Genomic DNA, 576716 nt, shown 5'->3' with positions numbered 1-576716 from the left:
GACAGATCCGGACACCAGCAACACTCTTCTACTGGAGCTGTAGGACATGCCATGATGTCACCTGCAGGAGGCGGGACTCAGCAGAGAAGAGGGGGATGAAGGACCTGCGATGACCTCACCATCATGTGGCCAAAACAGGAGGCGGAGACATGCGGTAAAGTAGTAGAAGAAGAAGATCAGTGATGCATGGGAAGAAGTGAAGGATTCAATGTAACTGCCAGGGAAGTGCTGGGAGTTGTAGTCCTCTCCTCTTATACCTCCTGTTATGTAATATCAGAATACATTACAAGATGATGTATGAGGAGAGGAATAAAACTCCCAGCATGTTCAGCTTGTTATGTAATATCAGAGTACATTACAAGAGGAGGTATAACAAGAGAGGACTACAGCTCTCAGCTTGTCCAGGCCATTATTATGTAATATCAGGATACATTAACAGACCAAATTTTGTCCCTATAGGGCCCTCAGAATGCTGAACAAACATTTTACATATGGTCAATTGACCAAAAATTCCTTTTAGGGATCCTATTTTTTATATTAAAACTACTAACTTTATTAATAATTAAAATACTTCTCATAGAAAACAATACTATTGAGTGGTTTAAAACTATCAGGAGACAGTTAAGGGTTTGGATATGTTCACTGTCTATCTGAAGTGGCCTCTGTCACTAGGCTATACACTCTGTTTGAAGGGTAGGTCGCCTACCAAATACTTTATAGCTATTGCTAGCAGTGTATTGATTAACAGGTGCTAGATACTGTGGATCTATTAGAAAGATAAAGGCCCTACTCCTTAAATAGGTTGTGTAATAGCACCACAGCTTACTATGTGTCAGACTCTATGGTATGGCCCCTGATGGTGAATCAGTGATGTCCTGCTGGACACCTATAAATAGAAAAATCCTATTATTGATGGGTTGGATATGCTCCTAATTCCCTATATTTCAAGCATCCATCATTCATTCACACCATCTAACACACAGATGCAGCAGTGCTGCTATTCCACTAGACACACTATCTAGATCAGTGTTTCCCAACCAGTGTGCCTCCAGCTGTTGCAAAACTTCAACTCCCAAGCATGCCTGGACAGCCTTTGACTGTGAGTTGTAGTTTTGGAACAGCTGTAGGCACACTGGTTGGGAAACACTGATCTAGATAGCCGAACAGTGTTTGTGACCTTACAAGGTATAATTTGTAGCCCTATTGCTGTATCCTGCCTAAAACACAATAACTATCACTATCCCACCCGACATGTTTTGCTACGATGCGGCTTCGTCAGGGAAGTTGGGGTAATAGCGCGGCGCGCTGTTAATCGCCTTGCTAAATAAACCTTCTTTCCCATCCTCATCCGTCCTCTCCACCATTGACAAGTAACCACTGTGGATTGACAGGTGGAACGTTCTAACAGGAAGGGTAACGTCACTGGGGTACCAATGTAAAAACACAAAATGCAATCGCACACTGCAAACAGCACTCTGCCCTACCTTTATGCTGGATGTTGAATAAGGCATTGGTGTACATTTTGGCCAAAGCGTAATAAGCCACTCACCACGTCAAGGTCGCCTTCATGAGTGGTCCCTAACACTAGTTCCTACCTTTTATGGGCCATGACAGCCACATAAAGTCCAGGGAGCGCAGGTACAGCATGCACGCCAAGCACACTCTGCTTTTAACCCTGTCCGGTCACTGGGGTACCGCTTACATTTCACCTATCATGCGGTCTGCATCAAAGTTGACGGGTGGCCACACCTCCAAACACCGCTCGTACTGCTAGTGTTTCATAGCAGGGGCGGGGAATTGCAGTAGTGTCATGCTTCAGTAAATAACCCTTTCCTTACTGTTGGTATGATAATCAGTAAGTAACCCTTTCATTACTGTTGCTATAGTAGTCAGAAATTGTACACAATTGCAGAATCTCTGCAATACAGTAGGTTATGTAAAGGAGCGGAGGGGATGTTAATTTATATTAACCTAGCAGGCTGATGCACCCAATAAGTGATAGGTTCTCCAAAATGGTAATGTCAGATATTAAATTACTTTATAAAAATCACTGCTGGCAGTGTGTGGATACAAACTACTGGAATAGACCCAAGTCTCCTAAATGAAAGCTGTATACGAGAAGCCCTCATTGAGACCCCTCGGCTCAAAGATTGCAATCTAAAGATCTATCTTGCTTCCTCCTGCAACAAATTCAAATCCAAGTTTCCACTTCTCGCTGAATTTTAACACTTCAGGGTTTCATTGTGTGAATAGGCAATGTGCCTGTATAGGGGAGTGTCCTTTTTAGTATTGATTAATATGTAAATTTTTTGATCAAGGTAAATTACAATACCCTCGATATACTGGGAGTTGTAGTCCTCTTCTCTTATACCTCCTCTTATAATGTACTCTGATATTACATAATAACGGCTTGGATATGCTGGGAATTGTAGTCCCATCCTCAGACATTCCCATGTAATGTGCTTTGATATAAAATAATATTGACTTAGACATGCTGGGAGTTATAGTTCTCTCCTGTTATACCTTCTGCGGTAATGTGCTATGCAAAAGGCCTCTTGCACATGACCGTATCTATTTTTTGGTCCACAAAAAATGATGCGCATTTGGTATTTTGCAGAACGGAACAGCTGGTCCCTAATAGAACCGTACTATCGACATGTTCTATTTTTTTTTGCGGAATGGAAATTCGGAAACGGAATGCACACGGAGTACCTTCTGTTTTTTTGCAGACCCATTGAAATGAATGGTTCCGTATATGGTCTGCAAAAAAGAGGGAATGGAAACGTAAGGAAAATACATTATTGTGCAAGAGGCCTTAGGGCTGGGACAATGGATAGGTTTGGGAATCCATTTTGTTCCTCTGAACCAGAGTTCTATAAGAGTTTAGTGAAATGTTAGCTGAAGTGCAGGTGCGGGGAGCATTTGACCCCCCTCCTTCACTCTTATCAGAATTTCTAACTTCTGCCGTTCTAGTTCTACATCCTTTTCTGATAAGAAACTGTCTAGCTTCTCTGTCTTTGTGGTTTTCGCTCAAGTTATGTGACGCCCACGGCTGTTGGATGTCTGCCAGTAAAATTCTGATATAAGATTGTATTCTTCAAACAATAAACAGATTACTTGATCCATCCATTGTGTCTGTATCAGTTTTCTCTGTGTGCACATTAAACTCTGAAGTTTAATTTGGACCTCTGCAATCATAGAGAAGGGCCAATTGCCCTAACAATTCTTGGTGCCCAACGAGGGGCTCGACTAGTGGACTCTTCCCAGAGGCATCAAAACCACATGGAGGCTTGGACAAGGATGCACAGATAACAAACAGTGCTGTAAAAGGTAAGAAGCTTATTCTTAAAATCATCTGTGTCTCCTGATGTCTGAAAATTAGCCTTCGAGGCTGAGGTGAAGTTATAAAAGTCTACTCACAGTCGAGCCTGTAAATAAGAACCTCATAATTCCTATGATTGCTGGGTAAAGAGACATGGACATTGGAATTGACAGGGAAAGCTTTGGTCTTCTGCTGTGTATCTGCATTAATGTAGCTGCTGTTATTTGAAAAAAATTACTGAGAATGCAATGAAAAAGAACCAGGAAACTTGGAACCCTCTTAGACATTGTTGAGTAAGGGTAAAAACTTGTCCTGGGAGAATCTTGTTTTGTTCAGTATACACTAACAGGGTGTAGTGAGGAAATATAGTATAAACAAGGGAAATACAGACGTCTGAATTTATATAGTTTTTCTGATGAAGTAATTCTAGGCTAACAGCTATTGAAATGGGGAACTTAGGGAGTAGTACAAGTCAAATCACTGTCGTTTGGAACGCTACATTTCTGTTAAAACTGTTACTTTATTAATCAGAAAAACAAAAGTGGAAGGTACCTCCTACCAGAATAGCCAATACCCCATCTTCCAACCCTCTAATAAGGGACCTAGAGGAAGGGGAGGCAGAGGTAGGAACCCCAGATCACGGGGAGGTTTTTTAGGGAACCAAACTACGAGGTCCTACAGTCTCAGAAACAGCAAGAACCAATAGTACACCATCACAGAATGGGTGCAGCTGATTATGAGACTGGAAACCCTCTAGGAAAAAACAGGTCCAGGGACAAGTTACAAATCATTAACTTGTCTGATAGGTCACTTACGGAGGTAGAACTGGAACTACTTAGCAAGGGCCTATCATTTGTTCCCACCTGTTCCTTTAGCTCCTTCGAATGGGTCAAGGATTTGACCTTATTCGTGAGGAAACTCAAATGGAAAAAATTCTTTGCTACACATAATCAACAACAGTGCAATGAATTGGGTGTGGACATAAATGACCTGCCGGATATCCAACTACTGGCATCCCTTATGGAGGAAGGGAGTAGGGAGATTGGTGAGGGTCCATTTACGGACCTCAAATTGTCCTCTACTAAAAACCCGCCCCTTAGTGATGGCACACCACCTGACATTTTTCTTAAGGTCGTCACAGACCAACTGAGAAAGCTAGACACATTGAAGGGGACTGAGTCCAATCTCCGGAAAAGGGAGATTGAGGCCCTAATTTCACTGGAACGCGACAACTCCCTTGTCATTAAACCATCAAACAAGGGAGGGAATATTGTCGTTATGAACTGTGAGCAATATAAGATCATGTGTCTGAACATTCTCAGTGATAAATCATGTTATCGTGTGCTGGAATCAAATCCTACTGAGATGTTCAGGAGGCAATTGAAGGACCTCTTGGACACAGCACACGATCATGCCCTTATCAGTAGATCTGAATTTGAGTTTTTGTTTCCCAAACATCCCCAGATCCCTTGTTTCTATGGGTTACCCAAGGTGCACAAGGGACTTACCCCTTTAAAGGGACGTCCCATTGTGTCAGGGACTGGGAGTTTGACACATCCAATCAGTACATACGTGGATAGGATTTTACGACCATTTGCGGTGTCCCTATCCTCGTATGTACGTGATTCTATGGATGTAATCAAAAAATTGGAAGGAATACATCTCGGTGAGAACGTTATGCTGGCCAGCCTGGATGTTGAGGCCTTGTACAGCTCCATACCCCATGATAGGGGGTGTGGAGTTGTGGCCTCTTTCCTTAGTCAACGTGGCACCCATTGTTGGCAGCATAACGAATTTATCCTTGAACTAATGAAATTTATCCTTGAGCACAACTGTTTTACCTTTGATCATCGCATGTACCACCAGCTCAGGGGAGTGGCGATGGGGAGCCCCTGTGCCCCGACCTTCGCCAATCTCTACCTGGGCTGGTGGGAACGTGAAGTTGTGTTCGCGGATAATCAGAGATGGGCTGACCACATTAATTTGTGGTTACGCTTCATCGATGATGTATTGATTTTATGGTCTGGGAGTGTTGAGGACTTCAATCGGTTTGTTTCAGACCTGAACATAAACACTATGGGATTATTCTTCACATCAGAGATCCAGGAATCTCAAATCAACTTTCTGGATTTAACCATCTTCAGGGACAGGATGGGCAATATTGGCACACGGCTGTTCCGCAAGGAGACTGCAACAAACAGCCTCCTTAGTTGGGACAGCTGCCACCCCCTGCCCCTGAAGAGGGGAATTCCAAAAGGGCAGTACCTTCGGGTAAGGCGTAACTGCTCCAGTATGTCGGATTTCAGAACGGCATCCAGTGATCTCCGAACCAGATTTAGGAGTAGGGGGTACCCACAACATGTACTAACTAAGGCGTACCAGCATTCACTGGCACAAAACCGGGATGCCCTCCTTACCCCTAGGTCGGGATCGGCTGGAATGGACCAGTTGCGCATCATAGCCACATATGATGAAGCACACAACACAGTGCGTGACCTGCTGACGACCTATTGGGGTATTCTCAAATCAGACCCAGATATTGGGGATATGATAGGCGATGTACCTCTGATCACGTACAGACGTGGACGTAGTTTGAGAGATCGCCTGGTCCACAGCTTTTTTCAGGGCCCGACTACATCCACATGGCTGAGTACCAGCCTCAAAGGGACCTTTCGCTGTGGCAGCTGCGTGGCTTGCCCTGCAATCCAGACTGGCGCTACATTTATTTGTAGCGTCACCGAACAGAGATTTACTATCAGATCATTTGTTAATTGCAAAACAAGAGGCCTGGTATATTTGGCCACTTGTGTTTGCGGAAAGCAATATGTGGGTAAAACCACAAGAGAATTCTGTAGAAGAGTAGCAGAACATCTAAATCACATCCGCAAAGGGGCGGATACCCCGATTGCTAGACACATATCGACCATGCATAATGGTGATGTGGATGTCATCAAATTTCAGGCTGTGGAGGTGGTCAGAAGATCGCCAAGAGGAGGCGACTTTGATAGGCGGTTAATGCAAAAAGAGACACAGTGGATTTACCGCCTATGTGCGCTCCAGCCCCAGGGACTAAATGAGTATAATTCCTTTGTGTGTTTTCTCTAGATCCCTGGAGCTGAGGTGCAACGGGGGAACATTAGGGGTGATGACATACTGCCCACGATCCATGTGTCCCAGCGGCATTGATCACTAATGATCTTATGTCATTAGATCACCTAGGCAATTGAGGGGGCTAGGAGATAACAGGGGTATGAAAGTGTAATCATTGGTTGTGGATTATTTATACCACATCATACCATACACTGCCCCTTTAAATCAGCCTGATCACAGTATTGCCATCTAGTAAAAATGCTGCTGGGTCTTTCTTGACCCTCCTGTATTGTCTCCACCACCACCGATTGATGTCCTCAATTAATTAAACAACATAAATAAAATTAAATAAAATACAAGGTAGTTCATACCACTTCATGATCCCTGTCCCGATCGGAGCTATACAAACGTTGCCAGGGTAGTAAGTCGCCATATATATTTACTCTAATTTTAATGCAGAATGTTATTACATTCATCTGGGCCGGTCTCATCGAGGGGGCGGCACAATGGGGGCGGGATGGATGATGCGGCGATGCCGCGCCTCCTGCATCCTCATTGGCCGTTCTGCAGGCGGGGCTCAGTTGAGGGGAGGAGGACTCTCCTCATATTCTGTGCACCTGAGCGGCCGCGTTTGGCCACCTCGTACTTACAGCTGCAGCCTCTGTAATGGAGGCTTAGCAGCTTTGAATATTTATCCTGTTAACCACAGATACACGCTCCTGACGAGCCTTATGGCGAAACGCGTCGAGTGTGGTGTGGGGATGAATTAATGTTCATATGTATCTGCTTTGCGCTCACACTGCAGTTGAGGTCTGCGGCTCTCAGCCCTCTGTAGGTAGATGAGCAACAGCAATCCAGATCTGTCTGTTTCACCCAGCTTAGCTTAGATCCAGTGATTCGTGTCTGCAGGGCCGATTCTTAGACATCCGTTTCACATGAACGGATGGATTCAATTGAGATCGGCTTCTGCAGGCAGATGTTTATCACTGGATTAGTCTATCCATAACTTTAGTCGAGGGATCCATGAGCTGGCAGTGATTCAGAGCACTCTGACCGCGCCATAGTGCTTACTTCTGTGGAATCAATTAGCACGAGTGTGGTGTGGGGATGAATTAATGTTCATATGTATCTGCTTTGCGCTCACACTGCAGTTGAGGTCTGCGGCTCTCAGCCCTCTGCAGGTAGATGAGCAACAGCAATCCAGATCTGTCTGTTTCACCCAGCTTAGCTTAGATCCAGTGATTCGTGTCTGCAGGGCCGATTCTTAGACATCCGTTTCACATGAACGGATGGATTCAATTGAGATCGGCTTCTGCAGGCAGATGTTTATCACTGGATTAGTCTATCCATAACTTTAGTCGAGGGATCCATGAGCTGGCAGTGATTCAGAGCACTCTGACCGCGCCATAGTGCTTACTTCTGTGGAATCAATTAGCACGGCCCCATGGCCCTCTGCTTTCACTTGCAGTATAGCACTAGCCTGCGGCATTTCTAGTGACCCCACCCGCAGTTGCATTTACCGTGTATGCGGCTCATAGGTCCTCATATCGACCCTATACTGAATGGATGGTGTCCTAGAATTTTTAATATAGGTTAGTCCCCCTTCCCTTTTGTTTTTCTGATTAATAAAGTAACAGTTTTAACAGAAATGTAGCGTTCCAAACGACAGTGATTTGATTTTGACAGGTGGAACGTATACCATATATTAGTTATACCAGTGAAGTAGTACAAGTCAGCCAAACAATTGGTGGAGAATATAGGAGGTAAAGAAGGTTTGAAGAATGTTGATAAAGTATTGGAAAAAGCAGGCATGAAGTATGGGAATCTTAACACTAGGAGTACTAGTACGGTAGCACCCTGAGTTAGGGAGGAAGCTCCGGGGTAGCTAGTCTGGGAAATATTCAAAAGGACCCATGATGGATGGATAAAGGATCAAGAACGTGAAGAAGCAATTAATATATGGTGTAGAGTTGTTGAACAGGTGTGTAAAGAAGCATGGGAATCTGTAGTGTATAAAGGGCGACTGTACTATGACACAAAGACAAGACTTAGGCAGACTAAGTCTGGTGAACAAGGTAACTGTCCTTCAGACCCCCATCGTGGCAAACCCTCACACTTTGTTGTCACAAGTACAGCACAATTCTACATGTTTCACTGTTTTCGGTCTAGCTAATGCCTTTTCCAGTGTTTTCTTACACCCAGATTGCCAGTACTTGTTTGCATTTACAGGCAATCAATATACCTGGACAGTGCTACCACAGGGTGCACAGAATTCACCCACTCTGTGCACCCAAGCCCTGCAGTCTGTATTAGTTAACTGAGAACTTCCTCAGACTGTGGTGCTGTTACAATATGTTAAAGATTTGCTTCTTTGCGCAGAGTCTCGCCCAGTGTGTGAGCAGGCTACTTTGTCCCTGCTGACATTTCTGGCAGACAACAGGTGCAAATCTTCTCATGACAAACTACAGTATTGTATGTACTGATAATTTATTTGTCTTATCAAAAAAAAAAAAAAGGACACCCCGTGTTGAGGCTACTATAGACCTGGTGGGTCCCCAAGGTGGTCTGTGCGTAAGTCCTGACTAGGTGTACCAGAAGTATTATAATCTGAGGGAGGAGGACCTAGGGGAAGCCCAGCCGGCAGGTGTAAAGCCTGTAGTTTTGTAAAAAAAAAGGTTGTATTTATATTACGCTACCTCTCCCATGGAGCTTGCCGCCTAACCCCAGAAAGAAAGGAGGCTGTTGAAATGATGCAAGTCCCCAAAGCAGCACAAAGCCTACGGGTATATTTGGGGCTGGTGTGATACTGTCGACCCTGGATTAGACATGCCTCCATGTTAATGCAGCCTCTGTAATTTTCATACAGTGAATCTGTGCATAACCTCCGCCCAGCCCTGTGTATTCCAAAATATGACAAGGAATTTCAGTTGTTCTGTTCAAAAATGCAGTGTCTCAGTACCGGTGACCCAGTGGCGTACTTATCAGCCAGGTTAGACCCTGTTGCTCGTGGCGCCTCCTCCTGCGTTAGGGCAGTCACGGCAGTACAGGCGATGATTGAAAAAGCCTTAGAAAATAGTGTTGGGCTACCCGGTAGTTGTGCAAACACCTCATGACATACAGGGCATTCTCAAACAGAAGCAACCAAAACATATTGCTATGGCTAGACAACTCAGACTCCAATGTGCTATCCTCATGCCAGACAATATTCATTTCAAAAGATGTACTACTCTGAATCCTGCTACTTTGTTACCAATCACAGATTCATAAATGGGGGAGGATAGGACAGGTAGCCTTTTCTCTGATTTAGCTGAAAATTATCCTAATGATTGTATACTGTTGTTGCAAAAAGAAACGTCTGGATTTTCTCATGTGCATGAAAAACCGCTTGATAACCCTGATATTGAGTATTTTGTAGATGGAAACAGGTTTATGGGAGAGGTTCCCCCAGATTTTGTATATTTTGGCGGCCTGCCCAGTTTGGATAGAGGATCGTTTCTTCAGGCATCTTGAACGGCTGCTGAATGACCTAATCTGGGGAAGAAAAAGGGTGAGATTAAAACAAAAATATCTCTTTTTAGAGGAAGAGGATGGAGGGATATCAGTCCCTTTCTTTCAGGGATATTATTTAGTCTCTCAAATCCAGTGGTTAAAATCTGGGGAAAATAATATAAAATAATATTTAGAAAGGGGCTTTAATGGGCCAAAATATAATATATTTAGTATATTGGAGACGGGTTTTATTAAAAGTAAAGGGAAAATATGCCCAATATGCCGAATGATGGATTTGGCCTGGGGAAACATAAAAGGTAAACTGGGAATCGTCAATACTTCACACTATTCCCCTTTGTGGTGTAACAGTAATATTAGAGAGTTTCAATTAATCACAGGATATAAATATTGGGAAAAGCATGGTATTACTTATGTATCTCAGTTAGTTAAGAATGGGGAAATAAGAGCACTAGAAGAATTATGCTGTGGAATAAATTGGGATTTAATGAGTCGGTTTAGAACATGCATTCGAAGCTACACAAAATCGGGAATATTTTATCACAACAAAATAAGAATTTTATAGAGTTTTGTCACCATTAGACGACAACTAGGGTCTCTATCTCTCAAGTTTATAGGATAATAAGGAAGGGGTTAAGTAAGATTGTTACGTTTAATAGTGAGCAAAAATGGGCAAAGGATATTGGATCAAACACATTAGAATAGCGAAAGATATATAAAAACATAAAAAAGATAACGATTTCTAGTAATTTAAGGATAATCCACTTTAATATTATCCACAGAACATACATGACTCCATTACTGCTAAGTAAGATCTATAAAGAACGAGAATCAAACTGTTGGAAATGTAGAGAAGAGACTGCTGACTATATGATATGGGAATGTCCAAATGTCCAATCATATTGGAGAGAGATCTACCGTGTTTTAAGCGCAGAGTCCCTTGTGTCCCTTCAATATAAACCGGAACTGGCTGTTTTGGGCAGCATCCCATTATCAATCAGGGACAAAAAGAAAAAAAGGGTTTGGACAAGAGGATTTATGGCGGCAAGAGTCATCATTGCAAGAGAATGGGGCTCTAACAGAGCACCCAACATTACTGAGTGGAAAAATGTATTAGTAAAGATTGAGAGGTTTGAGAAGAACGCAATAAGTACCACAATCAGGCTTTGATTAGCAGTGTTGTTGTCATTTAATTGGGGGAGGGGGGGCAGGGGGAGGAGTGAGAGAGACAAAAATAACATAAAGCCCTTAGGGGGCTTGTTAACGGTGCTCACCAAGACAAACATCATGGGGTGGATGGGGGTTATTAATGGGAGGAAGTAAATGAATGGATGAACAGTGAGAGTTCTGAGTAAAATGCAATGTTTTGTTTTGCTTGTTCTTACATTGTTGTATAATTTATTATAACTAATGTTTTGGAAAGTGTGTATTTATGAACTCAGACTTTGTACTGTGTAATCTTATTTTATTTTGTACTATGAAAAGAATAAAAAATGAATTTGGAAAAAAATAAATAAAAATACACTGACTCGAGCACACACAGTGTTCAGCCGAGCATGCTCGCTCAAGGCTGCTGATGAACGCTTTACTGTTGCCAGAAGTTGCTATTGTACCACGATAGAGGAAAAAGGCAATCCCAGAGCTGACAAGGCAGCTAAGCAAGCTGCGCTCCAGTTACTGAGTGCTGATGCCACCCCAGTAAGAGCCTTAAAAACTGTGGAACTATCTAAACACGTTTTAATTAATTTGTTTGAACAGGCCCCACTTGAAGAGAAAGAACTGTGGACTAAGCAAGGGGGTAGGCCAGATGACCAAGGAGTATGGAAAAACAAATACAGAACTTGTCTACCACTCCCTCTGCACCCAGCTATGGCTCAGGAGGCCCACGGGCCCACTCACCTATGAAAAAGTGCCATGGTAAGTGGGTTAATGCAGGGTGGATTGCTCCAGGATTCTTTACGGTAGCAGCCTGATTCACACAAGGATGTATGGTCTGTGCATTAATTAACCCCGGTCAAGTGGTGAAGACTCCAAGTAAGCAGACCCCCAGGCCACTTTACCCATTCCAGAGACTGTGTGTGTTGATCTCTTTTCAGGTTGGCCAGAAACCTTCCCAATAGCCAAAGCCAGTGCCAAGAACACTGCAAAGAAACTGGTCAGTGAACTGTTATGCAGGTATGGTGTTCCTGAGGTCATTGAGTCAGATAGAGGTTCTCATTTTACAGGAGAAGTTATGAGGGAGGTCATGCAGGCATTAGGGATGACCCAAGCCTTTTACACGGCCTTCCATCCCCAGCAGTGGCCGAGTTGAGCGCCTGAATGGCACATTGATACTAAAAATACAAAAGACCATGCAGGAGATCCAGAGGCCCTAGAAAGAGTGCTTACTTCTGGTCTTGTATTCAGTAACGACCACCCCAAACAAGAAGACAGGATTATCCCCATTTGGAATCCTGTTTGGAAGTGCCCCTAGGTTAGGGTTGTAATGAAAGTCTGACAAGTTACATGCGGGCCCTCACAAAAAGGTTGGAACACACGCATAAACAAGTGTTTGCTTCACTTCCAGATCCTGACTCAGTAGAAGGAACTCACAGTCTGCAACCAGGTAAGATAAAGAGGCATGTGAGAAAAGGCCTGAATCCCAGATTTATTGGTCCTTTCCAAGTTCTGCTGACTACACACACACAGAGGTGAAAGTAGAGGGAAAACCCAACTGGAGCCACGCCTCACACTGCAAGAGGTACTGCCATGTAAACTGGTGGACGTGGAGGCCTTTAGAAAATTTTAGTCCATTGCACACCGCAACGGAATGTCCCCGGAAGGAAATATTTCTCCCAGAGGGGCATCCAAGAGCTTTGTGGCCATGTTCAGCGGCAAGTGAATGTACCTCTGGCACATATTGTCGATGCCAAGATACATCTGACCACAGAAGTGTGGTCTATCAAAAACAGGCAGGGAAGGTACATAACTTTTACTCTCCACTGGGGGAACCTTCTGACGGCTGTCAAGCATGCAACCCGTGGCACCTGTTTGAATTTGGTGTTACCGCCACGGATTGCATGCAGGCCTGCCTCTTCTTCTCCTCTTCCTACTCCATCCTCCGTCTCCTCCTTGGCTGACTCCTCCTTTTCCACTGCTACCACCTCTTCTGTTGCACCCCCCCCCCGGCTCCCCAGCACCTATTCGACGTGCCAGGTAAGACGTTGCAATGCTGTGCTGTGGCTGTTGTGCATGGAAGCAAAGAGCCACACCAGTCCTGCATTCCTTTCAGCTCTGTGGTCACAGGCCTATCAGTGGCTAACCCTAATCAATTTGACAGTTGGTAAAGTGGTGTGCAACAATGGTGCCAATCTGCTAAGTATGCTGAAACAGGGCAAAATGACACACGAGCCTTGCATGGGCACACGTCCTGAACTTATTCGCGCAGCAATTTGTTGCCAAATACCCCAGGGTTCAGGACGTATTGTGGCAGGCCAGGAATATCTCCGGCCATTTTAGAAGATCTTACACGACCATGGCTCGCCTTGCTGACGTTCAGTGGCGACACCACCTGCCCATCAGATGTCTATTTGTGACTGCCCGATGCGCTGGAACACCACCTTGTATATGCTTGATAGGCTGCTCCAGAAGAAACGCGCTGTTAACGACTACCTGTACGAACCTTGCGGCAGGACAGGTTCTGGGGAGTTTTTATTTTCCAACGCCAGTGGCTGCTCATGCGCGATGCATGCAGAATTCTGAGGCCATTTGATGAGATCACCAAACTGGTCAGTTGCAGCCAGGGCGCCATCAGTGACATCGTACCTTACACCTTCTATCTGGAGCGTGCATTGCGTTGTGTCATTGATCAAGCTGTTGAGGAGCAGTCGCAATGCTGAATGAATTCCCAGGGGGGGCTGCTCCATCTGTGACAAGTAAGCAGGAGTCTGAAGAGGAGTCAGAGAAGGATGGTGCCGGGGTGGAGGAGGAGGCTGAGCAAGGAAGAAACTTTTCTGGGATCCCTGGTGTTGTCCATGGATGGGGGAAGGAAACCGAGGATGACATTCTCCTGCCATCCATCAGTGGGGCAGAACACACACTTCAAAACAAGACCCACCACATCAGAAAAATCATAGACCCCCATAAACAATGAGACCAACATCAAAGGTTCTACCCCAATTTCCTATTCAGATACACCAAATTCAGAGTTTTTCACTCCATCACATAGCCCAAGAAAATCAGACTTATTCTTTTCCTTCAAAAACAAAACACCCATCCTCTCTCCATCCATTGTTTTTCCTGAAAATGTCAGAGCGGCATGTGGACCACTCAATCTACCACCCACCAATTTTTACACCCACTCCCACCCCTCAATGCCGACATCCCCCAGGCTTTCCACTCCCTCCAATTCCTCAGATGTGGAAGCTGATTCACTCCTTACTGTTCATATCTGTACACCTCCCACTAATACTTCCTATCCAGACTGTGTAATATCCACTCCAGACCCACCCAACTGTTCTTCCAATACCCACCCATGCCTCCCCCAACTAGCCCCATCAACCCCAATTTGACCACAGACCATTCTGTAGCAGGTCCCTCCACCTCTCTTTCGTTTATAGCTCTCCCTCCCCTTATTCACCCCACGGTAGCTTATCCCATTCTTAAGAGCCCCAAAACAACTACCATTACTAATTTTTTTCACCCACTAGGCCGAAAACCCACCAAACGAAAAAAAACTAGAAGAAAAACTCTTATGCAAATACAGCGGCATAAAAGGACTTTTCTCTATGGTAAATGCCTAATGTTTGGGGCCAAGTAGGAATTTAACACCTGTGATGACCACTTGTTATCGAATTTCAAATATTATCATTTGGGGTTTTTTCAAGAGGGGAGATTTTGTTAGCCGTATTTTTAATCCAATTTTATATTTTTAGTTCTTTTAAACATATGTATTTGACATGTATTTGCACTGGCCTGCAGTAAAATTTAATTGTTATACGGTGACCGCCTAATGTACCTCCAGCTACATAATCACTTGATGTTTTCTGTCCGGTGAATGAATAATTTTGGGGTCCTGTAGTCCACTGGCCTGCAGTAAAATTCAATAATCACTTGATGTTTTCATTAGGCATTAGGTAAATGCCTAATGTTTGGCGCCTGTATGTTTGGCCACGGACACTTAGGACCAGGTCTTTCTGGAGAGAGATGTGGAAAGAACGGATTCATTTTTGCCCCCGGACGATAGGTGATAAAATTAAACCTGGTAAAAAACAAAGACCACCTAGCTTGTCTGGGGGTAAGACATTTAGCAGACTCAAGGTATAACAGGTTTTTATGATCTGTAATCACCATGACTGGATGAGCTGCCCCCTCCAAAAAGTGATGCCATTGCTCAAATGCTAATTTAATAGCTAAAAGTACCCTGTTGCCTATATCATAATTTTTCTCATCTGCCTACAATTTCTTAGAAAAAAAGTACAAGGACGCCATTTACTTGGAGACGGATACTGAGACAGTACAGCCCCCACACCCACCTCTGATGCATCAACCTCCACAATTAAAGGTTGAGAAACATCCGGCTGGACCAATATGGATGCCAAGGTGAACCTCTCCTTCAGAGAAGAAAAGCCAGTTTAGCAGAGTCAGACCATTTAGAAAAATCAGTCCCCTTTTTAGTCATGTCAGTAAGGGGTTTGACAATCACTGAATAGTTCTGAATAATGTTTCTATAGAAATTGTCAAAACCCAAAAAACGCTGCAGCACTTTCATGTTCTCTGGAAGATCCCATTCTAGAATCGCACGGACCTTTTCTGGATCCATACGGAACCTGAAGCCGATAGCAGATACCCCAGAAATTGTACCTCCTGTACGGTGAATACACATTTCTCCAATTTAGCATATAACTCATTCATCTGTAAAATCTGCAACACCTGCCTGACATGTAGTTTGTGTGTCTCCAGGTCGGGTGAATAAATCAAAATATCGTCAAGATATATCACCACAAATCTGCCGATAAGATGACAAAAAATATTGTTGACAAAGTGTTGAAAGACAGCAGGAGCATTATTAATGCAAATCAGATTGTGGGCTCCCGTTAAATCCATCTTGGAAAACCATTTTGCACCAGCAATCTGATTAAACAGGTCGGGAATGAGTGGGAGATCATAGGGGTCTTGGATAGTTATCCGATTAAGGGCACGAAAATCTAGGCAAGGACACAGGCCCCCATCCTTCTTCTTCACAAAGAAGAACCCTGCATCCACGGGTGAAGAATAGGGTCTGATATGTCCTTTAGCCAGACTCTCGGAAATATAATCCTTCATGGCTTGTCTTTCGGGGCCAGAAAGATTATATAACCTGGTCTTAGGTAATTTTGCTCCAGGGAGCAGGTTAACTGGGCAATCATACGGACGATCGGGTGGTAACTCTTGACAACCCTTCTCAGCGAAAACATCTTGAAAATCGTTCACAAATGTTGGTAAGGTTGTAATAGAAGTGGCTGAGCAACTGCTACTTAAGTAACTGTCCCTACAATGCTCACTCCACTCCAATATCTCCCTGGGCTGCCAATCAACAACAAGATTGTGCGCCACCAACCAGGGAAGACCTAATACTATAGGAGTAGGAAGCCCTTCCAGGACATAGCAAGAAGTAACCTCATTATGGAGGGCCCCCACCTGAAGATATATGTCATGTACAATATGTGTCAGGTTCCCCTGAGAAAGAGGAGCAGAGTTGATAACAAATATGGGGATAGATCTAGTTAATGGACTAAAAGAAAAACCCAAAGTCCGAGCAAATTGGGTATCAACCAAATCTTAGTTTTATTTTATAAAACTACAGTAGCTGGCAAAACAAACTGAGATGTTTGTATGGAGGCAATGTATACACCCAGGTTGTCATCCTCCGAACAACCCGGGGTCAGTAGTTTTCCAACAGTTGTTTCCCTTTCTTAGGTACAAATGGACAAACACCAGTAAAATGACCCCCCCTGACGAGTTGCTCCCCTAGTTGCATAGGTTTGTCTGAGTCAGAATAAGCTGACTCCTGCTTGAGAACAGTCAGTGGGGGACAAGAACTCCTCAACCTATCCCTAAGGCGTCTGTCAATTCTTATAGATGGATCTTAGGGAAAATTATATATATATATATATATATATATATATATATTTATTTATTCAAAATAAGGGCCAGATATAATATTATATCTGGTAAGGCCGGTTACCAGATGTGTGGCACAGAGGGAAGGGAGAACGGGTGCCCTAACATAAGGGAGAGGGAGGAGTGGTGACCCCAAACTCACCTAGCACTGGCACCTGACGTCCATAGACGGGTTGTTCACCCGTACGTTGATCACGTGCCTCATCCCTGGCTTACCCTGAAAGAAGCCCTAGGTAGTGAGAAGAGCATTGAGAGCACTAGTCCTCACCACTGACACCTAGGGTAACAACAGGGGGTTGGACAAACAACACAATCACCACATATAATCCCCAAAGGGATATGACAAACAGTAGGAAACAGACTTGAGAGAATTGGAGAGCCAACCGCACTAGTTCCAACAACTCCAGCAGGCTCCACAGCACCACCACCTCAGGTCAGAATAGACAACCTGGTAGGAAGCTCTATATCTGGCAACAAGGGAAGTAGGAATAAAGAATATAGAGTGGCTGGGAGTGGCAGACAAAAAACTGCTGAAAGGAAAACTACCGATACCTAGATAGGACAAAAAGGATCGCAAACCAAAACAGGAAAACCTGGACCGGAATCAATTCCCACAACTAGGTCATGAAGTGATCCCTAGAAATCGGGCATGTAGCCACCCACTGCGACCTTCTTACCCTAGGATCAGCGATAGGTCGTGACACCCTCATGACATGCGAGCAGCCACCAAATACAGACAAGCATAGTTGTGATGACATGGTGTGATGGTGGAGACAATACAGAATGGTATGTGGCCCCCAGGCTGCAGGTTGTACAATTCTGGTTTATATTGAATTTAACTCACAACCTATAACATCCAAAATCATTAGGAATTTAGATCAACCATATATAATTATTCTAAATGATTTTTAAAAAGCATGGGGAGATTGGGGTGTCAGTTATTTACTGTAGTGTCCATAGACAGATGTATATATGTTAAAGTAATTAAAAGGAATATTTCACCATTTTAAGTTTCTGTAATGTACATAAAGAAATATTTTCTACTAATAGTTTATAACGATGCCCAAGTTACATAAAGAAGTTTGGTATACTGTAATGAATCATACAGTGAAGTGTCAATGTAAAGAGTTATTTTAATCCAGCCAATTACAGCATCTCCATACGTCTGGTAATTGCTCTGCCACTGTACCGATGCCAAACCCGCATTAGTCTTTTTTGCCTCACTGAAATATTTAAAGAGAAAGAGAGGGCAACATAAAGTGTTTCAGCAGTCTGTCAGTCATCAGCTAATGTAAGGCTACTTTCACACTGGCATTAATATTTTCCGGTATTGAGATCCGTCATTGGGTCAAATTTTTTTTTCATTTTGTTCCCATTCATTGTCAAAGGGGACAAAAAGTAAGTGAACAGAACGGAATGCTCCAAAATGCATTCCATTTCGTTCTCATACTGGAGAGAAAACTGCAGCATGCAGTTTGCTTTCCGTCCTGGGATGTGGAGCAAGACGGATTGCCAAGACGGATCTGTCATGAACTCCATTGAAAGTCAATGGGGACAGATCAGTTTTTTTTCCCACTAACAAAGTTAACAGCCAAACAATACTCAATATTTATTGCCCTGATTCTGTGGTCGTAAACTGCTGCACGGGCACGCGGCATTGCGCAGAAAGAAAGGAACGCCATATGGTTTTTGGAAAAAAGATTGCACTGGGATAATTTTAAGCTACCATGTCAAATTTGAAGACCCCCTGATGCATACCTAGAGTAGAAACTCCCAAAAAAAGACTCCATTTTGGAAACTACGGAATAAGGTGGCAGTTTTGTTAGTACTATTTTAGTATATATCTGATTTTTGGTTGCTCTATATTACATTTTTTGTGAGGTAAGGTAGCACAAAATAGCTGTATTGGCACCGTTTTAATTGTTTGTTATGTACAATGTTCATCTGACAGGTTAGATAATGCAGTATTTTTATAGAGCAGGTTTTTACGGATTGGACAATGCTAAGTGGGATGAGCGAGCATGCTCAGCCGAGTACCGGTTCGGCTCGCACATCGCTATGCTCGGCAGACCCGAGCGCTCGGGCCGAGTACCACATGTGCTCGAGCACCATGCTCGAGCCTCCTCCCGGCACGTTTGGCGCCTTCTAAGCAGCCACTAAACATGCTGGTAAGTATTGCCATCACTGTAATGCCATTAGCCATGTTTTCTACTGGAATTACAGTGATTGGCTGTCCGGAACACGTCATTGGGTGTTATATAGCACCCGGTCACGCAGGTTCGGCTCATTGCGAGTCAGGGAGAGCTGCTGTTAGGAAAGGACAGACAGAGTAGGGAGAATATGATCACAAATTACTAATTTTTAAGACGTTTCAAAGATCCAAAAGTCCTTTTAAGGACTACTGTGTGTGCTGGCAGCAATTTAAAATGCAGATTTACACTTTTTTTTTGTTTTAATTTACCAAAAAATTGCTTCATTGGCTATCTTAATAGGAGGTGTCTGCAGTGACTTCAGACATCTGTGCAATACCTTCTGTGTATCAGGGGCATAGATAGAATCAGTGAAAACAGCACCCAGTTTTTTTTTGTCTGCGGCAGAAACCGTTTATCGCAGAGCATTGCATTTCTATACCGTCTGAGAGCTTCAATCCCATATATTGGGAAAAAGTGAAAATCAACATATATACAAATTTCACTGATTATGCACACAGTTTTCTTGTCTGCGCTAGAAACCGTTTATCACAGCGCATTGCATTTCTATACCGTCTGAGTGCTTCAATCCCATATATTGGGACAAAGTGAAAATCAATATATATACACATTTCACTAAATCAGCACCCAGTTTTCTTGTCTGCGGTTTAAAACGTTAATCGCAGTGCATTGCATTTCTGTACCGTCTGTGCGCTTCAAGCCCATATATTGGGAATAATACAGGTCCTTCTAAAAAAATTAGCATATTGTGATAAAGTTCATTATTTTCTGTAATGTACTGATAAACATTAGACTTTCATATATTTTAGATTCATTACACACAACTGAAGTAGTTCAAGCCTTTTATTGTTTTAATATTGATTATTTTGGCATACAGCTCATGAAAACCCAAAATTCCTATAATTTTTTTTTAGCATATCATGAAAAGGTTCTCTAAACGAGCTATTAACCTAATCATCTATATCAACTAATTAACTCTAAACACCTGCAAAAGATTCCTGAGGCTTTTAAAAACTCCCAGCCTGGTTCATTACTCAAAACCGCAATCATGGGTAAGACTGCCGACCTGACTGCTGTCCAGAAGGCCATCATTGACACCCTCAAGCAAGAGGGTAAGACACAGAAAGAAATTTCTGAACGAATAGGCTGTTCCCAGACTGCTGTATCAAGGCACCTCAGTGGGAAGTCTGTGGGAAGGAAAAAGTGTGGCAGAAACCGCTGCACAACGAGAAGAGGTGACCGGAGCCTGAGGAAGATTGTGGAGAAGGACCGATTCCAGACCTTGGGGGACCTGCGGAAGCAGTGGACTGAGTCTGGAGTAGAAACATCCAGAGCCACCGTGTTACAGGCGTGTGCAGGAAATGGGCTACAGGTGCCGCATTCCCCAGGTCAAGCCACTTTTGAACCAGAAACAGCGGCAGAAGCGCCTGACCTGGGCTACAGAGAGGCAGCACTGGACTGTTGCTCAGTGGTCCAAAGTACTTTTTTCGGATGAAAGCAAATTTTGCATGTCATTCGGAAATCAAGGTGCCAGAGTCTGGAGGAAGACTGGGGAGAGGGAAATGCCAAAATGCCTGAAGTCCAGTGTCCCCACAGTCAATGATGGTCTGGGGTGCCATGTCAGCTGCTGGTGTTGGTCCACTGTGTTTTATCAAGGGCAGGGTCAATGCAGCTAGCTATCAGGAGATTTTGGAGCACTTCATGCTTCCATCTGCTGAAAAGCTTTATGGAGATGAAGATTTCATTTTTCAGCACGACCTGGCACCTGCTCACAGTGCCAAAACCACTGGTAAATGGTTTACTGACCATGGTATTACTGTGCTCAATTGGCCTGCCAACTCTCCTGACCTGAAGCCCATAGAGAATCTGTGGGATATTGGGAAGAGAAAGTTGAGAGACGCAAGACCCAACACTCTGGATGAGCTTAAGGCCGCTATCGAAGCATCCTGGGCCTCCATAACACCTCAGCAGTGCCACAGTCTGATTGCCTCCATGCCACGCCGCATTGAAGCAGTCATTTCTGCAAAAGGATTCCCGACCAAGTATTGAGTGCATAACTGAACATAATTATTTGAAGGTTGACTTTTTTTGTATTTCTTTTATTGGTCGGATGAAATATGCTAATTTTTTTAGATAGGAAATTTGGGTTTTCATGAGCTGTATGCCAAAATCATCAATATTAAAACAATAAAAGGCTTGAACTACTTCAGTTGGTGTGTAATGAATCTAAAATATATGAAAGTCTAATGTTTATCAGTACATTACAGAAAAGAATGAACTTTATCACAATATGCTAATTTTTTTTGAAGGACCTGTATAGTCATAAATATAGACAACATCTTAAAACAGTGTGTGTACTGCAGATTACAATAATCTGTGGCTAAAATACTGTCCAAAATCTGTGCTGTTCTGTGTCATATACTGCCCTGTATCTGAAAACTGTCTTTTGTGGACAGTAAAATAAACTGCGTCACAACCAGTAAAAAATCCATAAATATGAAGAAGGCCAGCACTAAAGGACAGGGTAGTGGGCGTTATGCTGATGGTTCAGGCAGAGGTCGTGGCACTGGGCTCAATGAAACTGTGCCTGCTGCCAGTGCACCCAAAAAAAAGCACCCAAAAAAAAAAGTTATAAAACCGTACCCAGCTTCATGTCCAACTTAGCTAGGCAGCGCACGACAACACTGTCCAAGTCAGACCAGTGTGAACAGTTGGTCGGTTGGCTTGCTGACGATAATGCTTCCAGTCGGCTAAGCACCACCCTCTCTTTCACCAAGTCCAGTGTCTGTAGCCAAGAGTCTGGTCAGCCAACTCCTCACTCAGATCATCCTTCCTCCCACCATGGAGAGGCCAGCCAAACGAGTGATCCCACACTCGGATATTCCCAGGAGCTATTTTCAGTTCCACTATTAGATTTGGCCTTCGCGGCCAGCATGCTTGAAGAGGGACCTGAGATATTGTGCCCTGATTCCCAACCTCTTGAGCCTTCACAGTCTCAAGAAGATGATGGTGGTGAACGTCAATCAGTAGTTCACGAGGTGGATGACGATGAGACACAGTTGTCAATCACTGAGGTTGTGGTTAGGTCAAGACAGGAGGATGATCAGGGTGAGGAAGTGGAAGAGGAGGTGTTGGACGATGAGGTCATTGACCGAACATGGGAAGGTGAAAAGCCAAGCGAGGACAGCAGTACAGAGGGGGAGGGATCCGCAGCACCGCAACAGACTGGAAGAGGCAGTAGGGTTGCAAAAGGGAGAAGTCGGCCAACACCAAACAGGCCCGCAACCGTTACACCAATCACCCCCATGTGTAAATCAACCTTAGCAAGGGGTAGGTGTTCAACAGTATGGGGATTTTTTAAGGATAGTGGAGAGGACAAAAGAGTGGTAGTTTGCAACCTGTGCGGTACAAAAATGAGCCGAGGCATGAACACTAGCAACCTCACCACCACCAGCATGATCCGCCACATGGCATCCAAGCACCCTAATAAGTGAGCCGAACGCCTGGGTCCACAATCTATGTCTGCGGGTCACACTGCTGCCTCCTCTTCCCCTGTGTTACGTGCTGTCCAATCCCCTGTCCAAGACGCAGGCCCAGATGCCTCTCATCCTGCACCTGGACCTTCGAATGAACCAGCAGCAACAACATCCACTTCCCTGTCCCAGTGCAGCGTCCAAATGTCCATACCACAATAATTTGAGCGTAAGTGCAAATACCCACCCACAGGCCATAGCACTTAATTGCCAACTTTCAAAATTACTGGCCCTTGAAATTTAGCCATATAGGCTTGTGGACACTGAGGCCTTCCGCAGCCTGATCTCAGCCGCGGTCCCTCGGTACGCAGTCCCCAGCCGCCACTATTTTTCACTGTGTGCCGTGCCCGCCTTACACCAGCATGTGTCCCCAGAACATCACCCGTGCCCTGACCAATGTAGTTACTGGGAAGGTACACTTAACCACGGACACATAGTCAAGTGCTGGTGGCCAGGGACGCTACATTTCCCTGAATGCACACTGGGTGAATGTGGTGGAGGCCGGGATTGAGTCGTACCCTGGGATGGCACAGGTGCTACCCACGCCCAGGATTGCGAGTTATATGTCCATCAGGGTCTCCGCCAGCACCCACGTTAGTGGCTCCAGCCCCCACTTCTCCTTCTCTTCTGCCTCATCCTCCTCCACTTCCACCTCCAACAGTAGTTAGCCATCAGTCGCTAGCTGGAAGCAGTGCAGCACTGCTGTGGGTAAGCGTCAACAGGCCATGCTGAAGCTGATCTGCTTAGGGGACAAATAGCACACTTCCGCAGAGCTTTGGCAGGGTATAACGGACTAGACCGAGCTGTGGCTTTCTCCACTCAACCTATAACTAGGCATTGTTGTGTCTGACAATAGCCGTAACTTGGTGGCAGCTTTGGAGCTCGCAACCTGACACACATGCCATGCTTAGCCCACGTCTTAAACTTAGTAGTTCAGCGGTTTATCAAAACATACCCCAATTTGCCAGAGCTACTAGTGAAGGCGTGCCGCGTGTGTGCCCATTTCCGCAAGTCGTCCACAGCTTCAGCCGGCCTGTCAATGCTGCAGCAGCGCTTGTGGCTTCCAGCACACCAACGGTTAGTGGCGATAACGCTATTATCAGCGTAACCATCCCACTTCTGTATCTACTCAAATGATCGCTGCTCACAATAAAGGACGACACTCTGAATGTGGCAGACAGGGAACTGGGGGAGGACATCTCACAGGGAGAAACCCAGACCACCCACAGTTCATGTTCTCAGCACGAATTGGACAGAGAAGAGGAGGAGATGGAGACTGTTGCCTCTGCTACTGAGGCTAGTACCCATGGAACTTTAATTCCATCTGTTCAGCGTGGATGGGCCGAAGAGGAGGAGGAGGAAGAGGAGATGGAGAGTCATCCTGATGTCGACATCTTGCCTGTTGGCACACATGGCTGAATTCATGTTAGGCTGCCTTACCCGCGACCCACGCTTTATACGCATTTTAGATAACACGGATTACTGGGTGTTCACCCTTCTCGACCCCCGGTACAAAGAAAACTTCTCATCTCTCATTTCTGAGGTGGAAAGGATGAGTAAAATGGTGCAATACCAGAAGGTACTTGTTGAGAGATTGCTCCGGAATTTTCCATCTGACAACGCTGGCAGCAGAGTCCGTACTTCCTTAGGCAACCGGGGAAGGGAGACAATAGGAACATACAGCAGTTCCAACAAAGGCAGGGCAACACTCTCCAAGGCATGGGACACTTTAATGACACCCCGCCAGCAACCTCACCCTGAACCGCGGCCTAGTGGTACAAGGAGGGAAAGGTGGGAAAAGTTTAGTAAAATGGTGAAGGAATACATAGCAGACCGTGTCAGTGTCCTAAATGATCCCTCAGTGCCTTAAAACTACTGGGTGTCCAAGCTGGACACATGGCACGAACTGACGCTCTACACCTTGGAGGTGTGTGCCTTCCCTGCCACCAGCGTTTTGTCTGAGCGTGTATTTAGTGCTGCTGGTGGCATCATACAGATAAGCGTATCTGCTTGTCCACTGGCAATGCTGACAGGTTAACTCAGATAAAAATCAACAAGGCCTGGATTGCCCCCAGGGGTGTCGCTAGGTAAAAAATTTGGGGCCTGGGCCGAGGATGTTTTATCCCATGCCCCGAATGTCCTGCCTGCCTGCTAGATACAACTGTATTGCTGTACACATCGAATCTAATACACTGGGAAGAGATGAAAGACCTGTGGTGACATCACAGGTCATGTGATCAGCACAAAACAGGCTGTTATAGGATGACCTGGATGATGTCTCCATCATGTGACCAGTGCAGGATTAGACCGGAGTGAAGAGGAGAAGGAGTCTAATGGTGATGTTTGTACATGAGGAGAGGTAAGTGAAGGGAGAGGCAGAGCAATGCTGGGAGTTGTAGTTATTTAACTGGGATGTATGTTAGGGCTGAAGGGAGGGATGTTATTGACATGGAACTGTGTGCTTGAGGTGGCTTGGGGAGGGAGTGATGTTATTTACATGGGACTGTATGTTGAAAGTGGATGGTGGGGGGAATGATGTTTCAAGGCTCTCACAAGCAGTTTAACCCCAATTCATTCTGAATGGATGCGGATCCATTCAGAATGCATTCGTTCGGCTCTGTACGGCCCCCCGTTCCGTTTTGGAGGCGGACCCCAAAATGCGGCAAACAGCGTTTTTGTGTCCACATGGCCTTGCGGAGCCAAACGGATCCGTTCTGACTAACAATGTAAGTCAATGGGGACGGATCCCTTTGCATTGACACAAAATGGTGCAATTGTAAACTAATCCATCCCCCATTGACTTTCAATGTAAGTCAGGACGGATCCGTTCCCCATTGACTTTCAATGTAAGTCAGGACGGATCCGTATTGGGACTTAGAAATTCAAATCTAATACAAACGAATCGGTCCTGAACGGATGCATTCGTTTGTATTATCTGTGCGGATCCGTCCTGTACAAGTACAGGACAGATCCGCACGAACGCAAGTGTGAAAGTAGCCTTAGGGGGTGATGTTTACATGGGATTCTGCGTTGGAGGTGGCTGGGGTGATGTTATTTACATGGGACTGTATGGTGGAGGGAGGATTATAACTGCAGGGGGCACTGCAGATGCAGGGGACATTATTGGCGGTCTTATTACTACTGGGGGCTCTATAGGAGGGTCTTATAGATCCGCCTTATTTCTACTAAGCGCACTATGGGGGCCTTATTACTACTGAGGGGTCTGTCTGGAGCTTTATTACCACCGGGGGAACAATAGGGGGCCTTATTTCTACTGGGGACTCTGTGAGGGTATTATTAATATGGGAGGGCTCTTCTAATAATGGGGGCATTGTTGAGGAGCGTTATCACGGTTGGGGCAGTGTTACTAATGAGGGCATTCTAGAAGGGAATTACTATTGGTGGGACTATGAGGATCACTATTACTATGGGGGGCAGTAATGTTTCTTCAGGATAGTATTTGGGGGTATTGGGGGGTGTAGGGGGGGCATAGCAAGCAGCAGGATAACAATGTGGGGACTCCAGTTGGGGGATAATGATAGAATGTGAGGAAGCTAAGATGTCTGTGTGTCACACTCTGCAGAGACGAGGCTGCTGAGATAAGTTGTCCAGACCGAGTGGAGAAGATGATGAGAGAGAAGATCTACAGAGAAGATGATGACAGAGAGGAGACGTCACCTGGAGGCCCTGGATGTGACAGGTAAGTGCTGCTGTATAGCAAGTACAGCAAAGTGCGAGGGTGGGCAACATATTTAGTGGGGCTTGTGCCCCGGATCTTTTGAGACCCTAGCAACGCCCCTGATTGCCCCTGACTTCTCCACTCCACCAGAGGAAGGCTGAGCTAATGAGGAACAAACACGCAATTGAAATGTATGCTTTATAATTAGAGTTGAGCGAACACCTGGATGTTCGGGTTCGAGAAGTTCGGCCGAACATCCCGGAAATGTTCGGGTTCGGGATCCGAACCCGATCCGAACTTCGTCCCGAACCCGAACCCCATTGAAGTCAATGGGGACCCGAACTTTTCGGCACTAAAAAGGCTGTAAAACAGCCCAGGAAAGAGCTAGAGGGCTGCAAAAGGCAGCAACATGTAGGTAAATCCCCTGCAAACAAATGTGGATAGGGAAATGAATTAAAATAAAAATTAAATAAATAAAAATTAACCAAAATCAATTGGAGAGAGGTTCCATAGCAGAGAATCTGGCTTCCCGTCACCCACCACTGGAACAGTCCATTCTCAGATATTTAGGCCCCGGCACCCAGGCAGAGGAGAGAGGTCCCGTAACAGAGAATCTGTCTTCATGTCAGCAGAGAATTAGTCTGCATGTCATAGCAGAGAATGAGGCTTCACGTCAGCCACCACTGCAACAGTCCATTGGCATATATTTAGGCCCAGCACCCAGGCAGAGGAGGGAGGTCCCGTAACAGAGAATCTGTCTTCATGTCAGCAGAGAATTAGTCTGCATGTCATAGCAGAGAATGAGGCTTCACGTCAGCCACCACTGCAACAGTCCATTGGCATATATTTAGGCCCAGCACACACACAGGCAGAGGAGAGAGGTCCCGTAACAGAGAATCTGGCTTCATGTCAGCAGAGAATCAGTCTGCATGTCATAGCAGAGAATGAGGCTTCACGTCAGCCACCACTGCAACAGTCCATTGGCATATATTTAGGCCCAGCACACACACAGGCAGAGGAGAGAGGTCCCGTAACAGAGAATCTGGCTTCATGTCAGCAGAGAATCAGTCTGCATGTCATAGCAGAGAATGAGGCTTCACGTCAGCCACCACTGCAACAGTCCATTGGCATATATTTAGGCCCAGCACCCAGGCAGAGGAGGGAGGTCCCGTAACAGAGAATCTGTCTTCATGTCAGCAGAGAATTAGTCTGCATGTCATAGCAGAGAATGAGGCTTCACGTCAGCCACCACTGCAACAGTCCATTGGCATATATTTAGGCCCAGCACACACACAGGCAGAGGAGAGAGGTCCCGTAACAGAGAATCTGGCTTCATGTCAGCAGAGAATCAGTCTGCATGTCATAGCAGAGAATGAGGCTTCACGTCACCCACCACTGCAACAGTCCATTGGCATATATTTAGGCCTAGCACACAGGCAGAGCAGAGAGGTCCCGTAACAGACAATCTGGCTTCATGTCAGCAGAGAATCAGTCTGCATGTCATAGCAGAGAATGAGGCTTCACGTCACCCACCACTGCAACAGTCCATTGGCATATATTTAGGCCTAGCACACAGGCAGAGCAGAGAGGTCCCGTAACAGACAATCTGGCTTCATGACAGCAGAGAATTAGTCTGCATGTCATAGCAGAGAATGAGGCTTCACGTCAGCCACCACTGCAACAGTCCATTGGCATATATTTAGGCCCAGCACCCAGGCAGAGGAGAGAGGTCCCGTAACAGACAATCTGGCTTCATGTCAGCAGAGAATTAGTCTGCATGTCATAGCAGAGAATGAGGCTTCACGTCAGCCACCACTGCAACAGTCCATTGGCATATATTTAGGCCTAGCACACAGGCAGAGCAGAGAGGTCCCGTAACAGACAATCTGGCTTCATGACAGCAGAGAATCAGTCTGCATGTCATAGCAGAGAATCAGGCTTCACGTCAGCCACCACTGCAACAGTCCATTGTCATAAATTTAGGCCCAGCACCCAGGCAGAGGAGAGAGGTCCCGTAACAGACAATCTGGCTTCATGTCAGCAGAGAATCAGTCTTCATATCATAGCAGAGAATCAGGCTTCACGTCACCCACCACTGTAAGAGTCAATTTTCATAAATTTAGGCCCAGAACCCAGGCAGAGGAGAAAGGTCCCGTAACAGACAATCTGGCTTCATGTCAGCAGAGAATCAGTCTTCATATCATAGCCTAGAATCAGGCTTCACGTCACCCACCACTGTAAGAGTCAATTTTCATAAATTTAGGCCCAGAACCCAGGCAGAGGAGAAAGGTCCCGTAACAGACAATCTGGCTTCATGTCAGCAGAGAATCAGTCTTCATATCATAGCAGAGAATCAGGCTTCACGTCACCCACCACTGCAACAGTCAATTGTCATAAATTTAGGCCCAGCACCCAGGCAGAGGAGAGAGCTCCCGTAACAGAGGATCTGGCTTCATGTCAGCAGAGAATCAGTCTGCATGTCATAGCAGAGAATGAGGCTTCACGTCACCCACCACTGCAACAGTCCATTGGCATATATTTAGGCCTAGCACACAGGCAGAGCAGAGAGGTCCCGTAACAGACAATCTGGCTTCATGTCAGCAGAGAATCAGTCTGCATGTCATAGCAGAGAATGAGGCTTCACGTCACCCACCACTGCAACAGTCCATTGGCATATATTTAGGCCTAGCACACAGGCAGAGCAGAGAGGTCCCGTAACAGACGATCTGGCTTCATGTCAGCAGAGAATCAGTCTGCATGTCATAGCAGAGAATCAGGCTTCACGTCAGCCACCACTGCAACAGTCCATGGTCATAAATTTAGGCCCAGCACCCAGGCAGAGGAGAGAGGTCCCGTAACAGACAATCTGGCTTCATGTCAGCAGAGAATTAGTCTGCATGTCATAGCAGAGAATCAGGCTTCATGTCAGCCACCACTGCAACAGTCCATTGGCATATATTTAGGCCTAGCACACAGGCAGAGGAGAGGTTCATTCAACTTTGGGTAGCATCGCAATATAATGGTAAAATGAAAATAAAAATAGGATTGAATGAGGAAGTGCCCTGGAGTCCAATAATATATGGTTATGGGGAGGTAGTTAATGTCTAATCTGGACAAGGGACGGACAGGTCCTGTGGGATCCATGCCTGGTTCATTTTTATGAACGTCAGCTTGTCAACATTGGCTGTAGACAGGCGGCTGCGTTTGTCTGTAATGACGCCCCCTGCCGTGCTGAATACACGTTCAGACAAAACGCTGGCTGCCGGGCAGGCCAGCACCTCCAAGGCATAAAAGGCTAGCTCTGGCCACGTGGACAATTTAGAGACCCAGAAGTTGAATGGGGCCGAACCATCAGTCAGTACGTGGAGGGGTGTGCACACGTACTGTTCCACCATGTTAGTGAAATGTTGCCTCCTGCTAACACGTTGCGTATCAGGTGGTGGTGCAGTTAGCTGTGGCGTGTTGACAAAAGTTTTCCACATCTCTGCCATGCTAACCCTGCCCTCAGAGGAGCTGGCCGTGACACAGCTGCCTTGGCGACCTCTTGCTCCTCCTCTGCCTTGGCCTTGGGCTTCCACTTGTTCCCCTGTGACATTTGGGAATGCTCTCAGTAGCGCGTCTACCAACGTGCGCTTGTACTCGCGCATCTTCCTATCACGCTCCAGTGCAGGAAGTAAGGTGGGCACATTGTCTTTGTAGCGTGGATCCAGCAGGGTGGCAACCCAGTAGTCCGCACAGGTTAAAATGTGGGCAACTCTGCTGTCGTTGCGCAGGCACTGCAGCATGTAGTCGCTCATGTGTGCCAGGCTGCCCAGGGGATAAGGACAAGCTGTCCTCTGTGGGAGGCGTATCGTCATCGTCCTGCCTTTCCCCCCAGCCACGCACCAGTGATGGACCCGAGCTGCGTTGGGTGCCACCCCGCTGTGACCATGCTTCATCCTCATCCTCCTCCACCTCCTCCTCATCCTCGTCCTCCTCGTCCTCCAGTAGTGGGCCCTGGCTGGCCACATTTGTACCTGGCCTCTGCTGTTGCAAAAAACCTCCCTCTGAGTCACTTCGAAGAGACTGGCCTGAAAGTGCTAAAAATGACCCCTCTTCCTCATCCTCCTCCTCCTCCTCCTGGGCCACCTCCTGTTCCATCATCGCCCTAAGTGTTTTCTCAAGGAGACATAGAAGTGGTATTGTAACGCTGATAACGGTGTCATCGCCACTGGCCATGTTGGTGGAGTACTCGAAACAGCGCAACAGGGCACACAGGTCTCGCATGGAGGCCCAGTCATTGGTGGTGAAGTGGTGCTGTTCTGTAGTGCGACTGACCCGTGCGTGCTGCAGCTGAAACTCCACTATGGCCTGCTGCTGCTCGCACAGTCTGTCCAGCATGTGCAAGGTGGAGTTCCACCTGGTGGGCACGTCGCATATGAGGCGGTGAGCGGGAAGGCCGAAGTTACGCTGTAGCGCAGACAGGCGAGCAGCGGCAGGATGTGAACGCCGGAAGCGCGAACAGACGGCCCGCACTTTATGCAGCAGCTCTGACATGTCGGGGTAGTTGTGAATGAACTTCTGCACCACCAAATTCAGCACATGCGCCAAGCAAGGGATGTGCGTCAAATTGGCTAGTCCCAGAGCTGCAACGAGATTTCGCCCATTATCACACACCACCAGGCCGGGCTTGAGGCTCACCGGCAGCAACCACTCGTCGGTCTGTTGTTCAATACCCCGCCACAACTCCTGTGCGGTGTGGGGCCTGTCCCCCAAACATATGAGTTTCAGAATGGCCTGCTGACGTTTACCCCGGGCTGTGCTGAAGTTGGTGGTGAAGGTGTGTGGCTGACTGGATGAGCAGGTGGAAGAAGAGGAGGAGGAAGCCGAGAAGGAGGAGGTGGCAACAGGAGGCAAAGAATGTTGCCCTGCGATCCTTGGCGGCGGCAGGACGTGCGCCAAACAGCTCTCCGCCTGGGGCCCAGCTGCCACTACATTTACCCAGTGTGCAGTTAGGGAGATATAGCGTCCCTGGCCGTGCTTACTGGTCCACGTATCTGTGGTTAGGTGGACCTTGCTACAGATGGCGTTGCGCAGTGCACACTTGATTTTATCGGATACTTGGTTGTGCAGGGAAGGCACGGCTCTCTTGGAGAAGTAGTGCCGGCTGGGAACAACATACTGTGGGACAGCAAGCGACATGAGCTGTTTGAAGCTGTCTGTGTCCACCAGCCTAAATGACAGCATTTCATAGGCCAGTAGTTTAGAAATGCTGGCATTCAGGGCCAGGGATCGAGGGTGGCTAGGTGGGAATTTACGCTTTCTATCAAATGTTTGTGAGATGGAGAGCTGAACGCTGGCGTGTGACATGGTTGAGACGCTTGGTGACGGAGGTGGTGGTGGTGGTGTTGGTGGTACATCCCCTGTTTGCTGGGCGGCAGGTGCCAACGTTCCTCCAGAGGCGGAGGAAGAGGCCGAGGCGGCAGCAGCAGAATAGGCCGAGGCGGCAGCAGCAGAAGAGGTAGCAGGGGGAGCCTGAGTGACTTCCTTGGTTTTAAGGTGTTTACTCCACTGCAGTTCATGCTTTGCATGCAGGTGCCTGGTCATGCAGGTTGTGCTCAGGTTCAGAACGTTAATGCCTCGCTTCAGGCTCTGATGGCACAGCGTGCAAACCACTCGGGTCTTGTCGTCAGCACATTGTTTGAAGAAGTGCCATGCCAGGGAACTCCTTGAAGCTGCCTTTGGGGTGCTCGGTCCCAGATGGCGGCGGTCAGTAGCAGGCGGAGTCTCTTGGCGGCGGGTGTTCTGCTTTTGCCCACTGCTCCCTCTTTTGCTACGCTGTTGGCTCGGTCTCACCACTGCCTCTTCCTCCGAACTGTGAAAGTCAGTGGCACGACCTTCATTCCATGTGGGGTCTAGGACCTCATCGTCCCCTGCATCGTCTTCCACCCAGTCTTGATCCCTGACCTCCTGTTCAGTCTGCACACTGCAGAAAGACGCAGCAGTTGGCACCTGTGTTTCGTCATCATCAGAGACATGCTGAGGTGGTATTCCCATGTCCTCATCATCAGGAAACATAAGTGGTTGTGCGTCAGTGCATTCTATGTCTTTCACCGCTGGGGAAGGGCTAGGTGGATGCCCTTGGGAAACCCTGCCAGCGGAGTCTTCAAACAGCATAAGAGACTGCTGCATAACTTGAGGCTGAGACAGTTTCCCTGGTATGCATGGGGGTGATGTGACAGACTGATGGGGTTGGTTTTCAGGCGCCATCTGTGCGCTTTCTGCAGAAGACTGGGTGGGAGATAATGTGAACGTGCTGGATCCACTGTCGGCCACCCAATTGACTAATGCCTGTACCTGCTCAGGCCTTACCATCCTTAGAACGGCATTGGGCCCCACCATATATCGCTGTAAATTCTGGCGGCTACTGGGACCTGAGGTAGTTGGTACACTAGGACGTGTGGATGTGGCAGAACGGCCACGTCCTCTCCCAGCACCAGAGGGTCCACTAACACCACCACGACCATGTCCACGTCCGCGTCCCTTACTAGATGTTTTTCTCATTGTTATGGTTCACCACAACAACAAATATATTATTTGGCCCAATGTATTGTATTCAAATTCAGCGGGATATAAATTTGAGGCCTAGTATTTAGGCGCTGGGTGACCGGTATGGATTTAGTGACAGAATTAGACTTGGAAATGCACAGAAGCGTGTGTGTGAAGTTATTCTGAATGACCCTATGTGCACCTTCAATATTATATACCCTTTTAGGGATAGATTTCAAATAGCTCTGATATAGCAGAAACCACTAAATTATGAAATTGCTAAATTGGGAATTGTACTTCAACCCAGAACAAAAAATGTGCTTTGACGGACACTAAATATCTTGCCCAGCAACAACAGTACAGCGGTGGGTAACGAGAGATTTAGAGGGATTTAAATTTGAGGCCTAGTATTTAGGCGCTGGGTGACAGGTATGGGTTTAGTGACAGAATTAGACTTGAAAATACACAGTAGCGGGTGTGTGTGAAGTTATTCTGAATGACCCAATGTGCACCTTCAATATTATATACCCTTTTTGGGATAGATTTCAAATAGCTCTGATATAGCAGGAACCACTAAATTATGAAATTGCTAAATTGGGAATTGTACTTCAACCCAGAACAAAAAATGTGCTTTGACGGACACTAAATATCTTGCCCAGCAACAACAGTACAGCGGTGGGTAACGAGAGATTTAGAGGGATTTAAATTTGAGGCCTAGTATTTAGGCGCTGGGTCACCGGTATGGATTTAGTGACAGAATTAGACTTGGAAATGCACAGAAGCGTGTGTGTGAAGTTATTCTGAATGACCCTATGTGCACCTTCAATATTATATACCCTTTTAGGGATAGATTTCAAATAGCTCTGATATAGCAGAAACCACTAAATTATGAAATTGCTAAATTGGGAATTGTACTTCAACCCAGAACAAAAAATGTGCTTTGACGGACACTAAATATCTTGCCCAGCAACAACAGTACAGCGGTGGGTAACGAGAGATTTAGAGGGATTTAAATTTGAGGCCTAGTATTTAGGCGCTGGGTCACCGGTATGGATTTAGTGACAGAATTAGACTTGGAAATGCACAGAAGCGTGTGTGTGAAGTTATTCTGAATGACCCTATGTGCACCTTCAATATTATATACCCTTTTAGGGATAGATTTCAAATAGCTCTGATATAGCAGAAACCACTAAATTATGAAATTGCTAAATTGGGAATTGTACTTCAACCCAGAACAAAAAATGTGCTTTGACGGACACTAAATATCTTGCCCAGCAACAACAGTACAGTGGTGGGTAACGAGAGATTTAGAGGGATTTAAATTTGAGGCCTAGTATTTAGGCGCTGGGTCACCGGTATGGATTTAGTGACAGAATTAGACTTGGAAATGCACAGAAGCGTGTGTGTGAAGTTATTCTGAATGACCCTATGTGCACCTTCAATATTATATACCCTTTTAGGGATAGATTTCAAATAGCTCTGATATAGCAGAAACCACTAAATTATGAAATTGCTAAATTGGGAATTGTACTTCAACCCAGAACAAAAAATGTGCTTTGACGGACACTAAATATCTTGCCCAGCAACAACAGTACAGCGGTGGGTAACGAGAGATTTAGAGGGAATTAAATTTGAGGCCTAGTATTTAGGCGCTGGGTCACCGGTATGGATTTAGTGACAGAATTAGACTTGGAAATGCACAGAAGCGTGTGTGTGAAGTTATTCTGAATGACCCTATGTGCACCTTCAATATTATATACCCTTTTAGGGATAGATTTCAAATAGCTCTGATATAGCAGAAACCACTAAATTATGAAATTGCTAAATTGGGAATTGTACTTCAACCCAGAACAAAAAATGTGCTTTGACGGACACTAAATATCTTGCCCAGCAACAACAGTACAGCGGTGGGTAACGAGAGATTTAGAGGGATTTAAATTTGAGGCCTAGTATTTAGGCGCTGGGTCACCGGTATGGATTTAGTGACAGAATTAGACTTGGAAATGCACAGAAGCGTGTGTGTGAAGTTATTCTGAATGACCCTATGTGCACCTTCAATATTATATACCCTTTTAGGGATAGATTTCAAATAGCTCTGATATAGCAGAAACCACTAAATTATGAAATTGCTAAATTGGGAATTGTACTTCAACCCAGAACAAAAAATGTGCTTTGACGGACACTAAATATCTTGCCCAGCAACAACAGTACAGTGGTGGGTAACGAGAGATTTAGAGGGATTTAAATTTGAGGCCTAGTATTTAGGCGCTGGGTGACAGGTATGGGTTTAGTGACAGAATTAGACTTGGAAATACACAGTAGCGGGTGTGTGTGAAGTTATTCTGAATGACCCTATGTGCACCTTCAATATTATATACCCTTTTAGGGATAGATTTCAAATAGCTCTGATATAGCAGAAACCACTAAATTATGAAATTGCTAAATTGGGAATTGTACTTCAACCCAGAACAAAAAATGTGCTTTGACGGACACTAAATATCTTGCCCAGCAACAACAGTACAGTGGTGGGTAACGAGAGATTTAGAGGGATTTAAATTTGAGGCCTAGTATTTAGGCGCTGGGTGACAGGTATGGGTTTAGTGACAGAATTAGACTTGGAAATACACAGTAGCGGGTGTGTGTGAAGTTATTCTGAATGACCCTATGTGCACCTTCAATATTATATACCCTTTTAGGGATAGATTTCAAATAGCTCTGATATAGCAGAAACCACTAAATTATGAAATTGCTAAATTGGGAATTGTACTTCAACCCAGAACAAAAAATGTGCTTTGACGGACACTAAATAACTTTCCCAGCTACAACAGGACAACGGTAACGAGAGATTTAGAGGGATTTAAATTTGAGGCCTAGTATTTAGGCGCTGGGTGACAGGTATGGGTTTAGTGACAGAATTAGACTTGGAAATACACAGTAGCGGGTGTGTGTGAAGTTATTCTGAATGACCCTATGTGCACCTTCAATATTATATACCCTTTTTGGGATAGATTTCAAATAGCTCTGATATAGCAGAAACCACTAAATTATGAAATTGCTAAATTGGGAATTGTACTTCAACCCAGAACAAAAAATGTGCTTTGACGGACACTAAATATCTTGCCCAGCAACAACAGTACAGCGGTGGGTAACGAGAGATTTAGAGGGAATTAAATTTGAGGCCTAGTATTTAGGCGCTGGGTCACCGGTATGGATTTAGTGACAGAATTAGACTTGGAAATACACAGTAGCGGGTGTGTGTGAAGTTACTCTGAATGACCCTATGTGCACCTTCAATATTATATACCCTTTTTGGGATAGATTTCAAAGAGCTCTGATATAGCAGGAACCACTAAATTATGAAATTGCTAAATTGAGAATTGTATTTCAACCCAGAACAAGAAATGTGCTTGAACGGACACTAAATAACTCGCCCAGCTACAGCACTAGGGACAGATTTAGCTGGATATAAATTTGAGGCCTAGTATTTAGGCGCTGGGTGACCGGTATGGATTTAGTGACAGAATTAGACTGGGATATGGCCAAAAAATGAACAGACTATTGCTGGTTAAATGCACTTGGTGTGACAGCTTCACCCTGATGTAGGCTTTAGCCAAAAAACAACCACACCATTGAGGGTTAAATGCACTTGGTGACAGGCGCAGCTTGCCCCTGATTTTGTATATGGCCAAAAAATGAACAGACTATTGCTGGTTAAATGCACTTGGTGTGACAGCTTCACCCTGATGTAGGCTTTAGCCAAAAAACAACCACACCATTGAGGGTTAAATGCACTTGGTGACAGGCGCAGCTTGCCCCTGATTTTGTATATGGCCAAAAAATGAACAGACTATTGCTGGTTAAATGCACTTGGTGTGACAGCTTCACCCTGATGTAGGCTTTAGCCAAAAAACAACCACACCATTGAGGGTTAAATGCACTTGGTGACAGGCGCAGCTTGCCCCTGATTTTGTATATGGCCAAAAAATGAACAGACTATTGCTGGTTAAATGCACTTGGTGTGACAGCTTCACCCTGATGTAGGCTTTAGCCAAAAAACAACCACACCATTGAGGGTTAAATGCACTTGGTCGCAGCTTGTGCTGGCGCACCACAAGACACAAAATGGCCGCCGATCACCCCAGAAAAATGAGACTGACAAACGGTCTGTGCAGCCTAAAAACAGTGAGCAATTGAGGATCAGCAGCTCAATGATCCACAGCTGCAGATCGATCAGTTAATCAAGTCCTTTGGAGGAGTTAATCTGCCTAATCTCGCCCTACTGTCGCAGCCGCAACCTCTCCCTACGCTAATCAGAGCAGAGTGACGGGCGGCGCTATGTGACTCCAGCTTAAATAGAGGCTGGGTCACATGGTGCTCTGGCCAATCACAGCCATGCCAATAGTAGGCATGGCTGTGATGGCCTCTTGGGGCAAGTAGTATGACGCTTGTTGATTGGCTGCTTTGCAGCCTTTCAAAAAGCGCCAAGAAAGCGTCACAAAAGCGCGAAGAAAGCGACGAACACCGAACCCGAACCCGGACTTTTACGAAAATGTCCGGGTTCGGGTCCGTGTCACGGACACCCCAAAATTCGGTACGAACCCGAACTATACAGTTCGAGTTCGCTCATCCCTATTTATAATGTATTCAATCCACAAGATTCAGAATCACCCTTTTCACCTCCAAAAAAGGGTATATGTTTGAATCTTGTTTACTCATTCTCCTCCTCCACCTGTATTATACAGTATATATGCCCTCAGTACAATGTTTCATACGGTCTGCTCAGCTGTAGGCCCTCACTTCATTGTTTCATACGGTCTGCTCACCTGTAGGCCCTCACCTCTAATGTTTCATACGTCTGCTCAGCTATAGGCCCTCACTACAATGTTTTATGGGGTTCGCTCACCTGTAGGCCCTCACCTCCAATGTTTCATACGGTCTGCTCAGCTGTAGGCCCTCACTCCAATGTTTCATATGGTCTACTCATCTGTAAACCCTTACCTCCAATGTTTCATATGTCTGCTCAGCTGTAGGCCCTCAATACAATGTTTTATGGGGTTTTCTCACCTGTAGGCCCTCACCTCCAATGTTTCATACGTCTGCTCAGCTTTAGGCCCTCAATACAATGTTTTATGTGGTTTGCTCACCTTCAGGCCCTAACCTCCAATGTTTTATAAGGTCTGCTCAGCTCTAGGCCCGCACTACAATGTTTTATGGGGTTTTCTCACCTGTAGGCTCTAACCTCCAATGTTTCATACGTCTGCTCAGCTGTAGGCCCTCACTAGAATGTTTTATGGGGTTCGCTCACCTGTAGGACCTCACTCCAATGTTTCATATGGTCTGCTCACCTGTAAGCCCTCACCTCCAATGTTTCATATGGTCTGCTCAGCTGTAGGCCCTCACTGCAATGTTTATGGGGTTCGCTCACCTTCAGGCCCTCACCTCCTATGTTTCATATGTCTTCACAGCTGTAGGCCCTCAATACAATGTTTTATGGGGTTTGCTCACCTTCAGGCCCTCACCTCCAATGTTTCATATGGTCTGCTCAGCAGTAGGCCCTCAATACAATGTTTTAAGGGGTTCGCTCACTTGTATGCACTCACTCCAATGTTTCATACGGTCTGCTCACCTGTAGGCCCTCACCTCCAATGTTTCATACGTCTGCTCAGCTGTAGGCTCTCAAAACAATGTTTTATGGGGTTTGCTAAATTGTAGGCCCTCACCAGCAGGCCATCAATGATAATTTTGCCCTCCTTTATGTGTAATAAAGGGTGCATTGTGGTGCCAGTTCCTTGTAATTTTTGGCAGCCCTTTCACTTAGTGCATAGGCTTTATGAGTGTAGGAGTCCCACTACCTGAACAATTACAGCACCATGTGAATAAGGCCCTCCTTTATGTAATATACAGGCTGTATCTCTTCTTCCTTGTAATTTTTGGCAGCACTTACACTGTATATACAATTAAATCTACAGGAAAAAATGTTTCCTAACAATTTTTCCTCTAAAAAGATTTTTTTTTTGTAGGGACGGGGTTGTTGTCAAAAGATATCAACAGTATCTCCCCATAATGTGACCTCTACAGCACTCTGCCTCCTTAACAGTGACCTCTATAGCACCATGCCCCCTTAACAGTCACCTCCACAGCACCCCATCCCTTAACACTGACCCCACCTACAGTGTCCCACCTCCTTAAAATGAGACCTCCACAGCAGCCCACCCCCTTAACTTTGATCTTCACAGCAGCCTGTCCCTTTAACAGTGAGTTCCACAGCACCCCAACCCCTTGACAGTGACCTCCATAGGGGACAGTCCCCTTAACTGTGACCTCCACCATTCTCTGCCCCCTTAACAAAGACACACAGGAAGTGGCTGTGCAAAATCTTGTAATTGTAAATGCAACTGTGAGGATTCCTTTAGCGGGCATGCACACATAAATACACTCAGTTTTATATATACTAGACATGAAGCACGTTACAATAACAGGTGCTAGAACTGTAGTGCATAAACATTAGTAGGAATAGTCTATGTTAAATGGCACTGCCACTGACTGGTAGCTGAGACTGTTGGCTGTGGCTGGTGGCCAAGACTATTGGCTGTGGCTGAGACTGGTGGCACTGACTGATGACTGATGCGGCTGGCACTGACTGGTGGCTGAGACTGCTGGCACTGTGACTGGTGGCCCTGACTGATGGCAGAGACATCTGGCACTGACTGCTGGCACTATGACTGGTGGCACTGACTGATGGCTGAGATGGCTGGCACTGAATGGTGTTGCTGAGACTGCTGGCAGCAACTGGTGGCTTAGACTGCTGGCATCGGCTGCTATCTGTGGCTGAGAGTGCTGGGACTATGCGGCTGTGTGATGCACGAACAGTAATGGCGGTGCTCGGACGTGGAGAGCACACCATAACCTGAGAGCGGCGGGGGTGATTGGCCAAGGCGCAGGTATGGGCGGTGCACTGGTGATTGGGAGGCGTGCTGGTGGGGGCAGTGCAGGCGGCATGTGGAGCGCCGTGAGTTCATTGGACAGCACGCCTTGCATGTGCAGTTCAATTATCAGCACACACGCACGGACACGCAGTCCTGAGCACTCACACAGGGCTTTTGTGTTACCTCCCTCATTCCCTATAGTATCTCCTATATAATAAAAGCCCTCTGTTCCTGCAATGTGTCTGTGCGTGTGTGCAGGTGTTAAATGCGAATGTGCAGCGACCTATCAGCACACACGCCGCCCGCAGCACTAGCGAGCTGTCACCCGAGAGGGGGAGGAGCACGCTGTCCGCGGGGACACGTCATTAGCCGGCAGGCTCTGTACGGGTGGCCAGGGCTGACCTGAGACCGGCTTCCAGCGTGCGGGGCACGGAGTCCAGGATGCTGAGGCTCCTCAGCGACTCATCTCCACCGTCCACCTGGTTACATGATGAAAGAGCCTGAGGCTAGGAGGAAGGAGGATTCATAGCCTGAAACCTCCTCTAGGGTGTGGCCACAGTTCCTGGGACACTCCCACAGCAGCGTCCAGCGAGCATCGGACAGGGTTTTGAGATCGGACACTGGGAGTCTCCCACTGTGGCTGACCAATCTCCACCCCTGCAGCGAGCAGAAGAGATCATTAGCTCCAGAGCCTGGTACTGGGGGAGCCCTAACAGTGCAGCACACACAGCCTGCTCCCCTCAAGTTATGCGGCCCTTTTTTTTTCAGACTGCTCTACACGCCGGACGCTCTCCCCCTGTACACACCGGGCACTCTCCTCCCTGTACATGCCGGGCAGGCAGTTCTGGGCAATACAGGCTGTGTCTATGCATGTGTGCCGATTAGCTGCCATAACCTCGGCACACACGCACAGACACAGTGCAGGCTCAGGGGGCTTTTGTTATATAGTAGAAGATAGATTATTATGAGGTGTAGATTATAATATGTGATCAGTGCAGGTTCCTCTATGTGATGTCAGCGGTCACAGTGCATATAGATTATTGTATAGAGCGGAGCCACAGCTGGTGGCACGGGGCTGAGGGCAGTGGAGTCATGTAGGGATACTGGGGGAGTGGGCTCCATGAGGAGGGAGGACAAAGAGGAGGGGTCTACGGGCTCCACACCCCTTTCCTCAGTGGCGATTTACATGCACACCTCTGCTGTCATGGCATGGTGTGGGAGGGGAACTCTACACCAAACACAAAAGGAAGGGATAAGGTACCAGGCCTGCAAACAAAGGAAAGGGGGAAATCCCAACCCGAGCCCTGTCTGCTAACAGAATGAACAGACCCCGATGGTAGGACTGTTCATCCACAGGAACCTAAGCCTGTCTCACCCTAGAAGAACCTGAAGATAGTGATTGGGCCACAGACGACCTGTTTCTTCCCAGCTGAAGGAACAAGAGTCTGCCTCAGGTCTGGTTTCAAGAGACAGGGAAATCAACACAATACAAAAAGGAAAGACACTTAACTCTGAGTAAATGGAAAGCAGGAACTCAGCCGAGATCCAGACACCAAACGATCCACAACCAGAATGAGCTATCAACCACAAGGAGTGATGGGTAAAGCCAGACTAAGAAGGGAGTAGTAATTATCACATGATCTACACCTGAAAAGGAGCTGTGGACATCCCAGCAACACATAAACAAAGTGAAACCAAAAGAATCTGTTGGATCACTGAAGTCAGCCAGTCTTTCAGATCTTCTACCACCTGTCGGGTGTGACATCTGCACCTTTCATTCCGCAGTCAGTCGTACGGTGATTACATGAGCTCAGCTCCCGCAGTGTCCTCCTCCTCCTTGGTCCTGCTCACCAAGTCCTCCATTCCTCTGTCTGTGGGCGGTGCGGCTGCATGCGTTGCGCTACGCTTTTATTGACCGGCACGCCGCGCATGCGCGTATATCATCGGCACACACGCATGGGACATGGAGGGATTTTATTATAGAGGAGATTATATATATATATATATACACAAAAAAGAAATTAAAGCGGCACAGCAGAAAAAAAAGGTAGATGGCGCCCCAACGGCTATGGAAACAATCCTATACCCAAAGATTAGGTATTAATAGAAATTCCATGGCACTCCCACAGATTGAAGTTTAAAAAAACATTTCAGTCCTCTCACTGGGACTTTTCTCAAGCAGTGATACATACAAATGGTGCTGGGTACATACAGTATATGTAGGTGAAATAAATAATTAATAATGATATGTGATTATCAAAAAAATCATCAAAAACATAATTTAAATATTAATATACACATATGTGATACTTCTCATCAATACAATATTGGGATACATGAACTCCATTAATATTCATATAACATCATTATATTCACCAACCACATAAAACCATAAAGTGTCCTAATTAGTTATATTAAAAATTCATGTGCACACCTTATTAAAAAAAAAGTTAAGGACATTGCAAATTATTGACCAGCATGGACTTTCCTACGATGTAATCGGCATCAGGAAAACCCGACTGCGCATGCTCCAAGATAAATTAAATGGCCGTGGAGCGCAGGAAGCCATGACGGGGTGGATGCACACAAATCTATCACCTGACGTGTGCGCATAACACCACATGACAGCCCCATCCGCACATCACGGCCCATAGCATTGTTCTCCAGTTCAAATGAATATACAATGGTGCGCACACTACAAAACCCAATGATAATTACATAGGGAAATGCCTCAATGAAGTATGCCATATTTAACTGATCAGGGGGAGAAAAAGAAGACATATGGATATATAGATGGATTCAGTAAAATCGGAGAACCCCATGTGCCATCACATTGTTATATGCAGACGGACAAGGGAAATAAGTACAAAGGCGGTTCAGTATCCAATTGCTGGACACTAAATCCCGCCACTGCAACTTCTCACTCTCCAATGTATAAAAATACAGGGAATATAGAGAGGGCACAATGGACACAGGTACTGTTCATGTATCTGTGTCCCCAATTGAGTACTCGGGGAGTAAAATTCACTTCCTAGATATTCTGATTACCTTGAAGAACAATGTGATTCATACTGATGTCTATGTGAAACCCACAGATAAAAATACTATTCTACACTATGATAGTGCACATACATTGGTGAAATCACTTCCTATTAGCCAATTCACACGGGCCAAACGTATAGTGAGTGACGATGACTGTTTGGACAAGTCATTGGGTACAATGGTGCAGACATTTTGGGATTGGGGTTTCCCAGATGCAATTTTGACTTCACATTTAAACAAGATAAAAACAATTGATAGATCTTCTTTTTCAAGAAAAGGGATAGGCCACAATTGAGGGCTAAGATCCCCTTAGTGATGATGAATTCCCAACACAGTCTAATATTAGTAAAATTATTCAAAAATGTTGGTCCAATGTTAAAAATGGCCTCCATCAGGTCAAGGAATTTGGTAATCAGCCATTAATGTTTTATCGGAGACCACCTAATTTGCGTGACAAACTTGTTCGCGCGGACATTGGTCCCCAAAAAACTATACGCCAGACATTTCTACCAGTACAGAAAAAGGGTTGTTTTCCTTGTTTTAACTGTGTTAATTGCAAATATATACAGGGAGGGAATGTCATCACCAATCCGGTATCTTTGAAACAACACAGGATAAATCATTTTTTGTACATGTGATTCCACACATGTCATTTATGTATTGTTGTGTCCTTGCCCACTGTTATACCATATGTGGGAAAAACAACTTTTGACTTTAAAACAAGATTGAATCAGCACAGGTACACCATCTGAAAAGGACGGATGGATCTACCTGTACCAAAACATTTTTCGGACTGTGGACACAGGGAGAGTGACTTAAAGTGTATGTTGGTTGATCACATTCCTGTTTCCCGCAAAGGAGGGAATAGGATAACCAGCCTGAAACGGCAAGAGATTCAATGGATTACTAAATGAAATACTTTGCGCCCGCATGGTCTGAATGTTGATTATAGACCATGGATGTTTGCTTAATTATCTCCCCATGCGTTGTAATCTGCCCTGACCGCTTTATGTGATGTGTATTTGTGTATCAATGGTACTAAACAGACATTTATAATGTTCTTTTTGCTAAATATACATTTGTAAAAAAAAATTTTGCTTTAAATATATTAATATACTAATACTATTTATTTTCTCTTTTACAGAATTTATGGACAGCAGAGGTATTACTTGTAAATCTAGCATTGACTTCATGGAAATTATCTACGTAACAAGATGTATTTATTTTGATATACAGCGTTGTTTTTAATCTCCTTGATATACTATGGGTGCCTACAAGAAGATGATGTTGTAATTGATAAACTAATAATTGTATATTGTATATTGGACAGTGGGAGAATTATTGGGAGTTGGATGTTATTACATTTGTACTTTACTGATGGGGAAGGACTGGGACACAAGTGGGGACACAGATACATGAACGGTACCTGTGTCCATTGTGCCCTCTCTATATTCCCTGTATTTTTATACATTGGAGAGTGAGAAGTTGCAGGGGTGGGATTTGGTATCCAGCAATTGGATACTGAACCTCCCTTGTACTTATTCCCCGTGTCCGTCTGCATATAACAATGTGATAATACGGTGTAAGAATTACAACAGTTTGCATATGTGCCTCCCACTTGGTAAGGGGCCAAAAGTAATGGGACAATTGGCTTCTCAGCTGTTCCATGGCCAGGTGTGTGTTATTCCCTCATTATCCCAATTACAATGAGCAGATAAAAGGTCCAGAGTTCATTTCAAGTGTGCTATTTGCATTTGGAATCTGTTGCTGTCAACTCTCAAGATAAGATCCAAAGAGCTGTCACTATCAGTGAAGCAAGCCATTAGGCTGAAAAAACAAAACAAACCCATCTGAGAGGTAGCAAAAACATTAGGCGTGGCTCAAACAACTGTTAGGAACATTCTTAAAAAGAAGGAACGCATCGGTGAGCTCAGCAACACCAAAAGACCCGGAAGACCACGGAAAACAACTGTGGTAGATGACCAAAGAATTCTTTCCCTGGTGAAGAAAACACCCTTCACAACAGTTGGCCAGATCAAGAACACTCTCTGGGAGGTAGGTTTATGTGTGTCAAAGTCAACAATCAAGAGACGACTTCACCAGAGACAATACAGGAAGGCCAGATTAGAGTTTGCCAAACAACATCTAAAAAAGCCTTCACAGTTCTGGAACACCATCCTATGGACAGATGAGACCAAGATCAGCTTGTACCAGAGTGATGGGAAGAGAAGAGTATGGAGAAGGAAAGGAACTGCTCATGAGCCTAAGCATACCACCTCATCAGTGAAGCATGGTGCTGGTAGTGTCATGGTGTTGGCATGTATGGCTGCCAATGGAACTGGTTCTCTTGATGATGTTACTGCTGACAAAAGCAGCAGGATGAATTCTGAAGTGTTTCGGGCAATATTATCTGCTCATATTCAGCCAAATGCTTCAGAACTCATTGGACGGCGATTCACAGTGCACATGGACAATGACCCAAAGCATACTGCAAAAGCAACCAAAGAGTTTTTTAAGGGAAAGAAGTGGAATGTTGTGCAATGGCCGAGTCAATCACCTGACCTGAATCCGATTGAGCATGCATTCTACTTGCTGAAGACAAAACTGAAGGGAAAATGCCCCAAGAACAAGCAGGAACTGAAGACAGTTGCAGTCGAGGCTGGGCAGAGCATCACCAGGGATGAAACCCAGCGTCTGGTGATGTCTATGCGTTCCAGACTTCAGGCTGTAATTGACTGCAAAGGATTTGCAACCAAGTATTAAAAAGTGAGTTTGATTTATGATTATTATTATGTCCTATTACTTTTGGTCCCTTAACAAGTGGGAGGCACATATGCAAACTGTTGTAATTCCTAACCCAGCTAGGCATGTCTTAGCTGACCTGACTAAATGGCTTGTTGTGTGCCCTAAGCCATGACCGTGAGTAGGCCTGTAAGTCGGCAAAAACCAAGCCAAGTAGGGTAGAAAAGGAACTCTAATGGCATGTGCAAACTAATCCCCAAGCCAACTGCAAGGTGTCAGGGATCTAGAGTGAAAAATTGTATGAGGCAAGGCCAGAAGGAGACCTACAACCCATCTTGTGGATGACAAGGCCAGAGACATGATGCTCAATATTGCAGATACTGCCCCAAAGCGGAATGAAGGACCGGGAATACATTGTGAAATGGATCATGAAAACTAACTGAACCTTGTAAAGTTTTGGTTTTAGTGCGAGTACTGGCAATGCCCCAGCCTCAGGAGATCGTGGGACCGAAACCTAACTGCCTAGACTATGCAGGGATGAGGGCCAAAAGAACTATGTAGATAGGAAGAGAATCCTTGAATAGTTCCCCAGACAACAGCTATCTGCTAGCTGTGGTCCGCGCGTTGTTCTACTGTGTGCCCCTGAGAATTGTTTTAACGCTTGAGACGTAAAGACCGACCTACTATCCGAATTTTCTACCGTAAGAAAATGCTGAACATTGCCCAAAACCCGATTTAACGTGGTTGTAGGAAGTCTGAGGTCAGTGCGACAAAAGCTATGAGGCCTTAATATACAAGATTCTGTCTATGCCCTCCCATGAGTGAGGGAATGCAATTGCAATTAAGCCACCGGCAAAAATTAATTCCTGGTCATGGTAAAAAGGCACAGACAACCATTGGTCGGACCCCTGAAGCCATGGGGTCGAAGCAACCACCAGGGGCCCATGGGGCTGGTCAGCCGCCGGGGTGCAAACCTTAGAATTGACGGCTGGGGAAAAGATTGGGGCTTAACCAGACGGGTTTAGTAATCAACCGGGACTCGATAACCTAGAAAGACAATGACATGGGGTAAAGCTTCTTAATGAAATGAGGCTGAAATGAACCGCAAGTACTAATCTGTAAAATATAAATGAACAAAAGAAAACTTCTGAAAGGTGTGCCATGGAAAATAGTATCAGATGGCTGTATGACCTACCAATGTCGATGACAATTGTGAAATCCTCTAATCCAAGAGCCACTCCAGTGAGCCCCTTATGGCGGGAGCCATGCGTGCGAGTCTCTTATGGCGGGAGCCATGCGTGCGAGTCCCTTATGGCGGGAGCCATGCGTGCGAGTCCCTTATGGCGGGAGCCATGCGTGCGAGTCCCTTATGGCGGGAGCCATGCGTGCGAGTCCCTTATGGCGGGAGCCATGCGTGCGAGTCCCTTATGGCGGGAGCCATGCGTGCGAGTCCCTTATGGCGGGAGCCATGCGTGCGAGTCCCTTATGGCGGGAGCCATGCGTGCGAGTCCCTTATGGCAGAAGCCATGCGTGCGAGACTCATATGGCGGAAGCCATGCGTGCGAGACTCATATGGCGGAAGCCATGCGTGCGAGACTCATATGGCGGAAGCCATGCGTGCGAGACTCATATGGCGGAAGCCATGCGTGCGAGACTCATATGGCGGAAGCCATGCGTGCGAGACTCATATGGCGGAAGCCATGCGTGCGAGACTCATATGGCGGAAGCCATGCGTGCGAGACTCATATGGCGGAAGCCATGCGTGCGAGACTCATATGGCGGAAGCCATGCGTGCGAGACTCATATGGCGGAAGCCATGCGTGCGAGACTCATATGGCGGAAGCCATGCGTGCGAGACTCATATGGCGGAAGCCATGCGTGCGAGACTCATATGGGGGAAGCCATGCGTGCGAGACTCATATGGGGGAAGCCATGCGTGCAAGACTCCTATGGCGGAAAAAAGTATCAGGTGGCAGTGCGAACTACAAGTGTCGGTGCCAATCGTGAGGTCCTATAAGCGAACAGCCACTCGGGTGAGCCTCTTATGTTTTGTTTTTTTTAAACCACTTATGCAGCACCAGAATGCCTTGGGGACTCGCATAACCATGACCCCCTCCAACAGCATACCTGGGACACTAACCAGCCTACAACCATGTCGTACCCCTAACAAACAAAACAAAACAAAACATGAAAAACAGTCAAGGGGCCCCTGGAGCCATGAGGCCGGATCAATCATAGGGCCCCCGACCAGAGGCCCCCGAAGCCAGAGGGATGACGTTGCGGTGACGATAAGTAATTAAAACGTAAGCCGGACCTGATGGGATATGCAGCGACTTGAATGATTGGATTGGCTAGAAGGTGGCCTAAAGAACATAACTGCCAACAGGTGTTAAAAATATAGACATTAGAAATCCGAAGCACGTGCATACATAAACACTAACCACCGCGAACCATAAACGTAAACATGAAATTGAAACAGAGATGGGAGAAAAACAAGAGCCTGAGGCATTGCAAGTTCGCTAAGTGAGCAGAGTATTGACGTGATGCGAAAGCAGACATGTGAACGCAGCTCTAGTAGTGAGTGGAGTATAGGACAAGATGTAAAAGCAGACATGCGGATGCAGCTTTGGATGTGAACGGAATATTAACTTGATGTGACAGCAGACATGGAAAGTGGCTTTGATGAGTGGGGTATACGACCTGGTGTACCAGTATAAGTGTGAACACAACTCTGAGTATAAGCAGAGCATTAAATTTGGTATAACAGCAGCTCTGGTTGTGAACAGAGCATAACATAGATGTAACAGCTACATGAATGCAGTTCTTGAAATGGGCCTGGAAAGAACCTGTAGTAGTATAGGACGTGTGAACGCAGCTCTGGGTGCGAGTAGAGTAAACCCGATATAACGATAGAGTGGGGTATGGCAGAGACTTATTCTAACAACAAACATGACATATAGCGTAGGGTCAGCAGCGGCTGAACCTGACGGTCCAATTGTCACCCAACATTTAGCTGGTCCTGGGCGATCCAGGTAACAAGACAAATGACATAGCATGGTATCTGCAGTAGCTGAACCTGGGCGATCCAGGTGACAAACAACATTTAACGTGGCCTGGGCGATCCAGGTGACAACATTTAACGCGGCCTGGGCGATCCAGGTAACACATAACATGTAACTCGGCCTGGACGATCCAGGTAACAAGACAAATGACATAGCCGGTATCTGCAGTGGCTGAACCTGGACGATCCAGGTAACACACAACATGTAACGCGGCCTGGGCGATCCAGGTAACACACAACATGTAACTTGGCCTGGGCGATCCAGGTAACACACAACATGTAACTTGGCCTGGGCGATCCAGGTAACACATAACATGTAACTCGGCCTGGGCGATCCAGGTAACACATAACATGTAACTCGGCCTGGGCGATCCAGGTAACACATAACATGTAACTCGGCCTGGGCGATCCAGGTAACACATAACATGTAACTCGGCCTGGGCGATCCAGGTAACACATAACATGTAACTCGGCCTGGGCGATCCAGGTAACACATAACATGTAACTCGGCCTGGGCGATCCAGGTAACACATAACATGTAACTCGGCCTGGGCGATCCAGGTAACAAGACAAATGACATAGCCGTGATCTGCAGTGGCTGAACCTGGACGATCCAGGTAACACATAACATGTAACGCGGCCTGGGCGATCCAGGTAACACACAACATGTAACTTGGCCTGGGCGATCCAGGTAACACATAACATGTAACTTGGCCTGGGCGATCCAGGTAACACATAACATGTAACTCGGCCTGGGCGATCCAGGTAACACATAACATGTAACTCGGCCTGGGCGATCCAGGTAACACATAACATGTAACTCGGCCTGGGCGATCCAGGTAACACATAACATGTAACTCGGCCTGGGCGATCCAGGTAACACATAACATGTAACTCGGCCTGGGCGATCCAGGTAACAAGACAAATGACATAGCCGTGATCTGCAGTGGCTGAACCTGGACGATCCAGGTAACACATAATATGTAACGCGGCCTGGGCGATCCAGGTAACACATAACATGTAACTTGGCCTGGGCGATCCAGGTAACACATAACATGTAACTCGGCCTGGGCGATCCAGGTAACACATAACATGTAACTCGGCCTGGGCGATCCAGGTAACACATAACATGTAACTCGGCCTGGGCGATCCAGGTAACACATAACATGTAACTCGGCCTGGGCGATCCAGGTAACAAGACAATGACTAGCCGTATCTCGGGCTGACCCTGGACGATCCAGGTAAACAAACATGAAAGCGGCCTGGGATCCATGTAACACACAACATGTAACTTGACCTGGGCGATCCAGGTAACACACAACAGTAACTTGGCCTGGGCGATCCAGGTAACACAACATGTAACTTGGCCTGGCGATCCAGGTACACATAACATTGTAACTTGGCCTGGGCGATCCAGGTAACACATACATGTAACTTGGCCTGGGCGATCCAGGTAACACATAACATGTAACTCGGCCTGGGCGATCCAGGTAACACATAACATGTAACTCGGCTGGGCGATCCAGGTAACACATAACATGTAACTCGGCCTGGGCGATCCAGGTAACACATAACATGTAACTCGGCCTGGGCGATCCAGGTAACAAGACAAATGACATAGCCGTGATCTGCAGTGGCTGAACCTGGACGATCCAGGTAACACATAACATGTAACACGGCCTGGGCGATCCAGGTAACACATAACATGTAACTTGGCCTGGGCGATCCAGGTAACACATAACATGTAACTCGGCCTGGGCGATCCAGGTAACACATAACATGTAACTCGGCCTGGGCGATCCAGGTAACACATAACATGTAACTCGGCCTGGGCGATCCAGGTAACACATAACATGTAACTCGGCCTGGGCGATCCAGGTAACACATAACATGTAACTCGGCCTGGGCGATCCAGGTAACAAGACAAATGACATAGCCGTGATCTGCAGTGGCTGAACCTGGACGATCCAGGTAACACATAACATGTAACGCGGCCTGGGCGATCCAGGTAACACATAACATGTAACTTGGCCTGGGTGATCCAGGTAACACATAACATGTAAAGCGGCCTGGGCGATCCAGGTAACACATAACATGTAACTTGGCCTGGGTGATCCAGGTAACACATAACATGTAACTCGGCCTGGGCGATCCAGGTAACACATAACATGTAACTCGGCCTGGGCGATCCAGGTAACACATAACATGTAACTCGGCCTGGGCGATCCAGGTAACACATAACATGTAACTCGGCCTGGGCGATCCAGGTAACAAGACAAATGACATAGCCGTGATCTGCAGTGGCTGAACCTGGACGATCCAGGTAACACATAACATGTAACGCGGCCTGGGCGATCCAGGTAACACATAACATGTAACTTGGCCTGGGTGATCCAGGTAACACATAACATGTAAAGCGGCCTGGGCGATCCAGGTAACACATAACATGTAACTTGGCCTGGGTGATCCAGGTAACACATAACATGTAACTCGGCCTGGGTGATCCAGGTAACAAGACAAATGACATAGCCGGTATCTGCAGTGGCTGAACCTGGACGGACAAGGTAACATGCGGCCTGTGCACCTGAGAACACACGCCTGTGAGTGAGGCTGTGGCTGGTATATGAAGAGCCTCCGCCCCTCCCACAAATGCAGGGTAACTAATCAGCCTTACTAACATATATATATATATATATATACATATACAGATAGAGAGAGAGAGAGATAAACCTATTGCAGATATAATATTGAATGAAAATTTGAGGCACTTTTACACATTTTGAGAACATACTTTGCATGAAAACTCTAAATTTGTAATTGTGCTTGCAATCTGGTACACAGGAGTTAATATTGTGTAGGCACTAGCAGGGTCACTAGATATTGGCAAATATGTTTGTGTTTGTGTCTGCACTCATTTACTGATTTGTACAGCAGTAATGCAGTATTTATAAGATATTTGATGATATAACACAAACGAACTCTCAAATACAGACTCAAGATTGCAATCATGTAGAGTGTAATTATTCCCTTGTTGTACACTACCCAATGATGAGTGATAGCTATTACCAACCAACTTCTTTTGGTTTACATATAAAAAGCATCACAAATAAACAGGTTCTGCAGGCAAATAAGTCCAATATTTTATGCATTTATCAGATTTGGATCCTATATAAAAATATTCAAAACTAAATAACAATAAAAGGGATTAAAGCTGGATATTATTATGAACAGAGCTGTGTATACAGGTGGCAGTGGATGATGTGGTTAGGTAAAGGTATTTAGAATGGATATAAGGCTGGGTTCAGACCTGAGTGTTCGGGATGGAGCGCTCTTTATGCGCAATTGTATGCGCGTTTACAATCGCGGCTCCGGAACAAGCGAACGCCCATTGTCGCGCGTTCCCGCTAAAGTCTATGTACGGGAACGTGCGACAAGACACCCCAAAGAAGCTCCTGTACTTCTTGGGGCGTCGGGCGTTTTACAGCGCGATCGTACGCGCTGTAAAACGCTCAGGTGAGAACCATTCCCATAGGGAATCATTGGTTCTTGCATGTTGAGCGTTTTACAGCGCGTAGGAACGCGCTGTAAAACGCCCAGGTCTGAACCTAGCCTAATAGTGAGCTCAGTTGGTATGTATGTCATATGGGTAACATACAAATAACATGGTGCAATGCTCACCTCTAAATATTAAAAATTGAACAGTTTAAAGGCTGTGAGGTTCTTGGGATTTTATGTTTTATCAGTTTTTTATTTTTATTTTAGCTAAGGACAGCAGAACAGTACAGTAATACACACAAAGAAGACAAGGTCATGAGGAAGGACCCATATATCTTAGAGGTCTGAAACGCGTAGATTGTTTCATGTACACCTGTACGGATTTTACCTCGCTGGAATAAAGTTATTATACTTCATCTGAAGAGAGCCGGATTTTTCTCTTTCTTATTTTGGATTTTACCGCACCCAGGGGCGGCATCCGTGCACCTCAGGTGATTCTACCATTGCAGATGAGAGCTGCCTTACAATTTTCCAAAGAAGGCATACAACCAATCTGAAAAAACAAACAAAAAAAACATGGAGCAGTGGGGTAAGTATTACAGTTTATTTATAGAGATCACCGAACCTGTGGAAGTTCGGGTTTGCCAGGATCGGGCAAACTTTATGTCAAAATTTTAGGATCAGATGCCTTTAAAAGGCAAAATCTGTGCAAAGATGTGGATTCATTCTCATTTTCTGTCTCCCTTTTTGAACGTGGTCGGGTTGTTGAACTGCATAAGCAGGGTCTCTCACAGCGCACCATCGCTGCTGAGGTGGGACGCAGTAAGACAGTCATTTGGAATTTCTTAAATGATCCTGAGGGTTATGGAACAAAAAAGTAAAGTGGAAGACCCAAATAAATGTCATCAGCACTGAGCCGGAGGATCCAATTAAGGCCCTTACTGGTGCTGACTGCAGCCCCATAACCATCAGACGGCATCTGAGACTGAAGGGCTTAAAAAACAAAAACGTCTTCAAAGATTTCGTCTCCTTGAATGCCACAGAACTGCTCGTTTGGACTTTGCAAGAGAGCACCAAACATGGGACATTCAATGGTGGAAGAAAGTTTTATTCTCTGATGAGAAAAAATGCAACCTTGATGGTCCTGATGGTTTCCAACGTTACTGGCATGACAAGCAGATCCCACCTGAGATGTTTTCTATGCGCCACAGTGGAGGGGGCGCCATAATGGTCTGGGGTGCTTTTTCCTTCAGTGGAACAATGGAGCTTCAGGAAGTGCAGGGGCGTCAAACCGCCACTGACTATGTCCAGATGTTGCAGAGAGGATTCCTCATGACTGAGGGCCCTCATCTGTGTGGTAACAACTGGGTTTTTCAGCAGGACAACGCTACAGTACACAATGCCCGGAGGACAAGGGACTTCTTCCAGGAGAATAACATCACTCTTTTGGCCCATCCTGCGTGTTCCCCTGATCTAAATCCAATTGAGAACCTTTGGGGATGGATGGCAAGGGAAGTTTACAAAAATGGACAACAGTTCCAGACAGTAGATGGCCTTTGTGTGGCCGTCTTTACCACTTGGAAAAAATGTTCCCACTCACCTCATGGAAACGCTTGCATCAAGCATGCAGAAACAAATTTTTGAAGTGATAAACAATAACGGCAGAGCTACTCATTACTGAGTTCATGTTTGGATTTCTGTTTTGGGGGGGTTTAGTTTTTTTTGGGAGGTGTGGTCCTAAACTTTTGATCAGCTGAAAAACAGCCTGTTTCAGTTTATTCGTTGTTTTCATAAAATTGAATGCTCAAAAAATGTTTTGTCTCACTCCCATTTCTTCTTGTTGCATGTTAAAGCTCTACTTGGAACCTTGTTAAGATCCAGCCATGCTAAATATGATTTTTTTGCCATTTTTCAAGTGGTCTTAAACTTTTGATCAGGACTGTATAAACTGGCTAACAAATAAGTGCTATGTGGACATATTGAAGGACGGAACAGACAGCTAAGAGGGACAACAGACAACAATACTAGAAAAGAGAAAAAGGAGAGTAGAGAAGAAAGAGGCATGAAGAGAAAGAGAGAAGAAAAAAGAGTGGAGAGAAGGAAGGTTTGTTTATAAGTAGCTCCTTGAATTCAGTTGAGGTTTGAAAAGTAATAGAAGGTTGCCATAGGTTTAAACATTTAAACAAGGATGAGCGGAGACTTCCACTGCTAGTTTCTCCAGCCTTATGATGAAATTTACCCCCTGTCTCCTCTCTACTGTAACGGATTGCAGGTTCCTCCTATTTTTAGGAACAATTGCACATGAGGCTGCAAATAAAAGCCACAGTAAACCTTTTCTAAAGGCTGATAAGGAGCCTGAAATAAAGGAAAACAGTGCAATTAGAGGAGTTACAGCAACTGCTTACCATTCCATAGGTCAGAAAGCTTGGATTCCAAACACTTTCAGATTCTTGGGGTTTTAGTCAAATACAGTAAAAAGAGTGTAATTAGCGATATAATCTAAAATATAATTGATTGTACAAATGTCAAAGTGGCTCTCCCGTTCACTGATATGGAATTGGTGCGCTAATCGTTATTATTCAAATCATCTTGCTTTAAAATTTGTCTACTTCAAAAGATAGGAACTCAACATCTCGGGTCACTCTAAACAGACATTTTATTTGTAAAACCACATCATTAATATAAATGAATAAAATATGAAATATAATAAAAACCGTAAAATAAAAAATGCGACTTAGTAGTGAAAAAAAACGCTGATTAGTGAGATGTCACGTCTATGGAGTGTGTCATTACATCACATACCACGAAAATCCTTTGTAACAGGTTTTTGCTACAGTGGATTTCTGTGGTATGTGATGTAATGACACACTCCATAGACGTGACATCTCACTAATTGACGATTTTTTCACTATTGAGTGCTATTCAAAAGTACATTTTTTGACTCTGTTAGTGACTGTTTATGTAGTTTTTTTTAAAGGACAGATTAGCGTAGTATACATGCACCATGCTTTTCTGTCCTGCAAAAAAAAAAAAACATGGAAAAATATACTTTTTTTTTACATTGCAGTGAATGAAAGACAGATGGAAACATAAGAATCCAGTGTGTATTAGGTGAGAAGAAAAGACAAACCACACTGTAAAGATATGCAAAGATTTCATTGTCTCTGTGCATGTCTAAACATGTCTAAACACAGCCTTAAAGGTTATATTTCAAGTTACTCGCAAAATTGTGAAGCTATTGGCAAGAAAATGTGGCCTGGATTTTAGCTGCACATGTACATGGCAATGTCTACCTGCACCCTCAAGATTTCTTCTAGAGTCATCTAAGGCATTATATCTGTCAGCTGTAGGAAATTAAAATGGCAGGCCTACTTTTCAAATTTGACAGCAAGCTACCATATATTTAGTGTACACTGGTAAATTGTTGCACGTCAGCCATTCTAGTAATTTCCTAATGGTTTAATTGAAAAAAAGCTGATCAGAAACTAAATTTTGAGTAGTGAGACGATGTGATTTTCCAAAACAGTGTTTAGGTCTGCCAAAGATATTTATCGTTAGCAACTTGTTATAGAAGAAAGAGAGGCAAAAAATTTGTGCTGAAATTTTCAATTTACTTGGAAGGTTGTGCTTGACTGTGGTAATGTTCTTCAGAGAATGGCAATTATTCACATCTTTCTGGCAAGTATCTATAACGAACAGAAACACAGAAAATAAAACCCAACATCACTGTTCAAAAACTCTAAATGCTGCCTTGCTGTGGGACTATAAGTTTACTCTTACTAGGGTGTCACTGAATGGTGTGGCCACATTTTCTCTATTCCCATCTAGGCACTCAGTAACTGAGGAACTTCAGTAAGCCTTCATGTAAATAAATATATTTCCTGATCATAAGTACAGTGCTCTTAATCTGGTTTCAAACTCCTTTCAATGTTCATGTTTTTAAACTTGAATGTTAGAATATGTTGCTTTTCTGCATTATTACATTTCAAGCCACCCTCTTTTTTCATTGAGCAAAGATAAGCTGTTTAAACTTGTAGAAAATCATGGTTTATGTCAGTGAGATATCTGCCTAAACTTGCACCCACTGTGCCAACAGTGTACATGGTTCAATAGATGCTTGACTCTTATGTTTCCTATGTAAAAACAAAAAGATCACAAGGTTTTCAGTTAGAGCTTAAAACTGCTCTGGGGCAGTTGTGTCAGATATTCACATTTTGGTATCGACTTATCTGGGGGAATTAAATTATTTATTTTTATTTTCATTTTTTGAGGTAAGCTGAAAATGTAATTAATCAAACCATGTTTATTCTCTATCACAGAGTTTATTGAAAATATTCATCTTTCATCAGCACTCTTGAAATTATATCAATAAAACTCCCAATTTATCATTACAACAGCCAGTTTTTATTTGTCACACAAACATAAATACAGTAGAGATGAATGATTTGTTGCAATTCATTTTGGATCCAATGATAACTAATCAGTTACAAGATAAGATTCAGGTACAAATACATTGAAAGTGCCTTAATTTGCCTGAAAATTTGTCTATGACACTCTGAGGGTCTCCTAGGCAGGGCAGCATTTGCCTTTGAGGCGGGAGGCAGTTCAGGAGAATGGCACAAGAGGTCACAATGACATAATTGCGACCTATTGCGCTGGGTCTCAGGTGGCATGATCACGTGGTCACAAATGCCTGCGTCCTCATGCAGGTATTCGTGATAACGTTATTGTGCTTCCTGAGACCTGGTTCAGGAGGTTGCTGTGATGTCATTGCAACCGCTGATGCTGGGACGTGGCTCATCTAGCCACAGACCGGAAGATACTTGTGGCCTGCTTGGTAGATTGCAGCAGGCAAAACGAGTTAGGTGAGCATTTATTTATGCATGTAACATAGATTGTGAGCTCCTTTGGAGACAGAAAATGATAAAAAAAATCCACTACAGGTGTGTGTTATTCCCTCATTATCCCAATTATAATGAGCAGATAAAAGGTCCAGAGTTCATTTCAAGTGTGCTATTTGCATTTGGATCCTGTTGCTGTCAACTCTCAAGATGAGATCCAAAGAGCTGTCACTATCAGTAAGGCAAGCCATCATTAGGCTGAAAAAACTAAACAAACCCAGCAGAGAGATAGCAAAAACATTAGGCATGGCTAAAACAACTGTTTTGAACATTCTTAAAAAGAAGGAAAGCATCGGTGAGCTCAGCAACACCAAAAGACTCGGAAGACCACAGAAAACAACTGTGGTGGATGACCGAAGAATTGTTTCCCTGGTGAAGAAAACACCCTTCACAACAGTTGACCAGATCAAGAACACTCTCCAGGAAGTAGGTGTATGTGTGTCAAAGTCAACAATCAAGAGAAGACTTCACCAGAGAGAATACAGAGGGTTCACCACAAGATGTAAACAATTGGTGAGCCTCAAAAACAGGAAGGCCAGATTAGAGTTTGCCAAACGACATCTAAAAAAGCCTTCACAGTTCTGGAACACAATCCTATGGACAGATGAGACCAAGATCAACTTGTACCAGAGTGATGGGAAGAGAAGAGTATGGAGAAGGAAAGGAACTGCTCATGATCCTAAGCAGCAGGATGAATTCTGAAATGTTTCAGGCAATATTATCTGCTCATATTCAGCCAAATGCTTCAGAACTCATTGGATGGTGCTTCACAGTGCAGATGGACAATGACCCAAAGCATACTGCAAAAGCAACCAAAGAGTTTTTTAAGAGTTTTTTAAGGGAAAGAAGTGGAATGTTATGCAATGGCCAAGTCAATCACCTGACTTGAATCCGATTGAGCATGCATTTTACTTGCTGAAGACAAAACTGAAGGGAAAATGCCCCAAGAACAAGCAGGAACTGAAGACAGTTGCAGTAGAGGCCTGGCAGAGCATCACCAGGGATGAAACCCAGCGTCTGGTGATGTCTATGCATTCCAGACTTCAGGCTGTACTTGACTGCAAAGGATTTGCCACCAAGTATTAAAAAGTGAAAGTTTGATTTATGATTATTATTCGTTCCCATTACTTTTGGTCACGTAACAAGTGGGAGGCACATATGCAAACTGTTGTAATTCCTACACCATTCACCTGATTTAGATGTAAATACCCTCAAATTAAATCTGACAGTCTGCAGTTAAATCACACTTGTTTGTTTCATTTCAAATCCATTGTGGTCGTAGAGCCAAACATTTTAGAATTGTGTTGATGTCCCAATATTTATGGACCTGACTGTAAGTGAGTAAAATAAAAATAAATACATGTCAGCTTTATTAAGAGTACTACAAGGGGGGTACTACAGTACTAAAAGGTCAATATAAAGACAAAATACAGGAGGCACAACAAGGTGCAATATAATACAGGGGGTACTACAGCACTACAGGTGCAATGTAATACAGGGGGTACTACAGCACTACAAGTGCAATGTAATACAGGGGCATTATAATACAGGCGACACTACAGGGGGTAATAGAATACAGGTAGCACTACTGCATTACAGGAGGCAATATAACAGTTTACAGTTTTATTGACAGTTCCTTTAATTTCTCAATCCGTTAGCCCCCTTTTCCCTTGTATCTTCCAGACCCATTTGCACCTATCAATGCCCAGTCTATTTACTTTTGTCTTATAACTCCAAATCACCTATTTCCAATCTACTGTCCGCTCTTCATACTTTTTTGCAAACTCAAGCCGACGCTTCTTATGACAATATTGAAGTTGAGACTTCTTCAACTTTTTTCAGGCCACCATTCCAGACTTGTGTAATGCCTGTCACATGGTGCTTGCATGGACATATGTGTTCTCACTATTATAATGCCTACATGCCACCTCCTGCGCCAGAACTGATAGATCTTGTAATGAGTCGACTTGTTAATATTTTGGACGGACTTCACATGAGTATGGTTGGAGTACCACAGGAGACATTATAATTCAACAGGTACTACAGGGACCATTATAATAAAGGGGGCAATATAGGAGTCATTACAATGCAAGCTGGAGCACTACAAGGGTCATTATAATACAAGTTACTACAGCGGTCCAAATATTATTCCTATGTTTGTATACACACATGGTGGTATTAGAAAAAGCATTGTCTTGTTACTGGGGACATTATAATACAAGCTAGAGCACTACAGGGGGTATTATTATATAGGGGCCAGTATAGAAAGGGCATTATAATACAATCTAGAGCACTACATGGGGATTATAATACAGAGCACTACAGGGGGACATTAGTATACAAGCAGAAGCACTACATGGGGCATTATAATACACAGGGCACTACGGGGGGCATTGTAATACTGGTGGCATTACAGGGGGCATTAGTATACTATGGAGGGACATTATATGTACTGTCGCTACAGGTGAGTACACTGCAGGTCATTATAACTACAAGGAGCACTGTTGGGAGGATTTATGAATACTGGAGCTACTACAGGAGGCCTTATACCTATTTGGAACTACTACGAGGGGAATTGTAAATTCTGGGGCCACTATAGGGGACATAACTAATGGGGACACTACAGAGGGCCTTTTTACTACTGTGGGATCTACAAGGGTGCGCTATAGGGGTACTTTATTACTGGGGGCACTAATTAAAGAACCTCTAAAAGCGCCAAATATGTTGTATTTTATTTATTTTTTTAGTATTGTATTGTGGTGATTAATATCTCCTTGGTGGCCCTATTTCAACTTTTCACTGTGTATTCAATTACCCCTTAATTCCACAGTTTTGTTCCCTGTACTGCCTACTTTTACCTCTGCTTAAAATCAGGTTGCTATGCAGGGTCCGTCTATGTGTTGAAGGACAGAGGATGCAGAAGCACGCAGAGTGCAGAGTCAGATTACAGACAGCCAGGGACTGTAAGTAAATGATTAAAGCCAGGTCCTCCCCAGCAGCTGATAACAGTGCCTGGGCTGTGTGCACTTCTCCCTGTCCCTGCGCTTGGCAGACGCTCCCTCACTCAGCAGACTGGGACAATGCAGAGTTGGTGCAGCGCAGACCAGGGAAGGGAGATCTGCCGTCTGCTCAGTGTATAAATGAAAGCAACATGTGGTAAGAGGACCCCTTTATGCTGCAGGTGATTAACCCTTTAGGGGGAGGGCTGTGGTTACTGACACTTTTGGGGGGCTATTGTTACTGGCTAGTGAGGGCAGGCGGGATTAGCCTCAGGGTGAGGGCAGTGGCGGCCATCTTAACTGAATAGTGAAATTGCAGTTTTATGCAGACTGGTTGCTAAGGGCTGAATCTTATTAAATATGGGGTAAGTCAGTCTAATAGTAACTGATTCTGGAATATCATGTTATTAGTAACTACATATATGAAAATTTAAATTAGGGTCTAACTGTGACAGTTATCCTTTAAACTAGGCAACTAAAGGATTTGAAATTGGCAATGAAACGATTTCAGAGTAAATAGCATCAAAAGTGAACTGCGTATATATTTCTTGTATTGGACTAAAATAGGCCACTAAATGATTTCTGAGTAAAGAACAGAAAAAGTCAACTGTGAATATTTTTCTCTTTTTCTCTAGAAATATGACAATAAATGCTTTTAGCGCAAAGAACACCAAATATCAACTGCATCTATATTTCTCTGATTGTAGTGAAATATGACAAGAAATGCTTTCAGTGCAAATAACACCAAGTGTGAACTGCGTCTATTTTTCTTGTATTGTAGTGAAATATCACAATAAACGCTTTTAGGGCAAATAACACCAAATGTGAACTGCGTCTATTTTTCTCGTATTGTAGTGAAATACGTCAAGAAACGCTTTGAGCGCAAATTATAGCAAATATGAACTTAGTCTATTTTTCTCTTTTTCTCTAGAAATATGGCAATAAACGCTTTTAGTGCAAATAACAAAAGTGACCTGCAGAAATATTTCTCGTATTGTATTGAAATAGGCCACTAAATGATATCAGCGCAGTTAACAGCAGAAGTGACCAGCATATATATTTATCTTTTTCCACAGATAAAAGCCACTAAAGGCTTTTCAACATAGCACTCGCACCCCAATAATTAATTGCTGGAATGACAGAGCTGTATTATGAGACTATCTGGATCCCCAAGTAATGTTTCCCTGCACTTGTAAATAGCTGTTTTTCACAATGAGGATTTTCCTATGACTCTCCCTAGCATCTGCACATTTCTCTACCTGCCTGTGAAATAATTCTTCTAACTATCCTTTCCCTGCACTAGCAAATCGCTTCTTTCCTTTTTATTTTTTTACAATTAGTTTTTCTTTCACTCTCCCTAGTGCCTGCGTACAGGACTGTCCCTGAACAAAGTACGATAGTGAATAGCAGACTCTAAGATGGCCACCGTATTTATATGGCTGTGACATCACCGGGCTGGCTGGCTGCTGATCGGATGCATGCATGGCATTATGGGTCATCCTGCCGTCACTGAGTTCCTTGTCTCCTGTCCTCACACATGTAGCCACCATTTTAGCCTCCATTGTAGCTGGCTAGTCGCCATGTTAGGAAAAATTGTGATTCGTTACCATGAAGTGCGAGGAAATTTGCATTCGTTCAGCATCAATTTTTTTCCTGAAATTCGGAACGAATTTAACTTCGTCAGCTTCGATTCGCTCATCTCTAGAAGCAATGTCATGTTCTGAAAAGTAGTCCAAATATTATACCTTAATGGGAGCAGATGCCTGCATGTGTTTGTGCATGCTTTATGGTATCAGAAGAAATTCTGGCTTGTTCTGAACAAGCAGTCCAAATATTATGCCTTAATGGAGGCAGATGCTTATGTTTGTAGAACTATTTATCTCGCCCTCTCTACTATCCCCTCACCTGGCCACTTCTGTTCAACTCCTCCTACACATTCAGATTTTCTCATATAAACATGGTCAGCCACCTCTTGCTCTATCTACACTCACTTGCTAACCCTTATTCTGCTTCTCCTCATTGCTGGAAACATATCTCCTAATCCAGCCCCCCCTCACTTTGTCCCCACCATTTTATCTCCCCTCCATTGCAAAGCCCCTGCCACTAACTGCACTCATTCCTCTAACCACATACCCATTACCCATTCACCTGACCCCTGCTCCCACACAACCTCTTTATCTCCAATACATTTTTTATTCCTGGGTCTCACAGAAACATTGCTGACACCTACAGATGCAGCCTCCCCTGCTGCACTATCCTATTGGAATCTTCAGTTTACTCACATCTCCCACCCAGATCGACATGGTGGTGGTGTTGGCCTTCTCTTATCAGGGAACTACTCCTTCAACCCATCTCCACCCTTTCACAATCTCCCCTCTTTGAAGTCCACTCAATCTGCATCTTCTCTCCCTGCGACCTTTAAAAAGCCGTCATCTACCGTCCACCAGGCCCTGCTTCTAACTTTCCCAATCATTTCAATACCTGGCTCCTTCACTTCCTCTCTGCTGACATCCCCTCCATCTTCAAGGGGGATTTCAACATCCCTGTTGACACACAAAACTCAAACGCCTTCAAACTCCTATCTCTTAGTGCCTCCTTTGGACTCACACAATGGTCCTCCACAGCCACCCACAGAGATGGACACACTCTAGACCTTGTCTTTACCCGCCTCTGCTCCCTATTTAATCTTTCAAACTCTCCTCTCCCCCTCTCAGATCAAAATCTTTCTACATTCTCATCTTCTCTCTCCTCAACTGCTCCTCTATTCCATAAACTAACACACCCTCTTAGAAATCTCAAACACCTCTCCATTCACATACTCTCTCAGACTCTCTCTCATCATTATCCACCATATCTTCCTTTCATGGCACTGACACAGCCGCTGATTTCTACAGCACCACAATTACTTCAGCCCTTGACTCATTCACCCCTCTCACACACACCAGAACCCAGCAAATCAGTCGAGAGCCCTGGAACACCTATAAGACAAAAAAACTGAGACAAGCTCCAGAGTCGCAGAACGGTACTGGAAGAAAACATAGGAGGACTTTATTTCATACAAAGAAGCTGTTCTCACATTCAAGTTTGCACTCACCTCTTCTAAACAGGACTACTTCACTACTCTCATATCATCTTTCTCCCGTAGCCACAAACAACTGTTTAATACATTTAACTCTCTACTCAATTCCCCTTGCGTCCCCTCCCACACCCCTCATCTCAGCTGAAGACTTTGCCTTATATTTCAGAGATAAAATTGATAAAATCTGTGAAAGCTTTAAACACCCCCCACTTCACCCCTACACAGCCACCCAAAGCTCTTCCCACATAACCCAGTTAACCACTATCACAGAAGAAAAGCTTTTGAACTTAGTTGTTAAGTCAGACCTCACCACCTGTGCCCTTGACCCAATGCCATCCCACCTCATCCTTAACCTCACCACTAAACAGGTAGTAATCCCTGCCCTAACCCACCTCTTCAACCTATCGCTAACCACTGGCATCTTCCCTTCTTTTAAACATATGACTGCCATACCCACACCCATACCCAAGAAGCCTTTATCCAGCTATCGTCCCATTTCACTACTCCCATTTGCATCCAAACTCCTAGAACAAAATGTCCATCTCAAATTGTCCTCTCACCTCTCATCCCACTCACTTTTTGATCAGATGCAATCCAGCTTCAGACCAAATCACTTCACTAAAACTGCCCTAATCAAAGTTGCCAACGATCTGCTAGTTGCCAAAGCTAAACATCACTATTCTGTGCTCCTCCTTCTTTTTTTTTCTTTTCAAAAGCTTTATTGAAAAATAAATATCTGTTACATTTGTATCAATTCAATGAGAAGGAGGAGTAAACTCCCGTTATGCAAAGAGTTGTTTTGGTAACAAATAGTAAACACAAAACGACATAACAACAATAAGGATGTATGTTAAGAAAGCTTTTGTTCTGTAGACTTCTTATCCGGGCTCTGGAAGAGGACCATAGGTATAAACATATCTGTATAGAAATGGATGACTAAGTTAGTGGTAGCCTCTAAAGGATCTCCAATTTTCCCAGAGAGTCCTAAATTTGTGGTGGGATCTGTTTTCCCAAGCCGCTATCTCTTCAAATCTATAGATAGAGTCAACCTTGTTGAACCAGTGATCTAAGGAACGGAGGTCTGTTGACAACCAATGGGTAGGTATTAGGAGTCGGGCGGTTACAATTAGGATCTTGAAGAGGGGGGGAGATTTTGTCTTGTGGTCTTGTGACAGACCCAATAGAGCCAACAATGGTAAAGGGGTGATGTTAGAATTGCAAATTTCATTGCATTTTTTATAGATATTATCCCACCAGCTAAGGATAGTAGGACAAGCCTACCAAATATGAAACATTGTTCCACGGCCTTTACCGCATCTCCAGCAGATGTCAGAACCACTACTATCATAACGGCAGGTAACATCAGGTGTTTTGTACCATCTAGTTAGTACTTTATATCACTTTTCCTGGATTCTGATACATCTTCAGGATATATGTGGTGTTTTAAAAAGGAGTTGATCCTCAGGTGAGAAATGGGTATTTAAATCTTTTTCCCATTGGCTTATAAAGGAAGGTTTGGGAGGTGAAATAGACGTACTGAGATATCTGTATAGTGAGGATATAGGTTTCCTCGGAGGAGAATGGTTATGAATAAGGCTTTCAAACCAGGTGAGAGGTCTGAGAAGAGAGCTCAGAGGAATGTTTTTGATGATGTAAGTAAACAGGAAAGAGAGCATGTGAGGCTGGCATTTGAACTCAGGGAGGGAGGAGATGAGGGAGTCACGGTCCAACCTTCCTTTCTCGCTCTTCAATAATATAGTGAGAATAGGTACTTCAGAGGAACGTAGACTATTGGGAACACTTTGTCTGAGTTCTAGAGGGGCTAAGCTTATCACATCTCTGACCTGGACCAGGGGGGAGGGAGATGGGAACCCCCAATTTGAGCTTTGGAACCATCTCCAGGCCTCAAGAGTAGCTGTTGCCAGGGAATTGTGTTTAAGGGCTAAGAAGATATTGTGGTGAGAGTCCACTAGTAGGGCTCTTAGGGTCGGGAGATATTCAGGGGTTTCCATACCAACCCAAGACTTTTGTTCAGGGCATCTAAACCAGTCTAGGGCTCTGGAGAGAAGTATGGCTTTATTATATAATAGGGGGTTAGGGAGACCTATACCCCCCTGAGTTCTAGGTCTCTGTAAGGTATTGATGTTAATTCTTACTTTTTTGCCTTTCCATATGAAGGAGCAAATGGATTTTTCCAGGGATTGAAAAAATGTGTTGGGTATAGAGATAGGAAGGACCTGGAGGAGGTAATTTAGTCTTGGTAGGACAAGTGACATGACCATGTTTTTACGTCCAAACCAGGAAAGCAAATGAGGGTTTAAAGCTTCTAGTTGACTTTTGATAGAGCTTAGTAGAGGGAGATAGTTTAATTTGTATAATGATGAGAAATCAGAGTGGATTTTAACTCCTAGGTATGTTATATAGGGTGAATCCCAATTGAAAGGTGAGGAGAAGGTTAGTTTGGTTCTGAGTCTGAGACTGTCCTATACTGAGAATGTGGGATTTTTTTCATGTTAATTTTAAAGTTGGAGAGAAAGCTAAATTTATCCAAGATAGAGTAGATAAGCTGGAGAGAGGTTTCAGGGTTGGAGGACATTATCAGAAGGTCGTCAGCAAATGCTGCAATTTTATGTTCTTGATCTCCTAGTTTAAGACCTTTAATGTTGTTCTCTGATCGTATGAGAGCGAGGAGGGGTTTGATTATCAAGACGAAGATGAAGGGGGAGAGGGGGCATCCCTGTCTAGTCCCATTCCTTATGGGAAAGGTTTGTGAGGTAGTGTCATTAATCAGCACCCACCCCGAGGCATTGGTGTACATAACTTTGATAGAGCGTATAAAGGCAAAAGGTATTCCAAACTTCTTCATGGTGCTGTACATAAAATTCCAATGTACTCGGTCGAATGCTTTTTCGGCATCGGTGCTGATCAGGACTAAGGGAAGGTGGTGTTTCGAGGCGTGGAGTAGAACGTTTAGTACTCTTGCTGTGTTATCCTTTCCCTCTCTTCCTTTGATAAAGCCTGTTTGGTCTCTATGGATAAGTTGGGGTAGGAGAGGGGCTAGTCGATTTGCTAGTAGCTTAGCTAATAGCTTTAGGTCTATATTTAATAGAGATATAGGGCGGTAATTGCCACATTCAGTAGGGTCCTTCCCTTCTTTGGGGATAATGGTAATATTAGTTTTTGTCATCTCATGGGAGAGAGGGTCACTCTGTAAGGTTTGATTGCAAACATTAAGCAAGTGAGGCAGGAGGACGGAATTAAACAAGCGGAAATAGAGAGCCGGGAACCCATCTGGGCCGGGGGCTTTTCCTTTAGGGAGTTATTTAATTGCTAGGAGAATTTCATCGCTAGTGAATGGAGAGTTTAGGGCCTTTATATGAGTTTCGTTGATTTGGGGTATTTTAATAGTTCGGAGGAGAGTTCTATCAAGTCTTAAAGTGTAGAACTCAATGTATCACTTTTCTGGGGAGGTAGGTTATATAGGGAGCGATAAAATGTCGAGAACCTCTGAGATATGTCTTGTGTATTAGTGAGCATAGTGCCTTCATTACAGCGAATTTTGATGATAGAGCCAATTTGGGCCTTAGAACATAACTGAATGTGTTCGGAGGAAACCAATAGATAGTCCAAGCGCTGGTATGAACCATGCGGATTGGAGTAAAATGTATAGTCCTTAACGTTGGGATGTAAGGTTCTCCAGACGTCAACCAAGCACCGGTCATGAAGAGTTTTCTTAATTTCCTTAGAGCTTTATTTGAGATAGCAGACTTTTGGGAGGAGGAGTCCACTGAGGGACCAGAGTAAGATTAAGGTCACCTCCCATAACAGTTACTCTTTCTCTAAAGTGGTCAAACATCTGAAGAGTTTCATAGAGCCATGTAGCCTGGTTGACATTTGGAGCGTATACATTAATAAACGTGTATATCTGGTTCCCTATATTACCTTTTAAAATGATAAATCTGCCCTCAGGGTCTTGAATATGATCCAAGTAGGTGAATGGGGTGTTTTACTGAAGCCAACACTGACCCCCCTAAAAGCAGATGAGTTAGAACCACAATGATACCAAGTGGAGAAATAGGAGTGGGAGAGGTTTGGATAGTGATTAAATCTAAAATGTGTCTCCTGAAGGAATACGACGGAGCAGCCCTTTTTTTTTAATTCGGAGAAGATTTGGGAGCGTTTGGAAGGGGCATTGAAACCTTTTACATTGTAAGAGGTAATTTGTAAATCCGCCATACAGTGTTATAGAGTGAGTGGTACTGCCCCGTCGCTTCTCACCGCAAGGGGCACTGATTTACAACCCTCTGCACAGCACGGATAGACATATAGTATTTTTTCCCTCTGTGGGGAAAGTGTTTAGAGTGTTTAGAGAGCGGGGCGCGAGTCGGGGTCGGCGCCATCTTAGGGTCTCCGGATACATGTAGTGCCGCTGCTTTCTTGATGAATTTATCCATCTCTCCGGTGGTGGAAGCTTTCCTATCTTGTGTGATTTGGTCTCCGGTTCTGGGACCTCCGATTTTCACCATTATAGGTGAAAAAGATAAAAGGCTTCGGTGGTGATATCAGTCACGGAGCTGCAGCCTCAAGCGTCCATGCTGTTCAGGCGCTAGCTCCGCCCCCTGTGCTCCTCCTTCTTGACCTTTCCTCTGCCTTTGACACTGTTGACCACTCTCTCCTCCTACGAATCCTCTTTTCCCTTGGCATCAAAGACCTAACCCTCTCCTGGATCTCATACCTCAACAATAGTACCTTCAGCATTTCCCATTCATATACTACCCCTCATCATGACCCTGGGCTCTGTCTTGGGTCCCCTACTTTTATCCATTTATACATTCGGCCTGGGACATTTCATAGAGTCCCATGGCTTCCAATACCACCTCTATGCTGACAACACTGAAATCTGCCTCTCCCTCCCAGATGTAGCTTTCCTCCTAGCCAAAAACCTATCATGTCTGTCAGCAATATCTTAATTTTTCTCCTCCCATTTCCTAAAACTCAACATGGAAAAAACTGAATTCATTGTCTTTCTCCCACTTCACTCAGCCCCCCTCCCTGACCTGTACATTACAGTTAATAGCACAGTGCTTTATCCAGTCTTGCAGGCCCACTGCCTGGGAGTAACAATGGATTCTGCCCTGTCCTTTAAGCCACACATCCAAACCCTCACCTCCACCTGCTGTTTTCAACTTAAGAACAACTCATATTCATGTCTTCCTCACCCCTGAGTCAACTAAAATACTAGTGCATCTCTTGTCATCTCCCTCCTGGACTACTGCAACATCATCCTGTGTGGCCTCCTATTCGGCACTCTCACTCCCCTCCAATCTTTTCTAAACTCCGCTGCCCAGTTAATCCACCTCTTCTCTCTTTTCTCCTCTGCCTTCTCCCTCTACCAATCCCTTCACTGGCTCCCCATTGCCCAGAGAATTCAGTTTTAAATACTTACAACTACATATAAGGCTGTCCACAACCTGTCCCCTCCTCATAGCTCTGACCTGCTTTCTTGATACATACCCACATGTAATCTCAGATCCTCACAGGACCTCCTCCTCAGTTTTCCTCTCGACTGTTCTTCACACAATCGACTACAATATTTCAGACATCAGGCTCTCCCCAATGTCCAAACCTTCAAGAGTAACCGTTAAACCCACTTATTCAGGAAAGCCTATGATCTGCAATGAGCATGCTGCCACCAAACAGTAATGGCACTTTAAAGTAAATAATAATAATATTAGAAAAAGCTTTGGCTTGTTCAGAGTAAGCAGTTTAAAATTTAGATGTGTGGCTGTGTAGAGGTAGTAGTAGCTGTGGTAGCAGCAGCACAGTATGGAAAATGACAGACAAGGCAGGAAATGTGAAGCTCTGTAGGGGTAATAGTAAAGTAGGAGAGAAGCAGCTGCAGCAACAGCAGCGATATAGTAAGAAACATGATAGACATACAGACAGTGGCAGTGGCATTACACTTTCGGCAATACATAGCAATGGCAAATCTACAGTAAAAATCAGAATCAGCCGGAGATGTGTGGAAATCTTTATGGATCAATACCTGATTCAGTTTCTCTACGTCTCTACTTCTGCAGAATTTTTTTCTGCTGACAGTACTCTGAAGAATTGACAAGATGGTACACCCATAGCAAACAGGGCCAGTTACAGTCACTATCCCAATTCGCCTCCCCAGAAGTCCATAGGGTCAGGGAACAGAGTATGAGCACAGCCTTGGTTGGACTTCACCTAGTTTCCAGGTGGTGTATATCTGTTTGCTGATGTGTGTCAGGTTGGTGTGGTACTTGAAAAAATGATTTCATACTGTTCAGCAATGAATGTGCCACTGCTGTGGCTTCTGCTACTTCTTGTAGTGGTAGTGCTGTCCAAGAAGTCAATGACTCAGTGGACCTCCGGGTTAGAGATGTGGGTGGCAGGTTTTTGCTTGGTAAAAACTTCAGCAAGTTGAGTAAACAGCATATCTTTGCAATCCAACAATGCTGCCTGCCTTTTGTTATCAGTAAAACATTCCCCCATTTTGCAAGGGTTTAAAAGCATGGCTAGAAAGTGATCACTTTGCTTTATTAGCATGTAAGTAACTAAGCATGAAACTTGCCATGCTCCCAGTGTGCCTAGGGCCCAGTTCTTTTCAAGCCAGTGTCATAGTCATCATCATTAGAGAGGAGCAAAGTTTTCAAAAATTCGATTTGGACGCTGCATCAAATAAAATAAAAAACATTTTGATTGGATCCGAATTAATTTGTGATGAAGTGTGTTAAAAATCAACTATTTCCTGGCTGCCGCTGCTATTTCCTGTACATAACTGTGCATTGCAGAAACATGCATAGCTAGTCCACTGTAGTATTGAAACTGTTACTGTGCATCAGTATGAAAGGCAGGTGACAGTTGTCACTCTTAGAATCAGTTCACACTTCACTTATTTGGTCAGTTGCAGGGCCAAAACTGAGAAAAAATCTGAAGTGTGAAATCAAGACAGGTCAATGTTAGTGCCAGGTATAAAGGACTTAACCGTGCAGTGGCCCAACATTCTACTATAGAGTGAAAGAATCCTCTCCTTTTACACCATCAGGTCATTCCACATAGATTGCTACAGTACCTGTTTACCCCAAAATCAGTAGTATCAGCCTGCTATTTCACCCCAATTTCAGAATCAAGGGTGAATGGATTTACTTATGTAAAAAGAACTTGAACACCCCAAAGTCAGTAGTATCATGACACAATTTCACCCTAAATACACAATGAAGGATTAACAGGTTTACTTATGTATAAAAGAACATGAAAACCCCAAAATTTGTAGTATAAGGCGCAATTTCACCCCAATTACAGAATCAAGGATTAGCAGATTGAATTATGTATAAAAGAACATGAACACCCCAAAATCAGTAGCATCAAGCCACAATTTCATCCCAATTACAGAATCAAGGATTAACAGATTTAATTATGTACAAAAGAACATAAACACCGCAAAATCAATAGTATCAGACCACTATTTCACCCCAATCACAGACTCAAGGATTAACAGAATTACTTATGTGTAAAAGAATGTAAAATCAGTTGCTTATGAACACTTTTTAACCCCAATAATGCAGCACGGTGTAATAGAGTGGGTGTTCTTTTGGCCCCTGCATTCTCACTGTTATGTGGATAAAGTCTCTCTATTATATCCCTACACTCTCTCGAAGCTGTCCCTGAACTGTTGAAAGCTAATATTTTTCAGATAAAGCCTTTCCTAATCACTTTCCCTAGCACTTGTCAAATCTGACCCTATGCTCAGTTCACTGGAAAATCGCTGAGACCAGGCAGGGTGAGACTTCACAGAGGCTGGCTATCTGTTGATTGGTTGACTGTATGGCATTATGGGTGATCCCTCATTCCGGAGCTTCTTACTTTCACTTTGTAACCTGTGCAGCAGCCATTGTTACACAAATCGCTAGGAAATTCAGATTTGTGACAAATCAAATTTTTCCTGAAATTCAGATTGAATTACACCTCATCAACTTTGATTCACTCAACACTAATCATCATCAGCCATAATGAGTTTCAGCTTGGTCCCCTAGCTGTGCCTTGAAAACGCCATCTCCCTTTGCACCACAAACAACCCCTACTCCTTAATTCATAGCTTCTCATTCTTGTTCTCCTCCACTTCCTCCTCCATGAGACTTTTCTCATGTGGGTCCCTAACAGCCACTGGGTCAGAGAGAAAGCTGTTCTTCTTGCGCCATCCCTTGTTGAACCAGTGTGAGAATTTGCTCAGACATGCCAATATTTTCCCTACTCATAAATCCGATGGCCTGTTTAAAGGACCTGAGTACGCAATATACATCCCTGGTGAGGTGCCACTGCATGAGCTCAAAATAACACATGCTCAATAGATGTAATATCGATGCTCTGTGCCTGCTGCCATCCTTCTATTTGGGGTGGGCACAGACATCGCTTCACTTGGATAGCGTCTGTCTGGGGCTGGCTGTCAGACTTCTGTGTCCTATGCTGGCTGCTGGGTCTCTTTCTGTCTGTGTATTAGTGTCTATTTATTGAACCTAACCCTGCAGTACTGCAAGGGTTAATTATTCTTTTTCTCTGTGTTCAACAGTTTTTAATAAAGGGCTTATCTGCTCTCCTATACATGCTGTTAGTTCTACCCCTTGCCTGAGCAATCTATTTAGTTCTTTTTGTTGTTACATGCTTTCTAGGCCCTGAAAAAGAGCTATAATCCTTTGTCTATGTACCAACTTCTGCCTTTTTCCTGGATCTTGAATCTCTTTGGCCTGATCTGACCCTTGCCTGTTCACCTTATTGACCCTGAGTCACCTGTCCTGTCCCCTGGACTGTTTCATGGATTCACATGGTCTCCTAGCCCTGACCTTTGCCTGATCCCACAGTGCTTGTCATATGTATCTCTGACCCCAGTGGGTCAGCAGCCAACCACACTGGAACTATTTGAAGAGGTTATAATCAGGCGACTCCACTATAGAAAAGGGGGAAAACCAATGAACTGCCAAGATAACGCCCTCAAGACTAGCCCAAAGTCAAACTGGTTGGTTGGCATAGTGGGTCCACACTTAATAGACAACAGACAAGTCAATTTTGTCCCTCTTGATTGTCTGTCAGGCTAAGTGCAAGGTATTTTGGGCAAGGCTGCCAGTCAGGGACCTGCCTAGGGTTATTTGATCATCTGCATCCTGCTTGCCCTGTTTCCCACACTAGAGTACTAAATTTGATATGTAAAATATCATGTAAAATATAGGAAACTTTTAGAGATTTGTTTTAACTTTGACATCAGAAAGAATTCTATGGTCAATGTAAAAACGTCTAAATACTTCTAGCATAATTACCATAATTAATCATTAATCTTGTTATACTCATTCCATCATGATACAGTGTGTTTTGATCTGCTCAACTGATAAGTTGAAAGTATTATGATCATTTTTTACCCACATTGACTTATGGTGAGACTATCAAGTTTATATATATTTTTTTTTACTAGATAGAATGGTTGTTTTGACTTATTAAAAAAAGCTATGAAACGGAATGCAAAATAAAGTTCTGTTCACAATTGCATTTAGGGGATCCATCAGGGTATAAATCAAACCTTCCTGAATTTTTGAAAGCAAGAATTCATGCCCTAAAATAATCTGGCAGACCCTATTAATATTGATTATTATAAACATGAGACTAGTGTAAAGGAAGCCTACATAGACAAAAAAAATAACCTTATAATGATGGGTATGAAAATATATATAAACACAACTTAAAGATGCAAAATGAAAGCATATCTGTTATAGTTTGATATAGCCTGATCTATCCAGAACAAATGATTAAAGTATTTGATAAGACTATTAAATTGCCCTCATGACCCATAATCAAGAAGAGATGAAGTGACTAAAGTTATACTTAATGCAAAGTAAAGGGAAAAAAAGCAGTTAGGTGATCTATGTAAGCAGCCAATACACTCGCACATACTGATATTTATCCATATCATTATAGTCAAACGATATGGATTTTTCTTTCTTCTTTCCTTTTATTAGGGGGTATTCAATTTTTTTCCATCTGATATATTACTTTGCTTAGTTGGTAACTGTAAATGCAAATTTATAGCATTACTTCCTAAAAGAGATTTATACAGAACATCTCTGGAAAATGGTAAATGTGTTGTGTTCTCTAGTCCAAGTGTTTAAAAGGATTTTTTCCACCTTCTTGCATAGGAATTGTCACTGAGAGAATAAAACTGAGTAGACTATACATTAAAATCACTTTAATCTCTGAGCTGTCATCTGGTGCTTCAAGAAATGCCAAGCCGCTATTGTTTAATGTCTGTCATTTAAAAAAAAAACTAAGTAGTTATCTATCCTGTAAAATTATTAACTGATGCTAAAATTGCCTTGTAAGTATTAGGACAATAGCAATTTCGTAACAGCTGGGACACTGCCAATGCAAGATAAGTACATTTCGCTCCATAGACTCATAAAGTGCTTTGAAATGGTTTATGAGTGATGGGAGGATGCATTTTCTAAGTGAGGAAAGCAATGTTTTATAGTACGGAAAGGCTTGAAAAGCTGACACATAGCCATGCAAATGCCATTCTTTTCAGTAAGTAATTTGCTTTTTCTTTCAAAGGCATAAATGGCATAGTTAGACACATTATTTTGTATATTGCATATAACAATACGAAATGCGCCAACCCAGTGAGCACATAACATTTCATATTGATAGATGAATCTTGGATGGCGTGTGTGATTAACATAAATGTATACACACTCCACTAATGCCTTCCACAGTGCAAAGTAAAGTGGAAGAAAGTTGGGATGACTTACAGTGTACCTAAGAAGACATGTTAGTACTATCCTACAACTAACTGCAGCTAAAATGTTGGGATGTGTGAAATAAAAATTGGGAATACCTAAAGCACTAGCAAGAGTAGTAAAAAATAAATAAATATATAAATATATTGTGGCAATGTGAACATTGAGGTGTTGTTTCCCCAGGTTCCAGTCCGGGACTTAGGGCATGCTCATGTCCAGGGATCCTATTTAATCCTGCTACTGGATCTTGGGTGTGTCTCACTCTGGAGAGTCTGTGTGCAGCAGAGGCCTGGGAAGGCTCTGTACAAGTGGGCTCAGCTGAGCTGGCTGAGGGGCCACGGGGCTAGGTGTTAGCCTGAACTTTGGTGGACTTCGCAAGGTCTTGGAATCAACGGTCGCTAGGCCAGAGTCAGGAGGACTTCTGGGCCACAATCCCCCAAAAGGTACTGGACTTTGTTACAGCCTGGAAGTGCTGGATTGTTAGGCTGGGGAAAGCTGCATGTTCTTCCCGTGTGTGAACGGGGCTTTGGGTGAAAAGGGAGTCCTCATGTTTAGTTAGAGCCCAGCCGGGCAGGTGTTTTATTTGTATTGTTTGTTTTGGTTTTGCTGAGGTGCTAAATAAAAGCAATGTTTGGCCACTAACCCTGTGGTCGATGAAGATGACCCCCGAATAAGAGACGATCCCTTACAATATATATATATATATATATATATAAATTATATAAAGCTGAGTGTAAGTGTGCGTGTGTGTATGTCCGCTAAAGGAATCCACATTGTCGCATTTACAATCACAAAATTTGGCACACAGGTACATCAGGCATCAAGGAAGGTTTTAGACCAGGTCTCAGCTCTCTAGGACATACCGTTCCCAAGATATTCCCAAAAAATGGAAAAATTAGCCAATAGAAGCTTGGTCACATGACCCTTATCAGCCAATAGAAGCTCGCAGGTCCTCCAGTCTCCACATACACAGTTTTACACCAGGTTTCCATAACAACCTAGCCATTTATCTTCACTGCTGTAGGAGAACTTTAAAGGAAATCTGTCACCAGGAAATTGCTATTGAAGTAAAGCCATGGCCTAATAGCACTTAGTACCTTATTTCAAGATGTGCCTTTGTTCCAGCATAAGATGTTTTTATCCTCTGAAAATCCAGTTTATTTGTATGCAAATGAGCCAATAAGGTGCCCAGAGAGGTGTCACTTTTGCAGGAAGAAACCCAGACACGCCCCCTTCCACAATGTGTGCACCCTCAAAAGACTTAAAACCCCGCCCCCAGGTCCCACTAAGCCACGCCTCGGATCTGGTTAGGCCACACCCTCTCTTACTCCTTCGTCGGCCGGGAGGAAAAAAATGAAGGTAAAAATCAACTTCTTTCAGCTGCAGGGGTAGGAGGGTGACTTTTTCCCTGCAGCTCACACTCAGACAGCACAGCTGTTCAAAAGGACATGCCCCTGATTCGGTTAGGCTACGCCCCCTCCCACTCCTCAGCCGACAGATTAAAAAAATTAAGTTAAAAATCAACTTCTAGGTCCCACTAAGCCATGCCCCAATCTGGTTAGGCCACGCCCCCTCCCACTCCTGAGCTGACGGGGATTGAAAAAATGAATGTAAAAATCAACTTCTGTCAGCTGCAGAGGTAGGAGGGAGGGGGACTTTCTCCCTGCAGCTCACACTCAGACAGAACCTTGCTGCTGTCTTAGAATAAGTTGCTCAAAAGGACATGCCCCCAATATGGTTAGGGCACGGCCCCTCCCACTCCTCAGCCAACAGATTGAAAAAATGAAGTTAAAAATCAACTTCTGTTCCTACTAAGCCACGCCCCGATCAAATTAGGCCACGCCCCTCCACTCCTCAGCCAACAGGGATTGAAAAAAATTAAGGTAAACATCAACTTCTGTCAGCTGCAGAGGTGGGAGGGAGGGTGACTTTCTCCCTGCAGCTCACACTTAGACAGAACAGTGCTGCTGTCTTAGAGTGAGCTGTTCAAAAGTACACCCCCCGATCCAATAAAGGCCACTGTTAAGGGACGGGTCCCTGTGGAGGTCACTGTCAAGGGGAAGGCTGCTGTAAAGGTCAAAGTTAAGGGGGTGGGCTGCTGTTAAGGTCCAATTTTAAGGGTTGGGGCACTGTGGGGGGGTCAGTGTTAAGGGGTGGGGGGCCGTGGAGGTCACTGTTTTTGGGGCAGGGTGCTGTAGATATTACTGATATAGTGGATAGTGTTGATATCTTTTAATGACACACACAAACATTAAATGAAATACAGTCATGTGAAAAAATTAGGACACCCTTTGAAAGCATGTGGTTTTTTGTAACATTTTTAATAAAAGGTTATTTCATCTCCGTTTCAACAATACAGAGAGATTAAAGTAATCCAACTAAACAAAGAAAACTGAAGAAAAGTCTTTTCAAGATCTTCTGTAAATGTCATTCTACAAAAATGCCTATTCTAACTGAGGAAAAAGATAGGACACCCTTGCCCCTAATAGCGAGTGTTACCTCCTTTGGCTGAAATAACTGCAGTGAGACGGTTCTTGTAGCCATCTACCAGTCTTCGACATCGGTCTGAGGAAATTTTACCCCACTCCTCAATGCAGAACTTTTTCAGCTGTGAGATGTTTGAGGGGTTTCTTGCACGTACAGCCCTTTTCAAGTCACCCCACAGCATCTCAATGGGATTCAAATCTGGACTTTGACTTGGCCATTCCAGGACTCTCCATTTCTTCTTTTTCAGCCAATCTTTGGTTGATTTACTAGTATGTTTTGGGTCATTGTCATGTTGCATGGTCCAGTTCCGCTTCAGCTTTAATTTTCTAACTGATGGTCTCACATGTTCTTCAAGCACCTTCTGATACACAGTAGAATTCATAGTGGATTCTATGATGGTGAGCTGACCAGGTCCTGCTGCAGCAAAGCAGCCCCAAACCATGACACTTCCACCTCCATGCTTCACAGTTGGTATGAGGTTCTTTTCTTGGAATGCTGTGTTTGGTTTACGCCAAACATGTCCTCTGCTGTTGTGTCCAAATAATTCAATTTTGGACTCATCTGTCCAAAGAACATTATTCCAGAAGTCCTGGTCTTTGTCAACTTTATCTCTGGCAAATGTCAGTCTGGCCTCGATGTTTCTCTTGGAAAGCAAAGGTTTCCTCCTTCCTCTTTCTGATTGTAGAGGCATGTACTTCTACATCAACAGTAGCCAGAGCCTGCTGTAGTTCTCGAGATGACACTTTAGGGTTTTTGGAGACCTCTTTTAGCATCTTGCGGTCTGCTCTTGGGGTGAACTTGCTGGGGCGACCAGTCCTGGGCATGTTGGCAGTTGTTTTGAAAGCCCTCCACTTGTAGACTATCTTCCGGACAGTGGAATGGCTGATTTCAAAATCTTTTGAGATCTTTTTAAATCCCTTCCCAGACTCATAGGCTGCTACAATCTTTTTTCTGAAGTCCTCTGACAGCTCTTTTGCTCTCACCATGGTGCTCACTCTCACTTCAACAGTCAGGAGCACACCAAACTAAATGTCTGAGGTTTAAATAGGGCAAGCCTCATTCAACATGCAGAGTAACGATCTACTAATTATGTGCACCTGGTGTGATATACCTGTGTGAGATCTGAGCCAATTTAAGAGGGAATACATGTGAGGGTGTCCTATCTTTTTCCTCAGTTAGAATAGGCATTTTTGTAGAATGACATTTACAGAAGATCTTGAAAAGACTTTTCTTCAGTTTTCTTTGTTTAGTTGGATTACTTTAATCTCTCTGTATTGTTGAAACGGAGATGAAATAACCTTTTATTAAAAATGTTACAAAAAAACACATGCTTTCAAAGGGTGTCCTAATTTTTTCACATGACTGTAGATTAAATATACCCGAGTGAAGCCGGGTCCTTTAGCTAGTATATAGCTTGAGAAAGGTTCTGATTCGGAGCCGAAACGTCGCGCATTTCCCACTGGGGTAAATAAAGTTTTTCTTACATTTTACTTTTTGGAGTGCTACCCATTTTTCCATTTTTGTATTTTTGGAGTGATCCACATTGGGCCTGCTGCACCCACCAGCTTGCATTGAGGACACTGCTGCCATTGCTTTTTTATTTCTTTATATATATATATATATATATATATATATATATATATATATATATTAGGGTGTTTCATTTTGTAATGGAAATTTTTTTTAAATTTTTTGCAGACTTTGCTTACGCCCCGAGTCTCAGTGATGTAAAAGATATATATGCCAAATTTATAAAAGATTGGATAATATTTAGAGGTTGCTGTGATGCTTGACAACCTTTAACAAGCATTGTTTTTGTTTTTTGTCCCTGACCGATTCATTAAACGTTTTCATCAGAGAAATACTTCTTTCTGCATACCGCAGAAAGAAGAATTGCTCTGATTAAAAAGTTTAATGAATCGGCCACCTTTAGAGCATTCACATGGCTTCTTCGATAATCACTGCAGTATTCTGTCGCGTTGTGGATCCCAAACAATACAAAGAACGTCTTTATTTTATTAGTAACAAAATGGCTCAGGTCTTTTCCTTTAAAAACTAGGTTTTTACCCTCTAATCATTTTATTTCCTTTTTCTTTGCAAGTTTGGCTCCTAAATTTTTAGTCATATTTTCCTTAACAGCCTGAGCAATACGTTTATCCCCAAAAAAAAAAAAAGGTCTCTTAGCAACTGTGAGAGCACTTTTTTTGACGTCTGCATCTGGGTAAGTGCTCAGAAGCTGTAGCATATCCAAATCATTCTTTGGAGCCCATCGACTTACAATTGCCTTGTGCAAAAAGCAAACAAGCTATTTTCAACCCTAAAATCCCTTCTTTCACTTGGAATGAAATACCTGTTGGCCACTACTTTGATGTCATTGGTAGCCATAGTGACAGATGTCACTGTGACTTTCAGACTGCAGCTTCCCTACTTTCGTAATCTGGGAGGGGGCTGCATTCTTATACTCTTCTTTTACTTATAAATAGAGATGAGCGAATCGAAGTTGGCGAAGTGGGATTCGATTCGAATTTCAGGAAAAATTTGATTTGCAATGAATCCGAATTTCTTCACGCTTCGTGGTGATTAGGGATGATCGAATCGACTTTGGATGAAACATCTGAAGTCGATTCGCATCCGTTCAGTATTAGAATGTATTGGCTCCGATGAGCCGAAGTTATTACTTTGCGAAGTCTTGCGAGACGTCAAATTATAACTTCAGAAATTGATTTATACAGCAAAAATCTATTTCCCGAACTCGGGTTTGGTTCCAAGTGGTACCATCCCTAGTGGTAACGAATCACATTTTTTCCTAAAATGGCTGTTGCAGGTGTGAGGACATGGAGCAAGGAACTCTGGGAACGCAGGATCACCAATAATTCCATGCATGCAGCCAATCAGCAGCCAGATAGCCCTGTCATGTCACAGCCCTATATATAGCTGGATTCTGCCATCTTCCAGTGTACTAGGTGCAGGAAGAGACATCAACAGGACCTAGGGACAGTGCTAGTAAAAACTTAATTGTGGCAAAAAAATGATTTACAAGTTTAGGGAAAGATTATTCGAGGTGTAGGGAAAGGATAGGAAGGAATCATTCCACAGCATTTATGCAGAAAATGGTTCAGTAGAGGAGTTTACAGCCTGGGTAATAGGAACAATCCTATTACACCTTGATGCACTGCCTGGGGATCCAAATTGCCATTATACAGCTCTGTAATTCCAGCAAACCGTTCTTGTTATTGGGGTGCAAGTGATGTTTGATACAGCCATTAACAGAGTTTATTACAAGGAAATATTTATACGTCTTATTTGCCCTTGTTTGGTGCAGTTATATGTTCTAAAAAATTTTTGGGCTTGTATTAGTGGGGGAAAAGGGGGCTTATTAGCCGTTGTGTTGTGAAGTGTGAAAATTGCAGCCCTATTTGGCATGTATAAGTGGCACAAAAAAATAATTATTTGCCATTCAGGAGTGCAGTTATACAGGTCCTTCTAAAAAAATATTGTGATAAAGTTCATTATTTTCTGTAATGTACTGATAAACATTAGACTTTCATATATTTTAGATTCATTACACACCAACTGAAGTAGTTCAAGCCTTTTATTGTTTTAATATTGATGACTTTGGCATACAGCTCATGAAAACCCAAATTTCCTATCTAAAAAAATTAGCATATTTCATCCGACTAATAAAAGAAAAGTGTTTTTAATACAAAAAAAAGTCAACCTTCAAATAATTATGTTCAGTTATGCACTCAATACTTGGTCGGGAATCCTTTTGCAGAAATCACTGCTTCAATGCGGTGTGGCAATGAGGCAATCAGCCTGTGGCACTGCTGAGGTGTTATGGAGGCCCAGGATGCTTTGATAGCGGCCTTAAGCTCATCCAGAGTGTTGGGTCTTGCGTCTCTCAACTTTCTCTTCCCAATATCCCACAGATTCTCTATGGGGTTCAGGTCAGGAGAGTTGGCAGGCCAATTGAGCACAGTAATACCATGGTCAGTAAACCATTTACCAGTGGTTTTGGCACTGTGAGCAGGTGCCAGGTCGTGCTGAAAAATGAAATCTTCATCTCCATAAAGCTTTTCAGCAGATGGAAGCATGAAGTGCTCCAAAATCTCCTGATAGCTAGCTGCATTGACCCTGCCCTTGATAAAACACAGTGGACCAACACAAGCAACTGACATGGCACCCCAGACCATCACTGACTGTGGGTACTTGACACTGGACTTCAGGCATTTTGGCATTTCTCTCTCCCCAGTCTTCCTCCAGACTCTGGCACCTTGATTTCCGAATGACATGCAACAGTCCAGTGCTGCTTCTCTGTAGCCCAGGTCAGGCGCTTCTGCCGCTGTTTCTGGCTCAAAAGTGGCTTGACCTGGGGAATGCAGCACCTGTAGCCCATTTCCTGCACACGCCTGTACACGGTGGCTCTGGATGTTTCTACTCCAGACTCAGACCACTGCTTCCGCAGGTCCCCCAAGGTCTGGAATCGGTCCTTCTCCACAATCTTCCTCAGGGTCCGGTCACCTCTTCTCGTTGTGCAGCGTTTTCTGCCACACTTTTTCCTTCCCACAGACTTCCCACTGAGGTGCCTTGATACAGCACTCTGGGAACAGCCTATTCATTCAGAAATTTATTTCTGTGTCTTACTCTCTTGCTTGAGGGTGTCAATGATGGCCTTCTGGACAGCAGTCAGGTCGGCAGTCTTACCCATGATTGCGGTTTTGAGTAATGAACCAGGCTGGGAGTTTTTAAAAGCCTCAGGAATCTTTTGCAGGTGTTTAGAGTTAATTAGTTGATTCAGATGATTAGGTTAATAGCTCGTTTAGAGAACCTTTTCATGATATGCTAATTTTTTTAGATAGGAATTTGGGGTTTTCATGAGCTGTATGCCAAAATCATCAATATTAAAACAATAAAAGGCTTGAACTACTTCAGTTGGTGTGTAATGAATCTAAAATATATGAAAGTCTAATGTTTATCAGTACATTACAGAAAATAATGAACTTTATCACAATATGCTAATTTTTTTAGAAGGACCTGTATGTTCTAAAGCCCTTTTTGTCGTGTATTAGTGGCAAAAGAAAAATATATTTGCCGTTCAGCGGTGCAGTTATATGTTCTAAAGCCTTTTGTGGAGTGTATAAGTGAAAAAAATAAAAAATATATTTGCATTCAGCTGTGCAGTTTTATATTCTCAAGCCTTTTGTGAAGTGTATAACTGGAAAAAAAGATAAATATATTTGCTGTTCAGTGGTCCAGTTATATGTTCTAAAGCATTTTGTGTCGTGTATAAGTGGAAAAAAATAAGGGCCTATATGCCGTTCAGCGGTACAGTTATATGTTCTAAAGCCTTTTGTGGAGTGCATAAGTGGAAAATTTGCCGTTAGTGATAGACAAACATCGGCTGGGACGATTTGCGAATACGATTGCGAGAACGCAATGAAATGTTCGCGAACCGCAAGTTTGCGGCAGGCCCAATTCACTTTAATGGCAGGAGAACCTGAAAAACCTTCAGATCATATTTGCAGCCACCAAATACTTAGTCGAAATGCACAAATACTAGAGGGAGATCAATGACAAAAATTCGCACAAAAAATATATATTTTAATAATGGGCCATTTTTATGTGTCTTAAAGGGGAATTCTCAAAAATGTGCCCTGCTGGAGCCTAGAAATGTTTTATTTTAGGCTATGGGAGTACGGGCCCTAAAAATTAGGCATTCACCTGACATAAAATAAATTGTGATTATGTGCCTCGAGGTGCATTATGCGGTCGCTGAATAGCAATTTTACTGTAGCCCACTGGAGTACAGGCCCCAAATATTAGGCATTCACCATACAGAAAAGATCAAGTGATTATGAGGCTGGAGGTATATGAGACAGTCATTGGATATAAATTTTACTGCAGGCCAGTGGAGTATAGGCCACAAACATTAGGCATTCACCGTACAGTAAAGATCAAGTAAATATGTGGCTGGAGGTATATTAGACGGTCATTGGATATCAATTTTACTGCAGCCCAGTGGAGTGCAGGCCCCAAACATTAGGCATTCACCGGACAGAAAACATCAAGTGATTTTGTGGCTGCAGGTATATTAGACGGTCATTGGATAACAATTTTACTGCAATCCAGTGGAGTACAGGCCTAAAATATTATGCATTCACTGTACATAAAAGAACAAGTGATTATGTGGCAAGAGGTATAATAGACGGTAAATGGATATCAATTTTAATTCAGGCCAGTGGAGTACAGACCCCAAACATTAGGCATTCACCGTACAGAAAAGAACAAGTGATTATGTGGCTGGAGGTACATTAGACAGTCACCATATAACAATTTTAATGTTGGTCAGTTAGATTACAGGCCCCAAAAATTATGCATTCACTGTACAGTAAAGATCAAGTGATTATGTGGCTGGAGGTATATTAGAAGGTCAATGGATATCAATTTTACTGCAGGCCAGTGGACTACAGGCCCCAAAAATTATTCATTCACCGGACAGAAAACATCAAGTAATTATGTGGCTGGAGGTATATTACACGGTCATTGGATATCAATTTTACTGCATGCAGTACAAATTCATATCAAATACATATGTTCAAAAGAACTAAAAATATAAAATTGGATTAAAAACATGGCTAACAAAATCCCCCCTCTTGAATAAACCCCAAATGATAATAGGTGAAATTTGATAACAAGTGGTCGTCAAAGGTGTTGAATTCCTCCGAGGATCCAACAATTAGGCATTCACCATACAGAAAAGATCAAGTGATTATGTGGCTGGAGGTACATTAGGCTGTCACCGTATAACAATTTTACTGTTGGCCAGTTACATTATAGGCCCCGAAAATATTCATTCACCGGACAGAAAACATCAAGTGAGTATGTGGCTGGAGGTATATTAGATGATCATTGGATATCAATTTTACTGCAGGCCAGTACAAATTCATGTCAAATAGATATGTTTAAAAGAACTAAAAATATAAAATTGGATTAAAAACATGGCTAACGAAATACCCCCCTTGAATAAACCCCAAATGATAATAGGTGAAATTCCGATAACATGTGGTCATCACAGGTGTCGAATTCCTCCGAGGCCCCAAAAATTAAGCATTCACTGTACAGAAAAGATTATGAGGCTGGAGGTATATTAGACGGTCATAGGATACCAATTTTACTGTAGGCCAGTGGAGTACAGGCCCCAAATATTAGGCATTCAACAGACAGAAAAGGCCTTTTATGCCACTGTATTTACATAAGACAGGGACCATTCTTTGTTCTGGATCGAGGCAGATATGTGTGGGCTGGCATGAGGAAATTCAATTAAACGTGGTCATCACAGGTGTTAAATTCCTCTGAGATCCATGCCTCATTCATTTTTAGAAATGTGAGTTAGTCTACACTGTCGTGAGATAGGCGAGTGCGCTTATGGGTCATGATCCCTCCTGCTGCACTAAATGTCCTTTCGGACAGGACACTCGACGAGTGGCAAGCCAAGAGTGCCATGGCAAATTTTACCAGCTCTAGCCACAGGTCAAGCCTGGTGTTTCCCGCTTTTCAGAGCGTCCACATCCCGGTAACCCGATGTTGTCGGACAGTTGTCGGTCTAGGCGTTCCCTGAGGCTGGATCTGAAGGGCGGCTGTTGATGGGTTGGTTGCAAGAATTATCTCATATCCGAAGTGACCAACAAATCTTCAAACCGCCCTCTTGCATGCGTGGTAGGATTGGTATCTGAAACTGTTTCTCTGTGGGTGGAAATTCCTCTGCCAGCGCCCGAAACAGCAGAATGCAGAATCTATCACAGCAAGGCATTTATCTGTGATGCTGGTAACATGTCCGCCATTTTGTGTTTGTACCGGGGGTCTAAGTACATTGCCACCCAGTACTGGTCCTTTCCCTTTATGCTTTTTATACGGGGGTCCCACTAAAAACACTGGAGCATGAAGGTTCCCATTTGCACTAAATTGGAAGCAGTGGAGTGTCCTGGTTCCTGCTCATCGTCCAGAAGAATGTCGTCCTCAGTCTCCTCCCCCCATCCATGACCAACACTAGGGATCCCAGAAAAGTTTAAAGCCTGTTCTTCTTGCTCCCCCCCCCCCCCCCAGGCACCATCCTCCTCTGACTCCTCTTCAGACACCTGCTGACTTGCCTCAGATGGAGCAGCCCCCCTGGGAATTCATTCAGCATTGCGACTTTCTCATCTTCCAGCTCCTGCTCCTCAATGGCTTAATCAACCGCGCCGTTAAAGGTGAACCCCATAACGCTCTACCTCCGGAGAACTGCGCATGCACCCCATCAGCCTATGGCGATGCATGCTTCACCCTCTTTCGAGGGATACGCCACGGGAGGAGCCATGGTGGTCATACTGTCACGGCTGCGGATGGGGAAAACCCTCAGCGTGGCGGGATCAGCAGATGGAGTCGCTGCAAAGCCAGGACAGAGGATTAGGGAGCTGGTCACCTCCTACACATCGCTAACTCTGACCCTGTCTCCTATCCGTATGAGCCAACCCTGAAGGTAGGAGGGCTCATACTCCGGAACCTGATATTCCTGCTCGCCCTCAGGGTGGCCCTGGACTAGGAGAAGGGTAAGACGACCCGTTCCTCCTAGACATGGAGGAAAAGGAGTCTCACTGGCCAAGCTACATAGAAAGGGGGAACATAAATAGACATATGGTATTGACAGGTAAGTGAGACTAGTACCACACTTACCTGCCAAAGACACACAACCTGGAACCCACGTGCAAGTGCTGTTATCCACAACCAACACCAAGGACACAGCACACAACAGACATCACACAGGAACCCAGTAAACCATATGCTGCAATAACACATAAACCATAAACTAACACCAGACATAAAGTTTATGACCACCAGGGTGGCCCTCACTGGCAGATGGTAAATAACCAGGAGGATGTCTCCAGCAAGCATGGCTGAAGCACCCTCTCTGACTACTGCCTTTCACTGAGGCTTTATAGGGCCAAGTAGCCACACCCAACAGTCAGACACACCCAGTGCACACACACACTAGGAAGGAAGTTAACCCTTCCAACACCAGGGAAGGGAAGACATCAACTTAAAGGGGAAGTGCACACAACACATATAACACCCCGTGCACACTGATAAAAGGCACACCTATAGGAGAGGTTGCCAGGTGCAACCGCATGCCTACTGCAGCAAGCTGCCTAGCACAGCTCAGGCTGCTCTACTGCCACATACCCAATGTTGCCAGCGGCAACCACAGGTGAGGCAACATACTATAGCCCTCACCTGTGATTGACAACAACACCAAGACCACAGGCAACTGCATGCGGCCACAAGAGTCACGACCATGACCAAGGGTCGTGACACATGGCGAGCCATGGCCGTGTAAGATATTCTAAAATGGCCAGAGATTTTCCTGGCCTGTTGCAGGATGTCCTGGACCCCGGGGTACTTGGCTGCACGACTAAGTTCAGGACGTGCCATCCATGGCACATGGGTTATTTTTCACTGTTTCAGGGACTTCAGCTGGCACCATTGTTGCACACCACTATACCAACTGTCAAATTGAGCAGGGTTAGCCACTGATTAGTCTCTGACAGCAGAGCTGAAGGCAGTGAAATACCAGTGTGGCTCTTGGCTTCCAGGCACAACAGCTACAGCACAGCATGGCAACCTCTCACCTGGCACGTCAAATAGGTTCTCGGGAGCTTGGGGTGTGCAGGGGAAGAGACAGTAGCAGTGGAAAAGGAGGATTCAGCTGAGGAAGATGGAGTAGCAGGAGAAGAAGAAGTGGCAGACCTAAATGCAATCTGTGGTGGTAACACCAAATTTACACAGGTGCCACGGGTTGCATGCTTGACAGCCGTCAGATGGTTCACCCAGTAGGCATTAAAAGTTATGTACCTTCACTGCCAGTGTTTGCTAGACCACGTGTCTGTGTCAGATGTATCTTGGCACTGACACTGTGTGCCAGAGATACATTCACTTGCCGCTGAACATGGCCATATAGCTATGGAATGCCCTTCTGGGAGAAATATTTTTTTCCGGGGACCTTCCTGTCACAATCAGTGTGGGGGGGGGGGGGGAACTCCACACTAAACACAGGAGGGAGGGGGAACAGCAACTGGGCCTGGAAACTAAGAAAGAAACAGGTCACCTCCTAATCAGCCCTAATCCGGGCCCTAACTATCTATCAATATGAATAGACCCTGAAGGTAGGAATATTCATATGCAGGATACCTAGGCCTTTATATCCCTATAAGGCCCTTGGAAGAAGGTTAGGACCAGAGACATCCCATTCCTCCCCAGATAGATGAATGGAAGTCTCTGTCTCAGGCCCAGATACAAACAACAGGGAATATAACAAACACAAACAAAAGCCACACTTAACTTCTGTAGAGACGGACGAGCGGGAACACCTGAGACAAACTCACACCAGCTCAGCCAAACCCAAACGAAGATATCTACCGCATAGTCAGAAGGGGTCAGACTTTAAAGGGTAGAAGTGATGACTAGGGATGAGCGAACTCGAACTGTATAGTTCGGGTTCGTACCGAATTTTGGGGTGTCCGTGACACGGACCCGAACCCGGACATTTTCGTAAAAGTCCGGGTTCGGGTTCGGTGTTCGTCGCTTTCTTCGCGCTTTTGTGACGCTTTCTTGGCGCTTTTTGAAAGGCTGCAAAGCAGCCAATCAACAAGCGTCATACTACTTGCCCCAAGAGGCCATCACAGCCATGCCTACTATTGGCATGGCTGTGATTGGCCAGAGCACCATGTGACCCAGCCTCTATTTAAGCTGGAGTCACATAGCGCCGCCCGTCACTCTGCTCTGATTAGCGTAGGGAGAGGTTGCGGCTGCGACAGTAGGGCGAGATTAGGCAGATTAACTCCTCCAAAGGACTTGATTAACTGATCGATCTGCAGCTGTGGATCATTGAGCTGCTGATCCTCAATTGCTCACTGTTTTTAGGCTGCCCAGACCGTTTGTCAGTCACATTTTTCTGGGGTGATCGGCGGCCATTTTGTGTCTTGTGGTGCGCCAGCACAAGCTGCGACCAAGTGCATTTAACCCTCAATGGTGTGGTTGTTTTTTGGCTAAAGCCTACATCAGGGTGAAGCTGTCACACCAAGTGCATTTAACCAGCAATAGTCTGTTCATTTTTTGGCCATATACAAAATCAGGGGCAAGCTGCGCCTGTCACCAAGTGCATTTAACCCTCAATGGTGTGGTTGTTTTTTGGCTAAAGCCTACATCAGGGTGAAGCTGTCACACCAAGTGCATTTAACCAGCAATAGTCTGTTCATTTTTTGGCCATATACTAAATCAGGGGCAAGCTGCGCCTGTCACCAAGTGCATTTAACCCTCAATGGTGTGGTTGTTTTTTGGCTAAAGCCTACATCAGGGTGAAGCTGTCACACCAAGTGCATTTAACCAGCAATAGTCTGTTTATTTTTTGGCCATATCCCAGTCTAATTCTGTCACTAAATCCATACCGGTCACCCAGCGCCTAAATACTAGGCCTCAAATTTATATCCCGCTAAATCTGTCCTTAGTGCTGTAGCTGGGCGAGTTATTTAGTGTCCGTTCAAGCACATTTCTTGTTCTGGGTTGAAATACAATTCCCAATTTAGCAATTTCATAATTTAGTGGTTTCTGCTATATCAGAGCTATTTGAAATCTATCCCTAAAAGGGTATATAATATTCAAGGTGCACATTGGGTCATTCAGAATAACTTCACACACACCCGCTACTGTGTATTTCCAAGTCTAATTCTGGCACTAAACCCATACCTGTCACCCAGCGCCTAAATACTAGGCCTCAAATTTATATCCAGCTAAATCTGTCCCTAGTGCTGTAGCTGGGCGAGTTATTTAGTGTCCGTTCAAGCACATTTCTTGTTCTGGGTTGAAATACAATTCCCAATTTAGCAATTTCATAATTTAGTGGTTTCTGCTATATCAGAGCTATTTGAAATCTATCCCTAAAAGGGTATATAATATTCAAGGTGCACATTGGGTCATTCAGAATAACTTCACACACACCCGCTACTGTGTATTTCCAAGTCTAATTCTGGCACTAAACCCATACCTGTCACCCAGCGCCTAAATACTAGGCCTCAAATTTATATCCCGCTAAATCTGTCCTTAGTGCTGTAGCTGGGCGAGTTATTTAGTGTCCGTTCAAGCACATTTCTTGTTCTGGGTTGAAATACAATTCCCAATTTAGCAATTTCATAATTTAGTGGTTTCTGCTATATCAGAGCTATTTGAAATCTATCCCTAAAAGGGTATATAATATTCAAGGTGCACATTGGGTCATTCAGAATAACTTCACACACACCCGCTACTGTGTATTTCCAAGTCTAATTCTGGCACTAAACCCATACCTGTCACCCAGCGCCTAAATACTAGGCCTCAAATTTATATCCCGCTAAATCTGTCCTTAGTGCTGTAGCTGGGCGAGTTATTTAGTGTCCGTTCAAGCACATTTCTTGTTCTGGGTTGAAATACAATTCCCAATTTAGCAATTTCATAATTTAGTGGTTTCTGCTATATCAGAGCTATTTGAAATCTATCCCTAAAAGGGTATATAATATTCAAGGTGCACATTGGGTCATTCAGAATAACTTCACACACACCCGCTACTGTGTATTTCCAAGTCTAATTCTGGCACTAAACCCATACCTGTCACCCAGCGCCTAAATACTAGGCCTCAAATTTATATCCCGCTAAATCTGTCCTTAGTGCTGTAGCTGGGCGAGTTATTTAGTGTCCGTTCAAGCACATTTCTTGTTCTGGGTTGAAATACAATTCCCAATTTAGCAATTTCATAATTTAGTGGTTTCTGCTATATCAGAGCTATTTGAAATCTATCCCTAAAAGGGTATATAATATTCAAGGTGCACATTGGGTCATTCAGAATAACTTCACACACACCCGCTACTGTGTATTTCCAAGTCTAATTCTGGCACTAAACCCATACCTGTCACCCAGCGCCTAAATACTAGGCCTCAAATTTATATCCAGCTAAATCTGTCCCTAGTGCTGTAGCTGGGCGAGTTATTTAGTGTCCGTTCAAGCACATTTCTTGTTCTGGGTTGAAATACAATTCCCAATTTAGCAATTTCATAATTTAGTGGTTTCTGCTATATCAGAGCTATTTGAAATCTATCCCTAAAAGGGTATATAATATTCAAGGTGCACATTGGGTCATTCAGAATAACTTCACACACACCCGCTACTGTGTATTTCCAAGTCTAATTCTGGCACTAAACCCATACCTGTCACCCAGCGCCTAAATACTAGGCCTCAAATTTATATCCCGCTAAATCTGTCCTTAGTGCTGTAGCTGGGCGAGTTATTTAGTGTCCGTTCAAGCACATTTCTTGTTCTGGGTTGAAATACAATTCCCAATTTAGCAATTTCATAATTTAGTGGTTTCTGCTATATCAGAGCTATTTGAAATCTATCCCTAAAAGGGTATATAATATTCAAGGTGCACATTGGGTCATTCAGAATAACTTCACACACACCCGCTACTGTGTATTTCCAAGTCTAATTCTGGCACTAAACCCATACCTGTCACCCAGCGCCTAAATACTAGGCCTCAAATTTATATCCAGCTAAATCTGTCCCTAGTGCTGTAGCTGGGCGAGTTATTTAGTGTCCGTTCAAGCACATTTCTTGTTCTGGGTTGAAATACAATTCCCAATTTAGCAATTTCATAATTTAGTGGTTTCTGCTATATCAGAGCTATTTGAAATCTATCCCTAAAAGGGTATATAATATTCAAGGTGCACATTGGGTCATTCAGAATAACTTCACACACACCCGCTACTGTGTATTTCCAAGTCTAATTCTGGCACTAAACCCATACCTGTCACCCAGCGCCTAAATACTAGGCCTCAAATTTATATCCCGCTAAATCTGTCCTTAGTGCTGTAGCTGGGCGAGTTATTTAGTGTCCGTTCAAGCACATTTCTTGTTCTGGGTTGAAATACAATTCCCAATTTAGCAATTTCATAATTTAGTGGTTTCTGCTATATCAGAGCTATTTGAAATCTATCCCTAAAAGGGTATATAATATTCAAGGTGCACATTGGGTCATTCAGAATAACTTCACACACACCCGCTACTGTGTATTTCCAAGTCTAATTCTGGCACTAAACCCATACCTGTCACCCAGCGCCTAAATACTAGGCCTCAAATTTATATCCAGCTAAATCTGTCCCTAGTGCTGTAGCTGGGCGAGTTATTTAGTGTCCGTTCAAGCACATTTCTTGTTCTGGGTTGAAATACAATTCCCAATTTAGCAATTTCATAATTTAGTGGTTTCTGCTATATCAGAGCTATTTGAAATCTATCCCTAAAAGGGTATATAATATTCAAGGTGCACATTGGGTCATTCAGAATAACTTCACACACACCCGCTACTGTGTATTTCCAAGTCTAATTCTGGCACTAAACCCATACCTGTCACCCAGCGCCTAAATACTAGGCCTCAAATTTATATCCCGCTAAATCTGTCCTTAGTGCTGTAGCTGGGCGAGTTATTTAGTGTCCGTTCAAGCACATTTCTTGTTCTGGGTTGAAATACAATTCCCAATTTAGCAATTTCATAATTTAGTGGTTTCTGCTATATCAGAGCTATTTGAAATCTATCCCTAAAAGGGTATATAATATTCAAGGTGCACATTGGGTCATTCAGAATAACTTCACACACACCCGCTACTGTGTATTTCCAAGTCTAATTCTGGCACTAAACCCATACCTGTCACCCAGCGCCTAAATACTAGGCCTCAAATTTATATCCCGCTAAATCTGTCCTTAGTGCTGTAGCTGGGCGAGTTATTTAGTGTCCGTTCAAGCACATTTCTTGTTCTGGGTTGAAATACAATTCCCAATTTAGCAATTTCATAATTTAGTGGTTTCTGCTATATCAGAGCTATTTGAAATCTATCCCTAAAAGGGTATATAATATTCAAGGTGCACATTGGGTCATTCAGAATAACTTCACACACACCCGCTACTGTGTATTTCCAAGTCTAATTCTGGCACTAAACCCATACCTGTCACCCAGCGCCTAAATACTAGGCCTCAAATTTATATCCCGCTAAATCTGTCCCTAGTGCTGTAGCTGGGCGAGTTATTTAGTGTCCGTTCAAGCACATTTCTTGTTCTGGGTTGAAATACAATTCCCAATTTAGCAATTTCATAATTTAGTGGTTTCTGCTATATCAGAGCTATTTGAAATCTATCCCTAAAAGGGTATATAATATTCAAGGTGCACATTGGGTCATTCAGAATAACTTCACACACCCGCTACTGTGCATTTCCAAATCTAATTCTGTCACTAAACCCATACCTGTCACCCAGCGCCTAAATACTAGGCCTCAAATTTATATCCCGCTAAATCTCTCGTTACCGCTGTCCTGTTGTGGCTGGGAAAGTTATTTAGTGTCCGTCAAAGCACATTTTTTGTTCTGGGTTGAAATACAATTCCCAATTTAGCAATTTCATAATTTAGTCGTTTCTGCTATATCAGAGCTATTTGAAATCTATCCCTAAAAGGGTAGATCATATTGAAGGTGCACATAGGGTCATTCAGAATAACTTCACACACACGCTTCTGTGCATTTCCAAGTCTAATTCTGTCACTAAATCCATACCGGTCACCCAGCGCCTAAATACTAGGCCTCAAATTTATATCCCGCTGAATTTGAATACAATACATTGGGCCAAATAATATATTTGTTGTTGTGGTGAACCATAACAATGAGAAAAACATCTAGTAAGGGACGCGGACGTGGACATGGTCGTGGTGGTGTTAGTGGACCCTCTGGTGCTGGGAGAGGACGTGGCCGTTCTGCCACATCCACACGTCCTAGTGTACCAACTACCTCAGGTCCCAGTAGCCGCCAGAATTTACAGCGATATATGGTGGGGCCCAATGCCGTTCTAAGGATGGTAAGGCCTGAGCAGGTACAGGCATTAGTCAATTGGGTGGCCGACAGTGGATCCAGCACGTTCACATTATCTCCCACCCAGTCTTCTGCAGAAAGCGCACAGATGGCGCCTGAAAACCAACCCCATCAGTCTGTCACATCACCCCCATGCATACCAGGGAAACTGTCTCAGCCTCAAGTTATGCAGCAGTCTCTTATGCTGTTTGAAGACTCCGCTGGCAGGGTTTCCCAAGGGCATCCACCTAGCCCTTCCCCAGCGGTGAAAGACATAGAATGCACTGACGCACAACCACTTATGTTTCCTGATGATGAGGACATGGGAATACCACCTCAGCATGTCTCTGATGATGACGAAACACAGGTGCCAACTGCTGCGTCTTTCTGCAGTGTGCAGACTGAACAGGAGGTCAGGGATCAAGACTGGGTGGAAGACGATGCAGGGGACGATGAGGTCCTAGACCCCACATGGAATGAAGGTCGTGCCACTGACTTTCACAGTTCGGAGGAAGAGGCAGTGGTGAGACCGAGCCAACAGCGTAGCAAAAGAGGGAGCAGTGGGCAAAAGCAGAACACCCGCCGCCAAGAGACTCCGCCTGCTACTGACCGCCGCCATCTGGGACCGAGCACCCCAAAGGCAGCTTCAAGGAGTTCCCTGGCATGGCACTTCTTCAAACAATGTGCTGACGACAAGACCCGAGTGGTTTGCACGCTGTGCCATCAGAGCCTGAAGCGAGGCATTAACGTTCTGAACCTGAGCACAACCTGCATGACCAGGCACCTGCATGCAAAGCATGAACTGCAGTGGAGTAAACACCTTAAAACCAAGGAAGTCACTCAGGCTCCCCCTGCTACCTCTTCTGCTGCTGCCGCCTCGGCCTATTCTGCTGCTGCCGCCTCGGCCTCTTCCTCCGCCTCTGGAGGAACGTTGGCACCTGCCGCCCAGCAAACAGGGGATGTACCACCAACACCACCACCACCACCTCCGTCACCAAGCGTCTCAACCATGTCACACGCCAGCGTTCAGCTCTCCATCTCACAAACATTTGATAGAAAGCGTAAATTCCCACCTAGCCACCCTCGATCCCTGGCCCTGAATGCCAGCATTTCTAAACTACTGGCCTATGAAATGCTGTCATTTAGGCTGGTGGACACAGACAGCTTCAAACAGCTCATGTCGCTTGCTGTCCCACAGTATGTTGTTCCCAGCCGGCACTACTTCTCCAAGAGAGCCGTGCCTTCCCTGCACAACCAAGTATCCGATAAAATCAAGTGTGCACTGCGCAACGCCATCTGTGGCAAGGTCCACCTAACCACAGATACGTGGACCAGTAAGCACGGCCAGGGACGCTATATCTCCCTAACTGCACACTGGGTAAATGTAGTGGCAGCTGGGCCCCAGGCGGAGAGCTGTTTGGCGCACGTCCTTCCGCCGCCAAGGATCGCAGGGCAACATTCTTTGCCTCCTGTTGCCACCTCCTCCTTCTCGGCTTCCTCCTCCTCTTCTTCCACCTGCTCATCCAGTCAGCCACACACCTTCACCAGCAACTTCAGCACAGCCCGGGGTAAACGTCAGCAGGCCATTCTGAAACTCATATGTTTGGGGGACAGGCCCCACACCGCACAGGAGTTGTGGCGGGGTATAGAACAACAGACCGACGAGTGGTTGCTGCCGGTGAGCCTCAAGCCCGGCCTGGTGGTGTGTGATAATGGGCGAAATCTCGTTGCAGCTCTGGGACTAGCCAATTTGACGCACATCCCTTGCTTGGCGCATGTGCTGAATTTGGTGGTGCAGAAGTTCATTCACAACTACCCCGACATGTCAGAGCTGCTGCATAAAGTGCGGGCCGTCTGTTCGCGCTTCCGGCGTTCACATCCTGCTGCTGCTCGCCTGTCTGCGCTACAGCGTAACTTCGGCCTTCCCGCTCACCGCCTCATATGCGACGTGCCCACCAGGTGGAACTCCACCTTGCACATGCTGGACAGACTGTGCGAGCAGCAGCAGGCCATAGTGGAGTTTCAGCTGCAGCACGCACGGGTCAGTCGCACTACAGAACAGCACCACTTCACCACCAATGACTGGGCCTCCATGCGAGACCTGTGTGCCCTGTTGCGCTGTTTCGAGTACTCCACCAACATGGCCAGTGGCGATGACACCGTTATCAGCGTTACAATACCACTTCTATGTCTCCTTGAGAAAACACTTAGGGCGATGATGGAAGAGGAGGTGGCCCAGGAGGAGGAGGAGGAGGAGGAGGAAGAGGGGTCATTTTTAGCACTTTCAGGCCAGTCTCTTCGAAGTGACTCAGAGGGAGGTTTTTGGCAACAGCAGAGGCCAGGTACAAATGTGGCCAGCCAGGGCCCACTACTGGAGGACGAGGAGGACGAGGATGAGGAGGAGGTGGAGGAGGATGAGGATGAAGCATGGTCACAGCGGGGTGGCACCCAACGCAGCTCGGGTCCATCACTGGTGCGTGGCTGGGGGGAAAGGCAGGACGATGACGATACGCCTCCCACAGAGGACAGCTTGTCCTTACCCCTGGGCAGCCTGGCACACATGAGCGACTACATGCTGCAGTGCCTGCGCAACGACAGCAGAGTTGCCCACATTTTAACCTGTGCGGACTACTGGGTTGCCACCCTGCTGGATCCACGCTACAAAGACAATGTGCCCACCTTACTTCCTGCACTGGAGCGTGATAGGAAGATGCGCGAGTACAAGCGCACGTTGGTAGACGCGCTACTGAGAGCATTCCCAAATGTCACAGGGGAACAAGTGGAAGCCCAAGGCCAAGGCAGAGGAGGAGCAAGAGGTCGCCAAGGCAGCTGTGTCACGGCCAGCTCCTCTGAGGGCAGGGTTAGCATGGCAGAGATGTGGAAAACTTTTGTCAACACGCCACAGCTAACTGCACCACCACCTGATACGCAACGTGTTAGCAGGAGGCAACATTTCACTAACATGGTGGAACAGTACGTGTGCACACCCCTCCACGTACTGACTGATGGTTCGGCCCCATTCAACTTCTGGGTCTCTAAATTGTCCACGTGGCCAGAGCTAGCCTTTTATGCCTTGGAGGTGCTGGCCTGCCCGGCAGCCAGCGTTTTGTCTGAACGTGTATTCAGCACGGCAGGGGGCGTCATTACAGACAAACGCAGCCGCCTGTCTACAGCCAATGTGGACAAGCTGACGTTCATAAAAATGAACCAGGCATGGATCCCACAGGACCTGTCCGTCCCTTGTCCAGATTAGACATTAACTACCTCCCCATAACCATATATTATTGGACTCCAGGGCACTTCCTCATTCAATCCTATTTTTATTTTCATTTTACCATTATATTGCGAGGCTACCCAAAGTTGAATGAACCTCTCCTCTGCCTGTGTGCTAGGCCTAAATATATGCCAATGGACTGTTGCAGTGGTGGCTGACGTGAAGCCTCATTCTCTGCTATGACATGCAGACTGATTCTCTGCTGACATGAAGACAGATTCTCTGTTACGGGACCTCTCTGCTCTGCCTGTGTGCTAGGCCTAAATATATGCCAATGGACTGTTGCAGTGGTGGCTGACGTGAAGCCTCATTCTCTGCTATGACATGCAGACTGATTCTCTGCTGACATGAAGCCAGATTGTCTGTTACGGGACCTCTCTGCTCTGCCTGTGTGCTAGGCCTAAATATATGCCAATGGACTGTTGCAGTGGTGGCTGACGTGAAGCCTGATTCTCTGCTATGACATGCAGACTGATTCTCTGCTGACATGAAGCCAGATTGTCTGTTACGGGACCTCTCTGCTCTGCCTGTGTGCTAGGCCTAAATATATGCCAATGGACTGTTGCAGTGGTGGGTGACGTGAAGCCTCATTCTCTGCTATGACATGCAGACTGATTCTCTGCTGACATGAAGACAGATTCTCTGTTACGGGACCTCCCTCCTCTGCCTGGGTGCTGGGCCTAAATATATGCCAATGGACTGTTGCAGTGGTGGCTGACATGAAGCCTGATTCTCTGCTATGACATGCAGACTAATTCTCTGCTGACATGAAGCCAGATTGTCTGTTACGGGACCTCTCTCCTCTGCCTGGGTGCTGGGCCTAAATTTATGACAATGGACTGTTGCAGTGGTGGCTGACGTGAAGCCTGATTCTCTGCTATGACATGCAGACTGATTCTCTGCTGACATGAAGCCAGATTGTCTGTTACGGGACCTCTCTGCTCTGCCTGTGTGCTAGGCCTAAATATATGCCAATGGACTGTTGCAGTGGTGGCTGACGTGAAGCCTCATTCTCTGCTATGACATGCAGACTGATTCTCTGCTGACATGAAGCCAGATTGTCTGTTACGGGACCTCTCTGCTCTGCCTGTGTGCTAGGCCTAAATATATGCCAATGGACTGTTGCAGTGGTGGGTGACGTGAAGCCTCATTCTCTGCTATGACATGCAGACTGATTCTCTGCTGACATGAAGCCAGATTCTCTGTTACGGGACCTCTCTCCTCTGCCTGTGTGTGTGCTGGGCCTAAATATATGCCAATGGACTGTTGCAGTGGTGGCTGACGTGAAGCCTGATTCTCTGCTATGACATGCAGACTGATTCTCTGCTGACATGAAGCCAGATTGTCTGTTACGGGACCTCTCTCCTCTGCCTGTGTGTGTGCTGGGCCTAAATATATGCCAATGGACTGTTGCAGTGGTGGCTGACGTGAAGCCTCATTCTCTGCTATGACATGCAGACTAATTCTCTGCTGACATGAAGACAGATTCTCTGTTACGGGACCTCTCTCCTCTGCCTGGGTGCCGGGGCCTAAATATCTGAGAATGGACTGTTCCAGTGGTGGGTGACGGGAAGCCAGATTCTCTGCTATGGAACCTCTCTCCAATTGATTTTGGTTAATTTTTATTTATTTAATTTTTATTTTAATTCATTTCCCTATCCACATTTGTTTGCAGGGGATTTACCTACATGTTGCTGCCTTTTGCAGCCCTCTAGCTCTTTCCTGGGCTGTTTTACAGCCTTTTTAGTGCCGAAAAGTTCGGGTCCCCATTGACTTCAATGGGGTTCGGGATCGGGACGAAGTTCGGATCGGGTTCGGATCCCGAACCCGAACATTTCCGGGATGTTCGGCCGAACTTCTCGAACCCGAACATCCAGGTGTTCGCTCAACTCTAGTGATGACCACTGAGCAACAGCTGAGAAAAGGTAGATAGTCATTAACCCTATCAACACGATAGGGCTTTGCGGTGTTCTAATGGCCATACATTTTCTAAAGGCCTCCGAGTCCACTAGTTTATATGTCAGTAGTTGGCGGGCTAGCAGTTCTGACAAGCCAGCAGTCAGCCATTGGGCAAGAGGGTTATCCGGCGTCATCAACTTTTTACGTTCGAACATTTGGGCCACGGAAACCTGCCTTTTTCCAGATGAATGCAACGACGGCACGGTGGAAGGTGGAGTGGAGGACAAATGGGAGGAGAGATGAGAAGGAGAAGAGGCAGTACGTTGAGCACCGGGAGTGTGGCTTTGTGGGTTTTGACGGTGTTCCTACCACTGGGCTCGGTGATGGGAGGCCAAGTGCCTTCTTAAGGCGGTCGTCCCTAGGTGAGTATTAAACTTACTGTGACTTATGCGTTGACAGCACAGGCTACAGATGGCAACACTATTGTCAGCAGCTGACACATTAAAAAAATCCCACACTTCAGAGCCATGGTGGATGGCTCGCTGCAGATACATTTGCAGTCTGCTTTTTGCCTCCTGTGCACTGCAAGTTCTGCCTTATTCTCCTCCTTCTACATTATATCTGCTGCTCTGTCTCTCCCTCTGAACTCTCCTCCTCTTCCTCTCTTGTGGGCACCCACATGACATCCATCAACACGTCATCATCCTCAACTTCACCACCACTGACATTAGAGATCTCGGAGTAGGCAGCAACATCGGGGACCTTCATCCTTGGGCTGATCTGGGTAACTGTCGTCAGACCGTTGCTACCTCCTCTTCTTGATCCGATGCCAAGAATGCACATCGGTAAGGTCTGGGAATGGATGGGAAAATAATTCCTCTGACTCGAATGGAGGAGCTATGGTGGTGGTGGTTTCTTTGGGGTGCACACAGTACAGCGTGAGGAGGGTGCTCATACAGAGGATGAGGAGGGTGCAGAAGCGGAAGGCTGAGTGAGCCACTCAACCAACTCTAGTGCGTCCTTTGGCGTAATTGCACGCACCTTCTTCAACTTCCCACTTAGGCTCCAGTCTGGCGCACCTGCCAGACCCCTACCAACCCTGCGAAATCCCTTCCTTTGCCTGTCATTTTCAAAATGACCCTGTGACAAAGTCCTTATAGAGGAGCAGTATTTGTGGAAGCAGGTATATTGCAGGCCTCAATCAATATTTGGTGGAAGCCGGTATATCAATCCCCTCTATCAGTATTTTGTGGAAACAGGTATATAGAACCCCTTAATGAGTAGTGATGAGCGGCAGGGGCAATATTCGAATTCGCGATATTTCGCGAATATTTGGGCGAATATTTGCCATATATTCGAGAATTCGTGAATTCATGATCTCCAGTCATTATTTTCTTGATTGCGAAAATTCGCATAAAATTAGCATTTACATTTTCGCATAAAAATTCGCATGAACTGGTATTTTCCCAAAAATCGAATATTCGCAATTACAAATATATTTTGCGATATTCGAAATATTCGCGAATTCTTGAAGTGCCGATATTCGCAATTAAAATTCGCAATTCGAATATTCGTGATCAACACTATTAATGAGTATTTGCTGGAAGGCGGTAAATAGGGTTGAGCGAACCCAAACTGTAAAGTTTGGGTTCATACCGAACTTTACGATTTTTTTACATTTCAGTAAAAGTTTGGGTTCGAGTTCAGTGTTCGGCAATTTAATGGCGCGTGTTAAAAATCTGCAGGGCAGCCAATCAACAAGTGTTTAACTCGTGTGCCCTTAGAAGCCATCACAGCCATACCTACTAATGGAATGGTTGTGATTGGCCAGTGCAGCATGTGTCCCAGCCTCTATATAATCTGGAGTCACGTAGCGGGGCGCACGTCACATCAGCTTTTACTAGAGTAAGGGGAGGATGCTGCAGCTGTGAGGGAGAGATTAGGAAACAATTCCGATCCTCTTGGTGTTAAATCTGCAAACTATAGCGATTATTTTTGTGGGTGCCATGCTACATTTCTGTACCCCTGAGAAATAAGCTTTAATTGGTCTGTTTGTTAGGTTCAGTGGTGCAGTTATATGTTCTAAAGTCCTTTTGTCGTAAATTAGTAGCAAGAGAAAAATATATTTGCCATTCAGCGGTGAAGTTATATGTTCTAAAGCCCCTTTTTTGCGTGTATTAGTGGCACAAAAAAATATTTGCCATTGTGTGTGAAGTAAGAAAATTAAAGCCCTTTTTTGGCATGTATTACCATTTTGTCCCAAGTGACATCAGACACCTCTAACCAAGAGTCGGTGGGTTTGTCAGACACAACCCATAGTTGGCATGGCCCAGGAGCAAGCCCTGTGCCCTCACCTTTCCTCAATTGCCTCTGTCCTTTTCTATTCCCTCAGCTAGAGAAGTATTATATGCTGTGGGCTCAATCCCACTATACAGCGAGGACGAGCTACTAGAGGACAGTCAGCATCTACTGGCCAGCCAACATGTGCAAGAGACATCCGCCGCTTACTCCGCGAGGTGGGCAAGTAGTGATGAGGAGAGTTTTGTGGGAGCTGGTGTTGTGAGCGGTGAGGCTCATGACCCAGACGGTTGAGGAGGATATCAGTGACGTGCAGATAGTACTCGATGAAGATGATGTATTTGATCACACTTGAGAGCAAGGTAAATTAGAGGCTTCATTATTATCGGGAGAAAAGGGTGGCAGCTTGCCCCAGAGGCAGCGGCGGGGCCAGCAAGTCGCTGGGAGTAAGCAGGGTGGCAGCAGTGGGAGGTCTGGAGCCAAATGTGCCTGGGGTAGACCACCCACTTCCAGGAGCCTACCTGCCCAGAAAGTAGTAATGCACTGGTTCAGGAAAGCAGCGGCGGTAGCAGTCAGTCAGTCTGTAGTGTTTGGGGTAAAATCACTTACTCGGCGGTGTGGCAGTTCTTTGTTAAGCCACAGGAGGAGGTGAACATGGCCATATTTAGATTCTGTGGGCAGAAGGTGAAGCATGGCCAAGGTGCCAATGTTGACACCACGACCCTGCGTCAACATTAGTGTTGAGTGCGAATATTCAAATAACAAATTGTAATTGCGAATATTGGCACTTTGAGAATTTGCGAATATTTAGAATATAGCGCTATATATTCGTAATGACGAATATTGGTCATTTTTTCTCCATCTGAACACATGATTCCTCCCTGCTTCTTGCTTCTGGGCCAATGACGTCATTGGCTCAACAGCAAGAAGCAGGGTGGAATCATGTGTTCACTTCAGAGGAAAAAAAATGACGAATATTCTAAAAAACGAATATATAGCACTATATTGAATGTAGTGCTATATTTCGTTTTTTTAAATATTCATCATTTTCTTTCCATCTGAAGTCATGATTCCTCCCTGCTTAAGTTGCTTGTGGGCCAATGACTCATTGGCCCACAAACAAGAAGGTGCTGGCATACTTGGACAGTACCCTGCCACCCCACATGGAAGATTAGCTGGACTACTGGGCAGCCAAACTGGATTTGTGGCCACAACTAGCAGAGTTTGCCCTGGAAATGCTGTCTTGCCCAGCCAGTAGTGTGACATCAGAGCGGGTGTTTAGTGTGGCGAGAGATCTCGCCAAGGAGATCTCGCCTGTCCACCCAAAATGTGGAGAGACTGACCTTTGTCAAGATCAATCAGGCATGGATCAGCCAGGATTTCCAACCACCAATTCCTGATGCATCAGACAAGATCATGCATAGTGCCACTAGTGATGAGCAGCAGGGGCTATATTCCAATTTGCGATATTTCATGAATATTTGGGCAAATTGCCAATTATTTTCTTGATTGCGAAAAATCGGCACTAATGGTGCAAATACTGAATACATGAAACTTCACATTTTTGCAGGTCTGCATGTACTGTATGTATGGACAGCAGAACCTATCACACTACCTAACACACTGCACTGCAACATCTACACAATATCAGAATATAACCTACACTGATTATCTCTCACTAACTATCTGTATTATATATATAAGCTATCTAACTATCTATCTAATGTAGTGTGGAAAGCACAGAGCACAGCAATGACACTGCTGTCTCTCTCAGAACTTTAAAAAACTCTAGAAAATGGCTGCTGGGTAGGTTATTATATAGTAAGAGGTAAGCAACTTTCCTATTGGTTGCTAGGGATGCTGCTAAGCTCAGACAAAGACATTGCAGCCTTCTCATTTTCCCACAAGCAAGAAGAAAGGTTACTGATAAAAAAAAAAAATATTGGAAATTACGACTATATATCACTGTATTCTAAATATTTGCAAATTTTTAAAGTGCCGATATATTCGAATATTCATGCCCAACATTAGGTGCCACACCAACACTTTGACAAAAGAGACCGGTTTCTTCTGGCTACCTGCCTCAGCTACTCTTCTGATGCTGCAATCCGCCTGATGCCACACATCTGATGCCAAGTGCTCCTTCTTTCACCCACCATCTTTAGCTGGTACCCGTATTGCCATCCACCTCCCCACTCTGTCACCGGGACACTCTGTGGTCTCCTTATGCTGCTGCCACCTCCTCACTATGTCACCTTGCCACACTGTGGTCTCCTGATGCTGCTGCAACCTCCCCACTCTACCACCGGGTCACTGTGTAGATTCCTAATGCTGCCTCCATACTATGTCATCTTGCCACTCTGTGGTCTCCTGATGCTGCTACCCCTTCCACACTATGTCACCTTGCCACTTTGTGGTCTCCTGATGCTGCTGCTGCCACCTCCACACTCTGTCATTGTGCCATCCTGTGGCCTCTTCCTGATGCTGCCGCCACCTCCAGACTCTGTCATTGGGTCAATCTGTGGTCTCCTCATACTGCTTCTACCTTACGACTCTGTTATAGGGCCACTCTGTGGACTTCTCATGCTGTTCTCACCCTCCCAACTACATGACTGTGCCACTATTGATGCCAAGTGCTCCTTCTTTCACCCACCATCTTTAGCTGGTACACGTATTGCCATCCACCGACCCACTCTGTCACTGGGACACTTTGTGGTCTCTTGATGCTTCTGCCACCTCCTCACTATGTCACCTTGCCAGACTGTGGTCTCCTGATGCTGCTGCTACCACCTCCTCCACAAAAGTGGCTTGACCTGGGGAATTTATGCTTCCATCTGCTGAAAAGCTTTATGGAGATGAAGATGTCATTTTTCAGCACTACCTGGCACCTGCTCACAGTGCCAAAACCACTGGTAAATGGTTTACTGACCATGGCATTACTGTGCTCAATTGGCCTGCCAACTCTCCTGACCTGAACCCCATAGAGAATCTGTGGGATATTGGGAAGAGAAAGTTGAGAGACGCAAGACCCAACACTCTGGATGAGCTTAAGGCCGCCATCGAAGCATCCTGGGCCTCCATAACACCTCAGCAGTGCCACAGGCTGATTGCCTCAGAAAATATTGAACTTTATCACAATATGCTATTTTTTTTAGAAGGACCTGTACACTGCTGCAAAAAACCTTATCTTGACTTTTTCAATGAAGTTTTTTGTTTTAAGTATCAATTTAAAGTTACTGCAACAGTGTATTTTCCATGTTAAATGTCAAGTTAATGTTTGCTTCATACACACCCTAAAGAATGGTGTTTAAAATTTCTTTCACTAAGGCCTCATGCACACGACCGTGGTGTGTTTTGCGGTCCGCAAATCGCAGATCCGCAAAACACAGACGGCGTCCGTGCGCATTCCGCTATTTGAGGAATGGCACGAACAGCCTTTAATATAAATGCCTATTCTCATCTGCAAAGCGCTGACAAGAATAGGCCATGTTATATTTTTTAAGTGGGGCCACGGAATGGAGCAACGGATGCGGACAGCACACGGAGTGCTTTCCGCATCTTTTGTGGCCCTGTTGAAGTGAATGTGTCCGCATCCGAGCCTCCAAAACGACCGTTCAGATGCGGACCAAAACAACAGCCGTGTGCATGAGGCCTAACTTAAATTATATTTAACATTTGAACAAACTTTGTTTTAATCAATAGCACAGTGTATTGTACAAGAGGAATAACACTATTTCTGGTCACTATATGACTTGTACATACATTTTTAGCAATTTTCACCTGTGCATGCTGAATGTATAGTTCCCAGATCTGGTGGGTAGAGACTAGTTATCATCCACTGCACACAGAAAGTAAAGGAGAATCTGCTTCATAACTTTCTCTTACTCAGTTTTGGTTTGTCATTTCCTGTGTGACATAAATAATGTTGTAGCTGTATTCTTGGGGTCAGTATAGTAAGACCAATACTATATTTTGTACATTTTATATTCATGTTTTGACAAGCAAACCAATTCATAACGTGGTTCTTTGCTATGATCTTTGGAAAATTATGGCCAGCAGATGAATCCGCTCGTAGCGCCATTTTACTGCATGTCAGTGGTAAAAATCACTAGGGAGGGTGAAGAAGGGTGCTCATGTGACCCTGAGAGGAAGTAGGGGGGGAGCATGTCCTGATTGGTTCATCCAGGCTGTCTGTCAGCGTGGGAGCCAATCAGTGCTGCAGCAGACAGGGAGTTGGCCTAGCAAACAAGCAGAACATCTGTAAGGGACTCTGCGGTTTTGGTTCACTTGCGGGCAGATACGGTGGGGCGTCCGTATGGGCGCCGGAGGGGAGGGCCGCGGGGATCTCTGAGGCAGAATTGCCGGGCTGATGGCAATACGTCGCGTCCGGTCCTGCCTCCAGTGTCTCCTGCGGGTTCCGTTCCGGCGTCCATGCTGGCACAATCCCGTGCCGAGTCTGTTGGGCGTCCACGTGCACGCCCAAGGGGTTATTCGCAAATGAATGCGCAGCCGAGTGTGCGTGCATCTTATGCGCTACATTGGCCACTGGCAGGTAAAGCATCTGTGCACAAATTCAAAGTTGATTAGGGATTTGCTGCACAGTAATGAGAAAAGGGTGGCATCATCGCATGACCTACAAGGTTCTGACAAGCAGCACTCTGTGATTGGCCAGCAGGTGTTTAAAAGGTGATCTCCCTGGCTGACCAGTGCTCACTGTTGTCTCTACAACCTGGGAGTATGCTGGTTCAGAGTCACTAAGTTTGTTCCATGCATGAACTCTGTGTGTCTCCATTTAGTGAATGCCTCTGGAAACCTCGTCTCTGCTCTACAGTTGCACCGTGTGTGGCCTCGGATCGGACCTTGGATACTTCACAGTCTCATCCTTAGGTATTCGGTTTCACAGACTATTCTGTATGAACTTTAGCCTGGTCTGGCTTTTCTCTGACGTTTTCCCACAGAGGTTATTATTTGGACTACGTTATTTCTGTATGATTTCTGGCTTGGACTTTACTGCTGTGTTTTACCATTCGAGGGGGGATGAAAAAAAAAGAAATTCATAAACAATCAATGAAAAGAGATATTAGTCCTAGGAGACTAGAGGGTGCTATACACCAATCTTCAGGCCAATTGTAGCCACTTTGGTTCTACCTGTATCGATTTGGGACTGATCTAAAGTTTTTGAAAATTTCGGTGAACCTGAAGTGGACCAAATCTTGACAGGTTCACTCATTTCTTCATTTTACTACTTTTGGACAAGGAAACAGTTTTTTTGAAAAAAAATAAAATAAAATAATAATAATAATATATATATATGTGTATATATATTATAGCCAAATAACGGAACAGCACCTCAAGAGACAATCGCAGGTGCAAGCTACCAGGCAACAATGTAGCAACCAAATAAAGTAGCAACACACTGCTAAATGCACTAAGAATTGGTGAATGTGTGAACAGGGCATATTATTGATCAAAAATATGTATATTTGTTTGCTACATTGTTGCCTGGTAGCTTGCACCTGCGTTTGTCTCTGGAGGTGCTGTTCCTGTTATTTGGCTATATGTATATTATAGAGGACCAGGCATCCTCTTGGGAACTTAGCACTTCCTGCCCATCCCCCACACCTGGGTGCTTTTAATCAGAGTAACAATGGAACTGGACACAACATGTTACAGTAGGTCCCATCTAAAAAGAAGCTAACTTGACGTCTGGTAGATGGGCCCGACATATTTTTGATCAATAATCTGCGCTAAGAGCTTCTTCACTGCTTAATAGTAAGTATTGGCGTCATGTATTTGACCGTGTTCACACATTCACCTGTTCACCCATTCTTAGTGCATATATATATATATATATATATATATATATATATAAATATATAGATACGCAGTATCTCACAAAACTGAGTACACCCCTCAAATTTTTTGCAAATATTTTATTATATCTTTTCATTGGGCAACCCTGAAGATATGACACTTTGATACAATATAAATTAGTCTGTGTACAGCTTGTGTAGTACAGTGTAAATTTGGTGTTTCCTCAAAGTAACTCAGCACACAACCATTAATGTCTAAACCACTGGCAACAAAAGTGAGTACACCCCTAAGTTAAAATGGCCAAATTATACCGAATGTGTCAATATTTTGTGTGGCCACCATTAGGTTGCCACTGGAATCCTCTTCCACTCCTCAATGACAACATCACTGAGCTGGAGGATGTTAGAGACCTTGCGCTCCTCTACCTCCCGTTTGAGGATGCAACACAGGTTTTAGGTCTGGAGACACGCTTGGCCAGTCCAGCACCTTTACCCTCAGTTTCTTTAGCAAGGCAGTGGTCATTTTAGAGTTGTATCTGGGGTTGTTATCATGTTGGTTATACTGCCCTGCAGCCCAGTTTCTGAAGGGAGGGGATCATGCACTGCTTCAGTATGTCGCAGTACATATTGGCATTCATGGTTCCTTCAATGAACTGTAGCTCCCCACAGCCAGCAGCACTCATGCAGCCCTAGACCATGACAATACCACCACCATACTTGCCTGTAGGCAAGACACACTTGTCTTTGTACTTCTCATCTGATTGCTGTCACACACGCTTGACACCATCAGAACCAAAGAGGTTTATCTTGGTCTTATCAGACCACAGTACATGGTTCCAGTAATATCCTTGTCCTTAGTGCATGTCTTCAGCAAACTGTTTGTGGGCTTTCTTGTGCACCATCTTTAGAAGAGTCTTCCTTCTGGGATGACAGCCATGCAGACCAATTTGATGTAGTGTGCGGCCTATGGTTTGAGCACTAACAAGCTGAACCCCCACCCCTTTAGCCTCTGCAGCAATGCTGGACAATCTCTGGATAGGACGCTGAGCACGTGCATTAAACTTCTTTGGTCGACCAGGAGTGAAACCTGTCTTGTTAAGCTGCTGTATGGTTTGGCCACTGTGCTGCAGCTCAGTTTCAGGGTGTTGGAAATCTTCTTATAGCCTATGCCATCTGTTAGTGGCGCAACAATTCTATTTTTTCAGATCCTTAGAGAGTTCTTTGCCATGAGGTACAATGTTGAACTTCTAGTGACCAGTATGAGAGAGCATGAGAGCGATAACACCAAATTTAACACACCTGCTCCCCAATCACACCTGAGACCTTGTAACACTAACGAGTCATATGACATATTGAGCACAATTTGGCCATTTTCATTTAGGGGTGTACTCACTTTTGTTGCCAGCTTTTTAGACATTAATGGTTGTGTGTTGAGTTATTTTGAGAGCACACCAAATTTAAACTGTTGTACAAGCTGTACACTGACTACTTTACATTGCATCAAAGCGTCACATCTCCAGTTTTGTCCCATGAAAAAATATTATATAATATTTACAAAAATGTGAGGGATGTACTCACTTTTTTGAAATACTGTATACAGGTGAAACCCGAAAAATTTCAAGCCTTTATTTGTTATAATTTGGATGATTATGGCTTACAGCTTATGAAACCCCAAAGTCTCAATTTCAAGGTACCCTTTGCTCAGGGGGTATGGATTCATTAGCTGAATAGAGTGTGACACTTTGAGCCTAGAATATTGAACCTTTTCACAAAATTCCAATTTTAAGCTGCATTAATACAACTTTAATTTGCATTACTGAAATAAATGGACTTTTGCACGATATTCTAATTTTTCGTGTTTCACCTATATACACAATTTGTTTTTGTGTTGCCATATTTTGAGAGCCATAACTAATGGAGGTGTTTAACAGCTGTGTGTGTGTGTGTGTGCATGTGTGTGTGCTTATGTGGAGTGAGCTGTATTTTTGTATTAGTAACACATTGACCTTTGAAAACTTTTTATAATGTATTTATTTATTTTTTGGAGGCAAGGAGACAAAAAATAATAATTCTGGCAATGTGGGGTTTTGACAGCATTAGGCCTCATGCACACAACCGTTTTTTTTAAGGTCCGCAAAAACGGGGTCCGTAGGTCCGTGATCCGTGACCGTTTTTTCATCCGTGGGTCTTCCTTGTTTTTTGGAGGATCCACGGACATGAAAAATGAAAAAAAAATCTAAGTCAAGTTTGCCATTGAAATGATAGGAAAAAACGGACACGGATCACGGACACGGATCATGGACACGGATGACAATCTTGTATGCATCCGTGATTTTTCACGGACCCATTGACTTGAATGGGTCCGTGAACCGTTGGCCGTGAAAAAATAGGACAGGTCATATTTTTTTCACGGCCAGGAAACACGGATCACGGATGCGGCTGTCAAACGGTGCATTTTCCGATTTTTCCACGGACCCATTGAAAGTCAATTTCAATGGGTCCAATTTCAGTTTTTAGATATTTTATTATATTTTTTACATTTTCTTTGGCCCACCAGGGGCTAGACTATGAAATGGTCTGATATCTTATAATATTGCATTATTGCAGTGTTTTGTGCCAGCCAGCATCACGCTGACAGGCAACCTGTTAGACTCTGCCTCTATAGTAAGCGTACAAAGATGGCAGACCTTGGGGTTCATTAGGTGACGAGGACACCAACAGCAGCGACATCCCTCTGTGAAAGCTTTTGAAAACACAGCTCTAATGTTTGCCCGCTGTGGCATACATTTACATTGCATCTTGGCAAAGGGTTAAGATCTTTAAGATGGTAATTTTGAGTTTTCAAGCATTATGAAAATAATCTGAAAAGACAAAAGCATGGTTCTATGCCTTTTTTTTTCAAACTATGAAGTCTCAAAATTAAAGCTAAGAATGAAAACTAATGAGGTTTAGACTAAATCTTATGTATCACTTATGAAATCCTGGAACTAAAGCTTCAGATAAGATCTTGGAAGGAAATAGCATACTACATGTCTGAAGGTAAAACAGGAATTTAATTAAAATGAAGAACAAATCTTGATGCTGGTTGTGATAGATATACTTCAAGATTGTCATACTCTATTAATAAAAACCTTTGGTAATGCCCAAGTAATCTAGATTATAAACAATGTTTTGCGTGCAGTCTCATTTTGCCCAGCCCTGGCTACTAAGAGGAAATACACTTTTCTATTCCATACCCCAGCTGGACATCAATAACCTTAAGGCTGGTTTCACACATAGGGGAGATTTAATAATCAAAATGAGATAGAATTCTAAAAACTGGTTTACATGCATTGAACCACATTTATTCTTTGTTTTAAAAACCTATTTTGCCTCATCTGTTTTGACTTGCATACAAAAAAACTGGTGTACCTGCTTTGGAACACATTCATTGTTTCAGACACTTTCAGGTACTTTTTATAACATGTTCAAAAAGGGAGTGTGGCTTAGCAAAACAGGAGTGAGTGGTTCAAATGTGGTACCGTGTGACAGAAAAGATGCCAACGTTTTCAATATGGCAATATTGTGAAACTAATCTGATCAATTTCTATGAGGAGGTAAGTTCTAGACTGGAGCTGGGTGAGTTAATCCATGTCATATGCAGATGTTCCATTCTGAATCAATCTCAGCGAGTCGGTGTAGTGCATTATTTCTTTATGAAAGACAACAAAAGCCATTGAAAGAGTGTATTTAACACACAATTGTTATGCAGAAAGTGCATCAAGAGATCAAATAAGAATGGATACATTAGTATCTTGACTTCTCCAAAGCATTTGATACTGTCCCACATAGAAGGTTAGTACATACAATGTGAATGCTTGGACTGGGGGAAAATGTGTGTATGTGGGTAAAGGTGGCTTTAGATGAGCCAGCCAATGGAACAGCCAATTTTCGGGAAGGAAGCATTCCTTTCCAACAGTTGGCTGCTCGCTCAGTGAAGGCGACTGCCGCATTTACATGCAGTGATCTCCTCTAAAGTATGAGGATGAGGGATCGCTATAGTGATCCCCGATCCCCATACAGATTCATTGTTTGTGGGCAGCAGGTCACTGTTTAGACAGCATGATCTGCTGTCCCGGAATGATGATTGGAGTGCCTGCACAAACGACAGGACCAGCCGATGCTTGTTCATCGGGTGATCAGATGCACATTTAGATGGTCAGATTATCAGGAACAGTTGTTCACAATAATCTGGCCTATCATTGGTACATGTAAATCCACCTTTAGTAACTGATTCTGTGATAGAAAACAGAGGGTGGTTATTAATAGTACACATTCAAATTTTTGTCAGTCACCAGTGGGGTACCACAGGGGTCAGTATTGGGCCCTATTCTCTTCAATATATTTGTGAATGATCTTGTGGTGAAGAAGAATCCTAGAGTGTAAGGCTGCACAGTAAAATATAAATTTTTGCAGAACACACTAAACTGTCTTGCCACTTTGCAAATCACTTTGGTGGATCCAGCATCGGTTTACATGTAAGCCAGCTTTCTAGCTGGCTACATTTAGATCATTTTCTATGCCTAAAACAGGCACAGAAAATGATGAATAAGACGTCCACATGATGTCCCCTTTTTATATATGGCTTGAGTGGGGAAAAGTCGCAGATTGCGGTGCAACTAACTGAAATCTGCGCCAGAAATACGCCTAATATAGGCAAATTTCTAAATAATAAATTACCCCCTTAGATCTTATATACATAAACATTGATAAAGTTTACACTTTATCTTAAAATATGTAGGATGTTTCTCTAACAGTACTCTTTAAACTCTGCAGTAATAGTGATTAATAGTGAACAATTAGAACATATATTTCTGACAGATAAAAAAGATTTTTTTTCTGCCAGAAAATACTTTTTTGATTAGATAAATTACTTTTTTGCATTAGTTTTACTAAACAAACCAGTTTAGCAAGCTAGTATTGCAAACTGGGCTCCTGCATAAGGGTGCACATTTTAGAGGGCAGCACTGAAATAGGTGCAGTATTTTTCCTGGCTTTGTAGATCTGTATTTTTAATCTTGGTCCTGGTACCACACGCTATAAGCCTGAATTTATTCTATGTGCATAGTTCTGGTGCTGTATTTATGTTATGACTTCGGTTCTATTGCTGTATTTATATACTCAGCTTGTTCTACGACTGTGTTTATATACTATTGTACTCTCTCAGGGGGTCGCAATCACATACGTCTCATCAGACAGCAGATTTAATATCCAAAATGGTAATTTATTTTGGCACCAGCATACACAAAACAGCAAAACAAACACATGCCCGTCTGGGCTCTAACTAATACAAAATACTTTTCCCTAACTCACCTCCAGTCACAGCTTATAGGCAGGTTCTCAGGCTCCAAGTCTTAGCAGGTCTGCTCATCAGACACAAGTCCAGACAGGGAAGAGATCAGGCTTCCTCAGCCATCTACGGTCCAGCAGCCTCCAGGCTGTGACCACACCAGCACCTTTGGGTGGAGATGGTCCAGAAATCCTCCCGACCGTGCGACCCTCTTTCTGTAGGCGTCGCTGGGACCCCCAAAGTTCAGGATTTACAAAGCCTCATGGCCCCTCAGCCCTCCTAGCTGAAACCACACAGAGCCTCTGTAGGCCTTTGTTTCCAAGTTTTCTCTCTTCTCTGTCTGACACACAGAGGGTTGGTTTTATGCCACCTTGATTACAGCAGGCCTCACCTGTGACGACCTCAGGTTATGGGACAGACATGCCCTGAAATAGGGGTGGACTGGGAAGGTCCCACTAGCATACCTACCTTCCCAGTCCAAACAAAATCCAGCCCTAGTACTTAACAAGCAAAATAGCTTTAGCAACTATGTTTACTGAAGTCAACGCTATCTTTCTGGGTTTTTACTTATCTCACCCAGTTGAGGAACCTGGGTGAGATATACACCCCTTCCAGGACTTTTGCTGCGTTTTAGACAAAAAAAAAAAGAGAAGGCGCTCATAGGGTGAGTATGTAAAGTGCTGTTTTCCCTTGATTAGGGGAGGTAATATGCTCACCTGTCAGAGTTGCACCAAATTGGGTGCAACTACAATGAAGAATGAATAATAGTGGGGATTGGTTGGTGCCGCCGGTCTTGTCCAAACACCCTTCGGTCAGGGCCAAACCGCCGATCGGGTAAGTGTGAGAGCTGTAGGTTTGCTGGACCAAGGAAGTCCAAGAATAACGGACAGAGTAAAGGGCGCAGAACCACAACCAATGGTCAGAAAGATTTTGATTTAATCAGACAACGCGTTTCGGGGGGCATGATCCCTTTATCAAGTCTACAGAAAAAAAAATATAAATAATATCAAAATTACAAAGTGACGTCTATAAAAATAAAAAATGGAAATAGAGAGTATATCCAGAGTTGAACCTGATTGCGTAGGAGTATATATACACACATACACATAAATAAAATAATAAATACATAAATATACACATACATATAATATATTATATTATAGGAAGACTTAATACTCATAATAGATAAAAAATGAAAAAGCAATTGATAAAATGCAATGGTAGCTAAAAATTCATTATATGTATCTTTAACATTAACATTAATTTATGCCTGTCACTAGCTTTATATTAGGATCGTTATAGTTGAGTGTAACGGAAATATAGCAATCGGTAAATAGTTTGACCATGTATTTAAGTAATTAATTGATAGAAATAAAAGTAAAAATGAGGAATTAAAAATAATAGTGAAAATTACTTGTGACAGTCCATAGAATAAATACATGATAAAATGAACACACTAAAATGTACACATAATGAATATATGTATATAAATAAATAAATCAGTAGAAGGCCCATCAGTATAAGATATAGAGAGGTGTGTCGCTTCCCACTTCTACAGACCAATTCGGTGTGCATAGGTACCAGACTAATGTGAGGACTTTTGCTGTACACTAGAGTTGAGCGAACACCTGGATGTTCGGGTTCGAGAAGTTCGGCCGAACATCCCGGAAATGTTCGGGTTCGGGATCCGAACCCGATCCGAACTTCGTCCCGAACCCGAACCCCATTGAAGTCAATGGGGACCCGAACTTTTCGGCACTAAAAAGGCTGTAAAACAGCCCAGGAAAGAGCTAGAGGGCTGCAAAAGGCAGCAACATGTAGGTAAATCCCCTGCAAACAAATGTGGATAGGGAAATGAATTAAAATAAAAATTAAATAAATAAAAATTAACCAAAATCAATTGGAGAGAGGTTCCATAGCAGAGAATCTGGCTTCCCGTCACCCACCACTGGAACAGTCCATTCTCAGATATTTAGGCCCCGGCACCCAGGCAGAGGAGAGAGGTCCCGTAACAGAGAATCTGTCTTCATGTCAGCAGAGAATTAGTCTGCATGTCATAGCAGAGAATGAGGCTTCACGTCAGCCACCACTGCAACAGTCCATTGGCATATATTTAGGCCCAGCACCCAGGCAGAGGAGGGAGGTCCCGTAACAGAGAATCTGTCTTCATGTCAGCAGAGAATTAGTCTGCATGTCATAGCAGAGAATGAGGCTTCACGTCAGCCACCACTGCAACAGTCCATTGGCATATATTTAGGCCCAGCACACACACAGGCAGAGGAGAGAGGTCCCGTAACAGAGAATCTGGCTTCATGTCAGCAGAGAATCAGTCTGCATGTCATAGCAGAGAATGAGGCTTCACGTCAGCCACCACTGCAACAGTCCATTGGCATATATTTAGGCCCAGCACACACACAGGCAGAGGAGAGAGGTCCCGTAACAGAGAATCTGGCTTCATGTCAGCAGAGAATCAGTCTGCATGTCATAGCAGAGAATGAGGCTTCACGTCAGCCACCACTGCAACAGTCCATTGGCATATATTTAGGCCCAGCACACACACAGGCAGAGGAGAGAGGTCCCGTAACAGAGGATCTGGCTTCATGTCAGCAGAGAATCAGTCTGCATGTCATAGCAGAGAATGAGGCTTCACGTCACCCACCACTGCAACAGTCCATTGGCATATATTTAGGCCTAGCACACAGGCAGAGCAGAGAGGTCCCGTAACAGACAATCTGGCTTCATGACAGCAGAGAATCAGTCTGCATGTCATAGCAGAGAATGAGGCTTCACGTCACCCACCACTGCAACAGTCCATTGGCATATATTTAGGCCTAGCACACAGGCAGAGCAGAGAGGTCCCGTAACAGACAATCTGGCTTCATGTCAGCAGAGAATCAGTCTGCATGTCATAGCAGAGAATCAGGCTTCACGTCAGCCACCACTGCAACAGTCCATTGTCATAAATTTAGGCCCAGCACCCAGGCAGAGGAGAGAGGTCCCGTAACAGACAATCTGGCTTCATGTCAGCAGAGAATTAGTCTGCATGTCATAGCAGAGAATCAGGCTTCATGTCAGCCACCACTGCAACAGTCCATTGGCATATATTTAGGCCTAGCACACAGGCAGAGGAGAGGTTCATTCAACTTTGGGTAGCCTCGCAATATAATGGTAAAATGAAAATAAAAATAGGATTGAATGAGGAAGTGCCCTGGAGTCCAATAATATATGGTTATGGGGAGGTAGTTAATGTCTAATCTGGACAAGGGACGGACAGGTCCTGTGGGATCCATGCCTGGTTCATTTTTATGAACGTCAGCTTGTCCACATTGGCTGTAGACAGGCGGCTGCGTTTGTCTGTAATGACGCCCCCTGCCGTGCTGAATACACGTTCAGACAAAACGCTGGCTGCCGGGCAGGCCAGCACCTCCAAGGCATAAAAGGCTAGCTCTGGCCACGTGGACAATTTAGAGACCCAGAAGTTGAATGGGGCCGAACCATCAGTCAGTACGTGGAGGGGTGTGCACACGTACTGTTCCACCATGTTAGTGAAATGTTGCCTCCTGCTAACACGTTGCGTATCAGGTGGTGGTGCAGTTAGCTGTGGCGTGTTGACAAAAGTTTTCCACATCTCTGCCATGCTAACCCTGCCCTCAGAGGAGCTGGCCGTGACACAGCTGCCTTGGCGACCTCTTGCTCCTCCTCTGCCTTGGCCTTGGGCTTCCACTTGTTCCCCTGTGACATTTGGGAATGCTCTCAGTAGCGCGTCTACCAACGTGCGCTTGTACTCGCGCATCTTCCTATCACGCTCCAGTGCAGGAAGTAAGGTGGGCACATTGTCTTTGTAGCGTGGATCCAGCAGGGTGGCAACCCAGTAGTCCGCACAGGTTAAAATGTGGGCAACTCTGCTGTCGTTGCGCAGGCACTGCAGCATGTAGTCGCTCATGTGTGCCAGGCTGCCCAGGGGTAAGGACAAGCTGTCCTCTGTGGGAGGCGTATCGTCATCGTCCTGCCTTTCCCCCCAGCCACGCACCAGTGATGGACCCGAGCTGCGTTGGGTGCCACCCCGCTGTGACCATGCTTCATCCTCATCCTCCTCCACCTCCTCCTCATCCTCGTCCTCCTCGTCCTCCAGTAGTGGGCCCTGGCTAGCCACATTTGTACCTGGCCTCTGCTGTTGCCAAAAACCTCCCTCTGAGTCACTTCGAAGAGACTGGCCTGAAAGTGCTAAAAATGACCCCTCTTCCTCCTCCTCCTCCTCCTCCTCCTGGGCCACCTCCTCTTCCATCATCGCCCTAAGTGTTTTCTCAAGGAGACATAGAAGTGGTATTGTAACGCTGATAACGGTGTCATCGCCACTGGCCATGTTGGTGGAGTACTCGAAACAGCGCAACAGGGCACACAGGTCTCGCATGGAGGCCCAGTCATTGGTGGTGAAGTGGTGCTGTTCTGTAGTGCGACTGACCCGTGCGTGCTGCAGCTGAAACTCCACTATGGCCTGCTGCTGCTCGCACAGTCTGTCCAGCATGTGCAAGGTGGAGTTCCACCTGGTGGGCACGTCGCATATGAGGCGGTGAGCGGGAAGGCCGAAGTTACGCTGTAGCGCAGACAGGCGAGCAGCAGCAGGATGTGAACGCCGGAAGCGCGAACAGACGGCCCGCACTTTATGCAGCAGCTCTGACATGTCGGGGTAGTTGTGAATGAACTTCTGCACCACCAAATTCAGCACATGCGCCAAGCAAGGGATGTGCGTCAAATTGGCTAGTCCCAGAGCTGCAACGAGATTTCGCCCATTATCACACACCACCAGGCCGGGCTTGAGGCTCACCGGCAGCAACCACTCGTCGGTCTGTTGTTCAATACCCCGCCACAACTCCTGTGCGGTGTGGGGCCTGTCCCCCAAACATATGAGTTTCAGAATGGCCTGCTGACGTTTACCCCGGGCTGTGCTGAAGTTGGTGGTGAAGGTGTGTGGCTGACTGGATGAGCAGGTGGAAGAAGAGGAGGAGGAAGCCGAGAAGGAGGAGGTGGCAACAGGAGGCAAAGAATGTTGCCCTGCGATCCTTGGCGGCGGAAGGACGTGCGCCAAACAGCTCTCCGCCTGGGGCCCAGCTGCCACTACATTTACCCAGTGTGCAGTTAGGGAGATATAGCGTCCCTGGCCGTGCTTACTGGTCCACGTATCTGTGGTTAGGTGGACCTTGCTACAGATGGCGTTGCGCAGTGCACACTTGATTTTATCGGATACTTGGTTGTGCAGGGAAGGCACGGCTCTCTTGGAGAAGTAGTGCCGGCTGGGAACAACATACTGTGGGACAGCAAGCGACATGAGCTGTTTGAAGCTGTCTGTGTCCACCAGCCTAAATGACAGCATTTCATAGGCCAGTAGTTTAGAAATGCTGGCATTCAGGGCCAGGGATCGAGGGTGGCTAGGTGGGAATTTACGCTTTCTATCAAATGTTTGTGAGATGGAGAGCTGAACGCTGGCGTGTGACATGGTTGAGACGCTTGGTGACGGAGGTGGTGGTGGTGGTGTTGGTGGTACATCCCCTGTTTGCTGGGCGGCAGGTGCCAACGTTCCTCCAGAGGCGGAGGAAGAGGCCGAGGCGGCAGCAGCAGAATAGGCCGAGGCGGCAGCAGCAGAAGAGGTAGCAGGGGGAGCCTGAGTGACTTCCTTGGTTTTAAGGTGTTTACTCCACTGCAGTTCATGCTTTGCATGCAGGTGCCTGGTCATGCAGGTTGTGCTCAGGTTCAGAACGTTAATGCCTCGCTTCAGGCTCTGATGGCACAGCGTGCAAACCACTCGGGTCTTGTCGTCAGCACATTGTTTGAAGAAGTGCCATGCCAGGGAACTCCTTGAAGCTGCCTTTGGGGTGCTCGGTCCCAGATGGCGGCGGTCAGTAGCAGGCGGAGTCTCTTGGCGGCGGGTGTTCTGCTTTTGCCCACTGCTCCCTCTTTTGCTACGCTGTTGGCTCGGTCTCACCACTGCCTCTTCCTCCGAACTGTGAAAGTCAGTGGCACGACCTTCATTCCATGTGGGGTCTAGGACCTCATCGTCCCCTGCATCGTCTTCCACCCAGTCTTGATCCCTGACCTCCTGTTCAGTCTGCACACTGCAGAAAGACGCAGCAGTTGGCACCTGTGTTTCGTCATCATCAGAGACATGCTGAGGTGGTATTCCCATGTCCTCATCATCAGGAAACATAAGTGGTTGTGCGTCAGTGCATTCTATGTATTTCACCGCTGGGGAAGGGCTAGGTGGATGCCCTTGGGAAACCCTGCCAGCGGAGTCTTCAAACAGCATAAGAGACTGCTGCATAACTTGAGGCTGAGACAGTTTCCCTGGTATGCATGGGGGTGATGTGACAGACTGATGGGGTTGGTTTTCAGGCGCCATCTGTGCGCTTTCTGCAGAAGACTGGGTGGGAGATAATGTGAACGTGCTGGATCCACTGTCGGCCACCCAATTGACTAATGCCTGTACCTGCTCAGGCCTTACCATCCTTAGAACGGCATTGGGCCCCACCATATATCGCTGTAAATTCTGGCGGCTACTGGGACCTGAGGTAGTTGGTACACTAGGACGTGTGGATGTGGCAGAACGGCCACGTCCTCTCCCAGCACCAGAGGGTCCACTAACACCACCACGACCATGTCCACGTCCGCGTCCCTTACTAGATGTTTTTCTCATTGTTATGGTTCACCACAACAACAAATATATTATTTGGCCCAATGTATTGTATTCAAATTCAGCGGGATATAAATTTGAGGCCTAGTATTTAGGCGCTGGGTGACCGGTATGGATTTAGTGACAGAATTAGACTTGGAAATGCACAGAAGCGTGTGTGTGTGAAGTTATTCTGAATGACCCAATGTGCACCTTGAATATTATATACCCTTTTAGGGATAGATTTCAAATAGCTCTGATATAGCAGAAACCACTAAATTATGAAATTGCTAAATTGGGAATTGTATTTCAACCCAGAACAAAAAATGTGCTTTGACGGACACTAAATAACTTTCCCAGCCACAACAGGACAGCGTTAACGAGAGATTTAGCAGGATATAAATTTGAGGCCTAGTATTTAGGCGCTGGGTGACAGGTATGGGTTTAGTGACAGAATTAGACTTAGAAATACACAGTAGCGGGTGTGTGTGAAGTTATTCTGAATGACCCAATGTGCACCTTGAATATTATATACCCTTTTAGGGATAGATTTCAAATAGCTCTGATATAGCAGAAACCACTAAATTATGAAATTGCTAAATTGGGAATTGTATTTCAACCCAGAACAAAAAATGTGCTTTGACGGACACTAAATAACTTTCCCAGCCACAACAGGACAGCGTTAACGAGAGATTTAGCAGGATATAAATTTGAGGCCTAGTATTTAGGCGCTGGGTGACAGGTATGGGTTTAGTGACAGAATTAGACTTAGAAATACACAGTAGCGGGTGTGTGTGAAGTTATTCTGAATGACCCAATGTGCACCTTGAATATTATATACCCTTTTAGGGATAGATTTCAAATAGCTCTGATATAGCAGAAACCACTAAATTATGAAATTGCTAAATTGGGAATTGTATTTCAACCCAGAACAAAAAATGTGCTTTGACGGACACTAAATAACTTTCCCAGCCACAACAGGACAGCGTTAACGAGAGATTTAGCAGGATATAAATTTGAGGCCTAGTATTTAGGCGCTGGGTGACAGGTATGGGTTTAGTGACAGAATTAGACTTAGAAATACACAGTAGCGGGTGTGTGTGAAGTTATTCTGAATGACCCAATGTGCACCTTGAATATTATATACCCTTTTAGGGATAGATTTCAAATAGCTCTGATATAGCAGAAACCACTAAATTATGAAATTGCTAAATTGGGAATTGTATTTCAACCCAGAACAAAAAATGTGCTTTGACGGACACTAAATAACTTTCCCAGCCACAACAGGACAGCGTTAACGAGAGATTTAGCAGGATATAAATTTGAGGCCTAGTATTTAGGCGCTGGGTGACAGGTATGGGTTTAGTGACAGAATTAGACTTAGAAATACACAGTAGCGGGTGTGTGTGAAGTTATTCTGAATGACCCAATGTGCACCTTGAATATTATATACCCTTTTAGGGATAGATTTCAAATAGCTCTGATATAGCAGAAACCACTAAATTATGAAATTGCTAAATTGGGAATTGTATTTCAACCCAGAACAAAAAATGTGCTTTGACGGACACTAAATAACTTTCCCAGCCACAACAGGACAGCGTTAACGAGAGATTTAGCAGGATATAAATTTGAGGCCTAGTATTTAGGCGCTGGGTGACAGGTATGGGTTTAGTGACAGAATTAGACTTAGAAATACACAGTAGCGGGTGTGTGTGAAGTTATTCTGAATGACCCAATGTGCACCTTGAATATTATATACCCTTTTAGGGATAGATTTCAAATAGCTCTGATATAGCAGAAACCACTAAATTATGAAATTGCTAAATTGGGAATTGTATTTCAACCCAGAACAAAAAATGTGCTTTGACGGACACTAAATAACTTTCCCAGCCACAACAGGACAGCGTTAACGAGAGATTTAGCAGGATATAAATTTGAGGCCTAGTATTTAGGCGCTGGGTGACAGGTATGGGTTTAGTGACAGAATTAGACTTAGAAATACACAGTAGCGGGTGTGTGTGAAGTTATTCTGAATGTCCCAATGTGCACCTTGAATATTATATACCCTTTTAGGGATAGATTTCAAATAGCTCTGATATAGCAGAAACCACTAAATTATGAAATTGCTAAATTGGGAATTGTATTTCAACCCAGAACAAGAAATGTGCTTGAACGGACACTAAATAACTCGCCCAGCTACAGCACTAAGGACAGATTTAGCTGGATATAAATTTGAGGCCTAGTATTTAGGCGCTGGGTGACAGGTATGGGTTTAGTGACAGAATTAGACTTGGAAATGCACAGTAGCGGGTGTGTGAAGTTATTCTGAATGTCCCTATGTGCACCTTCAATATGATCTACCCTTTTAGGGATAGATTTCAAATAGCTCTGATATAGCAGAAACCACTAAATTATGAAATTGCTAAATTGGGAATTGTATTTCAACCCAGAACAAGAAATGTGCTTGAACGGACACTAAATAACTCGCCCAGCTACAGCACTAAGGACAGATTTAGCTGGATATAAATTTGAGGCCTAGTATTTAGGCGCTGGGTGACAGGTATGGGTTTAGTGACAGAATTAGACTTGGAAATGCACAGTAGCGGGTGTGTGAAGTTATTCTGAATGTCCCTATGTGCACCTTCAATATGATCTACCCTTTTAGGGATAGATTTCAAATAGCTCTGATATAGCAGAAACCACTAAATTATGAAATTGCTAAATTGGGAATTGTATTTCAACCCAGAACAAGAAATGTGCTTGAACGGACACTAAATAACTCGCCCAGCTACAGCACTAACGACAGATTTAGCTGGATATGAATTTGAGGCCTAGTATTTAGGCGCTGGGTGACAGGTATGGGTTTAGTGACAGAATTAGACTTGGAAATGCACAGTAGCGGGTGTGTGAAGTTATTCTGAATGTCCCTATGTGCACCTTGAATATTATATACCCTTTTAGGGATAGATTTCAAATAGCTCTGATACAGCAGAAACCACTAAATTTTTAAATTGCTAAATTGGGAATTGTATTTCAACCCAGAACAAAAAATGTGCTTTGACGGACACTAAATAACTTTCCCAGCCACAACAGGACAGCGGTAACGAGAGATTTAGCGGGATATAAATTTGAGGCCTAGTATTTAGGCGCTGGGTGACCGGTATGGATTTAGTGACAGAATTAGACTGGGATATGGCCAAAAAATAACCACACTATTGCTGGTTAAATGCACTTGGTGATGGGCGCAGCTTGCCCCTGATGTAGTATATGGCCAAAAAATGAACAGACTATTGCTGGTTAAATGCACTTGGTGTCACAGCTTGACCAACCACACTACTGAGGGTTAAATGCACTTGGTGACGGGCGCAGCTTGCCCCTGATGTAGTATATGGCCAAAAAATGAACAGACTATTGCTGGTTAAATGCACTTGGTGACGGGCGCAGCTTGCCCCTGATTTAGTATATGGCCAAAAAATGAACAGACTATTGCTGGTTAAATGCACTTGGTGTGATAGCTTGACCAACCACACTACTGAGGGTTAAATGCACTTGGTGACGGGCGCAGCTTGCCCCTGATGTAGTATATGGCCAAAAAATAAACAGACTATTGCTGGTTAAATGCACTTGGTGTGACAGCTTCACCCTGATGTAGGCTTTAGCCAAAAAACAAACGCACCATTGAGGGTTAAATGCACTTGGTGACAGGCGCAGCTTGCCCCTGATGTAGTATATGGCCAAAAAATAAATAGACTATTGCTGGTTAAATGCACTTGGTGTGACAGCTTCACCCTGATGTAGGCTTTAGCCAAAAAACAACCACACCATTGAGGGTTAAATGCACTTGGTCGCAGCTTGTGCTGGCGCACCACAAGACACAAAATGGCCGCCGATCACCCCAGAAAAATGTGACTGACAAACGGTCTGGGCAGCCTAAAAACAGTGAGCAATTGAGGATCAGCAGCTCAATGATCCACAGCTGCAGATCGATCAGTTAATCAAGTCCTTTGGAGGAGTTAATCTGCCTAATCTCGCCCTACTGTCGCAGCCGCAACCTCTCCCTACGCTAATCAGAGCAGAGTGACGGGCGGCGCTATGTGACTCCAGCTTAAATAGAGGCTGGGTCACATGGTGCTCTGGCCAATCACAGCCATGCCAATAGTAGGCATGGCTGTGATGGCCTCTTGGGGCAAGTAGTATGACGCTTGTTGATTGGCTGCTTTGCAGCCTTTCAAAAAGCGCCAAGAAAGCGTCACAAAAGCGCGAAGAAAGCGACGAACACCGAACCCGAACCCAGACTTTTACGAAAATGTCCGGGTTCGGGTCCGTGTCACGGACACCCCAAAATTCGGTACGAACCCGAACTATACAGTTCGAGTTCGCTCATCCCTACTGTACACATCACCACAAGATATTATACTTATGTAGTGATCTTGGTTCCGGCCTTGCATTAATGTGTTGAACTTGGATCTGATACCATACAGTGTATCTATATGCTTAACAGTAAACTTGTATTTATGTGGTAAAAAAGGCCATGAGCTTTTATTTGCACATGGTACATCTCCACCCCCCCCCCCCCCTTCTCGCAGTATGTAATGTAACTGAATGCACTGTCTGTGCCTATGATCATGTACATATGGGTCTATAAGTAAAAAATAAATGAGTGTTATATAGTGGATGTTGGTGGGGAGTACCTTGGCATGCTGTATTACGCGGGCTTGTGAATAAGTGGAGTTTAAAGAACCAAAGTGTAAGACAAGGAACAAGTAACTAAGGTTTGATAGATTTTCCTTGTGTGTTGTTGGCTTGATTCTAGCTAGTCCTCCAACTACAGCAGACAGGATCTAATTCTAACTCATATTTACTGTTTTCCTTCTTTACTGTTCATCTCCATTTAAATGTGTGCTCCATGGACAATGCAACTAAGTGTGCGTCCTGTGCAATGTATGCGTGCCTTGAAGAGCCATTCGAGGGTGAATACAATTGCACTAGATGCAAGCATGTTGCATATTTAGAAGCCCAGATCTTGGATCTAAATAAGCAGCTTGAAATACTTAGGGGCATTGCAAAACTGGAGAGAGGCTTAGACCTCACTGTGCAGGCACTGACTGGGGTCAGTAAAATGGAGGTGGGAGGAAGAGGGCAAGGTCAGGACTATCAGGTCAGAAGTTGGATTAATGTAGGAAGAAGGGGTAGAGGGAAAATTACCAGGGAGGCTAGTCCTGAGCTGGAACTCCCTAGTAGATATTCCTGTTTGGCTGATGTTATGGATAAAAACCCAGAACCAGCAACACTGCAGTAGGGTGTTTCTTCTAGCAACCAGGAGAATGCCCCCTGCAGGAAGGATGGGAAAAGGAGTGTAACGAAGGCTACACAGATGCTAGTGGTATGGGACTCTATTATTAGGAGGACAGACAGGGTCATCTGTCTTCCTGGTGCTCGGGTTTGGCATATTGTGTATCGGATTGATAGATTACTGGGTGGGGCTGGGGAAGACCCGGCGGTCATGGTACACATTGGTACCAATGACAAAGTCAGGGGGAGATGGAAGGTCCTTAAAAATAATTTTAAGGAACTAGGAGAGAAGTTCAAGTCCAGGACATCCAAGGTAGTGTTTTCAGAAATACTACCAGTGCCAGAGAGACAACAGAAGCTTAGGGAGTTAAATGGCTCAGAAGCTGGTGCTGGAAGGAGGGGTTTGGGTTCATGGAGAAATGAGTTGACTTCTCTGTTGGTTACAGGCTCTGCAGTAGGGATTGGCTGCACCTTAATGGTGAGGGTGCAACTGCCCTGGGGGGAAAAAAGGTTAGATGGCTGGAGGAGCTTTTAGACTAGGATCTGGGGGGAGGGTGGGGAGTTCATACTAATAAGGGGGTAGATAGTGTAGATAGAAAGTGGGATATAGGAGGGGACAGTGGGGATTTAGTGGGGGCTGGGGTTAGTGAGGAAGAAAGGGAGAAGACTGGGCAGAACTATACACTAAATAAAAATAGAACTGCTGGTAACAATAACCTGTTACATACAAACATCAACCAAGGTAACCCAAAAATCCCAGATATTCACTTTACAGGTAATAGCAATTTAAAATGTATTTTCACAAATGCCAGAAGTTTAGCTAGAAAAATGGGGGAGTTGGAGGCTATGGTACTAGAAGAGCACATATATGTAGTTGCTGTGGCTGAGACATGGTTGGATTATTCGTATAACTGGGCTGTAAATATTGAGGGTTTTACACTATAAAGGAAAGAGAGGGTCAATGGAAAAGGTGGTGGAGTGTGCCTGTATGTCAAGAGTGATCTGAAAACAAGTGTGAAAGAGGCAATTGTGGGTGAGGATGGTGAGGATGTGGACACCTTATGAGTGAAAGTTCAAAGGGATATAAACACTATAAAAATAATACTTGGTGTAATCTATAGACCCCCCCAACATCACAGAGGAGATAAAAGCGCAACTGTATAACCAAATACAGCAGGCTACACAGGCTGGGACAGTGGTCATAATGGGAGATTTTAACTTCCCAGACATTGACTGGGGTCATGATTCTGCCTCAATCGCAAAGTGGAGAAAATTCCTCATCTTGCTGCAGGACCACTTTATGGGCCAGTTTGTAGAAGCTCCCACTAGGGGCAATCTCTGTTGGATCTGGTAGTTTCTAATGATGCAGTGCTTGTTGGGAATGTTACTGTTCGAGAAACACTAGGTAATAATGACCACAATATAATTATATTACCCTTAAACTATAAGAATCAAACTCTGTCAGGTAGAGCAAAGAGAAAAAGGCTAATTTCCCTTGGTTGAGGGCAGCATTTCAGAGCATAGACTGGGAGCAGCTACTGTCACATAATAATACTGTGGATAAATTGCACTAAAAAATGTATTCCTTTAGGTAACAAGTATAAATGGCTTAAATTCCCCCCTCCCCCCCCCCCACTGCTTACAGCTACTGTAAAAATGGCAATAAAAGACAAAAAAAGCTGTAGCATTTGAAGATTACAAAGGGCTTAATAAAATCTGTAAAAAGGAAATAAAATTTGCAAAAATACAAAATGATCAGCAGATGGCAAAAGAGAGCAAAACAAATCCCCCCAAAAAATGTTAATATAGAAATGCTAAAAAACCAAGGTCTGAGCAGGTAGGTTCCTTAAATAATGGTAAATGGGGGTAGTCACTGAAGATAAGGAAAAGGAAGAGTTACTAAATGAGTTTTTTTTAGCTCTGTATATACAAAAGAAGAGAAAGGAGCTGATATGTATGGTGCTGGGGCTGTTAGTAGATCCAGTAATATACTCAATTGGCTAACTGTAGTTATGCTCCAAGATAAGTTAAATAAGGTAAATGTGAACAAGGCTCTGGGTCCAGATGGATTACACCCAAGAGTGCTTAAAGAGCTCAGTTCAGTCATTGCTGTGCCCCTGTTTTTAATTTTTAAAGATTCTCTAGGTACTAGTACAGTGCCAAGTGATTGGTGCAAGGCAAATGTGGTGCCCATAGTCAACAAAGGATCTAGATCCTTCACAGGTAATTATAGACCAGTTAATCTTGAGAAGCGACGTCTAAGGGGGGACATGATTAACCTATACAAATATATCAAGAAAAACTGTGAAAACTGTTCCATGTAAAATGCCCTCAAAAGACAAGGGGCACTGCCTACGACTGGAGAAGAAAAGGTCTCCAGAAGCCTCAAAGCTTCTTTACTGTAAGAACTGTGAATCTGTGGAATAGACTTCCTCAGGATGTGGTCACAGCAGGGACAGTTTTAAAAAGGGTTTAGATGAATTCTTAAAAGTAAACAACATTAATGCTTATGAAAACGTGTAGAAATCTGAGTCTCACTTCCTTCTGGGATTTGTGTCCCAACCTATCCCTTGGTTGAACTTGATGGACTTATGTCTTTTTTCAACCGTATCAACTATGTAATTATGTTATGTACATAGATTGTATTATGTCTATAATATGGTGCATGCTGCACTGAAAATTCTTCTTGGTATACTCTGAGGAAGCGTATGAGGTTACTCTGTCCTTCAGTATCTGGTGGAGGAGGGCCTCACATCAGTTAGGATCCCAAATAAATGCACTGCTCCATACTCTTCACAACCTTAATATGTCCAGGGATAAATTTAAGGTTATGCAAATGAGAAGGAAAAAAAATGTCATCAGTACATATTCAATGGTAAAACAATGGATAACACTGTCTTGGAAAAGGACTTATTGAACGGTAACCTGAACTGTAGCAGCCAGTGCAAGGCAAATAAGATCACGGGATGCATCAAACGGGGCCTTAATGCACTTAGTTATACTACATAACAAATTACTAATCATTGGTACACAAAAAAGACAAAATAGAGCTTGAGTGGGTTCACAGACTAAATTAATAACTGGATTGGGTGGACTACAGTAACCAGAAAGATTATCAAAATTAAGATTATTTAGTTTAGGGGTGATTAAATAACTATGAATAAAGATATCAAAGGTCAATGATAGAGATCTCTTCCATCATCCCGTGATCTATTTACAGGTAGTACTGTAACGGTAACAAGGAGGAAAGTTTCCAAACCAACATAGAAGACGATTCTTTACTGTAAGAGCAGTGAGACTAATGTGATGTGCAGAAGAGGTTGTGAAGTGAATTTATGAAAAGAGTTCAAGAGGGACCTGGATGCTTTTCTTGCGCTTAATAATATTACAAGTTATAGTTTCTAGATTTCTGGAGAAAAGACATTCTTCAGGGACTTATTTTAATTGAAAGATTTTTTAAGGGTGGGTTCACACTAGCGTTAGGGATTCCGTTATGACTTTCCGGTATAACATAGTTGTGGTCAGGGCGACGGTCCCTGGATGAAGGAGCTAGCGCCGACCTCTGGCTGGTGAATGCCGGAAGCCTGTAACGAGGATAGGCCTAAAAGGGGGCCTATCCTAAAGGAAGAGCTAATAAAGGGGAAGGGAGGGAGAGGTACCTGGCTGCACGTCCCGTCCCTTGCACTCCTAGGAATATATAGCAAGGGGGCGGGGCCTATGCCCCTCCCACAAATACAGGCTGCACGGCAGCCTTATCTACTTATAATGGAAAATAATGGAATCCATAAGACGGAAGGACGGATCCGTTCTTCTGCCCATAGACTTGTATTATGATGGAATGAAAAACGGAAGCCTTTAAAAAGCATTCTGTTTGATCTCCGTCCTAATAGAAGTCTATGGGAATCAAAACGGATCCGTCTGGGTCCTGTTATGCAAGACAGGAAAACAAAGTCCTGTCTACAGGACTTTGTTTTCAGTATTGCATAACAGGACCGAGACGGATTTGTTATGCTTTCCCATAGACTTCTATTAGGATGGAAAGCAAACGGAATGCCTTTTAAAGGCTTCCGTTTTGCATTCTGTCTGGGCATTCCTTTACTTTCTGTTATAACCATGTTATAACGGAAAGCCATAACGGAATCCCTAACGCTAGTGTGAACCCACCCAAATTAAAAGGAACCTGTCATGTGGATATTTGATTATAATCTAATTAATTATATACAATCATTAACTACTAAAAAGTACCTTAGATGTATTCACTTACTGGTGTGACAGATGGTTACCTCATAATTTACACACAAAGATGCCACATGATGCATGCTAATGAGCTGATTTGAGTCCAGCGTGATGTCATTCAGTCTAGCGTTTTTTTTTAATTCAGAGATATTGCCACTCCCCTGCCCACCTGCTGCTGATTCATATGGAAAATAACTGTCAATCAGCAGCAGGTAGGCGGGGAGAGTCAGGAACTTATGAATATTCATGACTCATCATTATCAGCTGGAGCTTTTCAATACAAGATGTTGGCAGATTGACTGGGTCGATTAAAGAAAGTGACCCAGTATTTTGCTAAGAGAATCAGTCACTTTTTTATGTTGCCCTTAGTTAGGATACCATAAAACTGATGACAGGTTCCCTTTAAGATGTTTTGTTTTAGCCTTACAAACTATGATACTGTGTATTGCTTTACTCTGGCCCCTTAAATTCAAGCTTCAAAGGTGTCCTATATACTATATGGCCTTGAAACACAGGAAACAACAAAATGGTGATATTGTATTGTGAAAGTAAAGCATTTAATTAGAAGCAATTTATTGAAGCTAAAGCCAACAACAGTGGTGGGTATAACCCCCACAAAAATTTCAATGTCTCAATAACTTGTTATGTGACCTTGAGCATCAATCACAGCTTGACAACGACATATCATGCTGTTCACAAGTTGACTTAATGTCTGCGGAGGCATGACATCCCATTCTTCTGGAAAGGCAGCCCTCAGGTCACTGAGGTTCTGAAGTACAGAGTTATAAGCCTCTACACAGCGACTCAGCTGATCTCATAGGTTTTTAACAAAGTACATTTTTATTGATTTTCAATTTAAGGATATACATTTATTTTATAAACGTTGACAATTGTAATATTATTTTATATGTTGATAATAGTTTTGAGAGCCTGATATTTTATTTGTTGAGTCAAGTCAGTTATACTAATAAAAATTGATACCCAAACAGTAGAACTAAAGCTCCATCTCATAGTAAGAAAAAATCTTTATTAAATACATATAATCACATATAAGTATAAAAACAGCAGTGAACAGGCATATTTCACATGGGTATAGTACCATCTAGACATGATCTTGAATAGTTGTTCTCTATGATTAGTACATATTGTAGCTTTTTTTAACAGGATCATTGCTTTATTCCATTTGTTCAACTGAATATTTTTGTTTAGTTCGATTTCTTATTTTTTGTGGTAATGTAAAGATTCCTGCGTCAAATCGTTATTTATTAATTTGTAAATTGGTTTGAAGTTGGTTGTCATCTGGCGGCTATTGGATTGGTTTAGTAGAACCGATAGGTGCTGGGGGAGGCAAACCTCGACATTAGGGTACTTTCCCCAAATATCTTTCAGAGATTTGTAGGTGAACCATTTACTTAGTAGAAAGGTTAAAGCTGTTCAAAAGTCCAATAATCTATTTTCTTTGACCATTTTACTCAATGTTGTCATATCCTTTGATTTCCATTCATCTATATTTTTGAGAGTTGCGAAGTGTTTAAGTGGTTCTACTTCAAAAGCTTGTTTAACCATATTTGGTAAACTGTTAGTATTTGAGATTTGTGTACTTCATGCTTCTAAGGATGCTTTCACTGTGGGTACACATGATTTACATAAATTCGAAAATTTGAGTTCAAAATGAGCTGCGGCCAGTTTGTGAGTAGTAGGATATTGGATTCTATTTGCACCTACGTTTTTTGTACGTTTTTGGCTTTCAACCAATCTAAAGATTGTTGTATAAGGTTTGTTTTGTAATATGCCTCAATATTTGGAAATTAGATGCCCCAGTTTTGTGACATTTTAGTAAGGATTTGAGACAAAGTTTGAAAAAGTTTCCAAACCAACTCCATTCTTGAGTTAATAATATATCTATTTATTTTTGTAGATCATTTAATAGTTTGGGGAAATTTTCTTTTATTAGTGTTTGTTTGTTTGATGTCAACTCTACTCCCAAAAAGGTGATAGTTTTGAGGTTCCAAATGAAATTATACTCATTTTGTATTGTAGTCAAAATGCTCTTATCAAATTTGATGCCTAATATGAGTGATTTATTTAGATTTACTTTATGATATGATATTTGGCCAAATTGTTTTAATTCTTTTTGGACTTCCCTAATGGATTTCAATGGGTTAGTTAACGTTAGTATCATGTCATCTGCAAATAGGTTAATTTTGTGGGATTTCTCGGAAAAATGTATGTCTTTAATTTTTCCATTATTTCTAATATGTGCAGCTAGTGGTTCAATGGCATGTATGAACAATGAAGGGGACAAAGGGCATCCTTGTCTTGTTCCATTACTGATGAGAAACTCTTTAGAAAATATACCATTGCATTGTACTCTGGCAGAAGGTTTTGAGTATAATGCGAAGATGGCTTTAATCATTGACCCTGGGATATTATAGTTTAGAAGGGCTGCTTTTGCAAAGTCCCAGTGAATCCTGTCAAATGCCTTCTCTGCGTCCAGGGAAAGTAGCAGAGAAGGCATTTTTATTTTTATTTTGGCCCAGCACGCCAGGTTTATGACCTTCCTGGAACCATCATATAGTTGTCTTTTTTTGTAAATCCCACTTGGTCTAAATGTACCAACATCGGAAACACATCTTGTAGTCTATAGGCAAGTATTTTTGCGTATAGTTTGACGTCCAAATTTAATAATGAAATTGGTCGAAAATTACTTGGGCATGTTGGGTCTTTTCCTGGTTTGGGAAGTGTAATTATGTTAGCAGCTAACATTTCTGGGGGAAACTCGCCTTCATCTTTTTCTTTGTTAAAGGTTTTCATTAGATGGGGGACTAAAATGTCACTAAAGAGTTTATTTAAGAAGGGGGTCTCTAGGGATGCTTTTATTTCAGTTATTTAGGGAGCTGACTTTCAATTATATATTGGGAAAATTGTTCTTGGGCAGGTTGGATCGCCGTGTCGTCTTTTTTTTAAGTTATATCATTTCTCATAGTAACCTGCAATGGTTTTGGCAATATCTATTGGATTTGTTATTTTCTCTTTTGTTATTTTGTTTATCAAATGATTTATTCTATGCTGAGTTCTGATACTTTTGGTCTGTCTAGCCATGAGTTTGGTGGGTTTGTTTTTATGTGATTTTTTAACATTATTTCATGTAGTTTTAGTCTAGTGACTGTAAGAGACTCTAATGTTGCATAATTGCAGTTTTTGGAGGGTGTCTGTGATTTCTTTTTTATGTTTTCTATCAAACCTGGAAGTCTTTTGGACTATAATACCCCTAGAGAAAGATTTATGAGCTCTCCATAGCATAATATAATCTTCAATTGAGTTAGTATTAAACTTAAAGAACTTAAAGAAGTTTTTCCGAATTGTATTTTGTGTGTCTGAGTTAGATAGTATGAAAATGTTGTTTTTGCATGTTGAGACATTGCAAGGGTAGGCTTAAGATTTGATCTCCATCATTATAGGAGCATGATCTGACCATGTGATATTGTTTATTTTACATGAGATGATGTCACTTATAGAGCTAGCTTTCGTTAGGAACATATCAATTCTAGCGTATGAATTATGTCTTTGTGACAAATGCGTGTAGTCTCTTTCCGAGGCATTTTTGCATCTCCATATATCATAAAGGGTGTTGTCTTGGAGCCATTTGGTTATGATGGTTCTGTTTTTGTTTTTTCCACCACTTGAGTCCAATTGGGAGTCATGGATGGAGTTTAGGTCTCTGCCTATCAGGAGGGTATCTTTTTGTATTGTGTTTATTTTCCTAATTAGTTTGTTTAAGAATCTCTGTTGTCTGGTGTTGGGAGCATAAACATTTACTAACGTATAAAGAATGCTGATTATTTTGCAGGTCATTATTAGAAATCTGCCTACTGGGCTTTGTATTTTGTCTATGAGCTGGAAGGTGAAGGAGTCTTTAATGGCTATAGCCACTCCTGCTTTTTTAGCGTTTGTGTTGGCATAAAAGACTTTTGAGTAACCTATTATTTTTATCTGGGGGTTGTTATTTTCTTTAAAGTGTGTCTCTTGATAAAAAGAAGCTACATCTGGTTTGAATCTTTGAATATCATGTTTTAGAAAGGATCTTTTTGGGGGACTGTTTATTCCTCGTACATTGTAACTTAACAATGATAGAGACATTCCGCCTTCCCGTCCCCCTATTCAAGAGGCAGGAGAGCGGGATATCTCAAGTGTGTGTGTAAGGATCTTACCCAGTCAGAATTAGCCTGTTGGACACTTACAGTTCCTGGGAGTGGTTGTTTACTTCTGCCCCACCTTGCTATAGATGCACTGTTGCTCAGGATGGAGTTTAGATTTTTGAATGTCAGTTACTGTTGTGCCTGTATAAGAAAATCTATGACTGGATACACAATAAGATACAGCAGGTTGGTAATCACTGTCAAGGACTGGCCAAATACACAATGACAAGTAGAATAACTAAACAACGGAAAAAGAATAAGGAAATTTGTTACTAAGATAATTTAAACGTGTTTAAACCTCTAGCCTTTACAATACTAATCTGTAATAAAGGACAGAAAAAAAAACTAGGGTAGCAATTGCTACACAATTAGGGGTAAATAACAACAAAGAGAAAAATATATAACAGTGAAAGCTCTTTGGCTAATACTGCTATCTTGAGAAATATTGTTATCTATTTGTCTTAACATGAGAAAGTTTCTTGTCAGCGTTGATTCTCCCGGCGTGGTTGTTCCCTTTTTAAGCCTCTTTCAATCGGGTGGTCCACTTCTTCTGGCATAATGTCCCACTTACATAGTAATTCTAAGCCCTGTTCAATTGCAGTGATTACTTTAGTAGATCTTACATCTGGAATTAGCAGTTTGACTGGAAAGCCCAATCTATAGGGGATGTTATGTCTGCAGAGCCTGTTAGTTACAGTCTGAAATTTCTCTCTATTTTGTATGGTGTATTGAGAGAGGTCTGTGTGTATTCTATTTCCTTATATTCTGCAGGCAATGATTTGATCTTTCTAAACTCTTGGATGAATTGTTCTTTGACACTGAAAAAATGGATTCTTGCTATAGTATCCCGTGGTATTGTGGGATCTAATCCTCTTGGTCTTGGTAGGCGATGTGCTCTATGAATTTCTAGATCATGGGAAGGACAGTCTATGAGAACGGTCGCTATGAGTTTTTGTTGTTATGCTGTGAGCTCTGCTTGAGTGACGCTTTCTGGTATCCCTCTGAATTTTAGATTATTCCTTCTGTTCCAATCCTCCAAATCTGCTAGTTTCAATTGATGCCTTTCTATTTCATCTGAGTTGGCATTTGTAGCATCAGCGATTTTGTTATGTGATTTGCATATTTCTTCCATCTTGTTTTCTATATGAGTTACCCTGTGTTCAACTTTTTCTAATTCAGTATTAGTTGCTGTTAGGGCATGGCTAATGGTGTTGAGCAAATATTCGAATAGCGAATATTTATCACGAATATCATAACTTCGAGAATTTGCGAAGATGTAGAATATGTGACACTATATTCGTTAAAACGAATATTTGTTTCCTTTGAAGCTAAATAAAATCATAGAAAGATAATCACTTAGGCCAAATGCATTTTGAAGAACGCACATATTATAAATTTTGTCTTTCAGAAAATTTAAATGAATAAAAACCTCCCAATTTCTATTTTTCCCGTCAGTGTTTGTGCGAATAATTACAATTTAATAAGCCCATTAATCGCATCGCACCTGACAACTGTTGTTGGGATGGTAATCGAATTTGTCGAAGATAGCGCTATATTCGACAATTACGAATATGGCACTATAGTCTCCATATCTGTAAATTCTAACTATCGAAGTTCCTTCAACATCTTCTTCTTGAATATTGTACTGCATTACTCAAATGCCTTTTCCAACTAGAATCAAGCGCATAATTAAAATTTTTCGCATATTTTAAAATTGAAGCATCCTAATTTGTTTTCCATATGTAAGAATTTTAAAGTATGAGATATTAAAAATGTTATCCTTAAGTATGCACTTAAATATAATTGCATAATGGCAATCCCAATCCGTATTTTTAGAATATAGTGCTATATTCGTAATTTATGAATATAGCACTATATTCTAAATATTCGTCATTTCAGCAAAGTCAAGCATTGCTATGCTTATTGCTTAAAGCTTGTGTGCGATCCGATCTACTCGCATATTGTAAAGATGGTTTTTCGCAAAGTCTAAGTTATGCTCCATGACAAGCAACCGTGCCGAGAATTCACTTGACATGTCAAAAACCATTCAGTATCCGTACTAATTTAATTTTAACACTTTCAATATATTGTATTGTATGTGAAAATTTGCTGCTATTACATTTGCAAAAAATATTTTCGTGAAATGGTTTTCCTGCCTAAACTACTGTTAGCGAGCGGCGAGTATTTCACATATAGAATATATTAAGAGAATAATCGGCACTTAAATATTACCAGACATCCTATCGTGTACTGACTGAAATACCATTCCATGTAGCCTATTTTACAACGGTTCCTATTATGCAAAACAATCCATCATTAAACATTCGCAGAATTCTATTCGTGTAAGGGCGTTAGGCTATTGAGTCTGCTTGGGCGAATAGTGGAATAGAGATGTCGCGAACATAAAATTTTCCGTTCACGAACGGCGAACGTGAATTTTTGCAAATGTTCGCGAACCGCCATTGACCCTTCAATAGCCAGGCGAATTTTAAAACCCACAGGGACTCTTTCTAGCCACAGTAGTGATGGAAAAGTTGTTTCAAGGGGACTAACACTTGGACTGTGGCATGCCGGAGGGGGATCCATGGCAAAACTCCCATGGAAAATTACATAGTTGACGTAGAGTTGGGTTTTAATCCATAAGGGCATAAATCACCTAACAATCCTAAATTTTTTTGAACAACGTGGTTTAAAACATCCAGTGTGTGTATGCGATCAGTTATGATGTTGTATCGATCAGGTAGTGTAAGGGTTACGCCCGCTTCACAGACTTTGACAGACCAAACTCCCCTTTTAATGCACCGCAAACAACTGCAAACAGTCCATTTGCCCAACCGCAAAATCCCCATTTGCACAAGGTTGGATACCAAGCTAGCCATGTCCCGTTGATGTCATTGAAGGTTTCTTCCTCCACCCAGCCACGTACAACACCAAGGGTCCCCGAAAGGTGAATTGAATTGATTTTTCGAATGGGGAGATGGTTAAAAAAACGCTGGCTCCCTCCCCTTTGTTTGCGCCGTGCAATTTACTGTCACACCCGATATGAGTGGTATTTTCTGTAGTACTATTCTCATCAGTTTAATCCCTGTTACGTCCCAAATCTGGGGTCCATTTATTGAATTGATTTTTCGAACGGGGAGATGGTTAAAAAAATGCTGGCTCCCTCCCCTTTGTTTTAATCCACGGTCACTGTGTCTGCGCCGTGCAATTTACTCTCACACCCGATATGAGTGGTATTTTCTGTAGTACTATTCTCATCAGTTTCATCCCTGTTACGTCCCAAATCTGGGGTCCATTTATTGAATTGATTTTTTGAACGGGGAGATGGTTAAAAAAATGCTGGCTCCCTGCCCTTTGTTTTAATCCACGGTCACTGCGTCTGCGCCGTGCAATTTACTCTCACACCCGATATGAGTGGTATTTTCTGTAGTACTATTCTCATCAGTTTAATCCCTGTTACGTCCCAAATCTGGGGTCCATTTATTGAAATGATTTTTCGAACGGGGAGATGGTTAAAAAAATGCTGGCTCCCTCCCCTTTGTTTTAATCCACGGTCACTGCGTCTGCGCCGTGCAATTTACTGTCACACCCGATATGAGTGGTATTTTCCGTAGTTCTCTTCTCATCAGTTTAATCCCTGTTATGTCCCATATCAGGGATTGCCTTTTGTGAAAAAAAAAATTTGCCGGGTACCTTTGACTGCCTTTACAGTGACAGACCAAACTCTGATACACCAAACTGAATTGATTTTAGGAACCGGGAGATGGAAAAAGCAGCTTGGTCGGTCCTCTTACTCCCAAGTTGGGGCACTGCGCGTACATGCAGCAATGTGCTGTGACACCCTGACCCTATATGAGTGGTGTCTTAACTAGTACTATTCCTATCAGTTTAATCCCTGTTACATCCCCTATCCGGGGACGTGTGTCAAATTGATTAACCATTGTCGAATTAACGAACCATTATGACATCCTGAAATAATTTAGTTCTGAGCTTTGTACTTGCTTTGTATTGGAATTGATGGGGATTTTTTTAATTGTCTGCATTATTTCTAATAAACTATTAAGAGACTTTATTATGATTTATTTTATTTTATGTATTTAAAACCCATACAACTTCAAAAAACAAATTATGTTTTTTCTATGAAAAATTATCTAGCCGATCGCTTTTGGTCTGCTCATAATGAAGCAACGGCCTTATCATCTGTGGTGTGGCAACATTGCCAACACACTTATAGAGGTGATGATCGCTTCATTATGATACGCAAGCCCCTTGACCACAACAAGGTAACAGTTTTTGCAGCCACAGTGCAGCACCAGAGGCCAGAAAAATTGGGCATGTACACATGCCTGAAAAATAATGGTACTGTTGCAGCCGCTGTTGTAGCAGCGGCCGGAAAAATTGATGTTTTCCAGGCAGAAAGGTGACTAAAACATTACGCCTTGAACCCTAGTTGGTGGCGGAGAATTCACGAAAGTCATCCGGTATGCAGACATTAAATACAGCAGCGTGGGGACCATTTTGAGGCCAAGGCATGTCATAAGGCCTTTTGTTAGTCAAACGTATCCCCCACTGTCAGTCCCTTCGGGATCCATGCCTCATTCATCTTAATGAAGGTGAGGTAATCAACACTTTTTTGACCGAGGCGACTTCTTTTGTCAGTGACAATGCCTCCTGCTGCACTGAAGGTTCTTTCTGACAGGACACTTGAAGCGGGGCAGGCCAGAAGTTCTATCGCAAACTGGAATAGCTCAGGCCACAGGTCAAGCCTGCACACCCAGTAGTCAAGGGGTTCATTGCTCCTCAGAGTGTCGATATCTGCAGTTAAGGCAAGGTAGTCTGCCACCTGTCGGTCGAGTCGTTCTCTAAGGCTGGATCCCGAAGGTCTGTGGCGATGTGTAGGACTGAAAAAGCTGTGGTGATGTGTAGGACTGAATTCCAACGTGTCGGGCTGTCGCAAATCAAGCGCCTCACTGGCATGTTGTTTCAGCGCTGAATGTCTGAAAAGTGCGCCATGGCCGTGTAGGAACGCCAGAAATGACCTTCCTGGCCTGCTTGAGGATGTTCTGTAAGCCTGGGTACTTAGACACAAAGCATGGTACGATGAGATTCAACACATGTGCCATGCACGGCACATGTGACAACGTGCCCAAATTCAATGCCGCCAACAAATTGCTTCCATTGTCACACACCACTTTGCCGATCTCCAGTTGGTGCGGGGTCAGCCACTGATCCACCTGTTCAGGGTGGACAGGAGTGCTGGTCCGGTGTGGCTCTCTGCTTTCAGGCAAGTCAATCCCAATACAGCGTGACACTGTCGTATCCGGGATGTGGAATAGCCCCTGGGGAGCTGGGGCAATTCAGTTAATGTGCTGCCAGACGCCGCAGCAGAATAGGACTCAGCCGAGGAGGTTATCGAAGAGGATAGAGTAGAGGAGGTGGCAGTAGGCCTGCCTGCAAGTCGTGGCGGTGTCACAAACTCTGCTGCTGAGCCACGCATTCCATGCTTGGTAGCCGTCAGCAGGTTGACCCAATGCGCAGTGTACGTGATATACCTGCCCTGACCGTGCTTTGCAGACCAGGTATCAGTGGTCAGATGGACCCTTGCCCCAACACTGTATGCCAGAGATGCCATGACTTCCTTTTCAATCACTGAGTAAAGGTTTGGGATTACCTTTTTTGAAAAAAAAAAATTGTCCTGGTACCTTCCACTGTGGTGTCCCAATAGCGACAAATTTTTTGAAGGATTCAGACTCCACCAGCTGGTATGGTAAAAGCTGGCGGGCTAAGAGTTCCGTCAAGCGAGCTGTCAGACGCCGGGCAAGGGGGTGACTCTGTGACATTGGCTTCTTACGCTCAAACATTTCCTTTACAGACACCTGACTGTGGGCAGATGAGATGTAACTGCTGAAGGTGAGAGGCGGAGTGGCGGGTGGTTGAGATGGGGCAAGGAGGACAGCAGTGGTTGACGTAGCTGAAGATGCTGGACCAGGAAGAGGATGGTGGCTTTGAGCTTGTGTGCTGCTTCTACTCGTCATTATATGTTGTTCCCATAGGCGTTTGTGATGTGAGATCATGTGCCCTTGCAAAGCAGTTGCTACCTAGGTGGGTGTTGGATTTCCCACGACTCAGTTTCTTTTGGCACAGGTTGCAAATGGCATTGCTGTTATCAGAGGCAGACACACAAAAAAAATGCCACACTGCTGAGCTTTGCAATGACGGCATTCTGGTGGTGGCAACAGCATGCATTGATTGGCGTGCTGTCTGGCTGACCCCGGGTGCCGATACATGCTGTCTGACTGTGCCACTAGCTCCGTGCGACGACACCTCAGCAAAGGAAGCAGCAGCGGGTACAACATTATCATAATCACACTGTACGTCCATGTGTGTAATGCTGCCTGACTGAGACATATCCCTGTTATCTACATCCTCTGTCAATAATGGTTGCGCATCACAAATTTCATCCAACTGATGTGTAAATAACTCCTCTGAGGGATCAAGTGAAGCGGCTGTGGTGGCTGTGGTGGTGGCGGCGGGCGGGAGAGTGGTAACTTGAGAGCAGGTGACCAAAGCTGAGCTGGAGGAGGATGGTGCGTCAAGGTTCTTAGCGGAAGCTGTTTAAGATTGGGCGTCCTGTGTAAGCCAGTCAACTATTTTCTCTGCATTTTTTGGGTTCAGGGTACGTGGCCTCTGAACACTGGGCATTATTCCAGGGCCAGTGGAAACCACAGCACCATGACCATGACGGCCCCTGCGAGGTGGCCTGCCTCTGCCTGTCATTTTTTTTTAGATAAGTGGTACTATGCGTGCAAGGTACTGTGCCACCCTATAAAAGTGGTGGGTAGTGGGCACAGAACAGTCTGTGTGGGCCTGACACACACTGGCTTGCAACTGTGATTATATCACAGAGAATTAATATAAATTAAATTATTTTTATCTGCAAGGTATTGTCTGTGACACCCTGTATGGATGGTGTGCACACAGTACTGTCTGTGACTGAGCCTGCAGCCTCTCACACACAGGCAGGCAACTGCAATGTGTGTATATATATATATATACATATATATATATATATATATTTTTTTTTATATATATATATATATATATATTATTTTTTTTTTTTTTAAAGCAGGGCTTTTTGGGGTGATGTCAGGATGTTGTCCTTACAGCAGATGAGTCTGTGGACACAGAACACTGCCCTAGCTAACGCTTTCCCTATTGAATCAGCAGCAGCTACACTCTCCCTCCTCTGACTAAGAAAGCAGCTTCAGAATGAATCTAAAATGGATGCTGTCCAGGAGGTGGGAGGGTCTGGGAGGGAGGGTCTGCCGCGGCAAACGCGAACAAGCTTTGTTCGCCGTGAACTGTTCGCCGGCGAATAGTTCGGGACATCACTATAGTAGAATATTGTGAATTATTCGTAAAAAGAATATTCAATATTTTTTTTCTTGTATTCCATGTGAAGTGATTGCTAACCCCTCCCTAGTCTTGCTTATAGCCAATGAAAAGGCATTGTCGCAGCTTAGCAACATCCCTAACAACCAATCAGAAAGTAGTCTACCTCTCACTATATAAATCGAGGCACTCCCCGGCATCCATTTTGTGGGGTTGGTTTTTGGAGAGATAGGAGATGGTGGTTGTGTGCTGTGCGTTTTCATTGTTCAAGAAATTCGAATTTAAACTCTCATTTATCTATTTATTGTTAGGTAGTGATTAGGGAATTGCTTTTAGGGTCTGAAATTCTGAATTATTAGATAGGTTAGATTAGTTAGGTAAAAGATACAGTTAGCTGATCTGTGTAGGGCATTAGGGATAGGGAGTTAGGGACTTGAAAATACATATAGATATAGAATAAAAGTTTAGGTTAGTGTTTAGGGCTAGTAATATAAGATTTTAGGCTAGGTAGGGATTTTGAGCAATTTTGTGTCTGTCTGTCCGTCCTTGTTAAAAAGTTCTGTTTTAATATTTTTTTTGAAAAAGGGTTGTTTTTGTGTTTAGCTTAGTTACAGCTGTCTTGTCTTTGCGTCTGATTGTCTGCGTTTTTCATTGTTAGAGGTTTTTATTTAAAAAAACAAACAAAAAAAGGGTTCAGTTGTACTGTATAGGTTAGGTTTATCTGTCTTGTCTTTGCGTCTGATTGTCTGTGTGTTTCTGTGTTTGTCTTAGTTTATTGTTATAAAAAATTTTTTTACATTACAAGTTAATTATTTTTTTTGGACACACATGTCCCTACCCAAATAAAGTTTTCCCCAAATCACCTTTACATTATATTTTTATTTATTTATTAAACTATGAGTGCACCGGGCTGTGCAGGCAGTTGCGGTCGTGCCAATAGAGGAGTCAGTTCCGGTGCTGGACCGCTGCCAGCACGGGGCCGCTCCTCCAGTCATGGACAGGCAGGTGTAGGTGGCAGGGGTGTCCGCCTGATCCGTGACTTTTTTAGTTTAAGCAGTCGTCCAAGGGCCATACGTTCGAAGGATGCAGAGACAGTGATGGCTCTGGTGGCTGACTCGAGTGCCACAGAGTCCTCAGCCCCAGTTTGCAGCAGCAGCAGTAGCAGCAGATCTATGCCTCCTGTAGAAGCAACCCCCACTCCCACAGAATTGTCCCCGCTCATGTTCGAAGACGAGGACACTGAGCTGGACATACACGGGGAGGCTATTCAGGAGGCGGAATTACAGTTCAGCCTTCAAGATGGGCAGGACTTGTTGGAAGGGATGGGGGATAACAAGGAGGAGGAAGGGCTAACGACATTACATATCCCTTTGAGATCCCTTCCAACAGGTGCAGGTGGTTTGAACCACACAACTCCCTCACCTAGTCAGACCCAGGCGTCAGCGAGGGGACAGCGGAGCCCGGTCAGGGGCTCCATGTTAGTTGTTCCCCTCAATCCACCACAGTCTGACATTGCAGATAAGGAGGAGGGTGATGCCGAATGGGCGCCACTTACTTTGTCAAGTGACAGCAGCACTGGAGAAGGTAGGCACACGGTGCGGCAGGTCTCCAGGGAGCCCATTGGCAGCGGCTCTACTGTTGAGAGGAGCAGGCAGCAGCAGCATGCTCCACCCGTGTGCACCGAGCCCCAACAGGCGCAAGCCAGCACCAATCCATCGGACAGGAGGTTGGTCCGGAAGTCGCCTGTTTGGGCTTTCTTCACCCTGGCAACAAATGATTTTACTGTTGCCATTTGTAACCTCTGCCATGCCAGGGTGAGGAGAGGGAGGTCAGTTGCTCGGTTGGGTACCACAGCCCTCAACCAACACATGCGACTGAGCCACTGGCGGGAGTGGGAACAGAGTAAGAGTGGTAGTAGCAGCAGCGCCGCCGGCAGTGTCTAGGGGACAGCAGCTCCTGCCCCTGTACAGTATATTCCCCTCTATATTGCAACTACTGATTCCCACCCCCCAGCTCCCTCTAGTAGAGGTACTGGTACCAGCAGCCATCCCTCTGCAACCAGTGCACCCTTCTCTATCTCCTAATCCTCGGCCGTCCGGCACCAGCCATCAGTTGCTGATGCTTTTGAACGCACCATACCCTACGCCCCAGGGGACCAACGCATGCGTTCACTCAATGGGCTCCTGGCAAGGGTTATTGCCCAACATTTGTTTCCTTACAATCTGGTGGACAGCAACTCATTTAGGCAGATGTTGGAGCAGGCCCAACCCAGATGGCATGTCCCCAGCCGCTATTACTTTGCCAGGACTGGCGTCCCTGCCCTACACCAGCACCTTGTGCAAAATGTATGCCTGTTGCTGGATCATACTGTCAGCGACAGGGTGCATCTCACAATGGATGCTTGGACCAGCAGGCATGGGCAGGGTTGATACCTAAGTTTCACAGCCCATTGGGTTTCCCTCCGAGGCACCGAGGAGGGAACGGCGGCATCTGAGTTTGTGGTGCCGCCCCGGGGTGTCCATGGGAGAAATGCTTCTCTTGCGCAAGCCACTGTCTCCACGGCTGCTGAGTCCCTAAGCAAGCGTCCCCATAGCTATGCAAGTGTGGGGCACGTCCGCTGCCAGGCTGTGCTCCAGCATGTGAGCTTGGGGAAACAGAGACACACTAGACCTGATGTTCTCGCCGCACTACAGGCTCAGGTCCAGAAGTGGCTGACACCCCGAAGGCTCCAGGCAAGTATGGTTGTCTGTGCCAACGGCAGCAACCTACTCGCCGCCCTTCAGGCTAGCAGTCTGACACACGTGCCCTGCATGGCACATGTCCTCAACCCTTTGGTACAGAAATTCCTCCGCACTTACCCAGGGTTGAGTGACATTGTGAAAAGGGTACATTGGATTGCCAGCTACTTCCATCGATCCCCAACCTCCGCCGCATCCCTGTTCAAACTTCAGCGGGACAACAGCCTGCCCCCCCACAGGCTGATTGTGGACAGTGTGACACAGTGGAACTCCACCCTCAACATGCTGGAGAGGTTGTGGGAGCAGCGACGGGCGGTGAAGAAATACCTGCTGGAGCTAGGCACTCCAGGGCCATCACACCCACTCCCATACGTCACTAATGAGGAGTGGGGGCGGATTCAGCAAGTCTGCCACGTGTTGGCCCCATTTGAGCAGGCGACAAAGATTGTCAGCGGGGAGCATGTCGGCCTGATGCATCTAGGGGCCTAATAACACTCGATCTGCTGCTGCTGCTGCCTGTCCTGCTGAGTTGGCCCTAGCTATATGTGGGCCTCATACTAGACCATTTTCTAAAATCCTCTGGAGGATGCTGCTGCCTGTCCTGACTCCTGATCTATCTGAGTCATCTAGGGGCCTAATAACACTCGATCTGCTGCTGCTGCCTGTCCTGCTGAGTTAGCCCTAGCTATATGTGGGCCTCATACTAGACCCTTTTCAAAAATCCTCTGGTGGATGCTGTTGCCTGTCCTGACTCCTGATCTATCTGAATAATCTAGGGGCCTAATAACACTCGATCTGCTGCTGCTGCTGCCTGCCCTGCTGAGTTGGCCCTAGCTATATGTGGGCCTCGAACTAGACCATTTTAAAAAATCCTCTGGTGGATGCTGCTCCCTGTCTTGACTCCTGATCTATCTGAGTCATCTAGGGGCCTAATAACACTCGATCTGCTGCTGCCTGTCCTGCTGAGTTGGCCCTAGCTATATGTGGACCTCATACTAGACCATTTTCAAAAATCCTCTGGTGGATGCTGCTAACTGTCCCGATCTATGAGTCATGTAGGGGCCTAATAAGACTACAATTTGTGCTTTGATGAGTCAATAAATTTTGCAGTCATTTAACTGCATAGTTGACATTTCAATGCTGCTGTCTTATATGTTTACAGTTTGTTTTGGCCTTAAATTGTAGCTTTATTACAATTTCTTTAGTACACTTACAAAATTAAATATGTTATTTTTATTAGATAATATTTGGCTGCATCCGTATTCTTTTTCTTTTAATTTCATAAACAACAATGCAGAAAGATATATCTTCTGCTTGGGTAGAAATTATGTTTGTAATTTACAGAAAGGTCAATTTCAAGTATCAAGCATAGTGCGAAATATTCAAGAGATTGACCTGAGTCCTAAAATGTGTGTAATAAGGCTAGGTCTACACGACGTCATTTGTCGCGCGACATTTTGTTGCACCAATGTCGCGCGACAATTTTTATAATGGCAGTCTATGGTGTCGCACTGCAACATGCGACATGCTGCGACTGCAACGCGACAGTCGCAGAAAATCCATTCAAGATGGATTTTTCTGCGACTGTCGCGTCGCAGTCGCAACATGTCGCATGTTGCAGTGCGACACCATAGACTGCCATTATAAAAATTGTCGTGCGACATTAGTGCAACAAAATGTCGCGCGACAACTGTTGCGCCCTATCTGTCGCGCGACTTTTTGTTGCGCAACAAATGTCATCGTGTAGACCTAGCCTAAATGTTCTAAACACTGTAAAAAAATTGAAGTCTAGAACTGACAAGCAAAAAGATGGATATTTAGGATAGCTGGAAATATAAACTTTATTATCCTGCTTGGCAATAACTAAAACATTTTGTGAAATAAAATCTTGCCAAAACCACAATCGAAATCCATGAAATGTTTAATAGTGAAAGTAGGTGTTTTTTTTAAAAAACCACAGTGAAAAGGGAACTCAAGACATTGGTACTGAACATTTGTTTACCCGTATGAAAAAAATAATAATATTTATTGAATTTTGAGACAAAAAAAAATCAATATTCTAGGGAGCATAAAGATTGGACTCTGGAGCAATGTCAGAATTTAATGTAGTGTTATGATTCAAAATTTAACATGTTCCAGAGTGATAGGCTCAACAAAAAGAGAGGCAGATGAAGTGATTCACCCATCATGCCTAGTACCTACTGTACAAGCCTATGGGTCCAGTGCTATATTCTGGGGTTGCTGCAGTTGTTCAAGTCTATGTTCAGCATTCAGCAACAGTATGTTTTGCAAGAATGAGGTCACAGGACTAATTCAACAGATCGAGTGACCAGGTTATTAATACATAAAGGAATTTTTTTCTTCCATGATGCCATGAGCAGTCTTGAAGAAGACAATGCCATCATGCATCTTGTATCAAATGTGAAATAGTGGTTCAGGGAGGATTAGACCTAATTTAAATCCAGGTACAAACCACATATTCAAGACCTTTACCACAGTAAAACTTTTTATATAACAGTGTACTTACCGGTTAGTTTCTGCACTTATTCTGCATAGTTATGACTCATAATTTGTGAATCATAACGTTTGAGTCAGCATTTTACTACAGTGTTAACTGTAAAACATGAAGGTTCTTAATCATGCGTAGACAACCAGCATGGATCACTTTTTCTACTTTGCACTATAACAAGTCTAGAGTGTATAATTCTCAAAACATGGTTTGGATGTGCTGTGTTAATTATGTATTGTCAATATTTAGACAATGAAATATGTATATAAATAATAAATATAAAAATATAATCCTGTGTTGTTTGGCTTCCTTTACAAAATTAAAATATTTTACTTTATTTTATTAAGTTCTATAAAAAAAAAATTGGGTTTGGGGAGCCAGTGTTGTGGTTTACACTGTAGCAAGTTGTGGACTGCATGTGGCCTTCCCTTGTCAAAAGGTCTTGTGCACTAAAAATTGTACTGGCCTTATTAATGAACCTAATGAAAAAATGTTATTTTTTTTTAATTTTGCTACAGATTAAGGTTCGAACATGGTGTTGTCTGTTGTCCTGGGAGGGATGGCTGCCTTCCGTGTTGACCTATCTACATGGTTGGGTCTGACTGGCGTTATACTCATCCGTGTGGCAATCCGGTTTTGCTAATTAAGCCTGAATGATACATGTATATAGGGATAGTTACTTTTATATATTTTTTAAAATATTGACAATTATGTAATGATAATTTGCACATGCAAAGTATATATAGACACAGCTTTAAAAAACATTTATAAAAAAATATGTACTAAAGTCATGTAATCAAATTTTTCGGTCTGTTTGGCATAAGCAATGCCAGGACATTTACATTTTAAAAAAAGTGTGCTATCAAGGATCCGTGCTGTTTAGTTTTTACCACATGCCTTTGCCTTTTTGCTTATTACTGACATTTTTTTTTTTTTTGTGTGGGGTAACCAGAATTAATTCTAAATAAATTATTTAGAATTGAGCTCTTTTAATAATAAAAAAGTTTTCCTTCCTAATTATTTAATTCGCTGGATACAAATATTAATCATTTGCATTCTTATTCTAAAAATTATTATTTATTTATTTTAAAATGTATTAATCATTCAAATGTATGTCAATTTTAAAAATAATGTATTTAAGTTCAAAGTAGCTAATTCTTGTATTTATAGATGTAACTTGCTGTCTTCGATTGTTTTTATTTTCCTAAAAAAAATTGGATTACCTATTAATAAAGAAAACATTTCAATTTATATATGCTATTTGATTTGTATCATACATTTTGACTTATTGGTATGAATGATAGGGCTCTTGTTATTTTATTTTATTTTATAATCGTTTAATTTTTAAATAATATTGCCTCTACCAGATTGAAAAGTGTGAAAACTATAAAAAATGTATTTATCTACATCATAGCCGTTATGTGATCTACTAAATAACACTAGACTGTAATGAAGTATAATAAAAAATAAAAAAATCTGAAATGTAAACTGTGGTCAAAGTGGATTCACCTCCAGAAGTCCGGTCATCACATGATCCATCACCATGGTAAAATATCATGTGATGGACCATGTGATGACCAGAGTGACATCACCACAGGTCCTTTTCCTGCACACAGCATAGAAGAAGACAGAAGAGATGCCGTTCTGCACGAACAAGTGGATTAAGGTGAGTTAAATTATTTTTTATTTTTTGTAACCCCTCCAGCCATATTGTACTATGCATTCTGTATTCAGAATGCTATTATTTTCCCTTATAACCATGTTATAAGGGAAAATAATGCAATCTACACAACCCCCTATCTACACAATATAGCAATATAGCGAATATTCATAAATTAAACAAAGAATTCGCAAACATAGTGTCACAACCATTTTAGGGACGCTTTAGGAGGTGACCTGCTCCCTAATCCTGTCGTCCTGGCCGAGCAGCGGTTAACATCTTTGGGCATCGCACGGCTGAGGGTTTTCCCCATCCTCAGCCGTGACACATAGGAAAGTTGTACTCTATACACTTTAGAGATTACAGACATATAGAAAATCGCAACACACAAATAAAGAAACGCATGTTAATTGCGTTAAATAGAAATTAACGAATATTCGATTTCGACTAATATAATACGAATAACCAATCAAATATTCGCGAAATATCGCAAAAACGAATATGGCACCTCACGCTCATCACTAATGGCTAATTTCTTGGCAAAAGAATTGTGAAGCAGGAGCATTGTCTCCTTGATAAATTATTCTGATGCAGTCTTATCTGTGGCCGTGATGGAGTTTAAGTCTATTTCAGATTTTAAGTCCGCTGTGTTTTTGTCTGACTGTAGGGCTGATGTTTGACCTTCGCTGTTAGGAGGATCATTTGAGGTGTCTTTTCTTGATCTCTGTTTGATAGGGCTAGAAGTTTCAGAAGAATTGTCTGATTGTGATTCATCTTCTATATTATCCTCTAAGTCCTCCATATTTGAGAGTCTGTTATTTGTGGCTTTGAACCCTTTTGTTTTACTCCATTTTGTTTTGTTTCTTTGCAAATTGTGCATTTTAGTGGGGGTTGCAAGGCCTTCACAGTTGTATTCCGGGTTTTGTTTGTAGTTTTTTATTGGAGTTTGAAGGTACTCTGTGCTGCTTAAGCCTCTTGTTTGGTAGGGGTGATTATGTTTTTGCTGGTGCATTACAGCTGCACTATGGATATTGGGTTAACTTTGGTAAATAGTGCCCTTCTGGTAGAGTTTTGGGCTAATCCTCTGTAGTTAGGCAAAGTATGTCTTTACCTAAAAAGGTTTATATAGCTTATCGTGTATCTGCGGTTGCTGCTATTGCTACTTGGCTGGTTTTAATGTTATGGATGATCGTCAGCAGCGTCTGGAGGTTATTATTATTATTTTTTTAGGCAGTTCTTTTCCCTCTATAATACTATGGGGATAATGGAGGTTTTACTAGTGGGGGAAAACAATTATTCCCTTTTTTCCACTTGTATTCTGTTCTTAGCTCAGGTGAATTCTCTGTTCAAAACCACTTGGTGATATTAGTAGTATGGTTGGACGACACCCAGGGTATGTGGTGCTCACCTTAGGTTGATGCAGTAGGGCTGTACGAGGAGTGAGTTTTCTCTTTCTCCGCTTATTCCATTCCCTCCTTTACTATGGATGGCCATCTTGTTCCATACTCCCAAATACTGAGTGAGTGTGTGTGTATATACACAGTGTATATATATATATATATATATATATATATATACTAGAAACATGTTAGTATCAGCTTTAGTAGTTGTCAACATATTCACTGCAATCATTTGCATATCTAGAGTGTCATATTCATTCCCAGATGGGTTGAACCCTCCATTTTATTCACCATGTCGTTTTATAACTATTCCATAAAACAGAATAACTATAAATCATTCCAAGACACTATATGCAAGTAACGCAAGGCTTCAATAAGGTATTAGATAGCATCATTTGCTGTCTAATTATCATAATTACAGTCCAGTGCATTGATTTTTTTTTCTTGACAAGTGTTAGCTAAAGATTTTAACAATTGCGAAAAACATGCAAATTGGTTTTAACAGCTGTTAAACTTTGAGAGATTCTATTTCTTTTTTAGAAAATAATTATGACTTCAGGATGGGAAAATGGATTGTACGCTTTCCGAATAGGGAATCACTGTCAGGGTTATTAATGGAAATATCAGTAAACCTATCTTTCATCTGTCAGATGAACTCTATTTTTTCTGATCTATGGTCATGCATTCAGTATGAAGCTTTCCATTTCAAAATATTAAGAATTACAATCCATTTTCAATGTGTGGCTAGATATTGACAGATAAAAATTGCCTAAGGTCAGACATATGATTGGAAAGTGAGCATTATTAAGGGGCCCATTACACAGGCCAGTGATGAGAAATGAACAATGCTCATTCCCGGTCATTGCTCCATGCCGCCGATCACATGATGAACAAGCAAACACTTGTTTGTCTTGCAATGGCATGTTTTATGAAGCACCAAAATAATCTTTTTTTGTAAACACCCTGTTCCGTGTAAACAAGATGTGCTGCCGACAATATAAAACTGTAAGGAGATTAATGACTGATTGCCCCATACAGGGGTGCACCTAGCCTTTCTGCTGCCTGAGGCAAAAACTGAAATGGCGCCCCTCCTTCCCCAATGCCAGTTTCTCAACCTAACCCCTCCTCTTAAGCCCATGGCCTGTTGGCTGTTCCTCTCTTGCCCACACCTGGTGCTGCCTGAGGCAATCGCATCACCTGGCCTCATTGGTGGTGCACCCCTGACCTCATAATGATATTTGCTGGATGTCAATCTGCGCTTATTACCAAGCAGAATATCTGTAATGGAGCCAATCCATGCGCTCCGTCGACCCAGTATCTGGGGTGGACATGGGTACTGCATCACTTACCTAGCCTGACTGATCTTCACTGTGTTCTAGCAGCAGGAACGTCCGCCAAAGTTCTTTGCACCATGCTGGAGGTCACAGCCTGAGGCAGGCTACTAGGCCTATTCCTGTCTCGCATATGGCATGCAGACATCCAAGCTCTTAGGCCTTTTTCACACGGGCATCGCGTGTGAGGGCCGTATAGGATGTGGGTGCGTGGCGGGAAAATGCACGATTTTTCCACGCAAGTGCAAATCATTTTAATGTGTTTTGCACCCGCGTGAGAGAAATCGCCATGTTTGGTACCCAGACCCGAACCCGGGTTATAAGGAAAAGTATTAGCCTTCTTAATACAGAATGCTTAATAAAATGTCCAATGAGGAGTTAAAAATAATAAACAAATTTAACTCACCCCATCCACTTGGTCGCGTAGAGGATCTCTTCTTCTTTATTATTTCTTCAGGACCTGAGTAAAGGACCTTTGATGATGTCACTGCACTCACCACATGGTCTATCACATGATCTGTCACATGGTCCATCATAAAGGTCCTTTACCCAGGTCCTAAAGAAAGAAGAGGAGATCCACTACGCGACCAAGTAGATGGAGTGAGTGAAATTTATTTATTATTTTTAACCCCTCAATGGACATTTTACTAAGCATTCTGAATTAAGAATGCTATTATTTTCCCTTATAACCATGTTATAAGGGAAAATAATAAAGATCGGGTCTTCATCCCGATCGTCTCCTTAGCAACCATGCGTGAAAATCACACCGCATCCGCCCTTGCTTGCAGATGCTTGTGATTTTCACACAGACCATTCACTTTTATGGGGCCTGCGTTGCATGAAAAACGCACAATATAGAGCATATAGAGCATGCTGCAATTTTCACTCAACGCACAAGTGATGTGTGAAAATCACCGCTCATGTGCACAGCCCCATAGAAATGAATGGGTCTGGATTCAGCGAGGGGGAAATGCGTTCACCTCACGCATTGCACCCGCGTGGAAAACTTGCCCATGTGAAAGAGGCCTTAAAGGGCTAGTGTGATTTTTGCTTCAATCTTTTCCAGCCAATGGTTGGACACCTGTTAAAGCATCTTTTCCAATGAAGAGGTACCTGAGCTTTAGGTTTCTAGTTTACTAGTTAACCAGAGACGGTTTGCTAGTCTGACCGTCTGCCCATGTAACAAACTTCTGCCCGTTAACCAACTCTTATGCTCCGTTGCCTGACCTGACCTTTGCCTGTCTACAAAATTTACCTATTGGTGCCTGCCCCTACCCTAGACTAGTTTCTTGTATATGCACAAATTCTGTCTGTTTCCTGACTACGAGTATTTCCTGATTCCTTCATGCTTTGCACCAGAGTCTCCGACCCCAGTGGGTCACCTATCAACTATTCCAGGAGTTAGCAGCCTTGTGGTTCCCTGCAGCAAAAGCCAGATCCCTTTATAGGGGTTGAAAACCAGGGGACCATCCAGACAATGGCCTTAGGTCTAGCCTTAAGTGAAACCAATTAGTTGGCACAAAGGGTCCACCCCCACTGCCCATAACAATATCCATCTGTGTAAAAGGACTCTTTGGGACAATCATTCAAAGTATCATTCTTCAAAAAAAGGGAGAAATGAAAACATTATGGATCAATAAAAAATGATACAGACAGCCTTTTTTGCTGAAGAATAAATGTCCCATCTGTCCTGAATAATATGTAACTCATCTTACCTGTGTAGGGAACTGCTAATACTGCTGAGATGTAGTGTATCTAGCTAGACATGGCCTTGCGGTTCGCCCAGCGGTCGTTTCGTGGTGAACTTTACTCATTCGCGGTTTGCCAAACAGGTGAAAATATGTCGATGTCCACCGACGCCATATTCTTTTACATTGTGACGAACTTTGACCCATGACACATTCATCAGGTGGTACAGGACAGCCAATTGAGACGTTTCAGCACATGGACACACTCCCTACCTTAGAAAAAAACCCGATCTGGCTGACATTTTACATTCAGTCTTTTGCCAGTGTAGGGAAAGGTTGCTGTGTGGAGCAGGGACAGACTGTTAGAGACACCAAACGCTAGCTAAAAGGGCCAAAAAAGTCATTGGTATAGGTATTCTATCGATAGACGTGACTTACTGAGGGGTGGGATATACTTATACTTTCTAACATAGCAAGGATATTATAGTGCATTTGTATTGTGCAGCAATTGTGTGTGTTTTTGCTGTGGTACTACAGTCGTGGCCAAAAGTTTTGAGAATGACACAAATATTAGTTTTCACAAAGTTTACGGCTAAACTGCTTTTAGATCTTTGTTTCAGTTGTTTCTGTGATGTAGTGAAATATAATTACACACACTTCATACGTTTCAAAGGCTTTTATCGACAATAACATGACATTTATGCAAAGAGTCAGCATTTGCAGTGTTGGCCCTTCTTTTTCAGGACCTCTGCAATTCGACTGGGCATGCTCCCAATCAACTTCTGGGCCAATTCCTGACTGACAGCAACACATTCTTTTGTAATCACTTCTTGGAGTTTGTCAGAATTATTGGGTTTTTGTTTGTCCACCCGCCTCTTGAGGATTGACCACAAGTTCTCAATGGGATTAAGATCTGGAGAGTTTCCAGGACATGGACCCAAAATGTAAACGTTTTGGTCCCCGAGCCACATAGTTATCACTTTTGCCTTATGGCACGGTGCTCCATCGTGGTGGAAAATGCATTGTTCTTCACCAAACTGTTGTTTGATTGTTGGAAGAAGTTGCTGTTGGAGGGTGTTTTGGTACCATTCTTTATTCATGGCTGTGTTTTTGGGCAAAATTGTGAGTGAGCCCACTCCCTTGGATGAGAAGCAACCCCACACATGAATGGTCTCAGGATGCTTTACTGTTGGCATGACACAGGACTGATGGTAGCGCACACCCTTTCTTCCCCGAACAAGCCTTTTTCCTGATGCCCCAAACAATCGGAAAGAGGCTTAATCGGAGAATATGAGTTTGCCCCAGTCCTCTGCAGTCCATTCACCATATTATCTGCAGAAGATCAATCTGTCCCTGATGTTTTTTTGGGAGAAAAGTGGCTTCTTTGCTGCCCTTCTTGACACCAGGCCATCTTCCAAAAGTCTTCACCTCACTGTGCGTGCAGATGCGCTCACACCTGCCTGCTGCCATTCCTGAGCAAGCTCTGCACTGGTGGCACTCCGATCCCGTAGGTGAATCCTCTTTAGGAGACGATCCTGGCGCTTGCTGGACTTTCTTGGACGCCCTGAAGCCTTCTTAACAAGAATTGAACCTCTTTCGTGGAAAGTTCTTGATGATCCTATAAATTGTTGATTGAGGTGCAATCTTAGTATTTGCCTGCGAAGCCATTTTTATGCAATGCAATGATGGCTGCACGCGTTTCTTTGCAGCTCACCATGGTTAACAATGGAAGAACAATGATTTTAAGCATCACCCTCCTTTTAACAGGCCAAGTCTGCAATTTTAACCCAATCAGCCTGACATAATAATCTCCAGCCTTGTGCTCGTCAACATTCTCACCCGAGTTAACAAGACGATTACTGAAATGATTTCAGCAGGTCCTTTAATGACAGCAATGAAATGCAGTGGAAAGTTTATTTGGGATTAAGTTAATTTTCATGGCAAAGAAGGACTATGCAATTCATCTGATCACTCTTCATAACATTCTGGAGTATATGCAAATTGCTATTATAAAAACTTAAGCAGTAACTTTTCCAATTTCCAATATTTATGTAATTCTCAAAACTTTTGGCCACGACTGTATATAACTAACAGCCCTGGCACCACTGACATAAGCTCTTTTCTCTTCTTTTCTATATACAGAGATAAACAAAATAAAAAAAAATTGTAGCTCTGCCTTTTCCTTAGTGTCCATCTCCCCTTTAATATAATTTAGAGGACCTACTGGCTCTGACCTTGCTTTTTTAACAGATATATTTTTAAAAGAATTTTTGGCGATTTGTTTTGCACTCTTTGGGCACCTGTCGTGCATTTTTTCCCCCTATTTATAGTAGCTGAGAGCCATGTGGGGTTTAATTTTAGCCATTTGTAATTGTTGTCTACAGGAATGAATTTTGTACTATAATTACCCAAAATAGATTTAAAGTGCTCCCATGTATTCTGTGTATTATTATGTGAGAATATATACTCCCAGTCTATGCCCTGAAATGCTGCTCTCAACCTAGAAAAATTTGACTTTTTAAATTTAAGAGGGAGATTTATCAAACTGGTGTAAAGTTGAACTGGCTTAGTTGCTCATAGCAACCAATCCGATTCCACCTTTACGCTTTTCACAGTTCATTTGGAAAATGAAAGGTGGAATCTGATTGGTTACTTGGGGCAACTAAGCCAGTTCTACTTTACACCAGTTTGATAAATCTCCCCCTAAGTGTTTTTTCCCTCCCAACAAGAGTTAGTGCTTTACAGTTTAGTGGGAATATAATTATTTTGTGGTCACTGTTACCAAGTGTTTCACAAACAGTGAATTTGTGGATTTGTTAATTTTTTACATTCAGTTCCGAGTATGTGAATTCTTGAGGTTTTGTGGCCATCTTGTTTATTATTACTGGTTTTAAACATTGTGATGTTACCAACAGCTCTTCGTTTCTTTAGTTTAATCTTATTTCCAACCACCTCCCAACTTTCCTCACTAACCCTAGGACCTCCACCCCCGCTCTATATCCCACTCTCTATTTACACAATCTACCTGCATATTGGTATGGCCACTCTTCACCCAGGTCCAAGTTTAAAAGCTCCTCCAGCTGTCTAACCACTGTTTTTCCAGCAAAACTGCAGGATACAGAAGGAGGCTTGGCATGATAGCCAATCAGTAAGATGTGGGTTCTACTTTAATCTTGTTGTGAGGTACTGAGGCACAGCAATTTTATATATAAACTAACAGATTAACTAGGATTGTGGCAGCAGGTTAACAATATAAACACAGTGAATACACCCAACCTGCACTGTCCCTGCAGTCTCTCTATGCTCTTACTACAGCATCTAAAAGTTCTCCCTATTATCTCCTTACATTGTCCCTGTGCTGTCCCTGCACTCTCCCTATCCAATATTCTACAATTAAAAGCTTTCTACAACACTGTCCCTAGCACATACGCGCTTGTCACATCTCCCCCTAAGCTTAGCTCACTGTGAAATGGTGGATAAGGCTTTTTATAGGTGACATCACAGGGCATGGCTATCTGCTAGTTGGCTAAGTGCATACCATTATGGGTCATATTTGGTCCCTGGGCTTCTTACTTTAACTTTGTAACATGTGTAGCAGCTATTTTTGAAAAAAATCTGATTTATTACCAAGAAGCGTGAGGAAATTCGACTTTGTGGCTAATCACATTTTTCCTAAACTTCGGATTGAATTCTGCTTCAGATGCTTCGCTCAACACTAATGATTAGTAATACAGCTAGTATAACTGTTTGACCTGTATGCCTAATCTACTGGCAGCTAACTGGGGATCACAATATGGGGATTGCATACCACCTGCAGGGTTAACTAACCCTTTCTACCCCAGAGGTTTTTTCATTTTTGCATTTTCGTTTTACACTCCCTGCCTTCCCAGAGCCATAACTTTTTTATTTTTCCATTCACATAGCAGTATGAAGGCTTGTTTTTTTGCGGGACAAGCTGTACTTTCCAACACCGCCATTTAATATTGCATGTGATATAGTGGAAAGCAAGAAAATATTCAAAATGTGGTGGAATTGGGGAAAAAAGTAATTCAACAGTTTTACAGGTTTTTTATTTACGATATTCAATATGCGATAAAACTGACCAGTTACTTTCATTCTACAGGTCAGTACAAATCTGGCAATATGTATAGTTTTTATATGTATAGTTTTTCTTGCGTTTTGATCCTGATTAAATAATAAAGACCTTGGAAATAATCTGTTTTATTTTTTCATTGCCACATTCTTTTTGATGACTTTTTATTTAATTTTATGTGAAAAATGAAGTGACAAAAATCAGCTTTTCTCTGTTTCGCCATTTGCCGTATGGGAAAATATTTTTATATTTTTATAGAATGTGCGTTTTCACACAAGGTGGATTAGCATTGGAGTCTATGAAAAATGTACTAGTTTCCTACGGAGCTCTGCTATAGTCAGAGCTCCATAGGAAACACTATGCAGCATCCCCTGTCGTTTTCTATGACAGGGATAGCTGTATTCAAGATCCGACTCCTCAGGTTTGTCCATGGCATCTGAAGTGTTAATATTGCTGGTCTCTGACATTAGCCACGGGTGTCTGCTGTATGAAATGGAGCAGGCGCCATCTTTTAAGACCTGTCCAGCTACGTACTAGTAAGACGCTGGTCTGGAAGGATTTCTTAGTGGAATTGCCCTTATCAAGGTGGCTATTCCTCTGTATGTATCGCCCCTGAAGTTGTAGGGTTGCTTGCAGGGCAAATTTGCTAGTTCTAGCTCTTGCTGAACCTACAGTAGTAGCTAGCGCCATGCCGGGTAGCGGATGCACAGTTTGCTGGACAGTTTAGGGGCTGTTCACATCATCTTTTTGTTGAACGTCAAGCAGATACATTTGTAAACAGAATAAAAACATAGAAACGTATGGCATGACGTACTTATTGAATATAACTGGGAAAACATAGTTCAAAAGTGCATGCGTAACCTACCATGATTTTCTGTCCTGCAAAAAAAAGAAACATAGAAATTTATACTTTTTTTTTTTACATTGCAGTAAACGGGAGATGGAAACGTAAGACAATACATTTCCATCCGTTAAACATATCTATTTTTTCAGATAATGCCTTCAAATCTTTAAATCTCTATCTTAAAAAAAGATAAGTTTCACAAAAACGTATGTTTGTTGTAAAAAAAAAAATGGACACAATGTATGGAAATGTATGCATGTCTATCATTAAACATATACATTAAAAAAATTGTATTGATAACCACAAATTAGCATGTTTTTGTATGTTTTTTTTACTGTATGTCTAAATGTATCTGCCTGACATACAGCTAAAATGACATGTGAACAGCCCCTAACCTTTATGCCATCAGTTTATCACAAATATTGCATTATGCACCTGATCAATCCTTGTCATACTGATCTTGCTTGGCATGTTTGTGGGTAGTGTGTTGTATCAGTGTTTTGTGCCCAGTGTAAAACTGGTTTTGTTGATGGCAGACTCTCTTTAATATAAAAACCCTTGAGAGGTTTCCCAATTAGTATCTGTTGTGTAAAACCATTCAGCTTTTCATGTAATTTCAACATGTATGATGTATATTTTTTTTTTTTCATTTTATTATATATGCATCAGACATAAATGTTATAGTGGAGAAATTAGCTGAAAAAAAAAAAAGAAAACAGCTAGCCACTGTCCATTGATGCTTACTGTGTATTTTATTCCCGAGGTGCTACCAACTACAGCCATTACCAGCTGAATGAGATAATTTCCCCTTTCTTCCTTTTAAACAACTTTCAGTAGGCCAACCCTGTAAAGTAGGGGGCTTAATGATTTCCAGTGATTGTATCTGATTACATCTTCCTTTTCCTGCTCTGAAAACCAAGCTAATCATGTCAAGAAAATTTTGTCCTAATCAAGCCAAATTTGAAAAGCCCCCTCCCTTCTTTATCTTCATGAGTTCCTTGCCTAACGAAATAGCTTTCTGCCTTTCCTACAATGTTGAATGTACATTGTTACTTCCAGGTGGTTTCAAAATGTGAGTATTTTTCCCACCCACCTCAATCTTCACAGCTACTTTGTTAGGAATATATATAGGAATAACACTGCATCCAGCAAAAATTCTATATTTTACTAGAAATGAAGCTAACACAGCCAATTTCCTGTTAGAGCCACTCATGATTTACTGAGTGGTTGCACAAACCTGTAGCCATTGCAATTTGTCGTTCTCTTTGATTAATCCCACTTGGGCAGAGATCTGTGCCCAAGATGAGTGGCAAATATAATTAAACAGTTTCTGATACTTTGATGCCAATGAGACATAAATTAATTTTACTTTCTTTGAAGTTGAAATTTAAAATAATTGTTCAATAAGCAAATGCGGTAATAAAAAAAAATGACAGCAATTAGACTCCATTTAGTATTTATACCCAGAGCTACAAATGAGAGGGTTTGGGATTGAAAACAAGCTGTGCCCATTATATTCGGCATGATTATAATATCAGGTAAAAAATAAAACACTTAAATTATTATATAGAACAAGAGCAATGTGAATTGACAGTCCACTATTTCACTGATGATATTGCTGATACCCATACATGGTAACATAGTAACATATGGGGTCATTTATCAAACTGCTATAAAGTAGAACTGGCTTAGTTGCCCATAGTATCTAATCAGACTCCACCTTTCAATTTTGACAGCTCTTTTGGAAAATGAAAGGTGTGATCTGATTGGATGCTATGGGCAACTAAACCAGTTCTACTTTACACCAGTTTGATAAATGACCCCAATAGTTTGCAAGGATGAAAAAAGACATACTGTATGGCTATCCAGTTCAGCCTGTTATCTTGCAAGGTTGATCCATAGGAAGGCAAAAACCCTCATGAGGTAGAAGCCAATTTGTCTGCTCTTCTTCCTGGGTTGGATAGGCCCATTTAATAAGGAGTTTACTTGAACACTTAGCATTTCATCTGGCATTTCATTTTCCTTAGCGAATACAGTGGAGAAAAAAATCTTTCATAATTTCGCTTTCCCCTCACCACCCCCTATAATACCCCTCTTGTCAATCTTAAAGAAGTCAACACTTTCAGACAAACTTTTCAAATGTATTTAACTGAAAAAAAAAATGTAGTTAGTTTTACTCTCTTTTACAATAAGTCTGTATCTCCAGCTTGGCTTCCCTTATCTGTCTTATATATATTCTATTTTTTTCTTTACATCTTCTTAGTGATTCTTCATTACCTTCTTGTTTCAGTAATTGAATTGCTTTTTTATTTGTATTTGTTATTTATTGATGCCTTTACATTCTATTCATCCATATTGTTTTTTTTTCTATTTTGCTATCATATTTTGTATCTGTATTTTTATTTTTGAGGATATTGTCCAAGACTAATAGTCTATCTTAGTTGGTCAAATTTAGTAATTTGGAAGTTCAGCATTTTTGTGCCTCTCTGAACAAACACTCTTTTGAATAACAATTGAAAGTTTATTATATTATGGCCACTATTCCCCTGGTGTCCGCCAACTTGCACATCTGTTGTTCTGTCAGTTCTATTGTTTAATACTAAGTCCAGTATGGGCGTTAGAGATGAGAAAAGTTTTAAAAAAATCGATTCAGACGCTTCGCCGAATTTTCGCCAAAAATTAGATTCGATCTGAATTCATTTATGACAAAGAATGTTAAAAATATGCATAGCTAGTCCACTGAGGTAATGAAACCATTGCTGTGCAGGCAGTTGACAGGCGTCACTCTGAGATTCAGTGCACACTTCACTTATTTGGTCAGTTACAGGGCCAAAACTGACCAAATAACTGAAGCGTAAACTCAGCTCTACAGGTCAATGTTAGTGTCAGGTATAAAGGACTTAACCGTGCAGTGGCCCAGGATTTTACTGTAGAGTAAAAGAGTAGGGATGAGCGAACTCGAACTGTATAGTTCGGGTTCGTACCGAATTTTGGGGTGTCCGTGACACGGACCCGAACCCGGACATTTTCGTAAAAGTCCGGGTTCGGGTTCGGTGTTCGTCGCTTTCTTCGCGCTTTTGTGACGCTTTCTTGGCGCTTTTTGAAAGGCTGCTAAGCAGCCAATCAACAAGCGTCATACTACTTGCCCCAAGAGGCCATCACAGCCATGCCTACTATTGGCATGGCTGTGATTGGCCAGAGCACCATGTGACCCAGCCTCTATTTAAGCTGGAGTCACATAGCGCCGCCCGTCACTCTGCTCTGATTAGCGTAGGGAGAGGTTGCGGCTGCGACAGTAGGGCGAGATTAGGCAGATTAACTCCTCCAAAGGACTTGATTAACTGATCGATCTGCAGCTGTGGATCATTGAGCTGCTGATCCTCAATTGCTCACTGTTTTTAGGCTGCCCAGACCGTTTGTCAGTCACATTTTTCTGGGGTGATCGGCGGCCATTTTGTGTCTTGTGGTGCGCCAGCACAAGCTGCGACCAAGTGCATTTAACCCTCAATGGTGTGGTTGTTTTTTGGCTAAAGCCTACATCAGGGTGAAGCTGTCACACCAAGTGCATTTAACCCTCAGTAGTGTGGTTGGTCAAGCTATCACACCAAGTGCATTTAACCAGCAATAGTCTGTTCATTTTTTGGCCATATACTAAATCAGGGGCAAGCTGCGCCCGTCACCAAGTGCATTTAACCCTCAGTAGTGTGGTTGGTCAAGCTGTGACACCAAGTGCATTTAACCAGCAATAGTCTGTTCATTTTTTGGCCATATACTACATCAGGGGCAAGCTGCGCCCATCACCAAGTGCATTTAACCAGCAATAGTGTGGTTATTTTTTGGCCATATCCCAGTCTAATTCTGTCACTAAATCCATACCGGTCACCCAGCGCCTAAATACTAGGCCTCAAATTTATATCCCGCTAAATCTCTCGTTACCGCTGTCCTGTTGTGGCTGGGAAAGTTATTTAGTGTCCGTCAAAGCACATTTTTTGTTCTGGGTTGAAATACAATTCCCAATTTAGCAATTTAAAAATTTAGTGGTTTCTGCTGTATCAGAGCTATTTGAAATCTATCCCTAAAAGGGTATATAATATTCAAGGTGCACATAGGGTCATTCAGAATAACTTCACACACCCGCTACTGTGCATTTCCAAGTCTAATTCTGTCACTAAACCCATACCTGTCACCCAGCGCCTAAATACTAGGCCTCAAATTTATATCCAGCTAAATCTGTCCTTAGTGCTGTAGCTGGGCGAGTTATTTAGTGTCCGTTCAAGCACATTTCTTGTTCTGGGTTGAAATACAATTCCCAATTTAGCAATTTCATAATTTAGTGGTTTCTGCTATATCAGAGCTATTTGAAATCTATCCCTAAAAGGGTAGATCATATTGAAGGTGCACATAGGGACATTCAGAATAACTTCACACACCCGCTACTGTGCATTTCCAAGTCTAATTCTGTCACTAAACCCATACCTGTCACCCAGCGCCTAAATACTAGGCCTCAAATTTATATCCTGCTAAATCTCTCGTTAGTGCTGTAGCTGGGCGAGTTATTTAGTGTCCGTTCAAGCACATTTCTTGTTCTGGGTTGAAATACAATTCCCAATTTAGCAATTTCATAATTTAGTGGTTTCTGCTATATCAGAGCTATTTGAAATCTATCCCTAAAAGGGTATATAATATTCAAGGTGCACATTGGGTCATTCAGAATAACTTCACACACACCCGCTACTGTGTATTTCCAAGTCTAATTCTGTCACTAAACCCATACCTGTCACCCAGCGCCTAAATACTAGGCCTCAAATTTATATCCTGCTAAATCTCTCGTTAGTGCTGTAGCTGGGCGAGTTATTTAGTGTCCGTTCAAGCACATTTCTTGTTCTGGGTTGAAATACAATTCCCAATTTAGCAATTTCATAATTTAGTGGTTTCTGCTATATCAGAGCTATTTGAAATCTATCCCTAAAAGGGTATATAATATTCAAGGTGCACATTGGGTCATTCAGAATAACTTCACACACACCCGCTACTGTGTATTTCCAAGTCTAATTCTGTCACTAAACCCATACCTGTCACCCAGCGCCTAAATACTAGGCCTCAAATTTATATCCTGCTAAATCTCTCGTTAGTGCTGTAGCTGGGCGAGTTATTTAGTGTCCGTTCAAGCACATTTCTTGTTCTGGGTTGAAATACAATTCCCAATTTAGCAATTTCATAATTTAGTGGTTTCTGCTATATCAGAGCTATTTGAAATCTATCCCTAAAAGGGTATATAATATTCAAGGTGCAAATTGGGTCATTCAGAATAACTTCACACACACCCGCTACTGTGTATTTCCAAGTCTAATTCTGTCACTAAACCCATACCTGTCACCCAGCGCCTAAATACTAGGCCTCAAATTTATATCCTGCTAAATCTCTCGTTAGTGCTGTAGCTGGGCGAGTTATTTAGTGTCCGTTCAAGCACATTTCTTGTTCTGGGTTGAAATACAATTCCCAATTTAGCAATTTCATAATTTAGTGGTTTCTGCTATATCAGAGCTATTTGAAATCTATCCCTAAAAGGGTATATAATATTCAAGGTGCACATTGGGTCATTCAGAATAACTTCACACACACCCGCTACTGTGTATTTCCAAGTCTAATTCTGTCACTAAACCCATACCTGTCACCCAGCGCCTAAATACTAGGCCTCAAATTTATATCCTGCTAAATCTCTCGTTAGTGCTGTAGCTGGGCGAGTTATTTAGTGTCCGTTCAAGCACATTTCTTGTTCTGGGTTGAAATACAATTCCCAATTTAGCAATTTCATAATTTAGTGGTTTCTGCTATATCAGAGCTATTTGAAATCTATCCCTAAAAGGGTATATAATATTCAAGGTGCACATTGGGTCATTCAGAATAACTTCACACACACACGCTTCTGTGCATTTCCAAGTCTAATTCTGTCACTAAATCCATACCGGTCACCCAGCGCCTAAATACTAGGCCTCAAATTTATATCCCGCTGAATTTGAATACAATACATTGGGCCAAATAATATATTTGTTGTTGTGGTGAACCATAACAATGAGAAAAACATCTAGTAAGGGACGCGGACGTGGACATGGTCGTGGTGGTGTTAGTGGACCCTCTGGTGCTGGGAGAGGACGTGGCCGTTCTGCCACATCCACACGTCCTAGTGTACCAACTACCTCAGGTCCCAGTAGCCGCCAGAATTTACAGCGATATATGGTGGGGCCCAATGCCGTTCTAAGGATGGTAAGGCCTGAGCAGGTACAGGCATTAGTCAATTGGGTGGCCGACAGTGGATCCAGCACGTTCACATTATCTCCCACCCAGTCTTCTGCAGAAAGCGCACAGATGGCGCCTGAAAACCAACCCCATCAGTCTGTCACATCACCCCCATGCATACCAGGGAAACTGTCTCAGCCTCAAGTTATGCAGCAGTCTCTTATGCTGTTTGAAGACTCCGCTGGCAGGGTTTCCCAAGGGCATCCACCTAGCCCTTCCCCAGCGGTGAAAGACATAGAATGCACTGACGCACAACCACTTATGTTTCCTGATGATGAGGACATGGGAATACCACCTCAGCATGTCTCTGATGATGACGAAACACAGGTGCCAACTGCTGCGTCTTTCTGCAGTGTGCAGACTGAACAGGAGGTCAGGGATCAAGACTGGGTGGAAGACGATGCAGGGGACGATGAGGTCCTAGACCCCACATGGAATGAAGGTCGTGCCACTGACTTTCACAGTTCGGAGGAAGAGGCAGTGGTGAGACCGAGCCAACAGCGTAGCAAAAGAGGGAGCAGTGGGCAAAAGCAGAACACCCGCCGCCAAGAGACTCCGCCTGCTACTGACCGCCGCCATCTGGGACCGAGCACCCCAAAGGCAGCTTCAAGGAGTTCCCTGGCATGGCACTTCTTCAAACAATGTGCTGACGACAAGACCCGAGTGGTTTGCACGCTGTGCCATCAGAGCCTGAAGCGAGGCATTAACGTTCTGAACCTGAGCACAACCTGCATGACCAGGCACCTGCATGCAAAGCATGAACTGCAGTGGAGTAAACACCTTAAAACCAAGGAAGTCACTCAGGCTCCCCCTGCTACCTCTTCTGCTGCTGCCGCCTCGGCCTATTCTGCTGCTGCCGCCTCGGCCTCTTCCTCCGCCTCTGGAGGAACGTTGGCACCTGCCGCCCAGCAAACAGGGGATGTACCACCAACACCACCACCACCACCTCCGTCACCAAGCGTCTCAACCATGTCACACGCCAGCGTTCAGCTCTCCATCTCACAAACATTTGATAGAAAGCGTAAATTCCCACCTAGCCACCCTCGATCCCTGGCCCTGAATGCCAGCATTTCTAAACTACTGGCCTATGAAATGCTGTCATTTAGGCTGGTGGACACAGACAGCTTCAAACAGCTCATGTCGCTTGCTGTCCCACAGTATGTTGTTCCCAGCCGGCACTACTTCTCCAAGAGAGCCGTGCCTTCCCTGCACAACCAAGTATCCGATAAAATCAAGTGTGCACTGCGCAACGCCATCTGTAGCAAGGTCCACCTAACCACAGATACGTGGACCAGTAAGCACGGCCAGGGACGCTATATCTCCCTAACTGCACACTGGGTAAATGTAGTGGCAGCTGGGCCCCAGGCGGAGAGCTGTTTGGCGCACGTCCTTCCGCCGCCAAGGATCGCAGGGCAACATTCTTTGCCTCCTGTTGCCACCTCCTCCTTCTCGGCTTCCTCCTCCTCTTCTTCCACCTGCTCATCCAGTCAGCCACACACCTTCACCACCAACTTCAGCACAGCCCGGGGTAAACGTCAGCAGGCCATTCTGAAACTCATATGTTTGGGGGACAGGCCCCACACCGCACAGGAGTTGTGGCGGGGTATTGAACAACAGACCGACGAGTGGTTGCTGCCGGTGAGCCTCAAGCCCGGCCTGGTGGTGTGTGATAATGGGCGAAATCTCGTTGCAGCTCTGGGACTAGCCAATTTGACGCACATCCCTTGCTTGGCGCATGTGCTGAATTTGGTGGTGCAGAAGTTCATTCACAACTACCCCGACATGTCAGAGCTGCTGCATAAAGTGCGGGCCGTCTGTTCGCGCTTCCGGCGTTCACATCCTGCTGCTGCTCGCCTGTCTGCGCTACAGCGTAACTTCGGCCTTCCCGCTCACCGCCTCATATGCGACGTGCCCACCAGGTGGAACTCCACCTTGCACATGCTGGACAGACTGTGCGAGCAGCAGCAGGCCATAGTGGAGTTTCAGCTGCAGCACGCACGGGTCAGTCGCACTACAGAACAGCACCACTTCACCACCAATGACTGGGCCTCCATGCGAGACCTGTGTGCCCTGTTGCGCTGTTTCGAGTACTCCACCAACATGGCCAGTGGCGATGACACCGTTATCAGCGTTACAATACCACTTCTATGTCTCCTTGAGAAAACACTTAGGGCGATGATGGAAGAGGAGGTGGCCCAGGAGGAGGAGGAGGAGGAGGAGGAAGAGGGGTCATTTTTAGCACTTTCAGGCCAGTCTCTTCGAAGTGACTCAGAGGGAGGTTTTTGGCAACAGCAGAGGCCAGGTACAAATGTGGCCAGCCAGGGCCCACTACTGGAGGACGAGGAGGACGAGGATGAGGAGGAGGTGGAGGAGGATGAGGATGAAGCATGGTCACAGCGGGGTGGCACCCAACGCAGCTCGGGTCCATCACTGGTGCGTGGCTGGGGGGAAAGGCAGGACGATGACGATACGCCTCCCACAGAGGACAGCTTGTCCTTACCCCTGGGCAGCCTGGCACACATGAGCGACTACATGCTGCAGTGCCTGCGCAACGACAGCAGAGTTGCCCACATTTTAACCTGTGCGGACTACTGGGTTGCCACCCTGCTGGATCCACGCTACAAAGACAATGTGCCCACCTTACTTCCTGCACTGGAGCGTGATAGGAAGATGCGCGAGTACAAGCGCACGTTGGTAGACGCGCTACTGAGAGCATTCCCAAATGTCACAGGGGAACAAGTGGAAGCCCAAGGCCAAGGCAGAGGAGGAGCAAGAGGTCGCCAAGGCAGCTGTGTCACGGCCAGCTCCTCTGAGGGCAGGGTTAGCATGGCAGAGATGTGGAAAACTTTTGTCAACACGCCACAGCTAACTGCACCACCACCTGATACGCAACGTGTTAGCAGGAGGCAACATTTCACTAACATGGTGGAACAGTACGTGTGCACACCCCTCCACGTACTGACTGATGGTTCGGCCCCATTCAACTTCTGGGTCTCTAAATTGTCCACGTGGCCAGAGCTAGCCTTTTATGCCTTGGAGGTGCTGGCCTGCCCGGCAGCCAGCGTTTTGTCTGAACGTGTATTCAGCACGGCAGGGGGCGTCATTACAGACAAACGCAGCCGCCTGTCTACAGCCAATGTGGACAAGCTGACGTTCATAAAAATGAACCAGGCATGGATCCCACAGGACCTGTCCGTCCCTTGTCCAGATTAGACATTAACTACCTCCCCATAACCATATATTATTGGACTCCAGGGCACTTCCTCATTCAATCCTATTTTTATTTTCATTTTACCATTATATTGCGAGGCTACCCAAAGTTGAATGAACCTCTCCTCTGCCTGTGTGCTAGGCCTAAATATATGCCAATGGACTGTTGCAGTGGTGGCTGACATGAAGCCTGATTCTCTGCTATGACATGCAGACTAATTCTCTGCTGACATGAAGCCAGATTGTCTGTTACGGGACCTCTCTCCTCTGCCTGGGTGCTGGGCCTAAATTTATGACAATGGACTGTTGCAGTGGTGGCTGACGTGAAGCCTGATTCTCTGCTATGACATGCAGACTGATTCTCTGCTGACATGAAGCCAGATTGTCTGTTACGGGACCTCTCTGCTCTGCCTGTGTGCTAGGCCTAAATATATGCCAATGGACTGTTGCAGTGGTGGCTGACGTGAAGCCTCATTCTCTGCTATGACATGCAGACTGATTCTCTGCTGACATGAAGCCAGATTCTCTGTTACGGGACCTCTCTCCTCTGCCTGTGTGTGTGCTGGGCCTAAATATATGCCAATGGACTGTTGCAGTGGTGGCTGACGTGAAGCCTCATTCTCTGCTATGACATGCAGACTGATTCTCTGCTGACATGAAGCCAGATTGTCTGTTACGGGACCTCTCTCCTCTGCCTGTGTGCTAGGCCTAAATATATGCCAATGGACTGTTGCAGTGGTGGCTGACGTGAAGCCTCATTCTCTGCTATGACATGCAGACTGATTCTCTGCTGACATGAAGCCAGATTCTCTGTTACGGGACCTCCCTCCTCTGCCTGGGTGCTGGGCCTAAATATATGCCAATGGACTGTTGCAGTGGTGGCTGACGTGAAGCCTCATTCTCTGCTATGACATGCAGACTAATTCTCTGCTGACATGAAGCCAGATTGTCTGTTACGGGACCTCTCTCCTCTGCCTGGGTGCTGGGCCTAAATTTATGACAATGGACTGTTGCAGTGGTGGCTGACGTGAAGCCTGATTCTCTGCTATGACATGCAGACTAATTCTCTGCTGACATGAAGCCAGATTCTCTGTTACGGGACCTCTCTCCTCTGCCTGTGTGTGTGCTGGGCCTAAATATATGCCAATGGACTGTTGCAGTGGTGGCTGACGTGAAGCCTCATTCTCTGCTATGACATGCAGACTAATTCTCTGCTGACATGAAGACAGATTCTCTGTTACGGGACCTCCCTCCTCTGCCTGGGTGCTGGGCCTAAATATATGCCAATGGACTGTTGCAGTGGTGGCTGACGTGAAGCCTCATTCTCTGCTATGACATGCAGACTAATTCTCTGCTGACATGAAGACAGATTCTCTGTTACGGGACCTCTCTCCTCTGCCTGGGTGCCGGGGCCTAAATATCTGAGAATGGACTGTTCCAGTGGTGGTTTCAAAGGAAAGGACCGGCACTTCGCTGATGTAGATCACAATGTAGATTTATTCAGTCACATATTCAAAATGGCATAGTGACGCGTTTCAGCACAGATGTGCTTTCATCAGACTGCATAAAACATCTTACACTCCAGCTATTTATACATAAATGAAACACAAAGGAACTGACATCATCAAAGAAGCTCCGCCTCCCTCATTAAATAAAATTTGCATATCAAATAATCGCAATGAAAAATTTGCATTGAAAAATTCGCAATTGAAAATTCGCAACTGAAAATTCGCAATTGAAAATTGAAAATTCGCAATTGAAAATTCGCAACTGAAAATTCGCAACTGAAAATTCGCAATTGAAAATTCGCAAAAAACATATCCACTCTATACTGGCGAAGATTTTCAGTCACATAGTCCATTCTTGCAGTGATTAATCACGCTGAAGAAAAAAAGAAATATATTTATCAGATTGCATAAGGCCGAATGCCTTATAGGAAGCAGGACACATTGTACTCACGATTGAGGCCCCTGGGCTCCATTGTCTGAAGACGATGGATCCAGTAAGCCTCCCTTTTCAATAACAATTTATTTCTGTCACCCCCTCGACGGGGTAATGATACACCTTCAATAATCTGATACCTCAACTGCGAGATGTTGTGTTTTTTATCATAAAAATGAAGGGGTATTGGGAGTAATAAATTCTGTTTACGGATAGTAGATTTGTGTTTACTTAGTCTGTCCTTCATTCTCATTGAGGTTTCCCCCACATATAGTAATCCACATGGACATTTAAGAATGTAAACCACAAATCTACTATCACAAGTGAACGTGCCCCTTATTGGAATATTTTCACCTGAGTGAGGGTGGGAGAAACATGAACCCTTTATAACGCTGGAACAATTGACACAGTTTAAACAAGGAAAAGTGCCCCGTCTAGGTGTAGATAAAGTACTCTGTCCTCTTTCTATTTTATTACTTCCCACATCCGCCCGGACTATTTTATCCCTAATATTTTCTGCCCGTTTATAGCATATCATGGGTGGCCTCTGGAACTCTCCTATCCGTGGATAGGACTTAGATAATATGTGCCAATGTTGATTAACAATAGTCCTAAGGCGCTGGGACCAGGGATGGTATTTAATCACTAAGGGGATCCTTGTTTCTTTCTTAGTTCTATCTGGTGGTGTAATCTCAGCTTTATTACGCTGTATTTTCAATAGATCAGGGGGGTAGCCTCGCTCTCTAAATTTATTGGTCATATCGTCTAATCTTGTTTGACACATATCCCTATCACTAACGATCCGTCTAACCCTCTGGTATTGCCGCCCTGCTTCTTACTAGAATTGTTCCAGTGGTGGGTGACGGGAAGCCAGATTCTCTGCTATGGAACCTCTCTCCAATTGATTTTGGTTAATTTTTATTTATTTAATTTTTATTTTAATTCATTTCCCTATCCACATTTGTTTGCAGGGGATTTACCTACATGTTGCTGCCTTTTGCAGCCCTCTAGCTCTTTCCTGGGCTGTTTTACAGCCTTTTTAGTGCCGAAAAGTTCGGGTCCCCATTGACTTCAATGGGGTTCGGGTTCGGGACGAAGTTCGGATCGGGTTCGGATCCCGAACCCGAACATTTCCGGGATGTTCGGCCGAACTTCTCGAACCCGAACATCCAGGTGTTCGCTCAACTCTATAAAAGAGACCTCTCGTTTAACACCGTCTGCTGATTCCACATAGATTTCTACAGAAGCTGTTCTGTTACACTCTGATACAAGTAGAGAGCCCATAACAGACGTTCTCACAGATCAGTTTAAAATAAATGGTGATGTCAACAAGGCCAAACAGGGACACTAGTGGCCCCATCACATAGTGGTGAGGGTGGCAACAGCAAGAAAAGTCAACATAGTGGACCCGTCACAAAGTGGGGAGGGTGACAACAGCATTAGGAGTCAACACAGTGGCCCAGTCACAGGGTGATGAGGGTGGCAACAACATGAGGAGTCAACACAGTCGCCTAGTTACAGAGATGGCAGCAGAGGCTGCAGGTGTGTGGCATCAGACAGGTGGAAGCATCAGAATAGTGGGTGAAACACGTGGCCAGAAGTAATGGGACATTTTTCACAATGTTTTGGTGTGGCACCCAGAATGATCTAGTCTGATGCATCTGGCACTTGCATGTGGAAATTGTGGCTGATCACTGCCTGATTCATTTTTACAAAGGTTAGTCTCTCAACATTTTGTGTCGAAAGGTGAGTTCTATTTGGAGTAACTATTAGTGTTGATCGGGCACATCACGTTGTTCTGCCAAATACTGCGTGTGCTTGAGTCTCCTCCCCAAACGTTTGTTGGCTGCTACGCAGCCAATAAACGTGCAGGTAAGTACTGCCACTCACTGTAATGCCTTAGCCATGTTGGTTACTGGCATTACAGTGATTGGCTGGCCGGAATGCGTCATCGGTGCTATAAAGCACCCAATGACACGTGGTTTGGCCAGTCTTAGTCAGGGAGAGCTGTGCTGTAGAAGGGACAGTTAGTGTAGGGAATTGAATAAAAAAAAATTGTTAGGCAGGTTGGTGTTAGAGACCCAAAAGTCCTTTTAAGGACTATTGTTGTGTCTGGCAGCAATATATATATATATATATTTTTTTTAATTATAAAGTTTTTTATTATTTTTGTCAGTAGACATGAACAATGACTATATATATTTTTAGCACAATCTGCGCTAAATTGCGTGTGATAAGAGACCCAAAAATGCTTTTAACGACTATAGTTGTATCTGGCATCAATATATATTATTAGCGCAACCTGCGCTAAATTGCATGCAATTGTTAGAGACCCAAAAGTCCATTTAAGGACTATTGTATTTGGCAGCAATATATATTTTTAATTCAACCTGCGCTTAATAGCTTGCAATTGTTTGGCCGCTGCAGACAGCGACATTATCTGTGCTACATCTCGTGTGTAATGTGTGCGCAGCCCAAAAATATCTGACATCCAGTGTACTTTTTTCATAGACGTGTCCGTTGTGATTACCTGCGCTACATTTCCTGTATAACGTTTGCGCATCCTAAAAATATCTGACATCCAGTGTACTTTTTCTGTAGAAGCTGTGGACAGTAACATTACCTGGTGCTACATCTCCTGTATAATGTTTGCACATCCTAAAAATATCTGTGACATCCAGTGTACTTTTTCCTTAGACGCTGCGGACAGCGACATTATCTGCGCTACATCTCCTGTTTAAAGTGTGCGCAAAATAAAAATATCAGTGACATCAAGTGTACTTTTTCCGTAGACGCTGCGGACAGCGACATTATCTGCGATACGTCTCCTGTTCGATGTGTGCACATACTAAAAATATCTGTGACATCCAGTGTACTTTTTCCATAGACGGTGTCCGCTGCGGACAGTAACATTACCTGCACTACATCTCCTGTATAATGTTTGCGCAGTATCAGTGATATTCCCTGTACTTTTAGCCGCTGGTGACAGCAGCGACTTTACATGCTCTATATCTACTGTATAACACTTGCACATCATTAATATCAGTGATATTCCTTGTAATTTTTTAATAGCCGCTGGTGACAGCAGCAAAATTACCCGTACTACATCATCTGTATAAAGTTTATGCATCATAAATATTAGTGACATATTTGCGCATACACTTACAAAACCTGCACTAGTGTACGTGTGACATACTTACAAGCATATATACCATTTAATATGCAGAAGGCGAGCAGCAAAAGACGAGGACGTGGCCGTGCTGTGGATGGCCATGCGCAGTGTGAAACTGTGCCTGCTGCCAGAGCACAAGAAACACACTCATCCACAATATCTAGCTTCATGTCCCAGTTTGCAGGGTGGCGCAGGATACCACTCTCGAAGTCAGACCAGTTCGACCAGGTGGTCGGTTGGATTGCAGCAGATAATGCTTTCAGTCAGTAAAGCACCACCCTGTCTTCCACAAAGTCCAGTCTCAGTAGCCAGGAGTCTGGTCAACAGAATCCTCAACCTGATCCTCCTTCCTCCCACCATGGAGAGTCTTGCCAAACAAGTGATCCCACAATTGGATATTTCCGAGGAGCTCTTTTCATCGCCATTCCATGATTTGGGCCTCTCGCCAAGCCCGCTTGAAGAGGGACATGAGGAGATCTTGTGCACCGATGCCCAAACTCTTGAGCATCAACAGTCACAAGTTGATGACGGTGGTGAACAGCATTTCGTGTTTTACGAGGTGGATGATGATGATGAGACACAGTTGCCAATAAGTTAACGGCAATTAGTGTCTCAAGAGGTTCATGATGAGGATGAGACACAGTTGTCAATGACTGAGGTTGTTGTTAGGTCAACAAGTCAGGAGGATGACCAGAGTGAGGAAGTAGACGATGAGGTGGAGGACGATGAAATCACTGACCCAACCTGGGAAGGTGACAAGCCGAGCGAGAACAGCAGTACAGCAGGGGAGGGATCTGTAGCACCACAACAGGCTGGAAGAGGCAGTGGAAAGGCAAAAGGGAGAAGGCGGGCCACACCAAACAGGCCCGCAACTGTTCTCCCTTGCCAAGGGGTAGGTGTTCCGCAGTCCGGCGCTTTTTTGAGGAAAGTGCGGACGATAAAAGAATTGTAATTTGCAACCTATGCGGAACCAAAATGAGCAGGGGCGTGAACGCTAGCAACCTTAACACCACCAACATGATCCGCCACATTGCATCAAAGCACCCTATTAGGTCGGCTGAATGCCTGGGTCCACAATTATTGTCTGCGGGTGACACCACTGCCTCCTCTTCCACTGTGTTACGTGCTGGCCAATCCCCTGTCCAAGACATTCGCACAAATTCCTCCCTCCCTGCATCTGGACCTTCGTAAGCACGATCATCTAGCACATCCACTTCTGTGTCCCAGCGCAGCGTACAGATGTCCATACCCCAGGTCTTAGAAGGAAAGTGCAAATACCCAACCACCCACCCCCAGGCCATAGCACTAAATGTGCACCTTTTCAAATTGCTGGCCCTAGAAATGTTGCCATTTAGGCTTGTGGACACTGAGGCTTTCCGCAGCCTGATGGCAGTGGCGCTCCCTCGTTACTCTGTCCCCAGCCACCACTATTTTTCCTGGTGTGCCGTCCCCACCTTAACCCTGCATGTGTCCTGTAACATCACCCGTGCCCTGACCAATGCAGTTATTGGGAAGGTCCACTTAATAACTGACACATGGACAAGTTCTTGTGGCCAAGGGCGCTACATTTCCTTCACGGCACACTGGGTGAATGTTGTGGAGGCCGGGAGCGAGTCGTACCCTGGGATGGCACAGGTGCTACTGATGCCAAGGATTGTGGGCACTACTTCCATCAGGAATTCTGCCACTATCTACATTAGTGGTTAAAACCAGCCTTCTCCTCCACCTCCTCCTCAACTTCCATCTCTGAATTCTCATCTTGCAGCACCAGTCAGCCATCAGTCAGTAGCTGTATGCAGTGTAGCACTTCAATGGGGAAGTGGCAACAGGCCGTTCTGAGACTAATATGTTTACGTGACAAACAGCACACCGCCACAGAGCTGTGGTAGGGTATACAGGACCATACTGAGCTCACGCCACTTCACCTAGAACCAGGCAAGGTTGTGTCTGATAATGGCCGTAACTTGGTGGTGGCTCTGGAGCTCGGCAAGCTCACACACACACACATGAAAGTCATCTACTGCCGATCTGTAAACGCTGCAGAATATTGGGGGACACCGCAGAGCTGAGTGATGGATATTAGGGTAATATCTCGCACTCAGCTCTGCTATGTGGTGACCTCGATATTCTGAACTCAGCTCTGCAATAAGGATGAACTGCTCCTTATGATTTGTGCACGCATGCGTACTCAGCGGTAAAGAGATCTGATGGAATATTTTGCGCTGGAAAATCTACCTACCCCTGAGTGCACACACGCGGTGTACGGTTTCTTTCATGTGCATGAAGTCCTTCTCCCGCGGCGCTGCAATGATTTTTTGATAAACCAGTGGATGGGCGCTTGCTCAGTGCCGCACACACACTCCTTTTGCTGATTCCTGTGCGTCTGCGTCACTTCCGGTGCGTCCGCATCACTTCCGGTATAGCGTTCTGGCAAGGTATAGAAATCTGGAAGAACACCGGTTCCTTGTTATTTTTGGCAGCTCTTTTACTTAGTGCATAGGCTTTATGAGTGTAGGAGTCCCACTACATGAACTTTTATACCACAATGTGAATGAGGCCCTCCTTTATGTGATATACAGTTTGTATCGGACTGCCTGTTCATTGTAATTTTTTGAAGCACTTGCACTTTATATACAAGTAAATATACAGGAAAGAATGTTTCCTACCAATCTTCTTTTAAAATCGATTTTATCTTTGGTTTTGTGCGTATTATTGTCAGTCTGTAAAAGTGGTGTACTACTTGGATAACATTGTTCCCATTAGCGACCTGGGTGTCCAAGATGAATCCAAACATCCTCCCCATGCTGTTCCCGAACCATTTCAGTGGTGTTTCCATCAATTTCTGACCTTTTCATTTGAACCAGACACCCTCCGCTCTTCAGAGCAGTGGGTGCCTGTTTTAATGCTCGGGTTCTCCCATTGACTTCCATTGTGCTCGGGTGCTCAATAGAGCACCCGAGCATCCCAAGTTGCTCTACTTGATCACCCGAGCACTTTCTTGCTCAATCAACACTAGTAACTATGCCCCACTAAACACCCATTCTGATGTTACACTACTGGCTGGGCAGGAAAGTTTGTCCAGGGCAAAGTCATCCAGTCATGGCCACAAATCAAGTTTTGCTGCCCAGTAGTCCAGGGGATCTTGGATCTGGGGTAGCAGGGTGCAGTCCAAGTATGCCACCAGCTGCTGGTTCAGGTTCTGCTCCATGTCATACTGCTGCTGGTGCTAGGTGGTTTCTTCAGTAGGTGGGTTAAGAAAAGTGCTCATAAGAGACTCGAGACTTAAGTTTCTCCTCCCTTTCAGCAGGTGGAGTGGTAGCAAGGCTCTAAACATGGTGCAGAACTAAGCAGTCTTCCCACTGTCGAATGGTGATAATACGGCTGTCACAATGCAACTAACTCAGCATGCATCTGGCCATTTGCAGCTCAAGGAGGGCGTGTTTTGCACTGTAAGAGTAACTCAAGTGCATGCACCGTTTCCTGGCCATTTTCAAGATATCTTGCAGTTGAGTGGAAGACTGTAGGGCGCATGGGTAAGCCGTTCTTGACGCAGCACTGACATAATGTTCTTCCCGTTATTGGTGACTATGGTTCCGGTCTTCAGTTAGAGATGAGATAGCCAGGTTTCGATTTCCTCTTGAAGAACACGGAGCAGTTCCTCCCTAGAGTGTGACTCCATTCATCCAGGTAAATCAGGTGCAGAACAGCATGACACCACCGTGCTCTGCATAGGTGGTATGCTGGAGGAGCACTCCAAATTATGCCTACAGTGGATGCTGAGGACAAGGTTGAGGATGAGGGGACAGAGGAGGACATTGGCGCAGGACTCACAGCTTTAGAACGCAAAGGCTGTATTGCCATCACCTGGCCAAGTTGCTAGGGATGCTGGGCGATAAAGGACATATATTGTCCTTGACCATTGCCACAGCCACCAAACACCAAAACGCTCAAAGACTGGCCCACCTTATGCTCAACATATGTGCGCGTGGCTGGTACAGATATTTTGGAACAGTAATGACTGCTTCATACTCTCCACCTTGGCTCGGCACAAGCCATCAGTTTTGTGAAGTGTGCAAGGTAAACCACATGAAAAGAGAGGGACTGTAGTACCAACAACTTGGCCAGGAGCACGTTCAGCTTCTGCACCATTGGATGAGTGCATACTGTGGTCTTTTTGCAATTGTCTCCCTGATCGTTTGCCAGCAAAATGAGTGACGAGGAGTAAGAGGGAGCATCAGGACCAGTAGATGATGGGAAGGAAATACAGCTCCCTTCTGCTGAGGTGATTGAGCCTTGACTGCTGTAAAAGGGTTGTGGGCCACTAGGAGATGCCTCATGATGAATTACAACATTAGTACCACAGTTTTCCCAGGCCACTTAATGGAGAGGCTGCATGTGTTGATGCAAGGCCGTAGTGCCAACATTGGGACCACGCTTCACCTTCTGCCCACATATTCTACAAACGGCCATGTTTACATCCTCCAGTTACTTTATGAAAAACTCCCACACTAGTGAGTAAGTAATATTACCCTCACCACTTCATGCTGACTGTCTGTGGCTGCTTCAATGAACCCGTGCACTGCTAGTTATTTCCAGACAGATAGGCTCCTGCGTAGTAGACGGTCTACCCCGAGCATGTCTGGTTCCAAACCTCACACGGCTTTCACTCTGCTGAATCATAGTCATGCTTGTATCCTGTTGGCTCAGACACTGTCTGACATGCAAGCTGCCACCTTCATCCTGTGATGATGATGATGAAGCCCCCTCTTCACCCTGTCCGTACGTCACTGATATCACCCTCGCAACCCCTGCTCCCACGCGACTCTTATTGTCACTACTTGCCCAACTACAGGAGGAAGCAGTATATCTCTCCTCCAAATATTGACTGGGTAGTAGCTGCTGACTATCCTCAATAGGCTCGTCCTCACTGAAAAGTGAAACAGAGCCAATAGCATACAATACTTCCTTAGCAGAAGGAACATAAACAGGACAGGTGGGGTCACAGGGCTTGTTACTGGGCCATGCAAAATAAGCATGATGTCAGAGGTACCCTCCGACTCCTGGATGGGGGTGTCTGAAGTCAGTTGGGATGATGTTAAAGACCGAGTCAACCATTCAAGGACAGCTGGGTTGCTGGTAAAAACAACCGCTGGATGACACTGGCAGCTCTGACCTGTCACTGCGACTGCTGCTATCACCCCCCTTCTTCTGATACTTATGCCAGCTCCAGAAACATTTGGAAAGCCCTGGCATCTGTCTGTTGGACATATTGTACTGTACAGTAACTGTAAGTGTAAAATATCAGTAGTATTCAAATTCAATTTCACCCCATGTACTGTGTGACAGCATCATGCCCGCTGATGAGAACACCTGACCACTTGTGGGGTGGATTGTTCTTAATTTGTGCCGGGTGTACTGTTTATTTGTCCATCTTTTTGGGAAGCCAGTTAGGCAAATGAGCTATTGTTTAATGTGCGTCTTTTCTGTAGCTGTCTGACTTCCATACCAACTTGAATCAACTATGCAGTGCCTTTTGGTCTGACTAACAAGCCAGTAGATGTATGGAAAAGGACCTACTAATTACATCACCTTTGGATTGCATTAGCCCCCCTGCTGTGTATTAGGAGCCATCCAGCCTGTCTGTCTGGCTGTGTCATCATAATGTCTTTTTGCAGTTGGATTGAACTAACAACCAATGATGTAGCAGCCATGATTATCTTCCACCAATTCTATGGGGGCCAATGCACTGAAATGGCAGCTGAGGGAAATAAAAGCGTGGCTGCCCCTGTCATTAGTGGCTATTCTACAGGACATCAGCGTAGGGACTGTGGTTCCAGCTGGGGGACTTCAGAACTGCTCTTCTGCCCAACATCAGGCCTACGTATTTGGTTGGAGAGTCCAGGTTGGACCAATTGGATCACTTGGCCACATGCCTCACTGTGCACGGCCGACTCCCTAAGCTTGCCGCTTACCTCCTCTCGATGGGTGCCCACCCAAAGAGTGCTACTGGCTGGGGTAGTTGGTCCTGAGTCCCCAAATGTGAATGCTTATTCCCTGGTAAATCGCTGTCACGTGTGCCATTCTGTGTCCTTGCTGGGGCTGTACTATATGCTGCTGACTGTTGGTTTAAAAAAAAAAAGTCTTCCTTGAGCATTGTAGCCTCACCCTGTGTTGTCTGAATAGTGTTCCACCCGCAGGAAAGAAGCACGGGTGTTCAATGGTATGAGCCCTCGCCCTGCGTGGTCTTGATAAAGATAGCCAGGCCAGTGGACGAGAGCACCCACTGAACCTTGTATCTTCACATACAGAATCAGGGATTAATAGATTTACTTATGTATAAAAGAATGTGAGCATCTCAAAATCAGTCCGCAATTTCACCCCAATTACAGAATCAAGCATTCATATAATTAATTATGTAAATTAACAATGTAAGCACCCCAAAATCAGTAGTATCAGACCACAGTTTCACCCCAATTACAGAATCAAGGATTAATAGAATTACTCATGAAAGAAAACAATGTGAACACCCCAAAATCAGCTTTATCAAACCATAATTTCCCCCCAATAGCAGAATCAAGTATTAATAGAATTTCTTATGTATAAAAGAGTGTGTACAACCTAAAATCAGTAGTATTAGAACACTTTTAACCCTAATTAGTGCAGCAAGATATAATGGAATTACATCTCTATTAGCCAAGGGTTACACTGTTCAATTGGCCCCTGCACTCTACCTATAGTGTGGATAAAGTCTTCCTATTATATCTCACTATCTCTCAACTGTCCCTGAACTGTTCAAAAGTTCCTAATCACTGTCCCTAGTGCCTGTCTCTCCCTGCACTAAGTTCACTGGAAAATGGGGGAGACCGGGCAGGAGGAGGATTTTTATAGGGCAGTGATATCACAGGAGCTATCTGCTGATTGGCTAGCTGCATGGCATTATGGGTCATATTGTGTTCCCGGGATTCTTACTTTCACTTTGTAATATGCGCAGCAGCAATTTTAGAACAAATCGTATTCATTACCACGAAGCGTGAGGAAATTAGGATTGACAAATCAATTTTTTTCTGAAATATGGATCAAATTCCACTTCGTCAACTTCGATTGGCTCAACACTAACGGCCTTCCCTCTTGTTGTATCCTGAACCAGTTGGGAAAGGTAATTGTCTTTATTTTTGACAAAAACCTGTTTCCTTTATGAGATCTCAGGTTTCAGTTTAATAGTCTATATCTGGGAAGTTGAAGTCCCCCATAATAATGACCTTATTATGATTTACCACCTCATCTATTTAGTTTAGTAGTAGATTTTCTGTGCATTCTGGTATATTAGATGGCTTACGGTAAAAATATACCCCAAAAAATTATGTAATTTACCTGTTAGCAAGCAAATACGCTACAGTATATAAGCTGTAATACCCTGCTTTGACTTGGCATTAAGTACAATAAAAAGTCAGGCATACATGCACTTAGCAATGCACACAGATATTTTTAACAAGCCTCACAGACACTCATGTAATCTCAATTCACACACATAAGAGAAAACAAACTTGGGATCAAAGGATCAAAACACACTTACATGCTCGCAAACTCATATTTTTACTCTGCTATAGCTGCTACTCCCCATCCGCAATCTGAAACTTTTTTTTTCCTTATGAATTTAACAACTTAGCTCGCAAATAATTTGAACTGCACTATTTTATTATTTTAATTTTAGGGTTATACAGTATTTTCATGTATGGCTTTACTCAGATGTCATTTCAGGATACTAAGGGTGACTTCACAATAGTATATAAGGGAATCAAAGCATCCAAAGTGGAATTTGATCCGAAGTTTAGGAAAAATTCAATTCACTGCATACTTTGACTGTGGCTGAAGTATTAGAGTCCAGCAAGAAAGACGCTAAGCGATTGGTTGATGTAAAGACCAATCGCTGTGTTAAAAATGTTTTTATTGATGAAACATTTCTTGTATTTTGCACATGTGTATATACTTCCCAGTTTACTTACACTTACACTAAATCCATGGGCAATGACTATAGGAAAACTATCTGAGTATTTAAAGGGAACATGTCAACTTTTGAAAATGTAGTGTAATCAGCAACCAGCATGTTATAGAGCAGGGATAGCAGAGTAGATTCATATATAATTTTGTGTGAAAAGATTCAATAAAACATGTAAGTTACATGTTTAAACTGTACATTTTGGTCTTTGAAGTCAAGGAGGCGGTTCTATCAGCCTTTTTCTGCTTGGCCCCATCTAATTAGCCTTCTGAGTGGTAAGATGCTGTGTAGGATTCTTCTCTTCACAAGAAATCAAGTGTTGGAGAGCCAAAAAATAATGACTTGATTCAAAGGTCACGGAAAGTGTCTAGATAGGGAAAGCAAAACCCAACACTATAATAGAGGACCCACTTCGATACTTTCTATCACACTTCACCACTTCAATATATGTCACTGGTTACAAAAGACAAAAATTAAGACTATGTTCACCAAGCATTAAAGGACCTAATGCTCTAGTACTTTCTCTGAAGAAACACATGTATTGGTAAACTAGGCAATAATGTTTTCTTTTACCATTATTTTCTGTGGAGGATGGTAGGTACCAAGTGCATTCATTCTGCCATTTACTGAAGGTAAACCATTGAATAGTATTGAATATTAATGTAAACAAATAAGAAAGAGAGATTTACTAACTTACATAAAAAAATTTAAAACTTTTTTGTGTGAAAAGATTTAATAAAACAATCGAGTTATCAGTTTAAACTGTTCATTCTGGTCTTTGAAGTCAAGGAGGCAATTATATCAGTGAATGAAAGCTCTTTCTGTATACAAAGTCATAGAGGAGAGGCTGTCAATCATTGATAGGACCGCCTCCTGGACTTCAAAGTTGACAATGAACAAGAATATAAATTAATTAAATACAAGTTATACAGAATATTTTCCCACAAAACTATATATCAAGTTGCTCAGTTTCTCCTGCTCTATAAAATATTGCCTGCAGCTCAGACTCCCTTTATACCATGTATAACATACATGATACATGTCCTTTTTTGTGTCAGCAGTGAACTATATAGGGCAAACATATTTTGTATATATTTATCTATTTTTATATTTGACACAACTTTCTGTGACACTTACATGGGAAGTATCTGAAAATTTTGGTATATAGCTGTAACCTTCTGAATTTATTTGAGGCCTGTTGGTACAAGGAGAGGAGTCATTATAGAGTTCCATTTAAAAGTTACCATGCCGTGGTAGATAGCACAAATTGATTTGATCAAAATATATTTAATATAAGTGCCACATATAGTGAATATAGCATTAGTGAAAATTATAATCACATATTGTTTGCTGAGTTTGCAGAATATTAAAAACTAAATAATATTACACTAATTAATTGCAAATCTAATGTAATGACAGCAATGTCAGCAATTACAAAATTAGGGAATATAAAAATTACTAGTTCTTTTTTCTAGCAGTAACAGTATTTTCTAGTACAGACAGCATAACTCGACTTTGAGCTGAATGCTAAATCTGCAGCAATGTTCATTTGTAGTTCTGATCTTCTCGTTTGAGCCCAGGCTTTAGAGCCAAAGTTCCAGGGTCCAGGTAACACTTCAACCACGCTACCATTTCTAGATAGGCCCTAGCAGAGCAATGAACATGAATGGGTGATAGCAATATAAAAGTTATTACTTAGCCTAATCACTGCACAAAGGGCTAACATTCACCTAGAATTGTAGGATCAATGCTCCGGTATGCCCGAATGAGCTAGTTCAGCATCCTGGCAAATGCTATGATTTGCAACAATGCAAGAAGTTATTTCTGTAGGTTCTGTTGAGTTGTTATCAAAGTAAGGCTAATGCACATTGTATTTAAGCGCTATATTTAACATATAGGTGATTGCACACCATTTACAACAGTATAGGAAACCACAAAAAAGTATAGCATCTATCACAAGCTATTAGTGGATGTACACAGCAAAACAGTATACAGAGTCTTAAAAAATAGGTATACTGCACAAATCAAGTTGCAACACTACTTTTAATATGAGTAGTTTCATTTTAACTGCACATTACATTCTGCTACAATATGTGCAAAACACTTGGTAACCAGACCACAGCTGCCCATATGAACTGAAAAAAAAACTTTAGCTTGGAAACAAACCAAATACTAGCCCAGGAGGACACTCAAAAAGTCACTGCTCAAACCAAATGTACTTTCCTACTTTCTTAGTAGTGACTCATAAATAAATAAAAATAACAAATATACTTAACACAAGTAACATATTTCCAGTGTTTCCTGTCAGTGCATTTTCATTGGCAGATCATAGTGTCCATTATCTGTCCTTCATGTGTAGTATAGTCATCAAATCTCACTCAGTAAGTTTATGTCTGGACTGGATGCATTTTATTCTACAGCTTTAAAGTTTGATTATGCTAACTAGCAAAGTGTTATAAATGCCTATGAACGGTCTGCTCAGTTTGTGTATTTATACTCATTTTTCTTTCTCTCATAGTCACGGCTCAGTCTCTGACAGTGCCAACAAGTGTGAATAGCTGTACAGGAAGTAAGCAGGAATACAACTGCCAACAACTCAAAGTGTTCACGATCTCTATACTATGAAACCACTCGGTAAAAACTGTTTCCTAAAATAAAAATGTCAATTTTTCTATATCTGTTCAATTTTATGTGAACATTCATATTCAAAATCGTTACAAAACAGGTCTATAATAAATGTATTATGGAAACAAAATGCAAAGAAATATTAGTTATAGATATAAGCAATGCCCAATGAACCACATATATGGATGTATAGAGGCTAATTATAAGGTATGGAGATTAAACATTTTTGTATCATCTTTATTTCCTATCTATCTATTTTTTCATTTATCTATTTATCTATCTATATCACCAACTCAAGATAAGACACCACTACCCTAAACAAGAGTAAGTGTATCGTAAGTTACAGTAGGTAATACAAAAGGGCACATCATATCATAGAAGCAGATGTGGTGCCTGTTGTGAAGACCTTGGCAAAGTGAATCCTTTTTCTGGTTGGCCCCATCTAATTGGCCTACTGAGTGGTAAGATGCTGTGTAGGATTCTTCTCTTCACAAGAAATCAAGTGTTGGAGAGCCAAAAAATGATGACTTGATTCAAAGGTCACGGAAAGTGTCTAGATAGGGAAAGGAAAACCCAACACCATAATAGAGAACCCACTTCGATACTTTCTATCACACTTCACCACTTCAATATATGTCACTGGTTACAAAAGACAAAAATTAAGACCATGTTCACCAAGCATTAAAGTGCCTAATGCTGTAGTACTTTCTCTGAAGAAACACATGCATTGGTAAACTAGGCAAAAATGTTTTTTTTTTTACCATTTTCTTCTATGAAGGATGGTAAAGAATTGAATAGTATTGAATATTAATGTAAACAAAGCAGAAAGAGAGATTCACCAACTTATATAAAAATTCTTAAAACTTTTTTGTGTATATTTTTATAAATGTTTCAAGACTTCGACTGTTGGATCTATTATGTATATTGACTTGATTGGCTATATACCCAAAATAAAAGCTTGTTGACTCGACATTTTGTAAAAATAAATACAAAAAAGTCTTACTCAAGAATGTAGAGCTATTGTCTTTTGCTGAAATATACATTTTCTTGGGGGAATTCCACTTGTCATGGCGTTTACCAGTCCCACTGACTCCTATTCAGGTCATTAGCCAGCAATATATACTGATCACAAAACAACAGCTCTCATCATTAGTACTAAATGCACAATTTATTTTGATGTTCCAAGTAAAGTGAAAAGACGCCTGTGTTTTTAAGGGACTAATTGACAGAGGTGTAGAAATACGGAGAAGCTAAACTCAGCGTAGAGGCAAAATGAGGGGGAAACTGGGATCCAGTGATGCTCATTGTAAAACCGTGTTTTCGTGCTACACGTGCATGCGTTAAGTAAGCAGCCAACGGGTCCTTTCCTACATCAGAAATTCTAATTCACCACAGCTGCCTCATGAATTATTATTTTCTCAATGACATTTTGCAGGCGCCAAGCAAAAAACAAACAAACAAATGTAAATGATCAAGCTGGTTTTCGCGCTCATTTTGACACAAAGATGATGTTCAGTTGGAATCCCTGGCTGAGAGTTCTCTCAGTTTCCAGTATCAAGCAGAGGCCTAAAAGTACAATTTAACCTTTATTAAAATATGTTAAATAAGAGTTTCTAAAACTTTCATTGGTAGAGATGAATGGAATTTCAATAAAGTCCATTTAAATTCTTAACAGGAAGTGACATTTGCCAAACACTTCCTGTTTTGTCTCCTCCTACAGCCTTTGGGCTTCCTCAGGCGGCTGTGCCTCACACAACAGCCTAACATAATCTTAATAGATGTGCAAATTGTTAGATATTTCATCCGTTTATCAAATGTGGGTGAGGAGCAAATTTATTCTTGACGGCTCCCTAACCTCCATCCATTCATTAATGTTCACTCCAAGCAGCCATTACTGATATAAATGGCATCTCTTTTTTGGAGACAGCGAGATGTATTTTCAGCTGACATAAATCTATTTCTCCTCCTTCCACTGTGCTGTAGAAACCTGTGAGCTCATGTGGAAATAAGACGATTAGGCATTGTAACAATGCCTTGTAACATCACTGGTGTATGAGATGACAACGTAAGATTTCTGTGATGATAATGAACCATTCATAGATGTCTCTTCATTCATATACAATACATTAAATATAAGTAGCAACAGTCTGCACGAAACTCTAAAACAGAAGAGAGAATACCTATTTTATAGTCTAATATGAGACAAATTGAGGTTTTACATATGTACTACTTTTTTTTTACCATATTTTTTTTTTGGTATGGTCTTTATCCTAGAAATGTTGAAGGAATGGGATTACACATTCACTTGATATTTTATTGCACACCTTCTATATAATATGTATGCTTCAGATGCATAATAAAAGGCATTGTATTTAGTTGGAGGAGGTGTCCAATATTGCTACATGAAATCTTTTACATGCAGTCATTGGACTTTCCACATCATCTCTAAAATTATGCATTACAATAGATATTTTAAAAAAAATAGGTCTTCTTATAAATTTGAAATGAATTTAGGAACAGTAACAATATAGAACCAATTAGTTAAACATAATTAAGAACTATGAACTATTATCATTCTCATCATGTGAAATGACTAAACACTAAACTCGGTTACTACATTCCATATAATGATTGCGAATAGGAAGGAATGGAGAGCTGTAAAATAGATAACTTATCTTGTGTAGTTCAAGAAAAGTGATTCTCGCTTTGTTCAAGTTAAATCCGCTAAAATATAGTATAAGCTTAGCTCACTTTAAGAAATACATTTGTTACTTTTTGAGTGCAATCAATTAGATTTATAGTCAGAAAGGATTCTGAAAGTAATTGTTTTACAGAACTTGAGCAGGTAGATGAAAGTAGTATGATCATAAAGCGGCCTCTGTTACATTCGTATCATAACATGCTTGCAGTCCATAACATACATGCTACATAGCATACTAACTGCAGTGGTTACATGTATACAACATACATTTTGCAAACAAATTGCAATTTCTATTATCTTCTGCTTTCATGGCATTAATTGGTTAAATAGACACATTGATTTGTCTTTTAAAAAAACTCCAGTTTCTTCATATGCTGCACCTATCTGACAGATCATCTTTGTCGCCTTTTGTCTTGCGTCTTCACACCACCTTCTAACATCTCTTGGCCCAGTGGACAACTTTGTGTCCCTTTTGTTTTCACTAGACACCTCACTACTCCTCACAGTCCACTGCCATCTGTCTATGCATCGCTGTGCCGCTGAGTAGTGTAGGATTTCTAAGACAAACAAATCTGTGTGCGATTTAACTGTTCACCAATGAAATGATGAACTGCCATCTGCTGTTTTTAGATTGGAAATCTTCAAAACAACAATGGTAATATATACATTCGATATATTGTATCTTGAATCAGAATGTTATTTCACCCTGATACATTTGTGAGATGATGCCTCTGCGGCAAGCAGCAATTTTCTATTCTATTGTAAGCACATGTTGCCAAAGTCACCGAAACATTCAGAACGAGAGAACAGGGGCATAACAATGGAAAAGGTTTTCTTTTTTTTTTCTTGGATTTGTCATAGAAATATGTTTATGGTGCAAAGTAAACTTTATGATATAGCGGTGTGCACTCCAGGAGGAACAAACCCACTCTGATGTGTTTTAATTCTCTAACAGACAAGCAATGTACAATCTATTGTTATCTATGCAAAATAGTAGTTATGAATAATGGAGCATCGTATTATCTCCACTTGAGAGAATACAAAAATAAACTCACCTTCACGTTGGCGTATCTCTTTGTAATTCTTTGGATGGTGGGATGTTCCTTCTTTTCCAGCTGTATTCTGTTTTTTGTATCTTATTTGATATATACATGTGTCAATTTTACCACTGATTACCTAGAAATAATAGTAATATCGCACATTAATCTAAGGGCCTGGCAAATGAGGATGCTCCCAGGCCTCTCTTTAGCCTTACCTAGATGAGAGAACACAGTGCACTACTCCTAAGACCATCAAATGGGATGCTTTCTGTTACACTGACCGCATTAGTCAAACCTGCTTATCACAATGAACAATAGGCTGGGACAAGTCCATTTTTCAAGGCCTGGTTTAAAAGTCAAAATTGAGGATGAGTACCTTACATCAGGGGACATTAGAGGCAGAGCTTGCTAACAACCTATTTGCAAGACAGAGGGGGGATAACGAACATAGGTAGGACTACTAGTGGAGGGGCCTAACCTCACAAAATGGAGGCTTACCTCTTCATATTGTGTTAGGAGCACAACATCCAAATCAGCATCTAAAACACCATTACCTGCTGCGTAGGAAGATCTGTGAGCAGGCTGATTGTCAAAGACCGGGCTAAGGAGAAGAAACCCAAGGCGCAATCGTCATCACAGTGGGTGAAAGTCAGATACAGGTTGCTAGATATTAACTTCTTTATTGTATATTATGCATTTCAGGGCCAAACAGGCCCCTTCGCCAGATTTACAGTTTCACACCAATGTTTGGCCCTGAAACGCCTAATATTCAATTGAAGTTAATATGACATCCTTCCACGATGATAAGCACCACACCTTGGGTTTCTTCTCCGTATCCAGTTTTTTTGCATCCCTTTTCCCAGAATTCCAGAGGAGCATTGCCCGGTCTATAAGACTCCTCAATTAGGCAATCTCCATATGAAATTATAGTTTTCCTCCTGGCTTGCTCAAACATACTGGCTGAGAAACTATTCTTTTTATTTGCATGCATTTACAAGATATTAGAAACCATATTGTGTGTCAGGTGAGTTATGTTTGGAAAGGGGTTCTCAGAAGTTGAAGAAGTCTAAGCATGCACACACAGGTAGCTTTCTATTCCATTCACTTTCAGTGGTGGCTGTTATTAGCTAGCATCCTCAGGAAGACTCTTCTTTTGCATTTCCCAGTATGGGTTAACACCAGTTAATAGGCATAATAATACCTTTCTTTTGTATAAAAACCTATTCTTGTACCTAGCTGCCCATTTTGAAAATGTTGAAGCCAATGTAGGAATACAAAAGAGACACATCAAACACATATCTGCAAGCACAATGAAGGCTACACATTGTCTGCTGTAATAAATATTTGTGCGTGATGTATGAGGCCGCCTTGTCATATATTAATGCAAGAACTGAGTTTTTCAAGAGTCCATGGGCTGATGAGGGATTTCTTTGACAATACCAGTTTCTTTTTTTGAAGACAGTAGACTGCGGGACTGGTGGTCACAGATTAATGTGTAACTGAAATGCAGACAGACAACATAAATGTTGTTTTATTCTATAACAGGATGTCACTCATCTGCTTCCAAGTTCCCTCCTTTTAATTGCTGAACACTAGCAGTGCCTCCTACTCCGCTGCTTATGGAGAAGTGGCCAAGTAGGAGGCAATGATGCCTGAAATCTTGTGTGCCGCTCTGCTCTAGCTGTGTGTGTTTTCTGTTTTCAGCGGCATACCCTGCACACAATCCCTTCTAAGTGCCTGTTTGTGTGCAGGGGGAGAGGCTCTGATTTCTGGCTGTGACAAGCTTGGCTCGGCTACCTTATACAAGCGTTTTGCAGGCTTTCAGACCCTTCTGGTGACAGCCTGCTGGGCTGATCCACAGCACTTCACATGATGGGCTGCTTGTTGTCTGATAACCTTTGTGTTGCGTTAACAGGATGCCTGTGTGTGAATGAGATGTTCCATAGATAAATGATTATCCTGTATACAAATAAATAAAATGCAAATGTGGTTTGTAACGATGGCTGGGGGCAAGATGAGCCTTCTGTTGTGTTTCTCCATGCCCCCCTACAAGAGCGTAGGCGTTCCTATGCCACCCTGTGTGTATGGAAGTGCTCTTTTCTTTTGCCTCTGTTCCAGGAATTAGATGGCTCTGCCAACGTGGCAGTGCTGTCACCAAGCAAGGAGCTTCCTGAGGAACAGATGGTACAAGCAGGGAGAAAGAAGGTGCCAACTGCCATCCCACGGGCAGTTGGCACCTGCCTTCCAATAAATGTGATCCAATCGATTTATGCGCCAGGCTCTGTTCCATCTGAACAATAGCGCCGCCCGTCCATTGGCAGTGAAAAGGGCCACAGAACCGAAGGGAGGGAAATGGATGAGGAAACATAATCAGTTAGTCATTCTTGGACTATAGCAAAATATGGATTTTTTTCTCTCTGTACCTTAGTCATTATATAGAAGCTGCGCTCATCCACTAGATATAGAAAGATCCCTGACACTAATTACCTTATCAAATGAAGATGGCACAACATAGTTTACTCACTTGTAGCCTGCAGTTTATTTTGCATCACTTAATAAAATAAAAAATACTGAAGAATTTACATGGGAATATGAACAGAATATTTAGAAAGAATCATCACAGTTAATTGTCAGCTTGGCCTTCAGCCATTACATCTTATTTCCTTGAGCTGCCAATGTGATTTTACAGAAAAGGCACAAAGGATATCCAGACAACCAGAATGTTTTTAGCCCTGCAGCAGTCTGCAAGTAAATAAACAGATAAATGTGGGACTTGCAGTTACTAGTTGTTATATAGAAATGCTGCATTATTTCACAGGGCCTGCTATGGTATTTTACACTGACCACCACTACTATGGGAAAGCATAATGGTGTAAATGTGTGTGCGTGTGGGAGGGGGGGGGAGGGGGGTATGGTGTTGATCTGAAGCTAACATTTTAGTTTATTTGGGTTTATTTTTTTTTATTTTTTTAGGGGGATATTAAACCATTATGGACTGATTCCCCACTGTAGCAATTCTGATGATGCCACAGTCCCCACTGCTCTCCACTTCTTGTTCTAATCTCATTAGAAATTTTTTGGACAACCACTCAGACAATCAATGATGTGATCATCTGGGTCACCACTGAGGTCCATTGAGGCTGAGCAGGAAGTCCAAGCCATTTCCTGTGTGTCAAGCCCAGGAACAGGAAGTGGAGAGAGTTGGGGACTGGAGCAACACTGGAACAGCAGTGACAGGACATTTTTGCACTAAACTTATATAAATATGGATATATAAATGAGAGGACACAGTTTTTAAATGGAAACACCAATGAAAACCGGGTTCTCCTATGAAATCTTATCTGAAATCATGATGTCCAAAGTCAGCGTTGTTTGAATCTGTCATGATTTTTGCATAGCAGCAGTCTGTGTATGTATCAGACTTCCATACTCATGTGTGATCATTGTTACTGAGCCTTCTTGCAGATGATGGATCAGTATTGCCTTTAAAGAGTAATTAAACTGTTTAACAAGTTTCTCTTAAACTATTCTATATAGCCCTAAAATCATTTTTGTACTATACTTGATGCTGTTTCCTATCTTTAAAAAAAGGACCCAAAGTCCTGGGTTGTACCGCTTCTTAAAATCATCCTAAACTGGTGTACGGATTACTGGCTGCTTTGGACAATGTTGCACAGGGGGAGCACAGATCGCTTCTCCTGCCTGTGCTCCCCACAAGCTAATTCTGGCACAGCACATCGGTACCCTGTGCCCTGTGTCGATATGCTCTGCCAAGATTTTGCTGGCAGTTAGTTAGTTATAGGTAGAGGACACAACAGATGCTTTCTTCTAAGATGTAACCTGGTCTGCAAGCAAAATACCAGAATCGTCAGAATATGAAAATAAAAAGATTCCCCTTAAAGGGAATCTGTCATCAGGAACAACAGTATGAATCCAGGGACAATGCCCGGTAGAGCTGTCTGTGATCATCTAAACATCTGTTACATCTTAATCTGTAGTGGTGTTCTGGAGATACAGCACCTTTTGTTAACCCCTTCAGGACCCTGAAATTTTTCACCTTAAGGACCAGGCCATTTTTTGCAAATCTGACCAGTGTCACTTTAAGTGCTGATAACTTTAAAACGCTTTGACTTATCCAGGCTATTCTGAGATTGTGTTTTCATCACATATTGTACTTCATGACACTGGTAAAATTAAGTAAAAAAAAATATTTTTTTTGCATAAAAAAATACCAAATTTACCAAAAATTTGGAAAAATTAGAAAATTTCTAAGTTTCAGTTTCTCTACTTCTGTAATACATTGTAATACCCCAAAAAATTGTGATGACTTTACATTCCCCATATGTTTAATTCATGTTTAAAATATTTTGGGAATTATATTTTATTTTTTGGGGATGTTACAAGGCTTAGAATTTTAGAAGCAAATCTTGAAATTTTTCAGAAATTTACAAAAACCCAATTTTTAGGGACCACTACAGGTCTGAAGTAACTTTGCAAGGCTTACATAATAGAAACCATCCAAAAATGACCCCTTTCTATAAACTACACCCCTCAAGGTATTCAAAACTGATTTTACAAACTTCGTTAACCCTTTAGGTGTTGCACAAGAGTTATTGGCAAATGGGGATGAAATTTGAGAATTTCATTTTTTTGTCCTAATTTTCCATTTTAACCAATTTTTTCCACTAACAAAGCAAGGGTTAACAGCCAAACAAGACTGTATCTTTATTGCCCTGACTCTGCCGTTTACAGAAACACCCCATATGTGGCCGTAAACTACTTTACGGCCACACAGCGGGGCGTAGAGTGAAAGGTGCGCCGTTTGGTTTTTGGAAGGCAGATTTTGCTGGACTGGTTTATTTACACCATGTCCCATTTGAAGCCCCCCTGATGCACCCCTAGAGTAGAAACTCCACCTCATCTAAGAAACTACACCCCTCAAGGTATTCAAAACTGATTTTACAAACTTTGTTAACCCTTTAGGTGTTGCACAAGATTTAATGAAAAATAGAGATACAATTTCAAAATTTCACTTTTTTGGCAGATTTTCCATTTTAATATTTTTTTTCCAGTTACAAAGCAAGGGTTAACAGCCAAACAAAACTCATTATTTATGGCCCTGATTCTTTAGTTTACAGAAACACCCCATATGTGGTTGTAAACTGCTGTACGGGAACACGGCAGGGCGCAGAAGGAAAGGAATGCCATACGGTTTTCGGAAGGCAGATTTTGCTGGACTGTTTTTTTGATGCCATGTCCCATTTGAAGCCCCCCTGATGCACCCCTAGAGTAGAAACTCCAAAAAAGTGACCCCATTTTAGAAACTATGGGATAGGGTGGCAGTTTTGTTGGTACTAGTTTAGGGTACATATGAGTTTTGGTTGCTCTATATTACACTTTTTGTGCGGAAAGGTAACAAGAAATAGCTTTTTTGGCACAGTTTTTTTGTTGTTATTTACAACATTCATCTGACAGATCATGTGGTAATTTTATAGAGCAGGTTGTCACAGACACGGCAATACCTAATATGTATACAATTTTTTTATTTATGTAAGTTTTACACAATGATTTCATTTTTGAAACAAAAAAATCATGTTTTACTGTCTCCATAGTCTAAGAGCCATAGTTTTTTTCAGTTTTTGGGTGATTATCTTAAGTAGGGTCTCATTTTTTGCGGGATGAGATGACAGTTTGATTGGACCTATTTTGGGATGCATATGACTTTTTGATCGCTTGCTATTACACTTTTTGTGACGTAAGATTACAAAAAATGGCTTTTTTACACAGTTTTATTTTTATTCTTTTACGGTGGTCATCTGAGGGGTTATGTCATGTGATATTTTTATAGAGCCGGTCGATACTGACGTGGCAATACCTAATATGTATACTTTTTATTTATTTTTGTCATGTTTTAGTGTTTCCATAGTCTAAGAGCAATAGTTTTTTCAGTTTTGGGGCGATTATCTTGGGTAGGGTATGATTTTTGTGGGATGAGATGACGGTTTGATTGTTACAATTTTGGTGTACATGCCACTTTTTTATCACTTTTATTACCTTTTTTGGTAAGTAAGGTGGGCAAAATTTCAATTTCATCATAGTTTTTTATTTTTATGGCGTTCACCGTTCGGGCAAAGTAACATGATCGTTTTATAGATCAGGTTGTTACGGACGCGGCGATACCAAACATGTGTAGGGAATTACATTTTTTTCATTAATCAGTGATAAATGTTTTTTTGTTTTTTTTTACCTTTTTTTTCTTTTTTTTGGACCCAGACCCACTTGGTTCTTGAAGATCCAGTGGGTCTGATGTCTGTATAATACAGTACAGTACACTATAGTGTTTATAGTGTTTTGTACTGAATTTTACTACACTTTGTCTGAACAGATCTATGCCTTTAGCACAGATTTGTTCAGCACCAGCAGTCCTGTTGCCATGGGAACCTTCCCGGTCTGCTCAGTTGTGGCCACAACTGCGCAGACGGGGAAAGGTAAGGGTAAGGAGGAGGCCTCCCTCTGTCACCCCATCCTGTCCGGGGGCTGCAAAGGCACAGCAGCCCCCCGATGGGAGAGGGAGGGAGCTCCCGACTGTTAACCTCTTCTCTTCCATACCGCGGTCCATACGGACCGCGGTATGGAAAGGGTTAAACGGCTGACATCGCATCACAGATGTCAGCAGTTTATACTGGCCACCAACGATTATTCAAGGGGAGGCGGGCGGGGGATCGCGATCCCGCCTGCCGCACCGCCCGCCTCCCGCAACGCCCGCACCGCCCGCAACCCGCCCCCCCTGCACCCCGCCGACATAAAATCAATCAGGGGTGCAGGGGAGGGGTGAAACATATATATTTTAGGCATATTAAAGTATCTGATCCCAACGGTCAGGGTCCGCGGGGATCAGAAACTGCAGAAAGCGCAGCAAACCGCAGGTCTGAATTGACCTGCAGTTTGTTGCGATCGCCAACATGGCGGGGTCATGGGACCCCCCGCGCATTTAGCCGAGGTGTCCTGCTCGATGATTTGAGCAGGCACCTTGTTCCGATCACCGCCGGTCGGGTGGCAGTGATCGGAACAACACATGACGTACCGGTACGTCATGTGTCCTTAAGTACCAGGACAACATGACGTACTGGTACGTCATGTGTCCTGACGGGGTTAATATGCAGCTAAGGTCTTAAGTGCTGTCGGAATATTTATGCTGTCTCCGATTGACAGTCTATATGATTTATGTGAATAAATTAAAATCGGTAATAAAGGAGATTCTAACTTATTATCATAAATATCAAGCTAAAACAAGCTCGTGATCTGCGTTGAATTGAAGACAAAACCCAGTTACAGACAAAATATATATGTAATTTATTAATACAATTTATAGTGCAAAATAATATATATAACAAAAATTGGCGGTAATAAAATTCACTCAATGATATGCAAAATAGTGGTAAAGACAAAAATAATTGAGAACATATATATATATATATACACAATTATGTCTTCTTATAATAATACCCCTCACTTATTTTAAAAGTCAATTTAATACTTGATTTCTCTCAGCCGACAAATGTCCGATTAAACCCAAATCTGGTTTATCTTTTATCTATATAAATATATATATATTATCAACCATACTGGTCTAGAACTGAATTCAGTTCCTTGGAGATAATACCGTGTTTTCACTAGTATATTTTTAATCTCCCTGTATTGGATTAATTTTCAGGATGATGCTGCAGGTACATCCCAATCTTATTCCAAAACAGATACTATACACAAAGTATGGTTAATTGAATATATCTATAGATATGTATTATATTAATTAATTATCCTATAAAATATAGGTAAGGTTATACTATACCAAAATGTCAGCTAGCAGAAATCAGTTTCAATGGTTCTAAGATGGCTGCCTCCAATGACTGGCAAGATGGTCAAGATGATGTTCAGAGAGAGAGAGAGCCAGATAGCTCTAGAGCTCGATCCCTTCTGTCAGCCCATACCATCTTTTTATCCTCTCTTAGAAAGGGCTTGGCCAAGTTTTATCATTAACTAGTGACCTCACTTTATAATTAATAGAACCTCCCTCTAGGGAAAAATATACCCTAGATCTTTGTTACCCTAACACTAGATGGCACTAGTATTCCATACAAAAATCGAAGCATTCATTTATTTCTCTTATTCATATACTAGCAATAAAATGTAATCTAAGGTTTCAGACGAAACCTTGAGAAGATCTTGAAGAGACAATGAGTTTTATACTTGGTCAACTAACTTGTGTATCCTTAAGTCTTTTGACCAAACTTGATTAAATCAAGATAAATAGGGCTATCTCAATTCATTGTTCGTGGAGGAGACAGGGTTTGTTCATGATCACCTGTGTCCACATTTTTCCATTCCAGGAAAGAAATAATTAATTTGTGTGTTCCACTGAGACAGATTCTAAACATGACAGAGGAGTTTATACCTCGTTTCTAATCTTAAAACTGAATATATCTATGAGGACTATACTCTTATATATATACTATATATTCAGCACACCTATTAAAATTGATAATATAAAATCAATCTACTCCTATATTTGTTAATATAAAAACCACAAAGAAAGATTAGAGTCTTTCTATTCACTAAAATCATCAAAACTCAAATACATTGTCTTATCTAGGCCTTTCGACATCTTCTTCTCACAAAACAGACCTAGGTAAACACTTTGGTATATATTGTAAACCTTAGGTTAGCAATTTCAGAGTAAAAAAAAAATCCTGAATTCATTCTGCCTTAAAATAAGACAAAATGGTTGTCCCTTAGGCTCATGTCCATACACTTATATAGGCCTTATAATTATGGACTTTATTCATACTCAATAGTTCTGACAGTGCACCGATGGTGGGCCCAAGCCACTCTGGGGAAATCTAGCTCCTCAGCTTTACTTTTCCAGCCACTTCTCTTCGACTTGTTTGACAGGGTCACGTTCAGATCCACTGTAGGGGGAGTGGCGATCTAAGAGTTAGGGTGCCCTGAGTGCCTGCTCTTGGTGCCCTTTTCAATAGATTGGGATAAAACAGGTATCAATTTAATGAGCTAAGGCAGCCCTACAAAGCGTTGTGCCTGGTTTCATACTGTTGTTTCTAGTGGCAGATTCCCATCAGGTGAAAGAAGGAGCACACTACATATGTAGTATGCCAATTACTAAAAAAAACCACTTTAGGATTCCCCTTATATCCGTGGCCCCTATTTTGCAATTCAGGTCTTGTACAGTCTTTTTTTTTATACATCATCACGATAACCTGTTACCCATATTAATGATAAAGTACGTAAGAGAGCCAAGTATGTAAGAGAGCCAGCCAATCATGGTCCACCTTAGTGACGCATTGATTGCAGTAATATTACCAGTGTGTCCTATGATTGGTCATCCAAGTATGTAAGCAACGATACTGTTGGGGACCTGAATCGTCATGGCAAGAGAACGGTTAGAAATCTAAAAGTAAAACATTAAACATTTTACTGTAACTGCTCAAATATATTAGCAGACACACACAAGTGAGTTGAATGCGATAAACTCACAGCTTGTGTTAGTGAGACTTCTCATTCTGGCCTCTGCTCCTCTGACAGAATCGCACAGCATTATACTGATATATAATGCTGTGTAATCCTGAGAATCCTCTAAAATGTTGTATGACACTGACATAATGCGGTGCAATCGTGTCAGTGGAACCAAGGCCAGAATAGGAACTCTCACTGACACGCTTTGAATTTATGGCCTTAAAAACATACTTGGAAAACATTACACACAGTGCTACTAAACATACAGGAGAATACAGCACCACATATCTCTTATATTCAGTGACATCTCCTAGTGTAGTGATGATCGAGCACTGGTTCGGCCGAGTACCACATGTGCTCGAGCGCCATGCTCGAGTCTCCTCCCCGCACATTTCTTGGCTGCTACTTAGCCAATAACGCGTCATTGGGTGCTATATGGCACACGATGAAGCATGTTTGGCTCATTTGTAGTGAGGAAGAGCTGAGCATAGGAAAGGACAGAGAGTGTAGGGAGTGTAATTGAATATTTTTTTGGTACAAAAACATTTCAGAGACCCAAAAGTCCTGGTAAGGACTATTGTGTGTGACAGCAGCAATATATGTTTGCAGTGCAACCTGCGCTAAATTTCTCAGTGTGAGGGAGAGCTGTGCATAGGAAGGGACAGACAGTGTAAGGAGTGTAATAGGAAGATTTTTATACAAAAAACTTTTCAGAGACCTAAAAGTCCTTATAAGGACTATTATGTATGACAGCAGCAATATATATTTTTAGCGCCTCCTGTGCTAAATACTGTGTAATAGGCCGCTGCGGACAGTTAAATTATTTGACCCACATCTCCTGTGTAAAGTGTACTCATCCCTAAAATATCAGTGACATCCAGTGCACTTTTTCCGTAGACGGTGTCCGCTGAGGACAGATAAATTATCCGAGCTACATCTCCTGTTTAAAGTCTGCGCATCCCTAAAATATCAATAACATCCAGTGCACTTTTTCCGCAGATGGTGTCCGCTGTGGACAGTAAAATTATCCGCTCCACATCTCCTGTTTAAAGTGTGTGCATCCCTAAAATATCAGTGACATCCAGTGTACCCTTTTCCGTAGATGGTGTCCATTGCTGACAGTTAAATTATCTGCGCCACATCTCCTGTTTCAAGTGTGTACATCCCTAAAATATCAGTGACATCCAGTGAAGTTTTTCCGTAGACAGTGTCCGGTGCAGACAGTTAAATTATCCGCGCCACATCTCCTGTTTAAAGTATGCGCATCCCTAAAAATACCAGTGACATCCAGTGTACCTTTTTCCGTAGACGGTGTCCGCTGCAGACAGTTAAATTATCAGTGCCACATCTCCTGTTTAAAGTATGCGCATCCCTAAAATATCAGTGACATCCCGTGCACTATTTCCGTAGACAGTGTCCGCTGCGGACAGTTAAATTATCCACGGCACATCTCCTGTTTAAAGTGTGCGCATCTCTAAAATATCAGTGACCTCCAGTGCACTTTTTCCATAGACGGTGTCCGCTGCGGACAGTTAAATCATCCACGCCACATCTCCTGTTTAAAGTGTGCGCATCCTTAAAATATCAGTGACATCCAGTGTACCTTTTTCACTAGACAGTGTCGGCTGCGGACAATTAAATTATCCGCGCCACATCTCCTCTTTAAAGCGTGTGCATCCCTAAAATATCAGTGACATTCAGTGTACTTTTTTCCGTAGACACTGCGAACAGTGACATAACCTATGGTACCTATCCTGTATAGCGTTTCCTAATCACAAATACCTTTGTAAATTTTTTTGCGCATACACTTCCAAATATAGCGCTACTGTACGTGTGACATGCTTTCTAGCATATATCACATTTAAAATGAAGAAGGCGAGCAGCAAGCGACGGGGAAGTGGCAGTGATGCTGATGGTGCACGCTGAGGCTGTGGCCCTGGGCGTGGGGAAACTGTGCCTGCTGCCAGAGCACAAGAAAATCAATCAATAACGATACCTAACTTCATGTCCCAGCTTACAGGGCGACGCAGGACACCACTCTTGAAGTCAGACCAGTGCGACCAGGTGGTTGGTTGGATTGCAGTAGATAATGCTTCCAGTCGGTTAAGCACCACCCTGTCTTCCACCAAGTCCAGTCCCAGTAGCTAGGAATCTGGTCAACACAATCCTCACCCAATCCTCCTTCCTCTCACCATGTAAAGCCTGGCCAAACAAGTGATCCCACACTCGGATATTCCGAGGACCTCTTTTCATCGCCATTACTTGATTTGGCCCTCTCGCTAAGCACGCTTGAAGAGGGACATGAGATCTTGTGCCCTGATTCCCAACCTCTTGAGCATGCACAGTCACTAAAACATGACGCTAGTGAACGGCAATTAGTGTTTAATGAGGTGGATGATGATGAGACACAGTTGCCAATGAGTCATCTGCAATTACTGTTTCAAGAGGTTGATGAAGAGGATGATAAACAGTTGTCAATCACTGAGGTTGTGGTTAGGTCAACAAATCAGGAGGATGATCAGAGTGAGGAAGTGGAAGAGGAGGTGATGGACGATGAGGTCACTGACCCAACCTGGGAAGGTGGAAAGCCGAGCTGGAAAAGCAGTCCAGAGGGGAGGGATCTTCAGCACCGCAACAGGCTGGAAGAGGCAGTGGGGTGGCAAAACGGAGAAGGCGGGACACACCAAACAGGCCCGCAACTGTTCCATGGAGCTCCCCCTTGCCAAGGTGTAGATGTTTCACATTATGACGCTTTTTTGAGGAAAGTGTGGATGACAAAAGAATAGTAGTTTGCAACCTGTGCCTTACAAAAATGAGCCGGGGCGTGAACACTAGCAACCTCCCCACCACCAGCATGATCCACCACATGGCATCCAAGCACCAAAATAAGTGAGACCAATGCCGGGTCCACAATCAGTGTCTGTGGGTCACACCACTGCCTTCCTCTTCCCCTATATTATGTGCTGGCCAATCCCCTGTCAAAGGCGCAGGCTTTGACAGGGGATTGCTTCCAGCTACCGACTGATAACTGACTGGTGCTGCACTCAGATAAATCAGAGGTGGAAGTGGAGGAGGAGGCAGAGGAGGAGAAGTGGGGTTTGGAGCCACTAACATAGGTGCTGGCAGAAACCCTGATCGACGTAGGACCCACAATGCTTGGTGAGGGTAGCACCTGTGCCATCCCAGGGTACGACTCGCTCCCAGTCTCCACATCATTCACCCAGTGTGCCATCAGGGAAATGTAGCATCCTGGGCAGAATGCACTTGTCCATGTGTCCGTGGGTAAGTGGACCTTCCCATTAACTGCGTTGGTCAGGGACGGGACACATGTTGGTGTAAGGCAAGCATGGCACACCAGGAAAAATAGTGGCATCTGGGGACTGCGTAATGTGGGACGGCTGCCAACATCAGGCTGCAGAAGGCCTCAGTGTCCACAAGCCTAAATGGCAACATTTCCAGGACCAGTAATTTGGAAAGCTGCACATTTTATACTATGGCCTGTGAGTGAGTGGCTGGGTATTTTCGCTTGCGTTCAAATGCCTGGGGTAAGGACATTTGGATGCTGCTCTAGGACATGGAAGTGGATATGGTCGTTGATGGTGCTTGCGAAGGTCCAGGTGCAGGGCGTGAAGCTCCAGGTTATCTAGAGTCACCAAAGCAGCAGTAGGCCTTCACCCATAATGTTTTAGATGGTCACATCAGCAGGCCCTTGCTCCAAATGTTTTTGAGGGTCACCAGCAGGCTATCAATCATAATTTTCCAAAGCTGTGTATGATGCCCTCCTTTATGTGTAACAAAGGGTGTATTGGAGTGCCAGTTCCTTGTAATTGTTGGTAGCCCTTTCACTTTGTGCGTAGGTTTTATGGGTGTAGGAGTCCCACTACATGAACAATTGTACCACGATGTGAATGAGGTCTTTCTTTATGTGATAAACAGGTGCCTCCTCCTTGTAATTTTTTTCAGCACTTGCACTTTATATACAAGTAAATATACAGGAAAGAATGTTTCCTAACAATATTTCCACTAAAATCGAATTTATCTGCGGTTTGGTGCGTATTATTGTCAGTCTGTAAAAGTGGCGTACTACTCAGACAACATCTTTCCCAGAAGCAAGCTGGGAGTCCAAGATGCATCCAGACATCCTCCCCATGCTGTTCATGAACCATTTCAGTGGTGTTTCCTTCAATTTCTGACCTTTTCCTATGAACCAGGCACCCTCCTCTCTTCAGAGCAGTGGGTGCCTGGTTTAATGCCCATGTTCTCCCATTGACTTCCATCTACTGAGCACCCGAGCATCCCGATGCGTTCGTGCACCCTACTCAAGTGCAGGCATAAAAAATCTAATGCTACATCAAAGCCACTAATGAGGAACAATAACAAAAATAAGATAATTGCTTGGGCCAAGAAACACAAGGGATGGACGTAAGATCAGTGGAAATCTGCACTATGGTCAATATTTGAGATTGTTTTGTTAGAACTTGCCAAAGAGAATAAAACTAATTCTAAAATGTTCTTCAATTATAGAAATGGTAAAAAGTTTAAGCCTCAAAGTGTTGGCCCTTTATAGAGTGATAAGGGAGTAGAAAGCAAATCCACTAAATATTTTTTTTCTCTACTGTATTCACCGACCCAGGAAAGAACTGCAGCGACATTTTAAAACATTAAAATAAGCAAATCGCCGGAACCAGATGGTATATATCCCCCGTATCCTAAGAGAATGAAGTAATGTTATAGACAGACCATTATTTCAGATATCTAAGGACTCTATATTGATAGGGAGTATTCCACAGGATTGGCACTTAGCAAATGTGGTGCCAATATTCAAAACAGAGCCCAGAAACAATAGACTAGTAATATCTGTCATAGGTAAACAGTTTGAAGGTTTTCTAAGAGATGCTATCCTGGAGTACCTCAATGAAAATAAGCGTATAACACCGTATCAACATGGCTCCATGAGGAATCAGTAATAATCACAATTATGTCAAACTAATTTAATCAGTTTCTATGCGTAGGTAAGTTCTAGACTGAACATGGGTGAGTCAATGAATGTGATATATCTTGACTTTTCCAAAGCATTTGATACTGTGCTGCATAAAAGATTAGTACATAAAATGAGAATGCTTGGACTGGGGGAAAATGGGTGTATGTTAGTAAGTAACTGGCTCAGTGATAGAAAACAGAGGGTGGCTATTAATGTTACACACTCAGATTGGGTCACTGTCACTGATAAATGATATGTCACTGATATACACTCACCTAAAGAATTATTAGGAACACCTGTTCTATTTCTCATTAATGCGATTATCTAGTCAACCAATCACATGGCAGTTGCTTCAATGCATTTAGGGTTGTGGTCCTGGTCAAGACAATCTTCTGAACTCCAAACTGAATGTCAGAATGGGAAAGAAAGGTGATTTAAGAAATTTTGAGCATGGCATGGTTGTTGGTGCCAGACGGGCCGGTCTGAGTATTTCACAATCTGCTCAGTTACTGGGATTTTCACGCACAACCATTTCTAGGGTTTACAAAGAATGGTGTGAAAAGGGAAAAACATCCAGTATGCGGCAGTCCTGTGGACAAAAATGCCTTGTTGATGCTAGAGGTCAGAGGAGAATGGGCCGACTGATTCAAGCTGATAGAAGAGCAACATTGACTGAAATAACCACTCGTTACAACCGAGGTATGCAGCAAAGCATTTGTGAAGCCACAACACACACAACCTTGAGGCGGATGGGCTACAACAGCAGAAGACCCCACCGGGTACCACTCATCTCCACTACAAATAGGAAAAAGAGGCTACAATTTGCATGAGCTCACCAAAATTGGACTGTTGAAGACTGGAAAAATATTGCCTGGTCTGATGAGTCTCGATTTCTGTTGAGACATTCAAATGGTAGAGTCCGAATTTGTCGTAAACAGAATGAGAACATGTATCCATCATGCCTTGTTACCACTGTGCAGGCTGGTGGTGGTGGTGTAATGGTGTGGGGGATGTTTTCTGGGCACACTTTAGGCCCCTTAGTGCCAATTGGCCATCGTTTAAATGCCACGGGCTACCTGAGCATTGTTTCTGACCATGTCCATCCCTTCATGACCACCATGTACCCATCCTCTGATGGCTACTTCCAGCAGGATAATGCACCATGTCACAAAGCTCAAATCATTTCAAATTGGTTTCTTGAACATGACAATGAGTTCACTGTACTAAAATGGCCCCCACAGTCACCAGATCTAAACCCAATAGAGCATCTTTGGAATGTGGTGGAACGGGAGCTTCGTGCCCTGGATGTGCATCCCTCAAATCTCCATCAACTGCAAGATGCTATCCTATCAATATGGGCCAACATTTCTAAAGAATGCTATCAGCACCTTGTTGAATCAATGCCACGTAGAATTAAGGCAGTTCTGAAGGCAAAAGGGGGTCCAACACCATATTAGTATGGTGTTCCTAATAATTCTTTAGGTGAGTATATTTATTAATGCTCTTGTAGAAGCCTTGCACAATATAAATGTTGGCAGATTACACTAAACTGTGTTAAGTAATTAACACGGAAGGGGACAGTACTGCTTCTGCTGATGGATCTGGATAGATTGGATTCTTGGGCAGAGAAGTGGCAGATGAAGTTTAACACTGAGACTTGTAAGGTTATGGAAAGAAATAATGCAAGTCTCCAGTATATACTAAATGGAAAATACTTGGTAACACTGACATGGAAAAAGACAATTCAGACCATACATGGAGTATTGTGTACAATAGGGTTGAGTGAATCGAAGTGTCCAAAGTGAGGTTTGATCCAAATTTCATAAAAAAGTCAATTCGTCATGAAGCCGAATTTCCTCGTGCTTCACATTTTTCCTCATCCATATGAGCATGAAGAGGCCGCTGTGGCTATCTTGATTGAAGATTACGCACAAAATCTTGTGCCTCGTGGTGATGTATGACATCATCACGATGGCCAGCATGATTACATCATCACGCAACGCACACACAGGATCTCACAAGGTGTCTTTAATCAAGACGGCCATGTAGCCTTTTCGTGCTCAAATGGGTAAGCTGAGTATTATAATTTTTTTGTTTTTACCAAGTTAACCCCTGAAAGCCCTCACTATTATTTTCAGATGCCGCGATCAGCGATGAACGTGGTATCTGAGGGGTTCAATGACGGAGGGCGTGCAATAACCCTTCCCCATGATTGCACCCACTACTTACAAAGAAATGAGCTTCATGCTAAAGTAATTTGTCACGAAGCGAATTTCTTTGTGAAATTCGGCGAAGTAGCCAAATCAAATTTTTCAACAATTTTGGGCTCCTGTAATCAAGACAGACATATCCGAGCTTGAGAGAGTTAAGAAAGGGGCAAATAAAGTAAAATTTGGGCTATTCAGTTTAGAAAAAAGACGAGTGAGGGGAGATCATCAATTAGCCATGTATAAATATAGTAGTGGTCAGTACAGAGATCTCTATTTATACCCAGGACTATGACAAGGAGACATGCTAGAGGAAAGAAGGATTCTACACAAACATAGAAGAGGATTAATTACGGTAAGAGCAGTGAGACTATTTAACTGAATTTACTAAAATAATTCAAGAGGGGCCTGGATGTCTTTCTGGAGTGTAATAATATTATAGGTTACAGTTACTAGATTTCTGGAGAAGGGTCGTTGATTCAGGAAGTTATTCTGACTAATTGGAGTTGAAATTTAATTTTTCTAAACTGAGGAAACTGGCTTCTACCTCACAGGTTTCTTATTGCCTTCCTCAAGATCAATTTGCAGATTAACAGGCTGAACTGGGTGTATGGATATCTTTTTTTCAAACTTACTTTTTTGTTTTTTTTACTTGCAAACTATTGGGCACATTTATTAGGCCTTAATAAGGACTTGCACTGGCGATGGATCCGCCACGGTTATGTAGATACAGTAGTATATTACTTCGGCGGATCCAATGCCGCTTCTAAATGTAAGACAGCTTCCTAGCTGTCTTAAATTTAGACCATTATCTACGCCTAAAACAGGTATAGAAAGTGATAAATGAGATGGGCCTGCCGGCCAGTCCCATTCTCCGCCCATGCTACGCTCACTCTTTTAGACCTGACAGGAACAGGGAAAAGTCACAGATTGTGGCACAAATAACCTTTGCGCCTGCACCAGAGCTATGCCTTATTTAGGCATATTTATATTTAATAAATGACCCCTTATGTTACTATGCAACTGCCATGTCTTTGTGAGATGGAGAAAATTCGGGCAGATGGTTCCTACATCTGTGGTTCCCATGATAAAGCATGGAGTGGGAGATGCGATGACACTGTTAGTAATTTAGTTAAAATTCATGGCACACTTAACCAACATGGCTACCACAGAATTCTGCAGCGACATGCCAACCTATCGGATCTGGTTTTTAGTGTGTTTAGTGGGACCATCAATTACATTTTAACAGTACAATGAGCCCAAATACACCTCAAGAGCTATTTGACTAAGAAGGAAATTGATAGAGTGCTGTGTCACATGATATGTCCTCCACAATGTTCCGACCTTAACCCATTCCAGATGGTGTGGATGAGTTGGACAACAGAGTGAAGAAAAAAGAAGCCAACAAGTGTTGTTGCAAAACCATTCCAGATGACTATCTCATAAAGCTGGCTCAGAAATGCCAAGAGTGTGCAAAGCTGTTACCAAAGCAAAAGAGGCTACTTTGAAGAATACAAAGTATAAAACATATTGTAGTTTAACACTGGTCTGTTTACTACCTAATTACATAAATAGGTAAAACTCGGAAAATTTGAATATCGTGAAACGTTCATTTATTTCAGTAATTCAACTTAAAAGGTGAAACTATTATATGAGATAGACTCATTACATGCAAAGCGAGATTTCAAGCCTTTATTTGTTATAATTTGGATGATTATGGGTTACAGCTTATGAAACCCCAAAGTCACAATTTGAAGTACCCTTTGCTCAGGGGGTATGGATTAATTAGCTGACTAGATTGTGACACTTGAAGACGAACTTTGTCGCTTCCCGTCTAGTGTGCTGTGTATAGGGTTCCCACCCCTTTCTTTCACTAGTAAATATAGATCACAGCAGAATTCTGTTTCTTTGAGTTTGTCTTTTATTACTCAGTTTGCCTGGTACATATAGTTGAACGGCAGTGTGTGAAAGTTTTGGGCTCGCAGGCCTTCATCAGACACTGAAGTATAAATGCAGAAAAAGGGCAATAAGTAAAATAAAATAAAATGAAAAGAAAAAGTCAGAATACTGCAAAGTAAAACTGGCTATAAGATACAAAGTACAATGGCAGGTGCCTACGCTGGAAGCACATAGTACAACTTGTGGTGTCTCATTCCTATCATGGCTGTCTCTCATAGGCATACTGGAGAATCTTGACTTCGGACTCATTTCTTGTATTCTGATCCCAGTTGAGTCTTAGAGGAGACACTATATCTCCTTTGATATGGATCTGTATATTCTTATTAAGGCATGTACCTACAAAAGCATTATGGTTCTCCACAGACATCGAATTTATTCACAGTATTGTATGCTGAACTCTTCTGTAATACTTCAAAGCCTATGATGGAGGTATACTGATCTCATACATCACATACAGTCCTGATCAAAAGTTTAAGACCACTTGAAAAATGGCACAAAATCATATTTAGCATGTTTGGATCTTAACAAGGTTCTAAGTAGAGCTTCAACATGCAACAAGAAGAAATGGGAGTGAGACAAAACATTTTTTGAGCATTCAATTTAATGAAAACAACGAATAAACTGAAGAAAGTTTCCATGGTCCTGATGGTTTCCAACGTTACTGGCATGACAAGCAGATCCCACCTGAGATGTTTTCTACGCGCCACAGTGTTTTTTTGGTCCTAAACTTTTGATCAGGACTGTATATAGTTTGCTTGGTAAAGTAGGTGGTACAATATGATATGTACCCACAGAGGACAAAGGTTATTGTGCAATAACTGGGAAAAATTAATCACTATAAGCACAAATGTCATACATATAACCTCACATAAGGTGCCCAGCTCTCAGACAATTAATATCTTTATAACGGTCAAACTGGATCCACCAGGACTTACCTGTGCCGCAGTTGGGATGTGGGAGTCACAACTACCTATGTAAGGATGTAACACCTAAATGTCAAGGCACTATCCAGTGCTAGAGAGGAGAGATGTTGCGGAAAGTGTACATTTAGTCCCTTTAAATAGTGCCGTGAGGACATGTGGATGCTAGGCATGGCGGAATGAGTGACGGCCGGCATGCGTTCCAAAGACCGGATGTAAAGCGGCATCCATAGCGCACGTGACCGGAAGTGCATTCCAAAGACCGGAAGTGAGTTTCAAAGACAGGAAGCTAGTGTTTCTAAAGATCGCTGGTCTCGGTGATGAATTGGAGCGCACAGAAAAGGGAAGTGCATTCCTTATACCGGAACTGGGTATACTCTAATCCATGATTTGGAATCATGAAGGCCTGCGAGCCGAAAATGTTCACACACTGCCGTTCAACTATATGTATAAAGCAAACTGAGTAATAAAAGACAAACTCAAAGAAACAGAATTATGCTGTGATCTATATTTACTAGTGAAAGAAAGGGGTGTGAACCCTATACACAGCACACTAGACGGGAAGCAAAAAAGTTTGTCTTCAAGTATCTTTCCCTAATTTGGAAACGCACCCGTCAGTACAAGTCAGTACAATGGCGGAGAATACCTTATCCTTCGCTGAAGAAGAAATCTCCGGAGAATTTCTCCAGACCCCTGCTATGGAACTACAGGCAAGACACCTGGAATGAGAAGCACAACGCCTACAGAATAACGAATTACACAGCATTACATTAGCTGAATATGTGAAAACCAGACAGATCCCATGGGGCCTTCAAGCATAACCCGAAATACTGCACAAAGTTCGAACATATCCTCAACAAATGTTCATTTGACAAAATGACCTTAACCCTGACCTCATGTACCTACAAACAGCAATCACAGAAACTAAAGACAAGATACGTTCAATTGAAGTCCACTTACAGGAAACCATGCCTAACGATGACTACATACAACTGCAAGACGAGATTTCGACCATACTCACCGAACGGTGTAAAGGAATGGAAGACACAAACAGAAAAAAATTCCTCTGAGACACGGAGGACTAATAATCGGGTTTATATTTGGCCGGACACAATGTTCCAAAATCGACGACCGAGTACAAGACCACCATCCTCCGAGTCCCAGAGATCAGCATCAAGCGAGGATATCCCACGCCACAACATACCCATGGACCCACACAGAACTCAGGGATCCCGCAGAGGATCAAGAACCGTCGCGGGTTTGCCCCAGCACCCTTCATCTGTGACCATCCATTCACAGGTACAACCTCAATCCTCTACAGCTCAATCTCTTGTTGTTAACATTTCCTGTCTCCTTAAGCGCAGCAGAACTGAACCTCTTACAAAAGGGCCTATCCTCCTGTCCTTCCTACTTTCCTAATACTTTGCAACTAGTCCTTGATTTGCAGGGTTTTTACCGTGATGTCCACCTCAAGGCACATTTTTCCAATATTACAACACCAAACACAATATTACCAAACAAACCACTAATCAGTTGCAAAGATCTAGGCTTCCGCACTAAGAGTACTTACAAGCCACCCAGGAACCAGCCAGCAGTAGAAACATTTATAAACTTACTACAAAGGGATGTGGCCGAGTTTATGAAACAAACCAGACTAGGTAAATACAAATACCAAAACAATATTACCAACACTGAAAAACAAGCACTTAATTCCCTTCAGCAGTTAGAACAGCTGGTAATCAAACCCGTCGACAAAGGTGGGGCCTTGGTTAATATGGACAAATCTAAATACATTTCAGAGGCCCTTCACCAACTGAATGATAACAACATTTATCAAAAATTAAATCAGAATCCCTCCTCCACAATTTCCACTCACATCACCAATACCCTTCATCACTACCAAACTACCAAAGTCATTGACGATGGTACAGTTAACTTTCTAAGACAATCTAATTCTGTTACACTAGTCTTCTACATCCTACAAAAGATTCACAAAAACCTACAGAATCCACTGGGACGTCCAATAGTTGCCTCCACTGATTCCATCCTATCTCCGCTCTCCATTTTCTTAGAAAAAATCCTGACCCCGGTGGTGAAAAAAACTAAATCATTCCTCCTTAACACTACCTCATTTCTGGAGATGATCAAACAGATAGACACATTAAAAGCTGACACCATATTAGTTACATGGGACGTAACTAGCTTATACACCTCCATAGAACAAAAGGGTCAAACCATCTCCCATCCACATACTGGAAGACCAGTAGATATTCGAGGGTTCTTCACCTGTGAATCAGAATATGTAGTATATCTGATCAAATGTCCATGTGGCCTTGCATATGTGGGTGAAACCACACAGAAAGTAAGAGAAAGAATTTGCCAACATAAGTCGAGCATAAGAAGAGAGAATCTACTTCCACACTTCCACGAAGCAAAACACACCATAGTGCAGCTCAGATATCAGGTAATAGAGCAGGTTCCACCACCACGCAGGGAAGGCAGCATGTCCAGAATCCTGAAATTGAGAGAAGCCATTTGGATCCATACCCTACAAACCCTGAGCTTCAGAGGCATGAACAGGGAATATAATATAGTAAATCTCCTCTAATCGGATCGTGCCCAAAGTGCGACTAAAACATGCTCAGATCGCAATTTATACCTTACCTCGATGCCAACCTTAATCATTGATGTGATGAAATTCAAACTCTGATCTCTACGACAACCTCAGGAATTAAGGTGGAATATTTTAAACGGGATACATATGTTTGATGCACAACCCCACAGGAATACGACTACATGGTGAATTGACTTTCTAATATGAATATGACTAGTTCTAGATCACAAAGGATAACACTTTAATCACCACCGGGACCCAGTGCCACAAAATGGGTATCCTTTAAGAGTTTCACATAGATGCAACCTCCTGTTTATGTGCATATGTAGATATATGAGATGAGTGCAGAGTAGATACATGAGTGTGTGTATGTATACTTTTGGTATATATATATATATATATATATATATATATATATGTATTTAGATCCATGTTCCTTCCAGGGTCCATAGCATTCCACCTAATTGCCCCACAATATTCTAAAAAACCCTAACTTCCCTTTTGATTCCACATCATGGATTAGAGTATACCCAGTTCAGGTATGTGGAATGCACTTCCCTTTTTTGTGTGCTCCAATCCATCACCAAGACCAGCGATCTTTAGAAACACTAGCTTCCTGTCTTTGAAACGCACGACCGGTCTTTCGAATGCACTTTCGGTCACGTGCACTACGGATGCCGCTTTACATCCAGTCTTTGGAACGCACGCCGGCCGTTGCTCATTCCGCCATGCCTAGCATCCACATGTCCTCACGGCACTATTTAAAGGGACTAGCTGTACACTTCCCTCAACATCTCTCATCTCTAGCACTAGATAGTGCCCTGACATTTACAGTTTTGTTCAAAATTATTCAACCCCCACTGAAATTGAGTGTTTTGGCCAGTTTGACATTGATTTTGATCATTTCAGTCATCTTGTTTACAATTAAATCAAAGAGGCACTTGTAAGTCAGACAAATATAACATAACATTTATAATGAAATAACCACAAATGTCTTTTCTGTGCTCACATCATTATCAGTTTTATTCAACCCCCAAGTGACATTCGATCTTAGTACTTACTAGAACATCCTTTTCCAGTTATAACAGCTTTAAATGTGAAGCATCGCTTGACACAAGTGTCTTGCAGCGATCTACGGGTATCTTCGCCCATTCTTCATGGGCAAAAGCCTCCAGTTCAGTCACATTCTTAGGCTTGCGCACTGCAACAGCTTTCTTTAAGTCCCACCAGAGGTTCTCAATCGGATTTAAGTCTGGTGACTGCGATGGCCACTTCAAAATGTTCCAGCCTTTAATCTGCAACCATGCTCTAGTGGACTTGGAGGTATGCTTGGGATCATTGTCCTGTTGAAAGGTCCAACGTCTCCCAAGCCTCAGGTTTGTGACGGACTGCATCACATTTTCATCCAATATCTCCTGGTACTGAAGAGAATTCATGGTACTTTGCACACGCTGAGCCTAGAATATTGAACCTTTTCATAATATTAAAATTTTGAGATGCAATAATGCAACTCCTTTTACGTTGCATTACTGAAATAAATGAACTTTTGCATGATATTCTAATTTTTTGAGTTTCACCTGTATTTTTCTTCATCATTTTTGTCTTCAATACAAATCTACAAAGGAGAAAAAAAGAGAAAAAATATGGAATGAAAAGGTGTGTCCAGACTTTTGACTTGTACTGTGTATACAGTATCAATCTGATCAGCTCCTCTTGCCCTGTAACCTGCAGATTGCAGTTTGTACTGCATTTTCAATGTGACAGGTTCCTTTTAAATGTGGTTCGGTTTTTTGGATGCAATCGATAACAGTGCAATTTTCCTTATTTATAGTAAACCATTGCTGACATTCAAAAGTAGAGAAGGTAAAAAAAGTCTTAATATTCCTGCATTCTCGGTCTGTACATCGTGATCAGAGTGGTCTGTGTGTATAATAAACAATTGGCCTTGACAATCACATGGTTGCCTTGAAAATCTGTTAGAGCTACTGGTTCTAATTAGACATGCAGAGCCTTTCTCCCCGGCAGCCCCCCTGATATATTGCAGGGCAAAGGCCGTTCTTGGAGATCTGGTGACGTACTGGGCTCTCCATGGGTAAGCTAGGTGGAGACTTCCGCCTAGCAGTGAGCCCAGTGATGTCACTCGCACTGATAAGTGGGCTTTAGTGCTGCCCTAGCCTGTCAAATGGCTAGGGCAGCAGTAAAGCCCGCCCATCAGTGAAGGTGATGTCACTGGCAGCATTGCTAGGTGGAAACCTCTGCCAGCAGTGTGAAAATGAAAACAAACTAGCCCTTGCCGTGTGCGATCCAACATCTCATGTCAGAGGGGCCAGAGGGGTGAAAATGAGGATATGTCCAGGTTCAGCTCTGAGCCTGGAAAAATCCTTTAAAGGGGCTGTTTCACACATCAGCAAATGGCATTTATCATGTAGATGAAGTTAATACAAGGCACTTACTAATATATTGATATTGTCCATATTGCCTCCTTTGCTGGCTTGATTAATTTTTCCATTGCAATTTACACCGCTTGTTTCCAGAGGTTTTGGCCACCACTGCAGCACAGATATGAGGTGACCAGGACAGTAGCTGCTCTGCATGCGTGTCTATGCATGCTCTTATGGTCTCAGCCACCAGAGAGGCCTGCAGTCAGGGGCGGACTAGGAACTTAAAGTGGCCTTGGGAAAAATACTAAAAGTGGCCCCGTTTTGTAGTCAAGTCCAAACTGATAAAAGGTAGGGCCAGCACAAGTAGGCAGGGCCAGCAATACCATATTGCAGTACATTATACCACCCCGACAAAGCAAAATACCACAGTCCATCACAAAATACTGCTACCAGCAGCACAAAATACATCCCCAAAAACTTCCACTGCTGAGGAGGGCTCAGGTGGCCCCCTAGTCATTGGCACACTGAAATTTTCCTGTAATGTCTATGGCCAATCCGCCCACTTTTTGCCTGCACTTTTTCCTATAGTGTGCAAGCACGGCCACCGCTGCTGGATGGAAAGGGTGATTGTCACCCCTGGAACCGAGATGGGTAAAATGAATCAAGGTAGAAAATGAGGAAATGTATCACAATACATTAGTAAGTGCCTTGTATTAACTTTCTCTACATGATAAATGCCATTTGTTGAAGTGAGACAACCATATTAACCACCTCCCATCCGCCTGTTGACTATAAACGTCCGGGAGGTGGATCTCTATCTCTGAATGGATGTTTTTGAACGTCCATACAGAGATGGCAGCTGCACGCTAATCGTGCAGCTGCAGAGCAGGTTGCCCGTTGTCAGTGACAGCAGGGCAACCCAGAGAGAAGGCACAGCCAATTCCCAGGTGTCCCTGCCTTCTAAATAGCTTTATACACAGTGCTCACCAAGCGCTGTATATATAGATCAGGAAGCGCTATGCCAGGAGAGTGCAGGAGCTGTCAGGTCTTCTATAGACATCGATCAGCCCTGCACTGAGGCTGTACAGCGTTGTATAGTGCTGTACAGCCTCTCTGGGCAGTGTATTTCCCCTGTAACTGGAGCTACTTTGTCAGCGCAAAGTGTAAAATAAAAACAAAAAAACAAAGTGTTAAAATAAAAAATTAAAAATTTAAAAAAGTTTCATATAAAAATAATCCCCAAGTAAGGAATTAAATATATATTTTTTTTAATAGATTTTTTAAATAAAATATACATATTTGGCATTTGCCGTGTCCGTTACGGTCGGCTCTATAAATATATCCCATGTTCCACCCAGTCTGATAAACACCATAAAAAAAAAAATTATAAACTGTCAAAAAAAGCAATTTTTGTCACTTTACATCTCAAAAAGTGCAACACCAAGTGATCAAAAAGGCTTATGTCCCAAAAAATAGTACCAATGAAACCGTCATCTCATCCTGCAAAAAATGAGTTCCTACATAAGAAAATCGCTCAAAAAATATAAAAAAAACTATAGATCTCAGAACATGGACACCTTTAAACATCATTTTTTTTGTTATTGTGTTACATATACATATTAGGTATCGCCACATCCATAACAACCAGCTCTATAAAAATATCACATGAACTAACCCCTCGGGAGAACACCGTACAAAAATTAAAAAAAATTGTCACCTAACATCACATAAAGTGCAACACCAAGCGATCAAAAAGGCCTATGCCTCCCAAATAGTACCAATAAAACTGTCACCTCATCCCGGAAAAAATGAGATCCTATCTAAGACAATCGGTCAAAAAATATAAAAAACTATGGCTCTCAGACTATGGAGACACTAAAACATTAAAAAAAAATGCTATTATTGTGTAAAACTGTCATGGAACCATGAACCAGACGTACAACAAGAGATAAGTGGAAAATAAGAAGGTTTTATTGAAGAGCAAGCCGTAGCAAAGTCCGAACGGATGGCTAAACCGAAGCAGGGTCTTGCGGAGACAGAGGTCAGGAACCAGAAGGGTAGTCAGACGAAGCCAGGAACAGGAACCAACGGGGTAGTCAGACGAAGCCGGAATCAGGAACCAACGGGGTAGTCAGACGAAGCCGGAATCAGGAACCAACGGGGTAGTCAGACGAAGCCGGAATCAGGAACCAACGGGGTAGTCAGACGAGGCCAGGATCAGGAACCAGAAGCAGCAGCAGTCTTGGAAGCATGTGAACACAGGAGGACCAAGCAAGGAACTGAAGCCACAGACCTCCTATATATATGAGCTAGGCATCCAGCTCCTCCCTAGTGGGAAGGAGGAGCCGCAGGGTGGGAGGCTACAAGAAAACCCAGAAACCAAGATGGCCGCCAGCACATGTCAAACGAAGGGAACAGCAAGGAGGTAAGACCATGACAGTACCTCCCCCTCAAGGGCCCCTCCTCCGCGGAGTAAGGAACGGTTTCTGAGGGAAGCGTGCGTGGAAGGCTCGGAGCAAGACAGGAGCATGGACATCTGCGGAGGGAACCCAGGAACGCTCCTCTGGACCATAACCACGCCAATGGACCAAAAACTGCACCCGGCCGCGGACCAGGCGTGAGTCCAGGATATTGCTCACCTCATACTCCTCACGATTGCCCACTTGGACCGGACGAGGCCGAGGAATCGAGGAAGTGAAACGATTACACACCAGTGGCTTCAACAGGGAGACATGAAACACGTTGGAGATCCGCATGCCAGGAGGAAGCGCAAGGGCATAGGCTACCGGGTTTACCCTGCGAAGCACTCGGAAGGGACCAACAAAGCGAGGCGCCAGCTTGGGAGTGGGCACTCGAAGGTTGAGGTTGCGGGTGGACAACCATACGCGGTCTCCGACCTGGTAGGAAGGAGCGGGCGCTCGTCTGCGATCAGCCTGGAGTTTCTGGCGCTGCGCAGAGACCTCAAGGGACCTCTGGATCTGTACCCAAGAAGCACGTAGGACGGAAAGGTGATCCTCCACAGCCGGAATATCCTGGGGAGAGAATACCTCCGGTAACACGGCAGGTTGGAACCCATAATTGGCCATGAAGGGAGACGTCCCAGAGGAAGAGTTCACCGCCGTGTTCCTGGCAAACTCAGCCCAAGGCAGGAGGTCAACCCAATTGTCTTGGTGATCGGAGACATAGCAACGAAGGAATTGCTCCAAGGCCTGATTGGATCGTTCTGCGGCCCCATTGGACTGAGGGTGGTAGGCCGAGGAGAAAGAGAGATGAATCCCCAACTGGGAGCAAAAGGCGTGCCAGAACCTGGACACAAACTGACTCCCCCGATCCGACACAATCTCCTTGGGCAAACCGTGCAACCGGAAGACCTCCCTGGCAAAAATAGAGGCCAACTCTTGTGCAGAGGGTAACTTCTTGAGAGGAACACAGTGGCACATTTTGGAAAACCGATCCACAATCATGAGAATGACCGTATGGCCTCGGGATGCAGGGAGGTCCACAATGAAATCCATCCCCAGGTGTGACCATGGACGCTCCCCGGTGGCTATGGGTTGCAAAAGGCCCAACGGAAGGTGCCGAGGGGACTTACTCTGGGCACAAACGGAGCATGCCGCTACATATGCGGCGATGTCGGAACGTAGAGAAGGCCACCAGAACAGACGTGAAACCGCCCAGGACAGCTGATTCTTTCCAGGGTGCCCCGCGGCCTTGGAGTTATGGTAGGTTCGCAACAACCGAGTGCGCAACTCCTCAGGCACAAAACATCTGCCGTTGGGTCTCCCAGAGGGAGCACCAGATTGAGCCGCCAAAATCTGCTCACCCAGAGGAGAAGTCAGGCTGGTGCGAATAGCGGCCAGGATCTGATTCGGGGGTATGACCGTAGTCGGAATCGACTCCTCCCCGGACAGCTTGGAGTACTGCCGTGATAAGGCATCCGCTCTGATGTTCTTGGAGCCGGGTAGGTAGGAGACCACGTAATTAAAACGTGACAAGAACAGAGCCCATCTGGCCTGACGTGGTGTCAATCTCTTGGCCTCAGAAAGGTAGGTCAGATTCTTGTGGTCCGTCAGGATGAGAACCGGAACCACCGAGCCCTCGAGCAAGTGCCTCCATTCTTTAAGGGCCTGCACGATGGCCAATAACTCCCTGTCACCAATCTGATAGTTGCACTCCGCGGAAGACAGTTTCCGGGAGTAAAACCCACAAGGAAGCAGAGGACCCTCTGGTGTTCTACGCTGAGACAGGAGGGCGCCTACTCCCGTCTCAGACGCGTCCAGGGTTGGGATGCGACAGAATCGGAGCCGACACAAAGGCGGACTTTAGAGCCTCAAAAGCTTGGATGGCCTCGAGCGGCCAGACCTGCGGATTACTGCCCTTCCTGGTCAGATCCGTGAGAGGCTTGGCTAGCATGGAAAAGTCCCTGATGAACTTCCGATAATAATTGGCGAAGCCCAAAAAGCGCTGCAGGGCACGAAGCCCACTGGGCTGGGGCCACTGTAAGACAGCCGAAACCTTCTCAGGATCCATGGAGAACCCCTCAGCGGAAATGATGTAACCTAAGAAGGTTACCTGGGATCGGTGAAATTCGCATTTCTCAAGCTTACCGAACAGCTTGTTCTCTCGTAAGCGTTGCAACACTCGTCTGACATCCAGAATGTGGGCCTCCATGGATGCAGAATATACCAAGATGTCATCCAAATAGACCACCACACACTGCTGCAACAGGTCACGGAAAACATCGTTGATGAATTCCTGGAAGACTGCGGGCGCATTGCACAACCCAAAGGGCATAACCAAGGATTCATAATGACCGGTCCTGGTGTTAAACGCGGTCTTCCACTCATCGCCCGCCTTGATCCTTACCAGGTTATATGCCGCCCTCAGGTCGAGTTTGGTAAAGACCGTGGCCCCTTTGAGGCGATCGAACAGCTCGGAAATCAAGGGTATCGGGTAAGCGTTCTTGATCGTGATGCGATTGAGACCCCTGTAATCGATGCAAGGCCTCAACTCGCCGCCCTTCTTTTTCACAAAGAAAAATCCAGCCCCTGCCGGGGACGAGGATTTGCGAATGTGTCCGCGTGAAAGCGCCTCCCTCACGTTCTCCTCCATGGCCTCATTCTCCGCTACCGACAGTGGATAGACTTTGCCACGAGGAGGAACGGCACCGGATTGTAACTCTATGGCACAATCGTATGGGCGGTGCGGAGGTAGGGCAACCGCGCGCACCTTATCGAATACATCCCGGTACTCTTCGTATTCAGGAGGCAACAGAGAGTCCGAGGAAGTACACAGCAACTTGACAGGCCCATGGATGCAACTAGCCCCACACTGCGGTGACCACGAGAGGATCTCGACCGATCTCCAATCGAAAGTCGGATTATGCTTCTGGAGCCAGGGGTACCCCAAGACCACCGAGTAGTGTGGAGACGAAATAACCTGGAGACAGACCGACTCTCTGTGAACGGCACCAATGGCCATCCCCACTGGAAGGGTCTCATGAGTCACGTGTGGCGGCAGAAGGGGTCTGCCGTCTATCGCCTCAAGAGCCAGTGGGGAACCTCGAGGCTGCAGAGGAATGGAATTGGCGGCAACGAACACTTTATCAATGAACAAACCACCAGCACCAGAGTCCACCAACGCCTGGGTCGTCACCGAGCCCCCGACCCAGGAGAGGACAACCGTGATCAGTGGTTTGTCAACACGGGAAACCGGGGACGAGGAGACTCCACCCAAGATCTGCCCCCGACAGGACCTCAGGTGCGAGCGTTCTCCCGGACGGTTCGGACATGCCAACCGAAAATGCCCACCGAGACCACAGTACATGCATCGGCCCTCGCGTCTCCGGAGTACCCTCTCCCCCTCAGACAGGCGAGCAAACCCCCGCTGCATGGGTTCACCCCCAGACAAGTCATCCCCAGGAGGCGTGGGAGGAGAGGGAGGCACGGGTGGGACAGCAAACGTAGGCGCCAATCTGTTAGGAGACCTCCGCAGGCTCTCCTTAAAGGAAGGTCTCTCCCTGAGTCTGGTGTCAATCAAAATCAGGAAAGAAATAAGAGACTCGAGCTCCACTGGTAGGTCCTTAGCTGCAACCTCATCCTTCAAGGCATCCGAGAGACCATGAGAGAAAGCAGCGACCAGAGCCTCATTATTCCAGCCCACCTCTGCTGCCAGGGTACGAAACTCAATGGCGTATTCAGCTACGGATCGTGACCCCTGTCTGATGGACATAAGGAGCTTCGCAGAAGAGGCAGCACGAGCCGGCACATCGAATACCTTCCGAAGAGAAGCAACAAAACCGGAAAACTCGGCAACCACCGGATTGTTGTTCTCCCATAAAGGGCTGGCCCAGGCCAAGGCCTTGTCCGAGAGCAGCGAGATCAAGAAGCCCACCCTTGATCTCTCAGTAGGAAAGGCATGTGGCAGCAACTCGAAGTAAATGCCCACCTGGTTAAGGAAACCTCGGCACTGAGTTGGCTCTCCCCCAAAGCGCTGTGGAAGGGGGGCAGAACCGGTCATACCCTGAAACCCCACAGGCGCAGCAACAGGTGTCAGGGTAGACTCTGGCGCAACAACCGGAGCGGCAGTAGGAGCGGGCCCAGGAGCGACAACCGACCCATCGGCAACGGAAGCGAAATGAGCCGTGCGTTCAAGCAGGGTTTGCAACGCCACAGCGAACCGACCCAACAGGTGATCCTGCTGATCAAGTCTGGCAACCAGCGTAGGTAGCGAGGGTGGCCCTGTACCGTCAGAATTCATGGCTTGGTCCTAATGTCATGGAACCATGAACCAGACGTACAACAAGAGATAAGTGGAAAATAAGAAGGTTTTATTGAAGAGCAAGCCGTAGCAAAGTCCGAACGGATGGCTAAACCGAAGCAGGGTCTTGCGGAGACAGAGGTCAGGAACCAGAAGGGTAGTCAGACGAAGCCAGGAACAGGAACCAACGGGGTAGTCAGACGAAGCCGGAATCAGGAACCAACGGCGTAGTCAGACGAAGCCGGAATCAGGAACCAACGGGGTAGTCAGACGAAGCCGGAATCAGGAACCAACGGGGTAGTCAGACGAGGCCAGGATCAGGAACCAGAAGCAGCAGCAGTCTTGGAAGCATGTGAACACAGGAGGACCAAGCAAGGAACTGAAGCCACAGACCTCCTATATATATGAGCTAGGCATCCAGCTCCTCCCAGTGGGAAGGAGGAGCCGCAGGGTGGGAGGCTACAAGAAAACCCAGAAACCAAGATGGCCGCCAGCACATGTCAAACGAAGGGAACAGCAAGGAGGTAAGACCATGACAAAAACTTAAAGAAATTAGAAAAAGTATACATATTAGGTATCGCCACATCCGTAATGATCTGCTCTAAAAAACTGTCACACGACCTAACCCCTCAGGTGAATGCTGTAAAAATAAATAAATAAATAAAAACTGTGCTAAAACAATAAATTTTTTGGTCACCTGTGCGTGTTCTGAATTCTGGGGCTCACACCCATCTACTACATTATCTGTACTCAGAGAGTTATCACTGTGTTATCTGTTGTGTTAAGTATGACTGCAAGTGATATCTACTACATTATCTGTAAAAAGGGGCATGGCCACATGTTGGGGGGGCTCAATACTTGGCTTGCCCTGGGTGCTGGCATCCCACGCTACACCACTGGGGCCTGGATGTATTTCAGGAGTGTAATAATATTACAGGGTATGGTTACTAAAAGGATTGTTGATTCAGGGAGTTATTCTGATTTCTTGATTGAAATTGGGAAGGAATTTTTTTCCCCTCTTTCTACCTCACAGGTTTTTGTTTTTTTTTTACTTCCTCTACGTATGTCCCTTTTTAGCCTTACAAACTACAGATGTAGCCAAGCTAAAGTTGACTCTGATAACACATGTCACAGTGTTATCTCATGCCATCTTGTGACAAAAGCCATTGAAATACATTGAAAGAACCTTTTAGTGCCATGTTTTACCTGACGCATTAACTATCAAGTTTAGCTCGGAGCATTTGTATGTTACTATGCTACAATGTAATTAGTGTTGAAGCGAAGCATTTGAACCAATGTTTAGGAAAACTTTGATTCACAACAAATCCAAACTTAACACATTAACCATCAAGTTTAGCTTGGCTGCATCTGTATGTTACTATGTATATAATAGTTAGTATTGAGTAAAGTGAAGCATTCGAAGTGGAATTCGGTCCAAAGTTTAGGAAAATCTAAATTTCCTCCTGCTTCGAGGTAACAAATAAATTTTTCCTAAAATGGCACTGAACGTGTTACAAAAGTTGAAGTAAAATGCTGAGGAACATGAGATCACCCATAATGTTGTACAGACAGCCAATCCACAGAAAGCCATTGCCTGTGATGTCACAGCCCTATAATACTCTCATCCCGTGCGGTCTCCAACATTGCCCTGTGAGCAGAGCATAGGGAGAGACATGGCAAGTGCTCGTGCGCTAGCGTCAGTGTTGCTGAAAATGAGTAATAGAAGAACATTGGAGAAGGAAAGTGCATGGAGACTGTAGGGAGAGTGTCGGGAGACTGATGCTGAGTCAATTTTATATATCTGTTTCTACATTTACTTATTCCTATATCAGCCATAAACTAAGATATGTAATTTAACACCAATAAGATGGAAGCTTATATTATTCCAGTGCCAATACCATCCAGCCTGCATCCCTTGGGGGGGGGGGGGGGGGCAGGTCTTAATAATGACCATCCTTATCTTTTGCTGGCTTTATTTTCTCCAAATCATCCTTTTTGGTCTCCATGTACTAGAAAAGTCAGCAAGATACAGAGAGAGGAGGAGCTGGATGTTCTTGATTACATACTTTCATCGATATTAGATGATGTGGAAAAGGAGGAAAAGCAGAAGGCAGGAGAAGGGCTCCCACCTGTAGGCCAGCAGTGCTAGGGTTGGAGAAGTGGGTATGCCAGAGTTGAATAATATTCTGTGTTTACTGTCAAAAACCAAGCAGGAAATTGCAGGCCACAACAGCAATAATATGCATATTGTCCCCCCACCTAACCAGCTAAACCCCATACCAGCAAAAGCCTATGTTTAAAGTTTCCGCGCAGCGCAGTCTTCATTGTTAAATGGAAGGCAGCAGAGTGTGGCCATACCATAAGACAGAATGGCCTAGGTATACCTGATTTATAGCAATTTGTGGCAAATAAATTAGTAATTAATCAAATTTCTTGGCTAACTTCGGCAAAGTTGCCGAATTGAATTTTTCAAAACTTCTCTCATCTTTAATTACAATGTTGCCAATAGGTCTATACAAAAGTTTAAAAAAACTTGCCTAAATAACCTGTTAAACTGTGCCTGAAGGTCTAGCCATGAAAAAGATTCTACTAACTAGGCCATGCTATGTATCAATAAACAGTGGACAATATTGAACACACATATAAAGTACAAAATACTTTACTATTTTTTACCAGAAAAACATAACTCAAATACCATGTATGTAAAAATAATAAAAAAATCTTTTTGGTAGCACAATAAAGTTACCATAATTTTGGGCTGTAAGACGAACTTTTTCCCAACAGAAAATGAGAGGAAAATGGCATTGCGTCTTATAGTCTGAATGCTAATGACCACTTCCATTATGGAAGCGGTCATTAGCATGAGGGAGGAACAAGGAGGTGAGGGCAGTACTGTGCTGGATGTACTCACCTACCGTGGTCTTTTTGGGTCCCGCTATGGTGTCCTGACTGCATACAGTGGCAGGACGTAGTGCATGTAAGTGAGCACTATGACCGGACACTTTGCGTCATCAGGTCACAGTACACAGTGGGACCCAGAAGCTCTGGATATGCAGCGCTGTCCAAATCAAGCAAGGTAAGTTTATTTATTTATTTGAAATGTCTGATCTGTGGTCTTAAGGGGGTGGGGAGGTGCGATCTAAGGCTGAGTGGAGCTGGGGGATGCAATCTGAGGATGATTAGAGTTCTGATCTGAGTCTGATGGGGGCTGGGGGGCTGATCTGAGGCTGATGAGGCTGAGCGGTCTGATCTGAGGCTGAGTGGGGCTGGGGGATCTGATCTGAGGCTAATAGAGTCTGATTAGGGATCTGATCTAAGTTTTATGGGGTCTGGGGAATCTAATCGGAGGCTTATGGGGCTGAGGGGTCTGATCTGAGGCTCATAGAGTCTGATTGGGGTTCTGATATGAATTTGGTCAGGGCTGGGGGTTCCATCTGAAGTTCGTTAAGGGTCTAATCTGAGTCTAATGGGCCTGGGGGTCTGATGCAGCGCTGATCTGAAGCTAATGGAGCTTGAGGGTCTGATTTTGGGGGCTGATCTGAAGTCTGATTTAAAAAAATTAGATTTGGTTTGGTAGTCTAACGAGGATGGGAGAGTCTAATGAAGAATGGGAGTCTGATTTGGGAGTCTGCTCTGAGTTGATGGAAATTTTTTTTTTCTTTTTTATCTCTTCCAAATTCTAGGTTTTATAGCCCTAAAAATATGGTATATCTAAAGTGTCTGGTCTTTAGGGGAACCATCTGTAAAACTGATGTACACTGCTTAAGGCCATGCATGACTCATATTTGAGATCCCTAAATATATTCTTTTTGTCATGCACTGCCCCTTTCATCTCTGCACCAGGGACAGTGTATACGTTTTTACAGGAGGGTTTTTATGTCTAAAAATATACTTTATTAATATGGGACAATTTTAGGAAGTAGAACACATCCTGTGGTAATATAACACATCTTCCAATCTTTTTTCTGTAAGCCCCAGTAGCCCAAAGTTCTCTAAATATATTGATTTTAAAAGCAGACACTCTGCAAGACATTTTCTAATCGAGAGTAATATAAGATGGAATATGGATGTGATATAGAATGTGGAATGTGTCCACTGGTCTCTTTATGTGACACAAAGGGCACTTCAGCAGTAGTACTAAGGCCATCAATTCTTGGCAGGGACACCGTATCCCTGAGAAACAGAAGCGCATAATTGAAGGCAAACCACTTTCATCATCTGCACTTCTATTTGAAAGATCATATGAAGCCATGTTATTGCATGATAAATGTCACAGCTATGTTCCTCAATGCAAAGATAAAGTCATTTCACAGATACATTTTCTGTCATTTTTAGCTGTTTACATGCAATCATTGGTGACATTTATTTGCAATACATAAGTGCTTTTATATATATATATATATATATATATATATCTATATAAAAAAAAGACGTATATATGTGTGTGTGCATGTATGTATGTATGTGTGTATATTCCGCGATAACTCAAAAACGCAACCATCCATTTCAACAAAACTTGGTATACACATCCCTCACTACCAGGAAAGAAATATTGTGGGGGTCTCAGCTCTCTAGGACGTACCGGTCCGGAGATATTCCCCCCCCCCCAAAACGGAATTAGCCAATACAAGCCTGCAAGTCTTTCTATTCTTATGCCAACTGCCATACACACGGTCTCATGTCCTTTACTCTCCACACACACAGCTTTACTCCAGGTTTTCATAACAACCCAGCCAACCCAAGTCACACGACACATAGGGCACAACTACACTGCTACATGCATCTTGAATGGATTTTTTTGCGACTGTCGTGTCACAGTTGCAATATGTCGCATGTCGCAGTGCGACACCATAACCTGTCATTAAAAAATTGTTGAGACAGAATGTCGCACAACACATGTCATTGTTTAGCCCTAGCATTAAAGGGGCAGGGCCCTGTGGAGGTCACTTAAAGGGGCGGGCAATGTGGAGGTTACTGTTAAAGGGGTGGGCACTGTGGTGGTCACTATTAAATGGGCGGGCACTGTGGAGCTCAATGTTAAAGGGGCGGGCACTGTGGAGGTCACTGTTAAAGGGATGGGCACTGTGAAGGTCACTGTTAAGTGGGCAGGCACTGTGGAGGTCACTTAAAGGGGTGGGCACTGTGGAGGTCACTGTTAACCTTTTGGGGACACATGACATATCGGTACTTCATGATGTCCTGGTACTTAAAGACACATGACGTACCGGTACGTCATGTGTATTTCCAATCACCGCCATGCGTCAGGCGGTGATCGAAACTGAATGCCTGCTGAAATAAATCAGCAGGCACCTTGGGACAATGCCGAGGGGGGTCCTGTGACCCCCGTGTTTCAGCGATCGCTGCAAACCACAGGTCAATTCACACCTGCGGTTTGCAGCGCATTCGGAAGTTTCTGATCCCCGCAGTCCGTGGTCAAAATGACCAAAATTTATATTTTTAACCCCCCCGGCGGGGGGTGCGGGAGGTGCTGTGGGGGCGGGCGGGCACGCAATCATCCCGCCCGCCCCTTCTCATTTCCAGGATGGCCGAGCGGTTAGCAAGCTGACATCTGTGCTGTGATGGCAGCAATTTAACCCCTTCCATGCCGCGGTCCATAGGGACCGCTGTATGGAAGGGGTTAGCAGGGAGGGAGCTCCCTCTCCGATCGGGGGCTGCTGTGCCATTTCAGCCCCCGATTTTTGACAGGATCACAGAGGGAGGGGGCCCCCCTACCTCCCCATCACCCGCTACTCTGTTGTGGCAGCGGGTGATGGTTACCATGGCAACCGGATGCCTTCACAAACTTTCAGCTGTCCATGGTGTAAAGTGAAAATACAGTACAGTACACTATATAGTGTACTGTACTGTATTATACAGACATCAGACCCACTGGATCTTCAAGAACCAAGTGGGTCTGGGTAAAAAAATAAAGTGAAAAAAAAAGTTAAAATAAAAAAACACATTTATTACTGATTAAAAATAAAAAAATGCACTAGACATATTAGGTATCACCGCGTCCGTGATACCCTGCTCTATAAAAATATCATATGACCTAACCCCTCAGGTGAATACTGTAAAAAATGTGTAAAAAATTATATTTTTGGTCACCTTACATCACAAAAAGTGTAATAGCAAGCGATCAAAAAGTCATACGCACCCCAAAATAGTGCCAATCAAACAGTCATCTCATCCCGCAAAAATCATACCCTACCCAAGATAATCGCAAAAAACTGGAAAAACTATAGCTCTCGGACTATGGCGACACTAAAACATGATTTTTTTGGTTTCAAAAAAGAAATAATTGTGTAAAACTTACATAAATAAAAAAAAGTAGACATATGAGGGGCAGTGGAGTTGACTGTTAAGGGGGCAGGGTGCTGTAGAGGTCACAGTTATGGGGGAAACTGTGGATATCTTTTAACGACACACAGAAACATTAAATGAAATAGATGAAATGTACCCGTGCGAAGCCGGGTCCTTCTGCTAGTATCTAATATATAAAGCTGTGTGTATGTGTGTATGTATGTCCACTAAATAAATCTGCACCGTCGCATTTGCAATCATGAATTTTGGCACACAGGTACAGTACAGACCAAAAGTTTGGACACACCTTCTCATTCAAAGAGTTTTCTTTATTTTCATGACTATGAAAATTGTAGATTCACACTGAAAGCATCAAAACTATGAATTAACACTTGTGGAATTATATACATAACAAAAAAGTGTGAAACAACAGAAAATATGTCATATTCTAGCTTCTTCAAAGTAGCCACCTTTTGCTTTGAGTACTGCTTTGCACACTCTTGGCATTCTCTTAATGAGCTTCAAGAGGTAGTCGTCTGAAATGGTTTTCACTTCACAGGTGTGCCCTGTCAGATTTAATAAGTGGGATTTCTTGCCTTATAAATGGGGTTGGGACCATCAGTTGCGTTGTGGAGAAGTCGGGTGGATACACAGCTGATAGTCCTACTGAATAGACTGTTAGAATTTGTATTATGGCAAGAAAACAGCAGCTAAGTAAAGAAAAACGAGTGGCCATCTTTACTTTAAGAAATGAAGGTCAGTCAGTCTGAAAAATTGGGAAAGCTTTGAAAGTGTCCCCAAGTGCAGTCACAAAAACCATCAAGCGCTACAAAGAAACTGGCTCACATGCAGACCGCCCCAGGAAAGGAAGACCAAGAGTCACCTCTGCTGCGGAGGATTAGTTCATCCGAATCACCAGCCTCAGAAATCGCAGGTTAACAGCAGCTCAGATTAGAGACCAGGTCAATGCCACACAGAGTTCTAGCAGCAGACATATCTCTAGAACAACTGTTGAGAAGAGACTGTGTGAATCAGGCCTTCATGGTAGAATATCTGCTAGGAAACCACTGCTAAGGACAGGCAACAAGCAGAAGAGACTTGTTTGGGCTAAAGAACACAAGGAATGGACATTAGACCAGTGGAAATCTGTGCTTTGGTCTGATGAGTCCAAATTTGAGATCTTTGGTTCCAACCACAGTGTCTTTGTGCGACGCAGAAAAGGTGAACGGATGGATTCTACATGCCTGGTTCCCACCGTGAAGCATGGAGGAGGAGGTGTGATGGTGTGGGGGTGCTTTGCTGGTGACACTGTTGAGGATTTATTCAAAATTGAAGGCATACTGAACCAGCATGGCTACCACAGCATCTTGCAGCGGCATGCTAATCCATTCGGTTTGCGTGTAGTTGGACCATCATTTATTTTTCAACAGGACAATGACCCCAAACACACCTCCAGGCTGTATAAGGGCTATTTGACCATGAAGGAGTGTGATGGGATGCTGCGCCAGATGACCTGGCCTCCATAGTCACCGGACCTGAACCCAATCAAGATGGTTTGGGGTGAGCTGGACTGCAGAGTGAAGGCAAAAGGGTCAACAAGTGCTAAGCATCTCTGGGAACTCCTTCAAGACTGTTGGAAGACCATTTCAGGTGACTACCTCTTGAAGCTCATCAAGAGAATGCCAATAGTGTGCAAAGCAGTAATCAAAGCAAAAGGTGGCTACTTTGAAGAACCTAAAATATGACATATTTTCAGTTGTTTAACACTTTTTTTATGTATATAACTCCACATTTGTTCATTCATAGTTTTGATGCCTTCAGTATGAATCTACAATTTTCATAGTCATGAAAATAAAGAAAACTCTTTGAATGAGAAGGTGTGTCCAAACTTTTGGTCTGTACTGTACATCAGGTGTCCGGGAAGGTTTTATACCGGGTCTCAGCTCTCTAGGGTGTACCGTTCTTGAGATATTGCAAAGAAATGCAAATATGACATGACCTACAATAGCCAATAGAAGCTTGCAGTTCTTTGTCTTCATATCCCAACTGCCATACACATGGTCACATGACCCTTATTAGCCAATAGCAGCTCACGGGCCCTTAGTCTCCACATACACACAGTTTTACACCAGGTTTTCAAAACAACCCAGCCATTTTTCTTCACTTCTGTAGGTCAGCTTTAAAGGGGCAGGGTGCTTAGGATGATTCTGTTAAGGGAGTGGAGTGCTGTGGAGACCTCAGTTAAGGGGGCTGGACTAAGGGGGTAGGACTTAAGGGGGTAGGACTTAAGGGGGCAGGACTTAAGGGGCCAGACTAAAGACAGACAGGCTGGTTAGGCCATGACCTATCCCACTCCGCAGCCAACCGGGATTGAAAAAATGAAGGTAAAAATCAACTTCTGTCAGATGCAGAGGTGGGAGGAAGAGTGACTTTCTCCTTGCAGCTCACTCTCAGACAGCACAGTGCTGCTGTCTGACAGTGAGCTGTACAAAAGGACATCCCTGTGTCAGTCCAGGCCCTGCACCAGACAGGGGACAGGAAGTCTGATAGCCGGACTGTCCGGCATAAAACCAGACGTCTGGCCACCCTAGGCGCAGGTTGCTGTGGAGGTCACAGTTAATGGGACGATCCGCTATGGAGGTCAGTGTTACGGGGCAGATTGCTGTAGAGGCCACTGTTAAGTAGTGATGAGCGGTGGGTGTCATATTTGAATTTGTGATATTTTGCAAATTTTTATAGAATATTTGATGAATATTCGCGAATTTGAATATTCGTTATATTCTACATTCTTTTTTTTACTCGAAAATTGGCAAGGTAATGATCGTGTAATATGCGAATATTACGCAATCAATACAGGTGTGAGTCAAAAACGAATATATAGCACTATTGAATATAGTGCTATTTATTCCTTTTTAAAATATTCATCATTTTTTCCATGTGAACACATGATTCCTCCCTGATTCTTTTAAGTTAAGCAGGGAGGAATCATGACTTTAGATAGGAAAAAATGCAGAATATTCTAAAAAAGGAATATATAGCCCTATATTGAATATAGTGCTATATATTAGTTTTTAAAAATATTCGTCATTTTTTTCCATCTGAAGTCATGATTCCTCCCTGCTTAAGTTGCTTGTGGGCCAATGACTCTATATTCTAAATATTCGCAAATTCTCGAAGTGGCGATATTCGAGATAAAAATTTGCTCTTTGAATATTCGTGCTCACCACTACTGTTAAGGGGGTGGGGTGTTGTGGAAATCACTGGTAAGGAGATGAAGTACTGAGGAGGTCACTAATCAAAGGGCTGTGTCACCACCAGACATCTGAGAAGCTCTGACAGATGCCTTTCAGAACCTCCTCCTTGAGCTTCCTTTCTTTTGCTTTCAGTTCCTCATCTCGTTAGCCTCTCTCAGCTGTCATGTAGTTGTACTGATTGCATCCCTTTAAATTCCTCCCCATAGTGCATTAATGTGCGGTTTATACAACTTCCTGGAGTGTGTGTGCATGCTGATCCTATTTCCCAGTCTTCTACAAGATAAGTGTTGCGCATTCATTTGTGATTTTCTGTTTGCTGGATCCCAGGTGACCCCGACTCCCTCCGTGTCTAGTGTAGGGAGCCAGTGGTCGTGTCCCCTCACTATTATAGGGTGTTCAGGTGTTATACAGTCGAGGTACGAGGATATGTGATCATCTACCATTGGGATTTTCGCATAGGCTGAGCAGTCAGGGAGAGTGCCAAGTCTGATGCAGGGGTCTCCCTTTTTGTTCCTTAGTTTTGGATCCAGTGAGTCATATATTCATTTTGTTTTGTCTTGTTTCCTGTACACCTTCCGTGACAGGCTGCCGCTGTGGAAGTTACTGTTAAAGAGGCGGGCCGCTGTGAAGGTCATTGTTAAAGGGGCAGAATGCTGTGGAGATCACTGTTAACGGGTCGGGAGCTGTGGAGGTCTCCGCTAAGGGGGCAGGGAACAGTGGAGGTCACATTTTAGGGAAACTGAGCTCTTTGGAGGTCACTATTAAGGGGGCAGGTTATTGTGGAAATCACCGTTAATGAGACAGGGTACTGTAGAGGTCACTATTAAAGGGGTGACCACTGTGGAGGTCACTGTTAAAGTGGCGGGCACTGCAGAGGTCACTGTTAAGGGAGGAGGGAACTGTGGAGGCCACGATTAAAGGTGCAGCAGGGTACTGTGAGGTCACTGTTAAGGGAGCAGGGTATTGTGGCAGTCACTTTTAAAGGGTCAGTCGCTGTGGAGTTCTCTGTTAAGGGGGCCAGGAATAGTGGAGGTCAGTTAAGGGGATTGTAACCTATGGTCAGTGTTAAGGGGCAGGCTGTTGTAAAGGTCAAAGTTAAGGGGGTGGGCTGCTGTGGAGGTCCAATTTTAAGGAGATGGAGCACTGTGGGGGGGGGGGCAGTTTTAAGTGGTGGGGGCTGTGGAGGTCACTTTTAAGGGGGCGGTGTACTGTAGATGTCGCTTTTATAGTGCATACTGTCGATATCTTTTAACGACACACACAAACATTAAATAAAATAGATGAAATGTACACATGCAAAGCCGGGTCCCTTTCCTAGTATATATATATATATATATATATATATATATATATATATACACACACATGTGGAAATGCCTGGTGTATTTTTTTTATTGATTAGTTCTGAAATCATCGTGTTGATATCCTTTTGGAGGAATATCACAAGAAATATCAAGACATTTCATAGATTATAAACCATAGAATTCAGAATAAAGTATAGTACACATTCACATGCAAAAAGCTATTAGCAGATACATCACAATAATGAAAATGTCCATTGATATTTTCTAAGGGTGCAAAGTCAGCTTTCTCCCTCCATACTGTATGACTAAAGATGAAAAATGTCCACATACAAAAATACAGTTTTTGGACTGAGCCTTATAAAACAATGAGGCAGATAAAGTTAATCTCACGGTGAATGTATTTATTACTTCTAGATCTTGATGAATGGTTTACATAACAAGAGGGTATCTAAGGGTGGCTTCACATGCGGCCAGTTTTGTTGCAGAAAAATGCAGTTCCATAGGTTTGGAGCTTGCAGAAATCCATGTGTTTGCCCTTCAGACGAATGAAACAGAATGAAAGTTCTGCAACTACAGTTGCAAGAAAAAGTATGTGGACCCTTTGTAATGATATGGGTTTCTGCACAAATTGGTCATAAAATGTGATCTGATCTTCCTCTAAGTCACAACAATATAAAATCACAGTCTGCTTAAACTAATAACACACAAAGAATTTAATGTTACCATGTTTTTATTGAACAATCCATGTAAGCATTCACAGTGCAGGTGGAAAAAGTGTGCGAACCCAACCCCTAGACTAATGACATCTCCAAGAGCTAATTGGAGTGAGGTGTCAGCCAACTGGAGTCCAATCAATGAGATGAGATGGGAGGTGTTGGTTACAGCTGCCCTGCCCTATAAAAAACACACACCAGTTCTGGGTTTGCTTTTAACAAGAAGCATTGCCTGATGTGAATGATGCCTCGCACAAAAGAGCCCTCAGAAGACCTACGATTAAGAATTGTTGATTTGCATAAAGCTGCAAAAGGTTATAAAAGTATCTCCAAAAGCCTTGCTGTTCATCAGTCCACGGTAAGACAAATTGCCTATAAAAGGAGAAAGTTCAGCACTGCTGCTACTCTCCATAGGAGTGGCTGTCCTGTAAAGATGACTGCAAGAGCACAGCGCAGACTGCTCAATGAGGTTAATAAGAATCTTAGAGTGTCAGCTAAAGATTTACAAAAGTCTCTGGCATATGCTAACATCCCTGTTAGCGAATCTACGATATGTAAAACACTAAACAAGAATGGATTTAATGGGAGAATACCACAGAGGAAGCCACTGCTGGCCAAAAAATTATTGCTGCACGTTTACAGCTTGCGCAAGAGCAGCTCAATGTTTCACAGCAGTACTGGCAAAATATTCTGTGGACAGATGAAACCAAGGTTGAGTTGTTTGGAAGAAACACACAACACTATGTGTGGAGAAAAAAAGGCACAGCACACCAACATCAAAACCTCATCCCAACTGTGAAGTATGGTGGTGGGGGCATCATGGTTTGGGGCTGCTTTGCTGCATCAGGGCCTGGACTGATTGCTATCATCGAAGGAAAAATGAATTCCCAAGTTTATCAATAAATTTAGCAAGAGAACTTAAAGGGAACTTGTCACCAGTTTTATGGTGTCCTAACTAAGGGCAACATAAATAAGTGACTGGGTCACTTTCTTTAATTGACCCAGTCAATCTGCCAACATCTTGTATTGAAAAGCTCCAGCTGATAATGATGAGTCCTGAATATTTATGAGCTCCTGACTCTCCCAGCCCACCTGCTGCTGAATGACAGTTTTTTTTCCATATGAATCAGCAGCAGGTGGGCAGGGGAGTGGCTATAGCTCTGAATTAAACATACGCTGGACTCAATGACATCATGCTGGACTCAAATCATTAGCATGCAGCATGTGGCATATTTGTGTGTATATTATGAGGTAACCATCTGTCACACCAGTAAGTGAATACATCTAAGGCACTTTTTAGTAGTTAATGATTGCTGAACTAAAACCATTCTGTAAAGAGGAATGGTCAAGAATTACTCCTGACCATTGTGCACGCCTGATCTGCAACTACAGGAAACGTTTGGTTGAAGTTATTGCTGCCAAACGAGGTTCAACCAGGGTTCACATACTTTTTCCCCCTGCACTGTTAATGTTTACATGGTGTGTTCAATAAAAACATGGTAACATTAAATTTTGTGTGTGTTATTAGTTTAAGCAGACTGTGATTGTCTATTGTTGTGACTTAGATGAAGATCAGATCACATTTTATGACCAATTTGTGCAGAAATCATTCCAAAGGGTTCACATACTTTTTCTTGCAACTGTATATCCGCCATGTGTGAAGGAAACTTAAAGGTTAAACACTGATTATGAAGTTGCATATGGTGACTTTAACATCACCATACTCATTAGTGTATTGTTGGCCAGACACACCATTTTTAGCAAATCTAATGTGTATGGGGAGCTTTCTTTCTTTCTCTCCTTTGATAGATGATGACTGGGAGAGAAGGACTGGGTAGATGTTATAATAAATTAGAATGATATTATTGCCCGATCCTCTTCTTATTTCAGAAGATAAGCTGCGACCAGAGCTGTGTGACCATGGCCTCCTCCTTTCTCCTGATTTAGAAGATATGCAGTACACACTTGACTGAATCAAATGTGTATTTGTATGGGAGAGTTGGGAGAGATAGCTGTTGGCCAGCAGCTATTAAAGGCGTATGGCAACTTTTATAGTTGCAACCAAATACAGATGTAGAAGGGTTAGCACTCAAGCTCTTAACTTTGCGTTATCTTGAGACAAAAGCCATTAAAAAGCAATTGAAGGTGTTTGCTTAACGCATTTAGTTTACATAACACATCTCACAAATCATGAGTGTTAACTCTACTACATCCGTATAGTTTTCAAACTAAACAATGAGGCATGGAACATATACTGAGGTAAAGCTTTTTGTTACCTTAATAATTAGATTCTTCGTAATAGTAGTAGGAAATGTGAGAGACCTACGTTTTTTTCTGGCAGATCCAAATGGAATCTCAATGTGAATAAATCTAGCCTATGGAACTATATATGTATACTTCTAGAATTAGATTATATTCTTCCCTAAGCTTTTTTTGTATCCATGTATTTATAATGTGATCAAATTATAGAAGCGCACCTTGCGAAACGTACGTCGGGCTTTCGGCTCTCCCCAAACTGGATGGTATTCATTATTACAGGTATTTTGCCTCTTGTATTTATGCTCAGGGTGTGGTTGGTTGTCGGCTGTGTTGGGTGTCGGCCATGCCACCATATACACCCTGCTATACCCAGTTTTTCACACAGTGAATTTTGCTGTTCACATTAAGTTGCAAAGGGAAATTTTTCCTGGGATAAGGGATGATCCATTTATGTGATAGATTATTTATGTTTATTGTCACCCCACTATCAATACCTGGTATTAGAGATGGCATTGCGGTTCGCCCGGCCATCGCTTTGTGGTGAACTTTGCTAGTTCGCGATTTGCCGAACGGGCGAACATACTGAAAATGCAAACCGGTTTACTCTTATAAAAATCAACAAGGCCTGGATTTCTTCTGACTTCTCTACTCCACCAGAAGAAAGCGGCTGAACATAAAGGCACTCTAAACGTGGCTTTTATGGTGTATTGAATACACTGTAATCCCATGCACGGCTTCCACCACTAAAAAGGATATATGGATCAATCTCCATTCACTCGTCCTCCTCCTCCTCCATCATATCAACATGCATATTAGGCTGCCCTCGCTCCTAATGTTTTAGAGGGTCAGCTCAGCAGAGGGCCCTCACTCATAATGTTTTAGAGGGTCACCAGCAGACCCTCACCAATAATGTTTTTGAGGGTCACAAGCAGGCCCTCAACCATAAATATGTCGCCCACATTTTTTTTAGATGGTTAGCTCAGCAGCAGGCTCTCACCCCTAATGTTTTAGATGGTCAGCTCAGCAGCAGACCCTCACTCCTAATGTTTTAGATGGTCAGTGTTATGGATATCTTACACTCCAGCTGAGTAAATCCGTACAGCGTCTCCCGAAAACCAAGTAAATCCAAAGGTGTTGTGAATATATAGCTCCCAATCCCCCACAAACAGGATCCAGGACTTTAGGAAGGGGGTAAAAAACAATCAACTTTATTGATGGCCACAGCTCAGCCTTTTATCAAGTCCTCCAGCAGGGGTTACTCCCCCGGGGCCCTTGTGGGTAGCAGGCACGCAAAATACAGTGACCAATCAATATACAGTAAGATATAACACACTCCCACATGAACAGTAAAACCTCTCATCTCTATCCTGGAGATAATTGGATAAAGGGGTCGGACATAGCTCCATGCGGTCGATGACCAAGACCATTGTGTTTGCTAAATGTATCACAAGCAATATCCATTGTGTTTGTGGATTGCGTTACGGGCAATATCCATTGTGTTCACTAATGTCCATTGTGTTCGCTAACTGCGTCACAGGCAGATGAGGTGGTTTGTGTACATTTGTGTCACCAGCAGGCCATTAATCATAATTTTTCAAGGGTGTGTATGATGCCCTCCTTAATCTGTAATAAAGGGTGTGTTGTAGTGTCGGTTCCTAGTAATTTTTGGCAGCACTTGCACTTTATACAGTATACAAGTAAATATACAGGAAATAATGTTTTTATAACAATTTTTCCTCTAAAATCGATTTTATCTTCGGTTTGGTGCGTATTATTGTCAGTCTTTAATAGTGGAGTACTACTTGGACAACATCGTTCCCAGCAGCGACCTGGGAGTCCAAGATGCATCCAGGCATCCTCCCCATACTGTTCCCGAACCATTTCAGTGGGGTTTCCATTAATTTCTGACCTTTTGCTATGAACCAGACACCCTCCCCTCTTCAGAGCAGGGGGTGCCTGGTTTAATGCCCGGTTTCTCCTATTGACTTCCATTGTGTTTAGGTGCTTGGTAGAGCACCCGAGCATCCCGAAATGTTCTTCTCAAGCACCCAAGCACATTGGTGCTCGACCAACACTAGTTAGAACATATTTGCATACATGTCAAAGGAAAAAGTGATATCTATCATGAATGGTTTTTATACCTACATATGTGGATGATAGCTTTGCGTTTCAGAGATCCTACAATGAAATATCTTTAACAATATTTCTGCTTTATAAATATAACTCAATTAAGGCCGATTCTAAAAGCAGATAGTAGTTGTCCATCTGCAAGAAACTTTGCCTTTAATTCAATTTTCGTTCTGAGATGCAAATGCTGGAGATCTGTGCAGTCAATAAACTTGCAATCTTGCAATTTTTTGTAAATAGTAACAGGATTTTAACTTCCATCTACTGTAAAGGTTAAAAATAAGGATCCGAAAGAGAAACTGTGTTAAAATGAAGCAGCAAAGAACGCTCTTCTTCCCCTCTGCCGCCTAGTTTGAGACCACAACCTCAGGATACACTCCTGGGACACTTTAACTGAAAACCAATGCATTTCTTTGTCTCTTCCTGTGGTTTGCAGTATGACAGTCATTCTCTTATTGTGCCAGGGCTGTCGCCATGCTGAAAATAAAGAAGCAATATTAATTGACATATATTGCAACACTCGCTTGGTGTGAAGACGGAGCCCGTGAGGATTGATTTGTCAGGCCTGTCACTTCAGTCAGGAGATGTGCGATCCCAACTCAGATTTACAGGTAGAGGGAGACTGAAGTGATGACACCAGCATTTCACACCACGCCAGGCTCCAATTACTGCCGTACCTGGATTAGCAATTTACAATTCTGAGTACACAAAGGTGCAGTTCCCAGGGCTCTCCAATGCTAATTGATAAATGTGCAAAATGTGTATTATTTACGCACAGGGAACAGTCTGGACTCCGAATCAGAATTGTGTTGTTTTCCTGGTACTTTGTTAGTGGGCCTGATACAGATTCATCAGCCACTATAAACTGCTGTGGTTGTCAAAATTTCTATAAAACACATCTAATCATGTATCCTATTAAAATATGATATTAAAGGGGTATTCCCATCTTAGACATTTATGACAAATATTCATGATATGCCATCAGTGTCTCATAGATGTGGTCCCATCACTGGGATCCACACTAGGGTTGAGCAAATCTATCTTCGGTGCATAGATCTGAAGTTGATTTGTTAAAAAAAACTTTGCTTCCTACAGAAATAAAATGTATGGGCCTCCGTGTAGCAAAACTTCATTTTGAAAGATATGAATACAGTATCAATTCACTGAAGTCTCTCGCAACTTTGGCCAAAACAAAGTTTTGCTACATGGAGCCCATACATTGTAATGATGTAGGAAACAACATTGCAAACAAAATTTTTTAACAAATCGATTTTGGATCTATGATTCGAAGCTCGATTTGCTCAAGCCTAATCCACACCTTTCTCCAGAATGGGGATCTAGGTCTCAGGTGGTTACTGCATCCGGGAGGAGGATGAATCTCCACTTTAGAACTCTGACAATGTCTCTGCAGAATTAACGGGTTGTGCAAACAGCAAGATTTGTCTGGAATTGTTACAGTCTGTTGGCTCAGTCTAAAAATCTAAAAGTCTGATTCGCCATTTTCTGTTGCTTTTCCTCCCCAAAACAATTGTATAAAGAGTGATCAAAGAGTCATACACACTCCAATCAGGTATCAATGAAAAGTAAAGATTGCCCCGCAAAAGATGAGCTTTCGACACAGCTCAGTAGACATAAAAAAAAAAAAAAGTTAAGAGGGCCAAAATATGGCAATGAAAAAATAAATAAAATTTTCCCAGTTATTTTTTTAAGTACTAAAACTAGAGATAAGCAAAGATTTCAAAAATTTGACTTGGACAAATTCATCACAAAGCATGTTAAATCAGCTATATCCCATCCTGCAGGGAGATTGTATCTGGGTGTACATCACTGTACATTACAGGAACATGCATAGCTAGTCTTTTCTGGTAGTAAAGCAGTTACTGTGGCAGGTGGACACCCCAATAACAGTACAACACCCCAATTTGAGAATTAAGGCCTAATCAAATTACTTATGTAATAAATAAGGTGTAATAGAATTGTCTATCTATTTATCAAAGTGGACACTCTAATAACAGTAAAATTAGAAAGAAAATTTTTCCCGAATTTGAGAATCAAGGCCAAATAGAATTGATTATGTAATAAACAAGGTGGACACCCCAATAACTAGACAGGTTATTAACCCCAATATCAGAACCAAGGCCTAATAGAATTGTTTATCTAGTGAACAATGTGGATCCAAAGTCGGCTTTAGTAATGAGATACCAGTTGGTACCTTAGCCAACTTCAGATTGCTGTTTTAAAATGGTTTTCGAGTTGTACAATCAAAGTCCGAAGTTCTCATGAGACTTCGGACTTAACGAATTTCACCTCTTCGCAGCCCATACATTTGAATGCCGTACAGGGACGGGTTTCCGTACAGCATTCAAAGGATGTTTTGAACAAAACTACTTCCGATTTATGATCTGAAGCGTGCTTTGTTTAACCGTAATGAAAGAATACAAGGCGTGGGGCACAGAACATGGGGGAGATTTAGTCATGAGTCATATCTTGAAATTTGATTTGGATTTGATTCAGCTAAATTAGGAGGAGGATTTGATTCGTGTCCGAATAAATTCCACCAGAATCTAAGGTGCTTCAATTGCTCTGAAAAGTTGTGAATGACATTTGGGGTCTCCTAGGACTATAGAACAGCTGTATAGACACATATTTCTGCACATTGTATATTGCATGAGTTTCTCATGTGTCATCTATAACTAGGAGATGGCAGCAATATGGAGAAAATGGTCTTGCCATCTTCGGGGTACATGCACACAGGACAGAAAAAAAAATTGTTGCAGATTTCCTCTAAATTCCAAGGTGAATCCAAGGTGAATCTATGGCATGAGTTGTATGTTGGCGTGTGAATTTTGTTGTACATTTTCTCTGAGATTTACTTTAGATTTTACATTGAAGAGCTTTTCCCATCTTGCATTTTCATTGCTATGTGGTTTGCATAACTCCCATTCATTGCTATGAGAGTTTTGGAAACAGTGGAGCACTGACGGCTCGGCCATCTCCATATATTTGCATACCGCTGCCAAGACTGGAATAACTCATTAATACCAAGTGCAGGCTTGTAGACTGCAGACTTAAAATTTGCACCAATTCACATGCAGGTTTTTTCCACCACACGTGGATGACATTTGTTACAATCTCATCTTCTTTGCTACTATTGCAATACACTGTGAATTTTCCACTCCCAAATCCTGAGGGAAAATGTGCAGTATCAGTGTTACTTGAGGCCATATGAGGATATTTCTAAATGTTAACACTGAGGGATCTGTGGTTACATTTTTCTGGAGCTACTTACTGTCTATGACAGCACCAAAAAGTTAACATTGGGAAACCATTTTTTGAGCCATTAAAGGACAAAATGGGTGACACTATTATAGGCAGTGATGGGCAATATTCAAATTCATGATATTTCACAAATATTTGGGAAAATATTCCTTATATATTCGCAAATTCAAGAATTCGTGATCTCCAGTCATTATTTTCTTGATTGAGAAAATCAGCAATCGGAAAATTTGCGATAAAAATTTGCGTTACGAAAAGTCGCGATCAACATTACTTCTAAAGTCATAGACATTGCAGCCTTCTCATTGGCCTACAAGCAAGAAGCAGTAGAATATTCGCAATTACGAAGATATAGCACTATATTCTAAATATTCGTGAATTCTCTAAGTGCCAATAATAGAGATAAAAATTTGCAATTAGAATATTTGCGATCAACACTAATTATAGGTACTGTAATAAACACCTCACTTGCTGAGTTCTGTGACTTGTATGAAAGCAATGATCTGCATCTACTATCCTTGCAATACAATGTGGCACAACGGAACATTAAAACGGTGTTCTGAGATATTTTAACTGATGACTAGGGATGAGCAAAGCACGCTTCGGATCTTAGATCTAAAGATGCTTCACTTAAAACTTCTGATTAGGGTCCATTCACACATCTGTAGAATGGGTCCGGATCCGTTCAGCAACGTTGCGGAACAAATCCGGACCCATTCATTCTTAATGGGACCGGAAGAGATGCGGACAGCACACAGTGTGCTGTCCACATCCGTATTTCTGGAGCGCGGCCCCGAACTTCAAGTCCGCGGCTCCCGAAAAAAATAGAACATGTACTATTCTTGTCCACAATTATATCACCTATAAATTCTTAAAAAAGCTACCACACAAGAGATTATCATAATCAATAATTCCTTTATTAGATATCCATCAGCAGTATATCAAAAAAACATGTACATGAAAGCAGTTATCATAGAAAGACGATAGTGTTAACAAACATTTATATAAAAACTGAGAAAAGACTCCAGACCAAATAAGGGACTAGTACCCCCCACCCACAGTTATAGCAGTTTCAGTGAAGTGGGGTTATTGGCAAAGATACACAGAGGGCAATTATAAGCAAGACACAATACCCGGTAAGGCTATGTGAACCTGAGTGTCACCCCACACCACATAAACTGCAGGGGGAAAGAAAACAAGTAAACATGCATAAATCCAGCAAAATACATTCCTTACTGACCCTGCTCTGGAGTAGCCGCCCGACGATCGTTTCGCTCACGCTTCCTCTTGCGGACAAGAATAGGCAGTTCTATGGGGGTGCCGGCCGGGTGTATTGTCGATCCACAATACACTACGGACGTGTGAATGGACCCTTAATGCTGTACGGAGATCCGTCTCCGTATAGCATTAAAATATATGGCCTCTGCTGAGGCAAAGTCAGTTATTCCCGAAGTTTCAGGAGACTTTAGTGAATAACTTTAGTATTTGAGATTTAAGCTGGAAAAACATTTGAAAACGTGGATCCGAATTTGGCTTCAGTTCTGACTGGTTTAAAAATCGAAGACTTCGGGAATAACTGACTTCGCCTCATCGGAGACCAGATATTTTAATTCTGTACGGAGACAGATCACCGTACAGCATTAATCCGTAGTTTTGAGCAAAGCTTCACTCATCCCTACTAATGACCTATTCCCTGGGTTGTCACCATTATCTGATCAGGTGAGGTCTGACACTCGTGACCCCCGCTGAATAGTTGTGTGAGAAGGCACAGGCCCTCTCAGTAGTGTCATGACCTTCTCTCAGCTCATCAAGCACAGCACCATACATTTTACAGCGGCTATGCTTGGTATCGGAGCTCAGTCTCATTCACTTCAATGGGGCCGAGCGGCTCCTATGCCATGCGACCGATGAATGTGACCTCACATGGCCTAGGCAAAGCTACTGTGAGCACTGGTGCCTCCCCCCATCATATACTGGTACCACTCCCCATTAGTGATGGCCTTGCGGTTCGCCCTGCGGTCGGTTCATGGCAAACTTTGCTCATTTGCGAGTCGCCGAACATGCAAACATATGGCAATTTTCGCACCCACCATATTCTTTTACATTGTGAACTACTTTGACCCAAGACACATCCATCAGGTGGTACAGGACAGCCAATTGAGACATTTCAGCACACGGAATTGTGGACCCGCACTTCCAGGTCCGCAATTCCGTTCCCGAAGTTCCCGAAAAAAATAGAACATGTCCTATTCTTGTCCGCAATTGCGGACAAGAACAGGCATATTCTATTAGTACCGGCAATGTGCGTTGCCGCTTTCCATGTTTTGCAGATACGCGGCTCCTTGGATCCGCAAAACACATTGCAGACGTGTGAATGGAGCCTTATAGTGGATTTGTATTGCGCAGCAGTGGTGAGCGGTTCTGCAGCGATACTGCAGCTACACATAGTGGCAAATGCAATTAGAAAAAATAATAATAACTGGTGTGATATACCAGTCACCCCCCAAAAAAACTGATAGAAGTGGGGTGTTATATACCAATAATATACTTTCTTTATAGTGTATTTGGGTAGTGCAGCATTTGTTTGCGGTTTTGCTGCGTTACCTCAGCTACACAGAGTGACAAACGGTATTGGAAAAAATAATTACAACTGGTGTGCTCGTATGCGAAAATGATATTGCTGATATTTTGCATTAAAATTTTTTTTTATAGAGATCGTAAATTCGAATAATACATCTGGTATGTCACTGTCCATTGTTGTGGGACTATTTGTGCACTTCTAGTAATAGTATTTCTTCGCTGCAAATATGAGCTGAAGGTTTTTCAGGTTCGCCTGCCATTAAAATTAATGGGACCCGCCGCGAACTTGCGGATTGCGAACATTTGATCGCTTTCTCGAACCGTCCCGGCAGATGTTCGTCCATCACTACCCCCCATCATATACTAATGAACTATCCAGATGATAGGTCATTATTTAAAATATCTCAGAAAACCCCTTTAAATGAAAGGTCTTCATTTGAGATACAGTATTATCATTGACATACTACTACAGCTACTGTTACTAACATAATAATAATAAAACTTAGTCTGTGAAAGAGTTTCCAGGACCACCATTGTTCATGTCCAAAGTATGATGTATGTTATTTTTTATCTTCTCTTTCTGTAGTTATTAAATATATAGTTTAGAATTTATTCAAATGACTCTAACAAATCTGCCTAGTAGAGAAAAGAACCTAAATTTGTAAGGGTGATCTCTAAATTGTAGATGCCCATAGTCCTGCCAATAATGCAAATTTAATGTGTGCTATTTTCTTCTTTCCAAATGAAGCACATACAACATCACTGCTGTTAAATTGTGGTAAATTTACACTGAGTGGTACCTAAAAGAACTGTGATAGAAACAGGTGTGAAGTACTTTACATCGCACGTTATCTAAACATTATCTCCAGCCTTAATTACATGATGTGGACTTAGCTTGCACTTTCAAGTGAAAAAAAAAAACCCTATTGAAACAAGCAATGAGCAAGTAAAAACCAATATTTTGATTTTTTGTGATGGCTCACCTGATTATTGCGAAAATGGAATGGGTGCCCCAACCAATATAGACACACCCAGTGTACAGAAAGAGGATCAATATAATATATAGAGTGCAGACCTCATTTGGAGGAATTCATGTATTGTTTATTTAAAACAAATTGCTGGTATATAGTAACAGTTTTATTTACTGAAAATAAAAGTGGGAATCTCAGAGATATTCAACTGTGTAGACCTAGGTCAGGTGGACCATAAATGTTAGGGTCTTCTTAATGATTATCCCGGATTGTCCTCAAGTAGCTATATGGCTCTCTGGCAATTCATGCAAAGTAGAAATCATATGTCAACATTCATCAGATAGATACAGGCATTAGCCAGATTCATCAGTATAGTATTGACGCTGATATCAATAGAAATCAATATTTCATCCATCATGGGACTGAGGAGGACGATAGTAAAAAGGACAATAGTAAAGTGTATCCACAATACAAATACTTATATTAAAGTGAATGCATAAAAATAACTCCACCTATTAAAAAATATGAAAAAAATTATTATGAAAAAAATATGTCCATCTATTAAAAGATATAGTGGTTATGTTGGAAAGGAGCCTTATGCTTAGGTGTGAGATAATTCCACCTATGTAGACAATGTTTCCACCTAAAAAAGAGAGCGTACGTCCACCTAAAATAAATAGAGTTCCACCTGTACAGGGGAAAAAGAGGATTCCACCTGAAGGGAAGTTGCTCCAATAGCTATATGGTCCGCAGTGCAGCTGTAAGGGTTAAAAATATAACAAGTAATTCATCCACTGTAGGAAGACGTGTTGCCTGTTGTGACAAATGGATATATGTTTCCAATTGTTTGCCACTATATCATTTCAGTATTAAGAGTGAGGTAACATATACTGAAGATTCGTTACCAGCAGCTTTCAAAAGTTCCCCCAATACACATAAAAAGTAGGGCTTGGTGGTAATGCCCTTACTTACGATTTGATGTCCCGTTTGGGAAACAGCCTGGCGGTGGTGAACGGAGGATCAGGTCATGTGTTCCACTGTGTGCCACAGATATTATTCACAGTGCTTGGAGCGATGTGCTAATATTGATGCCTGCGGCCGCGGCGTCCCCCGTGCCTACAGCGCTAGCAATACTGTGGTCTTTCGGTATCTCCTTCTGGTCTGGAGGGATGGCGAAGTTTCAGGGTCCAAGTGCTGGTCTAATTAGAACTGATTGCGGTTGGTGTCAAATCCTGCATGAATAAAAAAAGGTTAGAGCGCTCTAACAAATCCTCAGATGGCGTGTGGTTGGGAGTCCGAACCATACGCGTTTTAGAGATCTCAGTATCCTTCCTCAGTGGCTCCCCCACTGGACAATCCGGGATAATCATTATGGAGACCCTAACATTTATGGTCCACCTGACCTATGTTTACGCAGTTGAATATCTCTGAGATTCCCACTTTTATTTTCAGTAAATAAAACTGTTACTATATACCAGCAATTTGTTTTAAATAAACGATACATGAATTCCTCCAAATGAGGTGTGCACAACCACTCTATATACAGTTGCAAGAAAAAGTATGTGAACCCTTTGGAATTATATGGATTTCTGCACAAATTGGTCATAAAATGTGATCTGATCTTCATCTAAGTCACAACAATAGACAATCAGAGTCTGCTTAAACTAATAACACACAAATAATTAAATGTTACCATGTTTTTATTGAGCACACCATGTAAACATTCACATCACAGTGCAGGTGGAAAAAGTATGTGAACCCTTGGATTTAATAACTGGTTGAACCTCCTTTGGAAGCAATAACTTCAACCAAACGTTTCCTGTAGTTGCAGATCAGACGTGCACAACGGTCAGGAGTAATTCTTGACCATTCCTCTTTACAGACCTGTTTCAGTTCAGCAATACTCTTGGGATGTCTGGTGTGAATCGCTTTCTTGAGGTCATGCCACAGCATCTCAATCGGGTTGAGGTCAGGACTCTGACTGGGCCACTCCAGAAGGCGTATTTTCTTCAGTTTAAACCATTCTGTTGTTGATTTACTTCTATGCTTTGGGTCGTTGTTCTGTTGCAACATCCATCTTCTGTTGAGCTTCAGCTGGTAGACAGATGGCCTTAAGTTCTCCTGAAAAATGTCTTGATAAACTTGGGAATTAATTTTTCCTTCGATGATAGCAATCCGTACAGGCCCTGATGCAGCAAAGGAGCCCCAAACCATGATGCCCCCACCACCATACTTCACAGTTGGGATGAGGTTTTTATGTTGGTGTGCTATGCTATTTTGCATTCATACATTTGCAGCCCAGGCACGAGAACAAATTTTGCAGAAGCCTTGAGATGGAGTCAATTAATTCGTTGGTTGTTCGTATGCAGGAATTAAATTGGGAGGTAGCTGACCTCCGCAATGCTGTTGCACTTTGTCAGAATTGTCTGCTCCATGGCTCCGCTGGTGGGAGTCAGTCCAACCTTGAACCTAAGGTTGCTCTTCCTGATCGGTTTTTAGGGGGGTGTGGATGACTTTATCCGCTTTAAAGAGTCATGCAAGTTATATTTTCTGCTGCGTCCATCTTTGTCAGGTGATGAAAGTCAGAGGGTTGGTATAATCATTTCTCTGCTTAAAGGGGACGCACAATCCTGGGCCTTTTCTCTGCCGCCCGGTTCTCTGGCCCTCCGCTCGGCAGAGGAATTTTTTAAAGCCTTGGGATTAATTTATGATGACCCAGATCCGGTCTCGATGGCGGAATCTAAATTGCATAATTTATCACAAGGTGAACATACTACAGAGACTTACTGCGTTGAATTTAGGAGATGGGCTACCGAGTCAGGGTGGAATGACCTCGCGTTACGTAGTCAGTTTTGTCAGGGGTTATCTGAGAGATTGAAAGATGCCCTTGCTTTTCATGAGTACCCAGATACTTTGGAAAATGCAATGACTTTGGCAGTACGGTTAGATAGACGTATTAGAGAGAGGTGTAAGGCTCCCTCCGTGCAAGGAATCCCTTCTGTGAGTTGTTTCATCTCACCTGCTCCCCAGGGTGATATGACATGTAACTCTGGGGTAGGGGAGGAACCCCAGCTGGGTCAGGTATCTTTCCGTTTTGGTAGGAGAGACTTTAGGAGATTGCATAAACTATGTTACTACTGTGGGAAAAGTGGTCATTTTATTTTTGCTTGTCCTTTTGTTAAACCAAAGGTTGATGATAAAGAGAAATAAAAAACCTTCCTGACTCTTGGTAGCATGAATGGAGTGGTGGAGCAAGCAGGTATGCAAGCTCCCTGTAATACTCGTTTTCTCCTTCCAGCTATGGTGACGCTAGACTCAAGAATTTTTTTTGTTGAAGTATTCATTGACTGTGGTGCTGGGGTAAACCTTATTGATTCTCTTTTTCTTCAAAGTCTGGGGCTAAATACTTGCACGTTAGAAAGAGAGATTCTGTTTTTTGCAATTGATTCTTCCCCTCTTTCTCAAAGGAGTCTCATTCATATTGCCCATGGTATTCAGTTAAGGGTGGGTGATTCACATGTTCAGATTATGTCTTGTTTTGTCATGAAGGACTTGCCCGCTCCTATAGTCTTAGGGTTACCGTGGTTGACAAAACATAACCCAATTATAGATTGGCAAGCAAGACAGATCATTGGTTGGAGTGAATTTTGTTCGGATAATTGTCTTGGCACATCTATCTCTGGTGTGTCTATTACAGCTCTACCTCAGTATCTCTCAGATTTTGCGGATGTCTTTTCGGAGGGTGGGGCTCAGGAATTGCCCCCTCATAGTGACTATGATTGTCCAGTGAATCTCATCCCAGGGGCTAAGTTGCCAAAGTTTCGGCTTTACAATCTTTCTCAACCCGAAAGAGAGGTCATGCGGAAGTATATTGCCGAGAGTTTGGCAAAAGGTCATATTAGGCCATCTAAGTCTCCGGTGGCAGTAGGTTTTTTCTTTGTAAATAAAAAGGATGGATCGCTGGGACCTTGTCTGGATTTCCAGGAATTGAAGCGTATCACGGTCCGTGATCCGTATCCGCTTCCTTTGATCTCCGACCTTTTTGATCGGATTGTTGGAGCCAAGGTATTCTCCAAGTTGGATTTGAGAGGGACCTACAATCTGATCAGAATCAAGGAAGGGGATGAGTGGAAAACGGCCTTCAACATGCACGAGGGTCATTTCGAGAATCTGGTTATGCCTTATGGATTGACGAACGCGCCAGCGGTATTTCAGCGATTCGTCAATGACATTTTCCATCATTTTGTGGGGAGGTTCATGGTAGTTTACTTGAATGACATTTTAATTTACTCTCCTGATCTGAAGATCCATCAGGATCACGTGAGACAGGTTTTGACGATCCTTCGGGAGAATAAATTATATGCCAAATTAGAGAAATATGTGGTTTCTGTGCAGGAGCTTCTGTTTCTGGGATACCTGCTTTCTGACTCTGGTTTTTGTATGGACCCCGAAAAAGTCTGGGCGGTTCTGGAATGGGACCGACCAGAGAATCAGAAAGCTTTGATGCGGTTTTTGGGGTTTACTAATTATTATCGAAAATGTATTTTGAACTATTCTACCATTGTAAGACCTCTGACCGATATGACTAAGAAGGGCGCCGACGTCTCTGTCTGGTCGGATGAGGCATTGCAGGCCTTTTTGACTATTAAGGAATGTTTTGCGTCTGCTCCCATTATGGTGCAGCCCGACGTGTCTCAGCCATTCGTGGTGGAGGTTGATGCATCAGAAGTGGGTGTTGGAGCAGTGCTGTCACAGGGTTCATCTCCTGGCAAATGGGTTCTGTGTGCTTTTTTTTCCAAGAAGCTCTCTTTCGCCGAGAGGAACTATGATATAGGAGATAGAGAATTGCTGGCCATTAAATTGGCCTTTGAGGAATGGCGTCACTGGTTGGAGGGGCCTTTCCCCCCAGTTACAGTATATACGGATCATAAGAATTTGGCTTACCTGCAATCTGCCAAGCGTCTGAACCCTAGACAGGTCAGATGGTCACTGTTTTTTACCAGGTTAAATTTTGTGGTTACTTTTCGCCTGGTGGTTAAAAACGTCAAGGCAGTTTTTCTGGGGGATGTAATTCAGAGTGAATGTGAATGGCTGAAAAGAGACGTGTCGGTGATCTGGTGTGGTTGTCCACTAAAAATATTAAACTGGGAGTGCCATATTGGAAACTGGGTCCAAGATTTATTGGACCGTATAAAATATCTGCAGTCATCAATCCAGTAGCGTTTCGGCTGGATCTTCCGCAGACTTGGAGGATCCATGATGTGTTCCACAGGTCTTTACTGAAAAAATATGTGAAACCGGTGGAACCATCGCCATTGGCTCCTCCTCCTGTTCTGTTTGATGGAAATTTAGAGTTCGAGATCTCCAGGGTTCTTGACTCTAGAGTTCTTCGGGGTTCCCTTCAGTACCTGGTACACTGGAGGGGATACGGCCCTGAGGAAAGGATGTGGGTTCCGGCGCTGGATATCAGTGCCAGCCGACTGGTGAGGGCTTTTCACAGATCCCACCCAGATAAGGTTGGTCTGGGGTATCCAGAGGTCACCTGTAGAGGGGGGAGGGTACTGTCATGCCCTGCTCGGGCTACGTGCGGAGGTCTGCCAGATTAGCAGCACGTGTCTAGTCTTTTGTTTTGTTTTGGAGTCGAGCTTGATCCGCCTCCCTTCAGGTGCACTGGGTGGGGTTGTTGGTTTAAATTACACCCACTCTCAGTGTTCCGTGCGTCTGGCACTGTGGAAGTAAGGAAGGAAGGTTTGGCTTTTCCTGCTCAGAAAAGATAAGTTGGTTATTTTTTTCCTGTTGTTTGCTGTCTAGGCTGTTAGAGAGATGCCTGTCCCCTCCAGGTTCTGAGGGAGCAGGCTGGCTCTATTCCCCGTCACCATCTTTGGGATTTTAGGGTATTTGCAGCCCAGGCACGAGGACACATTATTCCCACCTTAATGGTCTGAATGTGGGTATAGGGAGAGCTGGTAGGGAAGTGTCAGGAGGTGACCCTGATTCCCAGCTTCTTGCCTAGATACTTGTTTGTTTATTTTTCTGTGTATCTGATATCCTGTCCGCCGTGACAGGCGCATGCCATAGTTGCCCCATAAACTTCTCTCCACTTTTCTAAAGTGGAGAGTATAAAAAAGGTATGTGGAGGAGCGCCAATACCGACAGAGTCACAAGTTAGTAGAATACCACAAATGTAGGGACAAGAGGAACATTTAAGAAACCTTTCCCAAAGTAGGTTATAATAAAATAAACATATTGAAAGCAATCAAAAGTAAGAGAAAATAGATGCTTATTCACACTAAAGGTCAAGACTAAAATTAAAATAGATGCAGAGAAGGTGACTTACTTCACCAGGGAGGGGGTGCAAGATAAACTCAATACAATACCAATACCCTCCGGCCTCTCCTCTCTTTCAGGTAGCAGCTTCTATTGATTTCTATGGTCATCGTTTTAAGATAAAGTTCTCTCCACTCTCTTCAATAGCATTGGTGCTTCCATCCTACCCCCCAACCCCCCGATCTTTTCCTGTTTTGATGCTCAATTTCTTGCTTTTCTAAAGTAGTGAGAAAAGGTGGTGGAGCTTAGGAGGGTGCTGGACATCACATGGCCCACTGGACTTACTGTAACTAATGCCAGAAACTGGCATACGTTTTAGCTAAAGGATATAACATCCCCTAGCTTGTGTAGTCTTCAGTTACTGGCACATGGACTGCCAGAGGCATTAAGAGGCATTTGCTTCTTAGGCCCATATCACTCCCCATATAACTCCTTTGCACAAAGATCAATACTGGAATATGGGAACCCCAGTCTATGGAGAGAGGAGATAGCAAGAGCTGTGTAAGACAGTACTCCGCTAGAGACACCAAAGAGACTGCTGCAGCTAAATAATACGTTTCTATGTCAGCACAAGTGCTTTATCCATATCAGTACTTCTCTGTAATTGAGGAAGCAGATTCTCCCCTACTCTCTATGTGTATTGGATGGGAGCTAATCTCCACCCAACAATTCTAGGAGAACTGCAAACTAGAGATCTAGCATACACATGAGAAACCTGCTAAAAATGGCAGATAGAAGTCATATAATAATAGAAATCATGTTTTTCTCATGTACACTTACCCTAATATTGATTAATGCAGTTTTAAAAAAAAGTTAGGTACACTTAAACAGATTTGTGGAAAACAAACAAAACTGATGGGAAATGCCAGTTTTTCATTGACCGAACTTGTAATATTGGTCATGTGCATGAATTATTAAGTGGCTGGTCATAATAAATTGACCACTTTGTGTCCATAAGAAGGTATTCAGGACTATATTAATGTAAACTATAGTTCTTGAATATATGCTAGGGAGAAGTCACCATTGTCCTTAGAGAATCAGAATTTTTGAATAGAGTGCACATCAGAAGCCAGGACAGAACAGGAACAAATGGTTTTCACACTGGCACTGACATACTGATGTGGACATGTGCGCATTAGAGATGAGTGAATCGAAGTTGACAAATTCGATCAGAATTTCAGGAAAAATTTGATTGGCACCGAATTTGAATTTCCTGACGCTTCGTGGTAGCAAATACCATTTATTCCTAAAATGACTGCTGCATATGTTAGGACATGGAGCAAACAACTCTGGGAACGATGGGTCACCCACAATGCCATGCATGCAGCCAATCAGCAGCCAGCCAGCCCTGTGATGTCACATCCCTATAAATAGCCTCAGCCATCTTGGATTCAGCCATTTTCCAGTGTAGTTAGGGCATGGAGAGATGTCAGCAGGCGCTAGGGACAGTGGTAGAAAATACTTTAATACTTTCATGTTGCTGAATAGAACTTCAGGGAAATAGCATTAGAAGTGTATGGAAAGGATAGGGAGGAACAGGGTTCAATAGGGGAGTGTACAGCCTGGGTAATAGGAACAATCCTATTACACTTTGCTGTACTTACTGGGGATCCAAATTGCCATTAGACTGCTGCTTTCAGGTTTGCAATAGATGATACCTCTGTAATTCCAGCAAACCATTCTTTTTATTGGGGTGCAAGTGCTGTGTGATACATTCATTAATAGTGTTGAGCACGAATATTCGAATAGCAAATTTTTATCGCGAATATCTGAACACATGATTCCTCTCTGCTTCTTGCTTGTGGGCCAATGAGAAGGAAACAATGTCAAGTTCACAACAACACTTAGTGCACTAATCAGTAATCTGTAGTCAGACCTGTAGTCAGACCTGCTAAACTGTGAAGTTGCACTTGTGCGGTTCAGTTATATGTTCTAAAGCCATTTTTGGCATGTATAAATAGGTAAAAAAAGGGCTTATTAGCCGTTGTGTGGTGAAAAGGGAAAATTAAAGCCCTTTTTAGGGTGTATTAGTGGCAAAAAAAATATATTTGCCGTTCAGCAGTTCAGTTATATGTTCTAAAGCCTTTTTTGTTATGTATTAGTGGCAACAAAAAAGTATTATTTGAAATTCAGTGGTGTAGTTATATGTTCTAAAGCTTTTTTGAAGTGTATATGTGGCAAAAAAATGTATCATTTGCTGTTTAGCGGTGCATTTATATGTTCTAAAGCCTTTTTTGGCTGTATTAGTTGGGGAGAAAAGGGCTTATTAGCCATTGTGTGGTGAAGTGAGAAAATTACAGCCCTTTTTAATGTGTATTAGTGGCACAGGTCGCAGCAGAGTAAGGGGCGTGGCAGCAGGGGTCACTTCCAGAGGACTGAGAACCCAGTGTCAGCTAGCAGTTGTGTCTTGACCAGCAATCCAGCAGTTCTTGAATGGTTGAATCGGTCATCCACTTTGTCCCAAGTGACATCAGACACCGCCAACCAAGAGTTGGTGAGTTCGTCAGACACAACCCTTAGTTGGCATGGCCTGGGAGCAGACCCTGTGACCTCACCTGTCTTCAACCTGTCTCTGTCCTTTTCTGTTCCCACAGCCAGAGAAGTATTATACGCTATGGGCTTAGCTCCACTATACAGCAGTCGATCACCGAAGCGATTTCCAAGAGACAATAGTATGCGTGACAGACAACGGGAAGAACATGGTGTCGGCGCTGCATCAAGGAGGACTGAACCATATGCTCAAGCAGTTCCTGAAGTCTTCCACCCATCTGCAAGACTAAAAATTAGCCAGGAAACTTTGCATGCACTTCAGCTACTCGTACACCACCAAGCCCATCCTCCTTAAGCTGCAGCGGCAGAAAGGGGTCCCCCAACATAGGCTGATATGCAACGTTTCCACCTATTGGAATTCCACCCTCCATATGTTGGAATGACTATACGAACAGAAGAAAGGCCATAAACAAATTCTTGATGATCCAAGCGGACAGGAGTACTCCCCTGTGTAACTTTGATGTCAGCCACTTGCAGCTCATGCGTGACACCTGCTGTTTTCTCAGGCCCTTTGAGGATGCCACGTTATTTGTCAGTTGCCAGGACTACGGGATGAACAACATCATTCCACTGCTTCATATCCTGGAACAGATGCTAGTAAATCTGGCTGGTCAAGGGACTGGAAACATGGTGCCACACCTCAAGGCCACATGAGCCCTATGGAGGCTGAACTGGAAGAAAAGGAGGAGGGGGACATTGTAGAACATTTAATGTGTAGCGAAATTGGTGGTTTTACTACACAGGTGACAGGAGAGGAAGAGCAGGAGCAGCCTCAGGAGCAGGAGGCAGATGAGAAAGACGAGGCAGATGACCCAGGCACACCATGGCAGTATGCAGTGGAGATGGAGGCAGTGAGTCCCTCTGAGTCACTTGCGCAAATGGCCCGCTGCATGCTTAGTTGCTTGGGTAGTGACAGCCGAATTGTCTTCTGGCTCTCCACCTTGTTGGACCCTCGCTACCGGTCCAAAATGGGGCCCTTTTTTTACACCCGCTGAGATGGAGGATAAACTGAACTACTATAGAGACATCCTATGTAGTCAGTAGGCCACTGCCTATCTGCACAATCGTCCATCCACTCGCAGGTCTGACCGGGGGGCTCTCTGCGCTCTCGCTCCACTGCCATGGCTGCTGGGGAGGGGTTGGTGGGTAGGAGCAATACCAGCTCTATCAGCAGCAGCTTGAGTCTAGAGTCGATGAGGAGCAGCTTTCTTAACCCGCCTAGTGAAGAAACTACTCACCATCAGCAGCAGCTTAGACGTGGAGCAGAACCTGAACTAGCAGGTGGTGGTATACTTGGACAGCACCCTGCCACCCTACATTGAAGATCCACTGGACTACTGGGTAGCCAAACTGGATTTGTGGCCGCAACTGGCCAAGTTTGCCCTGGAAATGCTGTCCTGCCCAGCCAGTAGTGTGGCATCAGAGCAGGTGTTTAGTGCGGCGGGGGCCATAGATACCGCAAGGAAAACTCGCCTGTAAACCCAAAATGTGGAGAGACTGACCTTTGTCAAGATGAATCAGGCGTGGATCAGCCAGGATTTTCACTCACCAATGCTTGATCCATCAGATTAGATCATCCATTCTGCCTCACCCAAACCTTGACAAAAGAGACCGGTTTATTCTGGCTACCTGCCTCAGCTACTATTCTGATGCTGCCACTTGTCTGATGCCACACATCTTACTTCTTACACCCACCATTGCCAGCGGGTACTGTTATTGCCACCCACCTCCCCACTTTGTCACAGGGTCAGTCTGTGGTCTCCTGATGCTTCTGTCACCTCACCACTCTGTGGCCTCCTCATGCTGCTGCTGCTGCCACCTCCACACTATGTCACCTTGCCACTCTGTGGTCTCCTCATGCTGCTGCTAAATTAACACTGTTACATTGACACTCTGTGGTCTCCTCATGCTGCTTATAAATCCATACCATGTCACTGGGCCACTCTGTGGCCTTCTCATGCTGCTGCTAAATTAATACTATGTCACTGGATCACTCTGCGGCTCTCCTCATGCTACTGCTGCTATCACCTCCACACTATGTCACCTTTCCACTCTGTGGACTCCTCATGCTGCTGCTTACCCAACACTATGTCACTTGGCCACTCTGTGGCCTCCTCATTCTGCTGCTGAATCCACCTCCACACTATATCACCTTGCTATTCTGTGGCCTCATTTTGCTGCCAACTGACAACTCTGTCTCTGGGCCACCATCTGGTCTCATGCTGTGGCCATCTCCACACTGTGTCATTGTGTCACCATGTGGCCTCCTCATATTGCTGCTGCTGCTACCTTTACACTATGTCACCTTGCCACTCTCTGGCCTCCTCATACTGCTGCTATGTCAGCGCTTTGTCACTGGGCCACTCTGTAGCTTCCTCATGCTGCTGCTATCTCCACACTATGTCACTGGGCCACTCTGTGGCTTCCTCATGCTGCTGCCACCTCAACACTATGTAAATGTGCCACTCTGTAGTCTCCTTATGCTGCTGCTGCCACCTCCCGACTATGTCACTGGATCACCCTGTGGTCTCCTCATGCTGTTGCTTCCTCAACAGTATGTCATTGGGCCACTCTGTGGACTTCTCAAGCTGTCCTCCCACCCTCCCCCTCCATGACTGGGCCACTATTTTGCCTTTTTGCCTATTTGACCCTTCTTCTGATCTGTGAGAAGGAAGGGAAAATGAGACGCACAACGGTTCTTGTCCGTGTAGCAGCTGCAAGGCCTGTATGGTCCTACCAGGATTGGCTTATGATTTAGTAGCCAAAAGCAGGAGTGTATGCAAAACACAGAAGACATGCAAATATTCCATTCACATGCCATCTCTGTTTTGGATCCACTACAGTTTTTTTTGGCTTTAGCAATACTGATGGATTACTGACCAAATGCTAACCGAGTGAAGGCGGACGCTCAACAGATAGGATCAGTTTTTTGGGGGGTTATTGTTCTGACGGATGAGAGGAAGGACAAAATAATCAGTCACATCAACACAAACTTACTTCTGATACCCTCTACACTCTGTCAGGGGGCTCTACTTGTATAATCGTTTAATAGAACAGATTCTGTAGACATCTATGTGGAATCAGCTGATGACGGTGCAAAATGAGTGCCCTCTTTCACGCTACAGTCGTCGCACCCCTGACAGAGTACTTTATAACTGGCGCTAACATCGACCTGTAAGGCTGAGTTCACACTTGAGTTATTTGGTCAGTTTTGTCCCCGTAACTGCCCAAAAAAGTGAAGTGTGCAGTGATTCTAAGAGCAACGCCTGTCATGTGCATGTCATACTGACTCACAGTATTGTTTCACTACCAAAGCAGAATCCCTATGCGTGTTTCTGCAATGCACAGTGTTCTACACCACTATACAGGCTCTCTGCAGCCAGGAAATAGCAGTTTAACTCGATTCGATCGTTTTTTTTTAGAAATTTGCTCATCTCTAGTGCAAATCATAGGTCTGTCGTAGTAATAGTTGTACAAGATTAGAAAAACATTGAAGCTTTCTTTAGAAAACAGTGCCACAAGTGTTCCTCAGGGAAAGGTTGTGTAAAAAGGGGGCAGCCATATATTACTGATCCAGATAAACCCATTTAGTGAAGGCCCCTATATATATTCGGTCATGTGCCACTTAGGGGATACATCACAGCTGTGATAAATATTTGGCTGCAGTGGCACATGTGAACCCAATCCATACCAGAAGTTTACAAGTGGGGTTGGCTCCCGGCAAATACAGCAGTCGACCAATGGACCCAGGAGCAGATAAGTATGCTTTCCTCCACAGGTCCAGCAGGGAGAAGTGAGAGAAAATGTGTTAAGAAACTGGACAACTCCTTTAACTACTTCCCAACCACCCATTGGCTATAAACATCCTGTGCGGTCAGGTTTATCTCTGAATGGAGATTCTTGAATGTCCTTTCAGAGAGGGCAGATGCGCGCTAATCGATCAGCTTCCGAGCGGGGGGGGGGGGGCACTGCCAGAGAGAAGGCAGGGACCGTTCCTGGGTGTCTCTGCCTTCTAAATCGCTGTATACACAGAGCTCAACGATGTGCCGCTTCCTGTCCCAGCCTAGTGATCATGTGTACGCCGGGTCCGGGTGAGTGCAGGAGCTGTGGGGTCTTCCGTAGACCTTGATCAGCCTTGCACTGAGGCTGTACAGTGCTGTATTATGCTGTACAGAAGGGGTGGCCAACCCGCGTCGCGCAAACCGCATTCGGCTCCTTGCGCCTTCATTTGTGGTTCACAGGGGAGCGGTGCGGCCAGCGATTACTCTCCTCTCTGCAGAGCAGTGGAAGGCTGGAACGAGGCGGAAGAGTTGAGGATTCAGAGCGCCGGGAGCGGGCACGTGACTCAGTCATTCACTGCAGCTCCACCTCCTCCTCCAGAAGAGAAGGTGAAGCTGCAGTGCTTATCCCCACCACCAGCCGCCGATGTGCCCACCCACAGCCCCACACCCCCATCTGTGAGTGTGTTTGTGTGTGACCTAATGCCCGCTCCCAGTCTTCTCAGTGCCAGCCCAGCAGCCAGATTCATTAGACCGCAGGCTGGGTCTATGGGGGTGGCAAGAAGTGGCGCAGCAAGCAAGGAGGACCTGCTTCCAGATCCATAGTAAAATTTTATTAATATTAATGGTGGACAGCAGAGCAGGGCAGTGGGCACTCAATCAGAGCAGCAGTTGCAGAGAGACTCACTGAGGCCAGCAGCAGCCATTTCAGTCTGGTTACAGCCACTCTGCAGTTTTGGCTCTAATCTGACTGAAATGGCTGCTGCTGGCCTCAGTCTCTCTGCCACTGCTGCTCTGCCTTCTGAGCATGGGGCGGTCATCTGAGCATGGGGCGGTCATCTGATCATGGGGCGGTCATCTGATCATGGGGCGGTCATCTGTGCATGGGGCGGTCATCTGAGAAATCTTGAAACACATTGTAAAAAAACTAAGATTGTCAGAAGTCTCACTAAAGCTGTCTACACTACAGGTAGGAAAGGTGGTTTAAATGCACTTTTAAATGTTTGATAACTCAATTGCAGTAATACTGTCCTGTGCACACATATTTGTGTAAACAGATAGCTTGTGGCTCCTGGCAGTCATTCGATTTTTTTTTCTGGCTCTTTGTGTTTGTAAGGTTGGCCACACCTGCTCTACAGCCTCTCTGGGGGGGGGGGGGGGGGAAGCTTTGAAAGTGTCCCCAAGTGCAGTCACAAAAACCATCAAGCGCTACAAAGAAACTGTCTCACATACGGACCGCCCCAGGAAAGGAAGGCCAAGAGTCACCTCTGCTGCGGAGGATAAGTTCATACGAGTCACCAGCCTCAGAAATCGCAGGTTAACAGCAGCTCAGATTAGAGACCAGGTCAATGCCACACAGAGTTCTAGCAGCAGACACATCTCTAGAACAACTGTTAAGAGGAGACTGTGTGAATCAGGCCTTCATGGTAGAATATCTGCTAGGAAACCACTGCTAAGGACAGGCAACAATCAGAAGAGACTTGTTTGGGCTAAAGAACACAAGGAATGGACATTAGACCAGTGGAAATCTGTGCTTTGGTCTGATGAGTCCAAATTTGAGATCTTTGGTTCCAACCACTGTGTCTTTGTGCGATACAGAAAAGGTGAACGGATGGACTCTACATGCCTGGTTCCCACCGTGAAGCATGGAGGAGGAGGTGTGATGGTGTGGGGGTGCTTTGCTGGTGACACTGTTGGGGATTTTTTCAAAATTGAAGGCATACTGAACCAGCATAGCTACCACAGCATGCTATTCCATCCGGTTTGCGTTTAGTTGGACCATCATTTATTTTTAAACAAGACAATGACCCCAAACACACCTCCAGGCTGTCTAAGGGCTATTTGACCATGAAGGAGAGTGATGGGCTGCTGTGCCAGATGACCTGGCCTCCACAGTCACTGGACCTGAACCCAATCGAGATGGTTTGGGGTGAGCTGGACTGCAGAGTGAAGGCAAATGGGCCAACAAGTGCTAAGCATCTCTGGGAACTCCTTCAAGATTGTTGGAAGACCATTTCAGGTGACTACCTCTTGAAGCTCATCAAGAGAATGCCAAGAGTGTGCAAAGCAGTAATCAAAGCAAAAGGTGGCTACTTTGAAAAACCTAAAATATGACATATTTTCAGTTGTTTCACACTTTTTTGTTATGTATATATTTTCACATGTGTTAATTCATAGTTTTGATACCTTCAGTGTGAATCTACAATTTTCATAGCCATGAAAATAAAGAAAACTCTTAGAATGAGAAGGTGTGTCCAAACTTTTGGTCTGTACTGTATATGGCTGTATAGACATATTTGGTATCACAGCATCAGTATCAATTGGCTCTACAAAAATAGCACATGATCTACAAACAAATAAAAATTATGCCAAAACTTCACCTCACAAAGAAACATAATATCAACCAATCCAAAAAGTCGTTAGTAACACAAAAAATAACCCACAAAATAAGCCCTCACGCAGCTCATTCAACAAAAAAAAAACAAACAGCTATTTGCTCTTAAAAAACATGACAGAAAATTCCATGTCAGAAAAAATGCAGATGCCACTCCTTCCCTTCTGAGCACTGGCGTATCCCCAAATAACAGTTCGCGACCACAATTGGGGTGTTACTGTATTCAGGAGAAAGTGGGTAGCAAATTGGGGGGGATATTCTCTTGTTATCTTTTGTGTTAAAGAAAGTTTGGGCCTAAAGCACAATTTTCTTGTAAAACTAAATGTCATTTTTCATTTTCACTCAAGTATTAAAAATTCTATGAAACTGTTGTTGAGTGAAGTGCTCGCTACAGCTCCTAAAAATTCCTTGAGTGGTGTAGTTTACAAAATGTGGTCACTTTTTTGGGATATTCACTGTGGGGTTACCTCAGTGCCTCCTCAAATGCAACATAGTGCCCAAAAACCATTCCAGCAAAACCTGCTTTCCAAAAACCATATGGCGCTCTTTGCTTTCTGTGCCCTGTCGTGTGCTCACCTCTATTTTGCTTTAATTCCTTTGGAATATCTAAAGTGTTAACAACATTTCTAAAACCAGTTTTGAATAGTTTGAGGGGTGTCATTTCTAAAACGGGGTCATGTATGGGTTGGTTCTATTATTTAAGCCCCACAAAATGACTTCTAACGTCCTAAAAAAATTAATATAATTACATTACTAAAATGATGCCAACATAAAGTAGATATATGGGGAATCTTAATGAATAAATATTTTATGAAGCATCACTATCTGTCTTAAAAGCAGAGAGATTCAAATTTAGAAATCAGTGAATTTCTTTACATTTTCGTTAACATTTGGATTTTTTTTATAAATAAAGAAAAACATATTGACTCAAATTCACCATTAACATGAAGTACAATGTGTCACGAGAAAACAATCTCGGAATGGCTTGGATAAGCAAAGTATTCCAAAGTTATTACTACATAAAGTGACACATGTCAAATTTGCTAATTTAGGCCTGGTTAGGAAGTCTGTAAAAGGCCCAGTCTAGAAGTGGTTAAGAAAGAAAATATATGCCCTATGACCAGACTAGATTGATTTCAATTCGACAACCTATTGATAACATTAGCTTAGATGCAAAGTAAATTTAATATTGTATGCATTCTCACTCACATGGCAACTAATTTAACTAAGTAACTAAACGTCCAGGATGTCTTTGACTCCGTTCATTCGGGATATCTGCACTAAGTTTTGTTTTGATTTGTCCTTGGGGGACTTTTTATAGAGCAGTAAAATCCTTGCTAACTTTTTAAAGTTCAAAATAAAAATTTTAGGACCATTTCCCCTTCTACTAGATATAAAAAGGGAGCACTTTGCCGAAATATATTATTGCATTTAGTGTTTCAAATGTTAAACTGCTGAAAGAGCTGGTGAACTTGAATTCAATCTTGTTTTGCTTGCCATTGCCACTTGCATTTTGAGTATTTCTTTAGTAGTGATTCCCATTCTCATTTTCCTTTAGTTCTTTGTCTCTCTCTCACCGCTTCCCCTTACATTTTCAGAGTCTATATTGGCTCTGCGAAGCCATATTGCATCCAGAATTGTGGAAATCTTTACTTTCTGTTTCTGTTACAACAATAAATGAGATTACAAAAAAAGAACAAAAGTTTATAGAATGAACAAACCTAGTAAATAGTATCCTTGCCTATAACAATGGCACTAATACGGAGCACACTAGTCTAATGTATACATCTACACTACTTAAAGGTACCATTCTGGCTGTATTGTTTGTTTGTTTATTGTAATTAAAAAGGTGCCATCAACAGAAATCAAAGCAAACTAACAGCCGATATAGACGCTTCTCTTCCAGTTCTGTGATTTAACGCTCACTTTACTATCTTCTTTTTCTCACACTTTCCTAATGCAGGTTTACATCACTGTCCTAATGTGATCTGTGAGGTTTCATTAAAAGATTGACAAAGCTAGGAGAACCCAAATGTATCCTGTATTGTAACAGAGCTTTTGGTTAGAATCATCAGACATGAAAGAAATGTTTAATATGACCCTAATGTCCTACTGTCATCTAGCACTCACAGGTGAAAGGCTCCAGTGCAAGTTAAACAAGAATTCAATAATCATTTATATTATAAATGTCATTATGAAATTATGAAAATCCACAATTTAGAGTCTAGGACAGTGATGGCTAACCTTGGCACTCCAGCTGTGGTAAAACTACAACTCCCAAGATACCCAGCTTGCTTGGCTGCTCTCAGAACTCTATAGAAATAAATGGAGCATGCTGGGAGTCGTAGTTTCATCACAGCTGGAGTGCCAAGGTTAGCCATCACTGGTCTAGGATATATTTTCTCAGGCCAAATGTAATAGCTCCACTCTTTCTTCCAAGCAGTGTCCACAATGATTCTTTCATCTCTTTCAGTAGGTCATGAAAAGTTGACATGGCTCCAGCAAAGTAAATTTTTCAAGTTCGATTTGGACCCAAAATGACTCTACCTGAACCAAAGTTGCACCAATTGCCCTGGAAATGGTATATAACTAGGGATAAGTGAGGTATAAGTGTCGGATCACATGTGATGCTGCAATTCTGCTATAACTAGTGTAGGGACAGAATGCAGCTCGAGAGAGGAACAGTGTTAGGCCGTTAATCTGTCTGTCAATACTGTGGGTGATCTATAGCCATTTTTTGGGTGCAATACACCTGCTTTGCACCCATGACACAGAAATACAATAGTTAACCTGTCTTTTAAGTCTGTGGGTGATCTATAGCCATTTTTTGGTGTGAGATACACCTGCTTTGCATCCGTGACACAGAAATACAATAGATAATTTGTCTGTTAATTTTGTGGGTGACCTTAAAGAATGATGAAAGCATCAAATAAAGGAAGTGGCCATGGTCGTGGTGCTGCTGGTGCAGAGAGAAGACATTGTTGATCTGTGCCAGCTACGCGCCCAAATGAAACACCTTTCTCTGGTACATGCAGGTGACAGGACGTTCTGTGTCATTTTGTATGCCCAAATCCCGCTGTACGAATGGTGAGGCCAGAACAAGTAGAGGCGGTATTACATTGGACGGCTGCCAATGCCTCCCTTTCCTTCACATTTTCTTCTACCTGGTCCCCTGCTGAAAGTGCAGAGTTGGCACTGGCAGCCTATGGACATCTCTCTTCCACCCCAACCCCTTGCAAATCAGCAAAGCAATCTGAGCCCCAAATCATGCAGCAGTCACTTATGCTTTTTGATGATGGGGGTTTAGAGGGCTATACACCTAGCTCTGTCGCAGGAGTGGAAGAGATTATGTGCACTGATGCCCAAACACTTATGTTTGAGGATGAGGATGTGGGAAGACAACCGCAGCGCGTCTCTGATGATGGTGACAAAACATAGGTGTCAACTGCCGTGGATTTCTGCAGTGTGCAGACTGGCAAGGAGGTCGGGGGTGCGGAGTGGGTGAAAGATGATGTGGAGGATAATCAGGTTCTAGACCCCACATGAAATCAGGGTCATCCGAGTGATGTGTTCAGTTCGGAGGAAGAGGTGGAGGTTACGTAGCACCATCTGCACAGCAAAAGAGGAAGCAGGGTGCAAAACCACAGCAGCTGGCCCCTACCCAGTATGCCTGCTACTGCCCACTGCACCGAGGGACTGAGCACACCAAAGCCATCTCAAAGGAGTTCCCTGGCGTGGCAGTTCTTCAGGTATTGTGTTGACAACAAGATACAGGTAGTTCGCACGCTGTGCCATCAGAGCCTTAAGCAAGGAATAAATGTTCTAAACTTGAGCACCACCTGCATGACCAGGCATCTAAAGCTGCAGTGGAGTAGACACCTGAAAAGCCACATAAAGATCTGAGGCTCCTCCTGATCCCTCTTCTGCTGCAGTCTCAGCCTCTTGCTCCCCCTCTGGAGCAACAGGGCCACCTGGCTACCCGCAAAGAGGATGTGACAGCACCACCACCACCAGCAGTGTCACTGAGCATTTCCACATTGTCCCATTGAAGTGTTCAGGTGTCAATCTCCCAAACACTGGAGAGAAAGAGGAAATACCCCCTACCCACCTGCGAGCCCTGGCCCTGAATGTAGTGGTGGCTGGGTCTGAGGCGGAAAGTGTTTTAGCTCATGTCCTACCGCCACCAAGGATTGCTGGACATTTTGTGTTACCTCTCGTTGCCTCCTACTCCGCTTTCTCCTCTACGGCCTCCTTGTCCTCCTCTACCGCCTCCTCATCTGGTCAGTGTAACACATGCGCCACGAACTTCAACAAATCAAGGGGGAAACAACAACAGGCTGTTCTGAAACTCATCTGTTTGGGGGGAAAACCTCACACCACGCAGGAGCTGTGGACAGGGATGGAAGAACAGACCAACCAACCTGGCCAGCGCTGATGATGCTGTCATCACTGTTACTATCCTTCTTCTATGCCTCCTTGAAAAAACACTTCAGGTGATGACGGAGGAGGTGGTGACACAGGAGGAAGAAAAGGAGGAACAGGGATCATTCACACAGTTATCAGGCCAGTCATCCACATGTAGCTCAGAGGATGGGTTGCTGCGCCAACAATTGCCAGGTACACAACTGTTCAGCCAGGGAACAGTTTTGGAGGATGATGATGATAATGAGGAGGAGGAGGAGGAGGAACCATGTTCACAGCAGGGTTGCACCCAAACAGCTCACGGGCATCACTGGAGTGTAACTAGGGGGATACAGAGGACAATACATCTCCCACGAGGACAGCTTGTCGTTGCCTGTGGGCAGCCTGACACCCATGAGCGAGTATATGCTTCAGTGCCTGCGCAATGACCACTTAGTTGTCCTCATTCTTACCAGTGCTGATTACTGGTAGGCCACCTTGCTGGATCACAGCTACAAGGACAATGTGCTGTCCTTATTGCCATCATTAGAGTGTGATTGGAAGATGTGTGAATACAAGTGCATGCTGATAGACGCACTATTGGCGATGTCCCCACCTGTGGGGGCTCAGTGCAAGCACTATGCTGAGGAGGAGGAAGGCGCCAACGCAGCTGGGGCACTGTCACCACCTCAGAAGGGAGGGTTAGCATGGCCTAAATGGTAAAAGGTTTGTCAGTATGCCACAACATCCAGCACCACCATTTGATACAGACCGTCTTAGCAGGCGGGCAGCATTTCAGCAACATGGTGGAATAGTACATGTGCACACGTCTGCATGTACTGACTGATAGGTCTGCCCCATTTCACTTCTGGATCTCCAAATTGGACACATGGCCTGAGCTTGCCCTTTACGCCTTTGAGGTGATGGCCTGCCCTGCGGCAAGTGTATTGTCCAAATGTGTGTTTAGCACAGCAGCGGATGTGATCACAGACAGGCGCATCTGCCTGTTCACAGGCAACGTGGGCCAGCTCACGTTCATTAAAACAAAAGAGGCGTGGATCCCACAGGACTTGTCCATACCTTGGGCAGAGTAGACATGTATACTGGACGCACCCAGCTATTGTTAGTCTCCAGCACAGTTTGTGTTTTTGCCATTTTCCAATGTTTTGGGGCCTCCCCAAATACATATTTTTTTTTTTATATAAAAAAATTATAATAATAAAAAAATGTTTTAAAAAAACATGAAAACAGTGTTGGCTACCTCCTTTTCCCCCTCTGCCTCTTCCACCTACACTGCCACGTTCACCACCTCCTCAACCTCCTAATCCACTTAGACCTCTGCGTCCTGGTTCAAGATTATAATTTAACTTTCTTTTTCTATTCTGTTATTTTAAATCATTTCTCTATCCATATTTGTTTGCAGGGCAGTTGTCCTGCTCTTACCCCCATTTTGCTTCCTTTTGCAGCCCTCTATCCCTTACTATGACTATTTTACAGCCATTTTACAGCACCAAAGTTCGAGTCCCCATTGACTTCTATGGGGTTCAGGGTCAAGTTTGAGCCAAACGTTGAACTAAAGTTCGGACCAACCTGTCAAACCTGAACATCCATGGATCTGCTCATCCCTATATATAGTCACAGGTGCATATCCATCAAGCAAACATGGTTGATAAAAAAATAGCTGCACAACTTTTCACATACAAACAATAGAGCTGAGAAATGGGGATCATTCCAAATTAAAGTGGTATTATTCCTACTATAAATGGAAAAATAGAAGCTCTTTGTGCACACTTTTTGATCAAACTTGTGTCGGGCCCGTCTACCAGGCATCAAGGTGACTTTGGCAGATGGGTACCTATCACTAATATACCGCCTCTCTTGGACTTGCCTAAGCCTACAATTTTTAGGGCAGTGTAGGAACCAGCTACATACGTACTCTGCTCAGAAGTCCCAGGTAGATGGGCGTGGCTGAGTCTAAAAGAGGCGCTACCCTCAATATATACTACAAGAGAATTTAGACTAGCACATTCTGTTGTTCTCCCGTGTTTACATGGGTTTCCTCCGGGTACTCCGGTTTCCTCCCACGCTCCAAAGACATACTGATAGGGAACTTAGATTGTGAGCCCCATTGGGGACAGTTAGATGCTAATGTCTGTAAAGCGTTGTGGAATATAGTATCGCTATATTAGTGCATTAAATAAATAAATATTTATAGTCACAGGTGCATATCCATCAAACAAACATGGTTGATTAAAAAATGGCTTCACAGCATTTCACATACAAACAATAGAGCTGAGAAATGGGGATCATTCTAAATTAAAGTGATATTATACCTACTATAAATGGAAAAATAGAAGCTCTTTGTGCACATTTCTTATCAAGCGTGTGTCGGGCCCATCTACTAGGCGTCAAGGTGGCTTCCGCAGATGGGTATCCCTATATATAACCCTATAATACCCTTTAAGTGGTATTATACCTACTTTAAATGGAAAAATAGAAGCTCTTTGCGCACATTTTAGGTCAAACGTGTGTCGGGCCCATCTACCAGGCGTCAAGGTGGCCTCCGCAGATGGATATCCCTATATATAACTCCTTTTAGTCTCTTTTGTTTAAGCTCTTGAGCGCAACAACAGCAATAGCTAAAAACATCCCTGGCGTATATAGTGACACTGACATACATAGCTATTAGTAAATGCATGTTTGATGGCTTTAACCCCTTCCTGACCAGCCTGTTTGGGGCCCTTCTGACCATTATTTTTCTTCCTCTTTTCATCATCACCTTCTAAGAGCTATAACTTTTTTAGTTTTCCATCTATGTAGCTGTCTAAGGGCTTATTTTTTGCCGGACAAGTTGTAGTTTTTAATGGTGCCATTTTGGGATACACAACTTTTTTATTAACTTTTATTAACTCTTTCTGGGACTCGGGAGGGAGATGGGAAAAAACTGCAATATTGTCACAGTTTTTACTGTGACAAGGCACTTACTAATGTACTGTGAATGTCCATATTGCCTCCTTTGCTGGCTTGATTCCTTTTTCCATTATACACTGCCATTTGTATACCAGTTAAATTAAATGCAGAGAGACATCTTTTTTTTTTTCAAAACCACCAGACGAAGGTATGCAGAAACATGCGTCCAGGTGGGCCCAATCCTGGCTTCATCCCTCACTGAAGGCTTCGCTGGGCTTCCTGCTTTCCATTAAACCCTTACATGTTTGCAGACTACTTCTGTATTCCACACAAAGACCTCTCATGGCTCTGAGCCACACACTGACTCACTTACCGCTTACAGATTTTATTTATCATCTGTGGTGCTACAGAATCATCTGGTCGCATCTATTAACATACATTCAGTGCATTAAATTACATGTGGAACCAATAAGGGATGTTATTGACAAGAGGGCATGTGTGCCACATGAGCGCATCATCCTGTAACAGACCCAGCACCAATTAACTTCTTGGTTGACAAGCTTTCTACAAGATATTCAGGATTACAGTGTAAAGCTATTGGCAGAAACCCAGTAAATATTCATCATTGGATTGGCCAAGTTTGCAGGTTTATTTTTGTAGGGAGAAGGGGGATAAGTAGTTGACACACACATCTGACAACAACTTATCTCTCGGGGGAACAACGGCTCACATATGTTGAAATCTTTCTTTTGCCTGTCAGATGCCCTCATACATATTGGGCTATCTGCCAGTGCAACTGAAAATGGTAGGTTCAGCTGCTATGAATCTAATATGGAGAAGATCTGTGTTTCAATTTATCATAATTTTCAAGAAAGCTTCCTGCTGTCAGTGAATGGAAAAATTGTTTATATTTAGAGGTCCAAAACTGTCCTAACCCAGTATTACTATAACATAGCTATGATGTGTTAGACTTTGTCATTCTAGTGTAAAAAACAAAATGTCATACTGGAGTCAGGACTGAAGAAAGATTTGTGTTGCTGTTGTGTTTAACTCAGAGATAGCTGCTTAGGCTTCGTTCACAGTTGCGTTGGTAATCCAGTTTTTGTCCTTCCGACAGCTGGCATTTATGTTGGAACAGGCTAATAGAATAGCCTGCCGGAATGCAACTGCAGCTATAAACAGGGTTAGACTGATACACTGAGACATATCCATCCGCTGTGACCACCATCCGGTACTTAATGGAGCTAAGTGCATGGACAAGTACTTTCATGAGATTTTTCAACAGATGTAGGTCATCTGATGGAAGACAATTCATTCTACAATTATATAATCCATTTCTTCTTAGTTTTATGTTCTACAGCAACAGAATGTCTTCATACCCTCACTTCTTATTTTTCATTTTCACGGATTTACTGAATATAGGCTGCTAAAGATGGTGCTTTTATTCCTGCCACTGCATTTCTGACATTATATTAGAAAATAGATTCCTGCAATTCATTTTCTAATATAAGAAATATGTCAAGTGGTTTCTAATTGTAATTTCATTAAAAATATAACTATCATAATTAACGTTTCTGGGGAAAAAAGGAATTCATGGATATATTACTCAAAATATACCTTCTACATTTTTCAGTTCTGTGAAAAAAATGATAAGCTTAGTCTTGATTACAGAATACTCAATAGGAATATCAGAGAGCTTGTGTTTTCATTTACCAAGATGGTTTTCTGTTTTATCCGCAAGACAATATTATCATTCCAATCTCTTGTTTATTCTGTTAAGTGGTAATCTAAATAACAGATTTTGTTGAACTTCTTTCTGCTGACTGTTTTTACACTTTTTTTTACCTCTACCCTCCAACATATTTGAGACTATCTCGTAAAACAAAAAGTCACTGCTCAAGTCGGAATTTTAAATACAGCACAGATTTCTAGAAATGTATTATGCACAGTAATAACGGATTTTTAGAGAAGGAACATTCTGCCATAAACTAAGTAAGATTTTGTCACATACATGACCCGTTGTAAATAATACAATTTTTCTCTAAACCAAATTTGAAAGTATAAAAAAATGAAGAAACTCTTAAAAAATGAACAGACAGATAAAATCAGTATACTTGAGGTAAATGGACTTTCTATATTAGTAAGAATGAATGGACTCTTAATGGATGGGTTAGCTGTAGGGGTTCTGCATGATAAGAACATTTCTAAAGGCTTCAACATGGTAAAAAGATAGGGCATTACTAGCCTAGTTCTAATCAACATCTGACAAACCTGATTAAATAAGACTAACCGAGTGTTTTGGGTATATGGCAATCTACAGAAAAATGCTGTCTCCCTTCTTTTTTTTTTTTTCTGACAATCTTTATTTGGTTTTCCAATCATTTCAGGGATCAGAAACAATAATACACTGCCCGTCCAAAAAAAAATATCGCCACCAAAAATATTTAGTTTTGATTACAGCACACATTCGCTGTGGCATTTTTTAGATAAGCTTCTCCAATGTCACAAGATTTATTTCCATCCATTGTTGCATAATTTTTCAGCAAGATCTTGCATTGATGATGATGATAGAGTCTGACTGCTGTGCAAAGCCTTCTCCAGCACATCCCTAAGATTCTCAATGGGGTTAAGGTCTGGACACTGTGGTGGCCAATCCATGTGTGAAAATGATGTCTCATGCTCCCTGAACCACTCTTTCACAATTTGAGCCCAATAAATCCTTGAATTGTCATCTTGGAATATACCCGTGCCATCAGGGAAGAAAAAAATCCATTGATGGAATAACATGGTCATTCAGTATGTTCAGGTAGTCAGCTGACTTCATTCTTGGAGCACATACTGTTGCTGAACCTAGACCTGACCAACTTCAGCAACCCTAGATCATAGCACTGCCCCCACATGCTTGTACAGTAGGCACTAGGCATGATGGGTGCATCACTTCATCTGCCCCTCTTCTTACCCTAATGCGCCCATCACTATGGAACAGGGTAAATCTAGACTCATCAGACCACATGACCTTCTTCCATTTCTCCAGAGTCCAATCTTTATTCTCTCTAGCAAATTGAAGCCTTTTTTTCTGGTTAGCCTCACTGATTAGTGGTTTTCTTAGGACTACACAGCTGTTCAGTCCCAATCCCTTAAGGTCCCTTCGCATTGTGTGTGGAAAAGCTCTTACTTTCACTATTAAACATAGCCCTGAGTTCTACTGTTGTTTTTCTGCGATTTGATTTCACCAAACGTTTAACCGATCACGATCATTCAGGATTTTTTTTCCCGCCACATTTCTTCCTTGAAAACGATGGGTCCCCACTATCCTTCCAGTTTTTAATAATGCGTTGGACAGTTCTTAACCCAATTTCAGTAGTTTCTGCAATCTCCTTAGATATTTTCTCTGCTTGATGCATGCCAATGATTTGACCCTTCTCAAACAGACTAACATCTTTTCCATGACCACGAGATGTGTCTTTCGACATGCTTGGTTAAGAAAGGAGAAGCAACTCATTGCACCAGTTGGGGTTAAATAACTTGTTTCCAGCTGAAAGATAATCGCCCATGCAGTTATTATCCAATAGGAGGCTCATAACTATTTGCTTAGTTAAATCCAGACGGCTACTTTTTTTTGGGACAGGCAATGTAAAATGCAATGAAAAGAAATGGCAACAATGCAAACAGGGTCACACTTGAATTACAATGACATAACATCAAATGATAGCAGTTACAGATCATTATAGGAATGACAAATTGCAGGGTACAAGTCAGCAATACAAGACATATCACACAAAGCGACAAACTGCTGTAGCAAATGTGCAAGAGAGTATAGCAAATAACAATGAACAATGACCAGCAGAATTATACATGAGTTCCGTTATTCTTATTGTTTGAAGAGTAAGCCAAGCAAGCTGGCTAAGGTAAGTGTGCATTAGTGGAATCCTTTTTCCTGTCAATCCATAAAGACCAAGGGGACCACCTCTAGCCTGTAAATCTCCTGTACCTTCCTTATCCATTCTCCCAGAGTGGGTAATTAGTGCTTAGCCAGTGTAGCAGTATGAGTAGTTTAGCTGCCACAATGATTAGAGAGGCTAGATCGTGTTTAGTGACCGGGCAAGCGTTGTCAGGGAGGTTAAGGAGGACCAATGTAGGGGAAAGTATAATATCAGAGTTACATATCTGGTTAATGGCCTCACCTATCTCCACCCAGTAGGAAGTTACAGTGCTGCCCAGAATTATTCATACCCCTGGCAAATTTTGACTTAAAGTTACTTTTATTCAACCAGCAACTAATTTTTTGACGGGAAATGACATAGGTGTTTCCCAAAAGATAATAAGCTGACGTACAAGAGGCATTATTGTGGAAAAAAAAAAATCATTTATCAGCTTTTATTTACATTTGAGCAAAAAGTGTCCAGTCCAAAACTATTTATACCCTTCTCAATAATTAATAGAAAAGCCTTTATTGGCTATTACAGCAATCAAACGCTTCCTATAATTGCAGACCAGCTTTTTGCATGTCTCCACAGGTATTTTTGCCCATTCATCTTTAGCAATGAGCTCCAAACCTTTCAGGTTGGAGGGTCTTCTTGCCATCACCCTGATCTTTAGCTCCCTCCACAGATTCTCAAATGGACTCAAGTCTGGACTCTGGCTGGGCCACTCCAAAACGTTAATGTTGTTGTCTGCTAACCATTTCTTCACCACTTTTGCTGTGTGTTTGCCATGCTGAAATGTCCACTGGTGCCCAAGGCCAAGTTTCTCTGCAGACTGCCTGATGTTGTCGTTGAGAATCATCATGTATTGCTCTTTTTTCATGGTGCCGTTTACTGTGATTAGGTTCCCTGGTCCATTGGCTGAAAACACCCCCAAAGCATTAGGTTCCCACCACCATGTTTTACAGTGGGGATGGTGTTCTTTGGGTTGAAGGCTTCTCCTTTTTTACGCCAAATAAAGGAAACATCATTGTGACTAAACAATTTCAATTTTTGTTTCATCTGACCATAACACAGAAGACCAGAAGTCTTCTTCTATATCCAGATGAGCTTTTGCAAAGGGCAAGCAAGCTTTTGTGTGCCTTATCTGAAGAAGTGGCGTCCTCTTTGGTCTGCATCCATGTAACCCAGCAGTGTGCAGTGTCCATTGAATTGTCTGCCTTGAGACATTGCCACCAGCAGAGCCCAGATCCTCTGAGATTTTCCACAGTGCGGAACATCTTGTATTTTTTTGCTCAAATGTAAATAAAAGCAGAGAAATGTTTTTTTCCCCCACAATAATGCCTCTTGTACATCGTCTTATTATCTTTTAGGAGACACCTATGTCATTTCCGATCCAAAAACTACCTGCCAAAATTTGCCAGGGGTATGAATAATTATGGGCAGCACTATATTAGTGGACATTGCCACCATATATGCAGTATCGAACCCAATTCAGAATTGCATCTCCAGCAATCTGCAGGGCTGGTGGGATTCAATCTGTGTAAGAAAATAGTAGTAAGACAACATTACTCACTGAGATTTTTACCCAGGATAACTATTTAGTGGTGGCGCCAGCAGTGTCAAATACCAGCCTCCCAGATGTATAGCAAATGTAAAAAGGGACCGCTGCACTCCAAAGTCTTCAAACAACATTCCGTGCTTATTCCCACCAGGCAAACCACGAGGTTACTTTCTACATTTGCTATTCAATCTGTGCCATACATCAGGTGTTCTGTTCTATTTTCTTGTATGCAAATACACCTGTAAGGGCCATGAGAGCGGTTTAATATCTGGAATGTCTCAGACTCTGAAAAGCACCTATCAAGGTATTTTTCCTATTTCAAGATGTATACTGGCTTTAGTGGGGATTTTTTCCCCAACACTTTCTTATATATGTGAGCTATTTTACCTTTCCATGGGAGGTCTGTCATGGCCATGGTTTCAAACCATGTAGGGACTTGTTCTCCCTGTATCTTCGGCAAGAACAGTCCACTCAGTCCAATGAAGAGAGAGTAGTGTAATGTAGTGTCCAGCGTTTAGCTAAATGAGCCGTGTGTAGTTCAGAGAGAGTAGGAATATTTCTACCCTTCAAGAGATCTCCCACTGGTATATCTCCCAACCGTTCTTAAGCCAAGGTAAACATGAGACCTAATGTGACTCTGTGACTCAAATACCCAAATACACCAAGAAATATGGTTGCTTAGGTGGCAAAGATAGAATTTTTTTCAGTTTGGTTATTGATTGCCTAAAGGAATAGGTGTTAGCTAAATATGAGCGAATCGAATCAGACAAAGTGGAATTTGAGCCGAATTTCAGGAAAAAAATTGATTTGCAATGAATGCGAATTTCCTCGCACTTCATGGTGACGAATCACAATTTTTACTAAAATGGCGGCTACAAAGGTGGCTACACTTGTGAGGACATGGAAAAAGGAACTCTGGGAAGGCGGGCTGATCCATAATGCCATGCATGCAGCCAGCCAGTCCTGTGATGTCACAGCCCTATAAATATGGAGGCCATCTTAGAGTCAGACATTTTCAAGCATTCTGAAGTGCAGGGACAGACGTGAGAAGACACTAGGGACAGCAATTGGAAAAACCTCATTGAAACCTCAAACTGAAAAAACGATTTATAAGTGCAGGGAAAGGGTAGGGTGGAATAAATGCACAGCATCTTAGTGCAGGGAGAGACGTCAGAAGGCGCTAGGGACAGTGCTGGAAAAGCGTTTTACAAGTGCAGGGAAAGATTATTTGGGGATCCAAATAGCCATTATACAGCTCTGTCATTCCAGCAATTTGTTCTTGGGGTGGAACTGCTATGTTGAAAAGTCTTTAGTGGCTTATATCTTTTCAAACAAGAAAAATATATACGCAGTTCATTTTGAAGTTATATGTGTTGAAAGCGTACAGATAGAAAAAATATACGAACTTCACTGGTACACTTATTTGTGGCAAAAAGCGTTTAGTGGCCTATTTCAGTACAGAAAAAAATATATATACGCACTTCAGTGGTGCACATATTTGTGGCAAAAGCGTTCAGTGGCCTTTTTTATTATAGAAAGAAAAAAATATATACACACTTCACTGGTGCATTTATTTCTGCTAAAAGTGTTTACTGGCCTATTTCAATACAAAAAGGAAAATATATTCTCAGTTCACTTCTGCAGTTATATGTAGAGATGAGCGAATCAAAGCTGACGAAGTGGAATTCGATCCGAATTTCAGGAAAACTTCGATTCACAACGAATGGGAATTTCCTTGCACTCACAATTTTCCTAAAATGGCACTACACATGTGAGGACTGAGGACTTGGGGCAAGGAACTCTGAGAAGGCGGGATCATCCAGATTGACATGCCTGCATGCAGCCAATAGGCAGCCAGCCAGCCCTGTAATGTCACAGCCCTATAAATACGGCAGCCATTTTATATTCTGCCATTTTCCAGCATTCAGAGTGCAGGGACAGATGTGTGAAGGCGCTAGGGACAGCTATTGGAAAAACCTCTATGTTTAAAAAAAAATAATGAAAAAAGGAAAAGGTAGGGAAGAATCACTTCACAGCATCTTAGTGCAGGGAGAGACGTCAGAAGGCACTAGGGACATTGATATGAAAGTGATCTACAAGTGCAGGGAACTATTATTTGGGGATCCAAATAGTCATTAGACAGCTCTGTCACTCCAGATTTTTGTTATTAGGCTGCAAGTGTTATGTTGTAAAGCCTTTAGTGGCTTATATCTTAGTATCTTATTCAGAACAACAAGAAAAATATATACGCATTTCACTTCTGCAGTTATTTCTGTTGAAAGCGTATAGGGGCATATTACAGTACAAGAAAAATATATACGCACTGCACTGTTGCAATTATTTCTTGTGAAAGCGTATAGGGGCGTATTTAATAAAAAAAAATAAAAAAAAATAAATATATATATATATACAGACGTGGACAAAATTGTTGGTACCCTTTGGTCAATGAAAGAAAAAGTCACAATGGTCACAGAAATAACTTTAATCTGACAAAAGTAATAATAAATTAAAATTCTATAAATGTTAACCAATGAAAGTCAGACATTGTTTTTCAACCATGCTTCAACAGAATTATGTAAAAAAATAAACTCATGAAACAGGCATGGACAAAAATGATGGTACCCCTAACTTAATATTTTGTTGCGCAACCTTTTGAGGCAATCACTGCAATCAAACGCTTCCTGTAACTGTCAATGAGACATCTGCACCTCTCAGCAGGTATTTTGGCCCACTCCTCATGAGCAAACTGCTCCAGTTGTGTCCGGTTTGAAGGGTGCCTTTTCCAGACTGCATGTTTCAGCTCCTTCCAAAGATGCTCAATAGGATTGAGGTCAGGGCTCATAGAAGGCCACTTTAGAATAGTCCAATTTTTTCCTCTTAGCCATTCTTGGGTGTTTTTAGCGGTGTGTTTTGGGTCATTGTCCTGTTGCAAGACCCATGACCTGCGACTGAGACCAAGCTTTCTGACACTGGCTAGTACATTTCTCTCTAGAATTCCTTGATAGTCTTGAGATTTCATTGTACCCTGCACAGATTCAAGACACCCTGTGCCAGACGCAGCAAAGCAGCCCCAGAACATAACAGAGCCTCCTCCATGTTTCACAGTAGGGACAGTGTTCTTTTCTTGATATGCTTCATTTTTTCGTCTGTGAACATACAGCTGATGTGCCTTGGCAAAAACTTCGATTTTTGTCTCATCTGTCCACAGGACATTCTCCCAGAAGCTTTGTGGCTTGTCAACATGTAGTTTGGCATATTCCAGTCTTGCTTTTTTATGATTCGTTTTCAACAATGGTGTCCTCCTTGGTCGTCTCCCATGTAGTCCACTTTGGCTCAAACAACGACGGATGGTGCGATCTGACACTGATGTTCCTTGAGCATGAAGTTCACCTTGAATCTCTTTAGAAGTCTTTCTAGGCTCTTTTGTTACCATTCGGATTATCCGTCTCTTAGATTTGTCATCAATTTTCCTCCTGCGGCCACGTCCAGGGAGGTTGGCTACAGTCCCATGGATCTTAAACTTATGAATAATATGTGCAACTGTACTCACAGGAACATCTAGTTGCTTGGAGATGGTCTTATAGCCTTTACCTTTAACATGCTTGTCTATAATTTTCTTTCTGATCTCTTGAGACAGCTCTTTCCTTTGCTTCCTCTGGTCCATGTCGAGTGTGGTACACACCATATCACCAAACAACACAGTGATTACCTGGAGCCATATATATAGGCCCAATGGCTGATTACAAGGTTGTAGACACCTGTGATGCTAATTAGTGGACACACCTTGAATTAACATGTCCCTTTGGTCACATTATGTTCTGTGTTTTCTAGGGGTACCATCATTTTTGTCCATGTCTGTTTCATGAGTTTATTTTTTTACATAATTCTGTTGAAGCATGGTTGAAAAACAATGTCTGACTTTCATTGGTTAACATTTATAGAATTTTAATTTATTATTACTTTTGTCAGATTAAAGTTATTTCTGTGACCATTGTGACTTTTTCTTTCATTGACCAAAGGGTACCAACAATTTTGTCCACGTCTGTATATATATATATACGCACTACACTGTTGCAGTTAATTATGTTAAAAGTGTATAGGGGTGTATTACAGTAAAAAAATAAAAATATATACATACTGTACTGTTGCAGAGATTTCTGGTGAAAGCGTGTAGGGGTGTATTTCAGTAAAATAAGAAAAATAAATACGTACTGCACTATTTAATTGCTTTCCAGTTAAAGTGTATAGTATCCCATTTCATTACAACAAGAAATATGTATTCTCAGGTCACTTCTGCAGTTATTTCTGGTGAAAGCGTATAGGGGCATATTTCATTAAAAAAAGATAAATATATATGCACTGCATTATTTCAGTTATTTCTGGTGAAAGTGTATATGGTCGTATTACAGTAAAAAAGAAAAATATATTCTCTTTTCTGCAGTTAATTCTGGTGAAAGCGTATAGTGGCCTATTTCAGTCCAACAAGAAAAATATATGCTCAATTCACTTCTGCAGTTATTTCTGTTGAAAGCATATAGGGGCATATTATAGTAAACATAGAAAAATATATACGCATTTCACTGGTGCACAATTTGTGGCGTTCAGTGGGCTATTTCAGTACAAAAAGAAATATATATTCTCAGTTCACATGGCGGTTATATGGGTTATATGTAAGCATGGCTGGGAGTCAGCGGGGTGGCAGCAGTGGGAGGTCGTGAGCCAAATGTGCCCGGTGTAGAGCAGCTGATTCGCAGCAGCCTACCTGCCTGGGAAGTAGTGATGCAGAGGTTCACGGGAGTAGCGGCTGTAGCAGTTATTTTGTATTTCAGTACAAAAAGAAAAATACATTCTCAGTTCACATCGGCGGCAGTTAGATGTGTTGAAAGCGTTTAGTGGCCTATTTTTGTCATGGTCCCTCAGGTGACTGATGCCAGGAAATCAAGGAGATGGCTGAGCATGGAGGAATCTAACAGCCTCCTTGATTTCTCTTGATTCAGTGTTGATAGGGTTAATGACCACTTCCCTTTTCTCAGCTGTTACTCAGTGATCATCAATTCTACCCTTCTGACTATGCGGTTGATAGCTTCATTTGGGTTTGGCTGAGCTGGTGTGGGATCCTCTCTGGTGTTCCCGTTCTTCCATCGCTACAGAAGTTAAGTGTCGCGCTTGTTTGTATTTTCTATATTCCCTGTTGTTGTATCTGGGCCTGAGACAAAGACTTCCATTCGTCCATCTGGGAAGGAATGGGTTGTCTCTGGTCCTATACTTATTCCAGGGCGCTATAGGGAAATCAGGGCCTAGGTTTACTGCATATGAATATTCCTAACATCAAGGTCTATTCATATTGATAGGAAGTCAGGGCACGGATTAGGGTTTTCTAGGAGGTGTCCTGTTTCTTCCCTAGTTTCCAGGCCCAGTTACTGTTCCACTTCCCTCCTGTGTTCAGTGTGGAGTCTTCCCCCCCCCCCCCCACTGATGGTGGTGACAATTTCAGTACAAACAGAAAAATGCATTCTCAGTTCACGTCGGTGGCGGTGGCAGTGGCGGTTAGATGTGTTGAAAGTGTTTAGTGCCCAATTTCAGTACAAACAGAAAAATGCATTCTCAGTTCACGTCGGTGGCGGTGGCAGTGGCGGTTAGATGTGTTGAAAGTGTTTAGTGCCCAATTTCAGTACAAACAGAAAAATACATTCTCAGTTCACGTTGGCGGTGGTTAGATGCGTTTAAAACTTTTAGTGGCCTATTTCAGTACAAACAGAAAAATGCATTCTCAGTTCACGTCAGCGGTGGTTAGATGTGCTGAAAGCTTTTAGTGGCCTATTTCAGTACAAACAGAAAAATGCATTCTCAGTTCACGTCGGTGGCGGTGGCGGTTAGATGTGTTGAAAGTGTTTAATGCCCAATTTCAGTACAAACAGAAAAATACATTTTCAGTTCACGTTGGCGGCGGTTAGATGCGTTTAAAGCTTTTAGTGGCCTATTTCAGTACAAACAGAAAAATGCATTCTCAGTTCACGTTGGTGGTGGTTAGATGTGTTGAAAGCGTTTAGTGGCCTATTTTAGTACAAACAGAAAAATGCATTCTCAGTTCACATCAGCGGTGGTTAGATGTGTTGAAAGCGTTTAGTGGCCTATTTCAGTACAAACAAAAAAATGCATTTTCTGTTCATGTCGGGGGTTACATGTGTTAAAAGCATGGCTGAGAGTCAGTAGGGTGGCAGCAGTGGAAGGTTGGGAACCAAACGTTCCCGGGGTAGACCACCTGCTTCGCAGCAGCCTACATACCTGGGAAGTAGTGGTGCAGGGGTTAACTAAAGTATCTGCTGTAGCATTCAGTCAGTGCGGCGGTTATATGTGTTATTTTATATTTCAGTACAAAAAGAAAAATATATTCTTAGTTCACTTTGTCAGTTATTTGTGTTGAAAGCCTTTAGTGTCCTATTTTAGTACAAAAAGAAAAATACATTCTCAGTTCACATCAGTGGCGGTTATAGGTCTTGAAAGCATTTAGTGGTCTATTTCAGTGCAAAAAGAAAAATATTTTCTCAGTTCACTTTGGTGGTTATATGTGTTGAAAGCATGGCTGGGAGTCAGCAGGGAGGCAGCAGTGGGAGTTAAGGAGCCAAACATGCCCGGGGTAGACCACCTGCTTCACAGCAGCCTACCTACCCGGGAAGTAGTGGTGCAGGGGTTTACGGAAGCACCGGTGGTATCACTCAGTCAGTGTGGACTGTTGGGGGGAAAATCACCTACTCAGCGGTGTGGCAGTTTTTTGTTAAGCTGCTAGAGGAGGTTAACATGGCCATATGTAGAATATGTGGGCAGAAGTTGAAGCGTGGTTATGTGTCACCACCAGATCTCTGAGAAGCTCTGACAGACGTTCTTCAGTACCTCTTGCTTGAGGTTCTTTTGTTTTGGTTTCGTTTTGTCATCTTGTTTCCCTCTCTCAGCTGTCACCTAGTTGCACTGATTGCATCCCTTTATATCCCCTCCCATACTGCATCACTTTGCGGTTTATACAACTTCCACTGCTAGATGCTGCAACTGCTGGTTCCTCAGTAAGTCTGTTCCTTTATTTGTGTTTTCCTGTTGGCTTGATCCTAGGTGACCCTGACTCCCTCCGTATTAAGTGTAGGGAGCCGGTGGTCATGTCCCCTCACTATTATAGGGCTTTCAGGTGTCACACAGTCTAGGTACGAGGGTATTTAATTATCTATCATAAAGATCTTTGCATGGGCTGAGCAGTCAGGGAGAGCTCTAGGGCTTTTATAGGGCTCACCCTTATGTTCCTTAGTTTGGGATCAAGTCAGTCGGCTCTTTATTTGTGTCTTCTAGTTTTCTGCAACACCATCCATGACACTATGGTGCCTATGTTAGCACCAGAGCCCTGCATCAACATATGCAGCGTCACCATATGTGGTATCCTGATGCTGATGCCATCTCCACACCATATCACCTTGCCACTCTGTGGTATCTTGATGCTGCGGCTGCTGCTGCAACGGCCATCGCCACACTATGTCACCTTGCCACTCTGTGGTATACTCCTGATGCTGCTGCTGATACTGCCATTTCCACACTATGTCACCTTGCCACTCTGTGGTATCTTGATGCTGCTTCTGTGACTGCCATCTCCGCACTATGTCACCTTGCCACTCTGTGGTATCCTCCTGATGCTGCTCCTACTGCCATCTCCATACTATGCCACCTTGCCACTCTGTGATATCCTCCTGATGCTGCTGCTGCCGCCACCTCCAGACACTGTCATTGGGCCACTCTGTGGTCTCCTCATTCTGCTGCCAACTCTAGACTCTGTCAGTGTACCACTCTGTGGCCTCCTGATGCTGCTGCCACCTCCACAATCTCTCGTCGTCATGCTACTCTGTGGCCTCCTGATGCTGCCGCCACCTCCACAATCTTTCGTCGTCATACCACTCTGTGGCCTCCTGATGCTGCCACTGGCTCTCCTCATGAAGCTTGGAGCGAAACCAGGGTCGGGCACGAGCACAAGGCTGTTGTATTTTATAATTTTGCCTATATTACCACTGGCGTTTGTGAGTACAAAAAAAAAATCTTTATACATCGGTGACAGCACTTCACTATTAGAGCGAATTTCTTGTAGAACTGCCTATGGGAGAGAGAGGACAGGAGGAGTATGAGGCAGTTATATTTATCTGATGTGCCCGCATTTCCATGTGTGCTTGTGAGTATCAGTATTGCCTGTGAGTAATGATGGCAGTGCTTCACTATCGGTGAGATTTTAGATATTCCACAAGACCCAGTGGGGGATAGGGATATCTGTTGAATCTGATATTTTACCTATATGTATGCAGGTGGATGGTTCTGATCTAGAGTGGTTATCTCATGAACTGACAAAAATCGTGCGGTCCTACAAAACGCATTTGATTGACTGTGAATTGAGCCCACTTCACTCTTGGGACCTGCGGCAGCAAACAATTTAGGCAACGCATTGGTGATTTATATTTTATATTTGCCAAACCCAGATGTGTCCATCAAACAGCTAGTCACATGATTCATCATTCTGTAGAACACTGCACCAGAGTCCAACAGTGGTGTGGTATAACGAATGCTGGTCTTAGGCTTGTGTGTAGCGATTTGACCATGGAAACACATTTCATAAGGCTCCTAATGCAAAACTCTCATGCTGATGACACTTTCAGGGGCAAGTTGGACCTCTGTATTGAGTGATCCAGCAGAGGATAGAGGATTTTTTACTGCCAAGTGCTTAAGCACCAGCTTTGCTTAGCAGCAGTAAAAGCAACAGATCAATGTAAAAAATTAATGTGCTGTCTGGGGAATTTTTTTATTTAGCAAATTAATTAATTTTTACATATTCTGTCCCCCTCGTATTTGTTGAGCCTTGGAACCCCCACTTCACCCATTTGGCCATAGGGTTTTAATTAGCAGACGTTTGCATAAGGCCCCTTTTACGCGGGCGAGTATTCCGCGCGGGTGCAATGCGTGAAGTGAACCCATTGCACCCCCACTGAATCCTGACCCATTCATTTCTATGGGGCTGTTCACATGAGCGGTTATTTTCACGCATCACTTGTGCGTTGTGTGAAAATCGCAGCATGCTCCTCGGCCCCATAGAAGTGAGGTCACAGTCATCACATGATCCATCACATGATCTTTTACCATGGTGATGGATCATGTGATGACCGGAGTGACGTCACCACAGGTCCTGTTGCTACACAAAGTTAAGATGAAGACAGAAGGAGATGCCGGGCTACGCAAGCAAGTGGACTAAAGTGAGTTAAATTTTTTAAAAAACATTTTTATCCCCTCCAGCGCTATTTTACTACTCATTCTGTATTCAGAATGCAATTATTTTCCCTTATAACCATGTTATAAGGGGAAATAATACAATCTACAGAACACTGATCCCAAGCCCGAACTTCTGAAGAAGTTCGGGTTTGGGTACCAAACACGCGCGATTTTTCTCACGCGAGCGAAAAACGCATTACAATGTTTTGCACTCGCGCGGAAAAATCGCGGGTGTTCCCGCAACGAACCCGCACATTTTTCCGCAACGCCCGTCTGAAAGAGGCCTAAGAGTTTCCACCTATTTCTCAGTCTATTGGGGCCACATGGAAAGCTAAGCTTTTTTGACCTGTTCACTTGATATTGGTACTGTGTAGTGTCCTCTTCTGGTATGCCTGTGAGGGATATGGGCTCATGGCAATGTGGCCTTAGTTTATAACAAGGGTGCTTCTCACTACTTTTTTTTTTATACAGTAGAGACCAACCAAGATGTGGCAAGTGGGCATTGAGCAAAATGTGTGCTGGGAACCTCTGTTCATTCCACGGTAAAAAATAGATGTTCAGTTCATGTCTCATTTTTCCCTGCAGTTTAGAGCTATCCACATTGCTTGATTATGTGCAAGGAATACCTGAACTCAATAATTAGGAGAGGTGTCCATATACTTTTTGGCCATTTAGTACATATCTGATGTAGGACAGTAGTGCCTTTTCTATAGCCTAGAGTCAAAATCACGATGTCTACATTTTACTAGGATGTCATGATTTCACGCAGAGGAACATGCAAATAAACTGTATATGATGCAGTGAAATATAAAAAATAAGATAAATATGTTGAGCAAATTGAAGTTCACGAAAAGCACATCGATCTGAATTTCAGGAAAAAGCCAAATGTCCTTGTGCTTCGTGATAACGAATAGTGATGAACGAACATCTGCTGGGACGGTTCGCGAACGTGATCGCGTGAGCACGATCAAATGTTTGCGAACCACAAGTTTGCGTTGGGTCCCATTCATTTTAATGGCAGGCGAACCTGAAAAACCTTCAGCTCATATTTCCAGCCAAGAAATAATTACTAGAAGTGCACAAATAATCCCACGACATGGGCAGTGACGTACCAGATGTATTATTCGAATTTGCAATCTTCATTCATAATTTTTTCAATGCAAAATATCGGCAATATAATTTTCGCTTACGCGCATGCGCAAATGCACTGTACAGTACCCAAATGCTATAAACACTATAAAGAAAGTATATTGGTATATAACACCCCGCTTCAATCAGTTTTGTTTGGGGGGACGACTGGTATATCACACCAGTAGAAATGATTTGTTCCAATAACGCTTGTCCCTCTATATACCTGCAGTATCGCAGCAGAACCGCACACAACTGCTGCACAATACAAATGCACTCTAATATACTTTCTAACATAGAAAGTTCTTGACAATGTAATAGAATACGGCGGGCACGAATATCTCCATCTGTTCGCATGTTCAGCGAATCGCGAACACGCAAAGTTTGCCGCAAAACGACCGCCGGGCGAACAGCAAGGCCATCTCTAATAACGAATTAATTTTCCCTGAAATTGTGGTAAAAATACTAAAACATCATACTTACCTCAACCACTTGAGCCCAAAGAGGCCGGTGCAGCCATCTTGCTTGAAGATCCCGCTCGAAATCTCGTGTGTGGTGACGTATGGTGTCACCACGCCACCCATTGTGATGACGCGCTGGATTGTCAAGCAAGGTAGCTGGGGTGGCCTCTTTGTGATCAAATGGATGGGGTAAGTATGATTTGTTATATATTTTTTTCTGCAAAAAGTTAAATGCTTTAATATGGATCTCAGATGCCGGGATCAACGATGAACGCGGCATTTGGGGGATTCAATGACAGGAGGTGTCGCAATCACCTTTCCCTGTCATTGCACCCACTATTTACAAAGAAATGTAAAGTAATTCACAATGGAAAATTTTTTTTGTGTGAAGCACACGAATTGAATTTTAGAGAACTTTGCTGCCCATCTCTAATGTTTATTGTGGTACAGTCTTTAGCAAGATACAATCTTTGGAGGCATGGAGGGTGCTGTGTTCACTCACTCCAATATATACTGGATGTAAAATGTGCCCTCTTTCTTTGTACTCAGCTTCTTTCCTATCTGTAGGAACATGTTAAAGTGTAGAATGCAGTAATGTGTCATTTTCACATTATGCATAGGAAGAGGTTAAGTGTTGGATATTAAACAAGACACACTCACACATAAAAGCCACCTGAAGATGCCGAAGCCCATTCTGAAAAGCACAAGGCGCAGGCTTTCGTGGGGCTTGTTTTTGCATATTGTCACATAAAATGTGTTATCTTGCTAGCTTCAAAACCTTTTTTTTCCTCTTTACATTACCATCTGTTGCAAAAATCTAAACTTTGAAAACAAATTTAATTGATAGAGCAAGGCATTATGGGTAAGACTTGGCTTCATGCCGGCAACTAGAATGGCATCAGTAAAGATATGGCTGAAGTTGAAAAAAAATCTAAATATTTTCAGACAGCCATTTTGAATTGCTATTAATTTTTACAAATTCAATGTAGAGCCCATGTAGACTAGAGAGAGAAAAGTAAAAATTACCTATTTACACCATTCTTAAAAGTATTTTAAGATATGTTTATTTTTCATCAAATACTGCAAGACTTTCTATTCATTCTTCTGCCTTCCTCTTGCAGTGATATAAAACTGCCAGCATTACCTTATAGCAGCCCCCAGTCTGTAACCGATCATGTGTGGGAGACAGAAATTCGTTAATCCATACTTCAGAAAAACGCTTTTTTAATTTCCCTGAGCACTTTGTTTGCAATGTGCTTCAAGTCTAGGGGACAGCGGCCTCCTTGCTTCAAGTCAAGCAATGCCAGCCTTTTACCTGCCCCCTCCTGACTATGATTTACATATTTACCATTCCTTGCGATCGTGCCAGTCTGGCGCCTGCCTGTGACTGCACAATCCCATCTCGGGCTCACGCAGTCAGCCGGGAATACTTTGGGAACTGCACATGCGGCGAGTGCACACGCTGATTAATGCCGGTACGCGCACAAGCCGAATCGAGCCGGCCGGTGCATGCGCAGTTCCAAAAGTATGCCCGGCTGACTGCGGTTTCCCAAGATGGGATTGTGCAATCACAAGCAGGCGCCAGACTGGCCCGATCTCAAGGAATGGTAAATATGTAAATCATAGTCGGGGGGGCAGGAAAAGGTGGGCATTGCTTGACTTGAAGCAAGGAGGCCGCTGTCCCCTTGACTTCAAGCACACTGCAAACAAAGTGCTCAGGGAAATTAAAAAGGCGTTTTTCTGAAGTATGGATTAACGAATTTCTGGCTCACACAATTGATCAATTACAGACTGGGGGCTGCTATAAGGTAATGCTGGCAGTTTTATATCACTTTTGGAGGTGACAGGTTCCCTTTAAAGGGGCAGACTGGAAACTTAAAGTGGCCCTGGAAAAAAAAAAAAGTGGCCCCCATGTTGTAGGCAGGTCCAAACTGACAGAAGGTGAGGCAACACACGTAGGCAGGATCAGCTAAAGTAGGCATGGTCAGCAATCCTTAGTGTAGCACAAAATACTGCCCAAGCAGAGCCAGGTACCACAGTGCAGTACAAATATTGCCGCCCTGGCAGTATTAAACTGCATCATCATCCTAAGGATGGCGATACAGTTGAGTTCAAATGGGAACTGGGGCCGCTGACCAGGTAAATATGTACTTGATGCTCTTATCAGTAATTAATGCTGAGAGCATCAGATTGTGATGTGCCCAGTCAGTGGCAGTGAGGAGGGCTTCGGTTGCCCCCCTGGGCATTGGCCCACAAGGAAATTTCCCTGTAGTTTCTATGGCTATGCCACCCCTGGTATGGAGGACAGTGGGATACATTCTTAAAATCATTCTTATGGCTCCTCCTTTTGGGCCATATAAAGCTTAAGTGTGTACAGTCATTGGGGGCCATTTACTATCAGTGCTACACCTATTTGTGGCATAAAAAGTCACAATTTTAAGCATTAAAATCCTCTGTTTTATAATTTTTTGAATGCTTTTGTCACTTAGTAGTGGTGAAGGAGTGTAGTGATCCCCGGCAAATTTACTAACATTTACATCTGGAAGCAGGCATACAAAAGGAGTGAATTCTACACCACTCAGGGGCTGCAGTAGTTTTGAATCGACCCCTTGCAAAGCTGGAGTCCTAGGTTCGAATCCGACCAAGGACAACATCAGCATGGAGTTTGTATGTTCTCCCCGTGTTTGCTTCGGTTTCCTCCGGGTACTCCGGTTTCCTGCCACACTCCAAAGACAAACTGAGAGAGACCTTAGACTGTGAGCCCCATTGGGGACAGCTTGATGCTAATGTCTGTAAAGCGCAGCGGAATATAGTAGCGCTATATAAGTGCATAAATAAATAAATAAAATGCATGAACACAGATTCAAGCAAAACTGAATTCCCTCATGATAAATTCCCCCCACAGAGATAATGACCACATTATATTCTGTTGCTCCTTAGTGACTGTCCAATTCCACCCGTATGCATGACCTTCACAAGAAGAACAGAAGCCAAGTAAGATATTTCATTTGCAAAGTGATTAGTTATACTCAGGAGGAGTTAAGACTCTCAAATGAATCCATCTCACACACTTGTATCAGTAGCCCCAAGCATAGGATGAAATGGAGAGACTGACAGAGGGGGAAGCTGAATGAACAGCATCTAATCTCCAAATGTAATCTTCCTCAAGGTGTTGATTCTCAAGTGCTTTTCCTATCAAATACTTAATCTTAGTGGCTTCTTCACACCTGTGAAGGAAAGGAATCATTTTACCTACAGAAGGTTTGTTTGTACTAGAAGATAAGGCGTTAACCCTTTGACAGTAGATGACTTATTTTGAGATAGGAAACTATTTAAATGGTCCTAAGAATTGGAGGGAGCATTCCTCAAACTCAGTAGGATTATTGCAAATTTTCAAGATGCCTCTGCTCCATGCTTAACACAGTGTACACCTATGCTGAGCTGAATGGCTTTACCACAAGCAAATAATATACTAGTGGATAATACTACATTTTATACCATGCCTGCTCAGTAACATCCACCAAAACTATTGTTCATTTTTCAAAAATGTATTTTCCTCCTGATAAAAGATATTTTAGCTTTTAGAAAAAATGAAAAAATATGTAATTACTAGTGTTGATCGAGAACACCCGAGCACAATGGAAGTCAATGGGAGAACCCGAGCATTGAACCAGGCAGCCCCTGCTCTGATGAGGGGAGGGTGTCTGGTTCACAGGAAAAGGTCAGAAATTGATGGAAGCACCACCAAAATGGTTCGGGAACATTATGGGGAGGATGTCTGGATGTATCCTGGACTCCCAGGTCGCTGCTGGGAATGATGTTGTCCGAGTAGTACGCCACTTTTACAGACTGAAGTTAAAATCCCGGCAGAAACTTTTCTGAAATAGAGTCTAAATTAGATTTGATTTAGATTTCGGCCGAGCATCTCGATGTTCAAGTCAAAATGGTGTTCGGCCGAGCATGCTTGATCAACACTAATTGTTAGGAAACATTCTTTCCTGAATATTTACTTGTATATAAAGTGCAAGTGCTGCCAGAAATTACAAGGAAGAGGCACTCCGATACAACCTTTATACCACATAAAGGAGGGCCTAATTTACATTGTGGTACAATTGTTCAGGTAGTGGGACTCCTACACTCATAAAGCCTAAGTGAAGGGCCAAAAATTACAAGGAAACCGGCACTCCAATACACCCTTTATTACACATAAAGGAGGGCATCATACATACCCTTAAAAAATTATGGTTGATGGCCTGCTGGGACCCTCAAAAACATTAGAAGCAAGGGCCTGCTGATGACCCTCTAAAATATTAGGGGTGAGGGCCTGCTGCTGATCTGACCATTTAAAACATTAGGGGTGAGGGTCTGCTATTGTGCTGACCCTCTAAAACATTAGGAGCGAGGGCAGCCTAATAAGCATGTTGATATGATGGAGGAGGAGGAGGACGAGAAAAGGAAGATTGAACCATATACCCTTTTTTGTGGTGGAAGGGATACATGAGAATACAGTGTATTCAGTACACCATAAAAGTCACATTTAAAGTGGCTTTATGTTCAGCCGCTTTACTCTGGTGGAGTAGAGAAGTCAGGGACAATCCAGGCCCTGTTCATTTTGATAAGAGTCAACTTGTCAGCATTTTCAGTTGACAGGCAGATGCGCTTATCAGTGATTATGCCCACAGCAGCACTCAATACCCGCTCTGACAAAACGCTGGCAGCAGGGCAGCACCTTGAAGGCGTAGAGCGCCATCTCGTGCCACGTGTCCAGCTTGGACACCCAATAGTTGTAATGCACAGAAGGATCACTGAAGACACTGACACGGTCTGCTACGTACATCTTCATCATGTTCCAAAACTTTTCCCTCCTTGTGACACTAGGCTGTATATCAGGGTAGGGGGGCTGGTGGGGTGTCATGAAACCTTGGAGAGTGTTGCCCTGCCTCTGTTGGAACTGCTGTGTGTTCCATCAGGTAATGTCACTATCACCAGCGGTGAAAAAAATTATACTGATTGTCACAGATATTTAGGATGCGCAAATGTAACACAACAGATGTAGCAGAGGTTGTGTCAATGTCAGCAACGACCAAACAATTGCATGCAATTTAGTGCAGGTTGCGCTAACAATATATATTGCAGCCAGATAAAACAATAGTCCTTAAAATGACTTTTGGGTCTCTAACACCTTTCAAGACTAAACCCTTCCTAAAAAAAAAAAAAAAAAAACACTATTCCTGTCCCTACACTATCTGTCCATTCTGCTGCAGCTCGCCCTTACTAAGAATGAACCGGATCACGTTTCATCGGGTGCTAATCACTGTAATGCCAGTAACCAACATGGCTACGGCATTACAGTGAGTGCTAGTACTTACCCGCATGTTTATATCAGCCAACAATCGTGCGGGGAGGAGACTCGGGCATCGTGCTCGAGCATTCGCAGTGTTTGGCTGAACATCATGATGTGCCAAGCATCACGATGCTCGAGTCAAAATGGTGTTCGGCCGAGCATGCTCACCCAACACTAGTAATTACATATAATGGATGTAGGCAAATTAATGACACACAGATTGAATCAATACCATATGTAATAATATGTAATACTTCACTGCCCATTTTGCTCTGTTCCTTTGGCTGTGGCCACACGTTCAGGTTTGTTGTTTGTTTGTTGTTGCAGTTTTGGAAGCCAAAATCAGGAAATGGATCATAAAAGGAAAGAAAGTATAAGGGAAATATAGGACTTGTCCTATTTTTCAGATTCAAATCTGCATTAAAAAAAAACTGAACGTGTGGCCGTACTCTTAGCTCTCACTTGTACTTCTGGATGATGGAAATCATGAGTGTCACAAATGTTATCACAGTTGCTGTTTTGTGGCAAGATTTTTCAACTTTTTCCCCCTTCTCCGCCACTTTTGCACACGGGGTTGTGCTGTAGGCCATGGGTGACCTGCTGCCAAATATGTTTACCAATTTGTATGCCTGGAAAACTTGTACACATTACACATGAAATATACTTCATCTTCCTGCTGGCATAGATTTCAATCTGGCACACACAACTGCTAAAGATGCACCAGATTTTACTACCTCTTAAAGGAAATCTGTCACATGGCTTACCAATATGAAAGTGCCCAGAGGGGCATTATTATCTTTCTAAGGTGCTCAGGAATGTCCCCCTCCAGTGCCCAGCCCGCCATCCATCAGAGCCCAAGCACGCCTCTCCAGGGCCGAAACTACACACCCACACCAGCATTGTTTGGCGCTGCCCCCCCCCCCCCGCTAGGTCAGTTGGGCAATGTAACTCCTCCCACAAATACCTGCTACAATGCCCCACATATGCTGCCTACAACGCCGCATAATCTCTGGAAGATCATCATCGCGCAGGCTGTCTGCATTTTTTTAGTGTCTCCATATTCTGAAAGCCATAATTTATTTTATTTTTTGGGTAACTGTCTTATGTAGGGGCTCATTTTTATCATTATGTGATGACGGTTTGATTGGTACAATTTTGGGGTGCATATGACTTTTTGATCGCTTGCTATTACACTCTTTGTGATGTGATGTGACAAAATGGCTTTTTGACACAGTTTTTTTTTTTTGGGCGGTGTTCACCTGAGGGGTTAAATCATGTGATATTTTTATAGAGCAGGTTGTTAAGGACGTGGCAATACCTAATATGTATACTTTTTATTTACGTTTTATACACTAATATCATGTTTTAGTGTCTCCATAGTCTAAGAGCCTTAGTTTTGTTTATTTATTGGATGATTCTCTTAATTAGGGATGAGATGATGTTTTGATTGGTAAAATTTTGTGGTGCATATGACTATTTGATTGTTTGCTATTACACTTTTTGTGATGTAAGGTGAATAAATGGCTTTTTGAAACAGTGTTTTTTTACAGTGTTCACCTGAGGGGTTAAATCATGTGATATTTTTATAGAGCAGTTCATTAAGTACGTGGCGATACCTAATATGTATACTTTTATTTATTTAAGTTTTATACACCAATATCATTTTTGAAACGAAAAAAAAAATCATATTTTAGTGTCTCCATAGTCTGAGAGCCATATTTTTTTTTGTTTTTTTGGGCGATTCTCTTAGGTAAGGTATCATTTTTGCGGGATGAGATGATAGTTTGATTGGTACAATTTTCGGGTACATATGACTTTTTGATTGCTTGCTATTACACTTTTTGTGATGTAAGTTGAAAAAATGGCTTTTTGACACCGTTTATTTTTATTTTTTATGGTGGTTATCTGAGGGGTTAAATCATGTGATATTTTTATAGAGAAGGTCGTTACGGATGTGGCGATACCTAATATATATACTTTATTTTATTTATTTAGGTTTTATACACTAATATCGTTTTTGAAACAAAAACAATTAAATGTTTTAGTGTCTTCATAGTCTGAAAGCCATAGTTTTTTAAAAAATTTGGGGCAATTCTCTTAGGTGTTCACCTGAGGGGTTAAATCATGTGATATTTTTATAGAGCAGGTCGTTATGGATGTGGCGATACCTAATATGTATACTTTTTTTTTTAAGTTTTATACACTAATATTTTTTAAACCAAAATATATCATGTTTTAGTATCTCAATAGTCTGAGAGCCATAGATTTTATTTTTTTGGCGATTCTCTTAATTAGGGTATCAGTTTTGTGAGATGAGATGATGTTTTTATAGGTACAATTTTGGGGTGCAGATGACTTTTTGATCGCCTGCTATTACACTTTTTGTGACAAAAGCATGGCTTTTTTTTTTACACCATTTTTTTTTTTAAGTGTTCACCTGAGGGTTTAGGTCATGTGGTATTTTTTATTGAGCAGGTTGATACAGACGCGGCGATACCTAATATGTATACTTTTTTTTAATTACATTTAAAACAATAAAAGCATTTAGAAAATGTTTTTTTTCATTTTTTTTGTGATTTTCCTATGTAGGGGCTCATTTTTTGTGGGTTGAGGTGACAGTTAGATTGGTACTATTTTGGGGGGGCATTTGCCTTTTTTATCGTTTGGTGTTGCACTTTTTGTGATGTAAGAAGACAAAAATCTAGGTTTTTTTTAGATTTTTTTATTGTGTCTCTCAGACAGGATGGATCATGTGATATATTTATAGAGCCAGTCGTTATGGACGCAGTGATACCTAATATGTGTTTTTTTTCTATTTTTATCATAAAATCAGGGGAAAGGGGCGTTTTTTCTTTTTTGTTTACTTGAAACTTTATTTTTTTTTATTGAAAACACAATTTAAAGAAAATATACTTTATTTCTGTCCCACTCTGAGACTTCAATTTTTGGGGGTCTTATCCCCTCTGCAATGCATTACAATATATCTGTATTGTAATGCATTGCTTGTTCGTGTACTACAGTGAGTTGCCTAGGAGGTTGCCTAGGAGACCCAGCCTGATATTTAATGCTCTAGATCAACAAGGAGCATTCCACAGGATTGCTGCATAGCAAGTATGGTACCAATAAGAGATGAGCGAATTATTGAAAAGTTTGATTCAGATGATTCACAGAATTTTACCCCCAAATTTGCTTTGTGACGAATTACTTCACGAAGTGCATTTTTTTGTAATTAGCATGTGCAATGACAGGGAGCTGCAATAGCGCCGCCCCCATCATTGTACCCCTCAGATGCCGCGTTCATACATGATCTCAGCATCTGAGTGTAAAAACTGTGTAAAAGTAACGCCTCCATTTCCTAGCGATCTTGCTTGAAGATCTGGCGCGAAATCGCACGCACAGGATATCGGCCAAGATATTCAATCAAGATATTGGCTGGCGACCCGTTGCGAGCAATTGGAGGAGGTAAGTATGATATTTATTTTTTTTTACACTATTTCAGGTAAAATTGATTTGCTAACACGAAGCACGAGGAAATTTATTTAAAAAGGGGTCAAAAACAAAGCCTGAAAACAATAAGCCGGTAAGTTCAACATCCATTGTGGGTAAATTGTTTTATGGTTTTCTAGGACATACTATCTTGTAGTACCTCAACAAAAATAGGCGTATAACACCATATCAGCATGGCTTCATGAGCGATTGATTGTGTCAAACTAATTTAATCAGTTTCTATGAGGAGTTTTGTTCTACACTTGACTGGGGTGAGTCAATGGATGTCATATACTGTATCTTGACTTTTCCAAAGCATTTGATGCTGTGCCACATAAAAGGTTAGTATATAAAATCTGAATGCTTAGACTGATAGGAAATATATATATGTGGGTAACTAACTGGCTCAGTGATAGAAAATAGGAGGGGAGGTTATTAACGGTAGATACTCAGATTGAATCACCAACACTAAGGATGAGTGAACTGGCTTAGGATTTGGTCCTAACTAGTGTTGAGCACGAATATTCGAATAGCGAATTTTTATTGCGAATATCGCCACTTTGAGAATTTGCGAATATTTAGAATATAGTGCTATATATTCATTATATTGAATATTCTAGATTTTTTTTCCATTTGAGCACATTATTCCTCTCTGCTTTTTGCTTGTGGGTCAATGAGAAGGAAGCAATGTCAAGTTCGCAATAATACTTAGTGCACCAATCAGTAATCTGTAGTCATACCTGCCAAAATGTGAAGTTGCACGAAAAAATATTCTAATCACTGCTGATTAGTGCTATCGCAAATATATTGGAGCACTTGACCCTATCTGCATATAAAGCTTTTGTAATGTTCTGCTGTGCCAACCATTTTCTCAAGTCTCAGGAGAAACTCATTCAACTTCTATCAGCTTGAAAAAGTAAATGTTACGAATTAGCATTACGTGATTTTTACATTGCTGATTCTTCGCATTCAATAAAATAATCTTGACTTCTCGAAATTATTGAATATATGATGAATATTCTTCAATATATTTGTGAAATATCACAAATTCGAATATAGCCCCTGCCGCTCATCACCAGTCCCAACCTCTCAAAAAGGGAAGGGAAGGGGATACAATTGCTTGTTTCTCAACAATATATATGCATTGTCTAAGGGGTATGTTAATGGCATGTACACAGTATTGAAGGCCAGCCAATGACCCTCTTGGTTTCTGGGAAAGATATTCAAATTAGCTTTCCTAAACCTATATAACACCGGCAGATATTAAACATGATAATTTGTATATATTCAGAGGAGCGTTATTTAGTCTACAGTAGTAATCACATAAATTTACTGGTCTCTATAATGGAAATAGTACTCACCTATAAGTTCACCCTAAGTGACTGCAACTAGAAATATTGTTCTTATCTACATGTTTTAATATATATATTTTTTTGTTGCATTAGGGATGTTTGTACTTAAAGAATTAGATGCAGATTAGAAGCTGGCTTAGCTCTATCCCTACTATTGCCACATATGCATGTTTAAGAGAGCATCTCTGTGTGAAAGTAATGTAGCGCTCATATTGCTGTTGTGTGTGCTGTACAGTTTCCCTATTTGCTGTGAAGCATCAAGTAGGTATAATTATAGCTCTGCCCTATTCATCTGAGAATATATCATGAGTATAGCAAAGATAGGCAGCACCTTCAGCAAGCTAATTATTATTATTTTTTTGATCAACTTCAGACAAAGACACTTCCAAAGTAATCTTCAACTAAAGTAAGACAAGATAATTTCAACATCTCATTTCAACTCTTAATGAAACATACAAGCTAGTTCACTTGCTAGATGGACACGAGAACCAGACTGTCTCAAGAAAAATGTGTCTTATTTGGTTACCTTGCCTTGTGGGGTACTCTTTGGGGTGATCTTTATCATTAGGGAGACTAAAAACTAAACAAGCATGAGTATTGTATGCCAGACAACACTACTCCTGGTTTCTAGGAAGAGTACATGCAAATCACATATCTTAATTCAGCTGGCATGAGAAAAGAATAGCATTCTTTTCTATTTTTCACAGAAAGCCAAAGGTATCCAAATTAGCTTGCCTGACAAGAAAAGGAAAGAGGGGATATCCTATCTAATGTCAGAAGAATCAAGATATGGAAGTTGCGATGTACTCCTCCTAAAAACCAACAGTAAACAAACAGTAATTTCACCTGGCATATAAGAATCATGCATAGTTTCCCTAATGATGAAGAGGATCCCAAAGAGACCCCCACAAGGAAAGTCAACCAAGTAAAACAAGTTATTTTATCCTTCTAGAAAAATAACTAGGCTGTATGTTTCATTGAAACTGTATACATTTTGTGGGATGTTGTTATTCTGTTGTCTCACTTTTAGTTGAATGTTATTTTAGAGATCTCTCTAGTTCATCTGATGTTGATCCAAAATGGTGAAATAAAATTCCTGAAGATGTCTGTTTTTGTTATACAGATAAGGAAAGAAGTTTTGTGCACAAACATAGAAGCGGATTCTTTACAGTAAGAGCAATGAGACTATGGAACTCTCTGCCTAAAGAAGTGGTGATGGTGAGTTCACTAAAAGAGTCCAAGAGGGGTCTGGATGTTTTTCTGGAATATAATAATATTTTAGGTTATAGCTACTAGGAATGGGTAATTGTTCCAGTGAGTTATTCTGATTGCCTGATTGGAGTCAGGAAGGATTTTTTTCCCCGTAAATTTAGGAAAATTGGCTTAAACTTCACATTTTTCTGCTTTCCTCTGCATCAAAATGTAGGATAACAGTCTAAACTAGATGGACAGATGTCTTTTCTCAGCCTTATAAACTATGTTAATATGTATAACATATATTCAGGTGAATAGGAAGAAGCTAGACTTATGCCTACTTGATGCTGCACATCTACTAGATAAACAAGGGAAACATAGCAGTAATATGAGCGCTGAATTATTTTCACACAGCAGATCAGCAGAGATTCTTTCCTGCCTTTGAAACATGTTTACATAGTAAATGTAGAAAAATAACTAAACCAGACTTACATCTGCAGTTTGTACTTTCAAGACAAAAACCTTTAAATAAAAGCAGATGATAACAATATTTTTAGTTGCAAGGCCTTAGGGAGAACCTCTGGGTGGGTACTATTTATATTATGGAGGCCAGTTGATATGTGTGACAACTATTGTAGGCTCCTCTAGATTTCTGGGTAAAATATATGCAAATTGTAATGTCTAGTACCTCTCTCTCTATTGATTTGTGCCTGGACTGAATTTTTAAAAACATTTGGTGAACTTCAAATGAAACAAATCCTACCTGGTTTGCTCATCTATAATCTGGATAGATTGGAGTCTTAGGCATTGAGGTTTAACAGTGACAAATGTAATGGTATGCACATGGGAAAGAATAATGCAAGTCACCCGTACATACTAAATGGTAAAACACTGGGTAACACTGACATGGAAAAGGACTTAGGAATTTTAGTGGATAGCAAACTTAACTGTAGAAACCTAGTGTCAGGAAGCTGCTGCCAAGGCCGATAAGATTATGAAGTGTATCAAAAGGAGCGTAGATGCACATGATGAGAACATAGTCCAGCCACTTTACAAATTACTAGTCAGACCGACACATTGAGATTGTGTACAGTTCTGTGCTCCTCTAAGCATGATAGAAATAGCAGAACTGGATAGGGTTCAGAAGAGGGCAACTAAAGTAATAACTGTAATGGGTGGACTACAATACCCAGAAATATTGTCAAAATTAAGTTAATTTAGTTTACAAAAATTACAACTGAGGGGAGATCTCATTACTATGTATACATATATCAAGTACAGAGAACTTTCCCATCATCTATTTATACCCAGGACTGTGACGGGGGATATCTTCTACATCTAGAGGAAAGGAGGTTTGTACACAAACATAGAAGAGGATTCTTTATGGTAAGAGCAGTGAGACTATGGAACTCTCTGCCTGAGGAGGTAGTGATGGTGAGTACAATAAAGGAATTCAAGAGGGGCCTGGATGTATTTCTGGAGCGTAATAATATTACAGGCTATAGCTACTTGAGATGGGTTGTTGATCCAGGTAGTTATTTGATTGGAGTCAGGAAGGAAATTTTCCCCCTAAATTGAGGAAAACTGGCCTCTACTTCACAGTTTTTTATTTTTTTTGCTTTCCTCTGGATCAACTTGCAGGATACCAGGCTGAACTGGACGGACAGAGGTCTTTTTTCAGCCTTACAAACAATCTTACTATGTTACCCCATTGTAACCTATTTTCTCTTATAGCCATAGCCTTCACACATTTATTTTAAGCAATGTCATAAATTTAGCATATCCTCAGATAAAAAGGGGGATTTCAATACCAGCATAGAAAGCGACACTCTTGATAAACGGCCCCTAAAGTCTAGAGAAGATATAAAACTGTACATTTCCACCTTTTCCATTTCCTCTACTGCATTCTTCAACTATGAAGTAATTGTGTGGTTGCCACGTCTGTTTGAGTGGAAAGTGCTCATTGTTTGTTATTTTTCACACTTCATCATAAGAGTTTTAGAGATTGTAGCTCAAGGAACACACACACTGTGTATTTACTGTGTAAGACTTCCCGGCTACTACCCTCCTTGGCTAATCTTTATGTCAAAGATCATTTAGCTTCTTAAATTACGTCTTTCAAGCACTTAGAAGGGCTTTAAGTGACCACTTCACCATCATAAACATTTTAAATGCTGTCACTCACAGACCACAGCTTGCACTTTTCTCTTGTTTATTTTTCTTTTTAATTATGTACAGAAACAGACAAATAACCACTTCACCAAAATGTCTATGGAGGATCCAAGGGTATCATGTGCATTATCAGTAAACAATGAGCAAGCCAAACCAAACTTACCTGACTGCGATCCCAAGCTATCTAATCTATTGCACAAGCCCAAAAGAAGTCATAAATACATATGGGGTACATTTACTAAGCCTGCGATGGTGTATATTTAAGCAGGCTGTCTAGATATGCACCAGATTTATCAAATTGGTTCAGGCTGAATGATTAATTGGGAGCATGACTAAAAATATTGTCTAGCTCTGGACCTACTATTGGTTGGCTTAGTTTGGAGCAAAATTTTACACCAAAACTGTGGTGCAATTTTGGCATAAAACATCCCGATTTAAGCCATGTCACCTTTCCCATGGAGCCCTGCCTCTTTCTTCTCATCCCCTCCCCCTGCTTCTCATCCCCTCCCCTGCTATATATATATATATAGTGGATATAAAAAGTACACACCCCTGTTAAAATGTCATGTTTCTGTGCTGTAAAAAAAAATTCAAAGGTAAATAATTTCAGAACTTTTTCCACCTTTAATGTGACCTATAAACTGTACCACTCAATTGAAAAACAAACTGAAATCTTTTAGGTGGAGGGAAAAAATAAATAAATAATAATGTGGTTGCATAAGTGTGCACACCCTCTTAGAACGTAGGATGTAGCTGTGTTCAAAATTAAGCAATCACATTCAAAATCATGTTAATAGGAGTCAGCATACACCTGCCATCATTTAAAGTGCCTCTGATTGTGTAGAATTGTTATATTATATACAGTACAGACCAAAAGTTTGGACACACCTTCTCATTCAAAGAGTTTTCTTTATTTTCATGACTATGAAAATTGTAGATTCACACTGAAGGCATCAAAACTATGAATTAACACATGTGGAATTATATACATAACAAAAAAGTGTAAAACAACTGAAAATATGTCATAATCTAGGTTCTTCAAAGTAGCCACCTTTTGCTTTGATTACTGCTTTGCACACTCTTGGCATTCTCTTGATTAGCTTCAAGAGATAGTCACCTGAAATGGTCTTCCAACAGTCTTGAAGGAGTTCCCAGAGATGCTTAGCACTTGTTGGCCCTTTTGCCTTCACTCTGCGGTCCAGCTCACCCCAAACAATCTCGATTGGGTTCAGGTCCGGTGACTGTGGAGGCCAGGTCATCTGGCACAGCACCCCATCACTCTCCTTCATGGTCAAATAACCCTTACACAGCCTGGAGGTGTGTTTGGGGTCATTGTCTTGTTGAAAGATAAATGATGGTCCAACTAAACGCAAACGGACGGAATAGCATGCCGCTGCAAGATGCTGTGGTAGCCATGCTGGTTCATTATGCCTTCAATTTTGAACAAATCCCCAACAGTGTCACCAGGAAAGCACCCCCACACCATCACACCTCCTCCTCCATGCTTCACGGTGGAAACCAGGCATGTAAAGTCCATCCGTTCACCTTTTCTGCGTCACACAAAGACATGGTGGTTGGAACCAAAAATCTCAATTTGGACTCATCAGACCAAAGCACAGATTTCCACTGGTCTAATGGCCATTTCTTGTGTTCTTTAGCCAAACAAGTCTCTTGGTCTTCCTTTCCTGGGGCGGTCTGCATGTGAGCCAGTTTCTTTATAGCGCTTGATGGTTTTTGTGACTGCACTTGGGGACACTTTCAAAGTTTTCCCAATTTTTCGGACTGACTGACCTTAATTTCTTAAAGTAATGATGGCCACTCGTTTTTCTTTACTTAGCTGCTTTTTTCTTGCCATAATACAAATTCTAACAGTCTATTCAGTAGGACTATCAGCTGTGTATCCACCTGACTGCTCCACAACGCAACTGATGGTCCCAACCCCATTTATAAGGCAAGAAATCCCACTTATTAATCCTGACAGGGCACACCTGTGAAGTGAATACCATTTCAGGTGACTACCTCTTGAAGCTCATCAAGAGAATGCCAAGAGTGTGCAAAGCAGTAATTAAAGCAAAAGGTGGCTACTTTGAAGAACCTAGAATATGACATATTTTGAGTTGTTTCACACTTTTGTGTTATGTATATAATTCCACATGAGTTAATTCATAGTTTTGATGCCTTCAGTGTGAATCTACAATTTGCATAGTCATGAAAATAAAGAAAACTCTTTGAATGAGAAGAAGGTGTGTCCAAACTTTTGGTCTGTACTGTATATACGATTGGTTTAGTTTAGACAGAAAATAAAATATTTGCTCTGTATTTCTTACGTGGGATCGTGTATTTGCATTCCTTCACAGGAGCCGGTCAGCAGCAGAGAGTCTTTGAGAGAGGTGCACCAAGGGGCCGAAGCACAGGCTCTGACATGCACACAGCGCTGGACCACTCCCTCTGGCTGGGATAACCTTGTGCATGAAGCGAGAACCTGGTGGATAATGTCGCAGATCACTTGACCTGAAGTGCTGCAGGAGAAACGGTACCACAACCAACAATACAGTACTTTCAAAAATGATTGTCTCTGATGGGCTAAGGCACTTTTCATCCCAAAAATATATAACTTGGAATACTCCTTTAATATGATAAGGCAATAGCCTTTTATTATGCGTTAAATGAGGGAGAGAAAAAAAGATTGAAGAAAAAAAAACTATCCATTTTTTCTGGGATTTGAACCTGGGGCATCTACAGTTAATGCAAGGCTCACCGTTTAGCACCAGGCTACAGCTGTATCATATTTATAAAAAAGTGGTTTCTCATACTTAAAAAGCAAATACATATTACTGGTGTCTTTATAATCATATATTGTGCCTGTGAATAAACCAGCAATATGTATGATAGTAAATGAGATGGACTTAGTAAAGTCTATGGGCCCATCTTGCTCCCGTCTCATGCAGCGCAGTTAGTGAGGAATTTTCTCCCCTCATTCTACAGATCGATGGGGACTAAGGGTTCAGACTCCACTGATATGAAGTTTTGATATGTCCCTATGAAATTTTAAAAGTTTACTGAAAGTACAGTGCCACTTTAAAGATAAACATTACAGGTGCTGATATGCTTTTCTACATTCTACATGCCTATGAGTGAGAAATTAATAGACAAACTATATGTACTAAGAAATATTTTAAGATTTATGCACCTTATTTATTTAGTCTAGACAACCTCTTTCCACATGCCCTAATACAGCATACAGTATGTGACTCAAAGAATGGGGTCTTCGTCATCATTTCAGTTTGGATACAAGTTCATAGCTCTTGATACATAGGACAGAATTCAGAATTTACATTTATTTAACATGTTAATTTCTCTAGAAGTTGTGGATAAAGATTTTAGGTTATCAATAGTGAATGGGAATATACTAAACATAGAACAGGTGAAGGTGTTTTACAACCTCTATGTCTGCCTGTAGTATAGAAGAGAAATAGAAAGTATCAACAGCAAATTCTTCAGCTTGCCTGGAGACTTTAGGTCATTAACAGGCCACTAGAGCAGGTTGGAGTTACAGTCAATTGAGATGCGGAAATATCCTAAATGGCTCTAATGCAGCAACTAAGTGCTTCTTAAATTCCAGAACTTTTACTAGAGCAAACTGAATCTGCAATGCTATCTGTATGTGCTATGTGCTGTAAGGAGGGGGATGACATGGGTAGGGGGAGATGGGGGGGGGTTATACTGACAACAAACACTCGCTGCAGTCGCTTGTGTTATGATTAGCAGCATGAAACAAATTTGTTCGTTTATGAAAGGAAAATTGAGTCTGACCTGTTGAGTTAAAGCAATAGTCACTGAAATAACTGGTCATGTTTCTGCACAATTTGTTACCAGAAGATTTTACATACAATAATCTGTAGGGATGATCCGTCTGTAGCCATATACTATCCAATACTGTACAGGCTCTACATTAAAAACACCTTCTATACTGCTCAAGTAGCATGAGTGCACTGCTTCCTATTACATTAAAGGATCAATTAAAGGGAATTTGTCACCAACATTTGGCCTACATAAGTAATGCTACATGGTCTTGTTTAGATTTAGTTTAAAACATACCTTTGTTATTCCTTTGTGATTTTCTGTCTCCAGAAAACAATTTTTATTCTATATGCAAATCAGGGTGCAAAGTGCTCCGCGGGGGTGTTTCCAAACTTTCCAATCTCTGAAGCCTACCTATTTAGTGAGCCCAGTACCTCCCCATGCATCCCTAAATGTCTGCGACATCACGGTTGCCCTTCCCCTCTGATGGTGACATCACCTCTTTGCTGTTTACCTTGGCCGGCTCCTCACAGTATATAGTGCATCTGCCTCACTATACTTGCTGCTTATGCACAGCACCACAGTCTTGCAGTGATGGAACATTGGCGCCCTGTTCCAATCATTATATCAACCGTATATACTATACACACAGCATTTTTTCTTTAGTCGAAATATATGCAGGGGCCGTATCCTTGACGGACCTGATTATAGGAATTGGGGATAGGAAAGTGCACAGTGGCATTTCTCTATGCCGGTTACAGTGAACTCCGGTAGATTGTTCATCTGCCGAAACACACTTCCGAAGTTTCTAGCACAGATGTGAGTACGGCCTAAAAGACACAACAAACTATTTAAGAAACGGATGGTGAATTATACTGTCAGTAGTCATATTTCTGTTTTATAAATGACCCCCTATATTTTAGTAGTGTTGAGCGCGAATATTCCAATCACAAATATAGCCACTTCGAGAATTTGCGAATATTTAGAATATAGTGCTTTATATTCGTATTAAAAAATAGTGTTGATCGCGAATATTCTAATCACAAATTTATGGCGAATTTATTGTGAATATCAGAACTTAGCAACAACCCTAGCAACCAATAGGAAAGTTGCCTAACCCTTAGTGTTGATCACAAATATTTTACATTGCAGATTTTCGCAATCAAGAAAATAATGACAAATTATTCATGAATTCTCGAATTTGCCAATTTCTGGCGAATATTCGGCCAAAAATGTGTGAAATATTGCAAATTCAAATATTGCCTATGCCGCTCATCACTATGTTTTAGTACTGTGTACTCTGCGATATCAGGTCACAGGTAACTGTATCATCTAAGCTCGTACAATGTAGGATTCTTTGCATCTTATGTATATGTAAAATAGGCTACTTATAATTAAAAATATAAATGGGGCAATGTGTTTTAATAGCAAACCCCACTGGCGTACTATGCACAAGAATAAGAGGTAATAATTCTAGTGCTTTGGGAGTCCTGGCAGCTAGAAAGCTGGTAGAAATTTCTGGTCTAATGTGCACAGGTTTTCTGCCGTGCATGTTAAAAGAATCAAGCCATAAAGGCCCAACCCACGGCCCACTTATCCCCTGACGTGTTTTTTAAAAGTGTTGAGGGTGGTAGAGAAGTGCAATAAGTCACAATTTTAGCACAGAACAGCACATGTGCCAAAAATTGCGGCTATATATACTGTGGGGATTTGCTCTGTGAGACAGGTTAGCAGATGCAGAATAGAGGCAAGGAACCAGGATTTATTCACACTCAACAAAAACATAACAGTCTTGGTGCTTGTTCACACACAGCAAAATAACACAGTGTTCACCTGAAATCCTAGGTGTCAGTTCACCCCCGGCTGAATGCTCAGCCACAGAAAAGTTCACTGGCTTCTTTCAGGCGGCCTGCTCGCCTGTTTGCAGTCTTCAGCCTTCAGCACAGAGGCTCCACAGCTTCACTGTCAAATGGAGGTAAAAAATCCACACAGCTGAGACTGCTGGCTGGGTTTTTATATCCCAGCCAAAACCCGGCCTGGAGCGTGGGGAGAAGCCACCCACCCTGCACTTTGGCTGCTCCCAGTAAGAGCCGGCCCAGATCGGCTTTACAGCCATACTAAATAACAAATAGTGTTAGTCAGCACTAACTGCTGCTGACACTTAAAATTACCGGCTATTACCTCACCAAGGCCAGGAATCTCAGTGACACGTACCTTTCGTCAATGACGGACCCTTGCGCCTTCCTACAATACTTATTGTTAGTTTTTAAAAGTGGTTGTATGTTTAGGCTTTCATCCAGTGTCGGACTGAGGTGCCTAGGGCCCACCAGTAAAATTTATTTTGAGGGCCCATCGTACGGATACATTCAAGTATGTCCTGCTCACACAGCAGCAAGATACTACCAGATGAGTAAATATGAGGGTCCCTGCAGAAACTTAAATCTCCTGTGGAAAAGAGGATACTAGCTAGCTTTTATCTATACCTATAAGTCATCTCAGCTCTGATTGTGTCTATAGTAATAAACTGGGGAGTTTCTTAACCCCTTACTGACCACCCATACGTGTTTTTATGGAAGTCACTAAGGGGACTTAGGCTGGGCCGCCGATTTTTTAGGAGAACACTTTACATGCCCTCTGCCTCCCATTGGCACCCCACAAATCTAATCACGCTGCCTGCTAGTCAATGTCAGAATAACATTGCCATTAAAATGCAATGCACTATAGGGATAGTGCATTGCATTTTAAAAGCAATAAAAATACTGTCTGTCTTAGTCCCTTCGTGAAACTAAGTGGAAAAAAACAAAAAAACAAACACATTCATATACAAAATTACGCATTTTTCAATTGAAAATACGCTTCCATTGGACAAAAAAGTCATACGCACCCCAAAATCATACCAATCAAACTGTCATCTCATCCTGGAAAAAATTTGACCTTACCTAGGACAATCACCCCAAAAATTTAAAAAACTATGGCTTTCAGGAAGACTTTTTTTTTAAAATGCTTTATTATGAAAAACTGAAACAAACAACCAAAAAAGTAGTCATATTTGTTATTTTTGCATCTGTAACAACCTGCTCTATAAAAATACCACATGATCTAACCTGTTAGATGAACACTGTAAATAAAACATAAAAACAGTGCTATTTTTTGTTACCTTGCCTCACAAAAAGTTTAAAATAGTGCAACCAAAAATCATATTTACCCTAAAATAGTAGAAACAAGACTGCCACGTTATCCCATAGTTTCCAAAATGGGGTCATTTTTTGGGAAGTGTCTACTCTAGGGGTGCATGAGGGGGTCTTAAAATGGGACATAGCAGCTTAAAATTATTCCAGCAAAATCTGCCTTCCAAAAACCATATGGCGTTCCTTTCCTTCTACAGCAATTTACAACCACATATGGGGTGTTTCTGTAAACTACATAATCAGGGTAATTAATATTGAGTTGTGTTTGGCTATTTACCCTTGCTTTGTTACTGTAAAAAAAAAGATTAAAATGGAAAATCTGCCAAAAAAGTGAAATTCTGAAATTTCATCTCCATTTTCCATTAATTCTTGTGGAACACCTAAAGGATTAACAAAGTTTGTAAAAATCAGTTTTGAATACCTTCAGGGGTGTAGTTTCTAAAATGTGTTCATTTTATTGGAGTTTCTGGTCTAGGGGTGCCTCAGGGGCTCTTCAAATGTGACATGGCAACTTAAAATTATCCCAGTAAAATCTGCCTTCCAAAAACCATATGGTGTTCCTTTCCTTCTGCGCCCTGCATGTGCCCGTACAGCAGTTTGCGACCACATATAGGGAGTTTCTATAAACTACAGAATCAGGGCAATAAATATTGAGTTTTGTTTGGCTGTTAACCATTACTTTGTTACTAGAAAAAATGGATTAAAATGGAAAATCTGCCAAAAAAGTGAAATTCTGAAATTTCATCTACATTTTCCATTAATTCTTGAGGAACACTTAAATGTTTAAGAAAGTTTGTAAAATCAATTTTTAATACCTTAAGGGATGTAGTTTCTAAAATGGGGCAATTTTTGGGTGGTTTCTATTATGTAAGCCTCACAAATTGATTTCAGATCTGAATTGGTCCTTAAAAAGTGGGTTTTGGAAATTTTCTGAAAAATTTCAAGATTTGATTCTAAACTTCTAAGCCTTCTAATGTTCCAAAAAAAGAAAATGTCATTTACAAAATGATCAAAACATGAAAATCATGATCCAAAATCATAAAAAACTAAAAGATAGCATTTAGTCATTATAGACAAAAAAAATAAAAAAATGAGGATGACAGGCAAATTTATAAGATTAGGCAGAGAGAGGCCAAACAAGTTGTAAGAGCTTCTAAAGCACAGACAGAAAAGAAATTAGCTCAGTCAGTGAAAAAAGGCGATGAGACATTCTTCAGATACATAAATGGAAAAGGAAAACTAAAACAAGGAATTACCAAATTAAAAACAAAAGAATGAAGGTATATGGAAGAAGATAAAGAACTAGCTGACTGCCTCAATGAATACTCCTGTTCAGTTTTTACAAAGGAAAATTAAGGAGAAGGACCTCAGTTAGGAAGGAAGACTAATGAATCTTTTGATGCATGTGTCTTTACAGAGGAAGAGGTTCTAAGTCAGCTGTCTAAAATAAATACAAATAAGTCAAAGGGGCCTGATGGGATAAACCCAAAGCTATTAAAAGAGCTTATCCGTGAACTAGCTAAACCATTAGGAGATTTATTTAACCAATCACTGGTAACATGAGTCATCCCAGAAGATTGGAAATTAGCAAATGTTGTGCCCATTTACAAGAAAGATAGTAGGGAGGAATCGGGCAACTATAGGCCAGTAAGCCTGACATCAATAGTGGGGAAATTAATGGAAACCATACTTAAGGAGAGGATTGTGGAACATCTAAAATCCCATGGATTGAAAGATAAAAAACAGCATGGGTTTACTTCAGGGAGACCATGTCAAACTAATCTCATAGATTTTTTTGATTGGGTGACTAAAATTATAGATTGCAGAGATGCAGTAGACATCCCTTATCTAGACTGTAGTAAGGCTTTTGATACTGTCCCACATAGAAGGCTAATCAATAAATTAGAGTCTTTGGGCTTGGACTCCCATATTGTTGAATGTATTAGGCAGTGGCTGAGGGACAGACAACAGAGGGTTGTAGTCAATAGAGTATATTCAGACCATGGTCTTGTTACCAGTGGGGTACCTCAGGGATATTTTCTGGGACCCATATTGTTTAATATCTTTATCAGCGAAATTGCAGAAGGCCTCGATGGTAAGGTGTGTCTTTTTGCTAATGACACAAAGATTTGTAACAGGGTTGATGTTCCTGGAGGGATACACCAAATGGAAAAGGATTTAGGAAAACTAGAGGAATGGTCAAAAATCTGGCAACTAAAATTTAATGCTGAGAAGTGACAGATAATGCACGTGGTGCGTAAAACCCAAGAGCAGAATATAAAATTTGTGATACAGTCCTAACCTCAGTATCTGAGGAAAGGGATTTAGGAGTCATTATTTCAGAAGACTTAAAGGTAGGCAGACAATGTCATAGAGCAGCAGGAAATGCTAGCAGAATGCTTGGGTGTATAGGGAGAGGCATTAACAGTAGAAAGAGGGAGGTGCTCATGCCGCTCTACAGAGCACTAGTGAGACCTCATTTGGAGTATTGTGTGCAGTACTGGAAACCATATCTCCAGAAGGATATTGATACTTTGGAGAGAGTTTAGAGAAGAGCTACTAAACTAGTACATGGATTGCAGGATAAAACTTACCAGGAAAGATTATTGGACCTTAACATGTATAGCTTGGAAGAAAGACGAGACAGAGGGGATATGATAGAAACTTTTAAATACATAAAGGGAATCATCAAGGTAAAAGAGGAGCGAATATTTAAAAGAAGAAAAACTGCTACAAGAGGACACAGTTTTTAATTAGAGGGGCAAAGGTTTAAAAGTAATATCAGGAAGTATTATTTTACTGAGAGAGTAGTGGATGCATGGAATAGCCTTCCTGCAGAAGTGGTAGCTGCAAATACAGTGAAGGAGTTTAAGCATGTATGGGATAGGCATAAGGCCATCCTTCATATAAGATAGGGCCAAAGGCTAGTCATAGTATTCAGTACATTGGGCAGACTAGATGGGCCAAATGGTTCTTATCTGCCGACACATTCTATGTTTATATGTTTCCATGGAAGGAAGAACATAGAAAAAGGTGCACAAACAACAGGGATAACTTCAGCCTTGAAAGGATTATCAAGAAAAAGCCATTCAAGTATTTGGGGAAGATTCACAAGGAGTAGATTGGGGTTGGAGTCAGTGCTTCCAGAGCCACCACACACAGACATATGCAGGACAAGGGCTACAATGGTAGCTTTCCTTGTGTGAAGCCATTCATGACCCAGGTATAAATACCTACCTACCTATGTATTGTATTTATTGTATTATTATGAAACCTGATGAAGGGGAGGTTTTAATCCCTGAAATGCGTTGTTTCCATTAAATAAGAAGAATTTCCTCCACTAAGACCATCTCCACCGGTGATTTTGCACCGAAGCAGAACCTCTCTTCTTCTACTGCAATTTTCCTTTTGGGGGACTTGACATCCTATCCAAAAGAATACACAGTCTGTGGCTGCCGTCCCGGTACAAAGGTCTTATTTATACAAGTTTACAATAGGGTTGTGCCTATACTAGCAAAACCCCACAAGGTGAGCCTCCACATTTCTCACTACATCCTTTTATTTGTATAAACATACTACCCTATTGTGCGCCCCTTTTTCTCCCTTTCTCTATTCCCCTTACCCCTTGAAGGTAATCTAGATGTGTCCATTATCTAAAGAGATTCATGAACCAGAGACAATGTCAGAAGCACACCAGTGCTAAGGAGAAAAAAGGACTAAACGTGCTCAGTGGTTCAAAGTCCTGTTTTCAGATGAAAGTAAAATTTGCCCTTCATTTGGAAATCAAGGTCCCAGAGTCTGGGGTAAGAGTGGAGTGACACGCAGTTGCTTGAGGTCACGTGTGAGGTTTACAAGGTCAGTGATGGTTTGGGGAGCCATGTCATCTGCTGGTTTTGATGTTATATTGTTATATCAAGTCACTATGTTATATCAAGTCCAAAGTCAGTGCAGCCATGTACCAGGACATATTAGATCACTTCATGCTTCCCTCTGCTGACAAACTATGTGGAAATGTTTATTTCATTTTCCAGCAGTACTTGGCACCTGCACACACTGCCAAAAGTACCAATACCTGGTTTAATAACCACAATATCACAATTAGAGATGATCGAATTTCTTAAAAGTTCCATTTGGCTGATTCGCTAAATTTCATTTAATTTAGTCACGAAGCGCATTTTTTGTAAGTAGCGGGTGCAATGACAGAGAGCTGCGATAGTGCTGCCCCCGTCATTGTAGCCCTCAGATGCCGCATTCATACATGATCGCAGCATCTAAATGTAAAATTAACAATAAAACATTTTTCTATCAAACTTACCGCCTCCATTTGCTTGCGACGGGCCGGCCACCGCCATCTTGCTTCATGATCTCGGCCGAAATCCTGTGTGGCATGAAATGACGTCATCACGCCGGCTGGCGTATGATGTTGTCACGCCAGCCAGCGTGATGATGTAATCTTGCACTGCACAGGATCTCAGCTGAGATCTTCAAGCAAGATGGAGGCTGGCGGCCCATCGCGAGAAAATGGAGGAGGTGAATTAGAATTTTTTAGTTTTTTATACTAATTCAGGTTAAATTGATTCGCTGAAATCGAATTTATCTTGAAATTCGGATTCAATTCCACTTTGTGGAATTCGATTTGTTCATCTCTAATACCAATGCTTGATTAGCCAGCAAACTCACCTGATCTAAACCCTATAGAGAATCTATGGAGTATTGTCAAGAGAAAGATGAGAGACATAAGACCTAGCAACGCAGACTAGCTGCCATCAAAGCAATCTGGGCTTCCATTAGACCTCAGTAACCCCACAGGCTGATTATCTCGATCGCCTCCACTCTCCGAGTGCATATACTGTACATACTTTTCAGTAGGCCAACATTTCTATATTAAAAATATTTTTTTTATTGGTTTCATATAATAGTATAATTTTCTGATATATTATCCTTTGGGTTTCATTAGCTGTAAGCTACTGTATAATCATCAACAGTAAAATAAATAAATGCTTGAAATAGATCACTCTATGTGTAATGAATCTACAGTGTGAGTCAAAACTGTCAAGACACCCTTTTCTTTCATAAACAAAAGGAAAAATTAAATATCTGAAGACACCAGCAAGTAATGGGTGAGGGGGTCTATCTTTTAGGCTATGTCCACAACATGGCTGACATCTTGAAAGCCACCATATTAGAGCAATTTTTATTCCAATGAGAAGGGGGTCATATAGCATTTCAAAAAAGAACAGAATTTTCTCCAAAATCGATTGCCATACTAAGATTTACTATATCTTTTGTGGTTCAAAAGTTATCAACACAGAAAGTAACACCAGGGACGACACATTAAACGCATCAAATAGCTGTGCATCAAAGGGAATGTACCTGGGTGTTGTAATTTTCTGTGCTGATAACTTATGAACCGAGATATTGAAAATCTGATTGCTGCAATCAATTTAGGAGAAAAGTCTGGTCTTCTTTGATATGCTACCGCTTTCCCATTGCAAAATGTTTGCCTTGATCCAATATGGCGTCTTTCAAGATGTCAGCCATGTTCCAGACATAGCCTAAAAGATAGGCCCCTCACCCATTACTTGCTGGGATATTCAGATATTTTATTATCCCTTTTATTTCTGAAATAAAAAGGTGTCCTGAGACTTTTGACTAACCCTGTCTTTAATATATGAGTTTCGCTTTTTGAATTGAATTACTGAAATAAATTAACTTTTCGATTATATATTCTATTTTATTGAGATGCACCTGTAAATTTCTTTATGCACAAGTCACTACTTTGGTGTATGTATTTTTAACCTTCCAAATTTAAGAAATTAGCAAACGTTTAAGGAGACAAGCTCAACAGGCGTTCCTGCAATGTATAATGAAAGCTGGGCTTTACTATTTTCATTCACATTTTCTTTTAACATCCTAAAGGTTATCAACCCAAAAAAGTTTCCCATTATCCTAAGTGTGCTAAACCCTAAAGTGTAAGATGACATAGTTCAATAGGGCTTACATAGTTCATAGTTCAATAGGGATGATGAAAGCCTTCTTCCAACTGCAGTTTCCTAACCTGGCAGATAATAATCCTTTTGACTTCATGTTTTCTTTCAGCTGGTTAGATGCATGAATCATGTATGTAATAATCTTGTCAAAAGTGAGGTTAATCTTTCAAAGGATCTGTGGATGGATGTGCCTCAACGAGTAATATAATATATCTATGATAACAGACATTGATTTAAAAGTTACTTATAGAGAACTTATCACCTTGGAAAAGCAGTGCAACCAGCAGGCAGCATGTTATAGCGCAGAAGGAAATGAGCAGATTATTACATATTTTTGTGGGGGAAAAAATCATTAAAACCTTTGCTTTTTTTGGTTTCAGTGAGCAGTATTATGAGTGAATGGCTTCCCTCTATAAGTGTGTATACATAGATAACTGCCAGTTACTGATAAGACAGCCTACTTAGGCTACTGAGCTCAGAAAGAGCAGAGATTGTTATTCATAACTAGTGTTGAGCGAACTTTTGTTTTAAGTTCGGCGTCTAAAGTTCGGGTTTGGGTTATCGAAGAATCGCGTTATGGATTCCGCTACCACGGACATGGTCCATGGTAGCAGAATCCTTAATGCGATTTTTCGATAACCCGAACTTTAGACGCCGAACTTAAAACAAAAGTTCGCTCAACACTATTCACAATGCTTTAGTAAATCTTTCACCATAAAAAATATATTAATCTTCTCAGCTTCTATTATTCTATAATATGCTGCCTGCAGATTGCACTGCATTTCATGGTAACAGGCTCTCTTTAAGGCCTCATGCACCCGACCATTGTGTGCACCCGTGGCCGTTGTTCCGTTTTCCGTGATTTTCTGCGGATCCATTGACTTTCAATGGGTCCGTTTAAAACTCGGAAAATGCACCGTTTGTCATCCGCCTCCGTGATCTGTGTATCCTGTCCGTCAAAAAACATAAGACCTGTCCTATTTTTTTTACGGACAACGGTTCACGGACCCATTCAAGTCAATGGTTCCGTGAAAAAACACGGATGCACACAAGATTGGCATCCGTGTCCGTGATCCGTGTCCGTAGGTTACTTTCATACAGACGGATCCGAAGATCCGTCTGCATAAAATCTTTTTCAGAGCTGAGTTTTAACTTCGTGAAAACTCAGATCCGACAGTATATTCTAACACAGAGGCGTTCCCATAGTGATGGGGACGCTTCAAGTTAGAATATACTACGAACTGTGTACATGACTGCGCCCTGCTGCCTAGCAGCACCCGATCTCTTACAGGGGGCTGTGATCCGTACAATTAACCCCTCAGGTGCAGCACCTGAAGGGGTTAATTGTGCGTATCATAGCCCCCTGTAAGAGATCCGGGGCTGCCTGGCAGCAGGGGGCAGACCCCCCTCCCTCCCCAGTTTCAATTTCATTGGTGGCCAGTGTGCGCCCCCCCCGCCCTCTATTGTATTTATAACATTGGTGGCCAGTGTGCGGCCCCCCTGGCCCCCCTCCCTCCCTCTATTGTATTTATAACATTGGTGGCCAGTGTGCGGCCCCCCCGGCCCCCCCTCCCTCTATTGTATTTATAACGCCCCCCCCCGATCATTGGTGGCAGCGGAGTTCCGATCGGAGTCCCAGTTTAATCGCTGGGGCTCCGATCGGTAACCATGGCAACCAGGATGCTACTGCAGTCCTGGTTGCCATGGTTACTTAGCAATATTAGAAGCATCACACTTACCTGCTGGCTGCTGCGCTGTCTGTGACCGGCCGGGAGCTCCTCCTACTGGTAAGTGACAGGTCTGTGCAGCGAATTGCTTCATGTTCGTGGATCCTCCAAAAATCAAGGAAGACCCACGGACGATAAAACGGTCACGGATCACGGACCAACGGAACCCCGTTTTGCAGACCGTTGATCAATTTCTATCAGTTTTCATTTGTTCCATCATGACTATGTTTCCCCAGGATCTGACATGATTGGTATCTTCTTTATCATTTAGGTCATTGGGTTACAGATAGGGATGAGCGGACCTGTGGATGTTCGTGTTCGCCGGGTTCGGCTGAACTTCGGGTCAAAGTTTGGGTTCGGGACCCGAATTTGACCTGAACCCTTTCCCCAATTGAAGTCAATAGGGACCTGAACTTTGGTGCACTAAAATGACTGTAAAATAGTCGTAGTAAGAGCTAGAGGGCTGCAAAAGAAAGCAAAATGGGAGTAAGAGCAGGACAGAAAAATGACTTAAAATAACAGAATATAAAAATATAAAAAATAATAATCTTTTACTAGGAGGCAGAGGTCAAAGTGAAGGAGGTTGAGCAGGCGGTGGACGTGGCGGTGGAAGAAGTAGCCAACACTGTTTTTGTTGTCTTTTTATTTATTTTTTCTTTCTTTATTTCTTTCTTTATAAATTTAGGAAGACCCCAAAACATTGGAAAAAAAAAAAAAAAGAGAATGCATAGAGAAAGTGCGCTGGAGTATAACAATGGCTGGGTGGAGCCAGTATACTTGTCTACTCAGCACAAGGTACGTACAAGTCCTGTGGGATCCATGCCTGGTTCATTTTAATGAACATGAGCTTGTCCACGTTGGCTGTGGACAGATGGCTGCGCTTGTCTGTGATTGCCCCCCCCTCCGTGCTAAACACACGTGTCTGTGATTACCCCCCCCTGCCGTGCTAAACACACGTTCGGACAATACACTGACTGCAGGGCAGGCCAGAACCTCCAAGGCGTAAAAGGCATGTTCAGGCCATGTGCCCAGTTTGGAGACCTAGAAGTTGAATGGAGCAGACCTGTCATTCAGTATGTGTAGGAATGTGCACACACACTGTTTTACCATGTTGCTGAAATGCTGCCTCCTACTAAGACGTTTCGTATCAATGGTGGTGGCTGGTTGTTGTGGCATGCTGACAACGCTTTTCCACTTTCGGCTATGCTAACCCTCCCTTCTGAGGTGCTGGCGGTGCCCCAGCTGCTTTGGCAACTTCTTCCTCCTCCTCCTTCTCTGCCTTCTCCTTGTGCTTCCACTGAGCTCCCACTGTCAGGTGTGAATGCCATCAGCAGTGCGTCTACCGGTGTGCGCTTGTACTCTTGCATATTCGGATCTCGCTCCAGTGATGGAATTAAGGACAGCGGGGATCCAGCAGGGTAGTCACCCAGTAATCAGCACTGGTTAGAATGTGGGCAACTCAGCAGTCGTTGCACAGGCTGCCCAGATGCAACGACAAGTTGTCCTCTGTGGGAGGTGTATCGTCTGTGTCCTCTGTATCCCCCCAGCCATGCTCCATTGATGCCCATAAGCTGATTTGGGTGCCACCCTGCTGTGAACATGGTTCCTCCTCATCATCATCATCATCCTCCTCCTTATCCTGCGAATTGTGCCCTGGCTGGACAGTTGTGTACCTGGCCTCTGTTGGTGCAGGAACCCACCCTCTGAGCCACTTGTGAATGACTGGCCTGATAACCATGGAAATGATCCCTCTTCCTCCTCCTCTTCCTCCTGTGCCACATCCTCTTCCATTATCGCCCCTAGTGTTTTTTCAAGCAGACATAGAAGTGGGATAGTAACGCTAAGGACTGCGTCATCGGCACTGGCCATGTTGGTGGAGTACTCGAAACAGCGAAACATGGCACACATATCCCGCATGGAGGACCACTTGTTAGCTGGTGAAGTGGCGCTGTTTCGCAGAGAGACTCACCCGTCCGTGCTGCAGATGAAACTCCACTATCGCCTGCTGCTGCTCACACGGTCTCTCCAGCATGTGCAAGGTCGAAATCCACCTTGTGGTTACATCACATATGGTCGAAGTTACGCTGCAGCACAGACAGGTGAGCAGCAGCAGGGTGAGAACGCCAAAAGCACGCACAGACGGCCTGCACTTTCTGCAGCAGCTCTGACATATCAGGGTAATTTTTCAGGAACCTCTGCACCACCAAAGTCAGCACATGCGCTAGGCAAGGGATGTGCGTCATACTGGCTAGCCCCAGAGCTGCTACAAGATTTTGCCCGTTATCACACACCTCCAGACCAGGCTTGAGGCTCAGCGGCACCAACCACTCATCGGTCTGTTGTTCCATGCCCGTCCGCAGCTCCTGCACGATGTGGGGTTTTCCCCCAAACAGATGAGTATCAAAACAGCCTGCTGTGATTTTTCCCTGGCTGTGCTGAAGTTGGTGGTAAAAGTGTTACGCTGACCGGATGAGGAGGCAGTAGAGGAGGAAGCGGAGTAGGAGGAGGAGGCAACAGGAGGCAACGAGTAGGACATGCGCCAAACTGCTATCCACCTCAGGCCCAGCCGCTACTGCATTTACCCTGACTGTGCGTACTGGTCCACATACTGGTAGTTATGTGGACCTTGCCACAGATGGCATTGCGCAGGGCACATCTGATTTTGTCCCACACTTGGTTGTGCAGGGCAGGGATGGTTTGCCTGGAAAAGTAGTGGCGGCTGGGAACCACCACGTACTGTCGGACAGCCACCACCATAAGGTTTTTTTAAGTTTCCGTCTCCATCAGATGGAATGACAGAATTTCAAAGGCCATATATTTTGAAATGCTGGCATACAGGGCCGGGGATGACGGGTGGGTAGGGGGGTACTTTCTCTTTCTCTCCAGTCTTTTGGGGATAGACAGCTGAACTTTTCCATGGGACATTGTGGAAATGCTGGGTGATGGTGGTGGTGGTGCACATGGCAGAAAGCCGCAGCAGTTGGCACCTGTATTTTGTCATCATCATCAGAGACGTGCTGCGGTGGTCCTCCTATGTTCACATCCTGAAACATAAGTGGTTGGGCATCAGTGCACTCAACCTCTTCCACTTCTTGGGCAGGGCTAGGAGGATGGCCCACGGAAACCCCGCCAGTAGAGTCATCAAAAAGCATAGGAGACTGCTGCTTGACTTGGGGCTCAGACTGCTTGGCTGATTTGCAATGGGGTGAGGTGAAAGACAGATTCCAATGGGCTGCAGGTGCCAACTCTGAGGTTTCAGCAGGGGACCGTGTGGAAGACAATGTAAAGGAACTGGAGGCACTGTCAGCCATCCAATCTACTACCGCCTCTACTTGTTCTGGCCTCACCATTCGTACACCGGTATTGGGCCTACAAAATTACGCTGAGCGTCCTGTCCCCTACGTGCACCTGAGGAAGGTGTTTCATTTGGGCTGTAGCTGGTACAGATCAACCACATCCTCCACCAGCACCAGCAGAACCACGACCAGGGCCACGTCCCTTATTTTATGCTCTCCTCATACTTGGAGGTCACCTACCGAACTAATAGACGGATTAACTATATTAATTTTTCCCTGTCAAATATGCACTGCAGGTGTACCTCACACCAAAAATGGGAATATGCTGCCCACCCAACTAACAGTCGGATTAACTATATTAATATCCCTGTCATATATGCAGTGCACATGTATCTAACATCAAAAATGGGTATATGTCACTGGCCGAACTAACAGTCAGAATAACTATATTAACTTCCCTGTCACATATGCAGTAAACGTGTGTCATACCAAAAATGGGTATATGTCACCAGCTGAACTAACAGTCAGATTAACTATATTCATTTCCCTGTCATGTATAAAGTGCACGTGTATCTGCCACAGTGTAGGGGAAGGGGAGGAACACCAGAAACATAACAGAAGGAAAATGACCAGGAACTAGGCCTCAAGGCTAGGGAAAGGGAAATGGTGACCAACTAAGGAAACCCTAAACCTAGCCCTGACTCCTGTCAGTATGAATAGACCCTGAAGGTGGGAATATTCATACACCATAAACCTAGGCCCTCGTAACCCTGAAAAGCCCTAGGATTAGTGGCAGGGTCTGAGACTACTGGTTCCTTCCCAGATGGATGAACCAGCGTCTCCCTGAGGCCTAGTAAACAACAAGCAAATAGGAGCAACAAAATACCAAGAGAAGTACACTTAGCTTCAATAGAAAATGGATGAGCAGGAACTCAGATGAGGACCACACACCAGCTCTTCCAACTCCAGGCAGAGAATATCAACCGCATGGTATGAAGTGTGAGTCCAGACTAAATAGTGGAGCAGTAATGAACACAAGCTAATACCTAAGATAAGAGGTGTGGTCATTACCAACAACAACACTGCAACTAGTGAAAACAGACTGTCAGATAACCTAACATGCAGCGAGTCACTCAGATCTTCTAACCTCTGGAGGGACCGTGACAATATCTCACAACAAAAATGGGTATATGTCACCAGCCGAACTAACAGTCAGGTTAACTATATTAATTTCCTTGTCACGTATGCAGTGCAGGTGTACCTCACACCAAAAATGGGAATATGTCACCCACCGAACTAACAGACGGATTAACTATATTCATTTCCCAGTCACATATGCAGTGCATGTGTATCTCACACCAAAAATGGGTATATGTCATCCACCGAACTTACAGAGAGAATGCTCATTCTTAAGGGCCGGTACTTAGTGCCCCAGGATGAGCATTCTCATCCTGCGGTCCATCCCCTCCCCCGTGTGTGCTGCCGCAATCAGCAGCAGAGTTCTGGCTGCATCCACCAGCGTCAGTGATAACGCCGATACCGGTGGATTAACCCCTCTTAGGTTTTGGTCAGCGCTGACCGCGGCATATGAGAGGTTTGCGCTGCCACACCTTATCCATCGGGTCCCTGCGCTGCTGTGGCAGGGACTCGATGGTTGCCATGGCAGCTCCAAGCCATTCCAAGGCTTGGGGCCCGGCATGTACTGAGTGTCTCCTAGGCAACTGTTAGCATCTTCCAGTGTAAGACACTAACAGTTCAATGCAGCACAATACAGATGTATTGTGCTGCATTGAAATAGAGATCAGACCCTGTAATGTTGAAGAAAATAAAGTTTTACAAAAAAAATGAAAAGTTTCAAGTAAAAACAAACAAACATCCTTTTCCCAAAAAATAGTACAACATTTTGGTTAAAAATAGGGAAAAAAAGAAAAGTAGACATATTACGTATCACCGCCTCTGTATCTACTAGCTCTATAAAAATATCAAATGACCTAACCCCTCAGATGAACACCGTCCAAAAAATCTAATAAAAACTGCTAAAAGGCGTATGCCCCCCAAAATAGTACCAATCAACCATCACATCACCCCACAAAAAATTAGCCCCTACCTAAGACAATCGCCTAAAAAATAAAAACTATAGATCTTAGACTACGGAGACACTAAAGCATGATTTTTTTGTTTCAAAAAAGATTTTATTGTGTTAAAAGAAAAATCCTTCTCTATAAAAATGCCACACATGACCTCACCAATGAGGTGAACCCTGTAAAAAAAATACTATAAAAACTGTGTCAAAAGCAATTTTTTGTCACCTTACATCACAAAAAGTGTAATAATAAGCGATCAAAAAGTCATATGCACCACAAAATAGTGCCAATCAAACCACCATCTCATCCTACAAAAAATGAGCCCCTACCTAAGACAATCGCCCAAAAAATAAAAAACAACACATTGCTCTCAGACTATGGAGACACTAAAACATGATTTTTTTTTGTTTCAAAAATGATATTATTCTGTAAAACTTAAATAAATAAAACAAAGTATCCATATTAGGCATTGCCGCATCAATACGAACCTGCTGTATAAAATATCACATGACCTAACCCCTTAGGTGGACACTGTAAAATACATTTTTAATAATGTGTGTCAAAAAAGCATTTTTTTTGTCACCTTACATCACAAAAAGTGTAATACCAAGCGATCAAAAAGCCATATGCCCCCTAAAATAGTACCAATCAAAACATCATCTCATACTGAAAAAAATTAGCCAGTCACCCAAAAAATAAAAACTTTGGCTTTCAGAATATGGAGACACAAAAAAATAATTATTTTCAAAAATGCTTTATTATGTAAAACTGAAAGAAACAACCCAAAAAGTAGTCATATTTGGTATTGTCGTGTCCGTAACAACCTGTTCTATAAAAATACCACATGATCTAACCTGTTAGTTGAACAATGTGAATAACAACAAATAAAAACTGTCCCAAAACAGCTATTTTTTGTTACCTTGCCTCACAAAAAGGGTAATATATTGCAACCAAAAATCATATATACCCTAAAATAGTATGAACAAAACTGCCACCTTATCCCGTAGTTTCCAAAATTGGTTCTTTTTTTGGAGTTTCTACTCTAGGGGTGCATCAAGGGGTCTTCAATTGTGACATGGCAACTTAAAATTATTCCAATGAAATCTGCCTTCCAAAAACCATATGGCGTTCCTTTCCTTCTGCGCCCTGCCGTGTGGCAGTACAGCAGTTTATGACCACATATGGGGTGTTTCTGTAAACTATATAATCAGGGCAATTAATATTGAGTTGTGTTTGTCAGTTAACCCTTGCTTTGTTACTGGAAAAATAGATTAAAATAGAAAATCTGCCAAAAAAGTGAATTTCTGAAATTTCATCTCCATTTTCTATTAATTCTTGTGGAACACCTTAAGGGTTCACAAAGTTTTTAAAATCAGTTTTGAATACCTTGAGGGGTGTAGTTTCTAAAATTGGGTGGTTTCTATTATGTAAGACTCACAAAGTGACTTCAGACCTGAACTGGTCCTTAAAAAGTTTGCTTCTAAACTTCTAAGCCTTCTATTGTCACCAAAAAATAAAATGGCATTCACAAAATGATCCAAACATGAAGAAGACATGTGGGGAATGTAAAGTAATAACTATTTTTGGAGTTATTACTATCTGTTATAAAAGTAGACAAATTGAAATTTGGAAATTTGCTACTTTTTCTGATTTTTTGGGGTAAATTTGCTATTTTTTCTAAAAATAAATAAATGTTGACTTAGTTTTATCACTATCATGAAGTACAATGTGTCACGAGAAAACAGTCTCAGAATGGCCTGGATAAGTAAAAGCATTTTAAAGTTATTACCACATAAAGTGACAAATGTCAGAATTGCAAAAAATGGCCTGGTCCTTAAGGTGTTAACTATAATAATTTCCCTGTCACATATGCAGAGCATGTGTGTCTCACACAAAAATGGTTATACTTCACCGGCCGAACTAACAGTTAGATTAACTACTGTATATTAAAATCCCTGTCATGTATAAAGTGCACATGTATCTAACTACAGATGGCCTTGCGGTTCGCCCAGCAGTCGTTTCACGGCAAACTTTGCTCATTTGCGGTTTGCCTAACATGTGAACATATGGTGATGTCCGCCAGTGCCATATTCTATTACATTGTGCCGAACTTTGATGACACATCCATCAGGTGGTACAGGACAGCCAATTGAGATGTTTCAGCACATGGAAGCATACCCTATAAATAAACCCGATCTGCCAGCCATTCTACATTCTGTTTTTTGCCATTGTAGGGAGAGGTTGCTGTGTGGAGCAGGGACAGACTGTTAGGGACCCCAAACACTAGCTAATAGGGCCACAAAAGTCCTTTTAAGGACTGGTATAGGTTTATCGATAGGTGTGACATACTGAGGGGTGTGATATACTTACAATATACTTTCTAACATAGAAAGTATATTATAGTGCATTTGTATTGTGCAGCAGTTGTGTGCGGTTCTGCTGCGATACTGCAGCTATATAGAGGGACAAACGCTATTGGAATAACTAATTGCAACTGGTGTGATATACCTTGTGTCCCCCCAAACAAAAATGATTGAGGGGTGTGATATACCTATCATATACCTTCTAAGATAGAACGTATATAATAGTGCATTTGTATTGTGCAGCAGTTGTGTGCGGTTCTGCTGAGATACCACAGCTAGATAGAGGGACAAATGGAATTGGAATAACTAATTGCCACTGGTGTGATATACCTGTTGCCACCCCCAAAAAAAACTGATTAAGGGGTGTGATATACCTATAATATACCTTCTAACATAGAAAGTATATTATAGTGTATCTGTATTGTGCAGCAGTTGTGTGCGGTTCTGCTGAGATACTGCAGCTAGAAAGAGGGACCAAAACTATTGGAATAACTAATTGCAACTGGTGTGGTATACCTGTTACCCCCCCAAAAAACTGATTAAGGGGTGCAATATACCTGCTTCCACAAAATACTGATTAAGGGGTTTGATATACCTGATTCTACAAAATACTGATTGAGGGGTGTGATACAATGGCTTTCACAAAATATTGATTGAGGGGTGTGATACACCGGCTTCAACCAAATATTGATTAAGGGGTTTGATTTACCAGCTTCCAGCAAATACTCATTAAGGGGTTCTATATACCTGTTTCGACAAAATACTGATAGAAGGGATTGATATACTGGCTTCTACCAAATATTGATTGAGGCCTGCGATACACAGCTTCCACTAAATATTTATTAAGAGGTTTGATTTACCTAGCCTCCAGGATGCACTAGAGTGGCTCACTCATCCTTCCTCTTCTGCACCCTCCTCATCCTCTGTATTTGCACCCTCCTCACTCTCTGCTGGGTGCCCTCCCGGGGCGGACATACCGCCTGTGCAGCTGGTGCGGCTGCACAGGGGCCCAGAGCAAGAGGGGGTCCTTTTTTTCCTGCAGCAGAGGACGATGAGCGCTTCCATTGTGGATGCGCTCATCTCTATTCATCTGTATCGCTGTCCTTAGGACAGCGATACAGATGGATGCTGCGCTGGGGGCAGGGGAGAGGCGTCTCCCTTCCCCAGTTCTCTCATAGGCTACAGGCACTAGGGCTGCAACCTATCAGAGGGCGGTGCAGGCGGCGTAATGACGCCTGAGCCGTACAGTGCGGGACACAGGCCGGAAGAAGCCTGCATCGTATTGCTGAAAGCGGCAAGGAGGAAAATATGTGAGTTTATTTTTTTATTTTATTTACAATTTACTAGGGGCCCTATATGGCACTCATGGGGGCATCTACTGGGGGCCCTATCTTATGTACTGGCACACATGGGGGGCACTATGGAGGAGGAGCACTATGGGAGGCCCTATTTTAAATACTGAAACACATGAGGGGCACTATGGAGGGGGGAGTACTATTGGGGCCGTATTTTATATACTGGCACACATGGGGGCACTATAGAGGGGGAGGAGCACTCTGGGGGCCCTAGCTTAGTTACTGGCACACATGGGGGGTACTATGGAGGAGGAGGAACACTATGGGGACCTAATCTTATATACTGGCACACATGGGGGGGATTAGGGAGAAGGGGGGAGAGGAGCACTATGGGGCATCTTCTGGGGCTCTATCTTATATATTGGCAGACATGGGGGGACTATGGAGAAGGGGGGAGTAGCACTGTGGAGGCATCTACTGGTGACCCTATCTTATATACTGGCATTATGGGGGCATTTTATATTGGCACATTGTCAGGCACCATGGGGACAAGGGGAGGCGCACGATATAGGAATATTTTATAATGGCGCAAATGATAGGGTACTATGGGGACCTTAGCTCAACTGGGGGCACTAAGAGTGTTTTTTGGGCACACAGTAGGGGGCATTGGCACACATTATGAGGGTACTATGGGGACATTGGCTCTACAGGGGGCACTAAGAGGAGTTTTTTTTATACTGCCACACAACAGGGCACTTTTATGTACTGGCGCACAATATAAGGGGGCTTTTTTCTACTGTTACACGTTATAAAGAGAATTATTACTACCGGGGGCATTATGGTGGGCTTTATTATCGGAGGAATTCAACACATGCGACGAGTCGACCAAGTTTAATTGAATTTTCTCATGACAGCCCACAAATATCCGCCACTACCCAGAACAAATAATGGTCCATGTCTTAGGTAAACAGAGCGGCATAAAAGGCCTTTTCTGTCCGGTGAATGCCTAATGTTTTGAGCCTCAGAGGAATTCAACACCTATGACAACCACTTTTTTCATTAGGGTTTTTTTCAAGAGGGGGGATTTCGTTAGTCATGTTTTTAATCCAATTTTATATTTTTAGTTATATTTAACATAGGTATTTGAACTGTATTTCTACTGGCCTTCAGTAAAATTGATATCCATTGACTGTCAATAGACCTCCAGCCACATAATCACTTTATCTTTTCTGTACAGTGAATGCCTAATGTTTGTGGCCTATACTCCACTGTCCTGCAGTAAAATTGATATCCAATGACTGTCTAATATACGTACAGCCACATAATCACTTGCTCTTTTCTGTCCGGTGAATGGCTAAAGTTTGGGGCCTGTACTCCACTGGCCTGCAGTAAAATTGATATCCAACGACCGTCTAATATACCTCCGGCCACATAATCACTTGATCTTTTCTGTACGGAGAATGCCTAATGTTTGGGGCCTGTACTCCAGTGGCCTGCAGTAAAATTGTTATTCAGTGATCATAATGTACCTCGAGCCACATAATCAAAATATATTTGATGTAAGGTGAATACCTATTTTTAAGGGCCCGTACTGCCGTGGCCTAAAATAGAATTTCCCTAGGCTACAGCAGGGCACATTTTTGAGAATTTCCCATTAAGATGCATAAAAATGGCCCAAACATACATATTTTTTGTGCAAATTTTTGTCATTGATCCCCTTCTAGTATGTTACCATCCATTTTGTGGGACTATTTGTGCACTTCTAGTAAGTATTTGGTGGCTGAAAATATGACCTGAAGGTTTTTCAGTTTCGGCTGCCATTAAAGTGATCGCGTTCGTAAATCATCCCGGCCAATGTTCGTCCATTACTATACTATACACTATACATACCATACTAACAGACGGATTAACTATATTAATTTCCCTGTCTCCTATAAAGTGCACGTGTATCTCACACCAAAAATTTGTATATGTCACCCACCGGATTAACAGACGGATTAACTATATTAATTTCCCTGTCACATATGCAGTGCACGTGTATCTCACACCAAAAATGGGTATACATCACCCATGGAACTAACAGACAGATTAACTATTATATTTTTGTTTCAGGGGTTTAAAAATGGTGCCTTCCACCCACAGAAAATCACTATAGGTCACCCACAGAATTAGCCAGATTATCTATTATATTTCTGTGTCAGGGGTACAAAGGTGCCTTCCACCCACAAAAAATCGCTAGAAGTCACCCACTAAATTAACAGCCAGATGAATTATTATATTTCTGTGTCAGCTGTGCAAAGCTGGTATATTGCACCCACAAAAAATCATTATAGGTCACCCACAAAGCAAATAGCCAGATTCCTAACACTCTCCCTCGCTTCAGCTACCTGCTTCCTGTCCCTGCAGTGCTCAGAGGTGATGGCCAGTGCTACATCTGATCCAGCTATTATAGAGGCTGGGTCAGATGATGCACCGGCTAATCATAGCCATGCCTTTTATTAGGCATGGCTGTGATGGCTTCTAAGTGCCCACAACTTAAAAGCTTGTTGATTGGCTTCCCTGCAGCCTTTCAAAAGCTTTATTAAATTCCCGAACACTGAACTCGAACCCAAACTTTTCCGGCAAAGTTCCGGTTCAGGTTTGGGTACCCTAACTCACGAAGTTCGGTACAGACCCGAACTTTACAGTTCGGGTTCTCTCAACACTAGTTATGGATCTTAGCAAAAGACGGCTTACAGTTCACTATCTAGATGTAGAATATTCAGTGTTTATTATCTTAACCATTAGATTGCAAAACTCTGAATAAAACTGTCACTTCAGATGATCGTCTCCTTTTCTCTACTTTTAATTGTAAAGTCTAAAAGACATGTTTAACAATAATACAATTCCATAAATGCCTTGTCTTCAGTGTTTTTTTTAATGCGACTTCAGCATGTGTTATGTATGGCATTATTTCTTGCAATTTCATATAGGTTTTATTTTGTTGTACATACATGAAAAAACACAATGTATAAAATAGCAAAATAAAAAATGCAACAATTCTAAAACAACATATAAAATTTGAACCCCTCTAAAAATATATATTTCACTGCAATTTGTAAAACATACTCTGAATCCAGTTACTAATACAAAAAAATTATTTAGGATTGAGCAGTCGAAGAAATATGCAATTTGATGAAATGTAAAAAGTAGGCTAAAGTTTGATAGACTTTGTACTTTCAAGATTCCCTTTGCTCGCCTCATTTTTCATTCTATCTTTTTTTTTATCTACAATTTCTTGTCTGGTTTCTCATTTTGTGTTTACTGAAAGTGGTTTGTAGATAGCTAGAGGGTTGCAGAGGACAGTGTAGTAGAAATGAGATATCCAACACTAAATCATGTGTCTACAAGAACAGTAGAGAACGTCCACAGGCAGAGGATTCACAGGCTTGTTTGACAACATTACACAAAGCCCTCTTTGATCCTTCATTACCTGGAACATCATCTCTCTGTGTCTTATTTTGGCACGGACTGCCAGATTACTGCACATACAGAGTGGGTGCTTTTGTCTGGTGCTCTCAGTTTAACAGCCCTATTAGTTTCTCATACAGCAGAAGAAAAATGAATCTTTTTCCAATACAGTGGGGCAAAAAAGTATTTAGTCAGCCACCAATTGTTCAACTTCTCCCACTTAAAAAGATGAGAGAGGCCTGTAATTTTCATTATAGGTACACTTCAACCATGAGAGACAGAATGGGGGGGAAAGAATACAGGAAATCACATTGTAGGATTTCTAATGAATTAATTGTTAAATTCCTTGGTAAATTAAGTATTTGGTCACCTACAACAAGCAAGATTTCTGGCTCTCACAGACCTGTAACTTCTTCTTTAAGAGGCTCCTCTGTCCTCCACTCATTACCTGTATTAATGGCACCTGTTTGAACTTGTTATTAGCAAAAAAGACACCTGTCCACAACCTCAAACAGTCACACTCCAAACTTCACTATGGCCAAGACCAAAGAGCTGTCGAAGGACACCAGAAACAAAATTGTAGACTTGCACCAGGCTGGGAAGACTGAATCTGCAATAGGCAAGCAGCTTGGTCTGAAGAAATAAACTGTGGGAGCAATTATTAGAAAATGGAAGACATACAAGACCACTGATAATCTCCCTTGATCTGGGGCTCCACGCAAGATCTCACTCCGTGGGGTCAAAATTATCACAAGAACGGGGAATAAAAATCCCAGAACCACACGGGGAGACCTAGTGAATGACCCGCAGAGAGCTGGGACCAAAGTAACAAAGGCTACCATCAGTAACACACTAAGCCACCTGGGACTCAAATCCTGCAGTGCCAGACGTGTCACCCTGTTTAAGCCAGTACATGTCCGGGCCCGTCTGAAGTTTGCTATGTATTTGGGTGATCCAGAAGAGGATTGGGAGAATGTCATATGGTCAGATGAAACCAAAGTAGAACTTTTTGGTAAAGACTCAACTCGTCGTGTTTGGAGGAAAAAGAATACTGAGTTTCATCCAAAGAACACCATACCTACTGTGAAGTATGGGGGTAGAAACATCATGCTTTGGGGATGTTTTTCTGTAAAGGGACCAGGATGAATGATCCGTGTAAAGGAAAGAATTAATGGGGCTATGTATCGTGAGATTTTCAGTGGAAACCTCCTTCCATCAGCAAGGGCATTGAAGATGAAACATGGCTGGGTCTTTCAGCATGACAATGATCCCAAACACACCACCCGGGCCACGAAGTAGTGGCTTCATAAGAAGCATTTTAAGGTCCTGGAGTGGCCTAGCCAGTCTCCAGATCTCAACCCTATAGAAAACCAATCAAGTGAATGGGTCTGAGAACCTGGCAGAGAAGACTGACATAGTCATGTTTGTCTTTCTAGTACACTATATTTTGAGCTGCAATTATGCTGCTTCATAGTATGTATGATTCTTTTCCCAGTATAATGTACAGACATTGGGTTTGCAAAGTTCCACCTTGTGTTCAATGTTAAAGAGGTTGGCCACTTTCTGGCTACTGTTGACCAATGTGTTTGTAAAATGACTATATGGCCCTTTCTAATATAGTATTTGACCATTTTCTGTATTTTATAAGGTATGCCCCTTATTTACAAAGTCTTTTGGCTGCTGATGGAGAGTCATGTGACCAGGCAAATAAAATCCATGTAGCTTCTCCTCCATGGAGGATGGGACATCACATGGAGGTGATTTGCCTGGTCACATGACTCTCCATCAGCAGCCATTTTATGGACAGGGACTCTGTTTGGAAAGCACAAAATGCTTTGCAAACAAAAGGACATACTTTATGAAATATAGAAAATGATGCAGAATATCAAGAAAGGCTATATTAGTAAGTGATGTACAATCATCTAACAAACACATTGTTCAACAGTAATCAGAAAGTGAACAACCCCATTTAAAGCTACAGCATTTAACTTTTTTATTTTTTGCATAACATGTTCCTTCCTCTTTGACAGCCATGAGGTCTGAAACATTTGTGGTGTATTAGTTCCATTACAAGGTATAAGTTAAAGGCTATGTACACCTTCTGATGCATTTTTAATTATTGAATTTTACTCATTTTGGGGCAATTTTTTTTTTCCAATTGGTCTTTATTAAAAATGCTCACCAATTAATAAAGATCAATTGAAGAAAACTAATTTTAGCCCAAAATGAGTAAAATGCAATAATGCCCCAGAAGGTATTCATAGCCTTTAGCTATATATCACTTTCACCACAAAAAGTGTGAAAGTATCTCATTGGTAGGTAAGGATAAAGCTCTCAAAGAGAACATTTCAATTTCCGTGATCAAGTCCAACTTCTTCAATGGAAACCCACATTATTGGAACTGATAGCTTGAATATCAGTCATAAAGTCAGTGATTTCAGTCTAACTCAGAGGAACACTTTCCAGCCTCACCGTACAAATGTAAAACAGATCTGAGTTATTTTTATTCCAGGAAAGTCTTTCCAAAGTTCTCGATACTTAGGGCAGGGTCTGGTGATTTTGCAGCATTTGACATGTGTGATTTGGATGAGATGTTCAAATCACACAGAAGAAATAGCATGTAAATGGTGTGATTATGAATAATGCCATACAATTCAGTAGCATTTCTGGATAAATCCTATAATTTACATGCATCATTTAGTGCCAGATGAAAAACATGCCGTTAAGATGCAACATTTTTACATGATGCAAAATGGGGATTCTATATGAGGCACTCAAGTTACTAAGTACAATGTGAATTTGAAAATATGATCTATCTTCTAGCTAACACCCTGCAATATATACAGTACGTGCTGCCTGTATTCTGTCAATGCAGTGCTAACAGTTGTTGTTGATGTGCTAGCAGGCTATACAACAGTCTGTGTTAAATAGTGCATTGAAGAATACAAGTTTCTACAAAAGCTTAAAAAAGGGGTAGGTAGTATGGGGCTCCTGAATTGACTTGTCATTGCAATGGGTGGCATAGAAAAAACTTGTACATGTATGTATGTGATGTAAACAGGTGGCGTTAAGTTAGCAAACCTAGAATTGGATCATGTACTTGATCTGTTATCATGGAAGTTTTGCAGATGATACAAAGCTATGTAGTACTGTGCATTCTATGGAAGATGTCCAAAAACTACAAGGTGCGCTCTCGCTGATTGGGCATCAACTTGGTGAATTAGGTTTAATTGGTTAAATGTAAAGCTATGCATCTTGATAGCAATTTTCTCAGTGCATCATATGTCCTAGAGCAGGGATGCCCAACCTGTGGTCCTCCAGCTGTTGCAAAACTACAACTTCCAGCATCCTCAGACAGCCTACAGCGATCAGCCTACAACAGGACATGGTGGGAGTTGTAGTTTTACAACAGCTGGAGGGCCACAAGTTGGGCATCCCTGTTCTAGGGGATATAAAAATGGGAGAGTTACTTGTAGAAAACAATTTTGGTGTCCTTGTAGATCATAGATTAAATAACAGCATACAATGTCAATCAGCTGCTTCTAAGTCTACCAGGATATTGTCATATAGTAAGTGGGGCAGGGATGTAATTGTCACCACCAGACATCTGAGAAGCTCTGTCAGACCTTCTTCAGAACCTCCTGCTTGAGGTTCCTTTTGTTTTGCTTTCGTTTTCTCATCTTGTTAGCCTCTCTCAGCTGTCATGTAGTTGACTGATTGCATCCCTTCAAATCCCTTCCCATACTGCATCACTTTGCGGTTTATACAACTTCCTGTAGTGTGTGCATGCTGGATGCTACTACTGAGTCTTCTACAGATAAGTTTTGTTCATTCATTTGTGTTTTCCTGTTTGCTGGATCCCAGGTGACCCTGACTCCCTCCGTATCAAGTGTAGGGAGCCGGTGGTCGTGTCCCCTCACTATTATAGGGTATTCAGGTGTTATACAGTTGAGGAACGAAGATATGCGATTATCTACCATTGAGATTTTTGCATAGGCTGAGCAGTTAGGGAGAGAGCCAGGTCTGTTGCAGGGCTTTCCCTTTGGTTCCTTAGTTTTGGATCCAGTCAGTCGGATCTTCATTTTTGTGACAGTAATACTACCACTTTACAAAGAGGTGGTGCGGTCTCATCTAGAATACGCGGTTCAGTTTTAGGCACTAGTCCATAGAAAGGATGCTCCGGAGTAGTGTTGATTTTGCTAATTCACGAATATTGCTACCTATAATATATTCGCTATATCGAATATTTGTCATTTTTTTTTAACATCTGAAAACATGATTCCTCTCTGCTTCTTTCTTGTGGGTCAATGAGTCATTGGCCCACAAGCAACTTAAGCAGGAAGGAATCATGTTTTCATATGGAAAAGAAAAATGCTGAATATTCTAAAAAACAAATATATAGCAATATAGTGAATATATTCGTTATTTAGAATATTCGTCTTTTTTTTTATCTGTTCAGTCGTTTGCATACTCCTCCCCGACAAGCATCCCTGTCACCATGGGAACGCCTGTGGGTTAGAAAATACCATCGGATCTGAGTTTTCTGATGGTATATTCTAACCCACAGGCGTTCCCGTGGTGACGGGGACGCTTGTCGGGGAGGAGTATGCCAAAGTGGGATAACAGTACAGATTGAAACAAAAAAGACGAATATTCTAAATAACGAATATATTCACTATATTGCTATATATTTGTTTTTTAGAATATTCAGCATTTTTCTTTTCCATATGAAAACATGATATGTTTGCCATATTGCTACAACTTCGTTTTTTTAGAATATTTGTCATATTTGTCATATTCTAAAACACCAAGTTTAGCAATATAGCGAATTTGTGATATACACATATAGACTGCAATTTAGCTAATATAGTACTATAGTATTTTTATTTAATGGTGTAAATTTTTTCCAAATCTGAACTTCAGAAGAGACAAAAAAATTGACAAAAAAAAGATAAAAGCACTATATTAGCTAAATTGCCGTCTATATGTGTATTTTACGAATATTCACTATATTGCTATAATTTTGTTTTTTAGAATATTCGTAATATTCTAAAACAAGAATATATAGCAATATAGCGAATATTCGTAAAATACACATATTAGCCATAGCCAACCAGTAGGAAAGTTGCCTTATACAGATAAAAGAAAATCGCAATACGCGGATAATTAAATTGCATACTATTCACGATAAATAGAATAATGCCGAATATCCGATTTTGACGAATATAAGATGAATATTGAATCGAATATTCGCGAAATATCGCAAAATCGAATATGGCACCTCCCGCTCATCACTACTCTGGAGCTAGAAAAGGTATAAAGGAGGGCGACTAAACTGATAAGGGACATGGAGGGTATTAAGAATTATTAAAATAATTACATTTATTTCGTCTTGAGAAGAGACGTCAAAGGGGGGACATGATTAACCTGTACAAGTATATAAATGGACCATACAAAAAATACGGCGAAAAACTGTTCCATGTAAAATACCCTCAAAATACAATGGAGCACTGCCGCCCACTGGAGAAGAAAAAGTTCAATATCCAGTGGCGTCAAGGATTTTTTACTGTAAGAACTGTAAATTTGTGGTATAGTCTACCTCAGGACGTGGTCACCGCAGGAATAGTGGAGAGTTCTAAAAAAAGCATAGCTACATTATTAAAAGTAAATGACATTCATTCTTATGAAAATTGTGTAGAAATCTGGGTCTCACTTCCTTTTCAATAATTTGCGTCCCCCCCATGCCTTTGTTGAACTTGATGGGCTTACGTCTATTTTCAACCATATTAACTATGTAACTGTGAATGAGGGCACCAGGAATTGGGTGGTTAGTATTGGGGTTATTTCAAGCTATAAAAGGACCTTATTTTTATATTTGCAGTTTTGCCCCTATTCACTATGTGTACTGGGTTGCTATACATGTTTTCTTACTGAATCAATTAAAGGGGTTATCCCATGATTAATGTACAACCCCTGTACTTCACATGGATCCAGAGATCTCCCCACTCATTGCTCCAATTGCTATACTAGATTTATTTTAAGCTGGCAGATCAGGGGACTTGCCCTTTATGCTGAAGCTAGTGGTAGATGAAGGATAGAACTGGGCATGTGTTTCCATCTCAATGAGCAGGACAAAGAAATTAGAAAAAGAGCAGCCAGCAGGTGGAGCTATACAGATAGCTTTAACTGAATAACTTAGTTGCTATAAGAAACTTTTAATTACATGCAATTACAAAAGTATTCAGATCCGGGTGCTGGTTTGGAAACTGTAGAATATTATTTGTGGGACAACCCGTTTGAGGCAGGGGTTTCGGCTCCACACCTTGGCTTGTCTGTCTGATTTTATCAGTTTTTCTTTAGATATTGTAATACTATACATATTAATTGCAAGATCTGCATACACTGTGGGGTTTTACATAATTATAACCCACCTAGAAATATATAAGATATGCACCAGAAAAAATGAATATTTTATAGAACAGTTCTGCAGTTGTCACTACAGTATTCTGGGTTTTGTGTGAAGTTTTTGTAGCTTATGATGCAGGAACGATGACGAAAACCTCTAATTTTACTTCTTAAACTATTCCATTGCCAAAGAAGAGCACAAAATGGTAGCAGCTTCATTACACAATAGTATTTCAGGAACATAAAAAATGTTGGTTATCATGTTGCATATCATCAACTTTAAGTTCAGCTCTCTTAGCTTTAGGAGGAGCTCAAAACGGTCCCTCTAGGCGTAATAGGGTTAATATAAGTTACATAAAAATTTAGACTAGCACAATTATGGTCACAGGTGCATATCCATCAAGCGAGCATGCAAAAAGCTAATAACAGTATGGCTGCACAACATTTCACATACAAACAATAGAACTGAGAAATGGGGATCATTCTAAATTAAAATGGTATTATACCTACTATAAATGAAAAAAATAGATTTTTAATCAAACGTGTGTCGGGCCCATCTACCAGGCATCAAGGTGGCTTCTGCAGAGAAGCAACCTTGACACCTGATAGATGGGCCCGACACACGTTTGATCAAAAATTTGCGCAAAGAGCTTCTATTTTTTTCATTTATAGTAGGTATAATACCATTTTAATTTAGGATGATCCTCATTTCTCAATTCTATTGTTTGTATGTGAAATGTTGTGCAGCCATACTGTTATTAGGGTTAGTATAAGGGCAGCTGGAACCATGCAGCAAATTCCAAAACAGAGGAACTTCACATGCCCAAACCTTAAATATTACACCAAAGCAATCACACTGTCACTGCCAGCCTCTTATTACGAGAGCTCTGAGCTCAGTAATAGCAGGTAACAGCGCTGGAGCTCTTTCCACTGTAAGTGTGAGAAGGGAGGGAAGAGCGGGGATAGAGGAAGACCAAGCATCATTTTTCCCTCTCCTAAGAAATCCATTATATCACATTAAAAACATTTTATCTTGTTAGCAATTTTCCATGGTGCTTTACAGGGTGACCGCTTGGCATTAGAATCTAGGTAATAAGATATAAAAGTCTCCTTTTTAGATGGCTTTGAATATAATTTTAAGGCACTGTGAAACCAATACAGGAGTTTTAGATAGCATTAGGGAACTTTATTTTTCCCAGAAAGACATTTCATGAAAGTAGCAGCAGAACGTACAGCGGCCTCAAGTATGAGATTGTATTTGTTGACAGGCGGAACAGCAGCACAGAAATTGTAAAAGACTACACATCCCTCTGAAATTCTTTAGCAATTTTTCACAGTCTATAACTTACCTTTACTATATTCAACGTGAAATTGTCCATAGACTGATTTCACGTGCACGGACAACTTTTAGTTATTAAGTTTCCTTCTATGTGCATTTATAGATTTAGAAGTTTATAGAATCATAAGAAGCTTATAATTGCAGTTGTTAACAAGGTATCAATATTGCACAAAATTTTCCAAAGAAAAGGAACTCTGCCTATTGTTACATATTAAACATGATAGTCTATACAAAATGTCATGGTTTCTCTGGAATTTTAATAATTGTGGAGGCAATTCTTTGCTTTTTTTTTTTTTTTTCAGTTTGAATACAAAATAATTTGTGCATTCCAAAATGGTAGTTGAAAGTATGCTTAAGGCTTGATGGAGTTCTCGGGATACAGCATTACCAGATGTTACCAAAATGCTCACTGGCCCAAATGGTATTGTAGTAGCCCAAAGGGGAGAATCATGGATGGTCGGTACGTCTCACTGAGAATGTAGGCCTCAGTGATATATTTCCCGGAAATAAGTATACCAGTAACATTAGGTTGCTGGGGGGTTTTCATTAAAGTGGATTTTGGGTCTGGGTTTTAGAAGTGACCAGAGAGATTGGGTGGGACAGGTCACTCCCGTACTCCATCCAGTGTTTTCCTAAGGTGTGGTTAAAAAGGCTATGGGAATCTCAGCTGAAATAGCTGAGAGGAAGGAATTGGTCTCTGAAAGACCCCAGAGAGAGGTGAGATCATATTGTTTTGTCACCCGATTTGGACTGAACACAAATTGTGGGACTTTATGTTATGCAATATGTGTGGGCTGAACAGAATTAGGGAGCAGGTCACCTCCTATCACGTCCCTAATATGACCCTGACTCCTAACCATATGAGCCAACCCTGATGGTGGGAGGGCTCATACACCGGATCCTATAGTCCCTGCTAGCCCTCAGGATTGCCCTGGAACAAGGAGCAGGGTAAGACAACCTGTTCCTCCTAGGCACGGAGGAACAGGAGTCTCACTAGCCAAGCTGCAAGGAAAAAGGGAACACAAACAGACATATGGATATGTCAGGTGAACTACACTAGTTCCAAACCTATCTGCCACAGCCTTGCTGACTGGATCCCGTGCACACAAGCTGATATCCACACCAAACATAAAAGGACACAGCACACACACATTAACACACAGGAACCCAGATCCATAGCTGCATAAAACATAGAAAGGAAAGCAACATCAACTAAACATCACATAAAACATTTATGACCACAAGGGTGGCCCTCACTGGCAGATGGTAAAAGACCAGGAGGATGACTCCAGCAACATGCCTGGAGTACCCCTCAGACATCAGGTATCAACTGAGGCTAAATAGCCCATGTAGCCACAACCACGCAGACACACCCAGTGCTTACACACTAGGAAGGGAATTAACCCTTCTCATACCAGGGAAGGGAAGACAGCCACTTAAAGGGGAAGTGTACTCATACATAAAACCCGTGCACACCAAAACAACAAAAGTGCACACATACAAAGACAGGTTGCCTGGTGCAACCGCATGCACATTGCGACATACAAAATTACAACATGTTGCCAGCGGCAACCACAAGTGAGGCAACATACTAGCGGCCCTCACCTGTGAATGAACAACCAAACCAGACTGCAGGCAACAGCATGCGGTTCAGGAGTCACGACCATGACCATGGTCGTGACAGTATGCTGGGTCCATGCTGGCATTGGCGTTTGACCCAAACACTCATGTTCCACCCATATTTAGCATCCACTGAAGAAGCCATATGGCAAAACACGTAGAGGTTCTGAGTGGCAGATATCATCATTTTTTTACTATGCATTATATAACATACTTAAGTCTGGCACAGGTTGTGGCATATTCTAGATCACATTTTATATATATATATATATATATATATATATATATATATATGTGTATATATATATATATATACATATTTGCATAATTGGTTTTATATATATATATATATATATATATATATACAGTATATATATTATAATATACATTTTCCGTATTTTCCGGCGTATAAGACGACTGGGCGCATAAGACAACCCCCAACTTTTCCATTAAAAATATAGATTTTGGGCTATACTCGCCGTACAAGACTACCCTGGGAAAAGATGGTGGGTCTATTGCCATTGGGGATCTGTGGATGGCACTGTTATGGGGAGGGGGGATTAGTGGATGGCACTGTTATGGGGAGGGGGATCTGTGGATGATACTGCTATGGGAAGGGGGATCTGTGGATGACACTGCTATGATCTATGGATGACACTATAAAGCATCTTTTGTTATACGTGTCATCCACAGATCTTCCCCATAACAGTGTCCCCCAGTAAACCGGGCCCACAGCAGATTAATATCTAAAGACTATTCCTTAACCAGCAGTGACTTGAACTTTAAATCAGCGCTGTGATCTTTATTACCTTACATTGAAGCTCAAGTAACAGGCAGACCTGGCGGCGGCGTAATGTCACTTACTCATGTGACGCGCCTGCTCCGCCTGCTTTGTTCATAAAGTGGGAAGAGCAGGCGCATCACATGAGTGACTGACGTTACCCCGCCACCTGCTCTACCTGTTACCGGAGCTTCATTGTAAGATAATAAAGATCACAGCGCTGATTTAAAGTTCAAGTGACTGCCGATTAAGGAATAGTCTTTAGATATTAATCTGCTGTGAGTGGCTGATACATCGCTGCGCTGTGAAGCTGTAGCAGCCCTACAGTGAATAAATTAAGAGAGGGGCGGAGCTTGGATCCAGGATTCAGGGCGCAGCAGCACGGGGGGAGGGACAGGCAATCGTCCCTGTGAAAACTCAGATCTGATGCTATATTCTAACCCCCAGGCAAGCATCCCTGTCACCATGGGAACACCTATACCATCGTCCCTATACCATTGGGTCTGAGTTTATACCTTATACCTGGTGTATAAGACGACCCCCGACTTTTGAAAAAAAATTATAGTGTAAGAAAGTCGTCTTATATGCCGGAAAATACGGTATGAATTATGGAATCATGCCATATACAATATCATATATATACTGAAAAGACTGATTAGTCTACTGCAGTGCATATATCCTTTTTGTTACTTTCTTAATGGTTTTTATGAATGGTATATTTGTGTAACATTTAAAACTACTAAGTGACTACTAAGTGTAAGTGACATATAATATTCTCTGGTATAAAGCTGCTAAAAATTGGCCAACCCTATTAATAGTTTTATAAGTTATGAATATGAGATTTGGAATAAGATACAGACATGTATTTCTGTGTAGCACTGTACTGGTGCTCAGTAGCAAAGAGCCGCTGTTGAATGGATGTGAAAGAGTGACAGCCCCTTTCAGAGCCGTTGTCACCATTTATCATGGCAGGTCATGTGAAGTGCATTACCCCGCAGGCTAAGACCATGAGGACACCTTTCACTGATTACAAATCTGCGGAATCATAGCAAGATATAATATGAACAAGATACAGAAGTGAAAAAAGAAGATTATAAATTATATTTTCAATGCCCATCCAACTTCGTACTTTACTACTGATAACGAGTGAAATAGATTTTAAATACAATCTTTTATTACAGCCAAGGCTTGTGTTGTCATTCTTACTGGTTTGGGAATTCGCCCATCATTGTGTCATTATGCTTTATTTATCTACAAATACAGCATTTAGTACTCATTTTTCAAAATACTTACCTAGCACTTGTGAACTTATAAAATGAATGTTGCCTAAAGGCCTGAATTTGAACTGGAAAAAAAAAAGCCTCTTAAAGATTGTTAGAAGGCCAGTGGTTGGCAGACGTACCTGCATCATATTACACAGGGAGAGTCCCTCAGACAGGCCATCCTGTTGTCCCATGCATTATTCGCTCGTCTTGGTGGGCTAGGGTCTGTCCATTTTTACCAAGATAAGCATTTTACCAAACACTGAAGTCTAACGCATCTCTAGAATTCTTCAGTGGTGGCGACAGAGAAATACTTCAAATTATAGATTACAGTTGACAATAAATAGCTACATTGACTGGCTGAAGGGACGGGTTCCCTTTTAGGCTCCTTGCTGTTTAAGAGCCCTGAGGGGATGGGTTGGAGATCAGGAGGGGTATCACTCGTCAGGCGTGCCGGGTCTCAAGTGACAGAGTACAGGCAGTGCAATTAATCTGATATGACAAGTGACAATCTGCTATGTTTTGTGTCGAATGCAAACATACAAATGTTTGCAATGAGCTTAGGGGCTGAATATGACAGCTCAGATCATTTTTATTACCGTTTCCAGTGCCACACATTGCATTAACTACATAGAAGCTGGAGGTTTCAAGAACACTTTTCTGCATCTAAGAGAAGAAAAAAAGCAAAGAAACAAAAAAAAATCAATATATTTTGTAATAATAATGTGTATAAGAACAGTTTCTGGTCAAGTTACTATGGTGATCACATTCATGGAGAAGGCAACTGTAAATCATTCTTACAGTATAAAGAAAATGAATAGACCCATGCTGTTAATGGAGTTTTGTATCTACCTAAACTTTCTTATCCTACAAATCAGTAAGTTTATCTTCAGCTGCAAAATGGAAAGGCTTGAACATTAATTCCATGAAAATGTGTCCATGTTTGATCTAACAAGATATTGTCCATAGAAGAGAACCGTTTTAACACAAAGGGAAAAGGCAATTTACCTTGAAGGAATCTGGTTCACCATTAAAAGCGTGTACCAGGGATGGACTGGGAACTGAAAGTGGGTCTGAAAAAACTTCAAAGTGGCCCCAATGCTGTAGGTAGGTCCAAAGTGACAAAAGCTGGGGTAACACAGGTAGATGGCGCCAAGTAATACCATAGTGCAGCACAAAATACCTCCTCAGTAGGTGTTCCTCTGTGATGGCCATGTTCTGTTCGCCTCCTCCTCCAATTGTCTCTAATATGGACATCGAGCAGGGAGCCTCGGTGGTGAGATGTGGGCCAAAACACCAAACCAGCCTTACCTTCAGGATACTTCCTGAACTTCATCTAATATTGGCCCCTACTGTTCCCCCTGTACTATGTAAACGGCCAACGAAAGTGAGGAGGGCCTTGGGTGGCCCTATGGGAACATTTCCTGTAGGGTCTATGGCCAGTCTTCCCCTGGCTTGTACAGATGGCTGTATAATGGCTTTATACAACTCATTTCTTGATACTTCTACAGCAGCAGCATATTAGCAGGGCTCACAATCTGATTTCTGTATTTCAGAAGCAGACATGCTCATACCAAAGTCAATTTCCTAGCAAACCAATTAATCTTTTCAATGTGGGAGGAATCCGAGTAACCAAAGGGGGAATTTATCAGGCCCTGCAGGGTTATGACTACTGCACACTATAGGAAAAAGTTTCTGGCCTCTCTGGTGGCCCAGACTTAAGGAGTACACATAGGCCAGCGCTTTTTCCTTCATTGTGCGAGCACGGCCACCACTGCTGGATTGCAGGGTGGTCGTCACTCGTGGATTCAAGCCTTGTATAATGTGATGAAAAAAATGAATCAAACCAGCAAAGGAGGCAATATGGGCAATGACAATACATTACTAAGTGCCTTGTATTAACTTTCTCTGCATGATAAATGCAATTTGCTGAAGTGAGACAAGCCCTTTAAAGAAAAAAAAAACTCAGCCACTTTAATAACTCCATAATAACTTATTAGTATTATAAGAATCACATGGCATAAGTTCAATTGGCTTGTCTGTGTATTCTCAGAGAGGGTGAAATATCTAGTTCTGTAAGTAGTATTATCAATGGAACAGCAGTGCAACCTTCTGTCTCTAAAACTGCATATAAGTGCAGTTAGAACATTAGTACATGAACATAAGGGGGTACTTTATTGATGCGTATTGGAGAGGAAGAGGCCCATGTCACATTGTTGCAGGGGACTGTCCCTGACGGACAGTATATGTCTATCACACCAAACACGGTTACTTTTCTGAGCACAATGTTTTTTTACATCTTTATTGAACAAAGCTAGCTTGTGAAAAATCATGGAAAAGTTTCTTTAAAGGTCCTAAAACGGTCTGGTTGCATGATATTGATGAGCTATCCTCAGGATAGGTCATCAAAATCAGATCGGTGGAAGTCTGACAACTGGAACCCCCAGCAATCAGTTTTTGCCTGCATCCTCTTCAGTGTTTGCCTGCACGCTGCTTAGATATAGCAGTGGTGCCGTGTAATTATAGCTGGTATTCCTATTCACTTGTCATTTAACTGCACTGCCGCTGCAATCTAGATGCTGGGCAGGTAGACGCTGTTGCAGTAGAAATGACACTGTACTTTATTTCTGTGGGTCTGTACAATTACCCCATTTCCATACCTGTACAGCGCAGTGAACAGAGCGTTTGCGCAATGCACCATACATATACGGCACTATGAAAACCGGTCCCCGTGCAATTAGGCCAGCCACCTTAGTCAATTGCAACCCTGATCACTGTGGTTGGCCTGTCAGTGCTAACCAGCCAATGGCAGCCTCCTCACTGTAAAAGCCAGTAAAGGCACTGCAGTTCATTTGTATAGCTTTTAGCTAGTGTTCAGATCTTTTTACTGTAGTAAATGTTTATTCTACAGTTTTTGCTTGCACACAACATCTGCTTGGCGTGTCCTTCAATCGCTGAGGGCTGATCAGTACTGTCAATTACTGCTCAGTTTTTTTGTGTAAAAAATTGAATTGCAGTCAGTGGTAGATAAAAAAACATTCTCATTTTTCACCATCATTCTGCCCTCATGACAAGTGACAAAGTGAAAGCAGAAGTTTTAAAATCTTTGCTAACTTACTGAAAAGGTAAAACTAAAATTGACATAAGTATGCTAACCCTTTACTCAGGACTTAATTGAAGCACCTTTGGCAGTGATTCCAGCCTCCAGTCTTCTTAGGTATGATACCACAAGGTTTGCACACCTGGATTAGGGGATTTTCTGCCATTCTTCTATGCAGATCCTCTTAAGCTCCTCAGGTTGGATTGGGATCATCAGTGGACAGCCATTTTTAGGTCTCTCCAGAGATGCTTGAATGTATTCACAGAGTTGTCCATAAGCCACTCCTATGTTGTCTTGGCTGTGTGCTTAGGGTCAAAATCCCTAAATCCAGGTGTGCAAACCTTGTGACATAATTCCTAAGAAGACTGGAGACTTTAATTGTTGTAAAAAATGAGTAAAGGGTCTGAATATATACAGTACAGACCAAAAGTTTGGACACACCTTCTCATTCAAAGAGTTTTCTTTATTTTCATGACTATGAAAATTGTAGATTCACACTGAAGGCATCAAAACTATTAACACATGTGGAATTATATACATAACAGAAAAGTGTGAAACAACTGAAAACATGTCATATTCTAGGTTCATCAAAGTAGCCACCTTTTGCTTTGATTACTGCTTTGCACACTCTTGGCATTCTATTGATGAGCTTAAAGAGGTAGTCACCTGAAATGGTTTTCACTTCACAGGTGTGCCCTGTCAGGTTTAATAAGTGGGATTTCTTGCCTTATAAATGGGGTTGGGACCATCAGTTGCATTGTGGAGAAGTCAGGTGGATACACAGCTGATAGTCCTACTGAATAGACTGTTAGGATTTGTATTATGGCAAGAAAAAAGCAGCTAAGTAAAGAAAAACGAGTGGCCATCATTACTTTAAGAAATTAAGGTCAGTCAGTCCGAAAAATTGGGAAAACTTTGAAAGTGTCCCCAAGTGCAGTCACAAAAACCATCAAGCGCTACAAAGAAACTGGCTCACATGCGGACCGCCCCAGGAAAGGAAGACCAAGAGTCACCTCTGCTGCGGAGGATAAGTTCATCCGAGTCATCAGCCTCAGAAATCGCAGGTTAACAGCAGCTCAGATTAGAGACCAGGTCAATGCCACACAGAGTTCTAGCAGCAGACACATCTCTAGAACAACTGTTAAGAGGAGACTGTGTGAATCAAGCCTTCATGGTAGAATATCTGCTAGGAAACCACTGCTAAGGACAGGCAACAAGCAGAAGAGACTTGTTTGGGCTAAAGAACACAAGGAATGGACATTAGACCAGTGGAAATCTGTGCTTTGGTCTGATGAGTCCAAATTTGAGATCTTTGGCTCCAACCACCGAGTCTTTGTGCGACGCAGAAAAGGTGAACGGATGGACTCTACATGCCTGGTTCCCACCGTGAAGCATGGAGGAGGAGGTGTGATGGTGCTTTGCTGGTGACACTGTTGGGGATTTATTCAAAATTGAAGGCATACTGAACCAGCATGGCTACCACAGCATCTTGCAGCGGCATGCTATTCCATCCGGTTTGCGTTTAGTTGGACCATCATTTTTTTTTCAACAGGACAATGACCCCAAACACACCTCCAGGCTGTGTAAGGGCTATTTGACCATAAAGTAGAGTGATGGGGTGCTGCGCCAGGGTGACCTGGCCTCCACAGTCACCGGACCTGAACCCAATCGAGATGATTTGGGATGAGCTGGACCGCAGAGTGAAGGAAAAAAGGCCAACAAGTGCTAAGCATCTCTGGGAACTCCTTCAAGACTGTTGGAGGACCATTTCAGGTGACCATTTCATGTGTTAATTCATAGTTTTGATGCCTTCAGTGTGAATCTACAATTTTCATAGTCATGAAAATAAATAAAACTCTTTGAATGAGAAGGTGTGTCCAAACTTTTGGTTTGTACTGTATATCTAAAGGAAAGCCTAAAATCATGCAGTTTTCTCACTTTGCCCTGGGCCTAATATATTTAAAGACTTCCTTTTCCTGTGGGAACCATGGAAATTGAGAAAACGTAGACCATATGTGCCATAGATACAAAAAATAGTGACATGTAAAATTAAAACAAAAATATAAAAAAATATAAAAAAATATTTAAAATAAAAACATGAATCTGTCACCAGCGACCTCCCTATAAAATTGTTTGTATACACATATAGCTGTGGTTCACCTGATTAAAACGTTGTTTTTCTTTTGTTGATCCAAAGCTCTGTTCCCAAGTTATGATACTTTTTCTTGATATATGAATTAGGCTTTTGCTGCAATGAGGGCATCACAATTTCTCATATTGCAATTAAACTCCACTCATTTCTTTGGCCATGCCTTCCCTCACTTTCTTGCCTCTGCTTGGCCCTGTCAAAGCAGCGAGGGAGGGAATAGTAACAGAAAAGGGTGGAGCTTATGTGCAGCAAGAGCAATGGTGATGCCCTCATTGCACCAAAGCAAATTTGCATATCAGGAAAAAGTATCATAACTTTGGAATGGAGACTCAACAAAAGAAAAACAGAGTTTTATTCAACCACAGCTGTCTGCAGTTTGATAGGAAGGTCACTGGTGACAGATTTCCTTTAAACAATAGGTCAGTTAACATCTTTACAATGGCAAACCTTTAGAAGGCCCCAGGCTTGCAAAATAATTGCAATATCAACTCCTCCCTCTAAATGGCCGTTTGGATGCAATTAACTAAGCCATCTGAGGGGTTAAATGTCCATAATTGGAGTTGTCCTTTAATCCGGACACTGATGACATATGACTACTGTGTAAAATAGCGGGCAGCCGCTGGCTTAGCTTGTGAACCATTTTATTTAAAAACCTAACATCCACTGGATATGTATGGTGCATGTTGCTGAGGGGTTAAAAGTTTAGATGTTTATAAGGATGCCATTGATACATAAACTAAGCAGATATAAAGCAGAAGGTCAGATTTGCACACTTATAACAGATACAAAGTTTTTTTTTTCACTTAAATTGTTCAGTTTCAGTAACCACAGGCAAATTCTTGCTTTACCTAACTTTATATATTAGTTTTGTGTATTCATTGTCATTGCATCCACTTATAAAGTACTACTTTGCATTCTGTTAGTGGAGTTAAAAAATAAAAAAAAAAGCTAAAACTTTCTGTAACTGGAAACATTCCAAGGGTGAAAAGGGTCGTTGCCCCCTCACAAAGTCATTTTATAAGGGTGTGCTTGGGACGCATTCTTAAATTTCCTTTTGCTCAAGGGTTGGAAAAGGGAGACAATAGAAGGCATTGCTGGATGAAATATCAAGTTATCTGCCAGGTTACCTTGCCTTTGTTCCTTAGAGATTTCGTTAGCATTTGTTTACTCAGTTCTTACTAGTAGTCCCTGCCACGTATATGTGTTATTAGAAGTTTAGAGAATTGATCTAAACTATTAGAGAGGCATGCATAGTAATAGACGGTAATTATAACAGTGATTAACCAAAATATCCTAACATTCATTTGGCCAAATGCATTCCTCTTTATGGTGAGCTGTGATATATATATATATATTACTAGCAGAAGGACCCGGCTTTGCACGGGTATATTTCATCTATTTAATTTAATGTTTACGTGTGCCGTCAAAAGATATCGACAGTATCCCCCATAACAGTGACCTCTACAGCATCCTGCCCTTTAACAGTGAACTCCACAGTCCCCCACCCCTTACACTGACCCCCCACAGTGCCCCGCCACTTTAAAATGGGACCTCCAGAACAGCCCAGCCACTTAACAGTGACCTCCACAGTACCCCACTGCCTTAACTATGACCTCACAGTACTCTGCTGCCTTAACAGTGACCTCCACAGCAGTTACCCCTTTAATAGTGGCCCCTGCCCACTTAACAGTGACCTCCATAGTGTCCGCCCCTTTAACAGTGACCTTCACAGCGGCCTGCCCACTTAACAGTAATATCCACAGTGAACGCCTCTTTAACAGTGACCTCCACAGCGCCCTGCCCCTTCAATGCTAGGGCTACAGAACGACATGTGTCAAGCAACATTTTGTCTCAACACTTTTTATAATGATAGGCTATGGTGTCGCACTGCGACATGTGACATGCTGCAGTGTCACAGTTGCACAGCATCCATCCAAGACAGATTTCCTGCGGCTGTCGCATTGCAGTCGCAGCATGTCACATGTCGCAGTGCAACACTATAGACTATCATTATAAAAATTGTCACACGACATTGGTGCGACATCAATGTCGCATGACACCTGTAGCAGTGTAGTTGTGCCCTATGTGTTGTGCAACTTATTGTCGCGCGACACATGTTGTTGTGTAGCCCTAGCCTAAAGCTGACCTACAGTAGTGAAAAAAAATGGCTAGGTTGTTATGGAAACCTGAAGTAAAACTGTGTGTATGTGGAGACTAAGGGCCTGCGAGCTTCTATTGGCCGATAAGGGACATGTGACCGTGTGTATGGTGGTTGGATATGAAGAAAAAGACTTGCAGGCTTATATTGGCTGATGCAGGTCATTTGTTGGGAATATCTCAGGAACGGTATGTCCTAGAGAGCTGAGACCGGTCTAAAACCTTCTCGGACACCTGATGTACTTGTGTGCCAAATTTTGTGAAGATTGATCTAGTCATTTGGTAACGCATAAATAATAGGCAGACAGACGTCAGGACAGACAGAAACTCATTGTGTACCGGCATGTTACCTTCACAGTATTCTTTCCCAGATAGTAAGTGATGTGTGTACCAAGTTTAGTAGAAATTGATCGATGCGTTTTTGAGTTACAGAGAAATATGTGTGTAGCAAAAACAGTTGGAGCATACAAACTCGCTGCTGCGTAGGGGCGAATGACCCCCACAAGAATTCTTTACCAGTAGCAAGGGATGTGTATACCAAGTTTCGCTGAAATCGATGGTTGCGTTTTTGAGTGATCGCGGAACATACAAACCCACACATATATGTGTCCATATATATATATAGAATTATTATCTCAGACACTTTTGAATATATCAAGTTTGGTATATCAAATACCAGCTAAATAATGAGCATCCTTTGAGCTGTAGAACAAAGTTTCAAATGAATCATAAATCACTAAGAAGAATGACTTTAGCCCTGAAGTAATGACAGTTGGAAGACATGGATAATGCTTGGAGTACAGGCTATACTCGGTATTGTTAGGTTATGTGGAGCATTGTCAAGTATTTTCTATATGGGCATGCAGGACTGGAGCGGCAGGAACAGGTACGGTAGGTATGAGTCTTTCCTTAGAGGAGGCAAGCTGAAAAGTTATCTCCTTAATACTAAATAATTCCACCTTATGTTTCTTCTTTATTTTATCATTTTTCTTTTTGTTATCAGATTGCTTTTATTTTATTGTGCAGCAAATGATTTCCAAGAGTAACTGACAGAATTCTAAAAGCCGCTGTAGACCTAGGTGAAGCAAATATAGTTCTGTTGGTTCTGCCAATAAAATGTAATGAAGATTAATTTGTAAAACCATCTAGCTGATTTCATTGTTTCTAAAGAAACAAATTTTGCTGCAGTTCATGAAAAAGCAGCTGCTCTCATGGTGGAGCTTTAAACGTAAGTAGCGACTATGCCTGCATTTCTCATGGCAGTAATGATCTATCCTCTAATAGTGTTTGCTGTAGCATTACAGTTGGGAGGTCTCAAAGTTATGAATAAGTTTGAGATTTCCTTTCTATATGACTTGAATCTAAGTATTCTTCCAGTGCCATTACTAAGCACAATGAAGGTTTGTTAGAATCTCTTCGAATACCTATATTAACAGACCTATAAGGGCCACATACCTCAAACAACAAAAGTATGTATACCCAAAAATCATTTATAGCTCAAGATTACCATAGAACAATACATTCTTTATTTCATCATCATATTAAAAACATAGAAAAGAGTCCACAAAACACTGGTGAAATAAATAAGTGAGGGACCACTGGAAAAAGGCTAGCAACAATTATATCCACATTGAGAAAGTCAAACACCAGATAGTATTATAATAACAGCTGCCTACTACCAAAAGGCGGGCCCAAGTACCAAAAAGTCTTAACAGTTGTCCAGCAATGAGACTAAAACTCAAGACCATATGTAAGCCCAAAAGTTTCGCCAACAGGCTTTGTTGTCCTATCTTCTGCAAGGGTCACTCCAGGACTGACTGCAGGTGCATAGTAGTTCTGCAAAGGTGAATTGGTCTACAAGAAGCTTATAGGTTCTACAACCAGATTGTCCAGTTGTGTAAAGGCTTCCTAACCTGGACATACTTACCCAGCAGCTTGATCACAAGTCAACCTAGAGAAGTGTAGGGTAAGGGAGGATTTCGCAACAGACACTTTGGCCAATTAACAACCTTTAAAGCCGTGAAACCTGTAACATCTGTAAGTGCATTTTCTGTACCAATCACTAGTTCATAGACTCTACAGCTACACTGTCCAGTTTGTAAAGGCTAATGGCCATGTATAGCCTTACCCAGCAGCTACAATACCATAACAGAAAAAAACACATCCCACAGAGGACACCGTGGAAGTCTATGAAAATCTGTGAAAAGTGCATTTTGTGTACTGTCAGTCCGCTTCTGCTAAGAACTGTCTGGATATGTTTGCATTCAGTAAAGAACTGTTCTGGTGCACAACTGCCCCATTATTGCTTCCTGCACTGCTACACTGCTCCAACATCCACAGCTGCACCAAAGGTCCCTGCCTTCTACCTCAAAACCTTAAATATAAAGGGCACCTCATCCATCAACAGGCAGGAGAACCACCAAACCAGAGTTCGACACTAAGGGAAGAACAGTGCAACCTTCTCATCACTGCACAGCCCAGGGGAGCAACAGTGTGAGTACTACTACCACCATTCTTGCTACTATCATGCATATTCTCCTCCTCTGCTCTTCTTCCTTGTGGCATGCTGCATTAAGACCTTCTTTAAAAACTTAAAGGTCTAAGGAGCATTGGAGAAGCCAAATACCATGACATTCCAATGATAAAACTCCCCCTTTCATTTAAATTGGAGAAGTCTGTGTTTTTTTTTAGCTATGTATAAATCGTCCAAAGCATCTTTTATGTCTATTTTTATTAATTAGGCTACATGCACACGACCGTGCCGTTTTTTGCAGTCCGTAAACCACGGATCCGCAAAAAACGGAAGCCGCCCGTGTGCCTTCCGCAACGGAACGGTTGGCCCATTGTAATGCCTATTCTTGTCCGCAAAACTGACAAGAATAGGACATGCTATATTTTTTTTAGCGGGGCCATGGAACGGAGCAACGGATGCGGACAGCACACGGAGTGCTGTCCGCATCTTTTGCGGCCCCATTGAAGTGAATGGGTCTGCATCCGAGCCGCAAAAACGTTTTGTCTGTGACCGCGTTCAGTTGTTCAGTTTTTATCATGCGGGAACGCATTACACCAGCACGGAATCCGGACCCATTCATTTCAATGGGGCTTTGAACATGTGTGTTGGTTTTTACGCATCACTTGTGCGTTGTTTGAAAATCTCAGCTTGTTCTATATTCTGCGATTTTCACACAACGCTGGCTCCATAGAAGTGAATGGGGCTGCATGAAAATCAATATGTTTTTCACGGATGGTTGCTAATAGATGTTGTTTGTATACCTTCAGTTTTTTATCACGCGCATGCAAAATGCATTAAATCGCATGAAACCCGTGCAATAGAAAACTGAACAACTGAACGCGATCGCAGACATGTAATGACTTTGTTTGCAAAATCACGCATTTTTCACTGAACGCATCCCCAACGCATTCGGACCTAATCCGCACATGCTCGTCTGCAAGGGGCCTAAGGGTGGGTTCACACTAGTGTTATTATAAGTTCCGTTTATAATGGAATTACTGGACAGAATTAAAAAAAGAAGCCTTTAAGAGGCATTCGATTTTGATCCGTCATAATAGTAGTCTATGGGCAAGCATAACAGATCCGTCTGGTTTCCATTATGGAGGAAAGAAATAATATCCTTTCGGCAAGGGTAACCGACAAGTCGTCATCCCTATATCACAGCCATACCAACATATTGCACAACCATCACCTTATATAGTAATTATAGCATCAAGTAAAGTGCAGATCACATTCAATCTAAACATATACTGTATACAAATACTAAAATGATGATGGAGCAAACATAATGAGATACAGATATTAAGGGGAGAAAACCAGAACTGGATCGCACATCCACAATGCTATGCTTACTGTAGATCTAATTAACCTCGCTTCTCAGCGCAATATTCAGTGTACTGCCCCCTGTGCTGCATGCTGTACAAGAGGCATTAGTGTATATTTTGATCAAAAGGCATAAGCCCACTCACTACATCAAGATTGCCTCTTAGAGTGGGACCTACTCTGACAAGTGAGTCAAAGTGTACATCAGGGTTTCCCACACCCCAGACTAGGGGAGAAAAACAGAACTGGATCCACTCCAGAGTAGGACCCACTCTAAAAGGCAACCTTGTCGTGGTGAATGGGCTTATGCCTTTTGATCAAAATGTACACTAATGCCTCTTGTACAGCATGAAGTATGGGGGTCTGTACACTTTAATATTGCACTGAGAAGCGAGTTTAATTAGATCTAAGCATAGCATTGTGGATGTGCGATCCAGTTCTGTTTTTCTCCCCTAGTCTGGGGTGTGGGAAACCCTGATGTACACTTTGACTCACTTCCTCCTGGAGACTATAACTACTTTATAAGTTAATGGTTGTGCAGTATGTTAATATGGCTGTGATATAGGGATCACAACTTGTCAGTCACCCTTGTGGTTCATGTCCATTGGGTGACAACCTATATATACTCCTTTTGGCTTTACCCAGTATCAGCCTACCACTGTGGTTATGTGCCACTCGTTATTTACCGAGTTGGATGGGCTATATTAGACCTGGACTTTGGAGATGGGGTTTGTCCATACTGTAAGTGCAAACTGCATTTTTTGTAATTGTTTTTCCTGATAAAATTTTATGATGAAGTAAAATATGCAATTTAACGTGTGGTCTTCTATTTTTAGCAGGATGTGGACTGTTACCACACAGCGTTATTTACGTTGGTATTTGGTGTTACAGCTTGTTATATCATGCAAAGGTGCTTTCACCTTCTGCCGCCTGACCTGACCCATGCCTGATCACCAAAATGCCCTCTGACCTGCCTGCCCTGACCTTCAGACTTGTTTCACAGATTTGCATAGACTCTGCCTGCCCTGGCCTTGGCCGATACTTACTACAAGTTTTTCCTGATGCCTCGGTGCTCTGAACCAGTTTCTCTGACGCCTGTGACTACTCCTGGAGGTAGTGGCACGATGTCTGCCCTGCAGGGAAGTCTAAATCCCTGAAACGAGGTTAAAGGATAAATATCAGGAGACTGCCATGATAATGCCCTTAGGTTTAGCCCAAAGGGAGACTGGTTGGATGACACAGTGGTTCTACACCCACTGATTTCACGTATACTTACCTCTCCACTCCTGTAACGTAATATACTGTGACTACAGTCACAGTTTTCTACTTTTCTTATAGCCAGGGTGTTGCTCCTTGTGGTGACCCTAGCGATAGTTTAATCAATGTTTAGCAGTCGCCAAACTTATAGCTTGTACCTCTGTGCTCTTACGTGATGGATCTTCTAAAAGGCAAATTAAAAGACTTGCTGAGTACTTAGACCTCAACTTAGATACCAATACAGGTGGCAATGAAACCAGCACCATATCCCACTGTCAATTACAAAAAGTTCAATATGTTGACTTGTCCTCCAAACAACTCAGATCATAACCTTCTCTATAGGGAAATGGTAGATCAGGCACTTCCACAGGATAGGGGGAAGTTGTTGGAATAGGACAACTTCTTTGAGGGTCTACTGTTAATGTCTTAAGGGTGTATTAGACACCCTGATGCCGCAGATGATTGTTAGGAGGGAAGCGTTCCCTCTTTGCAATTGTCAGATAGCTAGTGCACAGGACACAGCTGCTATTGCATGCAGCGATGTCCTCCGTGGCATGGGGAGGAGCGATCGCTATGCTTTTGCTCGTCCCCATGCAGGGCAGCAGTGTGTCAGTGGCAGGCCGCTATTACACAGCACAGTCTGTCGCCAGCACCATTTTGATTTTTAACATGCTTAGAAATCCCAATTGTCCAATGAACGAGCATTTGCTTGTTCGTGGAGTACTTGGAGGCAGTATTAGGTAGTTTTTTGTAAGTCCTGTATTACACCAACAGATTATCTGACCAATTTCTGTATCAGACCAATAGTTGGTGTGTATAATAAAATATCTGTGCATGTAATTGGCCAATCTGTCAGATAATCTGTTGGTATAATACAGACTTTATTGCTGGTCTGGGTTTATTAAATGGCAGTTTTATGCAAATGAGCATTGATATCAGGAGCCTGTGCTAATTAGGTCAGAATAGACAATGTGTTGGGGCCACAGGCCGCACAGCAGTTATAATCTGTATTAGCATACAGTGTGGGAGTTATTTCCTTGAGTCTCCAGGGCATTGTAAGCAGGTGAGGGCTTAGAAATGCTAAGGTTCTATATATACATGTATATAAAAGGATAGTCTGTGCTGGATAGAATATTTCATGAAATGGTGTAATTGCTGCAGCCTGCACACTCTAATGGCTGTATCAGATTCGCTTTATCGCACTGATCCAGCAAACATCTGATAGATGGCTTGGATGACAGCATGGCTGAGCACTTTCCATTGTTGCAGTCAATAAGCATAGTAGTGAGTTCTCATTTAGATGTCTGTATTGAGCTACAAGCATAATAATTATGACCAGTCTGAAATGCCCGGGTGATAGTTTGCTTGACTTTTGCAGCTGCTTCATCCCTGTATTCCAGTAACGTTCTAAAACACTACGTCAGTGGGATGCCATGTTCAGGGTACTGGTTATTAGCTGGAGGAGCGCATCTTAAAGGCGAGACAGTTGGGAAAGTCATAGAGACAACTGGTGTTGCTAGGAAACCACATCTTAGGCCAATTTAGCTGGTTTTATTTTCTCTTCTTGCCTCCCGCTCTAGAGAAACATGATCGGTTTCCATGCAGAAACAAATGAGCGGCCTTTTATGTAAGCATTAAACTGTGTCCAACAACAAGTGTCCATCATGACCTCTTTGGTCAAAGAGCGTTGGACACAAGAGGTCAAACCTCATAGCATAGATGTAAATGAGCATAACACCAAAGCTTTTTCATAGATGATGATTTTTCCCCTCACCTCTCAGGAGTTAAAAAAATCTAATAATGTAGATCAATTAGGTTTAACAGGTGGCAATGCAAATGTGCTTAGTGTATTAAATAGGCCAGATGTCTTCACCACATATGGACAGTTCTACATGTGACTGAATGCCTTCTGTGGGATTCTTAGTGGGAAAAGATCCGCTGCTTAAAATCTAGAGAACAAATCTGAGGGATCCAAGGCTTTAAGCTAACGGTGGTTATTTATGAGAACACATGGGTGGACCTACATTGAGCCGCCTGTCATGAAGCATATTTCCTATCATGTAGTACATGCATATGGAACACTAGTTTTTACAGTATACTCTGGTACATTTTGGGTAGTAAAATGTATAGAACATTGTGACGCTAAGGCTGCAGTCACATACTATCTGGGATATATGTCTGAATACCTGAAAAGGTACTCACAATGTATACCACGATGGCTACAATGACTTTAACGGGGTAAATAAAGTTCAAATTATCTTTAAACTCTAGTTTGACCTGTTTTCCATCCCCTGCTGGCATTTTTGCTGAACAGAATAACGTGATACATTGAGTTTGCTGATAAAAACAGCGGGGGAGATTTATCAAACTGGTGTAAATTAGAACTGGCTTAGCTGCCTATAGCAACCAATCAGATTCCACCTTTCATTTTCCAAAGGAGCAATGAAAAATGAAAGGTGGAATGTGATTGGTTGCTATGGACAAGTAAGCCAGTTCTACTTTACACCAGTGTGATAAATCTCCCCCCAGCATTTTTGTTAAAATAGTACGGTTGAAAAAGACCAAAGTCCATCAAGTTCAACCAAGGGATGGGTGGGAATGTAAATTTAAGGAAAGGGGAGTAAGGGGAAGTAATCAGACTTCTCCACATTTTCATAAGCATTAATGTTAGTTCATCTCAAGAATTCATCTTGACCCTTTTTTAACACTGTCCACTGTTCCTTCTGTGACCATGTCCTGAGGTGGACTATTCCGTAGATTTACAGTTCTTACAGTAAAGAAGTCTTGTCATCTCTGGAGACTGAATTTTTTATTTTCCAGATGGAGTCAGTGCCCACTTGTATTTTGAGGGGAATTTACATGGAAGATACATTTTACTATATTGTTTGTTCTACAATTTATATATTTGCACGAGTCAATCATGCCCCCCACCTATTAGCAGTTTAGTTGCTCTTCTTTGTACTCTTTCTAGATCTAGAGTATCTTTTCTATGGACCGGAGCCCATAACTGAACCATCTCTAAATAAGTACAAGATATTTAGCAGACATATAAAATCAAGTTGAATCTGGATGAGAATCTTCCTGCACATTATTTATTGGATATGGCTATCTGACAATCATGTTATGTGACAGGCCTCATGCACATAGCAGAGTCCGTACACAGAAAGTCAATGTGTAAGGTGCCTATATATATTTTTTTTCCAAATCCAAAAAAGATTGAACACTGTATACTTTTAAATCATTGTATATAAAACAACCAATTCATAAAAAAATAAATTAACTCATTTAAAACTTGATGGAAGCAAGTTGTGACGGGGCAACAAAAGGCTGAAAAAGTAAATGATACTACTAAAAAAAACAGCTGGAGGAGCAATTTTCTACTAAGTCACATGAGCACGTTAGAGAGGCAGAGGCTTCTCAGAAGAAAAGATGGGAAGCAGTTCACAAATCTGTGAAAAACTGTCTGAAAATTGTGGCACAATTTCTAGAAAAATGTTTCTCAACATAAAATTGTGACAACATCTATAGTATATAATATAATCAAAAGATTCATCAAATCTGGAGAAATCCATGTGCACAAGGGACAAGGCCAACATGTCAATATTGGATGCTCATAATAAATACATTTTTGTCCTATAGCACGCACAAGTTCCCGCTGACAGCACGAGAACAGAGGTTCCGTTCTTCCTTCTTCATCTATAATAAATCCAGCTCTGCGACATCTGAACTAAGTTTCTATATTTTACCTTTAAGAACTTTAAAGTTCTTGTATCACTATATGCAATAAATTATGTACACAATTTCTAACTGAATAAATCTCAGATCATTAAAGTATACAGTATAGAATTTCATGCCACACATGGGAGAAGCACAGTTCATCCTGTTACAGGTGAATTGGTGTACTTTTTGTATATAAATTAGTCTCAGGCTTTTCTCCAAGAGGCAGAACTGCTAGGACCACCTGCTGTGTGCTAATTCTTCATTTCAAAGGTGAGGGCGAAAGAGGCTTCTGAAAAATTAGAAGTTTCCTTCTTTTAAACTCAAACCTCAATGCTGAGGCCTGTATTACACCAGCTGATTTATTGGTAAAGGATTGCTAACGCTTGTTAGCAGGGGCATAGCTATAGGGGGTGCAGAAGTAGAAGTCGCTACCGTGCCCAGGAGCCTGAGGGGGCCCAAAGACCCTTGTGCCACACACAAAGACACTGGTATTATAGAACGTGCATGCTGGTCAGGCTGGTACACTTCTGGATGGAGGGAAGGGGTTAGGTCAAGAATTTAGCATGGTGGGGGTGCAGTTTTAATTTTTGCCTCGAAGGCTTTGGGCTTCCCTGCCCCTGGCCATAAAGCACTGAGGGAAGTGGGGCCCATGCTGAACTCATGCACCATGACCATGAGTCTTTAGCTATGCCCCTGCTTCTTAGCGATCATATTTCAGTGTGATACTGTTGGCCACTACCAGATAAATGAGCAAACTCTCGTTCATCTGGTAATACAAATCTTATGACATGTTAAAAAATTGATTGTTTGCAAACCTCTATACAGCGTGGTAAAACGATATCCTTTATTCGATGCGGTAAAATCCATACTAAACAAGACAGATGCAAAATCAACGTGTTTCGGATCCTTATCATGAGTAAGGATTGTTAACTTGAGATCTGAAACGCGTCGATTTTGCATCTGTCTTGTATGGATTTTACCGCATTGAATAAAGGATATTGTTTTATCAGGTACTGGACCCTTCTACTTTTTACCCAGTTTAAGTTGACTGGCCTGGCCACATCCCTGCCGCTGATACGATACACAGGTGAGCGCTGCAATTTGACTTTCTATATCTACTCTACTGCGTGGGGATGAGTGATGGCATAGCAATGGTCTCCTCCCTATGCTGCAGGAGAGATTGATGTATGTAATAGCAGTGGTCTCCTCCGCTAGCGAGCAGACGAACGCTTCTCTCCTGACAATCGTCTGCACATCGGACTGTGTAACACAGCCTTTAGAACTTACCTGTGCATGGAGACTTCAGTGCCATTTTATAGATCAGTTTCCATTTTTTAAATATTATGGTGTAGAATAGCTCAATGGGTGGCTCAGTACAGTGGGTGCCCCAGGGGGTCTCTTATTTCATAAGACACACAGGTTCAGTACAATGGACCCCTACTCTATCCCGTGGCTTCAGGCCCCAGGTAAGGTTGATCCCAACTGTAACCGTGCACCATGGTTTTCATCTTCTGCTTTTTAATAATCAAATAAATGATATGGTAGCAATATCTGCATGACACATGAAAAATGCTAGACCTGGCAAATCCACCATAACCAATCAACAATAGCCTCTAAATCACTGCATCCGTTTTATTTCCCATATAAGCTTATTGCAAAATGCTTGTTGTCAAGCCCTCTTGATAATTCCTTGGGGAACTGACGATGTAAGGACAATTGTCCAGGTTCTCATGTTCACTCAATCACCTGAGAACCATTCTGTAGAGCATCATCTGTCACCACCAGAAGGCTTAGATTACTTGTTGTACTTATTGTTTATCTACTTAACTATTTTCCTTGTGGAGTCAATTCTCTTTCCAGTTAAAATGACTTGTTGATGACAATGACAACAAGCTGTTCTATAGGGGCCATCCTCTTGCCTATTTTTACCGTGGCATTCATCTATGTCTTTTTTCCTGTGGTCTCTCTCATTTCTTATGTTTCTGAGAATTTTCTCCCCTAGCCAGATGTTATCCGCTTTTGTTTCTCTGCTGCTAGCATAAACATTATAATCACATACAGACAACAGCACAGCTACAATATTTAGAAAACATTTTTCACACCTCCTTATTAAGAGAGATTATGACTCATAGCTATGCCATTGTCTCCGCCAGCCTCCCCACAGCAGACAGCCCCAGACCGACTCATGAAAACACACTAAGCTTGCAGACCTGAAACCGCTACACCATTGTTTATGCTTATTAGTCTATAAAACATTTGCGCCCCTTTATATCCAGGAACCGTATGCATTGCCTGTACGGAGAGCTGCTCCTAGCCCTTAGCAGAGCAAATGAAAGGCCTTATTTGCACATTTTGTTGGGTAGGAGAAGAGGGATTGCACATAAAAAGCAGTGCCAAATAACGGTAGTGGTGCTAATGGCAACCAATTGGTTAATTGCTTCATTGTCAAGTCTTTACTTTTAGGCAACCTGCACACATAGGTGTCCCGTTGCCGTATTGCGGACCGCATTTGCGGATCCGCAATACACGGGCACCGTTCCATGTGCAGTCCACATCACAGATGCGGACCCATTCACTTCAATAGGTCCGCAAATCCGGAGATCCAGAATGGTGCGGAATGGAAGCACGGAACGGAACCCTTCGGAAGCACCGCGGGGTTTCGTCCCGTACTTCCGTTCCGCAAAAAGATAGAACATGTCCTATCTTTTTGCGGAATGGCCAAATCGCAGACCCAGTAAAGTGAATGGGTCCGCGATCCCCTGCGGCTGCCAAACAGTCGGTGTTCGTGCAGCACGGCCACAGAGCGCACATGTTCGTGTGCAGGAGGCCTTAGCCTGACAGCAGGATTCTGGTCAATTGCCATGGGTGACTTTCACTCATTTTATATATCGGACACCTTTGCCCTACACGATAAAAAAAAAAAAAAGGTCTGGTTAAGGCTTCTTGCACACGACTGTTTGTATTTTGGGGTCCACAAAAAACGGATCTGCAAAGAATACGGATGACATCCGTGTGCATTCCGTATTTTGCGGAACGCAACAGCTGGCCCCTGATAGAACAGTACTATCCTGTCCATAATGCGGATGATAATAGGACGTTCTATTTTTCTGCAGAACGGAAATACGTAAAAACGGATTGCACACGGAGTACCTTAGTTTTTTTTTTTTTTTTTGCGGACCCATTGAAATTAATGGTTCCGTATACTGTCCGCAAAAAAAACTGAATGAAAATATGGTTGTGTGAGCATAGACAGGTAGCAGCCTGAGTTTGTAGATTAGCACTGATGATCTCTTTCTTCTATTAGGCTGGGTTTCCGATGGGGCACCTGTGGTGCGGCGACCAAAAATCACGTCCACCTGTGACGGCCAATAACCACACAAGTATGTTGGTTAACAGTGGTATTAGCTTCAAATATAGGCGGTCAGCAAAGCTGGAAACCCACTCTTACCCTAAGTTCACACCTGAGCGTTTTACAGCGCGTTCCTACGCGCTGTAAAACGCACTACAAGGAGAAACCAATGCTTCCCTATGGCAATGGTTCTCACCTGGGCGTTTTACAGCGTGTACGATCACGCTGTAAAACACCCGACGCTCAAACAAGTTCTTGAGCTTTTTTTGGGCGTTTGTCGCGCGTTCCCGTACATAGACTTTCGGGCGTTCGCTTGTCTCTGTATGCGCGATTGTAAACGCCAGTACAATCGCGCATACAGAGCGCTCGTTTCAGAACGCTCAGGTGTGAACCCAGGGTTAGGGCTCATGTGCACAAACGTATTTTATTTCAGTGTCTGTTTAGTTAGTCCGCATTACGGACAAGGATAGGACTGTTCTATTAGGGGCCGGCTGTTCAGCAAAATACGGAATGCACACGGACGTCATCCGCATTTTTTTGCGGATCCTGCAGACGGTCATGTGCATGAGCTCTTAGGGTGGATGCATGTGGTGCAGATTTATTTGTAGAAAATCAGCATGAAATCCACACAAAAACTGCACTATTTATCCAGTTTTTGTGCAGTTTTTATGGGAATTTTTTTGTGTGTATTTTCAACAAATCTACTATTTTTAGAATGCTTTCTATGGAAAAACATTGCCTTACCATACATAAAAACCAATGATCACAGATTTCACTATGCTTTTACGGCTGCATGTTTTTACACTAATATAAAACCACAATACTTGAATAAACCATGCCCTGAAAACGATGTGAGTGCGATGTCCTACAGCATACAGTATAACAGTAGCCTCATAAATTCTAAAGTTTTATTTTTTACCAAAAACACTCACTAAGGTGGCCAAGGACATAAAGATTGATACAGCAAGTATTATGGATTTTTGCAGACAGAAAGGTGCTTACACACAAAGTTACACAATATGAACATGCTTTACCAAGGGTATAACACGTGTTACATATTATGTGGAACGTTCTACATTTGTATGGCCACATTCAGACAAGCGAGTGTCACGCTCCAGACTCGCAGCGCAGCTCCCATCCTGAATTTCCAGCACTACCTGGGTCGCATAGCATTATATTGATTTATGATTCTATGTAACCCTTTTAGGTCTGGAATGTATTGTATAACACTGATTGCATTATATCAGTGTTATCCAATATATTCCAGAACTGTAAGGCCCCTTTCACACGGGCGAGATTTCCACGCGGGTGCAATGCGTGAGGTGAACGCATTGCACCCGCACTGAATCTGGACCCATTCATTTCTATGGGGCTGTTCACATGAGCAGTGAATGGGGCTGCGTGAAAATCGCAAGCATCCGCAAGCAAGTGCGGATGAGGTGCGATTTTCACGCACGGTTTCTAGGAGACGATCGGGATGGGGACCCAATTATTATTATTTTCGTTATAAGGGAAAATATTAGCATTCTTAATACAGAATGCATAGTACAATAGGGCTGAAGGGGTTAAAAATAAATAAATAATAATAATAATTAACTCGTCTTAATCCACTTGTTCGCGCAGCCGGCATCTCTTCTGTCTTCATCTTTGCTGTGCACAGGAAAAGGACCTGTGGTGATGTCACTGCGCTCATCACATGGTCTGTCACATGATCCATCACCATGGTAAAAGATAATGTGATGGACCATGTGATGAGCGCAGTGATGTCATCAAAGGTCCTATTCCTCAAAAAAGAAGAGAGAAGAGAAGCCGGGCTGCGTGAACAAGTGGATGAGGTGAGTTAAATTATTATAAAAAAAATTTAACCCCTCCAGCCCTATTGTACTATGCATTCTGTATTTAAAAAAGCTATTATTTTCCCTTATAACCATGTTATAAGGGAAAATAATACAATCTACACAACACCTTCTGTGAAGAAATATGCCGATTTCTTTTCTCACGCGCGTACAAAACGCATTACAATATTTTGCACTCACGCTAATAAAATTGTGCATGTTCCCGCAACGCACCCGCATCTTTTTCCGCAACGCCCATGTGAAACCAGCCTAATGGTTACATAGCATTATAAATCAATATAATGCTATGCGATCCGGCAGTGTTGGAAGTTCAGGACAGGAGCTGCTCTGCGAGTCCGGAGCGTGACACTCGCTCGTCTGAAAGCGGCTTATAGCAAAGTAAATATTAAAAAAAGGTCTGGGATGATATGTACTGTAGATTTTGCCACATCATACTTGCTATGTGCAATGATCGCTAGTACAAATTCTTGCAGAGCTGCCGAAAGAGAAACACAGACTCCAGAAGCTAGAGGGTTAAGTAGCATAGTTCCACAGACGAGAAGTGTAAGCTGCTGGTTGTAAGTGCAGGGGTTTGGTCTGGAGTCTGTATTTATTTAGAGGTCTGGGAATCTAAATTTAGGGGGTCTCTGGTTTGTATTTAAGGCTAGGTCTACATGACGACATTTGTCACGCGACAATTATTATAATGGCAGTCTATGGTGTCGCACTGCAACATGCAACATGCTGTGACTGCCACGCGACAGTTGCAAAAAATCTATCTAAGATGGATTTTTCTGCGACTGTCGCGTCGCAGCATGTCGCATGTTGCAGTGCGACACCATAGACTGCCATTATAATAATTGTTGCGTGACAAATGTTGTCGTGTAGACCTAGCCTTAAATACAAACCAGAGACCCCCTAAATTTAGATTTAGATACTTATTGTCACATGACAAATTGCGTTGTGTAGAGGTAGCCTAAGGGTTCTGGTATGGGGCTCTTGTCTGGGGTCACTATTTATTTAGAGGGCCATATTTATTTAGGATCTATGGCAATATGCCATCAATTCATATGATCGGAAGCCCCTATTAAAGAGCATCTGTCACCATGATCAATTCTATTAAACCTGGCATATTGTCTAGCAGGGTTTATCATGGTGACTAAAATAAGCCCTTTCCCTGTGCAATTGGTATTACTGCTGCTGAGAAATTCTTATTTTTAGTCATATGTAAATAAGGTGCTCGGAGCACTGCGGAGCTGGCCTAGTCCCCCAGAGCACCACTTCACCCCGGCTCTCCTTGTCGCCACTCTTATTCCCAGTGAATCCTCACTGCTTCGATACCTGACCCTGAAATCCCATTCATACACCAGGGCCAGTACCATTGGTGCATGTACGGTGAAGATCTCAGAGCAAGGACGACCAAAACAGATCCTCACTGCGCCAGCACATGCGCCAGCTTTCCCTGCTAATCTCACTGGAAGGGGGACTGTCAATGAGGGAGAGCTGGAGGTGAAGATGTGCTCCTTGGACGAGGCCAGCTCCGCAGTGCTCCGAGATCTTTATTTACAGATACATAAAAATAAGATTTTTTTTTCAGCATCTGTAATACAGATTGCAGAGAGAAAGCACTTTTTTTAGTCGCTATGATGAAACCTACAAGGCAGCGTGCCTGGTGTAATAGGCTTGACCATGGTAACAGATGCTCTCTATGTACAATACCTGCAAGCGAGTACATGTCAATTCATCGTTATATTGGGCTTTATTTTTATAGGTTTGTGTTGTTTTCTTTAATCATTTGATGTTGGCATTTAAAAAATATATATATTTCAAAAAGATCTTTTCTATCCCGAGAAAACGAAGGTAGTGCAGCTGAAATGTGGCCACATTGTGTCTGTTTTCTGCAGGAACCATCATTGCCTGCGCAGTAAATACATTTCCAGGGAAAACAAAGATACAATTCGATTGGTTTCGTTGAAAGAGAGCGATACGGGGAATTATCCTGCATACAAGGCTTATTTTTCCTCTATCTTCTACTTTTTCTGCAGTCAAAACAATGGAGCCGAGTATTTTTCATGCTCTAGGGAGATTTATATACAATTTATATGAGCAATAGCAGTGTATGGAGAACAATGGATAAAATAAATTACAGATTTCCAAGGACAGAAAGCACCTCGTTGGTAAGTCGTCCTATGCGTCTGCTGACAGCTGACGACTGGATTAGACAAAAAGACCAGTAACTTGGGCTATTAGCTCCAGGCAATCATGCCCCATTATTTCAATTATGTGGGTAAATGCATACAATCACGTTATGTATCTCACATGTCTGATGGAGAAATCCGTTAGTTACTAGGGTTCCTGTCTGTGGCAATGTGCAAATATTTATAGGGCTTTTTCCACATGTTTCCTGCTAACACGTAAATTTGTATCCGCGCAGAAGCATTTCTGAACAATCACCTCAATCGTAAATCGAAAAATAGGTATTTTAGGTAATGAGGAAAAATAGTAACATAATGTATATGACTTATTAAGAAATGGAAATGTAATTGCATCATGGAAGAAAAATAACAAAGTACGTATTATGTCCAGTGAAACCCACTCCTTACGATGGCGTCACTGACCAAACGTGATTACACCCTGTGCATGTCATGATCACTGGCCATTTGATGCATCGGATTTATATGGCATTATATACCCTGCTCCTGCGGATAAACACAAGGCATGTTACCTTTCCATGGAGTTCTATGGTAATCTAACTTTGGTTTATTAAAGGGAACCTGTCATCTGGATTTTGTGTATAGAGCTGAGGACCTAGGTTGCTAGATGGCCTGCTAGCACATCCGCAATACCCAGTCCCCATAGCTCTGTGTGCTTTAATTGTGTAAAAAAAAACTGATTTGATACATATGCAAAGTAACCTGAGATGAGTCCTGTAGGTGAGATGAGTCAGGGACAGGACTCACCTCAGGTTAATTTGCATATGTATCAAAATCGGTTTTTTTACACAATAAAAGCTATTGGAACTGGATATTGCGGATGTGCTAGCGGCGATCTAGCAACTTATGTCCTCAGCTCTATACACAAAATCCTGGTGAGAGGTTCCCTTTAAGGTCAGAATATAGATGAACAGCAGCCACATGACATCGATGGGAATCTGAATCCCGTACATCTTCTTCATTCAGATTAGAACGGTACACTGTCACACTAAGGGCTCACAACGTATGTATTTTCTGGTATCAGCAAAATCGGATCCATTGTCCGCAAAATGATGAAGATTAGAACATGTTCTGTCTCTTTTGCTGAACGGCCATGCGGACATACGGAATGCACACTGCATCATTTCCATTCTTTTTCTGAACCATTGATGGTTCCACAAATGGAACAGACAATGTATATTAAGCCCCATTCTCATGACCGTATTTTTGCTCCGCATCCGATCTGCCTTTTTTGGGGAACAAATGCGGACCCATTTATTTCATGCACATCCGTATACAAGTTCCGCACCTCTTCAAAAAACATAGAACATGTCCTACTCTTGGATAGGCATTGTTGCAATGGGTCCTCCAAAAAAATCATGCAACGTGGATGTCACATGGATGTCATCCATAATTTTACGGAATACAAAATACACATGGTCGCGGGAATATAGCCTTAAAGAAATTTATTTAAAAAAAGGAAAAGCTTCATAAAATGCGCTGTATAAATGCGAGCTCTCTATACGTAGCCGTAAGGGTATAACGGCCAGTGGCGAGGGCGAGAAAACCATATGTTACCAGCAACATTAGCGGAATTTTCTATTTGCTTCAGTTTACTTGTCATTAACACCAAGGGCTCATTTTCCCTTTTCTGTAACATTGCGGACAGATGTCTGAATCCGATAATAAGGCTAATGGCGTCCAAAAATATCTGCAAATCAAATATCTGCAAATAAAGCTGTGTCGTTTTCATGCTGCATAAATAACGAGAACTATTTTGCAGGCCACATGCATGAAGTCCATGTATAAATACGTGCTAATATTATTATCGGCCTCCCGGAAAGAGCGCGCCGCCAGCGGCGGAGCAGCCCTGTTCTTGTCTGGTTAGACAGCTATGATTGATGAGTCAGTGACTACAGGAAAATTGCTCCCCATGAATTATTCAGCAAGTCTTCTCTTTGTCGTTCCACGGGCTGTAGGACGTGTGGCAAGCTAAGCACAATTCACTCGCAGATCAGGAACAAACAGGTATTAAAAATAGCTCGGTGACAGCGTTGCCTCTCCGGATCATGTTTGGACTTTTTGCTGCCTGGGCTGAAAATGTGGGGAGATAAAAACTCCCCTAAATCAGGGGCTTTCGGAAGGCAGACGTCGCACTGAGAAAGCATCGGCATCATCTTGACTGGGAAACAATATCCAGAGCTGGGATTAGTCTATTCTAAGGGATGAGGCCCGTGACATGTCTGGGAAGATGTCAGTAGGAGACGATTACAAGAAGTGCTTGACTCCTAATAGCAGACTGAGATTGCTTCCCTCGCTGGAGAATCAGCTAATGACATTACAAAGCGTCCACGAAAGAGTTAAAATGTAGAAATGTGGTTCCCCAGGGCCGGTAACCATTCATCTGCCTTAGGGCTCATGCACGCCACCGCATGTATTTTGTAGTCCTAAAAAAAAATTAAAAAAAATAAACATGACATCCGTTTTTTTGTGTGGATCCATTGTAACAATGCCTGACCACAAAACGGACCAGAATAGGACATGTTCTATTTTTATTTTGCGGAACAGACATACGGACATGGAATGCACACTGAGTCATTTCAGTTTTTTTTAAACCCCATTGGAGTGAACGGTTCCGCATATGGACCTGTAAAAAAACACAACTAAAATGGAAAAAATATTAAAGGGGTTGTCCCACAAATAACATTGTACAGTTTTGAAACCAGCCCCCAGATCTGAATACTTTTGTAATTGCATGTAACTAAAATTATGCTACGTATTATGTAATTCACTGAAATCTATCAGTATAGCGCCACCTGCTGTTTGCTCTATTTTTAATTTCTCTGTCCCACTCAATGAAAGCACATGCTTAGTTTAATCTTTCAACTGCCTCCAGCTGCAGCAGAAAGGACACGCCCCTGAGAAAGGACATGTGCTCTGAGAAAGGACACACCCTCTGAGAAAGGACATGTGCTCTGAGAAAGGACACACCCTCTGAGAAAGGGCACTCCCTCTGAGAAAGGACACTCCCTCTGAGAAAGGACACTCCCTCTGAGAAAGGACATGTGCTCTGAGAAAGAACACACCCTCTGAGAAAGGACATGTGCTCTGAGAAAGGACACACCCTCTGAGAAAGGACACCCCCCAGAGAAAGGACACACCCCCAGAGAAAAGACACACCCTCTGAGAAAGGACACACCCTCTGAGAAAGGACATGTGCTCTGAGAAAGGACACACCCTCTGAGAAAGGACACACCCCTGAGAAAGGACATGTGCTCTGAGAAAAGACACACCCTCTGAGAAAGGACATGTGCTCTGAGAAAGGACACACCCTCTGAGAAAGGATATGTGCTCTGAGAAAGGACACACCCTCTGAGAAATGACACACCCCTGAGAAAGGACATGTGCTCTGAGAAAGGACACACCCTCTGAGAAAGGACATGTGCTCTGAGAAAGAACACACCCTCTGAGAAAGGACACACCCTCTGAGAAAGGACATGTGCTCTGAGAAAGGACACACCCTCTGAGAAATAACACACCCCTGAGAAAGGACATGTGCTCTGAGAAAAGACACACCCTCTGAGAAAGGACATGTGCCCTGAGAAAGGACACACCCTCTGAGAAAGGACACACCCTCTGAGAAATAACACACCCCTGAGAAAGGACATGTGCTCTGAGAAAAGACACACCCTCTGAGAAAGGACATGTGCCCTGAGAAAGGACACACCCTCTGAGAAAGGACACACCCTCTGAGAAAGGACACACCCGCTAAGCTGCTGCCAACTTGAAATAAATAAAGGAGAACTATTGGAGCAATGGATGTGGAGATCTCTGGATCCATGTGAGTTGTTAGATAGAAGCTGTCATGTATTAGATTCTGTATGTTTTTCATTTTTACATTAATCAGCTATGTTGTCAATGCCTATTCTACCTGCAGAGCTGGGCGTCTGGTGTCCTCCCCATCCTTCTTCTAATTAGAGGGGCTTCCGTATCTGAGGGCTCTGGATTGCTGGAGAGGCTCGGTCACCAGTCTCATTGAAGTGTATAATGGACCTATACTGTAAATGTGCAGTAGTTAAATAGAAGTTAAACTACAGAAATATTTTGGTTGGGTAGCAATTCTTTTATATCATGTTATTAGAATTACTTTTGCCAATATTTGAAATGCCAACTGCATAATAATTTACGCCTGGTGCCGTCCTGCCCTGAAAACTGCCTTTGAAGGGAGTCTGTCACCAGGACCCATGAAAGTCACTGTTAAACCAGGCACAGTGCTATGCAGGGCTAGCTTAGCGGAATGTAATCATGCCTTTTACTTAGCGATCTGTAGCCTAATTCTGGAGAAAAGGTATTTTAATCCTAAATTAAGTGCACTAAGGGTGAGCCCATTGTGTGCATTCTGCCCCCCCCCCCCCCCCCCTTCCCAGCCTTCCCTTTCCTTTATTTACAGGGCCAGGTTCCGGAAGGAAGGAAGGAGAGGGAGGGGCTTACAGAGGAATCAAGAGACGCAAGGGTGCCCAACCTTGGTGCACTTAACTGCTCATTTGTATATTGGATTAAAAGTACTTTTTCTCTCGAATAAAGGTTTAACAACGAATTTCCTGGCGCCCGATTCCCTTTCAATGCCCTATTAATGGCAATCAATATAAGCCCTGCCTCTTTACAGTTTGTCATGGGAAGGTAAGAATGACTACATTGTGCAAAATTCTGTGGATTAATCAATCAGCAGATAATCTAATGGGTAGGCTCAGGGGCATAATCTAGGCGCAAAGACGCAATTATAATTTATAGGGCTCCATAGCAAAATAAGATGGGGGTCGCCACCACCTAGTGTGAAAAAATTAAAACAGTAATAAGAAGCAATAATTAACGCCATGTATAATGGCGCTATATATCAGAGAACCCAGAATATAGCAAAACACCACCATATTGTCCTTTCCCACTAAAAGGTACACCGTTCTTGCACCTGATTGGGCCCTTCAACCTCTGGGTCCCCTAACAAGTGCTATGGCTATAGTTATGCTCATGGGTAGGGGAATAGACAGACAGCAGGAAAAATAAGTATTTCAACATGGCCGATCCTTTCTTCCCATATAAATAATAAGCCTGCAGTGGAAGAAGTTTTACCCTCTCCCCATTGAAATAGGGTCGCATGCCTAGATGTTCTTAGGCCTCTTTCACACGGGCGCCATGTTTTTGGCCTGGATAAGATGCGTGTGCGTTGCGGGAAAATGTGTGATTTTTCCGCGCGAGTGCAAAACATTGTATTGCGTTTTGCACACGCGTGAGAAAAATCGTCATGTTTGATACCCAAACCTGAACCCGGACTTCTTCACAGAAGTTCGGGTTTGGGTTAGTTGTTGTGTAGATTTTATGATTTTCCCATATAACATGGTTATAAGGGAAAATAATAGCATTCTTAATACAGAATGCTTAGTACAATAGAGCTGGAGGGGTTAAAAAAATAAAAAATAAAATGTAACTCACCTTAATCCACTTGTTCGCGCAGCCCGGCTTTTCTTCTGTCTTAATTTTTGCTGTGCACAGGAAAAGGACCTGTGGTGACGTCACTGCACTCATCACATGGTCCGTCACATGATCTTTTTTTTACCATGGTAATGGATCATGTGACAGACCATGTGATGACTAGTGATGAGCGAACAGGTGCCAGGTCCAAGTTGAAATCGCAATGCGATTATTATAACTTGAATTAATTGAATTGCGATTTCAACGTAATTCTCAAATCCGACAGCACATTCTAGTATATGGAGACGTTCCCATGGTGATGGGGACGCTCCATGAGCACGGAAGTCGGCAGAAGCGGCAACGGGCACTGACTGGAGAAGCCAGGAAGCCATGAATCCAAAGGACAGGTAAGAACAACTTTAGGGAAGTGGGAAAGAAAAAAATATAACAATAAAAAAAAAAAAAAATGAATATTCGAAATATCGAATTTATATCACTATATTCGAAATATTCGCGAATTAGCGAAGTGCCGATATTCGAAAAAAAAAATTATTATAACCATGTTATAAGGGAAAATAATAAAGATCGGGTCCCCATCCCAATCGTCTTCTAGCAACCGTGCATGAAAATCGGAACATGCTGCGATTATCAAGCAACACACAAGTGATGCGCAAAATTCACTGTTAATGTGCCCATAGAAGTGACCCATAGAAGTGAATGAGTCCGGAATCAGAAATCTCGCCCGTGTGAAAGGGGCCTTAGAGTTCATGTTAATGGGTGGTTGGGATTAGTGTTGAGCGATCCAAATTTCAGGGAAAATTAGATTAGCCGCAAAACCGCAAAAATGGATTAGTGAGGTTCCACTAGCAGGCCTGACATAATCTGAAGAACTGATCCCCCACTGATTGGAGCACTTTTGTAAAAATAAGACTAAATAAAGGGGGTGCAATGTAAGATGCCCCTGACATACTGATATTTCCATATAGCGCCAGTGCGGTGGAGTACTGGATATAGTTATTGCAGTCTGTAAGACTTACAGTTGTGTTAATATGGAAAAACAAATATTTCCCATCACAGTGTCAGCGCGAGTCAATAGGGCAGCGCTGACACTGTGCCCGAGAAAACTCGCCTTTTTCCTGTGAGCATTTATATACCAGGAAGCTGGATATTAAATGGGTCTATAAAACAGAGCACTACATCTCCAAAACGCCAGCCTTCCCTGTCTCGAAGGCGATCCAAACACTTATCATTAAGTGCCGGCAATGTTAGGGCAGCAGTGCCCATTTCAACAGAGATAGAGCTAAAAGCAGAAAATGATAGAGGACGCTGTAAACCAGGTGAAATCTCCATTCCCTTCAGACTCCAGATACATCTTTTGCAGTTAACCCCTCCATCACAAGAAGGATCTGCATCTTTGTAGGACGAAACAACCGTAGCTGGGACCATTCATGTTCACTCTGGGTTATTCCATTCAGGTTCGCATCTCTAGTTATAGACCCTTTTACAAACAGGTACGATTGCTGCCCCGAGGGATATTTCTCTGGGCACAGAGTATTTTTCCTGCGCACAACCTCATGTCTGCTTGTATCACCCATTTCCTTTGTATGGAAGTACTGCCCAGTAGTGCACTTTTTTTCTGTGTTTCAGCTCATGCACACGACCGCGTTTTTTGTCCGTATCTGATCCGCATTTTTTGCTGGTCGGATGCAGATTCATTCAACGAAGCCACAAAAGAAGTGGACCCCACACCATGTACTGTACATATCCGTTGAAGTCCCAGAGTGGAACATGTCCTCGGAGCCCCAGGCAGCACCACCTCAACGGCTCATAACCCCGCCCTCCGTGCGCCTCTGCCCGCCCGTTTACTCCCCTCCCCTGTCCTTTTCCACTGCGGCTGTGCGGTCCAAATCGTAGCAGGCGCATGCGTAATGCAATGCCCGCTCCTGGCAGGGCATCGCAATACCTACTGCGCATGCGCCCGCTACGATTTGGACCGCACAGCCGCAGTGGAAAAAGACAGGGGAGGGGAGTAAACGGGCGGGCAGAGGCGCACAGAGGGCGGGGTTATGAGCCGTTGAGGTGGTGCTGCCTGGGGCTCCGAGGATTGAGAGACCGCCCTGGGCACTTGAGGGGGCTCATTAACATAACCTTATAAGTTCATTTTCGGCTAAAAGAGCAGAGTTGGCCTTTGGTTCCTTTGCACCAGAGGAAATTATTTGGACAACCATCCAGCTATACAGAACAAGTGCTTGTCCTTTGTTACTGCGTTGTATTGTTTGTTGCTAATATTGCCCACACAAGGCATGCAGTACCATCAATCTAATTAGTTACGCCTCGTCCACACTTCCATTTTTCACTAACTTATGCTGTCCTCATTTTCTACGTACAGAACACGTACCAATTGATTCAAATTTGTCTGTTCACATTTCAGTATCATAAATCATGGAGACATGCAATACTTTGATTCGTGATGCGGACCAAGCATGCCCATATGGGTCAGTGAAAATCACGGACACACTACGGATGACATCTGTGGTGCGTCCGTTTTTCCCTAAAAACTAATAGGAGATTGTGTTTGGAAATTAATTTTCAGCTGAGCAACTTCATGTATTACGGATGACACATGGATGGTAAAAATGGAGACACGGACATCTTCATGAATGAAACACGTACTCTTTTTTTCACGAATGTGTCACTGACACAGAAATGTGGACGAGGCCTTAGGCTTCTTTCACACGGGCGTTGCAGGAAAAAAGTGCCGGTGCGTTGCAGGAACATGCGTGATTTTTCCGCGCGAGTGCAAAACATTGTAATACGTTTTGCACGTGCGTGAGAAAAATCGGCATGTTTGGTACCCAAACTTCTTCACAGAAGTTCGGGCTTGGGATCGGTGTTCTGTAGATTGTATTATTTTCCCTTATAACATGGTTATAAGGGGAAATAATAGCATTCTGAATATAGAATGCATAGTACAATAGGGCTGGAGGGGTTAAAAAAAATAATAATAATTTAACTCACCTTAATCCACTTGATCGCGCAGCCCGGCTTCTCTTCTGTCTTCTTATTTGCTGTGTGCAGGAAAAGGACCTGTGGTGACGTCACTCCAGTCATCACATGATCCATCACATGATCTTTTACCATGGTGATGGATCATGTGATGATCGGAGTGACGTCACCACAGGTCCTGTTCCTGCACACACAAATAAGAAGACAGAAGAGAAGCCGGGCTGCGCGATTAAGTGGATTAAAGTGAGTTAAATTATTTCTTTCCTTTTTTTTAACCCCTCCAGCGCTATTGTACTATGCTTTCTGTATTCAGAATGCTATTATTTTCCCTTATAACCATGTTATAATGGAAAATAATAATGATCGGTTCTCCATCCCGATTGTCTCCTAGCAACCGTGAGTGAAAATCGCACCACATCCGCACTTGCTTGCGGATGCTTGCAATTTTCACGCAGCCCCATTCACTTCTATGGGGCCTGCTTTGCGTGAAAAACGCACAAAATAGAGCTTTCTGCGATTTTCATGCAACGCACAAGTGATGCGTGAAAATCACCTCTCATGTGAACAGCCCCATAGAAATGAATGGGTCCGGATTCAGTGCGGGTGCAATGCATTCAACTCACGCATCGCACCCGCGCGGAATACTCGCCCGTGTGAAAGGGGCCTTAGGGTTCATTCACACTGCAGTGTAAGTCTGGTGTATCAGGTTATTGGGGCCTATAGAAGCATTTGAAATATGAAAAGAGAAAGAGAGAGACACACAGAAATGCTGCAGCTTCTAATGTAGTATGTTTTCTCTCTCAATCCAATGCTGGATTAACAACTACAAAATCAGTACTGCTGCATATAGTAATTCCTCCATGCTGCTGCCTATGATGGTGCTATAGGGAAGCACAACCTCATCTTCTTTATTAGTACTCTGGATGGAAGATACATAGCTGCTACTGTGGAACTGAATTCACAGAAAACTGACAATTAGACAGAGCTTAAAGGGGGTGTCTTGCTTCAGCAAGTGGCATTTGTCATTTAGAGAAAGTTAATACAAGGTTCTTACTAATGTATTGTGATTGTACATATTGCCTCCCTTACTGGCTGGATTCATTTTTCCATCATATTATAAACAGCTTGTTTCCATGGTTACAGACCACCCTGCAATCCATCAGTGGTGGTAGTGCTTGCACACTATAGAAAAAGATGCTGGCCTCTCTGGTGACTGGGACCGTGGGAGCGCACATAGGCTGATGCTTCTTCCTATAGTGTGCAAGCACGACCACCACTTATGGATTGCAGTGTGGTCGTAACCATGGAAATGAGGAGGAGTATATAATGTGATGGAAAAATTAATCCAGCCAGCAAAGGAGGCAATATGGACAAACACAATTCATTAGTAAGTGTCTTGTACTAACTTCATCTACATAATAAAATGCTATTTGCTGAAGTGAGACAACCCCTTTAACCACTTCAGCCCCACTAGGTGAAACCCCCTTCATGACCAGAGCACTTTTTACACTTCGGCACTACACTCCTTTCACCGTTTATCGCTCGGTCATGCAACTTACCACCCAAATGAATTTTACCTCCTTTTCTTCTCACTAATAGAGATTTCATTTGGTGGTATTTTATTGCTGCTGACATTTTTACTTTTTTTGTTATTAATCAAAATGTAACGATTTTTTTGCAAAAAAATGACATTTTTCACTTTCAGCTGTAAAATTTTGCAAAAAAATCGACATCCATATATAAATTTTTCGCCAAATTTATTGTTCTACATGTCTTTGATAAAAAAAAAATGTTTGGGCAAAAAAAAAAATGGTTTGGGTAAAAGTTATAGCATTTACAAACTATGGTACAAAAATGTGAATTTCCGCTTTTTGAAACAGCTCTGATTTTCTGAGCACCTGTCATGATTCCTGAGGTTCTACAATGCCCAAACAGTAGAAAACCCCCACAAATGACCCCATTTCGGAAAGTAGACACCTTAAGGTATTCGCTGATGGGCATAGTGAGTTCATAGAACTTTTTATTTTTTGTCACAAGTTAGCGGAAAATGATGATGATTTATTTTTTATTTTTTTCCTTACAAAGTCTCATATTCCACTAACTTGCGACAAAAAATAAAAAATTCTAGGAACTCACCATGCCCCTCGCAGAATACCTTGGGGTGTCTTCTTTCCAAAATGGGGTCACTTGTGGGGTAGTTATACTGCCCAGGCAATTTAGGGGCCCAAATGTGTGAGAAGAACTTTGCAATCAAAATGTGTAAAAAATGACCGGTGAAATCCAAAAGGTGCACTTTGGAATATGTGCCCCTTTGCCCACCTTGGCAGCAAAATAGTGTGACACATCTGGTATCGCCGTACTCAGGAGAAGTTGGGGAATGTGTTTTGGGGTGTCATTTTACATATACCCATGCTGGGTGAGAAAAATATCTTAGTCAAATGCCAACTTTGTATAAAAAAATGGGAAAAGTTGTCTTTTGCCAAGATATTTCTCTCATCCAGCATGGGTATATGTAAAATGACACCCCAAAACACATTTCCCAACTTCTCCTGAGTACGGCGATACCAGATGTGTCACACTTTTTTGCTGCCAAGGTGGGCAAAGGGGCACATATTCCAAAGTGCACCTTTCAGATTTTGCAGGCCATTTTTTACACATTTTGATTGCAAGGTACTTCTCACACATTTGGGCCCCTAAATTGCCAGGGCAGTATAACTACGCCACAAGTGACCCCATTTTGGAAAGAATACACCCCAAGGTATTCCGTGAGGGGCATGGCGAGTTCCTAGAATTTTATTTTTTTTGTCACAAGTTAGCGGAAAATGATGATTTTTTTTTTTTCTCTTTTTTCCTTACAAAGTCTCATATTCCACTAACTTGCGACAAAAAATAAAAAATTCTAGGAACTCGCCATGCCCCTCACGGAATACCTTGGGGTGTCTTCTTTCCAAAATGGGGTCACTTGTGGCGTAGTTATACTGCCCTGGCAATTTAGGGGCCCATATGTGTGAGAAGTACTTTGCAATCAAAATCTGTAAAAAATGACCGGTGAAATCCGAAAGGTGCACTTTGGAATATGTGCCCCTTTGCCCACCTTGGCATCAAAAAAGTGTCACACATCTGGTATCGCCGTACTCAGGAGAAGTTGGGGAATGTGTTTTGGGGTGTCATTTTACATATACCCATGCTGGGTGAGAGAAATATTTTGGCAAAAGACAACTTTTCCCATTTTTTTATACAAAGTTGGCATTTGACCAAGATATTTTTCTCACCCAGCATGGGTATATGTAAAATGACACCCCAAAACACATTCCCCAACTTCTCCTGAGTACGGCGATACCAGATGTGTCACACTTTTTTGCTGCCAAGGTGGGCAAAGGGGCACATATTCCAAAGTGCACCTTTCAGATTTTGCAGGCCATTTTTTACACATTTTGATTGCAAGGTACTTCTCACACATTTGGGCCCCTAAATTGCCAGGGCAGTATAACTACGCCACAAGTGACCCCATTTTGGAAAGAATACACCCCAAGGTATTCCGTGAGGGGCATGGCGAGTTCCTAGAATTTTATTTTTTTTGTCACAAGTTAGCGGAAAATGATGATTTTTTTTTTTCTCTTTTTTCCTTACAAAGTCTCATATTCCACTAACTTGCGACAAAAAATAAAAAATTCTAGGAACTCGCCATGCCCCTCACGGAATACCTTGGGGTGTCTTCTTTCCAAAATGGGGTCACTTGTGGCGTAGTTATACTGCCCTGGCAATTTAGGGGCCCATATGTGTGAGAAGTACTTTGCAATCAAAATCTGTAAAAAATGACCGGTGAAATCCGAAAGGTGCACTTTGGAATATGTGCCCCTTTGCCCACCTTGGCATCAAAAAAGTGTCACACATCTGGTATCGCCGTACTCAGGAGAAGTTGGGGAATGTGTTTTGGGGTGTCATTTTACATATACCCATGCTGGGTGAGAGAAATATTTTGGCAAAAGACAACTTTTCCCATTTTTTTATACAAAGTTGGCATTTGACCAAGATATTTTTCTCACCCAGCATGGGTATATGTAAAATGACACCCCAAAACACATTCCCCAACTTCTCCTGAGTACGGCGATACCAGATGTGTCACACTTTTTTGCAGCCTAGATGCGCAAAGGTGCCCAAATTCCTTTTAGGAGGGCATTTTTAGACATTTGGATCCCAGACTTCTTCTCACACTTTAGGGCCCCTAAAAAGCCAGGGCAGTATAAATACCCCACATGTGACCCCACTTTGGAAAGAAGACACCCCAAGGTATCCAATGAGGGGCCTGGCAAGTTCATAGAAATTTTTTTTTTTCGCATAAGTTAGCGGAAATTGATTTTTTTTTTTGTTTTTTCTCACAAAGTCTCACTTTCTGCTAACTTAGGACAAAAATTTTAATCTTTCATGGACTCAATATGCCCCTCAGCAAATACCTTGGAGTGTCTTCTTTCCAAAATGGGGTCAGTTGTGGGGTGTTTGTACTGCCCTGGCATTTGAGGGTCTCCGCAATCATTACATGTATGGCCAGCATTAGGAGTTTCTGCTATTCTCCTTATATTGAGCATACAGGTAATGAGATTTTTTTTTCCGTTCAGCCTCTGGGCTGAAAGAAAAAAATGAACAGCACAGATTTCTTCATTCGCATCGATCAATGTGGATGAAAAAATCTCTGCCAAAAAAAAAAGATGGAGGGGAAAGGCGTCTGCCAGGACATAGGAGCTCCGCCCTACATCCATACCCACTTAGCTCGTATGCCCTGGCAAACCAGATTTCTCCATTCACATCAATCGATGTGGATGAATAAATCATTGCCGGGATTTTTTATTTTTTTTTATATATATATATATATACAAAGTGTTTGCCAAAGCATAGGAACGCCGCCTCCTCCTCAGCTCGTATGCCTCGGCAAACATATCTGTTACTGCAAAGGAGAAAATCCCGTCTTGCAGCGCCGCATACACCGACTTGCGTGTATTCTGACAGCAGCGCAATACTTCTGTCAGAATGCACATCGGTGCTGCAGCTGGTCGATCGGTTGGTCCACCTGGAAGGTAAAAAGACAAAAAGAAAAAACCAGGCCGCAACGCAATAATTTTATTAACTTTGCAACAGAACATGTAACTTTAACTTTTTAACTGAACATTAACCTTTTTGCTTACTGGTGTTTTTTTTTGTTTTTTTTACCTTTATAGAACAAACCTCTCCTTCCCCATGGGTCAATGTGCAAAGCGCAAATCGCCCAAAGATGTGGCGAAGTGCGTTATGCACTTTGTCCCATGTGAAAGGAGACGTTTGCAGCAGCAGTGAGTGAATGGGCCCTAATAGCCCTGTGTGCCTATCCTGGTGAGATGATCCCTATGCTAATAGTGTACCTGTGAGTGGTACTTCCGGAAACACTCTCCAAAGCATAGGGCAGGGTGGTCAGGACAGTCAGGACAGAAATAGCGGGTGTCACGCCTTATTCCACTCCTGCTACAGACACGACATCTTTTTCGGGTGACGGTTGGGTTGAGGTACCAGGAACGACATTGGGGAAATGTCGCTCGTGTAGACGGCTAACTACACTGGTGGATGGGGCCACGGAACCTCCTGGGTACAGGAGGTTCTCGATGATCTCTTCCTGAAATTTGAGGAAGGATCCAGTTCTCCCAGCCTTACTGTAGAGAACAAAACTATTGTACAGAGCCAATTGAATTAAATATACAGACACCTTCTTATACCAGCGTCTGGTTCTGCGGGAAACTAAATACGGAGACAACATCTGGTCATTGAAGTCCACCCCTCCCTATATATCTGCAAATTTCTGGTTGAAATGGTCTATGAGGGGCCGAATTTTGTGGAGCCGGTCAATAGCAGGGTGGCCTCTGGGACGGGAGGCGGTGTTGTCACTAAAGTGCAGGAAACGCAGGATGGCCTCAAAACGTGCCCTGGACATAGCAGCAGAGAACATGGGCATGTGATGAATCGGGTTCGTGGACCAATATGACCGCAATTCATGTTTTTTGTCAGGCCCATGTTGATGAGGAGGCCCAGAAAAGTTTTAATTTCGGAAACTTGGACTGGTTTCCACCGGAAAGGCTGGGCATAAAAGCTTCCCGGGTTAGCGGTGATAAATTGTGTGGCATATCTGTTTGTTTCGGCCACAACTATGTCTAAAAGCTCCGCAGTCAAGAACAGCTCAAAAAATCCCAGGGCCGAACCGATCTGAGCTGTCTCAACCCGAACTCCAGACTGGGCAGTGAAAGGGAAAACTACGGGTGCGGCTGAAGTTGGGGACTGCCAATCAGGGTTTGCCAGCACCTCTGGGATTCTAGGGGCTCTACGGGCACGTCTTTGCGGTGGCTGCGACGGGGTCACTACTGCACGTGCCACCGTACCAGCTTCAACTGCCCTTCTGGTGCTCGCTACTTCACCAGGTTGTACGGCAGTGCTGGTACTAGGTCCAGGGAGGGCTGGGCTGCTGGTGTATGCCTCACCACGTAAACCCGATAGCACCAGCCCCTCTCTGCTGCTCTTGAAGCGGATCCTGCGCAACCTATGGTCTAGCGACACGGGGCCGGGTACGCCTGGTGGTATCAGGGACCTCAGCCTCCTCGTCCGAACTTTGGGTCAGAGAGCCACTGCTTTCTACAGGTTCGTATTCTGACCCGCTGGATTCATCAGATGAGGGTTCCCACTCCTCATCCGACTGGGTCAGAAGCCTGTAGGCCTCTTCAGAAGAATACCCCCTGTTAGACATGTGGGCAACTAAATTTAGGGGTATTCCCTGAGACTACCCAAAAAAAAAAAAAGTACAAATGCTGATTAGCGATACGCTAATCAGCGAATAACGTACTGCGGTGCGGTGGGCTGGGCGCTAACTGATCGCTAACTACCTAACCAAGGGGCCTAAACTATACCTAAAACCTAACGGTCAATACCAGTGAAAAAAAAAAGTGACAGTTTACACTGATCACTTTTTTCCTTTCACTAGTGATTGACAAAGGGGTGATCAAAGGGTTAATTGGGGTTCAGGGGGGTGATCTGGGGCTAAAGTGTGCTGTTTGGTGTACTCACTGTGAAGCCTGCTCTTCTGCTGGATCCAACCGACGAAAAGAACCAGCAGAGGAGCACAGCAGCCATATATCAGATCATATTTACTAATATGATCTGATATCTGGCCTTTGATTGGTTTTTTTAAAAATCGCCAGCCTGCCAGCCGCGATCATTGGCTGACAGGCTGGTGACCCGACCCCCCTCTACGAAATGCCGGCGCGAACTGCGCATGCGCGCGCGCATATTCGCGTCATCTCGCGTCTTGCGAGATGACGCGTATATGCGTGACTGTGCGCAGCGCTGCCGCCTCCGGACCGCACATCTGCGTTAGGCGGTCCGGAGGCGGTTAAAGGGAGTGTCAGCTCCTTTATGCTCAGCTCTGATAGTATAATGACAGACACAGGGTCATTTATCAAACTGGTGTAAGTTAGAACTGGCTTAGTTACCCATAGCAACCAGTCAGATTCCACCTTTCATTTTCCAAAGGAGCTGTAGTTGTGAATCCAGCATTGGATTGAGATAGGAAACATACTACATTAGAAGCTGTGACAGAGAAAAGAAAAGTGCATAATGGGTTTGGTTGGAGACAGCAACACGAAATGCTACGTATATGATTTGTTTATGTTATGAAAACCGATCAGTAGAGTTCAAAATAAAAAAATAAAAAGCATGGAGAAGATGAACATGTGGTATGAAATAACATGAATATATTTGTTTACAACCTTGGCAATCCCAGAAAACACCTTTAACAGGTTGCCGACCTAGGACAAGAAGGCTCGTCCTAAGGCCTAGTTCACACGAACGTATGGCTTTTATAGTTTATTGCGGTCCGCTTTTCACGGATCCGTTGTTCCATTTTTTTGTTTCCGTTGTGTTTCCGTTTCCTTTCCGTTTTTAAGTTCCGTTTTTTACGTATGCCATATACAGTATACAGTAATTACATAGAAAAATTGGGCTGGGCATAACATTTTCAATACATGGTTCCGCAAAACTGAACGGATATGGAAGACATACGGATGCCACGCATGCCGCTGTTTATTCATCCTCCACATCCCAGTTGTATTCGATGGGAGACAAGTCCAGAGATGCTGCAGACCATGGTAGAATGCTAAGGCAATGCAGAATGTTCACAGTAGCATGAGCAACATGTGGCCAGGTGTTGTCCTGTTGAAAAACAGCTCCAGAGACATTTTGGAGAAATAGTCATATGACGGGTTCCAGAACCAAATAAATGTAATGCCAAGCTGTTAGTGTAGCTAGAGGGGTGCGGCTACTGTATATTATACCAACCCGCACCAAAATCCCATGAGTAGGACTGGTGTGACTCCTGGTGGTCTCCAGACTAATCTCTGGCTATCTGGCGTCCGAGACAAAAGCGTGACTCATCGCTCAAGAGGACAGACCTGTGCACCATAATAGCCTTTTATAGCAGTAGCATAAGGGAGTAGAACACCAGTTGCTAGATGTCTGGCTTGAAGCTCAATGCCATACTAATGGTTGGGTTCACATCACGTTTTCCCATCCGTTTAACATATATAAAAAATGTATACGTTAAACAGATGTCTCAGACTGATGCCATACTATGGCATCGATTCACCATAGAGTTAAATAAATGTATAAATAAATAAAAGTATACTTTTTTTTACTGGACTCTGCAGGATAGAATACAAAAACATGCTGTGCTGTGTAGTGATTAGCGGCAGAGGAAATATAAAAATTTGCGATATTTCGCTAATATTTTGTAGAATATTCATCATATATTCGCAAATTCAAAATTATATTCTTGATTGCTAAAATCGGCAATTTAATATTTGCGTAATGCACGCGAAATACAGGCGTGGGTCACTTATGCTACACTATAGATCAATCTAACCTACACTATCTCTACGAGTTTTCTTTATTTTTATGACTATGAAAATTGTAGATTCACACTGAAGCCATCAAAACTATGAATTAACACATGTGGAATTATATACATAACAAAAAAGTGTGAAACAACTGAAAATATGTCATATTCTAGGTTCTTCAAAGTAGCCACCTTTTGCTTTGATTACTGCTTTGCACACTCTTGGCATTCTCTTGATGAGCTTCAAGAGGTAGTCACCTGAAATGGTTTTCACTTCACAGGTGTGCCCTGTCAGGTTTAATAAGTGTGATTTTCATGCCTTATAAATGGGGTTGGGACCATCAGTTGCGTTGTGGAGAAGTCAGGTGGATACACAGCTGATAGTCCTACTGAATAGACTGTTAGAATGTGTATTAGGGCAAGAAAAAAGCAGCTAAGTAAAGAAAAACGAGTGGCCATCATTACTTTAAGAAATTAAAGGGGTTCTTCACTTTCATTTAACTGATGATCTATCCTCTGGATAGATCATCAGCTTCTGATCGGCCGGGGTCCGACACCCGGGACCCCCGCCGATCAGCTGTTTGAGAAGGCAGCGGTGCTCCAGCAGCGCCGCTGCCTTCTCACTGTTTACCGCCGGGCCGCCCGCCCACTGACGTCACGACTTGTATCAACTAGAGTGGGCGCGGCTAAGCTCTGTTCACTTGAATGGAGCTTAGCCACGCCCACTCTAGTTGATACAAGTCGTGACGTCAGTGGGCGGGCGGCCCGGCGGTAAACAGTGAGAACGCCGCGGCGCTGCTGGAGCGCCGCTGCCTTCTCAAACAGCTGATCGGTGGGGGTCCTGGGTGTCGGACCCCGGCCGATCAGAAGCTGATGATCTATCCAGAGGATAGATCATCAGTTAAATGAAAGTGAAGAACCCCTTTAAGGTCAGTCAGTCCGAAAACTTTGAAAGTGTCCCCAAGTGCAGTCACAAAAACCATCAAGCTCTACAAAGAAACTGGCTCACATGCGGACCGCCCCAGGAAAGGAAGACCAAGAGTCACCTCTGCTGCGGAGGATAAGTTCATCCGAGTCACCAGCCTCAGAAATCGCAGGTTAACAGCAGCTCAGATTAGAGACCAGGTCAATGCCACACAGAGTTCTAGCAGCAGACACATCTCTAAAACAACTGTTAAGAGGAGACTGTTTGAATCAGGCCTTCATGGTATAATATCTGCTAGGAAACCACTGCTAAGGACAGGCAACAAGCAGAAGAGACTTGTTTGGGCTAAAGAACACAAGGAATGGACATTAGACCAGTGGAAATCTGTGCTTTGGTCTGATGAGTCCAAATTTGAGATCTTTGGTTCCAACCACCGTGTCTTTGTGCGACGCAGAAAGGTGAACGGATGGACTCTACATGCCTGGTTCCCACCGTGAAGCATGGAGGAGGAGGTGTGATGGTGTGGGGGTGCTTTGCTGGTGACACTGTTGGGGATTTATTCAAAATTGAAGGCATACTGAACCAGCATGGCTACCACAGCATCTTGCAGCGGCATGCTATTCCATCCGGTTTGCGTTTAGTTGGACCATCATTTATTTTTCAACAGGACAATGACCCCAAACACACCTCCAGGCTGTGTAAGGGCTATTTGCCCATGAAGGAGAGTGATGGGGTTGCTGCGCCAGATGACCTGGCCTCCACAGTCACCGGACCTGAACCCAATCGAGATGGTTTGGGGTGAGCTGGACCGCAGAGTGAAGGCAAAAGGGCCAACAAGTGCTAAGCATCTCTGGGAACTCCTTCAAGACTGTTGGAAGACCATTTCAGGTGACTACCTTTTGAAGCTCATCAAGAGAATGCCAAGAGTGTGCAAAGCAGTAATCAAAGCAAAAGGTGGCTACTTTGAAGAACCTAGAATATGACATATTTTCAATTGTTTCACACTTTTTTGTTATGTATATAATTCCACATGTGTTAATTCATAGTTTTGATGCCTTCAGTGTGAATCTACAATTTTCATAGTCATGAAAATAAAGAAAACTCTTTGAATGAGAAGGTGTGTCCAAACTTTTGGTCTGTACTGTATATATATATATATATATATATATATATATATATATATATCTGTTAACTGTCTAATGTAATAACACAAAGCACAGAGCACAGCAATGACACTGCTGTCTTTTTCATAACTGCAATAAACTTTAGAAAATAGCTGCTGGGGAGGTTCTTATATAGAAAGGGGTAGGCAACTTTTCTATTGGTTGATAGGGATGTTGCTAAGCTGTGACAAAGCCTTCTCATTGGCCACAAGCTACAAGAAGGGAGGGATAATCACCTGATATGTACGGTGTTAAAAAAATAAAAAAATATATATATATATATATATATATATATATATATACATACATATATATATATATATATATATATATAGTGCTATATATTCGTAATGACGAATATATATATAAATATTCGCGAATTCTCGAAGTGCCGATATTCACGATAAAAATGTGCTTTTCGAATATTCTCGCTCAACACTAGTGCTATGTTCTTGTATCCCTTTTTTCTAACTTATATGTCAAATGGAGGCATAAAACGTGATGTGATCCCACCCTAACACTTTCTGATGGTTTGTGTAGACACTGTTTGGCTTCCTAGGCTGCGGATGTGCTATTTAATTTAACTTGCAGTACAGAATGCATAACTATACGCCATTCTTCTAATCGGACAATCTGTCTGTGCAGAGGTTTGTCTCTTTGCACCTCTTGCTGTTATTCTAGTAGGTTGTTGTTCTCCCAACCACAGGGACACGGAATATTGAACAGCGCTGACATCTTGGCCTAGGTGATAAACTAAGGTCTTTCAGTTCAAGGATTCTGTCCCTCTCAATTTGCAAATCTGGTGATATCTGGCACATCGACAAACAGGAGGCTTTGCACAATCATCCCCCATGACTTGATATAATTTTTTAGGTTTCATGTGGCTAAAAAAAATTGCTTTACAATCTTGCTTTTATGCCCATCACATATGCCACGGATTGGAGCTAGGTGCTTGAAAATTTGATCATTTACAGATCTTAGCAGCACCTGCTATATCCTCGATTTGCATAAGCTAGGCTTGTCTTTCTTGGTGATGCAATTTTAATTTTGAGGAGTTTGGGTATGGGTTTAGCCTTGACTGGATTGCTCACCTTAAATGGACAGGATAAAACGACAGGGGACAAGTTATGACATAAAATCTCCACCGTAGAGCTCATTACACTCCCCTTCCATTTTGTTTGACTGTTTGACAGGGCTTATATACTTGTCATCTTGTGTCTGCGCTGTGACTGGCTAATAATCATTGGTAGTCCAGAATTATTATGCTACTGTATATGGAGTCATTGGTGTCAGTGGGTTTTATCTAAATCATGCATTCCTTAGTAATTAGGGATGAGCGAACCCGAACTGTATAGTTCGGGTTCGTACCGAATTTTGGGGTGTCCGTGACACGGACCCGAACCCGGACATTTTCGTAAAAGTCCGGGTTCGGGTTCGGTGTTCGTCGCTTTCTTCGCGCTTTTGTGACGCTTTCTTGGCGCTTTTTGAAAGGCTGCAAAGCAGCCAATCAACAAGCGTCATACTACTTGCCCCAAGAGGCCATCACAGCCATGCCTACTATTGGCATGGCTGTGATTGGCCAGAGCACCATGTGACCCAGCCTCTATTTAAGCTGGAGTCACATAGCGCCGCCCGTCACTCTGCTCTGATTAGCGTAGGGAGAGGTTGCGGCTGCGACAGTAGGGCGAGATTAGGCAGATTAACTCCTCCAAAGGACTTGATTAACTGATCGATCTGCAGCTGTGGATCATTGAGCTGCTGATCCTCAATTGCTCACTGTTTTTAGGCTGCACAGACCGTTTGTCAGTCTCATTTTTCTGGGGTGATCGGCGGCCATTTTGTGTCTTGTGGTGCGCCAGCACAAGCTGCGACCAAGTGCATTTAACCCTCAATGGTGTGGTTGTTTTTTGGCTAAAGCCTACATCAGGGTGAAGCTGTGACACCAAGTGCATTTAACCAGCAATAGTCTGTTCATTTTTTGGCCATATACAAAATCAGGGGCAAGCTGCGCCTGTCACCAAGTGCATTTAACCCTCAATGGTGTGGTTGTTTTTTGGCTAAAGCCTACATCAGGGTGAAGCTGTCACACCAAGTGCATTTAACCAGCAATAGTCTGTTCATTTTTTGGCCATATACAAAATCAGGGGCAAGCTGCGCCTGTCACCAAGTGCATTTAACCCTCAATGGTGTGGTTGTTTTTTGGCTAAAGCCTACATCAGGGTGAAGCTGTCACACCAAGTGCATTTAACCAGCAATAGTCTGTTCATTTTTTGGCCATATACAAAATCAGGGGCAAGCTGCGCCTGTCACCAAGTGCATTTAACCCTCAATGGTGTGGTTGTTTTTTGGCTAAAGCCTACATCAGGGTGAAGCTGTCACACCAAGTGCATTTAACCAGCAATAGTCTGTTCATTTTTTGGCCATATCCCAGTCTAATTCTGTCACTAAATCCATACCGGTCACCCAGCGCCTAAATACTAGGCCTCAAATTTATATCCAGCTAAATCTGTCCCTAGTGCTGTAGCTGGGCGAGTTATTTAGTGTCCGTTCAAGCACATTTCTTGTTCTGGGTTGAAATACAATTCCCAATTTAGCAATTTCATAATTTAGTGGTTCCTGCTATATCAGAGCTCTTTGAAATCTATCCCAAAAAGGGTATATAATATTGAAGGTGCACATAGGGTCATTCAGAGTAACTTCACACACACCCGCTACTGTGTATTTCCAAGTCTAATTCTGTCACTAAATCCATACCGGTGACCCAGCGCCTAAATACTAGGCCTCAAATTTAATTCCCTCTAAATCTCTCGTTACCCACCGCTGTACTGTTGTTGCTGGGCAAGATATTTAGTGTCCGTCAAAGCACATTTTTTGTTCTGGGTTGAAGTACAATTCCCAATTTAGCAATTTCATAATTTAGTGGTTTCTGCTATATCAGAGCTATTTGAAATCTATCCCAAAAAGGGTATATAATATTGAAGGTGCACATAGGGTCATTCAGAATAACTTCACACACACCCGCTACTGTGTATTTCCAAGTCTAATTCTGTCACTAAACCCATACCTGTCACCCAGCGCCTAAATACTAGGCCTCAAATTTAAATCCCTCTAAATCTCTCGTTACCGTTGTCCTGTTGTAGCTGGGAAAGTTATTTAGTGCCCGTCAAAGCACATTTTTTGTTCTGGGTTGAAGTACAATTCCCAATTTAGCAATTTCATAATTTAGTGGTTCCTGCTATATCAGAGCTATTTGAAATCTATCCCAAAAAGGGTATATAATATTGAAGGTGCACATAGGGTCATTCAGAATAACTTCACACACACCCGCTACTGTGTATTTCCAAGTCTAATTCTGTCACTAAATCCATACCGGTGACCCAGCGCCTAAATACTAGGCCTCAAATTTAATTCCCTCTAAATCTCTCGTTACCCACCGCTGTACTGTTGTTGCTGGGCAAGATATTTAGTGTCCGTCAAAGCACATTTTTTGTTCTGGGTTGAAGTACAATTCCCAATTTAGCAATTTCATAATTTAGTGGTTTCTGCTATATCAGAGCTATTTGAAATCTATCCCTAAAAGGGTATATAATATTGAAGGTGCACATAGGGTCATTCAGAATAACTTCACACACACCCGCTACTGTGTATTTCCAAGTCTAATTCTGTCACTAAACCCATACCTGTCACCCAGCGCCTAAATACTAGGCCTCAAATTTATATCCAGCTAAATCTGTCCCTAGTGCTGTAGCTGGGCGAGTTATTTAGTGTCCGTTCAAGCACATTTCTTGTTCTGGGTTGAAATACAATTCCCAATTTAGCAATTTCATAATTTAGTGGTTCCTGCTATATCAGAGCTCTTTGAAATCTATCCCAAAAAGGGTATATAATATTGAAGGTGCACATAGGGTCATTCAGAGTAACTTCACACACACCCGCTACTGTGTATTTCCAAGTCTAATTCTGTCACTAAATCCATACCGGTGACCCAGCGCCTAAATACTAGGCCTCAAATTTAATTCCCTCTAAATCTCTCGTTACCCACCGCTGTACTGTTGTTGCTGGGCAAGATATTTAGTGTCCGTCAAAGCACATTTTTTGTTCTGGGTTGAAGTACAATTCCCAATTTAGCAATTTCATAATTTAGTGGTTTCTGCTATATCAGAGCTATTTGAAATCTATCCCAAAAAGGGTATATAATATTGAAGGTGCACATAGGGTCATTCAGAATAACTTCACACACACCCGCTACTGTGTATTTCCAAGTCTAATTCTGTCACTAAACCCATACCTGTCACCCAGCGCCTAAATACTAGGCCTCAAATTTAAATCCCTCTAAATCTCTCGTTACCGTTGTCCTGTTGTAGCTGGGAAAGTTATTTAGTGCCCGTCAAAGCACATTTTTTGTTCTGGGTTGAAGTACAATTCCCAATTTAGCAATTTCATAATTTAGTGGTTCCTGCTATATCAGAGCTATTTGAAATCTATCCCAAAAAGGGTATATAATATTGAAGGTGCACATAGGGTCATTCAGAATAACTTCACACACACCCGCTACTGTGTATTTCCAAGTCTAATTCTGTCACTAAATCCATACCGGTGACCCAGCGCCTAAATACTAGGCCTCAAATTTAATTCCCTCTAAATCTCTCGTTACCCACCGCTGTACTGTTGTTGCTGGGCAAGATATTTAGTGTCCGTCAAAGCACATTTTTTGTTCTGGGTTGAAGTACAATTCCCAATTTAGCAATTTCATAATTTAGTGGTTTCTGCTATATCAGAGCTATTTGAAATCTATCCCTAAAAGGGTATATAATATTGAAGGTGCACATAGGGTCATTCAGAATAACTTCACACACACCCGCTACTGTGTATTTCCAAGTCTAATTCTGTCACTAAACCCATACCTGTCACCCAGCGCCTAAATACTAGGCCTCAAATTTATATCCAGCTAAATCTGTCCCTAGTGCTGTAGCTGGGCGAGTTATTTAGTGTCCGTTCAAGCACATTTCTTGTTCTGGGTTGAAATACAATTCCCAATTTAGCAATTTCATAATTTAGTGGTTCCTGCTATATCAGAGCTCTTTGAAATCTATCCCAAAAAGGGTATATAATATTGAAGGTGCACATAGGGTCATTCAGAGTAACTTCACACACACCCGCTACTGTGTATTTCCAAGTCTAATTCTGTCACTAAATCCATACCGGTGACCCAGCGCCTAAATACTAGGCCTCAAATTTAATTCCCTCTAAATCTCTCGTTACCCACCGCTGTACTGTTGTTGCTGGGCAAGATATTTAGTGTCCGTCAAAGCACATTTTTTGTTCTGGGTTGAAGTACAATTCCCAATTTAGCAATTTCATAATTTAGTGGTTTCTGCTATATCAGAGCTATTTGAAATCTATCCCAAAAAGGGTATATAATATTGAAGGTGCACATAGGGTCATTCAGAATAACTTCACACACACCCGCTACTGTGTATTTCCAAGTCTAATTCTGTCACTAAACCCATACCTGTCACCCAGCGCCTAAATACTAGGCCTCAAATTTAAATCCCTCTAAATCTCTCGTTACCGTTGTCCTGTTGTAGCTGGGAAAGTTATTTAGTGCCCGTCAAAGCACATTTTTTGTTCTGGGTTGAAGTACAATTCCCAATTTAGCAATTTCATAATTTAGTGGTTCCTGCTATATCAGAGCTATTTGAAATCTATCCCAAAAAGGGTATATAATATTGAAGGTGCACATAGGGTCATTCAGAATAACTTCACACACACCCGCTACTGTGTATTTCCAAGTCTAATTCTGTCACTAAATCCATACCGGTGACCCAGCGCCTAAATACTAGGCCTCAAATTTAATTCCCTCTAAATCTCTCGTTACCCACCGCTGTACTGTTGTTGCTGGGCAAGATATTTAGTGTCCGTCAAAGCACATTTTTTGTTCTGGGTTGAAGTACAATTCCCAATTTAGCAATTTCATAATTTAGTGGTTTCTGCTATATCAGAGCTATTTGAAATCTATCCCTAAAAGGGTATATAATATTGAAGGTGCACATAGGGTCATTCAGAATAACTTCACACACACCCGCTACTGTGTATTTCCAAGTCTAATTCTGTCACTAAACCCATACCTGTCACCCAGCGCCTAAATACTAGGCCTCAAATTTAAATCCCTCTAAATCTCTCGTTACCGTTGTCCTGTTGTAGCTGGGAAAGTTATTTAGTGCCCGTCAAAGCACATTTTTTGTTCTGGGTTGAAGTACAATTCCCAATTTAGCAATTTCATAATTTAGTGGTTCCTGCTATATCAGAGCTATTTGAAATCTATCCCAAAAAGGGTATATAATATTGAAGGTGCACATTGGGTCATTCAGAATAACTTCACACACACGCTTCTGTGCATTTCCAAGTCTAATTCTGTCACTAAATCCATACCGGTGACCCAGCGCCTAAATACTAGGCCTCAAATTTAATTCCCTCTAAATCTCTCGTTACCCACCGCTGTACTGTTGTTGCTGGGCAAGATATTTAGTGTCCGTCAAAGCACATTTTTTGTTCTGGGTTGAAGTACAATTCCCAATTTAGCAATTTCATAATTTAGTGGTTTCTGCTATATCAGAGCTATTTGAAATCTATCCCTAAAAGGGTATATAATATTGAAGGTGCACATAGGGTCATTCAGAATAACTTCACACACACCCGCTACTGTGTATTTCCAAGTCTAATTCTGTCACTAAATCCATACCGGTGACCCAGCGCCTAAATACTAGGCCTCAAATTTAATTCCCTCTAAATCTCTCGTTACCCACCGTTGTACTGTTGTTGCTGGGCAAGATATTTAGTGTCCGTCAAAGCACATTTTTTGTTCTGGGTTGAAGTACAATTCCCAATTTAGCAATTTCATAATTTAGTGGTTTCTGCTATATCAGAGCTATTTGAAATCTATCCCTAAAAGGGTATATAATATTCAAGGTGCACATTGGGTCATTCAGAATAACTTCACACACACACGCTTCTGTGCATTTCCAAGTCTAATTCTGTCACTAAATCCATACCGGTCACCCAGCGCCTAAATACTAGGCCTCAAATTTATATCCCGCTGAATTTGAATACAATACATTGGGCCAAATAATATATTTGTTGTTGTGGTGAACCATAACAATGAGAAAAACATCTAGTAAGGGACGCGGACGTGGACATGGTCGTGGTGGTGTTAGTGGACCCTCTGGTGCTGGGAGAGGACGTGGCCGTTCTGCCACATCCACACGTCCTAGTGTACCAACTACCTCAGGTCCCAGTAGCCGCCAGAATTTACAGCGATATATGGTGGGGCCCAATGCCGTTCTAAGGATGGTAAGGCCTGAGCAGGTACAGGCATTAGTCAATTGGGTGGCCGACAGTGGATCCAGCACGTTCACATTATCTCCCACCCAGTCTTCTGCAGAAAGCGCACAGATGGCGCCTGAAAACCAACCCCATCAGTCTGTCACATCACCCCCATGCATACCAGGGAAACTGTCTCAGCCTCAAGTTATGCAGCAGTCTCTTATGCTGTTTGAAGACTCCGCTGGCAGGGTTTCCCAAGGGCATCCACCTAGCCCTTCCCCAGCGGTGAAAGACATAGAATGCACTGACGCACAACCACTTATGTTTCCTGATGATGAGGACATGGGAATACCACCTCAGCATGTCTCTGATGATGACGAAACACAGGTGCCAACTGCTGCGTCTTTCTGCAGTGTGCAGACTGAACAGGAGGTCAGGGATCAAGACTGGGTGGAAGACGATGCAGGGGACGATGAGGTCCTAGACCCCACATGGAATGAAGGTCGTGCCACTGACTTTCACAGTTCGGAGGAAGAGGCAGTGGTGAGACCGAGCCAACAGCGTAGCAAAAGAGGGAGCAGTGGGCAAAAGCAGAACACCCGCCGCCAAGAGACTCCGCCTGCTACTGACCGCCGCCATCTGGGACCGAGCACCCCAAAGGCAGCTTCAAGGAGTTCCCTGGCATGGCACTTCTTCAAACAATGTGCTGACGACAAGACCCGAGTGGTTTGCACGCTGTGCCATCAGAGCCTGAAGCGAGGCATTAACGTTCTGAACCTGAGCACAACCTGCATGACCAGGCACCTGCATGCAAAGCATGAACTGCAGTGGAGTAAACACCTTAAAACCAAGGAAGTCACTCAGGCTCCCCCTGCTACCTCTTCTGCTGCTGCCGCCTCGGCCTATTCTGCTGCTGCCGCCTCGGCCTCTTCCTCCGCCTCTGGAGGAACGTTGGCACCTGCCGCCCAGCAAACAGGGGATGTACCACCAACACCACCACCACCACCTCCGTCACCAAGCGTCTCAACCATGTCACACGCCAGCGTTCAGCTCTCCATCTCACAAACATTTGATAGAAAGCGTAAATTCCCACCTAGCCACCCTCGATCCCTGGCCCTGAATGCCAGCATTTCTAAACTACTGGCCTATGAAATGCTGTCATTTAGGCTGGTGGACACAGACAGCTTCAAACAGCTCATGTCGCTTGCTGTCCCACAGTATGTTGTTCCCAGCCGGCACTACTTCTCCAAGAGAGCCGTGCCTTCCCTGCACAACCAAGTATCCGATAAAATCAAGTGTGCACTGCGCAACGCCATCTGTAGCAAGGTCCACCTAACCACAGATACGTGGACCAGTAAGCACGGCCAGGGACGCTATATCTCCCTAACTGCACACTGGGTAAATGTAGTGGCAGCTGGGCCCCAGGCGGAGAGCTGTTTGGCGCACGTCCTTCCGCCGCCAAGGATCGCAGGGCAACATTCTTTGCCTCCTGTTGCCACCTCCTCCTTCTCGGCTTCCTCCTCCTCTTCTTCCACCTGCTCATCCAGTCAGCCACACACCTTCACCACCAACTTCAGCACAGCCCGGGGTAAACGTCAGCAGGCCATTCTGAAACTCATATGTTTGGGGGACAGGCCCCACACCGCACAGGAGTTGTGGCGGGGTATAGAACAACAGACCGACGAGTGGTTGCTGCCGGTGAGCCTCAAGCCCGGCCTGGTGGTGTGTGATAATGGGCGAAATCTCGTTGCAGCTCTGGGACTAGCCAATTTGACGCACATCCCTTGCTTGGCGCATGTGCTGAATTTGGTGGTGCAGAAGTTCATTCACAACTACCCCGACATGTCAGAGCTGCTGCATAAAGTGCGGGCCGTCTGTTCGCGCTTCCGGCGTTCACATCCTGCTGCTGCTCGCCTGTCTGCGCTACAGCGTAACTTCGGCCTTCCCGCTCACCGCCTCATATGCGACGTGCCCACCAGGTGGAACTCCACCTTGCACATGCTGGACAGACTGTGCGAGCAGCAGCAGGCCATAGTGGAGTTTCAGCTGCAGCACGCACGGGTCAGTCGCACTACAGAACAGCACCACTTCACCACCAATGACTGGGCCTCCATGCGAGACCTGTGTGCCCTGTTGCGCTGTTTCGAGTACTCCACCAACATGGCCAGTGGCGATGACACCGTTATCAGCGTTACAATACCACTTCTATGTCTCCTTGAGAAAACACTTAGGGCGATGATGGAAGAGGAGGTGGCCCAGGAGGAGGAGGAGGAGGAGGAGGAAGAGGGGTCATTTTTAGCACTTTCAGGCCAGTCTCTTCGAAGTGACTCAGAGGGAGGTTTTTGGCAACAGCAGAGGCCAGGTACAAATGTGGCCAGCCAGGGCCCACTACTGGAGGACGAGGAGGACGAGGATGAGGAGGAGGTGGAGGAGGATGAGGATGAAGCATGGTCACAGCGGGGTGGCACCCAACGCAGCTCGGGTCCATCACTGGTGCGTGGCTGGGGGGAAAGGCAGGACGATGACGATACGCCTCCCACAGAGGACAGCTTGTCCTTATCCCTGGGCAGCCTGGCACACATGAGCGACTACATGCTGCAGTGCCTGCGCAACGACAGCAGAGTTGCCCACATTTTAACCTGTGCGGACTACTGGGTTGCCACCCTGCTGGATCCACGCTACAAAGACAATGTGCCCACCTTACTTCCTGCACTGGAGCGTGATAGGAAGATGCGCGAGTACAAGCGCACGTTGGTAGACACGCTACTGAGAGCATTCCCAAATGTCACAGGGGAACAAGTGGAAGCCCAAGGCCAAGGCAGAGGAGGAGCAAGAGGTCGCCAAGGCAGCTGTGTCACGGCCAGCTCCTCTGAGGGCAGGGTTAGCATGGCAGAGATGTGGAAAACTTTTGTCAACACGCCACAGCTAACTGCACCACCACCTGATACGCAACGTGTTAGCAGGAGGCAACATTTCACTAACATGGTGGAACAGTACGTGTGCACACCCCTCCACGTACTGACTGATGGTTCGGCCCCATTCAACTTCTGGGTCTCTAAATTGTCCACGTGGCCAGAGCTAGCCTTTTATGCCTTGGAGGTGCTGGCCTGCCCGGCAGCCAGCGTTTTGTCTGAACGTGTATTCAGCACGGCAGGGGGCGTCATTACAGACAAACGCAGCCGCCTGTCTACAGCCAATGTGGACAAGCTGACGTTCATAAAAATGAACCAGGCATGGATCCCACAGGACCTGTCCGTCCCTTGTCCAGATTAGACATTAACTACCTCCCCATAACCATATATTATTGGACTCCAGGGCACTTCCTCATTCAATCCTATTTTTATTTTCATTTTACCATTATATTGCGAGGCTACCCAAAGTTGAATGAACCTCTCCTCTGCCTGTGTGCTAGGCCTAAATATATGCCAATGGACTGTTGCAGTGGTGGGTGACGTGAAGCCTCATTCTCTGCTATGACATGCAGACTGATTCTCTGCTGACATGAAGCCAGATCCTCTGTTACGGGAGCTCTCTCCTCTGCCTGGGTGCTGGGCCTAAATTTATGACAATTGACTGTTGCAGTGGTGGGTGACGTGAAGCCTGATTCTCTGCTATGATATGAAGACTGATTCTCTGCTGACATGAAGCCAGATTGTCTGTTACGGGACCTTTCTCCTCTGCCTGGGTTCTGGGCCTAAATTTATGAAAATTGACTGTTGCAGTGGTGGGTGACGTGAAGCCTGATTCTCTGCTATGATATGAAGACTGATTCTCTGCTGACATGAAGCCAGATTGTCTGTTACGGGACCTTTCTCCTCTGCCTGGGTTCTGGGCCTAAATTTATGAAAATTGACTCTTACAGTGGTGGGTGACGTGAAGCCTGATTCTCTGCTATGATATGAAGACTGATTCTCTGCTGACATGAAGCCAGATTCTCTGTTACGGGACCTCTCTCCTCTGCCTGGGTGCTGGGCCTAAATTTATGACAATGGACTGTTGCAGTGGTGGCTGACGTGAAGCCTGATTCTCTGCTATGACATGCAGACTGATTCTCTGCTGTCATGAAGCCAGATTGTCTGTTACGGGACCTCTCTGCTCTGCCTGTGTGCTAGGCCTAAATATATGCCAATGGACTGTTGCAGTGGTGGCTGACGTGAAGCCTCATTCTCTGCTATGACATGCAGACTGATTCTCTGCTGTCATGAAGCCAGATTGTCTGTTACGGGACCTCTCTGCTCTGCCTGTGTGCTAGGCCTAAATATATGCCAATGGACTGTTGCAGTGGTGGGTGACGTGAAGCCTCATTCTCTGCTATGACATGCAGACTGATTCTCTGCTGACATGAAGCCAGATTGTCTGTTACGGGACCTCTCTGCTCTGCCTGTGTGCTAGGCCTAAATATATGCCAATGGACTGTTGCAGTGGTGGGTGACGTGAAGCCTCATTCTCTGCTATGACATGCAGACTGATTCTCTGCTGACATGAAGCCAGATTGTCTGTTACGGGACCTCTCTGCTCTGCCTGTGTGCTAGGCCTAAATATATGCCAATGGACTGTTGCAGTGGTGGGTGACGTGAAGCCTCATTCTCTGCTATGACATGCAGACTGATTCTCTGCTGACATGAAGCCAGATTGTCTGTTACGGGACCTCTCTGCTCTGCCTGTGTGCTAGGCCTAAATATATGCCAATGGACTGTTGCAGTGGTGGGTGACGTGAAGCCTCATTCTCTGCTATGACATGCAGACTGATTCTCTGCTGACATGAAGCCAGATTGTCTGTTACGGGACCTCTCTGCTCTGCCTGTGTGCTAGGCCTAAATATATGCCAATGGACTGTTGCAGTGGTGGGTGACGTGAAGCCTCATTCTCTGCTATGACATGCAGACTGATTCTCTGCTGACATGAAGCCAGATCCTCTGTTACGGGAGCTCTCTCCTCTGCCTGGGTGCTGGGCCTAAATTTATGACAATTGACTGTTGCAGTGGTGGGTGACGTGAAGCCTGATTCTCTGCTATGATATGAAGACTGATTCTCTGCTGACATGAAGCCAGATTGTCTGTTACGGGACCTTTCTCCTCTGCCTGGGTTCTGGGCCTAAATTTATGAAAATTGACTCTTACAGTGGTGGGTGACGTGAAGCCTGATTCTCTGCTATGATATGAAGACTGATTCTCTGCTGACATGAAGCCAGATTCTCTGTTACGGGACCTCTCTCCTCTGCCTGGGTGCTGGGTAGTGTTGAGCGCGAATATTCGAAAAGCAAATTTTTTTCGCGAATATCGCAACTTCGCGATTTCGCGAATATTTCGAATATAGTGCTATATATTCGTAAAAACGAATATTCGTTTTTTGTTTCCCCCCCCCCCCCCACAAAATTACAGTACACATATAATTGATTGTTTCCCAAAGGTCCAACAGCTCAGATCTTACTCACATTGCCTAGAAAGTGATTGAGGCGCGAATCTTCGTAAGGCGATTTTATTAGCGCACATGCGAATATCGGCACGTCCCAGAACAGAGGCAAAGGGCTTTGCATTCATACATTAGTGAATTGAGTTGCGAATCTTCGTAAGGCGATTTTATTAGCGCACATGCGAATATCTACACTTGTCCCAGAACAGAGGCAAAGGGCTTTGCATTCATACATTAGTGATTGAATTGAGCTGCGAATCTTCGTAAGGCGATTTTATTAACGCAAATGCAAATATCTACACTTGTCCCCAGAACAGAGAGGCAAAGGCCTGTGCATTCATATAGTATAGCACCATATTCGCGAATACGTAGAACTTCGTAAAAGTCGATTTACGAATATTCGTATTTTTTATTTTACTTTCCACCTTACAGATTACATTGATCTGTACTCTGTCAACTACTGTCATCACCCCCCACTGTATCTCGATTGATTCCCAAAAGTCTCACATTCCCTAGAAAGTGATTGAGGTGCGAATCTTCGTAAGGCGATTTTATTAGCGCACATGCGAATATCTACACTTGTCCCAGAACAGAGGCAAAGGGCATTGCATTCATACATTAGTGATTGAATTGAGTTGCGAATCTTCGTAAGGCGATTTCATTAGCGCACATGTGAATTTTGCATAGCATATGTATTATGCGATAATTCGAATTATCGCATATGCGAAATAATAACGAATTTGAATAATCGCGAATATTTTACGAATATTCTTTCGAATATTCACAAAATTTCGCGAATTCGAATATGGGACATGCCGCTCAACACTAGTGCTGGGCCTAAATTTATGACAATGGACTGTTGCAGTGGTGGGTGACGTGAAGCCTGATTCTCTGCTATGACATGCAGACTGATTCTCTGCTGACATGAAGCCAGATTGTCTGTTACGGGACCTCTCTCCTCTGCCTGGGTGCTGGGCCTAAATATATGCCAATGGACTGTTGCAGTGGTGGCTGACGTGAAGCCTCATTCTCTGCTATGACATGCAGACTAATTCTCTGCTGACATGAAGACAGATTCTCTGTTACGGGACCTCTCTCCTCTGCCTGGGTGCCGGGGCCTAAATATCTGAGAATGGACTGTTCCAGTGGTGGCTGACGTGAAGCCTCATTCTCTGCTATGACATGCAGACTAATTCTCTGCTGACATGAAGACAGATTCTCTGTTACGGGACCTCCCTCCTCTGCCTGGGTGCTGGGCCTAAATATATGCCAATGGACTGTTGCAGTGGTGGCTGACGTGAAGCCTCATTCTCTGCTATGACATGCAGACTAATTCTCTGCTGACATGAAGACAGATTCTCTGTTACGGGACCTCCCTCCTCTGCCTGGGTGCTGGGCCTAAATATATGCCAATGGACTGTTGCAGTGGTGGCTGACGTGAAGCCTCATTCTCTGCTATGACATGCAGACTGATTCTCTGCTGACATGAAGCCAGATTCTCTGTTACGGGACCTCTCTCCTCTGCCTGTGTGTGTGCTGGGCCTAAATATATGCCAATGGACTGTTGCAGTGGTGGCTGACGTGAAGCCTCATTCTCTGCTATGACATGCAGACTGATTCTCTGCTGACATGAAGCCAGATTCTCTGTTACGGGACCTCTCTCCTCTGCCTGTGTGTGTGCTGGGCCTAAATATATGCCAATGGACTGTTGCAGTGGTGGCTGACGTGAAGCCTCATTCTCTGCTATGACATGCAGACTAATTCTCTGCTGACATGAAGACAGATTCTCTGTTACGGGACCTCCCTCCTCTGCCTGGGTGCTGGGCCTAAATATATGCCAATGGACTGTTGCAGTGGTGGCTGACGTGAAGCCTCATTCTCTGCTATGACATGCAGACTGATTCTCTGCTGACATGAAGCCAGATTCTCTGTTACGGGACCTCTCTCCTCTGCCTGTGTGTGTGCTGGGCCTAAATATATGCCAATGGACTGTTGCAGTGGTGGCTGACGTGAAGCCTCATTCTCTGCTATGACATGCAGACTGATTCTCTGCTGACATGAAGCCAGATTCTCTGTTACGGGACCTCTCTCCTCTGCCTGTGTGTGTGCTGGGCCTAAATATATGCCAATGGACTGTTGCAGTGGTGGCTGACGTGAAGCCTCATTCTCTGCTATGACATGCAGACTAATTCTCTGCTGACATGAAGACAGATTCTCTGTTACGGGACCTCCCTCCTCTGCCTGGGTGCTGGGCCTAAATATATGCCAATGGACTGTTGCAGTGGTGGCTGACGTGAAGCCTCATTCTCTGCTATGACATGCAGACTAATTCTCTGCTGACATGAAGACAGATTCTCTGTTACGGGACCTCTCTCCTCTGCCTGGGTGCCGGGGCCTAAATATCTGAGAATGGACTGTTCCAGTGGTGGGTGACGGGAAGCCAGATTCTCTGCTATGGAACCTCTCTCCAATTGATTTTGGTTAATTTTTATTTATTTAATTTTTATTTTAATTCATTTCCCTATCCACATTTGTTTGCAGGGGATTTACCTACATGTTGCTGCCTTTTGCAGCCCTCTAGCTCTTTCCTGGGCTGTTTTACAGCCTTTTTAGTGCCGAAAAGTTCGGGTCCCCATTGACTTCAATGGGGTTCGGGTTCGGGACGAAGTTCGGATCGGGTTCGGATCCCGAACCCGAACATTTCCGGGATGTTCGGCCGAACTTCTCGAACCCGAACATCCAGGTGTTCGCTCAACTCTATTAGTAATGTATGATTTTGATAATATGCTGTAGCGCAAAACTAGAATAGAACAGCAGTATTAAATGGTTGTATTGTACTGTCAGAAATGCTGCAAAGGCCACAAATGTAGGATCTAGCACAAAATGGATGTTTTTTTTTAAACCAGAATATAACTGCAGGGGAGGGCTGGCAGCTTTAGTCCTGGGGGGCAAATCCAGTCAAGTTGCCCATTTTAGCCCCGCCCATTATTAAAAGCCCCTCCTACATATAATAGGCCACTCCCAGGAAACACTATATAGCTTACATTCTATTGTTGAGGCCTGTCTCTACACATCATATGGAGAGGGGGAGGCCTGTCCTGGCTGCACTGCCTGCTTCACATTATACAATAGGCAGCAGGCTACAGCCAGGAAGCTCCTCCGCTCTCCTCCCTCCCCAGATCCAGCTCAAGGCCTGTGGTTCCCCCCACCATCTGCCACCCACCCGTGGCTTGCTGCCCGCTTTGGCCATCCTCACCCAGCTCTAAATCCTCCTTCTGCAAATGGCAGGGGGAGGAGCCGGAGCATCTCCTCTCCAACAAAGCGCCACATACCTCTTACATCCAGTGATGTCACCTTTGTTGTCACCTTTCTTTATCTTCTCCATTCAGACTAGACCGCCATGATGATTTTTCAGCCATCTCCCATCTCTGCAGAGATTGACAAACAGACATTAGGTTCCCACATTTCCATCATCTTCTGAACACCCTTTCCTGCCACCCCCAATACTATACTGCAGAAACAGTCTCCCTGGAAATACTACTACCACACAGATAGTGCCCCCTTCAACAATTATTGACACACAGTGCTCTAAAAAATAACTGTGCCCAGACACTAATAGTATAAAGATAATGCCCCCCAAAAATAATTGTGCTAAGCTGATACTATGCCAGGGTGCCCCCCAAAGTAACAGTGCTCCCCTAAATCCCACCAATAGAAATAATTCTCTGCCAGAGCACACTTAGTAGTAATAATGCCCCTATAGTGCCCATACTAGTAATCATGTTCCTCATAGCCCCCCAGTAGTAGTAAAGCTCCTCATAATACCTCCTAGTAGTAATAATTCTCCCTATAATATGACAGTACATGAAATACCCTCGCTTAGTGCCCATAGTTGAGCTAATGTCCTCATAGTGTATGCCAGTATAAAATCCCCCTATATAGTGCCCCAGTAAATGCCCTTATAGTGCTCCTCTCCCCCTTCCCCATAGTGTCCCCCATATTATGCCAGTAAAAAATTGCCCCTTCTTAGTCCCCCCAGATGCCCCAATAGTGCTCCACTCCCCCATAATGTGCCAGTAAAAAATGCCCCTTCTTAGTGCCACCAGATGCCCCAATAGTGCTCCACTCCCCCATAGTGCCCCCAAATAATGCCCTATAGTGCCGCTCTCCCCTATAATGCCTCCCATAATGTGCCAGTAAAAATGCCCCCTTGGTGCCACCAGATTCCCCTATAGTGCCCCTCTCCCCCATGGTGCCCCCCCATAATGTGCCAGTATGAAATGCCCCCACAGTGCCTCCCCAAAATGGGCAAAAAATAAATGCCCCCAGAATACCACCCCAAAAAAAATGGGTCTGTGAGAAATGCCAGCTCCCCCCATAGTGCCAGCTCCCCCCGCAAAGAAAAAAAAAAAAAAAAAACACTAATGCTTACCTCCATCAGCAGCAATGTGATGCAGGCCTCTTCCGGCCTGTGTCCCTCGCTGTGTGCTGCCCGGCTCAGGCGGTGCGATGATAACGATGTCATTGTGCCGCCTGAGCGGCCTCTGATAGGCTGCAGGTATTAGTGCCTGCAACCTATCAGAAGAACAGGGAAGGGAGGTGCCTCTCCCTCCCCTGCCGCAGCACAGGCATTTGTATCGCTGTCCTGAGGACGGCGATACAGATGAATATGGAGATGAGCGCTTTCACAATGGAAGCGCTCATCTCCTACTGCCCACCGCCGCCACCTCCGCCTGTGGTGATCGGCGGTGCGGCCCTGAGGAATAAAAAATAAAATAAAAAATGATTTGTTAAAGACGGCACAGCAGCCGTTTTTTTAGGATGGCCTGGGGGGCAATTGCCTCCCTGCCCCCCATCCCAGCCCGCCCCTGTGCAGTACTTAAAGCTTGTATTAAAGTCACAAATGCAGCAAAGGCCGCAAATGTAGTCTTGCACAAAATGGGTGTTTTGTTAAAACCAGAATATAACAGCAGTATTTAACGCTTGTATTGGACTGTCAGAAATGCAGCAAAGGCTGCAAATGTACTTTATGGAAAAGAAAATATGATTTTTTCACCCACAGTTAAACAGATGGATTTACTAATTTTATTTCACTATTACAAATGCAGTGCAGGGCACAAATGTACTTTTTGGCCCAAAAATTTTAATTTGTCCCCACAGAATCTAACAGATTGATTTACTTGGATTGTACGTTACAAAAAAAAAAAAAAGTGAATATGTCACCCCCTGGGTCCCTGATCTCACAGACGGATTGCCTATATTATTTCCCCTTCCCCTGCACATATGCAGTGCAGGTGACCTTAAAAAAATAGGTACTGAACTAAAAGAACAGGGTTAAATTATTGTCCCTGGCACATATGCTGTGCTGGTGCACTGAACTTGCACAAAATGGCAGCCGATGCCCACCTAACTAACAGACGGATAAAACGTATTTTTCTGTGTCACTGGATTCAGGGCAGGGTACAAAAAGTTTGCATTGCACCCACACAAAAAAATAAACGCTGTAGATCGCAGAGTTAACAAGTTCTGATAACAGATTATTTCCTATTCTCCCCCTCACAGCAGCAGCATCCTATTCCTAGTAAGAGCAGAGTGACGTGCAGCGCAACGTGACTCCAGCTTATATAGAGGCTGGTCACATGCTGCACTGGCCAATCACAGCCATGCCATTAGTAGGCATGTCTGTGATGGCATCTAAGGGCACACGAGTTAAATGCTTGTTGATTGGATGCTCTGCAGCCTTTCAAAAAGCACCATTAAATCGCCAAACTCGAACTTTTACTCTAAAGTTCGGGTGCGGGGTCCAAAATTCCTAAGGTTTGGTACGAACCCAAACTTTACAGTGTGTGCCCTGCTAGAGCTTCGAAAATTTTTATCTTAGGCCACGGGAGTATGGGCCCAAAAAATTTGAAATAAATTGTGATTATGTGGCTCAAGGTACATTATGTAGTCACTGAATAACAATTTTACTGTAGCCCACTGGAGTACAGGCCCCAAATATTAGGCATTCACTGTGCAGAAAAGATCAAGTTATTATGTTGCTGGAGGTATATTAGACGGTCATTGGATATCAATTTTACTGCAGGCCAGTACAAATACATGTCAAATACATATGTTTAAAAGAACTAAAAGTATAAAACTGGATTAAAAACATGGCTAACGAAATCCCCCCTCTTGAATAAACCCCAAATGGTAATAGGTGAAATTCGATAACACGTGGTTGTCACATGTGTTGAATTCCTCCGAGGCCCCAACAATTAGATATTCACCGTATAGAAAAGATTAAGTGATTATGTGGCTGGAGGTATATTAGACAGTCATTGAATAACAATTTCACTGCAGGCTAGTGGAGTACAGGCCCCAAACATTAGGCATTCACCGTACAGAAAAAAACAAGTGTGGCTGGAGGTACATTAGGCGGTCACAGTATAACAATTTGACTGTTGGCCAGTTAGATTATAGGCCCCAAAAATTATGCATTTATCTTAGAGAAAAGATCACGTTATTATATGGCTGGAGGTATATTAGACAGTCATTGGATAACAATTTTACTGTAGGCCAATACAAATACATGTCAAATACATATACTTAAAAAAACAAAAAATATATAATTGGATTAAAAACATCGCTAACAAAATCCCCCCTCTGGAATAAACCCCAAATGATAATAGGTGAAATTCGATAACACGTGGTCGTCACAGGTGTTGAATTTCTCAGAGGCCCCAACAATTAGGCATACAACATACAGAAAAGATCAAGTGATTATGTGGCTGGAGGTATATCAGACAGTCATTGGATACCAATTTTACTGCAGGCAAGTGGAGGACAGGCCCCAAACATTAGGCATTCGCCGCACAGAAAAGGCCTTTTATGCCGCAAAATTTACATAAGACAGGTGTTGAATTCCTCTAAGAGCCATGCCTCATTCAATTTTAGAAATGTGAGGTAGTTCACACTGTCGCTAGCTAGGCGAGTGCGCTTATCGGTCGCGATCCTCCCTGCTGCACTTAACATCCTTTCGGACAGGACACTCGATGAGGGGCAAGCCAAGAGTTCCATGGCAAATTGTGCCAGCTATAGCCACAGGTCAAGCCTGCACACCCAGTAGTCCAGGGGTTCCTCGCTTCTCAGAGCGTCCACATCGGCCGTTAACCCGATGTAGTCGGACAACTGTCAGTCTAGGGGTTCTCTGAGGATAAATCCAGAGGGCAGCTGTTGATGGGTTGGTTGCAAGAATGATCTCATATCCGAAATTACCAACACATCTTCAAACTGCCCTCTTCTTGCATGAGCGGTAGGATTGGTATCCGCAACTGTTTCTCTGTCGGTGGAAATTCCTCTGCCAGCGTCCGCAACATCAGGATTCAGCATCTCTCGCAGCAAGGCCTGGAAATGCTGAATTCTGACAGCCCCCTGTGATGCTGGTAACATGTTTGCCATTTTGTGTTTGTACCATGGGTCTTAGTACGTTGCCACCCAATACTGGTCCTTGCCCTTTATGCTTTTTATACAGGGGTCCCTCTTCAAAGACTGGAGCATGAAGACCCCCATTTGCACAAAATTGGAAGCGGTGGAGCACCCTGGCTCCTGCTCATCGCCCAGGAGAATGTTGTTCTCGGTCTCCTCCCCCATCCACGGACAACACCAGGGATCCCCGAAAAGTTGAAAGAATGCTCTTCTTGCTCCTCCTCCTCCTCCTCCCCCCAGGCACCATTCTCCTCTTCAGACTCCTGCTGACTTGTCTCAGATGGAGTAGCCCCCCTGGGAATTCATTCAGCATAGCAACTTCCTCATCTGCCAGCTCCTGCTCTTCGACAGCTTGATTAATGACACAACGCAATGCATGCTCCAGAAAGAAGGTGTAAGGTACAATGTCACCGATCGTGTCCTTGCTGTGACTGACCAGTTTGGTGATCTCATCAAATGGCCGCAGAAGTCTGCATGCGTCGTGCATGGGCAGCCACTGGCGCGGTGAAAAGAAACCAAGCTCCCCAGAACCTGTCCTGCTGCAAAGTTCGTACAGGTAGGTTAATGGCACGTTGCTTCTAGAGCAGCCTATCAAGCATATACAAGGTCGAGTTCCAGCGCGTCCGGCTGTCACAAATCAGACGTCTGACGGGCAGGTGGTGTCGCCACTGAACGTCAGCAAGGAGAGCCATGGCCGTTTAAGATCTTCTAAAATGGCCAGAGATTTTCCGGGCCTGCCACAAGAAGTCCTGGACCCTGGGGTATTTGACAACTAATCGCTGCACGACTAAGTTCAGGACGTGTGCCATGCACAGCACGTGTGTCATTTTGCCCTGTTTCAGCGCGCTCAGCAGATTGGCACCGTTGTCGCACAACACTTTACTAACTGTCAAATTGAGCAGGGTTAGCCACTGATTGGCCTGTGGCCGCAGAGCTGAAAGGAGTGCATGACCGGTGTGGCTCTTGGTTTCCAGGCACAACAGCCGCAACACAGCATGGCAACGTCTCACCTGGCACGTCGAATAGGTTCAGGGGAGTTTGGGGGGGGGGGGCGCAGCGGAAGAGGCGGTAGCAGTGGAAACGGAGGAGTCAGCTGAGGAGAAAATGGAGATTGGAGTAGGAGGAGGAGAAGAAGAGACAGGCCTGCATGCTATCTGTGGCGGTAACACCAAATCCACATGGGTGCCATGGGTTGCCTGCTTGACAGCTGTTTGAACATTTGGGCCGTTTGAACATTTGGGCCACGGAAGCCTGCCTTTTACCAGATGAACGTGACAACAGCAGGGTGGAAGGTGGAGTGGAGGACAAATGGGAGGATAGAGGATAAGGAGAAGAGGCAGGACGTGGAGCGCCAGGAGTGTGGCTTTGTGGGTTATGACGGGGTTGTACCCGCTGGGCTTGGTGATGATAGGCCAGGTGCCTTCTTAAGGCGGTCGGCCCTAGGTGAGTGTTGGGCTTACCGCGACTTATGCGTGGACAGCATAGGCTGCAGATGGCAACAATATTGTCAGCAGCTGACACGTTATAAAAAGTCCACACTGCGGAGCCATGTGCCGGCGTCCTGGGAGCGCCAGATGTGACCTTGCAAGGTAGATGGCTCACTCGAGATACATTTGAAGTCTGATTTTTGCCTCCTGTGCACTGCGAGTTCTGCCTGCTTCTCCTCCTTCTACCCCCTATCTGCTGCTCTGTCTCTCCCTCTGAACTCTCCTCCTCTTCCTCTCTTGTGGCCAACCACTTGACATCCATTAACACTTCATCATCGTCACCTTCACCACCACTGACATTAGAGATCTCGGAGTAGGCAGCAACAACGGGGACCACCCTCCTTGGGATGATCTGGGTACTGTCGTCAGACCGCTGGGTGGCGCCGTTGCTACCTTCTCTTTCTGATCCGATGCAAAGAATGGCTGTGCATTGGTAAGGTCTGGGAATGGATGGGAAAATAATTCCCCTGACTCGAGTGGAGGGGCTATGGTGGTGGTGCTGGTGGTGTCTTTGGGGGTGCACACAGCAGAGAGGGAGCCACTCAACCAACTCTGATGCGTCCTTTGACGTAATTATACGCACCTTCTCCAACTTCCCACTTAGGCTCCGGCCTGGTGCACCTGCCCGACCCCTGCCAACCCTGCGGAATGGCCTGCCTCTTCCTCTGCCTGTCATTTTCAAAAATGAAAAGTCCCTATAGAAGAGCAGTATTTGCTGAAGCAGGTATATTGCAGGCCTCAATCAATATTTGGTGGAATCTGGTATATCAATCTCCTCTATCAGTATTTTGTGGAAACAGGTATATAGAACCCCTTAATGAATATTTGCTGGAAGCTGGGTATCAAACCCCTTAATATTTGGTGGAAGCTGGTGTATCGCAGGCTTCAATTAATATTTGGTGGAAACCGGTATATCTATCCCCTCTATCAGTATTTTGTGGAAACAGGTATATAGAACCCCTTAATGAGAATTTGCTGGAAGAGGGTATATCACAGCTCCTCAATCAATATTTTGTGGAATCAGGTATATAAACCCCTTAATCAGTATTTTGTGGAAACAGGTACAGTGGATATAAAAAGTCTACACACTCTTGTTAAAATGTCAGGTTTATGTGATGTAAAAAAATTAGACAAAGATAAATCATTTCAGAACTTTTTCCACCTTTAATGCGACCTATAAACTGTACCACTCAATTAAAAAACAAAAGATTTCAGTTTAGGTAAAGGGAAGAAAAAACTATAAAAATAAAATATGGTTGAATAAGTGTGCAAACCCTTAAACTCTTTGTTAAAGCACCTTTTGATTTTATTACAGCACTCAGTCTTTATGGGTAGGAGTCTAACAGCATGGCACATTTTGACTTGGCAAGATTTGCCCACTCTTCTTTGCAAAAACACTCTAAATCTGTTAGATTGCGAGGGCATCTCCTGTGGACAGCCCTCTTCAGATTACCCCACATATACCTGTTGCCCCACCCAAACACAAAAAAAAAAAACTGATGTGTCTGATATACCTTTAATATACCTATTAACATAGAAAGTATATTAGAGTGCATTTGTATTGTGCAGCAGTTGCGTGTGGTTTTGCTGAGATACTGCAGCTAGATAGATGGACAAGCGCTATTGGAATAAGTAATTGCAACTGGTACGATATACCTGTTGCCCCCAAAAAACTGATTATGGGGTCCATAATACAATGGATATAAAAAGTCTACACACCCCTTTTAAAATATCAGTTTCTGTGCTGTAAAAAAAAAAAAAAGAGACAAAATGAATAATTTCAGAACTTTTTCCACCTTTTAATGTGACCTATAAACTGTAGCACTCAATTAAAAAACAAAGAGAGAGCTCAGGGATTGTTAGGAGGTTACCATTCCCTCTTCCCTAGCTTTGAGGCCTAGTCTGTTTTCCTGTCGCTGTTTGTTTATTTGGTGTTCCTCTTATCCCCACTTACTGTGACATTATAGTGCATTTGTATTGTGCACCAGTTGTGAGCGGTTCTTCTGAGATACCGAAGCTAGTTAGAGGGACAAACTGTATTGGAATAACTAATTACAACTGGTGTAGTGTTTAGTGGCCTATTTCATTACAAAAAGAAAAATATATTCTCAGTTCACATCGGCGGTTATATGTGTTGAAAGCATGGCTTGGAGTCAGCAGGGTGGCAGCAGTGGGAGGTCGGGAGGCAAACGTACCCGGGGTAGGGCACCTGCTTCGCAGCAGCCTACCTACCCGGGATGTAGTGGTGCAGGGGTTCATGAAAATAGCTGCAGCAGAAGTCAGTGCGGTGGTTATATGTGGTAAAATATTTATTGAAGTATTTTGGTCAAAAAACGAAATCTATTCAGCGGTCAGCGCTGTGGTTATATGCGGTAAAATCTCCATGCATGATGTCTCCATGATAAATCTGCAGTGTGGGGGCCCTGTGTGGTTTCTACACACTTTCAAAATAATCCTTCAGCGGGGCGAATAGATGGCGGATGACCGGGAGGCTCCATGACCTTCCTAGGAGCTGCTGTCGGGAGCAGCGGTTCATTTCTGAGACGTCCATATAGTGCGGGTGGAATACGAACACCCTCTCCATCTCTGTGCTTCATTATATGTGGTAAAATCTTTTGTGACTTATTTTGGTGTAAAAACAAAATTTTGTTCAGCGTTCAGAGCTGTAGTAATATGCGGTAAAATCTTGTGATGTATTTCGGTGTAAATACAAATTTTATTCAGCGTTCAGTGCTGCAGTTCTATGCCGTAAAATCTTTAGTGATGTCTTTCGATGGAAAAATAAATCTTATTTAGCATTCAGTGCTGTAGTAATATGCGGTAAAATCTTTTGTGATATATTTAGGTGTAAAAACATATTTCATTCAGCGTTCAGTGCTGTAGTAATATGTAGTAAAATCTTTATTGAATTATTTCGGTCGAAAAAACTAAATTTATTCTGCGGTCAACGCTGCGGTTATATGCTGTAAAATCTTTGTGCCATTCTGTGGCTTCCTCATGCTGCTGTCCCCTCCAGATTAGTGTTGAGCGCGAATATTCGAATCGTGAATCTTAATTGTGAATATCGCCACTCTGTGGCCTACTCATGCTGCTGCCACCTCCAGACTCGTCATTGTGCCACTTTGTGGCCTACTCATGCTGTTGCCACCTCCAGACTTTCTTTGTGCCACTCTGTGGCCTCCTCATACTGCTTCTAACTCCAGACTCTGTTATTGTGCCACTCACCACTATGTCATAGGTCTACTCTTTGGACTTCTCATGCTGTTCCCACCCTTCCCCACTTCATGACTGGCCAACTATTTTGGCTTTCGGCCTGGCTGACATCATCATTTATTTGACACTTCTTCTGATCTGTCAGAAGGAAGGAAAAATGAGACGCACAATGGAGCCTCTCTGTGTAGCAGCTGTAAGGCCTGTATGGTCCCATCAGAATTGGCTTATGATTTGGTATTTGGTACTCTACAGATATACAAACATTATATGTTCAAGTTACTTTATTTGTCTATTTCCTTCTTTCTTTCTGACATCTGCAGTATTTCACGTTTCCTACTTTGGCGATAAATAGAGTATGCAGTCTGCAATTAATGAAACTAATAGAGTTGAGCGAACACCTGGATGTTCGGGTTCGAGAAGTTCGGCCGAACATCCCGGAAATGTTCGGGTTCGGGATCCGAACCCGATCCGAACTTCGTCCCGAACCCGAACCCCATTGAAGTCAATGGGGACCCGAACTTTTCGGCACTAAAAAGGCTGTAAAACAGCCCAGGAAAGAGCTAGAGGGCTGCAAAAGGCAGCAACATGTAGGTAAATCCCCTGCAAACAAATGTGGATAGGGAAATGAATTAAAATAAAAATTAAATAAATAAAAATTAACCAAAATCAATTGGAGAGAGGTTCCATAGCAGAGAATCTGGCTTCCCGTCACCCACCACTGGAACAGTCCATTCTCAGATATTTAGGCCCCGGCACCCAGGCAGAGGAGAGAGGTCCCGTAACAGAGAATCTGTCTTCATGTCAGCAGAGAATTAGTCTGCATGTCATAGCAGAGAATGAGGCTTCACGTCAGCCACCACTGCAACAGTCCATTGGCATATATTTAGGCCCAGCACCCAGGCAGAGGAGGGAGGTCCCGTAACAGAGAATCTGTCTTCATGTCAGCAGAGAATTAGTCTGCATGTCATAGCAGAGAATGAGGCTTCACGTCAGCCACCACTGCAACAGTCCATTGGCATATATTTAGGCCCAGCACACACACAGGCAGAGGAGAGAGGTCCCGTAACAGAGAATCTGGCTTCATGTCAGCAGAGAATCAGTCTGCATGTCATAGCAGAGAATGAGGCTTCACGTCAGCCACCACTGCAACAGTCCATTGGCATATATTTAGGCCCAGCACACACACAGGCAGAGGAGAGAGGTCCCGTAACAGAGAATCTGGCTTCATGTCAGCAGAGAATCAGTCTGCATGTCATAGCAGAGAATGAGGCTTCACGTCAGCCACCACTGCAACAGTCCATTGGCATATATTTAGGCCCAGCACCCAGGCAGAGGAGGGAGGTCCCGTAACAGAGAATCTGTCTTCATGTCAGCAGAGAATTAGTCTGCATGTCATAGCAGAGAATGAGGCTTCACGTCAGCCACCACTGCAACAGTCCATTGGCATATATTTAGGCCCAGCACACACACAGGCAGAGGAGAGAGGTCCCGTAACAGAGAATCTGGCTTCATGTCAGCAGAGAATCAGTCTGCATGTCATAGCAGAGAATGAGGCTTCACGTCAGCCACCACTGCAACAGTCCATTGGCATATATTTAGGCCCAGCACACACACAGGCAGAGGAGAGAGGTCCCGTAACAGAGAATCTGGCTTCATGTCAGCAGAGAATCAGTCTGCATGTCATAGCAGAGAATGAGGCTTCACGTCAGCCACCACTGCAACAGTCCATTGGCATATATTTAGGCCCAGCACCCAGGCAGAGGAGGGAGGTCCCGTAACAGAGAATCTGTCTTCATGTCAGCAGAGAATTAGTCTGCATGTCATAGCAGAGAATGAGGCTTCACGTCAGCCACCACTGCAACAGTCCATTGGCATATATTTAGGCCCAGCACCCAGGCAGAGGAGGGAGGTCCCGTAACAGAGAATCTGTCTTCATGTCAGCAGAGAATTAGTCTGCATGTCATAGCAGAGAATGAGGCTTCACGTCAGCCACCACTGGAACAGTCCATTCTCAGATATTTAGGCCCCGGCACCCAGGCAGAGGAGAGAGGTCCCGTAACAGAGAATCTGTCTTCATGTCAGCAGAGAATTAGTCTGCATGTCATAGCAGAGAATGAGGCTTCACGTCAGCCACCACTGCAACAGTCCATTGGCATATATTTAGGCCCAGCACCCAGGCAGAGGAGAGAGGTCCCGTAACAGACAATCTGGCTTCATGTCAGCAGAGAATCAGTCTGCATGTCATAGCAGAGAATCAGGCTTCACGTCACCCACCACTGCAACAGTCCATTGTCATAAATTTAGGCCCAGCACTAGTGTTGAGCGGCATGTCCCATATTCGAATTCGCGAAATTTTGTGAATATTCGAAAGAATATTCGTAAAATATTCGCGATTATTCAAATTCGTTATTATTTCGCATATGCGATAATTCGAATTATCGCATAATACATATGCTATGCAAAATTCACATGTGCGCTAATGAAATCGCCTTACGAAGATTCGCAACTCAATTCAATCACTAATGTATGAATGCAATGCCCTTTGCCTCTGTTCTGGGACAAGTGTAGATATTCGCATGTGCGCTAATAAAATCGCCTTACGAAGATTCGCACCTCAATCACTTTCTAGGGAATGTGAGACTTTTGGGAATCAATCGAGATACAGTGGGGGGTGATGACAGTAGTTGACAGAGTACAGATCAATGTAATCTGTAAGGTGGAAAGTAAAATAAAAAATACGAATATTCGTAAATCGACTTTTACGAAGTTCTACGTATTCGCGAATATGGTGCTATACTATATGAATGCACAGGCCTTTGCCTCTCTGTTCTGGGGACAAGTGTAGATATTTGCATTTGCGTTAATAAAATCGCCTTACGAAGATTCGCAGCTCAATTCAATCACTAATGTATGAATGCAAAGCCCTTTGCCTCTGTTCTGGGACAAGTGTAGATATTCGCATGTGCGCTAATAAAATCGCCTTACGAAGATTCGCAACTCAATTCACTAATGTATGAATGCAAAGCCCTTTGCCTCTGTTCTGGGACGTGCCGATATTCGCATGTGCGCTAATAAAATCGCCTTACGAAGATTCGCGCCTCAATCACTTTCTAGGCAATGTGAGTAAGATCTGAGCTGTTGGACCTTTGGGAAACAATCAATTATATGTGTACTGTAATTTTGTGGGGGGGGGGGGGGAAACAAAAAACGAATATTCGTTTTTACGAATATATAGCACTATATTCGAAATATTCGCGAAATCGCGAAGTTGCGATATTCGCGAAAAAAATTTGCTTTTCGAATATTCGCGCTCAACACTACCCAGCACCCAGGCAGAGGAGAGAGGTCCCGTAACAGAGAATCTGGCTTCATGTCAGCAGAGAATCAGTCTTCATATCATAGCAGAGAATCAGGCTTCACGTCACCCACCACTGTAAGAGTCAATTTTCATAAATTTAGGCCCAGAACCCAGGCAGAGGAGAAAGGTCCCGTAACAGACAATCTGGCTTCATGTCAGCAGAGAATCAGTCTTCATATCATAGCAGAGAATCAGGCTTCACGTCACCCACCACTGCAACAGTCAATTGTCATAAATTTAGGCCCAGCACCCAGGCAGAGGAGAGAGCTCCCGTAACAGAGGATCTGGCTTCATGTCAGCAGAGAATCAGTCTGCATGTCATAGCAGAGAATGAGGCTTCACGTCACCCACCACTGCAACAGTCCATTGGCATATATTTAGGCCTAGCACACAGGCAGAGCAGAGAGGTCCCGTAACAGACAATCTGGCTTCATGTCAGCAGAGAATCAGTCTGCATGTCATAGCAGAGAATGAGGCTTCACGTCACCCACCACTGCAACAGTCCATTGGCATATATTTAGGCCTAGCACACAGGCAGAGCAGAGAGGTCCCGTAACAGACAATCTGGCTTCATGTCAGCAGAGAATCAGTCTGCATGTCATAGCAGAGAATGAGGCTTCACGTCACCCACCACTGCAACAGTCCATTGGCATATATTTAGGCCTAGCACACAGGCAGAGCAGAGAGGTCCCGTAACAGACAATCTGGCTTCATGTCAGCAGAGAATCAGTCTGCATGTCATAGCAGAGAATGAGGCTTCACGTCACCCACCACTGCAACAGTCCATTGGCATATATTTAGGCCTAGCACACAGGCAGAGCAGAGAGGTCCCGTAACAGACAATCTGGCTTCATGTCAGCAGAGAATCAGTCTGCATGTCATAGCAGAGAATGAGGCTTCACGTCACCCACCACTGCAACAGTCCATTGGCATATATTTAGGCCTAGCACACAGGCAGAGCAGAGAGGTCCCGTAACAGACAATCTGGCTTCATGACAGCAGAGAATCAGTCTGCATGTCATAGCAGAGAATGAGGCTTCACGTCAGCCACCACTGCAACAGTCCATTGGCATATATTTAGGCCTAGCACACAGGCAGAGCAGAGAGGTCCCGTAACAGACAATCTGGCTTCATGACAGCAGAGAATCAGTCTGCATGTCATAGCAGAGAATCAGGCTTCACGTCAGCCACCACTGCAACAGTCCATTGTCATAAATTTAGGCCCAGCACCCAGGCAGAGGAGAGAGGTCCCGTAACAGAGAATCTGGCTTCATGTCAGCAGAGAATCAGTCTTCATATCATAGCAGAGAATCAGGCTTCACGTCACCCACCACTGTAAGAGTCAATTTTCATAAATTTAGGCCCAGAACCCAGGCAGAGGAGAAAGGTCCCGTAACAGACAATCTGGCTTCATGTCAGCAGAGAATCAGTCTTCATATCATAGCAGAGAATCAGGCTTCACGTCACCCACCACTGCAACAGTCAATTGTCATAAATTTAGGCCCAGCACCCAGGCAGAGGAGAGAGCTCCCGTAACAGAGGATCTGGCTTCATGTCAGCAGAGAATCAGTCTGCATGTCATAGCAGAGAATGAGGCTTCACGTCACCCACCACTGCAACAGTCCATTGGCATATATTTAGGCCTAGCACACAGGCAGAGCAGAGAGGTCCCGTAACAGACAATCTGGCTTCATGTCAGCAGAGAATCAGTCTGCATGTCATAGCAGAGAATGAGGCTTCACGTCACCCACCACTGCAACAGTCCATTGGCATATATTTAGGCCTAGCACACAGGCAGAGCAGAGAGGTCCCGTAACAGACGATCTGGCTTCATGTCAGCAGAGAATCAGTCTGCATGTCATAGCAGAGAATCAGGCTTCACGTCAGCCACCACTGCAACAGTCCATGGTCATAAATTTAGGCCCAGCACCCAGGCAGAGGAGAGAGGTCCCGTAACAGACAATCTGGCTTCATGTCAGCAGAGAATTAGTCTGCATGTCATAGCAGAGAATCAGGCTTCATGTCAGCCACCACTGCAACAGTCCATTGGCATATATTTAGGCCTAGCACACAGGCAGAGGAGAGGTTCATTCAACTTTGGGTAGCATCGCAATATAATGGTAAAATGAAAATAAAAATAGGATTGAATGAGGAAGTGCCCTGGAGTCCAATAATATATGGTTATGGGGAGGTAGTTAATGTCTAATCTGGACAAGGGACGGACAGGTCCTGTGGGATCCATGCCTGGTTCATTTTTATGAACGTCAGCTTGTCCACATTGGCTGTAGACAGGCGGCTGCGTTTGTCTGTAATGACGCCCCCTGCCGTGCTGAATACACGTTCAGACAAAACGCTGGCTGCCGGGCAGGCCAGCACCTCCAAGGCATAAAAGGCTAGCTCTGGCCACGTGGACAATTTAGAGACCCAGAAGTTGAATGGGGCCGAACCATCAGTCAGTACGTGGAGGGGTGTGCACACGTACTGTTCCACCATGTTAGTGAAATGTTGCCTCCTGCTAACACGTTGCGTATCAGGTGGTGGTGCAGTTAGCTGTGGCGTGTTGACAAAAGTTTTCCACATCTCTGCCATGCTAACCCTGCCCTCAGAGGAGCTGGCCGTGACACAGCTGCCTTGGCGACCTCTTGCTCCTCCTCTGCCTTGGCCTTGGGCTTCCACTTGTTCCCCTGTGACATTTGGGAATGCTCTCAGTAGCGCGTCTACCAACGTGCGCTTGTACTCGCGCATCTTCCTATCACGCTCCAGTGCAGGAAGTAAGGTGGGCACATTGTCTTTGTAGCGTGGATCCAGCAGGGTGGCAACCCAGTAGTCCGCACAGGTTAAAATGTGGGCAACTCTGCTGTCGTTGCGCAGGCACTGCAGCATGTAGTCGCTCATGTGTGCCAGGCTGCCCAGGGGTAAGGACAAGCTGTCCTCTGTGGGAGGCGTATCGTCATCGTCCTGCCTTTCCCCCCAGCCACGCACCAGTGATGGACCCGAGCTGCGTTGGGTGCCACCCCGCTGTGACCATGCTTCATCCTCATCCTCCTCCACCTCCTCCTCATCCTCGTCCTCCTCGTCCTCCAGTAGTGGGCCCTGGCTGGCCACATTTGTACCTGGCCTCTGCTGTTGCAAAAAACCTCCCTCTGAGTCACTTCGAAGAGACTGGCCTGAAAGTGCTAAAAATGACCCCTCTTCCTCATCCTCCTCCTCCTCCTCCTGGGCCACCTCCTGTTCCATCATCGCCCTAAGTGTTTTCTCAAGGAGACATAGAAGTGGTATTGTAACGCTGATAACGGTGTCATCGCCACTGGCCATGTTGGTGGAGTACTCGAAACAGCGCAACAGGGCACACAGGTCTCGCATGGAGGCCCAGTCATTGGTGGTGAAGTGGTGCTGTTCTGTAGTGCGACTGACCCGTGCGTGCTGCAGCTGAAACTCCACTATGGCCTGCTGCTGCTCGCACAGTCTGTCCAGCATGTGCAAGGTGGAGTTCCACCTGGTGGGCACGTCGCATATGAGGCGGTGAGCGGGAAGGCCGAAGTTACGCTGTAGCGCAGACAGGCGAGCAGCGGCAGGATGTGAACGCCGGAAGCGCGAACAGACGGCCCGCACTTTATGCAGCAGCTCTGACATGTCGGGGTAGTTGTGAATGAACTTCTGCACCACCAAATTCAGCACATGCGCCAAGCAAGGGATGTGCGTCAAATTGGCTAGTCCCAGAGCTGCAACGAGATTTCGCCCATTATCACACACCACCAGGCCGGGCTTGAGGCTCACCGGCAGCAACCACTCGTCGGTCTGTTGTTCAATACCCCGCCACAACTCCTGTGCGGTGTGGGGCCTGTCCCCCAAACATATGAGTTTCAGAATGGCCTGCTGACGTTTACCCCGGGCTGTGCTGAAGTTGGTGGTGAAGGTGTGTGGCTGACTGGATGAGCAGGTGGAAGAAGAGGAGGAGGAAGCCGAGAAGGAGGAGGTGGCAACAGGAGGCAAAGAATGTTGCCCTGCGATCCTTGGCGGCGGCAGGACGTGCGCCAAACAGCTCTCCGCCTGGGGCCCAGCTGCCACTACATTTACCCAGTGTGCAGTTAGGGAGATATAGCGTCCCTGGCCGTGCTTACTGGTCCACGTATCTGTGGTTAGGTGGACCTTGCTACAGATGGCGTTGCGCAGTGCACACTTGATTTTATCGGATACTTGGTTGTGCAGGGAAGGCACGGCTCTCTTGGAGAAGTAGTGCCGGCTGGGAACAACATACTGTGGGACAGCAAGCGACATGAGCTGTTTGAAGCTGTCTGTGTCCACCAGCCTAAATGACAGCATTTCATAGGCCAGTAGTTTAGAAATGCTGGCATTCAGGGCCAGGGATCGAGGGTGGCTAGGTGGGAATTTACGCTTTCTATCAAATGTTTGTGAGATGGAGAGCTGAACGCTGGCGTGTGACATGGTTGAGACGCTTGGTGACGGAGGTGGTGGTGGTGGTGTTGGTGGTACATCCCCTGTTTGCTGGGCGGCAGGTGCCAACGTTCCTCCAGAGGCGGAGGAAGAGGCCGAGGCGGCAGCAGCAGAATAGGCCGAGGCGGCAGCAGCAGAAGAGGTAGCAGGGGGAGCCTGAGTGACTTCCTTGGTTTTAAGGTGTTTACTCCACTGCAGTTCATGCTTTGCATGCAGGTGCCTGGTCATGCAGGTTGTGCTCAGGTTCAGAACGTTAATGCCTCGCTTCAGGCTCTGATGGCACAGCGTGCAAACCACTCGGGTCTTGTCGTCAGCACATTGTTTGAAGAAGTGCCATGCCAGGGAACTCCTTGAAGCTGCCTTTGGGGTGCTCGGTCCCAGATGGCGGCGGTCAGTAGCAGGCGGAGTCTCTTGGCGGCGGGTGTTCTGCTTTTGCCCACTGCTCCCTCTTTTGCTACGCTGTTGGCTCGGTCTCACCACTGCCTCTTCCTCCGAACTGTGAAAGTCAGTGGCACGACCTTCATTCCATGTGGGGTCTAGGACCTCATCGTCCCCTGCATCGTCTTCCACCCAGTCTTGATCCCTGACCTCCTGTTCAGTCTGCACACTGCAGAAAGACGCAGCAGTTGGCACCTGTGTTTCGTCATCATCAGAGACATGCTGAGGTGGTATTCCCATGTCCTCATCATCAGGAAACATAAGTGGTTGTGCGTCAGTGCATTCTATGTCTTTCACCGCTGGGGAAGGGCTAGGTGGATGCCCTTGGGAAACCCTGCCAGCGGAGTCTTCAAACAGCATAAGAGACTGCTGCATAACTTGAGGCTGAGACAGTTTCCCTGGTATGCATGGGGGTGATGTGACAGACTGATGGGGTTGGTTTTCAGGCGCCATCTGTGCGCTTTCTGCAGAAGACTGGGTGGGAGATAATGTGAACGTGCTGGATCCACTGTCGGCCACCCAATTGACTAATGCCTGTACCTGCTCAGGCCTTACCATCCTTAGAACGGCATTGGGCCCCACCATATATCGCTGTAAATTCTGGCGGCTACTGGGACCTGAGGTAGTTGGTACACTAGGACGTGTGGATGTGGCAGAACGGCCACGTCCTCTCCCAGCACCAGAGGGTCCACTAACACCACCACGACCATGTCCACGTCCGCGTCCCTTACTAGATGTTTTTCTCATTGTTATGGTTCACCACAACAACAAATATATTATTTGGCCCAATGTATTGTATTCAAATTCAGCGGGATATAAATTTGAGGCCTAGTATTTAGGCGCTGGGTGACCGGTATGGATTTAGTGACAGAATTAGACTTGGAAATGCACAGAAGCGTGTGTGTGAAGTTATTCTGAATGACCCTATGTGCACCTTCAATATTATATACCCTTTTAGGGATAGATTTCAAATAGCTCTGATATAGCAGAAACCACTAAATTATGAAATTGCTAAATTGGGAATTGTACTTCAACCCAGAACAAAAAATGTGCTTTGACGGACACTAAATATCTTGCCCAGCAACAACAGTACAGCGGTGGGTAACGAGAGATTTAGAGGGATTAAATTTGAGGCCTAGTATTTAGGCGCTGGGTCACCGGTATGGATTTAGTGACAGAATTAGACTTGGAAATACACAGTAGCGGGTGTGTGTGAAGTTATTCTGAATGACCCTATGTGCACCTTCAATATTATATACCCTTTTAGGGATAGATTTCAAATAGCTCTGATATAGCAGAAACCACTAAATTATGAAATTGCTAAATTGGGAATTGTACTTCAACCCAGAACAAAAAATGTGCTTTGACGGACACTAAATATCTTGCCCAGCAACAACAGTACAGCGGTGGGTAACGAGAGATTTAGAGGGAATTAAATTTGAGGCCTAGTATTTAGGCGCTGGGTCACCGGTATGGATTTAGTGACAGAATTAGACTTGGAAATGCACAGAAGCGTGTGTGTGAAGTTATTCTGAATGACCCTATGTGCACCTTCAATATTATATACCCTTTTAGGGATAGATTTCAAATAGCTCTGATATAGCAGAAACCACTAAATTATGAAATTGCTAAATTGGGAATTGTACTTCAACCCAGAACAAAAAATGTGCTTTGACGGACACTAAATATCTTGCCCAGCAACAACAGTACAGCGGTGGGTAACGAGAGATTTAGAGGGATTTAAATTTGAGGCCTAGTATTTAGGCGCTGGGTCACCGGTATGGATTTAGTGACAGAATTAGACTTGGAAATGCACAGAAGCGTGTGTGTGAAGTTATTCTGAATGACCCTATGTGCACCTTCAATATTATATACCCTTTTAGGGATAGATTTCAAATAGCTCTGATATAGCAGAAACCACTAAATTATGAAATTGCTAAATTGGGAATTGTACTTCAACCCAGAACAAAAAATGTGCTTTGACGGACACTAAATATCTTGCCCAGCAACAACAGTACAGCGGTGGGTAACGAGAGATTTAGAGGGATTTAAATTTGAGGCCTAGTATTTAGGCGCTGGGTCACCGGTATGGATTTAGTGACAGAATTAGACTTGGAAATGCACAGAAGCGTGTGTGTGAAGTTATTCTGAATGACCCTATGTGCACCTTCAATATTATATACCCTTTTAGGGATAGATTTCAAATAGCTCTGATATAGCAGAAACCACTAAATTATGAAATTGCTAAATTGGGAATTGTACTTCAACCCAGAACAAAAAATGTGCTTTGACGGACACTAAATATCTTGCCCAGCAACAACAGTACAGCGGTGGGTAACGAGAGATTTAGAGGGAATTAAATTTGAGGCCTAGTATTTAGGCGCTGGGTCACCGGTATGGATTTAGTGACAGAATTAGACTTGGAAATACACAGTAGCGGTGTGTGTGAAGTTATTCTGAATGACCCTATGTGCACCTTCAATATTATATACCCTTTTAGGGATAGATTTCAAATAGCTCTGATATAGCAGAAACCACTAAATTATGAAATTGCTAAATTGGGAATTGTACTTCAACCCAGAACAAAAAATGTGCTTTGACGGACACTAAATATCTTGCCCAGCAACAACAGTACAGCGGTGGGTAACGAGAGATTTAGAGGGAATTAAATTTGAGGCCTAGTATTTAGGCGCTGGGTCACCGGTATGGATTTAGTGACAGAATTAGACTTGGAAATGCACAGAAGCGTGTGTGTGAAGTTATTCTGAATGACCCTATGTGCACCTTCAATATTATATACCCTTTTAGGGATAGATTTCAAATAGCTCTGATATAGCAGAAACCACTAAATTATGAAATTGCTAAATTGGGAATTGTACTTCAACCCAGAACAAAAAATGTGCTTTGACGGACACTAAATATCTTGCCCAGCAACAACAGTACAGCGGTGGGTAACGAGAGATTTAGAGGGATTTAAATTTGAGGCCTAGTATTTAGGCGCTGGGTCACCGGTATGGATTTAGTGACAGAATTAGACTTGGAAATGCACAGAAGCGTGTGTGTGAAGTTATTCTGAATGACCCTATGTGCACCTTCAATATTATATACCCTTTTAGGGATAGATTTCAAATAGCTCTGATATAGCAGAAACCACTAAATTATGAAATTGCTAAATTGGGAATTGTACTTCAACCCAGAACAAAAAATGTGCTTTGACGGACACTAAATATCTTGCCCAGCAACAACAGTACACCGGTGGGTAACGAGAGATTTAGAGGGAATTAAATTTGAGGCCTAGTATTTAGGCGCTGGGTCACCGGTATGGATTTAGTGACAGAATTAGACTTGGAAATACACAGTAGCGGGTGTGTGTGAAGTTATTCTGAATGACCCTATGTGCACCTTCAATATTATATACCCTTTTAGGGATAGATTTCAAATAGCTCTGATATAGCAGAAACCACTAAATTATGAAATTGCTAAATTGGGAATTGTACTTCAACCCAGAACAAAAAATGTGCTTTGACGGACACTAAATATCTTGCCCAGCAACAACAGTACAGCGGTGGGTAACGAGAGATTTAGAGGGATTTAAATTTGAGGCCTAGTATTTAGGCGCTGGGTCACCGGTATGGATTTAGTGACAGAATTAGACTTGGAAATGCACAGAAGCGTGTGTGTGAAGTTATTCTGAATGACCCTATGTGCACCTTCAATATTATATACCCTTTTAGGGATAGATTTCAAATAGCTCTGATATAGCAGAAACCACTAAATTATGAAATTGCTAAATTGGGAATTGTACTTCAACCCAGAACAAAAAATGTGCTTTGACGGACACTAAATATCTTGCCCAGCAACAACAGTACACCGGTGGGTAACGAGAGATTTAGAGGGAATTAAATTTGAGGCCTAGTATTTAGGCGCTGGGTCACCGGTATGGATTTAGTGACAGAATTAGACTTGGAAATACACAGTAGCGGGTGTGTGTGAAGTTATTCTGAATGACCCTATGTGCACCTTCAATATTATATACCCTTTTAGGGATAGATTTCAAATAGCTCTGATATAGCAGAAACCACTAAATTATGAAATTGCTAAATTGGGAATTGTACTTCAACCCAGAACAAAAAATGTGCTTTGACGGACACTAAATATCTTGCCCAGCAACAACAGTACAGCGGTGGGTAACGAGAGATTTAGAGGGAATTAAATTTGAGGCCTAGTATTTAGGCGCTGGGTCACCGGTATGGATTTAGTGACAGAATTAGACTTGGAAATACACAGTAGCGGGTGTGTGTGAAGTTATTCTGAATGACCCTATGTGCACCTTCAATATTATATACCCTTTTTGGGATAGATTTCAAATAGCTCTGATATAGCAGGAACCACTAAATTATGAAATTGCTAAATTGGGAATTGTACTTCAACCCAGAACAAAAAATGTGCTTTGACGGGCACTAAATAACTTTCCCAGCTACAACAGGACAACGGTAACGAGAGATTTAGAGGGATTTAAATTTGAGGCCTAGTATTTAGGCGCTGGGTGACAGGTATGGGTTTAGTGACAGAATTAGACTTGGAAATACACAGTAGCGGGTGTGTGTGAAGTTATTCTGAATGACCCTATGTGCACCTTCAATATTATATACCCTTTTTGGGATAGATTTCAAATAGCTCTGATATAGCAGAAACCACTAAATTATGAAATTGCTAAATTGGGAATTGTACTTCAACCCAGAACAAAAAATGTGCTTTGACGGACACTAAATATCTTGCCCAGCAACAACAGTACAGCGGTGGGTAACGAGAGATTTAGAGGGAATTAAATTTGAGGCCTAGTATTTAGGCGCTGGGTCACCGGTATGGATTTAGTGACAGAATTAGACTTGGAAATACACAGTAGCGGGTGTGTGTGAAGTTACTCTGAATGACCCTATGTGCACCTTCAATATTATATACCCTTTTTGGGATAGATTTCAAAGAGCTCTGATATAGCAGGAACCACTAAATTATGAAATTGCTAAATTGAGAATTGTATTTCAACCCAGAACAAGAAATGTGCTTGAACGGACACTAAATAACTCGCCCAGCTACAGCACTAGGGACAGATTTAGCTGGATATAAATTTGAGGCCTAGTATTTAGGCGCTGGGTGACCGGTATGGATTTAGTGACAGAATTAGACTGGGATATGGCCAAAAAATGAACAGACTATTGCTGGTTAAATGCACTTGGTGTGACAGCTTCACCCTGATGTAGGCTTTAGCCAAAAAACAACCACACCATTGAGGGTTAAATGCACTTGGTGACAGGCGCAGCTTGCCCCTGATTTTGTATATGGCCAAAAAATGAACAGACTATTGCTGGTTAAATGCACTTGGTGTGACAGCTTCACCCTGATGTAGGCTTTAGCCAAAAAACAACCACACCATTGAGGGTTAAATGCACTTGGTGACAGGCGCAGCTTGCCCCTGATTTTGTATATGGCCAAAAAATGAACAGACTATTGCTGGTTAAATGCACTTGGTGTGACAGCTTCACCCTGATGTAGGCTTTAGCCAAAAAACAACCACACCATTGAGGGTTAAATGCACTTGGTGACAGGCGCAGCTTGCCCCTGATTTTGTATATGGCCAAAAAATGAACAGACTATTGCTGGTTAAATGCACTTGGTGTGACAGCTTCACCCTGATGTAGGCTTTAGCCAAAAAACAACCACACCATTGAGGGTTAAATGCACTTGGTCGCAGCTTGTGCTGGCGCACCACAAGACACAAAATGGCCGCCGATCACCCCAGAAAAATGAGACTGACAAACGGTCTGTGCAGCCTAAAAACAGTGAGCAATTGAGGATCAGCAGCTCAATGATCCACAGCTGCAGATCGATCAGTTAATCAAGTCCTTTGGAGGAGTTAATCTGCCTAATCTCGCCCTACTGTCGCAGCCGCAACCTCTCCCTACGCTAATCAGAGCAGAGTGACGGGCGGCGCTATGTGACTCCAGCTTAAATAGAGGCTGGGTCACATGGTGCTCTGGCCAATCACAGCCATGCCAATAGTAGGCATGGCTGTGATGGCCTCTTGGGGCAAGTAGTATGACGCTTGTTGATTGGCTGCTTTGCAGCCTTTCAAAAAGCGCCAAGAAAGCGTCACAAAAGCGCGAAGAAAGCGACGAACACCGAACCCGAACCCGGACTTTTACGAAAATGTCCGGGTTCGGGTCCGTGTCACGGACACCCCAAAATTCGGTACGAACCCGAACTATACAGTTCGAGTTCGCTCATCCCTAGAAACTAACAAACAGCTCTGAACACTCATTTTTTTAATACTAAAATAGAACCTTGGCATTACACATAGGTGAATATCCAAAGAGGATTTTAGGGGAGGAGATATACTTTAATGGTTAGTATTAATTTTATTATTGTTGTCATTATCATCATTAATATAGAAGTCAAATGTGCTTATATTAAAGTCTATAGCTAATTACATTTGTGAACACTTCTGGAGAAGTCTAAGAATTTGGGCTCATGCACAAGGCCATGATGAGCCAAGTTAACGCGGTCCGTGTGTCTGCCCAATCTTCTGGACCGACTGCGGCTCCCCTGAAATGAACTGACTGTTTCAAAGTATTTTATAACACAGTCAGTTCATATCTGATTGCAGATCTCTTGTACTGGACTCACAGTCGGCCCAGGAGATCTGCAAGACACACAGATCGTGTTTCCTGGGCCGATCACGGTCATGTACACAAGCACTTATATTTTTATAGTTCAATAAATTATATATTCATAACAAGATTTTTTATCGTTTTACAGCTGCTACAAAATATGTGACCGTAAAACACTAAACATAGTAATAGAAAATACCATGTAAGTTAAATAAATGGTCATAATATAAGTAAGATTCCTACCTGCGTAATGTAGTATTGTATGTTAAGGCTTCCAGGGACAATATAAAGAGTTAAAAAGAAAACTTTATGATACAGGGAGAAAAAAAGCCAAAGAGAGACTGCATGGATCGTCCAAGCAAACTGATACTTGGTGTGACACCAGAAATAAACAGAGCGGGTAAATGAATGCTATCAATAGATAAAATCTGTCAATACACCCACTTAACGTTGCAGAAAGACATTGCAGCTGCACAGATGCAAAGGAAGAGATCTCTATATATGAAAGCTCACAGCAGACAGCTTTTCCTTTGGAAGGATTTTCTCAATGGCAAATTCAAAAAATGTACCTGTGTAGATTTTAGTAGACTACTGGCAGAAATAAAGAAGAGTACAAGTAGCTAATTTTACTATGGAAAATCACTATAGCTGACTGTGCAGAACCCCTGTGAAGATCTGCAATTCTGCCCAGATATTAATGTGTACATACACACAGTATATACACTCCTCAACTTGATTAAGAAGGACAAGCCATATGGTTATGGCAATCAAGGAAGCATCAGGTGTTTCTAAGATCTGCAAATGATCAAATTTCCAAGAACCTAGCTCCAATCTATGGCATGTGGGAAGGGCATAAAAGCCAGATTGAAATGAAAATATTTTTGGCCACATGAAATGTGTGATTCCTCCTGTTTGTTGACGTACCAGTTATCACTACTTGCAACAATCTGAGGGGGACAGAATCCTTGAAATGAGTAACCTTGGTTAATTTTTGGGGCCTATACTCCAGTTACCTACAGTAAAATTGTAATTTAGTGAGCGTCTAATATACCTCCAGCCACATAATCACTTGTTTTTTTTCTGTCAGGTGAATGACTTATTTTTGGGGCCGTACTCCTGTGGCTCAAAATAAAAAAATTCTAGGCTCCAGCAGGGCACATTTTTTGAGAGATTCCCTTTAAGATGCTTAAAAATGACTCCTAATTAAAATACATATTTTTTGTGGGAATTTTTGGCATTGATCCCCCTCTGGTATGTCACTGTCCATGTTATGGGACTATTTGTGCACTTCTAGTAAGTATTTGGTGGCTGCAAATATGACCTGAAGGTTTTTCAGGTTCGTCTGCCATTAAAGTGAATTTGGCCCTCCGCGAATGCGCGGTTTGCGAACATTTGATTCCAGCCGATGTTCATTTATCACCATTGATAATTCCCAAACCTTTTGGGAAAATATTCAGTGGAATAACAAGACAAAAGTTTAACTTTTTGGAAGGTGTGTGTCCCATTAGATCTGGCCTACAACTAACACAGCATTTCAATTAAAAAAAAACTCATACCGACAGTCAAACATGGTGGTTGCAGTGTGATGATCCGAGAGCCATGCCTCATTCATTTTTAAAAATGTGAGGTAGTCCACACTGTCGTGAGCTAGGCAAGTAAGCTTATTGGTCAAGATTTCCCCTGCTGCACTGAACGTCTTTTTGGACAGGACACGTGACGAGGGGCAAGCTAAGAGTTCCATGGCAAATTGTGCCAGCTCTGGCCATAGGTCAAGCCTGCACGCTCAGTAGTCAAGGCGTTCTTCGCTTCTTAGAACGTCCACATCGGCTGTTAACCAGATGTAGTCGGACACCTGTCCGTCTAGGCATTCCCTGAGGCTGGATCCAGAGGACGACTGTCGATGGGTTGGCTGCAATAATGATCTCATATCCAAAGTGACCAACACATCTTCAAACCGCCCTCTTTTTGCAGGTGCGGTAGGATTGGTACCCGCCCTCTTTTCGCTATGGGTGGAAATTCCTCTGTCAGTGCCCGCAACAGCAGAATGCAACATCTCTCACAGCAAGGCCTGGAAATGCTGCTTTTTGACAGCCTTCTGTGATGCTGGCAACATGTCCACCATTTTGTATTTGTACTGGGGGTCTAAGTACATTGCCATCCAGTACAGGTCCTTGACCTTTATGCTTTTTATACGGGGTTCCTCTTCAAACCCTGTAGCATGAAGGCGCCCATTTATCCTAAATTGGAAGCGGTGGAGCACCCTGGCTCCTGCTTATTGCCCAGGAGAATGTCGTCCTCGGTCTCCTCCCCCCAGCCACAGACAACACCAGGGATCCCCGAAAAGTTTAAAGCCTGCTCTTCTTGCTTTTCCTTCCCCCAGGCACCATCCTCATCTAACTCCTCTTCAAACTCCTGCTGACTTGTCTACGATGGAGTAGCCCTCCTGGGAAATTATTCAGCATTGCGACCTCCTCATCTTCCAGCTCCTGCTCCTTGACGGCTTGATCAATGATATGACGCAATGCAGAAAGAAGGCGTTATGTACGATGTCACTGATGGCGCCCTGGCCGAAACTTACCAGTTTGGTGATCTCATCAAATGGCCGCAGGTGAAAAAAAAACAAGCTCCCCAGAACCTGCCCCGCCACAGAGTTAGTACAGGTAGTAGTTAATGGCAAGATTCTGCTGGGGCAGCCTATCAAGTATATACAAGATGGAGTTCCAGCGCGTCGGGCTGTCACAAATCAGGCATCTGACAGGCAAGTGGTTTCGCCACTGAACATCAGCAAGGCGAGCCATGGCCGTGTAAGATCTTCTAAAATGGCCAGAGATTTTCCTGGCCTGCCGCAAGACATCCTGGACCCAGGGGTATTTGGCAACAAATTGCTGCTCGGCTATATTCAGAACGTGTGCCAGGCACGTGTGTCATTTTGTCCCGTTTCAGTGCGCTCAGCAAATTGGCACCGTTGTCACACACCACTTTACCAACTGTCAAATTGAGCGTGATTAGCCACTGATCGGCCTGTGACCGCAGAGATGAAATCAGTGCAGGACTGGTGTGGATCTTGGCTTCCAGGCACAACAACCGCAGCACAGCATGGCAACGTCTCACCTGGCACATCGAATAGGTTCTGAGGAGTTTGGGGGTGCAGCCGAAGTGGCGGTAGCATTGAAAAGGGAGGAGTAAGCTGAGGAGGATTTGGAGAATAGAGTAGGAGGAGGAAAAGAAGAGACAGGCCTGCATGCAATCTGTGGCGGTAACACCAAATCCACACAGGTGCCACGGGTTACATGCTTGATGTCCGTCAGAAGGTTCACCCAGTGGGTAGTAAAAGTTATGTTCCTTCCCTGCCCGTGTTTGCTAGACCACATGTCTGTGGTCAGATGTATCTTGGCACTGACACTGTGTGCCTGAGATACAGTGCTGCCCATAATTACTCATACCCCAGGCAAATTTTGACTTAGTTATTTTTAATAAGCCAGCAAGTCAGTTTTTGACGAGAAATTATATTTTTGATGGGAGGTGTCTCCCAAAAGATAATAAGACGATGTACAAGAGGCATTATTGTGGTGGAAAAAAACAATTTCTTAGCTTTTATTTACATTTGAGCAAAAAAGTGTCCAGTCCAAAATTATTCATACCCTTCTCAATAATCAAAAGAAAAGCCTTTATTGGCTATTACAGCAATCAAACGCTTCCTATAATTGCAGACCAGCTTTTTGCATGTCTCCACAGGTATTTTTGCCCATTCATCTTTAGCAATGAGCTCCAAATCTTTCAGGTTGGAGGGTCTTCTTGCCATCACCCTGATCTTTAGCCCCCTCCACAGATTCTCAATTGGATTCAAGTCTGGACTCTGGCTGGGCCACTCCAAAACGTTAATGTTGTTGTCTGCTAACCATTTCTTCACCACTTTTGCTGTGTGTTTTGGGTCATTGTCATGCTGAAATGTCCTCTGGTGCTCAAGGCCAAATTTCTCTGGAGACTGCCTGATGTTGTCGTTGAGAACCCTCATGTATTGCTCTTTTTTCATGGTTCCATTTACTGTGATTAGGTTCCCTAGTCCATTGGCTGAAAAACACCCCCAAAGCATTAGGTTCCCACCACCATGTTTGACAGTGAGGATGGTGTTCTTTGGGTTGAAGGCTTCTCCTTTTTTACGCCAAATGAAGAAAACATCATTGTGACCAAACAATTCAATTTTTGTTTCATCTGACCATAACACAGAAGACCAGAAGTCTTCTTCTTTGTCCAGATGAGCTTTTGCAAAGGCCAAGCAAACTTTTGTGTGCCTTATCTGGAGAAGTGGCGCCCTCATTGGTCTGCATTGTGCAGTGTCCGTTGAATTGTCTGCTTTGAGAGATTACCACCAACAGAGTCCAGATTCACCAGGATGGCCTTGGTGGTGATCCTTGGATTCTTTTTCACCTCTCTAACTATCCTCCTGGCCAGCACAGGTGTCACTTTTGGCTTCCGACTACATCCTCTGAGATTTTCCACAGTGCGGAACATCTTGTATTTTTTGCTAAAAAAAGTAACTTTAAGTCAAAAATTTGCCAGGGGTATGAATAATTATGGGCAGCACTGTATATTAACTTGCTGCTGAACGTGGCCAAATAGTTCAGGGGTGCCCTTCTGGGAGAAATATTTCCTTCCAGGGACCTTCCATTGCAGTGTGCCAATGGCCACAAATTTTCTAAAGGCCTCTGAGTCCACCAATTTATATGGCATTAGTTGGCAGGCTAGCAGTTCCGACAAGCCAGCGGTCAGCCAATGGGGAAGAGGATTATCAGGTGTAATCATTTTTTTACGCTCAAACATTTGGGCCACGAAAGCCTGCCTTGTGCCAGATGAACGCAACAACGCCACTGTGGAAGGTGGAGTGGAGGACAAATGGGAGGAGAGAGGAGAAGGTGAAGAGGCAGGACGTTGAGTGCCGGGAGTGTGGCTTTGTGGGTTCTGACGGCGTCCCTAGGTGAGTGTTGGGCTTACCGCGACTTATGCGTTGAAAGCACAGGCTGCAGAGTGCCATAAGTGACTGTGCATGGTGGAAGGCTCGCTCCAGATACATTTGCAGTCTGCTTTTTACCTCTTGTGCCCTGCGAGCTCTGCCTACTTCCCCTACTTCTTCTCCCTCTCTGCTACTCCGTCTCTCCCTCTGAACGTCCCTCCTCTTCCTCTCTTGTGGGCCCCCACGTGACGTCCATCGACACATCATCATCATCACCTTCACCATCACTGACATTTGAGATCTCGAGGGAAAGCAGCAACAGCGGGGACCTCCATCCTTGGTCTAATCTGGGTACTGTCGTCAGATCGCTGGGTGGTGGCCGTTGCTATCTCCTCTTCCTCATCTGATATCAAGAATGGCTGCACATCGGTAAGGTCTGGGAATATATGGAGAAATAATTCCTGTAACTCAAGTGGAGGGGCTATTGTGGTGGTGGTATCTCTGGGGGTGCACACAGCAGAGAGTGAGGAGAGTGCTGATACAGAGGATGAGGAGGGTGCAGAAACGGAAGGCTGAATGTGCCACTCAACCAACTCTGGTGCGTCATTTGAAGTAATCGCACATGTCTGCTCCAACTTTCCCCTTATGCTCTGGCGTGGTGCACCGGCCCGACCCCTACCATCTCTGCGGAACGTTCTGCCTCTTCCTCTGCATGTCATTTTCTAAATGACCCTCTGCCTATGTCCATAGAGAAGAGCAGTATTGACACGTTTAGTGTGGGGGGAATGGGAACAGTAAATGGGCCTGGAAACTAGGGAAGAAATAAGTCACCTCTTAACCAACCCTAATCCGGGCCCAAACTACCTATGAATATGAATAGACCCTCAAGATAGGAATATTCATATTCAGGATACGTATGCCCTTATTTTCCTATAAGGCACTGAAAAAAAGGTTAGGACGAGAGACAACCCATTTCTCCCCAGATGGACAAATAGAAGTCTGTGTCAGGCCCAGATACAAACAACAGGGAATATAACAAACACAAACGCGACACTTAACTTCTGTAGAGACGGACGATCAGGAACACCAGAGACAAACTCACACCAGCTCAGCCAACCCCAAATGAAGTTATCTACCGCATAGTCAGAAGGGTGAGGTTAGACTATAAAGGGTAGAAGTGATGACCACTGAGCAACAGATGAGAAAAGGGAAGTGGTCATTAATAGGGATGAGCGAACTCGAACTGTATAGTTCGGGTTCGTACCGAATTTTGGGGTGTCCGTGACACGGACCCGAACCCGGACATTTTCGTAAAAGTCCGGGTTCGGGTTCGGTGTTCGTCGCTTTCTTCGCGCTTTTGTGACGCTTTCTTGGCGCTTTTTGAAAGGCTGCAAAGCAGCCAATCAACAAGCGTCATACTACTTGCCCCAAGAGGCCATCACAGCCATGCCTACTATTGGCATGGCTGTGATTGGCCAGAGCACCATGTGACCCAGCCTCTATTTAAGCTGGAGTCACATAGCGCCGCCCGTCACTCTGCTCTGATTAGCGTAGGGAGAGGTTGCGGCTGCGACAGTAGGGCGAGATTAGGCAGATTAACTCCTCCAAAGGACTTGATTAACTGATCGATCTGCAGCTGTGGATCATTGAGCTGCTGATCCTCAATTGCTCACTGTTTTTAGGCTGCACAGACCGTTTGTCAGTCACATTTTTCTGGGGTGATCGGCGGCCATTTTGTGTCTTGTGGTGCGCCAGCACAAGCTGCGACCAAGTGCATTTAACCCTCAATGGTGTGGTTGTTTTTTGGCTAAAGCCTACATCAGGGTGAAGCTGTCACACCAAGTGCATTTAACCAGCAATAGTCTGTTCATTTTTTGGCCATATACAAAATCAGGGGCAAGCTGCGCCTGTCACCAAGTGCATTTAACCCTCAATGGTGTGGTTGTTTTTTGGCTAAAGCCTACATCAGGGTGAAGCTGTCACACCAAGTGCATTTAACCAGCAATAGTCTGTTCATTTTTTGGCCATATACTAAATCAGGGGCAAGCTGCGCCTGTCACCAAGTGCATTTAACCCTCAATGGTGTGGTTGTTTTTTGGCTAAAGCCTACATCAGGGTGAAGCTGTCACACCAAGTGCATTTAACCAGCAATAGTCTGTTTATTTTTTGGCCATATCCCAGTCTAATTCTGTCACTAAATCCATACCGGTCACCCAGCGCCTAAATACTAGGCCTCAAATTTATATCCAGCTAAATCTGTCCCTAGTGCTGTAGCTGGGCGAGTTATTTAGTGTCCGTTCAAGCACATTTCTTGTTCTGGGTTGAAATACAATTCCCAATTTAGCAATTTCATAATTTAGTGGTTTCTGCTATATCAGAGCTATTTGAAATCTATCCCTAAAAGGGTATATAATATTCAAGGTGCACATTGGGTCATTCAGAATAACTTCACACACACCCGCTACTGTGTATTTCCAAGTCTAATTCTGTCACTAAACCCATACCTGTCACGCAGCGCCTAAATACTAGGCCTCAAATTTATATCCAGCTAAATCTGTCCCTAGTGCTGTAGCTGGGCGAGTTATTTAGTGTCCGTTCAAGCACATTTCTTGTTCTGGGTTGAAATACAATTCCCAATTTAGCAATTTCATAATTTAGTGGTTTCTGCTATATCAGAGCTATTTGAAATCTATCCCTAAAAGGGTATATAATATTCAAGGTGCACATTGGGTCATTCAGAATAACTTCACACACACCCGCTACTGTGTATTTCCAAGTCTAATTCTGGCACTAAACCCATACCTGTCACCCAGCGCCTAAATACTAGGCCTCAAATTTATATCCCGCTAAATCTGTCCTTAGTGCTGTAGCTGGGCGAGTTATTTAGTGTCCGTTCAAGCACATTTCTTGTTCTGGGTTGAAATACAATTCCCAATTTAGCAATTTCATAATTTAGTGGTTTCTGCTATATCAGAGCTATTTGAAATCTATCCCTAAAAGGGTATATAATATTCAAGGTGCACATTGGGTCATTCAGAATAACTTCACACACACCCGCTACTGTGTATTTCCAAGTCTAATTCTGGCACTAAACCCATACCTGTCACCCAGCGCCTAAATACTAGGCCTCAAATTTATATCCCGCTAAATCTGTCCTTAGTGCTGTAGCTGGGCGAGTTATTTAGTGTCCGTTCAAGCACATTTCTTGTTCTGGGTTGAAATACAATTCCCAATTTAGCAATTTCATAATTTAGTGGTTTCTGCTATATCAGAGCTATTTGAAATCTATCCCTAAAAGGGTATATAATATTCAAGGTGCACATTGGGTCATTCAGAATAACTTCACACACACCCGCTACTGTGTATTTCCAAGTCTAATTCTGGCACTAAACCCATACCTGTCACCCAGCGCCTAAATACTAGGCCTCAAATTTATATCCCACTAAATCTGTCCTTAGTGCTGTAGCTGGGCGAGTTATTTAGTGTCCGTTCAAGCACATTTCTTGTTCTGGGTTGAAATACAATTCCCAATTTAGCAATTTCATAATTTAGTGGTTTCTGCTATATCAGAGCTATTTGAAATCTATCCCTAAAAGGGTATATAATATTCAAGGTGCACATTGGGTCATTCAGAATAACTTCACACACACCCGCTACTGTGTATTTCCAAGTCTAATTCTGGCACTAAACCCATACCTGTCACCCAGCGCCTAAATACTAGGCCTCAAATTTATATCCCGCTAAATCTGTCCTTAGTGCTGTAGCTGGGCGAGTTATTTAGTGTCCGTTCAAGCACATTTCTTGTTCTGGGTTGAAATACAATTCCCAATTTAGCAATTTCATAATTTAGTGGTTTCTGCTATATCAGAGCTATTTGAAATCTATCCCTAAAAGGGTATATAATATTCAAGGTGCACATTGGGTCATTCAGAATAACTTCACACACACCCGCTACTGTGTATTTCCAAGTCTAATTCTGGCACTAAACCCATACCTGTCACCCAGCGCCTAAATACTAGGCCTCAAATTTATATCCCGCTAAATCTGTCCTTAGTGCTGTAGCTGGGCGAGTTATTTAGTGTCCGTTCAAGCACATTTCTTGTTCTGGGTTGAAATACAATTCCCAATTTAGCAATTTCATAATTTAGTGGTTTCTGCTATATCAGAGCTATTTGAAATCTATCCCTAAAAGGGTATATAATATTCAAGGTGCACATTGGGTCATTCAGAATAACTTCACACACACCCGCTACTGTGTATTTCCAAGTCTAATTCTGGCACTAAACCCATACCTGTCACCCAGCGCCTAAATACTAGGCCTCAAATTTATATCCCGCTAAATCTGTCCTTAGTGCTGTAGCTGGGCGAGTTATTTAGTGTCCGTTCAAGCACATTTCTTGTTCTGGGTTGAAATACAATTCCCAATTTAGCAATTTCATAATTTAGTGGTTTCTGCTATATCAGAGCTATTTGAAATCTATCCCTAAAAGGGTATATAATATTCAAGGTGCACATAGGGTCATTCAGAATAACTTCACACACCCGCTACTGTGCATTTCCAAATCTAATTCTGTCACTAAACCCATACCTGTCACCCAGCGCCTAAATACTAGGCCTCAAATTTATATCCCGCTAAATCTCTCGTTACCGCTGTCCTGTTGTGGCTGGGAAAGTTATTTAGTGTCCGTCAAAGCACATTTTTTGTTCTGGGTTGAAATACAATTCCCAATTTAGCAATTTCATAATTTAGTCGTTTCTGCTATATCAGAGCTATTTGAAATCTATCCCTAAAAGGGTAGATCATATTGAAGGTGCACATAGGGTCATTCAGAATAACTTCACACACACGCTTCTGTGCATTTCCAAGTCTAATTCTGTCACTAAATCCATACCGGTCACCCAGCGCCTAAATACTAGGCCTCAAATTTATATCCCGCTGAATTTGAATACAATACATTGGGCCAAATAATATATTTGTTGTTGTGGTGAACCATAACAATGAGAAAAACATCTAGTAAGGGACGCGGACGTGGACATGGTCGTGGTGGTGTTAGTGGACCCTCTGGTGCTGGGAGAGGACGTGGCCGTTCTGCCACATCCACACGTCCTAGTGTACCAACTACCTCAGGTCCCAGTAGCCGCCAGAATTTACAGCGATATATGGTGGGGCCCAATGCCGTTCTAAGGATGGTAAGGCCTGAGCAGGTACAGGCATTAGTCAATTGGGTGGCCGACAGTGGATCCAGCACGTTCACATTATCTCCCACCCAGTCTTCTGCAGAAAGCGCACAGATGGCGCCTGAAAACCAACCCCATCAGTCTGTCACATCACCCCCATGCATACCAGGGAAACTGTCTCAGCCTCAAGTTATGCAGCAGTCTCTTATGCTGTTTGAAGACTCCGCTGGCAGGGTTTCCCAAGGGCATCCACCTAGCCCTTCCCCAGCGGTGAAAGACATAGAATGCACTGACGCACAACCACTTATGTTTCCTGATGATGAGGACATGGGAATACCACCTCAGCATGTCTCTGATGATGACGAAACACAGGTGCCAACTGCTGCGTCTTTCTGCAGTGTGCAGACTGAACAGGAGGTCAGGGATCAAGACTGGGTGGAAGACGATGCAGGGGACGATGAGGTCCTAGACCCCACATGGAATGAAGGTCGTGCCACTGACTTTCACAGTTCGGAGGAAGAGGCAGTGGTGAGACCGAGCCAACAGCGTAGCAAAAGAGGGAGCAGTGGGCAAAAGCAGAACACCCGCCGCCAAGAGACTCCGCCTGCTACTGACCGCCGCCATCTGGGACCGAGCACCCCAAAGGCAGCTTCAAGGAGTTCCCTGGCATGGCACTTCTTCAAACAATGTGCTGACGACAAGACCCGAGTGGTTTGCACGCTGTGCCATCAGAGCCTGAAGCGAGGCATTAACGTTCTGAACCTGAGCACAACCTGCATGACCAGGCACCTGCATGCAAAGCATGAACTGCAGTGGAGTAAACACCTTAAAACCAAGGAAGTCACTCAGGCTCCCCCTGCTACCTCTTCTGCTGCTGCCGCCTCGGCCTATTCTGCTGCTGCCGCCTCGGCCTCTTCCTCCGCCTCTGGAGGAACGTTGGCACCTGCCGCCCAGCAAACAGGGGATGTACCACCAACACCACCACCACCACCTCCGTCACCAAGCGTCTCAACCATGTCACACGCCAGCGTTCAGCTCTCCATCTCACAAACATTTGATAGAAAGCGTAAATTCCCACCTAGCCACCCTCGATCCCTGGCCCTGAATGCCAGCATTTCTAAACTACTGGCCTATGAAATGCTGTCATTTAGGCTGGTGGACACAGACAGCTTCAAACAGCTCATGTCGCTTGCTGTCCCACAGTATGTTGTTCCCAGCCGGCACTACTTCTCCAAGAGAGCCGTGCCTTCCCTGCACAACCAAGTATCCGATAAAATCAAGTGTGCACTGCGCAACGCCATCTGTGGCAAGGTCCACCTAACCACAGATACGTGGACCAGTAAGCACGGCCAGGGACGCTATATCTCCCTAACTGCACACTGGGTAAATGTAGTGGCAGCTGGGCCCCAGGCGGAGAGCTGTTTGGCGCACGTCCTTCCGCCGCCAAGGATCGCAGGGCAACATTCTTTGCCTCCTGTTGCCACCTCCTCCTTCTCGGCTTCCTCCTCCTCTTCTTCCACCTGCTCATCCAGTCAGCCACACACCTTCACCACCAACTTCAGCACAGCCCGGGGTAAACGTCAGCAGGCCATTCTGAAACTCATATGTTTGGGGGACAGGCCCCACACCGCACAGGAGTTGTGGCGGGGTATAGAACAACAGACCGACGAGTGGTTGCTGCCGGTGAGCCTCAAGCCCGGCCTGGTGGTGTGTGATAATGGGCGAAATCTCGTTGCAGCTCTGGGACTAGCCAATTTGACGCACATCCCTTGCTTGGCGCATGTGCTGAATTTGGTGGTGCAGAAGTTCATTCACAACTACCCCGACATGTCAGAGCTGCTGCATAAAGTGCGGGCCGTCTGTTCGCGCTTCCGGCGTTCACATCCTGCTGCTGCTCGCCTGTCTGCGCTACAGCGTAACTTCGGCCTTCCCGCTCACCGCCTCATATGCGACGTGCCCACCAGGTGGAACTCCACCTTGCACATGCTGGACAGACTGTGCGAGCAGCAGCAGGCCATAGTGGAGTTTCAGCTGCAGCACGCACGGGTCAGTCGCACTACAGAACAGCACCACTTCACCACCAATGACTGGGCCTCCATGCGAGACCTGTGTGCCCTGTTGCGCTGTTTCGAGTACTCCACCAACATGGCCAGTGGCGATGACACCGTTATCAGCGTTACAATACCACTTCTATGTCTCCTTGAGAAAACACTTAGGGCGATGATGGAAGAGGAGGTGGCCCAGGAGGAGGAGGAGGAGGAGGAAGAGGGGTCATTTTTAGCACTTTCAGGCCAGTCTCTTCGAAGTGACTCAGAGGGAGGTTTTTGGCAACAGCAGAGGCCAGGTACAAATGTGGCCAGCCAGGGCCCACTACTGGAGGACGAGGAGGACGAGGATGAGGAGGAGGTGGAGGAGGATGAGGATGAAGCATGGTCACAGCGGGGTGGCACCCAACGCAGCTCGGGTCCATCACTGGTGCGTGGCTGGGGGGAAAGGCAGGACGATGACGATACGCCTCCCACAGAGGACAGCTTGTCCTTACCCCTGGGCAGCCTGGCACACATGAGCGACTACATGCTGCAGTGCCTGCGCAACGACAGCAGAGTTGCCCACATTTTAACCTGTGCGGACTACTGGGTTGCCACCCTGCTGGATCCACGCTACAAAGACAATGTGCCCACCTTACTTTCTGCACTGGAGCGTGATAGGAAGATGCGCGAGTACAAGCGCACGTTGGTAGACGCGCTACTGAGAGCATTCCCAAATGTCACAGGGGAACAAGTGGAAGCCCAAGGCCAAGGCAGAGGAGGAGCAAGAGGTCGCCAAGGCAGCTGTGTCACGGCCAGCTCCTCTGAGGGCAGGGTTAGCATGGCAGAGATGTGGAAAACTTTTGTCAACACGCCACAGCTAACTGCACCACCACCTGATACGCAACGTGTTAGCAGGAGGCAACATTTCACTAACATGGTGGAACAGTACGTGTGCACACCCCTCCACGTACTGACTGATGGTTCGGCCCCATTCAACTTCTGGGTCTCTAAATTGTCCACGTGGCCAGAGCTAGCCTTTTATGCCTTGGAGGTGCTGGCCTGCCCGGCAGCCAGCGTTTTGTCTGAACGTGTATTCAGCACGGCAGGGGGCGTCATTACAGACAAACGCAGCCGCCTGTCTACAGCCAATGTGGACAAGCTGACGTTCATAAAAATGAACCAGGCATGGATCCCACAGGACCTGTCCGTCCCTTGTCCAGATTAGACATTAACTACCTCCCCATAACCATATATTATTGGACTCCAGGGCACTTCCTCATTCAATCCTATTTTTATTTTCATTTTACCATTATATTGCGATGCTACCCAAAGTTGAATGAACCTCTCCTCTGCCTGTGTGCTAGGCCTAAATATATGCCAATGGACTGTTGCAGTGGTGGCTGACATGAAGCCTGATTCTCTGCTATGACATGCAGACTAATTCTCTGCTGACATGAAGCCAGATTGTCTGTTACGGGACCTCTCTCCTCTGCCTGGGTGCTGGGCCTAAATTTATGACAATGGACTGTTGCAGTGGTGGCTGACGTGAAGCCTCATTCTCTGCTATGACATGCAGACTGATTCTCTGCTGACATGAAGCCAGATTGTCTGTTACGGGACCTCTCTCCTCTGCCTGTGTGCTAGGCCTAAATATATGCCAATGGACTGTTGCAGTGGTGGCTGACGTGAAGCCTGATTCTCTGCTATGACATGCAGACTGATTCTCTGCTGACATGAAGCCAGATCCTCTGTTACGGGACCTCTCTCCTCTGCCTGTGTGTGTGCTGGGCCTAAATATATGCCAATGGACTGTTGCAGTGGTGGCTGACGTGAAGCCTCATTCTCTGCTATGACATGCAGACTAATTCTCTGCTGACATGAAGACAGATTCTCTGTTACGGGACCTCCCTCCTCTGCCTGGGTGCTGGGCCTAAATATATGCCAATGGACTGTTGCAGTGGTGGGTGACGTGAAGCCTCATTCTCTGCTATGACATGCAGACTAATTCTCTGCTGACATGAAGACAGATTCTCTGTTACGGGACCTCTCTCCTCTGCCTGTGTGTGTGCTGGGCCTAAATATATGCCAATGGACTGTTGCAGTGGTGGCTGACGTGAAGCCTCATTCTCTGCTATGACATGCAGACTAATTCTCTGCTGACATGAAGACAGATTCTCTGTTACGGGACCTCTCTCCTCTGCCTGTGTGTGTGCTGGGCCTAAATATATGCCAATGGACTGTTGCAGTGGTGGCTGACGTGAAGCCTCATTCTCTGCTATGACATGCAGACTAATTCTCTGCTGACATGAAGACAGATTCTCTGTTACGGGACCTCCCTCCTCTGCCTGGGTGCTGGGCCTAAATATATGCCAATGGACTGTTGCAGTGGTGGGTGACGTGAAGCCTGATTCTCTGCTATGACATGCAGACTAATTCTCTGCTGACATGAAGACAGATTCTCTGTTACGGGACCTCTCTCCTCTGCCTGTGTGTGTGCTGGGCCTAAATATATGCCAATGGACTGTTGCAGTGGTGGCTGACGTGAAGCCTCATTCTCTGCTATGACATGCAGACTAATTCTCTGCTGACATGAAGACAGATTCTCTGTTACGGGACCTCCCTCCTCTGCCTGGGTGCTGGGCCTAAATATATGCCAATGGACTGTTGCAGTGGTGGCTGACGTGAAGCCTCATTCTCTGCTATGACATGCAGACTGATTCTCTGCTGACATGAAGCCAGATCGTCTGTTACGGGACCTCTCTGCTCTGCCTGTGTGCTAGGCCTAAATATATGCCAATGGACTGTTGCAGTGGTGGGTGACGTGAAGCCTCATTCTCTGCTATGACATGCAGACTGATTCTCTGCTGTCATGAAGCCAGATTGTCTGTTACGGGACCTCTCTGCTCTGCCTGTGTGCTAGGCCTAAATATATGCCAATGGACTGTTGCAGTGGTGGGTGACGTGAAGCCTCATTCTCTGCTATGACATGCAGACTGATTCTCTGCTGTCATGAAGCCAGATTGTCTGTTACGGGACCTCTCTGCTCTGCCTGTGTGCTAGGCCTAAATATATGCCAATGGACTGTTGCAGTGGTGGGTGACGTGAAGCCTCATTCTCTGCTATGACATGCAGACTGATTCTCTGCTGACATGAAGCCAGATTGTCTGTTACGGGACCTCTCTCCTCTGCCTGTGTGCTAGGCCTAAATATATGCCAATGGACTGTTGCAGTGGTGGCTGACGTGAAGCCTCATTCTCTGCTATGACATGCAGACTAATTCTCTGCTGACATGAAGCCAGATTGTCTGTTACGGGACCTCTCTCCTCTGCCTGGGTGCTGGGCCTAAATTTATGACAATGGACTGTTGCAGTGGTGGCTGACGTGAAGCCTGATTCTCTGCTATGACATGCAGACTGATTCTCTGCTGACATGAAGCCAGATCCTCTGTTACGGGACCTCTCTCCTCTGCCTGTGTGTGTGCTGGGCCTAAATATATGCCAATGGACTGTTGCAGTGGTGGCTGACGTGAAGCCTCATTCTCTGCTATGACATGCAGACTGATTCTCTGCTGACATGAAGCCAGATTCTCTGTTACGGGACCTCTCTCCTCTGCCTGTGTGTGTGCTGGGCCTAAATATATGCCAATGGACTGTTGCAGTGGTGGCTGACGTGAAGCCTCATTCTCTGCTATGACATGCAGACTAATTCTCTGCTGACATGAAGACAGATTCTCTGTTACGGGACCTCTCTCCTCTGCCTGTGTGTGTGCTGGGCCTAAATATATGCCAATGGACTGTTGCAGTGGTGGCTGACGTGAAGCCTCATTCTCTGCTATGACATGCAGACTAATTCTCTGCTGACATGAAGACAGATTCTCTGTTACGGGACCTCTCTCCTCTGCCTGGGTGCCGGGGCCTAAATATCTGAGAATGGACTGTTCCAGTGGTGGGTGACGGGAAGCCAGATTCTCTGCTATGGAACCTCTCTCCAATTGATTTTGGTTAATTTTTATTTATTTAATTTTTAATTTAATTCATTTCCCTATCCACATTTGTTTGCAGGGGATTTACCTACATGTTGCTGCCTTTTGCAGCCCTCTAGCTCTTTCCTGGGCTGTTTTACAGCCTTTTTAGTGCCGAAAAGTTCGGGTCCCCATTGACTTCAATGGGGTTCGGGTTCGGGACGAAGTTCGGATCGGGTTCGGATCCCGAACCCGAACATTTCCGGGATGTTCGGCCGAACTTCTCGAACCCGAACATCCAGGTGTTCGCTCAACTCTAGTCATTAACCCTATCAACACTGAATCAAGATAAATCCAGGAGGCTGTTAGATTCCTCCATGCTCAGCCAGTCTACTTGATTTCCTGACATCAGTCACCTGAGGGACCGTGACAAATATTTGTGGAATAAGTTATATTGCAGCCCTCAATCAGTATTTTGTGGAAGAAGGTATATTACACCCCTCAATCAATATTTGGTGGAAACAGGTATATGGCACCCCTTAATCAGTATTTTGTAGAAGCAGGTGTATTGCAGCCCTCAATCAGTATTTTGTGGAAGATCGTATATAGCAATAGCACCCCTTAATCAGTATTTTGTGGAAGAAGGTATATGGCACCCCTCAATCAGTATTTGGTGGAAACTGGTATATAGCACCCCTCAATCAGTATTTGGTGGAAACAGGTATATAGCACCCCTCAATCAGTATTTTGTGGAAGAAGGTATATAGCATTCCTCAATCAGTATTTGGCAGAAACAGGTATACGGCACCCCTCAATTAATATTTTGTGGAAGCAGGTGTATTGCAGCCCTCAATCAGTATTTTGTGGAAGAAGGTATATAGCATTCCTCAATCAGTATTTGGAAGAAACAGGTAAATATTACCCCTCAATCAGTATTTTGTGGAAGCAGGTATATCGCAGCCCTCAATCAGTATTTGGTGGAAGAAGGTATTTGGCACCCTGCAATCAGTATTTGGCGGAAACAAGTATATAGCACCCCTCAATCAGTATTTGGCAGAAACGGGTATATAGCACCCCTCAATCAGTATTTTGTAGAAGCTGGTGTATCGCAGCCCTCAATCAGTATTTGGTGGAAGAAAGTATCTAGCAGTAGCACCCCTCAATCAGTATTTTGTGGAAGAAGGTATATGGCACCCCTCAATCAGTATTTGGAAGAAACAGGTATATAGCACCCCTCAAACAGGATTTTGTGGAAGAAGGTATATCGCAGCCCTCAAGCATATTTTTTTTGGGCAACAGGTATATCACACCCGTTGCAATTAGTTTCTCCAATAGCGTTTGTCCCTCTATCTAGCTGCTGTATCGCAGCAGAACCGCACATAACTCCTGTACAATACAAATACACTATAATATAATTTCTATGTTAGAAAGTATATTATAATTATATCACACCCCTCTGTATCACACCTATCGATACCACACCTATACCAGTCTTAAAAGCACAGACAGCTATGGGGACTGGATATTGCGGATGTGCTAGCGGTGATCTAGCAGCTCATTTCCTCAGCTCTATACCAAAAATCCAGCTCAAGCGTATTTGGGTTCTATACCAGGGCAATTATCCAAAGCACGCCAGCAAGTCCACCTTTGAATGGCTGTAAAAAATACAAAATTAAGGTTCTTAGGTGGCTTAGTCAAAGTCCAGACTTAAATACGATTGAAGTGTAGCATGACCTTAAACATGACATTCATACTCGAAAACCCTATAATGTGGACGAAAAAAACAATTCTGCAAAGATGAGTGGGCCAGAATCTTTCCACAGAGATGTGAAAGACTCATTGCTAGTTATTAGTGTTGATCGAGCATGCTCAGCCGAACATCAGTTCGGCTCGAGCATCGTTATGCTCGGCACATTGCGGTGTTCGGCCAAATACTGCGTGTGCTCGAGCGCGATGCTCGAGTCTCCTGCCCGCATGTTTGTTGGCTGCTACAAGCCAATAAACATGCAGTTAAGTACTGCCACTCAATATAATGCCGTAGCCATGTTGGTTACTGACATTACAGTGATCGGCTGGCCGGAACGCGTCATATGGCGATATGAAGCACCCTATGACACGTGGTTCGACTAGTCTTAGTCAGGAAGAGCTGTGCTGTAGAAGGGACAGATAGTGTAGGGAATTGAATTGAATTTTTTTGTTTGGCAGGGTTGGTGTTAGAGACCCAAAAGTCCTTTTAAGGACTATTGTTGTGTCTGGCAGCAATATATATTTTTAGCTCAACCTGGGCTAAATTGCATGCAATTGTAGAGACCCAAAAATCCTTTTAAGGACTATTGTTGTATCTGGCAGCAATATATATTTTTAGCGCAACCTGCGCTAAATTGCGTGCAATTGTTTGGCCACTGCATTACAGCCGCGACATTACCTGCGCTACATCTCCAGTATAACATTAGCGCATCTGAAATATCAGTGACATTCAGTGTAATTTTTTTGCTGCTGGTGTGTCACGGAAGGCGAGGGAAGGGAAGCAAACGAAACACAACAAAATTACACAAAACAGCAGGCTAGGCCCCAACAGCTAGGGAACAGGGAAAGGTCACCACCTGATAGTCCCTGAGCCTTTCCCTGGCTGCTACCAACATGAACAAATCTTGATGGTAGAAGTGTTCATGCATTCAAACCTAAGCCCCACTGCAACTGATACAAACCCTCAGCTAAGGAGCAGGAGAAAAGACAACAGGTTCCTTGCACCAGATGAAGGAACCCGTGTCTACCTAAGGCCTAGCCCATACAAACAACAGAAGGGAAGGAAGGAGAACTTATCTGAAAGCAAACTGGGAGCAGGAGATCCACAAAACACCAGCAACAAACTCCAGGAGAAGCTATAAACCGCAAGGTATAAATAGCATAACTAACAAAATAATGAGCAGAACCTGTGAGGGGGTGGGATCCTACCCGAAGCAACAACAAAGCAATCTGTCAGATAGAATCACGTGCAGCAAGTCTGACAGATCTTCTCAGATCACTAACAGGGTAGAGCATGACATGGTGTCAGTGACATTACCTGTGCTACATCTCCAATATAACGTTAGTGCATCTGAAATATCAGTGACATTCAGTCTAATTTTTTTGTTGCTTGTTGCAGCGACATTACCTGCGCTACATCTCCTGTATAACATTTGCCCATCCTAAATATCAGTGACATCCAGTCTAATTTTTTTTGTTGCTGGTTGCAGTGAAATTAACTGCGCTACCTCAGGTATAACGTTTGCCCACCCTAAATATCAGTGACATTTAGTCTAATTTTTTCGCTGCTGGGTTCAGCGAAATTACCTGCACTTGAGCTCTAGTATAACGTTAGCGCATCCAAAATATCAGTGACATTCAGTGTAATTTTTTCGCCGCTGATGACAGCGACATTACCTGTAGTGTTGAGCGCGAATATTCGAATTGCGAATTTTTTTCTCGAATATCGCAATTTCGAGATTTCGCGAATATTTAGAATATCGTTCTATATATTCGCGAATTCGAATATTCTTTTTTTTTTTTTTTTTTTTATTATTATATTTTTTTCTTTCCCACTTCTCTAAAGTTGTTCTTACCTGTCCTTTGGATTCCTGGCTTCCTGGCTGCTCCAGTCAGTGGCGTTTTCAACTTACTGCTATATTCCATATTAGCTAAATTACAATCTAATCTATATGTGTATTTTACTAAATTTCGCAAATTGCGATGCGAGTAATATAACACGAAATAATCGCATGAAGATTTCAATTTAGCACTGCTATATTCCATATTTTAGCCTAATATGGAATATAGCTGTGCTAAGTTAGCACTGCAATATAGCAGTGCTAAGTTGAAATCTTCATGCGATTATTTTGTGTTATATTACTCGCATCGCAATTTCGACTTTTGCAAATGTTCTTAATATTGCTCTAACTTCGTCTTTTAGAATATTACGAATATTCTAAAAGACGAAGTTAGAGCAATATTACGAAATTTCGTAAAATACACATATAGATTGTAATTTAGCTTATATAGTGCTATAATCCCTTTTTTTTCCTCTAATTTTTTTTTGCCTCTTCTGAACTTAAGTTTTGTAAAATATGTACACTATTAAAAAATATTACTATAGCAGTATATTAGCTTAAATACAATCTATGTGTATTTTACGAAATTTCGTAATATTGCTCTAACTTCGTCTTTTAGAAATTTCGTAATATTGCTCTAACTTCGTCTTTTAGAATATTCGTAATATTCTAAAAGACGAAGTTAGAGCAATATTAAGAACATTTGCAAAAGCCGAAATTGCGATGCGAGTAATATAATACGAAATAATCGCATGAAGATTTCAACTTAGCACTGCTATATTCCATATTCTAGCCTAGTATGGAATATAGCAGTGCTAACTTAGCACAGCTATATTCCATATTAGGCTAGAATATGGAATATAGCAGTGCTAAGTTGAAATCTTCATGCGATTATTTCGTATTATATTACTCGCATCGCAATTTCGGCTTTTGCAAATGTTCTTAATATTGCTCTAACTTCGTCTTTTAGAATATTACGAATATTCTAAAAGACGAAGTTAGAGCAATATTACGAAATTTCGTAAATACACATAGATTGTATTTAAGCTAATATACTGCTATAGTAATATTTTTTAATAGTGTACATATTTTACAAAACTTAAGTTCAGAAGAGGCAAAAAAAAATTAGGGGAAAAAAAGGGATTATAGCACTATATTAGCTAAATTACAATCTATATGTGTATTTTACGAAATTTCGTAATATTGCTCTAACTTCGTCTTTTAGAATATTCGTAATATTCTAAGAGACGAAGTTAGAGCAAATCACGAAATTTCGTAAAATACACATATTAGCCTAGCCATAGTCAATTAGCATAGGAATGTTGCCTTATACTATCAAGATAAATAATCGCAATACGCGAGAAAAAAAAATTTGTATATTATTTGCGATAATTGGAATAATTACGAATATTCGATTTCGACGAATATAACATGAATATTCAATCGAATATGGCACCTCCCGCTCATCACTAATTACCTGTGCTATATCTCCTGTATAATGTTTGCCCATCCTAAATATCAGTGAAATTCAGTCTAATTTATTTGCGCATACACTTACAAAACCTGCGCTACTGTACATGTGACATACTTGCAAGCATATATACCGTTTAATATGCGGAAGGCGAGCAGTAAGGGACAGGGAAGTGGCCATGGTGGCTGATGGTACACACAGAGGCCGTGGCCCTGTGTGCTGTGGAACTGTGCCTGCTGTACCTAGCTTCATGTCCCAGTTTGCAGGGTTGCGCAGGACACCACTCTTGATGTCACAGACCAGTACAACCAGGTGGTCAGTTGGATTGCAGCAGATAATGCTTCCAGTCTGTTAGGCACCAACCTGTCTTCCACTAAGTCCAGTCTCAGTAGCCAAGAGTCTGGTCAACAGAATCCTCACCGTGATCTTCCTTCCTCCCACCATGGAGAGTCTTTGCAAAGCAAGTGATCCCAAACTCGGATATTCTGAGGAGCTCTTTTCATCGCCATTCCTTAATTTGGGCCTCTCGCCAAGCCCACTTGAAGAGGGACATGAGGAGATCTTGTGCACTGATTCCCAAACTCTTGAGCATCCACAGTTAGAAGAAGATGGTGGTTGGGAATGGCAATTAGTGTTTCACGAGGTGGATGATGATGATGAGACACAGTTGCCAATAAGTCAACCGCAATTAATGTCTCAAGAGGTTGATGATGAGGATGATACACAGTTGTCAATAAGTGAGGTTGTTGTTAGGTCAACAAGTCAGGAGGTGAGGAAGTGAAAGAGGAGGTGGTGGATGATGAAATTACTGACCCAACCTGGGAAGGTGGCAAGCCGAGCAAGGACAGCAGTAGAGGTGGGGCGATCCGCAGCACCGCAACATGCTAAAAGAGGCAGTGGTGCAGCAAAAGGAAGAAGGTGGACCACATCAAATAGGCCCGCAACTGTTCCCCGGAGCACCCCCTTGTGGAAATCTCCCTTGCCAAGGGGTAGTTGTTTCGCAGTCTGGCGCTTTTTTGATGAAAGAGCGGACGATAAAAGAATTGTAATTTGCAAACTGTGCTGCGCCAAAATGAGTAGGGTGTGAACACTAGCAACCTCACCACCACCAGCATGATCTGCCACATGGCATCAAATCACCCTAATAGGTGGGCCAAACTCCTGGGTCCATACCACTGCCTCCTCTTCCCCTGTGTTACGTACTGGCCAATCCCCTGTCCAAGGCGCAGACCCGGATGCCTCCAGCCCTGCATCTGGACTTTCGCAAGCACCATCAGCTAGCACATCCACTTCTGTGTCCCAGCACAGTGTTCAAATGTCCATACCCCAGGCTTTTGAACAAAAGCGCAAATACCCATTCACTCACCCACAAGCCATAACACTAAATGCGCACCTTTCCAAATTGCTGACCCTGGAAGTGTTGCAATTTAGGCTTGTGGACACTGAGGCTTTCCACAGCCTGATGGCGGCGGCTGTCCTTCGCTACTCAGTCCCCAGCCGCCACAATTTTGCCCGTTGTGCCGTTCCCGCCATTCACCAGCATGTGTCCTATAACATCACCTGTGCCATGATCAACACAGTTTTTGGGAAGGTCCACTTAACGACTGACACATGGACAAGTGCTTTTGGCCAGGGACACTACATTTGCCTGACGGCACACAGGGTGAACGTTGTGGAGGCCGGGAGCAAGTCGTACCCTGGGATTGTCATGGTCTTACCTTCTCACTGTTCTCCTTCGTTTGACATGTGCTGGCGGCCATCTTGGTTTCTGGGTTTCTTGTAGCCTCCCACCCTGCGGCTCCTCCTTCCCACTGGGAGGAGCTGGATGCCTAGCTCATATATATAGAAGGTCTGTGGCTTCAGTTCCTTGCTTGGTCCTCCTGTGTTCACATGCTTCTAAGACTGCTGCTGCTTCTGGTTCCTGATCCTGGCCTCGTCTGACTACCCCGTTGGTTCCTGATCCTCGCTTCGTCTGACTACCCCGTTGGTTCCTGATCCTGGCTTCGTCTGACTACCCCGTTGGTTCCTGATCCTGGCTTCGTCTGACCACCCTCCTGGTTCCTGACCTCTGTCTACGCAAGACCCTGCTTCGGTTTAGCCATCCGTTTGGACTTTTGCTACGGCTTGATTTCCAATAAAGCCTTCTTATTTCCACTCATCTCTGTTGTACGTCTGGTTCATGGTTCCATGACATTAGGACCAAGCCATGAATTCTGACGGTACAGGGCCATCCTCGCTACCTACGCTGGTTGCCAGACTTGATCAGCAGGATCACCTGTTGGGTCGGTTCGCTGTGGCGTTGCAAACCCTGCTTGAACGCACGGCTCATTTCGCTTCCGTTGCCGATGGGTCGGTTGTCGCTCCTGGGCCCGCTCCTACTGCCGCTCCGGTTGTTGCGCCAGAGTCTACCCCGACACCTGTTGCTGCGCCTGCGGTGTCTCGGGGTATGACCGGTTCTGCCCCCCTTCCACAGCGCTTTGGGGGAGAGCCAACTCAATGCCGAGGTTTCCTTAACCAGGTGGGCATTTATTTCGAGTTGCTGCCACATGCCTTTCCTACTGAGAGATCAAAGGTGGGCTTCTTGATCTCGCTGCTCTCGGACAAGGCCTTGGCCTGGGCCAGCCCTTTATGGGAGAACAACAATCCGGTGGTTGCCGAGTTTTCCGGTTTTGTTGCTTCTCTTCGGAAGGTATTCGATGTGCCGGCTCGTGCTGCCTCTGCTGCGAAGCTCCTTATGTCCATCAGACAGGGTTCACGATCCGTAGCTGAATACGCCATTGAGTTTCGTACCCTGGCAGCAGAGGTGGGCTGGAATAATGAGGCTCTGGTCGCTGCTTTCTCTCATGGTCTCTCGGATGCCTTGAAGGATGAGGTTGCAGCTAAGGACCTACCAGTGGAGCTCGAGTCTCTTATTTCTTTCCTGATTTTGATTGACACCAGACTCAGGGAGAGACCTTCCTTTAAGGAGAGCCTGCGGAGGTCTCCTAACAGATTGGCGCCTACGTTTGCTGTCCCACCTGTGCCTCCCTCTCCTCCCACGCCTCCTGGGGATGACTTGTCTGGGGGTGAACCCATGCAGCGGGGGTTTGCTCGCCTGTCTGAGGGGGAGAGGGTACTCCGGAGACGCGAGGGCCGATGCATGTACTGTGGTCTCGGTGGGCATTTTCGGTTGGCATGTCCGAACCGTCCGGGAGAACGCTCGCACCTGAGGTCCTGTCGGGGGCAGATCTTGGGTGGAGTCTCCTCGTCCCCGGTTTCCCGTGTTGACAAACCACTGATCACGGTTGTCCTCTCCTGGGTCGGGGGCTCGGTGACGACCCAGGCGTTGGTGGACTCTGGTGCTGGTGGTTTGTTCATTGATAGAGTGTTCGTTGCCGCCAATTCCATTCCTCTGCAGCCTCGAGGTTCCCCACTGGCTCTTGAGGCGATAGACGGCAGACCCCTTCTGCCGCCACACGTGACTCATGAGACCCTTCCAGTGGGGATAGCCATTGGTGCCGTTCACAGAGAGTCGGTCTGTCTCCAGGTGATTTCGTCTCCACACTACTCGGTGGTCTTGGGGTACCCCTGGCTCCAGAAGCATAATCCGACTTTCGATTGGAGATCGGTCGAGATCCTCTCGTGGTCACCGCAGTGTGAGGCTAGTTGCATCCATGGGCCTGTCAAGTTGCTGTGTACTTCCTCGGACTCTCTGTTGCCTCCTGAATATGAAGAGTACCGGGATGTATTCGATAAGGTGCGCGCGGTTGCCCTACCTCCGCACCGCCCATACGATTGTGCCATAGAGTTACAATCCGGTGCCGTTCCTCCTCGTGGCAAAGTCTATCCACTGTCGGTAGCGGAGAATGAGGCCATGGAGGAGTACGTGAGGGAGGTGCTTTCACGCGGACACATTCGCAAATCCTCGTCCCCGGCAGGGGCTGGATTTTTCTTTGTGAAAAAGAAGGGCGGCGAGTTGAGGCCTTGCATCGATTACAGGGGTCTCAATCGCATCACGATCAAGAACGCTTACCCGATACCCTTGATTTCCGAGCTGTTCGATCGCCTCAAAGGGGCCACGGTCTTTACCAAACTCGACCTGAGGGCGGCATATAACCTGGTAAGGATCAAGGCGGGCGATGAGTGGAAGACCGCGTTTAACACCAGGACCGGTCATTATGAATCCTTGGTTATGCCCTTTGGGTTGTGCAATGCGCCCGCAGTCTTCCAGGAATTCAGTAACGATGTTTTCCGTGACCTGTTGCAGCAGTGTGTGGTGGTCTATTTGGATGACATCTTGGTATATTCTGCATCCATGGAGGCCCACATTCTGGATGTCAGACGAGTGTTGCAACGCTTACGAGAGAACAAGCTGTTCGGTAAGCTTGAGAAATGCGAATTTCACCGATCCCAGGTAACCTTCTTAGGTTACATCATTTCCGCTGAGGGGTTCTCCATGGATCCTGAGAAGGTTTCGGCTGTCTTACAGTGGCCCCAGCCCAGTGGTCTTCGTGCCCTGCAGCGCTTTTTGGGCTTCGCCAATTATTATCGGAAGTTCATCAGGGACTTTTCCATGCTAGCCAAGCCTCTCACGGATCTGACCAGGAAGGGCAGTAATCCTCAGGTCTGGCCGCTCGAGGCCATCTGAGCTTTTGAGGCTCTAAAGTCCGCCTTTGTGTCGGCTCCGATTCTGTCGCATCCCAACCCTGGGTTGCCTTTTGTCCTCGAGGTGGACGCGTCTGAGACGGGAGTAGGCGCCCTCCTGTCTCAGCGTAGAACACCAGAGGGTCCTCTGCTTCCTTGTGGGTTTTACTCCCGGAAACTGTCTTCCGCGGAGTGCAACTATCAGATTGGTGACAGGGAGTTATTGGCCATCGTGCAGGCCCTTAAAGAATGGAGGCACTTGCTCGAGGGCTCGGTGGTTCCGGTTCTCATCCTGACGGACCACAAGAATCTGACCTACCTCTCTGAGGCCAAGAGATTGACACCACGTCAGGCCAGATGGGCTCTGTTCTTGTCACGTTTTAATTACGTGGTCTCCTACCTACCCGGCTCCAAGAACATCAGAGCGGATGCCTTATCACGGCAGTACTCCGAGCTGTCCGGGGAGGAGTCGATTCCGACTACGGTCATACCCCCGAATCAGATCCTGGCCGCTATTCGCACCAGCCTGACCTCTCCTCTGGGTGAGCAGATTTTGGCGGCTCAATCTGGTGCTCCCTCTGGGAGACCCAACGGCAGATGTTTTGTGCCTGAGGAGTTGCGCACTCGGTTGTTGCGAACCTACCATAACTCCAAGGCCGCGGGGCACCCTGGAAAGAATCAGCTGTCCTGGGCGGTTTCACGTCTGTTCTGGTGGCCTTCTCTACATTCCGACATCGCCGCATATGTAGCGGCATGCTCCGTTTGTGCCCAGAGTAAGTCCCCTCGGCACCTTCCGTTGGGCCTTTTGCAACCCATAGCCACCGGGGAGCGTCCATGGTCACACCTGGGGATGGATTTCATTGTGGACCTCCCTGCATCCCGAGGCCATACGGTCATTCTCATGATTGTGGATCGGTTTTCCAAAATGTGCCACTGTGTTCCTCTCAAGAAGTTACCCTCTGCACAAGAGTTGGCCTCTATTTTTGCCAGGGAGGTCTTCCGGTTGCACGGTTTGCCCAAGGAGATTGTGTCGGATCGGGGGAGTCAGTTTGTGTCCAGGTTCTGGCGCGCCTTTTGCTCCCAGTTGGGGATTCATCTCTCTTTCTCCTCGGCCTACCACCCTCAGTCCAATGGGGCCGCAGAACGATCCAATCAGGCCTTGGAGCAATTCCTTCGTTGCTATGTCTCCGATCACCAAGACAATTGGGTTGACCTCCTGCCTTGGGCTGAGTTTGCCAGGAACACGGCGGTGAACTCTTCCTCTGGGACGTCTCCCTTCATGGCCAATTATGGGTTCCAACCTGCCGTGTTACCGGAGGTATTCTCTCCCCAGGATACTCCGGCTGTGGAGGATCACCTTTCCGTCCTACGTACTTCTTGGGTACAGATCAAGAGGTCCCTTGAGGTCTCTGCGCAACGCCAGAGACTCCAGGCTAATCGCAGACGAGCGCCCGCTCCTTCCTACCAGGTCGGAGACCGTGTATGGTTGTCCACCCGCAACCTCAACCTTCGAGTGCCCACTCCCAAGCTGGCGCCTCGCTTTGTTGGTCCCTTCCGAGTGCTTCACAGGGTAAACCCGGTAGCCTATGCCCTTGCGCTTCCTCCTGGCATGCGGATCTCCAACGTGTTTCATGTCTCCCTGTTGAAGCCATTGGTGTGTAATCGTTTCACTTCCTCGGTTCCTCGGCCCCGTCCGGTCCAAGTGGGCAATCGTGAGGAATATGAGGTGAGCAATATCCTGGACTCACGCCTGGTCCGCGGTCGGTTGCAGTTTTTGGTCCATTGGCGTGGTTATGGTCCAGAGGAGCGTTCCTGGGTTCCCTCCGCAGATGTCCATGCTCCTGCGTTGCTCCGAGCCTTCCACGCACGCTTCCCTCTGAAACCGTTCCTTACTCCGCGGAGGAGGGGCCCTTGAGGGAGAGGTACTGTCATGGTCTTACCTTCTCACTGTTCTCCTTCGTTTGACATGTTCTGGCGGCCATCTTGGTTTCTGGGTTTCTTGTAGCCTCCCACCCTGCGGCTCCTCCTTCCCACTGGGAGGATCTGGATGCCTAGCTCATATATATAGAAGGTCTGTGGCTTCAGTTCCTTGCTTGGTCCTCCTGTGTTCACATGCTTCTAAGACTGCTGCTGCTTCTGGTTCCTGATCCTGGCCTCGTCTGACTACCCCGTTGGTTCCTGATCCTGGCTTCGTCTGACTACCCCGTTGGTTCCTGATCCTGGCTTCGTCTGACTACCCTGTTGGTTCCTGATCCTGGCTTCGTCTGACTACCCCGTTGGTTCCTGATCCTGGCTTCGTCTGACCTACCCTCCTGGTTCCTGACCTCTGTCTACGCAAGACCCTGCTTCGGTTTAGCCATCCGTTTGGACTTTTGCTACGGCTTGATTTCCAATAAAGCCTTCTTATTTCCACTCATCTCTGTTGTACGTCTGGTTCATGGTTCCATGACAGGGATGGCACAGGTGCTACAGACGCCAAGGATTGAGGGCCCTACTTCCATCAGGATTTCCGCCACCACCTATATTAGTGGCTGCAACCCCCCCTTCTCCTCTTCCACCTCTTAATTGTCATCTTGTAGCACCTGTCAGCCATCAGTTAGTAGCTGGAAGCAGTGTAGCACTGCAGTGGGGAAGTGGCAACAGGCCGTGCTGAAACTTATTTGCTTAGGTGACAAAAAGCACACTGCCGCAGAGCTGTGGCAGGGTAAAAGGGACCAGACTGAGCTGTGGCTCTCGCCACTCAACTTAGAACCAGGCATGATTGTGTCTGATAATGGCCGTAACTTGGTGGCGGCTTTGGACCTCAGCAATGTCACACACATACCATGCCTAGCCCATGAGTTCAACTTAGTAGTTCAGTGGTTCTTCAAAACCTACCACAATTTGCCTGAGCTACTGGTGAAGGTGTGCTTCGTTTATGCCCATTTCCGAAAGTCATTTACAGCTGCCGCCGATCTGGCAGCGCTGCAACAGCGCTTGCAACCGACTCTTGTATGACGTAAGAACGCTCAGAAACTCCACATTCCACATGTTGACCAGGCTTTGTGAACGGCAGAGGGCAGTAGTGGAATACCAGCTGCAACATGGTTGTCGCCTTTCCAGTCAGCTGCCGCTCTTCACAAGCAATGAGTGGGCGTGGATGTCTGACCTCTGTGAGGTTTTACGCAACTTTGAGGAATCAACACAGATAGTCAGCAGTGATGCTGCTATTATCAGTGTATAAACAGCAGACAAAAGTTCCAGCACTATTGAAGATTCTGTTGCTTTGTCTTTATTTTCGGTAACATGTTACATCATGTTGACACCATCTCACACCCCCACATATTGAAGCGTTTCGAACTATACTGTTCTTAGTCATAACTGTGTGCACTGCTTGACGCTCGGGATTAAATAGATCCATTCCCCCTGAAAAGGAGGGGATGGAGAACCACACCCTCAGGGCGAGGCAAAGCACTTGCTCTGTTCTGTGCTACACCCATTATCTACATTTGACATGATATTAAAAAAACAACACCTATAGATCCCTATATGAGGTACAAAATACAAAAACACCTATCTAGGACAAGGTCCAGGACAGCTGGAGAGTCAATGTTGGTTGCAGACTTGCAGGTTTGTATCAGTATTTTTGGGTCATCTTGTTTTCTATGCAGATTGGATAAGAGTTGTGTAGTAACTGATTGTAACAGATTTCCTGGAACCCTGACTGGGTACTTCTGTTGATGGATTCTCCAAGTGCTTCCCAAGGGCTCCAAGCACTCCATTTGACACTGCAAGCACTGCCGCAGCTTGGTTCGGATCTTGCCGTCTTCTACCCACCCTGGACCTACTACAAGGCTTCCATGTTCCAGTGGGTGAACCTCTCTTCCTTCAGAGAGAGATGCAGGAACAAACTCTTAAAAGAGCTCAGGAATTATAGCCAGGGTAGTATACAATGTATAGCATTACCCAGTGTAGATGCAGCCTTTTCCCCACACACATGAGACTAGACTCTATGTTGAGGGAAAACAGGAACTCTTTAAGAGGGCTACATGTCAATCTTTTATGCAGGTCTTCCAGCAAGGGACACTCCCCTGGGGACCTTGTGAAAAACTGAGACAGTTTTCACATTAGCCAATCACATGCATTTATAGTATGGAAACACTGACAGCAACTGTACACAACCCCCCCCCCCCTCTGCCTGTGATACAATTAACAAACACAATGGGCTCTGCCTATGATACAGTTACCAAACACAATGGGCTCTGCCTGTGATACAATTACCAAACACAATGGACTAACTTAATCACTCACAGGCAGAAAACACACATTTTCCCCAAAACGCTGAAAACACTCCAAAGCCCCACATAGCCCTATAAATTATACATCCCTGGATAGCTCTGATCTGGACGAACAACATATCCAGAAATCACCCAGATCTGAGTAGGGGTTCCCGGATTAAATAGAGGTCACATTTGACCGACCACAAGCATGGCTGTGCAGCCTGTCTATCTTCTCCTTCAAAGTTTTAGTATATGGGCCATACTCCTGAGGCAAAAGGCTGGTAAACAGGCCCCTCCAAAATCCAGTGATGAGCTTATTTCCGCCACACTGATAAAAAAATAAAAATAAAAATATGGCCAGGAAACACAAAGGCTCATTGATGACAATTTTAGCATTTGATAACTTTACAGACAGAGCACTTACACATTCTATGTGCTGTCAGTGCTGCTGACCTTCCAACATTATCCGCAGCACCCAATAGAAAATGCTATGTTCCCAAACTTATTTTCAATTGTGGAAACGTGAAGTGATTCATTAATCAAGACCAGTGTTTTTTAACAACAGTTAATTAATTCAGTCTGTCCGATAGCTGCAAAACGATGCATAGACTTTCCAAGCTCAATAATCTTTACTGAAAATAATGGGCAGTATTAGTGCAGTTCCTCGGTGTGTTCAATATGAAACAAGATAGGTAAGAAGTATCTCAAGTATGTTCTCTATACAGTACCTCTGTATTTACAGACTGTACAATGAACCTAAAGCTCATCTATCCACATTTGATGCGCAGACTAATACTCCATCCCAAAATGCTGACGTGAAGATGCTTAGAGACCTTAGAATGTCAACTGGCCCCACCAAAAACACCAAGTTCAGCTGGGGCATCAGAAATTTGCAATATATATTTGCTCAGGTATCAACTATTATAAGACACAAATATATAGTAAATATGTCCGAAAATATAGTAAAATGATTGTACATCATACTGTACATACAGAGATCTTTAGTATAGGGGTTATATATAAGCATATTTAATGGACCACTTTCAAACAAATGAAAGTGTACATGTATGACAGATTGAAGCTATATCATAGGCTGTCTGCCCACATATGTATGCTGTGTGCTAAAATGATATCATTGACCCCAGTCTGTGTGAATCATATAGCAGCTCCTTGTAAAAGATTTTAGAAGATGTTACTCTGTGTTTCTTGCTCCTAATGACCGTCATTAAGAATGGATTTTGTGCTGAATCATTTTTTAAGATATTTTTATAGATAAACTATTAGTAACATAGTAACAGTACATAAGGCCGAAAAAAAGACATTTGTCCATCCAGTTCGGCCTGTTATCCTACAAGTTGATCCAGAGAAAGGCAAAAAAAAAAAAAGTGAGGTAGAAGCCAAGTTTTCCCACTTTAGGGGAATAAAAAATTCCTCCCGACTCCGATCAGGCAATCAGAATAACTCCCTGGAGATTGGGGGAGATTTTCTTATCAAAATCCACCAGAGATTAACTAATCAAAATGCACCGGAATTCTAGCACAATTGGCACCAAATTTTGCAATTCTTCCAACAAAGGGTGTAAACTTAGACTAAACAACCAGCATTAGCCACTATTAGTGTTGAGCAAACTCGAACTCGGGTCGTACCGAACTTTGCGAGTTTGGGTACACGGACCAGAACTTTGCAGCAAAAGTTCAGACCTGAGTTCAGTGTTCAGGCAATTAATAAATAAAGCTTGTTGGGCAGCTAATCAACAAGCTTTTAAAGTGTAGGCACTTAGAAGCCATCACAGCCATGCCATTGCCTAGTAATAGCATGGCTGTGATTGGCAGGTGTATCATGTGACCCAGCCTCTATACAAGCTGGATCACGTGTAGCACCGCCCATCAGCTCTGAGTAGTGCAGGGACAGGAAGCAGGCAGCTGAAGTGAGAGAGAGTGTTAGGAATTTCACATGGCTTTTTATCTGTGGGTGACCTATAGTGTTTTTTTGGGCGGTGCTATACACCAGCTTTGCACCCCTAACACAGAAATATAATAATTAATATGGCTGTTAATTCTGTGAGTGACCTATAGCAATTTTTTTGTGGGTGCAATGCACCATTTTTGTACACCTGACACAAAAATATAATTGTTAATCCATCTGTTAGTCCGGTGGGTGACACATACCCATTTTTGGTGTTAGGTACAACTGCACTGCATCCGTGACAGGGAAATTAATATAGTTAATCTGTCTGTTAGTTCGGTGGGTGACATATACCCATTTTTTGTGTGAGGTACACTTGCACTGCATCTGTGACAGGGAAATTTATATAGTTAATCCGTCTGTTAGATCGGTGGGTGACATATACCCATTTTTGGTGTGAGATACACCTGAACTGCATGCGTGACAGGGAAACTAATATAGTTAATCTGTCTGTTAGTTCGGTAGGTGAACTGAAAGAATGAGGAGAGCATCAAATAAAAAACGTGGCCCTGGTTGTGGTGCTGCTGGATTTGGTGGAGCTCCTGTTGCAGGGAGAGGACATGGTCGATCTGTGCCAGCAACAAGCCCAAATGAAACAATTTTCTCAGGGCCACGTAGGCAACAGCACGTTCAGCGTTATTTTGTATGCCCGAATACCAGTGTTCGAATGGTGAGGCCAGAATAAGTAGAGGCGGTGTAGATTGGGTGGCTGACAGTGCCTACAGTTCCTTCACATTATCTTCCACCCAGTCCCCTACTGAAATTTCAGAGTTGGCACCTGCAGCCCATGGTCATATGTCTTTTACCTCATCCCCTTGCAAATCAGCCAAGCAGGCTGAGCCCCAAGTCATGCAGCAGTTTCTTTTGCTTTTGATGATTCTGCTGGCAGGGTTTCCATGGACTATCCACCTAGCTCACCCCAGAAGTGGAAGAGATTGAGTGTACTGATGCCCAACAACTTATGTTTCAGGATGTGGACATGGGAGGACCACCACAGCACGTCTCTAATGATGACGAAGCACAGGTTCCAACTGCTACGGCTTTCTGCAGTGTGCAGGCTGGCAAGGCGCGCAGGGGTGAAGACTGGGTGGAAGATGATGTGGAGGATGATGAGTACAGCAAAAGAGGGAGCAGGGAAATCAGAGTGGCCGTCCCAAAGCCAGTACGCCTGCTACTGCCCACCGCACCCAGGGACTGAGCACACCAAAGCCAGCTCCAAGAAGCACCCTGGCGTGGCAGTTTTTCAGACAATGTGCTGATGACAAGACGCGAGTGGTTTGCATGCTGTGCAATCTGAGCCTGAAGCGAGGCATAAATGTTCTAAACCTGAGCACCACCTGCTTGACCAGGCATCTAAATGCAAAGCACGAGCTGCAGAGGAGTACACACTTCAAAAACCACAAAAGATCTCAGGCTTCTCCTGCTCCCTCTTCTGCTGCAGTGTCGGCCTCTTTCTCCCCCTCTGGAGTGACAGTGGCACCTGACAGTAACACCACTACCTCCACCACCGTCACCATCATAAAGCATCTCTACACTGCCCCATGGAAGCGTTCAGCTTTACATTCCCCAAACACTGGAGAGAAAGAAGAAGTTCCCCCCTACCCAACAGCGATCCCTGGCCCTGAATGCCAGCATTTCAAAATTCCTGGTCTTTGAAATGCTGTCATTCCTTCTGGTAGAGACAGAGACTTTTAAAAACCTTATGGTGGTGGCTGTCCCACAGTACGTGGTTCCCAACCCCCACTCCTTTTCCAGGCGAGCCATCCCTTCCCTGCACAACCAAGTGGTGGACAAAATCAAGTGTGCACTGTGCAACACTATTTGTGGCAAGGTCCACATAACCACCGATATGCGGACCATAAAGCACGGGCAGGAAAGCTATAGCTCCCTAACTACACACTGGGTAAAGGAAATGGCAGCTGGGCCTGAGGCGGATAGAAGTTTGCAGCATGCCCTTCCGCCACTGAGGATTGCTGGACGTTTCTTGTTGCCTCCTATTGCTTCCTCCTCCTACTCCACTTCCTCCTCTACCGCCTCCTCATCTGGTAAGCGTAACACCTGCACCACCAACTTCAGCACAGCCAGCAGGAATCAACAGCAGGCTGTTTTGAAACTCATCTGTTTGGGGGGAAAAACCCACACGCGCAAGAGCTGTGGACGGGCATGGAACAACAGATCGATGAGTGGTTGTTGCTACTGAGCCTCAAGCCCGGCCTGGTGGTGTGCAATGGGCGAAATCTCGTAGCAGCTCTTGGCCTAGCTGGTTTGCCACACATCCCTTGCCTGATACATATGCTTAATTTGGTGGTGCAGAAGTTCCTGAAAAATTACGCCGATATGTCAGAGCTGCTGCAGAAAGTGCGGACAGTATGTGCATGCTTTTGGCATTCTCACCCTGCTTCTTCTTGCCTGTCTGATCTGCAGCATAACTTCGGCCTTCCCGCTCACCACCTCATATGCCCACAAGGTAGAACTCCAGCTTGACAATGTTGGAGAGACTGTGCAAGCAACAGCAGACGATAGTGAAGTTTCCGCTGCAGCACGCAAGGGTGAGTCGCTCTGCGGAACAGCACTACTTCACCATCAACGAGTGGGCCTGCATGCAGGACATGTGTTCCGTGTTGTGTTGTTTCGAGTACTCCACCAACATGGCCAGTGCCCATGACGCCATCCTCAGCATTACTATCCCACTTCTATGTCTCCTTAAGAAAAAAGCTTCTGGTGATGATGGAAGAGGATGTGGCACAGGAGGAAGAGGAAGAGGGATCATTTCCACGGTTATCAGGACAGTCATTCACAAGTGACTCAGAGGGTGGGTTCCTGCACCAACAGAGGCCAGGTACACAACTGTCCAGCCAGGGCACAGCTCTGGATAATGAGGAGGTGGAGAATGATGATGATGAGGAACCGTGTTCACAGCAGGATGGCACCTAAAGCAGCTCATGGTCATCACTGGAGCGTGGCTGGTGGATACAGAGGACACAGACGATACACCACAGAGGACAGCTTGTCGTTGCCTCTGGGCAGCCTGGCACACATGAGCAACTAAGTGCAGCAGTGCTTGCACAACGACTGACGATTTGCCCACATTCTAACCAGTGCTGATTACTGGGTGGCCACCCTGCTGGATCCCCGCTACAAGGACAATGTGCTGTCCTTAATTCCATCACTGGATTGTGATAGGAAGATGCACGAGTACAAGCGCATGCTAATAGATGCGCTGCTGATGGCATTCCCACCTGATAGCCGGTGCTAAGTTCAAGCACAAGGCGAAGGCAGAGGAGGAGGAAGAAGTCACCAATGCAGCTGGGGCACCACCAGCACCTCAGAAGGGAGGGTTAGCATGGCCGAAATGTAGAAAAGCGTTGTCAGCATGCCACAACAACCAGCACCAGCAGCTGATACGAAACGTCTTAGCAGGAGGCAGCATTTTAGCAACATGGTGGAACAGTACATGTGCACACGCCTACATGTACTGACTGATGGGTCTGCCCCATTCAACTTCTGGGTCTCCAATTTGCGACACATGGCCTGAGCTTGCCCTTTACGCTTTGGAGGTACTGGCCTGCCCGTAGGCCAGTGTATTGTCTGAACTCGTGCTTACCATGGCAGGGGGGTCATCACAGACAAGCGCAGCAGCCTGTCCACAGCCAACGTGGGCAAGCTTACGTTCATTAAAATGAACCAGGCATGGATCCCACAGGACTTGTCCGTACCTTGTGCTGAATAGACAAGTAAAGAGGCCACACCTAGCCATTGTTATACACCAGCACACTTTCTCTTTGCATTTTCTTTTCCATTTCCCAATGTTTTGGGGCCGTCCCAAATTTATAGAAAAATAAATAAATAAAGGAAAAACAAAATGTCACAGCCACTATCTCTGGCTGTGACCTTCCGTCCTTGCTCATTCGGCGCTCCTCGCTGAAGTTTCGTTTCTGTGTGTTATTTGTGGTTCTGTATGGGTTAACTCTCCTGTGTTCCTATTAGGAGTTAACCCTCTCTGTCTGCTCCATGGGTGTGGCCTCTCTGCTGCACCCATGGAACCTGTATATAAGGCTGAGGTTTCCTCAGTTCTGTGTCAGCTCTCCTGGTGTGTGTTGTCTTGTCCTGTCCTGCTCCTTGTTTGTACCCACTCTCCCATGCTGCTGACCCATTGGATCTGTGTCTGTCTGTGCTCTGTGGGTTTCCCTACTTGTTCATTGATGTCCTCTTTCCTGTGTTTCTGTTCTGCCAGTTATGTTTGTTACCTTGTGTGTATTCATGTCTTTGTTCAGCAAGCCCTTGCTGCACCTTTCTTTGCAGCAGAGTGTCATGGGTAAGGCCATGCAGTTTACTACTGGTGGAGCAAGTCCTTCTCTGCTCATTGTCACTCCTGTTTCCTTGCTATGAACTCCTGCTTGTGTTATTAGTTGCCCTGTTTGTATTTGCCTGTCTATATTATGTATGCCTATGTGCCGTCGGTACCTTCTGGTACCTGTTGTCCATTCGTTCCTGCTGTCACTGTCTAGTTCACGCTCCAGAGTGGACCCTGGCAACTTCCTGCTGCAAAGCCTAACCCTACCATCTGGGGCCCTAGTGAATACCAGGAGTTGCTTAGTCACGCCCCTCTGGAGTATTACTAGACAGTGGCGCAGTGGGGGTTTGCTCCCACTTTGCTGACGGTACATAGAGCTCATGTTTTGTCTGTGATACCTTCCCTGGTTTTTGTTTGTGCAATAAATTCTTGTGTGTCTGTACCTGATTTCCGTTTTGTTTATTGCTTGACGACGCGGTGGTCTCTCCTGGGACCTCCAACTCGTGACACAAAAGAAGTCTTGGCTATCTCCTCCTCCACCTCCGCTTCCACCTACACCGCCACGTCTACCGCCTCCTCAACCTCCAACTCCACTTTGACCTCCACCTCCTAGTTCAAGAATATTATTTTTATTTTTATTTTTATATTCTGTTATTTTAAGTCATTTCCCTATCCACATTTGCTTGCAGGGCAATTGTCCTGCTCTTCCCCCCATTTTGCTTCCATTTGCAGCCCTCTAGCCCTTACTATGACTATTTTACAGCCATTTTAGTGCACCACAGTTCGGGTCCCCATTGACTTCAATAAGGGTTCAGGTTCGAATTCGGGTCAATTTTGGGTCCCGAACCCGAACCTTGACCCAAAGTTTGGCCAAACCCAGTGAACCCAAACATTCAAAGGTCCACTCATCCCTAGCCACTATGCTAAATCTGCCACAGTAAATCTGCCACTATGATAAATCTGCCAGTTTCTGGCGGCTGCCTGACTGTTTAGGGAGGGTGATCCCCTTTCCCCCCCAGGCTTCCTGCGGTGGTTATTAATCCACTGGCCCCTTTGTATATCGTTTAAGGGGTAAGCGATTAGTAGTGGGTTAATATGGGGCGGGAGGAAGAGGCGGACAGTTAGGCAGGGTACTTAAATCCTTGTCACGCCTATTCTCTCCCTCTTTAGCGGAAGCGCTGTGTCCCTCCCTCCCTCCCCTTTGTTGTTATGTTTGGCGGTTAATTTTCTTTTCTGTATTTATGTTTTGGAAGTGGATTAAGATCTTGATTTGGGCAGAATGCATGCCCTGGGAGAATTCTATAAGTCACAGATGGTGGCAAGTTAATGCAAATAAGAAGTGTTAAAGGAAAGAATTGGCGGAACTGCCCGCTGGGAGTCCAGCGGCTGGCAGATCGCACGGTTCATATGGTTTGCCGTTTTGAATAAAATAGCTGTGGCCGACTACCATCCAACATTAAAGAGTTGAAAAGAAAGTATGTGGTCAGTGTCCTTATTGGCAGATGGTTTTGTAGGGGGCCTGTGAGTATAGGGGGTTAACCCCTTCCCTCCCACCCTTTTGGGTTATTACCAACAGTCTCCCTGGTTGTGACGCTCTTTGCTGTGATTGGATCGTGGCACAACCAGGGAGAAGGAGACGCCCATTGAGAAACCCTGTATTAACATACTGAGCGTGAAAAATATAGGGGGGGTACAGCAGGGTGTAGAAGCGATATAATAAATAAATAAAACAGGCAGGGTGGCAGCATCAGCCCCGTGGGTACCCCGCAAATAAAGGCATTTATCTGGAATAAACAAAAACCATGAAAGATCTGCTTTAGTACTATACAGTATTAGAAGTTGAGGGCCAGTAGGTAGAAAGCATCTAATCTCCTCCCTCTGGTTATTATTAAAGAGGAGCTATCACCATTCCTGACAAGTTGGTTTTAGTAATTACTTGTACATAACAAGTTGTGCCTCATTCACACAGTCAGTGTTCGGTCAGTGATTTCCATCAGTGATTATGAGCCAAAACCAAGATTGAAGCCTCCATAGACATAAGGTAGAAGGGAAAGATCTGCACCTGTTCTGTGTTTAGAGCAGCACCTGGTTTTGGCTCACAATCACTGATGGAAATCACTGACCGAACACTGACGCGTGAATGAGGCATAAAACATCTAAACAAATTGTTCAGTTTCTCAGTTATTTCTACTAGAAATCATTTATGAATCTGCACTTGGCTGTTACCAACTGTTTGAACAGTGACCACACACTTTTATTTTGTCATTTATTGTGTGTGGTGGTTTGGCAACTCCAACTTTATTATTTATTGGACTTATATTTTAGAGAATTTTTTAGCTATTTGAGCAAAAAACGTGAAAAGTATATTTCCTTATTTTTTGAATATGCAAACTAAAACAAAAATAAATTATTAAAATAGGTTCCCTATTTAGTGTTAGTCTTTTTTTAAACAAAATATGCACAGTTTCGAGTTAATGGACCAACTATGGCGATTTGGTTTTGGTTGGCATAGGTTTTTAATTTCTCTTAACTTTAGTTATTTTACAAAGAAAAAAATGTGGGTGCACATTGCTATGGCGAAATTCAGATATAAACGTAAAAGCACAAATGCAATCACACTCTGCAACCAGCACTCTGCCCTGCCTTTATGCTGGATGTTGAATAAGGCTTTGGTGTACATTTTGGCCAAAGTGTAATAAGCCACTCACCACGTCAAGGTCGCCTCCATGAGTGGTCCCTAACACTAGTTCCTACCTGTTATGGGCCATGACAGCCACACAAAGTCCAGGGAGCGCAGGTACAGCATGCACGCCAAGCACACTCTGCTTTTAACCCCGTCCGGTGCCATTACAGCTTTCATCGGATCCAGGGATGCAAGTACCAACATGCATGCTGAGCCCACTATATACTTTTCCTGGAGCCAAATGGCTACTGGTAGGCGCTATATAAATAAGCTACATAGACAAATGCCAGACCGCTAGTACTCATTAAATTCTTTATTACAAAAAACATTATAATTTAATAACATACATGATTAAAAGAATCGGTGCAGGAGATAAAAAGCAACATCACTGGAGGAGACATACAGTGGACACCAGTCCCTATCCTTTCAACATGATTGTTCACAAAAATGCATATATGGAAATTCATAAAAAGCAGGAAATAGGACAATTACCCATACTGTGTCACCTCCAGGATGGCGCCAACCCCAACGCGCGTTTCGGCGTACCTTCGTCTGGGGGTAGCGTCATCACTGAGGGACATGGTTTATATATAGATGTCAGCCAATCACTGCATACCAGTTACTCGTTGGTTCATTCGTCACCGCATTGCGCCGGAACTGATCTAACAAACACCCTGGATGCCGGCATCTGAAGGAGCACGTGACCACCTAGGATCACATGATCCTCTTATAGTCACGTCATCCGGATGATATCACTTGAACGCGCACAACAGAGTCGCAGTCCTGTGGCGTCATCCTACCTTACTATAAGAATTCAGACATATAGCGGGACGACTATATTGACATACTCGCATGGTAAAGAGGCACAGAAATACATAAGACAATAGGAGTATATCGGAGTATATCGGAGTATATAAATGTGCAATAAATTAATGACCACCTTAATACAGATGTAAGGGTAAATACGTAGACATCTATTACATTCAAATATGATCCACAAGAGATACTAACAATAATAAATAATAAATAAGGCCCCGTATCCCCCATAACATGTGATAGCATCTATAAGTGATGTTGCTTTTTATCTCCTGCACCGATTCTTTTAATCATGTATGTTATTAACTTATAATGTTTTTTTGTAATAAAGAATTTAATGAGTACTAGCGGTCTGGCATTTGTCTATGTAGGTTATGTATTTATTGTATTGCCAAAGGCTTGGTTATTACTTGAATAAGTAATTATCCCATGGTTGGGGTATATATTTTTCGGATGGTAGGCGCTATATAAGCAGACTCAGTTTTATACTGACTTTAAAACCAGCCTCCAGGGCATACTAACTGGTCAGGTGTGCATGACTGCTTGGAAATCACCACGCCTCCAATATATATTACAAAGAAAAAAATGTGGGGGGTTCAGCCCGCACAACCCTGTATGCAGGTGCACGTTGCTATGGCGAAATACAGATACAAACGCAAAAGCACAAATGCACTCTGCAACCAGCACTCTGCCCTGCCTCTATGCTGGATGTTGAATTAGGCATTGGTGTACATTTTGGCCAAAGCGTAATAAGCCACTCACCACGTCAAGGTCGCCTCCATGAGTGGTCCCTCATAATATGCATAATATGTTCCCAAGGAGGGTAATAAAAGTCCTCTGGGGGACATTGACACTTTTTTGTGTACTTTTTTCTATAAATGGTTCACCCAAGGGAGCCCCAGTTACAGTGAAGAAAATGTTCCCCTGTTGGAGCATTGTACACATGCAGAGCCGATCTGGGTATGCTAAGATCCAGTAGCTCTGCTTTGTTTGCAAACACCCATTAGAGGAAGCAGCACAACCGTTGATTTATTTTTTCCTTGGGTTACCTGGAGTGTCACTGACAGCCAGGGACCCAACCTGCTCCTGCTAGATTTCAAGATCAGGAGCTTTAATCCCATGACATACAGTACATATGCAGAGCTCCAAATAGTCAAGGTAATATTTTATAGGTGGAAATAAAGTTTACTAAACTTACAATTTAAAGGCATATAATTATATTCCAAATCCTAAAAAGCTAGTTAGCAACTTAGATAGAAATCCTCCATGCATGTCCTCTATGTCCTCTGGTGTTAAAAAAAAAATGTTAATTTCTGAAAAATTAATAATCACAGATCTCTGCTGTTGGAATTATTAACTGACTGCAAGCTCTTTGGATCAGTGAATAAATTGTAATACCGTGTGGCTGCCTTAAAAAGGAAATGAATGCAGAATGAATATGCTTCAGTATTGGAATTTGCATAAAAAAAGGCTGCATTTTATTGGCATAAAAGGGCTGTGAGTTTGGTGTTCTTCTCTGAACCCCCTTGTCAGAAGACAGCTCCATACCTTCTTCCCTTATGCCATCTGCTTGGGATCTGTCCTTGGACAGGCATTCAGTGTCCTGTTAATTAGGTGTATGGGAGGGGCTGCAATGAGACCCTATTGTGAACAGCTATGAGAAAAAGGTTCCACACTTCCATCGAGAGGGAAAATACTCAGCAATTACAGATAGGGTGATACAGCTCTGACCTCCTGGCAGTAATTAAGGCAGAACCTAAAAGGGCAGGAGTCCAGTGATTTAGTTACTGTCTGTGCCACTTGCTAACAGACAAGATAATCACTATGAGCATTAGATCTTTTTATTTTTTTCATATTACATGAACATATGGAGGGTGATTTCTATTAGTGTCATTCTGTATATAAATTGTATGTGTTGTGTTTTAAATAAATATTTGTATTCATTTTTATAACTGGAATTCTGTATAAATAACACAAATATTATATTATAGCTTAACAGTAAAGATTATTGCTATAAAGGCACAAACAAGATTCGCATACATAGTTTAGATATTTGTTCAAAATGATAATGTGGTATGATAACATGACAACACAGAGCCATTTGAATAAAAGCTCCAGAACTGTTGTTTCTTTGGTGTTCACTGTGAAGTAAAAATTACTTTAGTTTAATTCTGTGGGTCAGTACGATTATGGAGATACCAAATGTACAGTGGATATAAAAAGTCTGCACCCCCCTGTTAAAATGTCAGGCTTCCGTGATGTAAAAAATGAGCCAAAGATAAATCATTTCAGAACTTTTTCCACCTTTAATGTGACCTATAAACTGTACCATCAATTGAAAAACAAACTAAAATCTTTTAGGTGGAGGAAAGAAAACAACAAAAAAATTTAAATAATGTGGTTGCATAAGTGTGCACACCCTCTTATAACTGGGGATGTAGCTGTGTTCAGAATTAAGCAATCACATTCAAAATCATGTTATTAAGCAATCACATTCAAAATCATCATAGGAGTCAGCATACACCTGCCATCATTCAACCCCTTAAGGACTCGGCCCTATTTCACATTACGGACTTGGCAATGTTTTGCAAATCTGACCAGTGTCACTTTAAGTGCTGATAACTTTAAAACGCTTTGACTCATCAAGGCCATTCTGAGATTGTTTTTTTGTCACATCTTGTACTTCATGACACTCATAAAATGAAGTAAAGAAATTATTTTTTAGTTTTAAAAAATACCAAATTAAAAAAAAAAAAAAAAATTCCAAGTTTCAATTTCTCTACTTCTATAATACATAGTTATACCTCCAAAAATAGTTATTACTTTACATTCCCCATATGTCTACTTCATGTTTGGATCATTTTGGGAATGATATTTTATTTTTTGGGGATATTACAAGGCTTAGACGTTTAGAAGCAATTTGAAGCCCCCTGATGCACCCCTAGAGTAGAAACTCAAAAAAAAATTCCCCATTTTAGAAACTACAGGATAGGGTGGCAGTATTGTTGGTACTAGTTTAGGGTACATATGATTTTTGGTTCCTCTATATTACACTTTTTGTGAGGCAAGATAAAAAGAAATAGCTGTTTTGGCACCGTTTTTATTTTTTGTTATTTACAACATTCATCTGACAGGTTAGATCATGTGATATTTTTATAGACCAGGTTGCCACGGATGCGGTGATACCTAATATGTATACTTTTTTTTATTTATGTAAGTTTTACACAATGATTTCTTATTTCTTATAGTGTTTCCATAGTCTGAGAGCCATCATTTTTTCAATTTTTGGGCGATTACCTTGGGTAGGGTATGATTTTTGCGGGATGAGATGACGGTTTTATTGGCACTATTTTGGGGTGCATGTGACTTTTTGATCGCTTGCTATTACACTTTTTGTGATGTAAGTTGACAAAAAATTGTTTATTTAGCACAGTTTTTATTTTTTATTTTTTACGGTGTTCATCTGAGGGGTTAGGTCACATGATATGTTTATAGAGCCGATTTCGACGCGGCAATGCCTAATATGTATACTTCCCCCCCCCCCCCCCCACCAATTTTTCTTAACTTGTTTGGGGAAAATTACGTTTTTGTTTATTTTTACTTGAAACTTTTAATTTTTGTTTTCTACTTTTTTTTTCCCACTTTGGGACTTGAACTTTTGGGGGTATATTCCTTTACAATGCATTCCAATACTTCTGTATTGAATGCATTGGCTGTATGAGTAATACAGTGTGTATTACTTATACAGCTTCCGGGGCCTGTGAGATCCAGGGGGCTGGATCTCACAGGCTCTTCACCGGAAGGCAGCGCGATGCCTTCCCTAGACATCGCGCTGCCTTCCATGCCATCGGGTCCCCCCTACAGCCGCATGGGGACCCGATGGCACCGCCCGATCGCCGTCGCAAACCACAGGTCTGAAATGATACGGGGGGGTTGCATGACAGAATGATTTCAGCGGGCATCCTGTCACAATTAACCCCCGCTGCGCCGCAACCTTAAGGACTCGGGAAATAGGGCGTACCGGTACGTCCTACGTCCTTAAGGGGTTAAAGTGCCAACTGCTCTAGTTGGTCTTTCCGGAAATTTTCTTATTCGCATCCCACAGCAAAAGCCATGGTCCACAGAGAGTTTCCACAAAACATCAGAGGGATCTCATTGTTAAAAGGTTTCAGTCAGGAGAAGGGAACAAGAGAATTTCCAAGGCATTAAATATACCATGGAACACAGTGAAGACAGTCATTATTAAGTGTAGAAAATAGGGCACAACAGTGACATTACCAAGAACTAGACATCCCTCCAAAATTGATGAAACGACTAGACGAAAACTGATCTGGGAAGCTACCAAGAGGCCTACAGCAACATTAAAGGAGCTGCAGGAATATCTGGCAAGTACTGGCTGTGTGGTACATGTGACAACAATCTCCCATATTCTTCATCTGTCTGGGCTATGGGGTAGAGTGGCAAGACGAAAGCCTTTTCTTATGAAGAAAAACATCCAAGCCAGGCCACATTTTGCAAAAACACATCTGAAGTCTCCCAAAAGCATGAGGGAAAATGTGTTATGGTCTAATGAAACCAAAGTTGAACTTGTTGGCCATAATTCCAAAAGATTTGTTTGGCGCAAAAACAACACTGCACATCACCATACCCACAGTGAAGCATGATGGTGGCAGCATCATGCTTCACCAGAAGAAGATTAAATTTTTGGATTTTGGTATGGCCCAGCCAGAGCCCAGACCTGAATCTAATTGAAAATCTTTGGGGTGATCTCAAGAGGGCTGTGCACAGGAGATGCCCTCGCAATCTGACAGATCTAGAGTGTTTTTGCAAAGAAAAGCGGGAAAGTCAAAATGTGCCATGCTGATAAAATCAAAAGTTTGCTTTAACAAAGTATTAGTTTAAGGGTGTGCACACTTATGCAACCATATTATTTTATTTTTAGATTTTTTCTTCCCTCTACCTAAATTATTTCAGTTTGTTTTTCACTTGAGTTGTACAGTTTATAGGTCACATTAAAGGTGGAAAAAGTTCTGAAATGATTTATCTTTGTCTCATTTTTTTAGATCACAGAAACCTGACATTTTAACAGGGGTGTGTAGACTTTTTATATCCACTGTATATGGTTTATGTTATGTTTTACTAGTTTTAAAAACTTGCTTTATGTCACTATATTCTGACTACCTTAAGTTTTTTATTCTCCTGCCAATGTCTACTGATGGAAATCATATTGCATGGTGAGTCATAGTTTTTATTAATACCACTTAATAGTTTGAACATTTACAAACACAGCTATGTCAATTATATTTTAGCTGTTTAATTATTTTTTATATCCAAGCAATGGGAAATTATTATTATTTTTTCTTAAAAACTTTAAGAGCTTTTTACAGGGGACTTGAACCTTTTGTATTATAGTGATTTTACTGGCATCTGAGTGACGCCAGCGCTGAGAGTCTGTGGGAGGGGAGCTTATAAAGTTTACGCCCCTCCCACAATAATCAGCCTTGACAATTATGGTTGTGGCTACGGAAACTGGGGCTGGCGTGACAATGCCAAGAAATAAACCTATCTGTGCTACTGACTAACTAAAAGGCCTGGATTGTGCCCATAGCCGCAAACGTGGGTAGCCTATAAGGGGCCAAAAATTCAATCAGGGTAGATTTTATTGAATAGATACATGGTTTACAAAACTAGTTTGTGAAAAACTTCTGAAATTTCCTGGTGTGGATTGAGAATGTACCTGGTGAAGCAAGATGATTCCCAAAGACCCATTTTACGGATGATATGACTGGGTACGTAGTGCTTGGATGCCGTGAAGGTGGCCCCGATCCGAAAGGAGTGTCCTGATATGGTTTTGGGATCAATACTTAGGCCTGAAACTAGTAGATGGATGTGGGATACGAATTGTGCTGTAGCAGCAGAAGTATGTGGGATGGGGGTGGCCGCTCTGTGGAGGTGCGGAGAAAAGGACCAGAGGCCTCGCTGAAAGAGAAGGAGGTGTCGTGGATGTGGAGAGAGGGTAGGACGCCGGCGGCCATACTTACCTGGTTGAAGCCGAATGCGGCGAGACTGACGTGACCCGGGAAATAGCACTGAGTGACGCCAGCGCTGAGAGTCTGTGGGAGGGGAGCTTATAAAGCCTACGCCCCTCCCACAATAACAGGCTGGATCAGCCTTGACAATTATATTACATCCTGCCAAAGGAAAGGTGTAGTGTAGTAGAAGTAGTTATATGGCAGGCCTGGGGACCTTCAGACGACCCTCTTTACCATGATAACCAAAATCCATTGAGTTGCATCATCACAGAGTCATGCTATTACTGTGTTTTGTGTGAAATTACTTTTAGCAATGTAATAGAACAGCACAGAATGGGAAGGAATTAGATAAGTGCGTTTTACAAGCAAAGTATCTTTCGCTTCATTCAAATGGGTAACACTAGCCCTCTTTCTAGTTATCAGTGGGGGCTTCAGTGGTCAGGCCCCAGAATATCAGACACTTATCACTTATTGTGTGGAGAGAGGATAAGTTGTTGTCATAGGACAACCCCTTTAAGGGTACTTTCACACTAGCGTTTTTCTTTTCCGGCATAGAGTTCCGTCACAGGGGCTCTATACCGGAAAAGAACTGATCAGGCATATCCCCATGCATTCTGAATGGAGAGTAATCCGTTCAGTTTGCATCAGGATGTCTTCAGTTCAGTCGTTTTGACTGATCAGGCAAAAGAGAAAACCGTAGCATGCTACGGTTTTTTCTTCGGCGAAAAAAACTGAAGACATGCCTGAACGCCGGATCCGGCATTTTTTCCCATAGGAATGTATTAGCGCCGGATCCGGCATTCAGAATACCGGAATGCCGGATCCGTCGTTCCGGCATGCGCATGCGCAGATCGGTAAAAATGCGAAAAAATGTACAAGACGGATCCGTCGGTCCGCATGACAAGCGGAGAGACGGATCCGTCCTTGCAATGCATTTGTGAGACGGATCCGCATCCGGATCCGTCTCACAAATGCTTTCAGGCAGCAGCAGATCGGCGGATCCGGCGGCCAGTTCCGACGACGGAACTGCCCGCCGGATCACACTGCCGCAAGTGTGAAAGTAGCCTAAAGTGTGTAGAGTGCTTTAGAGCTTCTGAAATGTGATGCGCTGTTCTGCTCTGAGGTAGGATTATTGGTTTATGGATACACATAATTCATATGGCCTGGAATACACTATGACTTTTTGTAGCGCTACTGATTGATTTTAACTATGGTTTGACAGCTGAAGATTACATGCAACCCAATATAGTCCTTTAGACTGCAGCTGTGGCTGGAAATTTAAAGGGGTTTTCTGCTTTTCCTATATGGGTGACCTATTCTCAGGATAGGTCATTCAAAGTGCTGATCGAGCACCAAAGTGCTCGGGTGTTCGGCTGCTCGGGTCGAACACCTCGACATACTCGGGTGCTCGGTAGAGCACAATGGAAGTCAATGGGAGAACCCGAGCATTAAACCAGGCACCTCCTGCTCTGAAGAGGGGAGGGTGTCTAGTTCATAAGAAAAGGTTATAAATCTATGGAAACACCACCGAAATGGTTCGGCCACAGCTTGGGGAGGAAAATTGGCTTCTACCTCACTTTTTTTTTTTGCCTTCCTCTGGATCAACTTTCAGGACGACAAGCTCAACTGCATGGATAAATGTCTTTTTTCTGCCTTATGTACTATGTTACTTTGTTACTAGGTCTGCAGGTGCGCTGACCCTCTAGAAGATTGTAGGTGAGGGCCTAATGATGAGCTGACTCTCTAAAATATTATATGCTAGGGCCTGCTGGTGAGATGACCCTGCAAAACATTATGGTTAAGGGCCTGCAGGTGAGCTGACCCTCTAAAAGATTGTATGTGAGGGCCAGCTGGTGATCTGACCATCTGAAACATTATGGTTAAGGGCGTGCGGGTGAGCAGACCCTCTAAAATATTGTAGGTGAGGGCCTGTTGGTGAGCTGACCCTCTAAAAGATTGTAAGTGAGGTCCTGCTGGTGAGCTGACTCTGTAAAACATTATGGTTGAGAGCCTGCTGGTGATCTGACCCTTTAAAACATTATATGTGAGGGCCTGCAGGTGAGCTGACCCTCTAAAATATGACATGCGAGGGTCTGCAGGTGAGCTGTCCCTCTGAAAGATTGTAGGTGAGGGCCTGCTGGTGAGCTGACCCTCTAAAAGATTGTAGGTGTGGGCCTGCTGGTGAGCTGACCCTGTAAAACATTATGGTTGAGGGCCTGATGGTGAGCTGACCCTCAAAAACATTATAAGCTAGGGCCTGCAGGTGAGCTGACCCTCAAAAATATTGTAGGTGAGGGCCTGCTGGTAAGCTGACCCTCAAAAACATTATATGTGAGGGCCTGCTGATGAGCTGACCTTCTAAAAGATGTAGGTAAGGGCCTGCTAGTGAGCTGACCCTGTAAAACATTATTGTTGAGGGCCTGCTGGTGAGCTGACCCTCTAAAACATTATATGTGAGGGCCTGCAGATGCGCTGACCCTCTAAAAGATTGTAGGTGAGGGCCTAATGGTGAGCTGACCCTTTAAAAACATTATATGCGAGGGCCTGTAGATGAACTGACCTTCTAAAACAGGCATCCTCAAACTGCGGCCCTCCAGCTGTTGCAAAACTACAACTCCCAGCATGCCCGAACAGCCTACAGGTATCAGCCTACAGCAGGGCATTGTGGGAGTTGTAGTTTTACAACTGCTGGAGGGTCGCAGTTTGAGGTTGCCTGTTCTAAAAGATTGTAGGTGAGTACCTGCTGGTGAGCTGACCCTGTAAAACATTACATGTGAGGGCCTGTAGGTGAACTGACTATCAAAAACATTATATGCGAGTGCCTGCTGGTGAGCCGACCCTGCAAAACATTATGGTTTAGGGCCTGCAGGTGAGCTGACCCTCTAAAAGATTGTAGGTGAGGGCCTGCTGGTGAGTAGGGATGAGCGAACTCGAACTGTATAGTTCGGGTTCGTACCGAATTTTGGGGTGTCCGTGACACGGACCCGAACCCGGACATTTTCGTAAAAGTCCGGGTTCGGTGTTCGTCGCTTTCTTGGCGCTTTTGTGACGCTTTCTTGGCGCTTTTTGAAAGGCTGCAAAGCAGCCAATCAACAAGCGTCATACTACTTGCCCCAAGAGGCCGTCACAGCCATGCCTACTATTGGCATGGCTGTGATTGGCCAGAGCACCATGTGACCCAGCCTCTATTTAAGCTGGAGTCACATAGCGCCGCCCGTCACTCTGCTCTGATTAGCGTAGGGAGAGGTTGCGGCTGCGACAGTAGGGCGAGATTAGGCAGATTAACTCCTCCAAAGTACTTGATTAATCGATCGATCTGCAGCTGTAGATCATTGAGCTGCTGAAATTCAATTGCTCACTGTTTTTAGGCTGCCCAGACCGTTTGTCAGTCACTTTTTTCTGGGGTGATCGGCGGCCATTTTGTGTCTTGTGGTGCGCCAGCACAAGCTGCGACCAAGTGCATTTAACCCTCAATGGTGTGGTTGTTTTTTGGCTAAAGCCTACATCAGGGTGAAGCTGTCACACCAAGTGCATTTAACCAGCAATAGTCTGTTTATTTTTTGGCCATATACTACATCAGGGGCAAGCTGCGCCTGTCACCAAGTGCATTTAACCCTCAATGGTGTGGTTGTTTTTTGGCTAAAGCCTACATCAGGGTGAAGCTGTCACACCAAGTGCATTTAACCAGCAATAGTCTGTTCATTTTTTGGCCATATACTACATCAGGGGCAAGCTGCGCCCGTCACCAAGTGCATTTAACCCTCAGTAGTGTGGTTGGTCAAGCTGTCACACCAAGTGCATTTAACCAGCAATAGTCTGTTAATTTTTTGGCCATATACTACATCAGGGGCAAGCTGCGCCCGTCACCAAGTGCATTTAACCCTCAGTAGTGTGGTTGGTCAAGCTGTCACACCAAGTGCATTTAACCAGCAATAGTCTGTTCATTATTTGGCCATATACTACATCAGGGGCAAGCTGCGCCCGTCACCAAGTGCATTTAACCCTCAGTAGTGTGGTTGGTCAAGCTGTCACACCAAGTGCATTTAACCAGCAATAGTCTGTTCATATTTTGGCTATATACTACATCAGGGGCAAGCTGCGCCTGTCACCAAGTGCATTTAACCCTCAATGGTGTGGTTGTTTTTTGGCTAAAGCCTACATCAGGGTGAAGCTGTCACACCAAGTGCATTTAACCAGCAATAGTCTGTTCATTATTTGGCCATATACTACATCAGGGGCAAGCTGCGCCCGTCACCAAGTGCATTTAACCCTCAGTAGTGTGGTTGGTCAAGCTGTCACACCAAGTGCATTTAACCAGCAATAGTCTGTTCATATTTTGGCCATATACTACATCAGGGGCAAGCTGCGCCTGTCACCAAGTGCATTTAACCCTCAATGGGGTGGTTGTTTTTTGGCTAAAGCCTACATCAGGGTGAAGCTGTCACACCAAGTGCATTTAACCAGCAATAGTCTGTTCATTTTTTGGCCATATACTACATCAGGGGCAAGCTGCGCCCGTCACCAAGTGCATTTAACCCTCAGTAGTGTGGTTGGTCAAGCTGTCACACCAAGTGCATTTAACCAGCAATAGTGTGGTTATTTTTTGGCCATATCCCAGTCTAATTCTGTCAGTAAATCCATACCGGTCACCCAGCGCCTAAATACTAGGCCTCAAATTTATATCCCGCTAAATCTGTCGTTACCGCTGTAGCTGGGCAAGTTATTTAGTGTCCGTCAAAGCACATTTTTTGTTCTGGGTTGAAATACAATTCCCAATTTAGCAATTTCCTAATTTAGTGGTTTCTGCTGTATCAGAGCTATTTGAAATCTATCCCTAAAAGGGTATATAATATTCAAGGTGCACATAGGGTCATTCAGAATAACTTCACACACACGCTACTGTGCATTTCCAAGTCTAATTCTGTCATTAAATCCATACCGGTCACCCAGCGCCTAAATACTAGGCCTCAAATTTATATTCAGCTGAATTTGAATACAATACATTGGGCCAAATAATATTTTTGTTGTTGTGGTCAATGATAACAATGAGGAAAACATCTAGTAAGGGACGCGGACGTGGACATGGTCGTGGTGGTGTTAGTGGAGTGCTGGGAGAGGACGTGACCGTTCTGCCACATCCACACGTCCTAGTGTACCAACTACCTCAGGTCCCAGTAGCCGCCAGAATTTACAGCGATATATGGTGGGGCCCAATGCCGTTCTAAGGATGGTAAGGCCTGAGCAGGCACAGGCATTAGTCAATTGGGTGGCCGACAGTGGATCCAGCACGTTCACATTATCTCCCACCCAGTCTTCTGCAGAAAGCGCACAGATGGCGCCTGAAAACCAACCCCATCAGTCTGTCACATCACCCCCATGCATATCAGGGAAACTGTCTGAGCCTCAAGTTATGCAGCAGTCTCTTATGCTGTTTGAAGACTCTGCTGGCAGGGTTTCCCAAGGGCATCCACCTAGCCCTTCCCCAGCGGTGGAAGACATAGACTGCACTGACGCACAACCACTTATGTTTCCTGATGATGAGGACATGGGAATACCACCTCAGCACGTCTCTGATGATGACGAAACACAGGTGCCAACTGCTGCGTCTTTCTGCAGTGTGCAGACTGAACAGGAGGTCAGGGATCAAGACTGGGTGGAAGACGATGCAGGGGACGATGAGGTCCTAGACCCCACATGGAATGAAGGTCGTGCCACTGACTTTCACAGTTCGGAGGAAGAGGCAGTGGTGAGACCGAGCCAACAGCGTAGCAAAAGAGGGAGCAGTGGGCAAAAGCAGAACACCCGCCGCCAAGAGACTCCGCCTGCTACTGACCGCCGCCATCTGGGACCGAGCAGCCCAAGGGCAGCTTCAAGGAGTTCCCTGGCATGGCACTTCTTCAAACAATGTGCTGACGACAAGACCCGAGTGGTTTACACGCTGTGCCATCAGAGCCTGAAGCGAGGCATTAACGTTCTGAACCTGAGCACAACCTGCATGACCAGGCACCTGCATGCAAAGCATGAACTGCAGTGGAGTAAACACCTTAAAACCAAGGAAGTCACTCAGGCCCCCCCTGCTACCTCTTCTGCTGCTGCCGCCTCGGCCTCTTCCTCCGCCTCTGGAGGAACGTTGGCACCTGCCGCCCAGCAAACAGGGGATGTACCACCAACACCACCACCACCTCCGTCACCAAGCGTCTCAACCATGTCACACGGCAGCGTTCAGCTCTCCATCTCACAAACATTTGAGAGAAAGCGTAAATTCCCACCTAGCCACCCTCGATCCCTGGCCCTGAATGCCAGCATTTCTAAACTACTGGCCTATGAAATGCTGTCATTTAGGCTGGTGGACACAGACAGCTTCAAACAGCTCATGTCGCTTGCTGTCCCACAGTATGTTGTTCCCAGCCGCCACTACTTCTCCAAGAGAGCCGTGCCTTCCCTGCACAACCAAGTATCCGATAAAATCAAGTGTGCACTGCGCAACGTTATCTGTAGCAAGGTCCACCTAACCACAGATACGTGGACCAGTAAGCACGGCCAGGGACGCTATATCTCCCTAACTGCACACTGGGTAAATGTAGTGGCAGCTGGGCCCCAGGCGGAGAGCTGTTTGGCGCACGTCCTTCCACCACCAAGGATCGCAGGGCAACATTCTTTGCCTCCTGTTGCCACCTCCTCCTTCTCGGCTTCCTCCTCCTTTTCTTCCACCTGCTCGTCCAGTCAGCCACACACCTTCACCACCAACTTCAGCACAGCCCGGGGTAAACGTCAGCAGGCCATTCTGAAACTCATATGTTTGGGGGACAGGCCCCACACCGCACAGGAGTTGTGGCGGGGTATAGAACAACAGACCGACGAGTGGTTGCTGCCGGTGAGCCTCAAGCCCAGCCTGGTGGTGTGTGATAATGGGCGAAATCTCGTTGCAGCTCTGGGACTAGCCAGTTTGACGCACATCCCTTGCTTGGCGCATGTGCTGAATTTGGTTGTGCAGAAGTTCATTCACAACTACCCCGACATGTCAGAGCTGCTGCATAAAGTGCGGGCTGTCTGTTCGCGCTTCCGGCTTTCATATCCTGCTGCTGCTCGCCTGTCTGCGCTACAGCGTAACTTCGGCCTTCCCGCTCACCGCCTCATATGCGACGTGCCCACCAGGTGGAACTCCACCTTGCACATGCTGGACAGACTGTGCGAGCAGCAGCAGGCCATAGTGGAGTTTCAGCTGCAGCACGCACGGGTCAGTCGCACTACAGAACAGCACCACTTCACCACCAATGACTGGGCCTCCATGCGAGACCTGTGTGCCTTGTTGCGCTGTTTCGAGTACTCCACCAACATGGCCAGTGGCGATGATGCCGTTATCAGCGTTACAATACCACTTCTATGTCTCCTTGAGAAAACACTTAGGGCGATGATGGAAGAGGAGGTGGCCCAGGAGGAGGAGGAGGAAGAGGGGTCATTTTTAGCACTTTCAGGCCAGTCTCTTCGAAGTGACTCAGAGGGAGGTTTTTGGCAACAGCAGAGGCCAGGTACAAATGTGGCCAGCCAGAGCCCACTACTGGAGGACGAGGAGGACGAGGATGAGGAGGAGGTGGAGGAGGATGAGGATGAAGCATGGTCACAGCGGGGTGGCACCCAACGCAGCTCGGGTCCATCACTGGTGCGTGGCTGGGGGGAAACGCAGGACGATGACGATACGCCTCCCACAGAGGACAGCTTGTCCTTACCCCTGGGCAGCCTGGCACACATGAGCGACTACATGCTGCAGTGCCTGCGCAACGACAGCAGAGTTGCCCACATTTTAACCTGTGTGGACTACTGGGTTGCCACCCTGCTGGATCCACGCTACAAAGACAATGTGCCCACCTTACTTCCTGCACTGGAGCGTGATAGGAAGATGCGCGAGTACAAGCGCACGTTGGTAGACGCGCTACTGAGAGCATTCCCAAATGTCACAGGGGAACAAGTGGAAGCCCAAGGCCAAGGCAGAGGAGGAGCAAGAGGTCGCCAAGGCAGCTGTGTCACGGCCAGCTCCTCTGAGGGCAGGGTTAGCATGGCAGAGATGTGGAAAACTTTTGTCAACACGCCACAGCTAACTGCACCACCACCTGATACGCAACGTGTTAGCAGGAGGCAACATTTCACTAACATGGTGGAACAGTACTTGTGCACACCCCTCCACGTACTGACTGATGGTTCGGCCCCATTCAACTTCTGGGTCTCTAAATTGTCCACGTGGCCAGAGCTAGCCTTTTATGCCTTGGAGGTGCTGGCCTGCCCGGCGGCCAGCGTTCTGTCTGAACGTGTATTCAGCACGGCAGGGGGCGTCATTACAGACAAACGTAGCCGCCTGTCTACAGCCAATGTGGACAAGCTGACGTTCATAAAAATGAGTTTGAAATAGAATAAATGTGGGTGGGCACTCAGAGTGCCCACCCACATTTATTCTATTTCAAACCAATTTTTTTTGAGGGGTGTACTCAAACCGTGGTTGGTGCACCTACCGTGGAGGAACAGAGGTGAGCGGATCTCTATAATTATTTTTTGTTATGTTCATAAAAATGAACCAGGCATGGATCCCACAGGTCCTGTCCGTCCCTTGTCCAGATTAGACATTAACTACCTCCCCTTAACCATATATTATTGGACTCCAGGGCACTTCCTCATTCAATCCTATTTTTATTTTCATTTTACCATTATATTGCGAGGCTACCCAAAGTTGAATGAACCTCTCCTCTGTCTGGGTGCCGGGGCCTAAATATATGCCAATGGACTGTTCCAATGTTGGGTGACGTGAAGCCTGATTCTCTGCTATGACATGCAGACTAATTCTCTGCTGACATGAAGCCAGATCCTCTGTTACGGGACCTCTCTCCTCTGCCTGGGTGCTGGGCCTAAATATCTGACAATGGACTGTTGCAGTGGTGGCTGACGTGAAGCCTGATTTTCTGCTATGACATGCAGACTGATTCTCTGCTGACATGAAGCCAGATCCTCTGTTACGGGACCTCTCTCCTCTGCCTGGGTGCTGGGCCTAAATATCTGACAATGGACTGTTGCAGTGTTGGCTGACGTGAAGCCTGATTTTCTGCTATTACATGCAGACTGATTCTCTGCTGACATGAAGCCAGATCCTCTGTTACGGGACCTCTCTCCTCTGCCTGTGTGCTGGGCCTAAATATATGCCAATGGACTGTTGCAGTGGTGGCTGACGTGAAGCCTCATTCTCTGCTATGACATGCAGACTAATTCTCTGCTGACATGAAGCCATATTGTCTGTTACGGGACCTCTCTCCTCTGCCTGGGTGCTGGGCCTAAATTTATGACAATGGACTGTTGCAGTGGTGGGTGACGTGAAGCCTGATTCTCTGCTATGACATGAAGACTGATTCTCTGCTGACATGAAGCCAGATTGTCTGTTACGGGACCTCTCTCCTCTGCCTGGGTGCTGGGCCTAAATTTATGAAAATGGACTCTTACTGTGGTGGGTGACGTGAAGCCTGATTCTCTGCTATGACATGCAGACTAATTCTCTGCTGACATGAAGCCAGATTCTCTGTTACAGGACCTCTCTCCTCTGCCTGGGTGCTGGGCCTAAATTTATGACAATGGACTGTTGCAGTGGTGGCTGACGTGAAGCCTGATTTTCTGCTATGACATGCAGACTGATTCTCTGCTGACATGAAGCCAGATCCTCTGTTACGGGACCTCTCTCCTCTGCCTGGGTGCTGGGCCTAAATATCTGACAATGGACTGTTGCATTGGTGGCTGACGTGAAGCCTGATTCTCTGCTATGACATGCAGACTAATTCTCTGCTGACATGAAGCCAGATTGTCTGTTACGGGACCTCTCTCCTCTGCCTGGGTGCTGGGCCTAAATTTATGACAATGGACTGTTGCAGTGGTGGCTGACGTGAAGCCTGATTCTCTGCTATGACATGCAGACTGATTCTCTGCTGACATGAAGACAGATTCTCTGTTACGGGACCTCTCTCCTCTGCCTGGGTGCCGGGGCCTAAATATCTGAGAATGGACTGTTCCAGTGGTGGGTGACGTGAAGCCAGATTCTCTGCTATGGGACCTCTGTCCAATTGATTTTGGTTAATTTTTATTTATTTAATTTTTATTTTAATTCATTTCCCTATCCAGATTTGTTTGCAGGGGATTTACCTACATGTTGCTGCCTTTTGCAGCCCTCTAGCCCTTTCCTGGGCTGTTTTACAGCCTTTTTAGTGCCGAAAAGTTCGGGTCCCCATTGACTTCAATGGGGTTCGGGTTCGGGACGAAGTTCGGATCGGGTTCGGATCCCGAACCCGAACATTTTCGGGAAGTTCGGCCGAACTGTGTCCGCTCAACTCTACTGGTGAGCTGACGCTGTAAAACATTATGGTTGAGGGCCTGCTGGTGAGCTGACCCTCTAAAACATTATATGTAAGGGCCTGCAGGTGAGCTGACCCTCTAAAAGATTTTAGGTGAGTGCCTGCTGGTGAGCTGACCCTCTAAAACAATACATGCAAGGGCCTAAAGGTGAGCTGACCCTCTAAAAGATTGTAGGTGAGGGCCTGCAGGTGAGCTGACCCTCTAAAACATAACATGCTATTGCCTGCAGGTGGGCTGGACATTTAAAAGATTGTAGGTGAGGGCCTGCTGCTGAGCTGACCTTCTAAAACATTAAATGCGAGGGCATGCAGATGAGCTGACCCTTTACAACAATAGTAGCGAGGGCAGACTAATAAGCATGTTGATATGATGGAAGAGAAGGAAGACGAGAAGAGGAATATTTATACCCTTTTGTGGTGGAAGGGGTGCATGGGAATACAGTGTATTCAGTACATTATTAAAAACACATTTAAAGTGCCTTTGCGTTCAGCCGCTTTCCTCTGGTGGAGTAGAGAAGTCAGGGGCAATCCAGGCCTTTTTCATTTTTAGAAGTCAACCTGTCAGCATTTTCAGTTGACAGGCAAATGTGCTTATCAGTTATTATGCCCCCAGCAGCTCTAAATACCCTATCTGATAAAATGCTGGCGGCAGGGCAGGCCAGCACCTCCAAGGCGTAGAGCGCCAGTTTGTGCCACGTGTCCAGCTTGGACACCTAGTAGTTGTAAGGCACAGAGGGATCATTGAGGACGCTGACACGGTCTGCTAAGTACTTCTTCACCGTCTTCTAAAAATGTTTCCCTCCTTGTGACATTAGGCCGCATCAGGTTAAGTGTGCTGGCGGGGTGTCATGAAACTGTCCCAGGCTTTGGAGAGTGTTGCCCTGCCTCTGTTAGAACTGCTGCATGTTCCCCTTGTCTCCCCTCCTCGGTTGCCTAAGGAACTATGTACTCTGCGTTGTCAGCTGGAAATTTTAGGAGCAATTTTTCCACAAGGACCTTCTGGTATTGCACCATTTTGCTCGTCCTCTCCACCACAGGAATGAGAGATGAGAAGTTCTCTTTGTAGCGGGGAGGACACTCAATCTCCCCATCCTCTTCCTCCTCTTCTGCCCATCCACGCTGAACAGATGGAATTAATCTTACATGGGTACTACCCTCTGTAGCGGACGCAATCGTCTCATCCTCCTCATCATTATCATCCAATTTGCGCTGAGAAGACGAACTGAGGGTGGTCTGGCTATCACCCTGTGTAATGTCTTTCCCCAGGGGCGTAGCTAGAAATGACTGGGCCCCATAGCAAAAAAAAATTATGGGCCCCCCCCCCTTTAAATAATGCAGCTGCGCCTGCCAGGCTTGAGCAGGTATATGTGTGAATATGTATTAGGGAAGATGCTGAGATCACTGTGAGGTACAGCCGGATCTCAGCATCTTCCCTATTCACACATATACCTGCTCCAGCCTGGCAGGCGCAGCTGCATTATTTAATAGTGTGGTGTGGTAATGGTTAATGGCATTTTGGCGAAGAAACAGCCACCTAGGCTACTTTCCCACTTGCGGCAGTGTGATCCGGCAGGCAGTTCCGTCGCCAGAACTGCCCGCCGGATCCGCTGATATTGTTGTGACTGAAAGCATTTGTGAGACAGATCCAGATGGGGATCTGTCTCACAAATGCATTGCAAGAACGGATCCGTCTCTCCGCTTGTCATGCGGACAGACGAACCCATCTTGTATTTATTTTCACATTTTTACCATTATGTTCCGAATCTGTCCTTTCCATTCTCCTGCTCCTAAACTGAGCAGGAGAACAAAATGGCTAAACGGTGATGTGAACGAAGCCTCATACAGAATTGATCCTTTCTATACGGGCCCCTTTCTTCTCTGTATAGGGAACACTGACAACTTTTGCAGTCCGTATGATTTATTTTATGTAATGTCCAGTGCATAAGGTACAATATAAACCTTATAGGCATTTTCCTAACAGTCCTAAGACATCTAGAGACCCTTTTCAGAGCTGGCAGTATAAGTGGCAATTTTGAATCTGAAAATGAGCAGTGAAGTTATTTTTCCCACGCCTTAATGTAGGGTAAAGTTGCTGCTTTCTGAGATTTGTGTATTAATCCCAGACTCCCACTGTCCCACTGGCCACTACATGATCCCATTCCATAATGCCGCCCAAATCCCATTCCCATCCCATCATCAAGCTGATTCCCAAATCCCATCCCATCATCAAGCTGATCTGATCCCTGGGCTGGGCTGGGCACTGCCGCCGCCTGCCACTCAGAGATCCCAGGCCATCCCATCATCAAGCTGGGCTCTGCTCACTGCTCTGCCGCCGCCTGTCACTAGTCTCAGAGAGAGTAGAGCCGAGGGCCGAGGCTAGTCAAAACTCACCTCGCGCCGCACGTCCGCACAGTCACTGCCGCTGCCGCCTGCTGCTTCTGACAGTATCTGACTGGGAGCCGGAGATGCGCGCAAACCACGCCTCCGGCTCCCAGTCACTCAGACATCACATGTCTGCTTCTGCGGCCGCCCCCTCTGACACACGTGAGCTGCCTAGTGCCTGCCTACTACAGCCTGCGCTGCGCCGTGCGCACTCCCCCCGGCACTATTAGATAACATTTTGAATAGGAGGCGGTGGGGGGGCAATTGCGACCGCTGCAACCCCTGTAGCTACGCGACTGTCTTTCCCCATTTCCACCTCTTCCGCATGCAAAGCGTCAGCCTTAATTGTGAGCAACGAGCGTTTGAGTAGACACAGAAGTGGGATGGTGACGCTGATAATAGCGTTATCGCCGCTCACCAGTGGCGTACCTACCATATAGGCAGACCACGCAGCTGCTATGGGGCCCGTGAGGAAGAGGGGCCCGCAGTGGAGGAGAGGCCCCGCCCCGTCTATCTTCCTAACTGTCTCCCGCCTGCTAGCCCCGCCTCCTAGCCCCGCCTCCCGTCGGCTAGCTCCGCCTCCCGCCTGTTAGCTCCATTATGCCTGATTCCTCTCTGGATTGCCACTACCCCACCAGTAAGGAAGTAAGTGACCACTTGTAGGTGAGGACAGTGAGGAAGGGGGTCACTCAGCTTTCCCAGGCTATTCCTCTGCACATATGTCATTCAGAACAGGAGGGAAGCTGGGTGCTATTATGTAATGTGACTCAGCTTTCCTGATGTCCCGCATGGCACAAGTGCAGAGGCCTGAGGAGATATGAGGGGAGGTGGGAGATGTGCCATGCAGGACAGCAGAAAAGCTGGGTGCTATTACATCATGTAATGTCACTCAGATTTCCTGCTATCCTGCAAGGCATAAATGCAGATAATAAAAACATGGAAAGGCAGGGGGGAGGGGTTCACCCAGCTTTCCCGGAGACTCATGTCTCTGCACATGTGTCATGCAGGATAGCGAGTAATGACAGTGTCTCCCAGCTGTCCTGCATGACACAGAGGATATGGGAAGGGGGGCACTCGGTTCCTCAAACTTTTCTCATGTCTATGCGCATGTGCATGTGCCATGCTGGACAGCAGGAAAGTTGGGTGGTATTACATCATGTAACGCCCCAGGTTCTTGTCAATATATGCTGAACACTGCCGGGACCTATAAGATCCCATTCTCTATAAGGCTACTTTCACACTTGCGGCAGGACGGATCTGACAGGCTGTTCACCATGTCGGATCCGTCCTGCGGCTATTTAGCGCGACCGCCGCTCCGTCCCCATTAACTATAACGGGGGCGGAGCTCTGGCGCAGCATGGCGGTGCACAGCAAAAGCCGCCGGACTAAAAGGTACTGCATGTCTGACTTTTTAGTCCGGCGACTTTCGCCGTGCACCATATAGTCAATGGGGACGGAGCGGCGGTCCGGCGGCACGGCGAAATAGCCACAGGATGGATCGGACATGGTGAACAGCCTGTCGGATCCGTCCTGCCGCAAGTGTGAAAGTACCCTAATGGGTCTGTTGGGATCCGGCATGAGTACTGCCATTTTGTAGAACAAAATACTTCTGCATGAGGTGGGGCAGGGGAGAAGTTAGGGAGGGTAGTGAGAGGAGCCAGGGCGCATAGTAGGAGGGACTAGGAACGGGCATGGGGGCCCAATCTAAATTCTTGCTATGGGGCCCAATGATTTCTGTGTACGCCCCTGCCGCTCACCATGTGTGTTGATTCCTCATAGTTTCTTAAAACCTCACAGAGGTCAGACATCCATGCCCATTTCTCGCTTGTAAGGAAAGGCGACGACCATGTTGCAGCTGGTATTCCACTACTGCCCTCTGCTGCTCACAAAGCCTGGCCAACAGAGTTCCAGAGCGTGCTCATGTCGCACAACAGTCGGTGAGCTGGCAATTGTAAGCACTGCTGCAGTCTTCACAGACCGGAGGAAGCGGTCGATGACTTGCGGAAATGGGCACACACGTGGCGCACCTTCACCAGTAGCTCAGGCAAATTGGGGTAGGTTTTGAGAAACCGCTAAATCACTAAGTTGAAGACGTGGGATAGGCATGCGATGTGTGTCAGCTTGCCGAGCTCCAAAGCCGCCACCAAGTTATGGCCATTCTCAGACACAACCATGCCTGCTTCTGGGTTGAGCTCAGTCTGGTCTCTTATTCCCTGCCACAGCTCTGGGGCAGTGTGCTGTTTGTCATCTAAGGAGACCAGCTTAAGCACGGCCTGTTGACGCTTCCCCACTGTAGTGCTACATTGCTTCCAGCTAAAGACTGATGGCTGTCTGGTGCTGCAAGAGGATAATTCTGAGGTGGAAGTGGAGGAGGAGGAGAAGTGGGGGTTGGAGCCACTAACGTAGGTGGTGCCGGAAACCCTGATGGAATTAGGGCACGCAATCCTTGGCGTCGGTAGCACCTGTGCCATCCCAGGGTACGACTCTCTTCTGGCCTCCACAACCTTCATCCAGTGTGCCATCAGGGAAATGTAGCATCCCTGGCAAAAAGCACTTGTCCATGTGTCTGTGGTTAAGTGGACCTTCCCAGTAACTGTGTTGGACAGGGCATGGGTGACGTTACGGGACACATGCTGGTGTAAGGTGGACACGGCACACCTGGAAAAATAGTGGCGGCAGGGGACTGCGTAACGAGAGACAGCAATCGACATCAGGCTGTGGAAGGCCTCAGTGTCCACAAGCCTAATTGGCAACATTTCCAGGGCCAGTAATTTGTAAAGTTGTGCATTTAGTGCTATAGCCTGTGGGTGGGTGGCTGGGTATTTGCGCTTGCGTTCAAATGCCTGGGGTAAGGACATTTGAACGCTGCGCTGGGACACGTAAATGGATGTGGTTGCTGATGGTGCTTGCGAAGGTCCAGGTGTAGGGATGGAGGCATCCGGGGCTGCACCTTCGACAGGGGGTTGGCCAGCACCTAACACAGGGGAAGAGGAGGCAGTGGAGTGACCCGCAGACAGATTGTGGACCCAGGCATTCGGCCCACCTATTACGGTGCTTTGATGCCATGTGGCGGATCATGCTGGTGGTGGTGAGGTTGCTAATGTTCATGCCCCTGCTCATTTTTTCATGGCACAGGTTGCAAATTACAATTCTTTTATCGTCCGCACTTTCCTCAAAAAATCTACAGACTGCGGAACACCTACCCCTCGGCAAGGGAGATTTCCGCAAGGGTGTGCTCCAGGGAACAGTTGCGGGCCTGTTTGGTGTGGCCCACCTTGTCCCTTTGCCACCCCACTGACTTTTGCAGTGCTGCAGATCCCTCCCCCTCTGTACTGCTGTCCTCGCTCGGCTTGCAACCTTCGGAGATTGGGTCAGTGACTTCATCATCCACTACCTCCTCTTTCACTTCCTCACTCTACTCACCCTCCTGACTTGTTGACCTAACAACAACCTCAGTTATTGACAGCTGTATCTCATCCTCAACATCAACCTCTTGAGACGCTAATTGCCGTTGACTTGTCAACTTTGTCTTATCATCAGCATTCACCTCGTGAAACACTAATGGCCATTCCCCACCGTCATCTTTTTTTTGTGACTGTGGATGCTCAAGAGTTTGGGAATCAGTGCACAAGATCTCATGTCCCTCTTCAAGCGAGCTTGTCGAGAGGCCCAAATGAAGGAATGGCGCCGAAAAGAGCTCCTCAGAATATTCGAGTGTGTGATCACTTGTTTGGCAAGACTTTCCATGGTGGGAGTAAGGAGGATCAGGGTGAGTATTGTGCTGACCAGACTAGAAGCATTATCTGCTGCAATCCACCTGGTTGCACTGGTCTGACTTCGAAAGCGTTATCCTGCGCCGCCCTGCAAACTGGGACATGAAGCTAGGTATCGTAGATGATTGTTTTTCATGTGCTCTGGCAGCAGGCACAGTTTTAAGGGTACTTTCACACTTGAGTTGGTGTGATCCAGCAGGCAGTTCCACTGATCAGTGTGACAACTGACAGCATTTGTAGAGAGATCCATTTTTCAATTTTTTTCTATAATACATCGATAGTTAACAGCCAAACAAAACTCAATATTTATTACCCAGATTCTGGGGCTTACAGAAACACCCCACATGTGGTCATAAACTGCTGTATGGGCACACAGCAGGGTGCAGAAGAAAAGGAGCGCCACATGGTTTTTAGATGCCATGTCCCATTTGAAGCCCCGCTGATGCACCCTTACAGAAGAAACTCCCAAGAAGTTACCCCATTTTGGAAACTAGGGGATAAGGTGCCAGTTTAATTGGTACTATTTTTGGGTACATATTCATTTTTGATCATTCATTATAACACTTGATGGGGCAAGGTGACCAAAAAATTGGTTGTTTTAGCACAGTTTTTATCTATTCATTTTTACAGCGTTCACCTGAGGGGTTCAGTCAATTGACATTTTTATAGAGCAGATCGTTACGGATGTAAACTTTTTCTTTCTTATTTATTTAAGTTTTACACAATAATAGCATTTTTGAAACAAAAACAATATGTTTTAATGTGTCCATGTTCTGAGAGCTATAGTTTTTTTATTTTTTTTGAGCGATTTTCTCATGTAGGGGCTAATTTTTTCCGGGATGAGGTGATGGTTTTATTGGTACTATCTTGTGGGACATACGCCTTTTTGATTACTTGATGTTGCACTTTTTGTGATGTAAGGTGACAAAAATTTATTTTTTTTACACCGTTTTTTTTTATAGAGCTGGTTGTTATGGATGTGGCGATACCTAATATGTATACCTTTTTTTATTTATTTCACTTTAACACAATAATAGCATTTTTGAAACCAAAAAAATGATGTTTTGGTGTCTCTATGTTCTGAGAGCTATAGTTTTTTATTTTTTTGAGAGATTTTCTCATGTATGGGCTAATTTTTTGTGGAATGAGGTGACGGTTTTATTGGTACCATGTTGTGGGACAAACGCCTTTTTGATCACTTGGTGATGTAAAGTGACAAAAATTGCTTTTTTTGACAGTTTTTTTTTATTTTTATGACGTTTATCGGACTGGGTCGATAATGTGATATATTTATATATTTATTTATTTATTTTTATTCCTTTTTTATTTATTTTTTACACTTTTCGGTCCGCATTGTGTCATACAAGACCTAGTCTGGGGGACATTTAACTACCCTTTTTTTTTCACTGTTGATTTCTCCTGTAACTGGGGCTGACATAGTAGCCCCAGTTACAGGAGAAATAACCCCCCCCCCTCCCCCAGAGAGGCTGCACAGCGCAATACAGAGCTGTACAGCCTCAGTGCAGGGCTGATCGAGGTCTCTGAAACACCTCACAGCTCCTGCACTCCTCCGCCCCGGGGAATACATGACCGCCGGGCCGGAACCGGAAGCGCATAGCGCTGTGGTGGATGATCGAAGAATTCTTTCCCTGTTGAAGAAAACACCCTTCACAACAGTTGGCCAGATCAAGAACACTCTCCAGGAGGTAGGTGTATGTGTGTCAAAGTAAACAATCAAGAGAAGACTTCACCAGAGAGAATACAGAGGGTTCGCCACAAGATGTAAACCATTGGGGAGCCTCAAAAACAGAAAGGCCAGATTAGAGTTTGCCAAACGACATCTAAAAAAGCCTTCACAGTACTGGAACAACATCCTATGGACAGATGAGACCAAGATCAACTTGTACCAGAGTGATGGGAAGAGAAGAGTATGGAGAAGGAAAGGATCTGCTCATGATCCTAAGCATACTACCTCATCAGTGAAGCATGGTCGTGATAGTGTCATGGCGTGGGCATGTATGGCTGCCAATGGAACTGGTTCTCTTGTATTTATTGATGATGTGACTGCTGACAAAAGCAGCAGGATGAATTCTGAAGTGTTTCGGCAATATGATCTGCTCATATTCAGCCAAATGCTTCAGAACTCATTGGACGGCGCTTCACAGTGCAGATGGACAATGACCCAAAGCATACTGCAAAAGCAACCAAAGAGTTTTTTAAGGGAAAGAAGTGGAATGTTATGCAATGGCCAAGTCAATCACCTGACCTGAATCCGATTGAGCATGCATTTCACTTGCTGAAGACAAAACTGAAGGGAAAATGCCCCAAGAAGCAAGCAGGAACTGAAGACAGTTGAAGTAGAGGCCTGGCAGAGCATCACCAGGGATGAAACCCAGCGCCTGGTGATGTCTATGCGTTCCAGACTTCAGCCTGTAATTGACTGCAAAGGATTTTGGATGATGCACCTGATTTGGATGTAAATACCCTCAAATTAAAACTGACAGTCTGCAGTGTAAGCACATATGGTTTGTTTTATTTCAAATCCATTGTGGTGGTGTATAGAGCCAAAAATATTAGAATTGTGTTGATGTCCCAATATTTATGGACCTAACTGTAGATATTGCTTCCACACACAACAGTCCTTAAAAGGACTTTTGGGTCTGTAAGGTTTTGGTCTGTAAGGTTTTAGCAATTTAGCGCAGTTTCCGCTAAAAATATATATTGCTGCTGCCACACACAACACTAGTCCTTGAAAGGACTTTTAGGTCTCTGACAATTTTTTCTAATGAAAAAAGAAAATTTCACTCCATACACTATCTTTCCCTTCTTTATCACAGCTATCCCTGACTAACACTGACCGGAACACATGTCATCGGGTGCTATATAGCACCCGATGACGCGTTCCGGATTGTCAATCACTGTAATGCCAGTAACCAACATGGCTACGGCATTACAGTGAAGGGCAGTACTCACCTGCATGTTTATTGGCTGTGTAGCAGCCAACAAACATGCGGGGAAGAGACTCGAGCATTGCGCTCGAGCACATGCTGTGTTCGGCCAAATACCGCCGTGTGACGAGCATCGAGATGCTCGAGCCGAACTGATGTTCAGCTGAGCATGCTCGATCATCACTAGTCATTAATATCAGATCGGAGGTGGGTCTGGCTCCTGGCACCTCCGCTGATCACTTGTACGAAGACAACACAGTACTTGTGCAAGCGCTTCATTCTCTTAACTGTTTACCTGCTCACTGTCAACATTGCAGCAGCGAGCAGTGTAATTACATCTCCGACCCATTCACTTTAATGTGATGGAGTTTAAAGGGATTATCCCATGAATAATGTAAAAAATGAAAAGTACATAACAATCTTTTTCTAACAAAGCTAGAATCAGCCGGGTACCTCACATGCATCTAGAGATACCCCCATTAATTACTCTACTAGATTTATATTAAAGGGAACCTGTCATCAACTTTATGCTGCCCATACTAACAGCAGCATAAAGTAGAGACAGGTGAGTTGATTTTAGCGGTCTGTCATTTAAAAGTAAAAAGTAAGTGGTTGCTGAGAACCAACATCACTATCATGGCAGACTGGGCCTGGAAAAGAGTCATGGAGCAGTCTTAGAGCGGAAACGAAGCTCACTGCAGAGCTCCTGATCCTTGGAAAGATTCTCCAAAGAGACCAACTCCATTCTGCCTAAAAAAAAAACGCTTGAGAGTGCACAGTTAAATCCTGCATTACAGACACTGCTACATCTCAGATACCCATCACTTAAAACTACCACTAAGCCAGATATAGTTCAAGTCTGAGTCTTACAGTGGACACTAGTGTTGAGCAATTCGAACCTGACAAACTAGAACACTATCCAAATTTCAGGGGAAATTATATTCACCATGATCAATTTTACCTGAATGGCGGTATAAAATAAAAATCATACTTACCTCATCCGTTTGAGCATGAAGATCCCGCACAAAATCCCATATGTCACCACTCTGGCTGATGTGAAGATGTCATCACAGGCTGCGCAAGATTTAGCGTTGGATCTACAAATCAAGGTGGCAGTGGCCGGTTGTTCGCAATCAAATGGATGAGGGCAAGTTTGATTTTATAATTTTTTTTTTATATTTTACCCTGTAATATTGATATCAGATGTCACGATCAGCTATTGTACAGTGGCATCTGAGGGGTACATTGATGGGGGGGCCGCACAATCGCCATTTCCTGTCATTGCACCCACTACTTTCAAAGAAATGCACTTCGTGACAAAATAATTTGTCACAGTGAATTTTTTTGCAAAATTCGGTGAAGTAGCCAAATCGAATTTTTAAATACTTTGCTATCTCTAGGGGCCACCAATACCCACAAGTGGCAATACAGTCATCCAACCTGCAACCATACCTCCTCAGCTGGTGCCAGAACTGCACTGAATTTGCTGCTGTTGCATGTACCAGAAGTTATATTTTGCACTTAGTAAAAATACACTGTTATACACTCACTTCGGGCCTCATTCTTCATTCTATAGTTCTACTGCTCCAATCCTCAGAGCAATGGCCTGAAGGAGTACACCATGGCACAACACTTCTTCAGAGTCACTACCACTCCCATCCTATGCACTGGCTCCTCAAGGGCTCACTACATTATTATTTATTATAAAAGCACCATTTATTCCATGGTGCTGTACATATGGTAAGGGGCATACATACATAATACAGACAAGTGCACCAAGTATAAACAAGACGAGTTACAGACTGGTACAGAAGGAGAGAGGGCCCTGCCCGTGAGGGCTTACAATCTACATGAACACCTCTGTATTTGAACTCTTTCTATGTAGGGAGAAACAGGTTACACAGAAGGATCATGCCTAAGTAATGTTGTTAACCTGCATAGCTGTAATACCAAACACAGCCAATGGAAAACAGTGTTGATATTTCTGATGGAAAGCAGCCATATTATGTTACTCCCATATAACTGCTTTACATTGATGACATATATTTAGGATATGCAGTCAATGTAAAATGGGTATTAGTCCCACCTCTGGGACCTTCTCCTATCTAAGTGAAAGAAATCAGGCCCTGCATGCACAGCATTCATTCCATTCATCTCTATGGGAGTTTCAAAAATAGCCGAGTAAGCATGCTTGGCTGTTTTCAGAAGTCCCATAGCGGTGCATGGAAAGTGCACCAAGCAAGTGAGGCCACCTCTCCATTCACTGCGATAGGACTGCCTGAAATAGCCGATCCAGCACTTGTCTTTTTTCTAACTCCCATAGTGGTGAAAGGAGGATGGTCATGCATGCGCGGCTGCTCTCTTATATGAGCAGGTCCAAGGCGTGGGACCTGCACCTATCTGACATTGATGGCATATCATTTTAAGGTTGTACAATTCTGTGAAATTTTATCACATACATGTAGGTGAGATCAAGATGTAAGTATGTATAAAACAAAGGAAAGGGCAAATTTATATGAAGTGCAAGATCAGCTTAGTTTTCAAAACAAGGAAGCCATTTGTGGGATAAAGCCAAGGTTCGTACAGTTTAGACTTTACCTCTTTTGCAAAATAGAGTTGTGCAGCTTTGTCCAACCAGGCCCATCTCCCTTTGTCATCTTGCAGTTACTACTGTGCTCGGGTTTAATGGCGCTGCTGTAAGAAGCAGGAGGATTCATTGCATTGGCAGATGTGTTTCTATGACAGGTAACCTGATCACACAGCCCCATCTGTCTCATTCTCTTCAATTCACACATCATGGAGAAGGGAAAATATCAAAGATTTCAGAGATCTTACTTTCTACTAGAGAAAAAATACATGATTGGCCTGAGGAGATTGTTAAACTAAGCAGAATATGGCGAGAGACGATCATTTACATAGGTTCCCACATCATTAAGACTTTAAACTCTTTGTTTAATGAGCAAATCTCAACACCAGTCTTGGCAGTGATTCCTAAAAACATCCAAATGGCTGAGTCATCACTAAATGTAAGAACTAAAGCATTGTACCTGACAGAGTCATCAGACTACACAAATGCTATTGAAAGGCAGAACTTGGTGAATTCCTCACTAAATATAGCTAGTCAGGCCGGGAATATAGGGAGGGAAAAGCAGCAATAGTCCAGGGGCCTGAACCCTCTAGTTCCCAGAAGGAAGAATTAAAGGAGAGTTAAGGCTACTATACCTCCAACAACACAAATTTTTTAATTAATGTTGGGTAAATCGAAGTGAAACAAATTGAATTAAATCCGAATTATATGAAAAATTTGATTCGCCACGATTGCGAATTTCCTCACACTTCGTGGTAACTAATGTTTTTTTTTTGGGCAGCTACATTTGTTACAAAGTGAAAGCAAAAAGCCCTGGAATGTGATATGACCCATAATGCCGTGCAGCCTGCCAATCAGCACATAACCATCCCCTGCGATGATACAGCCCTATGAAAGCCTCATCCCACGCGGTCGCCTTTATTTCACTGTGAAGTGAGCATAGGGAGTCACATGGCAAGCACTAGGGACAGTCTGTTAGGAAGTTTTCATTATATAATATTGGGTAGGTACAGTGTAGGAACAATGTAGAGATATTGTAGAGAGAGCAAAGGGAGAGTGCAGGGAGAGTGCAGGGAGACTGCCGGGAGAGTGCAGAGAGAGTGCAGAAAGAGTGCAGGGAGAGTGCCGGGAGAGTGCAGAGAGAGTGCAGAGAGAGTGCAGGGAGAGTGCAGGGAGAGTGCAGGCTCAGGGTAATTGCCCTGTGCATCTTGTTCACCTGCTTACCATTCATTCTTAATCTGTTCTGTTATGCAAAGACTTACTGTTCATCAGACTCATTGTCAACTGGCGGTCAAATATATAGGTGCATTTATCTAGTTCATTTGCTGAGCCATTAATATTTATTCTGTTCATTTATAGATAGACACATTAATTAATAGATAAACAATTCTGTTAGGCCCTGATTCACAAAGTGGGGTGATACAGCTGTCTCATTCTACTGTTTGTGGCATGTCCATATTGATTAAGAGATAAGCAATTCTATTAGGTCCTGATTCACAACTTAGAGTGATACACCTGTCCCATTCTACTGTGGTGTGTCCGCATTGAATAATACGCAAGCAATTCTATTCTATTAGGCCCTGATTCACAAATTGGGGTGATACACCTGTCTCACTCTACTGTTTGTGGCGCATCCACATTGATATTTAGCTGCTTCTGTTAGACAAAAGCTACATGCACACGAACGTTGTTTGTTTCCGTGTCTGTTCCATTTTTTTTGCAGATAGGATGCGGACCCATTCATTTCAATGGGTCCGCAAAAAACGCGATCAGCACACAGTGTTCTTGAATGAAGGAAGGAACCAGCATTCCTTTGTACTGCAATTATATAAGGTTTATTCGCCACTCATAGAACCTCTGGCAAATAAACCTGCAGTAATTTCAGTACAAAGGAGGGCCGGTTCCTTCCTTCATTTACTCAAGCATCCAGGGTGACCTCCGCTAACCGCGCACCCATACCTTCACGCAGTGGCGCCCTACTATTCGTAACCAGCACAACGTGTGCTGTCTACATCAGTTTGTCCGTTCCGTTGCCCTTCAAAAAAAATAGTGCATGTCCTATTTTTTTCTAGTTTGAGGACAAGGATAGGCATTATTATTATGGATCCGCAAAAAAAAAAGGATCCGCAAAAAAAAAACGGATGCCATAAGGAACTTCATCCAATTTTTTGGCGGATCTCCAATTTGCGGACCACAAAACTCATACGGTCATGTGCATGTAGCCAAACAGTTTCTGTGACTTAGTGTTACAGAGCGGTCTTTTTTAACACCCTGTGGGCAGTGCAAATAAATTGATTCTTCACACAGCAGAGTTGCCCATTTTTTGTCATAAAAATTATTCTTCTATCTGAAAAATTATTCATTCAGCAAAATCATTAGTCTTGTAGCTGAAAAATGTTTCTTTTAGCAAATAAATAAGTCTATAACCAGGGTAGACACACGGCGATCCCTTCAGTGCAGAGCGCGTGCAGCCACAGACATGTAAGGGCATCACAGAACAATTAGTGCTGAACGCCACTTGGACTTCCAGGAAGTTGGACGCGGAATGCCTGGGGTCAAATAACTCCTTGTATTAGGTTAAAATCAGATGGACTGAACTAGCTAAATAGATCAATAATGGCAGCTGGATTATTGCCATATGCGAGGAGTGTCGGTTATTAAAAAGAACCACACCAATACCTCCACTAACTAGACCCAAATTCATTGTAGCTAATATGTTCTTTTAGCAAGAAAATTAGTCTATGTCGTTATTGCAATCGCTATGGCGGAACTACAACGGTATTACCAGACAAAACTCTCTTCCAACTGGTCCCAAATTCATGATTCCTAGCTGCCATGTTCTGGTATGGAAAATTTTATTTTGCGTCACTTTGACCGCCAAAGCAAATTTTAAACAAATCTATGTAAATGGACAGTCCAACAAAATTTTAACCTATGTGGATCCCTCATACTATTAGCCTAATGGTATTTTGCTTTCAAAATGTATAAGGGTTAAAACTAGATAGGTCAAACTTGCTGGATGGATGAAACATGGCAGCTGGATTATTGCCATATGGGAAGAGTATTGTTAGTTATTGAAATGAACCACACAAATCACTCCACCAGCGCGACCCAAATTCATTGTAGCAAATACGTTCTTTTAGTCAGTGTTTGATCGTGTTTTGCATCAGTTATTAATCAGAATTTATAATCCAAAACCAGGAGTGGGTCCAAAACACAGATGAGATGCAAATAATTCCATTACTTGTTATCTCTGTTTTGGACCCACTCCTGTTTTTGGCTTACAATTACTGATCAAATACTGATGGAAAACATTGACAAACTCCTCACCGTCTGAAAGAGGCTTTATGGATGCTGAAAATATAGGATTGCTTTTGTTGTTTTATGTTCTTCTGATAGATCAGAAGAACGGAAATATAAACAGTGATGTTAACACAGCCTTACTGCTACTACTGCTGCCCCCTATCCACTCTGTCCTGGGGCCACTATTGTCACAGCTACCGCCACAGCCCCCACTCTGTCATGGGGGCACTACTGCTACTGCCACCATCCCCACTCTGTCATGAAGCCACTACTTGAATCTTGGGGTACTGTATGGTTAAGTCCATGGCGATAAATTAAAACTGACACTTTTATTGACCTGTAATACTTACACACAGTAATTCCACAGCTAACAGTAGGGATATCCTATGAATCTTGGTGCCCTGCACAGTTATGTAGACACTGATGGCACAGTAACTACAGAATGGATTAACTATGAATGTGGGGCACTAGCACATAATGTATACGGCAATATACTTTCCGTGCACTGTCTCTGCAGTTTAGGTTCCAATTTTTGACACTGAATTTGGGCAACCAAGTGTGATGCATATGATTAGGCAGATTGGCTAGGGAGTACCAGATTGATCATGATTCATGACAAATTAATCTGGAACTAATCTGGAACTAATCAAATTCCTTGAAAAACTTAATTTTTCAACAATTTGTTTTAATATCAATATCATGCAGAATAGCTGATTATTACTTTTAGTTCTACTCTGTGGGGCAGTCATCAGAGGAAATAAAATGCTCCTGTCCTATTAGTACACACAAAACCTGTCCTAATCACACAGCAGGACAAGTTACTTCACAACACTGAGGAAAAGACCTTCCTCATCCTCCTCTTCTACTTGTCAGGGATTATGATTCTGAATACTGATGATAAGATCTTCAGCTGTAGGATTGGAGTTCATGAGGAGACATGAAGTACAGAGAAGATGGATAGGACACACTGTGGTAATGTGAAGCTGTGGTAATGGAGACTGCATACAAGTGCTGCTGCTTACTAGCCACACCCTGACCTCTCCTCTGTACTTCATGTCTCCTTATGAACTCCATTCCTACAGAGATTCATCTGAAGATCATATTAAACTGTATTCAGGGTCATAACCCCTTCAAGTGGAGCAGAGAGGAGAATGAGGCAGCTCTTAATTCCCCCTGAACCCCTTCATTAACACCAAACAGATATAATGCACTGGAAACAAAAATTGCAACTTTCTAACAGTAACATTAGATCTAAAGAATTGCCTATTATAATTTTCTATTTTATCTATTACATTAGAAATATCTGTTAGAAGGCAGAAAGAGAATGGACAGGATCAGCTTATTGTACCACCTTTACCTGTAAAGTATAGATTTTTAGTATTGGGCATGATAAAGAAACAAGAAGTAATGGCACAAAGGACTACAAGAATTTCATGCAGAAGAAGGACAGATGGTGATATCATAGATTCTCTCTACATCTGAAGAATTAAGGCTACTTTCACACATGCAATGTAGCAAACCGGCAGGCTATTCTGGCAGATAACAGTGTGCTGGAGTAGTCTGGATGTGGCAAAGCCTGATAGTGGCGCTTACCTGCTGGACCACACTGACTATAATGGGAAGTGAGGTGGGCACTCATGCTCAGTCATGTCTCTCTGCTCAAACAAGTATGCAGAAACATTTCTGGTGTGGTGAGCGGGTTCTTCTGAAGTTGCAATATATTCACTGCTCCTCAGAGGACCTGTTGAGAACAATTGTACTTACAGTAATGCTGTATCACTCTAATCACTTGCTTAGTATCTATTCTGAGTAGCATTAGAAACAGCTGGCTTTCCACAAAAGGATCCCTCAAACAGTGGTTCAGAGACAGGAAAAGACTGGGCAACTGCAAGTAGCATTATACTGTACTATACTACTTCTACTATACTACTACTACTACTACTACTACTACTACAAGATGAATGAAGTTTTGAAAAATTCAACTTGGCAACTTCACCAAAGTTATCCAAGAGATTCGGTTTGTTCCAAATTAATTTGTCAAGAATCCCTATAAATCAGGCATACCCAGGCCACTCTACCTTAAGGTACGGCCACACGGAGCCGCCGTACTGCGAGCAGCTTGCGGCCATGCTGCATTGAAGTACCGTGCAGATAATTAGCCTGCAGCTGCCTTTCATGTAGTAATGAAGACCGCACTGTATAGTCGGTCTTCATTGTTAATGGCCGTACGGCACCTTTAAACAGGGGCTGTTGTTAGTATGGGGTTTGGCTGGTTAGGTGGGGAGACATTATACATATTATTGTTGTTATGGCCTGATGATTCTTGCAGGTTATTTGACAGTAAACACAGAATATTAATCAGCTCTGGCATACCCACTTTCCCAACCCCAGCGCTGCTGCCCTACAGGTGGGAGCCCTTCTCCTGCCATCTGCATTTCCTCCTTTTCCACATCATCTAATATTGATGAGAATACGTCATCAGGAACATCCAGCTCCTCTTCTCTCTATATATTGCCGAATTTTCTAGGACATGGAGACTTTGAAGGATTATTTGGAAGAAGTAAAGCCAGAAAAATATGAGGATGGTCATCATTAAGACCTTTCCCCCCTAAAGGGTGCAGACTGGATGTTATTGGTTTGCAGGCTGTCACTGGAATAATAAAGGCTTCCATCTTATTAGTATTGAATTACATATCTCAGTTTACAGCTGATGTAGGAATAAGTAATTGTCAGAATAAATGGTCTCCATGCTCTCTCCCTCTCCAATATTCTTCTATTAATCGCTTTCAGCAACACTGTCCCTAGCACATGGGCACTTGCCACATCTCTACCTAAGCACAGCTCACAGGAAAATGGCGAATACCATGTGGGATGAGGTTTTTATAGGGCTGTGACATCACAGGGGGCTATTTGCTGATTGGCTGGCTGTACGGCATTATGGGTGCTCTTATGTTCCTGGGCTTCTTACTTTCACTTTGTAACAGGTACAGCCGCCATTTTAGGAAAAACTAATTTGTTACCACGAAGCGTGAGGAAATTCAGATTCATTGTGAATAGAAGTTTTCTTAAACCAAATTATGCTTTGAATGCTTCACTTCACTCAATATTAACTACTACTATAACAAGCATTTTTTCAATAAGCCCAAATACAAAAAAAATGATTATAGCTATGGGCTACATTTAACTGTGTTTTTCATAAGCCCATTAACATACAGTGGGATGCGAAAGTTTGGGCAACCTTGTTAATCGTCATGATTTTCCTGTATAAATCGTTGGTTGCTACGATAAAAAATGTCAGTTAAATATATCATATAGGAGACACACACAGTGATATTTGAGAAGTGAAATGAAGTTTATTGGATTTACAGAAAGTGTGCTATAATTGTTTAAACAAAATTAGGCAGGTGCATAAATTTGGGCACCACAAAAAAGAAATGAAATCAATATTTAGTAGATCCTCCTTTTTCAGAACTTACAGCCTCTAAACGCTTCCTGTAGGTTCCAATGAGAGTCTGGATTCTGGTTGAAGGTATTTTGGACCATTCCTCTTTACAAAACATCTTTAGTTCATTCAGGTTTGATGGCTTCCGAGCATGGACAGCTCTCTTTAAGTCACACCACAGATTTTCAATTATATTCAGGTCTGGGGACTGAGATGGCCATTCCAGAATGTTGTACTTGTTCCTCTGCATAAATGCCTTAGTGGATTTTGAGCAGTGTTTAGGGTCGTTGTCTTGTTGAAAGATCCAGCCCCGGTGCAGCTTCAGCTTTGTCACTGATTCCTGGACATTGGTCTCCAAAATCTGCTGATACTGAGTGGAATCCATGCGTCCCTCAACTTTGACAAGATTCCCAGTCCCTGCACTGGCCACACAGCCCCACAGCATGATGGAACCTCCATCATATTTTACTGTAGGTAGCAGGTGTTTTACTTGGAATGCTGTGTTCTTTTTCCTCCATGCATAACGCCCCTTGTTATGGCCAAATAACTAAATTTTAGTTTCATCAGTCCACAGAACCTTATTCCAAAATGAAGCTGGCTTGTCCAAATGTGGAAGTCCAGCAATACAAATAGCAAGCTTATACTAAGAAGGGGTATCAATGTGTATAAACAGTCAGTCCAGCAGGGGTACCCTGTTCATTCATTAAGTAACTAAATTTAATAGGAAGTTTCAGAATTTACATATACACAGACAAATACAGTTCTATGCAAATTATCCAAGTAGAGGCCAGAATACGAGTTAATACCTAAGATAAAGGTATAAAAAGCGGGAGGCCGGGGAAGATTATCCCTAGCACTGATTCCCTGATCTGGTCCTCTGCCCAGGGACGTCTCCAGATGGTGGGGGCGCCCTGTCCACGTGCCTAATCTCCAACTCCTAATTATCCCTGGTGAGGTGAGTGATGGAGTGGGAAGATATGCGTGGTATCTAAATGGAAAACTAGCACAGATAGAAAGGATTAGTTACAAAGGTGTCCACTGTATACTACCCTCGTGGCGTAACCAGGAGGTACAGGGCACACCTAGAGGATAAAATTTAAAAAATAATAAACGCACAATTAGGTATAGATATATTAGGATAGATGACCTACAAGCCCCGACGCGTTTCACCCATACAGAGGGTTCATCAGGGGGTTACGTGTGGTAGGTGTGCAGAGATAACGGGACCATTGCCAATATTTATGGCCGCCCAGTTCAATTATACGTGCGTGCATAAATAACAGGAATAAACAATCCTTTTTGACACTACAGACCCAGAATAATGAGACGATTGCCAAATGGCAGTTTACATACGTTTTTTGGCAGCGTGGTTAGTAAACTCGACTGCCAACGTACACACTGAAAAAGTAAATAGACATATAGGACCCAGGTTAGTACAGGTAAGATAACAAACGGTGAATGCCCATAACGTTGAGTATTGTATATAAGTAGATACCTGAGGTTGGCAATAAAAGATTGCAAAAAAGGGGGCCGTTCCTGAGGAGGCTCATACATAAGAGCATGTATATATATGACTGGCTGAAGTGCACCACGAGAGATACAGGTGCCCCAGTTTAATCACCCAGGATGCCGGGTTAACCACCCAGAAGATACCTAAAAGAAATATGTACCTCAACATAAACTCAGGGCTAAACACCAATTGAAGATAATAAAGAGACATCGTCTGGTACTTACATAAAGTGGTCAGTTGTGTGGAAGAATGGGTCTGAGGTGGTGATCCTCGGTTTGGCCCTCCCTTTAAATGTCCCCAATGCCCAATAACAGGTGAAGGCACTTAGCTAATTCGAGTGTGGCTATAGGAGTCAGGGCGTGCCAGGGGGGGGGGGGGGGCGTACTCATTATTGAAACCGTGTCAGTGGTCTTGACCGGCGGACGCATGGTGGAGGTGCCCCAGGCTGTCTTATGTTGTTTGTATTCCACCTGCATGTGTGCTCAGGTCGCACGCTGGTATGCGTGTCAGCGTGGACCGCACACCGGAAGTGACGTACATGCAGTCACTATCAAACCTGCATGTACTTGTTCCTCTGCATAAATGCCTTAGTGTATTTTGAGCAGTGTTTAGGGTCGTTGTCTTGTTGAAAGATCCAGCCCCGGTGCAGCTTCAGCTTTGTCACTGATTCCTGGACATTGGTCTCCAAAATCTGCTGATACTGAGTGGAATCCATGCGTCCCTCAACTTTGACAAGATTCCCAGTCCCTGCACTGGCCACACAGCCCCACAGCATGATGGAACCTCCATCATATTTTACTGTAGGTAGCAGGTGTTTTACTTGGAATGCTGTGTTCTTTTTCCTCCATGCATAACGCCCCTTGTTATGGCCAAATAACTAAATTTTAGTTTCATCAGTCCACAGAACCTTATTCCAAAATGAAGCTGGCTTGTCCAAATGTGCTTTAGCCCACCTCAAGCCGCACTTTTTGTGCTGTGGGTGTAGAAAAGGCTTCCTCTGCATCACTCTCGCATACAGCATCTCCTTGTGTAAAGTGCGCCGAATGGTTGAACGATGCACAGTGACTCCATCTGCAGCAAGATGATGTTGTAGGTCTTTGGTGCTGGTCTGTGGGTTGACTCTGACTGTTCTCACTATTCGTCGCTTCTGTCTATCCGAGATTTTTCTTGGTCTGCCACTTCGAGCCTTAACTTGAACTGAGCCTGTGGTCTTCCATTTCCTTAATATGTTCCTAACTGTGGAAACAGACAACTGAAATCTCTGAGACAGCTTTCTGTATCCTTCCCCTAAACCATGATGATGAACAATCTTTGTCTTCAGGTCATTTGAGAGTTGTTTTGAGACCCCCATGTGGCTACTCTTCAGAGAAAATTAAAAGAGGAGGAAAACTTACAATTAACCCCCTTAAATACCGTATTTTTCGCCGTATAAGACGCACCGGCGTATAAGACGCACCTAGGTTTTTGGGGAGGAAAATAAGAAAAAAAATATTTTGAACCAAAAGGTGCGCTTTTGAACTAATTGTGGTCTGTGGGTGATGCACTGTTATGGAGGATCTGTGGATGACACACTGTTATGGGGGATCTGTTGTTATGGGGGATCTGTGGGTGACGCACTGTTCTGGGGGATCTGTGGGTGACGCACTGTTCTGGGGGATCTGTGGGTGACGCACTGTTATGGGGGATCTGTGGGTGACGCACTGTTATGGGGGATCTGTGGGTGACGCACTGTTATGGGGGATCTGTGGGTGACGCACTGTTATGGGGGATCTGTGGGTGACGGACTGTTATGGGGATCTGTGGGTGACGCACTGTTATGGGGATCTGTGGATGACACTTATGGGGGATCCTCTCTGGATGGCACTGTTATGAGGATCTGTGTATGACAGTTATGGGGGAGATCTGTGGATGACACATATATAGCATCTTATGCTATGTGTCATCCACAGATCCCCTCCATAAGTGTGGGGGTCACATTTGCTTTTATAATGGGGGTGGGGGTCACATCTGCTTTAATAATGACAGCGGGCCCGTGCAGTGACTGTATTCTACTACACGGGCCCCGCTTACTGTATAATCATATCCCTAATAGTTAATTGTTGTGTGCACTGCATGTAAAAGCACAATGAGCGATAATGATGAGCGCTGTCTATTACTTACAATTAGAAGCGCTTGCCGTTCGGAGCAGAGAGGAGGGAGGAGGCAGGCCGGGAGGACGGGCGCTGGCAGTGTGAGTCATCGGTCATGCGCCCACGCCGCCTACTTCATTCATAAAGTGGGCGGCGCAGGCGCGTGACGTATGACTCACACTGCCAGCGCCCGTCCTCCCGGCCTGCCTCCTCCCTCCTCTCTGCTCCGAACGGCAAGCGCTTCTAATTGTAAGTAATAGACAGCGCTCATTATCGCTCATTGTGCTTTTACATGCAGTGCACACAACAATTAACTATTAGGGATATGATTATACAGTAAGCGGGGCCCGTGTAGTAGAATACAGTCACTGCACGGGCCCCGCTGTCATTATAAATGCAGATGCCGCCCCCCAGCCCCTCCTCCCTCACAGCTGATACACCCGCCGCACGGCATCGCGGCGGGTGTATCATTGAAAACTAGGCAAAATCGGCTACATTCGCCGTATAAGACGCACTGCTATTTCCCCCCCACTTTTGGGGGGAAAAAAGTGCGTCTTATACGGCGAAAAATACGGTACTCTTTCTCATCATTGGATTCACCTGTGTATGTAGGTCAGGGGTCACTGAGCTTACCAAGCCAATTTGAGTTCCAATAAATAGTTCTAAAGGTTTTGGAATCAATAAAATGACAACAGTGCCCAAATGTATGCACCTGACGAATTTTTTTTAAGCAATTATAGCACACTTTCTGTAAATCCAATAAACTTCATTTCACTTCTCAAATATCACTGTGTGTGTCTCCTATATGATATATTTAACTGACATTTTTTATCGTAACAACCAACGATTTATACAGGAAAATCATGACGATTAACAAGGTTGCCCAAACATTCGCATCCCACTGTAACTGCTTAAGTAGTACTGGCCACAAAGCATAATGGTGTATCTAATAGCCTAAGGCCTCATGCACATGACCGTATGTATTTTGAGGTCCTCAGAAAATACAGATGATGTCCGTGTGCATTTACTTCAATGGGTCCGCAATCCTTCCGTTCCGCAAAAAGATAGAACTTGCTCTATCTTTTTGTGATGCAGAAGCACGGAACGGAACCCCAGAAAGCACTCTGTAGTGCTTCCGTAGTGTTCCCTTCCATTGAATTGAATGGATCCGCATCCGTGATGTGGAATGGCCACGGAATGGTGCCCGTGTATTGCGGATCTGCAAATGCGGTCCGCAATACGGCAACTGGCATCACGCGTACGTGTGAACGAGCCCTAAGATGGATGTTTTCATAAAAAATTTGTTTGTACTGAGCTTCAAAATTAATGCTGATACAATATGATGTTTCAGAACTTGTCACCATATGGGATCTTGGAAGAAACATGTTGACCCTGTCAAAAAAAATTGTGGCGTGAACAGTAACCGGCTCTATTAACAGCTTCATGCACAGTTGATTGTATGAAACAAAACTGAGGGATATAAGCCCTCTCAACTGACAACACTTCGGGCTCTGGTCAATCAACATGACCACCATGTACTTTTTTATGTGACCAGAATAACTCAAGTCAGATGGTGCTTGCTTTTATAGATTTGAATTTCAAAGTCATATAATGAAAAACCCTACACCCCGTAGCCTCAGAAAACATACAGAAACATCCACCTGCTGTTTACCGTCTGTCTTTTTGTCCCCAGTTCATTAGGACTTATAATAGGTACCGACTTGCTTGTGAGAAACTACAGTACCTTTTATCTGTTCTGCTCCAGACTCCATACAATGTAAGTGAAGGGGAACTGTGCATGCTCCGACTCACTGTAAAAGCAGAGCAATATAGTATCTTGCTGTTTATGCTCATCTGATGAAAGCCAGTACTACTGGAGGACATCTCCAACAGCATCCAGGCAAAAAAACAACTAAATGGTTTATTTTTTATTTTTTTGCTACATGCACACGACTGTGGTGTGTTTTGCGGTCCGCAAATTGCGAATCCGCAAAACAAGGATGGCGTCGGATGTGGACCAAAACAACAGCTGAGGCCTTTTTATGTTTTTTTTGGAGGAGGGGCGTCATGATTGATTAACATGATAGATTGGTCCTGACCAATAAACCATTAATATCAGTAAATTGATTTATTTTCCAACCTTTGTTATTAATGGGACAATGAACCATCTTTAGGCTTTTGTGAATACCCCTTCTCACCTTTGTCAAACTTTAATTTTGAAACCTTTTTTGCTTGTTACTAATTTAATTTGTATGTGATAGTTTGTTCACCTTTCATCATCATTGATACCTAAAGAGAATTAGACAGATCTCTTTAAATTAAAACAATTATTAAGGTTTCCTAAGAGCAGCCTTCTGTGTCCACAAAATATTGTCACCTGCCAAGCTCAAGCTCTCGATTACAGGCCCATAAGAAAGTGTACCATTTATTGACTCTTTCACCCTGATTTATCATACCTTCACTCCGTAATTCTGGCATCATAAAGTCGTAAAATAGGGATTTTGTGGCCTCTTTGCACTCGCTTGCTCAAAATGTAAGTAATTGCACAATAATCTGTGACTTTTTAGTATGCAAGTCTGACTAATGATATATAAATATATATATATATATATATATATATATATATATTATTGTCAGTTTGACCCAGGGAGTGGTAAATAGTTACTACAGTAGTCTGGCACCTCCTTACACTAAATAATATAAAACTTAACTTTACTTAATTATTTAAAACGTCTAAGGGTACTTTCACACTTGTGTTGTTGGATTCCGGCAGGCAGTTCCGTTGACGGATCCGGAAATCCGTATGCAAACGTATAGCATTTGTTTCCGGATCCAGCTGACAAATGCATTGAAACACCGGATCTGTCTCTCCGGTGTCATCCGGAAAACCGTATCTGGTATTTATTCTTGTTTGCATTTTTAAAGGTCTGTGCATGCACAGACTGGGAAACCGGATCTGGTTTTCCGGAACACTTGGTACCGGATCTGGTATTAATACATTTCATACTTTTTCTTAAAGTCACAAAAAAGTCGCAATCTCACTCCTGGAGGAGGGTGGAGTAGGAAAACTAGAGTAGCTTATCTAGACAGAAGTGTTAGGTTTAAGGAAAGCCAAGTTTATCAAACAACCTGCGACATTTGATAAATGTGGCACAAAGTACTCCAACACAGACTCAAGCAAAACTGACTTCAAATATTCTCCTCATGATAAATTCTCCCTTTTAACCTGTCCCTCTTGTCTGATTGAGATCAAATAGCTAAAACCACCGCTGAATCATGAGTCATAGTATGTCCATTAATCAAGGTGGTGCATTGTGTAACACTCAGCAAGAGCCTATATTGTGAAACCTCTTTGAGGCAATCACCCAAGATTGCATTGAAAAGTGGTCTTCCAGAGGGACAGTCTTCTCAAGGTGGCCACTAGGCATAATATATAGTGGAACTAAAAATTTGTCAAGGAAATCTGTTCCAGTTAAGGGACTGGTCTTCTTAAAGAGCTGTTTTTTGGAGAGGTGTCACTGTAGTTACTTGTGGGAGACAGTTTGGGAGACTATTCAGTAAATGCAGCTGTTCTCACTATACCTAAAGTTACTAGAGGATGTAACAGAGTCCTAATTTGAAGAGATCTGTGTGGTGACAAATTCTCTTTAAATAATATGCAAAAAATATATTATCCATGTTAAACAGTATTACCTGCTGAGCGATGTTTAGCATGTGATAATTGGTGCACATTGGTGTTGGCTGAAGCTGCCCACCAAACAGTGCTTGAGAAAGCCATCTTTCTAGTCAGGTTTTTAAAAGTGGTGAAATTGCCTGTCAAATTTATAAAGCCCATCTGTCTGTTTACAGCAGAAAAAAGTTTTGTATGAACAAGGGTAGGTGGTAACTTTCACATTTGGAAGGTGTAGGAAAAGCCAAATCTCTTTTTTGGCAAGCAGAGATAAAGGCATATAAGAAACGCACCCATACATGAGCCGCAGTGAGAAGACAGATGTCCTGTTAATATTCTCCAAGAATAAGGGCTGGGAATTTACACTAGTCATTGACTATGAGATTCTTTCCAGAAAAAAAATAAAACAATTAAAACAATTGTGACTTTTAGCAAGACAGCTAAGTGATGAGGCCCTGTCTGTCTGTTTTCTAGTGAAGTGCTAGTTTTATAATGGCATGGCAAAAATAATTATTGTAGCTAGACAGACACCGTGAGATGGCTAGACGGATGGATGGAAGGGTAGATAATAGACAGATAATAGATAGATAATTAGTTCTTTTTAAAAAACGAAAAAAAGAAAAGGGGCTCTCCTCTGGTGCCAACCAGTTGAAAGGCAGCTATCCAGTAAGTCAATGTTTGACATTTTAAACCAGCCTTGAGACATAACTTATGGTTCAAGCCAAGCCAGCACCTCATCTGCAGACAGCTGTTTTGGTGTGATTGGCCCTATGTCAGTTTAAAGGGACAATTTCAAGGTGTGTTTAAGGGGCTCTCCACAAGGGATCCTCCTGGATCCCCCGACTAAAAAATACTCCAGATGCCTGAATGCACCAGTCTAAAAATTCATGTTTCATTTTGTCATTCTTTGAGTTCTAAACATATTTAAAAATATGTATAATCTGAAAGTAACATTATATTTAGTTTTTATTACAAATATTTTTAAATTGTGTATATATAGGAATATATTTTATTTTTGTTTGTGCTTTTTTTTATGTGAACTGGTGCACTTAAAAAATAATACACTGATATTTTCTTTTTTTCTGCAGCTCACTTTTTTATTTTGCTGTATAGGCCGGAGCAGAATCAGCAGAGTTATCTAAGTTTGGGAGATTTAATGACAGATGATAATAGAGTCAGCAGAACAAGAACTGATACTGAGAATTATTATATCTGGAGCACAGGACAAGGCGAATTTCAGTTTCCATATAGTCTAAACGACAACTTCATTACATGGCTGGGGGCCTAGGTAAGTCAGGATATACTATATACAGAATATACTGCATAATATTAATTTATGGAGCTAAAAAAAATCAAGTGTCCATTCCTTTACAGAAAGTTGTTCTGTTACAAAATAACCAAGACATTACTTTGAAATAAAACCAATTATTGTGAGCTATCGTGAGATGTGTATTACATACGTCCATTGTGGTTGCTATGGTTACGTCCTGAATTGCGTAGAGTGTGATTCACTACTGTAAGCTGTAAACCGAGGCTAAATAAATGCACTTGTATGAGTTTAGTCAGGATCTGTCTATAGAATTCAACCAGATCCAAGCAAGTCATTGAAAAACATATTCGTATTTTTTTCTATCATTTTCTATTCTAGGGTAGGGGGTTGGGTTGGCAGAAGGAAAAATTAAATATTAAAAATGAAACTCTGTCCATCAATTTATATCAGTTACATCGAAAGAAAAATAAACATCAAAACCCCAACAGCGTAGACAAACATTGATTGGTAAATATTAGTGTTGGGCGCGAATATTCAAAACATGAATATTAATTGCGAATATCGGCACTTCGAGAAATTGCAAATAATTAGAATATAGTGATATATATTAGTAATTTCGAATATTGTAGACTTTTTTAACCTCCCTTCTTGCTTGTGGGCCAATGAGAAGGCTGCAATGTCTATGTCTGAGCTTAGCAACATCCCTAGCAACCAATAGGAAAGTTGCCTACCCCTTACTATATAAGAACCTCCCCAGTAGCCATTGTATGCAGTATTTTGCAGATCTGAGAGAGACAGCAGTGTTATTGCTGTGCTCTCTGCTTTCCTGTGTCATTGCATTATATATATATAATACAGATAGTTAGTGGGAGATAGTCAGTGTAGGTTAGATCCTGATATAGTGTAGCTGATAGGTTCTGCTGTCCGTACATACATGCTACATACATAGTGCTGTGATGTCACAAGTTCACAACAATACTTAGTGCTCCAATCACTAATAAGCAGTCAGTTAAAATGTGAAGTTACACGTATTGGAGCACTCTATCCGCATATAAAGCTATTGTAATGTTCTGCCGTGCCAACCATTTTCTTTAGTCTCAGGAAACTTCTAGCAGCTTGAAACATGTAGCTATAGTGACCCTCACCTGTATTTTGCGAGCATTATGCGAATATTACATTGCCTATTTTTTGCAATCAAGAAAATAATCTCAAATGTGAAAATATATGAAAAATACAAATATTCACGAAATATCGCAAATTTCGAATATTGCCGCTACTGCTCATCACTAGTAAATAGGCCTAAAAGACTTAAGCCTCATTCACACGTCAGTGTTCAATCAGTGATTTCCATCAGTGATTTTGAGCCAAAACCAGGTGCGGCTCTAAACACAAAACAGGTGCAGATCTTTCCCTTATACCTTATGTCTGTGGAGGCTCCAATCCTGGTTTTGGCTCAAATACACTGATGGGAAAACACTGACGTGTGAATGAGGCTTTAGGCCTCTTTCAGAACAGTGATACGGATTGTGTCAGGATCTGTTCAGGAAAACACTGATGGTTTTGCGCACAAGTGCAGTCAGTTTTGTCTGCAATTGCGTTCAGTGTTTTATTTTTTCCACACAGGTGCAATCCGTTTTTGATTAAACCAGTTTTTGAAGAATTACAAACTACATCTCCTAGCAATCATCAGTGAAAAATACATTACATTCGGAATGCATCTGGATGCAATCCGTTTTTCACACAAGCCCTATTCACTTCTATGGAAACAGGGCTGTGTGCAAAACGCTGAATATAGAACATGCTGCGATGTTTCCTGAACACAGAAATGATGCGTGAAAAGTGATGCCCGTGTACACAGACCCATAAAAATGAATGGGTCAGAATTCAGTCCGGATGCTATGCGTTTACTTCACACATCGCGCCGTGACGGAAAACTCACTTGTGTGAAAGGAGCCTAAGTCTCTCCTCCATATTATTTCTTCCCCTTGCCTTTAATAGGAAACAAAAAGGCACTGCAATTGTTTTACAAAATATTGATAATTGACTGATTCATTTGATGTGAAAAGTACACCCCACAGATGTGCAAGGGTTAATGTTGCCTAAATCTCAATACTCACTGTTAAAGATAAGCTAAATGTATAATAATTAGTGTAGTAATTATAGCAACATTTATAGAAAACCTGCACAGTGACTAATATGTTATATGTTGCATTTACCATCCCTTGCTCCCCCAATTGCGCTATTCCTGCTGCGCTCACACGCTGCAAACTCTTCCGCCCGGGTTGTGACGGATGTGGCCACTTCTCTTCCTGTTGATCGCTGTAAATCGCAGGTTAGTACCAAGGGCTAATAAGAGAAAATGACCATAGAACTTCTTTAAGTATCTTCACTGAACTTAGAGCTCATGCACATGAACATGTGTGGCACCTGCCCATGCTGTGGACCACAAAAAGAAGTCCACATTGCACGGGCATCGACCGTGTGCCTGCTGTTTGCAGATGTGGACCCATTCACATGAATAGGTCCACAGCGCAAAATAATAAAACGTGTTCTATTTTTTTGTGGTGCAGAAGAAAGAACCAAAATCCCACCGAAAGCGCTCCATAGTGTTTTAGCTCTGTGCCTCCACTTCGCAATGCTCTATATCTTAAGGCTTTCACCTGTGATATGGAGCACACATGGTCGGGGCCCATATATTCCAGACACGCTGTTTGCGGAACGGTCCCCACACGTTTGTGTGCATGAACCCTTGAGGTGGACTATTCTGAAGCCAATTGTCAGGAGGAAAGCATTCCTTCCCAACAGTCAGCTGCTCGCTCAGTGAAGGAGACCTCTGTATTTATATGCAGCCAGGGGTGCACCTAGCCTTTCTGCTGGCTGAGGCGAAAACTGAAACGGCACTCCCCCCCATGTCAATTTCTAAATCTAAACTCTTAGCCACAAGGAAAACGCTCATTGGCCATGGCCCTTATGCTGCCCTCCTCTTGCCCCTACCTGGTGCTGCCTGAGGCGATTGCCTCACCTTGCCTCATTGGTGGTGCACCCCTGTGTGCATCGATCTCTTTCACATTATAAGGATGATAGGATCGCTATTGCAATCCCTCATCCTCATACAGACTCATGGTTTCTGAGCAGAAAATTGCTGTTTAGACCACACAATCTGCAGCCCAGAAACTTTGATCGGTGGTGTCTGCATGAACGATGGGATCATCTGATGAACGACCGTTTTGCTCGGTCAATTGGCGAACAGCAGCGCATTTACATGGGCAGATTGTCTGGAACGACCATTCACAGGAACAGTCCTTCCCGATAATCTGGACAATTTTTGGGCTTGTGTAAATGCAGCTTTAGACGGTGATTAGATAATGTTATTTGATTGTATTGTAAGTCTGAGAAGAGAACCTGACCATCATCTCCAAGTGTCTACCAGGAAATGTGAATACATTCTGATGACCATAAAACTATGGAAATGTTATGGATTACTGTACTGTAGCTTCAATCAATGAGCATCTCCTGCTGTGATTATTGGTGGACTGATGGGTATCCTGACTCTAATTCACAAACTGGAGTAACAAGAGAGAAATAAAGGGACATCAGTGTCAGGGACCATTCATCTTTAGTTCCATTGTGGAGCAAAATGCCAAGTAATGTATTCAATTGCAATGCCACTATTCTGTAATAACATATTGACCCCCATGAATTGAGGCCGTCCAGTGATTGGAGTTGAGTTCCAGGGATGCCGGGTGAATTATGGAAAAGATCTGGAGTGCAATCAGCAGTGATACTGTTATCCTTTTTTTTTGTACTGATCAACACTATCTTACACCTTGAGAGGTTAGACATGCGACAATTGCTGCTGCATCCATGATAAGTTATGTGTAGAGTGTTCGTTAAATAATAATCTGAAAAAAAAAAAAAACAATGTCCATTTCACCCGAAACCAGAAACACAATGCAGATAGGGGATCTTATAAGTGTAAGGCAGTGCAATATGCAGATATTCTCCTCATACACAGGGAGATGACGCTTGCACAGTCGCTCATCAAAAGGCTGGCATGTGTGAGACCTGGTGACTTGAGGGCTTATCGATAGTTGTGTGACTTCAGCATTTCATTGCTTTTTCCACCTTCTATATAATTCAGCTTCTGCTCATGAAGCCAATAGGAAATCAGCTTTCATCTTCACATTACTATCATCTTAGTTAATTAATTGAGCCCCTGGAAGAGTTTCAGTGTAAATATCATTTTAGCAGTTTAATAACAGCGCTGACTCACTTTGGACTCCCTCTGAAGCCGCACAGTGTGGACTTCTTGTTGGCAAGTCTGCCACCTACTGGTCTTATGCAGTAAATGCAAGGGATATCTTGATTTTCAGCATGTGTGACAACTGGATCAGCTTTATTGTTGCCCATTGATATTGCAGGGGTTTAATTTTCTCTGGTGAAATATCATGAAGTGCAAGAAGTAAATGTGACATTAAGTCACAGTAAGAGACATCGGATATAGAAACAATACATAGCAGTGATCATTTCTGTACATTGAGAAGACGGGAGTTTATGGGATTTCTTTAGTTATTTTTATTATAACATTTAGTAAATGTGTTCCTTTGTTGTCATGCGATTTTATACATTGAGAATCCCCCCCCCCCCCAAAAAAAAGGAACTATATGAAAATTCTCTACATTCCTCTAATGATAGAAATCATTTTACCTATTTCACGCTACATTAATAGAAATAATGATTTTGTATTATACTTTTTTTTACAATGCATTGTACCTGTCACATCAGCGACTGTCACATATTGCCAATTGTACCAAAGCACAATAGCCTAGATTTACTTTTGTTTTTGGGACTCAAAAAAAAAAAAAAAAAAAAAAAAAAACTATGGCTCCTAGACTATGGAGACACTAAAACATGATTTTTTTGTTTCAAAAATACTGTTATTGTGTAAAACTTAAATAAATATATAAAGTATACATATTATGTATTGCCACATCCGTAATGACATGCTCTATAAAAATATCACATGACCTAACCGCTCAGGTGAACACAGTAAAATATAATAATAATGGTATAAAAAATCCATTTACATCACAAAAAGTGCAATAGCAAGCGATCAAACAGTCATACACACCCCAAAATAGTATCAATCAAATCGTTATCTCATACTGAAAAAAATAAGCTCTAAATAAGACAGTCGCCCAAAAAACTATGGCTTTCAGAATATGGAGATACTAAAACATATTTTTTTCCAAAAATGCTTTATTATGTAAAACTGAAACAAACAACCAAAAAGTAGTCATATTTTGTATTGTCGCATCCGTAACAACCTTCTCTATAAAAATAGCTCATGATCTAACCTGTCAAATGAACTCTAAATAACCAAAAATAAAAACAGTGCCAAAACAGCAATTTTTTTGTTACCTTGCCTCACAAAAATTGTAATATAGAGCAACCAAAAATCATCTGTACCCTAAAATATTACCAACAAAACTGCCACCTTATCCCGAAGTTTCCAAAATGTGGTCACCTTTTTTGAGTTTCTACTCTAGGGGTGCATCAGGGGGTCTTCAAATGTGACATGGCAAGTTAAAAATGTGACATGGCAAGTTAAAAATCTGCCCCCCAAAAACCATATGGCATTTAATTCCTTCTGCGCCCTGCTGTGTGCCCGTACAGCAGTTTACAACCATTTTCAATTAATTTGTGGAACACCTAAAGGGTTAACAAAGTTTGAAAACTCCGTTTTGAATACCTTGAGGGGTGTAGTTTCTAAAATGGGGTAACTTTTTTTGAGTTTCTACTCTAGGGGTGCAACAGGGAGGCTTCAAATGGGACATGGTGTCAAAAAAACAGTCCATCAAAATCTGCCTTCCAAAAACCATATGGTGTTCCTTTCCTTCTGCGCCCTGCCGTGTGGCCATACAGCAGTTTACAACCACATATTGGGTGTTTCTGTAAACTACAAAATCAAGGCAATAAATATTGAGATTTGTCTGGCTGTTAACCAGATTAAAATGGAAAATCTGCCCAAAAAGTGAAATTCTGAAATTTAATCTGCATTTTTCCATTAATTCTTGTGGAACACCTGAAGGGTTAACAACATTTGTAAAATCAGTTTTTAATACCTTGAGGGGTTTAGTTTCTAAAATGGGGTCATTTCTATTACGTAAGCCTCACAAAGTGACTTCAGACATGAACTGCTCCTTAAAAAGTGGGTTTTGGAAATTTTCTTAAAAATTTCAAGATTTGCTTCTAAACTTTGCCTTCTAACGGCCCCATAAAATAAAATGGCATTCCTAAAATGATCCAAACATGAAGAAGACATATGGGAAATGTAAAGTAATAACTATTATATACAGTAGGTATAACTATCTGTTTTAACTGCCTCCGGACCGCCTAACGCAGGATCGCGGTTCGGAGGCGGCAGTCTGAGGCACAGTCACGCCTGTATGCATCATCTCCCGAGACGCGAGATGACGCTCTTAGCCGGCCCGCGCATGCGCATCGCGGGCCGGCAAAAGTGGCTGGCAAGCTGATGATTAAAAAAAAAACTAATCAGAAGCCAGTTAACACATTATATTTATAAATATAATGTGTTAAATGGCTGCTGTGCTCCTCTGCTGGTCCTTTTCGTCGGTTGGTCTCAGCAGAGGAGCACAGTTCACAGTGAGTACACACCAACAGCACACCTAGCCCCAGATCACCCCCCATCACCCCAATTAACCCCTTGATCACCCCTTGATCGCCCCTGTCAATCACCTAGTGAAAGGGAAAAAAGTGATCAGTGTAAACTGTCACTTTTTTTTTCCACTGGTATTGACTGTTAGGTTTTAGGATAGTTTAGGCCCCTTGGTTAGGTAGTTAGCAATCGGTTAGCGCCCAGCACACCGCACTGCAGTCACTGATTCGCTGATTAGCATATCGCTAATCATCATTTGTACTTTTATAGTATCTGTAAGTGATCAAAACTGATCACGGTCAGATCTATAATAGTATTAGTGTCACCTTAGCTCGCCCTCCACCCAAAACGCAGTGTTTGCCCGATCAGGCCTGATCGGTCGCCCACACGTGCGTTCACCCACGCCCGCCCCACCACAGTGACATTTCCCCAGTGTCGTTGCCGGTACCTCAACCCAACCGTCACCCTGTAAAAGATGTCGTGTTTGTAGCAGGAGTGGAATAAGGCATGACACCCGCTATTTCTGTCCTGACTGCCTGACCACCCTGCCCTATGCTTTGGGGAGTGTTTCCGGAAGTACCACACACAGGTACACTTAGCACAGGGATCACATCTCACAGGACAGGCACACAGGGCTATTAGGGCCCATTCACACAGAGCTGCTGCAAACCTCTCCTTTCACCTGGGACAAAGTGCATAATGTACTTCTCCACATCTTTGGGCAATTTGCGCTTTGCACATTGTCCCATGGGGAAGGAGAGGTTTGTCCTATAAAGGTAAAAAAAAAATCACCAGTAAGCAAAAAAGTTAACGTTATGTTCAAAAAGTTAAAGTTTATATGTTCTGTTCAAAAGTTATTATAAAGTTAATCAATTTATTGCGTTGCGGCCTGGTTTTTTCTTTTTTCTTTTTTTTACCTTCCAGGTGGATCAACCGATCGACTAGCTGCAGCACTAATGTGCATTCTGACAGAAGCATTGCGCTGCTGTCAGATTACACAAAACTCGGTGTATGCGGCGCTGCAAGGCGAGATTTCTCCTCTGCAGTAAAAGATACGTTTGCCGAGGCATATAAACTGAGGAGGCGGCGGTGTTCATATGCTTTGGCAAACACTTTGTATATATAAAAAAAAAAAAATCCCGGCAATGACTTATTCATCCACATCGATTAATGTGAATGGAGAAATCGGGTTTGCCAGGGCATACGAGCTAAGTGGGTATGGATGTTGGGGCGGAGCTCCTATGTCCTGGCAGACGCCTTTTCCCTCCTTTTTTTTTTATTTTTTTTTGGCAGAGATTTTTTCATCCACATTGATTGATGCGAATGAAGAAATCTGTGCCGTTCATTTTTTCTTTCAGCCCAGAGGCTGAACGGAAAAAAATAATCTCATTACCCGTATGCTCAATATAAGAAGAATAGCAGAAACTCCTAATGCTGGCCATACATGTAATGATTGCAGAGACCCTCAAATGCCAGGGCAGTACAAATGACCCCTCTTTGGAAAGAAGACACCCCAAGGTATTCGCTGAGGGGCATATTGAGTCCATGAAAGATTGAAATGTTTGTCTGAAGTTAGCGGAAAGGGAGACTTTGAAAAAATCAATTTCCGCTAACTTGTGCTAAAAAAAAATGTTTTCTATGAACTCGGCATGCCCCTCATTGAAGTCCTTGGGGTCTCTTCTTTCCAAAATGGGGTCAAATGTGGGGTATTTATACTGCCCTGGCTTTTTAGGGGCCCTAAAGCGTGAGAAGAAGTCTGGGATCCAAATGTCTAAAAATGCCCTCCTAAAAGGAATTTGGGCCCCTTTGCGCATCTAGGCTGCAAAAAAGTGTCACACATGTGGTATCGCCGTACCCAGGAGAAGTTGGGGAATGTGTTTTGGGGTGTCATTTTACATATACCCATGCTAGGTGAGATAAATATCTTGGTCAAATGCCAACTTTGTATAAAAATAATGGGAAAAGTTGTATTTTGCCGAGATATTTCTCTCACCCAGCATGGGTATATGTAAAAAGACACCCCAAAACACATTGCCCTACTTCTTATGAGTATGGCGATACCAGATGTGTGACACTTTTTTGCAGCCTAGGTGGGCAAAGGGGCCCACATTCCAAAGAGACCCTTTCGGATTTCACAGGCCATTTTTTACAGATTTTGATTTCAAACTACTTTGCACGCATTTGGGCCCCTTAAATGCCAGGGCAGTATAACTACCCCACAAGTGACCCCATTTTGGAAAGAAGACACCCCAAGGTATTCTGTGAGGGGCATGGCAAGTTCATAACATTTTTAAATTTGTGTCACAAGTTAGCGGAAAATTGTGATTTATTTTTTTTCCTTACAAAGTCTCATATTCCACTAACTTGTGACAAAAAATAAAAACTTCCATGAACTCACTATGCCCATCACGAAATACCTTGGGGTGTCCTATTTCCAAAATGGGGTCACTTGTGGGGTAGTTATACTGCCCTGCCATTTTAGGGGCCCAAATGGGTGCAAAGTAGTTTGAAATCAAAATCTGTAAAAAATGGCCTGTGAAATCCGAAAGGTGCTCTTTGGAATGTGGGCCCCTTTGCCCACCTAGGCTGCAAAAAAGTTTTCACACATGCGGTATCGCTGTACTCAGGAGAAGTTGGGGAATGTGTTTTGGGGTGTCATTTTACATATTCCCATGCTGGGTGAGATAAATATCTTGGTCAAATGCCAACTTTGTATAAAAAAAATGGAAAAAGTTGTCTTTTGTCGAGATATTTCTCTCACCCAGCATGGGTATATGTAAAAAGACACCCCAAAACACATTGCCCTACTTCTTCTGAGTATGGTGATACCAGATGTGTGACACTTTTTTTGCAGCCTAGGTGGGCAAAGGGGCCCACATTCCAAAGAGCACCTTTTCGGATTTCACAGGCCATTTTTTACAGATTTTGATTTCAAACTACTTTGCACGCATTTGGGCCCCTAAAATGCCAGGGCAGTATAACTACTCCACAAGTGACCCCATTTTGGAAAGAAGACACCCCAAGGTATTCTGTGAGGGGCATGGCGAGTTCATACAATTTTCAATTTTTTGTCACAAGTTAGTGGAAAATGATGATTTATTTTTTTGTTTTACCTTACAAAGTCTCATATTCCACTAACCTGTGGCAAAAAATAAAAACTTCCATGAACTCACTATGCCCATCACGAAATAACTTAGGGTGTCTTCTTTCCAAAATGGGGTCACTTGTGGGGTAGTTATACTGCTCTGGCATTTTAGGGACTCAAATGCGTGCAAAGTAGTTTGAAATCAAAATGTGTAAAAAAATGGCCTGTGAAATCCGAAAGGTACTCTTTGGAATGTGGGCCCCTTTGCCCACCTAGGCTGCAAAAAAGTGTCACACATCTGGTATCGCTGTACTCAGGAGAAGTTGGTGATTGTGTTTTCGGGTGTCATTTTACATATACCCATGCTGGGTGAGATAAATATCTTGATCAAATGCCAACTTTGTATAAAAAAATGGGAAAAGTTGTCTTTTGCAAAAATTTTGTTACATTTCGATTAATAACAAAAAAAGTTAAATTGTCAGCAGCAATGAAATACCACCAAATGAAAGCTCTATTAGTGAGAAGAAAAGGAGGTAAAATTAATTTGGGTGGTAAGTTGCATGACCGAGCAATAAACGGTGAAAGTAGTGTAGTGCAGAATTGTAAAAAGTGGTCTGGTCATTAAGGGTGTTTAAGCTAGGGGAGCTGAGGTGGTTAAAAGCAGAGAAATTTAAATTGGAAAGTTGCAAATTTTATTTTATTTTTTTAAATTTGGCATTTTTTTATAAATAAAAATGGAATATTTTGATTCAAATTTACCACTGTCATGAAGTACAATATGTGACGAGAAAACAATCAGAATGGCTTGGATAAGTAAAAGCGTTTTAAAGTTATCACCACATAAAGTGACACATGTCAGACACATGTCTGGTCCTTAAGGAGTTAAAGAAAAAAAGTTTGAGGCAGTACTTGATCTGCTTAAAGTGGTTGTCTGCATTTTTTTGATTGATGACCTATCCTCAATGGGGGGCCGACTCCTTAGTAGAGGTGCTGAGGTGCTTATCCCCCAAGTCTTAAAGGGATTGTTTTTTTTATTGATGATGTGTCCTCAGAATAGGTCATCAACATCAGACCAGCGGGGGGCCCGCTCTCCACCCACCCTGTATATCAGCTTTTTGAAGATAGAGCTGCGTTCATGCAAGCTCTGCCTTCTTGTCTCTTTTTACCTGCTCACCGTCGCAACTGCAGCGGTGAACTGAGTAATTACAGCCATGGTGTCCCCATTCACTTCTATGGGACGACTCCTTCCTATTCACTTGAATAGATGGGAGCTGCCCCACTGAAGTGAATAGGGACGCCATTGTTGTAATTATACTGCTCACTGCTGCAGATGCGATGTTTAGCAGGTAAACAGAGAAGAGAAGGTATCTTTCTCTTCAAACAGCAGCTGATCTGGTCGGCAGGGGTGCCAGGAGTTAGCCCCCCGCTGATCTGATATTAATCACCTATCCTGAGGATACATCATCAATATAAATAAAGCGGATAACTACTTTAAGCCTTAGGGGACAAGAAGCCTCAACACATCTATCAACTTAAAGGGTTGTCCAGGACCTAAATATTGATGTCTTAACTCCAGACAGTCCCTCAATATATGATCTGTAAGGCTCCGACTCCCGATCACCTTTTTCATCAGCTGCTTAAAGAGGACACATCGGTCAGACACATGTTGTGGACTCTTCTTAGTGTACCAAGCACAGCGCTTTACATTTTATATTGGCTATGTTTGATACTGCAGTTCAATTCCATTCACTTGAACACAGCTGAGTTGTAGAAAAGCAATATAATGGATGTGGCATCAAAGGCCGAGGAAGAGGTTGGAGGGCTCGCTCTAGTACAACAGCCCTGGTGAACAGCTTTAAGCTAGATTTACACATAGCAATTTTTTAAACTACCAATGATTAGTGGTTTGAAAACAAGTATAATCAAACATAGACTTCCATTTGCACATTCAGTCATGTGTAACACAATGGCTCTGAAAACCATATAAAAAAAATGCCATCATACAGTGCCCAGATAACAGATACATACATGATCAAATACCAGTGCTATGTCTAAGTAATACTGCTACACTAACCCTATGTGCTAGATTATATGATCTGTCCCTATCAGCTGAAATATAGCTGGTGCTCCCTGTGTAACCACTTCATTTGCACACCACTTAGGGCGGACCTGACTTTTTCACCCACAATGGGATTTTCATAAAAATAGTTTTTTACATTCCACAAATATGGTGTAATTGTCATTGACAGGACTAGGAACATTGTTTAACTTGTCCAATAAGGACCAATAGATTAGTGTTGAGCGAGCATGCTCGGCTGAACTGCCGTTCGGCTCGAGCATTGCTATGCTCGCTCGGCTTGAGCGCCATGCTTGAGTCTCCTCCCCGCACGTTTCTTGGCTGCCATGCAGCCAATAAACATGCAGGTAAGTACTGCCATCACTGTAATGCCGTAGCCTTGTTGGTTACTGAAATTCACTGAAATATTAAACCTATTTTAAAAATTAACTTTTAATAGGTACTATTTAAGATAAATCCCAATGACAATACAATATATATATTAAGGTAACTTCAATTAGATATCTAGCATGGAACATACATAGGGTATGCAGTATCTCGGACAAATGTATCACAATGAATCAAGAAATTACCACTTACGGTTAATATATTTATATATATATATATTGTATTGTCATTGGGATTTATCTTAAATAGTATCTATTAAAAGTTAATTTTTAAAGTAGGTTTAATATTTCAGTGAATTTCAGTAATATACCTACCCAAAATATGCATTAAAACTACTGTGAATTAGCCTTGTTGGTTACTGGCATTACAGTGATTAGCTGGACGGAACATGTGATCGGGTGCTATATAGTCAGGGAGAGCTGTGCTGAGGAAGGGACAGACAGTGTAGGGAGTGTGATCGCAATCTATTTAGTTCACAAAAATGTTTCAAAGGCCCAAAATTCCTTTTAAGGACTATTGTGTGTGGTGGCAGCAATATAATATAGCCATTTTTTTCCCCATACATTTCAAAACTTTTTCTATAGAGGGAGTCTGCAGTGACTTGTGACATTTGTGCAATACCTTCTCTGTGTCAGGGCAAGAGATAGAAAAAATAAGAGTGAAAACTAGTGTGACGGTATTATCCGTGTCACCGTCTAGTATTCCCTTCTTCCCTTAGGGTTAGCACAGCCCAATAATCTACAGAGCAATAAATCGCTATTATCGCTAGTATCGCTGGTATCGCCAAATAAGTCCATACATGAGCCAAAGCTGAATGCTGGAACAAGACTTTACTGGAAGCAACCCAGGCATTCAGAACTACACTTTCTTTTATGCCCTACTCCCATGCAAGGGAGACACCGACAACAAATATACATTAACCAATGACACAAAGGTACAACCCACATAGAATCCTCCCCTCTGCCTGTGATATAATTATGGTACACAATGGTTAACATAATTATCACAGGCAGGAACCTACACAATGTCTTCTGTCCTGGAGACAACTGAGGTGTAATTCAATTATCTCTCAGGACAAAGGGAAATCGCCAATACACACGGGGAGACAATGGGACAGACATCACTACATAAATAAACAATGTCCCACCCTTTATAGTACAAATAGACATTTAACATCCCAAAATGGCACAAATTAGACCAGGGGTTCAAAAGTTAGTAAAAGTCTCTTTGGCCTGGCTGTACTCATGGCTTTTCTGCCCAAAACCGGTCCTAAACAGTCTTTTGTCCTGGAGACAATTGAGAAGTGATCCACTTATCTCCCAGGGACAGAGGCTAGACTCCATTAGCCACATGGTAGCAAAAGACAGAAAAATACCTGAACTTATATAACTATGCAGCTATTACATAAAACAGGTACATTCAACATGGGACCATAATCCCATGGTAAGAGGCTGGCAAGTAGTCCTCTCCAAGTACTCGTGGCAAACTCAAAAGAGGGGGATTTGTCACAACTAGTATATTTTTTCCATACTTTCTCTATAGAGGGTGTCTGCAGTGACTTGTGACATCTGTGCAATACCTTTTGTGTGTCAGGGCCAGAGATAGGAAAAATATAAGTGAAAAATAGTATATTTTTTCCATACTTTTCCATACTTTTTCTATAGAGGGTGTCTGCAGTGACTTGTGACATCTGTGCAATACCTTCTGTGTGTCAGGGCCAGAGCTAGAAAAAATATAAGTGAAATCTATTTTCCTTTTTCCATATTCCTTTACGTACTTTTTCCATATATTGTGCTTGCTGTGAACTGTGACATTCGTGCCACATCTTGTGTGTCAAGCGTGCATATAACATTTAATATAAGGAAGGCGAGCATTAAGTGACAGGGAAGTGGCCAAAATGCTGATGGTTCACGCAGAGGCCGCAGCCCTGGGTGTGTTGAAACTGTGCCAGCTGCCAGAGCCCAAGAAAAACAATCATCCACGATACCTAGCTTCATGTCCCAGTTTGCAGGGCGTCGCAGGACAAAACTCTTGAAGTTAGACTAGTGCAACCAGGTGGTCAGTTGGATTGCAGCAGATAATGCTTCCAGTCGGTTAAGCACCACTCTGTCTTCCACCAAGTCCAGTCTCAGTAGCCAAGAGTCTGGTCAACACAATCCTCACCCTGATCCTCCTTCGTCCCACCATGGAGAGTCTGGCCAAACAAGTGATCCCACACTCGGATATTCCGAGGAGCTCTTTTCATTGCCATTACTTGATTTGGCCCTCTCGCCAAGCACGGTTGAAGAGGGATATGAGATCTTGTGCCATGATTCCCAACCTCATGAGCATCCACAGTCACAAGAACATGACGGTGAGGAACAGCAATTAGTGTTTAATGAGGAGGATGATGATGAGACACAGTTGCCAATGAATCAATCGCAATTACTGTCTCAAGAGTTTGATGAAGAGGATGAGACACAGTTGTAAATCACTGAGGCTGTGGTTAGGTCAACAAATCAAGAGGATGATCAGAGTGAGGAAGTGGAAGAGGAGGTGGTGGACGATGAGGTCACTGACCCAACCTGGAAAGGTGGAAAGCTGAGCAAGGACAGCAGTAGAGGGGGAGGGATCTGCAGCACCGCAATAGGCTGGAAGAGGCAGTTGGGTTGCGAAAGGGAGAAGGTGTGCCACACCACACAAGCCCACAACTGTTTCACTGAGCACCCCATTGCGTAAATCTCCCTTGCCAAGGGGTAGGTGTTCCGCAGTATGGCGCTTTTATGAGGAAAGTGCAGATGACAAAAGAATAGTAGTTTGCAACCTGTGCTACACCAAAATGAGCTGGGGCATGAACACTAGCAACCTCACCACCACCAGCATGATCCACCACATGGCATCCAAGTGCCGTAATAAGTGGGACGAATGCCTGGATCCAAGATCAGCAGGTCACACCACTGACTCCTCTTCCCCTATGGTATGTGCTGGCCAATCGACTGTTGAAGGCGCAGGAGAGGATGCCTCCCGCCCTGCACCTGGACCTTCGCAAGCACCATCAGTGACCACGTCCAATTCCCTGTCCCAGCGCAGCGTCCAAATGTCATTAACCCAGGCATTTGAACGCAAGCGCAAATACCCAGGCACCCACCCACAGGGCATAGCACTAAATGCGCAGCTTTCCAAATTACTGGCCCTGGAAATGTTGCCATTTAGGCTTGTGGACACTGAGGCCTTCTGCAGCCTGATGTCGGTGGCCGTCCTGTGGTATTCTGTCCCCAGCCGCCACTATTTTTTAGGGATGTGCCATGCCCGCCTTACACCAACATGTGTCCCGAAACGTCACACGTGCCCTGACCAATGCAGTTACTAGGAAGGTCCACTTAACCATGGACACATGGACAAGTGCATTCGGCCAGGGACGCTACATTTCCCTGACGGCACACTAGATGAACATTGTGGGGGCCGGGAACAAGTTGTACCCTGGGATGGCACAGGTGCTACCGACACCGAGGATTGCGGGCCCTAATTCCATCATGGTTTCCGCCAGCACCTATGTTAGTGGCTCCAACCCCCACTTCTCCACCTCCTCCTCCACTTTCACCTCCGAATTATCCATGTGCAGCACCAGTCAGCCATCAGCCAGTAGCTGGAAGCAGTGTAGCACTGCGGTGGGGAAGATTAATCAGGCCGTGCTGAAGCTGATATGCTTAGGGGACAAACAGCACACTGCCGCAGAGCTGTTGCAGGATATAAGAGCCCAGACTGAGCTGTGGCTCTCTCCACTCAACCTACAACCAGGCATGGTGGTGTGTGATAATGGCCATAACTTGGTGGCGGCTTTGGAGCTTGGCAAGCTCACACACATCCCATGCCTAGTCCACGTCTTAAATTTAGTGGTTCAGCGGTTTCTCAAAACCTACCCCAATTTGCCTGAGCTACTGGTGAAGGTGCGCCGCCCTGTTGTGCAACGTGAGCACACGCTGGAACTCGACGTTCCACATGTTGGCCAGGCTTTGTGAGCAGCAGAGGGCAGTAGTGAAATACCAGCTGCAACATGGTCATCGCCTTTCCAGTCAGCTTCCGCTAATCAGAAGTGAGGAGTGGGCATGGATGTCTGACCTCTGTGAGGTTTTAAGAAACTTTGAGGAATCAACACACATGGTGAGCGGCAATAACTCTATTATGAGCGTAACCATCCCACTTCTGTGTCTACTCAAATGCTCGCTGCTCACAATTAAGGACAACGCTTTGCATGTGGAAAAGGTGGAAATGTGGGAAGAAGACATTACACAGGGTGATAGCCAGACCAACCTCCGGCCGTCTTCACAGCGCGAATTGGACGATGAAGAGGAGGAGGAGCAGGAGACAGTTGCCTCTGCTACAGAGGATAGTACCCATGGAAGTTTAATTCCATCTGTTCAGCATGGGTGGGAAGAAGAGGAGGTAGAGGATGAGGACATGGACAGTCATCCTCCTGGTGACGACAGTGAAGTCTTGCCTGTTGGTACTCTGGCACACATGGCTGACTTCATGGTAGGCTGCACCCCGCACGTTATGCGCATTTTAGATAACACGGATTACTGGGTGTTCACCCTTCTCGACCCCCGCTACAAAGAGAACTTCTCATCTCTCATTCCTCAGGTAGAGAGGACGAGCAAAACGGTGCACTACCAGAAGGTCCTTGCTGAAAAAAAAAAATCCAAAAATTGACATATGACAACCCTGGCGGCAGAGTCCATACTTCCTTGGGCAACCGAGGAGGGGAGACAAGGGGAACACACAGTCGTTCCAACAGAGGCAGGGCAACACTCTCCAAGGCCTGGGACAGTTTCATGACACCCCACCAGCACCCTCACCCTGAAGTGTTTCATGACACCCCACCAGCACCCTCACCATCACCCTGAAGATGATGGAGTACGTAGCAGACTGTGTCAGCGTCCTCAATGAACCTTCTATGCCTTACAACTACTGGATGTCCAATCTGGACATGTGGCATGAACTGGCGCTCTACACCTTGAAGGTGCTGGCCTGCCCTGCCACCAGTGTTTTGTCTGAGCGGGTATTTAGTGCTGCTGGTGGCATAATAACAGATAAGCGTAACTGAAAATGCTGACAGGTTGACTCTTATAAAAATGAACAAGGCCTGGATTGCCCCTGACTTCTCAACTCCACCAGAGGAAAGAGGAGGAACAAATGCACTTTAAATGTGTTGCTTAATGTACTCAATAAACTGTATTCCCATGCACACCTTCCACCACAAAAAAGGGTATATGGTTAAGTCTTCCTTTTCTCCTCCTCCTCTTCCATTATATCAACATGCTTATTCGTCGCACATAATGCCCTCTCATATATACCCTCGCTTATAATTTTTTAGAGGGTCAGCTCACCTGCAGACCCTCGCATTTAATGTTTTACAGGGTCAGCTCACCTACAGGCCCTCTCATATTATTCTTTGCAGGGTCATCTCACCTGCAGGTCCTCGCATATAATGTTTTACAGGGTCAGCTCACCTGCAGGCCTTTGCATATAATGTTTGACAGGGTCAGCTCACCTGCAGGCTCTCGCATATGTTTTATAGGGTCAGATCACCTGCAGGCCCTCGCATATAATGTTTTACAGGGTCATCTCAACTGCAGGCCCTTGCATATAATGTTTTACAGGGTCAGCTCACCTGCAGGCCCTCACCTACAATCTTTTACAGGGTCAGCTCATTTTCTGATGACGACAGCAAAGTATTGCCTGTTGGTACTCTGGCACACATGGCTGACTTCATGTTAGGCTGCCTTTCCCACGACCTGCGCATTATACTGGGTAAACGTTGTGGAGGCCAGGAGTAAGTCGGCTGCTGGCACCATACTTGCCCTCCAAGCCCTCCAATAGATCCTTGTTAACGGAAAGTGTACTCATTCCAATAACAGGGCCTCTTGTTATTCATCATCACTACCTCCCCAAGTTGGGAGTGAATAATTGCTGCTCGCCTTCTGCCTTCCTTGGACGCTTTTGGTTTAATAACGTGACCCACCCTCTCTGGGTGGTTCACAATTAGGAAAAAAAAAGGGGTAATGCAACAACAGGTGATGGACCATGTGATAGACCATGTAATGAGTGCAGTGACATCAACAAAAGGTCCTTTTTCTCCCAGGTCCTCAAAGAATAAGAAAGAAGACTAGCTGGGCTGCGCAAAAAAGTGGATGAGGTGAGTTTAATTATTTTTTTTTTAACCCCTCCATCCCTAATTTACTTAGCATTCTGTATTAAAAATGTTATTATTTTCCCTTATAACCATGTTAAAGGGAAAATAATAAAATCTACACAACACCGATCCCAAACCCGAACTTCTGTGAAGAAGTCCAGGTTTGGGTCTGGGTACCAAACATACTAATTTTTCTCACGCGCGTGCAAAACGTATTAAAACGCTTTGCACTTGTGTGGAAAAATCGTACATTTTCCCGCAACGCACCCGCAATGCCCATGTGAAAGAGGCCTAAGTCCTTTTCCATGTCAGTGTTACCCAGTGTTTTACCATTTAGTATGTATGGGTGACTTGTATTGTTCCTTCCCATACATTTACAAAAATGATGTTAGAGGAGGAAAGATTTAAATATGACAGACATGTATCGTTGCACTTCATTCAGTACACGTGTACAGTTGCCTTAGGGTGGTTAGTAACAAATCTGTAGATTATTCTCACCAAAGATGAATTGCATTTTGATAGTTTATGGTTTACTCTTCTACACATTCACACTATTCAGTCATAATAATTTAGATCTTTGATAATCTTGATTTTTTTAAATCATAATTCATACATGCAAAAAGGCCTTCACTGCCTGGTACAAGGTGCAGCGGGAAATGGTATCTAATACTTACGATCTGCCACTGAAGTGGAAAAAGAAGACGTTTAGGGTGAGCTGTAAACAGTCATAATTTATTAACCTTGGCATCGCTTAAACATGATAGAGTGGAATGCTTTAAATGCCTTTGTCTCAACACCTAGAGGAGGTCAGACCTTGCTCACTGCAGGTCATGCAGCACAGGTGGACAGAAGGGATTTTTGTATATGGATTTAATACGTTCTGACAGTACCGTATACAGGGAGTGCAGAATTATTAGGCAAGTTGTATTTTTGAGGATAATTTTATTATAGAACAACAACCATGTTCTCAATGAACCCAAAAAACTCATTAATATCAAAGCTGAATATTTTTGGAAGTAGTTTTTAGTTTGTTTTTAGTTTTAGCTATTTTAGGGGGATATCTGTGTGTGCAGGTGACTATTACTGTGCATAATTATTAGGCAACTTAACAAAAAACAAATATATACCCATTTCAATTATTTATTTTTACCAGTGAAACCAATATAACATCTCAACATTCACAAATATACATTTCTGACATTCAAAAACAAAACAAAAACAAATCAGTTACCAATATAGCCACCTTTCTTTGCAAGGACACTCAAAAGCCTGCCATGGATTCTGTCAGTGTTTTGATCTGTTCACCATCAACATTGCGTGCAGCAGCAACCACAGCCTCCCAGACACTGTTCAGAGAGGTGTACTGTTTTCCCTCCTTGTAAATCTAACATTTGATGATGGACCACAGGTTCTCAATGGGGTTCAGATCAGGTGAACAAGGAGGCCATGTCATTAGATTTTCTTATTTTATACCCTTTCTTGCCAGCCACGCTGTGGAGTACTTGGACGCGTGTGATGGAGCATTGTCCTGCATGAAAATCATGTTTTTCTTGAAGGATGCAGACTTCTTCCTGTACCACTGCTTCAAGAAGGTGTCTTCCAGAAACTGGCAGTAGGACTGGGAGTTGAGCTTGACTCCATCCTCAACCCGAAAAGGCCCCACAAGCTCATCTTTGATGATACCAGCCCAAACCAGTACTCCACCTCCACCTTGCTGGCGTCTGAGTCGGACTGGAGCTCTCTGCCCTTTACCAATCCAGCCACGGGCCCATCCATCTGGCCCATCAAGAATCACTCTCATTTCATCAGTCCATAAAACCTTAGAAAAATCAGTCTTGAGATATTTCTTGGCCCAGTCTTGACGTTTCAGCTTGTGTGTCTTGTTCAGTGGTGGTCGTCTTTCAGCCTTTCTTACCTTGGCCATGTCTCTGAGTATTGCACACCTTGTGCTTTTGGGCACTCCAGTGATGTTGCAGCTCTGAAATATGGCCAAACTGGTGGCAAGTGTCATGGTCTTACCTCCTTGCTGTACTCCTTCGTTTGACATGTGCTGGCGGCCATCTTGGTTTCTGGGTTTCTTGTAGCCTCCCACCCTGCGGCTCCTCCTTCCCACTGGGAGGAGCTGGATGCCTAGCTCATATATATAGGAGGTCTGTGGCTTCAGTTCCTTGCTTGGTCCTCCTGTGCTCACATGCTTCTAAGACTGCTGCTGCTTCTGGTTCCTGATCCTGGCTTCGTCTGACTACCCTGCTGATTCCTGATCCTGGCTTCGTCTGACTACCCTGCTGATTCCTGATCCTGGCTTCGTCTGACTACCCTTCTGGTTCCTGATCCCTGGTTTCGCAAGACCCTGCTTCGGTTTAGCCATCCGTTTGGACTTTTGCTTACAGCTTGATTTTCAATAAAGCCTTCTTATTTCCACTTATCTCTTGTTGTACGTCTGGTTCATGGTTCCATGACATTAGGACCAAGCCATGAATTCTGACGGTACAGGGCCATCCTCGCTACCTACGCTGGTTGCCAGACTTGATCAGCAGGATCCCCTGTTGGGTCGGTTCGCTGTGGCGTTGCAAACCCTGCTTGAACGCACGGCTCATTTAGCTTCCGTTGCCGATGGGTCGGTTGTCGCTCCTGGGCCCGCTCCTACTGCCGCTCCGGTTGTTGCGCCAGAGTCTACCCCGACACCTGTTGCTGCGCCTGCGGTGTTTCGGGGTATGACCGGTTCTGCCCCCCTTCCACAGCGCTTTGGGGGAGAGCCAACTCAGTGCCGAGGTTTCCTTAACCAGGTGGGCATTTACTTCGAGTTGCTGCCACATGCCTTTCCTACTGAGAGATCAAAGGTGGGCTTCTTGATCTCGCTGCTCTCGGACAAGGCCTTGGCCTGGGCCAGCCCTTTATGGGAGAACAACAATCCGGTGGTTGCCGAGTTTTCTGGTTTTGTTGCTTCTCTTCGGAAGGTATTCGATGTGCCGGCTCGGGCTGCCTCTGCTGCGAAGCTCCTTATGTCCATCAGACAGGGTTCACGATCCGTAGCTGAATACGCCATTGAGTTTCGTACCCTGGCAGCAGAGGTGGGCTGGAATAATGAGGCTCTGGTCGCTGCTTTCTCTCATGGTCTCTCGGATGCCTTGAAGGATGAGGTTGCAGCTAAGGACCTACCAGTGGAGCTCGAGTCTCTTATTTCTTTCCTGATTTTGATTGACACCAGACTCAGGGAGAGACCTTCCTTTAAGGAGAGCCTGCGGAGGCCTTCTAACAGATTGGCGCCTACGTTTGCTGTCCCACCCGTGCCTCCCTCTCCTCCCACGCCTCCTGGGGATGACTTGTCTGGGGGTGAACCCATGCAGCTGGGGTTTGCTCGCCTGTCAGAGGGGGAGAGGGTACTCCGGAGACGCGAGGGCCGATGCATGTACTGTGGTCTCGGTGGGCATTTTCGGTTGGCATGCCCGAACCGTCCGGGAAACGCTCGCACCTGAGATCCTGTCGGGGGCAGATCTTGGGTGGAGTCTCCTCGTCCCCGGTTTCCCGTGTTGACAAACCACTGATTACTGTTGTCCTCTCCTGGGTCGGGGGCTCGGTGACGACCCAGGCGTTGGTGGACTCTGGTGCTGGTGGTTTGTTCATTGATAGTGTGTTCGCTGCCGCCAATTCCATTCCTCTGCAGCCTCGAGGTTCCCCACTGGCTCTTGAGGCGATAGACGGCAGACCCCTTCTGCCGCCACACGTGACTCATGAGACCCTTCCAGTGGGGATGGCCATTGGTGCCGTTCACAGAGAGTCGGTCTGTCTCCAGGTTATTTCGTCTCCACACTACTCGGTGGTCTTGGGGTACCCCTGGCTCCAGAAGCATAATCCGACTTTCGATTGGAAATCGGCCGAGATCCTCTCGTGGTCACCGCAGTGTGGGGCTAGTTGCATCCATGGGCCTGTCAAGTTGCTGTGTACTTCCTCGGACTCTCTGTTGCCTCCTGAATACGAGGAGTACCGGGATGTATTCGATAAGGTGCGTGCGGTTGCCCTACCTCCGCACCGCCCATACGATTGTGCCATAGAGTTACAATCTGGTGCCGTTCCGCCTCGTGGCAAAGTCTATCCACTGTCGGTAGCGGAGAATGAGGCCATGGAGGAGTACGTGAGGGAGGCGCTTTCACGCGGACACATTCGCAAATCCTCGTCCCCGGCAGGGGCTGGATTTTTCTTTGTGAAAAAGAAGGGCGGTGAGTTGAGGCCTTGCATCGATTACAGGGGTCTCAATCGCATCACGATCAAGAACGCTTACCCGATACCCTTGATTTCCGAGCTGTTCGATCGCCTCAAAGGGGCCACAGTCTTTACCAAACTCGACCTGAGGGCGGCATATAACCTGGTAAGGATCAAGGCGGGCGATGAGTGGAAGACCGCGTTTAACACCAGGACCGGTCATTATGAATCCTTGGTTATGCCCTTTGGGTTGTGCAATGCGCCCGCAGTCTTCCAGGAATTCATCAACGATGTTTTCCGTGACCTGTTGCAGCAGTGTGTGGTGGTCTATTTGGATGACATCTTGGTATATTCTGAATCCATGGAGGCCCACATTCTGGATGTCAGACGAGTGTTGCAACGGTTACGAGAGAACAAGCTGTTCGGTAAGCTTGAGAAATGCGAATTTCACCGATCCCAGGTAACCTTCTTAGGTTACATCATTTCCGCTGAGGGGTTCTCCATGGATCCTGAGAAGGTTTCGGCTGTCTTACAGTGGCCCCAGCCCAGTGGTCTTCGTGCCCTGCAGCGCTTTTTGGGCTTCGCCAATTATTATCGGAAGTTCATCAGGGACTTTTCCAGGCTAGCCAAGCCTCTCATGGATCTGACCAAGAAGGGCAGTAATCCCCAGGTCTGGCCGCCCGAGGCCATCCGAGCTTTTGAGGCTCTAAAGTCCGCCTTTGTGTCGGCTCCGATTCTGTCGCATCCCAACCCTGGGTTGCCCTTTGTCCTCGAGGTGGACGCGTCTGAGACGGGAGTAGGCGCCCTCCTGTCTCAGCGTAGAACACCAGAGGGTCCTCTGCTTCCTTGTGGGTTTTACTCCCGGAAACTGTCTTCCGCGGAGTGCAACTACCAGATTGGTGACAGGGAGTTATTGGCCATCGTGCAGGCCCTTAAAGAATGGAGGCACTTGCTCGAGGGCTCGGTGGTTCCGGTTCTCATCCTGACGGACCACAAGAATCTGACCTACCTCTCTGAGGCCAAGAGATTGACACCACGTCAGGCCAGATGGGCTCTGTTCTTGTCACGTTTTAATTACGTGGTCTCCTACCTACCCGGTTCCAGGAACATCAGAGCGGATGCCTTATCACGGCAGTACTCCGAGCTGTCCGGGGAGGAGTCGATTCCGACTTCGGTCATACCTCCGAATCAGATCCTGGCCGCCATTCGCACCAGCCTGACCTCTCCCCTGGGTGAGCAGATTTTGGCGGCTCAATCTGGTGCTCCCTCTGGGAGACCCAACGGCAGGTGTTTTGTGCCTGAGGAGTTGCGCACTCGGTTGTTGCGAACCTACCATAACTCCAAGGCCGCGGGGCATCCTGGAAAGAATCAGCTGTCCTGGGCTGTTTCACGTCTGTTCTGGTGGCCTTCTCTACGTTCCGACATCGCCGCATATGTAGCGGCATGCTCCGTTTGTGCCCAGAGTAAGTCCCCTCGGCACCTTCCGTTGGGCCTTTTGCAACCCATAGCCACCGGGGAGCGTCCATGGTCACACCTGGGGATGGATTTCATTGTGGACCTCCCTGCATCCCGAGGCCATACGGTCATTCTCATGATAGTGGATCGGTTTTCCAAAATGTGCCACTGTGTTCCTCTTAAGAAGTTACCCTCTGCACAAGAGTTGGCCTCGATTTTTGCCAGGGAGGTCTTCCGGTTGCACGGTTTGCCCAAGGAGATTGTGTCGGATCGGGGGAGTCAGTTTGTGTCCAGGTTCTGGCGCGCCTTTTGCTCCCAGTTGGGGATTCATCTCTCTTTCTCCTCGGCCTACCACCCTCAGTCCAATGGGGCCGCAGAACGATCCAATCAGGCCTTGGAGCAATTCCTTCGTTGCTATGTCTCCGATCACCAAGACAATTGGGTTGACCTCCTGCCTTGGGCTGAGTTTGCCAGGAACACGGCGGTGAACTCTTCCTCTGGGACGTCTCCCTTCATGGCCAATTATGGGTTCCAACCTGCCGTGTTACCGGAGGTATTCTCTCCCCAGGATATTCCGGCTGTGGAGGATCACCTTTCCGTCCTACGTGCTTCTTGGGTACAGATCCAGAGGTCCCTTGAGGTCTCTGCGCAGCGCCAGAGACTCCAGGCTGATCGCAGACGAGCGCCCGCTCCTTCCTACCAGGTCGGAGACCGCGTATGGTTGTCCACCCGCAACCTCAACCTTCGAGTGCCCACTCCCAAGCTGGCGCCTCGCTTTGTTGGTCCCTTCCGAGTGCTTCGCAGGGTAAACCCGGTAGCCTATGCCCTTGCGCTTCCTCCCGGCATGCGGATCTCCAACGTGTTTCATGTCTCCCTGTTGAAGCCACTGGTGTGTAATCGTTTCACTTCCTCGATTCCTCGGCCTCGTCCGGTCCAAGTGGGCAATCGTGAGGAGTATGAGGTGAGCAATATCCTGGACTCACGCCTGGTCCGCGGCCGGGTGCAGTTTTTGGTCCATTGGCGTGGTTATGGTCCAGAGGAGCGTTCCTGGGTTCCCTCCGCAGATGTCCATGCTACTGCCTTGCTCCGAGCCTTCCACGCACGCTTCCCTCAGAAACCGTTCCTTACTCCGCGGAGGAGGGGCCCTTGAGGGGGAGGTACTGTCATGGTCTTACCTCCTTGCTGTACTCCTTCGTTTGACATTTGCTGGCGGCCATCTTGGTTTCTGGGTTTCTTGTAGCCTCCCACCCTGCGGCTCCTCCTTCCCACTGGGAGGAGCTGGATGCCTAGCTCATATATATAGGAGGTCTGTGGCTTCAGTTCCTTGCTTGGTCCTCCTGTGCTCACATGCTTCTAAGACTGCTGCTGCTTCTGGTTCCTGATCCTGGCTTCGCCTGACTACCCTGCTGATTCCTGATCCTGGCTTCGTCTGACTACCCTGCTGATTCCTGATCCTGGCTTCGTCTGACTACCTTTCTGGTTCCTGATCCCTGGTTTCGCAAGACCCTGCTTCGGTTTAGCCATCCGTTTGGACTTTTGCCTTACAGCTTTATTTTCAATAAAGCCTTCTTATTTCCACTCATCTCTTGTTGTACGTCTGGTTCATGGTTCCATGACAGCAAGTGGCATCTTGGCAGCTGCATGCTTGACTTTTCTCAGTTCATGGGCAGTTATTTTGCGCCTTGGTTTTTCCACACGCTTCTTGCGACCCTGTTGACTATTTTGAATGAAACGCTTGATTGTTCGATGATCACGCTTCAGAAGCTTTGCAATTTTAAGAGTGCTGAATCCCTCTGCCAGATATCTCGCTATTTTTGACTTTTCTGAGCCTGTCAAGTCCTTCTTTTGACCCATTTTGCCAAAAGAAAGGAAGTTGCCTAATAATTATGCACACCTGATATAGGGTGTTGATGTCATTAGACCACACCCCTTCTCATTACAGAGATGCACATCACCTAATATGCTTCATTGGTAGTAGGCGTTCGAGCCTATACAGCTTGGAGTAAGACAACATGCATAAAGAGGATGATGTGGTCAAAATACTCATTTGCCTAATAATTCTGCACTCCCTGTAGTAGCTATGTGAAGACCTTATTAAATGTGCCTGGCAGGGGTTTCACTTACAGTGGTAAGAAGAATAAAAGCAGATAACTACAACTTGTGGCTGTCCAGCTGCTGTGAAACCACAACCCCCAGCATACCATGTCACAGATGTGCAAGTACACTTGTTATAAAATACCATTAAGGGTCCATTCACACGTCTGCAACTGTGGCCGCACATGGCTGGCACTGTTATAGAAATGCTTTTTCTTGTCCGTGGCTGGGGACAAGAATAGGACATGTTCTACTTTTTGGCGGGGCCGCGGAATGGAAGTTGATGGTTCCTGGGCAGAATGCTTTCACGTGATGAAGAGTGTTTGCTCATACATCAGGTGATGGGCACCACCCTTACACAGGCCAACTTGGCCAGTTTTAAGGGTCCTTAAGAGCAAAAAAATACAGTAGTTTTATCTGTTTAAGGCCTCATTCACACGACCGTGCATTTTTTGGCGGTCCGCAAACCGCGGATCCTCAAAAAACAGAAGCCTCCCGTGTGCCTTCCGCAATTTACGGAACGGGTGGCCCATTGTGGAAATGTCTATTCTTGTCCGCAAAACGGACAAGAATAGGACATGCTATATTTTTTTTGCGGGACCACGGAATAGTGCAACGGATGCGGACAGCACACGGAGTGCTGTCCGCATCTTTTGCTCTTTTGCGACCCTATTGAAGTGAATGGGTCCGCATCCGAGCCGCAAGAAATGTGGCTCAGGTGCGGACCACAACATTGGTCGTGTGCATGAGGTCTAACAAGTATGTTTATTATTAATAAACATAAATCAATATTATAATGTAGGCACATTGTCTCCTGCTTTATTATTAAAAGGACCTTTGAAAGAATACATTATTTTTTATTAATTGAATTATTTTGGTGCTGTCACTGACTTCTATTATCATTTTACTGATGTACAGACTTATACTGATCTACACATCTCCTTTACACACATTTTTCTGCATTTTTCATTATGTTTTTTTTACAGTGCTTTTCTCTGTCCAAAGTCCAAAATGTCACAACCCAAATATTCTGCATGTAGTCCTTTTTATATTGACTATAACATCTGGTCACAGCATTTCTGCTAAAAATTTCAGACAGTAAAGCAATACATGCCATTTCTGGTATTGCAGCTTAGCCTCATGCATAAGAGTGATGTTATTTTGCATAATTTATTGTCATTAGGTTAGTGTAACCATTGGATTATAACGAGTAACATTTTTATAAATAGCAGTATCGCTATTTCTGTAACTCCCATAGACTTTGACATAATAGGCCATTAAAATATGTGGATTCATTTCCATTTTCTCTTTTTCTTTACAGCTGGATGGAATAAAGCAAACTGGGGTAGGAGATAGTGGTAACTGCACCAATCTACCATTTATCCTTTCAATAATAACCAGGTTTTTCTGACATTTTAATAATGATGACCTATCCTCTGTATAGGTCATTAGTATCTGAATGGTGGGAGTCCGACACCAAGGACCCCCGCCGATCATGGTTGCCAACCATCTAGAAATTCTTCTTTTTTCCTGTGTCCGTGAAAAAAAATTGATGTGTCCGTAAAGATTTTGAGGCTGGTGGCACTTAACTAGATTATTTTGATTATTTTTATTAACATCATTTTACAGCTTATAGTAAATACTGGTAATTAGTTCTTATCAGTATATTTACCTATCAACATTTATTACTTATAATCTTCATTATTCATTATGGTTTTCCATAATGTTGGCTGTGATTTTGTAGTGATGTAGTAGTAAAGAGAAAATAAAAATTCTGGTTGGCAACTCTGCCACTGATCAACTGTTTGTTAAGGCAGGGGCGATCCTTTGAGTGCCCCTGTCTTCTCACAGCTTGCCAAGCACAAAACCATACATAGTATAGTGGCTATGCTTGGTATTGCAGCCCAGCCCCATTTACTTGAATGGGGATGAGCTTCTACTAGACCATGTGAAAGGTGAATGTGATGCCACTGGCATAAGAAAAGTAGCGAGAGGGTCGTGGCGCTCACAGGAGCGCTGCTGCATTTTCAAATATCTGATCTGTGGGGGTCCCGAGTGTCAGACCCCACTGATCAGATACTGATGACCTATCCAGAAGATAAGTCATCAGTAAAAAAATCTCAGAAAACCTGTTTAAGATCTATTGCAAAAGCAATTCATTTTTCATATTAGATTTATTAATACAATAAAAAATTGGTTGCAAGGGTGGACACATAGCCTTTAATTAAGCAAATCAATTTTATACATACTTCCTTGTCTACATGATTTCACATTCACAAACAATATTTCCATGTGCATGACACTAATTTGTTTATTATTTGGATATGAGATACAAGACACGAGATATTTTTTGGCCGAGTCCACCAATTATGTTGCTTCCTGACAGTAACTATAAACTATTGTTTATGGTCCACTTTAGATGAGTGAATTTCTTGAAATTCGTTCTGTGTCTGATTCATAGAATTTTTTACATTCTTTGCTTTGCCAGTGTAGGGAGAGGTTGCTTTGTGGAGCAGGGACAGACTGTTAGGGACAACAAACGCTATCTAATAGGGCCACAAAAGTCAATTTAAGGACTGGTATAGGTGTGCTATTGATAGGTGTGATATACAGAGAAGTGTGTTATATACTTATAATATACTTTCTAACATAGAAAGTATATAGTGCATTTGTATTGTGCAGCGGTTGTGTGCGGCTCTGCTGCAATACCCCAGGTATATAGAGAGACAATTGCTATTGGAACAACTATTTGCAACTGGTGAGATATACCTGTTGCTCCAAAAAAAACAGATTGAGTGGTGCAATATACCTGCTTCCACAAAATACTGATTAAGGGGTTTGATATACCTGTTTCCACAAAATACTGATTGAGGGATGCGATATACCTGCTTCCACCAAATATTGATAAAGGACTGCGATATACCTGCTTCCACAAAATATAGATTGAGGGGTGCGATATACCTGCTTCCACAAAATACTGATTGAGGGGTGCGATAAACCTGCTTCCACAAAATACTGATTAAGGGGATTGATATACCTGCTTCCACAAAATACTGATTGAGGCGTGCGATATACCTGCTTCCACCAAATATTGAATAAGGCCTGAGATACACCTGCTTCCACAAAATACTGTTTAAGGGGATCGATATACCTGCTTCTACCAAATATTGATTGAGGCCTGCGATACACCAGCTTCCACAAAATACTGATTGAGGGGTGCGAGATACCGTCTTCCACCAAATACTAATTGAGGCCTGAGATATATCTGCTTCCACAAATACTGGTCTTCTCATTTTGAAAATGACAGGCAGAGGAAGAGGCAGGTCATTCCATAGAGGTGGTCGGGGTCGGGCAGGTGCACCAGGCCATAGCCTAAGTGGGAAGTTGCAGAAGGTGCGTGCGATTGCGTCAAAGGACGCACCAGAGTTGGTTGAGTGACTCACTCAGCCTTCCGCTTCTGCACCCTCCTCACTCTCTGCTGTGTACACCTCCAAAGACACCACCACCACCATAGCCCCTGCACTCGAGTCAGAGGAATTATTTTCCCATCCATTCCCAGACCAGCCATTCTTGGCATCGGATGAGGAAGAGGAGGTAGCAACGGCTGCCACCCAGCGGTCTGATGACAGTACCCAGATCAGCCCAAGGAGGGTGGTCCCCACTGTTGCTGCCTACTCCGAGATCACTAATGTCAGAGGTGGTAAAGTTGACGATGATAAAGTGTCGATGGACTTCACGAGGGTGCCCACGAAAGAGGAAGAGGAGGGGCGTTCAGAGGGAGAGACGGAGCAGCAGATAGGGAGGAGAAGGAGAAGCAGGCAGAACTCCAGTGTTTGAAGAGGGACCCCCGTATAAATAGCATAAAGGGCAAGAGCCAGTACTGGGCAGCAATAAACTTAGACCCCCAGTACAAACACTATAAAGTGCATTTTGCGCTGTGGCATTAGAATAATTTTTCTGTCAGGTGAATGCCTAATTTTTGGGGCCTGTACTGGCCTACAGTAAAATTGTTATCCACTGACCATCTAATATACCTCCAGCCACATAATCACTTGTTCTTTTCTGTCAGGTAAATGCCTAATTTTTGGGGCCTGTACTGGCCTACAGTAAAATTGTTATCCACTGACCGTCTAATATACCTCCAGCCACATAGTCACTTGTTATTTTCTGTCAAGCGAATGCATAATTTTTGGGGCCCGTATTCCACTGGCCTACAGTAAAATTGTTATTCAGTGACCGCCTAATGTACCTCCAGGCACATAATCACTTGTTCTTTTCTGTCAGGTGAACAGGTGGAAAAGATATGTAAACCCTTGGATTTAATAACTGGTTGAACCTCCTTTGGCAGCAATAACTTCAACCAAACATTTCCTGTAGTTGCACATCAGACGTGTACAACGGTCAGGAGTAATTCTTGACCATTCATATTTACAGAACTGTTTCAGTTCAGCAATATTCTTGGGATGTCTGGTGTGAATCGTTTTATTGAGGTCATGCCACAGCATCTCAATCGGGTTGAGGTCAGGACTCTGACTGGGCCACTCCAGAAGGCGTATTTTCTTCTGTTTAAGCCATTCTGTTGTTGATTTACTTCTATGCTTTGGGTCGCTGTCCTGTTGCAACACCCATCTTCTATTGAGCTTCAGCTGGTGGACAGATGACCTTAAGTTCTCCTGCAAAATGTCTTGATAAACTTGGGAATTCATTTTTCCTTCGATGATAGCAATCTGTCCAGGCCCTGACGCAGCAAAGCAGCCCCAAACCTTGATGCTTCCACCACCATGCTTCACAGTTGGGATGAGGTTTTGATGTTGGTGTGCTGTGACTCTTTTTCTCCATACATAGTGTTGTGTGTTTCTTCCAAACAACTCAACTTTGGTTTCATCTGTCCACAGAATATTTTGACAGTACTGCTGTGGAACATCCAGGTGCTCTTGTGCAAACTGTAAACGTGCAGCAATGTTTTTTTGGACAGCAGTGGCTTCCTCTGTGGTAACAGGGATGTTAGCGTATGCGGGAGCCTTTTGTAAGTCTTTATCTGACACTCTAGGATTCTTCTTCACCTCATTGAGCAGTCTGCGCTGTGCTCTTGCAGTCATATTTACAGGACAGCCACTCCCAGTGCTGAACTTTCTCCATTTATAGACAATTTATCTTACCGTCAACTGATGAACCGCAAGGCTTTTGGAGATACTTTTATAACCCTTTCCAGCCTTATGCAAGTCAACAATTCTTAATCGTAGGTCTTCTGAGAGCTCTTTTGTGCGAGGCACAATTCACATCAGGCAATGCTTCTTGTGAAAAGCAAACCCAGAACTGGTGTGTGTTTTTTATAGGGCAGGGCAGTTGTAACGAACACCTCCAATGTCATCTCATTGATTGGACTCCAGTTGGCTGACACCTCACTCCAATTAGCTCTTGGAGATGTCATTAGTAGAGTTGAGCGAACACCTGGATGTTCGGGTTCGAGAAGTTCGGCCGAACATCCCGGAAATGTTCGGGTTCGGGATCCGAACCCGATCCGAACTTCGTCCCGAACCCGAACCCCATTGAAGTCAATGGGGACCCGAACTTTTCGGCACTAAAACGGCTGTAAAACAGCCCAGGAAAGGGCTAGAGGGCTGCAAAAGGCAGCAACATGTAGGTAAATCCCCTGCAAACAAATGTGGATAGGGAAATTAATTAAAATAAAAATTAAATAAATAAAAATTAACCAAAATCAATTGGAGAGAGGTTCCATAGCAGAGAATCTGGCTTCCCGTCACCCACCACTGGAACAGTCCATTCTCAGATATTTAGGCCCCGGCACCCAGGCAGAGGAGAGAGGTCCCGTAACAGACAATCTGGCTTCATGTCAGCAGAGAATCAGTCTTCATGTCATAGCAGAGAATCAGGCTTCACGTCACCCACCACTGTAAGAGTCCATTTTCATAAATTTAGGCCCAGCACCCAGGCAGAGGAGAGAGGTCCCGTAACAGACAATCTGGCTTCATGTCAGCAGAGAATCAGTCTTCATATCATAGCAGAGAATCTGGCTTCCCGTTACCCACCACTGGAACAGTCCATTCTCAGATATTTAGGCCCCGGCACCCAGGCAGAGGAGAGAGGTCCCGTAACAGACAATCTGGCTTCATGTCAGCAGAGAATCAGTCTTCATATCATAGCAGAGAATCAGGCTTCACGTCAGCCACCAATGCAACAGTCCATTGTCAGATATTTAGGCCCAGCACCCAGGCAGAGGAGAGAGGTCCCGTAACAGAGGATCTGGCTTCATGTCAGCAGAGAATCAGTCTTCATGTCATAGCAGAGAATCAGGCTTCACGTCACCCACCACTGTAAGAGTCCATTTTCATAAATTTAGGCCCAGCACCCAGGCAGAGGAGAGAGGTCCCGTAACAGACGATCTGGCTTCATGTCAGCAGAGAATCAGTCTGCATGTCATAGCAGAGAATGAGGCTTCACGTCACCCACCACTGCAACAGTCCATTTTCATAAATTTAGGCCCAGCACCCAGGCAGAGGAGAGAGGTCCCGTAACAGAGGATCTGGCTTCATGTCACCAGAGAATCAGTCTGCATGTCATAGCAGAGAATCAGGCTTCACGTCACCCACCACTGCAACAGTCCATTTTCATAAATTTAGGCCCAGCACCCAGGCAGAGGAGAGAGGTCCCGTAACAGAGGATCTGGCTTCATGTCACCAGAGAATCAGTCTGCATGTCATAGCAGAGAATCAGGCTTCACGTCAGCCACCACTGCAACAATCCATTGGCATATATTTAGGCCTAGCACACAGGCAGAGGAGAGAGGTCCCGTAACAGACAATCTGGCTTCATGTCAGCAGAGAATCAGTCTTCATATCATAGCAGAGAATCAGGCTTCACGTCAGCCACCAATGCAACAGTCCATTGTCAGATATTTAGGCCCAGCACCCAGGCAGAGGAGAGAGGTCCCGTAACAGACAATCTGGCTTCATGTCAGCAGAGAATCAGTCTGCATGTCATAGCAGAGAATGAGGCTTCACGTCACCCACCACTGCAACAGTCCATTTTCATAAATTTAGGCCCAGCACCCAGGCAGAGGAGAGAGGTCCCGTAACAGAGGATCTGGCTTCATGTCAGCAGAGAATCAGTCTGCATGTCATAGCAGAGAATCAGGCTTCACGTCAGCCACCACTGCAACAGTCCATTGTCATAAATTCAGGCCCAGCACCCAGGCAGAGGAGAGAGGTCCCGTAACAGACAATCTGGCTTCATGTCAGCAGAGAATCAGTCTGCATGTCATAGCAGAGAATGAGGCTTCACGTCACCCACCACTGCAACAGTCCATTTTCATAAATTTAGGCCCAGCACCCAGGCAGAGGAGAGAGGTCCCGTAACAGAGGATCTGGCTTCATGTCACCAGAGAATCAGTCTGCATGTCATAGCAGAGAATCAGGCTTCACGTCACCCACCACTGCAACAGTCCATTTTCATAAATTTAGGCCCAGCACCCAGGCAGAGGAGAGAGGTCCCGTAACAGAGGATCTGGCTTCATGTCACCAGAGAATCAGTCTGCATGTCATAGCAGAGAATCAGGCTTCACGTCAGCCACCACTGCAACAATCCATTGGCATATATTTAGGCCTAGCACACAGGCAGAGGAGAGAGGTCCCGTAACAGACAATCTGGCTTCATGTCAGCAGAGAATCAGTCTGCATGTCATAGCAGAGAATGAGGCTTCACGTCACCCACCACTGCAACAGTCCATTTTCATAAATTTAGGCCCAGCACCCAGGCAGAGGAGAGAGGTCCCGTAACAGAGGATCTGGCTTCATGTCACCAGAGAATCAGTCTGCATGTCATAGCAGAGAATCAGGCTTCACGTCACCCACCACTGCAACAGTCCATTTTCATAAATTTAGGCCCAGCACCCAGGCAGAGGAGAGAGGTCCCGTAACAGAGGATCTGGCTTCATGTCACCAGAGAATCAGTCTGCATGTCATAGCAGAGAATCAGGCTTCACGTCAGCCACCACTGCAACAATCCATTGGCATATATTTAGGCCTAGCACACAGGCAGAGGAGAGAGGTCCCGTAACAGACAATCTGGCTTCATGTCAGCAGAGAATCAGTCTTCATATCATAGCAGAGAATCAGGCTTCACGTCAGCCACCAATGCAACAGTCCATTGTCAGATATTTAGGCCCAGCACCCAGGCAGAGGAGAGAGGTCCCGTAACAGACAATCTGGCTTCATGTCAGCAGAGAATCAGTCTGCATGTCATAGCAGAGAATGAGGCTTCACGTCACCCACCACTGCAACAGTCCATTTTCATAAATTTAGGCCCAGCACCCAGGCAGAGGAGAGAGGTCCCGTAACAGAGGATCTGGCTTCATGTCAGCAGAGAATCAGTCTGCATGTCATAGCAGAGAATCAGGCTTCACGTCAGCCACCACTGCAACAGTCCATTGTCATAAATTCAGGCCCAGCACCCAGGCAGAGGAGAGAGGTCCCGTAACAGACAATCTGGCTTCATGTCACCAGAGAATCAGTCTGCATGTCATAGCAGAGAATGAGGCTTCACGTCAGCCACCACTGCAACAATCCATTGGCATATATTTAGGCCTAGCACACAGGCAGAGGAGAGGTTCATTCAACTTTGGGTAGCCTTGCAATATAATGGTAAAATGAAAATAAAAATAGGATTGAATGAGGAAGTGCCCTGGAGTCCAATAATATATGGTTATGGGGAGGTAGTTAATGTCTAATCTGGACAAGGGACGGACAGGTCCTGTGGGATCCATGCCTGGTTCATTTTTATGAACGTCAGCTTGTCCACATTGGCTGTAGACAGGCGGCTGCGTTTGTCTGTAATGACGCCCCCTGCCGTGCTGAATACACGTTCAGACAAAACGCTGGCTGCCGGGCAGGCCAGCACCTCCAAGGCATAAAAGGCTAGCTCTGGCCACGTGGACAATTTAGAGACCCAGAAGTTGAATGGGGCCGAACCATCAGTCAGTACGTGGAGGGGTGTGCACACGTACTGTTCCACCATGTTAGTGAAATGTTGCCTCCTGCTAACACGTTGCGTATCAGGTGGTGGTGCAGTTAGCTGTGGCGTGTTGACAAAAGTTTTCCACATCTCTGCCATGCTAACCCTGCCCTCAGAGGAGCTGGCCGTGACACAGCTGCCTTGGCGACCTCTTGCTCCTCCTCTGCCTTGGCCTTGGGCTTCCACTTGTTCCCCTGTGACATTTGGGAATGCTCTCAGTAGCGCGTCTACCAACGTGCGCTTGTACTCGCGCATCTTCCTATCACGCTCCAGTGCAGGAAGTAAGGTGGGCACATTGTCTTTGTAGCGTGGATCCAGCAGGGTGGCAACCCAGTAGTCCGCACAGGTTAAAATGTGGGCAACTCTGCTGTCGTTGCGCAGGCACTGCAGCATGTAGTCGCTCATGTGTGCCAGGCTGCCCAGGGGTAAGGACAAGCTGTCCTCTGTGGGAGGCGTATCGTCATCGTCCTGCCTTTCCCCCCAGCCACGCACCAGTGATGGACCCGAGCTGCGTTGGGTGCCACCCCGCTGTGACCATGCTTCATCCTCATCCTCCTCCACCTCCTCCTCATCCTCGTCCTCCTCGTCCTCCAGTAGTGGGCCCTGGCTGGCCACATTTGTACCTGGCCTCTGCTGTTGCCAAAAACCTCCCTCTGAGTCACTTCGAAGAGACTGGCCTGAAAGTGCTAAAAATGACCCCTCTTCCTCCTCCTCCTCCTCCTCCTCCTGGGCCACCTCCTCTTCCATCATCGCCCTAAGTGTTTTCTCAAGGAGACATAGAAGTGGTATTGTAACGCTGATAACGGTGTCATCGCCACTGGCCATGTTGGTGGAGTACTCGAAACAGCGCAACAGGGCACACAGGTCTCGCATGGAGGCCCAGTCATTGGTGGTGAAGTGGTGCTGTTCTGTAGTGCGACTGACCCGTGCGTGCTGCAGCTGAAACTCCACTATGGCCTGCTGCTGCTCGCACAGTCTGTCCAGCATGTGCAAGGTGGAGTTCCACCTGGTGGGCACGTCGCATATGAGGCGGTGAGCGGGAAGGCCGAAGTTACGCTGTAGCGCAGACAGGCGAGCAGCGGCAGGATGTGAACGCCGGAAGCGCGAACAGACGGCCCGCACTTTATGCAGCAGCTCTGACATGTCGGGGTAGTTGTGAATGAACTTCTGCACCACCAAATTCAGCACATGCGCCAAGCAAGGGATGTGCGTCAAATTGGCTAGTCCCAGAGCTGCAACGAGATTTCGCCCATTATCACACACCACCAGGCCGGGCTTGAGGCTCACCGGCAGCAACCACTCGTCGGTCTGTTGTTCAATACCCCGCCACAACTCCTGTGCGGTGTGGGGCCTGTCCCCCAAACATATGAGTTTCAGAATGGCCTGCTGACGTTTACCCCGGGCTGTGCTGAAGTTGGTGGTGAAGGTGTGTGGCTGACTGGATGAGCAGGTGGAAGAAGAGGAGGAGGAAGCCGAGAAGGAGGAGGTGGCAACAGGAGGCAAAGAATGTTGCCCTGCGATCCTTGGCGGCGGAAGGACGTGCGCCAAACAGCTCTCCGCCTGGGGCCCAGCTGCCACTACATTTACCCAGTGTGCAGTTAGGGAGATATAGCGTCCCTGGCCGTGCTTACTGGTCCACGTATCTGTGGTTAGGTGGACCTTGCTACAGATGGCGTTGCGCAGTGCACACTTGATTTTATCGGATACTTGGTTGTGCAGGGAAGGCACGGCTCTCTTGGAGAAGTAGTGCCGGCTGGGAACAACATACTGTGGGACAGCAAGCGACATGAGCTGTTTGAAGCTGTCTGTGTCCACCAGCCTAAATGACAGCATTTCATAGGCCAGTAGTTTAGAAATGCTGGCATTCAGGGCCAGGGATCGAGGGTGGCTAGGTGGGAATTTACGCTTTCTATCAAATGTTTGTGAGATGGAGAGCTGAACGCTGGCGTGTGACATGGTTGAGACGCTTGGTGACGGAGGTGGTGGTGGTGGTGTTGGTGGTACATCCCCTGTTTGCTGGGCGGCAGGTGCCAACGTTCCTCCAGAGGCGGAGGAAGAGGCCGAGGCGGCAGCAGCAGAATAGGCCGAGGCGGCAGCAGCAGAAGAGGTAGCAGGGGGAGCCTGAGTGACTTCCTTGGTTTTAAGGTGTTTACTCCACTGCAGTTCATGCTTTGCATGCAGGTGCCTGGTCATGCAGGTTGTGCTCAGGTTCAGAACGTTAATGCCTCGCTTCAGGCTCTGATGGCACAGCGTGCAAACCACTCGGGTCTTGTCGTCAGCACATTGTTTGAAGAAGTGCCATGCCAGGGAACTCCTTGAAGCTGCCTTTGGGGTGCTCGGTCCCAGATGGCGGCGGTCAGTAGCAGGCGGAGTCTCTTGGCGGCGGGTGTTCTGCTTTTGCCCACTGCTCCCTCTTTTGCTACGCTGTTGGCTCGGTCTCACCACTGCCTCTTCCTCCGAACTGTGAAAGTCAGTGGCACGACCTTCATTCCATGTGGGGTCTAGGACCTCATCGTCCCCTGCATCGTCTTCCACCCAGTCTTGATCCCTGACCTCCTGTTCAGTCTGCACACTGCAGAAAGACGCAGCAGTTGGCACCTGTGTTTCGTCATCATCAGAGACATGCTGAGGTGGTATTCCCATGTCCTCATCATCAGGAAACATAAGTGGTTGTGCGTCAGTGCATTCTATGTCTTTCACAGCTGGGGAAGGGCTAGGTGGATGCCCTTGGGAAACCCTGCCAGCGGAGTCTTCAAACAGCATAAGAGACTGCTGCATAACTTGAGGCTGAGACAGTTTCCCTGGTATGCATGGGGGTGATGTGACAGACTGATGGGGTTGGTTTTCAGGCGCCATCTGTGCGCTTTCTGCAGAAGACTGGGTGGGAGATAATGTGAACGTGCTGGATCCACTGTCGGCCACCCAATTGACTAATGCCTGTACCTGCTCAGGCCTTACCATCCTTAGAACGGCATTGGGCCCCACCATATATCGCTGTAAATTCTGGCGGCTACTGGGACCTGAGGTAGTTGGTACACTAGGACGTGTGGATGTGGCAGAACGGCCACGTCCTCTCCCAGCACCAGAGGGTCCACTAACACCACCACGACCATGTCCACGTCCGCGTCCCTTACTAGATGTTTTTCTCATTGTTATGGTTCACCACAACAACAAATATATTATTTGGCCCAATGTATTGTATTCAAATTCAGCGGGATATAAATTTGAGGCCTAGTATTTAGGCGCTGGGTGACCGGTATGGATTTAGTGACAGAATTAGACTTGGAAATGCACAGAAGCGTGTGTGTGAAGTTATTCTGAATGACCCTATGTGCACCTTGAATATTATATACCCTTTTTGGGATAGATTTCAAATAGCTCTGATATAGCAGGAACCACTAAATTATGAAATTGCTAAATTGGGAATTGTATTTCAACCCAGAACAAAAAATGTGCTTTGACGGACACTAAATATCTTGCCCAGCAACAACAGTACAGCGGTAACGAGAGATTTAGCAGGATATAAATTTGAGGCCTAGTATTTAGGCGCTGGGTGACAGGTATGGGTTTAGTGACAGAATTAGACTTGGAAATACACAGTAGAGGGTGTGTGTGAAGTTATTCTGAATGACCCTATGTGCACCTTGAATATTATATACCCTTTTTGGGATAGATTTCAAATAGCTCTGATATAGCAGGAACCACTAAATTATGAAATTGCTAAATTGGGAATTGTATTTCAACCCAGAACAAAAAATGTGCTTTGACGGACACTAAATATCTTTCCAAGCAACAACAGTACAGCGGTAACGAGAGATTTAGCAGGATATAAATTTGAGGCCTAGTATTTAGGCGCTGGGTGACAGGTATGGGTTTAGTGACAGAATTAGACTTGGAAATACACAGTAGCGGGTGTGTGTGAAGTTATTCTGAATGACCCAATGTGCACCTTGAATATTATATACCCTTTTAGGGATAGATTTCAAATAGCTCTGATATAGCAGAAACCACTAAATTATGAAATTGCTAAATTGGGAATTGTACTTCAACCCAGAACAAAAAATGTGCTTTGACGGACACTAAATAACTTTCCCAGCTACAACAGGACAGCGGTAACGAGAGATTTAGCGGGATATAAATTTGAGGCCTAGTATTTAGGCGCTGGGTGACAGGTATGGGTTTAGTGACAGAATTAGACTTGGAAATACACAGTAGCGGGTGTGTGTGAAGTTATTCTGAATGACCCTATGTGCACCTTCAATATGATCTACCCTTTTAGGGATAGATTTCAAATAGCTCTGATATAGCAGAAACCACTAAATTATGAAATTGCTAAATTGGGAATTGTACTTCAACCCAGAACAAAAAATGTGCTTTGACGGACACTAAATAACTTTCCCAGCTACAACAGGACAGCGGTAACGAGAGATTTAGCGGGATATAAATTTGAGGCCTAGTATTTAGGCGCTGGGTGACAGGTATGGGTTTAGTGACAGAATTAGACTTGGAAATACACAGTAGAGGGTGTGTGTGAAGTTATTCTGAATGACCCTATGTGCACCTTCAATATGATCTACCCTTTTAGGGATAGATTTCAAATAGCTCTGATATAGCAGAAACCACTAAATTATGAAATTGCTAAATTGGGAATTGTATTTCAACCCAGAACAAAAAATGTGCTTTGACGGACACTAAATAACTTTCCCAGCTACAACAGGACAGCGGTAACGAGAGATTTAGCAGGATATAAATTTGAGGCCTAGTATTTAGGCGCTGGGTGACAGGTATGGGTTTAGTGACAGAATTAGACTTGGAAATACACAGTAGCGGGTGTGTGTGAAGTTATTCTGAATGACCCAATGTGCACCTTGAATATTATATACCCTTTTAGGGATAGATTTCAAATAGCTCTGATATAGCAGAAACCACTAAATTATGAAATTGCTAAATTGGGAATTGTATTTCAACCCAGAACAAAAAATGTGCTTTGACGGACACTAAATAACTTTCCCAGCTACAACAGGACAGCGGTAACGAGAGATTTAGCAGGATATAAATTTGAGGCCTAGTATTTAGGCGCTGGGTGACAGGTATGGGTTTAGTGACAGAATTAGACTTGGAAATACACAGTAGCGGGTGTGTGTGAAGTTATTCTGAATGACCCAATGTGCACCTTGAATATTATATACCCTTTTAGGGATAGATTTCAAATAGCTCTGATATAGCAGAAACCACTAAATTATGAAATTGCTAAATTGGGAATTGTATTTCAACCCAGAACAAAAAATGTGCTTTGACGGACACTAAATAACTTTCCCAGCTACAACAGGACAGCGGTAACGAGAGATTTAGCAGGATATAAATTTGAGGCCTAGTATTTAGGCGCTGGGTGACAGGTATGGGTTTAGTGACAGAATTAGACTTGGAAATACACAGTAGCGGGTGTGTGTGAAGTTATTCTGAATGACCCAATGTGCACCTTGAATATTATATACCCTTTTAGGGATAGATTTCAAATAGCTCTGATATAGCAGAAACCACTAAATTATGAAATTGCTAAATTGGGAATTGTACTTCAACCCAGAACAAAAAATGTGCTTTGACGGACACTAAATAACTTTCCCAGCTACAACAGGACAGCGGTAACGAGAGATTTAGCAGGATATAAATTTGAGGCCTAGTATTTAGGCGCTGGGTGACAGGTATGGGTTTAGTGACAGAATTAGACTTGGAAATACACAGTAGCGGGTGTGTGTGAAGTTATTCTGAATGACCCAATGTGCACCTTGAATATTATATACCCTTTTAGGGATAGATTTCAAATAGCTCTGATATAGCAGAAACCACTAAATTATGAAATTGCTAAATTGGGAATTGTACTTCAACCCAGAACAAAAAATGTGCTTTGACGGACACTAAATAACTTTCCCAGCTACAACAGGACAGCGGTAACGAGAGATTTAGCAGGATATAAATTTGAGGCCTAGTATTTAGGCGCTGGGTGACAGGTATGGGTTTAGTGACAGAATTAGACTTGAAAATACACAGTAGCGGGTGTGTGTGAAGTTATTCTGAATGACCCAATGTGCACCTTGAATATTATATACCCTTTTAGGGATAGATTTCAAATAGCTCTGATATAGCAGAAACCACTAAATTATGAAATTGCTAAATTGGGAATTGTACTTCAACCCAGAACAAAAAATGTGCTTTGACGGACACTAAATAACTTTCCCAGCTACAACAGGACAGCGGTAACGAGAGATTTAGCGGGATATAAATTTGAGGCCTAGTATTTAGGCGCTGGGTGACCGGTATGGATTTAGTGACAGAATTAGACTGGGATATGGCCAAAAAATAACCACACTATTGCTGGTTAAATGCACTTGGTGACGGGCGCAGCTTGCCCCTGATGTAGTATATGGCCAAAAAATGAACAGACTATTGCTGGTTAAATGCACTTGGTGTCACAGCTTGACCAACCACACTACTGAGGGTTAAATGCACTTGGTGACGGGCGCAGCTTGCCCCTGATGTAGTATATGGCCAAAAAATAAACAGACTATTGCTGGTTAAATGCACTTGGTGTGACAGCTTCACCCTGATGTAGGCTTTAGCCAGAAAACAACCACACCATTGAGGGTTAAATGCACTTGGTGACAGGCGCAGCTTGCCCCTGATTTTGTATATGGCCAAAAAATGAACAGACTATTGCTGGTTAAATGCACTTGGTGTGACAGCTTCACCCTGATGTAGGCTTTAGCCAAAAAACAACCACACCATTGAGGGTTAAATGCACTTGGTGACAGGCGCAGCTTGCCCCTGATTTTGTATATGGCCAAAAAATGAACAGACTATTGCTGGTTAAATGCACTTGGTGTGACAGCTTCACCCTGATGTAGGCTTTAGCCAAAAAACAACCACACCATTGAGGGTTAAATGCACTTGGTGACAGGCGCAGCTTGCCCCTGATTTTGTATATGGCCAAAAAATGAACAGACTATTGCTGGTTAAATGCACTTGGTGTGACAGCTTCACCCTGATGTAGGCTTTAGCCAAAAAACAACCACACCATTGAGGGTTAAATGCACTTGGTGACAGGCGCAGCTTGCCCCTGATTTTGTATATGGCCAAAAAATGAACAGACTATTGCTGGTTAAATGCACTTGGTGTGACAGCTTCACCCTGATGTAGGCTTTAGCCAAAAAACAACCACACCGTTGAGGGTTAAATGCACTTGGTCGCAGCTTGTGCTGGCGCACCACAAGACACAAAATGGCCGCCGATCACCCCAGAAAAATGTGACTGACAAACGGTCTGGGCAGCCTAAAAACAGTGAGCAATTGAGGATCAGCAGCTCAATGATCCACAGCTGCAGATCGATCAGTTAATCAAGTCCTTTGGAGGAGTTAATCTGCCTAATCTCGCCCTACTGTCGCAGCCGCAACCTCTCCCTACGCTAATCAGAGCAGAGTGACGGGCGGCGCTATGTGACTCCAGCTTAAATAGAGGCTGGGTCACATGGTGCTCTGGCCAATCACAGCCATGCCAATAGTAGGCATGGCTGTGATGGCCTCTTGGGGCAAGTAGTATGACGCTTGTTGATTGGCTGCTTTGCAGCCTTTCAAAAAGCGCCAAGAAAGCGTCACAAAAGCGCCAAGAAAGCGACGAACACCGAACCCGAACCCGGACTTTTACGAAAATGTCCGGGTTCGGGTCCGTGTCACGGACACCCCAAAATTCGGTACGAACCCGAACTATACAGTTCGAGTTCGCTCATCCCTAGTCATTAGTCTAGGGGTTCACATACTTTTTCCACCTGCACTGTGAATGTTTACATGGTGTGTTCAATAAAAACATGGTAACATTAAAATCTTTGTGTGTTATTAGTTTAAGCAGACTGTGATTGTCTATTGTTGTCACTTAGATGAAGATCAGATCACATTTTATGACCAATTTGTGCAGAAATCCATATCATTCCAAAGGGTTCACATACTTTTTTTTGCAACTATATATTCCACCGAGGTTCAATTCAATCTCCTCTGTGCAGTAGCTGTGTGGCTGGTGGTTTATAGAATAGAATCCTGCCGTACAGTGCTCAGTAGTGTGTTAAGTATTAGAAATTAGCAAATTTCGTATTTTCAAATTCGCTCACACTTCGTTTTGTGGTAAAAGGTGAATTGCATTATGGATTCCATTACCACGGACCATAACGCAATTCTATGATGGCATGCATAACGGAATGCCTTTAGAGGCATTCCATTGTTCATTCCGTCATAAGAGAAGTCTATAGGCTGCAAAACGGATCAGTCCTGTTTCTGTTATGAGGGGAGTACTCTCCTGCATAATGTAAACAGGACGTATCAGTTTCAAAACTCATAGACTTCTATGATGGAATGAATAACAGAATGCCTCTAAAGGCATTCCGTTATGCATTCCGTCATAGAATTGCGTTATGGTCCGTGGTAATGGAATCCATAACGCAATTCACCTTTTACAACCAAACGAAGTGTGAACGAATTTCATAAGCGGAACTTCGCTCATCTCTATTCAGTATTCCACAGTAGAACATCAGATTTGTTGGGAACATAATCAACAGTACAGAAACAGGACTAGCTTGCCTTTGACATGTGACAAATGTGCAGGTCAACCGAAAATGCTTCTCACGTACTTTTTAAAGATGGCACATGTTTGCCTATATTTACACTCCGATGTCTAAATGACTGGACATGAGAGAATTATACAAAAAAACATGGAAAAAGATTTTTCTCCATGTACTTATATTTAAGTCTAGTTTGGTTGAATATTAAATACACTTTGCTCTAATTATTTATTTCCTAAAAATAATAAGAGTAAGCAAAATGCAATCCGCTATTCTGTTATTCAGTGAGGTCCTCTTCCAAAGTTCAATGCATTTCCTGTGGCGTCCCATAGGGTGAATTGCTGTAGGCACTCCCCACATTGATACACCTGTCGTTGCATGAGTCTGTCAGAGCATGCACTCAGGCATGTTTGTCTATGTCTGTTTATAGCATCTGTCAGCCGATACACAAGAAACAAAAAGACTCATGAAAACTGATCTGCTTCTTTTTGCTGAATATTTAATGCTGGCTGCACCTAAGAAAAGGCGCACACATCTTTCCTTTTTTCCCATGCTTATCTTCTTGCCCTCTTTAATTTTCCCCTGGGAAGAATGGGTTTCAGCCTTGGTTTCTTGAAGAGCCCATTTACTCGGAAAAGATCTTTAATAACCCCCTGTTTTGGCATTCTTCCTGTCTCTGCAAGAGTACATTTATTTCATCCCAGCCACCTTCTAGCAGACTTTTGTGTATATATTTTCAGGGAAATTTGATTGCTTGTATAGATTTTTAAATCAGTTTTTCGGATCAAGTTCAGAAATATGTAAACTGTTTTCCTTGTTGCAAGCAACTCTGTAATGAGTCTCTTTCAATGGCATCAACTGATCTCCAAGCAAGGCCTAGGCAGATTAAAGCAGGCAGTAATTGGAAAGCAAGTAACCTTTCCAAGACCAATTGCAAGAAATTTAAGCCTCCTTCCAAATGTTTATTAAATTGAGGCCATATTCACACTTATTGTGGTCTGAAATATGAACCAGTATTTTCTGTCCTGGGGTGACTGACTTTATAGAACGTTAATGTACTCATAATGTACAATATTGTATGGCTGTTTTAGATGGGCAGAAGTGGTGATTACATTTGGATTGAATAAACTGCATTAAAAGACTGTTCTTCCCTTAGCAAAAACCGATGGAACAAGAAACACACTTAAAACATTAAGCTTCTTCTGGCTCACTGCATATAACCCATTCCATGCTGGGCTAACCAGCAAGTCATTGCTTCACAGAGAACAACTCATATATAGCAAATAATGGTCTTTGCAGGCTAATCTTGTGAATATCAGGCACAAAAAAATGATCTGGCACTCTAATTTCCACTTGATAAAGAATGGACGCTTCAAATTAATAATTGTTTTTTTCATGGATGTTTAGAACGCATGTGTTGCTAACCTACAATTTTTTATAAAATAGGATAGTTATATTTAATATGCACATGCAAGGATAAGACCAGGCATCATACACAATCAGTAAATAGTATCGAACATTATCGTATTACTCATCATACAGCAAGTACAGTTTCTGAAATAGTTTTAGGCTACATTCACATGACCGTATGAATGGGTCAGCATCTGTTCTGCAATTTTGCGGAATGGGTGTGGACCTATTCATTTCAATGGGGCCGCAAAAGATATTTAGTTCCGCGGCCCTGCAACATATGTAGAGCGTGTCCTATTCTTGTCCGCAATCACGGACAAGAATAGCCATTTTCTATATAGCGCCAGTTCTGTGTGTTTCTCAAAAAGCAGAAAGCACACGGCCGGTATCCATGTTTTGCGGATCCGCAACTGGCCAAACAAGGCATGGCTGTGTGAATGTACCCATACCGAGTAGCAAATTATTAATCTTGTTTAATTGAAGTAGAAATAACAGGCAGAACAGACCATACTTAAGGCCAGGAACCTACTGGAATAAAAGGCTCATAAAAAAAGACACATTTTTAACTTTGTCTAATTGTGTAAGAGTGGCAGATATATCAGTTCAGATGTACCCTCTAAGAACATATAAGACAATGCCATGTCAGTAGCTTAAATAGTCACTAATGTTTCAAATAATTTTATAAATAATTATGTAAATCAATAGTACAAGCAATTATAAGAAACTGTGTGATGTCTTATCAGAGGGAAATGTCTAGTTCTTATGCTATCAGTATGTTATCAGTACCTTCCCTTTGCTGAATTATTTTCTCTTTTGAAAAATGTCTTACACCCATCCAGGATGCATCAGTTCCACAGAAGAATCATATTACACATTTCAATACAAGTCTATGGAGTGGGGAGCAGTGAGGAAGTGCTAAATGAGACAGGACTCCAGGAGAGACTAACGAGACTGCTGCAGGTAAATAGAAAGTTTATATCCCAGCACAAGTGCTTTGTTCGCAACCATGCAGATCAGTTATTCTCTGTAATAATCCTAGAGGAAGGGAAGGTTTGAAAGCAGATTCTCCTCTACTTTCTATGTGCAGTAGATGAGAACTAATCTCCACCCTCAATCTCTCAAAAACTGCAAACTAGACTTTCATAATGCACAGGATAAACTGCTAAAATGCTGGATTCAAGTCATATAGTGTCCTGAAACATATAAAATATATAAAAGAAGGCACAAGTCAATGTAAGTGGGAAATCTGGTGAGTAGACTAACTTCAAATCAGTAGCTTCGTCATGAAGTTCTACTGCACCCATGAATTCATTAAAAACATTTATGAAAGGCCCACAATATGACCCGATGGTCCTTAAGGTTCCTTTCAGGTGGAAAATGTTTTTGTTAAGAGTGATATATACTGTATGTTCAGATAGTGAAGGAGGGGAAACAAAAGGTTCTTACAAAGGTTATGAAATCTGCATCAAGGTGCTGTTTAGGTGATTTAATGTATTTCCATACCACCTTTCATTATTGTTTATTTGATTTCATTGTGGCTATTTTGTTTTTTACATCTGGATCCAGTATAATTTCTTTGCATTGTATAAGATGCACCAGAATAATTTGCCTGAACTATTTTTTTTTTGTGCCAAATGTATAATTTGGATTGTTAACCTTGTGCTTACTACCTTAGGACTATATATGTTGTGGGGGTAAACTATTATCTGTAACCTGATGTATAAAATTTTCAGGTTACATTACGATCTGCTGGTGGCCAGTGGAGCTGCAAATCTCTGTGACCATGCTGTCATTAGACAGCTGCAGTCATAATAAGTATCCTAGAGACCAGCCAAAATGGTCTTCCTGCATATATGTATTGCTATAACACCAGCGAGACGGAAATTAAAATTAAAACATATAGTTATTAGTTTTAGCAATAGTATAGAGGACCTTGTGTATGTGAAATATACATACACACATTGTTTTTCCATGTGGGAGTGCTAAAACCAGGAGCCACATGCTTCTAGGCTCAGGTTGCCTTCCCCTGGATGAGATCAGGGAAGGTGGCCTGTACTTGTAATAGGCCTAAGGACCGCATCCAGACGAGCCCGCTCCTCACATGGGCGAGATACCTTGATAAAGGTCACTATTGACCGAAACGTTGGGACTTCTTTTGATGGCCCCATATATTGTTAAATATTCTGGATGGAAATTAAACACAAAATTATGTAATTGCACAAATATGTATTAAAGCATCGTTTGAAAAAGAATCCGTTGGTATGCCATAGATCTGCTCCGGGACATATGGACCGCTCACGGACCGTATATCTCGGAGGGCATACAGTCGTATGCAAGAGGCCTAAGTCTGTACTAGGTTTACAGGCCAATTACTAGTATATTCTTATGCCGTCTTGCCAGTGACAGCACAACGTTGTAACATACGGAATCCTCTATTCTATAATGCATAAGTATGAATTCTAGAATATCCAAAATAAAATGAAGGTGTTTGCGCTGCAAGAACTTGTCAAGTCCAATCAGGAATCGGTTCTCCAGGTCAAGAGTTCCTCACAATGCAACCGCACAATCAGAATCCAGACGTAGGGCGCTCTTTCAAATGCCCAAATCCTGGAAGGAAGTTAGGTGCACAATAGTGAAGTTCCACAAGGGAGCAATTCCAAAACGTGTTTATTGTACTTACAAGATGGACAATTAAAACTGCATATGAAAATCAATTTCCTCATGCATCCACCCGACCTGAGTTTTGCCGTTCAGCTTCGTCAGGGGCGATAATACCACCCCTCTCAGGTGTAGTATTTAAAGGCAGGGCGTCGCATTAAACACCCGCCTCTTACTGAGCATGCGTCACTACTCACTATTAAAATCTTTTTTATAAAACATTCTCAATGCATAAACCATACTCTAAACCATGCATAAACCCCAGTTATAGTCACCTGATCGATTTACTCCAATAACAGACTACAACTGCTTCATTCATTCATAGACTCAGCTCTTCACGTGGTATATACATATAAATGGCAAAACTCAATCAATTGCTTTCTACACCAGTTTAAAACAAATAATGCCGTTCCAGCTAGTGCAACTTTTTCTTCAATCAACCAGATAAGGTTTCAAGTCAAAATCTATGTTAAGCCCACTTGGTTTCAATGTGTCCATTTTATATATCCACCCCACTTCTCTGCGGTTCACTTCCCCCCAATTTTGCTTAACCCTTTCAAGGCCGCTGAACTTCAAGCCAGCGGGATTTTTACCATGTGCTATTTTGAAGTGGAGGGACACACTATGATCTTCCCGGCCCTTCTTAATATTACTAATGTGCTACTGTATTCTAGTTTTCAATTTGCGCAAAGTTCTCCCCACATACTGGAGCCCGCAAGGGCATTCCAGTAAGTATACCACCCCCATTGTTTCACATGATGTATCTCCTTTAACCTTATGGATCTGTCCTCCTCTCAATTTTACTTGTTGTAGATTTTTTATCTTTTGCGGTTCCTGCAAGCAGTGCAGAAACCGCACCATGTAAACTGATCCTTCTCTTTTTTCACCATTTTGGTAGACAAATGACTGAGGACCAAAGAGTCTCGTAGATTTGGTGCTTTTTTATACAACACTGTGGGGCGGTCTGGGAGAACCTGACCCAAAACAGGATCATTCTTCAAGATGGACCAATTTCTTTACAAATAATTTTTTAAAGGGCCGACCAATGTATTAAACTGAGTCAGGAACAGATTCCTGATTGGACTTGACAATTTCTGGCAACGCGAACACCTTTATTTTATTTTGGATATTCAAGTGAAAATCACCCACATCCACATAGAGACGTTTCTATATTTTATTATTATGAATTCTAGAATACAGGATGCAATCTGATATATGATATATTCCCTTAAAATAAGTTAAAAAAAAGTTAAACAAAAATTAAACAGTTTTGAAAGTATTTTAAAAATATAAAATTCTACTCAACCCCCTTTTCCTAGAATGAAAATATAAATATATAAACAATAAAAAACTAAATATTATGGCCACCACCGCCTCTGAAAATGCAAATACTATTAAAATCTAAAAATATTCATCCCACACAGCAAACAGCGTAATGGAAAAAGAAATCTAAATGGCTGATTCACCATTTCTTCTCATTTTTTTTTCTCTTCCTTCTTATCTTTATTACAATTTTTCAATTCTTACATAATTTTTCACAAGACATCTTATTCTTACATAGTTACATACGTTAATTACATATAAATATTTCCCTACCTCCCCACCCGTAGTATGTCGGTTACCGCAAAAGAAGAAAAAACAAACCAAAAAAAAACAACTAATATTGCCATCCTCCCTCCATTGCCCCTCACCTCCAACACCCCTCAGTTTTTATTTAGCCACCTCCGCCACAGCCTAGCAAAACTATGTTTTTTCTTCAACCCGATCAAATAAAACTCCTCACTGGCTAACGACATCCTTGTGCGGTTCTCCCATTCTTTAACTGTAGGGGCCTCGCTCCTCCCCCCCCCCCAATGTCCAACTATACATTTCCTGGCTTGGAACAGTAATTTGGTTGCAATTTCCCTGTGTTGGGGTACTTCCACCCCATCCATCACCCCTAAGATGCATTCCTCAAAATGTCTGGGCACTGTAAACTGATGGTATTCCTCTTTTTTTTAAATTATCTTTGCCCAGCAGTTCTGGATTTTTATGCATATCCATAATATATGTATATCGTCCACCCCTATCTCTCCGCACTTTTGGCAAGTAAAAACTTTAGTTCTATAATACTTCATTAACTTTTTGGGAGAGTAGTAGAGACGATACAATATATTACATTGGATTATTCTATAAGAGAAATTCCTTGAAACCCTGGTCTTTGCCTGTATAGCTGAATCCCAAAAGTCTTCCTGCACAGGTTCCAGAATACCCTGACATTTATGGGTCAGGTTATTGACTGCTCTTCTGTTATTCTTTTGGTGCGACAACCAATGGTATATTCTTGAAATCCGTTTCTTGCCAGGTATTAACTCAGTAATGTTCTCTAGAGGCTGTGGCAAAGTGGCTATTTGTGTGCCTTTCCCTATCGTCTTATGCAGTGGCCGATTCGCCATTTTTTATCAATTTACCTCCAAGACAAAATTGAATAAAAAGTGATTACACACTGCAATATCACAAAAAAATGCAAGTAAAATTATATGGTATTACTATAATCATACTGACCTGAAACATGAAGGTAGCAGGTCATTTTTACAAATAAGGAACACCAGAAAAACAAAACCCATAAAACTGTGGTGGAATTGCATTTTTTTTCCAATTCCACCCCATTTTATGAAATAATAAATGGTGCAATTTAGGCTACATAGACACGACCGTATGTGTTTTGCGGTCCGCAAAAGAAAAAATGGATGACATCCGTATGCCATCTGTTTTTTTTTTTGCGGATCCATTGTAACAATGCCTAAAACGGACAAGAATAGAACATGTTCTATTTTGTTTGCGGGGCTAAGGAACGGACATACTGATGAGGACAGCACACGGTGTGCTATCTGCATTTTTTGAAGACCTATTGAAATGAATGGGTCCGCATCCTATCCGCAAAAGAAAAAACACGGAACAAACACAGAAACAAACAACATTTGTGCTCATGTAACTTAAGGCTGAGTTCACACTTCAGTTATTTCCATCAGTTAGGGCTCATTCAGACAGCCGTATGGTGTCCACAAAAATGCAGATCAGTTTTTTTGCAGACAGTTAAGCATGTCCGCAAAAAAACAGATTGCATTCCATTTTTTTGCTGATCCATAGACTTCAATAGGGCCAAGTATAGGAAATGTTTCATTTTTTTCTGAGTCGTGCAATGGAAGAAAAGGGCCCCATAGAAGTGAATGGGATAGTATCTAATCAGCAATAAAACGGATCCCCATTTTTTCGGACAGCATACAGCCGTCTGAATGAGCCCTTATTGTGAGCCAAAACCAGTAGTGTAGCCTCTAGAGAGATCAGGTATAATGGAAAGATTTGGACCTGTTCCATGTTTCTAATCCGCACCTGTTTTTGGTTCACGATCACTGATGGAAATAACTGACCAAATAACTGAAGTGCAAACTGAGCCAAGTACAACTTGTCCAGCAAAAAACAGGCCCTTATAAGTTTGCACAATAAGAAAAGATAAATGAAATAGCACTCCCTTAGGGGTAAGTTCCAGCGTCCATAACAGGATCCACGTGGCTGCGGATCAGCAACCATACACGGTGGTGCTATGCCCATAAACTCCAGCTGAAATTCACAAAAAAAGAAATATGAAGGACAGCACTCACCAAATGCTGTGAATCTTCCTGTATTTTCTTTAAAAAGGCACACACAGGCTTCGGGGGCAATAGGCTACACAAGCAAGTCAACGGCTGTTTTTCCTCAATACGATTCCTTAGATGATTCCATCATGACGCACATGCATCCACCTTGCATTTCATTAGCATAGTCATAAAAACATATATAAAAAGTCCACACATTATTGCAATCATTGAAATGGAATAAATAAAAAGAAAAAACATAGAAATAGACTTGTCACCATTTATATAATTACACTTTGTTATTATTCAGATCGAATAGGCCCATAGCATGTTCAATATCGGTAAAACTATTAGGTGTCTAGTTAAAAGAGAACATGTTAACTCTGGAAAAAACTGTCCTTGCCTAATAGCGCATGTCGCAGAGGCACATGTAGGCTACCCAAATTTTTTACTTTTGCAGGGAACCAATCAGTACAGAGTCTCCTGCAAGGTGGTTATAGACATAGACTTATTTTATGTAAGTAAGCTGGCTGGATCATTCGGTCACATGCTAATGGCCTATTAGACCTGAATAATAAAAAATATTTTAGTGTATTTTTTATAAATGGTGAAAGTCCTTGCAGTGACTGATATAGACTGTCATTATTTTTAAGAACTAAATAAAGATTGCAGGTATTTTATAGAATTCTTCTATTCACTAGATTGTGAATATTGAAGGTTTTTATGAGGAGGATGCCTATAAAAAAAATCTGTCTACAAAACTGTGGACTACTACTGATTGCTACCGCAACTTCAGCTCAGGTGATTTTTTTAAGAAGAATCTACAAAATACAAAGGTTATTAAATCAATGTTTCACATATGCAATTATTTTTACCTCACAAAACCAATATGGTATTGATAGCAAATATATTTGCTAAGGTATACAGTCGTGGCCAAAAGTTTTAAGAATGAGACAAATATTAGTTTTCAAAAGGTTTGCTGCTAAACTGCTTTTAGATCTTTGTTTCAGTTGTTTCTGTCATGTAGTGAAATATAATTACACGCACTTCATACGTTTCAAAGGCTTTTATCGACAATTACATGATATTTATGCAAAGAGTCAGTATTTGCAGTGTTTGCCCTTCTTTTTCAGGACCTCTGCAATTCGACTGGGCATGCTCTCAATCAACTTCTGGGCCAATTCCTGACTGATAGCAACCCATTCTTTCATAATCACTTCTTGGAGTTTGTCAGAATTAGTGGGTTTTTGTTTGTCCGCCCACCTCTTGAGGATTGACCACAAGTTCTCAATGGGAATAAGATCTGGGGAGTTTCCAGGCCATGGACCCAAAATGTCAACGTTTTGGTCCCCGAGCCACTTAGTTATCACTTTTGCCTTATGGCACGGTGCTCCATCGTGCTGGAAAATGCATTGTTCTTCACCAAATTGTTGTTGGATTGGTGGAAGAAGTTGCTGTTGGAGGATGTTTTGGTACCATTCTTTATCCATGGCTGTGTTTTGGGGCAAAATTGGGAGTGAGCCCACTCCCTTGGATGAGAAGCAACCCCACACATGAATGGTCTCAGGATGCTTTACTGTTGGCATGACACAGGACTGATGGTAGCTCTCACCTTTTCTTATCCGGACAAGCCATTTTCCTGATGCGCCAAACAATCGCAAAGAGGCTTCATCAGAGAATATGACTGTGCCCCAGTCCTCAGCAGTCCAGTCACCATATTTTCTGCAGAAGATCAATCTGTCCCTGATGTTTTTTTGGAGAGAAGTGGCTTTTTTGCTGTCCTTCTTGACACCAGGCCATCTTCCAAAAGTCTTTGCCTCACTGTGCGTGCAGATGCGCTCACACCTGCCTGCTGCCATTCCTGAGCAAGCTCCTAAATTGTTGATTGAGGTGCAATCTCAGTAGCCACAATATCCTTGCCTGTGAAGCCATTTTTATGCAACACAATGATGGCTGCACGCGTTTCTTTGCAGGTCACCATGGTTAACAATGGAAGAACAATGATTTTAAGCATCATCCTCCTTTTAACAGGTCAAGTTTGCCATTTTAACCCAATCAACCTGACATAATGACTCCAGCCTTGTGCTCGTCAACATTCTCACCTGAGTTAACAAGATGATTACTGAAATGATCTCAGCAGGTCCTTTAATGACTGCAATGAAATGCAGTGAAAAGGTTTTTTGGGGATTAAGTAAATTTTCATGGCAAAGAAGGACTATGCAATTCATCTGTTCACTCTTCATAACATTCTGGAGTATATGGAAATTGCTATTATAAAAACTTTTCCAATTTCCAATATTTATGTAATTCTCAAAACTTTTGGCCACGACTGTACATTCAAGCAATCAGTGTTCACCCTTGAGGGGAACCTCTGAAATGGGGTCTGATCTGCAGACAGCATGTTATAGAGCACAATGCTTTATAACAGAAGCTGTTGAGTTTGTGTGGCCTTTCCTCAATGATAGGCTGAGAACTGGTGATATAATATCTCAAGCAGCCATAGACCAACTTAATGCAGTGATATAATTATAAATTGTTTCATTCCCATATTTTCAAAAATAGCAAATTCACTCAAATTATTGCATAGGTAAATAATTAATCTACAGAATATACCACATTTCTGTCACATTATGATATGAATCAAAGGTCATGAAAGGCTTGCTTGTAATACTTGCCTAATTCATATTGCTTGCAACCAGATACATCTAGTAGATGAGTGTTCATAATTAACCCAGGGGTAGGGAGAGGTGTTATAGATCCTCTACACCTTAGTGTCATTCAACAGTAGGAACATGTCTTTAGAATATTTTATCTGTTTCTGTATCTAATTCTCCTTATTAGACCTAATAATAATAGAGGTGTGTGTGATATCTTTATTCAGCACAGCATGCCTGAGGCTCTTTCCTTCCTAGCAGTTCCATATCAGATCCCATTAACATCATATGTCACTGCTTAATTGCATTATTACAAGTGAAGAAATTGCAGCACATCTCTAATTGGACTTGCTAAGATGATCCAGCAAAATATGTATCTTAAGATTTATATGGTGGCACCATGTTCATACCATCACCTACCGTAGCTCTTATTAGTGTTTATGGGAAATATATGCAGCAACTTAAACAATATTTTTATATTGTTTGACGTTGCATCTTGCCTATAGACAATACATACTCATACAAAGACTAATACCTAAGAGAATAGAAATTGATTGAATTGGTTAAGTAGGTGCGAGAAAGTGAATAAATGTTATTGTCAGGGTGCAGGATGCAATCTCCTAGCTTTTTTGCACATGGAGTTACAGTCTTTGAAGCATTACTTGACATGCACAAAAAAATATATATATATATTTGCCTTGTTTTCTAGTTATATAAACTGCTTCATATAACATTTATTACTACTACCAAAAATGGTAAATCCAATTCTAGTGAAGAAAGTTTATTGAAAGAATTCTAATTGTGTACCAATAACATAGGGTACAAAAACTGCAGTTATATCATGAATAGTTCTTATGAGTACCCTTCTAGCTTTTACTTAGAACTAATGTAAACTCAATAATTTATTAAAAACGAAAAAAATATTTTATGATTGCATAGTATGAGCCGTTATCCCATTTAAAAAACATCATCTCTGTTGATTTATGTTGCCTTGTCTGAGAGCATTAGTATATGAGAGGGGGAAAATTGAGCTTTGTGATATAAAGGTTTAAATGGTATGAAACAGGATTTGTAAGTAAAAAAGGAAAGACAGTGAGAGTCACGAGTGCCCAGCACACACAAAGTAACTGACAGCTTTCTGTGTACACATACTGATACAGGGAAAGCTGTCAATCACTATGTGTGATATGTAATCAGGACTCTCACAGTTTTTCCAAGGAATTCTGTCAGAATTTACTCTGCATTTTACTCAGAAATTCTGATCCAGATGATATATACCTATATCTGTAAAGAAAAAAATCAAGGCAACTGGACTTACTGTAGATTTCTTGAAAACGTTTCACTCGTTCTTCCAACGAGCTTTCTCAATTCTGAGTGACTGTACAAGATTCTCTGGGAATAAATATGTAACTGAATAAACATCTGGTAATATGTTTATTCAGTTACATATTTATTCTCAAAGAATTCTTGTATAGTCACTCAGAATTGAGAAAGCTCGTTGGAAGAACGAGTGAAATGTTTTCAAGAAATCTACAGTACGTCCAGTTGCCTTGATTTATTCTTTACAGATATACCATGACCTGGATAAATGAGAACCTTCACAGAGATATATACCTATATATCGCAGAACTCAGCTTCTTTTCCTCTACTGCATTCTATATCTGTAAATAATAATTCAAGGCAACTGGACGTACTGTAGATTTCTTGAAAACGTTTCACTCGTTCTTCCAATAAGCTTTCTCAATTCTGAGTGATTGTACAAAAATTCTGGGAATAAATATGTAACTGAATCCACATCTGGTAATTATACCCAGCATTGGGTCAAAGGTGTTGATTCCATTATCCTAATTGGAGTCAGTATGTGATAAAGACTTCCCAGAAAAAGGTGTCAAGACAGCATTGTATGTGGCAGACAATAGATGTCTAACACCCCCCCCCCCCCCATCTCCAATATAATGGAATCAACACCTTTGACCCAATGCTGGGTATAATTACCAGATGTGGATTCAGTTACATATTTATTCCCAGAATTTTTGTACAATCACTCAGAATTGAGAAAGCTCGTTGGAAGAACGAGTGAAACGCTTTCAAGAAATCTACAGTACGTCCAGTTGCCTTGAATTATTCTTTACAGATATATACCATGACCTGGATAAATGAGAACCTTCACAGATCTACTGCATACTGCTGCTCTAAGATATGGCAGCACACATCACCAGACATGGTGTATAAATTGTGATAGAGACTAGGATCATAGATGTTTTTTTGTTATTTTAATTTTGTAATTTATAATTGATTTCAGTTTACAATAGTTCTATGTGCAAGTCAAAAAGTTGTTAAAAGTTTGTGGGCTCATTCCAAAACCTTTAGCATTCTCTGTATATCAGAAACTAACCATCACCCACATGGTGATGGACAGCTTTTCTTTTATCAGTGTGTATGCATAGGGCTATCAGTCGAAAGAAAGTGGGCATTGGAAAGTCTTCAGACACTTTCACATATTGCTATGTTGCAGCCTTCGGCAAAAATAAAAACAAAGTCAAGTTTTCCCCAATCAATCTACACTCAATAGCACATCATGAGAAAGTGAAAGAGAATTTTGTAGAAAGAGAATTTTAGAAATGTTTGCAAATATATAAAAAAAGAAAGAACTAAATTCTGCATGGATATAATTATTCAGATTGTTTATTATGACACTTAAAATTTAGCTCTGGGGCCTCCCAATTTTCTTGATCATCTTTGAGATGTTTCTACACCTTGACTGGAGTCCACTTGTGGTAAATTCAGTTTATTTGACATGATTTGGAGCTGACCTTCCTACCAAACTAAGTATGTAGAAAAAAGGGCCTTGGTAAGAGTGACCAAGAATCTAATCACTTTGGCTGAGCTCCAAAGATCCTGTGTGCAGATGGGAGAATCTTCCAGAAGGTCAACCATCACTGCATCACTCCACCAATCTGGGCTTTATGGCAGAGTAGCCAGAAATTAGCCTTCCCTCAGTAAAAGACACATGGAAGTTTGCAAAAAAGCACCTAAAGGACTCTATTCTGTGAGAAGCAAGTTTGAACATTGAACATTCTTGCCTCAATTCTAAGCATCAGGTTTGTAAGAAACAAGGCACTGCTCATCACCTGCCCAATACCATCTCTATACTGAGGCTTGGTGGTGGCAGAATCAAGCTGTGGGGTTGTTTGTCAGTGACTGGAACAGAGAGACTGGTCAGGTTTGAGGGCAAGCTGAATGGAGAAAAGTCAAGAGATATTCTTAATAAAAACCGGATCCAGAGAGCTCTGGACCTCAGACTGAGACTAAGGTTTACCTTCCAACAAGACAATGACCCTAAGCACATGATCAAGGCAACACAGGAGTGGCTTAGGGACAACTTTGTGAATGTCCCTTAGTGGTTCAGCCACAGCCCCAACTTGAACCCAGTCAAATACCTAAAATGGTCCTTATCCAAACTGACAAAGCTTGAGAGGATCTGAACAGAAGAAAACCCCCAAATCCACAAGTGCAAACCTTGTCGCATCATACCCAAGAAGATAGGAGGCTGTAATCGCTGCCAAAGGTGCTTCAACTAAGACCTGATTAAAGGGTCTGAATACTTATGCCAATGCAATATTTTCCTTTTCAATAAATTAGCAAAGATTTCAAACATTCTTCTTTCACTTTGTCATTATTCGGCAGAAAACATTTGAGCTTCTATCATATTTTGTTCTCTGACAGAAGCACAAATCATCTGACAGGTTTACTTAAATCTTAAAGTCTTGCTTAGTGTTGTAAACTGTTGATGTAAACTGCTAACATAACTCAATGCAATCAACTTTAAAAGGGTTCCATGGGACTAAAACATAAATGGACTATCTTAAGTGTAGGGCATACATATTTCTATGCTCATCTTCTCTTGAAAGAGATTGAGTAACCACAACAGGCACAACTACACCACCTAAGGATCCCTCACTGTTGCACAATCTCATCGGTCCAATGGTCATGGACCTCAAATTCCCAACAATCACGCTAAGGTTAGGCCATCAATTGTTTAGTCGGGAAAACCCCTTTAAGGACAGAACAAAGTGAGCAAATTTTTTAGAAAGATTTCATAAACAAGGCATTTAAATCCTACTGCTTAGATCCTATGAAGTATAAATGCACAGTACATAATAGATCTATTACATACATCCAGATGTGTGTACACATGAGTATACTAAACATGTCATATTATTTTACTATGCACGGAATCATATTCATTTCAAGCTGACACTAATGCATCCATGGTGTTCAAATCTGAAAAATCTCACGTCTCACCCTGCCAGCAGAATAGCTACACTTATAGAAAAAGCATTTGGTCTGCCCTAAAGAAAAATACAGCTAACAATGCTTATTTTCTCTTATGCTTTCTTTGTATTGTTTTCATTTTACATATCATAAGCAATCTAGTTATCTACATGCTAAGTGTTTTTGCATTATGTGCAAACAAAAAGGCAGGAAAATGTATTAAGATGTTAGTGTCAGTATGGTATACGGACAGTAACTATGGAAACGTCAGAGTTCAAAGAGTAGGGCTATATTCTGCCTTTTAATGCTTTTCGCTGCTTGATTGTCATTGTTATTTTAGTTATATAGTTATTATATTTTGTGGTGAATAGAGACAAACACAAACATGTGTGTCATATAATGGGGTCAGAAAAGCAAATTATGTCATTTCCTTCTACAACAAAGCAATGGTAAGTCCATAAAGCAAGGCAAATATATATATATATATATATATATATATAATCAAAAATTTCCTCTTGTATAGTATTACTTGGATAGCGGTAAATACAGAGTGCCAACTCATTGTAGATATACATAGGTATTACATCACCCTGGGAAACATTTATGTTGCTGCTCTGTTACCTTAGTCAAGGTCAATTATTGCTCCCCCTCAATCCCAATCTCCCTGCTCGCTCTTCCCTCTAGCAAAGCCTCTGCCTTTCACTATTCTGATTATAAGTCAGTGTTACATAAATTAAAGATCAGGTGGATTTACAGATTTAATATTATATATCAAAGTCATTTACACAACTCTATCTGTAGCTGGTATTTATTTTCCTCATTGTCAGATTAGTAACTTCAGCTCACTTACAGAGGGAATTATTGGAGTTAAGAGGGTTTCTGTTACCAGAATTAACCCTATTAAACCAGCTGACATCAGCGATGTGCTAATGTCAGCTGAACCTAACTGGCCTATTCCTACTTTTATCTATGCCCCCGTTACTCCAGAAATATAACTTTTATAATATGCTAATTAGCCTTGAGGTGCAGGGGGGAGCGTTGCCCCTGCTCCTAGAGTCTCTGTTCTCCCATCTCTGGCCATGCTACAGTAGATTGACAGGGCCAGGCAGCCTTCACCTCCAACTGCCGGCCTGTGCACTGGGGAAATCTCGGGCCGTTCAGTATTCGGCGCAGTGAGGAAGCCAGCCCCCAGCGAGCGCCCTTCACTCAATGCACCTGCGCCGAATACTGAACGGGACGGTGTAAGATTTACACGGCAGACAGGGCCGGCAGTAGGAGACTAATGCTGCCTGGCCCTGTCAATCTAGTGTAGCAGGGCATGGCCAGAGGTGGGAGAACGGAGCCTCTAGGAGCAGGGGCAACGCCCCCACTGCACCTAGAGGCTAATTACCATATTATAAAAGTTATATTTCTGGTGTAACGGGGGCATGAATAAAAGTAGGAATAGGCTAGTTAGTTTAACAATGTATCTCATGTCACATTTCTAGTGATTTCACACACATAAGAGGAGATTTATCAAGACTGACATTTTCTAAGGTCGTGATATCTTCTGTGCCAATGGAGGAAGTGCTTAAAGGGGGTCTGTCAGCACAATCTTGACTATTATGTGCAGTACTACATTAGTAGTATTGCAGATAAAGAGTCCATATTGCTATTATGTTGTTTTCCTATGGCTCTCTGTTCCCCACTGCCAGCTTTTAAAGTTGCGCTAAAATATATTGTAGGGACTGCTGTGCATGCGCTCAGGAGTCCTCTCCATTGTGTCAGCATGGCACAGCTGGTACACTGTTGAATCAAAAAGAAATGTCCTGTTTTACAAAGATTCAAGATATAAATCAAGGTACTGTACTATTAGAAGGGAATCTGTCAGCAATTTTGACCAAGCAAAAGTTGATATATGGAACTGACGTTGTACAGTGGGTGAAGGGATGAGGGGGCTACATATGGAATCTAAGGTCTTATTCAGACATCAGTATTAAAAAATCTTAGCTGCAACACATGGACGATTTTTAATACAGAGTGGCATCCAATCACTTGTATTATTGACTATGGGTAGACAATAAGTAGATTGCAGGAAATATATAGACTCATACGAGCACCACCATGGTTAATTGGAACAGAATAAAATCAAGGACCATAAGGGTTCATTGGCTCTACCATGCATTCTGAGGTAGAACTCTTCTTTAGGTACATACATTATAAAGTGTCATTAGGGAATCAAATTTGTGTGTGCAACAAAGCATTGTTCATTATTTGTAGTGAATATTATGGGACCTTAAAAAAATTAAAATAAAAACTAGTATTTTAAAAATGCAATTCAAAAAAATGGGGGCACATCCAAAGATAGAAAAAGAGTGCCGGCTCACGGTATACAATATACAATATGGCAACAAAGAAGAAAAAGAATACCGAAACAGGAACCGCACAGCTAAAATGTAACAAATGTATTCAAGGAGACAGACACAACACAGAATAAGTTAAAATCGTTGTATACAACAGATCAAGGCCATGTGAACCATGTATCAGCACATGCCACCCTGGCTCACCACAGACTCATAGACAAACCGCCACATCAGTAAGCATATAACATTGTAAAATGCATGTAATCCATCAACAATGAAGGCTCAAATACTTATCATAAAAATAGCATGATGGGGGGCGTGCGTGGCGGTCAGTATTGTTGCCATATAGTATTTTAAAAATGATAATACAGTAAATGTTTGAGGGGAACATTTTTGATAAATTGTATCAAACATTACAAAATACAAGCATCTGATACATAGCTTACTTTATCTGCAATATGACATATTTAACATGTTCGTTCCATTTTACACGAAAGTCAATTGGCAGCACTTTGCATTAAAAAAATTTGGTCTACAAATCTAAATTTCAGGGAAGTGCCTCTATAGGTGATAGCAAAAATACTTACTGTTCATACAATGCCAGGACCAAGATCTGGACAAGTTTTTAACAATACATTGTGTCAAAGTAATTGGTATTTTACCTTATGAGTGAGGACTTCAGGTAGTTGCCTCCAAATCCTTAGTTCCCTTCCTGGGGAAATAACTGACCAGGAGGGACAAAGCAATACATATGTATATACAGTACAACAAAGTCCCCCAGGAACTCCCAGAAGCTCTCTTTATTTATAGGAAAAAAACTGGGACTTCCCTGTGCAACCTAGGATTACTATGTGTGATATATTAGTAACATATACAGAATCGGGTGTTGTATAAATATGGTTACAGAAAATTATACGGCCTACCTTCGCTGTTATTGTGTGCAAACTCCAAATACTAGTACTGTATTATCTGGAATAAAGTGCTTCTAGGACTGCTAAAATGACCTTTAATATACCCAGTCTAGTGCTACTGCATAGGCATGCTTCTTTGTGACTGGACATTCTCTTCTGTGATACGGTTAGCCTCATGTGAAATAAAATAAAATTATAGATATATTTTGTTCTACAAAAATCATGTATAACTGTTGTTTTGTTTTTTCATAATTGCAAAGTCATATAAGGTCCAAGAAAATTAAAAATCTACCACTCAGGGCAATGGTTTGTTACAATGTGCCCTATGCTAGCACGCTACTGTGTATTCCACAGTATTGGTGAAACGCACAATGATGTTCTGGAATAGGGCATGTGACCGCTGCAGCCAATCACTCACCTCACAACCACTGATCTTTAGACTTCTATGGCAATTAGGCCAATTTTGTTTTCTGAAGAGGAGAGCTTTGTGGTGATTCTTACCCTCCCAATAGCAAAGGAGCATCCAAGACTAAATTGGTCATGTCCCATATCTTATGTTTATCCATATCTTATTGCTGTGTTTACTGTTTAGGTTTGCCCCTGTAATCTCCCTGTAGGCAGGGTTTGATAATAACCAGCTCCTCTCTTCTCCCTTTGGTGACAGTCACTTTACACATATGCTTTCTAACAGTCCAACTTGTTCTGTTGAACTCTGGCAAAAATATAATCTTTTTACCTACTGTGTTGAGGATAATTACAAGGATTCAGCCTACAATAAACCTCATATGCATTGTTCACACATGCCTGATCAGCTGAGTTGACCTATCTGACAAGATTTCAGGAGTGAGTAGCACTGTTCAATACAGACAAGCATAGCCATATTGTCTCAGGAACCTCAGAACAGGGCCTCCTCATTACAAGGGTCCCTTAGCAGCTGCATGATATGCATCTATAGCATATATGCCTTGCCATGGGCCTTTAGCAGGAAAAGATGGCTGCCTATACAGACCCCTGGATCAGGTAGTATTATTTTAACATTGCAATATAAGCGAGGGAGGAAGGAACAATCAGAAGAGACAATGCTTCCCTGCTGGAGGTTTCTTATAATATATATTCGGAGCTTTGTAATATTATTATACATATAAAATCAGTAGAAACCAAATACAGTGCGTCCTCAAGTTACAATATGAATTGGCTCCAGGACGACCATTGTACGTTGAAACCATTGTACGTTGAGTAATCTGTTCCAAAGCCCTAAAATGTCATCCAATATAACAATAAAAGATTTAAGAGAAAATAAGCAGGTAACTAAGATGGATAAAACAAGTCTTTACATATAACAGTCAGGAATAGTTGATAACTTAGATTGTGAGCCCCATTGTGGACAGTTGGATGCTAATGTATGTAAAGCACTGTGTAATATAGTAGCTCTTTATAAGTGCTTAAAATAAATAAATAACCAGCAAATAATACAGCAATTTTTATCAGAGAAGAGGACTTGATTGGTTGGATCTTACTCTGAGACATTGTCTAGTTTCAACTTACAATGGGTCAGAAAAGACAATTGTATGTTGAAAATATTGTATCCTGAGGCAATTGTATCTTGAGGGATCACTGTACTTGCATTTAGTGTGTCTTCTTCTGGTAGGAGAGAACATTAAGATTTTCCCATTTATAGTCAGGTTATCCATTTATAACATGAATTGATGATGTAGCATATGGCTCTCTTTAACTATACCATGTCAGATATAGTGTTAAGTGAACCCGAACTGTAAAGTTTTGGTCCGTACCGAACTTTGCGAGTACGCGTACCCGGACCCAAACCCGAACTTTGTCGGAAAAGTTTAGGTTCGAGTTCGGTGTTCGGGCATTTAATAAAGCTTGTTGAAAGGCTGCAGGGCAGCTAATCAACAAGCTTTTAAGCTGTAGGCACTTAGAAGCCATCACAGCCATGCCTACTAATGGCATGGTGGTGATTGGCCGGTGCATTATGTGACCCAGCCTCTATATAAGCTGGATCAGACGTAGAGCCGCCCGTCAGCATTGAGTATTGCAGGGACAGGAAGCAGGCAGCTGAACTGAGGGAGAGAGTTAGGAATCTGGCTGTTTTGTGGTTAACCTACAGTATAAAGATTTTTTGTGGGTGCAATACACCAGCTTTGCACCCCTGACACAGAAATATAATAATTAATCTGGCTGTTAATTCTGTGGGTGACCTATAGCAATGTTTTTGTGGGTGCAATGCACCATCTTTGTACCCTGGCCCTGACACAAAAATATAATAGTTAATCTGTCTGTTAGTTCGGTGGGTGACATATTCCCATATTTTGTGTGAGGTACAACTGCACTGCATCCGTGACAGGGAAATTAATACAGTTAATCCGCCTGTTAGTTCAGTGGGTGACATATACACATTTTTTGTCTGAGGTACACCTGCACTGCATACGTGACAGTGAAATTGATATAATTAATCCATCTGTTAGATTGGTGGGTGACATATTCTCATTCTTAGTAAAAAATGTAATAACAGGCACTCTACCACCCATAACTTCACTAAAAACAGTATTTTATTATGCAGATAAATACAGATAAAATATAATAAAGAAAGAAGAAAACTGGTAGTAAAAATAGGTCATAGAATTATAGTATTCTGCACACTCAGTTTCATAGAGCTCAGTTGCAGTGTGCACACTCTCCTACGTTTCTTAAAAAATACCTTAAAAGATCAAGATAAGACAGAGAGGTAGTTGCAATTTATATAAGTAGATAGTTCAATGGATCTTTCATAGCAAGTCCCTCACGGTAAAAAATCTCCCAATTCAGTGTCTTATATACAGTCATGTGAAAAAATTAGGACACCCTTTGAAAGCATGTGGTTTTTTGTAACATTTTTAATAAAAGGTTATTTCATCTCCGTTTCAACAATACAGAGAGATTAAAGTAATCCAACTAAACAAAGAAAACTGAAGAAAAGTCTTTTCAAGATCTTCTGTAAATGTCATTCTACAAAAATGCCTATTCTAACTGAGGAAAAAGATAGGACACCCTCACATGTATTCCCTCTTAAATTGGCTCAGATCTCACACAGGTATATCACACCAGGTGCACATAATTAGTAGATCGTTACTCTGCATGTTGAATGAGGCTTGCCCTATTTAAACCTCAGACATTTAGTTTGGTGTGCTCCTGACTGTTGAAGTGAGAGTGAGCACCATGGTGAGAGCAAAAGAGCTGTCAGAGGACTTCAGAAAAAAGATTGTAGCAGCCTATGAGTCTGGGAAGGGATTTAAAAAGATCTCAAAAGATTTTGAAATCAGCCATTCCACTGTCCGGAAGATAGTCTACAAGTGGAGGGCTTTCAAAACAACTGCCAACATGCTCAGGACTGGTCGCCCCAGCAAGTTCACCCCAAGAGCAGACCGCAAGATGCTAAAAGAGGTCTCCAAAAACCCTAAAGTGTCATCTCGAGAACTACAGCAGGCTCTGGCTACTGTTGATGTAGAAGTACATGCCTCTACAATCAGAAAGAGACTGTACAAGTTTAACTTGCATGGGAGGTGTGCAAGGAGGAAACCTTTGCTTTCCAAGAGAAACATCGAGGCCAGACTGACATTTGCCAGAGATAAAGTTGACAAAGACCAGGACTTCTGGAATAATGTTCTTTGGACAGATGAGTCCAAAATTGAATTATTTGGACACAACAGCAGAGGACATGTTTGGCGTAAACCAAACACAGCATTCCAAGAAAAGAACCTCATACCAACTGTGAAGCATGGAGGTGGAAGTGTCATGGTTTGGGGCTGCTTTGCTGCAGCAGGACCTGGTCAGCTCACCATCATAGAATCCACGATGAATTCTACTGTGTATCAGAAGGTGCTTGAAGAACATGTGAGACCATCAGTTAGAAAATTAAAGCTGAAGCGGAACTGGACCATGCAACATGACAATGACCCAAAACATACTAGTAAATCAACCAAAGATTGGCTGAAAAAGAAGAAATGGAGAGTCCTGGAATGGCCAAGTCAAAGTCCAGATTTGAATCCCATTGAGATGCTGTGGGGTGACTTGAAAAGGGCTGTACGTGCAAGAAACCCCTCAAACATCTCACAGCTGAAAAAGTTCTGCATTGAGGAGTGGGGTAAAATTTCCTCAGACCGATGTCGAAGACTGGTAGATGGCTACAAGAACCGTCTCACTGCAGTTATTTCAGCCAAAGGAGGTAACACTCGCTATTAGGGGCAAGGGTGTCCTATCTTTTTCCTCAGTTAGAATAGGCATTTTTGTAGAATGACATTTACAGAAGATCTTGAAAAGACTTTTCTTCAGTTTTCTTTGTTTAGTTGGATTACTTTAATCTCTCTGTATTGTTGAAACGGAGATGAAATAACCTGTTATTAAAAATGTTACAAAAAACCACATGCTTTCAAAGGGTGTCCTAATTTTTTCACATGACTGTATGTCTAATTCATTCAATAGTTCCACTGTTCCACTTGATTAAATAATGTTTATCCAAATGTCAGTTTAATAGTATTGTATCCTGATAACAATTAGTAGGTATCTACTGTGTCCACATAACAGTTTATAGAATATCATAGAATATCAGTTCTCCACTTTTAGGTTGCAAACATACAGTAGGTATAGGGTTCATATATGATTGGATTTATGAATTAGTAATTTTAATGAATAGTCTTGAAGTCAAACAGGTAATCACATTTCATAAGTCATTGTCCATGAACGTACAAGCTAGATAATTATTAATCTTCTTGAACCTTTTATATTTCACACATGGTAGATGATGACATACCTCTAGGTTGTATTTTATTAAATTTTATCATGGTGATGGCTTCTGAGGGAGGGATCTGCAGCTGGATTGCTCATGTCTCACTCCCCTGTAGTAAGAGACCGGCTTCTTGCGTCTCGGTCTGTGAGTAGCCTGTGTTCGGCGGGTCACGTGTTGCAGGGCGTGTCACCTGGCGTCCCATATGTCTGGTTCGCATGCAGAGCCTCCGATTCAGCGCGCTGTCTCTGTGTATCCTCAAGCCTTATTGGGATAATTGTGGGTTGTTATTATTCCATGTTATCTGGATATCCTTTAGAATGTTGTAATTATGCCAGTAACATTGTAGTTATGCCATACGCGCTTTGGAGTACCCTACTCCATCTTCAGTGGCTAGTTGTCAAGCTCCATACATTTGCACCTTTTTTTAAAGAGGAAAAGCTTAATTTATATAGTATCATATAACAAATAATTCTTATGTATAATATAGAAGAGTTTTTACTTCAGTTTAAAACATATATATATATATATATATATATAAAAACAGTAATAAAAGGTAATAATAAAGGACAATTATAAAAGGAGTATATAAGAAACCTAAAAAAACATAAAAATGCATTATTAATACTGCTTTAATATATCTTTGTTTATTATTGTAGAAATTCTTATTCTTTTTTATTTTTTAAATCTTTTTTCATAGATCTTTCGTTAAAATATGAGAAAAAAAGATAGCTAATACCAAATGGTAATAATAAAGGACAATTATAAAAGGAGTATATAAGAAACCTAAAAAAAACACATAAAAATGCATTATAAATACTGCTTTAATATATCTTTGTTTATTATTGTAGAAATTCTTATTATTTTTTCTTTTTTAAATCTTTTTTCATAGATCTTTCGCTAAAATATGAGAAAAAAAAGGTAGCTGATACCAAATGGATAAAAAAATTCTGTTGCGTTTCTGATGTGTTTTTGTTTTTTCTCTCTTTTTTAGTACATTTTCTCTAAAGGTTTTTTCCCATGTCAATCTGGACTGTATATGGACTATTATAAGGTCATATATAGAGGAATGGTGTTATATCACAACTTTAAGGATGTCATTCTAATACATTTTCTCCTTTCTGTTCTATATTATATTCAGATGATGGGGCTCCCTGGTGAAGATAGGGGTTGGGGCTCCCCCCAGAGACGAGATCAAGGTGCTGGTAAACAGCCTGACCTCGATGTCCAGGAAAGGCACCCAACCCAGTACTACAAAAACCCAAAGAGCTCCATTTCCACATTTAGGCCATTGTGGATTAGGGTCTCAAATTCAAAGATCCTTCTGGATTCCAGTTGCGACATGGATGCTATATGGTGCCAACCCCTTACTTTTTGTAAGACTATAAAAGTGAGTGTTGATGGATCTTGGTTATGGATTTATTTATAGTGTTTTGACAGAGAGTGTTGTTCAAAGCCCTTTTTAATGTTATTGATGTTTTCTGATATTCTTTTTCTCTACTTGAGTATGTGGTAAAATGCAGATTCTTATAGTCTATAATAATGTTTTGTATAAAATTGTTTAAATCCTCTTCTGACTTACACCAAATAAATATGACATCATCTATGTATCTTCACCAGAGCACCAGGCTCTCCCCCAGCCTTGGGAGAATGACTTCACTCTCCCTTTGTGCCATAAACAAATTGGCATAGCTGGGGAAGAGCCAGTTGCCCATGGCGGTCCCCCTTGTCTGTAGGTAGAAATCTAAGTCATAGTGGAAATAATTATGTAAAAGTATGTACTCCACACCCTCTGTCAGAAAATCAATTTGGCCTTTATGGATCTTGCCACTTTGTTGCAGTCTGTTTCTCAAAGCATTAATCCCTTGTGTGTGATCTATTATTGTATTCAAGGAATTCATGTCCATTGTTCCCAGAATCCAACTTTCCTCAAAATGTAATTTCTCTAATGTTGCTATGATATCCGTATTATCTTTGATGTATGATGGTGTGTCTGTAACTAGAGATGAGCGAATCAAAGCTGATTCTGAACAAATGTGAATTTCCTCACGCTTCGTGGTAACGAATTGCATTATTTTCTACAAAGGCCGCCGGCTAAAATGGCAGCTATACGTGTGAGGACATGGATCAAGGAACTCTGGGAAGGCGGTTTGACCCATAATGCCATGCATGCAGCCAATCAGCAGCCAGCCAGCCCGGTGATGTCACAGCCCTATAAAAACGGCGACCATCTTAGATGCTGCCATTCACCATTGTACATTGGTTAGGGACAGACATGTATGCAGGCGCTAGGGAGAGTGAAAGAAAAACTAATTGTTTAAAAAAAAAAGGAAAGGAGCGATTTTCTAGTGCAGGGAAAGGATAGTGAGAGGAATCATTTCATAGGCAGGGAGAGACGTGTGTAGATGCTAGTAGGGAGAGTCATCGTAATTTCCTCATTGTGAAAACCAGCGATTTACAAGTGCAGGGAAAGGACAGTGAGATGAATCATTTAACAGTAAGAGAGAGACATGTGCAGATGCTAGGGAGAGGTATAGTTAATTCCTCATTGTGAAAACAATCGATTTACAAGTGCAGGGAAACATTACATGGGGATCCAGACAGTCTCACAATACCTCTCTGTCATTCCAGCAATTAGTTATTGGGGTGCAAGTGAACATAGAAACATAGAATGTGTCGGCAGATAAGAACCATTTGGCCCATCTAGTCTGCCCAATATACTAAATACTATGGATAGCCCCTAGCCCTATCTTATATGAAGGATGGCCTTATGCCTATCCCATGCATGCTTAAACTCCTCCACTGTATTTGCCGCTACCACTTCTGCAGGAAGGCTATTCCATGCATCCACTACTCTCTCAGTAAAGTAATACTTCCTGATATTACTTTTAACTTTTGCCCCTCTAATTTAAAACTATGTCCTCTTGTAGCAGTTTTTCTTCTTTTAAATATTCTCTCCTCTTTTACCTTGTTGATTCCCTTTATGTATTTAAAAGTTTATATCATATCCCCTCTGTCTTGTCTTTCTTCCAAGCTATACATGTTAAGGTCCTTTAATCTTTCCTGGAAAGTTTTAACCTGCAATCTATGTACTAGTTTAGTAGCTCTTCTCTGAACTCTCTCCAAAGTATCAATATCCTTCTGGAGATCTGGTCTCCAGTACTGAGCACAATACTCCAAATGAGGTCTCACTAGTGCTCTGTAGAGCGGCATGAGCACCTCCTTCTTTCTACTGGTAATGCCTCTTGCTATACACCCAAGCATTCTGCTAGCATTTCCTGCTGCTCTATGACATTGTCTGCCTACCTTTAAGTCTTCTGAAATAATAATCCTTAAATCCCTTTCCTCAGATACTGAGGTTAGAACTGTATCACTGATTTTATATTCTGCTCTTGGGTTTTTACATCCCATGTGCATTATCTTGCACTTATCAACATTAAATTTAAGATTTTTGACCATTCCTCTAGTTTTCCTAAGTCCTTTTCCATTTCGTGTATCTCTCCAGGAACATCAACCCTGTTACAAATCTTTGTGTCATCAGCAAAAAGACAAACCTTACCATTGAGGCCTTCTGCAATTTCGCTGATAAAGATATTAAACAATATGGGTCCCAGAACAGATCCCTGAGGTACCCCACTGGTAACAAGACCTTGGTCCGAATATACTCCATTGACTACAACAATCTGTTGCCTGTCCCTCAGCTACTGCCTAATCCATTCAACAATATGGGAGTCCAAGCCCAAAGACTGCACTTTATTGATAAGCTTTCTATGTGGGACAGTATCAAAAGCCTTACTAAAGTCTAGATAAGCGAGGTCTACTGCACCTCCTCCATCTATTACTTTAGTTACCCAATCAAAAAAATCAATAAGATTAGTTTGACATGATCTCCCTGAAGTAAACCCATGCTGTTTTTCATCTTTCAATCCATGGGATTTTAGATGTTCCACAATCCTCTCCTTAAGTATGGTTTCCATTAATTTCCCCACTATTGATGTCAGGCTTACTGGCCTATAGTTGCCCGATTCCTCCCTACTACTTTTCTTGTGAATGGGCACAACATTTGCTAATTTCCAAACTTCTGGGACGACTCCTGTTGCCAGTGATTGGTTAAATAAATCTGTTAATGGTTTAGCTCGTTCACCGCTAAGCTCTTTTAATAGCTTTGGGTATATCCCATCAGGCCCCTGTTACTTATTTGTATTAATTTTAGACAGTTGACTTAGAGCCTCTTCCTCTGTAAAGACACATGCATCAAAATATTCATTAGTCTTCTTTCCTAACTGAGGTCCTTCTCCTTCATTTTCCTTTGTAAAAACTGAACAGAAGTATTCATTGAGGCAGTCAGCTAGTTCTTTATCTTCTTCCATATACCTTCCTTCTTTTGTTTTTAATTTGGTAATTCCTTGTTTTAGCCTTTAGCGGATTTTATCTGTGGAAAAAGATAAATATATACGCAGGTCACTTTTACTGTTATCTGCTCTGATATCATTTAGTGGCCTATTTCAATACAATACAAAAAATATATACGCAAGTCACTTTTGTTGTTATTTAAGCTAAAATAATTTGCCGTAATTTCTTGTGAAAGAGCATAGGGCGGTATTTCAGTAATACACAAAATATTTAAATGCACTGTGCAGTTGCAGTCATTTCTTGTGAAAGAGTATAGTGGCCTATTTCAATACAATAAATATATACGCAAGTCACTTTTGTTGTCATTTACGCTAAAATCATTTGCAGTAGTTTCTGGTGAAAGAGTATACGGCGGTATTTTAGTAATACACAAAACATTTAAACACACTTAATGGTTGCATTAATTTCTGGTGAAAGAGTATAGGTGCTTATTTCATAAAAAAATTAAAATATATACGTACTTCTGGAGAAAGCGTATAGTAGCCTATTTCAGTCCAACACGAAAAATACATTTTCAGGTCACTACTCAAGTTATTTCTGTTGAAAGAGTATAGGGACGAATTTCAGTAAACAAAGAAAAATATATACGCACTGCACAGTTGCAGTTATTTCTGGTGAAAGCGTATAGTGGCCTATTTTAGTCCAACAAGAAATATATTTTTGCAGGTCACTTCTGCAGTTATTTCTGGATAAAGTGTATAGTGGCCTTATTTCAGTAATACAAGAAAAATATATACCCACTGCACTGTTGCAGTAATTACTGTTGAAAGCGTATAGGGACATATTTAAGTTAAAAATTAAAAATATATACCCACTGCACAGTTGCAGTAATTTCTGGTGAAAGAGTATAAGGCCGCATTTCAGTAATACAAGAAAAATATATACCCACTGCACTGTTGCATTAAATATCGGTGAAAGCGTATAGTGGCCTTATTTCAGTAATACAAGAAAAATAACCACTGCACTGTTGCTGTTATTTCTGGTGAAAGCGTATAGTGGACAATTTCAGTTCAACAAGAAATATATTTACTCAGGTCACTTCTGCAGTTATTTTTTACACACAGTTGACATTTGGTGTTATTTGCATTCAAACCATTTTTTGCCAGTTCAGTACAATAAGAGAAAAATATATGCAGTTCACATTTTGGTGTTATTTGCGCTAAAAGCATTTATGTAAGAAACAGAAATGAAAAATATATGCAGTTAACTTTTCCTGTTATTTACGCTAAAATCATTTATTGGCCTCTTTCAGTCATATATGAGAAATATATACGCAGGTCATGTTTGTTTTTATTTCCGCTATAATAATTTAGTGGCCTATTTCAGTCCAAAACGAGAAATATATAGGCAGTTTAAACTTACTTGTATTTGTGCTAAAAGTGGTTAGTGGCCTATTTCTGTCCAAAAAGAGAAATATATTCTGGGCTTTTAGGGTTGTTTTAATTTGCCTTTAATTATTTTAGTTCAGCTAAAAGTATGTAAGACAGAGAAGTGACAGGACATGCACAGAGGAGTGGCAGAGGCATAAATGTTTATGGCGCAGGCAGAAGTTGCAGCAGATTAAGGGGCTGTGGCAGCAGGAGTCACAGCAAGAGGCCTGAGCTTCCGTTGTCATCTACTGGTCGTGTCTTGACCAGCAACCCAGCAGTTATTGATTGGTTAACTTGGTCATCCAATTCATCCCAAGTGACATCGGACACCCCCAGCCAACAGTCGTAGGGTTGCTGTTGCTGCCATCTCCACACTATGTCACCTTGCCACTCTGTGGTATCATGCTGCTGCTGTTGCTGCCATCTCCACGCTATGTCACCTTGCCACTCCTTGGTATCATGCTGCTGCTGTTATCTCCACGCTATGTCACCTTGCCACTCTGTGGTATCATGCTTCTGCTGTTGCTGCCATCTCAACACTATGTCACCTTGCTACTCATTTTTATCATCATGCTGCTGCTGCTGCTTAAAAGGCCTTAGATTGATCACCCGCCCCACAAACTAATTTAGGTTTTGGAACCAACAAACCCAACTTGCTTTTGAGGGCTGCATTAATCTGCAGGTTACCATTGTACAGCTCTACAGATAACTTTTCATCTGCATCTTTCTAAAAAATCTGTGCCCTTAGTCTTTTATCCAGACCCTGTAATTGTGCCACTCTGTGGCCTCCTCATGCTGTCGCCAACTCCAGAATCTGTCATTGAGACACTCTGTAGCCTCTTGATGCTGTCACCAACTCCAGACTCTTTAATTGTGTCACTCTGTGGCCTTCTCATACTGCTGCAAACTACACACTCTGTCATTGAGCCACTCTGTAGCCTCCTGATGCGGTCACCAACTCCATACTCTGTCATTGTGCCACTCTGTGGCCTTCTCATACTGCTGCAAACGTTACACTGTGCCATTCTGCCACTCTGTGGCCTCTTCATGCTGCCGCCACCTCCAGACTCTGTCACTTTGCCACTCTGTAGCCTTCTTGACGCTAACATGGACCTGTAAGACTGAATAAATACTTGAGTTATTTGGTCAATTTTGGCCCAGTGACTGCCCAAATAAGTGAAGTGTGCAGTGATTCTAATAGCGACGCCTGTCATCTGCATGTCATCCTCACTGACAGTATTATTTCACTAACCCAGCACATTTCCTATGTGTGTTACTGCAAGGCACAGTGTTCTACATTCATATAAAGGCTCTGTGCAGCTCAGAAATTGCCATTCTTTAACGCGATTTGCCGCAAATAAATTCAGATCAAAGAAAAAAAAATACGAAAATTCGGCGAACCAACCAAATCAAATTTTTTAGAAATTCGCTCATCTCTATCTGTAACTATCGGTTGTAGTATTCTGTCAACATATTGAGATAAGTTTAATGAAATGGACCCTATTCCAGAAATAGTAAGTCTTCCTGGTGGGTTCGTTGTTTTTTTGTGGCTTTTAGGTAGACAGTAAAAGATTGATATTCTTTGTTAGGTGTTCGTGATGAATGAGTATTCATCTGTTCTCTTAGAATTCCCTTATCTAAACCTCTTTTACAATATTTGACAAGCTCTTTTAGAAAATCCTGTGTTGGATATTTTTTTTAGGATTTTATATGTATCTTTGTCAGATAATTGTCTCATACATTCCTGGTTATAATCATTTAGATCTTGGATGACAATTGCCCCCCTTTATCGGCCAGTCTGATTACTATATCTTCCGATTTTTGGAGTTGAATGATCGCATCTATTTCTCGTTTAGATAGATTATTTTTTGTTTGTTCTACCATTTACTTTCCTAAGGTCTGACTCTACATTTGCAGAATGTCGCTATTTTGTGACTCACCTCTTGTCTCGGATATTTTTTTACTTTGGCTTCAATTCTGTGTGTATATAAATTGAAGGGTCGTTAGTGGTCTTCATAATAGGAATCTTCATATGGTATTTTTTCAGACAAACTTTCCTGATAAATTTTTCTATTCCAATGTAAGTGTTGAATTTGTCTACGCTAGTTGTGGGGGGAAATTTTAGCTCTTTATTTAATAATTTATTCTGACTCTGTGAGTGTGGTCTTACTTAATAACTTTGTCATCTATTGGTGCCATGTTCGATATCTTCTAAATGTTCCTTATTCATCCACCCCCACTTATCTTTTTTCGCTGTTGTGTACACATGGTGATCTGTGATATTGCTACAAATCTCGTGGGTGAGTTTGTTTCCAATGGCGTTGTGCTATCTTGTGAGTGTTGGCCTGTGTATTTGTGTTGGTGATGTGTTCTTCACATAATTCTGTTCATTGGGATTAACTGTTTGACTCCATGACTATTGATTACAATCATAAATCCAATCATATATGAACCCTATACTATTATGAACAGCACCTATGTTTGCGACCTAAAAGTGGAGAAGTGATATTATATGATATTTTATGAACTGCCATGTGGACACAGTAGATACCTACGAATTGATATCAGGATACAATACTATTGAATTGACATTTGGATACAACATCATTTAATCAAATGGAACAGTGGAACTATTGAATTAATTGGACATATATAAGACACTGAATTGTGAGATTTTTAAACCTTGAGGGTCTTGCTATGAAAGATCCATTGAAATAACTTCTTATATGAATTGCAACTACCTCTCTGTCTTATCTTGATCTTTTAAGGTATTTTTTAAGAAACAAAGGAGAGAGAGCTCAGTTGCATTGTGCACAATGCGGTGCAGAATACTATAATTCTATGATCTATTTTTACTATCAGTTTTCTTCTTTCTTTTTCCATTGGATTATTATATTTTATCTGTATTTATCTGCATAATAAAATACTGTTTTTAGTGCAGTTTCAGGTGCCTGTTATTACCATTTTTACAGATTTTCTTTACTGCTGGGTAGTCTATTAATAAGAGTACCTAGGTCCAAAAGCTGAGAGGGGTGAGCCGCTATATATATTTAATTCTACTTGTCTTTTACCCCATAGCAGTGCTCCCTTAAATCAGCATTATGAACATCTGGAACTGCATTGAAAATAATTGTAAAAAAGCAGAGACATATGTATTTGAAAGTGTGGACTTCACAGCTTCGCTAGGAACAACAGCAAGATCAATGGTAGATAAATCCAGGGACCTAGAAAATCTACTACACAAACAATTGACAAAAATGGGAGATCAAATCACTCAACCAATATCTGGCGAGTGGCCTGATACCTAAAAGTGTAATGTTGTCCTAGAGCCCTGCGTCAGATGTTATTAATGAAGAACTTAATACTGAATGGAATTCTTTTTTAAATAAACAATCGATTATATTAGTACAAATGATAATTAAAAGAAGATCAGAGATTCTGGAAGAGACTATGGATCAGATAAGTATAATTAAAGAAACTGTTGACGCATGTACAAAATTACGAATTTAATGAATGGCAACAACGGATATGTAAAGGACTTGATAAACTAGAACTTGAAATAATTATGAAAAAAACAAAAAATTGAGATTTAAAAAAATTGATCATAAATAGGGGGCAAAAAATATAGACCATGCACAAATAGACCCTGATACAGACTATATGAACGACGTAAGTAAAAATAAAAATCAGACAAAAACTTAATATAATGTCCCAGTAGCTAATCGATTTCAGTCACTTAACGAATCAAATTTTTAAGACAAAACTCCACCACACTACCAATCACGAAATCGACCACCACAATATCAAACAAAAGAGAGAAGACCAGAACGATATCCATCTCCAACACAGGGGTACAATTTGAGACACAGATACAACGAACAGAATCATGTGAAGAACACATCACCAACACAAACACACAGGCCAACATACTCACAGTTAGCACAACGCCATTGGAAACAAACTCATCCACAAGATTTGGAGCAATATCACAGATCACCACATGTACACGACAGTGAAAAAAGATAAGTAGGGGTGGATGAAGAAGGAACACTCAGAAGATATTGAACACGGCACCAATAGATGACAAAGTTATTAATCTAAGTAAGACCACACTCAGAGTCACAGAATAAATAATTAAATAAAGGGCTAAAATTTTCCCCCACAACTAGTGTAGACAAGTTTAACACTTACATTGGAATAGAAAAAAATGTATCAGAAAAGTTTGTCTGAAAAAATACTATATAAAGAATCCTATTATGAAGACCACTAACGACCCTTCAATTTATATACACACAGAATTGAAGCCAAAATGAAAGAAATATCCGAGACAAGAGGTGAGTCACGAAATAGTGACATTCCGCAAATCAGACCTTAGGAAACTAAATGGTAGAACAACGAAAAATAAACGAGAAATAGATGCTATTATACAACTCCAAAAATCGGAAGATATAGTAATCAGACTGGCCGATAAAGGTGGGGGAGGCAATTGTCATCCAAGATCTAAATGATTATAACCAGGAATGTATGAGACAATTTTCTGACAAAGATACATATAAAATCCTAAAAAATTATCCAACACAGGACTTTCTAAAAGAGCTTGTCAAATATTGTAAAAGAGGTTTAGATAAGGGTATTCTAAGAGAACAGGAATACTCATTAATTACGAAAACCTAACAAAGAATACCAATCTTTTACTGTCTACCTAAAATCCACAAAAATCCAATGAACCCACCTGGAAGACCTATTATTTCTGGAATAGGGTCCATTTCATCAAACTTATCCCAATATGTTGACAGAATACTACAACCGATAGTTACAGACACACCATCATACATCAAAGATACTACAGATATCATAGCAGCATTAGAGAAATTACATTTTGAGGAAAGTTGGATTCTGGAAACAATGGACATGAATGCATTGAATACAATAACACAGGGTGGGCGATTTATATGGATACACCTTAATAAAATGGGAATGGTTGGTGATATTAACTTCCTGTTGCGGCCCATTAGTATATGTAAGGGGGGAAACTTTTCAAGATGGGTGGTGACCACAGGCTTCCAGTATCCGTAGTTTCAGGTGCTGCACATCTCGTATCTTCACAGCATAGACAATTGCCTTCAGATGACCCCAAAGATGAAAGTCTAAGGGGGTCTTGCATTGAAATCTGCTGCAATGATCTGGTTACTGCGTTCACCAGACATCAACACAATTTCTATCCGCTCCGCACGTGTTAACCTCGGCGACATGTCAATGGCTGTAAACAAAGATAAACTTGTAAATAACTCATGAAAGAATAAAGTTACATTAAAACCAAGCACACATTGTTTTTCTTGTGAAATTCCCAATAAGTTTGATGTGTCACATTACCCTCTTACTATTGAAAAAACAAAAGTTGGATTCAAAATGGCCGACTTCAAAATGGCCGCCATGGTCACTACCCATCTTGAAAAGTTTCCCCCCTCACTTCCTGCCACAAACAGGAAGTTAATATCACCAACCATTCCCATTTTATTAAGGTGTATCCATATAAATGGCCCACCCTGTAGATCACACACAAGGGATTAATGCTCTGAGAAACAGACTGCAACAAAGTGGCAAGATCCATAAAGGCCAAATTTATTTCCTGACAGAGGGTGTGGAGTGGCGGATGGGCCTGAGGTGGATAGCAGTTTGGCGCATGTCCTTCCGCCAGCGAGGATTGCAGGACGTTTCTCTTTGCCTCCTGTTGCCTCCTCCGCGTACTCCAGTTCCTCCTCTACCACCTCCGAATCCGGTCATCATAACACCTTCATCACCAACTTCAGTACAGCCAGGGGGAAATGACAGCAGGCAATTTTGAAACTCATCTGTTTGGGGGAGCATTGGATGGGCATGGCACAACAGACCGATGAATGGTTGGTGCCACTGAGCCTCAAGCCCGTCCTGGTGGTGAACAATAACGGGCAAAATTTTGTTGCACATCCCTTGCCTGGCACATGTGTTGAATTTGGTGGTGCAAAGGTTCCTGAAAAATTACCTCGATATGTCAGAGCTGCTGCAGAAAGTGCGGGCCATCTCTGCGCGCTTTCGGCATTTTAACCTTGCTGCTGCTCGCCTGTCTGCGCTGCAGCGTAACTTCAGCCTTCTAGCTCACCACCTCATATGCGACATACCCACAAGGTGGAACTCCACCTTGCACATGCTGGAGAGACTGTGCTAGCAGCAGCAGGCGATAGTGGAGTTTCAGCTGCAGCACGCACCGGTGAGTCGCTCTGCGGAACAGCACCACTTTACCACCAACAAGTGGGCCTCCATGTGAGACGTGTGGGACGTTTTGAGTACTCCACCAACATGGCCAGTGCCAATTACACCGTCCTCAGCGTTACTATCCCACTTCTATGTCTCCTTGAAAAAACACTTGGGGCAATGATGGAAGAGGATGTGGCACAGGAGGAAGAGGAGGAGGAAGAGGGATCATTTCCACGGTTATCAGGCCAGGCATTCACAATTGGCTCGGAGGGTGGGTTCCTGCACCAAAAGAGGCCAGGTACACAAGTATCCAGCCAGGGCACAGTTCTGGAGGATGTGGAGGAGGAGGATGATGAGGAGGAGGAACCGTGTTCACAGCAGGGTGGCACCCAATGCAGCTCATGGGCATTACTGGAGCGTGGCTGGGGGAATACAGAGGACACAGTTGATACAGCTCCCACAGAGTACAGCTTGTTGCTGCCTCTGGGCAGCCTGGCACACATGAGCGACTTCATGCAGCAGTGCCTGCGCAATGACCGCCGAGTTGCCCACATTCCAACCAGTGTTGATTACTGGGTGGCCACCCTGCTGGATCCCCGCTACAAGGACAACTTGCCATCCTTAATTCCATCACTGGAGCATGATAGGAAGATGCGCAAATACAAGCGCATGCTGGTAGACACGCTGCTGATGGTATTCCCACCTGACAGCGGGGGCTCAGTGGAAGCAGAAGGAGAAGGCAGAGGAGGAGGAATAAGTCGCCAACGCAGCTGGGGCACCGCCAGCACCTCAGAAGGGAGAGTTAGCGTGGCCGAAATGTGGAAAAGTTTTGTCAGCACGCTATAACAACCAGCACCACCAGCTGATATGGAATGTCTTAGCAGGAGGCAGCATTTCAGCAACATGGTGGAGCAGTACTGACTGATGGGTCTTTCCGAATCAACTTCTGGGACTTTAAATTGGGCACATGGCCTGAGCTTGCCCTTTACGCCTTGGAGGTGCTGGCCTGCCCTGCGACCAGTGTATTGTCCGAAAGTGTGTTTAGCATGGCAGCGAGGGTGATCACAGACAAGCGCAGCAGCCTGTCCACAGCTAATGTGGACAAGCTCACGTTCATTAAAATGAACTAGGCATGGATCCCACAGGACTTGCCATACCTTGTGCTGAGTAGACAAGTCTACCCAGCCATTGTTATACTCCAGTGCACTTTATCATTGAATCCCCTTTTCTATTTCCCAATGTTTTGGGGTCTTTCTAAATTTATAAAAAATAATAATAATAAAAAGAGTGTTGGCTACATCCTCCTCCTCCACCACTTCCACCTACACTGCCACGTCCAACGCCTCCTCAACCTCCTACTACACTTTGACCTTCGCCTCCTAGTTCAAGATTATAATATTTTTTTTTTTCTATTCTATGTTATTTTAAGTAATTTCCCTATCCACATTTGTTTGCAGGGCAATTGTTCTGCTCTTACCCCATTTTGCTTCTTTTTGCAGCCCTCTAGCCCTTACTATGTTTATTTTACATGCATTTTAGTGCCCCAATGGGGTTCGGGTTCGGGGTCAAGTTCCCTAACCTGAACTTTGAGCTGATGTTTGTCCGAAGTTTGGCCGAACCAGGCGAACCCGAACTGCCAGGTGTTCACTCATCTCTAGTCAGATACTAATATGGAGGATTTCTAGAAGTTCAGAATTCCCCAGAACTCTATCTCTGCTAGACAGGTATTAGAACACAAACTTCTGTATAAAAACTTTCATTCTTTTTCATAGTAACAAAGTAACATAGTAAGTACATAAGGCTGAAAAAAGACATTTGTCTATCCAGTTCGGCCTGTCATCCTGCAAGTTGATCCAGAGGAAGGCAAAAAAAAACTGTGAGGTAGAAGCCAATTTTCCCCACTTTAGGGGAATACAAAATTTCTTCCCGACTCCAATAAGGCAATCAGAATAACTCCCTGGATCAACGACCCCTCTCTAGTAGCTATAGCCTGTAATATCATTACACTCCAGAAATACATCCCCTCTTGAATTCCTTTATTGTACTTACCATCACCACCTCCTCAGGCAGGGAGTTCCATAGTCTCACTGCTCTTACCGTAAAGAATCCTCTTCTATGTTTGTGTACAAACCTTCTTTCCTCCAGACACACATACAATCATAATAAGATCTGCTTATGGGTTTGCAGTATTTTGCTTCACAAGAATTTGTCCACCAAACAAATCTGAAGTTTTTGCAATTCATTTTGGATGAATCAAATAAAAACATATTGCCAGAAAAATTTTACTGTTAATATTGGTGGAGAAAACGACGAGGGAGGAAGAAGATAAAGGGTCACATAACACTGGGAGATAGTGGGGGAAAACTTGTCCTGACTGGCAGTAGGGGACAGTAGGCAAGGAGATCCCCTTGCTGACGAAGAAGTGCCATATTGTGTTCAGCTTCTGACCTGGAAGGAGTGTGCCTGGCAGTGTCTGATAAAAAAAAGTTTTATAGAAACACTATAGCGTGAGATTGAGAGATATAATTGCAGAGATTTAAGGGAATTTGATCAAGGAAAGCTTTGAGATTAAGGGGCTGGTCACTGTTTGCTTAATATAACTGTTTGCTGCTATAGCAGCTCAGTCTGGCAGTTCTGCATCACAAATATAAACAGAGAAACAACATTTTTTTTTTCAAAACCTCTAGTTTCTACAAAGGCTTACAATACAAACACTGAGCAAATACACATTCAGTTTTTTTCAGTACATTATATTCATGTTATTAAATAAGTTGCATTATAGCAAAAGCATTTTATGGAAAT

Source organism: Bufo gargarizans, chromosome 11 (assembly GCF_014858855.1).
Source record: "Bufo gargarizans isolate SCDJY-AF-19 chromosome 11, ASM1485885v1, whole genome shotgun sequence".
Classification (NCBI taxonomy): domain Eukaryota; kingdom Metazoa; phylum Chordata; class Amphibia; order Anura; family Bufonidae; genus Bufo; species Bufo gargarizans.
This window is presented reverse-complemented; position numbering follows the sequence as displayed.